The following is a 576,716-nucleotide window of genomic DNA, read 5'->3' as shown; positions in this document are numbered from 1 at the left end:
TACACCTAGAAGTGGAATCACCGGGTCATATGGTGATTCTATTGTTAACTTTTTGAGGAATCAGATCAAGTTGTTTTCCCCTGTTGGTTTTGAATAATAATGGAAGAGACTTGAGCATGTTAAGGGGCTGGAGGGGGTGGGGCACCCTGAAGAGGAGGACGCAGAAAGGGGAGCTGTTTATGGGGTAGGATCTTAGAGCAAGTTGGAGCAAGTTCCCTGGTTGGGAGGATCCTCTGGAGAAGGAAATGGCAACCCACTCCAGTACTCTTGCCTGGAAAATTCCATGGACGGAGGAGCCTGGTAGGCTCCATCCAGTCCATGGGGTTGCAAAGAGTTGGACATGACTGAGCGACTTCACTTAAACTTAAACTTGGAGCAAGTGGGATGAAATTAAACTCTAAGTGGGATAAGAGGGCAGGCGGAGAGATTGAACTCATTGGGGAGCTGGGATAGTCATCCCCTGAGACAGGAAGGGAGGTGACCATGAATGTGGACACAGATGCCTTTCGAGGCAGGAAGTGAAGATGGTAGACACCTGGTGGTCTCAGTGTTCTTCACCAAAGTGAGTGGGTTGGGGTCGCAATAGCACGGTCTTTAGAGGCAGGCAGACAAGGACCGGAACTTTCATCTGCTGCTCACCCTCTGCCAGCTGCCAGTTAGGAGCCCTGAGCCTCAGGTTTCTCTTCTGCAAAACAAGAGACCATGTTCCCCACTGCTGGGGATTCCTTAAGAAACTGTGGATAAAAGTACCTAACAGGCAAGAGGCTCCATGCTGGGCAGCTCTCCCTGTTGTTATTGCAGGGGTGAAAAGAATAGAGGTTTGGAACAGACATGGAGGAGGAGAGAAGATGACGTGACTGTGGATAAATAAAAGCCTCATTGACTGGCACAGAAAAGACTTACCTGGGAGCCATCCTCAGGATGACGAACTCATTGTGAAGACAGGATATAAAGCATGGAACTTCAGCCACCGTGAATGCAGCTCTTGGTGCCAGGGTGGTGGGAGGTGTTGCCCATTATTGGCAAGGAAAGGACAGGAAGGCTGACGAACAGGGGCGGGAGAGACCTTGACTGCCAGGCAGAAGGGTTGGGAGCTCTCTTGTAAAGTGACGGGGAGAAGGAAGGTTCTTGCCCCACAGGCACAACTTCTGATCCAACAAGAACAATGGAGGTGGAGGGGCTTGAGGAAGCTCAGGCTGGGGGACCCTTGTGTCTCTGTCTGTGTATCCCTGGGGGTGACGCTCTGGGGTGTGCCCCAGGCAGGGAGAGCCTTCCTGGAAGAACATATCCAGGGCTTTGTTCAAGGGCTGACAGAGGTCACATGGTGAACCAGAAAAGAGACCATGATGGCCTGGTCCTCAGTAGGTCTGGGCCTTGGTTTCGCCACCTATACAATGCTGGGCCTCTTCCAGCTCATGGTGATGCTGATGGCTAACACCCCAAAAAGACATGGCTGGGGCTGGATGCCATTGCTTGCAGAGCACCCTCACCCTGCTGCAGAGTCCAGCATCCACTCTGCAGCCCCCTGCCTTCCACCAGGCTCCTCTCTGGGCCCTGCTCCTCTCCACCTGAATCCTGCTTTCCCCAGCTATCCTGAATTAAATGTGCACGCTCCACTCACCTTCCCTCCTGCTCCCCTGAAGCCCCCACTGGAGAAATCTTAGCCATGACTAGTGGTCTAATTGCCTCTCCTGAGTTACATGTTTAGGGTTTACTGGAGTCCTTTTGCAGACTTGGTTTAAGGCCCGCGGGTGAGTCTCCTGGTGGAAATGTGGAAGGAGAGCTAGGTAGGGCAGGCTGACCTAAAATGTGCCCCACATCTACTTCTGTATCTCTGCCTTGATTCCAGCATGAAGGACGACACAGAAACCGAGGAGGGACTCTCGCTTTTAGAGAGCTTAGGAGGCTCCCCAAGGCACTGTTATCTAATTCGGTCCTCCCGACGGCCCCGAAAGGTAGGTCTGGCAGATGCAAGCGGTGATTATAGGTGTAGCAGATAAGCGGGCCGGCCTTAAGGACACTCAGCTGGACAGGAATCCTGGCCTTGCCCCTCACTGTGACCCTCTCTGTGCCTCAGTTAACTCCTCTGTAAAATGAGGTTGACAATGATGATAATAAGATGCATTTCACAGGGTTGTTGTATTAGCTGAGTCAGGGCATGGAAAGTGCATTCTAAGAACTAGAAGCGTGATTAATATCATCACTATCCTTCTTCTTGCCCAAATGAGCATCCCGGTGGTCCTACTGACTGGGTACCTGGGAAGAAGGCTGTACCCACAACCTGGGTGTCTGCTCGGCCCACCCCGCACCCCCAGCATTGCTTTCCTTTCCTGTGGGGGTGGGGTGCACACCCAGCAGCCCTGCTGCACTCATAGATTAAACCAGGGACAGCTACATGACCCAGGCTGGGCCAGTAAGACCTTGTCATGGGAACTCGGTATTTTCCGGAACAGTCATCAGCCTGGGCAGGTTCTTGAATCCAGGACTTGGGAACTGAGGGCAGAAATAGATACACAAAAGCAGAGAGAGGGAAATAAAGCCAGTGCATGGAGAAACATAAAGAGGATACCACATGGCAAGAGAGAGGGAAAGGCAGGAGGGACGCGCAGGGACAGAGAAAATGGTACTTTGGCCCTGCCCTTCCTGGTGTCTTAGAGGATCTGAGGCTGGTGGGTAAGGGGATGGCTCTAGGGCCAGGAGTCTTTGATTTGAAACTCCCCACCTCTTTCTTTTTGTTAAGAATATAATCTTGGACAAGTAGCTTAACCCCCCCGTGCCTAGCTTCCTGCTCTGCCTGCAGGTGCCATACAACAAAACCCTACCTTTCAGTCACCATGTCTGCCCCACTGGCCTATGAGTCCCTTGGGTGGCTGTGGCCTGGAGTTATATGAGTTCTCATTGGAATCCCAAGTCTACCTTTCAGTAGCTTTAGGATTCGAGATATCTCTTTAACCCCTTTAAACCTCACTTTTTCATCTGTAAAATGAAAATGTACCATTCTCATAAGGCTGTCGCACTGCTGATAAGTGCTTCACCAGCTGTGGGGATGGGGGAGCTCCTGATTTGTAGCATTTGCTGATTTCCACAAATATTCCCACCACAGCTGATTTTAAAATACCGGTGTAGCATCTTTGAACGGGGAGTTGGAAAGAGGTATGCTTTGTTATATGATATTTCCACTGTCCAGATACAATAGATATAATTCGAGCCTGGAGAATAGTTAAGGTAGTAAAATAAGTAGGAACTGATGAGTCTTCGATTTTTAGTTCGTTTGTCATTAATGTAAACTTATTTAATAATTATGGGTTAACATAATTTAATTTTTAATAATTGTGTTTAGTAGCTGGATTGCAAAAGTCTTGAAAATTTAACAATCAGCCCTTGGAATGAGTCCAAGCTGCCTTCTCTCCCAGGCTTTTAACAAGCTACAGCGCAGAATGGGCTTAGAAGAGAACCCAGCACATAGGAAGTGCTCAATAAATGGTAGCCTATGTGATTCTTCTCAGTTCTTTTATTACACAACCTAAGATTGGAAAATTTTTTTCTCTGGAAAAATCAGGGAAAACACATTTCAAAAGCACCTTTTGTGAACTGAAGGTCACTTTGTTTAGTGAAGCAACATAGACTTGAGGTTTGAGCACTGTGATTTACTCATGAAATGGCTGTGCTTGGCATAAATACAGAACTGAGACCAAGAAAAGAACTGAAAAATACTGGGTTAAAAAGTTGATGAAAATTTGGATTTATCATGACGTTGCATGTGACCACCGGAAGCTGGAGGCAGTTCCTCGATAGGGGCTGGAGAAGTAAGAGAGATGCCTGGAGCAATGCCGTGTGCAGTTAGAAGCAATAACCTGGAGTGTTACGGGAATGCAGGCCATAGAAACAGCGTTCTGCTAAATGAATAAGAAACAGGGTGAGATCTGGAAGATGGTAATATTCTACGCATTAAATGCATAGGAACACACACATGTACACACAAAGGAACATTCCATAATTTACAATGATACCTACATATGTGTATCTGCCAAGATCCAGGCAAGAAATAGATGGGCATACACATATTATATAATAGGGGAGTTAACACAAGAACTATTTACAGAGGTGGGAGCAGTGTTAGGAAAAGCAATCCTCAATGGTAAAGTGTTCAGGAGCTACGAAGAGCCCTGGGACCTCGCTGTGCCCTAGACTTGAGGGGCCAAATGAATTGAGAGAGCTGCCTGGAGAAGAGCACCCTGCAGAAGCTGTGGGGTGTGGCCAACACCTGCTCCCACCAGAGGACCTTACTCCCTGGTAGTTTAAGGGGACAAATACTCCAGCTTCTCTTTCCTGCCACCTTCTGACTCTCCTGATGGTGCTGTTCACTGGCCAAACCCAAAAAAGAAGCCAGGGGGCAAGCAAGCTGTTAATGTTCACCCTACAGATGAGCCTGCAGGGGCCTGGAGCGGACGGAAAGAAATGTGGAGTGAGTCTGGAGGTGGAAATGGAAGCCGCCCAGCATCATCTTCCAGGATGGATGTGAACAGGGGAAGGGGCCGGGGAGTGGGGACTTGGCGTGTAAAAGAATATAGGAGTTCTCCGTCCTGGTGTTGAGGATAATTATGTCTTGCATGGAGGAGCATAATTAACTCAACTCTTCGCACCTGAGGTCTCCAAGCAAAAGCAAATCTGGTATTTGGGGAAAGGTAACAACCATAATAAAGAAGCCTCTGGAAAACACCCCTTTCCCTGGTGCCATTTGCATTGTAATCCAGGCCTCCCCATGTGAACTCAGGGCTGGAGAGAGAATTGACTCCTTGTGTGAAAGAATGGGTTGGTCCAGGAAGGGGCCAGGGCGAGGACTGTGTGATGGAAAACAAAAGCAGAAATGTGTGTGTGGGCAGCAGAATGGGTCTCAGGGGTATTTTTTAAAACCCATGTTTATCAAGAAAAAGGGAGAGAAGCCATGGAGGCAATTAGGAAGGCATGGTATTTCTCTTGTAAAAAAAAAAAAAAGAAAATATAAATACGTGCAAAAGGAAAATATCTTGCAGGCAATACATTCAAATGTAAGCAGTGGATGTTCTGGGGTGTGGATTATGAATCACTTATTTCTTTCCTCTATTTTCCTGATTTTTGTAAAGCAAACCTGAATTATTGTGTAATGAGAAAGGAGATAAGTAGAAAGGGTAATAATATCTTTTTATAAACTTAATAGTTGAGGATTGGGATTGATGATATTTGAAAACTGTGCCGCACTTCTTTCCTCTGCTCTCTCTCTCTCCTCCTTCCTGAGCCTCCAGGTTCAGTACGCATCTTTCCTTCTCGGGGGAATTGGACGGATTCAGCCATTTGCAGGGCAAGGTCAGGGAGGTGACCCGGTCGACAGGAGAGTTATCAAAATGATTAAATAATAACTGCCACTTGGGAACATTTCCTGCCTTCTACCAAGACGCTGAGTAGGGATCAAAAGGTAATCCTGCTTAGAATCTGGTCCTTATATTAGATTCCTGGGCTGCCCTAACACGTTACCACAAGCCTAGAGACTTACGATAACAAAAACGTCTCACAATTCAGGAGGCAAGGTGCTGGCTGGGTGGGTTCCTCCTGGGGGCTCTGAAGGAGAATCTGTTCCACGCTTTTCTCGTAGCTTCTCGCTGGCAGCAGCCCTGGGCCTTCCTTGTGTACAGCTGCACAACTTTGATCTCTCTGCCCCACATGACATGGCCTTCCTCCCTGTGTGTCTATGTGTCTCCAAGCTCCCCTCCTCTTTTTTTTTTTTTTTTAAACCTTTATTTATTTGATTGCATCAGGTCTCAGTTGTGGCGTGCAGACTTCTCTCGAGTTGTGGTGTATGGGCTCCAGAGCCCTCAGGTTCAGCAGTTGCAACTCAGAGGCTTAGTTGCCCTGTGGCATGTGGGACCTTAGTTCCCTGACCGGGGATCAAACCTGTGTCCCCTGCATTGGAGGGCAGATTCTTAACCACTGGACCACCAGGGAAGTCCCTCCCCTCTTCTTCAGCAGTCATTGGATTTTAGGGCCCATCCTTATCCAGTATGATATAATTTAGCTTGGTTACACTTATAAAGACCCCATTTCCAAATAAAGACCATATTACAGGTAGCCAGAATTAAGATGTCAACATTTTAGTGGGACCCAATTCAATTCAACCCACAATAGTGTGACTTGCCAAAAATTCATAAATTGCCTTAACAGAGAAAATTCATTCTTGGGAACTTTCCTGATGAAATAATCAGGAATACTTTAAAACTCCTCATTGAAGTATAGTATAATACAGGGAAGTGCAGAAATCATGTGTTCAGCTCCATGAATTGTCACAAAGCAACCCACCCATCTAATCAGCTCCTAGACCAGGAAGCAGAACGTGACCCTCTGCAGAAGTCTCCCTCTCGTCCCCTCCTTTGTCCCCAACAGCACAGAGGCAATGTGCCTATTTCTGAACTTAACACATGTGAAATAATGTAGAGTCTGCTGTTGTGTGTCTGGTTTCTTTCACTCTGCCTTGTATTTGTGAGATTCATCCATGTCGTGTGTAGTAATAGTTTGTTCAATTCTGATGGCTCTGAAGATGCCATTATGTGACTGTTCCACAGTTTACTGTTGATGGATATTTGGGCTGTTTCTGTTTTGTTTTTTGCTACTGTAAACGGTGCTGCTGTCAATACTCGTGTATGTGTCTTTCTGTAATCTATTCCCATGCCTCTGCTGACTATCCACCCAGGAGTGGAAGTACTGAATTACAGGGGAAGTGTATACTCAGCTGTTGTAGGTTCTGCCCAGGACTTCCAAAGTAGTTGTATCAATTTACACTTTCATCAGCAGTGTTTGGGTGTTCTGCTTTGCTCTCTCTGATCACCAACATGTGGTATTTTCTCTTTTAACCATTCTAGTGGACATTGATATCTTTTAAAATAAAATACTTAATGCAACATGCCAGGCCCATGCCAGGCTGCGCTGGGTACCTGGGAGGTGTAACATGAATAAAACGTGGCTCCTTCTGAGGCGGGGAAGCCCACTGTCCAGTTGGAGAAACAGACCCCTGAGCAGGTCATCCTGGGTCAGGATGGAGTAGGAGAAGACACACATTCATACCAAGGGTAATGATCTTCCTGCTCAGCCCCATTACTGTAAGCAAAACAAGGATAGTGGGACTCGAGCAGTTCCTGGCTTGTGATCCTGAGACAGTTACTTGACCTCTCTGAGCCAGAGGGTGCGGTGGGTAGTTGGTTTGATGTAGCTCAGGGTATGGTCCCAGCCCTCTGGCAGTGGTTTAGTCGCTGAGTCATGCTGGACTCTTGCGATCCCATGGACTATAGCCTGCCAGGTTCCTCCGTCCCTGGGATTTCCTAGGCAAGACTCTGGAGTGGCTTGCTATTTCCTTCTCCAGGGATCTTTCTGATCCAGGGATTGAACCCGCGTCACCTGCACTGCAGGTGGATTTACCACTGAGCCACCAGAGAAGACCCCCAGCCCTCTGCTGCTGCTGCTAAGTCACTTCAGTCATGTCCGACTCTGTGCGACCCCATAGACGGCAGCCCACCAGGCTCCCCCGTCCCTGGGATTCTCCAGGCAAGAACACTGGAGTGGGTTGCTATTTCCTTCTCCAGTGCATGAAAGTGAAAAGTGAAAGTGAAGTCACTCAGTCGTGTCCGACTCTTAGTGACCTCATGGACTGGAGCCTACCAGGCTCCTCCGTCCATGGGATTTTCCAGGCAAGAGTACTGGAGTGGGGTGCCATTGCCTTCTCTGAGCACTCCTGACACTTCATTCAATACTTATGGTGCCCCTACACTGTCTTGGATTCAAGACATAATTTGGGGTCTGTACCACCAGGACTTATTGACAGATTGGGTGTGGTTTATGAGGAAACAGAGGGATCAAGCATGACTATTTATGATCTGAATTACTGGGTGAATGATGGTGCTACTAACTGGCGGAGGAACAGGTTTAGGGGAGAAAATCAGGAGTTTTAAGCCTGGTAATTTTGGCCACCTGTTGTGAAGAGTTAACTCATTAGAAAAGATCCTGATGCTGGGAAAGACTGAAGGCAGGAGGAGAAGGGGATTACAGAGAATGAGATGGTTGGATGGCATCACTGACTCAATGGACCTGAGTTTGAGCAAGCTCCGGGAGTTGGTGACAGATAGGGAAGCCTGGCGTGCTTCAGTCCATAGGGTTGCAAAGAGTCAGACATGACGGAGTGACTGAACTGAACTTTATGATGAACTTTCAGATGACTATTACTTATCCAAGTGGCGATATCAATAAGCTAAATGGATACATGACCCTGAACTCGGGAAGGGATTGGGGTTGGAGAGGACTTGAATGCTGCCAGCATATGGATAGTGTTTGTAGCTATGGGACCAGAAGAGAACTTAGGGAGAATGTGGCTGGACAGGCCCAGCCTGAGCCCCAGGTTCCTCAACATTTAAAAACTGATCAGAGGAAAAGCAAAATCTCAGCAAAGGAGACTGAGAAGTTTGGCTCTCTGTAAAGGAAAAACTTAAGAGTGTTTGGTTCTATGAAAGCCCAAGGAGAAAGTGTTAGGGGAAGAGAATAACCAACTCTGTCAATTTTGTTTTTGAGAGCTCGAGTTTTCAGTGAGAATGAAGAACTGATCCTTGAATTTGGCAGCCTTAGGTTGTTGGTACTTTGATAAGAGCAGGGTTTTTTTGAGGGGTTGGGGTGGGAGTGGGAACGATTTCTCAAGTGAATGGAGGCCAGTTGAGAACATGTTGAAGAGAGACTTGGAGTAAGGAGCAAGTGGCTTACCTCTTGGTGGTGGTTTAGTCACTAAGTCATGTCTGACTCTTGAGACCCCATGGACTGTAGCCCGCCAGGCTCCTCCGCCCATGGGATCCTCCAGGCAAGAATACTGGAGTGGGTTGCCATTTCCTTCTCCAGGGGATCTTCCCAACCCAGGAATCCTGCATTGAACCTGGGTCTCCTACATTGCAGGCAGATTCTTTACTGACTGAGCTATAAGGGGAATACCTGTGTGTATATTATAATGTAAATCACCTTGTGGTGGCCATGCCTGTCTCCCCTTCCAACCAGGCAGCTCACTATGCCTTATTCATCCCTGCATTTACAGTGCTTCATGCAACACACCTGACAAATAGTAGTAGCCTGCACGAGTGCCAAGTCCCTCCAGTTGTGTCCGACTTTTTGTGACCCCATGGACTGTAGCCCACCAGGCTCCTCTGTCCATGCGATTGTCCAGGCAAGAATACTAGAGTCGGTTGCCATGCTCTCCTCCGGGAGACCTTACCGACCCAAGGATCAAACCCGCGTGTCTGGTGGCTCCTGCGCTGCAGGCAGATTCTTTACCGCTGAGCCATTGGGGAAGCCCTGACACATAGTAGATGCTCACTAACTTGCTGAAATAGTGTTTTTAAATAAGATCCTAGGTCCAACTCCCAGACCAGCCAGGTTCCGCATATATAGCCTGGGCATGTCATTTGAGCTCTTACCGTTTCATCTATTAAATGGGAAAACTGAGAAAACAATATTAGTCCCACAGAGTTATTGTGAAGATGGAATAAAAATGCCACATGTGAAAATTTAGAGCTTTGGAAGCTGTGGCTCATCAAACAAACGTGAGTTAGGGTTATTATGAGCAGATGACAGAGAATCCACCAGACTCCAGCTCTCCGAGGCACCTGGCACATTGTCCCCTGAAATTTTACTTGCAAAATCAATTCAAATTGGCTTCAATACAGACACTTTCTCATGAACTGAAAGTCAGCCAAAAGACACAGAACAAAGAGCGGCAGTAATTGTTAGCATCTCACAACAGGGCCGTGTTTACCGGACATGCTGGTTTTAGGATCAACCTTCTCGGAGGAGGTCTTTCATGCATCGATTGGGGAGTTTCACCCCGCAGAACTTAAATAGCATTTCCCTGGGAAACAAAATTGAAGGGATATGCCAACATCCATTAGAACCAGGAATTTACAAATGGATTTGAAGGGCTGGATGTCTGTTCATCGAATTTCCCGTCCCAGGCCCAGCTATGGGGAGCTTCCCAGGCATTGTGAGGAAGGCCGCTGTCTCCTGCGTTTACCCTCTGTGTGGGTTTTAGCCTCATGTTCACCATCGCCATCATCAGAGCAGCATTAATTTATTGAATCCAGGTGTTTCCTCTGGGCTTGACGCTTTGCAGACATAATCTTGTTTGCTCTTTACCACTTTACATTGACAGAGGGTCAGTGATGATTCCCACTGTATAAGGAGAGGCTCAGAAACGCTGTCTTGCTCATGTTTCACAGCCAAGAAGTAGCAGAGAAGGGATTTAAATTCAAGTCTTCCTTACAAACTCGATTTCTCTGCTAGTGATCAGTCTCTTCAAGTTGTCTGTTTCTTCTTGATTCACTCTTGGCAGGTTATACGTTTCTAGAAATTTGTCCATTTCTTCTAGGTTATCCAATTTGTTGACATATAAACGTTGGTAGTCTTTGTTCACGGTTTTTGTATCCCTGTAGTATGGCTGTCTTTTCTCCTTTTTCATCTCTTATTTTGTTTATTTCGGTCCTCTCTCTTTTCTTCTTGGTAAACCTGGCTAAAGGTTTATCGACTTTGTTGACTGTATGAGTCTACAATCAACAAACAGCTCCTCCAACACGATGCTAGTACTTTTAGTGGCCTCATCAGAAGGGCAATGGGTGGGACCCATTGTTTTTGGTCCAAATGAGACCATAGCTGATGGCCTCCCAGGAAAAACCAGGAAAATTTTCAAAAGGAATAGTTAGAATCACAAAAAGATTGAGACTTGGCCTGAGGTGGAAGGATAAGAGTGGTCTTGCTTAAGGAAGGTATGTGGGTACGTCAAGAAGATTCCAAATAGGTTAAATCCTGGACCCCCAACAAGAGGCTTTAGACATGCAGTGTGATAGCGTGACATTAGAAGGGGGCTTGCCAAGAAAATGGTAGGTAATGTACTAGGATCTTATATTATCTCATTTAATCTTCAAAACAAGAAATTAAAAGATAAGTCATATTCTCCTTATGTATATATGTATGTATGTACATATTGAACATGAATTGTGTGAGGACCAAACAAAATATTCTGAGGGGCTTCATGTTTGTGACTTCCAACATTCACATTTATATGCACAAATGCAAAAAAGACTGGAAAGGTGTATACCAAATTTTACCCATTTAACTTTTTCCTTCCATCTTTTTATTTTCTAAATTCTCTCCATTTATTTCTTTTTATGATCAGAAAACTGATATGACTTTTATTTCTCTGGTCATTTAGAACCCATTTCACAACCCATTTAGAGGTTGTGAAAACTGAGGTTCAGAGCATGACTTGCTGGGGTTGCACTATTAGTAAATGGCAGAGCTAGGAATTCAGGCTCAGGTCGGGTCAATTCACAGCCCCAGGCTATCAGGGCTGGGTGTGAAGCTTTGGTTGGGGCTCAGGGCTTTGTCTGTTTTGGGCACTGGACTCCCTTCTTCTCGGCCCCCATGCACACGTGTCTGCAGGCCTACCCGCCTCTGGTCTCGGACAGAGGGGTTGTCTCATCTTCCTTCCCTCCTTGGTGTGAAGACAGTCAGCTATTTGTCCTGGAGCCAAGGACAGCCTATCAAGGGCTCAGACCCATTTTACTTCCTGAGCAGGGAAGTGGCCTAGCTCTGTGGAAACCATCAGTTCGAGGGGGATGAATTTAGCTGCCCTCCCTAGTTGGCAGCGGGGAGGCGGGCAGGGTCCTGTCAGCCAGAGGAGGCAGGCCCAGCTCCAAAGGGCTTTTGTCTGAGGCTGGGCCCTGGGCCAGAGTGACATTCTTCGGTGGAGGCTGCCAGGCCACTGCTGAGAGGGGCACCTGCAGGCCAGGGAGGGAAGGAACGAGAGACCCATCTTTCTTCCGGAGAGAGGAGAGCTTGGGGTGAGGATCGGAGGGCAGAATCTGCTGCTTGAGGGCTCCTGGGGTGCTGAGGTCATGCCAGCAGGTGCTTCAGGCTTGAAAAGAGAAGCCAAGACCTGGACTCCCACTGCCCAGAGACGTGGACAATTCACGTTTCAGTCTTTGTTATGGCTAATTAAAGTCCCAACAAGAGGAAAGAAATCCATTCCTTCCTTAACAGGTTTCATTAAAAAGAAAAAAAAACCAGTGAGTTGAGCTCACTGACCTCTCTAGCAGGAAGAGAGTTCCTGTTTTAGAAGTCTCCTCTTCTGCGTCTCCACTTATGCACAGTCACCATTTGCGGTGGACGCCGGCCCTGATCGCCTTCTCAGGTGGGCACAGTCCCTCCCTGTTGCTATGAGTGTTGGTTGCTCGTGCTCACACCTGCCCACTTCTCTGCAGAATTGCCCTCAGCCGTCAGGGACCGTCTTTCCCTGGCGGTTACCCTCCCCCAGCCCTCCACCCTCCCAGCCACTTGTAGTCAGTGACTGACGCAGGGTCTCAAGGGCCCCAGGCTGTGGATCAGTTCATGTTCTAGAGCCCGCCATGGGATCAGGCTGAGGCTGGGCTGACTGAGACCACATCCTTACCCTACTTGTTCCCTGGCCTCTCTTGCTTCTTTCACCACCATTCTTCTGAGCCTCCTTCCTTTACAAATCTCGTGCACGAGAATCCCCGTATTAAATTCTAATTCTAGAAAACCTGAGCTCAGACACCCTTCTTTCATTAATTTATTTCTGTAAACAAGGTACTGAAGATCTACCATGTTATAGATACGTTTGTAGGTGCAGGGAATACAGGTGTGAACCAAAGAAAAGTGGCTTTGCCTTCCATGGGCTTATATGGTCTAGTGATAGGAGACACATACTAAACAATCACACCAAAAAACCACAATTACGACTGTAACTAGTATTATGTATCAAAAGTATGAAGGTGAAAGAGGAGAGTGAAAAATCTGGCTTGAAACTCAAAATTAAAAAGACTAAGATTATGACATCCGGTCCCATCACTTCATGGCAAATCGATGGGAAAAAACGTGGAAGATTTTATTTTCTTGGACTCCAAAATCCCTGCAGATGGTGACTATAGCCATGAAATTAAAAGATGCTTGCTCTTTTGGAGCTGTGAAAAATCTAGACAGTGTATTAAAAAGCAGAGACATCACTTTGCTGACAAAGGTCCGTATTATCAAAGCTATGGTTTATCCAATAGTCATGTACTGATGTGAGAGTTAGACCATAAAGAATGCTGAGCACTGAAGAATTGATGCTTTTGAATTGTGGTGCTGGAGAAGACTCTTGAGAGTCCCTTGGGCAGCAAGGAGATCAAACAAGTCAATCTTAAAGGAAATCAACCCTGTATATTCAATGAAAGGACTGATGCTGAAGCTGAACCTCCAATACTATGGTCACCTGACGAGAACAGATGACTTATTGGAAAAGACCCTGATGCTGGTAAAGATTGAAGGCAAAAGGAGAAGAGGACAGCAGAGGATGAGGTAGTTAGATAGCAACACCGACTCAATGGACATGACTTTGAACAAATTCAGGGAGATGGTGGAGGACAGAGGAAACTGGCATGCTGAAGTCCATGGGATCGCAAAGAGTTGGACACAGCTTAGCAGTGTCCAACAACAACAAAAGTATACAGTTATGAGTAAATATGATTGGAAAGTTCTAGTAATTTACCTACTGTCTCTCAGCTCCTATGCTTTGCTCTATGATGCTGGGCCTGGGACTCTGAGAAATACTGACACATTTCCCATGTGCTTTGCTCGCTTTCTTTTTGCTAGGTTCAGCTAACAAAAGTGGAGAAGACAATGGCAACCCACTCCAGTATTCTTGCCTGGAGAATCCCAGGGACAGAGGAGCCTGGTGGGCTGCCGTCTATGGGGTTGCACAGAGTCGGGCATGACTAAAGCGACTTAGCAGCAGCAGCAGCAGCTAATAAAAGTGACCAGAAGGAAACTGGAAGGCAGAAGGAATGGAGAAGGAATTCACTTTCTGAGTGCTCTTGTTCTTGCCAATCTTTGCATCTGGGGGGAGTCCCCCTTTCAGAGGACCGAGTTCTGCAGAGCCAGCTCTCCACCACCCGCTCTCCACCATAGCAGTGGACGCTCCCCAGGGCCAGCCTGCAGTGTCTATTCAGATATACTAGCAGTAGCTCCATGCATCTAGATTCTGGGAAATTCATCTCTTTCCTGTGATCCCTAGTTCTAAGGTTGGCAATTGCATCCTGCCATTTTTAACCCTGGGCTGCCTCAGTATCCCTTTTTCCTCCTTCAGGGGTATGTATAACCATACCCCTTGTATTAAATTCCTTCTGGTTGAAATACTGGGATGGTTTCCATCTTCCTACCCTGAGCCTGACCTATGTATGGAGTACTCAGAAGAAAGCTCAATATGGTTATCGGGATGGGAAGAGCAAATATTTCCAAGAGTTGGCTTGAACAGGGACACAAGAAGCAAATTCCCATGTTGTGTCATTCATTATCTGTCATCCTGTGATTATTCACTAGGGCCGCTTCCCTTCTCCACCTCCTCTGGATCCACATGACACATGAGGAGAAAAATAGATGGTGACTTGGACAGTAAACAGCATTCACTAGCCACCACCTGGGCTGGGGAATGGGCGTTAGCTGTCCACCGTCTTTGAACCTGGATATTCTGTGCCATACAGCCAACTATCCTGCAGCTTTCTGTTTGTTCATACACTTCATTCAGCACTTATCTTGTGCCAATCTAGTGCTGAGCACGATACATGCATGACCTCAGCTCTCCCAAAACCACATGCTATGGTAGGTGCTGTTATGATCTCCATGGTTACAACTCTGTTATCAGGGGTATAGATCACACAAGTACCTTGACTGTTGCTGCCCAAGCAGAGCCTGGATTCAAAACCACACGTCTGGCCCCAAAGCTAGTGTTTTTCACTGTGATGCTGTAATGCTCTTGTTACCAAGATTGTCTATTGGATAGTGCTTCTCAACTGTTTGTATCTTCTTTCCCACCAACAATTTTTGGCATGCTTAAGGGTGGTGAAGATTAAAAGTGAGGTGGAGGCAGGCATGTGGTAAATAACTCGCTCACAGTCACACAGGTAGAAGAGTCAGGTCTCAGCCCAAGCTCTACTGCTACTGCTGCTGCTAAGTCGCTTCAGTCGTGTCCGACTCTGTGCGACCCCATAGACGGCAGCCCACCAGGCTCCCCCATCCCTGGGATTCTCCAGGCAAGAACACTGGAGTGGGTTGCCATTTCCTTCTCCAATGCAGGAAAGTGAAAAGTGAAAGTGAAGTTGCTCAGTCGTGTCCTACTCTTAGCAACCCCATGGACTGCAGCCTACCAGGCTCCTCCATCCATGGGATTTTCCAGGCAAGAGTACTGGAGTGGGGTGCCATTGCCTTCTCCGTCAGCCCAAGCTCTAGCTGATTGCAAAAACCTAAACCTGTCCTTTTTCTTCATTGTACCACGCTGTGCTGTGCCGCCTGTATACTCATTCAATCAACAGAGCTTTCAACAAAGTCCATTTCCTTTGCCTGAAGAAAGGATAGATGCTGAAGTGAAATTTTATGGGTCAGAATTCCCTGGAGGATCAGGTGGGGCTGTTGAGAGAGGAAATTCTGGGTTCTTGAGGAGACAGAGCCTCTGCCCAGGGCTCCATGCAGAGTTGAGCGTGTCATCCACTGCAGGCTCTGGTGTAGACCATCCACTGTGTAGGATGTCTGAAACAGCACTCTTGTGACTGAGAATGGCAGCCCGATAGCCGCCTCATAGAAATGCAGAGGCCAGAAGAGCATTGCAAGTCAGTTATCCATCCACCAAAATGGATGTCCTGGGAGGCTGCCCTAGGCCCTGTGGGCGCCTTTTGTCTCTGCTCTCAAAGAGGCTTGAGCTCATTTATTGGGAAAACCAAGCGAAGGAAAGGTAACAGTCCAGAACAGGCTGGAAGGGGCATGAGAGAAAGAGCACTGAGCTTGAGGTTAGAGTGCTGGTCGTACAGGCTGGCTCTGACCCCAGCCAGCCTCCTCAGTTTGGGTTCAAGTTTGGTGGGTTCCTTGGCTGCCTGGTCAAGCTTGTCTTCTGCCCTCAGTATGAGCTTCAGCCTGAACTCCATGTAATCTGGTTTTTTGGTCTGACCCCAGCATCCTTCTCTGGGTGGCACTTTTGGGTCTGTATCAAGCCCCTTCTCTGACTCTGGCTTTGTACTGTGAGCACCTGAGAAATGGGGAGATATTTTGAAACCCTAAGGTCTTACTGGTGCACTGTAATCAAAGCACATTTTCCGGGTTTGGTTGTATGGCCCAGACCCAACTGGGTGGGCCCACACAGGTCACCTTTCCTTCATGATCTTGTGGGTAAAAGGAAAATATCTTAGGTCAGTTTTTTCCAGAAGCAGACCCTGAGCCAAGGACTCGAGTGTAACTAGTTCATCAGGGAGGAGCTCCCAGGAGAAACGAGAGAGGGAGGGGTGGAAACGGGACAGGAAAGAGGAAGAAGGTAGGAAAGGGTGTGATTTCAGCTGAAGTCCCAGCCTCACCCACATCCCACGGGGGGCACTTGAGCATAAATTACACCTCAGACTTTGTTCCAGCTACAGAAAAAGGAGCCCTGCCCTTGTGCCCTGATGATGCCCGCCCATTACCCGAGGGCAGTTCTGTGAACAATGTCACAGGTGTGATCAGTTTGCCTACAGCGGTGGGGGACGGGCACAAGAATCTGTAGGTCCAGGTCCACCTGGGGCTGTGGGCGGGGCACCAACAGTGTCCACCACCATTTCCATCTGTTAACCTTCTCTTGAAAGGGCGTTCCTGGTGGCTCAGTAGTAAAGAATCCACCTCTTAATGCAGGAGATCGATCCCTGGGTCCAGAAGATCCCCTGGAGAAGAAGAAAATGGCAACCCACTCCAGTATTCTTGCCTGGGAAATTCCATGGACAGAGGAGGCTGGCAAGCTAGAGTTGATGGGGGTCACAAAAAGAGTCAGATGCAATTTAGAAAAAAAACAACAACAATCTCTCATTCCAAAAAGTGATCACCACGAAGTTTCAAAAAGTAGGAGAGTAGAGAATTTAGTTCACTAGGCCTTGGTCCATACTGGTCATAGCAAACACCCTCTTCCAACAACACAAGAGAAGACTCTACACATGGACATCACCAGGTGGTCAACACTGAAATCAGATTGATTATATTCTTTGCAGCCAAAGATGGAGAAGCTCTATACAGTCAGCAAAAACAAGACCGGCAGCTGACTGTGGCTCAGACCATGAACTCCTTATTGCCAAATTCAGACTAAAATTGAAGAAAGTAGGGAAAACCACTAGACCATTCAGGTATGACCTAAATCAAATCCCTTATGATTATACAGTGGAAGTGAGAAATAGATTTAAGGGCCTAGATCTGATAGACAGAGTGCCTGATGAACTATGGATGGAGGTTCGTGACATTGTACAGAAGACAGGGATCAAGACCATCCCCATGGAAAAGAAATGCAAAAAAGCGAAATGGCTGTCTGAGGAGGCCTTACAAATAGCTGTGAAAAGAAGAGAAGTGAAAAGCAAAGGAGAAAAGGGAAGATATACCCATTTGAATGCAGAGTTCCAAAGAATAGCAAGGAGAGATAAAAAAGCCTTCCTAAGTGATCAATGCAAAGAAATAGAGGAAAATAATAGAATGGGAAAGACTAGAGATCTCTTCAAGAAAATTAGAGATACCAAGGGAACATTTCATGCCAAGATGAGCACAATAAAGAACAGATATGGCATGGACCTAACAGAAGCAGAAGGTATTAAGAAGGGGTGGCAAGAATACACGAAACTATACAAAAAAGATCTTCATGACCCAGATAATCACGATGGTGTAATCACTCACCTAGAGCCAGACATCCTGGAATGTGAAGTCAAGTGGGCCTTAGAAAGCATCACTACAAACAAAGCTAGTGGACGTGATGGAATTCCAGTTGAGCTATTTCAAATCCTAAAAGATGATGCTGTGAAAGTTCTGCACTCAATATGCCAGCAAATTTAGAAAACTCAGCAGTGGCCACAGGACTGGAAAAGGTGTTTTCATTCCAATCCCAAAGAAAGGCAATGCCAAAGAATGCTCAAACTACTGCACAATTGCACTCATCTCACACGCTGGTAAAATAATGCTCAAAATTGTCTAAGCCGGGCTTCAGCAATACGTGAACCGTTGCACTTCCAGATGTTCAAGCTGGTTTTAGAAAAGGCAGAGGAACCAGAGACCAAATTGCCAACATCCGCTGGATCATGGAAAAAGCAAGAGAGTTCCAGAAAAACATCTATTTCTGCTTTATTGACTATGCCAAAGCCTTTGACTGTGTGGATCACAATAAACTGTGGGAAATTCTGAAAGAGATGGGAATACTAGATCACCTGGCCTGCCTCTTGAGAAACCTATATGCAAGTCAGGAAGCAACAGTTAGAACTGGACATGGAACAACAGACTGGTTCCAAATAGGAAAAGGAGTACGTCAAGGCTGTATATTGTCACCCTACTTATTTAACTTATATGCAGAGTACATCATGGGAAACGCTGGGCTGGAAGAAGCACAAGCTGGAATCAAGATTGCTGGGAGAAATATCAATAACCTCAGATATGCAGATGACACCACCCTTATGGCAGAAAGTGAAGAGGAACTCAAAAGCCTCTTGATGAAGGTAAAAGAAGAGAGTGAAAAAGTTGGCTTAAAACTCAGCATCCAGAAAACGAAGATCATGGCATCTGGTCCCATCACTTCATGGGAAATAGATGGGGAAACAGTAGCTGACTTAATTTTTGGGGCTCCAAGATCACTGCAGATGGTGACTGCAGCCATGAAGTTAAAAGAGGCTTACTCCTTGGAAGGAAAGTTATGACCAACCTAGACAGCATATTGAAAAGCAGAGACATTACTTTGCCAACAAAGGTCCGTCTAGTCAAGGCTATGGTTTTTCCAGTGGTCATGTATGGATGTGAGAGTTGGAGTATAAAGAAAGCTGAGGGCCGAAGAATTGATGCTTTTGAACTGTGGTGTTGGAGAAGACTCTTGAAAGTCCCTTGGACTGCAAGGAGATCCAACCAGTCCATCCTAAAGGAGACCAGTCCTGGGTGTTCACTGGAAGGACTGATGCTAAAGCTGAAACCCCAATACTTTGGCCACCTCATGCGAAGAGTTGAGGAAAAGGAATGACTGAGTGACTGAACTGAACTGAATGTTCTTTTGCTGTTGTTGTTCAGTTGCTCAGTCGTGTCTGACTGTTTGAAACCCCATGGATTGCAGCACACTAGGCTTCCCTGTCCTTCACCATCTCCTGGAGCTTGCTCAAACTCATGTCCATCGAGTTGGTGATGCCATCGAACCATTTCATTCTCTGTCGTCCCCTTGTCCTCCTTCCTCCAATCTTTCCCCAGCATCAGGGTCTTTACTAATGACTCAGCTCTTCACATCAGGAGGCCAAAGTTTGACCAATGTTTCTTTGGTAAAATCCAAATTGCTGACCTTCTGTCTTGCTTCTGAATTTCAGATAGTGATCAGCCCAGATGGTTTCCTCTTTCGTTTCAGTGTCGGACTGAACAAAACCCAGCTAGATTGATCTACAGCAAAAACAAACGAACACAAAAGCACAGCATGCTTCCCTAAGCCAAATAGAAATGATTTTTGCATAATCTGTTTTTTTTTCTGGATATTGCCACATCTGCTTCCCTCCAAACCTTAGTAATCAAGTGCTGATTATACAGCAGTCCCATCAGTGGGTCTTTGTTGAATATTTTGAAAGGTACTCCTCACTTCCTCCTCAAAAAGACAGCCTCTTTCTACTTAGTGTCAATAGCTGATGCAGGATTCTAAAGAAGGCACAGTTCAGGCATGGATAGCTTTTAGGTTAAAAATTTTTAAATGCCATGTAAATAGCCCATCAGAATTAAATTTTTCAGTGTGGGAGTGCAATTTACAATTTACTCGTCAAACATAAATTAACCCCAAAAGGGCCAAATTTTTAGACCAGTGGTTTTCCACTTGGGGCGGTTCTGCCCCCCAGGGGACACGTGGCGACACCTGGAGACAGCTGTGCTTGTCATAAAGGTGCGGGAGGGGTGTGCTGCAGGCATGAATGGGCAGAGACCAGTGTTGCTGCGGAACAACGCACAGAACAGCCCCCGCGACAGAGAAGAACCCAGTCCCAAATGTCACCAGTGCTGAGGCCGAGACACCCTGATTTGGACTGTTTTCTTTATTTTATTTTTAAAGAGACTGAAAGTCCCGTTTCATTTATTTGTTTGTTTTTGGCTGCTCTGGGTTTTTGTTGCTGCCCGGGCTTTCTCTAGTTATGGTTCGAGGGCTTCTCACTGCGGTGGCTTCTACTTGTTGAGAAGCATGGGCCAGGCGAGCGGGCTTCAAGAGTTGAGGCACATGTGGTTAGCTGCCCCGAGGCGTGTGGAATCTTCCCGGAACAGAGATTGAACAGTGTCCCCTACACTAGCAGGTGGATGCTTATCCACTGGACCCCCAGGGAAGTCCTGGACTGTTTCATTTCATGTGAATTTTGCACTGATTCCCTCCATCTAGGCCTGGTGGTTCAGACAGTAAAGAATCTGCCTGCAATGCGGGAGACCTGGGTTCGATCCTTGGTTTGGGAAGATCCCTTGGAGGAGGGCATGGCAACCCACTCCAGTATTCTTGCCTGGAAAATCCCCATGGACAGAGGAGCCTGGCAGGCTACAGTCCAGGGGGTTGCAGAGTTGGACATGACTGAGCGACTAAGCACAGCACACAGCAGGCCTATTTTCAGTCATTTTGAGCTTTTCAAATCCCAGTGTTTGAATATTTTTGAGCATCAATTACGACTGAAATGCTATTCCAGGTGCTCTCGTATTGACTTGTTTTGTATGACCAAGTTAGTAAAACTGTGATTCACTTAGGGATGTTGAATTCTCTGCATCTGAGTTTTCTGAATCCCATCACTGGGACAAGTGACCAGTGCAATCTCACACAGGGCCCTGCACCCAGTAGGGCATCCTGTGCTTGGGGCTTAACACTCTGCAGTGGTTGTCTTGAAATTCTTAAGACTTTTGTTTTGGAATTGTGTTTTGGTAGTGAAGTCTGATGGGACAATGATATGTGCCCCAGGGTGGAGACTCAGCCCACACCGGGTCCTCGTACCTCGCACCTGCCTGGATGCCAGATCTTCTGACTCCACCTAGTGACCACTGCTGCCCTTTGCCCCTGGTAGGGGATGAGGGCACATGTAGTTGGGTGGGGTGTGTGCACTCCACACTCCAAGTCAGGGGCAGGACCCTGGGGGCCTGTGGGGATCTACAATGTGCCAGAATGTGACACACCCAAAAGAATGTGATATTAAATAGCAAACAAGAGCCACCATGTGTTATGGACTGAATAGTGTGTCTCCCCAAAATTCGCATGCTGAAATCCTAATTCCCCAAGTGGGGCCTTTGGGAGCTAATGAAGTTTCGATGAGAGCATGCGGGTGGGGTCCCCAGGATAGGATTTGTGTCCTTATAAGAAGAGGAAGGGGGACCAGAGCTCACTTTTTCTGCCATGTCAGGAAAGAGCAAGAACATGTGAGAACCAGGAAGGGGATTCTCACCAGGAACCAAATCTGCTGGCACCTTGATCTTGGATTTCCCAGTTTCCAAATCTGAGATAAAATACATTTCTGTTATTGAAGGCACCCTGTCTATGATATTTTCTTGTAATAGGCCTGAGCAGACTAAGACACCATGACAGGTTGCGAGAGAAAGAGACAGTGGGAGAAAGTTAAAAGTTTTGTCTCTTGTTTTTTCAACAAGATGGCCTAGTGTTTTCATTTTGCATGGGGTTCCATGAATTATGTAGCTGGCCCTGTCTAGGATGGGTAATCACTGCTCATCACTTTCTTTCTAAGCAAAACCTTCCTAGTGAATCTGAGAGGCAGTCTTTCGTGTGCAACCAAACCTGTTTTTGGAGGAAGCTTCATATCAGATCACTGATACATCTAACATATCAATGAATTTCTTAATACGATAGTTATTAAAGACAAATGAAAAAGTTTTAGCATTAGCAATAGTTTGAGTTTTCTTTCACATCATTGGGGATGCAGAAGTAGGCAACTCATTTTGAATCTACTCGGCTTCTGATTTCTCTACTTTTTTTATGCCTTTGGCATCTTTGGAGCAGACCTTGTGTGCCTTGAAGAAAACTTTCTTGCCTAGGCTTGGTAGAATGCTTAAGGATAGACAGCTTGATCGTCACCGCACTTTCAGAAACAGCTGTATTTTGCGCCTGTCTGCTTGCTTGCTTGCTAAGTCGCTTCAGTTGTGTCTGACTCTGCGCAACCCCATAGACGGCAGCCCACCAGGCTCTGCCGTCCCTGGGATTCTCCAGGCAAGAACACTGGAGTGGGTTGCCATTTCCTTCTCCAATGCATGAAAGTGAAAAGTGAAAGTGAAATTGCTCAGTCGTGTCCGACTTAGTGACCCATGGACTGCACCCACCAGGCTCCTCCGTCCATGGGATTTTCCAGGCAAGAGTACTGGAGTGGGGTGCCATCGCCTTCTCTGGCCTGTCTGCTAATTAAGTTTATTTATGGCATAATGTCATCTCTTATTGGCTTTTGTTGTAACATGCCTCCTTATGGTGAGTTTGTGTTGGAACCATGTAGAGTACCTACCCTCCCTACCCTAGCAGATTTCTTCCATGCTTCCCGCTAACTGCTCTCGCTCCGAGGCCATGGCTTCTTAATTCTAAACTAACCCTGGGCTCTCCTGTCCTGACCTTTCTGTGGCCTCTCCTGTCCTCCATGCTTGGTGGGTGTCCAGTCTGGCCTGCGTTAGAATCCTGGTTTTAGCTTTGGGACTCTCCATGCAGCAGGCACCTTTGCAACTCGCTGCTTCAGGTGGCACCTGGCTCTGGGGTGATGCAGGCACTGGCCCACCACAGGCCTTGGCTCTTGCCTGTCTAAGCCCCTGGATCCTGCTAACTCTTCTAGAACTTCATTTCCAAGTCCCCTCTGGCCTGGTCAACCTCCTGGCCACACACTCCATCTCACTGTCCCCGTCTCTGTGACTCACTCTCAGAGTGCACCGTGGCCCTGAGTGTGGATGCCCAGAGCACAAGAACTGTGGCAGAGAATGCCACCCTGTCTGGGGAGGTCTCTTGCTTCTCCCTACCCGCTGACACCCACCTACCCGGTACCTTTTCTTTGCTGTCTCCGACCCAGGCCTGCTGCCTGCAGCCTGTGGTTGGGAAAATATGTAATGCTTTGGGTTTCTGGTTTATAGATTTTAGGAACTAGTGGGAAAGCCTCAATTCTCATATGTGAATCACTCAGAGTAAATGTTAAGGCTGAAAAAGCTTTTTTTTTTTTAAAGCAAGTTAAAGAAGTCAACAGTAAAAGGTTGAATGTTAGTCTTTTAAATATGTCATCTGGTGTTACCCACCAATGCGTCAGGGTACTATAACTATAATGATGTTATCACAGTAATAACCAACATGGTATTTTACAGGTTACTTATATTGTATCTCATTTGAGCCTCATAGAATACTATTGGCTAATAGCTAGTTACTTTGTGCCAGGTCCTATTCTATGACTTTTATGTATGTTAATTCCATACTAACACAGGGAGGTTAATAAACTTGCCCACAGTCAGACAGCTTGTGAGTGGCTTAGCTAGGATTGCTTCAAACTCTGTCTTTAATGACAAAGCTATAACTGACTCATATCAACCCTGGAAGGTACATTTTAATTATTTTATATGAGGGATCTGAAGATGAAAGAGGTGAAGTGAATTGTCTGGGAGAATCACTGCTGCCCTTTTTTAAGGTGGTGGCTTGGGATGTATAGGGCACATCATCTGAGTTTTAGTGGTTGTGTTCTTAAGCCAATGGGGAAATGCCTAAAAGGTTGAAGAGCATCATGAGAGTGGGTCTGGAAATCCTGGTGGTAATTTCCCGAGTCAAGGAAATCCCATTTCTTGTTCATTTGGCTGGCATTCTGATGCTTTTCTGAGCATCTATTGAGAAGCAGTTAGTGAGTGAGTGAGTGAAGTCGCTCAGTTGGGTCCGACTCTTTGCGACCCCATGGACTGTAGCCCACCAGGTTCCTCCATCCATGGAATTTTCTAGGTAAGAGTACTGGAGTGGGTTGCCATTTCCTTCTCCAGGGGATCTTCCCGACCCGGGGATTGAACCCTGGTCTCCTACATTGCAGGCAGATACTGAGAAGCAGTTAAGTTTATACTAATTGATACTTTTGAAAGCCAGATATTGAACTAGGCATGGAGGATACTGAAATGAACAAATCCTGGCCCCTTTCTTCAAGATGCTCCTGGTTTAGTGGTGAAGAGCAAGATAGAGAAAATCAGGTCATTATTAATGATGGTTTAACGTGTTGAGTGGAAATTATAAGAAGATGCTGTAAGATAATAGATGAGGAGGTGTGACGAATCAAGAGAGAATGGTGCAGTTGGGGGAACATACTAAGGGGAGATTTTCTAGCAAAGTGGCACTAAGGCTTAAAGGGTGAGTTTGCCAGTTGAAAATAAGGTGGAAGTACATCTGTTTCCATGCATTTTAAAAATAACGTATCAATTCTCCTTCCAAGAATAACTGGAAATGCTAGATTACAAATCAAGCAATCAAGCAAAAATAGCTATTCAAAAGGACCAGAGAGCAACCAAGATAACCAGGACTCTAGAGAATGAGATTATAGACAGAAGGGAACTGTAGAGAAATGATTGACATTCTATACCACTTTTACCTTTAAGGCATTTGCAGTTCATCAGGAAAGCCAATTAGCAGATGGGAGCTAGAGATCTAAAAATCTAAGCAAAAATTTTGTCCATCTTAATACTAAGGAAATTCAAGTTCTGCCAAAAAGGAAAGGCGCTCGCTGGTAAACAGACCAGATTTTTAATGAGACCATTGAAGGTCCGTGCCCTAAGAGTAAGGGTGATTGGAAATAGATCAAGCCTTACAAAAACAAACTCACACTCAAACCAACTCAATTTCTTATTGGATTAAGGTGATTGTTCTATTCTTACTGCATCCAAGAAGGGCAATAAAGCCTCTCTGGAGAAATATAGCATCCAGGTTCTCTACAAGTTTTCAAGAGAATGCCCAACTTCTAATTAAAAAGTTACCAGACATTCCAATAAAAGAGAATCAAAAGGTCAAAGCCTAGAGAAAAAAAATAAGACAATAAAATGGACCCACAGATGATCCAGATGTTGAGATTTACAAGCACAGTCTTTAAAATAACTGAAATTATTTCAAGAGATTGATGACAAGGTGAAGAATTAGATCTACAAGAACAGGCAAATAGAAAATCTAGAACTGAAAAGTCCAATAAATGAAATCAAGAACTTAATAGATGGATTTAATAGCAGATTTGATATGACAGAAGAGAACCTGCAGAGATAATAGTAGGACGTATCCAGCCTTAAGCACAAAGGAAAACTGTGTAAACTACAGAAAAGCAAGAAAGAAACATATAAGATGTGGTAAAAATACCTAAAATGTAAGCTGCTGAAGTACCACAAGAAGAAGGGAGAGAAAAGGGAAAGAAATATTTGAAGGGACACAGGCTGAACGATTTTATGGGATATTAATTACTTTAAGTCCATTATCTCATTTGATCTTCATGGCAATTTTGTGAAGCTTGCGGATATTATTTACTCATTTTACATCTATTATTATATCTCAGAGAGGCTAAGGTTCTTTATTCATTTATTTAAAATGAAGTCTTTCATTTACTCAGCAAACATTTATTAACTGCCATAATTTGTAAGCTTGTTACACAAAGCAACAAACAGCTTTAGAAATAATAATGTGTGAGTAAATGTAAATGAATTTTTCTTATTTTTAATTAAAAAAGAATAAACCATTTAAAACCAAAAATGTAGGTTTCTAAAATGCATGTGGAAGCTTTAGCGTGACAACAACAAAAGCAGAGGAGACAGGAGGGGGAGATGAAAGCACGCTCGTATCAGGCACTTACGCTATTCAGGAAGCTTATAACACTATTTAAAGGCAGATTGTAAGCCACAGATACATAATACAAAACCTAGACCAACCACACAAAATATATTGACTAGTCCAAAAAAAAAAAAAAAATCAAGAAAGGAAGAAGAAAGAAACAAAGAGCAGATGGAATGAATGAAATATGAATAAGTGGTTGACTTAAACCCAACTATATCAATGCTTACATTAAGTGTAAATGATCCAAACACTCTAATTCAAAGGCAGACATTGTCAGACATAGTTTTAAAATTTCAGCAAAATGGGATACATTTAAGGAAAAAAACCCCTGATAATTCCAAGTATAGGCTTGGAATATGGAGCCTATGGAGCAGCCTATTCTAGCAGCCTATTCTAGCTGCTCCAAAAACATGGAGTAGCCAGAATTCTCATCTATTGTCAGTGGGAAGTGGTACCACTTTGGAAAACTGCTTGGCAATACCGATTAAAGTTAAATATATGTATGCCACGCAATCCAGCAATTCTACTCAGCAGAAATGCATACATATGTTCACCAAAAAATGTTAAAAAAAAAGCTTATAACAGCACTTGTGTAATAGCTAACCTGGAGAGTATTCATATTTTCATCAACATTAGACTGAATAAACTGTGGAACGTTTACACAATGGAATATTACATGACAACAAAAAACCAAACAGCTGCCATATGCAACAACATGGGTGAATCTCACAAAGTAATGTTAAGTGAAAGAAGCCCAGACAGGGCTTCCCTGGTGGCTCAGTGATAAAGAATCTGCCTGCCAATGCGGGAGATGAAATGCAGGTTTCATCCCTGATCCGGGAAGATCCCACAAGCGATGGAGCAACAAAGCCCATGAGCTACAACTGTTGAGCTTGTGCTCTAGAGCTCGGGACCCGCAACTGCCGAACCCATGTGCTCCAGAGCTTGTGCTCTGCAACAACAGAAGCCCCTGCAATGAAGTCTGCGCACCACAACTGGAGAGCAGCCCCCACTTGCTGCAACTAGAGCAGAGTAGCCTCTCCTTGCTGCAATTAGAGAAAAGCCCATGCAGCAGCAAAATCCAGCACAGCCAAAAGTAAATAAATGAAATTATATATACATATAAAAGAAGAAGAAGCCCAGATAAAGAAGCATGTACTGTATGATTCTGTATAAATAAAGTTCAAAACTGGGCAAAATGAATCCATTTGGAATGAAGTCAGAATATTGGCTGCCTTTTAGGGGCTGGGACCTGGGAGAAGGCAGGAGGGAGGCTTCTGGGACTGCTGATGATATTCTAACCCTTTCTATGGACAGTCGTTTCTTGAATATGTCAATTCTGTAAAAATGCATCAAGCTGTAAATTTAGAACTTGTCCACTTTGTTGTATTCATAGCATATGTCAATAAAATGTTACCTGTTTTGAAAAAAAAAAATGGGATGAATGACATTCCAGGCAGGGGAGAGAGTGTAAGCAAAGGTGTAGAGGAATCAACCATGTGGTGTGTGGAAAATTACGGGTGGCCGGATGCTGTTGGAGCATAAAATGTGAGGTAGGTTATAGTGGGTTTGGGGAAGATGTTACCATGGCAGTTTAATGCCCCGCAAGAGTGTGGACTGTCTTCCAAGGTCAATTAAAGCCTGGAAGAGTCTAAGCAAGAAGTGACATATAAGATTTGGAATTTTAAAAGAATCCTAATGTGAATTGGCAAAGAGGGACAAAAATAGGTGCAGGGAGACTAGATAAGATGCTCTTGCAAAAATCCAGATGAGAGATGATGAAGGACTGAATCAGGGCATGGTGGTGGGGATATAAAGAGAATACGACTTCAGAACTATTTAAGAGATGATACTAGTAAGCCTTTCCTGGATGTAGGGGTTGAAGAGAAGTAGACTTGAGGATGATTCCTAAGTTTGTAAGACACATGACTGCATGGCTGGTGGTTCCACCCAGTGAGGCAGGGAACATTCAGGAGTTCAGGGCAAGGGCAGAAGACTAGTTTAGACAGTGTGGACAGGTTGACCAGATAAGGCGGCACTCACATTGAAGGGGATTCTTGGGGAGTTATTTTGAGGTCCTCTGTTTCCTGGAATTGATGACCCATTTAAATGCCAGGTCTCTGATGTCCCCTTCAATTACCGTTTGGTTTTCTTGCCATGGTCGTGGTGCACATTCAAGACACAAAGCCGTAGTTGTCAGCAGCAGATCCAGTGGCACGGCCGCCCTGGGGTCTGAAAGACTTCATCTCGCTTTCCTCCGCCGCTCCAGACAAAGGCCGTCTTATGCACCATCTATTTCAGTCATTTTTATGAGTGCCGTGGAATATTTTCAAGCTATCCCTTTTAAGCATTATCTCTTGGCAGTTAAGAAAATAGATCCATTGCAAGCACTGGGGTTTCTGAAAAGGGGTTTAAAAATAGCTCAGGGCACCAGACAGCTGCAGCTATTGGGAAACAGAGCCCTTTGCTTGCACTTTTGCCGGTTTCCATTTCAGCCTTGCAGCTGGAAACCGCGAGCTCTTCCTCTGCTGGGAACAGATGGAAAAGGAGGAAGGAATGGTCCAGGACCCTCTCTTGACTCGAGGTCACACTGGGCTCTGTGAATGCTGAGAGGCGCTAGGATAGTGGAGAGTGGGTGAACTAAATAAACTCTTGGGTCTGAAAAAACCTATTCAATATTATGATACATCTTTATATTTGGAAATGAAAAAAATAAGCCTATTAGTTTTGTCATGTAAATGACAGGAAGCGGATGGGATAAAATCCTCTTGGCCAATAGGGATAGGCAAAAAAGGCGTTGGCAAATAGTGCTTTATGGACAGTTCTCTTTGGACATGATGTCACCATTCCCACCTTACAGGTGTGAAAACTGAGGAAAGGAATTGTTGGGGGACCAGTTCCTGGTCACAGAGCAGGGAGTGAGGGAGGCAGGGTCGCAGCACAGACTCCAGAGCCCCCACTCATAGTCATTGCTCTAGACTGCCTTTCACTGGGGATGCATACGATTTTAATGTTTCTCCAAAGGGAGCATGCATGTTTAAAAGAAGAAAAAGCCAAGAATTAACATGAACAAATCTCTATTCTAAGCATCAGCTCTACCATGATGCCACTCAATAAGTGTTTGCTCAGTAAATGGATGACTGCATTTTAAACAAATGAACGAAGACCCTTAGCCTGTTTGAAACTCCAATTCTTCACCTGTAAAATGGATATAATAATATCGTTTGGCTGCCTTCACAAAATTGCTGTGAAAAGATCAAATGAGATAATGGACTACTGAAAGTAGATTAATACCCTGGAAAATTGTTTAGCAGTTAATTCAACCAATGGTTGCCGGGCACTTACCGTTAAGCAGGCACTACGGTAGTGCTGAAGTAAGTGCATCAGTGCGTGAAGTAAGTAAAGTCCCTGCTTATTTTCTATCAGGGAGAGATGGGAAATACATAGGAAAACTAGTGAGGAGGTAAAACTTCTAGGGACTTCCCTGTGGCTCAGTGGTTAAGACTCTGAGCGTCCAATACAGGATGCATGGGTTCTGATAAGGGTCCACATGGGGTCTCACTGATAAGATGGCTCATTGTTGACCTTCCAATGTCCCTTTATGCCACAGCTGGGACGTGGACCTGGAGGGGGCCTTGGCTTTGGGCATGAGTGGGTCCAGTGTCCTTCTTCGCTGCATTTGAAGCAGGGTCCAGGTGCCTGTCTTTGTTGGTTGATGGAGGTTTGGAGCTATGTAGGGCGGTGGCTACATGAAGGTGATATTTGGCCTGATCTCATTGGGCCTTCTCTAGTGTTGCCTTTTCTTCCCGGTGATTGAAAATCTGAAAGGCTAAATTTAAAATGTCTCTTTGAGGGGTTTGAGGGCCTTCTTCTGCCTTTTTTAGTTTCTTTTGGAAGGCAATGGCACCCCACTCCAGTGCTTTTGCCTGGAAAATCCCATGGACGGAGAAGCCTGGTAGGCTGCAGTCCATGGGGTCATTAGAGTCGGACAGACTGAGTGACTTCACTTTCACTTTTCACTTTCATGCATTGGAGAAGGAAATGGCAACCCACTCCAGTACTCTTGCCTGGAGAATCCCAGGGACGGGGGAGCCTGGTGGGCTGCCGTCTATGGGGTCACACAGAGTCGGACACGACTGAAGCGACTTAGCAGCAGTAGCAGTTGGATATCTGGGGATGACTGGGAGATAAAATGGGTGTTAGGGACAATGGTGCCCTCTGCTGAAGTGGGATCTCCAAAGACAGGAAGCCACCTGGGCCCTGCTTCAAATGTGGCACAGAAGGCCACTGGGCCCGCTCATGCCTAAAGCCAAGGCCCCTTCCAGGTCCACGCCCCAGCTGTGGCATAAAGGGACACTGGAAGGTCGACCTAACGAGCCATCTTATCAGCGAGACCCCATGTGGACCCTATTCAGCTCGATGATCCCTGGTTGGAAAACTAAGATCCTACAGACTGAGGCACAGCCAGAAAACTGAAAAAAAACAAATTCTAAAGTAGGCCATCACGGTATATACATGTAGGCTATAAGAGCTATGGAAAAAACAAAGAGTAGAGAGGGGTAGGGGTGATTGGGGTGAGGACAAGTTGCAATTTAAAATCAGGTGTTCAGAGTGGACCTCACTGAAAGGTGACACCGTGTTGACATTTTGAGGTGAAGGCGTTGGCTCTGCAGGCTCCTGGGTGACACGTGTGACGGGTGGTAAAGTGGAGTTGTGCCCTCTGTGTCCCGGGGAACCAGGGGAAAGCGGTGGGAGAGGCGATTAGGGACTTGATGTGGGGCGGGGCGGGGGAGTCTCAGAGTCTTGTCTGCATGTGGATTGTCACAGTGAAAGAAGTGGACACGCCTGGAGGGATTGTCTCGGAGGAGTGACACAGCCTGGCATGGTTTAGAGGGATCACGCTGGCTGCTGGGTTGAGAAGGGATGTAGGTGGTGATGGCAGAAGTGGGAATGTGAGACTAGTTAGCGGGCTATTCCAGTAATCCAGAAGTGAGCCCAGGAGTGTCCCCTTCTGGATATTCTTCGAAGAAATGGAATGAGTGTGTCACAGAAGCCAGGTTGGGAAAGGGGATCAGAGATGAGATGGAGACCACACACAGCGAATACTACAGACAGGTCAGTCGGTCCAGCACTGTGACCGCCCGTGAGGCCTGGCAGTGTGGAGGTGGCCGGGGACCTTGACAAGGGCTGTCTTAGCAGAGTGATGGGCCTGAAAGTTGACTGCAGCGGCTTGAAGGAAGAATGGGAGAAGAGAAATGTTTAAAAATTTTTAACAAAATTTTTAGCTGTGACAAAATATACAAAATATAAAATTTACCATCTTTTTTTTTTTAGTTCCCCAGCCAAGGATCCAACCTACACTCTCAGCAGTGAAAGCATGGTGTCCTAACCACTGGACCACTGGGGAATTGCCCTGAAACTGACCATTTAAACCATACTTGAGTGTACAACTCAGGAGTGTTAAGTACATTCACATTGCTGTGCAGCTGATCTCTAAACTCTTTTCATCTTCACACATTAAACAGCAACTTCCCATTCCACCTGTCTCCCAGCCCATGGCAACCAGCATTCTACTTTCTCTATGAATTCGACCACTCTACATAATCATACAGTATTTGTCTTTGGAATCATACAGTCCTGGCTTCTTTCACTCAGCATAATGTCCTCAGTGTTCAGCCATGTTGTAGTATGAATCAAATTCTTCCCTTTTAGGGCTGAATAATATTCCATCAGATGTATATACCACATTTTGTTTATCCTTGCATTCATCAGTGGCCATCTGGGTTGCTTCCACTTTTTGGCTACTGTGAATAATGCCGCTATGAACATGAGTGTGCAAATATCTCTTCGAGACCTTGCTTTCAATTCTTTTGGGTGTATACCCAGAAGTGGAAATGCTGAATGAGGCAGAGAAAAGTTTTGTTGCAAAGGGAAGCATAAAAAAAGAAGTGGGGGTGTGTAGCTGGCAGCAGAAGTAGGGTCACAAGAAGAGGTTTGTTTTTGTTTTAATACAGGAGAAATATCAGCATGTTTTCAGTTGATGGGACAGATGCAGTAGAGAGAGAAAAATTGAAATGGAGACCTGCTGGAGCAGTGTTCTAGGGGCGGTGAAGGGGACTGGATTTCATGTACAAACAGAAAGGCTTGGGGCTACAGGTGGGAAGGCAGAGTCTGTGGAAACAGGTGCAGAAAGGGTAACAGATTGGTGGCTGGAATTTGTGGCCATGCTCTGTTCTCATGTTCTCAGTTCTGCTCATGTTCTCAGTAGATTAGAAACAAGACTGCCAACTGAAAGCAATATATAATAATAGCTACTAACTCTGAGTTGGGCTTCCCTTGTGGCTCAGCTGGTAAAAGAATCCACCTGCAATGTGGGAGACCGTGGTCCAATTCCTGGGTTGGGAAGATCCCCTGGAGAAGGGAAAGGCTACCCACTCCAGTATTCTGGCCTAGAGAATTCCATGGACTGTATAGTCCATGGGGTCGCAAAGAGTTGGACACAACTGAGCGAGTGACTTTCACTTTCACTTTCTTTCACTAACTTTGAGAGTTGAACACTATGCTAGGAGCATTACTTAAATATCTGTAAACTTCACAGCTAGCTAGCAAACTATTTGAACAAACAAACAAACAACCCTCAATTCACAGATGGAGAGAATCGAGATTCAGAGAAGTTAAGAAACTTGCCAAAGTTACACAATGAATCAGAGAGGCACCTGTCTTCTCTCCAGGTGTGCTTGACTCTGAGGTTCATACTTTCTCTGCTACACAATCTGAGATGTTCTCATTCTCTAACATCTCTCCTGTCATGAAACTATAATACTGATCTTCAGAGCCCCAGGACTCCAGTCTCCCTCCTCAAAGCAATGACATATTTTAAAACTTTTTATTTACTTATTTTTGGCTGTGCTGGGTCTTCTTTGTTGCACGTGGACTTTCTTTGGTTGCCGAGAGTGGGGGCCACCCTCTAGTCGTGGTGCAGGGTTTCTCATTGTGGTGGCTTCTCCTGTTGCAGAGCACGGGCTCCAGAGCGCAGGCTCAGGAGTTGCAGTGCACAGGCTTAGTTGTCTGGTGGCATGTGAGATCTTTCTGGACCAGGGATCGAACCCATGTCCCCTGCACTGGTGGGCAGATTCTGGACCACTGGACCATGAGCAAAGTTTCTTGACATGATATTTCAACTAAATATGCATGTGAAATTGATTTGTTGAAAGTGGGAAGGTAATGAAAAAAAGCAAAAGAAAAGGGAACAATTCTATTCTCTTCAGTTCAGTTCAGTCCAGTTGCTCAGTCGTGTCCAACTCTTTGCAACCCCATGGACCGCAGCACACCAGGCCTCCCTGTCCATCACCAACTACTGAAGTTTACCCAAACCCATGTCCATTGAGTTGGTGATACCATCCAACCATCTCATCCTCTGTCGTCCCCCTCTCCTCCTGCCCTCAATCTTTCCCAGCATCAGGGTCTTCTCAAATGAGTCAGCTCTTTGCATCAGGTGGCCAAAGTACTGGAGTTTCAGCCTCAACATCAGTCCTACCAATGAACACCCAGGACTGATCCTTTTTAGGATGGACTGGTTGGATCTCCTTGCAGTCCAAGGGACTCTCAAGAGTCTTCTCCAACACCACAATTCAAAAGCATCAATTCTTCGGTGCTCAGCTTTCTTTATAGTCCAACTCTCATATCCATACATGATTGCTAGAAAAACCATAGCCTTGACTAGATGGACCTTTGTTAGCAATTAATGTCTCTGCTTTTTAATATGCTGTCTAAGTTGGTCATAACTTTCCTTCCAAGGAGTAAGTATCTTTTAATTTCATGGCTGCAGTCACCATCTGCAGTGATTTTGGAGCCCAAGAAAACAAAGTCTGTCACTGTTTCTGCTGTTTCCCCATCCATTTACCATGAAGTGATGGGACTGGATGCCATGATCTTCGTTTTCTGAATGTTGAGCTTTAAGCCAACTTTTTCACTCTCTTCTTTCACTTTCATCAAGAGGCTTTTTAGTTCTTCACTATCTGCCATCAGGGTGGTGTCATCTGCATATCTGAGGTTTTTTATATTTCTCCCGGCAATCTAGATTCCAGCTTGTGCTTCATCCAACCCAGAGTTTCTCATGATGTACTCTGCATATAAGTTAAATAAGCAGGGTGACAATATACAGCCTTGATGAACTCCTTTTCCTATTTGGAACCAGTCTGTTGTTTCATGTCCAGTTCTAACTGTTGCTTCCTGACCTGCATACAAATTTCTCAAGAGGCAGGTCAGGTGGTCTGGTATTCCCATCTCTTTCAGAATTTTCCACAGTTTATTGTGATCCACACAGTCAAAGGCTTTGGCATAGTCAATAAAGCAGAAATAGATGTTTTTCTGGAACTCTCTTGCTTTTTCCATGATCCAGTGGATGTTGGCAATTTGATCTCTGGTTCCTCTGCCTTTTCTAAAACCAGCTTGAACATCTGGAAGTTCACGGTTCATGTATTGCTAAAGCCTGGCTTGGAGAGTTTTGAGCATTACTTTACCAGCGTGTAAGATGAGTGCAATTGTGTGGTAGTTTGAGCATTCTTTGGCATTGCCTTTCTTTGGGACTGGAATGAAAACTGACCTTTTCCAGTCCTGTGGCCACTGCTGAGTTTTCCAAATTTGCTGGCATATTGAGTGTAGCACTTTCACAGCATCATCTTTTAGGATTTGAAATAGCTCCACTGGAATTCCATCACCTCCACTAGCTTTGTTCGTAGTGATGCTTCCTAGGGCCACTTGACTTCACATTCCAGGATGTCTGGCTCTAGGTGAGTGATCACACCATAGTGATTATTTGGGTCTTAAAGATCTTTTTTGTACAGTTCTTCTATGTATTCTTGCCACCTCTTCTTAATTGTTAGGTTAAGAATCTGTTAGGTCCATACCATTTGTGTCCTTTATTGAGCCCATCTTTGCATGAAATGTTCCCTTGGTATCGCTAATTTTCTTTGAAGAGACCTCTAGTCTTTCCCATTCTGTTGTTTTCCTCTATTTCTTTGCATTGATTGCTAAGGAAGGCTTTCTTATCTCTCCTTGCTATTCTTTGGAACTCTGCATTCAAATGGGTATATCTTTCCTTTTCCCCTTGGTTTTTGCTTCTCTTCTTTTCTCAGAGATTTGTAAGGCCTCCTCAGACAGCCATTTTGCTTTTTTGCATTTCCTTTTCTTGGGGATGGTCTTGCTCCCTGGCTCCTTTACAATGTCACGAACCTTTGTCCATAGTTCATCAGGCACTCTGTCTATCAGATCTAGTCCCTTAAATCTATTTCTCACTTCCACTGTATAATTGTTAGGGATTTGATTTAGGTCATACCTGAATGGTCTAGTGGTTTTCCCTACTTTCTTCAATTTTAGTCTGAATTTGGCAATTCTGTTCTCTTAGAATGAAGTAATTTTTAGGCATCTCTTTTCATTCCCAATCTTGCTCTTTAGAACTGGTTTGGAAACACCAGGTTGCTAAGCCTCGGTGACAAACTGCTCTTTTATAATGACGCTTTGAATCAACTCACCCTTGTTACACACACTAGGAGGTAAGTTCTAGTATTATTTCCATCATACAGACGAGAAAACTGAAACCTGGATTTCCAAGAAAACACCTTTGGAAAATCACAGAGCTGTAATTTGAATCCAAGTCCCAAGTTTCAGACTTTGTGCCCTTAACCTCTCCATTGTTCTGGTGATGGGACTCTCCCCCCAGGGCTCCTGGGCTAGCCGCTTCCTCTCGGCCTACATTTCAGACAGTGGGCTGTGCCCCTTCACTCCTTCAGTCTCACTATTTTGGTGATTCAGCCTGGCAAGGGCCTTCTGTTGGGCAAGGGCCTTCAAGGGCCTTCTCTTGGGCAAGGGCCTGCCATAAGAGGACTGACCCAGGCTGAGGGGACATCCCCCAGCATGGCCAGTCTGGCACGATGATAAGAGCTGTGCTCTGGATTTAGTTAAATCCCAGTTGAAATGTCAAGTTGTAAAACAAGGACCATACTTGGTTTTCACAGGGTTGCTATGATGATTCTAGATGAAAACTTACAGCTGTTGAAGTTCCTCAAAGAAGGTTCAGAAGGGAAAGCTTCAGACAACATTAAGGTGACTCATTACGACTCAAAGTGAGATCTTCTCTAGACAAATGATCTCATACCTTTCACTTCTAGATATGTCTTCTGCAAAAATATTGGCTGATGGCCCAGAGGTTTTATACACAAGGAAGTTCATTGCAGTTGTGACTGTGATAGAAAAAGATGGGAAACAACCTGAATGTCCCAAGACAGACGAATGACTAAATATTTAATACATGTCATGGTACCGCCATACAGTGGAATACTGTGGAGCCATTGACAAAATGCCAAGGTTCTAGAAGGGCCAACAAGAAAAGAGCTCCAAGATACAGGGTTAAATGAACAGAGGCGGTCTCAAAACAGTATGATTTGTCTTTATGAATAGAGTGATATATAAGGACTTGACATCCATTAGCTAACATAGGGTGTCCCTGGGGCAGGGAATGGGATTGGGGGGAGGACAAGGAGGGGCAAAAGAGAACTCTTAAAGACTTTGTAAATACATCGGTCTTTAAAAACTTTTATAGTGATAATGTATTTGTTTACTACTTGTACACCCAAATTAAGCTATCAAATAGTACCAAAAAAATCACCTAAATGTGAAATTTCAGGCAACAATAAACGAGCTGGTCCATATCCACTGGGACCGCAGCTCTCTGGGTTCTGTTGGTTCTACTGCTGCCTCGGCCACTAGCTGTGTGACTTTGGACAAACTGCTTTGGTTCCCTGGGCCTTAGTCTCCTTTTGTAATGATGAGGGTGAGCTAGAATACCAATTGTTAAACATTTTTATTACTAACTTCCAAGCATCGGTCTTTTTGCAAATGCATTCTTGTGTGTAGAAGCCCCAAATATCAATCAACCCAACCATTTGTGCCCCGGATTCCTTTCAAGGCTGACGTTCTCTGACTCTGGTTGAATGCAGGGAGCCAAATCCACCCACCACACCTGTGCTACCTCTCAAGTGAGTGGAAAATAACTGGGCGATTTGAAGTGACCCACGAAAGCACACGTGTAACTCTAGCAAAATATTTCCCTGAGCCTTAAGCCCACACTCTGGAAGCTGTATGATAGCTCAGGAACTCTTCGGGCTCCAAGAAAACCATTACTGTTTCTAGACAGTTCTGTAAGGACCCCTGGGTCATTGCAAGAACCATCCATGGTTGTTTTTCAGGGGAATCAAGTCCTAGGTTTTGGTGCCCAGACCCCTCCAGCCCCAGCCCCAGCCCCTGACCCAGAGCTACGGCTTTGAGATGGCAGCAGGAAGAAGAGGCCACGGAGGAAAGGGAAGGGGCGAGAGGAGGGGTCAGGTGCAATACACACCACGCTGTGAAATATGAGGCAGGCTCCTCAGCGTCCTTCCCCAGGTCTGAAAGGCGCCATCTCGACTCTGTGGACTTGACTCCAGCCTCCTCTGGCTGGAAATGGTATGATAAGGATCATTTTGTCTCCTTTGGAAACAGGGCTGGAGCCCTGCAGTTCTCTGCATCATTAGAGCCCAGGGACGGTTCCGTTCATGTCCCGAGTTATAATGACTCGCTCATTACTCAGAGTAAAGCCTGGGCCTTGTGCTCTTGGGATTCTATTCACATCTGGCCTAGATTGACCCCCAAATCAGAAGAGGTGGGAACAGAGGGACTGGAGTCCTGGAGGAGGGAAAGACAGATGTGCAGGGCCATTCATTCAGTAGGATTCCTTCCTGGCCCAAGTCTTCTCCTGAAATGTGAAATGTGGACAGAAGCCAGCATTTCATACCTGCCCATTTGTGGGATGGGGAGCTAGACACCTGGGTGAATGACCAGTTAGAGCCCAAGTCCCCACTCCCACCAGGGCACACCAGTCTGGGGGTCAGGAGACCTGGGTTCATGTCCCAGGTGGATCACTTTCTCATTGTGAGGCAATCACATATTTTCCCCTGGTTCTCAGTTTCTTTTTCCTTTTTTTTTTTTTTTTTTTTTTTTACAGCGTATTGGATTAGCTACTTTTTAAGGTCTCTGCCAGGCCTATCAATGATTCTAGCTCTAGACTGTAAGAACCTCGATAGAGTTCTGCTTACTTAGTAAGAAAAAGGGAGTGAGCTATAATGCTGAAGTGTGTGGCCCCTGGGATCAGACTCCCTGAGTTTAAATCCTGTCACTCCTTTCCACACTGTGACTTTGGAGATGAGGTTTTCAATCTCTCTGAGCCTCAGTTTCCACATTGGCATAATGAAGGTAAGAATTGTAATTATAATGTCATCATGAGGAATGTAAGACAGAATCCCCATGAAGCACAGAGCTAGACACTGTAAATGTTCAACAATCTTTAGCTTATTATTTTGTATTTTTCTGGTCTATTATGGTACCAAAATCATAGCAGGTATTGGCTAAAATTATTTCTAGATAAAAACATCACACCTTACCTACCAGAGATTCAATTGTGTGTGTGTGTTCAATTGCTAAGTCGTGTCCATCTCATTGCAACCCCATGGACTGCAGCCCACCAGGCTCCTCTGTCCATGTGGTTTCCCAGGCAAGAATACTGGAGCAGGTTGCCGTTTCCTCCTCTGGGGGATCTTCTTGACTCAGAGATCAACCCTCGTTTCCTGCATTGCAGGTGGATTCTTTACCACTGAGCTACCTGGGAAGTCCCAAGATTCAGTTATACTACAGGCCAAATCATGTGCCCTGTAAAGTTCATTCATTCGTTCAATACCAATTGATCAATAGTCATTGAATGTCTTAGGTATGGCATCCTGGACTGAGGATGTAAAGACATCAAGATCTTACTCTAGAATTCAGTCTGATACAATCCCAATGCAGAACACACCTTATTGAATAAGAAATATCTGTAGAGCATTTATGGAATTCAGAGAACTGTCCTGGTGTCACTGGGGATTCAATACGGTGAGTCACTTCCCACCCACAGTTTAGAATTTTGAAGGGAAGGAAAAACACACACTTGTGAAGCAACCTAAAGTGAATTTCAGGGCCTCCTCCTATGATCCCCAGTGGTGACCAGTTTGTACATGTGCAGTAAGTGCTGAGCCTGTGTGTGTGAGGGTCGGGATCTAAAGCTTTCCATGCAGGACTTCATTCAGCCTTGTGAGGCAGTCACTAGGGCTAGCCTCATTTCACAGGGAAAGGGAGAGAGAGAGAGACTAAGAGATTTCTCAAGGATCACACAGCTGGCAAGAGGCAGAGGTCTGTCTTTTCTCATCTTATCCATTGGCATCCATTTGTGTCCATTTGCTGGGGCTGTCTTTATAAAGACTTCCCTGGTGGCTCAGCCTGTAAAGAGTCTGCCTGCAATGCAGTAGACCTGGGTTCGATCCCTGGGTTGGGAAGATGCCCTGGAGAAGGAAATGGAAACCCACTCCAGTATTCCTGCCGGTGAATCCCATGGACGGAGAAGCCTGGCAGGTTACAGTCCATGGGGTGGCAAAGAGTCGGATACGACTGAGAGACTTCACTTTTCCCTTTATAAAGTACCACAGATGGGTCACTTAAACAACAGAAATGTGACATCTCACAGTTCTGGAGGCTGGAAGCTCACGATCAAAGTGTCAGTGGGGCTGGTTTCTCAGGTGGGCTGTAAGAATCTGCTCCGTGCTACAGAGGAAAGTCCTGGGGGTGCCAGCCACTCTCCCCATTTGGATGCATGAGCTGTATGGAGACAGGTCACCTTCTGCATATCAAAGTGTGACTTCAACAAGAACAATAAATCTGTGGTTACTGATTGATCAATTATTATACTCTAGGCACTAAGTATTTGGCACGCATAATTTATTCTGCATAGCAACCTTAGGAGACAGGCATTAGCTTATTGTTTCTTAGATGAAAACACCTAGATTCATAGAGATTAGGTTCTTGTTCAAAGCCACTGACCCCAACACTTAATCAACACAGTGTCTGGCATTTAACAATTATGAAACATTAGTAAATATTATTTTACTACATGGCCTCCTTTCCCATGGAGCTTTTTGGGTTTGAATAATACCCTTTTCCTCTTCCCTCTATTCTGGTTGATTCAGAACCCTGCCTGGGCCTGATTAGTTCATACCCTGGAGCAGAGGATGAATTACAAGGACAGTAGCCATAGGCTATGTGCCTTTGGAACAAAGCTGGGCAGGGCCACGGAAGAGGAAGCCTGTACAAGAGGGCTGACCCTGTGCAGTTTTCCCTGAAGCTGTGGGACCTTCACATACTCCGCTCCCTGGGTAGGTCTGCAGTAAGCCCAAGGTTTTATTCTGGAGGTGGCTTCTGATGTTGCTGAAGAAAACACCATTGTTTTAATTGTTCCAGAAAGTGGGCTGGGACAACCTTTCCCAGGGACTGAGTCCTTGGGGAGGGACAGAACAGAGGCCAGAGGGCAGCAGGAGGAGGGCCTGGGCTGGAGGGACTCAAGCCAGGGCCCTCGGGCTGCCTCTGAGGCTCTCCAAACATTCTTCTGATTAGAAAAGTAACTTCATCAATTATTAATTTTTAAAACCTATACAAGTGTATTGGAGAAGGAAATGGCAACCCACTCCAGTATTCTTGCCTGGAGAATCCCATGGACAGAAGAGCCTGGCGAGCCCCAGTCCATGGGGCCGCAGAGAGTTGGACACGACTGAGCAACTAACACACATACAAGTGTATAAAAGAAAAAACAACAGTTTTCACAATCGTAGTCCTTGTGGTATAAATTTCCACAATTCTGTTCACAAATAAAAATTATATACACCTTGGCCACCTGATGCAAAGAACTGACTCATTGGAAAAGACCCCGATGCTGGGAAAGATGGAGGGTAGGAGGAGAAGGGGACGACAGAGGATGAGATGGTTGGATGGCATCACTGACTTGATGGACATGAGTTTGAGCAAGCTCCAGGAGTTGGTGATGGATGGAAGCCTGGTGTGCTGCAGTCCATGGGGTCACAAAGAGTTGTACACGACTGAGCAATTGAACTGAACTGATAGTCAATAAAGGGCTTCCCTGGTGGCTCAGATGGTAAAGAATCCACCTGCAATGTGGGACCCCTGGGTTTGATCCCTGGGTCAGGAATATCCCCTGGAGAGGATGGCAACCTACTTCAGTATTCTTGCCTGCAGAATCCCCATGGACAGAGGAGCCTGGCGGGCTACAGTCCCTGGGGTCGCAAAGAGTTGGACATGACTGAGCAACTAAGCACAGCACAGCACATAGTCCAATAAAAAGGATCATATCATTCTCCACCTACTTTGCCATTTAATGGTATGGGTACATTATGCTTTGTCTATATAGAATGCAATTTGGTTTAATGGCTATATAGTGTTGTTTCGTTGTGTAGAAAAGCATAGTTTATTTAACTGGAATTTATAGACTTTTATATTGTTACCTATTTGTGATTCTTACTAATAATATTGAAATAAAAATTCTTGTACATTAAGTCTTTGTCTTCTTGCTCAATTATTCCATTGGGATTAAGTCTTAAAAGTGGAGTTGCTATGTATCCAGAAAAGACGAAAATTCTAATTTAAAAGATACACACACCCCAATGATCATAAAAGCACTGTTCACAATAGCCAAGACATGGAAGCAACATCAATGTCCATCGACAGATGAATGGATAAAGAAGCTGTGGTATATATGTGTGTGATACACAGTGGAATACTACTCAACCATAGAATAAAATAATTTTATTTTCAGCAACATGCATGAACCTAGAGATGATATTAAGTAAGTCAGAAAGAGAAAGACAAGTATCACATGATATCACTTACATGTGGAATTGAAAAGAATGATACAAATGAATTTATTTACAAATGATACAAATTTATTTGTAGAAAACAAAGTTACAGTCACCAAAAGGAAAAGGAGGGAGGGAGGGATAAATTAGGAGTTTGGGATAAACAGATACATACCACTGTATATAAAATAGATAAACAACAAAGACCTACTGTATAGCACAGGAAACTACATTCAATATCTTGTAATAACCAATAATGCAAAATAACCTGATAAAGAATACATATATATATATATCTGAGTCATTTTGCTGTACACCTGAAACTAACACAATATTATAAATCAACTATATTTCGATTTAAAAAAAGTGGAGTTGCTGGGTCAAAGGATAAACATATTTAAAACAAAAATTTCAATGGGTAAATATCTGTTTCCAGGTTGACCTCTGTAAGTTTTAGATATGGTAATATACCCACCAACCCGATCTGAGACAACTTGCTTCTTCTCCTCTGCCCACTAAGCATTGTACATTGTACATCTGTGTGGTATTTTAAATTACATTTTTAAAAATCATGAATGAGCTTTTTTCTGCCCGTGGACGCCGCCGAGAAAGCATCGTTGAAGTCTTCCCCGCCTCCACTGCCGTCATGTCTAAATCAGAGTCTCCCAAAGAGCCCGAACAGCTGCGGAAGCTCTTCATCGGAGGATTGAGCTTTGAAACAACCGATGAGAGTCTGAGGAGCCATTTTGAGCAATGGGGAACGCTCACAGACTGTGTGGTAATGAGGGATCCAAACACCAAGCGCTCCAGAGGCTTCGGGTTTGTCACATATGCCACGGTGGAGGAGGTGGATGCGGCCATGAATGCAAGGCCACACAAGGTGGACGGAAGAGTTGTGGAACCAAAGAGGGCCGTCTCAAGAGAAGATTCTCAAAGACCTGGTGCCCACTTAACTGTGAAAAAGATTTTTGTTGGTGGCATTAAAGAAGACACTGAAGAACATCACCTGAGAGATTATTTTGAACAGTACGGGAAAATTGAAGTAATTGAAATCATGACTGACCGAGGCAGTGGCAAAAAGAGAGGCTTTGCTTTTGTAACCTTTGATGACCATGACTCCGTAGACAAGATTGTCATTCAGAAATACCACACTGTGAATGGCCACAACTGTGAAGTGAGAAAAGCCCTGTCTAAGCAAGAGATGGCCAGTGCTTCATCCAGCCAGAGAGGTCGAAGTGGTTCTGGGAACTTTGGTGGCGGTCGAGGAGGTGGTTTTGGTGGGAATGACAACTTTGGTCGTGGAGGAAACTTCAGTGGTCGAGGTGGCTTTGGTGGCAGCCGTGGTGGTGGCGGATATGGTGGCAGTGGGGATGGATATAATGGATTTGGTAACGACGGAAGCAATTTTGGAGGTGGCGGAAGCTACAATGATTTTGGCAATTACAACAATCAATCTTCAAATTTTGGACCCATGAAAGGAGGAAACTTTGGAGGCAGAAGTTCTGGCCCCTATGGTGGTGGAGGCCAATACTTTGCCAAACCACGAAACCAAGGTGGCTATGGTGACTCCAGCAGCAGCAGGAGCTACGGCAGTGGCGGAAGGTTTTAACTACTGCCAGGAAACAAAGCTTAGCAGGAGAGGAGAGCCAGAGAAGTGACAGGGAAGCTACAGGTTACCACACATTTGTGAACTCAGCCAAGCACAGTGGTGGCAGGGCCTAGCTGCTACAAAGAAGACATGTTTTAGACAATACTCACGTGTATGGGCAAAAAACTCGAGGACTGTACTTGTGACTAATTGTCTAACAGGTTATTTTAGTTTCTGTTCTGTGGAAAGTGTAAAGCATTCCAACAAAGGGTTTTAATGTTTTTTTTTTGCACCCATGCTGTTGATTGCTAAATGTAATAGTCTGATCATGACGCTGAATAAATGTCTTTTTTTTTTTTAATGTGCTGTGTAAAGTTAGTCTACTCTGAAGCTATTTTGGTAAACTACCCCAACAGTGTGAAGTTAGAATTCCTTCAGGGTGATGCCAGGTTCCATTTGAAATTTATTTACAACCTGCTTGGTGGAGAAGCTGTTGTCTTCAGAACCTTGGTGTAGTTGAACTGACAGTTACTGTGTTGTGACCTGGAGTTCACCATTAAAAGGGTCACCCATGCAAAGTCATGGAGTTTTTTTATTTTTTTGGGTTATTAATGATTGTTGGCACATCCTATGCAATATATCTAAATTGAATTATGGTACCAGATAAAGTTATAGATGGGAATGAAGCTTGTGTATCATCCATTATCATGTGTAATCAATAAAAGATTTAATACCCTCTTGAAAAAAAAAAAAATCATGAATGAGGTTGACCATATTATCTTCCTTCCTTTTTTATTTTTTATTCTTAAAATTTTGGCCATCTGTATTTTCCTGCTGTTGCTGGTGGTACTGTTTTTCTACTGCGGTATACTCATGGGACCTTGAGGAAATTATAACCTTAGCTTGTATTATTAAGATGGAGATCTTTGCATTGTAGGCTTTCAACTATCTGGGGAAAAGGGAACAGTGACCATAAGATTCAGAGGTCAGTTGTAATCATTCCTTTATTAATTCAGGGCAATTCATTTATTTACTCTTTCATTCACTTAGAAATTATTTCTGTAGTCATCCATTGCTCTGGTTTACTCATTAATCATTTTTTCAAGTAGATATTGAGCATCTGCTGCCCTTGAAATGCCAGACCCCCTGGGGAAACCCAGGGAAATCTGCTGTGGTGACAATTCTTCCTGCCTAAGGGGGACATCAGTCCTGTAAATGGTGCCTTAGGAATTCCACACCAGCAGAGTGGAAAGAATGGTGGGAGAGGCTGCAATCCGGGAGGTCCTCCCAGAGGTGGCATTAGAGGATTAGGACACGGTGTGTGGGAAGATGGAGAAAGGATCCCAGCAGGGAAGCAGAATGAGGGAATGGAGAACTTCACAGGAGGAGAAAACGAGACAAAGACAAAGGCAGAAACTTAAGACTGGCAAGAAGTTGGCTGGAACAAGGGTGCTTCTTAAAGGCAATCAGAGGGAGTAATAAGGGGTTGGGACAGTGGTGTGTCTGCTGTGCTATTGCATGTGGATTTTGTCATGTAAGCACCACTTGGGAGCTGGGCTAGGGCAGAGCTGTCCTTAGGAAGAGGATTCTGGCAGCAGTATGGATGACATGTTGTGGGGAAAGAGACAGGGGCAGAAGGCTGCTGCGATATCAAAGGTGAGAGATGAGGAGAGCCTGAATTATCCTGCTATCCTGGGTAGCACTGGCCTGGGGGTCAGAAGAAGTGGTCTCCACCTCTCACTCTACCTCCAGCTTGTCTATTAATATGAAGGGAGGGGCTTTCAGAAGGGTCAGAAGACCATGTCTCAGCAGCTCTCAACCCCGCTCTGCATCATACCACCAATCCCCAGAGTTTTGTGGAACATTCACTGGTCTCAAGGTCCTCCTCCAGTTCACTTGTGCACGGTCACGTCTGACTCTTTATGACCCGATGGACTGTAGCCCGCCATGTAGTCCATGGAATTCTCCAGCAAGAATCCTCGAGTGATTTGTCATTTTCTTCTCCAGGAGAGCTTCCCAACCCAGGGGTCGAACCCGTGTCTCCTGCATTGCAGGCAGTTCTTTACCCGCTGAGCCACAGCTCCTCTCGCTGTGGGGACAAACAGTGAGGACGGCAGCAGGGGTAATGGCAAGACAGCACACCAAGTATTGTCGGAGAAGAAATCAGCTGTTGAAATAGTCTCTTCTTTTTTGCCTTCATTCTTTTTGACAGCTGCCGAGCAAGTCCATCTTAGGGGGCCTCCGTAATTTGTTTACTTATTTCCTGATGAATGAACATGTGCAAAGTTTTGTTATAAACACCGTTGCCATGGAACCCTGTGCATTGGCTCTTGAGTGCCGGTGAGCACAGTTCTGCTTCAGACTGTGATGGCTTTTGCTCAACTGTCCTCCTCATGGGGTTCTCTTTATTATTCCAAGGACTAAAGTGAGTTGTAGATCCCTTATACCACAACTGGAGAAGGCAATGGCACCCCACTCCAGTACTCTTGCCTGGAAAATCCCATGGATGGAGGAGCCTGGTAGGCTGCAGTCCACGGGGTCGCTAAGAGTCAGACACGACTGAGCGACTTCACTTTCACTTTTCACTTTCATGCATTGGAGAAGGAAATGGCAACCCACTCCAGTGTTCTTGCCTGGAGAATCCCAGGGACGGGGGAGCCTGGTGGGCTGTCATCTATGGGGTCGCACGGAGTTGGACACGACTGAAGCGACTTAGCAGCAGCAGTAGCAGTATACCACAACTAAGGCTTGGTGCAGCTGAATACATAAATAAATATTTTTTAAAAATAAGAAAAACAAAGTGAGCTGCAGGGAAGTTATGTCACTTGTTCCTGAGCTATAGCAATGACAAGATTTTGTCAGAATTTGAGTCTAGGTGGGTCAGTCTTCAAACCTCTGTTCTTTCCATTAGTCTATGCCATCAATGCCTAAAGCACTTTCCATGATGACTCACCAAATTTATTTTTTACTCCCTCACCCCAGAACAACCAGCAAGAAAAAAAATCTTACAATGAAAGACACCTGTTTGGGAGACAGAAAAGAAAGGGGTTGGGGTGGAGGTGGGAGGGCTGGAATTCCTCTCTAGGGTTGGCATGGGGTGGGGGACAAGACACCTCCTAAGACCAAAGCCAGGGTGGTAGCATAAATACGATGAAGAAACCTGAGTCTCTGAGATGTGAGGAAGGCAGCCCAGCCTAAGAGGAGGCCCTGGACATGTCCACACTGCTGTATTTAAAATGCATAACCAACAAGGACCTACTGTATAGCACAGGGAACTCTGCTCAATGTTATGTAACAACCTAAATGGGAGAAGAATTTGAAAAGGAATAGGTACATGTGTATTCAGTTCAGTTGCTCAGTCGTGTCTGATTCTTTGCGATCCCATGAATCACAGCATGCCAGGCCTCCCTGTCCATCACCAACTCCCAGAGTTCACCCAAACCCATGTCCACTGAGTCGGTGATGCCATCCAACCATCTCATCCTCTGTCGTCCCCTTCTCCTCCTGCCCTCACTCTTTCCCAGTATCAGGGTCTTTTCAAATGAGTCAGCTCTTCGTATCAGGTGGCCAAAGTATTGGAGTTTCAGCTTCAACATCAGTCCATATGTGTATTAATATAACTGAATCACTCTGAAGTACACCTAAAAGTAACATAACATTGTAATCAATATAAAATAAAAAGTTAAAAAAGAGAGAGAGCACCCTGGAGGCTTACCAGGAGAACTGGAAGGTCCCAGACATCTGGCACCTTCATCCAGGAAAGGGGCGGTCAGCTCTACCTCCTTCCTATCAGCTGGCTTACCTGGGGTCCTTCCGACATCTCTGCCCAGAGCAGTGGTGATGAAGAACCTGAGTGCTGGTGTCAAAAGCATGTGTCCTGAGTCCCGTGGGTTCAGTTACCCTTGCTGGCATCTCTCCCCTTCTGCTCGTTAACTAAGCCCCCCACTGCCACCCAGCCGTCCACGTGCCATCCTCATGGAGATGAGCAGAGACAGTGCACGGCGCTGGGGGCCTCCCACAGTGATGCTGAACCTCTGTACGCTGTGTAGTTTGGGATGAGGGGCTGAAGTCAGACAGCCAGGGCTCAAATCCTGCACCTTTGTCTTTGGAATCTAAGGCGAGAGATTCAGCCTCTCATCATCCACAGAACGGGGACGACAATAAACCCGGTCACAGGACTGCTGTGTGGGTTAAGTGAATTTGTCACTGTTTTTCATGTTCCAGACTTCCCAGGTTGCTGAGGTGACAGCTGCTGACACTGGGCACAGAGGTAAAAACAATGAGAGCATTGGAGGGAGGCGGACCACATGCTCGGCAGAGTTCTAAGTCCTCACATGGCTTGTATTAGCTATCTAGTGCTCTGTAACAAATTCCCCCCAAAGGCAGCAACAGATATTAGACATTATTTTATTGTATTTCACTCAGGCAGTTTTTGTGGATTAGGTGCCTGGGAGCAGCTTAGCTGGGTGGCTCTGGCTCAGGGTCTCTCGTGATGTTGCAGCTGGGATGTCAGCTGGGGCTGTGTCATCTGAAGGTTTGACTGGGTCTGCAGGGTCTGTTTCTAAGACAGCTCCCTCCCACCTCTGACTTGGTGCTGGTTGCTGAAGCCTCAGTTCCTTGCCCTGTAGACATCTCCAGAGTTCTGCTCAAGTGTCTTTACCATGTGACATCTCATTTCCCTAGAGCAAGAGCCCCAAGAGAGCTGGAAGCTGCCATGTCTTTGATGACCTAGTGTTGGATGTCACGCTCTCATTTCTGCAGGATCCTACTGGTTACACAGTCAGCTCATCCAGCATGGGAGGAGACTAAGGACATGAATACCAGGAGGCAAGGATCCCTGGGACCATCTTGGAAACTTGCCATGCATCTATTAACTCATTTAACCCCGGAGACGGGTTCAGGAAGGCTTCGTTAGTTAGAAGAGACAGGTGAAGAACGAGGTGCTGTGGGGAGGAGACCCAACTTTCAGGGGTCCTAGAGGCAGCGCTCCACACCAGCATCCGCAGGTGAGTGTGGTGACCCTTGGTCCAATAGTAGCAAGGTCTCCAGTGAAGAGGCCCGGTCAGGGGTGGTGCATGAATTGTTCCTGGCTCTGTCACTTCCAAGCCAGTCTTTCTGGCCCTGCTGGAGATTCTATGAGCTACTAAATATAATACACTCGACTGCTAAACTAGGTGGAGAGGGTTCTAGGACTTGCACTGACTGTTATAAACAGTTCTGAGTGCAGGGGGCATATCATTCTTGTAGGCTGGTTATAGTGAGTATGAAGGGACATCAGTGAAAGGTGATGACCCCAGTACCACATCGCCTGAGGCTTTATTAGCATAAACACAGCACCCAGAATAAAGGAAATGAGTGTCTATTTCTATTTTGTACTGATCAGAAGACAGTAGGAATATTATGTCTAGAGGCTATTTTTTTAAAAGAAGGGCAAGTGACAAAATTAAATGTGCCCAGAGGAGAGACTCCAAGATGGTGGGGGAACATAAAGCATATTCTCTGAGGTAGGGGAGATGTTTTCCCTGGAGAGGAGAAGACATTGAGGCGTCATGGAAGCTGTTTCCATATATGTGAAGAGTTCCCTTGTGGTGTCATAGTGCAGAGAGTTGGATGGACTTAGGTTCAAACCCTGGTCACATCTTCTATGAGAGCTTAGACAAGGGCCCTAATTTCCCTGAGTCACTTATGATAATACCTGGCACACCACAAGAGCTTAATAAGCACAGGCCCCCTGCCTCAGCACCAATGAAGGTATAAGAAGCAGATTTGCTTTTGAACTGTGGTGTTGGAGAAGACTCTTGAGAGTCCCTTGGACTGCAAGGAGATCCAACCAGTCCATTCTAAAGGAGATCAGCCCTGGGATTTCTTTGGAAGGAATGATGCTAAAGCTGAAACTCCAGTACTTTGGCCACCTCATGCGAAGAGTTGACTCAATGGAAAAGACTCTGATGCTGGGAGGGATTGGGGGCAGGAGGAGAAGGGGACGACAGAGGATGAGATGGCTGGATGGCATCACTGACTCGATGGACGTGAGTCTCAGTGAACTCTGGGAGTTGGTGATGGACAGGGAGGCCTGGCGTGCCGCCATTCATGGGGTCGCAAAGAGTCGGACACGACTGAGCGACTGATCTGATCTGAATATGGAATACAGGCGGTGAGTACCCTGTTCTTGGAGGAATTCAAGCACAGGCTGGACACCCTCTGGACTGTCTACCCTCACCAAGGCCTTCTGGAAGGCTATGTTCCAAGCTAAGCGTGTTACATACATTTTCTCACCTATTCCCATTCGCAGTCTTACGAATTAGGCATCATTACACTGAGCGACTTCACTTTCACTTTTCACTTTCATGCATTGGAGAAGGAAATGGCAACCCACTCCAGTGTTCTTGCCTGGAGAATCCCAGGGATGGGGGAGCCTGGTGGGCTGCTGTCTATGGGGTCACACAGAGTTGGACACAACTGAAGTGACTTAGCAGTAGCAGTACATCCATTTTACTGATGGGGAAACTGAGGCTCATTGAGGTTAAATAGCTTGCCAAGAGGCAGTGTCAGAATTTGCGCCCAGCTTCCTCTGACTCCACAATTTGTGGTACCATTCTAAGTCTGCTGAAGGTGGAGGAGGGAAGGGAGAGGGGTGTAAGAATTGGGGAGGGCAAACAGGAGGTATTGGCGCAGATGCCCTCTAAGTCTTTAATCCAGCTTGCAGACGCTTTGGTTTCCTCCAGGCTGTGAAATAAAGTTTGTAGCTCAGGCCAGACTCCCAACCTCCTGCAGAATGTCTGGCACACAGCTTCGACTTCTCACTTCTGCAAGCCTGGGAGGAGAGAGGCAGTGCAAGGGCCGAATGCTTGCTGAATGCCGTGGCAGGCCCGTGGCAGGCCCTCACAGTGGGGCCCCAGAGGCCAGCATTGTGCAAGCAGGAGAAGCGGGCCCTGGAATCCTTTCTTTTCTGGAGAATTTATGTGCAGGACAAAAGGAACCATTATCCCCAGGGCTGCTGCGGCCGCTGCCCAGGCCTGCGGCCCAGGTGTCACATGCTGTCCCCATCTCTCAGTCTGCTTTCTTCCTTTGTCTGTGGGGACACAGAAGCTTGGCCTCTGCTCCCTTCTCTGACACTGCCCCAGCTCTCTTCAGGCTTTGAACCCTGGCCACTGCTTTTCTGCAGTGCACTTGAATCCTCAGGAGGCTCGGAGAGACCACAGTCAGCTGTGCAGGTGATGAACCGGGTCCAGTCTTGGGATGCTCCGGTGCCCCACTCTAGCACATGCCCAAATCTGGACCCCAGGCCTGGTGGGGGGTCTGGCACTCTGCACAGTTTTCACCAGGCTCCTCCCTCTGCATTTCTATAGCACCTGGAGTTCACTCACTTCCACTGCTGCATACCACGGGTGATGTGGTGTGCTGGTTGCAAGACAGGCCTCTTGGGTCAGCTCCCAACCTTGCCACTTACCAGCGGTGTGACCTTGGGCAAGTCACTGAGCCTCCCTGGGCCTCAGCTTACTTGCCTATGAAATGGGGATGATCAGGCTGCTGTCAGGATGGTGTGAGATCACACCTGGGGTCAGTAAAGCCCGTGGCACTGATGAGCACTGATTAGACATGGCTGTTACCATCATGCAACAAAGCATGGATTCCATGCCCTCTGTGTATTGGTATCTAGTCTTAGCTGCTGGAGACACAAAGGATAACAAGAGAGATGCGGTTGTGTTGCTCAGGGAAACATGCAAAACAGGAACCTGGGAGACCTCAGGCCCTGGAACACAGGCCTTGGGAGAATGAAATAACATGAATGAATGAATGAATCCATGTTGCAATTTGTAGCAACATGGATTGACCAGAGTGTCATGCTGCTGCTGCATCGCTTCAGTCGTGTCCGACTCTGTGCGACCTCATAGACAGCAGCCCACTAGGCTCCCTCGTCCCTGGGATTCTCCAGGCAAGAATACTGGAGTGGGTTGCCATTTCCTTTTCCAATGCATGAAAGTGAAAAGTGAAAGTGAAGTCACTCAGTCGTGTCTGACTCTTAGCAACCCCGTGGACTGCAGCCCACCAGGCTCCTCCATCCATGGGATTTTCCAGGCAAGAGTACTGGAGTGGGGTACCATTGCCTTTGCAAGTTAAGTCAGACCAAGAAAGACAAACACCATACGATACCACTTAAATGTGAAATCTAAAAACATGATACAAATGAACTTATTTATAAAACAGAAATAGACTCACAGACATAGATAACAAACTTATGGTTGCCAAATGGGAAAGCAGGAGGGAAGGAAAAATTAGGGATTTAGGATTAACAGATATATACTACTATATATAAACTAGATAAACAACAAAGTCCTTTAGTATAGCACAGGGAACTATGTTCAATATCTTGTTATAACTTATAATGGAAAAGAATCTAAAAAAGAATCTATATATATAAAACTGAATCATTCTGCTGTATACCTGACACATTGTAAATCAACTATACTTCAATAGTATAATTCGTAGACTAAGAAGAAATAGACAAACCAAGAACAGAGACTTTCTCTTGAGGCCACACCCATCTATACCCCATGGTCTCCTCTTCCTCTTCTAGAAAGTTTCCTCCAAAGACTGGCCTATCCCCAGACCCTGCCTCTTCTCCTCCCATGTTCCCTTCAACCCTCTCCAGACTCCTTTCATCCCCACTAAACTAACATAATCAAGTTCCCCATGATCTCCACTTTGCTCAAATCACTGGAAAATTTGCATTCTCATTTCACTAAAGCTTGAATTGTGATTTGACCAGCTGATCACATCCTTACTGTACTGGTTTTCTATGACTGCCATAGCAAATCACCAAAGACTTAGTGGCTGAAAACAATGCCGATGTAGCTCTGTAGGTTAGAGGTTGGAAGTGTGTTAGTCACTCAATCATGTCCAACTCTTTGTGACCCCTATGGACTACAGCCTGCCAGGCTCCTCTGTATGAAATTTTCCAGGCAAGAATACTGCACTGAGTAGACATTCCCTTCTCAGGGCATCTTCCCTACCCAGGAATTGAACCTGGGTCTCCTGCATTGCAGGCAGATTCTTCACCATTTAGCGGGGGGGGGGGGGGGGGGGGGGGGGGGGGAGGGGTCTCAGGCTAAAATACAGTCAGGGCTGCGCACTTGTCTGGAAGCTTTAATGCAGAATCTACTTCCTTAACTTTTTCAGATTCTAGAAGGTTCTCTAGGCTCTCATATTCCTTGATTTGTGGCCCCCTTCCTCCATCTCCGAAACCAGCGCCACTAAATTTCATCAACCATTCTTCTGAAGCTGTGTCTCCCTCTGACCTCAGACAGAAAGCATTCTCTGCTTTTAAATGCCCGCTTGTACAGTAGAGAATTATCTCCCCATCTCAAGGGCCAAACCTGAATCACATCTGTGATGTCTCTCTGCCAGGTTAGGAATTATACTCACAGAATCCAGAGATTAGGATATGGATGTCTGTCTGGAGCCATTATCCTACCTACCACACTGATTCTTCTCCTCCTCCTTCTTTTGGCCATACCACACAGCTCATGGGATCTCAGTTCCCCAACCAGGGATCAAACCCACGCCCCCTGCAGTGGAAGTGCAGAGTCTTAATCACTGGACCACCAGAGAATTCCTGATTCTTAAAAATTATCTTCACTTAACTTCTAGAACTTCACTCTTTCCTTGTTTCTCCCCATGTTAAAGTGGTTTCAGCCATCTTTTGGATCTTCCTTCTCATCTCAGGTCTTCAATGCCTGAGGAGCCCAGGGCTCATTCCTCAGACCTCTGTCAGATTCACTTTCCAGGGATCTCACTCAGGCTACTTGCCTTCCACATGTCCTCAGCCTCTTACATCCAATTCTATTTTCTCTCCTCAGCTCCAGATTTGGAGACCATTAAGATATGTTCTTGACATCTCCTTTCCTGGCTCAAAGGCGCCTCAAACTTAACATATCCCAAGTTCAACCCTAAATGTTTTCCAAATAGCTTCTCCCTTCTTAGCCTTCTCATCTTAAGACACCACTATTTAGCTCAGGCCAAAAGTTAGGAGCTATTCTTTAGAAAGTGTACTTTCTCACACTCTTTCTAGGTTAACAGCGAGTCCCATTGACTATTCCTTTAATACAAGGCTGGAGTCCACCCATCTGTCCTCACTGTCACCATCAGCTTGCTAGTCTAAGCCACCTCTTCTCACCTGGATTACTGCAACAAGCTTCTAACTAAGAGCCCTGCTTCCACCCACGTCACCCATTTCCTGCCATCCCCACCACTGATTCTCCGCATAGCATCCAGAGTGAAACTTTTAAAATGGAATAAAAGCATCCCTTTCCTTTACTCAAATCCTCTGGTGGCAACAGCTTCCCTTCCTTTCAAATAAAATGCAACATCTTTGGTATTTTCTCATAGTCTGTGTGACATGTGACCCCTACATCAGTCTGATCTCTTCTCACATCCATGATCCTCTCATTTGCTGCATCTCAAACTCATTACACATCATCCTGTGTGTTACTTGGAAGGCTCTTTTCTCAGATTTCCATGTGGCTGTTATCTCATTGCATTCAGGCCTCTGCTCAAACATCATCTCCAAGGAGAGGCTTTTCTTGCATTACTTTCTTTGTATCATATGTCCACTCTCTCTCTTCCTCACTAGAATATAATCTCCATGAAGGCAGGTGCTTCAATCTTACTCAGTTCTGTGCTTGCAGCACCTAAAATAGAGCCCAGCATATAGTAGGCACCCAATATGTTTGTTACGTGAGTGAGTGAATGAATGAAAAGAGAGACTTCCCTTGGGGAGGAACAAGGCACTTGCATGGGGAAGGCTCCCTGTCAACATGCACGAGTCACAGATGGAGGCAAGGCCTCTGAGGGAGGCTGTCTCCATGGCAACAGAAGCAGGCCAGTGGCTGCTCTTGGGGGAAGGCCAGAGGAGGCTGGCGAGCTGATGGTCTGGGGGACCCCAGAAGAAGCAGAGAGTCGGTGCCCAGGCTGGCATCCAGCTCAGACAGCGAGACTCCTTCCCCTTCTGTCTCACTGCTCTGGCCTCGGCAGACCCAGCAGATGGGCTCCCAGCAGGGGCCTGCATCTCAGCACGGCACAGGCTCTGCTGGTGTAGGACAACTGCCCCGGCTTCTGCTCTCCTGTAACACAGGCGCCCAGAACCATGGAATCCTATCTAGGGAAGCTCAAAGGAACCCCACCATATAGTCAGGCTGTAGCTGAGGGTACAATAACCATGCAGCCGGAAGTAGAAACAAGAACAGTCAAATCACAGCCCCCAGCTGGCCCCTCACTGTCTGCCAGGAGCATTACTTAGCTTACCCCACCTCAGCCTCACAAGAACCCAAGGAAGAACACACTACTTATCCTCATTTTAAAACTGGGACCTGAAGGCCAGAGAGGTGAAGGCACTTCTCCAGAGTCACCCAGGCCAGAAGTGCTGGAACTGGGGCTCAGTGTCCCTTCTCCTCCTGTTCCTCTTTTGTTCCCAGCACACAGATCCCTATGGGGTAATCAGGTAGAGGACCCCACCTGCACCCTCTCCTCAGGCTACTTATAACAGAAACCATTTTTTCCCAAGCAGCGTGTTCCACTCTGCACCTTCTCCTTTGTGTGCTGTTGATTCCGGGCCATTTTGGAATTATATTTTGGTTGTTATTTTGGTAATGAATACACATCATTAATTCTTTTGACGCAGGTCCCTGGAGCCCCCACTGTGTGCCAGGTGGGCAGCGATGAATAATAATAAATCCACTGCTTACTGAGAAGCGTTTTCTCCATGCCAGGTTCTGTTCGATGTGCTCTGCATGTACAGACCCTTTCACTTCTCACAATGACCCTCTGGGGTAGGAAACGTCCTTGTCCCCGTTTTTCAGATGAGGGGGACTGGGATGCACCAGGTTAGCGAGTGGCAGAGCTGGGACACAAACCAAACCCATCCTAAACTCTTCATCTTGGTCTGTACCAAGTGATAAGGCCTGAGAAAGAGGAATGAACACAGGGCTGTGGGGATACGGAGGAGGGAGTAACACGTTTAGCAAAGTCCCCATGATGGGGCTTCCCTGATAGCTTAGCTGGTAAAGAATCCGCCTGCGACGCAGGAGACCCCAGTTCTTCGATTCCTGGGTCGGGAAGATCTGCTGGAGAAGGGATAGGCTATCCACTCCAGTATTCTTGGGCTTCCCTTGTGGTTCAGCTGGTAGAGAATCCGCCTGCAATGCGGGAGACCTGGGTTCAATCCCTGGGTTGGGAAGATCCCCTGGAGAAGGGAAAGGCTACCCACTCCAGGATTCTGGCCTGGAGAATTCCATGGACTGTACATGCAGACCATGGCGTCTCAAAGAGTCCATGGGGTTGCAAAGAGTCGGACATGACTGAGCGTCTTTCACATGAGGGGACGACGAAGGATGTGAGGTACTTCACTAGAGAGACAAGGACATTCAAGAGAAACACAAACGTCCAAACAAACGCACACAGGCCTAAAGGTACGGAGTACCTTCATACACACGATCCCTTGTAAACTCCTTGGAGGTAAGATGAAGGTCTTGGTTACCTTTGTGCTTATCCACTTGGCAAAAAATATCTGTTGAATTTTTAAAAATTATGGTTTCCCTCTGGCTTGGCTCCTAGCTTTTGCGAGAGAAACCAAAGAGGAAAAAAAGAACCCTACGTTTGTTGAGCACTTGCTCGGGCCACGCCTTTCCACGAGTCCACGTCACTCAAGCCTCAGGACAGGCCTGCGTGGTGAGCAGGAGACTGAGGCACAAACAGGAAGTACAGCGGTGTGCCTCCCACTCACTTCCGTCCATCTTCCAAACCCAGTTTACGGCGTGTTTATGGTAGGAAGGCCTTGGAGCTGCCTTTACCTTTTGAGGTGGCAACTGTGAAGCCAGCACAGAGGTGTCCTGTGACATCATTGCTTTTCCTCCAGAGCAGTTCTGGCCCCTCCCCTCCTTCCCCTTGACCCACCAAGACCCTGATCTCTTGGTAAAGCCACACGGTTCCTCACAGGACTCAGTGATGCTCCGAGCAGAAGAAATTTAGTCGGAGGCCAAGTGATAGGTAAGAAGTAATTGATTTATTTATATAATTAGGACACTTGTGAAGGAAAGAAGTGGACAGGCAGAGTGCTCTGCCCTGAGAACTGAGTGGGCTATACTTTTATAATGAAAAGTGGGGAGGGGGAGAAGACCACCTCTTCCTCTTCCTCTTCCTGAGTAAAGATGTTGCAGGAAAATGGGACACCAGAAGATGGTCATGTCTCAGGTCTCAGACAAGTTCCTGGATAGGGCCACCAAGTGAGGAAAGAATATAAGAGCAAGCCATAGTCAAGTGAAAGCAGGATGATTGCAAGAGATACACATTCCATAGGCAGAATGCAGTGCATTTCAGAAGGCCGAAAGCCCCCAAATATGACTTGGGGTTAGTTTTTATGGGCTGGGTGATTTCATAAGCTAAGGAGTGGGAAGATTATTCCAACCATGTTGGGCAAGGGGAGAGATTTCCAAGAACTGGGACACTGCCTACTTTTTGGCCTTTTATGGTCAACCTTGAAACTGTCATGGCATCTGAGGATGTGTTATTTAACATACACTAATGTATCATAATGAGCATATAATGAGGTTCAAGGTCTATTGCAAATTGAATCTCCTACCATCTTGGGCCTAATCGGTTCTAACCAGTTTTTGTCATATCCAGTTTTTCTCAACAGCTATGACATTTTAGAATTGTGCCTGCTCCATTCCTTCCTGTGTCACTGGGACCTAATAGTCCTCTTCCTTTCAAAACCATGTGGGTGATAGGACTTTCAAGGGAAAAAGCCTTTTTTCCCCAAAAAAGTTTATTTTTCCTTTTTCTATTTCAAAGTGCTCTGTTTCATTGTTGAAAAAATTAGAAGAATCAGAAAATTCCCCTTCCCATTATGTGACTGGGGGTAAGCCACATTGGCAATGAGCCTCAGTTTCTAGAAAGTGTCAAAGAGGAATCAAAAATATGTATCTGGAGTGCACAGTTTATATACATACATATTACTGCAGCATCGTTTATGTTCTTGAGAAATCAGAAACTAATTGCATGTCCATCGATAGGGGATCAGTTAAATATGGTATATTCATTCAAGGTCCATGAAAAAGTATGATGTCAGTGTATATTTGTTGATTTAGAAAATTCTTGGCTTACCATGGAGTGAATAAAAGCAGCATTATAGTAGATGTAATGGATATTTTCTGCTTGCTTCTTCCATCTACTCTCCACTTGTCTCCACCCCGCTCTGTGCCCTGGACTGTTGGCCTCTTTAGGCTGCTGTCAATGTGCTTCCATGCCTTCTAGCTCTGGCTTGGTGGGCCACTCAAGGCACTGACAGCTTGTGGGGGTGGCGGGGCGGGAGGTCAGGGTATTTATTCCTCGTGCTCCATCGCTGTTGGTTTTCCAGGGCTGACGGGTCTGTACTGGCAGGCTGTGGTTGTTCAGCCCATAAGTTGTGTTTGACACTTTGTCGGACACAACAAAGACCCATGGACTGCAGCACGCCAGTCTTCTCTGTCCTTCACTATCTTCTGGAGTTTGCTTAAACTCATGTCCGTTGAGTTGGTAATGCTATCCAGCCGTCTCATCCTCTGTCGCTCCCTTCTCCTGCTCTCAGTCTTTCCCAGCATCCGGGTCTTTTCCAATGAGTTAACTCTTTGCATAAGGTAGCCAATGTATTGGAGCTTTAGCTTCAGCATCAGTCCTTCCAATGAATATTCAGGGTTGATTTTCTTTAGGATTGACTGGTTTGATCCTTGCTGTCCAAGAAACTCTCAAGATCTTTGCCAGCACAACAGTTTGAAAACATTAATTCTTTGGTGTTCAACCTTCTTTATGGTCCAGTTCTCAAGTCTGTACATGACTACTGGAAAAATCATAGCTTTGACTATACAGACCTTTGCTGGCAAAGTGATGTCTCTGCTTTTTAATATGCTGTCTGTATTTGTCATAGCTTTTCTTCCAAGGAGCAAGCATCTTTTAATTTTGTGGCTGCAGTCACCTTCTGCAGTGATTTTGGAGCCCAAGAAAATAAAATCTGCACCTGTTTCCACTTTTTCCCCATCTATTTTCTATGAAGTGATGGGACTGGATGCAATGATCTTAGGTTTTTGAATGTTGAGATTTAAGCCTGCTTTTTCACTACTGACGGGTACATTTCCTAACAGGCAACACTCTCCACACAGCTTTGGTTTGCAATAACTAGTCCTTCCCTTGGCCTTCAGACCTAGTGGTGATAATAGGTCTCTCCTGTTGCTGGCCCTGATATACTACACTGTTCCTTGCTAGTGTTCTTAACCTCTGTCCCTTTATTTAAAAACTCTCTTCAGTTACTCATGTGGCTGCTTCATCTATTTCTACCAAGAGCCTAACTAACACAGTAATATAATCCCATGTAAATAAAATTGTATCCATTTATACTCCAACATCCCTGGTGGCTCAGATGGTAAAGAATCTGCTTGCAATGCAGGACACCCAGGTTCAATCTCTGGATCGGGAAGATGCCTTGGCGAAGGGAATGGCTACACACTCTAGTATTCTTGCCTGGACTTCCATGGACAGAGGAGCCTGGCGGGCTATAGTCCATGGAGTTGCAAAGAGTCAGACACGATTGAGCAACTAACGCTTTCACTTTCATACTCCAATAAGGAAAGTCTGGAAGGAGATCCTTAAAAACACTGTCATCTCCGTGTGGTGGGATTTTTTTCTTCTTTATACTTTTCAGAAATTTTCAAGCTTTTCTAGAATAGGCAGGCATTATCTTTGACTCCAGAGAAACAAATGAGCGAAAGAAACAGTTGTCCTAAAGGTCAGATAAGAGCAGAACCTGAAAAATGCTTTGTACGTTGGGAGCTGCTGCTCCTCTTCAAGTCCCGTGAGTGTGACCATGGGTGCAAAGATATCTAGGAGATTTGTGTTGAGACTGTTTCCTCCAGAGAGAGACAGATTTCCCTCTAGAGACAAGTACTAGAATATGGATGGACCAGGCCAACATCCCTGGATCTTTAATTTTGGAGCAGCTCAGTAAACAGTTTTAGAGCAGCTTTTCTCTGCCTCTTCCTGCCCTCAGGTCAGCAACCCACCAGCCTTTCCCTGGCTCCCACTGCATGCAAAGGCAGAAGGAGCCAGATGAAGCCCAGGGCAACGAAATCCCAGCAGAACTAGCCCTCTGGTCTCCTGGGTCGGTGTGTCTCTTCCTAAATGAACGAGAGAACTTCCAAAGGAATGCCTCCTTTTTTCATAGAACTTGGCAATGAATAAGTCATTGTTCATCTGGGCTGTGTGAGCTTTGGTCCCAGTAATGGTGCTAAGACATAAATCACAACTCTTTGTGGATGGGGTTGAAGAGGGGGCCCAGGATAGCTGTGAAGACCTGTTCTTCCAACCCAGGGGAAAAAAAAAAATCCTTGTTTTCAAGCGGCTGGGAGGGCATTTTGGGCTATTTATAATCTGCTGCCGAGCTAAGGCATTTTTGCAGCTGGGCCCGGGAGATAATCAGCACAGTTTTCTCCTCAAGCCAGGTCTGCAAAACAGACTCGTTTCTCCTCCCGTAGCCCACCCACCCCATCTGCCCTGGGCCTCCCCAGCCCGGCCTCCCTTTCTCGGCTTCAGTTTCCAAGAAAGCAAAGGAGTGCATTTAAAAGCAAAAAGGCCAGAATACCTTGGCTCAGAGATGAAGGCAAGGATTGTAACCCGCTGGCAGATAGATTTGCCTAGAACAAGCCTGTGGAATGTCCATGGAACTTGGCACAAAGGGCCTTTCAAAGCTTTGGGGAAGGGGTACATGCCCTGGACTCTGCTTCCTTCTCCCAGAATTGGCTCCAGATAGAAAAACAGGTTTCTCCAGGGAAAGCAAATTCCAAAGCACTCCCATTGTATGTCTTGGCAAGAGAATGATTGTAGAGGCAAAAGTTCGGGAATGGGTCTCAAAAGACCTGCTCCTAGTCCAACCTCGGAGTGACTGCCTGGCGACCTGAGGCAAAGCGCTTCGTGTCTCTGAACCCTGGTTACCTCATCTATAAAATAGGGGGCTAGGCTCCATGTTTTTCACACTTTTAAAGAAAGCTCATTTATAAAGCAGTATTGTGTAGAAGTGGAATATATAAGACAGATACAAGTAGGGTAACTGGTTGAAGTGGATGGGGGAGGGGAGGTTGAGACTGGAAGCCCACTCACTTAGGCTCCTTCTCAATCTGACGTGATGGATGAAGAATGTCAGGAGCTTAGGGTTCCAAATGAGTGTGACCATTGCTCGTTTGGTGGTCTCTTACATTGTAAGCTTTGAAACTCACTCATTCATTCATTCTACACAAATACTTACTGAGCTCCTGCAACATATCAGGCTGGACTTGGTGTTGGGGATAAAAAGATGAATAAGAAAGCCATGGGACTTACCTGGTGGTCCAGTGGCTAAGACTTTACACTCCTGATGCAGGTGGCCTGAGTTCCATCACTGGTCAGGCAACTAGATCACATATGCCACAACTCAGAACTTGCATGCTGCAACTAAGAGATGCTGCCTGCCGTAGCTAAGACCCAGAACAGCCACGTAAATAAGTATTTTTAAAAAATTGAAAAAAAAGCCACGTTCTTCCTCATAAAGCTTGCAATCTAGTCAGGGAGTTTAGATATTGGTTAATAAAATAATTCAGTCAATATTGATATTGATTAAATATACATGTTTAAGTTATATGTATATACATGTATGTGTAATATACAAAATGGATATATATCTGGGTTTAGTGGTGTCCTCTTCTCAAAATTGATGTTGTTCCCAGAACCTCTGAATGTGATATCATTTGGAAATAGACTCTTCGCAGATAGAATTGGTTAAGAGGAGATTGTACTGAATTAATTTGAGCCCTGAATCCAATATGATCGGTGTCCTCCTTACAAAAAGAGGGGAAGACACACAGGATAATGACCTGTGATGACCGAAGTGGAGATGCAGCTGCAAGCCAAGGATTGTTGGCAGTCAGGGAACTCTGAAGAGGCAAGAAGGACTCTCCCCTAGAGCCTTGGAGGAGCTGCTGACTCCTTGATTTTGGACCTCTGGCTTCCGGAACTGTAAGAGAATAAAATTCTGTTGTTTTAAGCCACCTAGTTTGTGGAATTTGTTATAATAGCCCTAAAGAAACTAATACAAATACAGTTGATTCATATTCTATGCAGTAGCTATGTGTTATAAAGTCACCATAAGTGCCAAATTGGTGAATCCTGAACCACCGCTCTTGCAAGTGTTGTGGGGTAGGCTCCTGTGAGTCTCTGGGTCACAACATTTTCTCAGCCAATCAATACATAATCTTATTTTATGTGTGCTTCCGTTCAAAGACATCTTATTTAATAAGTACTGTTGAGTCATTGGGGCTTCCCAGGAGGTTCTAGTGGTAGAGAACTTGGCTTTCAGTTCAGGAGACATAAGAAATGTGGGTTCAGTCCCTGGGTCTGGAAGATACTCTGGGGGAGGAAATGGCAACCCGCTCCAGTATTTGTGCTTGGAGAATTCCATGGACAGAGGAGCCTGGTGGGCTACCATCCCTGGGGTCACAAAGAGTCGGACACTACTGAAGCAACAGCTCTCATGCACACACATTGAGTCATTGACTTTGAACTCACACCAATAGCAATACAACTCTTAACTGAATGAATCTTATCCCACAGGCACCTTTTTTTACAAGGCACTTCATGGCCTTCTGTGCTTGGGACACTAAACAGCACTTTGGTATTGTGCTTGGGGGCCGTTTTCAACAGGGAAACCACCAGCTGAAAGCCCTCAAATGCCAAGAACATGGCACAAAACTGACTGCAGAAAGGACCCGTGCTTAGAGTCTGAAACAAGAAGCAGAGTGCCACCTGGTTGGACTTCAGCTGGGAAGATGTGCATTGGGGGACTCAAATTTTTTGCTGCTCTGCACATGCCTACAAATGATATCAAAAGCACTGGGACTATTGAGCTGAGAGTTGCAAATATATTTTAGGAAGAAGGCAAATTTACAAATACAGAATCTGCAAATAGTGAGGATGGACTGTGAACACACACAGGCATACGTGTGCGTGTGTGCTCAGTTGTGTCTGACTCTTTGCAAGCCCACGGACTGTAGCCCGCCAGGCTCCTTTGTCCATGGAATTTCCCAGGCAAGAATATTGGAGTGAGTTGCCATTTCCTCTTCCAGGGGATCTTCCTGACCCAGGGATCGAACCCAAGTCTCCTGCTGCTCCTGCATTGGCAGGTGGATTCTTTACCACTAAGCCACCTGGGAAGGCTGTCCATGGACTACATGGTCCATGAAGTTCTCCAGGCCAGAATACCGTAGTGGGGAGCCATTCCCTTCTCCAGGGGATCTTCCCAACCCAGGGATCGAACCCAGGTCTCCTGCATTATAGGCAGATTCTTTACCAGCTGAGCCACCAGGGAAGCCCAAGAATACTGGAGTGGGTAGCCTATCCCTTCTCCAGCAGATCTTCCTGACCCAGGCATCGAACTGGGGTCTCCTGCATTGCAGGTGGATTCTTTACCAGCTGAGCTACCAGGGAAGCTACACACACACACACACACACACACACTCAAATTATAAGAAACACTGGAAAGGAAAAGAAGAGAGTGTTTGAGAGGTTGTGCTTAGCTGGCATAGTCAGATAAGTGGTGACTTTTTAAGCTGAGGCCTAAAGGTCGAGGGGAGCCAGGAGAAGAGAGAAGGACGGGCCAGCAGAAGGGGCTGCTGGTAGGAAGTCTTGGGCATGAAAAAGCTCAGTGCAATTAAGTGAGGTGGATGCATGAATGTTATGGGCCAAGGGAGGTCCTTAAAGTCCAGTGGGCTGCTCTTGGAAATGCTTTGAACCGAAAAACAAAATGTCCAAGGCAGAGCTAAAGTTCTCTCCAGCTGCTCCACGGATTCACTGGAACAAAATCTGGTTCCGTCCACTGGCTAATCTGAGAAGTAAATTTGTGATGCTCTCAAATCCTTCTCTGGATTTATGCAGGGATATATAAATGCCAAGCAAAGTGTCATAGTGTGGTCAGACCTCAGTTTGTTCTACACATTATGGTATTTAATTTTAACATCAGATCTACCAGGAATTTTGTGGTGCCTTAAACCAAGGGAGTAAGACTTTATATGACCATTTCAGCTTGCACCACAGGAAAGGGGAGGGAGGTATTTTTAGCAGGGAGACCTCTCAGTGCCCCTAAAACACGTGGGAGGCACTGCCCTGCCCCAGCATTCAGCGGGCCTGGCCTATCAGCTTTCACCCCGGGCGGGGCACAGGCAGGCCGCGGTCACCCATGCTGCCAGGAATGCCTGACCAGAAGCTGCTCTCGGGTGTGTCCTTGAGCTCCCTCCCCTTCCCTTGACCCCAGAACTGCTGGCTTCCTGGCCTTGTGAAATCTTCTAGAAGCAGGAAGGAGCCTGAGCTCAGTGTGAGGCTGCTTGAGTTTGACTTCACGGGTTTGCCACATGCTCTTGAACAACCTGTATAACCTCTCCAGGCCTCACTTCAGTGTACCCACCTAACAGGAGTTACCATCCCCTTCGACCCCCACCAAACCCTACCAGAGGAAACAGGATGACGTTTCTGTGGAGACGCTTGGAACTTGCTATGTGAGTGGGAAGCCCCGTGGCCGCCATTTTTTCTCCTTCCTTGAGGAGACAGTCCCCTGTTAGTCATGGAGACAGTCTTGAGTAAGCATGTGCCTTGGCATCTGATGGCTGAGAATGCCCCTCGTGCTCTCTCATCACATTTTCTTCCTCTTCTCTGTGGCTTACCAACACTCCCTTCTGTCTGACGTGCTGAGAAATGATTATGAGTCAAAAGGAAGAATGACAAATCAGTGATTTTTCTGGTCTGGTATTTAGAGAGAAAATTCAACCCCAAAGTGAGCTAATCCAACCCTTGAAAGATGAAGAGAAAGTAGGTAAACTTTAAAAAGAAAAGAAAGGTGAAGAGGCTCTTAGCTGGAAACACTTAGTCTTTTAATATGAAAATTGTCTGCCTGCTGAGGAGAAACTGCCTCTGTTCCTCAATTTCCCTCAACCCTCAGCCTCTTCAGACTGCAAGGGGATTGTAGGACCCATGCTGGCCAGGAACTGAGCTGTGGTCCCTGTCCTGACATCTTCCTGTGAGACCCTGGGTCAGTCACTTACCCACTTGGGGGCCTCCCTGTCTGCGAAGGCTGAGTACGGACAGCTCAGGTAGCCTGCTGGGCAGCTGTCTCCACTTCTCAGAGTAGGTATTTTATTGCATTCTTTTGTACTTAAGGACTCTAGAACTAGATCCCCAAATATGCCTGAGAAACATTTATTCCACAGGAGCTCACACCAAGTAATGAAAACCATCAAAAACAACCAGGCAGCCTGTGTCCTGAAGTCACCTCTTCCTGGGAGGTCCAGGAGCATCCCTTCCACTTTCCCTGAACTCTGCTTCCTGCCTTGCCCACAGGGCCACGCCCCCTGCTCTGCAGAGCCCGCGTTGGCACGGAGAATGAGGTCAGACCCTTGTGTGAAACTGCAAGGGGGAGAGGACCCTGCTTATAAAGCAGGACGGAACCCCTGGCCGTGGACGTCAGAAGCAGGTCTCCTGGCTGGAACTCTCCAAAGGGCTGTTGCAAGCCTCCCAAACTCAATTAAGGTCGGAGAAAATGAAAAGCGACCTCCATGTGCAGGTGCTGGGTCGTGGCAAAAAGAAGACAGAGTTCCTGCCTGAGAGTTCCCATTGGGGGAGGCAGAAGAATCCGCCCCCACAGAAGGCGACAGGACGCAATTGGATAAAGACAAAGTGCTAAGAGAAGGCATGCAAGAGGCTCAGCTAAAAAGTGTGCCCATAACACCTTTATCGATCATTTCTCAACTCTTTTTTCTTTTTTGGCAGTTTATGAAGTTTTTTCCCCACACATAAGAGCTCATTTTTTCCTCACAAGCCTTCAGGGAAGCAGACAGACAGCAACTGCTTTCTCCTCCTGTTACAGGGGGAGGCTAAAGTCTCACCAGGGGTGTTCCTACAGGAGATGCAGAGGGATACTAATAGTCACATAATAAGCATCCCTTCCATCGATTAAGTACCCCCTCCCACCCCCCACCCCCTACCCCTGGTGCCAGATCTGTGCTGAGCCCTTGAAAACCGTGCTCTCTCTTAATTCTCACAATTGTGTAAAACAAGTCTTGTTTCTTTTCTTTTTTTTTAAATTGCAATAAAATACTCCTATGGTAAAATTCACCATTTTAACCGTCTTATTAAGTACATATTGTATTAAGTACATACGGTATTAAGTACATCCACATTGTTGTGCTACCGTTACCACATCTGTTCACAGCACTCTTTTTATTTTGCAAAACCGAACTTCTATGTCCATTCAACAGCTCTCATCCCTCTCACCTCCCAGTTTTTATCTTTTTGTGAGCAGCTTATTTCACTTAGCATAATGTCCTCGAGGCCCACTTATGTTGTAGCGTGTGTCTGAATTACTTTCCTTTTTAAGTGAAAGTGAAAGTCGCTTAGTTGTGTCCAATTGTTTGCGACCGCATGGACTGTAGCCCACCAGGCTCCTCTGTCCATGGGATTCTCCAGGCAAGAATACTGGAGTGGGTTGCCATGCCCTTGTCCAGGGGATCTTCCTGACCCAGGGAGTGAACCTGAGTCTCTTAAGTCTGCACATTGGCAGGGGGGTTCGTTATCACTAATGCCACCTGGGAAGACCTAACCCTAACCCTAAGACCCAGTGCAGCCAAATAAGTAAATAAAATTACTAAAAAAAAAAAATCTGAGTTCAAATTCCATGATTTGACATTGACTGATACGACGTTGAGCAAGTCACTTAGCCTCTCTGAGCTCAGTTGTAAGGATGTTGTTGTAAGGAGGATGTGAAATGATTTGCGAGTTACAGCGCTTGTCACATAGTAGGTGCTGAATAAATATTGTCTTTTGTTGTCACTGTAACAACATGTAGCAAGTATGCAAACCCACGCCCTTGGATCCCTTGGCTGGAACCTACCTGGTGGGCTGTGGGTCTCCTGGCCAGGTGCCGGCTCTTGCCAGCCTAGTTGTGTGTCATGCCTCGGCCACTTTTGTTACCTCCCACCTGGGACAAGCCAGGGCTGCCTCCTGGACCTGCCACCCACACGCTGTACCAGCCCAGAGCTGAGGATGTCATGGCATTTGTGTAACAGCAGGTGCAAAAAAGAAGTGTCTGGGAGTCAGGAGTGCGTGCATGCTCAGTCACACTCTATTCAATGCTATGGACTGTAACCTGCCAGGCTCCTCTGTCCATGGGATTCTCCAGGCAAGAATCCTGGAGTGGGTTGCCATGCCCTCCGCCAGGGGATCTTCCCGACCCAGGGATCGAACCCACGTCTCCTGCAACTCCTGCATTGCAGGTGAATTCTTTACCCAATGAACTACTAGGGAAGTCCAGGAGTCAGGAGAAGGGGTTCCTAACCTAGCGCAGCCACTAAACAGACTTCTTCCCCTCTCCTCTGGGTCTTTGTGTCCTCACCTGTAGATCAAGGGTTTTACTTTGATCTACGTGGTCAGCGGGTCTTGGAAACATCTAAGCTGTGACCTCAGAGTGATGTTGTGAAGGCTTTGGGTTGAGCGGTCACAATGTCTGGGCTCAAACCCTGAGACTGCTGCCTGCTCAGTCAGGACCTTGAACCTGGGGCTTGTTACCTCTCCAGACTCTGGTTTTCTCACTACTGAGAATGGAGTATACTAACAGAGCTTGCATCATTGGCTGCAGTGAGGATTAGGTGAGATCGTGTACCTGGCATAATTAAATGCTCACTAAATGCTGGCTTTTAGTTTCTTCTTATGATCATGGGAATGAATGCTTGTTGGCTTCTTGACTTCTAGATGAGAGCCCAAGGGTAGTGATAAAGGGTATGGTGGAGTCGAAGGTCCCTCACCTGTGAACCTCGGGTTTCCCCCTGAGAGCAGGAACAATATCACCTACCTTGAAAGGTTGTGATGGGTATTTAATGAGGTTATGACTGTAACGTGCCCAGCACAGTTCCTGGCACATGATGGTTTTGGGTGGTTTGTTCATTGAGTTGTGTCCGACCTTTTGTGGCCCCATGGACTGTAGCCCGCCAGGCTTCTCTGTCCATGTGCATAGTGAGGGATTAATCAATGGATATTGGTGGTAGAATTATTCCTATTTTAAAGGTTTAGAAACCTGATTCCTCTCATAGATTGCTGGGAGGCATGTAAATAGATGTAACACCTATGAAGGGCAGTTGAGCAGCAGCTTTCAAAACTACGTCTATCTGCCCCTTGACCCAGCAACACCACTTCTAACTGCATAAAATGGTCAGGAAATTATATATGTCCAAGGTTATCCATCGCAGCACCGGTTATAAATGTCCATCAGTTTAGGGCTGGAAATAAGTTAAAATGTTATGGGTTGGAAAATTATATACAGTCATGAAAATGATAGACACAGTTCTTGTTTGAATGTGAAAAGATCTCTGAGATTGTTAGTTGAGAAACCTAAGGTGCAGAACACTGTGCATCCCCATGCAAGGCTTACCACTTGTATGGAAAGGAGTGAGGGGAAGTATGTAATCGTACAAGCCCATAAATGCTTATGTTGTTGCTGTTCAGTTGCTAAGTCATGCCTGACTCTGTGACCCCATGAACTTCAGCACGTCAGGCCTCCCTGTCCCTTACCATCTCCCTGAGTTTGCTCAAGTTCATGTCCATTGAAATGGTGACTCCATCCAACCATCTCATCCTCTGCTGCCCTCTTCTCCTTTTGCCTTCAATCTTTCCCAGCATCAGGGTCTTTTCCAATGAGTTGGCTCTTCACATCAGGTGGTCAGAGTATTGGAGCTTCAGCTTCAGCATAAGTCCTTCCAATGAGTAAATGCTTGAATGAATGTTAAAAACAAAACAAAAATCTGTGGAAAGCTACACAGTAAGCACTGAATTCCTGAGAGATAAGCGGGTGAATTTTCACCATGTCTTTTTATAATGATTTTTGTAACCTTGAGAATGTGTTAACTATTCAAAAAATTAAGCAGAGTGAAATTTTATTAAGGAAAGAAGATAGGAAGGGAGGGAGGAAAGTAGGTGGGAGGGAAAGGAGGAGATGAGGGAGAGGGAAGGAGGGAGAGGAAGCTGTCGCCCAGATCCTGGGCAGAGTAGAGTCCTCAGGTAGGACTGGAGAAGGGCAGGCCTGGCCCAGCCGAGGAGGGGCCCGACATGCTGCAGATCACGGCTCCCTGGGGCTGGCTGAGCTTGAGTGACAATTATGATAAGAAGGGGACATAGACTTACCAGGTAGAACCTGGTGCTGGGAGAAGTCCCGTGGCCCTACAGGCAGGCTGTCTCTGGACACCAGTGCTGTGGCTCACACTTGTTTTCAGCAGCCGCCTACACTCTCACGGCCCCCTCCTGGGGTCCCTACACGCTCCCGGAGAAGGAAACACAGGCCTAGCCTGTTGGCACTCCCTCTCTCCTGAGAAAAGAGCGCAGGCAGGAAAGGAGGAAACTGCTGCCACGTTTTCCCTCTCATTGTCTGATTTCTTAAATTAATTAACATGGCAAATGTAAGAGCCAATGTACAGCATTTTCCAGAAACCAAAAAGTCTTAAACGCAGGAAAGGCAGAGATGGTAATATCCATTCCCCAAGTCAGCACCCCTCTACTCTCTTGCATGAATAGAGATTTGACTGTTGTCTAGGCATTATAATAATTTCTTGTCATTGATGGTATGAATTTGGAGCTGAATACAAAGTTGTATGTATAGATGTATATATTTGATCGTTTTCTCAGCATTTAACCTTGTACACATCTTTATGCCTAGGCTTGGGCACATATTACTATTGTAATAATATCATTAATACATATGATATGAGTTTGCAAAAAATTCATGGATACTGTATATCCATAGAAAGTAATAACAGACGTAGTAGTAGTAGTTTTGTTTGTTTTCACATCCTTTATCTCATTTGATCTTCAGACACCCCATAAGGTAGGTGTTTGTTCATCACTCACTGAGCACCCATCATGTCCAAGGTGCTGTGCTAAGTCCTGATATTTCAGAGAGAAAATGACATGGCCATGGTCATGGCAAAAGGTCTCCTCTAATCACAGAGACCAACACACAAGCAGGTGTGCAATTAATGAAATATGTACAAGATGATGTGGGAGCCCCGAGAAGGGGCACCCAACCAAACCAAATGGTGGGGAAAAGATCAGAAGAGATTTCCGGGCAAAATGTGGTCTGAATTGAGACTGAAAAGGTGAATAGGACATAATCAGGCAAAATCGGGGAGCTAGTTCACCTTGGACAGTGAAAGGCTTTATGCTCTTGGAGGAAGACATGGGGAGAAAGAAAGGGAGCATAGGAGAAAAATGGATTAAAAAAAAGAATCATCAAATCATCGAGCCGTGTACCAGGAACTAACTTACATTGTTGTTGATGTTTAGTCACTAAATCGGGGCTGACTCTTTTGTGAGCCCGTGGACTGTAGCCTCCGAGGCTCCTCGGTCCATGAGATTTCCCAGGTGAGAATACTGGAGTGGGTTACCATTCCCTTCTTCAGGGGATCTTCCCAACCCAGGGATCTAAACCACATGTCCTGCATTGGCAGGCGCATTCTTTACTACTGAATCACCAGGGCAGCCCACCTTATATTCTCAGTAAAAACTGGAAGGACAAATAAAAAATAAAATTTTTAAAAATATTTTTTAAAAAAAGGAAAGAAAGAAAGTAGACTAGTTGGGATGCCTGGTAATTTAAAAGTTTTGAATCCTGATTCCATTTGGACCAAGATACAGGAACCACTGAGTCAGCTGTCTTAAAGGGACCACTAGGTTCCTAGCATTTTTCTCCCATGAATTGCCACCAGATGATGGGAGAAATTCGACTCAGTCTTAGGTGGCCATGCCTAATTTCATGTTATACATTCCTCGGGAAATCGTCAATCCAAGACCTATTCTTTCATGCAGGGCCTTTATTTACTGGTTTGGCTTCCTTCCCTGGGGAGTGGTCTGTCTGGTTCTTTCACTCCAGACACACCAGGGTTGATCCCTCACACATCTGGCTCAGCACCACCCACAAGTCTCAACAGGGCCCTGCAAACAGCCTCTGACCTCACAGCCCGGTGTCCCACGCCCTGGGAGGTGGGCTGCGTCTGGGCTCGCTCAAGTCTGGGAACTGCAAAATCTGGGCGGACAGAGCCTGCTCAGCTCAAACCCTCAGAAATTGGGCACGAGCCTCAGCCTGTGGTGCGTACAGGCAGCGGGAGAGAGGTGGGAAAAGAAAGTTTGTCTTCGCTCTTTGAGGGAGTGTGAGCAGCTCTTAGAAAGTGAGGGTGCTGAGCAAATACGTGGCCCAGGCTGGTGGTTAAGAGGTTAAGAGGCATCCTGTGTGAAGGTCTCTGAAGCAAATCTTGAGAAGAGGGTACAAGTGAAGGAGACTCATTAAGAAAGTGCTCCCAGGAAAAACCACGATGGAAACAGAAGATGTGGGACAGGAAAGAGGAAGAAGCTAAACAAGGAGAGGCTGAACTTGAACCCAAAGGACCTGTATCTTTTGAAAGGATGGAGTGATTTCCCGTGAAGTCCCAGGCTCTTCTCGCTCCCAGAAGGGGAGCTCTGGAGTATAAGTTATGTCTCCCGAGTCTGTGCCACAGGAGAGCAGGGCCCTCACACACCCACACTTAGGCCTTGGCTAAAGGCTGCGTTGGGATATGAACTCGCAAGCACTTCCTGTGGGCAAAGTAGCCCCAGTAGCTCAAGGGTAAGCCTGGACAAGAGCCTTGGTCCAGACAATCAACAGAAAAAGGGGATGGAAGCTGGGAGACTTCCAGAGGCTGTAACACAGAGTCAAAGGGATCTGGGACAGGTAGCATTGGACTAAATTATATTCCTGCCCCAGCCCTGTTTCTACCTTTGTGACCAAGGGCAAATTATTTGACAGTTTTCTCAACTGTAATGTGGGGCCACTCATACGTCTTTCACTGGAATGCTGTGCAGGGTGTACAAGACCATGTGAGCACAGTGTTTAGCAGAAGGCCTGGCACGTGTTCAGAATTACAATGTCTAAATGCAGCAGGTGCCCTTCTGGGAGGGTTTGACCTTGGAAATTCTGCCACCAGTCAACCTGAGCTCCAGTGCCTGTGCTTCTTTTCTTGACCTTTTTCTCCCTCACTGGGAATGTCCTCCTTTCCCTTCTAGGAAACCCACCAGCTTCACAGCCTCTCCAAACCCTGGTCAGGTGAGGTCTCAGGACCTGATCCCACCCACCGCCCAGTTGCTGCCTCACCTTGTCTCTGCTCCCCCGAAGCATCAGAGCCGAGTACTTAAAGAGCCCAAGTTCTGGAGCCAGACAGCCTGGGCTCCAATCCTTAGTCTAACACAGAGTGTGCAGCCTTGGCAAAGCACTTAGCCTGTCTGCACCTCCGTTTCCCCATCTGCCTCATGGGGTAACAGTCACCCCCCCTCTTAGCTGTTGTGAGGCGTTGGTGAACTAATGCATGCAAAGTGCTTACAGCTTGTGTGACTGTGGGCACGAGAAAGTCCCCGTGGGTCAGATCCTGCCTTTGTTTATTGCCCTGACGATCTTGGGTTCATAATTTCCTGATCAGCCCCTGCTATGTCGCCTCTGGGTTGGGCATCCACCCTCATTGCTGGCACTCCCAAGGCCACTTCCTTTTGGAGCCCAGATGGTCGGCACGAGAACAGTCACAAGCGCGCGCACAGCACTTTCCCGTTTTCCATGCAGCGCGTGGCTGATTTGACCTGTGCCTCCTTTTTAAATGAGGAAACCGAGGCCCAGAAAGATTAAGCAACTTGCTGAGTTTGCCCAGCTCTTAAGCAGTGGAGCCCAGACCACCACTTATCAGGAAGAACCAAGTAAAAGAAAGATTAGGGGGCCACACAGCTACCTTCCACACGTAAAGAGCTGTCGTGAGGAAGGTAGAGAGACTTATGGTGTGGCCCCTGGAGGTGGGACTAGGACTGGTGAGCCCTGGTGGGATAGGGCCTCTAAGCACAGGCAACAAGGTGGGGGGTTGTCTGCGGAGAACTTAACGATGAAAACTCATGAAAAGTTGATATGTTTTTATTAGCATTGCACAAAAGAAATCCTAAGCAATTTTAGTGATAAAATATTCTCTACTGCTTGATTCACGACTGCCAAACAGGAGAAATGATAGAGAATCAAGTTTCAACTCTGGTAAAGAAAGATCTTTCCAACAGGCAGTAACGGAATATATTATCTTGGGTTTGATGAATTATCCATCACTGGCAGTATACAAATAGAGGTTGATAACCACTCTTACCATTCAGTAGACCACTGAATTCAGTGGGGGTGGGGGGTGGTTACCTTAAATGATCTTGAAGACATCATCTAATTCCATGAGTATCTGTAAAGAATGACAATGGAGTGATGGAAGCAACTCTGTTGAAGTTAGAAAAGGGTCTTTGAGTGAAAAGAGGATATTGGAGGTCTTCCCTACTAGGATGTGAGAAGCAATGAGATAGAAATAGTCCAGGGCCATCTGAGCACTGATGCCCTCATGAGCATAGGAAATGAAACCACTTTTTACCGAAGTGGCTGAGTCTCTGGTTACTAATGGTCAGAATTTGGAAGGTCATGGAGAAGACCCAAGTACATGGAGAGACCCTGAAGGGAGCATAATCATGTCACACTGACCTCGACAGATTACTTAATCCCTCTGCATGCTGCTGCTGCTGCTGCTGAGTCGCTTCAGTCATGTCCGACTCTGTGCGACCCCATAGACGGCAGCCCACCTGGCTCCTCCGTCCCTGAGATTCTCCAGGCAAGAACACTGGAGTGGGTTGCCATTTCCTTCTCCAATGCATGAAAGTGAAAAGTGAAAGTGAAGTCGATCAGTCGTGCCCGACTCTTAGCGACCCCATGGACTGTAGCCTACCAGGCTCCTCTGTCCATGGGATTTTCCAGGCAAGAGTACTGGAGTGGGTTGCCATTGCCTTCTCCGACCCCTCTGGTAATTCAATAGTTACCATCTTATTGAATTGTAAGTATTAAATAAATTAATATGTATAAAGCCTTTAGTACGGTGCTACATAGATACAAGCCGTTATTACCTTCTCTTAAAAGGCCTATTCTAATGAGCTATAAGCTTCTTTCTACTCTATGTGTTGCTGTGAACTGTCTCTTCCAGGAGGTCAGGATGAAGTTACTGATCCCATCCCATCTATTCCGTCTCCTTAATAGCTGTTAATGTTTTTCTTGGAGGCTGAAAGGTTTTTTTTTCCAGTATAATACTTCAGTGTCATTAGAATGTGTTTAATATTACAGATTATTTGTTCATTTATTTTTCATTCTTTAAATACTTCCTGGGCATCTATTTAGTACTTAGAAATCAATGTCTGAGGGATAGAATTGTCAGTAAAAACAGGCCAGATCCTTGTCCTCACAGAGTTGACAGTCTGGTTGGGATGGGGTGGTGGGAGCAGGTGTGGGACAGACATAAGTTAGAATAGTCAGATGGACACAGGTGAGGCCACAGTTGCAGATGCTCTAAGAAAGGCAGACAGCACTGTAAACCTGTGAAATTAGGCAACACCCTGACCTGGGGCAGAGCTTCCCTGAGCAGGTGATGCCCGAGCCAAGTCTCAAATACACGTGTGTTAGCTGGGAAGTTAGGAAGGTTCCAAGCGGTGTCTTAGCATCCATTAACCATCACTAACAAAACGCTATGACCGAGTGACTGAGCACACAGAGCACAGCACACAAAACACTGACCTTGTGTCGGGCACTCTGATAGTAACTTCATGTTGTTATTTCATCTAAATGTCACATCAGCCCTTTGAAATAGAAACTACTGTCCCACCCATTTTACCGAAGTGGAAAGTAGGACTCAGGGGTCCAGTAACTGATGGCAAAGTCACACATCTTATAAGCAGGATTTAAATTCAATTTTAACTGCAGTGCTTGGGCTATTAACTTTGAGGGCAGAATTGTCTTTGTATCTAAAGCCTAGAATTTTGCCTGGCATGTAGTAGATGTCAATAAATGCTGTCATATAAATGCTAAACTGAGTAGCATTATATTGAGGGGAAAGAAAGCTCCCATGTTGGGGAGAAGCATGACTGCACAGTATGCTGGCCGAGGGCTGAGGTTTCAGGAGGAAGGAATTTCAATGGCAGAGCCTGCAGGTGGCGATACAGCTTGAGTGGGGGTGTTGCCTGAAGGACTTCTCTTCTTTGATAGGTAGTGAGCGCTTTGGCCATTAGAAGTATTCAAGTGCAGACTGGATGAGCACTTTGAGTACCTCTGAAAATATAGTAGATCTAGATTATCTTTCATACATATTTCCATTCTCAGGCTGATCTAACATAAGTAGTATTCTGCACCTCAAATGCACCAGCTCCCAAAGCCTCTTGCCTAAGTGGAAACCTAAGTTGAACAGGGTTAAGAGGGTGAGTTTGCAGCCACTGAAGGAAACCAGACAGTGTGACAGACATGAGGAAAGACAGCTATCACCTGACTATCAGATGACTTTCAAATCACAGCCCTAGACAGAAGAGGTTCTTGGGAGTTCCTGGGATAGTGCATTCAGTAGGTGATTGGTTTTTTTCGTATTTGGCACTCAGTCTTTTAAAATTGCTTTTTGCCAGATCATTGCTTTTATTTCATAAAGCAGGGCATTTGGTCAAACTGGTACCTAAGGGGTTGAGGAATTAAAGATTATTTTCCTCCCCTGCCAAGAGATTGTCCTTCGGCTCTTGCAGGGGTGGATCTTGGCAAGTGCTGTGATTTCATTCCATCTTCCTCATGTAGGTTAAGTGAGCATTGCCAGAGGCCACGGTCCCAGGCCTTCTGTGGATTGCAGAGTCTGGTGATGTGGTTTCTGGGAAGGGGCATCTGAACCTCACTTTCCCTTTCTTAGGGCTTAGAAGGTAAAAAAAAAAAAAAAATGTATATTCAAATCACATTTGCAAATCCCAGATCTTCAAAGCACAGAAACAGAAACTCTGCACATTGTGGGCATTATCTGATCTTGTCCTCAGATTATTGCATGAGGGGTACCTACAGGTGAGTCAGCTGTGGGTTCGCTGTGCCTGAGGTGGTACAGCTGGGACATGGTAGAGCCTGTAGTTCCCATCTCCTCAGAAGGAAAACGAACGTAGCAAGTAGGATCTTCATGCTGTTAAGAACGGGAATCAAATTCTAGTTCTATCACTTTTGACTTGTCAGCAAGCTTTTGATCTCTCTATGGCTCTCCCTTTGGAAAAAGTCTTCATCTTAGTTCTTGGGATACTGTGATTCTCATGGTCTTCCTTCTGGATATCTTGTTGTTCTTTCCGTTCTTTTTTGTTTGCTTCTCCTCTCATACATTGGATGTTGTCAGTCCATTTTCCTTCCTCTTTTCTTCCCTTTTTGTCTATATTCCCTCCTCTTTCACAGTCGCAGTCACTGTGGTATGGGAAAGAGCAAAGAGAGACTTTCACACTGGCCCTTTAATTTTCCATTTAAATGACATGCTGCTTGTGCTCATTTTTCATTGGACAGAGCAAAGCACTGGTCCACATATGACTTCAAGATAGATGTGCCCTAGAATGAGAGGAGCCCCAGGAGAAGAGAGCATCGGGTATCTCTTTTGGAGTCGTGTTATAAATGCATCAGAGTCCTCGAGTCTGCTTCTGCCTAGAAGATTTACAAATATGTATTTCTTGTCCATTAGAAATCTTACAACTAATTATGCTTCCTGCTTTGCTTTGGCTGCTAGGAAGTTCAAAGCTGAATTTGCTCTTTCTCTCTAGTAATTTTACAGGAGCTATGACATAAAAGTTATATGTTAACCTTGTGGCTTTAATTTTAATTTGTGTTTTTGTGTTTTCCTTTGTCTGCTATAGAATTTTTAACAATTTTGTTGTGCAAATGTGCATATGCCACTCAAATCATTATTTGAATGAATCAGGGTAAAAACAGATGAATGCACACACACCTACTACATATGCATACAGCATACCACACATGCACCATGCCACACATCCCACAGATCCAATAGTTCAGCCTTCATCCCTCAGAAGAGACCATAGTAATTGCTCACTGGGTATCTCCACTGGATGTCCTACAGGTAGCTCAAATGCAACATGTTCCAAACAAAATTTATCTTTCCCCTAAATGGTCTTTACAGTACTTAAATTCCTCTTTCCACTAATAGCTTAACCACGTGTGGACGATTGAAAAAAACCTAATAACCACCCCACCCTGTATCCTCATCCTATTGGTTTCTGTTACACAATTTCTTGACATCCAGTCAAATGAGTCATTGCATGCTCTCCAAACATGCCATGTGTTTTTCCATCCCCATGTCTTTGCTCACGCTATTTCCTGTTAGAAAGGGCCCCCACCAACTCCCCACCTGTAGCAATGCTTCCATGCTTTAAAACTCATCTCAGCTGTCTTTCTTTTATGTCCAATCCCATCAGCCAACAAAATGAGAGAATCCTTTCCTCCCAGTCTCACTGACTACATTTGACTTAATCAGCCTTACATTGTGCATTACTCATAACTTACTTTAGCTTTCTTAATAGTTAGGGAGCTCTTTGGTGGGGGTGGGGGGTGCAGAGAGCATGTCTTTGTTTTTTTATTTGCAGCCCCAGCTCCTTCTGGCACAGGTTTGCATTGTCTTGAGATGGAAGTTCATCACAGGTGGACTTGACTACCTATCAAACGGGAGCAAGTGTTTGCCTGGCTCCTCCCTCTCCTTCATCCATCACATCTAGGGGCTCTTTAAGCCACCTCCCCCAACATATTCTGCATTTGTTCTCTCTTCATAATTTCTTCTCCCTTGACTCCAACCCTATCATCTCTCACATGGGCAGTTACAAAAGCCCCCTAAACACTTCTTCCTGTCTTCAATGCTGGTAATTCTGAAATACATATCCCTCCTTAAAACATTCAGTAACTTCCCAAGGCCAGTGAGATAAAGTTCAAGCTTCTTTCATGGCAAAAAGAGTTCTACATAATCTAGCTTCACCCATTTTTCTGGTTTTGATGCCTTTCAGGATCTATACTTTTTCTAGTCATGCATTCCTTCCCAACCCTACTTAGAAAAATAGGATCAGCCATGCAGTAGGCCTTTATTGTTTTGTCTCCTCATTCCTCCTTTCCTTCTTTGAGTAACATTCCCTACCCTTCTAAGAACATAGGTGGCATGTGAGCTACAGATAATTAGAGGGCTTTACTGTCTTCCCCAGGACACAGTCCAGTGAGAGGCTTTCTTGAGATTTTCAAAGTGGAGTTGAATGCAAGGTTTTGAGCTCAGAGCTGCCCACGTTACACCCTGTGAAAGTAAAGATAACAACTCAAGAGAGACAAGTAGAAACAAAATACCGGGAGCAAGTCCTTCACACAGCCCTGGACTCTCTGGCTCAGGTTTCCAGTTGATGCCAGGCTTCCTTGCTTAATTCGCCTTTCTAGTCCATGAACCTTCATCAGATGTAAGCATGTGGTTAATCTTTCTCTTCTCCACTAGACTGTAGGCTCCATGAGTGCAGAACTACATTTATTATGTTCTTCACTGTCTCTCCAGTACCTAAATTAATATTTATTAATTGAAGGGGAGGTCTGTGGAGGAAGGGTAGAGGGGTGTTACAGCCTACCAGGTGGGCTCCAAGAGGCCCATCCAAGCCGGACTTTGCATTGACAGGTGCATGATTCAGTAACAAAAGAAGGACGTGCCTCATCCTCTTCTGTACTCTGTGTAAACAAGTGATCAGCTCAAGGTAAGACTTTCTTTCTGGTAGTGGACTGGAACCTTGCACTTCCCTCCATAATGATCAGTCATTATCTCGAGAATATATTTCTTGAGGGAAGGGAATCTTACGTTATTTGTGAGACTTGAGTTTAGTTCCTTAGACTCCTCCAGCTAGGCACCAAGTTCTCAGGGTAGGTATACGCCCAAGTGAACTGGAAACACATGCCCATGTGAAAAGCTGCACGTGAACGTTCATAGCACTGTTATTCACTTCAGCCCTAAAGTGGAAACAACCCAGTGGCCGTCAGCTGATGAGTGGGTAAGCAGAGCGTGGTATACCTGTACTGTATAGTATTACTCAGCCTCGAGGGGAATGAAGTACCGACACCCGCCACAACGCGGATGAACCTTGAAAACACGATGGTAGGCCAGAGAAGCCAGTTGCATGAGTTATGTGATCCTATTTTTAGAAACTGTCCAGAACAGACAAATCCATAGAGACAGAAAGTAGATTAGAGGTTGCCAGGGGCTACGAGGAGCAGAGATGAGGAGGGACCATGAGTATGGGGTTTCTCTTTGGCATGATGAAAAGGTTCTGGAATTAGATGGTAGTGATGCTTGCACAACCTTACGAGTATACTAAAACCCACTTAATCACATGCTTTAAAGGCTGAATTTTATTATTGTGAATTATGCCTCAGTGTTTAAAAGTTCTTAAGTGCAAAAAGCCTGCTACTTTATATTTTTATATTCTATATAGATTCTCATATCATTACCTATTTTGACCAAAGCTTGATGCTAGGATTTTGACTTTTGGTCAAGACTTTCTAATGAAGTCTTGCTGTACTGAGGATGTGTTAGGTCTGGAGAAATGGGAGACAGCTGTAATGAAGGGCTGTTTAAGATCAGATCAGATCAGATCTGTCACTCAGTCATGTCCAGCTCTTCGCGACCCCATGAATCGCAGCACGCCAGGCCTCCCTGTCCATCACCAACTCCCAGAGTTCACTCAGATTCACGTCCATCGAGCCAGTGATGCCATCCAGCCATCTCATCCTCTGTCGTCCCCTTCTCCTCCTGCCCCCAATCCCTCCCAGCATCAGAGTCTTTTCCAATGAGTCAACTCTTCGCATGAGGTGGCCAAAGTACTGGAGTTTCAGCTTGAGCATCATTCCTTCCAAAGAAATCCCAGGGCTGATCTCCTTCAGAATGGACTGGTTGGATCTCCTTGCAGTCCAAGGGACTCTCAAGAGTCTTCTCCAACACCACAGTTCAAAAGCATCAATTATTCAGCACTCAGCCTTCTTCACAGTCCAACTCTCACATCCATACATGACCACAGGAAAAACCATAGCTTTGACTAGACGGACTTGTGTTGGCAAAGTAATGTCTCTGCTTTTGAATATAGTATCTAGGTTGGTCATAACTTTCCTTCCAAGGAGTAAGCGTCTTTTAATTTTATGGCTGAAGTCACCATCTGTAGTGATTTTGGAGCCCAGAAAAATAAAGTCTGACACTGTTTCCACTGTTTCCACATCTATTTCCCATGAAGAGATGGGACCGGATGCCATGATCTTTGTTTTCTGAATGTTGAGCTTTAAGCCAACTTTTTCAGTCTCCACTTTCACTTTCATCAAGAGGCTTTTTAGTTCCTCTTCACTTTCTGCCATAAGGGTGGTGTCATCTGCATATCTGAGGTTATTGATATTTCTCCTGGCAATCTTGATTCCAGCTTGTGTTTCTTCCAATCCAGCATTTCTCATGATGTACTCTGCATAGAAGTTAAATCAGCAGGGTGACAATATACAGCCTTGACGAACTCCTTTTCCTATTTGGAACCAGTCTGTTGTTTTAGTAGTCCATAAATAAGAAAAATAAGGCACCTCTGTTGGAAGGAGTCGAAGGGAGATCCAGAGCTCTCATCATCTCTTCCCCAGCAGCACTTGCAGCCTCAGGCTCACGACCTGAAGATCATTAGGACTCACCCATCATGTATCTTGTTCTTAGCCCTACTTATAAGATGCCCTCCACAAAGATCCAAATTCCCACGTATCGCCCACACTCGGTATAGTCCTTGATTTTGCCCCATCTGCCATCTTCCCGCTTCTCAGTGCATCTTCTGAAATCCAGCAGAATCATAATCAGCGAAATCTTTTGTATCATCAAACCTTTTCTCTCTTTTTCTTATCCTCTTACTCTAACCATGACCTGGTGATTCCCTGGGGACCAACCATCTGAAGGTCATGTGAAGAGATAATATCAGTCACCACCCTCCTGGTTGTAGTCTTCACCAGACCCAGGTGACTTGCCATAATTTCCTGAGGATTCTAATTCTTAGCCGACTGTCATTCCCTCCGTCACTGCTCCTAGCCTAACTTGTGGTGAGTTCAGTGTCCCGGTTGATAAATAATGCTTTCAGTGCCCTAGCCTCTCAGTTTCTTGATCGCCCCTCCTCCAAGGACCTTATATCTCAGTTATCCACTGCCATAATCATACCCTAGAACTTAATCGTCAGTATTTGCAGCTCGACTACAATCTTAATTTTATCCATCCCTCTCCCTGATCACCTCTCTGATCTTTCCAGCTCACTCTGTCTGGTATTCAGTGTCAACAGCTTTTCGGCATTGTCGGGGTACTGTTAGTCACTCAGTCATGTCTGACTTTTTGCGACCCCATGGACTGTAGCCTGCCAGGCTCCTCTGCCCATGGAATTCTCCAGACCAGAATACTGGAGTGGGTAGCCATTCCCTTCTCCAGAGGATCTTCCCAACCCAGAGACTGAACCTGGGTCTCCTGCATTGCAGGCAGATACTTTACCATCTGAGCCACTAGGAAAGCCCTGTTGAGATAGGGACTGGTCAAATATACCACAGTCTGCTGAAAAGAGAGCATTTGCAAAGACTGGCTCCAGGGTCAGACAACCTAGGACCTTACCCTAATCCTGCTCACTCTGTGACCTTGGGATAACTGTTTAACCTTGCTGAGCATCTAATTCCATAAAGCAGTGATGACAACAATGACCCCAGACTCATAAGATTTTTTGAAGATTATATTAAATACTACAAAGTGTCTAGCATAGTGCTAGACCTATATGAAATTCTCAACAAACGAGAGTGATTTTATAGTAAACATTACCTGTTTTGGTCAGTCTCGCAATTGTTCTTTTCCCTACAGGAATAGCAACCCAATTTTACTTGAGAATCAGCTGTTTTCTTGGCACTGGAAGGGGCTAATCCCTAACCCAGCTCCACAGGAAGCCATGTGAACACAGCCCTGGCCAGCGGGAGCCTTCCGGCCCCGGACCATAGTGCGTAGTGATGAATTCAGGGATGGGCACATGGCTAAGCTCGGGCAGGTAGAGAATCTTCAGGGACTTTTTGTTGGAACAGTTGGGACAGAGAGGCCCTCCACTGGACGTGGGGCTGGGAAGACCTAAGCAAAGCCCACCTGAGAGTGGCCTATTAATAGAGACACATGGAAGAGAGGGACTGAGGAGGAAGCTGAGATCTTAGTCCAGCCCTGTTAAGAATCTGCCTCTGGACTTTGTTACATGGAGCAATAAATTCCCTTGATGGTGCCTAAGCCAATTTGAACTGGGCTTCTGCCTCCCTCAGAGTTCTGACTATTAGATTTTATAGTGAAGCACCAGTCTCCATCAAAAGTGATGACATTGAGCCACACTGGGACACAGAGAGATGCTTATTAAATACTTTTAGTTGAAAAAGCCAACTTAGAGAATAATAAGATATCAATGAGAGTCAGTGAGATTCCATCTTGTAAATGTTTACATAACTATATAGAAGTCCGGAAGGCTCTATGACAATAGGTGAGCAAAAGATTTGTGTTAACAGTTACATATGCTATGTAGCTTAACTATGGATGGTGGGGCTGTAGGTAATTTTTATTTTCTCTTCTTTTTTTCCCCTGTATTATATAATGTTTTAACAGTGTACATAGATTATTTGTCAATTTGTTAAAAGGAAGTTTCCCAAAGGAGAGAAAAAACAGCCCTTTCTTGCCACACCTGCAATCAGAGCATTAAATTCTGCCTGTCCTAGGGGCCTCTCTCAGGATCCTTCAGGGTGTCTGGGACTAGGTGAACCTGTTCTGTGGGTTTGTCGCTCCTGGGTGTGCCAGGCCTTATAACCTTGAACCGATTAGAGTCACAGAAACACCATTTACAAGTTTAAATAGTCTCAGGGAAGTTGAGAAATTCTGAATTAATCAACTGTGTCCTCTCGGGAAAGGGGCGAACAGAGGGATATATGTACAGAGCTTTCAAAAGGAATTAATTGTGCTTTGCGAGTTGAATGTAGTCGTGGGAGGGGGGCTTTGGGGATATTTACATGTGGTATTATTATCCGCAGGCGCTCTGAGGCCTCTTCACTGCTAAATCTTGTATGTCATCAATTTCCTAGCAGGGAAAGATGGTTTTGCTCACACCTTGAGGGTGGAGATGCTCAGGATCCAGAAATCTCAAGTGACTCATTGAGGGTGCACAGCAAGAACTGAATTGTGATTTAGTGTTCTTGATTCCGTGCCCTGTCCGCATGCCAATCTTTTTCTTTATGGGATGCCTCAGACATGTGCAGGCTGCCTCAGACAGGACAGATCTCCCTCCCTTGCCTCCTGTGAGTGTATTTAAAAAATTCATGTCAAAATAGTTTTCTCTGGGTTTTCCTTTTAGGAGCACTCACATTCTCTCTTAGAGTCTATTCCTGTCTATGCCCTAACTAAGAAAGCTAGATTCTCATGTGCCTGCAAATGTCTCTGACTCCAGATTGGGATTACTGCCTGGAAAAGTCGCTACATTGTGCATGTGGAGGAGGGCTCACATTCTGGGGGCGTGGCGAGCCTTTCCCTGATGATTTAGCTCATCTCCGTCCTGGGCATCGCCCCCACCCCCACCTCAAGCCGCTGCTGCCACTCATCCCTCCTCTCTGGGCACGATGCTCCAGCCCCTTGCCATGCACACTTCCTAATGCCAAGTGGTCATTCCATGCCTGGGACACTGTCCTGGGCTCTTCTATACCTGGTCATCCTACACTTTAGCTTCTCAGTTACAGAGTGTTCACTCGGTGTCACGTTGCTGTTCTAAGGCTTGACAGATGTTGACTCCTCACAGAAACTTAATGATGCTGGTACCATTATTAATATCCCATTTTACAGTTGAAGAAACAGAGGCCCAGAAACTTGCTCACAATCCAGAGCTAGCAAGTGCTGGAGACAGAATCTGAATCCAGGCAGCTGGCTCCAGAGTCCACTCTCTTAACCACCCCGCTTTGCTCCTCTCCTACAGACTCTCTCAGCCTCCTGCCCTGTGAAGTTGCCCTGATCCATGTTTTGGGAATTGCCCTCATCCTGCTCGGTGCTTCCAGAGCACTTTGCTGGTCCCTCAAGGATTCCTTGGCCTTTGGACAGGGTTGTTAGTAGCCTTGGTGCCCTACCAGCAGAGAGCTTCGTAAGGACTGGAATTTGGTGTGTCAATCTTGGTATCCATGACATTCTTACTTCAAGATCCTTTCCAGGTGTTTTTTAAACATCAGAGATGTGTTATTCATATGAGCTACAATGAAATGAAATTTAGTGAATTGGAAGGTCCCATAAGGACTAAATCCTTGAAGAAAAGTCTTGGTAAGATGTGTCCATAAAAAGTTTAACCTAAGCACAAAAAAAATAGCATAATTCTCATCCATTCAAGAGCTGATTATTTTCTTTTGAGGATTATTCATCATCTTGCTTTTCCTTCCATTTCTTCCAATCTTCTAGACATGTCATGCTATGAGAGAATCACCCATAAGGAGACAGAGAGAGATGAAAACACTTCGAGTCATAGCAGCTCCATTCTTGCCAGTTCTGTGACTTTGAAAAAGTCATTTGAGGTTCCTCCCATCCAAGTACTAACCAGGCTCGACCCTACTTAGCTCCTGAGATCAGATGAGATCGGGCACTTTCAGGGTGGTATGGCCATAGACACCACTTGAGCTTCCTGAATCTTACTGAGGTCAGAATTACACCTAGAGGCCTCACATTGCATGTAAAGCAGCTGGCCCGGGCTTGGTTGATAGTAAAAACCGCGTAAATGTCGACTGTTGTCATCATTCACTCCATGGCTTGGCTAGCAGCACCAGGAGAAGGGAAAAGAAGCCGAAGTCTCTGATATGCTTCTTAACGCCCTGGAAAAAGGGTGAAGGAGTGTAAAGTGAAGATGGTGGGTCAAAATGAAAGCGGCCATAATAAAGACTTTTCTTTCCCCTTGCCGTCTTCAGTTCCTTCTTAACTAAATAGAAATGGGAGGAAAATATCTGCAGCAGTGCAGTGTTCCTGAAAAAAACAATTGCAAAAATTCAGTTAAGACCGTATTTACTCATTTCATGCACAGTTACAAAGTATCCACTATGTGCCAGGTACTGAGCTAGGTTTGGAGTTACAGAGCCACCTGAGATATAGACCCTGTCCCCAAGGAACTCCTTCCCTGTCTGGTGTGGGGTCTGACATGTAAGTGAATAGCTCAAAATCAGAGCCAATTCCAAGGATTTTCTTTTATAAAATTTCTTTTAGAAAATGTTTAGAGAATTTATGGGAATGTAGAAGAAGGGCTATCTTGAAGAAAAGCTTTATGTGGGAAATTCAGGTTTAAATTGGGCCTTATGGGGAGTATGTCAGAGTTCTTGGTTGCAAGCAACAGAAAGCTTCTCTAGCTATCTCAAACAAAAAAGAGGAAAGTGTGGGAAGGAGATCAGGGACTCCCAGAAATGTCAGGAGGCTGACATGACCAGATTTGGAAAATAGTCAGAATCAAAGGAGCTGTGGAGATGAAGAATATGACTGCCAGCAGAGATCACTCAGAAGGAATGGGCTCCTCTGGCTTTGATGCTGCTGAGAAAGTCCTTTGGTCACTCTCTCAAGATCAAAGGCCCAGGACAGCTTGTATGACAGGACAGCAGAGTCACCCGATCAGCCGCTGGCCAAGCCGAGATGGCGGTAGAGAAGGTTCTGGTACCTTTGACTGAAGTCGGAGTTGGTCATTCCTTTCCATTAAGCCATCATGTGGAGAATTCCCCTGGGGAGATCAGCGTTATGACAGTAAGGATGCTGGGAGCCAGATAGCAGACAAAGACAAAGGTCCTTCATGGGAGGTCGGATTGCAACAGGAGGTGGCAGGGAAGGAGAGGCAGGCCAGGAACAGAGCAGAGTCTGCAGAGGGCAGGGAGGAGAAAAGTTCAGGGCTGTGGAGGGACTGGGAGGCGCTTCGGTGCCATCAGGCTGCATCGGGTGCGATGCTGTTAAGAGTTCAGTTGATGACCGAGGTAGATAGCTTGAGCTCAAATCACAGAAAGTCTCATAAAAGCCACAATAAAAAGTTGAACCTTATGCTAAGGCCAGGCTCAGGGGGCAGACGTCTTTTGAGAAAATAGGCAGACACGCCTGGAAGAGAAGATTAGATTGAGGCTGTTTCTAATCTGCGTTCTCTGCCTGCTTGCACCGTGCTGACTGCTCTGTAACAGTAGCAGCAAAACCTGCAGGAGAACTTGGAGGGAAGAAAATGAAGCATCGCAGCCAGTGGAACCCCCCGCCCATCAGACTCTAAATTCATGAGTTTCTAGTAGCTGGCCCTGCATTCTGGCCTCTGGGGATGGGGTGGAGGGGCATGAAACCCAGGTTTAGCCCGTCAGGGTATCCTCCTCCCATCCCACCGTGTGATTGGCTTAGGCGCAGACATGTGGCCCAAGTCCACAGTGTCAGCTGCAGTCCCTTGGCATGCGTTGGGAAGGAGAGGACCTCTTTCTGTAGAGTTGCTAAGAGGGTATAAGTTACAGTGCAGCTGCAGCTGGCTGCCAGGCCCACCTCACTGGGAGACTCTGCCAAATATTGAAGCCAATACAGAGGAGCATGGGGCTGGGATGGAGAGAGAGATTGCTAGAATTCTGGATCCAGACATATCTGACCTAGATTCCCCAGAGATCAGTTTCCAGTTTCTGGAACCAACACATTCTTTCTAGCTCCTTCTCCTTCTTCTATCTGTCTCTCATTTCTCTCTCAATGAGGCCACTTGGAGTTTTTGTTGTTGTTGTTGTTACTTGCAACTAAAAAAACCTGAATTCATAGAATTATCTCTCACACAAAAAAGGGATGGAGTCAGGTGCGTGAAGGAGGGAGTCCTAAAGACTGGCTGAGCCCAGCAGACAGGTGTCTGAGGCACCATAGCCAAATGCAGAATCTGGTTCATTCGGCCCCTCAGTCTTGGGCATTTAGATAGCTTTTTTTGGCCACAGAGTTTGTGGGATCTTAGTTCCCTGACCAGGGAACCAAGGATCAACCCACACTGCCTGCACTGGAAGGGTGGGGTCACAACCACGGAACTGCCAGGGGAGTCCCTAGGTAGTTTAGAACACAGTTTATGTCACCTTCTAAAAGGGGTGCTTGAAGTGTCTACCTGCTTTTTTCATAGTATTGTGATGGATTTTAGCAGGTTATCTTTCGCTGCCATATTCTTTTAACGAACATGGAAAACTCATTGTTAACATGGGAATACATTAATAACTGGAAATTCAAGCCACTGGGGGAAGATAGAGAATGAGATCACTCTCCCAGTGCTCCTCAATTCATCGCACTTGGGAGACCCTCCCTCTCAATTTTCATTCAGGTCAGAAGTTACAAAATGGTGGCCCGTGATCCATAGCTGGCCTACAGATGCATTGTTTGGCTTACAAAATACTGCAAAAAAAAAAAAAAAAAAGAGAGAGAGAGAGAGAAATTCACTAATGTTTAAAAGTCAAGAGACTTTACATTTCTGGATTCTCTCGAAAAAAGTGGGAAAGTCTCTCCACACTGGACCCATTTTGCCGCTGGCAGCTCTAGGCAGGCTGGGGGAGCAGTTGTCCCATTCAGTCACTGGGGGCCCCTTTGCCACAGGCTCCACCCAGCTGCTGTGTTCACTTAGGTCACCTGCCTGACACCTGTAAGCATATTGATTCATTGGAAATATCTCAAATTCTCCCTGACCCTTAGATTTGGCTGAACACTTGCTTCTGGGTTAATTTCACTATTGTTGATAAAATAATTCCCTGGGGCTATGAAGAGACCAGTTCAAAATCCTGGAGGGTTCATCCTGTAACACACTAATAAAACATCTTTGGGTTGGAAGCAAAAGTGAAGGACTTGAGGAGAAGAACTAGGGAAATGATGCCCTGTTTTCCTTCAGTCGTTTAATTCTACACCCAGAGAACAGAGTGGAGTCACAGCGTCTGACTTTGAAACCCAGCTTTACCAGTCATTGTCTGTTCGTTCTTGGTCAAGGTCATTAAGTTGGCTGTGCCTCAGTTTCCTCGTTGTGCAAAGCACTATATTCTCTTTGTCTATGAAATGTAATACCTTCTCATTTCAGAATTTATGAGTTACTGTCTGTTGAGTTATTCATGGGTTTTATTTATTTATGAGTTATTCATGAATGAAGAGTAAATGAATTAACACTTTAGAGCAGTGCCTCGCACATAGTAAACACTTAATAACTGTTAAAGTATATATATGTATTATATAGTATTTATATGTTTATATGTAAATTACATCTTAATTTTAAGGTTTCCCTGGTGGCTCAGACAGTAAAGAATCTTCCTGCAGTGTAGGACACTTGGGTTCCATCCCTGGGTCAGGAAGATCTCCTGGAGAAGAGAATGGCTACCCGCTGCAGTTTTCTGGCCTGGAGAGTTCCAGGGACAGAGGAGCCCAGTGGGCTACAATCAGTGGGGTCACAAAGAGTTGGACACGACTGAGCGACTAACACTTACTTTTACTTACTTTTATATTTATAGAAATATCATTTATCATGAAAATTTATATGTTCTACATATATTTGTACAAAGTACATTTCTGTGAAGTAAATCTTTTTTAAGATCAGCTTCCATTACAAAAAAATAAAGTATATGTTTTAAGGGGAAAATAATTTGTTAGAAAACTTTTGCTTTGAAAGCAATAAGACAATGACAAATCTCATGAGTCCCTGGGTATTGCTATTATCTGCATCAATTTTTTGTCCTTCACTAATTACAGTCCCTATAAACACATACTTCTGATAAGAGTGTAAATCACTACAAGCTATTTTTTTAAATGCAATAAAACATCTTCTTTAAATGTAATAAAACACTGTAAGCCAGTAGCTCCTGAACCAGATCTTCACCATATGAAGATCACTGAGTGGGATAATATAAAAGCCCACCATGGTTGTCATGTCTCTGTCAAGGCAGTTTGAGTAGTTGAGCCAGATTCATAGAAATGGCTTTTTTTTTTAAAACACAGAATTGATGTTCCAGTAAACAAGAATGCATAGTAATTTCTGTAATGAATTCCTTTTCTTTTCCCATTAGTAGCATTTAATAAAAATAAGGTATGTGTTTCTAGGGTATAAATAATTCAATAGAGTTTCGCTCGGAATTAGTGCAGTGCTTAGCATCCAGGTGTTCTGGCGTTTACCTGTGTGGAGACAGGAGAGACTCTTGGAGCCCTCAGGATCAGAAATCGATGTCTTGGGTTCACCGGCTCCACCGGCTCCACCATTGATTGATTGATTGTGTAATCTTGGACAAATGGCTAAGCCTCAGTTTTCTCATCTGCAAAGTGACAGTGATTGTCTTACCCACTTCCAAGGGTAATTGCAGACTAAGTGAGATGATTCAGAAAAGAGGAATTAGTTGTTTTCCATATGAAGCCTGTGTTGCTGTAATTTTCCTTTGAAGCACGTTTATAGTTTCAGGATCCTATCAATCATGCATTGCTTTTCCTTATTTCATGGGTAACAGGACGGTTTCCCTTGCCTGGTAACAGACTGGCAATGACATAACTCGAAGCACTCACCCCACCCCTAGTTTTTCTTTGTTCTTTAAGTGCCAGTAACGGTGTGCTGTATTACTGCATGATGGCATTAGAGGCTTCTCTTTCGTACGTGATGTTTGGGGATTGAAAAAGCTGAAGTTTCAGATATTTTTGAAATGTATCTTTTCTTACAAAAAATTAGATGAGCGAGGCTGTGTTGGAGGTTATGTTCCATGGGAAGCAGAGTCTGAGATGGACATTTACATGTGGGGTGTTTTGGGGATCAGTGCCTGTAGGGGAGTGAAAGGAGCAGAACTGGGTGAGGGGAGAAGTGGTCCATGACATGACCTCAGCCCAGCCAGAGAGGGTGGACAGTGAGAGCCCTGTGTTAAGCAGTCGTGGCGTGCAGGCTGCTCGGGGAAGGAGCTGTGTCCGCAGGTGAGGAACCCTCCCCACCTAAGGACCATTGTGGCGGTAGGGTTGGGGAGTGGGGAGCCCAGCCGAGCTCTTATCAACTGGTACACCTCAGAGGGCCCCACAGTCCACCCTGTGCCACTTAGAGTCTATTTAATACAAAGGAATAGTGAATGGGGTGAATTGCAGCCCCTGCCACTGTCGCCTGTCCCAAGATAGCACCTAATCCTCACACCCCTAGCCACTCCTCCACTAGTCCTCTCCCTCCCTCCCAGACCACCCTCGCCCTCCACTAACAACTCTGCTGATCTGATTGGCTTACCTGGCAGAGAGACAGACCCTCGTGCAAATGGCCTGAGCCCCTGGACACCCTGCCCTTCTCAGGCTGTGACAGCTGTATCTGTCCACATGCCTTCCAAACTGGAAGCCTTCACTGATGGGATAGGCCCCTTCGTCGTGACAGAACTCATTTCCTGCCTTTGTGAGCACCTGTGACTTCAGCATCTCTCACATTTTTTGCCACTTCCTCCTCACCTGGTTTGATTTACATGACGTCGTCAATACCATGAACCAGGGTGACGCACTGAAACGTCCGGACAGCCCAGGTCACTTTGGTATATGTTAGCTCTGTTCTCATGCTCGTTTCATTCCTTCCTGTGGGACCAGATTGTAAATGGAGACTGGTGTCCATTTCAAGTGAATACAAACTACTTTTCATTCTCCTTTCTAGTAAGGATCAAAAAGAACTGGTTCACTAGATCAGTGGCAACATACTGTGTGCCTGAGAGCATGTAGTCTAATCTAATTAAGCTCCTGCTTCTGATGTGGCGGTTGCAGTTGAGGTTGCTATTTTGCAGGAGGCCACTGGTGTCCTCCCGGACATATCTGGCTTTGGAGGTGTCATGGTGAGGGTCACTGCCTCTCAGCCTTTGGGTCTTTAAGGAGGCAGTAATTTCTGCTCTCCTCCCAAGGACACAATGTTATTTTGGATTAACCATGTTGGCTGTGGGGGAGGGTCAATTTCAAAAGCTTCCACTGGATCTTTCCCACTATAATAGTTCTTACTCCACAAACCAAGGAATCACTGCGGATGCTCAGTGAACTGCCAAGTATAGCAATTTTTTCATTATTTATTTTTAAAATTTATGTTTATTTTTGGCTGCTCTGGTCTTCGTTGCTGCGTGTGGGTTTCTCTAGCTTTGGTGAGTGGGGGTTACTCTCTAGTTGCGGTGCATTGGCTTCTCATCGCAGTGGCTCCTCTTGTTGCTGAGCACGGGCTCTAGGGCAATCAGCTCAGTAATTGTTATTCATGGGTTTAGTTGCCCCACGGCATGTGGAGTGTTCTCAGAACAGGAATCAAACCGGTGTCCCCTGCATTGGCAGGCAGATTCTTAACAACTGGACCACCAGGGAAGTTCCCAAGTATAGCTATTAAAATTACATATCTGGGAACTGACCACTAGGTTTGTCTATGAATCCGTTGGACCCACAATGAGCAGGACTCAATTTATTACCTGGTCCCCATAAGCCCCGAATCTCATGAGGGATCAGCTGATAGTTCAGGTCTCAGATACTATTAACTTAGACCCTGTGTCCAACAGTCCTTGAAATATTTGGATGTTTGCCTTTCTTCAGGGTAGGATTACTTGAGTAAATGGCCATAGGTGTCCATAGCTCTATATAGGTCACCCTTAGCATGGTCAACCATCCTGGTTTTCCCAGGGCTGTCTCTGTTTAAACACCGAGCACCCTGCATTCCTGGACATCCCTTAGTCCTTGAGTAAGTCACCCTAGACTCCCCCAACTCCCTAGGAGGCACTGCCACTTTACCACTAATTATAATAATTGCATCCATTTTTTGTTGGTTAAGCATTACCTGACCTTTACTATTTTAGAATGTCTCATCCCCTGGGAGCCTGGTTCTGTTACAGCATCTCCTATGGTCAGCTTGGGTCTTCAGATGAGGGTCTCCACTGAGCTTCTCAGAAATGCCAGTGATCCTTCCACCAGAGCATTTCCTATCACTTTGCCAGAGCTTCCTATATGCAGCAAGTCTTCAGATCTTAAAAGTGGATCCCTTCTAGCATGATCACTTCTGTGAGATTTTGATTCTTTCTTTCATATCTGCCATGGCAATCTGGCATTTCTGTGTGACTTGTGTTGGCTCTTGCTTTTCCCAGGCTTCCAAAGGCCATTCTAGTGGTATGCTGTTACCATCTTTTGTAGTCCTTGATGGATTATTAAATTATATATCATGATAGGGTGTGCTCACATTGATAAACTCCACCTTACCCAACCTGACCCCCTGTATCCAGCAGCATCAGAATCCAGTCCCCACTGTCTTGCATCATCAGCCAGTTCACTGAGTGGATAATTCCACTTCTCCCTTAGTTGATGCAGAACTCCCCTGTCTGGTTTATGTTGTGACCTTAGCCTAACAGCTGCTGGTCTTGTGCCAGGAGGGAGGTAGAGGTAGACGCAGAGGAGGGAAGGTTACACAACGGGGAGGCCTCTGAGTCATCTCCTGGGTTGAGGGGATTGTCTTGAATAAGGAGGAATGGGCAACTTCTGAGCAGGCCAGAGGGTTCTGGGGTATCTAAGGATTCCATGTTTTCAAATACATCAACATCAATGTTCCTATCTCTGGGTCCCATTCTTTCATATCAGAGCCTGACTTTGCCATAGTAGACCTACCTTATTTGGGAGTTTGGCCTTCTTGGGAGCTTGACTTTTGTTATGATTAAGCCCTGGTCCTTATCCTCATCTCCATCTTCCTCTTGGCTGCGAGAGATGAGAGTTTCTTATTTGCTGGCAAGAGGCCCTCTGGCTTTCACACTTAGCCTTTAATCGCTAATAAACGACCTTTCATATTTTATCTTTTTTTTTTCTGAAGCATTCATTTTCTCTATCAACAGCCATACAGTTCTACCTTATTGTGTTTATGTTACTATTTCCATGTATTTCTCAGCCTGATGTGTCGTTCCCATGTGGTGAACCATCCCAGTTTGCAGCTGGGACTGTGTGAACAGTTGCATTGGTGCACGTGTGCCAGGAGTCGTGGCTCCATCTTTTCCCAGGATGGGGCTCTCAGAGGCTGTTTTCTAAGACCACTCCTCAGACTGTCCTGGCACAGGTTGTCCCAGGTTGGGTTCCTTGGGAAGCAGACTCTAAAATGGAAACAAATTGAAGAGAGCTCTGAGGGTCAAGGGCTTCCAAAAGGAAGAGAAAAAAGTGGCATCGGGCAAAGGGAGTTGCTGGTCTGTGTACATGCAGTCACCACACAAGCCTCAGTGAATCCCATGGGGCTCTAAGGACCAAAGGGTCTCGGTACTGGGACAAGAGCAACAGGCGTGATTCATCTCCGTTAATTGACCAGTCCCAGGATGCAAGCTGCCACCAGAATGGCGACCCTTTTTATGCAGGAGGGGCTCTCAGCACTCACCATGTCTCTGGGAGTGAGAGTCTCAGTCCATAAGGGAGACCGGGATGGAGCATCATGGCCTCCTGTTTACCAAATGTGCTGAGGATTGGGTGGCATGTTGAGGAAATCTATGAAATGTGAAAGTGGATGGGTTCTCAACTGGATGGGGCTTCCAGGTTCATCTACTTGCACTAACGTTTATTTGGTCACCGTGGATGTAAAAGTGAAAAAACTACATCCTCATCACCCCTGCCCAACATTGTCCCTGTTAATTTGCTTGGAAATTGTTTAAGATCAGTCTCATTTGCAAATGTAGATGTGGAAAATAAAGCCAGAATGGGGAGGATTCCATACTGCAATTGAGGAAAATGCAGTTATTGGTTGCAATTTTCTATTTGGAGTCAGCATTGACTCCATTTGGATTTCCCAGGGCAGGGGTTTCCCTGGTCCACCTTGGTGGCCATCTTGGAGAGGTGAGATCGCTGAACCATGGGGGCGTGAGACATAGGTGCTCAGGGCAATAATAGCTTTGGAGAATATCCTGGTTTGAGGTAATGGGGTCAGAAAAACACCTACAGGCAAACGCCCTGTCGTGCGTGTGCTGCAGCATCTGGAATCACCCGGGGGGTAGGGTGGAGCGTAGAGAGCCTTAGCTAGCTCAGCAGGCCAGTGCCGGTACATGACATGTGGGTCCCATCAGCCTGCTGTTGAGGTGGGCCTTGGGGTGAATCACCTCAGTGGCTGAAACAAACAAGTAAGAGCCTCGTTCACCCACCAGTTGCTCCATCTTTATTATTTTGCCGATGTGGACAGAACTTTGCTTCACACCCAAGAGATTCAGCCCCTACTGCAATCAATCCCACCAGCTACTGTCCCTTTCCTCAAGCTGTTGATTTCTTCATCTATGTCCTTCCTTCACCCTCATGGATCCCTGCCCTTCTCCACAGGTCTCAGCGACATAGAGTGACAAGACTCTAAAGAGGAAATGCTTCCCCATGTTAGGCTTAATTTTCTGCTGATATTTTTTCTATGGCCCCACATTTATATAGACTATATGTTACACACATTTGCTATGTATTTGTATACTGTCTTATAGTAAACATATTTATATAGTATTACATCATAATTTTAAATACACATAAGTTGTGGCTCAGTAGTAAAGAAACCACCTGCCAATGTAGGAGATGCAGTTTGGATTCCTGGGTGGGGAAGATCCCCTGGAGTAGGAAGTGGCAACCCACTCTAGTATTCTTGTCTGGGAAATCCCATGGACAGAGAAGCCTGGCAGGCTGCACAGTCCATGGGGTCTCAAAAGAATCAGGCACAGCTTGGCAACTAAACAACAGATATGCTGCTGCTGCTGCCAAATCGCTTCAGTTGTGTCCGACTCTGTGCGACCCCATAGACGGCAGCCCACCAGGCCCCGCCGTCCCTGGGATTCTCCAGGCAAGAACACTGGAGTGGGTTGCCATTTCCTTCTCCAACGCATGAAAGTGAAAAGTGAAAGTGAAGTCGCTCAGTTGTGTCCGACTCTTAGCGACCCCATGGACTGCAGCCTACCAGGCTCCTCCGGCCATGGGATTCTCCAGGCAAGAGCACCAGAGTGGGTTGCCAGTGCCTTCTCCAAACAACAGATATACATTGCTATAAATAAATGCTGTTATTATTATAAAGAACATGTTATAAATATCTATATATCCTATATCATATTTATTTTTGACCCAGTGACTGCATGTAGCTGAACTCATGCATTAAGTCCCACCCAAAAGGTCACTTCCTCCTCTATGAAGTTGTTCCCAGTGTCCCCAGGTTAAGGTATCCTCTCCTCTCTGTGCTCAACGCACTATGCATGCACCTTCCTGAACACTTATCATAGTCTTTGAATCATTTCCTTAGTTTTCCATCTTTTTATCACTGGGCCAAACTCTTTCCAATTACAATTGTATCATTTCAATCAGATTACCCTTAGTACCAGCTGAGTCCTAAGTCCTCAGAACTCTAATGACACTCAGTAGAGTTTTGTGGAATATATGAAGTTAGCACACTGCTTGGCTCATTAAAAAGGTTAAGCAAACACATGCTGAATGAATGAAGAAGGAACAAATTAATAAATAAACATAGTCTGGGCTGAAAGCAGATCCGCCCCTCAGGAACATTTGCAGGGCCTGGGCAGGAGGACAAGTTGAGGCCCACTTACCATATGTCTAAATAATTCAAGTCACAAAACAAGCTAGCCAACAAACTGTTAAATAAAATGCTGTCTCTTTTTCCATTGGCAAATACATCTTTACAATGAAAAGTCAAAATATACATGAAAAGTTGTGCATTTTGTGTGACTAAAAGAAGGCAAAATATCAAAGATGTCTGACTATAATTAATATTGCAAATGTTCAGGTATTATGTTGAGGGGCTGATGGTGTTGAGATAATAAAGGCATATACATAATTCATAAATTCTTATACTGGTCTATACCATTTATTTTTCTTGCCTTCATTTCTGCAAAAGCATTGGGGTTAAAAAATAAAAACACTGGGGTTAAAAAATAAAAGCACTGGGTTTTTTGTTGTTGTTATAATTAAGTCTCACATAATGTATGTTCTATTGACAATAAGGGCAGATTGCATTTAAAAAAATCTTCCTTATATAAAGTTAATTTTTATACAGAAATTAATTTCACCTTGGAGAAGCACAAAGTTTTATGTACAAGGATATTCTGTCCAGCAATAGTATATTGTAGTTAGTGGTTTACAGTGACAAAAGTAGAAACAAATGGGCCCATCACTGTGGGAATGGTTGAATAGATTTTGGCATAGCTAAACATGTAATATAGCCACTTAAAGAAATAAATGAGTCATACTAGTTGACTTGGAGGGATTTCCATGAGATATTCCCAGGGAAAGCCATATGTAAAGAAATGTGTATATTCATCTTATTTCTATAAAATAGACAATGACAAAAAGCTATGCATGTATGTATATTTTTACATATTTATATACGGTTTAGTTGAAATGGAGAATATAGAAGGAATCACATTAATAGTTAATCTGGATTTTTTATACGTATGTGGGAGGGGGTGGTGATGCAGGTATGAAATGGATGCAGATATGGACTTCCTTGATAGCTCAGTTGGTAAAGAATATGTCTGAAATATGGGAGACCTGGGTTTGATTCCTGGATTGAGAAGATCCCCTGGAGAAGGGAAAGGCTACCCACTCCAGTATCTGGAGAATTCAGTCCATGGGTGCTCTATCTATAGACCCATGGACTATACAGTCCATGGGGTCACAAAGAGTCAGACACGACTGAGCAGCTTTCAGCTTCACTTTCACTTTCATGAAAAGAAAAAGTAAAATCTGGCTGAGAAAATGCTCCATGCTTGATTTGATCTCCATTTTTCAAATTTATGTATGTGTTTGTATGGAAGATAGGACATCAGGGGAAATTTTACATCTATATTTACTGATATGTAGGTATAATAGATAAGTAATTGTCCAGAAAATTCTGTGATATCCTTCTATTTCATTCACAGCAAATAAAGTAAAAACCCTGTCTACATGTGTCTATGCTTTTAGATGGATGAACAAGGAGAGAGATGTGGAAAGACATGTGCCAGGCCATGGTACTTGTACCAGGGACTAGACTAAAGGACAGCAGGAAAAAGGGAGTTTTTTCTTTACCAGCACAGCTGGTAAAGAATCCACCTGCAATGCAGGAGACCCTAGTTTGATCCCTAGGTTCAGGAAGATCCCCTGGAGAAGGGATAAGCTACTCACTCCAGTATTCTTGGACTTCCCTGGTGGCTCAGCTGGTAAAAATCCACCAGCAATGTGGGAGACCTGGGTTTGATCCCTGGGTTAGGAAGATCCCTGAAGAAGGGAAAGGCTACCCACTCCAGTATCCTGGCCTAGAGAATTCCCTGGACTGTATAGTCCATGGGATCACAAAGAGTTGGACATGACTGAGTGACTTTCACTTCACTTTTTGTTTGTTTATTGTAGTTGCTGTATAATAAGTTACAGATGTAAAATATAGTGACTCACAATTTTTAAAGGTTATACTCCACTTATAGTTATTATAAAATATTGGTTATATCCCCCACCTTTACAGTATAGCTCATATTATACCTAATACTTTGAACCTCTTAATCCTTTATCTTGTCCCTTCTCTCCTCCCACTGGTAACCAGTAGTTTGTTCTCTATATCTGAGAGTCTGCTTTTTTTTTAATATTTACTGGTTTGTTGTATTTTTTTCAGATTCCATAGATAAATGATATCTTAGAGTATTTGTCTTTCTCTTATTTAATTTAGCATAATGCCCTCCAAGTCCATCCATGTTGCTGCAAATGGCAAAGTTTCATTCTTTTTTTATTACTGAGTAGTATTCTATTCTATACATATATATATATATATATATATATATATATATGAAACAACTATCTATTCATCTGTTGAAGGACACTTAGGTTGCTTCCATATCTTGTGAATTATAAATAATGGGTGCTATGAACATTAGGGTACATGTGTCTTTTTGAATTAGTGTTTTTGTTTTTTTTCAGATATATACCCCAGAGTGGAATTTCTGGGTCATATGATGCTTTTGAACTGTGGTGTTGGAGAAGACTCTTGAGAGTCCCTTGGATGCAAGGAGATCCAACCAGTCCATTCTGAAGGAGATCAGCCCTGGGATTTCTTTGGAAGGAATGATGCTAAAGCTGAAACTCCAGTACTTTGGCCACCTCATGCAAAGAGTTGACTCATTGGAAAAGACTCTGATGCTGGGAGGGATTGGGGGCAGGAGGAGAAGGGGACGACAGAGGATGAGATGGCTGGATGGCATCACTAACTCTATGGATGTGAGTCTGAGTGAACTCCAGGAGTTGGTGATGGACAGGGAGGCCTGGCGTGCTGTGATTCATGGGGTCGCAAAGAGCTGGACACAACTGAGTGACTGATCGGATCTGCTCTGATCTGATGGTAGTTCTATTTTTAGTTTTTTGTGACAATGCCATAATGTTTTCTACAGTGACAGAACCAATTTATTAATACCTTCCCACTGACAGTGTACACGGGTTCCTTTTTCTCTGTATTCTTGCCAACATTGCCAACATTTGTTATTTCATCAATGGAAGAGGATAGAGCACCCAGAAATAAACCCACCCACTTATGGCCAATTAATCTATGACAAAAGAGGCAAGAACACACAATAGAGAAAATACAGTCTCTTCATTAAATGGTGCTGGGAAAACTGGACAGCAACATGTAAAAGAATAAAATTAGAGCGTTCTCTAACACCATATACAAAAATAAACTCAAAATGGGACTTCTCTGGTGGTCCAGTGGTTAAGACTCTATGCTTTCATTGGGGTGGGACACAGGTTATATCCCTGGCCGGGGAACTAAGATCCCACATGCCACAGGGTATGGCCAAAACAAAACCAAAAAAAAAAAAACAACTCAAAATGGATTATCAAAATGTAAGACCGGATACTCCAAAACTCTTAGAGGAAAACATAGGCAGAACACTCTTTGATATAAATAGCAGCAGTATTTTGGGGGATCTGTCCCTTAAAGCAAAGGAAATAAAAGCAAAAATAAACACTTGGGACTCAGTTAAACATAAAAGCTTTTGCATAGCCAAGGAAGCCATCCATAAAATGAAAAGACAACCTACTGAATGGAAAAAAAATATTTGCAAATGATATGACCCAGAAGGAATTAATACCAACATATATGAATAGCTCATATAACTCAAAATAAAAAAAAAAACTGATTAAAAAATGGACAGAAGACCTGAGAAGATATTTTTTTACAGAGTAAATGCAGATGGCCAACAGGCACATGAAAATGTGCTCAACATTGCGAATTGTCAGGGAAATGCAAAGCAAAACCACAATGAGATATCACCTCACACCTGTCAGAATGCCAACATCTGTTTTGTTTTACTGATTACAAGAAGTATGCAAATTTTAATATATTGCTTTTATAATTTGAGAAATAACACATCAGATCTTTTCTAAGAAATATGGAAGTCCTTGGAGACCTGGGCTTCATCCTGATACTGCCACTTACTATCTCCAATTCCTCAGTGTTGTTCTCTGTAAAATAGGGAGAATAACACTATCCAGCAAATAAATAGGAAGATAAAATAGATTAATCCAAGGAAAAGCTTAGCACAGTAGCTAGCAAACAGAAAACACTTCCTTAAGGTTTTGCTATTATTATTATTATTGCCATTGCCCTCATCATCACTCCTCCCCTTCTCCCTCCTACGAGAAGAGTGTTTGAACCAGATGTAAGGGGCTGGCAGCTGGAGAACATAACAGAAGCACTGATGTGTGAGTTGCTAAAGAAGTTTTTTATAAGACATCAGTAACCACACTGCTGGGTGGAAGGAAGCTGTTAAAAGTACCAATGTGTGGTCACATGAAACCAAGTATAAAATACATGAAAAATAAGTTTTGCACATTTGACTTTGGGACCTTGTAAACATTTTATATTATTAGGAAATTAAATTTTGATATTTCATTTGATATAAAACTAAATTTAAAAAGCAATTCATAAATGTGAAAAGTGCAGTGAACTAGGTGACCCTAACTGAGCATCTAGTTGGTGGTATAATCAGACAGGAGTTAGTTCTTTAAAACTCACTGATTTGATTATACATCATGTGTGAGATATACTCTAAGGACAAAAATAACTACAAAAACTGCTTTAGCTGCTTCTAGTGACCATATCTTTGGTGGTAGCATTTGAATTGATATTCTGAGCCTCTTAAGGTAAACAGGAACTCACACTCAGAGACACCTCTCCCACCCACCCCAGTCCTGTTGCATATTCACTAGCTGTGTGAGTTGGATAACATGGTCATTTAGTCCATCTACTTCTTTTCACCAGATCATTTGACAAGTGTTACCCCTAGAAAATTCAGAATAAGTCTGTGTGCAACCCATAAACACAGTCCCTAGATATTCATGGCATAAGCTTACAGTGACCATGATTTCAAAATTAGGTTATTTTAATTATGGTTTTTTTCCTTGACTGTGTGATGACAGGGTAAATAATGATTGAAATATGATGAGTGTTGTCATTTGTTTTCCCACCCTCTGCTCATTAAAGAGGATTCTCCTAACTTGGAGTACCTAGGCTCTTATCCTCCTCCATCCTTCAAGGATGGATCTTGTCTTGCTAGACCAGTTCTTGGGTAATTTTAAGATGACGGAAAAGACAGGAAGATAGTAAGATGCACACGGGGAGAAGAGCTAGGAGTCATTCATGGGGGATTGTCGAGAACATGGGCAACTGTGGTGGGTGAAGACTGGGCTTTAGGGGAGAAAAGGCAGCTGTGTCTAATACAGGTTATTGTGACCTTCACTTTTTGAATGAACAGTGTTTCTTTAACTGGACTTCTAAACTGGACAGCATGGATCATGACTCTATAAATGATACAGTTACAGTGAACAGAGATTTATGCCAGTTTCTCAGTAAAGCTGGGAGAGGATGTTAAGGACACCGAAGCGCTGTAATTGGCATGGGGCATGTCTGGAACAGAAACAGCTCCAGGGACAATCTTCTGACGGGCTCCACGGTCTCATTCATAGGGCTCCTCTGCTTCCTCTGTTGTTCCATTTTCCTCACGCCATTGGATGGCCTCCTCTCATTGCACCTGGCTTGTGCTCCCACATAGCCTCTGTTTGTCCATGGCTCATATGATGATCCTGCTCTAATACTGAATTAATGCCTTACACGGGGGAATCTGATGAGCCCCAGCTCATCTTTGTGAGTTGGCCCATTCCATATGTGATAACTGAGTAGTCTATGGATTGGCAGCCTTGGGTATATACTTCTAATCAGGTTCTTTCAGAAGTGACAGCCTTGGGCTTCCCTGGTGGCTCAGTGGTAAAGAATCCGCCTGCCAGTGAGGGAGACACAGGTTCGACCCCTCCCTGGTCTGGGAAGATCCCACATGCCATGGAGCAACTAAGCCCATGTGCCACAACTATTAAATTTGTGCCCTAGGGCCTGGGAGCCATAACTGCTGAAGCCTATGCACCCTAAAGCCCATGCTCTGCAACAAGAGAAACCACCACAGTGAGAAGCCCAGACGGACACCGCAACTACAGAGGAGCCCCCGCTCACCGCAATTCGAGAAAGCCTGTGCATAGTGACAAAGACCCAGAACAGCCAAAAATAAATTGTAAAAAATAAATTAAAAAAAAGAAGTGACAGCCTCACTTAGAAGAAAATACAGTCTCTGTGGCTCTCCCCTGAGCAACGCTGTTGGTGGCACAGTTTCTCCTTGAAGGGATGCTATTATGTTGTCAAAATGAGAAGTGATGGTCTGGTCCTGGTATAATGGAAAGTGCAAGTCTAGATTATGTTCCAGGCTCTGTCTAGTGTTATCACTTTGAATTTCATTAACTTCTCTGTATCTCAGTTTTCTTATCATGATACCTCCCCTCTCAACAATCACAGAGCTTTTAGGAGAACCAAGTCAAATCATATGTGATAAGGATTGGAAAATTTTTCGGTGCCTCACAAATATAATACTACTGATATGTTTCTTTAATACATTACAAGATACACTTTTAAAAATTTTACTACTTTTTTCTGATTTTTATTTTTTTAATTATAATTTTAATTGGAGGCTAATTACAATATTGTAGTGGGTTTTGCCATTTTACTACTTTTAAATCAGAATATCTTTCCATTTGCACCTCAGAATTGATGCCAAAATTTAATGCTGTAGTTTTTGTTGTTACTTCAGATATTATGAAACCATTGGCATGTCTTAGAATCAATGGCGTGTTTTACAGTAGATACAATCTGTTAATTTTCTATCACTGTGGACCACAATAAAGAAGTTTAAAACAATGTCCATTTATCCCCTCACAGTTCCTGTCGACTCACCTGGGTTTCTCAACTCAAAATCTCACAAAACAAATCCAAGTGTTGGCAGCCAGAGGTTCCTCAGATAATTAAGCCCAAATGCCCCGACGCACTGATTGTAACAGATTCGATTTTCTCTTGTGCATCTAGGGTGGGACCAGTTATGTACCATGCTTACTAGAATAATGAGAATCCTCATCAGAATCAGAGAAAAGTTGGTTCTGATGGGCAGCTGTGGTTGAGATCAGGTGGCCTGATCAGTTGCTGGTGGTTGCCATGGGTGCTGGTGAGGGGAGTAATAGCGTGGGTGCCCTGAATTTGCCATCTCTGCTTTCCTGCCTGCAAGATTTGGTGCATCACCACTGCAGGTCAGCCCTCTCCTTCATTATCTCCCAGTGGTTGATTCTGAGACCTTCAATGCAGTGCATTAGAAAGAGGGTCCTTCTAATAACTGATGACCTAGGAAGCATCTGCTCCCCACTGCTGCCCCCCCCACACACCTTGCATTCACTTTCTAATTTTCAGTTCAGTTCAGTCACTCAGTCGTGTCTGACTCTGCGACCTTGTGCCAGGCCTCCCTGTTCATCACCAACTCGCACAGTTTACGCAAACTCATGTCCATTGAGTCGGTGATGCCATCCAACCATCTCATCCTCTGTCGTCCCCTTCTCCTTCTGCCTTCAATGTTTCCCAGCATCAGGGTCTTTTCAAATGAGTCAGCTGTTTGCATCAGGTGGCCAAAGTATTGGAGTTTCAGCTTCAGCATCAGTCCTTCCAATGAATATTGAGGACTGATTTCCTTTAGGATGGACTGTTTGGATCTCCTTGCAGTCCAAGGGACTCTCAAGAGTCTTCTCCAACACCACAGTTCAAAAGCATCAATTCTTCAGTGCTCAACTTTCTTTAAAGTCCAACTCTCACATCTCTACATGACTACTGGAAAAACCATAGATGACTAGATGGGCCTTTGTTGGTAAAGTAATGTCTCTGGTTTTTAATATTCTGTCTAGGTTGGCCATAGCTTTACTTCCAAGGAGCAAGCATCTTTTAATTTCATGGCTGCAGTCACCATCTGCAGTGATTTGGAGCCCAAGAAAATAAAGTCTGTCACTGTTTCCATTCTTTCCCCATCTATTTGCCATGAAGTGATGGGACCAGATGCCATAATCTTCATTTTCTGAATGTTGAGCTTTAAGCCAGCTTTTTCACTCTCCTTTCACTTTCATCAAGAGGCTCTTTAGTTCTTCGCTTTCTGCCATAAGTGTGGTGTCATCTGTGTATCTGATGTTATTGATATTTCTCCTGGCAATCTTGATTCCAGCTTGTGCTTCACCCAGACTGGCATTTCTCATAATGTACTCTGCATATAAGTTAAATCAGCATAAATCAATATACAGCCTTGACATCCTCCTTTCCCAATTTGGAACCAGTCTGTTGTTCCATGTCTGGTTTTAACTGTTGCTGCTTGACCTGCATACAGATTTCTCAGGAGGCAGGTGAGGTGGTCTGGTATTCCTATCTCTTGAATTTTCCACAGTTTGTTGTGATCCACACAGTCAAAGACTTTGGCATAGTTAATAAAGCAAAACTAGATGGTTCTTTTCTGGAACTCTCTTGCTTTTTCGATGATCCAGAGGATGTTGGCCATTTGATCTCTGGTTCCTCTGCCTTTTCTAAATCCAGCTTGAACATCTGGAAGTTCACAGTTCATGTACTGTTGAAGCCTGGCTTGGAGAATTTTGAGCATTACTTTACTAGGGTGTGAGATGAGTGCAATTGTGTGGTACCTAGATAGCATATTAAAAAGCAGAGACATTACTTTGCCAACCAAGGTCGTCTAGTCAAGGCTATGGTTTCTCCAGTGGTCAGGTATGGATGTGAGAGTTGGACTGTGAAGAAAGCTGAGTGCCAAAGAATTGATGCTTTTGAACTGTGGTGTTGGAGAAGACTCTTGAAAGTCCCTTGGATTGCAAGGAGGTCCAACCAGTCCATCCTAAAGGAGATCAGTCCTGGGTGTTCTTTGGAGGGAATGATGCTAAAGCTGAAACTCCAATACTTTGGCCACCTCATGTGAAGAGTTGACTCATTGGAAAAGACCCTGGTGCTGGGAGGGATTGGGGGCAGGAGGAGAAGGGGACGACAGAGGATGAGATGGCTGGATGGCATCACTGACTCTATGGATGTGAGTCTGAGTGAACTCCAGGAGTTGGTGATGGACAGGGAGGCCTGGCGTGCTGCGATTCATGGGGTTGCAAAGAGTCAGACATGACTGAGTGACTGAACTGAACTGAACTTGAGCATTCTTCGGCATGCCTTTCTTAGGGATTGGAATGAACACTGACCTTTTCCAGTCCTGTGGCCACTGCTGAGTTTTCCAAGTTTGCTGGCATGTTGAGTGCAGCACTTTCGCAGCATCATCTTTTAGGATTTGAAATAGCTCAACTGGAATTCCATCACCTCCACTAGCTTTGTTCATAGTGATGCTTCCTAAGGCCCACTTGACTTCACATTCTAGGATGTCTGGCACTAGGTGAGTGATCACACCACTGTGGTTATCTGGGTCATGAAGATCTTTTTTGGACTTCCCTGGTAGCTCAGATGGTAAAGCGTCTGCCTACAATGTGGAGGACCCGCGTTCAGTCCCTGGGTTGGGAAGATCCTCTGGCGAAGGAAATGGCAACCCACTCCAGTACTCTTGCCTGGAAAATCCCATGGATGGAGGAATGTGGTAGGCTACAATCCAAGGGGTCGCAAAGAGTCGGACATGACTGAACGACGTCATTTCTGTGTATTCTTACCACCTTTTCTTAATGTCTTCTGCTTCTGTTAGGTAGATACCATTCCTGTCTTTTATTATGCTCATCTTTGCATGCAATATTCCCTTGGTATCTCTAATTTTCTTGAAGAGATCTCTAGTCTTTCCCATTCTATTATTTCCTCTGTTTTTTTGCATTGATCACTGAGGAAGGCTTTCTTATCTCTGCTAGCTGTTCTTTGGAACTCTGCATTCAAATGGGTATATCTTTCCTTTTCTCCTTTGTCTCTAGCTTCTCTTTTCTTAGCTATTTGTAAGGCCTTGTCAGACAACCATTTTGCTTTTTTGCATTTTTAGCGGGGCAGGGGGATGGTCTTGATCACTTGCCTCCTGTACAATGTCACGAACCTCCATCCATAGTTCTTCAAGCACTCTATCAGATCGAATCCCGTGAATCTATTTGTTACTTCCACTGTATAATCGTAAGGGATTTGATTTAGGTCATACCTGAATGGTCTAGTGGTTTTCCCTACTTTCTTCAATTTAAGTCCAAATTTGGCAATAAGGAGTTCATAATCTGAGCCACAGTCAGCTCCTGGTTTTGTTTTTGCTGACTGTATAGAGCTTCTCCATCTTTGGCTGGAAAGAATATAATCAGTCTGATTTTGGTATTGACCATCTGGTGATGTCCATGTGTACAGTCTTCTCTTGTGTTGTTGGAAGAGGGTGTTTGCTATGACCCATGCGTTCTCTTGGCAAAACTCTGTTAGCCTTTGACCTGCTTCATTTTGTACTCCAAGGCTAAATTTGCCTGTTACTCCAGGCAGCTCTTGACTTCCTCATTTTGCATTCCAGTCCCCTATAAAGAAGAGAACATCTTTTGGGGGTGTTAGTTCTAGTGTTAGTAGAAAGAATCAAACAAAGATCACATCCCTAGAGCTAAAACTGAAGGCTCTGGTGATCTTTGGGCAAACCATGACTGTATATCATAGTGTTGCTTTGCCTTTAGAGGGTCCTTAATACGTTACTGTTAGTAGTGAGAATGTCTTGACAGCTTCAATGAGATCAACATAAAGCAGCCCTCTTGTTTAAAACCAGCACTAACAGTCAAACGTACTCACACCACCCTCTTTCATAAATACCTGGAGTACTTGTTTTTGTATGCTCCAGTAGTGTGTGAGTTACTTCGGGGAAAGTGACTGTAGCTTGTTTTCCATTTCATTCCTATTACCTGGCATACATAGTCGCCTCTGAGTAAGTTCTTAATGGGATGAACATATGAATGAATGAATTTACTAAGGTCTTTCCAGGTACTCAGGACCAAATAGTTTTGTTTTTGTTCGTTTAATAGAGTCCAAAGGTGTGATCCCTGTCCTCCCTTCATCATCATAAGATAGTTTGATGGCAAGGAGAGAGAGAGAAAAAAAAAAGCCCTGGGAAGAAGGTAAGTGAGTTACACCAGGATATAAGAGGAAGCAGATAATGCTAGTGATTGTTCTTGTCAGCTTAGAACAGGCAGGATATAAATACATGTTATAGAAGAGGAAATTCAAGAGAGACACAGGGAAACAGGTTCGAGATTTTGAAAAATAGCACGGTCAGGACCTGCTTACTCAGAGGCAATTAGACTATGACCCGGGGCAGATCATGCTTCCCTTTACTGTTATTGTTCAAGTGAGATGAAATTTCATAAGCCCAGAAGCCCCAGCCCTTCCTGACTATTTCGTTGGAGCATGAACTAGTAGTTTTCAAGGGGTGAGTCTTGGGTTAAGGCTAAATGCTCCTTCATCATAAGCCCAAATTAACAGAGGCGAGTTCTGTCTTTCTTCTCAGTGACCCCAGTCCCCCATCCCATCTTTTTTTTGGCTAAACTTTAATTTTAAAGGCATTTATGGTACATAAAACCTTCAATTATAGCTTTTCAGTAGACATACCATGGACAACTTAAAATTTATTTACTTATATTTATTTTTAAAGTAATTGCTTTCATCTAGAAAAAAAGTAATTGCTTTCATCTAGTAACTGTGTTCATCTAGTTAACACACAGCTATTTTGAGTTCAGGAAAATTACTCCTCTTGCCCATGGACTCTTGCAACCAGAAGAACTCAAGAGTTATTCAGCTGTCGTGTGAGCTAGGTGGTTGCTATCCCTGGATCACAAGATGGGGTCTGCAGATTGTGCCTCCAAACACCCCAGGGGTTCAGAGGCCAAAGCTTTGCAAAGGAAACTGTGGACCTGCTGGTGGTATCTAGCTGAACTTCAGTACAAACAGATTGGGTCTACAGTGGGAAACCCAAGTGCCTGGCCACCAGGGAGCTAGCAAGCTTGGCAAAGTACAAGAAGAAGACAGAGAGAGGAATTTTCCACCCACTTTCTTGAACCTTCTATCTCAACACAAACTGGGTGCCTGCCTTCTGCGTTCTAGCTCTGGAAAATGTAATTGCCTCCTGTTCCTGAAGAACGCCAGGAGAAACTCAGCCCTTTCGGTCATTCTTGTTTGCAGGGTGCACGTCATGGCTAGTTTACAAACAGGGTCCTTGCCTACACATGTTATCGTCTTGCATAGGAGGAAGGTCTGTGCATTTTAGGGGGCACTAAACTTACTAATATAGTAGTTTAGATCAGTACTCAGGCTCCCAGTCTCTGATGCATCCCAGAGTGACTGGAGAAGGGCTCAGGAAAGTTTGCTCAGCTGGCTTCTGGTGCTAAAGAAAGGTTTTCCTAGGAGGGAAGCCACAGTAACACTCCACTGACTTCGGGACCAGGCAGGCAATGCACGAGAGGACAAGTGAGGGAGATTGTCACAAATGCAGCCCGTTTGCTGTCCACAGGCTTTGCTTTCAGCATTTGTTTATTTTTTAATATTATTTGGCTGTGTCGGTTCTTAGTTGTGGCACATGGGATCTTTCACTGCAACCAGGTTTTGTTGCGCCCCCACCGCAGGGTCCACAACCCAGTCAGTGACTTTGGACAATTCCCTTGTCTCTGAACCTCAGTCTCTTCATTTGTAAAGTGGAGGCCAGGCCTGCCTTATAAATTCAGTGTGTGAGGATGAGGTGAGAGTCTGTACTAAGAGTGTTTGCCTTTGTGTCTGGCACACATTTACAAGGGGCAGTGAGCCCATAAGCCATGTCCACACATCATTACAAACCAGCCTGGTACAAACCAGCGTCATGTCTAGCCAGGTCACGTCTATGGTCAGCCTCAGAACCTCAGTTTGCACACCTGTCTGTCTCCTCACCTCCTGACCCATTCTTGGGTCTCTCCCACTGTGAGCCCCCCAGCTTCCTTTTCCTCCCGGGCTCACACTTGCTCCTGGGCCGCAGCTGCAGGTTCAGCTTCTTGGCTGGACTTGGGGCTCCCTCCTGGAAGGTTTGTATTTGCCCTTCAGATCTCCCTAGAGGCACCTCAGCCATTCTTTCAAGAGGTATCTGGGCTGGAATCAGCTGTGCTACCTCCTGAGTTCTGAGGTGCCCAGGCACATCCACCCACGGGTGGGGACACGACTGTGAGATGGGGGAATGGACTGAAGGTTTGGCATCGAGGGTCTCTGCTCACGTGGCCAGTTCTCTGTGGCTCACAATCTTCACAGATGCTCTCTCCTTGCTCTTCTTCCCTGACCACACCCTAACCATGCCACTGGTCTCAGCAAAATCCATTTCCCAGAGCAGCTGCTATGAATGAATATTTGTGTCCCCCACTCCCCAAATTCATATCTTGAAGCCCTAACCCACAAGGTAGTGCTATTTGGGGGTGGAGCCTTTGGGATGTAATTAGGTTTAGACAACATCATGAGAGCATCTTCCCAGGTGGCGCTAGTGGTGAAGAGCCTGCCTGGCAACGCAGGAGACTTAAAAGACTCAGGTTTGATCCCTGTGTCGGGAAGATCCGCTGGAGAGCAAGGCAGCCCACTCCAGTATTCTTGCCTGGAGAATCCCATGGACGGAGAAGCCAGCCGGGCTGCTGTCCACAGGGTCACAAAGAGTCGGACACAACTGAAGCGACTTAGCATGCACGCACGAGGTCACGAGGGCCCTCATCAGACAGCGAATCTGCCGGCACCTTGATTGTGAACTTCCCAGACTCTGGAACTGTGAGAAAGCAATGCTGGTTGGTTAAGCCACCTGATCTCTTGACGTTTTCTTACAGTAGCCTGAACTAAGACAAAAGCTTTCCTGAGTCACAATTAAGAGCCTCCCCCTCAATTATATTCCCTCAGGAAATATTCTATATGTGCTTTTTCACTGCACTTATTATCATATGTATTTATACATATTTACTGTGTATTTGGTCAAGGTTTTCTTCCCCTATATTTGTTAGGCTATAATATGTTAAGATTTAGAGATATGTTATAGGTAAGACACTCCACATGACATAACAGAAGTTTATTTTTCTCTCAGGTAAAACCTGCAGTTGGTACAGTGGCTGTGCTCCACAGAGTCACCTGTTTTGCCATCCCTAGGGTGTCTGTCCCCTCATTTATGTGCCCCCAATAGCTCATAGTAGTATCCTCATTCCTGCCAGTGGGGGGATGCAAGGGGAAGGGGCAGTGATGCCCTTTCCCTTTGCCCTTTAAGGGCTGGAGCACAGTGCCCGACGTATATTGAGCGTCCAATAAATCACCCTTGGTCCTGATATGGCCCTGTCATGCCTTTGCCATCCTAGAACCCATCGCAGAGAGCGTCAGTCACCATATGTGACCCTGTCATGCCTTTGCCATCCTAGAACCCATTGCAGAGAGCGTCAGTCACCATGTGTTAAAAAGCCGCAGAGCATTTTCCAAAGAACTGGTGTCTGCTGGTTCTCCTTCCTACTTCTGGTTCCTACTCTGTGGCCTCCTCTTTCCCAGAAAACGGTCTCGTCTTCCTGGAGTGGACAGGCTGAGGCCTGTAAGGCTACTGGCGGCTGATTTTCAAAAGTCCAGCACCCACACCCAGTTCAAATGTCACCTCTTCTGTGAAGCCTTCCCTGACCCTCTTCCTCCCACTCGCTTCCTGCCCAGGAAGGCCTGGAAGAATGAATCACTTCCTCTGTACTCTCGCTGCTCCCTGCCCGTTTCTGTTTGAGCTTTTATCCCACTGGAAACGGGGAAAGCTTGGGCTGGTTCCATTTGGTGTCACCCAGGCATCAGCCTATGAGGCTTGTCCTTGTACCCTCAACTCCTGGGAGCCTTCCACCATTAGAGGAGGGTCATCTCTTGGACTTCCCTGGCAGTCCAGTGGTTGAGAATCCGCCTGCCAGTGCAGGGGCCATGGGTTCGATCCCTGGGCTGGGAGGATCCCACATGCCGCAGGGCAGCTAAGCCTGTGAGCCACAACGACTGAGCCTGCGTGCCCTAGGGTTCATGGTCCACAACACGAGAAGCCACCACAACACGAGAGCAGCCCCTGCTCACATGTGCAGCAGTGAAGACCCAGCACAGCCAAAGATAAATTTTAAAGAGAGTTGTTTCATGATTAGTCAGATTGCAGTTGAGTAAAGTCTTGAGGGCACACACGGGTGCCATTTTTGCTGATTAACAGAATATGCTGGTTGCTAGTAAGTTAAGAAGCCAAGGAGAAGGACAAAGAGTATTGGTCCCCAGCACTGGCCGTCCATGATGCTCAGAGGAACAGAGCGGGAACAGGCTGAAGAGACTGCTCAGGTTTCTAGGAGCCCCCTGGTTCTGATGTGTGCTGGGATAAGACAGCTGGTTCTAGAACCCTGGTTCTTCTACATGGTCCCTCTTGGTTGAGAGCTTTCACTTTGGGCTCCGTGGGCTCCACTGACGTCCCCCTTCAAGCGTACCCCAAAGACTCAATTCCAGGCTCCGAGGAGGAGGAAGAAGCCTTACCCTGTCTCACTCTGGATTTCTAAGCCTCCAGTCTCCACAAGCACAGGCTTTTGACCAAACACTCAGAACCTTTCTCTCTTCGTCTATATCATCCCTGTGTTGAGGCAGAGATGAAGCCCTGTTCATTTGTCTGAAAGAGAAGGAGTCGCAAGGCAGGAAGAAGCAGGAGTGGGTGCTTGGGGGCAAATATAGGTTAAGACGGCAGTGGTCGTCTCCCTCCTCCAGTTGTCTTGCTATTGTTTGTGCTCATCTTCCTCGCTAGAATGGAAGACGCAGGATGCAGGCCGGAACTGTGCATTATTGTTTGCACATTCAAGGCCTGTGTTAGGGCACATTTTTGGTAAATATTCAGTGAACAGTCTTAAATCTATATGACACTTCTTTGTTGGAAAGTGGTCATCACTTGTATTTGTAAACACTCTCCAGATGTCTTCATTACTTTGTCTTATCCTCAAGACAATCTTAGTAAGGAAAAGTGGGCACTATTATTCCTTACCTTATGGAGACCAGAGAATTAAGAGACTTGGCCTAGGGTTCCCTTGTTGGCTAAAAGCAGGGCTGAGACTGAGACCAAGTTCTGCTTGCTTCAAGGCCCATTTTCTATCTCCGTAGGATAAAAACAGGAAAGGGGAGACAAAGGGTGTGGGCCGTTATTGGAACCCTGGGACCCCTGTTAGCCTGCTCAGCTGTCCTCTGAAATAAAGCCCCTTACCTCGGGGTCAGGTTGAAGCCTGGGGTCAGAGAATAATCTAGAAAAGGATGCTCAGGCTGAATAATGCACCCCTTGGTCAGAGTGGCCAATAGGTGCCTTTGCCACTTTGGCCTAAAGCAGTTCTCCTACTGCTTGGTCCCCTTATTCAACATTCTTAAAAATTGTTGAATACCTAAAAGAGCTTTTGTTTATATGGGTTGTACCTATCGATGTTTTCAGCAGTTGAAGAATTGAAGCTGAGTAATTTTAAAAATGTTTATTGAAGATTAAAATTTAGCATAAAGTTAATTTTACATTTTTACATCTTTAATGTAAAAGAGGTTGTTGTTATTGTTGTTTGTTTTTTAAATTGTCTCCAACAAACTTCATCTTCCCATCCCTGATGGCAGGTGAGTCCCAGATGAAAGGGGGCTCAGAACCCACTTTGGGAGTTGTAGTTGGAGATTTGGGAAGTCCTCAAGCTCAGACTTCCCCACTGGGTGTGAGATATATTGGAGGGTAGGTAGGTCTGTTTGGCCACAGGACCATGGAAGCAGGAGGGAGCGTGGGGGCCCTGGGACCCCTATCCCAGGACAGAAGTTTGGAGATGTCCTCTGGGAGCCGGTAGAGATTGAAGAAGGCTGATCCTCATCTCTGGGAAATGTTAGAGGTTTGCTGAGGTCAGCAGGGTTGGACCCCCAGCCTGGGGAGGGAGTGGTTAAGAGATTGAAGAGATGGTCTGAGACCCCCAGACCAGAGCTGCAGGTGAGGGCCCAGGGCTGACTGGGATTCAACTGTCCATTACGCTCTCTGGCTTAATGGAAGACTGCTGGACAACCTCAGCATTTAGTCTCTTCCAGTTTTTTTTTTTTAGTTGCAGAACATGTGGATGTGCAACCTCTCGCAGCTAGGTAGTAGGAAAAGGGAGGAGTGTTTTAACAGCCTCTTCAAATAAGTGTTGCTGTTCCTCTTTGATACCCACAAAACTTGACAAGAGGAAGTTTCCTAAAGATAGTTGCAATGTGGAATCTGAAATTGTATCAATGAAATGTTCATACTCTGTTGTATTAAAACTCACTGATCTTTGACCAATGCTGATATGTACCATTGTGCACTGGTCTCTGGGAAGCTATTAGTTTATTGATTTATACCGCTCTCTATATGAAAGCACTTTTCTTTATGAAATATCAAAAAATCACATCTATTAATATTACCTGGAGAAAGAAAATGGCAACCCACTCCAGTATTCCTGCCTGCAAAATCCCATGGACAGGGGAGCTTGGCAGGCTACAGTTCATGTGGTCATTGCTGATATCATCAGTAAAGTCTAAGTATTGGAAAGGTGTCATGCTGCTCATAGTGGCAAGTGAATTTCCGCACCCCCCCCCAATTCTAATTTTCACTCAAAAGCTCAAGCTTTATCAGCAACAAAAATTGTCAGTTGCTTTCTTTTGTGTGACAGGTTTACTTTATTTGTTAAGAAATTGTCTGCCAGATACCTACATCTGAATTAACTATACCTTGTTAGGCATTCTCTCAAGTACAAAATTGCATTCCATGGAAGGAGAAAAGAGAGAACTTGCAACTCAAATTTATAGAGGATTGTCTTTTGCATAAGATAACCATCTTACTCAGGTACACAGCAGGAATGCTTTCTGTGTAGTTTCCATTCAATCACACATTAGTGTGAAACTGGCTATTTTTTCCTCTGTGAGTGCATGGGGGTGAAGGATACAATGATAACCAGTATAGTTGGTGCCACTGCTTTGATTTGTGCTAAGGGTACCAGCAGTTTTGCCCCCCTTTGCTTTTGTACCATTAGCTCAAATGTCAACACAGCAAAAAGGCAACTAACAATGTGGTTTTCTTAAAGAAATAGCTTTGACCTTAAAGACCCTCTGAAAAATGTCTTGGGGGTCCTGGGAGCCCATGAAACATCCTTTGATGGTTGAGAACCACTGCCCTCAAGCAACAATTAGCAGTGGAAATCCAGAGTCAGCTGGTAGAGAAAAATAATCATTCCTCTTGATCCCAGGAGATTCGTGTCTAGTCCCAGCCCTTCTCTGGGTCTCAGTTGTATCTTCATAAAAGGGGATAATAATGTCTTCCTTACAGAGTTGTTGTGAGAAGTCAATCATGATGATGCAGTGAAAGTGCGTTTTTGTGGATAAAGTTCTGGGAAAAGAAAAAGAACTAGGTTCTTTCGGAGTCTCTGAGCATCCTTAGGGAAGGGAGAAGCCAGGCCTCAAGTCATGTTGCCAAGATGACTCTACTATGCTCACGTCAGTCAAGCTAGAAGGGGAAGGAACTTCTCCCCATACTGCACCCTCCAGGGAGTGGAGAGGACCTTGAAGCCTCTCCACTTTCCTACTCCTTTGCCCCCCCGCCCACCCTCGAATCTCAAGTGGGCCCTCAGGTCTACCCAGCAACCCTACATTTATTTCATCGGTTTGCTCTTCCACAGTCCAAGACAACCACAGGAGAAACATTACGGGCTCCAGAGCTAAGCAAAGAATTCTTGGACTCGACACTAAAAAGCACAGTCCTTAAGAGGAAAAGCTGATCAATCGGACCTCATCGAAGTTAAAAAGAGTTTGCTCTGTGAAAGACCCTATTCGGGTGAAAAGACAAGCTGCACCCTGGGGGAAAATATTTGCAAGTCGTTTATCTGACAAAAAGCTTGTGTCTGGAATATATAAAGAACTTTCAAAAATGAGCAGTAAAAATAGTGAGAAAACAGAACAGAAAATGAGCAAAAATCACTCAACATTTCACAGAAGAGGGCATATAGATGACAAGCAGGAATAGGAAAAGATGTTCAGCATCACTCCCAGGTGGGGCTAGTGGTCAAGAATCCTCCTGCCAGTGCAGGAGAAGTAAGAGATGCGGGTTCCATCCCTGGGTCGGGAAGATCCCCCTGGAGGAGAAAATGGCAACCCACTCCAGTATTCTTGCCTGGAGAATCCCATGGACAGAGGAGCCTGGTGGACTGCTGGTGGGCTACAGTCCATAGCTTTGCAGAGTCGGACATGACTGAAGTGACTTAATACACATCGTTACCAGTAGGAAAACACAAATTAAGACCATGATGAGATATCTTGGTTGTGCCGTTTTATAGTTTGGCAAGATGTTACAATTGAGGGGAAATGGGTAAACAAGATCTCTCTGTATTATTTTCTCGCAGCTGCATGTAACTCCACAAGTATCTTGAAACATAGGGGTGGGATGGGGAGGGAGATGGGAGGGAGGTTCAAGAGGGAGGGGATATATGTATACCTATGGCTGACTCATGTTGAGGTTTAACAGAAAACAGCAAAATTCAGCAAAAGCAATTATCCTTCAATTAAAAAATTTAAAAAAAGAATAATGTGACCCAGGAATGGAAAAAGTAATTATTTACTTAAAAAAAAATGGATAGATGATGTCACAGCCCAGCTCTAGACCTCAAAGAGTTTCCTGTCATACCTAGAATAAATCCAGACTAATGATCATGTCTAACAAGCCCTACAGGGTTTGGCCCCCTGCCTCCAATTTTACTTCCTACCTTATTCTCTTCCTTACTCTTTTCTTGGAACACAGGCATATGATCTTTTGAGTGTCTAAGCTTGTTCCTGCCTCAGGGCCTTTACACTTGATGTTTCCTCTGCTGGGAGCCCACTTGCCCCATATTTGCATGATTTCCCATCATCACTCAAATCTTGATCCGATCTGATCAAATACCATGCCTTAGAAAATCCTTTATCAACTACTCTGCCCAAAATAGCACCCATAGTCTCTTTCTCATTTTTCCCTTGACAGTTTATTATGTATGGATTTACTTGTTTGCATGTTTCCTGTCTCCCCAACTAGACTTCGGGCTTGATGTGGTAGGTTAGGGTAGGGTTCTTGCCTGTTATATTTCCCACTGCAACCCTACAGGCATGGCACACGGGAGCTGCTCAGTAAATCTGTCAAGTGAATGAATGAATATAAAATGGAGAATTGATGTAGGTAAATGTTTGCTTTGCCACACATTACTCTGTACTGAGCTCTCCTTACATTCCTTGCAAAGCAAATCTGCTGAGGCCGGGGGGACTAATTTTTCCATAAATAGAGCTAGGTTTGAGTCTCACTCTGCCATGAGGGTGGCCATGTAGATCTGAGCAAATCACATCAGCCTTTTGTGTCTCCTTACTGCATCTGAAATGAGGATGGCCCTAAGGAGCCTGGGGATAATACGATGGCAGTATCTCTCTCCTAAACCCGCACCTCCTCCTGGTTCCTGTCTCAGCACACGATACCACCATCCACCCACGCGCCCAAGCAGGAACCTGGCTGACTCAGTCTCTGTGCCTGCCTTTTTCACTGCCCCCACACCCAAGCAGTTGCCAGGTCTTAACTAGTCTTCTCGTAAACCTCTCCCACCATTCTTCCACTGCTGTCTTTTCTCTAGTCATCATCTCTTGCCCAAACCATTGCAGTATCCTCCCTAATTGGTCTTCCCCTTATCATCCATACCACTGATGAAATAGCAAATCTATTTTGCAAATCTGATTATATCAGTACCTTATCTAAAACCCTTGAATCATGTTCCATCACTTTCTGATAGAGAGCAGATCCTTTACCTTAACACTGATCTAGCACTGCTCATTGCCCTTCCCTCCCATACACTTCCTGTAAGCTCCAATCACTTGCTGAAACAAGCCCTTCTCAGTCCCCTCTCCCTGACTTTGCTCATGTTATTCCTTCTCTCTGCTGCCTGGCACTTCCAAGACTGTCAGGGCTCAGCTTAGCATCACCCAGTGGCAGCCCTGACTTGCCAGTCTGCTCAGCATCCCTTTCCAATTCCATGATAACCCACACCTGACTCGCTCACAGCACAGGGCTTAACTCACAGCAGGCCCTTAATAAATGTTTTTCAAATGAGTCATTAGTTAATAAGAATTATAAAGAATATTACGTGCAATTAATATTAAATGCAAAAAATCACCCATTTTCAGAGCTCTTCCAACCCAGTGGGTGTTCTTGGCCAAAGAATGAAGTCTGGATTCAGAGTCGTGGGATCAAATCCCAACCCTGCCACCTACTAGGCGAATGACCTTGAGCCTTAACCTCAACGAGGAAAATAATGGGACTTCTACAAAGTGTTGTCATGAGCATTCAAGGAAATCAAGCACAAGCAGCACAGAGACTACGAAGCTTGGCACGTAGTAAGCGGCCAGTATAGTATATTAGTATAGCTCCCTCTAGTGGTCTTGGCACAAGAAAAGGAGAAACAAAAAGAATCAAGAGGCACCAGGGGAGTGAGGATGAATGAGAAAGTGGACAGAGTGAGGTCTTGGTCTGAAGAGCAGAAAGGGAAGTGGGCAGGAGGCAGCTTGAGGGGGTGGATGCCACCTTTTGTGAACAACTAGAGCAGCTGAGATTGAGGGGACTGGATGGATATTCCTAGCCTGCCAGTGGAGCTGAGAGCACTGCGGTATTTTCCAGAGTTAGAAAAAGTGGAGGGAGGGTTAGGCTTATCTCCATCTTGTGGCCATCCTATCTGAGGGCCGTTTCCCTGTCCTCCTTCCACCAAGGCGTTACAAGCACCTGACTGACGCTCAGCCCTGCTGCGTTGAAGGGTGAGCGCTGAAAGGGAAGTCCTCAGAGGTCAGCCTGGGGCCTGTAAAGAGCCCTGGATTCAGCCTGGGTTACACTCTGGGTGAACCCATTATCAGCTGTGTAACGTCAGCCTCGTCATTCAACTTTTCTGATCTTCAGTTTGCTCATCTGTAAAATGGGGATAAACTACCTACTTTGAAAGATTTAAGGGTTGAGATAAAGATGGAAAATGTTTAGTGCAAAATAGTCTAAATCGTAATTCCCTCCCTCTCATCCAGCTTGCTTAGTTTTCGTTTAGGCTTAGCACCCTGACCTAGTATTTTGTAGAATTTACTTGTTTATTCTCATTTCTGTCTACAAGAGAACATCAGCTTCAGGAAAGCAGGGGCTTTGTTCAGCGTCTTGTTTGCCACTGTGATCCCAGCACCCCAGCAATGTCTGGATTGAATAAATGAACAAATGAATTCTATTCATTTAATCTCTTCCACTAGAATGCAAGGGGGCTTCCCAGTGACTCAGTGGTGAAGATCCCACCTGCCAATGCAGGAGACACAGCTTCGATCCCTGGGTCGGGAAGGTTCCCTGGCTAAGGAAATGGCAACCCCCTCCAGTATTCTTGTCTGGGAAATCCCATGGGCAGAGGAGCCTGGTGGGCCACAGTCCATGGGGTCACAAAAAGAGTTGGACACGACTCAGCGACTAAACACCAAATAGAATGTAAACTTCCTGACAGTAGGATTCTATGTTATTTATTGTGTTAAAATAAATTGCCCCAAGACTTAGTGGTTTAAAACAACGAGAATCATGCTATCTGTGGATTGGGAATTTGAGGGGGGCTCACAAAGAGTCAGATAAGACTAAGCGACTAAGCTCAGAATGGGAGGGCAGGTCAACTCAGGGTCTCTCATAAGGTTGAACCTCAGATGCCAGCAGGATTATGGTCATCTGATGGCCTAACAGAGCCTGGAGGACCCATATCCAAGGTCACCCGCTCATGTGGCTGATGGTGGTTGCTGCTGTTTCCTCTCCCCGTGAATATTTGTCAGGCCGGCGTTGACTGCCTTCCTGACATGGCAGCTGGCTTCCCCTAGAGCATGCAATCCAAGAGACCATGAAGGAAGCTGAAAATGCCTCTATGATCAAATCTATATACTCCAGGGCATTAAGAGTCCCACGTCATACTGCCACGCTCTGTTGGTCACACAGCCCAGTCTCAATTCACTCGGGAGGAAACCATATGAAGGTGTGAATACCATGAAGGAAAGGTCATTGGAGCCATCTGGAGGCTGGCTACCACAGGGATAGTTTGTCAATGTGACACCCGTGCCTGGATACCTGGTCGGCATTCAAAAAGCATGAGATGAATCTGAAGGGACATGTGTGTTGCAGTGCTAAGCATCACAAGGAACTCAGATTCTGCCTTCAAGGAGCTGGCCTCCTAGTGGAGGAGATGAGATGCATAAAGAGACCTGTATGACTCTGTGTTCCGCAGTGGGAGACGGTCTAAAAATTCCAGGAAGGTGTCTTAGTCTGCTGCAGGCTGAGATGAGGAAGAGTTCCTGGAGTGGGTGGCGTGGGCAGAGTTCTGAAGCATGAATTGAAGTATGCAGGGGAGAAATGAAAGGAAATGCCAAAGAAAGAAAGGGAGATGGAGGGTGAAAACAGATACATCAGCAGAGTCGTGCTTATTCCCCTTTTATATCCATCAGACTTTCATTTAGTCCCCTTGCCTATAGTAATAATATACAGCATTGTGTGTGCGCTTCTAATCCACGTGTGAAGCACCACCCAGGGAGCAGGTTCTGTGCTAAGTGCAGGGAATGCAAAGACTAATAATGTGGATGGCTCTGGTTTGTGAGCAACTAAGGATGTGAAAGGACAGGGCAAAGGCATGTGCCTTTGAAAGTACAATAGTTTGTAAGTATTATGATGTGTTTCAGAGTAGTATAAATTCCTAGAGGCATGTGGCAAGGACTTGGAGGGCTAAAAGGGGTTGCTATTATAGACATTTGGAGGAAGAACCCGCTGAGAAAATCTGAGACCAACCTGATCCCATGGTTAAGAAAGATACCGTTTTTTTTCCAGACTGATTCAGTCTCTTGCAACACCTTTCCTGCATGCCTTCATCACCCCCCACCGCCGAGGGGTTCAGGGGAAAGATGGGCTGGGAAGGTGGTGTGTGGCAGAAGAGTTGTGTGGGGGTCTGGACATCCCATTGTATTTCCCAGGTGGCAGTAGGGGTATAGAACACTCCTGCTACTGCAGGAGACTTAAAAGACCTGGATTCGATCCTTAGGTCGGGAAGATTCCCTGGAGTGGGGCATGGCAGCCCACTCCAGTATTCTTGCCTGGAGAATTCCACAGACAGAGAAGCCTGGCAGGCTACAGTCCTGGGTTGAAAAGACTGTAGGGTTGAAAAGACTGTAGGGTTGAAAAGAGTCAGACATGACCCAAGGGACTTAGCACGGGTGTCCCATATGGCATGTCCCACTGCATCATGGACAGATTCTAGTCTCACAGACTCCTGAGGATTCGAGAAGTTTATCTACTTATTTATTTCGAATATTTCTTCATTTAGCTTCTCCAGTCTTAGTTGTGGCACATGGGACCTTTAGTCTTTACTTGTAACATGTGGAATCTTAGTTCCCTGACCAGGCATCGAACCCAGTCCCCTTGCATTGGAATTGGAAGCTCAGTCTTAGCCACTGGACCATAAGGGAAGTCCCCACAAGGAATTTAGAACCCAGAGGACTGCAGCTAGTTCTTCCCACCTCCCCTGAGCTCCCCATGGCCTCAGGGCAGCCACTCCCCAGGCTCTGAGGCTCCCCTCCCACCCCCCACCCCCACCAACCTTGCACAGCCCAAGGATATCAGTTGACCATCCATGAACTCTTCTTTACACTAAGGGACATTAACTTCACCCTAACCACGATGGCCCACACCTCCAAGACACTGAGAAACCTCCTTTCCAGGCCGCATGAATCGGTCAAGCCACAGCCCCCATAGTGATAATCTCCATAGAGCACATTCTGTCCCTGCCCTCACCCCTGGTGACAAACAGGACCTGGCGTCAGCAAAGCATGAGAAGGAAGTCAGTTCTCCGAGGGGTGGGAGTGAGATCACTCTGGAAAGGCTTCATGGCAGAGGTGTCCTTTAAGTTGAACCTTGGGAGATGTGTCTGCCAGACAGACCAGATGGGGAAGGGTCTTGGGGAAGGAAAAAAGCTTGAACAAAGAGCAGCAAGACCCACTGGCACCTTTGAGTAGCTATGGGAGCCTCTAGGGTGGGTCAGAGTAGAGCACGGGTAGTGGTAAATGCAGAGTGAGCCAGAGCCTGAGTCACAGAGGACCCCGTGGCCAGTACGAAAGTGTGCACTCTGCCCGAAAGGTCAAGATTCTGGGAGTTATTTTAGGGTTCTGAACCAGAGAGTAACATTGGAGCAGGCTTTCCCTTTCAATGACCTGTGACTCCAGATAAGATAATTAACCTCTTCGTGCCTCAGTTTCCACATCTGTGAAATAGGGATAATGTGAGTATCTTTTGTTGTTATTTTTTAACTTTTGGAGTTAAAAAACAAAACCCCTGTCTGGGCCCTTCCCTGGAGCTGTCAGCATTCCTGGGGAGACATGCTATGAGGCCAGGATGGAGAGTCACCAGGGACCTCACCTAACTGTCCTGGTCACTGATCCCTGGGGCGGTAACAGCACCACAGAGCCTGGTGGTGAAGGGCAACTCCGTCTCTGGCCCCATGGCGGGCCCTCAGTAGCTCCATTTGCCAGGCGGGATGGAGCTGGCTCTTGTTAGGTCTCCGCGTGTTTTCTAGACCACTGCTGTCTGAAATTGTGTGGAAAAGGTCTATGAGCTCAAGTCCTAGCTCCTCCTTATCGATAACCAGGTCATATCCTGCTGTGATGGAAACCTCTCAAGAATGTTCCTTCTGACTGTAGTTTTCCTCTGGTGGGCTTTGGCGAATGAGCCTCTAGCATTTCCTTCTACCTTGCCGGTAGTTTTCCTGCTCTCTCCTTGTCTCTGTTGACATTTTGGGCCGGATCATTCTTAGCTGTCGGGACTGACCTGGGCATTATAGGCTATTTAGCAGCATTTCTGCCTCTACCCAGTAGATGCCAGTGGTACCACCCCCTCCAGTTGTGACAACCAAACATAACTCCTGCCATTGCCTAATGTCCCCTGGGCAGTCTCCACTGCTTGTGAGTCTTTGAGGGCGGGGTTCATATCTAGCTTGGCTTCTTATCTCTTCCAGTGCCTTGCACAGTGCCGGGCACCTGATCAGTGTTCGCTCGGTGACTGTGAGATGAACTTACTGTGTGGTGGTTCATGTTTATAGATTCAGGGGACGGAGAGCTTCGTGAGATGGGGATGTAGAATGTCTCCCTCTACTTGTCTTTCTTCCTCCCACGCAAGTGCGTAGCAGGCCCTGGGCTTCTCTGTCGCTGCAAAGACTTGAGCAACTCTTGTTTCCGAAAGTCGATGAAGGTGAACAGCGTTTGAGAATATAATGATTTTCCTCTAGATTTCCTTCTTTTGAATTATTTGACTGCAGGGGGTCTTAGTTGTTGTGGCAGGTGGGATCTTCGGTGCCCCCCGTGGGCTCTTTTCATCGAGGTGCATGGACTTTCTAGTTGTGGGACACAGGGAGTTGGAGCCTGTGGGCTTAGTTGCTCCTTGGCCTGTGGGATCTTAGTTCCCCCATCAGAGGCAGAACCCACATCCCTGGCATGGCAAGGCAGATCCTTACATACTGGACCACCGGGGAGGTCCTTTCCTCTGCATTTAGAAGAGATTTCCAGAGGCTTGGACAGGACGTAAGAGAAAAATCTGTGAGTCCCAAGGCTGTGGCTGGAAATCGTGAACCAAGAGATGTGATCCTAGGTAGGGACCCATGGGCTCGGCCACGACTTTGGGTCCTAGGTGTGGGCACAGAAGTGGCAGAGCCCACCTGACCTGAGATAATGGACATCTGAGGGGGAGCTGGGGGTACTGGTGACCGGTGGGACCCTCTGGAAACCTGAGCATTGTGTAAGATCTCAGATCCCTGGCACAAACTCTGGAGGACTCAGGGAATAGAAACTGAAAATCACTGAGGCAGTGTGAAACGAGATGAAATCAAGTTGATTTATTGAAAACAAAAAGATGCCACTATTTCTGACACATTGGACCTTCTGGCTTGGTTTTTGTACTAAGTGTGAAGGGACAAAATAATAATAGCTAATATTTATTGAGTGCTTAATATGTACCAGACACGGTTCTTTCAGGTTTTGGTGAATTGTCTCTTTTTAATTTTCAGGGCATTCCAGATGGTTCTAGTAGTAAAGAACCTGCCTGCCAATGCAGGAGACAGAGACGAGGGTTCGATCCCTGAGTCTGGAAGATCCCCTGGAGGAAGGCATTGCAACCCACTCCAGTATTCTTGCCTGGAGAATTCCATGGACAGAGGAGCCTGGCGGGCTACAGCGCATAGGGTCCCAAAGAGTCAGATACGACTGAAGCGACCTAGCATGCATGCATGCGTCCTCTTTTAATTTTCACAGTATTCCTATTAGTAGGTTCCACTGTAATCACCAATTGAGGAATGAGGCATTGGTGATACAGTCTAGCTGGACAGCTTGCTCCAAGGTTTAGCTCTGGTGGTGGAGGCAGGATATATAGTAACAATAGCAAACACATGTAACACTTATTGTGTTCGGTGCCATATCATGAGCTTTACATGAGGTGATTTACTTAATCTTTACAACACCCTAGGGAGGTATTACCACCACTCCCATTTTATAGAGAACAAATGGAAAAATAGATTAGTTTGCCCACTAAGCTCATATGAGTCTCAACTCATATTTGGCAGACTTTGAATTTGAACTTGGAAAGTCTGGGTGCAAAGTTGTGTGTCCAATTCTAATGTAGTGCTTCTGAAACTCCCAGAAGAACACAAGCCCTTAACTCTTAACTGTACACTGCTGGGTGGGCACCTGGATATTCACAAATGATCAAGTGTTTAAACAGGCTTTTGGGGAGGAACCAGAGGGTGGTTAGAACCAATATGTCTTATGTTCCAACGAGAAGAATCAAGCGAAGCTTTGAGTTATTGGCTGAGCTCTGGAATTTTCAAATAATACTGAACTGAAGATCATGGCACCCAATCATCAAGTCATGAGCTGTCTTTATCTATATACAGAATGGCCATGATATTCTTTAGACTCTGGAGAAAATTGGTTAAAATGAAATTTATTTTGTTTTCCTTTGAAACTGCAAAACCGGTTCTTTTTACATATGCAATTAAAAACAGCTAGCTTGTTAAAATCGGAGAAGGCAATGGCACTCCACTCCAGTACTCTTGCCTGGAAAATCCCATGGACGGAGGAGCCTGGTGGGCTACAGTCCATGGGGTCACAAAGAGTCAGACACGACTGAGTGACTTCACTTTCACTTTTCACTTTCATGCATTGGAGAAGGAAATGGCAACCCACTCCAGTGTTCTTGCCTGGAGAATCCCAGGGATGGCGGAGCCTGGTGGGCTGCCGTCTATGGGGTCGCACAGAGTCGGACATGACTGACGCGACTTAGCAGCAGCAGCTTGTTAAAATGGGCTTTCCTGGTAGCCCAGATGGTAAAGAATCTGCCTGCAATGCGGGAGATTTGGGTTCGATCCCTGGGTTGGGAAAATCACCTGGAGAAGGAAATGGCAACCCACTCCAGTATTCTTGCCTGGAGAATCCCATGGACAGAGGAGCCTGTTAAAAATGCCTGCCTAGGAAAAAACTTGAAGTTAACCTTTGCCGGGGCTTCTCTGGTGGCTCAGATGGTAAAGAATCCATCTGCCTGCAATGCAGGAGACCTGGTTCGATCCCTGGGTTGGTTGGGAAGATCCCCTGAAGGATCTTCTATGTCTATGGACAGAGGAGCCTGGCAGGATACAGTCCATGGGGTCACAGAGCCAGAGACAAAGCGCTTTGATACGTAATAGGGACATCAGTGCTGATCTGAGGCTTAGTAATTGAGCTTAGCAACGCCTTGTAATATGTCTACCAGAGACGTTAGCCATCTGTAGCATAGTAAGGGGAGAATCCAAGTCACAGAAGAATAATGGAAGGAATTGAGAATGTTCACCTTGGAGAAATCTGAAAGGAACACAGATGTTTTCAACAACCCTGATACTTCCTGGTTGGTCCTCAGCCTCCCAGGGTGCTTTGGGTTGCGCTTGATCAGTTCATGTCCCATTGCAGGCTCCCCAGATACAATGGGCAGACTTTGTTTAATTTAGTCCCTGATTTTGAACTAACAGTAAACATAGTCATTGGGATCTTTTTTCTGTTTGTTTTTGTTTTAGATAACCAGAAAAATATAAACTTAGGAATGATATTGGGTAATAACAAATTCATCTTATTGTTTAATAGGTGTGATAATAACATTGCAGTTATGTGAGAAAATGCTCTGTCCAACCTCACATACTTTTTTTTTTAAAGGTGTACTTTTTAAAAATTGAGATAACTTACTACGTTGAGTTTGCTTTAAAATACTTCTGAAAAAATAGGTTGGCTGGATGCAACAAGTGTGGCGAAAAGTTGATGGTTGAAACTGGGTGATGACTCATAGTGTCCTGTAGTCTATATATCTTCATTTGGAAGCTTTTTGTAATAAAAAGGAACAACTGTATTTATGTGTAATTTTTACCCATAGATATTTTGACAGTTAAGGAAGATGGGTCAAGTGGCTAAATTTGATGCTAAGATTTCTTAATGCTTCATTTAATAGACTCCAGTTACCAACAAAGGTAAAAGAGGTTTGGGTCTAGGTCACTTCTACACTCATATCTACACTTGCTTAAATCTCACTTGAGGCATTTTATGAACACATTCCAGACAGGTCAGGGAGCATTCCCTAAAGGAACTTTATCTCAAGCAAACTGTCCCACCCATTATTTCCTTATCAAGTACATCCTCATTCAAGGTGACATGAAGGCTTCTTGGCAGATACATTATCCCCTGAGATAACGCCTTCATCAGAAATCAAATTTAGGATGGCCCTCAGTCACGTGGGAGGAGTCAGCCGTAGGACTGGAGACCTTGAAAACTCAGGACTGAGCCATGTCTTGCAGTGGCCTTTCTTCTTCATCGAGGGCAGACATTCTTAGTGCCTTCAGCAGAAGCGTGCAATAGTCACTCAGCCGCTCCAGTTACTGCAGATGAAGTCCTTGATTTTAAATATACACAACGGTGTTTATAGTATGGCAGCTTTTGTATAATAAACGGGATAATAAATATTAGTAAATATATATATAAACATGTATAAACACAAATGTATTTTCAAAAAGAATGAAAGGATAACCTCCAAACTAATGAAAATGGTTATCACAGAGGGAGGGAGGGAACAGGATGGAGGGATGAAATTGAAACTTCTTTGGCAGTACCAGCTATTCAGTATTATGTTTTATTACATGATTAAGAAACAAAATTAAACTTCGGAGTTTGCTCAAACTCATGTCCTTTGAGTCAGTGATGCTATCTAACCATCTCATCCTCTCCCACCTTCTTCTCCTTTTACCTTCCGTCTTTCCCAGCATCAGGGTCTTTTCCAATTTACACAAGTCTAAAAACTATTAAACAAGTAAAAAGCAGTCTCTAAAACCTGAAAACCACTGAAATAAACAACCCTAACTATATACCAAGTTGGTGACATAGTCACACAGAGAAAAGAATCTAACTGGAAAAAAAAAAAAAAAATCTAACTGGAAAAGACGTTAAACTCAGTGTTTTGACTGTATATCCCATGAACAGCAGTCTTTAGCCTGGGGTAATTCCCCTCTTCCCCAGTGGATATTTGGCTACATCTGGGGGCATTTCTTGTCAGAACTGGAAGGTTGCTACTGGCCTCTTGAGGGGGTAGAAGGTAGAAGCTGCAATGCACAGGGATATTCCTAAATAAAGAATATATCATAAAGACAAGAAGAACCAGAAGTTACCTTTTCAAGATCACACTATCGATGTTCTACTGACAATATAGGCATTGAAATGATTATACGTACCTTCTAAAGGTACCTATAAAGCATGTAACTGATTATGTCATTTTTCATTAGGATTCAAGATTTTGAGCATAAAAGAGATACAAGTACAAAATCAAAGATATTAGGTTAAAACCCTCTAGTCTTAAAAAATATATATTTAATTTTGAGTGTTACTTGTGGCACACGGAATACGGCATGTGGGATCTAGTTCTCTGACCAGGGAAGGATCCCAGACTTCTTGCACTGGGAGCAGGGTAGTCTTATCCACTGGACTACCAGGGGAGCCCCCAGATTCTATAATTTTCCATGTTCCTATGTCTGGTGGCTCAGTGGTCCTTGGCCTCTCTCTCTCCACTGGGCAGTTCATCCTCCATAGTGGGGTTTTGGGCTGCTCACAGCAGGGTGGTCTCAGGATGTAGAGGAGCTTCTTACAAAGTGGCTGGCATCCAAGAGGCAGAAAACAAGGCCCCGAGCCCAGTTAAGGACTGTGTCTGAGCATGGCACAGCATTGCTTCCGCTGTGTTCTAGTAGTCAAAGCAGTCCCCAAGCCTCCTGGCTTCAAAGGGGTGGGTGGTGAAACATGCCCCAGCTCTTGATGGAGGTGGGTGGCATGATGGTGGCACAGAAGAGTGTGCAGGATGGGAGATGCTACGTGGCCAACTTTGAAAACCACGATCAGTCACAGTAAGTTGGTAGATGATAACCCACAGGGCTCAGACTCCCCCCACTGGTGGCTACAAACAGGGCATCTGGGTCCAGGCACCTCAAGGAACAGCAGGTTCCCAACCTACTTGACCAGTTCCCTCACCTCCAAAAGCTGCCAGGACTCTGTGATAGTAGGAATGCTGGTGAAACCTGCCTGGGTTAGAATAAACCCAGAGGACTGCAGAGCCGACTGATGGAGAGAGACTGGGAGAGGGATTTGACAGCAACATGTATGAGTCCCTAGTGGGGCCCCTAAGGAGCTTTAGCAAAAAAAAAACAACTCAGACTTTGTCCCAAGCCTGTCTCAGGCACCACTGTTCAGAGTTCTCTGCCAGAACTAAGGATGTTGCCTTTCCACTTAAGCCTGTTTATCTGGCTGGGCTGCAGACAGCCGCACTGAGGTTTGAGACACAAGGGCTAGGCAGAGCATTGTGGGGGTGGGGGGTGGGGGTCAGTAAGTAAAATTTGTAGGCTAAACCTATGCCAGACCAGACTGTGGCTGTAGTTCTTTGCACATGAAATGAATTGGAAGGAAATAGAAGCCTACTTTGGTTTCCTGGGGAATTTTATTGCCTGGAAAACTACCATTCTGCCCTTTTTAAGCCCTTGACCCAGAAGGGGTCCTTGACCCTGCAGGTCTACAGGATGGAGCCTAGACCTGCAGGAGGGAACTGTGTCTCCAAGAGGGATTTGACCTTGAAAGCTATTTGAGATGAACCAGGCAGAACCCCGGCAACCCACTCCAGTACTCTTGCCTGGCAAATCCCATGGACATAGGAGCCTGGTAGGCTGCAGTCCATGGGGTCGCTAGGAGTCGGACATGACTGAGTGACTTCACTTTCACTTTTCACTTTTATGCATTGGAGAAGGAAATGGCAACCCACTCCACTGTTCTTGCCTGGAGAATCCCAGGGACAGGGGAGCCTGGTGAGCTGCCGTCTATGGGGTCTCACAAAGTCGGACACGACTGAAGCAACTTAGCAGTAGCAGCAGGCAGAACCCTTCAAAGGGAAAAGTCAGAAGCCATAGAGTGTGTCAGCCAAGGGTGGATCCGCTGGAGGGCAGAGCGGAGTTGGCCAGAGGGACCCACCAAGCAGTTTACTGACAGAGACGAAAAGTCTTTCCAGTCCTTGCCTGGTACGATTTGATCTTTGCTGCAGCCCAGCAACTTGCGTTATTTTCTTTTCACCCGCCTTCTGAATGGAACTTATTACTGCAGTTTTCCTGTTCCTATGCAGCCATTGTGTATTGGGTGTAGAAGAGCTGGGGGGTGGGGACCACTTGTCTAAGTGGGAGTACCACCATGAGCTACACCTGGCTCTCACTGTTTTTTGGATCAGAAGCTCCTGGTCTTTGAGCTGAATCAAAGCACTTGGGATTTGGGGCTTGTCTTTCTTGGACCACGGGGGAGATGTGTCTGTGTTTGAGCAGTGCCTGCAAACACTTGGTGGCCAAAAGCGTGGATGGTGGCAGACATCCTTGGACTAGCTCTAGATCTTAGGCTTAAGACCTAGACCAGTGCTAGGTCTTCCCTTCTTTTAGACTATAAGGCACTTGATTCTTGTCTGGGCGCCTGGCCAGCATGTTTCCAGCCTCTCTTGTTGCTAGATGCAGGCAAGTACCCGCATAAAATGAGTGGAGCAACCTCGGGGTCATGCCCTTAAAGGGAAGGGGCTTATCTGCCCTCCCCTCCCTTCCCCCAACCCTGCTACTGGCATTCAGAAATGTCTGGGAACCATTTTGGACCATGCCATCTAAGGATGATCCTAGGAGTGGCCAATCTGTGTTAAAACTTCAGAACCTATCAAAACTCAGCTGACCAGAAGTCATCTTCTTTTCATTTTTGAGGCTTTTATAAATGCAGTAACTCTGGGAAAGTACAGAAATTGTATCCTATAAAAATTACTGTGGGGGTAACGGATACATGTGGGGGAGAATGGATCCATGTATATGTATGGCTGAGTCCCTTCTCTGTACACCTGAAACTCACAGCATTGTTAATTGGCTGTATCCCAATAAAAAATTTTTTCGGTGTTAAAAGAAATTAAGTTTTTTGAAAATTACTGTAATACTGAAAAGGTATAAAAGTGTTAACCTTAGGAAGTTATAAAATTAAAAGCTGAGAATGAAGAAAGTAAAGAAACAAACTTAAATTCCTGGTATTAGCTCTTTTACTGCTGATTTTAATAATGTAAGTGTATTAGCTTTTCAGGTGGGCTACACTGATGGGCGACTTGTGAAAGTTGCTCAGTCGTGTCTGACTCTTTGTGACCCCATGGACTATACAGACCATGGAATTCTCCAGGCCAGAATACTGGAGTGGGTGGGTAGCCTTTCCCTTCTCCCAGGGATCTTCCCAACCCAGGGATCAAACCCAGGTCTACCACATTGCAGGCAGATTCTTTACCAGCTGAGCCACCAGGGAGGCTTAGGAGACCTTTCTTGTTCTCACTCTTGCTGCCCATCTCTGAAGGTCCTTATAGAGTTAGCCAAAGATGCAGCATGTTATCGGAAGTCTGGGGTCATAAAGAGTTGGATACATATCTAAACATATCTGTAATGCAGCTCTTACCCCCACGACCCCCACCCCCCCCCAGAAAACGTGTTCCTCTGGCAATACTGTGTTCAGGGTAGGAGACTAACAGAGTTGAAGAGGTCATTTCCATAGTCTCTGCTGTGCGAATATCTTGCTATGAGATTGTATCATTATTTCAGGAAGAATCTATGCCAACCATCTATGCACTCAGTTGAAAATATGCTCATGCATGCATGTGTGCTAAGTTGCCTCAGCCTTGTCTGACTCTTTACGACTCCATGAACTGTGGCCCACCAGGCTCCTCTGTCCATGGGATTCTCCAGGCAAGAATACTGTAGTGGGTTGCCGTGCCCTCCTCTAGGGGATCTTCCCAACCCAGAGATCGAACTTGGGTCTGTAAAGTCCTCCTGAATTGGCAGGCAGGTTCTTTACCACTAGTGCCCCATGAACTAGTACATGCGTGCTAAGTCTTGTTCAACACTTTGCAACCCTCTGTCCATGGGATTGTCCAGACAAGAATACTAGAGTGGGTTGCCATTTCCTTCTCCAGGGGATATTCACGACCCAGGGGATGGAACCCGAGTCTCCTGCATGGCAGGTAGATGCTTTACCATTAGTGCCCCCTGGGAAGTCACAGATACGTTCATAGACCTCCTAAGTTTTTGAGGTGTGCATCACCAGCACATCTTCTCACACAGAGGAGGAGAAAGCAGAGTAGTTTCCCTCACATCTATGACCAGTATCTGCCCCTTGGCTTCCCAGTATCTCAGGAAACATCTCCCTGGAGCATAATCGTTTCTGTAATCAAAGCGACCTGCCGTGCATGTGTTGTCTCCTACGTAAGGTGTTTAGAGTGTGTGAAAGAATCTCATTTATTAGATTCGCCGTCTTAATCATCTGTTTATATAACAGCTTGATTACAAATTTGTAGTCAGTGTTTAAAATTCTGGGGAAGTGTAATGTTAAGTTTTTAGGTTTTGGTTGATTATGTGTAAATAGTGAATAAATATTTAGAAATGTGAATGCTGACTATTAAAAGAAATGTTGTTTTAGAGGTTAATGAGTTAGTACATGCACTAAATGAAAGACAGCTGAAATTTTCTGTTAATAGTCACTTAAGACATTAATGCTATGCCTAGTCAAGAATAAGGGATATAAAAGCTAGTTTGTTAACTTTTATGAATTTCAGTTTCCTTATCTATACAGACAAGGGGTTGGACTCCCATAATTGCTAAGGTTTTATCCATCTCTAAGATACCGGGTTATTAAAATTCAGAAACTCTTTTTTGTTCATGTTTATACCAGATTTTTTTTTTTTTTTGCCATCTCAGAACAATCAACAACACAGGTAAATGAAAGTCAGATCCTCCATAACAGCTTATAACGCCAGCATGCTTTTCATTCTTTTATATCACAGCTGCCTCTGGGTAAATAGACTGTCAGCATTTCATCAAGGCACATGTCTCATTGATAGGTTTTCCAGGCACACTTACACTCAAAACCCAGCCCGTCTCACAGATAATTACCAGCTTCAGCACATCCTGGCTGCTTTCAGTTTTCTTGTGCTGTGCACCAGCTCCCCACAGCAATGGAAGAGAACAGACCACACTGCCCACTTCTCATGACATTTTCCATCACATTTTTGCAAAGGTCAAACATTTGAATAGTGCTTGGCTGTTTACAGAGCAACTTCCATGTCTCACAATTACCCTCGTTTTATAGATTTAGAACTAAAACTTGGAGAAGGCCAAATGACTCCTTAAAATCACGTGACTAGTAAGTAGCAGGGCAGGGCTCACACCCAGGTATGTCTGACTTTAAGCACAGCGGCTTTTTCATAAAAGTAGCCCCAAGTGAGAGCAACATCTGTGTACCATACAGGGTGGTCATGAAAGTTGTTTTCCCACTTGGGAAAATAGAAACACTGAGTAACACTGATTCTAGTATCTCCTCTCCACTATATTCGTTCTTAGCCAAGATTGACTTTAAAGGCTGGATAGAAGGGGGAAAACGCCCATGGTTTCCATTAAAATGTATCAATCAATAAAGAGAACTAAGAGGAGCTCCAAAAAATGTTGATGCCTTTCTTCCTTCTGTCTGTGCCTGGCGCTTAACTCTGGTATAACACCACAGAGGAGTGCGTTTTTTCCCTGCCAACTGCTAACTGCCAGCTGTTAACTGATAACTGACCAAGGTTGCCTTGGTGATGTCACGCCTGGTCATGTGACTTGCTTTGGCCAATGAAATGTGAGCAGAAGTGACATGTACCTGGGACCAGAAGAAGCTTTGAAGAGCTAGCTACTCTCTTATTTCCACTCTCTCTTTTTTCCCCCGTGTCATGAGATTAGCATCTTCCAGATACAGGCTAGTCCTACTAACTTGGTTCCCTAATGAAGATGTGGAGCAGAGTTTCAGGGAACCTGTAGAGATCAAGTAATGTGATAAACCTTCATTGTTGTCAACTACTGGGATTTTGGACACCATTTGTTATTGCAGCATAATTTACTCTAAGCCAACAGGTTCAAGCATTTATGCCATTGTATTGCAAATAATTGTCACCTCCAAGGGACACTAGGCTCCTCCAGCAGATGCTATTCGTTAATCATCTTTCAATCTCAGGACCCAGCAGAGTGCCTGATGTATGATAGGTGATAAATGAATCTTTGATGACAGATGAATGGGTGGAAGGAGGGATGGATGACCAGTAGGATCTTAGTATGATCCTAAGAGTTCAAAATGGAGCACAGGTTCCTCAGGCCAGAACCACGCACTAATAAAACTCACATGGATACCGATGTGAGCTCTGATTTCATCAATTCCACTGCTATCCAAAATAATCATGTAGGACATAGCTGATTACCTTGAATCGTAATATTCTAGCTCTTACCATCCAAATCTGCATTTCCTAAAACTTCATCTCTGGATCGTGCTGTCTGTGACTCCATGAGTTAGCAGCTTCTGTTGACTAAGCAGTAAAACTCAATAGGAAATGTGACAAAGTAGCTATCTGCCATGACCTCCCACCCACCATGCCACTGTGAGTGGGAGACAGGCAGGTTCAGGAAGAAGCTCTTGGCCCAGTTACTGGCCAAGTAGACAGTGATGGTTCCTATTTCTTTCACTCCCTGATGTTTTCTGCATGACTCCATGCTAACAGTAGAGCACAGTAGTTCAGAGAATAGTCTTGATAGAATCAGAAAGGCCTTGATTAAACCTTAATTACACTATTCACATGGCATTGATGCCATTTGGAACTCTGGAACTAGAATGACCCTTCAGGGTTGTCCTGAGTTCAACCAAGATGAGCAGACTAGTGTAGAGAGATCCATTTCTTGAACCCTTTCTTTCTCCTCCAAACCCATTGTCACATTTATAGCCATTCAGCCTGTTTGCCGTGACTCTGAGCTCAGAAATGTGGCTGCACCATAGTCTGGGAGCCTAAATATGCAAGCTGAAAGAATTTTTTAGGAGACTTCTCTTCTTGCTCCTCCTCTAGTTCTGACAATAGACCAATGCATTTCTCCAGAATCTGCTGTGAAAAACCTGACCTGAAGCTGTCAGCATATGTCAGCTGTCACCTGCTGTATTGTAGTTCTTTAGAGTCCTATCAAAGTCCTTTAGAGTCATAAGGAACTTTTCTTCCCTGACACCTGCCTCCTAAATTACAACCCAGACAACTCTGCTGTTCCCAGGGGAAGGAGAAGCAACTATTCATCCAGTTCTTTTCCTTCCCACCCGCAAAAGATCAATTTGCAGCATGTTTTTCTCCTCTGGAGCATTGTTCCAGGTCATGGCCAACACCTGTGCATTCATCCATCCCTTTGCTCTGAGGAATCTTGTTGACAGAATGTGTACAAGACGATGCACCCTAATGCACAGTGACTAGGTGTTCCTCATGGTTGACACCTTGACCTAAATTTGGCATTAAGTTCCTCAGACTTTGCCTTTTTTCTTTGATGGTTCCACAGAGTTGTATGAGGAAGCTGTTCATGCAAAGCCCCTCAGAGGTTGCCCGCTACTGGATCTGGTGTCTCTCTGGATCCCTTTCATCTGTTACATCTACTGCAGGCGGACATTAGCAGCTGGATGAGGGAGAGGCTCAAGCCTCACCAGTGACCACCACCCTCCCTGGAAGCCACGAGGAATCATGCCACATGTTAGCAAGTGGCAGGGGGGATAGGCTGGTGAAAAGTAGGAAAGCATAGAAGGTAATGACCACTGGCCTAAAACAAGTCTATTTAAAATATCTATCTATCTATCTATCTATATATTTATATTTATTTTTAGCTGCACTGGCTCTTGGGCTTCCCAGGTGGCTCTGGTGGTAAAGAACCTGCCTGCCAATGCAGGAGATGTAAGAGATGTGGGTTCGATCCCTGGAAAGATTCCCTGGTGGAGAAAATGGCAGCCCACTCAAATATTCTTGCCTGGAGAATCCTATGGGCAGAGGAGCCTGACGGGCTACAGTCCATGGGGTCACAAAGAGTCAGACACGACTGAGCGACGAAGCACACACACACAGCGTTGAGTCTTAGTTGCAACACACGGGATCTTTCATCACGGTGCACAGGCTTCTCTCTTTAGTTGAGGTATGTGGGCTTAGTTGCCCTGTGAGATCTCAGTTTCATGACTGGGGATCGAACCTGCATCCCCTGTGTTGGAAGACGAAGTCTTAACCACTGGACCACCAGGGAAATTCCCACAAGACTGTTCTTATAAAGCTTATTCAACTTAAATGTTCAGGAACTTCATTGGAAGTTCTGATGACGACAATGTTTTTCTAAGAAACAGAAACACAAATCCAAGAGTCAATTGTCAGGATGGGAATTGACTTGTTTCTACCTGAACATTTTCAGGTGGTTTCATTCTTAGAAACATGGGGAAGTCGCCAACATGGATGTTAAAGTGGGTGCAGGAGGAAGAAACCTGATACATATGTGCCAGACCATTCTCAGCACTTTCCCCATATTAATGCCTTTATATCTCCTAACACTGTGTGAGATAGCTTTTATTTGATCATTCCCCTGCATGGCTAGTGGGGAATCAGAGGCACACGGTGTTTTAAATAGCTTGCCCGGGTGGTTGCAGAGTGGCAAAGCTGGGTGTCACATGCTATCACTATTTTTCTGTATGCAAGATACATTGTCAATTGAGTACTTACTCTCAAAATCCTAGGTAAGAATTATCACCTTCTGTTTTACAGAGAAGAAAGCTGAGACTCAAAAAGAAAAAAAAAAAAAATTCAGTGTCACAATGTCACAGAACTAGCAAGCCAGGATTTGAATGCTGAGGTGGAATTCCACCCTTTAAGGTGGCTAAACAACAGAAAGATCCTGCTTTCCCAAGGTGATGAGAGGTAGTGCCTGTTTTCTGCACCATCGTTCTAGGACAGGCTCGTGGCCAGAAGTGCGAGTGAGCCTGGACAGTGGAGGTGGGCACTGCCTGGTGCCCCAGCAGATGGCTGTCCTCGGGCTCCAGAGCTTTGGCCAGCAGCCCATCCATCATCATGCCATGACCTATTTTTGTTCACCTACTTAATTCTCTGGTCTATTTCTTTCCTGAAGAATTATTTCATAACCTCCGCTGAGTAAGTTTCAAATGCTGAGCATAGCATTCATGAACTTGGAGATGAAAACAAAATGTGCCTTCAGAGGACACGGAGTAATATTCACAATCCAGGCAGAAAAACCAGTAGGAAAATTAAGAAGACTTGAACCTTGCTCTTTCCCTTGCATTCAGGTTGGTTTCCTTTCTACACCAACTGACCCAAGTCATCAGCGACTGGGGGCCTGGCTTGCTTGACCCACTTTTCAGCTGGTCCCTCTGCATTCAGAAATCTCCACAGCCTATTAGGATAAAATCATTCTCCACTCCGGTTTTCAGCACTGCATTTTAAGTACCTCAAGTTGGTTCCCTGTCACCAATAAAACCCGCTGTCCCTGTCAGATCCTGCTGCCAAAATCAAGCAAAGAGTCAAATGTGAGTAAGTGATGTAGAGGTGTTAATTTGACAGTGTGATCAGATACTATTGGAAGAGCTTGGCTAAGGTGCTCTGACAAAAGGGCTGCCTATACAACTGAGTGGGTGTAATTAGATATAAAAGTTCCCTTTTGGTCTCCTTGCCTTTCTGTTTCTCAAGCCCAAACCTGCTGGTTCTGGTGTTTCCTTTTTTTTTTTTTGACTGCAGACTCTGGGGTCTTAGCTGCTTTTCCTCCCCTTGGCTAGCTGCCTGCTACTCCATTCCTCAAGATATCACCTCCAGCTCCACCTTACTGCCTCATTCTCCAAAGAGAAATCCATGAGTCTTAGGATTTTATGGAGGTTACAAAAACAGCAAGCATAGGGACCTTAAAAATCCCACAGATTCCTTATGGATGTGACTCCTTGTCATTCTCTCCTGGCTCCCTTGCAAATGTGGACTGGAAGTCCCATTGGAATAGGACTCAGCTCTGAAGCTGGGGCTCACCTATAGTCTCTCCTGGCCTGACTCCCACCCTGGGATTTCAACATTCATATCTCTTATTCCTCCTGCTGGAAACTCTCCCCTGGATTCCCTGTGCTTAGAGCAGGCTCTGTGCTCCTTTACCTGTACCTCCTGGCCCTTCACAATTTGGGCTCCGTCTCTCCACCCTCATCTTTACTACTGTCCTCTTCATCCTGTGCTCCAGCCCAGTCTGGTCCTCTAGCTGTGCTTTGAACACCTCCAGGTCTTTCCATGGCAGGAGCTTTGCACTGGCCAGTGCTTCTCCTTGGAACCCCTCCTCATCTATGGGTCTCAGCTAAATGCAGCATGTGATTCTGAACTGGGTTCTTTTGTTGGCATCACTGACATGACTTGAGTAGAGTTCTGAGAATTAGATCGTTGCCGTCATCAAATGTTAATGTCCTGATTTAAACACCTATATTTTGGTTATGTAGAAAATTACTAAAGTCATCCTGACAAGGAGAGGTGATTACGGTGGCCTGTCTCCAACATGGCTGAGCATCATGGTTTCCTTCTCCCCTCTACACACGAGCCAGAGTTGCAGCCTGTTCCACTGCCCCCTCACGTGGCCTGACTTATGACTGCCCTGATTAACAGAATTCTACTGAAGTCAGGCTGTGTGAGTTCTGAGGCTAGGTCCCAAGGGGCCTTGCCGCCTCTGCTTGTGTCTCTCAGAGTGCTTGCTCACAGAGAAGCCATCTGCTGTGTAAGAAGTGCGAGGACCCTGAAACCACCATGCTGTGAGGAAACCCAAGCTAGTCATATGCAAGGATCAGGAAGGAAAAGATGTCCTCTGACCACCAGTATCTGAGGCACACCAAGAACTGCTGCACTGAGCCCTTCAGGCCCAGAACTCTGAAAAATAATGATAAATTGGTTTAGCCACTGTGTTGTAGATTTGTTATAGATTTTTAAAAAAGGTTTATTTATTCTTTGCTGTGCTGGGTTTTTGTTGCTGTTGCAGGCCTTCTCTGGTCGTGACGAGGAGGGGCTGCTCTTCGTTGCATACACGGGCTTCTCATTGTAGTGTTTCTCTTGCGGAGCACAGGCTCTAGGCTCGCAGGTCTCAGTAGTTGTGGCGCTTAGGCTTAGTTGTCCTGTGGCATGTGGGATCTTCCCAGACCAGGAATTGAACCCCTGTCCCATGCATTGTCAGGGAGATTCTTCACCACTGAGCCACCAGGGAAGCCTGTTACACATTTTTATATAACAAGAACAGTAGTTACTTTTGAATGGTGACGGAACCATGATGTATGTAAGTTTCTTGATGTTTCTCTCTCTCTCTTTTGCATTAAGCATATGTTAATTTTGTAATTAAAGAAACCACTTATTCCCCCCTAGCACTTTAGGTTAAGAGTAGCATTACCTAGTGAACGTCCCAAGATGTGGCGGCATCCGCTAGACAGAATGACTTACTCCCCGTGATAGCCATAGCATCTAACTCAATGGTTGGGTACATTAGGCGCTTCTCATTTATTGAATAATTGATGTATGGGAGTACATTGAATAAATTCCTCCAGGATGAAAGACTGTTTATTCACCCATTTATTTACTTAGAGAGATTTATGTTAGTTTGGCATCATGCTTTTTTTTTTTTTTTTTAATAACTAGCTATATGCTCTCTTTAAAAGACCCTTTTAAAGGAGCTTAAAGACACCAAAAAGTGAGGCATGCGTTTAAGGTATGATTTATTCTTTTCTCCACAGTACATTTGTCTCTCCATGTGGTTTTCTCATCTGCTTCCTTCCGTAACTTTCCATCCTGTGTGGACATTTTGCCACCGTACCTCTCCCTCTGTACATGTCTAAGAAAAGGTAGCACAAAAATAAGATTATAAACCAGTCTCTCTTGGAATAAAACTGAGATGAAATACCAACAGCTCAACTCAATCAGTATGTAAACAGACTAATACTTATGATCCAGTAGGATTAATTTCAAGAATACAAGGGTAACCTAGCACTGGAATTGGTTAATGTTAATATTTTATAGATCAAAGAAGAAAATATGATCTCCTAATTAAAAAAAAAGATTTCTTAGTAAACTGTATCTTGAGGAATGCTTCCTTAACATGATAAAAATTAATATTAAATGAACTCTTACTGAGATATTGTGTATGCAAGGCACTGCATTAAGTTTTATGGACCATAAAACATTAAATAAGGCAAGTTTCTGCTTTCAGGAACCTAAAGCATGCACTATTGATCACAAAACATTACCAGTCTCCTCTTCTACAAATGAACCTTTGATTTCACAACTGAGAATTAATCTAAAAAATGTATTTCAACTTAAGATATTTGCATAATATTCATTGCAGTATAAGTTTTTAGTAGCAAAATTTCTTAACCTTAATGTCCAATAATAGGGGGATAGTTATGGAAATTTCTTCATATTAACTCAATGGAATATTACTCATTCATTAATGTTTCATTCAGTACCCACAATGTGCCAAAAACCTAACACATAGGCTAAATTAGTTCAGAGACAATGTAGTAATATTGAACACTGTATTACAGTAGACTCGATGGACGTGAGTCTCGGTGAACTCCAGGAGTTGGTGATGGACAGGGAGGCCTGGCGTGCTGCGATTCATGGGGTCGCAAAGAGTCAGACATGACTGAGCGACTGATCTGATCTGATAAAGTATAAGAGAGTTTCTCAACATTTGTATCAGAGAGTTCTTGGGGGCGGGGATGTGGTTTTGTCCTGTGCATTGCAGCATGTTTAGCAGCATCCCTGGCCTGTACCAGTGGGCCTGAAGCATGCCCTCCTGCCTGTTTTGAAAACCAACAGAGACACACAGTGCCACATGTCTCCCAGGGAACAAATCTGCCTGTGGTCAAGTATAATACATTCTCAACACAGAACACAACTTGCCCTATACAGTTTTGTCTACAACTATATAAAAACCTGGGCTTCCCTTGTGGCTCAGTGGTGAAGAATCCACCTGCCAGTGCAGGAGACATGGATTCAATCCCTGGGTTGGGAAGATCCCCTGGTGAAGAAAATGGCAACCTGCTCCAGTATTCTTGCCTGGGAAATCCCATGGACAGAGGAGCGTGGTGGGCTACACAGTCCATGGGGTCACCAAAGAGTCAGACACAACTTAGTGACTCAACAACAACAATATATAAAAACCTATATGTTTAAAAAAAAACCCTATAAATAAGCGAATAAAAAATGGAAGAAACGAAGGTTTAGTATTTGCTATGATTATTGATAGAATTCTGATTGCAATTTCTTTTCTCAGATTTTCTAATTATTTTAGCAGTAAATATAGCCCATTTTTAAGATGAGACTTTTAAACAGATTTAAGAAGAATTTTCAGTTCAGGAACATCAGCAGTACTCTGTGGCAGTACTGGTTCCCCTTGGTGGGCTGATATGTGATCCTCATTTCCCTTACATATCCCCTGAGCTCTAGCCTCCACAAAAATGCCTTGGCTAGCTATAGGTCTCCCTGCATGTGTGTTTCAGGAGCACTGATTTCTGCTTAGAGGTCCCCAAATGACTCTCTTTGTCTATGATATCAGCTGTGATGGTTAGTTTTACATGTAACTTGATTGCACTACCGGGTGCCTAGATATTTAGCCAAACTTTATTCTGGGTGTTTCTGTTAGGGTGATTTGGATAAGTTTAACATTTAAATCAATAGACTGAGTGAAGCAGATTTTTCTCTGTAATATGTGTGGGCCTCATCCAATCAGTTGAAGGCCTAAAGAGAACAACAGGGCTGACCCTCACCTGAGTAGAAGTTCTCTCTTCTGGGACTTCCTCAGTGGTCCCGTGGTTTAGAATCCAGCTTCCAATGCAGGGGACCGTGGGTTCAGTCCCTGATCAGGGAACTAAGATCCCACATGCCGCTGGACAACTAAGCCCACACGCCACAACCAGAGAGCCCATGTGTCACAGCTGCTGAAGCCTGTGCGCTCTAGAGCCTGTGCGGCGCAACAAGAGAATCTCACACACCACAATGAAGACACAGCACACACAAAAAAGAAGTAAAGAGAATTCTTCTACCTGACAGTCTTGCACTAGGACAGTGGTGCTTTTTCCCATCTTGGACCCAAACTGAAACTTGGACCCAAACTTCGCTGTTCCTGTGTTCCAGGACTATAGACTGAGACTGAAACTAAATCATCGGCTCTTCTGGGTCTCCAGCTTGCTGAATCTGTTTGCAGATCTTGGGACTTGTCAGCCTTCAGGACCAACAGGAGATAGATAGGTAGGTAGATAGATAGATACATACATATATAGTTATTATAATAAAAGGAATGCGTGTGTGTGTGTATATATATATGTATGTATATATATGGTCTTCCCTGGTGTCTCAGTGGTAAAGAATCCACTTGCCAATGCAGGAGACACAGGTTTGATTCCTGGGTTGGGAAGATGCCCTGGAGAAGGAAATGGCAACCCATTCCAGTATTCTTGCTTGGGAAATCCCATGGACAGAGGAGCTGGTGGGCTGCAGTCCATGGGGTCGCAAAGAGTCAGACACGATTTAGCGACTAAACAACAACAACATGCATACACACGCATACACACACACACACTGTTGGTTCTGTTCCTCTGGAAAACCCTAAGACACTGGCAAAGTTTCACCTCCAGGTCCAAACTGGACCTTTCCAGAGAAGCCCACAACAAGATCCATCACACTGTGGCCTCAGGATGCCCCTGAGCTTTTGAGGGCAAGCAAGCTTGCTTCAAGGTTGCAAATAGCTAAGCGTCCCCAGAGTATGTTACTTTGGGAAACAGGAGGAAGTTGTTACTGAACCAGGCTCCTTTGCCCACCTCCCAGCAAGCCAAACCCTGAGGTTTCTAGCTGAAAAAGAGTTTATTCACAAGGCAGCCAAGCAAGGAGACAGGAGAACAAGTCACAAATCCACCTCCTTAAAGGTGAGGAGCTTGAGATTTTTGTGGGCTAAAGAAGCAGGCTGGTCTTTGACATAGGGAGAGTGGGTTGGAGAAAGGGAAAGGAGAGGTGATTGGTGTTCTGTGTAGACATACCTGGTTACAGCTTTCTTTCTGGGATGCATGTTCAAAAATAGAGACACCTAGCATGATCTCAGGGTGGAGTTTTAATCCCTTTGACGTCAAAAGTTCACTCACTGGATGACTACACAGGCCCAGCTGTGGTGTTGGCGGTCCCAACGAATCTTAGCTGGCTTGAGCTGGGGCAGAAGGTGACTCCAGTTTCCTGGAAAACAACTTAAGCCTTCTCCTGCCCATTTTTATAGTGAACTATTTGTCAAGAGGCATTGTCTATAAGGGTGGTTAAGAAGTCTGGTGATATACTACCTGGGCTACATGAAGCTTGGAGGGTGTGCAGTTTAAGAAAGGAAAAACATCGAAAGCAGGCTTGACTAAGTAAAGACAGGTTACAAGCAGAGGGCTTTTAACATGCTGTTCCATTATCTGCTATTCTGTAAGACACACGCAAGGACTTCTATTAAGGCACCAGCTTCTGTTAACCCTATGGGGTATGATTTCAGACTCTGTACTCGTATGCTAAAATTATGGGCTCAGAGGACGGAACATACTGTTCTTAGCTGAACCCAAAGAATTCTGACCAGGGCCGTGCTGCTGAAACTGATAGGCTGGGTAACAGTGGAAAATAAACTTAGCCAAGCCATGCTTAATTTTCTTCTCTGTCATATTTGGCCAACCTATTTTGTAGGGTGTTAGTGAGAATCAAATGAAATAGTAATGACAATGATAAAAGAAAATACTTAAATAGTATTTATTATATGCTAGACATTGTTTTAAGCACTTTTACATGTATGAACTTAAAATAGTAGTAAAAAATGTAAAAATTATAAAAGCATTCAGCAAAGGTTATGTGTTGGTATTAGAAATGTAATTACTAGTCACCATTATCATGTACTCTAAAAAATATGTATTTGGCTGCACCGGGTCTTAGTTGTAACAGGCAGAGTCTTTAGTTGCAGCGCATAAGCTCTTAGTTGTGGCATGTGGGATCTAGTTTGTTCCCTGACCAGGGATCAAACTCAGGCCACTTGCATTGCGAGTGCAGAGTCTTAGCCACTGGACTACCAGCGAAGTCCTTGTCATACACTTTTGTATAAGTAACTATATCCGGAAGCAAGTTCTTGCCCTAACAGATATTGCAGTGACCACTGAGATATTGACGGTGACCAGGAAACAAATGATCTAGCCAGCCAGATGGGGCAATCTGTGCTTACTCTAGGAAGCCCCATGGTCTTATCCACATGACAAAACCTGCCTTTCCCAGTTGAAGGACATGGACACTGATAATACCCAAGCTGCTCGCTGCCCAGCTCTCAGACTATACGTTGTCCATGTTGTCCTCTCTTTTTTCATCAGCCTCTTGAACTCTCTGTCCTGCAGAAGCCGTATTATCTTTTTTTTTTCTTCCTTCTCCATTGCATCTTCCAAGTGCTGATTACCTTTCTCGAGCTTTGGGGTCCAAATTGATTAGACACAGTGGCACAAAACAAGAGAGAACTGGTTCTTCATTACTTGACCCAACCAGGTCTGTTTTTTTCTTTTTTTTTTTTTGAACTGTGTTGTTCAGAACTGAAAAGACACTTGTGTTCAAAAAAAAGATGAAGATTTATGTCTCCTGCCAAAGAAAAAAGATGAGCAGGGAAAAGTCCAGGGTACTCTGCACAGGAAGAGGGGTCTGCCTCTCCCTATGATTAAGGCCACCATTCACCCAAGTATTCCCAAGACAGTCCTGGTTTCCAGTTATTGTCTCAGAGTAATCCTTCATAGAGCTGCTTTCACTATCTGAAGCGTGTGGGTTTGGGTGATAAATCATATGGTTACTTTATTTATGCTGCTTCCTGAAGTTGATTTTTCTGGCTACTAATAAACAAAGAATCTGATGGTCCACATCCTTTGTCTGAATCCACATTCTTGATCATTTGGCTTGATGTTTCCTAAAACATTTATTCTTTTGTGGCAAAGAAAAGTCCCAACACTCATTGCCCAAAGTTGGTGATCTGAACACAGGATTTCCTGATAAAATTGCTTTGTAGTTCAGAATCCTATCTTCATGTTTTTACCCATACATGCTCCACACAGAGATGATGAACAAGGAGGTGTGATGTCCTTCAGGGACATGACATGCTTCTCTGGGCAGCTCCACTAGGATTTAGGATCCATGAGGTTCCACTACTGAGAAAGGAAACCTTCCACCATTCATGGAAAATATCCCCAGGTTCACTTGCCAGAAACAGGCAGGCACCCAGAACATCAGCTTTTTTAAAAAAAAGTCTGTACTTTCTCAACAATTAGTGGCCCAGTGCCATTAGAGATGTCATTTGTCACAGTATAAACTGCAAAGGAACACAAGGAAGCAGAATGAAGAGAAGAACAAAGAGCTGTTAAGAGATGCTTCTTCTTTAGATCTTTCAGTATGCAGTTTTATGAAGTTCTTAGGATTTTCTCAGCAAGTAGAGCAATTCAGTGAATGAATTCAAAAGCTTTAAAAAATATCCTCTCAAATTATTTCTTCTTCTTTTTCTTTAGATGTGAAAGGGAAATGAAGAGAAAAGAAGACACATTCATTCTGTTCAGTAAATATTTTTTGAGGTGCCAGGTATGTTTCTGATGCTGGGAATACAGCAGTAGTTAAATAGACAAAGAACTGCCTCTTGCAGTTGACATTCTAATCATAGAGAAAAATGATAAGCAAAGAAACAAGTACAGAATAGAATGATCATAAGTGACTGGGGTGCAATTTTTAGATGGGAGGTCGGGCCAGGAAAGGACAGAGTGGGTAATAGCTCCCTGCTTCTAGTGTGACTCTTTTCAAACTAAAGTTCTTGGCCTTCAGCCAAAGGGCTTCATATTCTTTCTGGAACTTCTGAGGAAGAACTCCTTTGCCTGAGTCCCAGACCGGGCCCTTGATACACTAAAGGACTTTTAAAAATCCTCTCTCAAGACAGGCACTTAGCAAGGAACACAATTGTTGTCTTGCAGCAAAATCTTATGTTTGAATGTCAAAAGCTAAATATTATCCCAGTCTATCTTTTTAGTCTCTCAATAATAAGTTGTATATCACCCTCAAGCAGAAGAATGGCTCAGGTAAACTGGAATAAAGAAAGGTAAAATGCAATAAGCACACGAATAATTTGAAAGATCTCACACCCTCATGATTACTAAGCTCATACTGAGTGCCAGACACTGTGCCAACACCTGACGGAACAATGTAAACAAAACAAGTGTTTTGCCTCAGACACAAGTGTAATGGAGTCATCTGTAAGATGAACAGTTGGGACCAGATTGGTGTTTCTCAGTGTTATTTGCATTTGAGACAGGACAGTATTTTAGTGTCAGTTCAGTTGCTCAGTCGTGTCCAACTCTTTGCGACCCCATGGGCTGCAGCATGCCAGGCTTCTCTGTCCATCACCAACTCCCGGAGCTTACCCAAACTCATGCCCATTAAGTCGGTGATGCCACCCAACCATCTCATCCTCTGTCATCCCTTTCTCCTCCCGTCTTCAATCTTTCCCAGCATCAGGGTCATTTCCAGTGAGTCAGTTCTTCCCATCAGGTGACCAAAGTATTGGAGTTTCAGCTTCAGCATCCATCTTTCCAATGAGTATTCGGGACTGATTTCCTTTAGGATGGACTGGTTGGATCTCCTTGCAGTCCAAGGGACTCTCAAGAGTCTTCTCCAACATCACAGTTCAAAAACATCAATTCTTTGGTGTTTAGCTTTCTTTATAGTCCAACTCTCACATCCATACATGACTATTAGAAAAACCATAGCTTTGACTAGATGGACCTTTGTCGGTAAGGTAATGTCTCTGCTTTTTAATATGCTGTCTAGGTAATACCAAGCCATCCTGCACTTGGTAGGGATTTTAGCATTCCTGTTCCTTGCTGTCTTCCTTGCTAGGGCCTCCATAACAAAATCTCTCAGGCTGGATGGCTTAAACATCAGAAATGTAATTCTCAGCGTTCTAGAGTCTAGAAGTCCAACACCAAGGTGTCGACAGTTTGATTTATCCTGAGGCCTTTCTCCTTAGCTTATAGATGGTCGTCTTCTTGCTGGGTCCTCCCATGGCCTTTTCTTTGTATGCTCACATCCCTGGTGTTTGTTCCTTCTTGTAAGGACCCTGGTGTTTGTCCCTTCTTGTAAGGACATCAGTCCTATTGAGTCAGGACCCCACCTTTATGAGCTCATTTAACCCAAATTACCTACTTAAAAGCTCTGTATTCAAATATAGTCACACTGAGGGGTTAAGATTTCAACATACAAACTTCAAGGGGAGACAATTCAGTTCATAGCACTTGGCTAACTGACTACCGGTAGTGCCAATCAAAGATAACCAAAGATATTCCGATCTCTTCACAAATGGATCCTAAGAGGATGGTCTACAATATTGAATATTTTCATAGCTACTTTACTTGATTATGAATGCCTGTTTACCTACCAGTCTTGGCTATCATCTGATGACAGGAGAGATGATTCTTTGCAAAAAGTGCTTTTTATTTTTTGGCCTTGCTGCATGGCTTCTGGGATCTTAGTTCCCCAAGCAGGGATTGAACCCAGGCCCTTGACGATGAAAACACTGAGTCCTAACCACTGGACCACAAGGGAAATCCCAAAAAGTACTTTCTGAACCAACTCCAAGAGAAATCCAGTGCGGTACTTCTTTCATGAGGTAAAGCTGATAATATCACCTCTCTTTCAGAGTTTGCTTATCCTAAATTAATACACTGTGAAGCACAGGCAGAGAGACTTAAGACTTATCTATATAGTCCTCCTTAGATTGAATAAACTTTTTTTGACAAATGAATATCATAAAAGTCAATAGCATCTGTTCTAAGATCTAAAATGAATAGGATTTAATGAGGAATGTAGAGGGAAAAAGTCTCAGGGGGATTAAAAAGTGATTTCTAGATAGAAGGAGAAAAAAAAGCATGACCCTTCAGCTGAGCTGCAGTTAAGATATTAAACATGGTAACCAGGAAGTCTTTTGCATGTGATTTACATATTAATACCATGTATTGGAGTAGGAAATGGCAACCCACTCCAGTATTCTAGCCTGGAGAATTTCATGGACAGAGGAACCTGTAGGGCTACAGTCCCTGGAGTTGCAGAGTCCTGAGTGACTGAATACACACCCACACACACTCACAGACTGAGTAGTTATAGTGCCAAGTATGGCAATATGAGCATTCCACATATGTTATTATTTGATTTAATATTGTAAAAATCAACTAAAATAAGATATTTCTACAGCTCCTCAACTCTTCCTCAACCTCCCCCCTTCACCTTCCATACACACACCTCTTGAGCCAACTAGGAAACAGAGATACCAAGAATAAGAAATGATGATGCCCTGGCCTACGGAAGTGATGGTGGGAAAGCTGAGGTGTGGACACATTTGAGAGCTGTTCAGGGGCAGGATCAGCAGAATTTAGTGACTTTGGGTTGGTTACGGGCTAAGGGAAATGAATAGTCTAAGTTGGTGCTGGGAGCAACTTTCTGCCTGGGGGTGGCATTCACTGCAGAAGAATATCCAGGAGAAGGCATGGGTTCATGACTTCGAAAGAGATCTATAGGGCTGTCATTGGGCAGGACAGGTTTTGTTGAGGGCCTCCACTCCCTCTGCTTCCTTTTATCTCAAGCTCTTTGTGTCAGTTTCCTCAATATGCAAAGAGCTGGACAACTCGCCCCTTCATCATGCAGGATGGCTGTGAGGATGAGGTGAGAGAATGGATAGCCAGTGTCTGGGCTACAGAAAGCCTCGCACAAATATTATTCTCCACCTTCCTTCCTCCTGCCAACTCTGGGTCTGTGATTCTACAGATGCTACTCATCCTGACCCGTGAGTATATCAACACCTCTAGGGATGGGCTGAGAGGCAAAGGATAAAATGAAGAGGCTGGAGGAGGTAACATCTCGTAGGTGGTGGTGGTTTATTTGATAAGTCGTGTCTAACTCTTTGCCCATGGACAGTAGCCTACCAGGCTCCTCTGTTTCCCAGGCAAGAATGCTACAGTGGGTTGCCATTTCCTTCTCCAGGGGATCTTCTTGACCCAGGGACGAAACCCGTGTCTCCTGCATTGGCAGGCGGATTCTTTACCATCTGAGCCACCAAGGAAGCCCCAATATCTAGGAGGGGTGCTGACAATCGGTAGCTTGGTCTGAAGTTAAGAGGGCAGGTGCACAGTTGGAGATAGGAGACTGGTATCTGAGAGAGCAAGCGGAAAGATGTCCTGAAGAAATTCCCCTGTTTTCATAGTTCTGACTGGTAACCACTCTGCCTTCCAGCATTTGGTGTATTTAGAAATGCATCAGGTGCCCTTTGCCATAGTCCAGGCTTCATAATGTGTACTCACACCTCAGATTTCCAGATGGTGTCCTTCTGGGTTCCTGAAAATCTTGACACCGGTTTTGCAACTTTCTACATCATTCATCATTCAGCTCTAAAACAGAACTGGCCCTAAGAACTGGCATTCTCATCTACAGCCAGATTGAGGCCTGCTTCATCTTGATCCTCTGTCTGCTGGAGGGTGACTGGCTTGCAGTAGGGTAGGAGCCAGAATGGGAACATTGGGGACAACTAACCGTAGAGAAAATCTGGCCAAAGAGGAGAAGGGGCCCTTAATATTATGGAGACTGGTGTTTGGCACCCAGCAAAATTCTTTCTCTGTCTTGTATTTAATTCCATATGGTTCCTGTTAGAGAATATCCATGCTTATAACCCTTTATTACATTCAGATTTTACTTTTGTTAAATCTCATTGCTACAAATATCACGTTTGTTTTAAGATTATACTGGGATGCGTTACTCTGCAGCATTATTTTAATTTTGTGGCAGTCTCACCAAACAGCTGCCTCTGGAGCCACCTGCTGACACAGTTTAGAATTCTGAGCATTTAACGTGACTAAGGAAAGAGCATTCCAGGCTAGTATGAGAAAGGGACAATCTAGACTCTGAGCTGTTGATCCCCTTTATTTGCTGTACCAGAATAAAATCCATACAGACATTTCTTTTCCTTCCCAACCCAAACACCCATCCCTCCCACCCATTTTGAAAAAAGATGTTGTAGTTTCTTTGACATCTGTTTCAATAAAATGGTCCTCTGCCTTGGAAATTTATGGTTTTTGGTTTGCAATATCTTTGGCGCTCTGTGCCAGCTCATACATATTCCTTAAACTGAGTCTGTATTCCATTAGAATCCATCTTGGAGGTGCTGAGCATGGGCACTTGGAGCAGGGATTATTTCAGTAGAAATTCTTGGCACATATTCTCAGGCCAAATTATGCAGGGAGAAGTGGGAGGAGAGATGATGGGAAAAAAAAAAAAAAAAAAAAGCCAAAGATCTGCTCAAAGCACTGGAAAGCCCACCACTAAAAATAAGTAATCCTCAGACCTGGGAAGATGCCCATCATACCCAAGTCACTGTGGCTGAGGTTTGATCTCTTAGTTAAGAGTCACAAATCTTGTATGTGAGGCAAAGAACTTGCTGATTAGGACATCATGCTGCTTCTCATGACATGACCTTGCCCCATCTGCCAATCAGGGATTCCATCTTTTAAACCACCTTCTGGTTTAAATAACCCTGCAAAGGATAAAACCTGACAATGGACAATTTAGTATAAGCTGCTCTGCTCATATTATCAGATCAACAAAATACCATATATCCTGGGTGGCTTAAACACCAGAAATTTACTTCTTTATGGTTCTGAAGGTCGGAAGTCTGAGATCAGGGTGCCAATATGTGCCCTCACATGGAATGGAGAGAGAGGATGTGTGATGAGGGGAGAGGGGAATATCAATCTTTGGTGTCTTTTCTTATAAAGGCATTAATCCCATCATGAGGGTCCCATTCTTATGACCTCATCTAGACCCAATTACTTCCCAAAGGCCCCACCTCCTAATACCATCACATTGGGTGTTTAGGGTTTCAACATATGAATTTGTGGGGAGGGGCACAATTCACGCCATAGCAAGTACCAAGTTTATCTCTCAGTCACATGAGTATTCCTGGGCTGTGGAAAAGAGCAGAGAGGCGTTTCTTCCTCTGGTGGTTGTGGTGGTGGTGATGGTGAGAGTGGTAGACAATCAGCGGTGGTGGGGCACTTTTCACCATCCGAGGAGACTCGAAGGATGCGGGGAAGAAGGACTGGATTGGTTCCTGTTGTATAACAAGAATTTGTCTGGTCTTTGTCCCTGGGTCCTGGAAGTGAGGGGCTTCCCAGGTGGCTCAGTGGTGAAGAATCCACCTACCAATGAAAGAGACTCGGGAGACATGGGTTCAGTTCCTGGGTTGGGAAGGTACCCTGGAGAAGGAAATGGCAACCCACTTCAATGTTCTTGCCTGGGAAATCCCATGGAGAGAGGAGCCTGGCGGGCTACCATCCACGGGGTTGCAGAGTCAGACATGACGGAGCACACGCGCACACACAGGCTTGTGAAAGACAGGACTTACTAGAGTTGTTGGAGGACAGTGAGGAGAGTGCAGTGCCCCCTCAAAAGAGTGCTTCTAGAAGAAAGCAGTGTCAAAACTCCTGAAAGAGGACTTGGGAACCAAAAAATACTCATGTGCTAAGAACGCAGAGGTCATTGATAATCTTAGTGATTTATTGTTTTTTACTACAGGAGAAATGAGTTAAAAGATGAGTTGGAAATGATAAAATGGAAACTTCAGGCGTTAAAAAATAAGAAAGAAAAACTGAAGGACTATTTGGGGATGGTGGTGGGAGAGTCAGGAGTTTAGTTGATAGTGTAAGGATCCCATGAAGGTAAGAAGGAAAGTGACCGGCAGTGGAGGGCTCCTTTAAAATGCGAAGGACCAATCCGCTGTTGTAATTGGAGGGAAGGAAGAGATGGTTGCAGTGCAGACTTAGATTGATGCGGGGAGATGAAGGGATTGATTTCTAGTTTCTCTGTAATGAAAGAGGAGAGTTTGTTTCACCAAATATTATTCGTAACGTTGCCTCTATAAAACATAAAACAACAACGTAAACTAGTTGTTTTATATGTGGATGGATGCCTTCGCGCCCTGTTTCATAGATAGCTAAATATATACCTCCCAGTTCACAGCGGTGGGAAACAGAGTCGGCGCTTAACAAATACTCGCTTCATTTTAATTCCAGTGATGATAAGAAATCTGATGATGCCCCGATGGCAAGGAAAAGTATCAGCTCCATCTGGTCCCCCATTATAAGGTACCTGATAAATGTGAGGGATGAGAATCAGAGTCGGCAAACGCGTCCACAAGGAAGAGGAATACCACCGGCACACTCCTTCTTGTCCGGGACCCTAAGTGTTAAGATCAACGAGAGCCAGCCACCACTGTTTTCTAGAGAGGCTCCATCAAGCCCACTGTGGGAGAAGAGGGAACTTCCTGTTTCTGACTTCCGGGTTTGAGAGGTTAGGGCCTTAGGTTGGCGGGGTCAGAAGTAGAGTGGGCTCCTAATCCCGGGCCTGCTGGGTGTGCGGGGCGCCTTGTATGTAGCCCCCAGAACAGTGAGTTCCTCCTCGGGGAGGGGAACGGAGCCGAGGGTTTCGGACAAGAGGAGCGGAAGCTGCGTCGCCCAGGCTGCAATGTTCATCCTGCAAAGGACTACGGCTGCTGTGAAGGGCGAAGGCCCAGCATCTCCAGCAGCTCGGGCCACCGCGCCTCCCTCCCCTCAGACGTCCCTGGAAGGACCGTGTCGACTGGAGACGATCTGTTCCCCTGGGACTCACACGCAGTGTACCCGACCTGTGCTCCCAGCCGGCGCTTTTTAAAGCTAAGCTTCAGGAATTGCATTTTCTTTGGGAGTCAAGCCGAAGCACTGCCCCGTTCCTAAATTACCTTTTTGCTCTAGGCAGTAAAAACAGCCTTTCTCTGTGGCGTGACATCTTAGGGACAGCCTTTTAATACCAACTGTGGCCTTAAGTTTGCTACCGTTTTGCTGAGCCAGTGTTCCTGAGGGCTCCTCTGATACCAAAATTAATAAGTTTCTTAGCAGGGAAAATGGTAGCACGGGTATCTTACGTAGACTAATGCTTCTTTTGTAAGGACCGTGATAGAAGTATGTAACTCCGATGGTAAAACATATTATTCCATTTGAACAACTTTTTTTTTCGTTCAGGTGTATGCTCTTTTCCCTACACAAACATTGGACATACTTGTAATTTAGACAAGTTTCATATATATATATAGAAGGTGCTTAGAGAATACCAGCTTCTTTTGATATAAGGTCTAGGGATATAAATTGGTTTTCTAAAAATGCAGTCAATATAGGAATTCCCTGGCAGGCCAGTGATTAGGGCTTGGTAGTCTCATGGCAGGGCCTGGGGTTCAATCCCTGTTTGGAGAACTAAGATCCCTCAAAGGTTTGTGGTGCAGGCATTAGGGGAGGTGCTGGTGATGGAAGTCAATATATTACAAAATAAAAGGCCTGATCATTTGCTGGTTGGAATTATGCCCGGTTTCTGCTTTCTTCTCTAGTTGTTTACTATAATAGACAAGAGTATTAAATTCAGTGTCCAACAAATTTGGGACTGAATCCTGCTCTACCATGTTCCGGTTGTGTGACCTTGGGAGAGTTTCTTAATGTCTGTTTTGTTCACCTATAACATGCTGGTACCTGTTTGTTTATACAAGGCTTTCCTGAGGGCTCAGTGGTAAAGAATCCACTTGCTAATGGAGGAGATGTGGGTTCTATCGCTGGGTTGGGAAGATCCCCTATAGAAGGAAATGGCAACCCACTCCAGTATTCTTGCTTGGGAAATTCCATGGGCAGAGGAGACTGGTGGGCTACAGTCCATGGGGTTGCAAAAGAGTTGGACATGACTTAGGAACAACAACAGCAATATTTTTATACACTTCAGGGAGCTCTTGAAAGAATTACATGAGAAATGTTATGTGTAAGGTATCTGGTTCACTGCATGACATAACAGGCAGTAACAGATTGAAAAGTATAAGTCTTTTATTTTCTATGTGTGTGCCTTCTTTTAAACTCTCATTTTTCTTGAATTGTGCTATTTTTTAATATCCTAAAATGGATGCCAAGTCCATATATAATTGCCTTCCAGTCCCTCAAGTAGGTCAGGGGTTGTAATTGGGTCCAGAAGATAAAGCTTAGGCTGAAAGGGATTTTGTGATTATGATAGTAAGAGGTAAGGAAGAGGTCCCTTGTTAGCCTACCTTTTATATTTAGAGATTATTGGCTGTAATTCTTTTAGCTCTACTTTGTCTTAATTTATTGTTACTAGTCAAGTAAATCCTAACTTTTGTTTGAAATTAACTTCAAAGGTTTCATCCTTCTGTCAAGGACCCACTTATTCTTTGTAAATGAAACAGTTTCTCTTTAGCTGCTTTTTATACCTGCGTATTGATTCGATGCCTTTTCCAAAAAACTACTTCAGTTTTTCAACCAAAAGTGTTTCTGAGTTCCAAGTGGACAGTATTAATATTTATTCTATTTTTAAACCTTGATCCTCAGACTTTATTGCAAAGGTTTAATTTTTAAATTATTTCCCTGGGAAAGGTAAATTGGATTAATGCTTAATCCTGAATAACTTGAATCTGAGGTTAGATTTTCTGAAAGGATTTTCAAAAGCCCATGTTTCTTATATTCAGTATGGTCTGCAGAACATTAAATGCTTAACAGTTGTTGTGTTGCAATGGTTGGAAGGAAGGAAGGAGAAATGTTAACAAATGCCTTTAAACATAACTTGTTTCCTTCTACAGGATTTCTGATCCCTAATCTGACTGATCATTGTGATGGAACAAGAGCAAAAACTATTGGTCTCAGATTCTAATGGCTTCACAAAGGAGGAGAGTTTGAAAAGCGGTATTACAGGTGAGACATCAAGAAGATCTGAATCCTTTAGGAATTTGTTTTAAGACATGCTGTAGAATGTATAGAAAAATCAGGGCATTAGAATGAGAGACTTTGATTTCCCTGGTCTGTCACAAGCTATGAAAACTCTTTTAGCCTCAGTTTTCTCATCTTTAAGAAAAGGGAATGATAATATCTGTCTTGCATTTTTTTTTAAGATACTGAAACACTATATGCAAAACTACCATTCTTAATAAGTAGTGGGTATCATTGCTATTTCTTTGTTTGCTCAGATTTTAACTATTTTTTTTGTCTAGTTTTTACCTCAGATAGTGTTCTATTCACTTTCTCTCTTTAAAGTTTTCTAGAATAAAATTCAGTGAACTTATTTTTATTAATATTTTGATATCCACCATGGCAATTGGTGAGAACTGACCAGACACTTCATTACTGTTGTTATAAATACGAAAAATTCACCTGCTTCTGATGAACACATTGAATAAAAGAAGTAAAACTAGCTGTAAACACTTTTTTTCCCCCCAACTAATAATTGTTTAATATTCTTCTGGAAACACTTTTAAAATCTAAAACATTTTACAAGGTTTGAGTTTGTTATTCCCTCTCTTCCCCTGTAATTCAGAATTTCTTCCCCATGGCAGAGACTAGGGAATGTTTAGAGTATTTATTTATTCCTGCAGGAGATGAAAGTAAGAATAATTTGAAAACTGTTCAGTTCAGTAACTCCAAGGCAGATAAAGAGAGAGCCTCAAAATGGTCTAGAAGTGATGGCCCAGAAAATTGTAAGGATGAAGACACAAAAGAAATACTGTTGACAGGGTCCCAAGGAGGTAAAACTGAATGTGCTGATACCTGTGAGAATGATAGCAACTTGGAGAGTCAGAGAAATTGTACAGAAAAAGAGGAGGAACAACCCAATCACTGGGGATGGAGCCCAGGAGACCATACCGGGCCTGCTGGCCAGCAGAACCCATCCTTTGGGGACAGACCCTACAAATGTTCTGAATGTTGGAAAAGCTTCAGTAATAGTTCTCATCTTCGAACTCACCAGAGGACCCACTCAGGAGAAAAACCTTACAGATGTTCTGAGTGTGGAAAGTGCTTCAGTAACAGCTCTCACTTGATTCAGCACCTGAGAACACACACAGGCGAGAAGCCCTACCAATGTGGTGAATGTGGGAAAAGCTTCAGCAACACTTCCCATCTTATTATCCATGAAAGAACTCACACGGGAGAGAAACCCTATAAATGTCCCGAGTGTGCGAAGAGTTTCAGCAGCAGCTCTCACCTTATTCAGCATCACCGATCGCATACAGGTGAAAAACCATATGAATGTCCGGTTTGTGGGAAATGCTTCAGCCATAGTTATGTGCTTGTAGAACATCAGAGGACCCACACTGGAGAAAAACCTTATAAGTGCCCCGACTGTGGGAAGAGTTTTAGTCAGAGCTCTAGTTTGATTCGTCACCAGCGGACACACACTGGTGAGAAGCCCTATAAATGTCCTGAATGTGGAAAAAGCTTTGGTTGTAATTCTACTCTAATCAAGCATCAGAGAATACATACAGGAGAAAAACCCTATCAGTGTATAGAATGTGGGAAGAATTTCAGTCGAAGTTCGAACCTGGTTACACATCAGAAAATGCACACAGATGACAAAACCTATCAAAGTTCTGAATATGAAGAAAGTTTGAGTCAGAACTATAGCCTGATAGAAGAATGCAGAATCCAGCCAGGAGAGAAGCCATATAAATGTTGTGAATGTGGAAAGAGTTTTGGCCTCAGCTCTCATCTCATAAGACATCAGAGAACGCATACAGGAGAAAAACCTTACAGATGTTCTGAGTGTTGGAAAACTTTTAGTCAGAGTTCCACCCTGGTGATTCACCAAAGGACACACACGGGAGAGAAACCTTATAAATGTCCTGACTGTGGTGAGTGCTTCAGTCAGAGCTTTAACCTTATCAGGCACCGTAGGACCCACATGGGGGAAAAACCTTACAAATGTACTGACTGTGAGAAATGCTTCAGCCGAAGTGCCTACCTCAGTCAGCATCGGAAAATTCATGTAGGAAAATCTTTTGAGTCTCCTGAAGTGGAAGATTTTCCTCATGAATGGACTTGGAAAAACTATTCTGAGGAAATAGCACTCATCCCTTCATTTTCAATCCCAAGTTCATCTCCCTCCTGAGTCCTAAAGTCTGTTTCTTTTTCTTTTTTTTATCAAAAATTACAATTAAGATGTTCTCAGATCACACTGTTGCAAAATTTGTTTGGTTTGTTTGCCAAAACATGTGGGAAAAGTCAACTTCCCAGCTTAAAGGTTGGGAAGACCCAGATTATCAGGTCACCAGATTTGCCCAGTGAGAGATACTGCCAGTGATGGAGAGAAAGAAGAATATTTTTTATTTAAGGTAAGACAGTAATAGTTTCAAAGGAAAACATGGAGAGAAATCCTGGGAGACTAAAGATGAGATTGTCATTGAATCTTATTTCCTGTTGCCTGACTGGGTGGTGACAGAGCATTGCTGTCCTACGGGTTTGCCCAGAGAGAGATTTTTTTGGAACAGATAATGTGATCTCCTGGCTGTTTTGTTGAGTCTTAAGGAAGAGAAGACTAATTTTTTTCAAATATGTTATTTGCTAAAAATTAGGTTTTAGAACTGCATTGTTCGGTGCAACAGCCACTAGCCATATGTGGATAGCTAAGTTTAAATTGATTAAGATGAAATTTAAAATTGAGTTCTTTAGTCATGTAAACCCCTTGCTGAATGCTCAGTAGCCACTGGGGGCTGCTGTTTTAAATATCACAAAAAATTCTTTCGAGATCATTATTCTTGATGGTTCTTGTAGGAAATGTGCTCTGGGGATTCTGTTCTCCAAGAGGAATTACAATATAGTCTAGGAGTAGATAGAGTTTTGAAGGCACTAGGTCTAACGGTTCACTATTTTGATGATTGTATGTTTTAGATTCAACCATCTCAGTTATCTAGAGATATGATCCCATTGTCTTGGCCAAAGTCAGATTAAGAGGTAGGATTCATAATTCTGTTTTGAATTTTTCTGTCAAGTGGTCCTCTTCCCTCAGTTTTCCTATTATATAATTCTTCATCAGATCAAAGTCACTGGGTTCTTTTTCTATTAATTAACTCATTGGGTCTGAGCCAGTGTCCAGGGACAGCTTGCCAGTGGGGCCCCAGATTCCTAAGTTCCAGCCTCGGCAGTTTGCTTTTGCCTCTTGACGTACATGGTGTGTGGATCTGGTAACCAAGACACTATTCTCCCTGTTCATTTGTTCAGTGGGAATGGCGTGTTGTAAAGGATTAAGATATTTCCTCTGTCCCCACCTCCGTTTTTTCCTGCCACTGTAAAAAGGTAGATGTGTATAGGAAGGTCAGGACTTGCCCAGGATTTCATCTTTTTTTTTTGTGAGTCAAAAATATATTTTTTGAAGAATAAGTAGCGATGTATATTAGGAATGTGGAGCCAGAAGGGGCCAGTTACAGCTGGGGCAGGGGGCTCTCTGTGGCTGGTGGGTAGCTGAAGTCCATGGGGATTTTCTTCTGTGACTGTGATGCACCTGGTACTGGCAAGGCAACTTTGTCTTTTTATATTGTTTGGGATTTAAAAATGAATCAAAGCTGATAGTTAATGGTATTCAAGAAGTCTTTGGGGGTGATTTTCTGCTTTCAGAAAGGGGGAAAACATTTTGAGCATCTTTGGCTTTAGTGTGACCTCTTACTCAAGCATCCTGTTACCTTTGTATGTTAGGCAGTGTTACCCCAATTGTCTTAAACTGTGGTATCTGAGGATAAGTGTTTACAGTATTCTTTTTCTTTTTTAATTTATTTGTTTTTTAATTGAAGGATAATTGGTTTACAGAATTTTGTTATTGTCTGTCAAATCTCAACATGAATCAGCCATAGGTATACATACAGTATTCTTTATCGCGGACAACTGAGAGTTTGATGTTTGACGAGAGTCTGATTAATGATCAGTTGCAAAGAAGTAGCTGTTGGGGTGGTTCACAATCGTGGAGCCCATTATGTGTGGCAAGTAACCACTCTGAACTTGGTTCCTCATCTGTAAAATAGAGATAATGTCTACATTGCACGGTTTTGGTGAGTGTAAAATGAATGTTTGCAAAGCAGCTAGCACAGTGCTTAAAATATAGGTCTAAATAAATGGCAATTAGTTATTATTAATTGAAACAAATTGAAAAATATCCTCCATACATTTTCAGAAGCAACAGTACAGTCCCAAACTTTCCTGCTTGTGGATTTTTTATGATCAACCTCAGGAACCCCAAGGAATAAGGTATTATAAAAGCACAAGATTAATGTGTTTTAAGTCTGCAGACTGTTGAAAGCACTTTTATTTGATTTGGCTTATTGAATTTTGTTGTTGTTCATGAAACAAAAGGACTAAGTTTAAGTCAAGAAAGAAGAAAACAGCAAGTTCAGTTAATTTGCATCTGAAGATTAACAACTGTGTAACTTGTGTCCTGTTACTGTCCCACACTGTTATGACTGCCCACAATTATACAGAACCTGCTTCACAAACCTTGGTGCCTGTAGAGGCACATATGTTCACATTTTAGATGGATTTAGATGGGCTTCATTAGTAATTTGGCAAGAATCTCTTTGAGTTGAAAATTCAGAAAACCGAAGAGAGATTTGTCACTTAACAATGGAGAATTTAATGTAGTCAGATGTAATCCTATTTGATGCCTTTGCCTCACTTTAATGAGTCAGCAAATAGGTTCTTTGTTTAGCTCCCCCCAAAGTAAATATTCTCTGTATTCTCTGTTTTTCTTGCCAGCACAAAGGATTCAGCACCTGAATAAATAAAGCATTCTTATTAACAAGTGATGTTTCATAGTTTCTTTTTAATTAAAGAGAAGACTACTTCCTGTATTCATTTTTTCCTACTCAAAGTAGGGGCTTAGATATTTTAGCCCTACAGTGGAATGGGGAAGTTCATGTTAATGCTTATATTCAGAGATGTAGCAGGGCACTCACTCCCCAGTTGCTTTATAGCCTACCAGAAATATGCAAGTGTAAATCTCTGTTATAGTACCTGAGATAAAAGTTTGCTTTCATTGTTCTAAGCCATTCAAGTTTAATCTACCAGATGGTCTTCTCCTTGATGCTGTAGAAGTTTCCTTACTGATGATGAGAAAGAGGATTACAGTCTATGTGCCAATTGCTCCTATACTTTAGTCCCCGCCTTTGCCAGTAATCATTGTAATGACAAACTCAGTACTTTTTATTCTGTATTTGAGTTTGTGTAATTCCTTTCAAGCAGCATAATCATTTGTTCAACAAAAATTTACCCAATACCTAATATGTGTTTATCAGAGGTCATATAGCAGTGGGAAGCAAAGGTAAGGATAGATTAATAGAAGGAAAATGTACAGCCCTTTGGATAACTCCTTTCTCCTTGGCAGTTCTTTATGCTTATTATGTTGACCCATCATCAGATTTAATAATTGGATAGTCTGATGACCTTGAGATAACTATAGATCAAAGTGGGTTAGATTTGCTCTGAAAATACAAGCTTGGTGAAGTTGGACACAATACTTGTTTTGCACGTAGTAGTGCTTATTACTGAGTAGTTGTCATGTGCTTTTATGTTTTATGCTAATGTCCTAGAGTATGTCCTTACAGGATACGTGTTTCTACTAGACTGAATTCCTTGAATCAGAGAATGGATTTCATTTTTGTAATCCTAAAGCCTGACACAAAACCTGGCATGTGAAGTGTTTATTGATTGGTTTTGGTTGAGGGATAAAGCTCAACCAAACCTTTACCAATGGACAGAGTCTACTGAGTTAGGCTGTACGTGCTCAGCATGCCCCTCGTCCCTTTAACACCATTGCTTATCCAGTCCACAGAAGCTGGGCTGGCTTGGAAATGAAAGTGACTGCCTTGGGAGGCTGGGTCTGTCATCACGCTAACCTAAAATGTCCCAATCATTCAGAATCCTGTAAGACCTTGGGCTTCTGATTCATACTGTCTAGGAGAGGTTTACAGAGAAGGCGATAGCACCCCACTCCAGTACTCTTGCCTGGAAAATCCTATGGACAGAGGAGCCTGGTAGGCTGCAGTCCATGGGGTTGTGAAGAGTCGGACACGACTTCACTTTCACTTTCACTTTTCACTTTTATGCATTGGAGAAGGAAATGGCAACCCACTCCAGTGATATTGCCTAGAGAATCCCAGGGACGGGGGAGCCTGGTGGGCTGCCATCTGTGGGGTCGCACAGAGTTGGACACGACTGAAGTGACTTAGCAGGAGAGGTTTAAAGTTTGTTTCAACTTCATGTTTCAGTTACTTACTATCTTTGTACTATCTTTACCTGTAAGACATGGTAAGCAGTGAATGAGGTGAGGTACATGGCATATCATGAATGTTAAGGACATGATGTTTTCCTTCCCTGATCACCCTTATTTGCTCATAATTCTGTCAGGTATAGGCTCTGATCATGGAAATGTTTAATCATTTCTTGGATTGACTGTTTCTGGTTTCTAAAATAAAGATATTAAGAACATTTAGTTCATGGGTTTGTTACAAGGATCTGAGATAAAGGATGTAATACGCTTGGTGGTGGTTTAGTTGCTAAGTCATGTCCAACTCATGTGACCCCCTGGACTGTAGCCAGCCAGGCTCCTCTGTCCATGACATTTCCCAGCTAAGAATACTGGAGTGGGTTGCCATTTCCTTCTTAGCATTGCTGATACCTAGTAATCACTCAACATTAGCTGTTGTTACCTTCATGAAGTGGCTCGAGACCACCATGAGTCTTTGGATTATCTTTGAAGGATTATCTCAGAGACATGGGTGTCCCCTCAAGCCAGTAAAATGGTGCAGTCCTTTTGGTTTTGTTTACACAATGAACATGAGGGGGCAAAACTGGGATTGTATATAGTAAGCTGAGTATGTAGGCTAATAAAGTAGCACATCATTATTATCAGTTCAGTTCAGTTCAGTTGCTCTTCGTGTCTTAACTCTTTGCGACCCCATGGACTGCAGCATGCCAGGCTTCCCTGTCCATCATCAACTCCCAGAGCCTATTCAAACTCATGTCCATTGAGCTGGTGATGCCATCCAACTATTTCATCCTCTGTTGTCTCCTTCTCTTTCCTTCAGTCTTTCCCAGCATTGGGGTCTTTTCAAATGAGTCAGTTCTTCCCATGAGGTGGCCAAAGAATTGGAGTTTCAGCTTCAGCATCAGTCCTTCCAATGAATATTCAGGACCGATTTCCTTTAGGATGGACTTGTTGGATCTCCTTGCAGTCCAAGGGACTAAAGAGTCTTTTCCAACACCATAGTTCAAAAGCATCAATTCTTTGGTGCTCAGCTTTCTTTATAGTCCAACTCTCACATCCATACATGACTTTTGGAAAAGCCATAGCATTGACTAGATGGACCTTTGTCAGCAAAGTAATGTCTCTGCTTTTTAATATGCTGTCTAGGTTGGTTATACCTTTTCTTCCAAGGAGCAAGTGTCTTTTAATTTCATGGCTGCAGTCACCATCTGCAGTGATTTCAGAGCCCAAAAGAATAAAGTCTGTTCATTTTGATATTTGGCAAAACTAATACAGTTATGTAAAGTTTAAAAATAAAATAAAATTAAAAAAAATAGCAAAAAAAAAAATAAAATAAAATAAAGTCTGTTACTGTTTCCACTGTTTCCCCATCTATTTGCCATGAAGTGATGGGACCAGATGCTATGATCTTAGTTTTCTGAATGTTGAGTTTTAAGCCAGCTTTCCACTCTCCTCTTTCACTGTCATCAAGAGGCTCTTCAGTTCTTCTTTGCTTTTGGCCATAAGGGTGGTGTCATCTGCGTATTGATGTTATTGATATTTCTCATGGCAATCTTGATTCTAGCTTCTGCTTAATCCAGCCCAGCATTTCTCATGATGTACTCTGCATATTAGTTAAATAAGCAGGGTGAAAATATACAGCCTTGACATACTCCTTTTCCTATTTGGAACCAGTCTGTTGTTCCATGTCCAGTTCTGATTTTTCTTGACCTACATACAGATTTCTTAGGAGGCAGGTCAGGTGGTCTGGTATTCCCATCTCTTTCAGAATTTTCCACAGTTTGTTGTGATCCACACAGTCAAAGGCTTTGTCATAGTCAATAAAGCATTAGTAGATGTTTTTCTGGAACTCTCTTGCTTTCTCAATGATCCAGCAGATGTTGGCAATTTGATCTCTGGTTCCTCTGCCTTTTCTAAATCTGGCTTGAACATCTGGAAGTTCAGGGTTCATGTACTGTTGAAGCCTGGCTTGGAGAATTTTGAGCATTACTTTGCTAGCGTGTAAGATGAGTGCAATTGTGTGGTAGTTTGAGCATTCTTTGGCATTGCCTTTCTTTGGGATTGGAATGATAACTGACCTTTTCCAGTCCTGTGGCCACTGCTGAGTTTTCCAAGTTTGCTGGCATATTAAGTGCAGCACTTTCACAGCATCATCTTTTAGGATTTGAAATACCTCAGCTGGAATTCCATCACCTCCACTACCTTTGTTCACAGTGATGCTTCCTAAGGCCCACTTGACTTCACATTCCAGGATGTCTGGCTGTAGGTGAGTGATCACACCATCGTGGTTATCTGGGTCATCAAGATCTTTTTTGTATAGTTCTTCTGTGTATTCTTGCCACCTCTTCTTAATATCTTCTGCTTCTGTTAGGTCCGTACCATTTCTGTCCTTTATTGAGTCCATCTTTGCATGAAATGTTCCCTTGGTATCTCTAATTTTCTTGAAGAGTTCTCTAGTCTTTCCCATTCTGTTGTTTTCCTCTGTTTCTTTGCATTGATCACTGAGAAAGGCTTTCTTATCTCTCCTTGCTATTCTTTGGAACTCTGCATTCAAATGGGTTTATCTTTCCTTTTCTCCTTTGCCTTTTTTATCTTTTTTTTTTCTTCAGCTATTTGTAAGGCATCCTCAGACCTCCTCCTCCTCCTTTGCCTTTTTGCATTTCTTTTTCTTGGGGATGGTCTTGACCACTGCCTCCTGTACATTGTCATGAACCTCTGTCCATAGTTCTTCAGGCACTCTATCAGATCTACCCTTGAATTTATTTTTCACTTCCACTGTATAATCGTAAGGGATTTGATTTAGGTCATACCTGAATGGTCTAGTGGTTTTCCCTACTTTCTTCAATTTAAGTCTGAATTTGGCAATAAGGGAGTTCATGATCTGAGTCACAGTCAACTCCCAGTCTTGTTTTTGCTGACTCTATAGAACTTCTCCATCTTTGGCTGCAAAACAATATCAATCTGATTTTGTTATTGGCCATCTGGTGATGTCTATGTGTAGAGTCTTCTCTTGTGTTTTTGGAAGAGGGTGTTTGCTATGACCAGTGTGTTCTCTTGGCAAAACTCTGTTAGCCTTTGACGTGCTTCATTTTGTACTCCAAGGCCAAATTTGCCTGTTACTCCAGGTATCTCTTGACTTCCTACTTTTGCATTCTGGTCCCCTATAATGAAAAGGACATCTTTTTTGGTGTTCGTTCTAGAAGGTCTTGTAGGTCTTCATGGAACCGTTTAACTTCAGCTTCTTCAGCATTACTGGTCAGGGCATAGACTTGGATTACTGTGGTAATGAATGGTTTGCCTTTGAAATGAACAGAAATCATTCTGTCATTTCTGATATTGCATCCAAGTATTGCATTTCGGACTCTCTTGCTGACTGTGATGGCTACTCCATTTCCTCTAAGGGATTCTTGCCCACAGCAGTAGATATAATGATCATCTGAGTTAAATTCACCCATTCCAGTCCATTTTAGTTCGCTGATTCCTAAAATGTCAATGATTCATAAAACTCTTGCCATCTCCTGTTTGACCACTTCCAATTGGCCTTGATTCATGGACCTACCATTTCACGTTCCTATGCAGTATTGCTCTTTACAGCATCAGACTTTACTTTCATCACCAATTACATCCACAACTGGGTGTTTTGCTTTGGCTCTGTTTCTTCATTCTTACTGGAATTATTTCTCCATTGATCTCCAGTAGCATATTGGGCACCTACCAACCTGAGGAGTTCATCTTTCAGTGCCCTATCTTTTTGCCTTTCCATACTGTACATGGGGTTCTCAAGGCAAGAATACTGAAGTGGTTTGCCATTCCCTTCTCCAGTGGACCACGTTTTGTCAGAACTCTGTTGACTAAAAAAGAAGTACAATTTGAGAGTTGTGAGTTAAGTTTTATTTGGGGCAAAATGAGGACTGCAGCTTGGGAGGCAGCATCTTAGCTAGCTCTGAGAGACTGTTCCAAAGTGGCAGTGGGGGGAAAGTCAATATATAAGGTTTTGGTGAAGGAGGAATTCAGTACCATGAAGCACTCAATTTATAAAAGGTTTTTTGTTAGTCATGAGGGTCTGATGTCACCAGTAAGGGATTTTAATGCTTCTCTTGATATGAAGAGATGCAAGGATTGAGATAATAAAATCTGTTCCCCAAAACTATCTAAAGACCTGTCCCACCAGATTCCCTAGCGCATATAGTGCCTCACGCCACCCTGAACTCCCTCAGGGATTGTTGAAGGTCACCAGCTGTAGCAACATGGTGCCTCCATAGAGGCAGATGGCAAATGCCTTTGTTGTTCAGTCATTGGCAGTGCTCTACAGTTCAGTTCAGTCCCTTAGTCGTGTCCGACTCTGCGACCCCATGAATCGCAGCACGCCAGGCCTCCCTGTCCATCACCAACTCCCAGAGTTCACTCAGACTCACGTCCATTGAGTCAGTGATGCCATCCAGCCATCTCATCCTCTTTCGTCCCCTTCTCCTCCTGCCCCCAATCCCTCCCAGCATCAGGGTCTTTTCCAATGAGTCAACTCTTCGCATGAGGTGGCCAAAGTACTGGAGCTTCAGCTTTAGCATCATTCCTTCCAAAGAACACCCAGGACTGATCTCCTTCAGAATGGACTGGTTGGATCTCCTTGCAGTCCAAGGGACTCTCAAGAGTATTTCCAACACCACAGTTCAAAAGCATCAATTCTTTGGCACTCAGCTTTCTTCATAGTCCAACTCTCACATCCATACATGACCCCTGGAAAAACCATAGCCTTGACTAGATGGACCTTTGTTGGCAAAGTAATGTCTCTGCTTTTGAATATGCTATCTAGGTTGGTCATAGCTTTCCTTCCAAGGAGTAAGCGTCTTGTAATTTCATGGCTGCAGTCACCATCTGCAGTGATTTTGGAGCCCAAAAAAATAAAGGCTGACACTGTTTCCACTGTTTCCCCATCTATTTGCCATGAAGTGATGGGACCAGAAGCCATGATCTTCGTTTTCTGAATGTTGAGCTTTAAGCCAACTTTTTCACTCTCCTCTTTCACTTTCATCAAGAGGCTTTTGAGTTCCTCTTCACTTTCTGCCATAAGGGTGGTGTCATCTGCATATCTGAGGTTATTGATAGTTCTCCCCGTTGATTCCAGCTTGTGCTTCTTCCAGCCCAGCGTTTCTCTTGATGTACTCCGCATAGAAGTTAAATAAGCAGGGTGACAATATACAGCCTTGACATACTCCTTTTCCTATTTGGAACCAGTCTATTGTTCCATGTCCAGTTCTAACTGTTGCTTCCTGACCTGTATACAGGTTTCTCAAGAGGCAGGTCAGGTGGTCAGGTATTCCCATCTCTTTCAGAATTTTCCACAGTTTATTGTGATCCACACAGTTAAAGGCTTTGGCATAGTCAATAAGCAGAAATAGATGTTTTTCTGGAACTCTTTTGCTTTTTCCATGATCCAGCGGATGTTGGCAATTTGATCTCTGGTTCCTCTGCCTTTTCTAAATCTGGCTTGAACATCTGGAAGTTCAGGGTTCACGTATTGCTGAAACCTGGCTTGGAGAATTTTGAGCATTACTTTGCTAGCGTGTGAGATGAGTACAATTGTGCAGTAGTTTGAGCATTCTTTGGCATTGCCTTTCTTTGGGATTGGAATGATAACTAACCTTTGCCAGTCCTGTGGCCACGGCTGAGTTTTCCAAATTTGCTGGCATATTGAGTGCAGCACTTACACAGCATCATCTTTCAGGATTTGAAATAGCTCCACTGGAATGCCATCACCTGCACTAGCTTTGTAGTGATGCTTCCTAAGGCCCACATGACTTCACATTCCAGGATGTCTGGCTGTAGGTGAGTGATCACACCATCGTGATTATCTGGGTCGTGAAGATCTTTTTTATGCAGTTCTTCTGTGTATTCTTGCCACCACTTCTTAATATCTTCTGCTTCTGTTAGGTCCGTACCATTTCTGTCCTTTATTGAGTCCATCTTTGCATGACATTTTCCCTTGGTATCTCTAATTTTCTTGAAGAGTTCTTTAGTCTTTCCCATTCTGTTGTTTTCCTCTATTTCTTTGCATTGATTGCTGAGGAAGGCTTTCTTATCTCTCCTTGCAATTCTTTGGAACTCTGCATTCAGATGCTTATATCTTTTCTTTTCTCCATTTTGCTTCTCTTCACAGCTGTTTGTAAGGCCTCCTCAGACAGTCATTTTGCTTTTTTGCATTTCTTTTCCATGGGGATGCTCTTGATCCCTGTCTCCTGTACAATGTCATGAACCTCCTTCTATAGTTCAAAGGGGCAATGCTCTTGGTAAGTGCCAATTTTTAGTTGACATCTCCATCATGACCCATCTGTCTCAGGTGGCCCTACATGGCATGGCTTTGCTTCATTGAGTTAGACATGGCTGTGGTCCTTATGATCAGATTGGGGGCACTGAGTACAGCAGTCCATGCATGGGAACTTTTGAAGGAGGTCACCGCTATCTTTATTGCCTCCACCATTGTTTGGCTTCAGGTCAAAAAACAGGGAGGGAACATATCCCCGCCCATCAACAGAAAACTGGATTAAAGATTTACTGAGCATGACCCCGCCCATCAGAACAAGACCCAGTTTTCCCTTCAGACAGTCTCTCCCATCAGGAAGCTTCTATAAGCTTCTTGCCTGATAGTTCGGTTGATAAAGAATCCGCCTGCAATGCAGGAGTCCCCAGTTCAATTCCTAGGTCGGGAAGATCCCCTGGAGAAGGGATAGGCTACCCACTCCAGTATTCTTGGGCTTCCCTTGTGGTTCAGTTGGTAAAGAATCCGCCTGCAATGCAGGAGATCCTAGTTCAATTCCTAGGTCGGGAAGATCCCCTGGAGAAGGGATAGGCTACTCACTCCAGTATTCTTGGGCTTCCCTTGTGGTTCAGCTGGTAAAGAATCCACCTGCAGTGTGGGAGACCTGGGTTCTATCCCTGGGCTGGGAAGATCCCCTGGAGAAGGGAACGGCTACCCACTCCAGTATTCTGGCCTGGAGAATTCCATGGATTATACAGTCCATGGGGTCTCAAAGAGTTGGACACGACTGAGTGACTTTCCATAAGCCTCTTATCCTTCTCCATCATTCTTATAATACGGCAGATACTTGGGCAACTGCTGCCTTTTCTGTTTAAAAATTATCCTTCCTTTCACTCCCCTATCTCTTTCACTTCATCTTTGTTCTCTTTTACCTTTCTCTGGCCCTAATCTCTCCTGCCTTGTCCATCCATATTCTAACTCAAACTTAGGCTTTTTCCTGCCCTTTATTTTATTCCCCTTCCTTTTTCCTCCTTCCCTTCCTAGTGAAGTAGAAATCAAGTCAAGGCTAAGGGTGGTCGAAATGTTTGGTTATAAAGATAACAGATGGAAACAGAATCTTGGTAATTGTGACATTGTGGACATGTAGTCACTTACAAACAGAGGCAGCTTATGGGTTCCAAGACAGCTAAGTTGCTGATCTAATATTGCTTGACTGGTAAAATCAGTAGATATTCTAGGATTTGACACAGTGAAGGATTAAGTGGAAGCCTTGGGTGCACAGTGATCATGATTAATTTTGACCCATGCTAAGTCATACAAATATATGGTTAAAGAAAATATTAGCTGATGAGACTGGCAAACACTGATTAAAAAAAATTCCTGTTAAAAAATAGCTTACCTTCTGATCATTAAATTAATACTTGCTAATTGTAAAATATATAAAGAACTATGGGCTTCCCTTGTAGCTCAGTCAGTAAAGAATCTGCCTGCAATGCAGGAGACTGGGGTTCATCTCCTGGGTTGGGAAGATTCCCTGGAGAAAGGAAATGGCAACCCACTCCAGTATTCTTGCCTGGAAAATCCCATGGACAGAGGAGCCTGGCTGGCTACAGTCCATGAAGCCACAAGAGTTGGACATGACTTAGTGACTAACCCACCACCATGAAGTAGGAATGTGCAGTATAGGGAATAAAGTCAGTAACATTGTAGTCACTTTGTATGGTGACTGATGGTAACTAGCCTTATGCTGATTGTTCCGTTGTAGGTTGTACACCTGAAGCTAATATTATATGTGAATTATAATTCAATAATAAAAAAGAACTATCCGAATTTTCCCTTGTGCAGCCCTAGGCACAATTCCAGCACTTGTTACTAGAAGCTGTTCTAAGAAGGAAAGTGAAAGTGAAAGTGAAGTCACTCAGTTGTGTCTGACTCTTTGCGACCCCACAGACTGTAGCCTACCATAGACTCTAGCCTACCATAGACTCTAGCCTACCATAGACTCTAGCCTACAGGCTTCTCCATCCATAAGGAAGGGCCCAAAGCCTGGAAGTAAGTCCTAAGAGGAAGAATGGTTGACGAAAGGGCTAGCTCAGTTAGTTCCCTATTTTCCCCCGATTCAGAAAATGAAGTGCATTCCAGATCCAGTATGTTAAGGTCAATTCAGTTTCGGCACATTGATGAGGATCCCTTTGTTTCTAAAATTGATATTGAGGAAAAAGCAGAATGGAGGCTCATGAAGATACAAGTCAGACTGTTCAGAAGAATAGACTCCTCATTTTACCATCCTACTGCTATCAACCAATCAGTGAAACACTTGTATTGTCCACTGCAGGCATTAGTATTTTACTAAGAGAAGAAAGGAAAAAAAAAAAAGAGTGAGAAAAGGAGAAAAGAAATGTAAGGTGTGGTTATTGCCACTTACGGTTAGAGGTCAACCATTCTTTCTTACGTTTATTTGGCTGTGTCAAGTATAAATTGTGGCATGAGGGATCTTCATAGCATCATGGGCGATCTTTCCTTGTGTCACATGGGCTTAGTTGCTCCACAGCATGTGGGATCTTAGTCTCTGGAGCAGAAATCAAACCCACGTCCCCTGCACTGCATGGTGGATTCTCCACTGGATCACCAGGGAAATCCCATTCTTACTAACTTTCAAACTTCAGCTTAAAAGTAACTTCTGTCAAACCTTCCTTGACCCCTAGGTTAGTATATATCTTCTTACCCTCCAGAGCAACATGTACTTCCCTTTTTTTGGATACATATGACATTTTTAAGCCACCCCAAGGTGGCTCAGCATTAACGAATCCGCAGGCAAGGCATCTGGGGAGGCAAGTTCAGTCCCTGAGTCAGGAAGATCCCCTGGAAGAGGAAATGGCAATCCATTCCAATATTCCTGCCACAATAATCCCATGGATAGAGGAGCCTAGTGGGCTACAGTCCATGGGGTTGCCAAAGAGTCAGACATGACTGAGCATGCACACACGCCTGACATCTTTTGTTACGTTTGCTGCTGTCATCGCCATTAAATCCTAAGCTCACCACTTTACTCACACCAAGCATAGTGCCTGACACAATTTAGCTACTTGATACATATTTACTACATTGAATTGGCTTGACCTGTACTCTAATTATGGCTGTATGAGCTGTATTCAAGGAGAGAAAGAAGATGAAGACAAAATTCCAAGTTAATATAATTGGCTCCATCATTTGCAACTAGAATTTGCAAAAGATTACCTAAGTGCTGAGGGAATGCAGAACAGTTAAGTGAGTGGCCAAAGTCTTTTTGGACAAGGTGCACGGTGAGCAAGAAAGTTTTGATCTTATGTGTTACAAACCAAAACATTAGTGAAAAGGGAGTTGTTCAGTTTGGTACCAAAAAAAAAAAAAAAAGATGAAGGAAAGGTTGTATTCAATACATTGAAAAATGTGTATTACACACCATGTGCAGAGAATACAACTGTGAATAAGACATGGTCCTTGCCTTAAGAGCTAAAGCTCTTGAAAAGCTGTAAGTCAGTAACTGCAATACCAATTAGTGACTCTTGTGACAAAGAGGTAATTATGAAAACTTGAAGAAAAAGAGATATTAATTAATTTGGGTCTTAAACAATGGATAATTGAAGAGAGGAGGAAAAGGCTTTTTCCTGCAATAAGAATAGCATTTGAAAAGGCAAAAGTGTAATAAGCCTGTCAGGCCAGATGGTGCCAACGGAGATTCCAGAGGTGATTAAGCAATGAAATGAAAAGACCAAGTGTGCTTTTTAAGGTTAACTAGATCTTTACCTTAAAATAAAGGAGAAAAAAATGCATTCTGGTCAAACATCCCTAGGTTCTTGAGCCAGACTTCCTGGGCTTGGTTTCAGGCTCTGCTTCCTATTAGCTGTGTGACACTTCTTTGTACCTCAGTTTGCTTGTTTGTAAAATAGAGTTAAAAATAGCACCTGCCTGATAGTGTGGTTGTGAGGACAAAATTAGGTACTATATGAAAAAAATTGTAGAATGCTGCCCAGACTGTAAAAGTGTCTCATTGTGATTACAGAAGTAGTATTACTTTCTGCCAGTCAAGGGATGATTTTGTCATATTTCATTGCCTTCGTCTCAGGCTTGAGTGACAGATTTTTGTTTCTGAATAAGTGCAGCCAGGCCAAGGACTTCCCAGGCAGCTCAGTGGTAGAGAACCTGCAGGTCAATGTAGGAGATGTGGCTTCGATCCCTGGGTCAGGAAGATCTCCTAGAGAAGGAAAGGGCAACCCACTCCAATATCTTGCCTGGGAAATCCCAAGGACAGAAGAGCCTGGTGGGCTGCAGTCCATGGGGTTGCAAAAGAGTTGGACACAACTTGGTGACTAAACAAGAAGCAGCAGTCAGGCCAAGATTCAAACATACCTAAGTGATGGTTATGTAACATTTAAGTTTGGAAAGCATGGGTATTCAGAATGTGCCCTATGCGAGGATCACAAATGCTCTTTTTGCCTTCAGGTTGGAAGTGGCTTTTGGACTGTACACATACCGATAAGGTGACTTTCAAAAGATTAATTAAAAATTACCTACTTTAAAAAATTTACCTACTTAATAAGGAAAAAAAATCCTCATGCTAATTTCTAATCAAGTAGCAATCATTCTGGTGATAACTATTTGCTTCTACAAGAGTCAGCTGACCAAGCCTTCTGTCATTTTAGCAATATAGGAACTCATAGTTACCAATAAGCAGTTAAGTGAAGAATTATTTTTAGGAAAGCAATCTCCCACATATTAAACTGATTTTCTTGAGTTCTTTCTAATTCGATGTGTCTTTCAAGCAGCTGAATTTGTTGATAGCAGGGAGGAATGTCAAGGAAAGTCTTGGTTTTATAACGGAAGAAAGGTAAAGTATATTTACCTTGTATATTTACTCTGATCATTCAAGAGTATTGGGGAAACAAGATTTGGAGACCAGGAGTTTAGCTTTTGGTTTCATCACTTATAAACTGTGATTTGGCCAAGCCACTTAACCTCTTTAAGTTTCATATTTGTTATTTTTAAAATCCAGGTAGTTTTGAGTGTCAAATGATGCCTGTGAAAGTGTTTTGACACATAATTATTTCATTAACAGATAAAACATATTTAGGTTGAAAAATGGTGACAAGTACTGTACTTGTATAAACTCAGCAAACTGCCAGGAACTTTAAATTTCATGAAGACATTGCCCTATCCCTTCAGAGATTTGACTTACTTTTGACTTGTTCAAGGTCCTGAGCCTGGTTAGTGGCAGCCAGAGTCTAGGTCTTCTGATTCCTAATCACCTAGTCTTTCCTACTACACTACTGTCATTCATCATTCATTCAATACAGCTTTATGGACGATAAATACAAAAATATTGTGCTAGTCGCTGTAGGTGATTCTGATTTATCAGACTCAGATTCTCCTCTCAAGGAACACAGAAACTAGTGGTAATAGCCATAAATGTATAGTCAGAAGCTGGAACGATAAGGTATGAATAAACTATTATGTGATCTGGTGAGGATCAGTGTACCCTTGGTAGAAGAGGTGACAATTCAATTCTGCTCCAAAAGGCAGAAAGGATTTGTACATAAGTCTTAGAGTTTAAAATATGCAGTCCAGGGTTACAGTAAGGTGAACAAAAGGCACTGGTCTTAGCCCTCAATAAATTCTAGGAAGTTTCAGTTTTTTTTTTTCTTTCCTAACAAGGTCCATCTTTCACCCGTGAATCTCGCAGACTTCTACTGTCCCTCTAGAATGCCTGTCCTGGACAAAATTCATGTAACTTGCCGGAAGGCCTTGCTTGATTCACTCCAGGCAGAGTGAAGGACTGCCTTCCGTTTCCATGGTTCCCTCCCCGCCCACCCACTTTTTCAGGGCACTTATGACACATCTCTGTTTATTTTACTTCTTTGACCCGCACCCTTCACCGTTTCTGACTTTGAGGAAAAAAAAAAAAAAAAAGGCAGCGCGCATAAGTGTATCTTCAGCCTGGGTACAGTGACAAAGTGCACAGTTGCCTGACAATTTGGGGTAACGGAACACCTGGCATATCCTCTTTCTTCCTCTGCCAGACGCCTGCCCACACCTTCTTGCAGATTCAGCCGTGAACGTCACGTTCTCCACGCACCTGTAGCTTTTTCTACCGCCCCCTAGGCATGTAGGCATTGGCCAGAAAGGCTGTGCCTGATTCCTCTCTATGACACCTGGGCCCGGCACTTAGCGACCCGTCCACAGAGGGGCCAGAAGAATGACTTGCCGAGGCCGCGAAAGCACCGCGGGGTTTCCTCGGAACCAGCTCCACCTCTTTCTGGGTAGGATCCCAGCGGCTGGGCCCGTGACACTCAGGGCATGACGCCCACCAGCCCCACTCCCTCTAGAGCCAGCCAGTGCTTTCTCATCCGCCCATCCGGCGGCAGGCGCCCATCCCCACGCCCCCACCCGACACCACGCAACCTCGTCCTAGCGCCTCTCTGGGCGTCACCGCGCGAGCCGCGCCGCCTGCGATTGGCCAAACACGGCATAGCGCCATCTCGGCCTACAAGCGGTGCTCGCCCTCATTGGCTGGTGGCGGCAGGGGGCGGTGACGGTGGGCGGAGCCCCGCCCTCTGGTCCCTCGCCGGGGTCGAGCCCAAACGCCGGCGAGGCTCACGCGGCCCGGCGACTAACTAGGCGCCCGGCGGTTACTCTGGTTACTGCGGAAGCGCTGCGCTGGGAGGGCTGCCGCCGCCCGCGAGGGATGCTGGTGATGAGTCGGTCGGGAGCCGCCGCCGCAGCTGCTCTCTGAGGGGGGAGCGCCCTGGAAAGTGCCGTTCAGCTGGGTGAAGGTTCGGGGACCGGTCCCTCGGGAGCCGCAGGGAGGAGGAAGTCTGGAGGTGGGGGCTACGCTTCCCAGTCCTGGAGCCGCAGTCTCGAGTCCGAGGCCATCTTTGGTGGGAGAAGGCTGCCCCGTCCGACGTTTCCCTCTGAGCGTGGAGGTCCCGGGCAAGAGAAGGAGCTTTCTCCGCGCTGTCTCAGCCCTCGAGCTTTCCGACCCGGTGAGGCCGCAGTTCCCCAGCGCAAGATATTTCTTTGATGTTTGTCTCCCTGTTGCTCTTCCAGAAGGACACCTGCTGCTAGTGAGCGAAAGAGCAGTTTCACTGCACAACAAGCCAACGACAAAATTTAATACATTATCAGGAATTAACCCCCCAGGACCCCCAGCCCTCCCAGCACCCCCACCCCCCATAGGTGGATTGCGTGAAAGGGGAGAGTCTGATCGGGAGCTGTTGGAGATTGTTAAATACTCTTCTTTAAATCCTGGAGAACGTTCCCGTCTTCACGTACTTTTATACCAACTTTATATGATTTTGTAAATTCCTCTGATTTGAATTGTAATCTCGTGACGGTGTTTCCTGGACTTTAGCCGTTCCCCCGCGCTCCTTTTTGGCAACACATTTTGGGGAGAGCATCTAAACACCAAAACCCTACCAGGGGAAAAAAAAAAGGATCTCCTGACGTTGATCCGGAGTCACCGAAGAAGCCTTTAAACCATGTGGACTTTTCTTGGCATCGCCACTTTCACCTATTTTTATAAGAAATGCGGAGACTTCGTCTCTCTGGCCAACAAGGAGCTGTTGCTATGCGTGCTGGTGTTCCTGTCGCTGGGGCTCGTGCTGTCTTATCGCTACCGGAGCGGGGCCCTCCTCGGGCGCCGGCAGAGCGGCTCCCAGTTGGCGGGCTTCTCCTATATTCTGTCAGCCTTGCCTTTCATTGGCTTCTTTTGGGCCAAGTCCCCCGCTGGATCAGAAAATAAAGAGCAGCTGGGGTCTAGGAGGGTAGGTTGAATTCGAAGTGGGCACATGTATGAGTGTCTTGTATTAAAATTAGGACTGCGATCACCCAGATGTAAATACGGTAATTTAAAGGGTGAAAGGCTGCAAGTTAGATATTCTGGTACGAATTCTGACATAGATGGTTTTGGTATTTTTGTTTTGTTTAAGCTCTTGACTGTTCTTGACCACATCCTTGGCTCTCTTAGAAATGATGGAAAACCTTTGTTTCATTTAGTGTTGGTGCGGAGCTAAACGAACTGGGTTTGATTAAGGAAAGGTGAAATGTTCAAGTCAGTAGGACTGAATCTCTCTGTGATGGAAAAATAGTTTTATTTAAATCCTTTGGTAAGGATTGTGTTTGAACCTGGGAAGAAAGAAGAAAGCTGCTGCAGGTAAGCCCGTTGCTAATAAGAAGGGACAGCTGCCTGGGGAAAGTCACAGAACAGCTGGAAGAACTGGCAGAGTAAAAATGTTCAGTGTTTTAAAGTCTTAGGCAAAACACCCTCCTCTCCCCACATTAGTGGAGCCTTGAGTAAATCAGTGTCCTAGGTTAGGTGAATAATTAATGTTTGGTCCCTGCAGAGACAGTAGAGGAGGACAATGGTGAGAGATATGAGAGGGGGAAAAGATAGTTGAGGCCAGAATATTTAGGGCCTGTTGGCCTTGGGTGTTTATACTTTTCCCCAAGAGCACTGGAGTATTAAAGTATGCCAGTAGTGATATTTGATTTTTACTTGTTATTTATTTATTATTTTTTTAAGTCTTTATCCAATTTGTTACAATATTGCTTCCATATTGTGTTCTGGTTTTGGTCACGAGGCATGTGGAATTTAGTTCCCCGACCAGGGATCAAACCCACATCCCCTGCATCGGAAGGCGAAGTCTTAACCGCTGTACTGCCAGGAAAGTCCCTGACTTTCACTTTTTACAAAGAACATTCTAGTTTCTGTGTGGAGAATGGATTGTAGGAGGCTAAGAATGGAAGCAGGGATGTGTGCTGAGAGACTCTTGCAGTAGGCCAAGTAAGGGATGCTGGTGACTTGACGTGAGTGAGCGTGGCCTACACAGTCATTCACTCCTTCAGGGTTGCGGAGCCATACAGATCAACACAGTTTAAGACGAGAGGGGGTTTAGTTTAGAAGTTTTGCTCCACCACTGCTGACTGTGAGACTGGGCAAGTTACTAACTTTCTGGAAGAATCAGTTACCTCTTCTGTTAGGTGGAAACGGCACTAACCTTGCTGGTAGGTAGCGAATTGATTGATTTAATGTTTGCAAAATGCCTGGTACATAACTGACTGGTAAATAGTAGTTATTCGTATTAGTCTCCATCTGTTAGGAACCTTTGGAATGGTGCTAAATTCAGTGATGGGGTAGGTGTGGGTTGGAGGAATGGGAGGGTAAGGGAATCTTTAATCTTCAGTTTGAAGTCTTTGCTACTGTTACCTGAGATGATGTTCCTCAGGGCCACTGAGCACTAGTCCAGGAGGTTGGAATGCCATCATACTGAAGAGTAATTTGGCGGTTGGAAGTTGAATTACAGCAGTCAGTATTGGTTCCATTTTGCAAACACCCCAGGCTCTCTGCTTGTTTCCTTAATTCCTGGGAGTCGGTAGACTGTATTAAGTTCCCATTAGTGCTTCATCTACTGACCAGGCTCTGAAAGGCAACTTGCTCCAAAGTCCTCCTTCCAGGATTGTGTATGTGTGTTTGGAAAGGCTAATAAATGATGGCTAAAATGACAAGTGAAAGTGGCTCAGGTGTGTCTCTTTCTGACTCCGTGGACTGTAGCCCTGCAGGCTCTTCTGTCCAGGGATTCTCCAGGTAAGAATACTGGAGTGAGTTGACATTTCCTTCTCCAGGGGGTCTTCCTAACCCAGGGATCAAATCTGGGTCTTCTGCATTGCATGTAGATTCTTTACCATCTGAGCCACCAAAATGACAGAAGGGGTTTTCAATATAGTCAGTTGTTCTGGCTATTAATACTGAAATAGTAGGTTCTGTTGTGAAAATGTAATTTTTCTAAGAGAAATGATTAAAAAAGAAAACAGTGGACAGGGCCCAGGTCATTGTAGAGGCCAGATGAATATTAGATCACAGAGGTTTAAAATTCTAAAGGATTTTAGGTTTTCTCTCCTTCCTTTTTGCCTGACAAAAATGTTTGTTCTTATTCCTAAACTGTAGGGCCACTTGTTTGACCAAGTTCCCTTAACAGTATCAGAATGGGGGAAAAAGGAAGGTAAATGTGTTCTTCCTTTTGGACGACAGAGGATGAGGTAGTTAGATGACATCACCGACTCTATGGACATGGGTTTGAGTAAGCTCCGAGAGTTGGCAATGGACAGGGAAGCCTGGCGTGCTACAGTCCCTGGGGTCACATGACTGAGCAACTGAACTGAACAGAACTTTTTGCCTGAGGGCTTCCCTGATAGCTCAATTGGACATGACTGAGTAACTTTCACTTTTTTGCTTGAGGTCTTTTATTAAAACCCTTTCAAAATGACATTTAACCTTATCTTAATTGTTAAGGTCAGAGAACCCCAGGAAGATGGTTCCTTGCAACTCTGTGTATGAATGTATTCATATTTGTGACTCCACATACCAACAAAAAATGCTTACTTATTATAATACTGAATTATTCATTAAAAAAAAAAACTGTAATAGGTACTGTTATACTCAATGGGCATAAATCTCTCAAAACAGCCCTTTTTCATCTTGTAATCAAAGGTATGGTTTTTACTGTCAGCCCAACCAGTGATAGCTTTAATGTTTGTTCTTATTCTTAAACTGGAGGGTCACTTGTTTGACCAAGTTCCTTTAAGAGTATCAGGATGCGGGAAAAGGAAGGTAAATATGTTCTTATATGTCAAGGACTAAAACTGAGAACAGGTTGAACTCCAAGGGACAGAATGAGTTATTCTCTTGGAATTGTAAGGTATGTATTCTCAATTAATAGATCCCTGGTCAGAATTTGACAGTCTTTTTGTTATATAAACAGTGATTTTAGATTAAGATAGATTTTTCAGATGAAAATCAAGAGGGAGAAAATGAAGACAAATAGTGGAAATATCTAAAGGGTGCATGAAATCATATCAGAAGCTGTACATGATTTGTATCTGGTGGATGCTCAGTATGTATATGAAGAATTGAGTAAATAGGGTAGAATTTTGCCTGTAAGACTTAGAAGTCCCTTGTAACCATATCTTATAATTGGCCTATTGTATATTTCTAAATATGTGACAGCATTTTCTAAATATATTTGGAAGATGGAACATAAGTTTAATTTTACTGGGGTATTGTTATCCATTTTTGTTTAACCAGTATTTAGATATTATTGTTTTTTATATATGATCTGGATTTAAAAACATAACTGTTCATTTGGTTTGATAATATTTAGGGTATGTGAAGTGAAGTCGCTCAGTTGTGTCTGACTCTTTGTGACCCTGTAGACTGTAGCCTACCAGGCTCCTCTGTCCATGGGATTTCCCAGGCAAGAATACTGGAGTGGGTTGCCATTTCCTTCTCTGGGGGATCTTCCCGACCCAGGGATCGAACCCGGGTCTCCCGCATTGGAGGCAGACACTTTAACCTCTGAGCCACCAGGGAAGCAAGCCCATTTAGTTTTTACCTAAGATGCAAGTGTTCACTGTGCCTGTATAGTAGTAGTATGATTTAAAGACAACAAATGTGACTACATAATTCATTTTTTTTTTAACAGTGCAAAAAAGGGACCAGTATTTCAGAAACAACCTTAATAGGAACAGCTGCCTCTACACTGACCTCTTCTCAAAATGATCCAGAAGTTATCATCGTGGGATCTGGCGTCCTCGGCTCTGCTTTGGCCGCAGTGCTTTCCAGAGATGGAAGAAAGGTGACGGTAATTGAGAGAGATTTAAAAGAGCCTGACCGTATCCTTGGAGAATTTCTGCAGCCAGGTGGTTATTATGTCCTGAAAGACCTTGGTCTTGAAGGTAGGTTCATAGTGATTTTTAGGAGTTAATGTGGCATAAGCAAGCACTCTGCTATGACTGGTAAAAGAGTATTCCATTTTATCTTCATGTATAAAGGTTACACATTTATCAACAAATTTGCATGAAAATGAAGGCAAAGGAGAGGATAAGCATGAGGAAACATGAAGTAGCCTTTGTGAGATAAAAATGGCTAAAAAATTGTAATGGTCAAAGTTGAAGACTGGAAAACTTCAACTTGGAATGAGGAATGAAATTTAGTGAAAGGTGAATGAACTATCATTTGTAGAGTGCATGTGATGTATCTGTGATGTATCCTTTTATTTAAGGATCATTCATCCATTAATCCAGTGCTTTTTAAATACTCTTCATTTAGGAAGTATTTTTGCTGTTTGCTTTGTATGAGGTGCTATACTGGGTGCCAAGGATAAACTGGCGAATAAGATCAGTGATCCTGTCTTGGGGTTCAGAGTGCTAAATAGGTCTGGAAATTGAGAGAGAGCTTGCTTGGCATTTAGGGTGGGCATGATGTAGTAATTACCAGCATTGATTTTGGCACTAGATTGCCTGGGTTTGAATACAGCTTAGGCACTTAAAAAGCTGTGTGATCTTGGATAAATTACTTAACCACCTGTGTGTTAAGTTTGTTGCTGTTGTTTAGTCTTTAAATCTGACTGTTCGTGCATGGACTGTAGCTCACCAGGCTCCTCTGTCCATGGGATTTCCCAGGCGAAAGTCCTAGAGTGAGTTGCCATTTCCTCCTGTAGGGGATCTTCCTGACCCAGGACAGAACATGTGTCTCCCGCTTTGGCAGGTAGATTCTTTACCTCTGAGCCACCAGGGAAATCTCTGTATTAGTTACTCATCTGTAAAAGAGGCACATTTAGAGTCCTTGACTCTATTAAGGTTATTAAGAGGATTAATTGAATTCAAGCATAAAGATAAAGCAGTCAGAACAATTCCTGGTATGTAGTAAGCACTATGTAAATGTTTGCTATTTTATTCAGTGTACTGAAGAGGAGACCAGTGTAGTCAGAAAGTATTGGGTAATGGGGAAAGGAGTGGGACTTGAGATTGAGATTGGAGAGTTAGGCAGCTGCTGGTCCTGCAGGACTTTGAAGGCAGTGGAAGAGGAGTATGACAGGATCCTGTTTATGCCTCTAAAGGCTTCAGAACTTGAGAGTTCTTCCAATGATGAACACTTCTTTTATCCCGACTCAGTACCTACGTGTGTGCCTGCTCAGACACGTCCAACTCTTTGCGACACTGTGGACTGTAGCCCGCCAGGCTTCTATGTCTATGGGATGCTCCAGGCAAGAATACTAGAGTGGGTTGCCGTTTCCTGTTCCAAGGGATCTTCCTGACCCAGGGATTGAACCCATGTCTCCTGTATTGCAGGAGGATTCTTTACCCAGTGAGCCATCTGAGAAGCTGCTCAGTACCTACATACATTCCTAAATCTGAGATTTATTTTACTTTTTAAATACTTGCATGATTTGACTCAAGTCTGCAATTCGCAGCTTGAAATTTCATTTCACAGTTTACCATTGAATCACATTCTGCACTTCAGTTCAGTCGCTCAGTCGTGTCCAACTTTTTACGACCCCATGAACCGCGGCATGCCAGGCCTCCCTGTCCATCACCAACTCCTGGAGTTCACCCAAACCCATGTCCATTGTGTCAGTGATGCCATCCAACCATCTCATCCTCTGTCATCTCCTTCTCCTCCTGCCCTCAATGTTTCCCAGCATCAGGGTCTTTTCAAATGAGTCAGCTCTCTGCATCAGGTGGCCAAAGTATTGGAGTTTCAGCTTCAACATCAGTCCCTCCAATGAACACCCAGGACTGATCTCCTTTAGGATGGACTGGTTGGATCTCCTTGCAGTCCAAGGGACTCTCAAGAGTCTTCTCCAACACCACAGTTCAAAAATGTCAATTCTTTGGCACTCAGCTTTCTTTACAGTCCAACTCTCACATCCATACATGACTACTGGAAAAACCATAGCCTTGACGAGACAGACCTTTGTTGGGAAAGTAATGTCTCTGGTTTTTAATATGCTGTCTACTGCTGTTGCTAAGTCGCTTCAGTGGTGTCTGACTCTGTGTGACCCCACAGACAGCAGCCCACCAGGCTCCCCCGTCCCTGGGATTCTCCAGGCAAGAACACTGGAGAATGTTGCCATTTCCTTCTCTAGCGAGAGCTTATTGCCAAGTCCAAATGGCATATGATGGTGGTTTGGACTAACACGTTAGCAGAGCATGTAAAGAGAAGTGGACAGGTTCGTGACCAAATAAAGAGACAGGAATGGCTTGACTTAGTAAAGGATTGGTGTGAGGTATGAGAAGACAGGGTATTAAAAAATGATTCTTAACGTTTTGATTTGAACAGCTGGTAGATGCAATGCCATTTGCTGATAAGAAAACCTGGAGAGGATCAGCTCTGGGAGGAAGTTGGGGGACCCATGGAGATAGACAAGTGGACTATTTAGTTGAGAATATTAATCTCAAGTGCAGAGGAGTGAGTGCTTTGAGCGGCTGGGGTAGGTATTTCAGAGATGTCAGCATGTTTGTAGTGCTTAAAAGCCACAGCAGTGATGGAGACCAGCTGAGAGTGTGCAGAGAAAAAAGAGAAGACAGAATAAACCAAGTCCTGGGAAACTGACATTTAGAATTTGGGTGGAAGAAGAGAAGCTTGCTGGAGGACTGAGAAGGAGCCTGTAAAATGACAGGAAAGAGCCAGGAGCGTTTGGTGTCCTTAATCCAACAGAGGAAAGTGTTTCTCACAGGAGGGGATGGGTACATATCCAGAAAGGAAAGCAGCCATATCATGGTTTGCTAATGAAGGGTCAGGTCGGAACAGTGCATAGAAAGTGCCATGGGATTCGGCCATTTGGAGGTTGCCATGAGACTGACAAGGTGTTTCGGTGGAGATGTGTAGACGAAACCTGGACTGAAGTGAATGGGAGATGAAAAAACTTGAGGATAGCAAACTACTCTCCAGGAGTTTTTCTCTAACAGAAAACAGAAACAGGGCAGAGGTGACGTGTAGGTGCGAGGGTACAGGAGGGGTGTTTCGGCACTAGATAGAGCATGTCCGTGGGGTAGGAGAAGATCAGGCTGGCGGGGAGGTGACTAAAGGGGCGACATTCACTCTTTCATTTAACATATTTATCAAGCATCGGCTATATTGTAAGTACTGTTCTAGGTGCCGAGGCTACAGAAGTGAATAAAACAGGTTCCAGCCCTCACAGAGCATACATTCTAGGTGCTCGTGTAGAAGATGGTGATAAAAGATGAATAAATAAAATTTAGAGGCTATATTATGGTTATAAGCCCTTCAGAGAAGACTCAGAAAAGAGAGACAGGGAGTGTACTTCTAAATGATGCAGCGGGTGGGGGAAGGGAAAGCCTTACTGAGAAGGTGATGTTTAAGGGAAGGGGAAGGAGAGCCCTAGGGCTGTGTGGAGGCAGAGAAGCTCTTTCCAGGCAGAGAGAGCATCATGGGCTGAAGCCTGATGGGGAGGAGTGAGCCTGTGGCCTCTTTGAAGAGCAGGAAAGGAGAATTGTGTTGAATTGAGTGGTTTGAATTAGAGAAAAGGTCAGATGGAGAATGGAGACTGGATTCCCTGGTGGCCCACTATATGGATTAGATTTTTATTCCAAAGGGAAGCCATTGGAGAATTTCAAGAAGAGGAAATTACTAGATTTCACCTCTTAGAAGTATGATTAGAAGTATCAATTTAATGTATTCTTGTTAATGTGTAGAAGAAAAAGACTAGATCATGAAGTGGCAAGTCAGAAGCAGGGAGACCTGTTAGGAAGTTATTGCGGAAACTGAGAGTTGATGGCTTGGACCAGGGTCATGGCTGTAGTGGTGGGGGACTTGGTCACATTCTGGGAATATATTTGGAAGGAAGAGTCAGTAGGACCTGCTGCTGATGGATGAGATGGTGAGGGGTATGAGAAGGAAGAGTCGTGGTATTTAAAGAAGGCTAGATGGCGTTGCCAAGAAGAGGTGCAGGATGACTCCTGGAGTACTCTAAGGTAGAGAGCAGGTCAGTGAGAGCAGGAGTCGAATAAGAGGGCTGAGACTGAGAAGGGGCAGACAGAGAGGAAAGGCAAGAGACAGCAGGGCCCCAGCCCCAGCAGAGAGGATGGACCGCGAAGAAGGCAGGCCCCCGGCCTCTGCCCTTTCCCTGACCACCACCCTCCATGAGAGGGTTGCCAGAGACAGGTGGGACAGTACCCCGAGGCAGGGTTGTGTCACCTTTATCATTGTACATCAGGTGTGCATTTGATTGAGGTTCAGGATGCCATCTGCCTGACTGCCTGGTTAAGAAAGTGAAAGTGCCAAAGTCTATCATATTTGATTTCACCAATCAAATTGTGAGAGGCAGATGTTTCAAATCTTAAAGTAGACCTTATTTATATACTTTGTCTTAAGATAGCTAACCCAAGGAAAAATTTTACTATGCCACTACTGTATACTTTTTACATGTTCTGGTGTGTTCTAAATTGGCTAGTTTTAGCACTTAGAAGTTCTTGCAGAACTTTTAAGAAGGAAATGGAGAAGGAAATGGCAACCCACTCCAGTGTTCTTGCCTGGAGAATCCCAGGGACGGGGAAGCCTGGTGGGCTGCCGTCTATGGGATCGCACAGAGTCGGACACCACTGAAGCGACTTAGCAGTAGCAGCACTTAGAAGTTCTTGCATAATATGAGTTAAGAAAAATAAGTTTATTTCAGTAGCTGGACAAAACAAAAGTGGAAATACTAGATGGGTTTCAAACATGTAGGCTGGTAAAGATTGGCAGTTTGCCGAGATCCAAATTGAATACACTGCTAATTGGCAGCTTCTATGATACCTGTGTACTTTTCTCTGACTGAATTTTAGCTGGAATAATTTAGAAGCCAAACCAAAAAACTAACTAACTTGGCTCCTAGGTGGGATGTTTGACAAGTATTCATCCAGCTTGTCCCTGACTGGACTTTAAGTGTAACTAAAAAGCATATCAGAAAAAAGCTGATTTATTTTGATCTAGGCATAGATATGTGGTAAAATTGTTTATTATAAAGTTTTTCTTTCGTCAGAAATGAAATTATTTTAATAGACTTAATCCTCAATATTGTATTTTAATGTATTTAAATATATTTGCATTATGTGACTTTTAAAATACATGCTCAAGTCACCTTGCTCACAAACATTTCTAATACTGTTATCCATTCTTTAACATAATTTTAAGCCTGTTCATAGTATTTTCTCAGTTAATACTTTATAATGTACTTTACCTAATTTATATTCATATTTAGGTTATTTACAATTATTCTTTACATTTATTCTTTATTAGAGGTAACATGAATCTGTTTTTGTATATAGTTTCAAATAATTACTAAAAATGTGAATTGTATCTTTAGGATGAATATCTTAGATGGATTACAAGGCTAATACTGTTTCATTAAAAGGTGCTAACTTCTTGGTTCTTGATAGTTTTGCCGTACTTATTTTCTAAAATGTTACGAGTCTATGATATGACCAGTAATATATACAGTTTATCCATTTTATCATTATTTCACCAGCAACTTTGATAGATTTGGTGTCTTCTTGTTTCCGTTTTATTTCATTGATTTTTTTTTTTTTTTTAAATCAAGTTTTGAACATTGTTTTCCTGACATGTTCAATGTTTCTCCGTAGTATGAATCATCTGTACATTTTCCCTGTTATTATTAGGGTCTGAATATTTTTCCTATGAATTTTAATGAATACATTTTATATGTATATATTTACCTTTTATGATATTACAAATTTGCTAAGACAGTTGTCTTCCAGAAGCATTAAGGTTCTGAAATATTTCTGTTACCGTCCAGTCCTCCAAATGGCGTCATAGCTTTATGAACACAGAAACTCATTTTCCACGTCTGTATCCTCTTGGTGGTTAGTGTAACTCTGGGCATATAACAAAAAACTGACTTTTTAAAAAAACTGTATTGTTTTGCAGATACAGTGGAAGGTATTGATGCCCAGGTTGTAAAAGGCTACATAATTCATGATCAGGAAAGCAAAACAGAGGTTCAGATTCCTTTCCCTCTGTCAGAGAACAATCACGTGCAGAGTGGAAGAGCTTTCCATCATGGAAGATTCATCATGCGTCTCCGGAAGGCAGCCATGGCAGAGCCCAAGTAAGGCTCAGCTTCCGATTTTGGTGTTAAACATGTTTAACTTGGCCTTTGTACAAATACTGTTTTATGCATTTTCATAAGTGTTTGGGTATAGGTTAGAGCATAGCTGCTGTACTAGAATAAACCATAAGTTAGAAGAATGTTAATTCTTCAGCCTTTGTTCAGAATATCATATAGATCGTTTGAATGATTAGAACTATTGAGAATTTTCCTATGATTCAATGTGTGATTTTTATGTGGTTCGAAATGAGAGGATGTAGTCATTGTAATTAAGTTCATATTTGGGAGTTGTGGGAGTTGGGGATATGTGCCCATTTGGGAGTTGGAGTTTGTGGTTATGGTGCTTTTTATTAAAAGTCAGGACAGAGGAGTTTAAAGAGAAAATCCCTGTTGCATTCATACTAAGGACCTGGACTGACAGGACTGGCTGGGTGTCCCTCTCTCTCTCTCTTTGAATTATAATTGATGTACAATAGTATGTAAATTACAGATGTACAGTGTAGTGATTGACAGTTTTAAAGGGCTTCTTTTAATTATTAGCTTATATTTACTTCTAGCCCTGTATACTATAATTGCGGTTTAAGTTTTAAACATGAGAATCTTCATGTCATCGACAAAGGCTTGAAAGTGAAAGTGCAAGTCACTCAATCGTGTCCAACTTTTTGCGACCTCATGGACTGTATAGCCAGAATACTGGAGTGGGTAGCCTTTCCCTTCTCCAGGGGATCTTCCCAACACAGGGATTGAACCCAGGTCTCCTGCATTGCAGGCGGATTCTTTACCAGCTGAGCCACAAGGGAAGCCCAAAAATACTGGAGTGGGTAGCCTATCCCTTCTCCAGCGGATCTGCCTGACGCAGGAATTGAACTGGGGTCTCCTGCATTGTAGGCGGATTCTTTACCAATTGAGCTATTGGGGAAGCCCTGATAAAGGCTTAAATGCTTAATGTTGGCTTAAATGTTGATAAAGCAAAAGGAGAAATGAATTGATTATTCTTAGAACTTGAAGAATTTGATATCTATGAAAGTAGAATATATTCATTTTAGAAAAATAGAAAAATACTTAAAAATATAGAGGAGATTGTAAAAATTATCCATGATATATTTCTTGTGTATATTCATCAACACAACAAAACTCTTGTGGGTGTGTAAAATTTTTCTGCGTGTATTTTATTTTTTAATGAATTGAGATAAAACCTCATGTTACTTTTTAAAATGCTTTTCTGAAAAGTCATTACATTAGTTACATATATTCCATCTTAAAAAATTAGAAAATTATAACCCCACCTAATTCTATAACCCATTGATGTTTTTGCTTTTTGTCATTCCAGCCCTTTTTCTATGTACATGTGTGTCCAGTTTAGGGTAAACTGGAGATAGGAGAAAGGAATTTTTCATTCCTTATTTAAATTTTTCTTCAGTTGTGCTACCATAGAATTTGTTTATTTATCTTTTAGTGCAAAGTTTATTGAGGGCACTGTGCTGCAGTTAATAGAAGAAGATGATGCTGTGATGGGAGTTCAGTACAAGGATAAAGAGACTGGAGACATCAAGGTGAGATGTAGCAGATATTAGCTTTTCCTGAGAGATTTTTATTTTCTTTTTCTCCCACTCCTTTAAGAAAAGTAGGCCCACAGATTTATTATTCATCAAATGGACTGAGATCTCTCCAAACTCTGCACTACAATGCAACATGTTGTTCTTTAGAGCACTGTAGCATGCTGTTCAAGTAACTTTGGAAACAAACTCCATGATGTTAACTGTATTAAAAACAAATGAGAAATGTACCCTAGTGGAGAGGTAGAGGGGAACTGGAAGATGCAAAAAGGAAGGATTCAAGCATGAGAGAAATAATTATAATAAAACAAACTATTGTTGAAATAAGAAAGATAAAAACTAAGAGACTCTCTGGGGAAATAGCTGAATAAAATAGTTTCCAGTATTTGCTCATGTTGGTTTAGAACAGAGGAGAAAGTCAAAAGCCTATCTGTTGATTCTTACATAGGGTAGCTACCTCCTAGGAATTACACTCTAATGCAGGCGATTGCAAGGTAATATAAGTATATACATCCATGTGTACAAAAATTCTTCTGAGCCGTAGCCATTGATTGAAAGCACTATGTGGGGTTAAAAAATTCTAGAATGTGGCTAGTCCTTGGGATTTGTAATATGATTCAGTTTTCTATGGGCTGTGCTTGCTTGTCCCAGTTTCCCCCAGTGTCCATCGAAGTGACTTAATCCCAGGTGGTTTGGAATGGTAGGACTTTGGTGGAAGGTGATCTCAAGGGGAAGTGTCTCTAAAGATGGGTCATTCATTAACCTCAGCCCATGTGAGAGCTCCTTCATGAGAGCATTATCTCCAGGTACTCTGTAATGTCCCATAATGTGTTTAAATTTGTTTATGTACACTTTAAAAGAACAGGGTTTTCACTGTGTATTTCTCACCATTTAGCTGAGTGTTCTTTGTTTTTGTTGTAGGAACTCCATGCTCCATTGACTGTTGTTGCAGATGGACTTTTCTCCAAGTTCAGGAAAAACCTGATCTCCAATAAAGTTTCCATTTCTTCACATTTTGTTGGCTTCCTTATGGAGGTATTATAGAAATGCAATTGTAGAAGATAAAAGCAACCTGAAATTTGCAAGTTATTAAAAATATTTTATTTATTTTCCTAGAATGCACCGCAGTTTAAAGCAAATCATGCCGAACTTATTTTGGCTAACCCAAGTCCAGTTCTCATCTACCAAATTTCACCTAATGAAACTCGAGTACTTGTGGACGTCCGAGGAGACATGCCAAGGAATTTGAGAGAATACATGACTGAAAATATCTACCCACAGTTACCTGGTAAGAGTAGTATTTCACTGCATTGTAATCTAGTCTGTAAGTCAGTCTCACAAAAGACTCGCCATCTCCAATTCTCACTAAAGCTTTGTCTAAACTAGGCTGAAAGATGAGAATGGCAGCTGAAAAATTTCATCTAATCAGTCAGATACAGTGGAGCTGAATAAACTACTTAAACTAGCACATAAAAAAATCTCCACAGAAAATAAAGAAAATAGTTTCAATATATTTTTTCATAGTAGTAATAAAAATGTAGTTTTGTGAGTAATCATTAATAGTGGCATATATGGTATTTTTTAAGGTAGTCTGGATAACAATCTAGATATCTGAATTCTTGAAATATCTCTTATACGTAATTTTTGTGGTTGGTTTTTGTAGAAATGATAGCTGCCATCTATTAATTGTCTACTATGTAAGAGGTGTTTTACAAACATAATTTAATCTACACAACCAAATGGTCCCTATTTAGCAGATGAGGAGACTAAGATTCAGAGAGGTTAATGAGCTTCTCCAAACATAAAGCGTTAGTAAGGGGCAGAGCCGAGGTTGGAAGCAGGTCTGTGTGCTCATACCTCCCTGCCCTGGGAACACAAGTGCTATGAGGGGTCTTAAAGATCTTTTAGTTTCGAGTTGAGTACAGAAAGGCTTCATGAGATTTAACGTCTTTGTTAAACCCTCACTAAAATTATTTTTTGAGAATGGGAAGATGTAAGAAAGACATGTAACAAAAATTATTAAGAATATTGATAAAATTGAAAGGAAAACTCTGCTCGGAAATTATGATTATAGTAATAGCAGATTATCCTGGATGTAAGTATATTTGTTTAAATATTCTGGGTTTCAAGTTAGTTTTTAAACTAAGGAACATTAATTTTTAAACTAAGCAAAAGCACCGTTTACTAACAGAATATCAATAGAAATTAAGGTACACATGGACCAATTTAGATTTTTAATAATGACATTTTCAGTACTTAAATACATTTTCACTCAGTTAAGCCATTTTGAAGCTTTCAGATGGAAAGAATTATGTGTATTTAGGAAGAGGATAATTAATAATGTGGTATTTTTAGCATCTTTTTCTTTTACTGTAGATTGTTTTTTTCCCCCAGTCCAAAGCATAGCTGGAGAAGACTGCCCTGTGATCAGGGAGAGAAACGTTTGCAGGTTTATGTTCATATTAGTTAGGTTATGGAAATTCTATTCATTGGAGGAAGAGAATAGTTTCAACACAGTCATTCTGCTCTTGTTTTCCCAGATTACAATGGGAATTGTAGGAAAAGCAAGTTCATTTTCTATAAAGTGGAAGCATGAAACTTTGAAATTGGGAAGTATCACAGAGATGAACTAATCTGTTTCATTCTAGGTGAAGACACTAAAGCTCCTCAAGAGATAGTACTGTCTACATCTAACCCTTTGTTTTTTTTTTTACTGTACACATACCCTCCTGTTGTTTGTGAATTGGTGGTTATTTCATCTGTTCTTATAGAATATGGTGCTGACAATAAAATAGGTGTTAAATATATACCTGTTGGTAATCATTTGGAAGAAAGGTGGGTGGTTTTTCTCCTTGTCTTATCATCTCATCTGGATTTCTTCCTCTAGGTTTTTGTTCATACAGCTCTGTATCTATTTACATCAATTTTTGCTTAGATTCCTTAGCCATCTTTTAGCAGGAACAACTATCTGCTTAATGAACAGTTCATTAATAATTAGTTCTCGACTTTTCACAAGGGATATTTGTAACCACCATCACAGATGTGTAGTATGTATTTGTGTATGCTTGATAAGAAAATGTGATAATTTGAAATGGGAATGTTATACACCATTTATTTGGCGGGGCGGGCTTCGTTGCAGATCACCTGAAAGGACCATTCCTAGAAGCCTCTCAGAATTCACGTTTGAGATCAATGCCAGCAAGCTTCCTCCCTTCTTCACCAGTGAACAAACGAGGTATTATCTTATTGGACCAATTTTATAAAAGATATTCCAAGTATTCTAATTCAGTATTCCAAATGACATGTATGTGGTACAGTTTATAATGTGGTACAGAAAATCGATTATTGCAATTAGTGCATAGTAATTAGTTTTATGATATTTTTTATTTAGCATTGAGTATACATAGGTCACTGTTTGAGTTATTGAAAATGAAAGTTAATTAAATACAGTCCTTAATCTAGAGAAGGCAGTTTTCCAGTGAGAGATGTAAATAATTTCAGAACACTGCTGATAAATGCTGTAATGAAAGCCCACTCTTGGTACCCCAGATTCACTATGAAGGAGTGGAGTGTACAAGGCAGGGAGCGAGCCTGTGAACCAGGAAAGGTTATTAGGGGAGATGTTGCTCTGGAGACAAAGCTTGACAGTGAGATGAGGGACTTCTGAGTAGGCAGAACAACATCTGCAGACGCCAGGATGGCTGAGAAATGGTGGCACGTAAGTAGCTCCCTAGGCCCCTGGAGCGTAGGAGAGGTGGCAGAGTGGTAGAAAGGTAAGATAGTTAGCTTTAATCCTATAGACAGTGCAAAGTCATTGAAAAGTTCTTTTTTGTTTATAATATCTTTATTGAGAGATAATTCACAGATCACATAGTTCACCCATTTAGAGTGTACAGTTCATTGGTTTTTGGTATATTCATGGGTTGGTGGAACCATCACCACAATTTCAGAACGTTTTTATCATGCTGGAATGAAAGCATGTACCATTAGTAGTCACTGCTCATTTCCTCCTGAACCCCAGACCACCAGTAATTTACTTTCTGTCTCTATAGATTTGCCTGATCTGGACATTGCCTATAAACGTAATCTTACAATGTGGTCCTTTGTAACTGGCTTCTTTGAGGGTCATCCATGTTGTAACATGTATCAGTCTTGCATTTAGTTTTACGGCCCACTACTACTCTAGGCGTGGATATACTACATCTTGACTATTTATCAACTGATAGACATTTGGATTATTTCCACTTTTAGTTCATACCTGTGTATGAATTATTGTGTGGACTTTTATTTTCACTTTTCTTGGTTATATTCCTCGGAATAGAATTGCTGGGTCCTAACTGTCTCTAATGCTTTGAGCAACTGCCAAACTGTTTTCCAAAGTGGCTGATCCATCGTCCATTTCCATTAACGATATATGAGGGTTCCAATTTCTCCACATCTTCGACAACATTTATTAGTATCTGTCCTTTTGCCATAGCCATCCTAGAAGGTGTAAAGTAACAATAAAAGCAGAAGGTAGAGAAAGGATTTCGGTAACATCTAGGATGTAGAATACATGAAACTCAGTGATTAATGGTAATAAGAGAGAGCTAGGTCTCTTGGTGGATTCCAGGTTTCAGGCTTAGGTACTTTGCCAGCTATTGGCTGACATTGGACTTAGGGAAGTGTGGGGAGATAATGAGTTCATTTTTGGACACAGTGATGTGACAGATGGGAGGTCATTTGAGTGGCCAAGTGGAGGCCCATTGAAAACAGGAGTGTGGGGCCTGGAGGAGAGGTGTGAAGGAGAGCTATTGATATACTGTGGTTCCCGAACATAAACAGCTGTTGTTTGCTATGGAGAGACATGCATCACAATGTGCCAGTCATAGAAATAAACTATAATACAAAGCAGAATGAAAGCCAGTGCCGAACTGATACAAAGAGCATGCTTTGGGAACATATCCCAGTTGGTGGAATTGGGAATGTTCCATGGAGGAGGAGGAATAAAAGCTGGTTATAGCTAGTGGTTTCTAGTGAAGGTATTACACTAATACATAAAAAAACGTGGATTGAAATTTACAAGCTACTTTTTCATAATTTAATATATGTGTATTCTATAATTATATAGTATATTGTGACATTACAGAAAAAAATGATCCATAATTCTGCCACCTTACCACTTTTATTATGATTGTTTTATTTCCCTAAGAGAGAAAATTAAATACATGCTTTGTTTAACTGTCCCTTTAAGTCATGGGTCATGAACCAGGCTGACAATGGGCGGGAATCTTAAGAGTCAGGACTGCAGTCAGGAGGTACTGTACCTCGAGTCAGATTGCAGAGCTTTCTGCTTCTGTGGTTTTGATTCAAGGGGCTGGTTCAATCAAGGTTTCTTCTAAATTAACTTCTTCTGATGTGTTTGGAATATCTGCATATTCCCTTAGAACCATATCAGTTCAGTTCAGTTCAGTCGCTCAGTCGTGTCCGACTCTTTGCGACCCCATGAATCGCAGCACGCCAGGCCTCCCTGTCCATCACCAACTCCCGGAGTTCGCTCAGACTCACATCCATCGAGTCAGTGATGCCATCCAGCCATCTCATCCTCTGTCGTCCCCTTCTCCTCCTGTCCCCAATCCCTCCCAGCAACAGAGTCTTTTCCAATGAGTCAACTCTTCGCAGGAGGTGGCCAAAGTACTGGAGTTTCAGCTTTAGCATCATTCCTTCCAAAGAAATCCCAGGGCTGATCTCCTTCAGAATGGACTGGTTGGATCTCCTTGCAGTCCAAGGGACTCTCAAGAGTCTTCTCCAACACCACAGTTCAAAAGCATCAATTCTTCGGCGCTCAGCCTTCTTCACAGTCCAACTCTCACATCCATACAGGACCACAGGAAAAACCATAGCCTTGACTAGATGGACCTTTGTTGGCAAAGTAATGTCTCTGCTTTTCAATATGCTATCTAGATTGGTCATAACTTTCCTTCCAAGGAGTAAGCGTCTTTTAATTTCACGGCTGCAGTCACCATCTGCAGTGATTTTGGAGCCCAAAAAAATAAAGTCAGCCACTGTTTCCACTGTTTCCCCATCTATTTCCCATGAAGTGATGGGACCGGATGCCATGATCTTCTTTTTCTGAATGTTGATCTTTAAGCCAACTTTTTCACTCTCCACTTTCACTTTCATCAAGAGGCTTTTGAGTTCCTCTTCACTTTCTGCCATAAGGGTGGTGTCATCTGCATATCTGAGGTTATTGATATTTCTCCTGGCAATCTTGATTCCAGCCTGTGCTTCTTCCAGTCCAGTATTTCTCATGATGTACTCGGCATAGAAGTTAAATAAGCAGGGTGACAATATACAGCCTTGACGAACTCCTTTTCCTATTTGGAACCAGTCTATTGTTCCATGTCCAGTTCTAACTGTTGCTTCCTGACCTGCATACAGATTTCTCAAGAGGCAGGTCAGGTGGTCTGGTATTCCCATCTCTTTCAGAATTTTCCACAGTTTATTGTGATCCACACAGTCAAAGGCTATAGATCTCTATAATATGCAGGCAGCAAGTATTACTGTGAAATGCCAACAATCTTGATTTTTATCCCTTGTAAAAGACTTGCTTTTTATGCATAATGCCTTTTGTCTTTTTTTTTTTTTTTTCATGAAAGAGGGCTTACACATATTTTTGACATTGTGTGACTGAACCTTAGATTCACATGTGAGTTTTTTGAAAGCAGGGATCACGTTCCTGTCTTCACTGTATCCCTAGCATCTGGCACATATTAGTTACCCAATAAATAGTAATTGAATCAACTCTTGAATTTTTTGCCTGAGTACATTTTAGTTGTGGTTTAGTATTTTAATTGGTTTAGTATTTAGTATTTTAGTGTTCTAATTTACTAGCTGACATTCGTAATGTTTATAAATTATTAACAGTAGGGTTTTTTTGGCAGGGGGGAGGGGCTTGTTTTTTGTTTTCTTTGGATCTTAAAGGATGCTTCAAGATGACATCATGATCTAAGTTCTCTTTTTACAGGTGTTCTTCTTTTGGGAGATGCATATAATATGAGGCATCCTCTTACTGGTGGAGGAATGACTGTTGTTTTTAATGATATAAAACTGTGGAGAAAATTGCTGAAGGGTATCCCTGACCTTTATGATGATGCCGCTGTTTTCCAGGTAAGATATTCTTTGACAAAAATATCTCAAAATATATTTCTTTCTGGGGCCTAAGATGAATGGGGCTTTGCAGATAAGATCTGTACTTGGGAGCATGGTCCTTAGTAGTGATTCTTAAACAGTCTTGTTCAGGATTAAGAACGTGACTTACAACTTGTGAATCTTCTAGAATTTTTGGTTTGGAGGTTACATGGGCCACTTAGCCTCAGAGATGTAACTCGTTCCTCTGGAGTTTTTTTTTTTTTTTTTGATGGGAGTGTAAATGTTGAACAAGACATAATTTCTAGTAGATAGTCCTCAGGGTATCAGTTTAGGGGATTATAAATATAAGTTTGTGCTTTTTTTTTTTTTTAAACCCTTACCATATAATAGGTGATCTTTCTCTTTTTTAGGCCAAAAAATCATTTTATTGGGCAAGAAAAAAGTCTCATTCCTTTGTTGTGAATGTCCTTGCTCAGGCTCTTTATGAATTATTTTCTGCCACAGATGGTAAGTGCAGCTATTTTTGAATGACTTTTACTAAATTATAGATTTTTAGCACAAAAAGGGAACTGAATTACAAGAAATTAGTAATTAGGCCAGAAATAGAAATGTTTCCTGAGTTTGCCAACTTCCAAGTCAATAAGTCCTTTTTAACTCCATCCTTGAGCACAATTTTGGCTAATCACCATGTATCCACCACCATGTGTGTGAAACCGTCCCTCCTTAGACAACCTTAGTACCAGTACCTCAGTCATGTGCCATTATTCATTCCTCTGGTCCACATCACATCACGCATTCCCCAAATGCAGAAGATTGTGATGGAAGATCTTTCTGACCCTGAATTAAAGGGCAAGGTAGTGTTAATCCTTTTTCTTCCCAGACAGTAGTTTCAATTTCTTTTCGAAACAGTATTTTGTAAAATGAAAATGAGCTTCGTGTCAAACCTAGATTTTTGTCTCCTATTAAAATGCACAAGCAGAAGGTACCCACCTTTTACTCATGTGAAACATTCCCACTTTACTACTATAAGCCTTTGTTTCTGTTTCCGTATGGTAGAGGCTGATGGTCAGTCTAACATGAAGAAAAACATGACTTAGCAGAAACAGGGCTAGAGACGGAGGAAAAGTCACCCATGCCACTTCCCAGCCGTGGCCATGTAATGTACACATTAGTGAGCTGTGGGCTAGTGAAACGAGACCTTAAGTCCCAATACAAAATACAAAGTCTTTTTTTTTTTAAAGAACGTAACTCTAATCCCATTACCTCTGGTATTTGTAATATAAGAAAGCTATTTCTGTGGCCTGGCTGGGGTGCTAGTGTTCCTTGCTTTGGTGATCTGATTACCAAGGATGACACAGTACAGATACTTCGTGCAGCCCCTCTAACCATCATTCTTGCTAAAAGAAAAGACAACGTGTTGTGATTTGCCAAGCAAATCTCTTGCTAGTTGAGCATGAAAGTTACAGTGGCTGGTTGAGCAAGAAGAGAACTAAATTTGGAGTTTTTCTAAGCTCTTCTTTCTAAGCTTTTCTCAGCTCTCGAGTTTCTTAGAATTTGAATCTACCCACAAAACAACAGAGCTGTGAGATACTGAAGGAGGAATAGGCTTTATTGGAGTAAAAGTTTACCTGTTGTAATCTTTTTTATCTGTTGTAAAGAATAATCGAGGTATACTTGAAGAACGTTAATTCTATACTATTAAAAAACGGTTATTGATTATATTATGTTGTGAGTTTAATGAATTATTTTGAAAAGTATAATAAAATTGTACAGATATAAGGCATTATTATTCACTTGATAATTTAGTGTTCAGAAATATGCCCCAGGCATCTTAGAGACCGTGATTCTGGTTTCTAGAATTGTGTTTTTGTAAGAAAAGAATGTACAAAATATTTGGCATCACTTAAATGAATTTACAACACAATCAAGGAGATAGCTTTTAAATAACTCGTAACTTTCAAGGCCTACATGTTTAGTAATTATTTACTAGCAGAAAAAAGCTTATTCATTTGTGAATTACTATGTAGTCTTCACTATGAAATTTAAAAGAAATCTTGGGTGGCTAAAATGCTAACACTAGATTTTTAAGCAATCTGTGAGGTGTAATAAATGTTACATATTCATTTTTTTCTGACATATCATTAGCATCCCACGTAAATGTATGAGTATTTTGATTGAGAGTAATTTTAAACTTTTATTTTAGATTCCCTACATCAACTGAGAAAAGCCTGTTTTTTTTATTTCAAACTTGGTGGAAAATGTGTTGCAGGTCCGGTTGGGCTGCTTTCCGTGTAAGTTGCTCTGATGACACAGAAGAAACAGATACTCCAGATTTTCTTAGGACTGTTTGGTTTATGCTGTGCTGCTTAATTGCTCAGTCATGTCCAGCTCTTTGCAACCCCATGGACTGTAGCCCACCAGGCTCCTTTGTCCATGGGGATCCTCCAGGCAAGCATACTGGAGTGAGTTGCCATTTCCTTCTCCAGGGGATCTTCCTGACCCAGGGAGCAAACCTGCGTATCTTATGTCTCCTGGAGTGGCAGGCAGGTTCTTTACCACTAGTGCCACCTGGGAAGTTTGATTTATGAATCACTGCTGATTGCTCTACCTGCTGCATGTCATCATTTTATTATTGATTAGTATCCCAATCAAAATGTTCCCAGAGAAATGAAAAAAGGCAGTATTCAATCCTGCGTTTTAGTTCTGGGCAACAGTGTTGATCCTGAGTTGGTGAGTAGATGAGGCTAAAACCCTTGATGAAATTTAAGAGCAGCTTGCTTTTATGCCTGTGGGCTTATAGCCCTGACCTGATACATGGGAACCATGAATAATAGAGAAGTTTATATTTAACATTGAATTTTATTGAAGTGTGGAACTCATGAAACTCAGCCCTGACGGTGCAGACACATGTAGAATTACTCTTAGAAAGTCTGCAAAGTGCGATTCCTTATGGCTTTTCTCCTTTGTCCACTTTCTGAGTGTCAACACTGTTACCTTTTGAAAAATCTAGACTCCATAGGCCAGGCTGCTTCAGGCTGAGATCTCAAGATTAATGAAAGAAAGCAGCTCAGGACGTACAATTCATATAAACTAAGAGAAGTGACTGGCTTCTCTGACAGGAGTAAAGTCTAAGTAGTTTCTTGTAGGAAAAAATTATGTAATTTGTCCCTTGACCAGCAGATACAAGCTTGTAAAGTCCCCTAAAATGTTGAGTGTATATTTACCTTTATAGATGATACACAATTGGAATCTCTTTATCAGTCAGTTTTAATTTTGGGGTCTCACTTATATGTATATGTATTTTTTCCCATTACAGATTATCTCCCAATCCTCTGGTTTTAATTGGACACTTCTTTGGCGTCGCAGTCTATGCCACCTATTTTTGCTTTAAATCGGAACCTTGGATTACAAAACCCCGAGCCATTTTCAGTAGCGGTGCTGTATTGTACAGAGCGTGTTCTGTAATATTTCCTCTCATTTACTCAGAAATGAAGTACTTAGTTCATTAAGCTTAAAGGGGAACCATTTGTGAATGAATACTGGGAACTCGCCAAGTCTGCAGTGACTTGGAAGAGAGTGTATATAGCACAGTACTCCTCCTGCTTCTAAAGTGGGAATTCTTGGACCAAGATTGGGATTAATTTGTTTTTGAAGTTATTTTGTATATAAACATACATGTAAATATATACTTTAGTTTGCAATTTCAAATGAAGGGTAAAATAAGATAGATATTTAAAAGAAATGATTGTTACCATAAATTAGTGCTAACATTGAGGAGCTGCGGTTTGTCTTTTGAATTCAGTATTTGGGATGAGTCACTGTGGGACATGCAAATAAAATGAAGAATGAACTCTCATGTCTTTTTTTTTTTTTGGCCACACCCTGAGGCATGTGGTATCTTAATTCCCTGACCAGGGATCCAACCTGAGCCCCCTCCCTCCATTGGAAACACAGAGTCTTAACCACTGAACCACCAGGGGAGTCCTCTTTTTGTCTGTTGCTGTGGGCTTCTTTATATAACTTCATGAAAAAGAAAACCAAAGTGGAATGGGAAAATGCAGAGGGAAGCCTTTTCTGTTAAATAGCTCTTGATGTTGGGGAAGTTGCCTTAATATATCTGGACCTTATTTTCATGTATCCCTCTATCTCCCCTCACTTATCCAATTGGATAAGGTTCTGAGTTCCTGGAAAGAAAATGTCACATTCATATAAAAAGGGAATCAAGGGCTTTATATAAATTTCACTGGGTAACATTAATAAGCCAGGGTAGGCTTATTTCAAGGAACAGCGAACAGGGCTGTACACTGGAGTGTATGCCAGACTGTATATTGGATGGTACACTGGACATACATGAGTGTATACTGGACTCAACACTGGGTTGTACATTGGCCTGTACACTGGATGTACACGAGTGTATATTGGACTGTACCCTGGAGTATATACTAGACTGTACACTGGGCTGTACACTGGATGTATATGACTATTGGACTGTACACTGGAGTGTATACTAGACTGTACACTGAACATACACAAGTGTATACTAGACCATACACTGGACTGTACATTGGGCTGTACACTGGACGTACACAAGTGTATACTGGACTGTACGCAGGACATACATGAGTGTATACTGGATTGTACATGATGTACAAGAGTGGTCACTGAACTGTACATGGATTGTACATGGGATGTACACCCGAGAGTACCCTCAACTGTACACAGGATGGGTGGCACACAGGTTGTGCCCAGGATGGTAGACTGTACTGAATACTGGGAAGTACCCTTGGACTGTACACTAGGTATGTCCAGATGCGTCCCACTGTGTCCCAGATGTGCTTCAGCTGTGCATGTGGACAGTACACCAGATGTATCCAGCTGTGTTCCAGATGTGTACTGTACACTATACACTGGACATAGACTGGTGTATATTAGACTATATACCGGATATACACTGGACTGTAAACTGGATTATAAAGAAAGTAAAACAAGTACCAGCATGATGTTTTCTGGTACATCATGGGTACACATCCTTTAAACATACATATGCAAAATGCCAAGCTCTAATGATTTTGGGATTTAGTTTCTTTTTTTTAAATATACATTTAATTGGAGGCTAATTACTTAATATTGTATTGGTTCTGCTATACATCAACATGAATCTGCCTTCTGACTTTTCCTTGAGGTCCAGGTAGACAATATCAGTCTGTTTCCAATTTCAAGATGCCAAAAAAATTCAAAGGTTAACTTGCTATCATTTTATTACAATCAAAAAGTAACTAATTCTAAATTATATAATGTATGGTTCAAAACCCAAACACCTCACAACTGAACTTGGTATAGATGTACATTTTCTACGCATAACTAATATTTTCCAAGGAGAGAATTTAAACAGTTGTAAAGAAGTTCTCATACAAGTAACAATACTTTTGAATCCCTTGTGTTTCTATCAATTTTCCAAAACATGGCCCCAAACTAAAGCCATTGGGAAACAGATGATGTCAAAACTAGTTAACAATGAAGAGATACTTTCTGTTCATCTGAAAAAAGAAACAGTGAGTGAACAAATAAGCACTTGCAGTATCTGGCATAATGCCTTAAACTCGGTCGGACTTGACTGATGCTGTTGTTCAGCGACTCAGTTGTGTCAGACTCTTTGTGACCCCACGGACAGCTGCACGCCAGGCTTCTCTGTCCTTCACTATCTCCCAGAGTTTGCTTTACTGAGTTTACACTATGTTGGAAGAGGTTATGTACAGTCAGAAGAGTATCATGAGACCTAAGTAAACCCCCAAATACCATTAAGGTAAATTGTTTCCCTTAAAAGAGCAGTAAAAGAGAACAGGAAATATTAAGTGAGTACTGCAGATTCTAATGATCAGGGCTACAATGACTTTTAAAACTTTTATAATTAACATTTCTTTTTCACCTTTTATAAGTTGCAATTTTCTCAGTTGAGGAAAATTTTCACTTTGCCTTGTTTTAGCACAGTGTATGTGGGCTCATTGCTTGGTTTTGTAAAATTCCCCTCTTACTAATCCTATACTTCTATTTTCTGGTTAAAAATACACTTTCTTAGAACTGGCCTTTTTATTATCAGCTTTCTTTCTTTGGGGGGAGTTTTTCATGAAGAACTAAAAATCTCACTTCATGTGGTTATTGTGATTAAAATGAAAACCAGCAAGGGGCGTCCCAGGGGGCTCAGGGGTAAAGAACCCTCTGGCAAGTGCTGGAGACACGAGAGATGTGGTTCAACCCCTCGGTCGGGAAGATCCCCAGAGTAGGAAGTGGCAACCCACACTCCAGGATTTTTGCTCAGAAAATTTTGTGGACAGAGGAGCCTGGCGGGCTGTACAGTCCATGGGGTCGCAGAGGTGGACACGACGAAGACACACATACACAAGGTGGTTTTGAGAAGGGGACACAGGATGGTCGTGGACTGGCTGAGCTCCCGTGTGCCAGCCTCGTGGGTGGGACGCCTAGACTCCTTACACGCCGGGCAACAGTTCACCTTCAAGACTCCTCCCTGGGCTCTCACCAGGTTGGGTTGATGAAGCTCCTACTTCCCTTGGCCAACTGCTGCTGCTGCTGCTGCTGAGTCGCTTCAGTCGTGTCCGACTCCGTGTGATCCCATGGACTGCAGCCTACCAGGCTCCCCCGTCCCTGGGATTTTCCAGGCAAGAACACTGGAGTGGGTTGCCATTGCCTTCTCCACCTCGGCCGACTAGATGCTTTTCAAAAATCCTTTCTACTATGATGGCGAAATACAGTGTGTCATTTTTTTCTCTTCAGTATCTTAGGATTTGAGACTTTCTGACTGAAGAAATAACTTACCATAAATTCAAAAAACTGAAGGGAACAGAGGAAATCATTAGCCCTGATTTTACAGATGATGCCAATAGGCTGTCTTGCGACAAAGTTTAACTAGTGGTGGAGTCGGGACTCAAACTCTACCTCCTGACTGCAAGTTAATGCTGCTTTTTCTGCACTTGCTAAATGACCGATAAGCTCCACATTTCAGATTTTTTTTGTTTTGCTTGTTCCTCTCCTCTCCAGAGGACAGAGCTAACTACATGGACAGAGTTAAAATGCCTTCCTTACTCTTAGCCAAACTACCACAAGAGGGTGGCCGCTCCCCTCTCAGGGTAATTTTCATACAGAAGTCATTTAGGATTTTGGAGGAGTTAAAAGGTAATAATGGCTGTTATAAAAATAAGGGAGGGGGGGGCTGTTATGGGGACTTGGGGTGGGGTTCCTCAGGGGTTGTTGAGGAAGGAGCAGCTGAAGTTGGGGAGTCCTACAGAAGGGAAGCAGGGAACCCCTGAGGTATCTGGGGTTAGAAGAGGACACTGAGCCTCAGACCTGAGTAAACTGCCGTGGTCCGCGGCCCGTGGATGGTGTGACCTCTACACCTGGTTCCAGTCTTGCTGTTACCATGTGCCTGCCAGCCTGTCCCAGATGTGACCATGGACACAAGAGCGGACCTACCAGGCTCCTCTCTTACCTTCCAGGCAAGGTTTTTTGCTGGGTGAATATGTTGTGTTTGAAAAACAGGCAGAAAAATGACTTCGGGTACTGGCAATACTATTTTACTGAAAATCTGGAGTTGCACAAATAGTTCTTTAGAACATAAAACTAAGTGGATTTATACATAGCAATTATAGTCAGCATTTATAAGAGGCAGTACAAAAATGTGTTCTGCTTCTACATGATATAAATTGTACATAATACCATGATTTAAACAATATTAATTATATTAACTCGTTCAGTGGATACATCTTACTCAGAATGTCTGATGTTTCCCATAAGAAAGGGAAAAAATGCAGTTCTCCGAGCAGGTGGGTTTCTTTTCATTTCCAAGTTCATTTTAGTGATGGTGGGAAGATTTAAGGATAATCCTTTCATTGAAGAAGCAGAAGTCAAAAAAAGTTACAGGACTGTTCTGAACTCATCAAAAATGAAATTAGGCACATGTGCTTCAGCAACCTAAAAAAAACGAAAGAGTTAACGGTGTCATAGTGTAAGAAGACCAAATTCAGCAGTAGTCCCTGGTAATCTGTCCTAGACAAAAATAACATGGAGTGGCGTAGTTTTAAAATGAAAATAAAATGCAGAGTAACATGAATATATTAACATGATACCTATTACATGCTATTATATTGGTATGGTATAAAAAAATTTAAAATTTTCCATATGAAAATTAAACAGAGGAAGACATCCTTTGAACCACTAATTGAAACCACCGTCTTTTTCTGGCATTTCTACCACTGATGTTTAACTTCTTGGCACTGCTGACATCTGAAGGGGTGCAGTACAGCCCCTTCCCCAGCCCTCCACTGCCCGACCCCTAGACGAGAAGGCCCCCTGGCCCCTAAAGGCACTTGGACCTACAAAATGCACATGCCTCTGGGAAGGACTAAGACTGGGCTCAGGCCATCTCATAATTAACTAAGACCACCTAGGAAGAACAGGACATCTAGTGCTGGAAATTGGTAGTCTTTAAAAGCAATGTTTAATTTTTTTCTGACTATAAAGTTCAGTTCAGTTCAGTCTCTCCGTCCTGTCCGACTCTTTGTGACCCCATGGACTGCAGCATGCCAGGCCTCCCTGTCCATCACCAACTGCCGGAGTTTACTCAAACTCATGTCCATTGAGTCGGTGATGCCATCCAGCCATCTCATCCTCTGTCATCTCCTTCTCCTCCCGCCTTCAATCTTTCCCAGCATCAGGGTCTTTTCAAACAAGTCAGTTATTCGCATCATGTGGCCAAAATATTGGAGTTTCAGCTTCAGCTGAAACTTCAGCTTCAGTCCTTCCAATAAATATTCATGAGTATTTCCTTTAGGATGGACCGGTTGGATCTCCTTGCAGTCCAGGGGACTCTCAAGAGTCTCCTCCAACACCACAGTTCAAAAGCATCAATTCTTCAGTGCTGAGCTTTCTTTATAGCCCAACTCTCACATCCATACATGACTACTGGAAAAACCATAGCTTTGACTAGACAGACCTTTGTATCACTTGCTAATTCGAGGAAAATTAGAAAATGGAGAGGAGTATATAAAGGAACAATATTTGATCTTAATTCCCTAAAGAAAACTAAAAGTGATAATTGTTTTGTATCAAATTCTTGCAATTTATACACACACATACACTTAAAACACTTACACTTAAAACGAGGATCACATAATCTTGTGTCCTTTACCTCTGCTAAATTTTATGTTCTGAACATCCTTACACAGGTATCTTGGTGAACTTTTGTCATTTTTGGGAACATGGTTGTACAACACTTCAACCATGAAGGGAACTTAGCCAAATGGGCTGCAGGAACTGGGTTATTGTGGAGATGAAGAAACAAACCACACAATCATTCGCTACCCTGGCCTCTTAAGGAATTCTCTCCTGGAGTGCCCATCTTAACTCCTGATCAGGGTGACCTGAAGACTGGAGGAGGGCATGGCAGAGGGTGAGAAGATGAGGAGGGAAGTTGTGTTCAAATCATGCCTTCTCGCAAAGCACTGAACATTCAGAAGAGGGAGGAACATCTCCGAGCCGAACCCTGGGGCAGAGCAGGGTGAGGGGCTCAGAGATGTCCACAGGGAATGAGCTTCTGGACTTCATTCCTCATGAGTCCAGGGCCTTTCTTTAAACCATCTTCCTACAAAAAGGGCATTATTTTTTTTTTTTTTTTGGCCGCACTGTGTGGCATGGGGAATCTTAGTCTCCCAACCAAGGATGGAACCCATGGCTCCTCCTGTGATAGAAGTGTGGAGTCTTAACCACTGGTTCTCCAGGGAGGTCCCAAAGAGGCATCAATAGTGTTTTTTATCTATTGCTTACCCTCCGGGGTAGCTTTGTGTACCGAACATAATCCTCCAGAAACAGAAGGGCGCCCACAACATCGGCAGGCATTTCTGGTATCTTCTGGCTGCAACACAGAACAGTCTGGATCAATGAACTGCTTTTGTACGTAGACCCTTAGTCAAAATAGTGAAAGACTGAAAAAAATGACAGATGACTAAATGAAGCCAAAGAAGAGACACATCTACAGAATCTCCTCTTGATTATTACATTGAGCCATATCTTGCTGGCTGATCTTCAGCACACAGCCTGGAGGAGGGAATCGAAACTTCTCTGAATGGTCTACATGGGTCTTTACGACGTGGCCCCTGCTGACCCTTTAGGGTAACAGAGAAGGAGACTCAGGACCCAGCATCCCATGCAAATACATAACTTGTTCTATCCCAGAAAAGCCGCATTTGGGGTGGAGGAGAGGAAAAAGTAAAGGTTTACAAGCTTTCTATCAGGTAGGAGCTTCCGTGTCTCATTTGTTTGATTTCACACCAGGACCTCGGGCTGTGCTGACAGTGGGGTGGCTCCCTGACTCCCACTGAAGGGTGGAGCCGTCCCTGGGTAAGTGGCCCAGGGGAGGACATGGGCTCACTGTGGTCTGGGTACAGCACCCACGATGGCAGGGGGGCAGGCATCTACTTTCTTCCCCGTGGGGCTCGCTCATGGTGCTCATGACTCATTCACAGTGGGTGCTCCCAGGGCACTCCCAGTGACTCCTCAGCGGTGTGACTAAGGATGGGCACGCCTTTAATTGCCCAAACAGGAGATGTGCCCGAACCTGCTGTACAGAGCAGGGTGAGCAGCCGATTCCCGGCTCTACTAGGGGGATAATAAGGGGAGGAGTCTGGCGTGTGCAGTTTCCAGCCCATTCTGGAACACTGATTCCACTTTTTCCTGATTGGCCTTCTGTACCTTACGCACTGCTCCACTGTGGAGCGGATAAACTGGCCGATCAGTGCCAGGAACTGTTCCGTGTACCGGGAATGAAACTGCTTCAGCAGGGTGAGGAGCCCCAGCACCAGGGGCGGCCAGTCCACGGGGTCGGCGGGCTTTCGGCAGACCATTCCTGCGAGGACCGACAGACCACAGATTACACCACCGAGGGACGTGCTGGCCTTTCGCAGCATTCATTCAGGATGAATGTTCATGAATGTCAAGATGCTGGGGCCCACGTGATCTCTGGCAGAGGATTATCTGGAGGGAATGACAATCCAGGACTACATTTCGAATTGGATCCAGGATTGGTGGAGGCTTCTAGTGGTCTGAAGGATTCAACACCCTAAAATGGGTACTAATTTTTATAATTACCATCATTGTTTCTTTAGGATTTTGTAATTAATGGATGCAATGGTAGAAAGTATTATAGAGAGTAGCGCTTAAACATATACATTACCATATGTAAAACAGATAGCTGATGGGAAGCTGCTGTATAATACAGGGAGCTCAACGTGGTACTTTGTGATAACCTGGTGGGGTGGGGAGAAGGTTCAATCAAGAGGGAGGGTCATATGTATACTTAGGGCTGATTCATGTTGTTGTATGTCGGAAGTCAACACAACATTGTAAAGCAGTTATCCTCCAATTAAAAAGTAAAATAGAGATGGATAAAAAGTTACACAAGAAAAGAATGTGCAGAAGTCAGGACAGGAGAGGAAGGAACTATGCCAAGTGAGTGAGTGCCAAAGCTGGCCTTGTCACTAAGGACTTCTGTCCCAATATGGAGACCTTGACCCACCTGAATGGCTGCTTGGGGAACAGGAGACAGAGCACAGTGTTGGGAAAAAACCCCCACAAAGTTGGAAACTTTCATTGCCAGATTTCAAGACTTAGCATAAAGTTACAGTAATCAAGACAGTACTGGCATAAGGACAGGTAAACAGATCAATGGAACGGACAAGGAAATACAGAAATAGTCATACCCTTAAAGGAGCAATTGGACTTCCATGGATATTCACACTATTTAATGGAGAAAGAGAAATCTTCTCAATAACTGATGCTAAAAATAGGTATCTTTATGGGGAAAAAAAATGAACCTTGAGCCCTATTTCACATAAAAAGTAATTTGAAATAGACCACAGACCTCAATGTAAAGTACAAGTATAAAGTTTCTAGGAAAAAAAAAAAAAAGGACAATCTGTGCCCTTGGGATAGGCAAAGGTTTATTAGAGGATAGAAAGGACTAATGATAAAGGAAAAAAATGGATAAATTGGACATCATCAGCAATAAAACTTCCGCTCATTATGGTCACAAGTAAGAAAATGAATAAGTAAACCATTTTGCAAGAAAAAAAATTTACAGCATGTATATCAAAAAAAGGACTTGTATCCATAAAATAAATAACTCCTACAACTCAGTGATAAAAAAGCTATCAACTCAATTTAAAAACAGGCAAAAGACTTGAACAGATACTTAACAAAGAAGTATAAACAAACAAAAAAATATATAAAGAATGGCCAAAAAGCATTTGAAAAAGTGCTCAATATCATAACTCATCAGGGAAAGGCAAGTTAAAACTATAATGAGATACCCCACATACCCATTATAATGTTTAAAAAGATTGAGATGGCCAAATGATGGTAAGTTGTAAAAATGGTACAACCACTTTGGGAAAAGGATTGGCAGTTGATTAGAAAGTTAATCAATTCCCACATGTGGGTTCTTGTGAAGACTGAGAAAACTTATTTAAGACGCCAAAACAAGCTATCTTGATTTATATAACCCGCTGCTGCTACTGCTAAGTCACTTCAGTCGTGTCCGACTGTGCGTGGCCCCATAGACAGCAGCCCACCAGGCTCCCCTGTCCCTGGGATTCTCCAGGCAAGAACACTGGAGTGGGTTGCCATTTCCTTCTCCAATGCATGAAAGTGAAAAGTGAAAGTGAAGTCGCTCAGTTGTGTCCGACTCTTCGCGACCCCATGGACGGCAGCCCACCAGGCTCCTCCGTCCATGGGATTTGCCAGGCAAGAGCACTGGAGTGGGGTGCCTTCTCCATTACATAACCTAGTAATTCCAAATTACTCAACGCCCACTGTAAGACACTAGCTGTACTCAGAACACGGAGAGAGAATCCTTCCCGGATAGATAGCAAAGGGGATGTCTACAACAAAGATTTCTCTGAATGGAGCACCACAGAGATTCCTTTTTAAAAGACTGACCAAAGCAGTTGTGTGTTTCTTAGATCAGTCTTGAGAACAATGCTCACAAGGTTTATATAAAACCTTTCAGGGTACACTACATGCTGATGCTCCTTCCTCAGTCTGCTTTTTCTTTAATTTAATCCCCAACTTAACACACTGACCTGATTAATGAAAAGGACTCTAGTCAGGTATAGGAACTTTCTAAGACACTTCACAGTTTATTTCAAGATCTGGGAATTCTGTGGCATAGTGACATGCTTCTCATAAGCAGCTGTACAATCAAGGAGCCTGACCTTAACCACATGCAATGAAATGGTAACAAAGGATGAGACCAGTGAGCAAACAGTCTTAATGAAAACAAGGTATCTTCATGTGCTGAGAACGCCTTATTATAAAGAAGCATACATTCTTATTTAGTCATAAGAGAGAGAGGTCATGGATCTCAATCTTGAGATGAACTCTTAACTCCATCTTGGGATAGTTCTTTACACCGATTCTGACCAATATCCAGAAAAGGATTTAGCATCAGGTAAGCACTTGCTCTGTGAGAGGTACCGTCACAGGCATTTCTAAGTTCTAACTGGCCCACAAGTTTAAGTATCTTGGCCAATGTCACACAAGTGGCAAGTTGTGAAGTCAGAATCCAGACACACCTTTGTTCCCTCCACCCTACAGCCAAGGTTTACTGGGTGCTGCCATGCCCTGCACTGGAGAAGGACATGGCACCCCGTTCTAGCATTCTTGCTGGCGGGATCTCCTGGACAGAGGAGACTGGTGGGTCACTGTCCATGGGGCCACAAAGAGTTACACACGACTAAGGGACTGAGCTTCCCTGTGGCTCAGCTGCTAAGAATCCGCCTGCAATGCAGGAGACCTGGGTTCGATCCCTGGGTTGGGAAGATACCCTGGAGAAGGGAATGGCAACGCCCTCCAGTATTCTTCCTTGGAAATCCATGGACAGAGACTATAGTCCACGGGGTTGCAAAGAGTCGGACACGGCTGAGTGAGTAACACTAAGTGACTGAGAACCAGGCCCTGCATTCTGCGGCTGTGACAAATATTGTTATGGGGGCTGTGTCTGGAATAAAGGAATTTTTTTGAATGAGGAAATTAAAAACCTTAAAGAGAATCCACATCTTTATCCTAAAAAACTTTTGAAATAGGAAGGGAAATACTTCAAAGAATAAAAACATTTTGGAATTGCTGGTTAAAAAAAGTATACAGTTACATTTATAGAAAATACTTTTAAAGTAAATTAAACTCTATAGCAGACTTTAAAAAACTCTACTAAGTTTGGAGACAGACGAAATACCTGGGAATCTTTTAAAAATGTTTAAGATCAAGTCAATGACACACAAAAAATTGGGCTATAATGCTGGATAGGACAAATATACTGATAGCCTTTGGTAACTATTGTTTGTATCAAGTATTTTCAAAACTAAAGTAACAGATATCCCAGGGTAAAGTAACAGAGGATTAGTCTCCTCTCTGTAACTATATTGTTACTCTTCATACCAAAGCTCCACAGTAAGCACATGACAGCTACTGAAAGAATAGGACATTAACCAAAAGAAATTTCTGTCCCACCAAAATCAGCTCCTTTCAAGAAAAGAGAGAAGCAAAGGTCCCACACATTTTACAAGTTGGATAATCAACCACTGTAAGTTAAAGATGGGTTATACTTGGTTGATATTAAATCCACCGTCTTCATGATATTTCAGAGGCCCAAGGACGTGGAATTTTATAAACATGCAATTACTAAGAAAGACCTCATATGTGACATAGCATTCTCTACCAAGGGATGTTTGGTTAGATGTTAATCTACCACCATTGTTCCTTACTGTAAAGAATAAATGTCATACAGCACCTAGATTTTTGTTGTACTGAAGCTTTGGCAGCTGGGCGATCAAAAACAGAAAGTTGACCACTGGGAAGTAGGGTAAGCGCTTTGTCGTGATGTATATCTGGAAAGAGAAAACACAGTTTCAAATGGAAAGCTGCCATTTAATTTCAGTTTGCTCTTCTGACTACTGAAAACTAGGGTGGTTCCATTAATTCGCTGCCTTCAGAGTTTTATTTAATACCACCGACCCCCTCTCCCTCCAAACACAGACACCTACTTGACAATTAGCCCTCTTGGGAAAGGAACAATTTTGCGTAGAGATTACCAGTCACTCCCAGATACCCCCAATCCTCTTTTTCTCCCTCCAATCCTCTTAATGTCAGTAACAAAATGAGGGGGCGGGGGGGGGGGGGGAGGGAGATGAGCAAGAAAGTCAAGGCCAAGCTGGAAGGAGGGCAAAGACAGGGAGAGAGAAAAGAGGCAGAAAGAAGGAAGAGCCACATGGCACTGCATGGCCGTGCGTAAGGAAAGCAAACGCGGCTCCCACTGCCACTTCCTTTTCCCTGGGCAATGCCACAGAGCGGTCTCCTGCCCAGTTCACGAGGCAGAAAGCACAGTCAGGCCACACCCAGCCATCTCCCCGCTCTAGTCATCCTGATTCCCTGGGAGGCAGGTGGCATCCTGGCCAGCAGCACCAACTCTGGTCAGACAGCCTGGCTCCATCGCTGGCTACTGTGGGCCCTGGGAAGGTATCAGCCTGAGCCTCAGCTTCCTCCCCCGACAGGGGCACGTTTCATGAGGCTGCTGTGAGATTAAGTGAGAGCACCTATTCAGGGTTACCACAGTGCTTGGCATGTAATTCCTAGTAAAATGTTAGGTGCTATTTATGGTCATAATCTTACCTCAAACCCAGGGGATCATACAGATTTCAGAATTTCATATTACAATAAAGATTTTAGGTAGGCAATACAGTGTAGACTATAAGCAAAGTTATCTGTATTTCTGCAAAAACATGACAATTCACCAGAGTATAAACAGCCTCAAGTCAGTCTGGGACAGGTTCTGGCACTACATGCGATCTGGCACTAACTTGTGAAAAACGCTTCCAGTTCTCAGAGGTTTATGGAGATCAGAACAGCAGAAGAGAGCCTGTCTCCCCAGATTCTGACTGTGATTACTGTCAGCAAGAAGGGAAGAGTCTTTGGGCAAGAAGGATCGATGCCACCATTTAGGAGCACTTCAAATACCAAACCTCAGAGAAACCTAAAACTCATCTCTTACCGATACAGCACTTGTCAGTCAGTTCTGACAAACACTGTTACACTGTTGACTCCCACAGCCCTGAGTCAGGCAGGGGAGGCGTGATCATCTTCATATTACACGTAGGGAATGGGAACCCAGAAAGGGCGGAGGATCACGAGAACAGAGGTTCTGGGATTGGAACCAGGTCTTCCAATATCAGATGCAGCGCGGGGATCTGCTGCCTGGGCCAGATGGCCTTTGGTCCCACCCTGTCTCCCACCACACCATTATATTACATGTTAGTAATCATGAACCTTGTTCAGCGGGTTGTGGATGCCAGCTGCCTCCAGGTAGGCAGTGATTTCATATAAGAGTGTGTTATCTTCTTTGGGGTAAGGAAGTGAAGGGTCCTGATAGTGGGCTTCGATATCTGCTAGGAGTGCCCTGAATGAAGAAAAACAACAACAATAGTGATAAATGTTAGAGATAAACTGAATACAGACAACAGTTAACACAAGCTATGATATAATCTTCCAGGGATTCAGTGTCCTCATCTGTATAACAAAGGCTTGCTCCCTTTGAATTCCCAATTTCCATACCTGTGATTGGTGATAAGTGGGAAATCTGAACTTGAATTATGTTTTCTTTTAGAGTTCACCCAAATCAAATGCTTTCACCACTTAAATTTTTATGAGTTGACTGAACTAGTTTCAATACCTACTTTGTCAAAAGCACACTGACTTTGTGACCAAGAAGCGTGGATTATTTATCTTTAAGCACGAGGCTCAAAATGAGAGCAAGCTGCTGGTCAGGTGGAGAGTGTGACTGGATGCCAGGATATGTGTCCACAGTCACACCTGGTCATCAAGGTGCTTCTAATTCCGCTCAGGAGAATCAGTGATTCAGTTCCGTGGAAAGTCAAGTGCAGATTTTGGTGACAATTGCTTTCTCAATCTGGGCAAAAATCTATCAAACTGTCTGATGTGTATTAAGTGATCAATATGTGTTGGCTGAAATGATTCCATCAAAAAAAACAGACAATACTGAAGTGAGAGGCTTCTGAAGATAGATTTGATTACCTATGGGAAGGAAGCCTATGAATTCAGACAGCGTTCTCACTCAAAAAGAACCTAAATGAGTAGGTGCCTGCATGCATGCTCAGTTGCTTCATTCCTGACTCTTTGCAACCCCATGGACTGTAGCCCACCAGGTTCCTCTGTCCATGGGATTCTCCAGGCAAGAATACTGGAGTGGGTTGCCATGCCCTCCTCCAGAGGATCTTCCTGACCCAGGAATTGGGCCCATGTCTCCTGTCTTGCAGGTGGATTCTTTACCACTCAGCCACCCAGATACTGAATGTATAAAATAGATAACTAATGAAAACCTACTATAGAGCACAGGGAACTCTACTCAACGCTCTGTGGCGACCTAAATGGAAAAGAAATCCAAAAAAAGAGGGGATTCAGGTATGACGTGCAGCTGGTTCACTGGGCCGCACAGGAGAAACTAGCAGAACATTGTAAAGCAACTATCCTCCAATAAAAAAAGAGTATGCACTGAAGACACTGGGATGCTGACCGATGATGAACAGTCTAGGCCCAGAGGCGGCTGTTTCAAATGCCAGCACTTACTTATTGAGGTTCTCCAGAGCAGCTGCCAGGTGTTTGGAGTCAAACCGACAAGAATAATTTAATTCATTGGCGATCTGTTGTCTCAGAATCTGCATCTGCCCAACCTGTGAACAAGCAAGAGAAAGAACAGGGACAAGCTGATGAACAAAAAGATGACAAGTTTTTATTGAAAGGTTCACAACATTCTACAGAAAAATTCAAGGGTTTCCTGGACTGGTTTCATGCCTAAGACCAGCATCACCCCTGATGGAGCACAAGGGACCTTCAAGAAATGCCTGCAGAGATTCTGTATGCCAACCTCAACAGAACCCTGAAGTCTAATACTGAACCTAATAGTCTAAAAGTGAACCATTAATGTTCTTGTTGTCCGTGGATTAAAGGTATGTGTTCTGAAGCTCTATTTTTGATCTTTTAGAATAAGTTCTCATGTGCAGTAACCACTAATGAGAAGCCCTACTTTCTTTATCTGTCCTAAATTGAACTTTCTCAAGTCCTAAGGGTGTCATTTCACTCTAACATTTGGTCAGTATCAGTCTGACTACATCCCTCACGATTACAGATCATGAAATAATCAAGGTGATAAAAAAAACCTACATACAATCTTCCAAGAAGGCCCTTCTAACAATGATAACCCTGAAACCAGGAGTTCTTCATGTTTTGTTGGCACTTTGGACATCTTTAGAAAGTTGGAGAAGTCTATGGATGCTGTCTCAGAATAGTTCTTTTGAATCTATGAAATATAACATATAGGATAACAATGGAAGCCAATTGTAACAAAATGTAATTCTCAAACAATTAAAAGAACAGATTTATTATAACTTCTTTCCCTTGTTATCCTGGCTTAGGGCAAGTCAGACCTATATAACAAGAGGCCATCTAGCAGAGCCAAAGGCTTCTATTCAATTTTAAGTTTCCAAATTAGAACAAAAACTCAATGAAATGATGAAAAATATACTGTGAATTGGGCTGAGACACCAACAACTCCTGTTTCAACGAGCAACTTACACAACTGGGAACAAGAGGACGGGACTGCTCCAAATTCTGTGAAGAGTCTAGACTTCTCCTTTGGTATCTGACGCTTTTAACCATCAGTCAGTTTTCCACCAGGAAATCTACTCTTTCCTAATGTACTGTGAGTAGGCTTTCCAGGGAGACAGCCAGCTTCCTTGAACTCGTACAGCAACTGACAATGTTCTGCACCCACATAAGGGTGTTCAACAAAGGGTTACTGACTGTCTTAGATCATCAAGTGATGAGAGAAGGATATGCAGAAGATACAGGGTGTCTCTGGACATCAACGCCACAGTGTAAAGGCAGATGCATGGATTCTAAAGCAACCTGGATTGCCATCCGATAAATCACAGGCACACCTTGGAAATACTGAGTTTGGCTCCAGATCACCATAATAAAGCAAATATTGCAATAAAGTGAGCCACATGAATTTTCTGGTTTTCCAGCACATATAAAAGTTATGTTTACATTATATTGTAGTCTATTAAATGTATAAAAGCATTGTGTCTAAAAAATAATTTTAAAATACTTTATTGCCAAAAAAGCTAGCCATCCTTCAGAGTGGTAGCAAAGGTCACTGATCCCAGATCACTGTCACAAAGATAACAGTAATGAAAAAACCTGCAGTGTTGCGAGAATTCCTGAAATGGGACACAAAGTGAGCAACAGTTGTTGGAAAAATGGTGGTGACAGACTTGCTCGACACAGGGTTGTCACAAATTTTCAATCTGTGCAAAAGGCAATACCTGCAAAGCGCAGTAAAGTGAAGAACAAGACGACGCGTACCTATAATCTCCCTGTCTTACTTTCTCACTCATTTCCAAAGACACACGTTCTAGTCCGTGTAAAGATAACATGTCCAAATGTTTCTAGCTCTTGTGCAGCTACCTCACTACTCTCAAGGCTGAGGTCAGGGCGGCAGACTGACAGCAGCTCATTAACGAGCCTGTCACGTGAGGACGGGGGTGACTGAGGGAGGAAAACTCCTATTTCCTTGAGTGAAAGCACCTCTTGCTAAAAGGCATTTCAGAATGAAAGCTTTCTTCAGTGAAAGAAGCATGATAAACGGGCCAATGAAAAGCACTGTCCAGAACAGCCAAAGAACAGACCCACTTAGAAATAATGATAAACCCAAAATGATGTATTTTTGGTTTGATGGCCAAAGAAAGAAGAGTGGCTTTCTTGGGGTAACCAAGTTACAAGAAATAATAAATTCCATATATATGTGTTAGTATACTGTATTGGTGTTTTTCTTTCTGGCTTACTTCACTCTGTATAATAGGCTCCAGTTTCATCCACCTCATTAGAACTGATTCAAATGTATTCTTTTTAATGGCTGAGTAATACTCCATTGTGTATATGTACCACAGCTTTCTTATCCATTCATCTATGGAATTTAAAAAGATGCTAACAATAACCCTGTGTACGAGACAGCAAAAGAGACACTGATGTATAGAACAGTCTTTTGGGCTCTGTGGGAGAGGGAGAGGGTGGGATGATTTGGGAGAATGGCATTGAAATACGTATAATATCATATATGGAACGAGTCGCCAGTCCAGGTTCGATGCACGATACTGGATGCTAGGGGCTGGTGCATTGGGACGACCCAGAGGGATGGTATGGGGAGGGAGGAGGGAGGAGGGTTCAGGATGGGGAACACATGTATACCTGTGGTGGATTCATTTCAATATTTGGTAAAACCAATACAATACTGTAAACTTTAAAAATAAAATAAAATTAAAAAAAAAAAAAAAAAGGAATAATAAAAAACCCCATAGCATTGCTTCTCTCACAACGTACCTTCATGATAGCCTCGAGATAAGCGGTCCAAATCTTCTGGGTTTTGGCAATGGCAGAAAAGTAAATTTTATTCGAGTTTGCTGAAAGGTTAAAATATGAGTTTCTATTTAGTAAATTTGGAAAGGCTACAGTGTTCTCTCTACCTCAGGCCCGTTTTAGAACACTTACCTACAATGCTTTTTAGGGGGCTGACAGCATTCATGAGGGTTTTTAAAGTCTCCTGCACAGTTCTGTCTCGCAAGATAATTTTCTGAAACATGCTGAGGAAATTCTAAAACGAGAAGGCATGATCAAAGAACCAAATATAATGTATAAAATGAAGAAACGCTCCAGTTAACTCAAAGACTACACAGAACACAGACAAGCCTCATTCACACAAAGCTACAAATAAGATGATGGGGAAGACACAACTTCCGGTTCCCATCAGAAACATCCCCTGCTGGGAGGAGTTGCTGGTTTCCAAGATGAAATTCACAAAAACTGTCTACCGGTAAAAATACTATGCTGGCCAAAGAGATTCTAGTTTATTCTCAGTTCTTCTGTATTTAACAGGAATTATATAAATATGCCTGATGTCAGTATAGGAAAGCACGAAAGAAAAGCTAAACCATCTACTCCCTTCTTCCCCAGGACAGCGGAACACACACAGACACCCAAAGGCTCACCTGTAACTCTTTCACGATCATAAAGCACAGAAGCCTGTCTAACCCGTTCAGGCCGAAAGTCCCCAAGGTGTTTTGGATTTCTGAGAAGAGGCGGCTGCTGGTCACTTCTTGATGGGTTTTCATATCATACCAAGTGTTCAGCTGGTCAATGTGACACGTCATTCTAAAACATAAATATAACACACTCAAAACCCAAAAGCAGCTCAGAATTCACCCTGAAAGGATGAGGGATGCAATAGGATTAGGGGCATCGGATAGGAAGAACAATGGTTTCATGATCTGTGTTTTAATAACCCCTGCATCTGGGCACCCAAGACACCTCACGGTGAATGTCCAATGGACCAGGAAGGCGAAATTCAGTGAAGTCACCTCTTCCTGCCCTTGCTACGTCACCAGTTTGAATGATGCTTTTCCACTGGGTTGGGTAGTTGAGTCATGTCTCAAGGACAAGGCTAGATTCAGTCATCAGGCTGGAAGACTTCAGAGCCCCATTGCCTCTCTGGAGGGTCTTCCTGTAAATATCCAGAGACTGTGGATGAAACAGCATCTTTTGCATTTCCACTTGGGTAAGAAAGGAACTTTGAATCCTCATACCCTCACGTCTGAGGCCATTTCCTCTTTCCTCCTAGTCCTGGTCATCGACCAACGATTCCCTCTGAGACTCAGGAGTGTGACGATGGTGATGATAGAAACTGACAACATTTACTGAGGACTGCCTATGTGTCAGGCCCTGGGCCAGACCTTTCCGAGTGCTCTCTCTTCATCCTCAGAACAGCGCTGTGATGTACAAGCTGTTTGCCTTTCACTTTATACATGAAATAACTGAGTCTTGGACAGGCCTGATTATAACACCACACCCACAACCACCAAGATTCTCAAATGTTCGCATGGGGACCTTAAATCAGTGGTGCAAGTGTGTGTTTTCAGTCGCTTCAGTCATGCATAACTCTTTGCAACCCTATGGACTGCAGTCCGCCAGGCTCCTCTGTCCATGGGATTTCCCAGCAAGAATACCAGAGTGGTTGCCATGTCCTCCTCCAGGGGGTCTTCCAACCCAGGGATCGAACCCCCATCTTCTGTGTCTCTTGCATTGCAGGCGAATTCTTTACCCACTGAGCCACCTGGGAAGGCCTAAGTCAATGGTAGAACATGTTTAAAAAAACAGATGTCGAGATCCCATTTCTGGAGGGTTGGATTGGGTATGTCTGGGGTAGAATCCTAGCCCCCACAAAATGATATGGCCCCAGTCCTCAGAGCCAATACATATCTTTACTGAAATGAAGCTTGGGAGGGAATTAGAGACTCAGGAGCTAGGGAATTTTAAATTTGGAACTAAATGGAAGAACAAGATGGCTTCCAGAGCGGCAGTCTACTTTCAGGCTTCAAAGCATCCTGCTTCCACCATTCATTGTGGGCACTTTGTGTCACCTGAGAGGCTTCCAATTTTGATGCCATACATGACATGGAAATCCCAGTCATGCTTAATCCTGTCTGCCAGTATTAAGCTGGCACTGGGTGAGTGAGGCAGACAGGTTTCTAGGAGGGCTTCCGAGATCAAACCATGGGGACTGAGAAAGGAGAAGTCCCAAAATGTTTTGGATCACTTAATCTTTTTGGCCCATAAGTCACAGACCAAACTCATTTCTGCCGAAAGTGACATACGGTTTGTCAAGTTTCTTAAGTTCTGTCAGACAAAATCAGCCTGAGTGTGAAGGCAGTATAGAGAAGACACGTCATGAGGACATTTAACTTGCACAAAGTCGACTTCACCCGCATAGCTGGACTGAGAAAGGAGAGATACCACCGTTCCCTGGGAAACCACACTGGCCATTCCACTGAGCAGGCACAGGCCCAAGGTGAACACGAGAGCAGACAGGAGCCTGCTCTCCCATTAGTAGGGCTTAGTACCAGCTGTTTGTTTCATCAGAGGCTCAACTGAAGAACAGACCTTCTAATTGTTTTCATTTATATGTCTTTGGACTGGGGTGAACTCAGTCACACTGAGGAAAACATGCAGTCCCAGAAAAAGTAAACTTAATCAACCCATGAGAAAGGCTCCAACGATGGCAGGAACAAAGATATGATCTGAGTAGAGGTCAAGGATATGACTGATATGTTTAGAGACTTGCTGTCCATGTTCAAGGCCCAGCGGAATTGAGGTACACCTACTTTGGGTCTGTGATTCGCAAGATTTCTCTGCAGAGTCGACCAATAAATGTTACAGACTCGTCCACAGGGGTAAACTTTGGTATTGGAATATGAGTGGACTGGTACATACTTTGCCAATCTTGAATCTAGAAAAAAAAAAAAGAACCCCAAGGACATAAATATTTAGTGCATCTTTGATAAGTTAACCTAATTATCCTTTTCTTACATAGTTTTACAAAGATAATGTTGCATGAATAGTGAATATAAATGGCTCCTCGATTTTGAAGAAGAAATTTTAAAAACTGTAGTACCAGCCTCCCAGAAATACCACATACAATATTTATTAAAAAAAGAAATAACTGTGAAAAAGTGAAGTGATTGAGAAGTGGAAAAAGACACAGGAATTTCTTACTTTCTGTCTTACAAGTTGACAATGTAATAAGAAACATCCAAAATATAGGGCTGGAAGATACATAATCTTTTGAAAATGTCACCTGAAGCACGTCAGTTCCCTGATTAAAAACTTGCGAGTGACTCCTTGTTAATTACTAACATCAGTCTTCTCAGCTGTGACACCTAAGAATGCGGTGCTCAAATAATCCAACAGAAAATAGGCAAAGGACTTGACATTTCTCCAAAGATATAACATGGCTGATAAGCACATGAAAAGATGCTCAACATCATTAGTCATGATGGAAATGCAAGTCAAAGCCACAATGAAATACCATTCAGACTCACTAGGATGGTTATAATTAAAAAGAAAAAAAGAGGAAATTAACAAGTGTTGGCGAGGATGTGGAAAACCTAGAACCCTCAGACACTGCTGGTGGGAATGAACAAATGGTGCAGGCACTGTGGGAAACAGTTTGGTGGTTTGCAAGTTAAATGCAGAACTATTAAATGACCCAGCATTTAGGTATATACTCTTAGGTATATACTCTGATCAAACCCAGATGAGCTCTTAAGTCTTTGGAACTCCTGTGTACCTGATTTATAATGACTATAACAGATGGTTTCATTCTGTAGCCATGTAATTAAGTCTGCTTTCTCCTAAGGACAGTAAACTTGGAGAGGTCAGGGGTCACAGAAACCTTTCAGCAACCCTCACAGCTCCTGAAGTTACTCTGAAGGTATTTGTGACTCTGCAGTGGTTACGGAATTTTAGTAATTGTTTAAACAATCTTTGTTGTTGGCATTTCTGAGGTTTGGGGCATGTCAGAAGTGATATATAGTCAAGAATATTAAAATCTGTTTAGATACCTTTGTCCTTAAGAAGTTATTACACTCTTGTTCCACATTGTAATTTATGATACGAGATACTTCTTCCTGCCAGATCTTCAGACCATAAATGTTGACATAGTCCTGAATATATTCAAAAGAACGATGGAATCCATCCATGGTGGCTCCCAGCTCTTTCAGCTTGGGCATCAGTTCACTTGGCTGTGTGAAAGAAGAAACAGAAACCTGTTAGACTGGCATAGTCTGTCAACCACTAACGCCTACATGAGACTGTCAAGGAAATCCCAATGAGAGACCACCGTGACAGCTGAAGACAGCTCTGGAAATACTTATTCCTATCTCATTTAAAATGAGTGGTAATTTATGCCAGGCATCCAATAAAGAATATATTTCATTCATTTGGGAAGAAAGCCTCATATAAAAGAATATAAAAAATGAGTATCAATGATTTTTCTCATCATTTGATGACTCTAATCTTAATTTTAAATTGAATGGAGTGATGTGATTTCAGATGTAAATTTCAGCCCTGCTCTTTCTCTCTTGAGAAAAATGATCATATTCTCTAGAATATGATCAAGCAAAAGAAAAAAATTACAGCCTTTGTAGTTCCAGTCTGCTTTAGGCTTAACAAATTCTTTTCACTATGAGAAGGAACCTGGAATCATAAACATCAGTTTAATTCTTAAACCTGAAGTGAAAGAAAGGGCTGATTTTAAAAAGAGTTTTCTTATAATATGAATGCTTGTAAGATAGGATCAAGGGTGGGATGGGGTGGGAGGCAGGAGGGAGGTTCAACAGGGAGGAGACATATGTCTACCTACTGCTGACTTACGTTGATGTTTGGAAACCAACACAATTCTGTAAAGCAATTATCCTTCAATTAAAAAAATTAATAAAAAACCCACTGGAAAAAAAAAGATAGGATCAAAAAGCACATCAGCTGATTGTACAGAACACGATACAGTAGATATATATTAGATAGGAAGAAAGGTCTTGTTCGTGTTCAAAATGACATTTTAGAACATTCTGCAAGCTGAGTCGAGGGCAAGGACAGACTCACTCTGGTGATCGGGTACCTTGGCTCGGGGGTTGAAGATCAAACCCCTATGAAGGGCAAAAGCAACACGCTTAACCAGCTCCTTCCTGATTCCATCCTCCAGCAGTTGTTTCGGATCCACCTAAATGCAAATTGAAAAGCATTAAATGTCAGTGAGGAAAAGCTCAGTCTAGGAGAAACACAGAGGAAAGACAGACTCCAGAATCTGTTGGGGAGCAATTCCCTACCTCAATCCTAAATGATTACGATTTTTTCTTCCCGTTTCCTGCCCCTCTTTGATCTTGTGCAGCTCGGATAGAATTATTAAAACCTGTTACCTCGGCAGGACTTAGTTTATCTCAGCAACATTCATGATAATTTTACATGTCATTTCAAAGATGGCGGGTATGGAAAGTTTTAAATGGCCTCACATTTTGATCATTTCATTAAAAGTGCCTTTTCTCATCACCGGGAGGAGGTAGTGGACTGAAGGGCCTGCACTGGAATTCAGTGCACATCTCTCATCTGGAAGTTATCTAAGGGCATCTATAATCATACGGGCAAAGTCAAGCTTGGGGTTGACAGATTCAACAATTCTTTCTTCTTTCAGCATTCTCAGGATGCTGTTTGTAATTAGGGAGATAAAATAGGAAAGAAACCTGCTTTTTAACTCTATAGCTTATTTTGCTGATTCTTTTTTTCTATAATGAGAAAGCTTTTGTTATTCCCTAAAAGTCTGTCAAATCTATAAAACATGAAATAGTTTTAATACAGTCCTTTGAATTCTCTAAGACATGTTTCTTTTAATTTGTCAAGACTTATTATTTTAAAAAGTCATAAAGACTATTGATGGGTTCCATCTGGATTTGATGATATTTAAACTTTAAGGAAGATAACTGCAGTGAAAAAGTTCCTGAAAATACAGAAGCCAGAGGAACTTGTCGGACTACACTGTGATCAGGCAGTCATCGAAAGCCAGACTGAGGAGAAACAACAGGTCAAGACCTTGAATTCTTCAACAGACAAACTGTAAGGAAAGAAAGGAATGAAGGGGGAATCTGAGGAGTAAATCAGTCTTAAAAGATATACATTTTTTAAAAATGGGCAAATCTGAACTAAAGTGTCTAGAGATTTACTTCTGGGTAATAAAACTACAAACAGAGAGACTGGGATTAGGTCAGGGCCCACAAGGAGGATTCTGGGGTGGGAGCTGGCTGAACTGTATCTCTGGGCTTGAGAGGTGGTGAGAGTGAGTGGTCTTTATCTCACACTAACCTATCAAGCTACACAATTGCTTCTATAGCTTTAGGCATCTGTGTTGTATTTCACAAGAAAAGGGTAAATTATAAACAAATACAGTCAATGAAAACAAATTCAAGCAGATAAAATGAAATTTCCAAAGAAACAACCCTCATAAAAACAGATTTCATGAAAAAGAGTTCAATGTTTTCATGAATCTCATGGTCTTAAAGGGCCCTTCCCATTCTCCCCAGACTTCCACCAACCAACCTGCGGAGTGCTCATGGGGAAGGGAAAGACCCTGTCACACAGCTCCTTCCTTGCAGTTCTGTCTACCTCCTGTGGTTAACAGCAGTTAACAGTTTTCACATGGGTCCCCCAGACCCTCCTCTATTAATTTAGATGTGTATTTGTTCTCAAATATATTCATTAAGAAATCTAAATGGTCACGTGTTAGTTCTATGTCTAGCGTTTTACGGAATCTCCACTGTGTTCTCCACGGTGGCTGTACAGTCTACAGACCTTCAGGGTAGCTATGGAGAGGCAGACGTGGAGAGCAGACATGGGGACACAGTGCAGGAAGGAGGGGTGGGATGAATGGAGAGAACAGTCTGGAAACATATATCTTACTATACATAAAACAGCAAGAGGGAATTAGCTGTGTGACACCGGGAGCTCAACCTGTGGCTCTAAGGGGTTGGGAGATGGGAAGGGGGTTCAGAAGGGAGGGGATAGATGTATACCTGTGACTGATTCATGTTGATGTATGGCAGAAACCAACACAATATTGTAAAGCAATTATCCTCCAAGAAAAAAAAAGTCTAAATGCGATCAAAATATTGGGTTGGCCAAAAAGTTCATCTGGACCAATCTAGTCCTAGGATTTATTCTTAAGAGGTTATGAAAACTCTGAATGAAATTTTTCGTTAATCCAATATGAACATATATATACTACATGTTGTTCTGCAATTGCCTTTCCACTTTACATTTTGGAAATTTCCTGGTGGTAAGTTATTTTTGAATGACAGGAAAGTAATCCACAGTGTGACTGCATCATGATATATTCAGCCATTCTTCCACTCATAAAATGCTTAGGCTATTTCTATTACTTTGGCTACATCTAACAATGGACATTATATGTGTATCTGTGTGTATCTCACTTGTTTTAACTCATATTAACTGAATTAAAACTCTTTGAAAGGGTTTGAAATAGATCCATAGCTTTCAAAGATTACAGATTAGTGAAGGCCATGGGATCCCACATAAAGCCCTGAGTTGTTAAACTGGCAGAGACAATGTAAGCTTAAAGGATGTCAAGATGACATTCCCTTTGCACTTATTGGTGCTTCCCTGGTGACTCAGATGATAAAGAATCTGCCTGTAATGCGGGAGACCTGGGTTCGACCCTTGAGGAACGGCAACCCACTCCAGTATTCTTACCTGGGAAATCCCATGGACAGAGGAACCTGGCGGACTACAGTCCATAGGGCTGCAAAGAGTCTGACATGACTGAGCAACTAACACTAACATACTTGCGCTTATTAAGTGAAAGATTCTGGTAAGAGATTTACATTTTTCTTAGGCAGTCTTTCCTTTGATAATTATTGCTAATTACTAGGTTTTATTACATCCAACTAGTCACTTTGCATTTAAGACTAATCTGGTCCTAGATGTATCATCACATAAAGATGAGTGAGAAGTGATAACTTGTCTGTGTACTTTCTGAATATCAACTGACTTAAACTGGTATCAGGCCTAAAGCAAGTTTAATAGAGTCTGTTAATACTACAGGGCTAGAATGGTATTTCTTTACTACATTTCTAGAAACAACATAGTAAAGTTCTGTTTCTATTTAGGTTCATTTCCTATATTTTCTTGGATTTCATTAACACAAACGTTATATCCAGCAATTCAATGAAAATTCTTTAGAAAATTGGAAATGTTAAGATTCTACTGATGTCAGATAAATGGAAAAATATATAAGAGCACCACAAACTGAGTGGGTGCATCAGAGTCATCTTAGGATTACAAATTATAATAAAACAGCAACGATATACCACTTTAGACCCGTTTGGAGAACAAAAATTAGGAAGCGGATCATGGCTAGTGTTGGCCAAAATGGGGGTAGATACACAGGAAACAAGTCATGTGAGGAGGCAATCTGGCTGTACTGAGACAAATTAAGTACAAATGTGCCCTAAGATGCCGACCCACTCCTGGGCAGGCAGACTTCAGTGCAATTCTTGCACAGGCCTACGTGGGGACATGTTCAGAGATGCTCGTCTAGACATTGCTGATGATAACAGGAAGCACAGGTATGAAAATGAGCAGCATCGGTGCCCTGGGGAACAGCTAAGTAAAATGTGGAATTCTCTGCAGCAGTAAGAAATAACAAACCACCTCACTACAACATAAATAAATCCTGAAAGCAATAACTAGTGAGAAATGTTAGAAAAAGAATGAGGCTTCGGAGCAGAATATGATTTAGAGAAATAAAAAATGTGCACATATAAAATACTATTAGTTGCTGAAAATAAGGAGACTTGCATATTTATGGACAGAAATCAAACCGAGTGGGTGCTATGGGGTCTGGGGGTGGGTATTAGGAGAAGAGAAAGAAAAAAATAAGAGAGGAGCGTGCATGTACTGGTAATGGCAATGGCCTGTGGTCAGAGGTTTACCATGATGATCTCAGCTCTCTGCACCTGGGGTGCGGTACAAAAACATCAAGAGAAAGAAAGGTTGCAGGCAAGGTGGAAAGAGACAGTAAGTGACCAAGTAAGCAAGCTTCTTTGCCTAAGGGAATTGAATTATTGTTTTGTTATTACAAAAATTCAATAAAATTTTTTTTTTAGTGTTTAGGAATTCCTGGGTGTTATGAAAAATGAGGAAATAATGGTTTCTCTTTCTCTGTTCATAAGTGACTAAAATGAAAATCATACGCTGCATGTGAAATAGTGAGGGGCATAAGATGATGACACTACCCCCACAGGATAAATTCCACAAAAATCCAAATGACAGAGAGGCTTACTATGAGGCCGCAGAGACTAGCATTAAGACCATTACCTTGATGATGCCAACTAAAGTTGTCTTCATCATTAAGATGCCTTCAGTAAAAATGGAAATAGCATGAGTAAGCTTGGCAACCTTCAACAAAGAAAAAGAGGTTAATGAAGCACTTCTCATAAAAGACCCATCTCTTCTATGGGAAGCTAAAATAATTGGTAATAGTTCTGAAAGGGCAAAGCCAAGAGAACAAGCATGTAGCTTGAAGGCACCTGCGTGTACATGTCCTGGTCAGAAATGAGGCTCTGTGGTGTTGACCACTGTCAGATCTACCGGGAGACTGAGTCAGAAGATGTTCAATCTTTCTTTACCCTTTGATCGATCATTTGCCCTTCTTTGGGCCTCAGTATTTCACACATTAGATGAAAGCAGGACTCAGTGATATAGATGATACCTTCCAAAATCAAAAGGCTCCTGGAGATACTGAAAAGGTAATCTCCCTTTTACTGCAGTCCACATTCTTTTCAAACAATGCTGGGAGACACTGAAAAGGTTGACCAAGGCTATATTCTTGAGTTAGAATCAATGTGGAAATTCTGAGCTTGATGATCTCAATGCCTAATGAAACTTCTGGAGTTGTGTCTAAGGTTGTGAAATTGATGCTGGTTATCACATTTTCAAATTTTACTTGATTTTACTTTTCAGGTCTCTAAGTTCAGGGAGAAAGAAAAGCAGAGGCATTTGGGGAGAACTACTTCTGAGACTGCTTAATTGTGGAATGGCCTTAAATATCTGCCTATCTGAAGTGGTTTATGGAATATGGATTACTTTATTCATGGAATATGGATTATTTTGAACCACTGAGTCATGAACCAAGATGGTTCAAAAGAAAAGTGACCAACTGAGTTCCACTCCCTCTGAGAACATTCAGGCAGGTGAAGCCTGGAATGATACCAGGACATTGTACAGAATGAAGGTAAGATTGCACTAAAATAACAAAACCTGGTTACCACTGAGCGTGTAGAAAAATAAATCAGAACTGATCCGGGGGTCTTGAGGATACGGCAGGTGACACAGAGTTGTGCTATTTCATGGTTTTGGGGGTTAAACATCAAAAGGCAGATGTTAAAGGGACACACCACCTCATATCGTGGGCCGAGCTGAGCGTAGTCCCTCAGCTTGTCTTTGTCCAGCCGGGTGGGCACTTCAATGATATCGTGGGTCTGAAGCTTTATGATCTTTAGAAGGGAAGTAAACATGCTTTCTGGAATAATCTGCAACACCTTTAGTGAAAGGGAAAAGAAGAAAAACAAGTGAACCTCCTATTTTCTCTCTCTTAGTTTGATAGATGCTAGGACAACAGTAAAAAGGGTGTCCATTTATTAAGAAAAAGAAAAAAAAAAAAGCCCTTCATCTGCAGGAAAGGGCTGGGGGGGCTCTCACAAGCATTCTTTTAGTAACTGCTCCCGGGCACAGGGCTACGTTCCTTCAAACACGAATTGCTCACAGGAGATTAAGCTAATTCTCCTAGAAATGCTGTAAAAGATGTATCACTCCCACATTATACATTTTTCAAAAGCTGAGATTCAGAGATGTTAAGTAACATGGCTGTAGAGCTCTCAGCTAGTACGTGACACAGGACAATTTAAGCCAGGCCTTGTGGCTCTAAGTCACACCGTAAGTTATTGAAACAAGGACCAAAATTCTCCTGAAAACTTTAAGTTCCAATTAGTGACAGTTACCAACCGTGACTTTGAAGAAGCTACCAATCTCTACACCTATAAAATGGGGGTTAATACCATCAGCATTTAAAAAATAAGCAAAAGAGACACAGATGTATAGAACAGACTTTTGGACTCTGTGGGAGAGGGAGGGGTGGATGATTTGGGAAAATGGCATTGAAACATGTATAGTATCATATAAGAAACGAATCGCCAGTCCAGGTTTGATGCAGGATACAGGATGCTTGGGGCTGGTGCACTGGGATGACCCAGAGGGATGGTATGGGGAGGGAGGTGGGAGGGGGGTTCAGGATGGGGAACACATGTACACCTGTGGCGGGTTCATGTTGATGTATGGCAAAACCAATACAATATTGTAAAGTAATTAGCCTCTAATTAAAATAAATAAATTTAAAATATATATATATTTGACCAAAAAAAAAAAAAGAAAGTAAAAACGTATCTGCACACCCACAGCACCAGTAAGAATAAATTTATTTTCAGGTATTGACAATTTTAGGAATCAAATTAAGAATTAAGGAAAAGTATATACAACTACTATGTATACAACAGATGAACAAGGACCTACTACAGAGCGTGGTCTTGTAATAACCTATATATATATATAACTGAATCACTTTGCTGCACACTTGAAGCTAATACATCATAAATTAAGTACACTTCAACAACAACAACAACAAAAAAAAAGGAGTGAGGGAAAGGAATAACAGGGCCCCAAGCACATCATTTGTATTTAAAATAGCAGTTAGTTTGCCATTAAAATAAGTATCACCTTGATGCATTTCTTACCTTTCTCACGTAGGACACCAATTCACCAGAATAATATTGAGACACGCTGAGAAGGTCAGGGCTATTTGCTTGATTAATACGGAGAAGGGGCAGGTCAAGGGCAGAGGCAAGCTGGAAGGAAAATAAGACACCACTGTTTCTCTGTTTCAAAAAGTCCTAGAAATCTCTCTTTCTAGAAGGAGTAACATACAACGAAGCTCCTAGGCTTTGCTCAAAAGAGCCACAATGACTGAACTTCATCAGTTCAGTTTCTGACAAGGATATAATGTAAAATGACAGGTGTCTGCCACGGCAGTGGCTCTCAAGTTGTGGTCACTGGACCTGAGATCTTGTTAGAGATGCTGATTCTCGAGCCCCACATAGGTTTACTTCATCAGAAGCTCCGGGGTGGGGCCCGGCAATCTGGGTTGTGGCACATCTTCACAGGTAATTTCATCAGAAGACACTGAGTAAATTATTTTTTCATTCACCACTAAATGAAATTACCTTGAGAGAAGGGTCAATCCATGCCTGTTTTGTTCACCATTATTACGTAACCTTCTTATTTTTTAATTTTATTTCTTGGCTGAACCATGTGGCATGTGAGATCTTAGTTCCCTGACCAGGGATTGAACCCATGTCTCCAGCATTGGAAGCTTGGAGTCTTAACCACTGAATCACCAAGGAAGTCCCCTTCCCTAATCTTTAGAGGACATCCTAGAATATAGCAGAAGCTCAACAAGAATTTTTTTAAGTGAATAAGTAAAAGGATTTTATTCATGTCTAGGGAATAAAGAATGTACATTTTTAGTATCTTGGTAAAACATAAAAAATCAATTTCTTCATTAAAAACAATTTTTGTAAGACATCCCAACATCTATTTTGAATTTAAACTTTATTTCTCACATCTTTTGCCAACTATACTCTCTTGAAAATTTGCTAAAAGTTTTCAGTCTATAAAAATACTTAAAATTGTCCAACTTTCTAAAAGGATGAGATCCTGGACTGAATTAGTGAATGAGGTATAAATGAAGGTCAACGCTTGCTCAGAAACTGCAAATGTGATCTTACTGTTACTTGCTTACCTTGAGGAATGTAGCTCTGAGTTTAGTGACCATGGATGGGTTCACCCTTATGCTCTCCTGCATGATAGACGTGAAGCTGCAAAAAGACATCAGTGGTAAGATGATGTTCACAGTGGCTTCCATCAAGGACTAATGTAGGTTGTCCACATTACCTGTCAATTAACTGCCAAGCAAAAGAAAGGTCCCCAATGATCTGCATTGTGATCAGGACCTCCTCTTTGATGTTTATGGTTCGGATCATTTGGTGGAGAAACTTGCGAGTATCAGCAAGAAACTGACACACTTGCAGATTTGATTCGAGCTGGTGAAATTCTTGAACCTGGGGTACATAAACACACTGGGTTTTAAAATTCTGAACGGCCTGCATGGTGTTCATTTTTCTTTGAAAACACTTCAAATAAAGCACACTACTTAACTTTCTTGGCAAAATTTTAATTTCAAAATATAATTTCAGAAATGTACAAGCCAAGTCAGAAAACAATGCATATATTTCTAGAATTAGAAAATGTTCCACTATTTCTTATTCCATACATATATAACATAATAAGCAAATACTCCCATTTTCCACTTCAATATCAATAAACATATATTGGAAAATTCTAATTCCACAGATTTGCTGGCTTGCTAAAAAACAAAATAAGTCATGCCACAACCAAGGAGTGGGCACTTGTACATTTTTAAGTTCTTTTGATGAACTCTTTAACAAATAATGATTCCACAGTGTTCTGACATTTTAAAGTAAATAATTCAATGGGCATGGGCTTCATGCCAAAAGAAATAATGCAAAAGAGAAAAAGCACCCCAGATTTATGATGTTGTTTATAGTTGTACTATCGACTAGAAAATCCAAAAACAACCAAAATAGAAACAGCACAAGTGAGCGATTGTTCCGGAATGGTTATGGAAACTGGCATGCTAACAATGGAGCATTATACTGTGCTGCCATAATAGTGGCCATCCTAAAACCCTTGCAAAAATAAGAAAGAGCTTATAAGAAAAGGATTAATGCATACATATCAATTGGACAGGGTTCCAGGTGAGGATGGATGATTTTTGTTTTTAGATAATAGAGTGTATGCTTATTGTTTTGATGCTTTTGGTTATTTTCCTGGTTAAACATACAAGTTTTAAGAGTATGGAGGTAAGATCCTCTTTTGAGAATCATTTTTCAGTAGATAAAAAAAAACTTTTCTTTTCCAGAAAAGAAAACACATTATTTTTAAGCATATGATCATTATACAACTATTTTTATTTTTGTGTATCTTTTTCTAGGTTTTCCCCCAAGGCACACATTTTTTACAAACCTAAAAATGGTGCATAGAATGGAAATTTGCTTTTGCTTTTACCTCCTTATCATAGTTTTCCCAATGTCTCTATATTGGCTTCATGATTAGTTTTTTAAGATTACATGCATGTTTCTGCAAGTTGAAATATCATAAATTTCATTACCATTCTCTTTATTATTATCATTTAGTTATTTTCCCAATTTTAGGGCACTGTATACAACAGTGAACATATTCACTTACACTGCTTTTACTTCTGATGAAACAGTCTCTTAAATATGTTTCCAGGACTGCTGTGTAGGTCAAAAGTATGGGTCATGATCCAAGAACTGTCATTTAAAGACTTTCCTTACCTCTTCCAAAGCCTGTATTAGCTGCACAGTTTTTCTGCCCGCAGCGGTAGAATCATCATAATTTAGTGATAATATTTGTTTTGAAATCTCTCTGAACCAAGCTTGAAGATTTTCTATTAATATAGAAACAAGAAAAGACTACTGAAATCCCAGAACAACTGTATCAGTGGCTATGACTTTAATCATCTTTTACAAGTCCAGTTCTTACAAAGCTTTTACTATGTATCTATCAATTGTTCTCAGGAATTCTCCAAATTGTAACAACAAAAACGCCTGAGGCATGTGACCTAGTAAAAGTGATGAAACTTGGTACACAAAGTTTATAACACCTGGCAGAAAGGGTACATGTAAACTGATGCGTGCAAAGATGGCAGTGGGGGAGGGGAGGAGTCAGGGAGGAACTGCAGATTTTCACTGAGCTGGGAGGATGGGTGAGGGTCTGCAGGGGCAGAGCGGGGAGAGGGATTAACTGTCCCTAGATGAAGAGACGGATACAGCAGAAACTTTGGGGCAAAAGGGCAATGGCACATTTTGGAGGGCAAAGTGGGACCAACGTGTAAGAGAGTGACGTGTGAGTGGTGAGCTGTGGGGAGTCTGCATGGATTAGGGGGTGCCATTTGTACTCACAAACCAGTTGGCATTTCTTAAGGCAGAGATGGTGAGTACTGTTAACATGGTCTGAGACCCTCAGCGTATCAGGGAAGGGTTTAAGCTTCATTTCATCTTACCTTTACAAAAATCTATGGAGTGGAATTAAAAGCCGTTTCTCAGATAAGAATGCTGATACCTGGAGATACTAAGAGCCTCTGTGGCTTAGAGTCATTTAATGGAGGAGCCAGGGTATGCAAACTGTTCAGAGTCAAAGCCTTTGCTCTTCTCACCTCACCAAGTTAAAAAAGCTAAAGGTTTTTTTGTGTGTCATCAATGGGATAATTTCACTTTAATAAAAGCACTTAAAAGCTATAATCTAAGTTATTTTAAGAACTGACATCTGGGTTCCCTGGTTGCTCAGTGGTTAAGGATCCACCTGCCAATCCTGGAGACGTGGGTTTGACCCATGATCCGGGAAGATCCCACATACTGAGCAACTAAGCCCATGCGCCACAGCTACTGGAGAGTAGCCTCCACTTGCCAAACTAGAAAGCCTGTGCAGCAACAAAGACCCAGCATAGTCAAAAATAAGTAAATAAAAGTATTAAAAAAAAAAAAAAGAATTGACATAGGGTGGGAGGGAGGTCACAGAGGGAGGGGATATAGGGACACATATAGCCGATTCACTTTGTTGTATAGCATAAACTAACACAACATTGTAAAGAAATTACAGTCTAATAAAAAAAAACTGACATGAAGAAAACTAGTTGCAATTTTAAACTTTTTTTTTTTGTAGGACCAAAGGACAGCTATGCTATAGAAGAAAGTACAAAGAATTTGGAGTCTGAGGTGATGATTGAGATCTAGGCTTTATACCTTTGTTACTTTTGGCTGGTGATTACTTTTTAAAGCTTTGGTCTCTGTATATATAAAACAAGGATAAAGATGCTTATCTCACAGGGTTGTAAGGATCAAACAAGAAATATTTGTGAAAGTACTTTCTAAGCTGAAATATGCTATACAGCCAGAAAAAATACAGTATATTGTTTTGAATGATCTTTGGAACAATGCTTATATTTATAAGAACCTGCAGCCATGAAATTAAAAGATGCTTACTCCTTGGAAGGAAAGTTATGACCAACCTAGATAGCATATTCAAAAGCAGAGACATTACTTTGCCAACAAAGGTCCATCTAGTCAAGGCTATGGTTTTTCCAGTGGTCATGTATGGATGTGAGAGTTGGACTGTGAAGAAAGCTGAGTGCTGAAGAATTGATGCTTTTGAATTGTGGTGTTGGAGAAGACTGTTGAGAGTCCCTTGGACTGCAAGGAGATCCAGCCAGTCCATCCTAAAGATCAGTCCTAGGTGTTCTTTGGAAGGACTGATGCTAAAGCTGAAACTCCAATACTTTGGCTACCTCATGCGAAGAGCTGACTCATTGGAAAAGACTGATGCTGGGAGGGATTGGGGGCAGGAAGAGAAGGGAATGACAGAGGATGAAATGGCTGGATGGCATCACTGACTCGATGGACGTGAGTCTCAGTGAACTCCGGGAGTTGGTGATGGACAGGGAGGCCTGGCATGCTGCGATTCATGGGGTTGCAAAGAGTCGGACACGACTGAACTGAACTGAATTTAAAAGAGACTAGAACAGAGATAAATGTGCCTGATTTTAGACGACTTATCTGGTTAGATTGGTACCGGAGGTTCTTTGTTTTAAGATCTGTGAAACCTGTTGCCAATTTACATCATATCATCAAAAACTGGTCAACTTTTTTCAATAGGAGGGAATAACTTTCATGATCTTCTCAGAAGGCTACTTCTCCCAAGAAAATTAATAACCACTAACACAGATGAGATCTAAGTCTTGTGTTCCAATCCTGATTGGTTCTTCACTGACACACCTGCCATCTAGTGGCACAAGAGAGGACCTGTAGACTGCTTTGAAACAACCTGTGCGTGTGTGAATTCAGTTGCTGAATCTTCGTGACCCCATGGACTGTAGCCTGCTAGGCTCCTCTGTCCATAAAGTTTTTCAGGGAAGAATACTGGAGTCAGTTGCCATTTCCTGCTCCTTGGGATCTTCCTGACCCAGGGATCGAAGCCAGGTCTCCTGCACTGCAGGCAGATTCTTTACTATCTGAGTCACCAGGGAAGCTTCAGTAGGAATAACAACATAATTTGGAAATATATTTTGGATCGACCATTCAGCATCAAATAAATCAACAAGAGCCAAATACAGTAATCACAAGTTTATACTGACTATGAATAGCAGAGTTACATTTTTTTAATAAAAATCTATACTATTAACCAATTCTACTGTATAATTAACTTTATCAGAAATAAATTTGACAGTTAAAACAAATATCAAGCCTCAGAAAAAATAGTTTAATTTGTCACCTTAAAACTCAGAATGGTTCTTTCAGGGGCAATTTGAAAGGATCCTATCTATACAAAAGTTTGAAGTGATACCACAATATTTCTATAGGTATAATTTCCTAAAAAAGTAAGATGAAAATTGTCAAAGTTAAACCTAAGCTGTGGCTATGTTGGGCTTCTCAGGTGGCGCAATGGTAAAGAACCCACCTGCCAATGCAGGAGACAGGTTCAATCCCTGAGTCAGGAAGATCCCCTGGAGTAGGAAATGGCAACCCATTCCAGTATTCTTTCCTGGAAAATCCCATGGACCGAGGAGCCTGGCAGGCTACAGTCCCTGGGGCTGCAAAGACAGTCTGCAGGTCCCCTCTTGTGCCACTAGATGGCAGGTGCGTCAGTGAAGAAGAAGCAAACAGGACTGGTACACAAGACTCCTAGGTATCATCTGTTTAGTGGTTATTAATATTCTTGGGAGAAGTATCCTTCTGAGAGGATGATGAAAGTTATTACCTCCCCCAATGCACATAAAATGACACACTAAAGGCACTAGCTTTTATACTGTGGTGGTAGGTGGAGGATTATGACTCTAAGCCCCAATTTAGCCCCCAACTTCTTATTTCGAAACCTGAAGTTGAGAGAGAATATGAGATTTCCCAAGGGAGCCCAAGGCTAGGGCAGCCAAAACTAAACTTCTGATCTTCATCAGCAACATGCCAGCACACAGTAACAACACAATAATGACTTTTTACTCTGCTGGTTTCTAATAAACTGTGTACACATTTCAAATACACTGATGTTTCCTCTCCAGCAATTACCATTTTTCTCCACTCTGGTTAGGGGTTTGACTCCTGAAAAGACATCAGCAAGCTCCGTCATCCGCTCTGAGCCCTCCTTCTTGTAATGCTCCCATTTGGCCTGCTTTTCTGAAAGCATTTGCTTGAACATCTGTTGAAGAGACAGATGAGATTTACTGATTTTAAGAGAAAATCCAGCTTAGGCAGTTTACTAAGAAAGCCTGAGTCAAACCCAGTTTATTAAAAAATAGGTACCTAAAATCAACATCATTCTGATGCCATCTCTTAAGCATCACTACTTTATACAAACTGGGGGGTAAAAAAGCTAGACCATCTCTCAGATGGTGGCTCTCAGACTAATTAAGGCAAAGTGAGTGTTGGTTCTGAATGAGCTTCAAGGTCTGCGGCTAGTTCCAGAGGCCACCTGATCCAAACCCCCAAAGTTTCTGTAGAACCTGGACACCCCCAGGTGTCTGCCATTCTTATCATGCCCATGTGCTGTGCTTAGTCACTCAGTCATGTCTAACTGTTTGCAACCCCATGGACTGTAGCCCATCAGGCCCCTCTGATTCTCCAGGTAAGAATACTTGAGTGCATTGCCATGCCCTCCTCCAGGGGATCTTCATAACCCAGGGATCGAACCCAGGTCTCCTGTATTGCAGGCAGATTCTCTACCATCTGAGCCACCAAGGAAGCCCAATTATGCCATGGAGCCTTTTTAAGGAGTAAAACCAGCACAGAATTTCCTTTTGTGAACTCAAATCCCTTAAAGTCCTTAGGTCAAGTTTGTTTAAACGCAAACTACCACCTTATTTAGGCCTTTCCACGACTTCACTTTCCCTTTTCACTTTCATGCACTGGAGAAGGAAATGGCAACCCACTCCAGTTTTCTTGCTTGGAGAATCCCAGGGATGGCAGAGCCTGGTGGGCTGCCGTCTATGGGGTCGCACAGAGTCGGACACGACTGAAGCGACTTAGCAGCAGCAGCAGCAATAGGTTTTCATGGCTTTTAAGATGAAGATGACTGTCCTGCAACGCCCAGCACAGGCTGGCTCCTGCCTACCTGTCAACCTCGCTTCCTAATACCTTTCTATTGTATTCTCTCCCCTCCAGCCAGCTGATCTTTCAGGCCTGAACTGGCCAGGCCTTCCCTACCTGAGAGGACTGAGACAGAGTCTGTCTTCCCTGTGCAATGCTCCCCATCTTTGTCTTAGCTAACTCTGGCAGGTCCCTTTCTCAGCATCTTTCAAAAGCTCCTGCTGCCCTTCTCAGGGAAGTCATGAAAGCTAGGACAGGCTCCTTTCTTTTAGGTGGAGAACTATGTTCCTCTCCTTTAGAGCACAGACCTCAGCTTTTATTTACATTTTCATTTGTGTAATTCTCTGTTTACTATCCACATTCCTCATTAGACCATAACCTCCAGAGCTGGGGCATTTTTTCACCATCACTGTATCCCTAAATAACAGTAGAGACTAAATGCCTATTAAATGTTTAATCCCATCTTTGAATATAAGAATTATCTCAGACAGCTAGAATCTTTAGCTTGAATCAAAGACACAGTTACAAAATCCTAATTTCTAAAAAAAAAAAAATTTAAGCATTAAGAAAAGATTTTGGTGGTTACTTATTTAGTATTTTTACCTCTTTGAGTATAAACTCAAATTGTGCAGTATCCAACAGCAATTGAAAGAGAATCTTGGGATTGTACCTCAAGTCTGTTAGAATCTGGTCCTTGATTTGACGAAGGCGTTTGTTGTTTGGGTCACAGGCTAGACATGGGGAGAAAAGAGTTTCCAATTTACTAAATGTGTAGCAAATATCTATAATAAGTAAGATGGATTCTGAAATACTTTCATTTCCCTTCTTTTAAGCATTTAAAAATAAGCAAAATGCGTATCAATGATGGATGGTAAAATAAATTATATTACATCTATGCTAGAGGAAGTACAATTGAACTGCTAAATATAACATTGAATCTGACATAGAATGTCATCGTGATATACTGCTGAATGAAAAAAAGCAAAGCGAGAATCAGTTCAGTTCAGTCGCTCAGTCGTGTCCGACTCTTTGCGACCCCATGAATCGCAGCACACCAGGCCTCCCTGTCCATCACCAACTCCCGGAGTTCACTCAGACTCAAGTCCATCGAGTCAGTGATGCCATCCAGCCAGCTCATCCTCCGTCGTCCCCTTCTCCTCCTGCCCTCAATCCCTCCCAGCATCAGAGTCTTTTCCAATGAGTCCACAAATGGGTATTGTTTTTGCTTTGGCTCCATCCCTTCATTCTTTCCGGAGTTATTTCTCCACTGATCTCCAGTAGCATATTGGGCACCTACTGACCTGGGGAGTTCCTCTTTCAGTATCCTATCATTTTGCCTTTTCATACTGTTCATGGGGTTCTCAAGGCAAGAATACTGAAGTGGTTTTCCATTCCCTTCTCCAGTGAACCACATTCTGTCAGATCTCTCCACCATGACCGGCCCGTCTTGGGTTGCCCCACAGGCATGACTTAGTTTCATTGAGTTAGACAAGGCTGAGGTCCTAGTGTGATTAGATTGACTAGTTTTCTGTGAGTATGGTTTCAGTGTGTCTGCCCTCTGATGCCCTCTTGCAACACCTAAGTGAGAATAGTGTTTCCAAATTTTGTAAGTATCCTGTGGTTGGCTAATTATCGACTGTCCATGGATCAGTGCCTTTGGCACTAATGATGGGTCGAGCCTTTTGGCACTATTTCCTAAGTAGGTGGCCTCCTTGAGTCCTGTCTGTTTGAAGTTTCTTTGTGTTGGGCACTGATCTCTGCCATTCAGCTATGGACAGGTGTGCAGAAAAGATTTAACACAGCAGGCCTGAGACCGCCATTTTCAAAAAGGCCTGTTTGCAAGGTTGGCTGGCATTTGGGAATTTGGATTTTGGAAGGGTTCCCACCATTTTGAGAACTGATAAGAATGGTCCACCATGCTTTAACTCTTTGTACAAACAATGTGCTTTATGATGTGCACCTGCTTTCCTTCTGGGAGTCTGGAATGTTGGTACCTGCCAGGTAGAGGCTGTCTTAATGAGCGCCCCCTGCCCCCAACGAAAACCATGGACACACAGTTTCTAATGGGCTCCCCTGGTTGACATTTTACACATGCTGTCACAACTCACTGCGAGGGGAACTAAATGGACCCTGTGTGACCCTCTTGGAGAGAACTCTTAAAAGCTGTGCCTCGTTTCCTCTAGACTTCACCCAGGCACCTCTGCCCTGTGCCGATTGTGCTATCTTTCTGCTGTTGCAAATCATAGCCATAAGTACATACATTGAGCCTAGCAAAGCATGGAACCTGGGATGTCCTTGGGGACCACCGACACACAAGGGGAGCAGGGTCACCACACAAAGCTGTGGCACCTCCAAACCAGAAGAACCAGGCCTGACACCATCCTCATGCTCTTTGTAAAGGCATGACTGATGCTCAGAGCTTTCTGGATTATCCACCACCTAGACCTGGAGAGTGTATGGCTACTAGGCTAAGGTCACAAAATTAGGCAGTGATTGACCCACGCATAAGTCACCAGATGTTTTGATTTCCTGGTCAGTGTATCAGTTGCCAAGATAAATCATTTCAAATAAAAAACATGTTAAAAAATATATAGAATAAAAAATAATGGTATTTGCTGAAACTGATTTATGGGGTCAATTATTTATGCAAGAAAAGAAAAAGAAAAAATAGGATAGGGCAAAATATTTACATGTAAAAGCTACTCAGACTGCAAATAAAGTCAAAATAAAGTCTTTAAGACAATAAACATTGTCAGAAAGTTCATAGCCATGCAGGTGCCAGGTCCCTCACGGTCACTCTAGCATCACCGTGCTTGTTCAGGCTTCCTGAGCCCTCCTACCGGCATCTCAGGATGTCTGGCATGTACAGAATGACCACGCTTTACAAGCATGTATCACAGGTGTTTTTGCTGCTTCAGTTATGGTGAAGCTTGAGCAAGGTTATTTTATATATTGATTTCCAAGTTACTCCATCAGGAAGAGACTCATGACAACCTGGAGAAGGGCTCAGTTTTCATGGGAAACTGCAGAGTTCTGATTTACCAAGCATTCTCCAGAAGTCCCTAGGAAGAAATATATTGGAACTGATGACATTGATCACACAGAAACCATTTTTCAGCTTCAGGTTTGCCTAACTTAAAAAACAAAAACAGAACAGGGAAAAAAAAAAAAAAATCAACCCAACCTGTAAGGAGTTCCATTTGTTTTTATATTAATTCTAATTCAACACAAAATCTGATAATATCACTGCGCATTAACAATTAGCTCCAGTGGGTTAACAGGAGGGAATATGAGAAATACGCCTTCTTTTCTGCACACCATGACCAAAACAGCATAAAAGCTAAATAAGCAGTTACTTTTCCCACATATGACTCACAACCAGATAGGCAAATCATTTGTTTCTGGTAAATTCTGACCTTGTGCAACCAGATCAGATAATTGCCAGCTCAGAAATGGAAAACAGATGTGGCTGAAGATAAAAGCATAGAACTCTGGCAAGCTGAGCTGGTCCCTGGCAGGGGCACAAATCCAGGAGACCACTGGCTTCCAGAACACAGGCACGGCTATTAGGCACAGTCGTCCAGAAGACAAAGAGGAGGCTGAGTCACTAGAAACCCACAGTTGGCTTTATGATGGGATAAAGTGAGGGCTTGAGTTGTTTACATGTTTCTGAATGTAAGACTTATGGTAAAGAAGATTATAAGCTGAGTCAATGTAGTAAAATTCTCAAATTAGGACTGGATTTTAAGTAAAACATAAACTTGACTACTTAAAGATTAGTCCATGAGATGATTAAAAACTTTGGCCCTGATATTCATGCTGTGATTAAACAGTAAATGGAGAGAGGTCTAGGCCAAGAAGCAAAATGATAAAAAACAAAAATAAAACTGGAAAGCAGCATTCGTGTGAAGGATTTAAGAAGCTGGTCATTTCTAGTGTGAAGAGGCAAGGCTGAGGAGAAACTCCCCATGTTTTCAAAGAGCCGAAGGATGAGGAAGTCCACCTGCTATTCTCACTGCTGACCACTCACAGGAAGCAGGGACAGGTGGCAGCTAGAGGCAGTGTCAAGGGCATCTTGCCCAGAGGGGTTGGGAGACGGATCTACCGTGTTACCCAGGGAGGATGCAGGATTATCTGGTGTGGATAGTTTTTTTTTTTTTGAGAGACAATCTCACCTGAAAAAAACCAGGAGGTATTGAAACTAGGACTCGGGTAGATGCTCTACAAAAATCTGTTGTGTGAAAAATAAAAACGAGAGCCTTGGCTTTCTAGGACTGCTGAATGACATCACTCTTTGGTGAAGGAGTGTGCAACTCTGGATGAGGGAACTCATTAGTAATTAATATTGATCAAGCATTTATTAATACTAAGTGTAAGGAACTGTGTCGGCCCTGAATAAGCTCAGGTGTTGGTCCAACCCAAGTAGGACCAGTAAACCAGCGGTTTCAAAGTCGTGGGCTTATGGACTCTATGGAAGTGTTTTACATGATCCGTGAAACTCCCTTGACAGACAGAAGGGTATCAAACAGGACTAACCATGACCCAGAAAAAGTTAAAATCTCATCTGTCTTAATTAAGCACCCTGATCTAGCCAGTTCCTTAGCAAAGTGGGCCCACATTTTTCTTCCCTTCCTTCTGTCCTTTGGTCATTTCTCCAGTCTACAATGTTTTCTGCTTTTTACTGTGAAATTGTACCAAGGGCTGGTCAGCTCCTGCCTTCCGTGAAGAGCCTTCCTCCACTCTTTTACCCCAAGCAATGTTTCTCTCCTGTTCTGGACTCTGGACTCAAATGCCACCAACTGTCTGTTTTACACATCTGGCTCTTAGATGCTTGCCTGGCCCTTGTATCTGCTTCTTATTGCTGCTGTAACAAATTACCACAAATTTAGTGGCTTAACATGATACAAATTTATTCTCTTATAGTCCAGAGGTGAGAAATCTGACTGGCCTTCACTGGGCTAAAATCAAGGTATCAGGGGGACTGTGTGTTTTCTGGAGGCTCCAGGGGGGAAAACTGTTTCCTGGTCTTTTTCAGAATCTAGAAGCTGCCTGTACTCCTTGGCTTGTGGCCCTTTCCATCTTGAAAGCCAGCCTTCTGAGTCTCTTTCATGATGCCACCTGTCTAGTTCTGACTCTTCTGCTTCCCTCTTCCCAATTTAAGGATACTTGTAATTATGCTGGGCCCACTGGGATAATCTCTTTACTTGAAGGTCAGCTGATTATAGAAACATCAATTCCATCTGCAACTTGAATCTACTTTGCCCTGTAATATAACATGCCGGCAGGGTCCAGGGACTTGGCCATGGACATCTTTGGAAGGATGAGGTGGGAAGGCTTTATTCTACCTGTATCCACAGCTAAACTTTTTCACAGGTAGACATCAGTCTGACCAGTGACGAGCTCCTCAAGCTTGGGAGGTAGGTGTCCCCATACTCCTAAGCACCTAACAGGACTTGGCACAGGGGCTGTTCAGGTGGGACACTGCTTTGACCAAATTGACACAAAAATGACCATTTTACAAAAGCAACTTGATTCTCATTCAAGGGCTAAACCACTTGGCATCACGTGGCAGATCAGGGTTTTGCACGCCTATATACCAAGCGACACACATGGTCACGCCTTTTGTGTGTTACCAGAGTCCGCCGTATGAAGCATCAGCCATCGGATGGCGACATTGCCATCTCTCAGGCAGTTCAGAAGCCTGGGGATGTTGTCCAGAACCAGCTCCTCCCTCAAGTAACCTTCTTTCAGGAATTGCTGCACTTGCGCGTGCACCCTTTCACTGACAGTAGCGTATCTGCTTGCCTGTGAAAAGGAAAAGAAAACTTGAATAACATTTCAAAGAAAGAATCACCTTGAAAGTGAATCATATTCAAATGAATCCCTGGATAAATAATAATATTTCTATATGAGACAAATAACATACAGGCTCCAAAATCACTGCAGATGGTGACTGCGGCCATGAAATTAAAAGGCACTTGCTCCTTGGAAGAAAAGCTATGACCAACCTAGACAGTGTATTAAAAAGCAGAGACATCACTTTGCCAACAAAGGTCTGTCTAGTTAAAGCTATGGTTTTTCCAGTAGTCATATATGGATGTGAGAGTTGGACCATAAAGAAGGCTGAGCGCCAAAGAATTGATACTTCTGAACTGTGGTATTGGAGAAGACCCTTTAGAGTCCCGTGGACAGCAAGGAGCTCAAACCAATCAATCCTACAGGAAATCAATCCTGAATATTCATTGGAAGGACTGATGATGAAAATGAAGCTCCAATACCTTGGCCACCTGATGCGAAGAGCTGACTCATCAGAAAAGACCCTGATGCTGGGAAAGATTGAAGGCAAGAGAAGGACATGACAAAGGACGAGATGATTGGATGGCATCACTGACTCAATGGACGTGAGTCTGAGCAAGCTCTGGTGATAGTGAAGGACAGGGAAGCCTGGTGTGCTGCAGTCCATGCGGTCACAAAGAGTTGGACGCGACTGAGCGACTGAACAACAACAACAAAGGCAAGTGGTTTATTGAATATCTGGGGTTTCTTTCTTCCTTATTTTTTTAAAATTTGTTTTTATTTGGCTGCACTGGGTCTTATTTATGGCACGCTCTGGTGTGGGGCAAGCAGGATCTAGTTCCAAGACCAGACCTCCGATATTGGGAGCCACCAGGACCACCAGGAAAGTCCCTACTGGACATTTTTGAAAAAAGCCCTGGACTTAGAATTGAGAGGCAAACATCTAGAAATACTGGTGTGACTTTGGATTTAACCTCTGAGTATTGGCTTCTTCAAATGTAAATTGGAAAACTGGAGCATTTTTTTCTTGGCGTTGCTTCTCTTAACTTGGATGTAAAGAGACACAAAGGCATTAGCTAAATTACTTGTTCTACCTATTATTATTGACAAAGGAGCTAGAGCAGAGCAGAAACACTCAAAAGATGAATCTGCACACACAAGAGCTTAATAAAATACACCTCAGCGCATCAAAATTGACTGGCCTTATGTGGAAATCTGGTCACTCTGCTTTCCTAAAGCAAGAGTTGAATGGCAAACACCATCAACCTAGTCAGGTTACTTTAAAATAAGCACAAGATGCGTCATCAGAAGCCTCTTAAGAACTCGCAATGTCACGGGTGAGAAGATGTGATTTGGGAAAGGATTTTTAGTCATGAAAAATTAATGCTCTAAGGCCGGAAAGCATGGAAGCGCCACTTTCTCTAATATATTTCTGGGAAATATGCCAAAATTGAAATTATTTTGTGCATTATTTATGGAATTTGATTTGTTTGGATAAAATATGCTGAAGTTCCTTGAGTCAGTGTCATTCTACCCACACTTGGAAACTCAGAAACTTGGACAGCCAGGCTGCGGAAGACCATCACTGCTGAGAAGTATCAAGTATGTGCCCCAAGAAAAAGATTTTGATTCTTCTGTTTACTTAGGTATTTCCTTCTGCTTTGGTTCTCATCAGAGAGACAGAATGTAGCCATTTCAAATTTAAGGAGATAACTGTCTTTATTTTGGTCTTGGTGCTTACTTCACATACCAGAAATGATGAGTGTAAATTACAGTGAAAGGGTTGACTGTCTACATCCAGTTACCATGTTCAACACTCAATCCTACTGATGAAAACATTAAAATTCTAGCTTCTCGGGAAGGGAGCTCTGTCCACGAGGACAGTCTTTAAGAGTAAATGTAGTCACCTGGGGCCAAATGTCACAGTAGCTCACCTCAGGGTGTTGAATCTTCCTTAGAACCCAACTCCCATTTATACAGCTCATAAAGTTAAAAATCTATAATTATCTGTTACTTCAATGTTCAAAATTCCGCTTTCATTAATCATTGCACTAAAATGTCTATGCAGGCATCTTCCAAATCGCTTGGGAAATCTACTTAGCTCATTTCCCACCCCATTACATCAAGCATGTAGTTGAGAACCCTCCTGATTAATCAGAACCTACCTGTTCTCTGACATTTGAAAGGTCCAGGGTGTTGTTTAAAGCAGTTTTTGCAGCTTTGTAAGGTTCCCAAGCATCTGCTAGATTAACCGTGATCCCCATGTAAATACTAATTACCTGAAAGAGGAGACCTTTATTCAGTATTTGTTAAACACCTACTCACTCCAAGGCAAGGGGCTGGGAAAATACAAAGTTATAGGAGACATCACCCACTCTTTCAAGTTTAAATGCCATTCCAGTGAAAAACCAAGACTTTTCAAATATACAGGGAAGTGATTTTACTTATGAGTGCTTGGAAACAAGAGTGACTATTACATGCCGCTATTCATGGAAAAATAACGAAAACAAGGTTTTCTTTTCAAACTGCTGGTTTGTAAGATTCCTAGATGAAGAAAAATGAAAAGGGAGAGAAAAGCAGAGACTCTGACCAGAGTAGTGGTTTTCCCAATTATTTTCATCTCACCTTTATATGACAAATCAAACTAAACTTGTCTCAGAAATTTTTGTGAGAAGAGTGGCATTATGTTTCACATTTCTTTTAAAAATTATATACAACCCTTCTTTATCCCTATTAATATTTTTCTTTAAAATTCTTTACAGTATAGTATTAATCTTTTTGGCTTTTTATGGGCATATTTTTAAAAACTGCTTTATTTTCAGTGTGCCAGGGTGTCTTATCAGGAATGTATCTTGTAAATATCATGTAATTGGACTTTGAACTTCTTTAATGCTAAAAGTATTTCTCAGTATAGTATTACAGTCAGAACTTCTTTGTTAAAACTTAGGCAAATGAAACCAGACTCTCTCAAGTTTTCCTCTTGGCTACTCATCTCCCAGCTCATGGGTATGATTCATTTGTGGACAGGAAGCATCATCTTCTAATTGTAGGCTGTTCTTCTCGACAGTAAAGCTCCTCAGTCAGGTCCCTCATTACAGACAGCCTGTGGCTCAGTAGTTGGTAAGGAGTGAAATAAAATCTGGGCCCTGAAAATGCGATCCAAGTCACCATGCTTTGCTCAAACCTCTATGTGCAAAGAAAATGTTTCACACATATTAAGTGCACTGTCAGTTTTAAACTTTTAAGAATTAACATTTTTAAGCCAAATATGTTTACAAAGTTATAAGCTCATCCCTACAGTAACGTAAACCTTAAGGGCCCACATTAGCTTACAGATAAAACTTATAAAAGCGCAATCCTTATTCACAAAATGACATTAGATAAATTCTGCTGGTTTAGATTTGTAAGACAAACGCTTATGTAACTTAGTTGCACTCTCAGTAGCTAAAGCAAGATCCATTTTAACACATGGTTGTTCTACCTTGAGAGTATTCATTTAAGAAAAAAAACACAAATAGGTGCTTCAGGAAATTTTACTGATTCATTCCTTCATGCTATGATTTGTAATATTCTCAGCTTACTTAAAGTAATTTTACTTAAGGGAGTTTATGTCTCATTATTTCAACATTAGGTTTATAGGCAAAAGGATGGAAAAAAATCAGTTTTCCAACAAGTTTATTATAGAGAAAAAAAGACTAACAGCAATACTTGCCCAATTGTCTGGAAAGTATTTGTCCACTATCTCTCTCATTTTTGCTTGATGGGTATGAAGAATGGAAGGTTCAAAGTAGAGAATAACATACAGCATGGCAGCCTGATTCGCCAGAGCTGTGCTGCGATGTTCTGGCAATGGGTACGCTGAGACCTGCAAGGCAGAGACCAGACCCAGGAGAGACAGATATTAGTGACAGCTGAATTTACATGTGCCAAGTAAATGACCAGTTCTAAGATACATGAACCTCTCAAAAGTCCATCTCTTTGAGGATCCTGGGCACTGGAAGCAATTCTCAGATTATGGCGCCAGTCACTAGGACCTTCTTCCCATCTCTAGCCTCATGACGGTCTCTTGACTGTCCCTGACTTTGCTGCAATTCTAACTCTTTTCCCTTAAAAAAAAAAAAAAAAATCCTATATCTCTTACTATCCAATTTTGTGTCTCTTCCATCACAGAGAAACTCTTATAGAGCTGACTGATTCCACACTCACTGGTGCTATCTTTTACATCCTGTTTATTCTTCAGCTCATTGGCATTTGACCTCCACCATCACCTCAATGGGGTTAAAGACCCTGATGCTGGGAAAGACTGAAGACGAAAGGAGAAGGGGGCAGCAGAGGATGAGATGGTTAGATGCCATCACTGACTCAATGGACATGAATGTGAGCGAATGCCGGGAGACAGCAGAGGACAGAGGAATCTGCTGAGCCAGTCCATGGGGTCACAAAGAGTCGAACATGACTTAGTGACTGAACAACACCTATCACCTCAGTGGAATTTCCTCAGGTCACACATAGCCTCACAGTCATCCATTTCAATGACCTCTTTCTAGCACTCTCATTTAAATTTCCTGAGGACTGAAATTCTCTCCTCCTTTGGTTTCCCAGACACCACTCTCTTCTCAGACTGCTTTGCTGGGTGTTCTCCCTGCCTGAGAAATGCTGCTGAGTCCCAGGGCTCCATTGCCTCAAGCATTAGGAATCTTTGGCTCCACATAGTACACATCACCTTGAGCACCAGAAGAAAGGGAGGCAGTTATTAAGGATAGATACAGCAATGTCCCATGGAATCTGGAGGCAGGAATGTGGTCAGGTTTCAGGAAGGGCCTGGAGCTGTGAACCAGAAAGCCTTCATTATTTCTCCCCGGAATGTGATGCTCAACTGTTTCTTCAGACTGTTGTCCATAAGATGGCAGACTAACGTGGCCCCAAACTCCAAGTTTTGCATGCTGTGGGTAAATCCACGTCCCAAAATCGTTTTTCAGGCCCAATTCCATATTACCTGGAGACAGAGAATCTGATCTATCTTGGGTCAAGTGACCTGCCCTGGTCCAATCAGCCAGGCACAGGGGAGGTGCAGGGCAGGGAGAGGGGTGGCTTCACAGCACAACTACAGCTCAATCCCTGTGTTAATAAAGGTCACAGGGCAGGGAGAAAATCGAAATACGCTGCCTTGAAACATCGACAAAACGGACCACCCAGGAGGCAGAAGGGTTAACAGAAGGGTTAATGACAGACAGTTGAAGAAACAGCATGGGCTTTGAAGTCATACAGGCCTGAATTCAAGTTATGGTTCTGCTACCTACTTATGTGACCTTGTGAAAATTATTTAAGCTCTCTAAGCCTTATTTTCCTCCACAGCAACATAAGGATAATGCTCTTTTGCAAGATTATTATGAACCACAGAGAAAATCGTATATGGAAAAAACCTCCTATGATTCTGGCTCATACTGAATTCTCAATGCTATGCTATACTAAGTCACTTCAGTCGTGTCTGACTCTGTGCGACCCCACAGATGGCAGCCCACCAGGCTCCCCCGTCCCTGGGATTCTCCAGGCAAGAACACTGGAGTGGGTTGCCATTTCCTTCTCCAATGCATGGAAGTGAAAAGTGAAAGTGAAGTCGCTCAGTCATGTCCGACTCTTAGCGACCCCATGGATTGCAGCCTAACAGGCTCCTCCATCCATGGGAAGATGGCATCAAATATTATGGAGACCTGGCATCTGCAGGTAGCTCCTGATTTGAGCTGTCTTTAAAAAAAACAAACTAACTAAAAACTCTTTATGTACACTTAACATATTCATACAAAAAACTAGCAGTCTACCTAAGAACTGTATAGAACAGGTGGGCTCTGTAATAGACGGTATCCAGTCATTACAGGTCCAACTCTTCACGCTCTCTAGTAAAAAAGGAAACAAATATATGAAATTGTGTTTTCTTCAGGAAAAAGAAGTCAAATGGTAACTTTTTGTGGTATTCTCTTAGATCCATGAACAACACACACACTGGAGAGGAAAGTGAGACTTTTCAACCCTGCTCATGCCCCTTCCTTTACCAGGGTGGCCCAAACACCCCTTAGTCATCTGCTGCAATCTTGCTGCCTGTTAACATGCTTCGTGGCACTCTGTGCTTCCCCTAAGATAATACCCATCTTGCTTTACTCTAATTCCTTTGTCTGCCTTCTCTCCTCAGCTACAAGCTCATGATGAGTAGGGACCAGGGCCTGCCTTCATCAGCAGTGGATCCCCATTACTGAACGCACGACAGCCACAAAGTGCACACTCAGCAATCATTTCTGAACTGATGCCTAAAACAATGCATCTTCTCTCCAAATACAGTTCAGATCTCATTTCCTTCTTGAAATCTCTATTTCAAGAGATATTAATCTCTTAATCCCAAAATAATATCCCTCTTTTCTGTACAATTCCAAAGCATAGCCCAGAGGTTTTAAAAGGTTTCTTGCTGTTTTTACTCTTCTGAGCAAGAAGGAAAGAAATAATTGAGGAGGAAGGTAAAATCTATAAGATTTTTAAACTATACTTTTAAGCTATAAAGATAGGTTTAATAATAGATTAAATCCCCACCTGGTTGTAAATATCATCAGATCTCAGCCGACCAATGACCATGCTGATGAAGGTCTCGTTGATAGGCACCCTCTGGAAGTAACTCTCAGGATAGTTGGGTGGTCTTTTGGCCCCTGGTTGGCTGGAATAACCTGTACTTCGAAGCAGCTTACAAATATCATCCATATTCGAATCAGCAGAAGATCGGGCAGCACTGAGCCATGTTCACAATGGGAAATAAAGGGCCAAACAAACCGCATATATTACAAATAAGAAGTCCAGCAAAGCAGAATTTCAGTATAAATTGACTTTATATAGTTTTAGGTATGAGTGGATCAATTTATATCCTTAAGATTCAAAACTATATTTTCAAAAAGCCTGTAATATAGCAAACTTTTAAGATGGGTTCTTGTACGTATGTACAGTTTTATGTAAAGGTCCACGACCGCTTTCCCAAGGGGCAGGATTTGTTTTGGAAGACGGCATTTCTCAAATATAAGGAAGTAACATGATACATACATCATAAATAATACTGCAGCAGGGTGGCAGATGGCATCCCATGATCAAGACACATTGATGTTTCTACAGTAAAATCTATGAACATTCACACAAATGAGATAAATAAAGACAGTCCATAGCCTCATATAGGTGCCAATCAGGTTCTGACTCCAAATTTTGGATTAGGTTAGGTCTTGCTGCCAAAGTGGTTACTCTGTGTGCGTGTGTGTATATGCATATATTTCTGTTGGAGCTCTTTGGATTTCAGAATTGTGGATAAAGAATGTGAACCTACACCAACATTTCATATATTTAAAAATAATTAAAAAAAATAAAGTCAATTTCAAGTGGGATATACCAACTGGTTTTTCTTGGCAAGGTGTACCTTCTACAGAGATTTAATCAAAACATCTGTGATTTTTCTGGTGGTTTGAAGTAGCAAATCTCCAAAGAGACTCAATCTTAGACTTGAAGATGACCTCCTATCTGATGTGAGAATCTCCTTTACTGCAGCTCTGACTTGAAATTGTCTGGTGTCTCTTCAATAATGGATCCTCACATTCTAATCAACTAGCTGTTGTGCCCAAAGGGACAAAGCTGGATTGTCAAAGCTGGGCTTGATGAGCAAACCTCTTTCTTCTTCTTCATGTTACTGTTTTTGTTTTTTCAGGTACTTTCAGAAACAGAGGCAAGACCATTTGAAGCTCATTTAAAAAAATATGGATAGTAAAGAAGCTCATGGTCACACTGATGTGACTGAATTACGCAGCCTCACACCCTGATAGAGCTGAGACGGAACAGGCGAGCTGAGTAGCCCGATTTACTGCTGAGAAGGCAGAGTTCGAAGTGTGGCTGCAAATACAACACCTCCCAGACAATCCCTCTCTGTTGAGGCTCTGACTCTCTGCCCTGTTTATTCTGTCCTAATTTGTAAGTTTGGAAATGTTCATTCTAGCCCACGCTTCTGTAGCCCAAGTTCCTAAATGATTCCTGCTTCTTGGCTATTTCTTTCCTGAATCTTAACTATTTCTGACATTGACCTGGTGTCCAGATTTTGACTCATTATTTCAACAAACTGAAAAATGTGTGTTAGGGACTGAAATCACAATTAGTTAAGGTAGGTCCTGTTTTTAAGCCCTTACTTCTTGAAGTCACATCTCACTGAAAAACCCAAATGAACTTTTTGGCCAACCCAGTACAGTATTTATGAGTGAGAAATCACTTTCAACCTGGCCCTGAATGATAGCTTTTCAAAATGTATCAATCTGAAAATGACAACAGAAGGCTCATTTGTATCCTTACATCTGCCAAGGACTAATGTTTGAAAACTTAAAAAAAAAAAAAAATTCATTAGACTTCCCAAATTTTATCTTTAAGGTAACAGAAATTCAGATTCCTCTTTTAAAAAACTGAGGTACCATCACGGACATGATAATCCATAGATCTCTAAAATCTATAATAGATAAATTATTCCACACATAATACATAGATTATATGATGTATAGTCTATTATGATGATATAAAACACAGAGTGTTATATTTCCACATCATGTATTATGTTCAGCAGTGATAAGAGTCTTATCTTCTGCATTCTAGATGATATTGCTGTTGTTCATAATAAAAGGAGGATAAGAAATCTACACCACACTTTATCAAGAGCAGTGCTTTTGGAGGGCGTGGTCTTAGCTCAGGGATACCTGTATCGATAGTAAGAGACCAGCATTCTCTCTCTAGTTTCTCCTTCAATCTTTTGGTCGATGACCAGAAGCATAACTCCGTATAAGTACAGCGCTTCACACTATAAAAGAAAAAGAGAGGAGCCATGTTCACAGGAGTACACAAGCTTATGCAGCACAGCTGATGGTGGGTAAAAGGAGCCCTTTGCTCTCATTTCTCCTAAAAGCTTTATATTGCAAGGAGAATGCAGGATCCTCCCCTCAAAGGGTCTCATCTTCTGTACAGAATGGGCTTTAAAACATTTATGCAAAGTTTAATTTACAATGACTATCTTTCAGCTGGTCTATTTTTCATATTTTGCTTGGGATACCAAAATAGAATTCCAAGATTATGAGTACCTCTAGATCATTCATTTATTTTACAAATATTTCCTAAGTGATCACCATGTACTAGGTACCAGGCTAGATGTCTAGGATGCAAAAGATAAAGAAGATAGAACTGTTACACCGAGGAAGTATACATAGTCCACATAATCTGCATTTACTTGTACTTCTGTTCAAAGTCTACTATGTTCTAAGTTCAGACAAAGACCTACCAGTTAGATGACAGTTATCAGTTTATTTAGCTTCTCTTTAAAGGATACACTGTATGTATTGGTGACTTACAGGGAAAAAGTAAGTTTGACATTCCTGAATTTTTTATTTTAAACGGTCACTACTACTTACTAGAAGTTGTTTGCCATCTTCATTGAGAAGCACTGTTTCTAAGGTTTGCTGAATATAAACACCTTCATTGAGATCATCTAGATACCTAGAAAAGAAACCCCAGAGCAAGTTATCCATTGAAAATGAAAGGTTAATATCATTGAAGAAGGACAGTAAAGATGTTTAAAAGATTAGGCAATATACCAGGTATTCTGGCCTTCAAATCATTTGTTTCCATTCATGTGCTTTAAGCATAGGTTTGTGAGTAGGAACTCATGATCAGGGCCACAGGTTATTTATGGCCACTCCAAGTAAAAGGAACACTCCTTAGTCCTGATTTATGAATTACAGAAATCTTGGAAATAATGGCATAAGAACATGGAGTAGTTAGCTTAAAAGCTAATGAATAATGAACACTGAAGGGCTAGAAGGAAGACAATATTGTATGGTCACAGATACGAAGGAAGGTTATGGCTACCAATGCTACAAAAATTAAGTTTTTTTTTTCTTCCCCACTTCTCATAGTCAATAAACTAAATTAGGATCAAGACTGAAAGCCAAAGACTTGGTATAAAGCAAGATGATTATAATATTACACAAGAGCAGGACGTGATAATGAAACTCTACCACACTTAAGGTGACTAGTGCCACAGGAAGGAAAAGAAAATTACCTAGGGTATAAGTTAGTAAATTTCTTAGTAACTCAGAAAGATATACATGTTCTTGTATGTCCCTTCTCCCTCTCCACTATTTACTATCAAAATTAGCTATTACTAAATTAGTCAATACCTGTTTAAGTCTACAATATATTTATGCACACTTTGAAATGCTAAATAAAATCTGGTCACAATTTCTATGTTGTTTTCCTGAAATTCTTCATCTAAATCCTGTAGCTCTGGCTTAGATTCCAGTTTGCTTTCACATAATTCTGGACCCTAAAAAGAAAAACACATCAAAGAAAGAGTCAAAAAAACAATACAATTGCTGGTAACAATTTCTAAAGTATCTTTGAAAAATGTGTTCTTATTTATGCCTCTAAAGGGATATAAAAAATTGAAAGCAGAGGAATAGAAAGTAGATAACAGAAGCCTAGATATAAAATCCCCTTGAAGGAGATGGTCTTGAACTGAACCCACAATTTGCATGCTTTTAAGTGTGGCGGACTTCAATGCGAAATAGCATACCAAAGTCATCTTTTAAAAATTTGATTATGTTGTGTTACATTAGGGCTTCTGCACAGTACATTTATATTACTTTTCAAATTAGCTGATATTAAATTTTGTTGCAAAGCTTTTCTTTTTAACTCTTTCTCCATAATTACTTAACATCCCAGTCTCCTGGTTTCCAGAGAAAGCACGCTTTTGTAGAAAAGATTGGTAAGAAAAGCTTTGAGGAAGATTACCTTAAAATAGCTGAAATCAAATATGATATCTCCATATTTCTGTTGATCAGCTCGGTCTTTTAATCTAAATACAGGAGGAATAAACTCAGAGAGCCTCAAAAGTTCAGCAATGATGGCATTGCCACAGGAAACAATCCTTAGGATTGCCTGGCCACACAGGTTATTCTCAGCCAAAAAGTCTACCATCTTGAGGAAAATCAGCTACTCTGGGCCTGGCCACGGGGAATGTGTGACTGGCTTCAGAGCTGGGGTCTGTAAGTCATCAGAGGAAACCAGGTCTGTTGATACATTGGCCACTCCATTAAAGGACCTGCAACAACAACAAAAAAAGTATGAACAATCTCCAGTCCTTTGAAGGAAGGATGTGAAACATATACACAATATTTTTCTTCCAAATTCACTGAAAAAAACTATAATACATAATGACTTCTGATATGGAGGGAGAGCATTTATTTTCCACTCTGCATGTTTTCCTTGTGGAGGGACTTTGCTACATTATTACTCTTGGTCTCTTTCTCAACACTTTATTCATTTCTCTTCATGAGAAAAGACATGATGCGGCTGATCCCAGAGCTTGGGAGAAGGTGTCATAGGGCATGTGTGGGTCCAAGGGAAAGGGTAACTATGTCCTAAAATTTACTAGAATTAGGTGAGGGAACAATCTTTAAAAATGCTTTTTTTCATACGTCAAGTTTGGGAGGTCCTGCTATTGAGACTAATACATGCCTGAGAATTGTGATAGGGTGATTCTAAAGGAAGGACAACTATTTCGCACTAAGCAGTGGAGAGGTTCTGATTAGCAATGTATCTTGAAATGATATCATCAACAAAAACTTATGAAAGTTAAGTTTTATGCCCAACAAAATTGAGAGTGAAACTGCAGTAACTTTGTACTCAATGGACAAACCAAGAATGAGTGCAAAGTAGACCAAGTGCTGTGGAAGGAAAGAATCTAAATTCTTATTGATGTTACTGATTCCTTGATTCAACTGTGGCATTTCCTCACCTTGTAATCCTTGTTAAATGGACCACTTTTATGGTTTATCTACTGTTAACTGGGTTTTGTATTATTTGTAGATGAAAGCATTCTTAATAATATAGATTCACTTGTTCAACAAATATTTATCCAGTGCCTTCTATGTGCGAAACACTGTTTTAGGACCTGCGGCTATTGTAGTGAACATAACTGAGTTCCTGCTCTCATGAAGCCTACATACTACTGGGAGTGGGAAAGAGATAAATAAGAAAATCATGTATCAGGCTGTGACAACGTGTAAAGAAAAGCATGGTAAGGGATGGAGTGTGTGTGATGTTACACAGTTTGTAAAAGTGTCTTTGATAAGATGGTATTTGAGCAGAGATCAGAGGGAGCAAGCTGTAAGGGTATCTGAGGTCTCTAAGATGGTCCTTCCTGTTCATGCTCTGTGTAGGCCTCTTTCCCTGAGTGTGATTTTCCTGATTTCCTTCTAAAGAAGAGAATATGGAGGATGTGAAAATGCCATTTCTGAGATCAGACTGCAAAAAAGACTGTGACTTCTGGCTTGAGAACCCTTTTCAGCTTATGTGTCCTGGGAAAAGCAAGTTGTCAGGGTGTAAGAGAGCCCTGTGGAGGGAGCCCATAGGATGATGGAGAAGTCTGCCACTCACCACTTGAGTAAGCTGGGAAATGGATCCCCCCACCCCCCACCCTCCAACCCAGATCTCAGTTTGTGTTCACAGCTTGACTGCAACCCTCCAAGAGCCCCTGAGCCAAAGGCACCAGCTAAGTGACACAGCTGACTCCTGACCACAAACATTAATTAGACAATAAATGCTTACTTTTTTTTTTTTAACTCTGTAATGGCTTATATGGGAAAAGAATAGAAAAAAGAGTGGATATATGTATTTGTATAACAGATTCACTTTGCTGTACACCTGAAACGAATACAACATTGTAAATCAATTATACACCAATACAAATTTAAAAAAAAAGAAAAAAATGTTTATACTGTTTTAAAGCCACTAGGTTTGAAGGTAATTTTAGATGATGATCTAGGAGAAGGGCATTCCAGGAAGGAGTTACAAGGAAGTTCAAGTAAGGCCCCGGGGTAGGAATGTGCAAGGAAGAACAAGTAGTTGGTGTGGCTGGTGGGGAGTGAGCTGGGGGAGGCGGAGCTGGGGCCCATAGCAGGGATTACGGAGGAGCCACTACAGTTATCCAGAACTCTCTCCTGCAAGGGTTGTCTACAATATACTTTAAGGCATAAATTATTAACAAGTCCCTTCAGTTTTCTCTGTGAAGCTTGCTTGTTGAGTCACACTGATCCCTAGTAGGCTGAATTTCAGATAATTTCATTCCACTTCTCCTACTGAAATGGTCTGGCTTGGAAAATGAGACAAGGAGAAAATAAAGGAAAATGGGAACAAAAGTCACTTGAAGTCCTCTGAAGAACGCCAAACTAACCCAGGTTTCAGCAGGATGAAATTCTAGACTCAATTCAGAAGTGGGGAGCCTAGGATGAACAGGTCTAACTGCTACCATTTGGATACCAAGACAGGACAGTGTGGCCAAGAGAAAACAGCTTAAAGCAAAGCAACATGACCTGCCTTCTTTCCCAATAAACAGATACACTGGGCACATGCATGCATGTGGTCAAGGAGGCTTAGGCCTGGGATAATGACATAAGTCAAAACTCTGGTGTGCCTGTGTCTTATTTAAATCCTTTTTACCCAATGAGTTACACTGTAGGCAACTTCAAATTTGACTAAAGTTTTTGGTGGGCCTCCCTGGTGGCTCAGTGGTAAGGAACCCATCTGCCAAGATAGGAGACGTGGGTTCAATCCCTGAGTTGGAAAGATCCCCTGGAGAAGGAAATGTCAACCCACTTCAGTATTCTTGCCTGGAAAATTCCATGGACAGAGGAACCTGGTGGGCTACAGTCCATGGGGCCTCAAAGAGTCAGATTTGACTTTGGGACTAAACGACAACAGTCTTTGGTAAATAGCCCCATTGTTGGCTGAAAAACTGGTCCTAAAGAATAGAATTAAAGATCTAAACGTAAGACCAGAAACTATAAAACTCCTAGAGGAGAACATAGGCAAAACACTCTCTGACATACATCACAGCAGGATCCTCTATGACCCACCTCCCAGAATATTGGAAATAAAAGCAAAAATAAACAAATGGGACCTAATTAACCTTAAAAGCTTCTGCACATCAAAGGAAACTATTAGCAAGGTAAAAAGACAGCCTTCAGAATGGGAGAAGATAATAGCAAATGAAGCAACTGACAAACAACTAATCTCGAGAATATACAAGCAACTCCTACAGCTCAACTCCAGAAAAATAAATGACCCAATCAAAAAATGGGCCAAAGAACTAAATAGACATTTCTCCAAAGAAGACATACAGATGGCTAACAAACACATGAAAAGATGCTCTACATCACTCATTATCAGAGAAATGCAAATCAAAACCACTATGAGGTACCATTTCACACCAGTCAGAATGGCTGTGATCCAAAAGTCTACAAGTAATAAATGCTGGAGAGGATGTGGAGAAAAGGGAACCCTCTTACACTGTTGGTGGGAATGCAAACTAGTACAGCCACTATGGAGAACAGTGTGGAGATTCCTTAAAAAACTGGAAATAGACCTGCCTTATGATCCAGCAATCCCACTTGCTGGGCATACACACTGAGGAAACCAGAAGGGAAAGAGACACGTGTACCCCAATGTTCATCGCAGCACTGTTTATAATAGCCAGGACATGGAAGCAACCTAGATGTCCATCAGCAGATGAATGGATAAGAAAGCTGTGGTACATATACACAATGGAGTATTATTCAGCCATTAAAAAGAATACATTTGAATCAGTTCTAATGAGGTGGATGAAACTGGAGCCTATTATACAGAGTGAAGTAAGCCAGAAAGAAAAACACCAATACAGTATACTAACGCATATATATGGAATTTAGAAAGATGGTAACAATAACCCTGTGTATGAGACAGCAAAAGAGACACTGATGTATAGAACAGTCTTATGGACTCTGTGAGAGAGGGAGAGGGTGGGAAGATTTGGGAGAATGGCATTGAAACATGTAAAATATCATGTATGAAACGAGTTGCCAGTCCAGGTTCGATGCACGATACTGGATGCTTGGGGCTGGTGCACTGGGACGACCCAGAGGGATGGAATGGGGAGGGAGGAGGGAGGAGGGTTCAGGATGGGGAACACATGTATACCTGTGGTGGATTCATTTTGATATTTGGCAAAACTAATACAGTTATGTAAAGTTTAAAAATAAAATAAAATTAAAAAAAAACAAAAAACAAAAACAAACAAACAAACAAAAAAAGAATAGAATTTAAGAAGCATCATTAAATATGCCTAATCATGTTGCAGTGATCTCAGAGGTAGGTGGCTTTACAGATGTTAAGATTTAGTTGAGACTTAAAAAAAAAATCACTCTAGAATAAGGTGTGAATAAGCATGGTAGAAGAAACTATAACATATTAAATCTTCCTTTTAGAGGTTCTCCTGGTGCTAGGAATGAAGACAATTTATAATGACCACTTATCGCAATGTAGGTTGTCTTATTATTTGCCATGAAATGAAACCAGAAATTCCACTCAATTTCCTGTTTTCTTTTTACAAGGCACCCAGAAAAGTGGCTGTAACCTCATTTTAAAGAACTGGTATGGAATTGTGATTTTTAGTTTGGAAAGTAATTCTAGACAAAAGACAACATGCTTTCAAGAATGAAGCATGGCAGCATTATACCAACTGCCCAAGGAGTACAGAACTGAATTATGAAAATTAAAGTTCCCTGGGAAGAATCATTCTTTATCCTACACAGAGGACAAAAGAAGATTGATCTAGTTTAATCCTTTCATAAAAACCTCAGTTACATAAAGAAGGGAGCACTAGTCCCCACCCATCCATTATCATGAATAAACTAGCGGTTGTTGATCAAGATAAAAACCACGGGCGCATCTCTTACAGGAAAGTTCTAAAATGAGCCTAATCACTTTAGTTTGATTCATGGATCCTGAAACAGAATAAAAAAAAATCGGAAGGTGATCCTTGTAGCGGACAAAGGCAGTGAAGAATCTCCCTCCTCCCGGCAACCATCTAGGTTGGAGGAAGCTCCACGCACTTGGAATCTATCCGGAGACCCAGTTCCCTTACCGGCTCTGTGTTTTCTGTTTTTCTAACTGTACCCACTACGGTATTCTTGGGCTTCCCTTTGTGGGTCAGTTGGTAAAGAATCCGCCTGCAATGCGAGAGACCTGGGTTCGATCCCAGGGTTGAGAAGACCTCCTGGAGAAAGGAAAGGCTATCCACTCCAGTATTCTGGCCTGGAGAATTCCATGGACTGTATCGTCCATGGGGTCGCAAAGAGTCGGACACGAGTGAGCGACTTTCACTTCACTACTTTACTACCACAGACAAATCAGGACCCTCAGAATTTTTTTTTTTAATGCAAAGGACTTTGGCGTGTCACAGGTGAGGCAATCAAGGTGCAGAGAGCAGCAATGACTTGTCCAAACTCAGCCCATGGCAAAACTAGAATTCAAACTGAAGTCCGTCAGACTGTAAAAGCTTCCACCAACCACTCAGGTTTCTCGAGAGTAAATGGAGGAATCACGACGTCCACAAAGCCTTACTCCCGGAAACCTGGAAGGATCAGATGCGGACCAAGGAGCTGAACATCATCACTTCTAAAGCGCCAAAGCAGCGCGTAAAACTGTTTCCACCTGAGTGGAGATGCGGAGTCTGAACTGCAGCCGCGGTTCCAGGAAAACCCCCAGTCCTCTAACGCCAGGCTCCCCCATCCAGACCCCACCCCACGCCGCAAAATCTCCCCAGCTCCGTGCCAGGGCCAGCGCGGCCCAGCCCCGGGCGGGGGAGGGGACGGGGGACGTGAAGGAGGCGGCGCGCGCACACTGCCCCGACTCACCTGTCACCCGGGCCGCGCCAGGGCGCACGCGCAGGGCCCGCGGTCGTGCGCGGAGTCTGCACGCCGGCTCCCACCCTCCGTCTCCGTAAGGGTCCTTCCACTTTTACCCCCAGCCCTTCCCTTATCCTGAGCCGGCCAGACCCCAGCTTCCGCCCCTGGTCCCTCGACTGTCACATGACAGAGGGGCGGGGAGCGGCGGCGGGGCGTCATGTGACCGCTCGCCGGCGACTACTGATGACGTCCGAGCCCGCGCTCGCCGTTTCAGCGACAGGGGAAGGGAGTGAAGGAAGGAGTTGGGGTCCGGGCGCGGGGAATCCGGGCGCAGCCAGACAAGAGCTACATCCGGCAGCCAGGTAAGGCAGGAGCGAGGGATAGCAATGGGGAGGGTGACGAGGGGTGTCGCCTCCTTCTCGGGCTCTCGGCGGGTGCCCGGAGCTGCGATCTGTGGACCTGGGTTATGGTCGTGGTTCTTTTCACGGTCACAGCGGGGAGGCTGGGGCCGTTGACCTCACTCTCCAAGACGCCATCTCTCCATCCTTTGGCTCTAAATATGTGGATCATGAATTACGTTTTATTGAAATATTGTTCACTTACAGTGTGTTAGTTTAAGGTGTACAGCAAAGTGATTCGGATATCTGTGTGTATATGTATATATTTCAGGTTCTTTTCCATTATAGATTATTAAGATATTGAATATAGTTCCCAGTGCTTTACAGTAGGACTCTATTGTTTATCTGTTTATATACAGTAGTGTGAGGTCCCGAATTCTTGATCTGAATAAATCTGGTTTGAGCTGGCTTTCAAAGCAGGGCCTTGGGCACATATTTGAAATAAACTCTCCGGGTGTCAGTTTCCTTTTCTCTTCTCGCCTGTAAATGGTTGTGAGGATTAACTATAATGAGAGCAAAGCTTAGGGATGCCAGTTCATGGCATGCTATAGGGGACATAGAAATGGTTTCTGTTATTGATGTAACTCTTCCAAATTTTTATTAGTTGCCTATTTTGTGTGAGGGGCTGTTTTATGTAGTGTGGAATATGTCAGAATTCTAGTTTAAGTTGTTGGCAAGGTGAAAGAGTGGCAGACATGTGAGCAAGTAGACCTGGGTTCGATCCCTGGGTTGGGAAGATCCCTTGGAGAAGGAAATGGCAACCCACTCCAGTACTATTGCCTGGAAAATCCCATGGACAGAGGATCCTGGTAGGCTATAGTGCATGGGGTTGCAAAGAGTCCGACTTGACTGAGCGACTTCACTTTCACTTTCACTTTAAAGTAGAATGTGTGTGTGGTTGGGGGAGGGGGACAGTAGTAGCATGAAGAAGAAAACAAACAATAGCTTGTATGGATAAGAGAACGCTTCATAAAGATGTATCCTTGCATATTGAAAAAGAAGGTAGAGCTCTGGTGGCTGAACTTGTATAGGGCCCTATGGATTTAAAGGTGGTCAGCACAGTATCTAGGTTATTTGTGTGCTTACCACTTGCTGTACCCAAAGATGAGAGGAGTATTTTTATTTTTACATTAGCTGATTATTGGCCACCCCATCTACAGAGAATCTTAAAGACCTGCTGTGGTCTGAATGTCTATATCCTCTCCCACCCCACTCCCAGATCATATGTTGAATTCCCAAAGCCAAGATGATGGTACTTAGGCACTAGAGCCTTTGGGAAGTGCTTAGATCATGAGGATGGAGCCCTCCAAGTAGGCTTGATACCTTTATAAAAGAGGCTCTGGAGAGGTCCCTTACCCTTTCTACCATGTAAAGACACAAAACTAGAAGGTCTTGGCCATGAACCACAGGAAGAGGGCCTTCAGCAGAATGCGACTGTGCTGTTGCCTTGACCTTGGACTTCAAACCTCCAGAACTGTAGAAATGTTTCTGTTGTTTATATGTTACTGTGCCTGTGGTATTTTGTTAGAGCAGCACCAACTGATGAAGACAAGGCCTGTTAGGGAAAGCAACAGAATATGCTAGGGGAAAACTCAGGAAGTGGGTAATCGTGTTTTAAGCTTTCTTTGAGACCATAGGTATAGAGAACAAAATAATTACTGTTCCCCGAGGAAGGCTTCAAGAAGTGGTTAGTTTGAACCCAGGTTTCTCAACTACTTCGCTGACATTTGGGACCAAATAATTCTTTGTTGTGGCAGGCTGCCCTGTGACTTACGTACTTAGCTGTACTTGCATGCTAAGTCACTTGAGTCGTGTCCAACTCTGCGACCCTATGAACTATTGCCCACCAGGCTCCTCTGTCAGATAGGGAAAAGCCATTTCTCTTGCTTTTGGATCTGAATCGTTCCTCTTGGTATTTCCGAATTACAGAAAGATGTTTTCCTCACCTGTCTGCAAGTGTAAAGTTTTCATTGGAGTAATGTGAATTTTGCATTCATATAAAAAGGATGGCTTTCCGTTTGTCCAGGATTATATTAATCCTTATATGAAGGTGAAAAAGTGAAAGTGAAAGTCGCTCAGTCGTGTCCAACTCTTTGCGACCCCATGGACTATACAGCCCATGGAATTCTCCAGGCCAGAATATTGGAGTGGGTAGCTTTTCCCTTCTTCAGGGGATCTTCCCAACCCAGCAATCGAACCTGGGGCTCCTGGATTGCAGGCGGATTCTTTACCAGCTGAACCACAGGGAAACCCAAGAATACTGGAGTGGGTAGCCTATCCCTTCTCCAGCGGATCTTCCAGGCCCAGGAATCGAACAGGGGCCTCCTGCATTGCGGATTCTTCACCAACTGAGCTATCACGAAAGCCCTTAATCCTTATATACATTGTGTCTTACTTCGGGCTCCTGTTAAAAATTATCATAGACTGGTGGTTTAAGCAACAGAAATTTATTTCTCACAGTTTTGAAGACTAAAAGTTGTTGGTGTGGTTGAGTACTGGTGGACTCTCCTCCTTGTTTGCAGATGGCCACCTTCCTGTATCTTTACATGAAGGACAGAGAGAGTGAGCCCTGTGTCTCGTCCTCTTCTAACGATGCCAATCCCATCATGAGGGTTCCCCCCTCATTTAAACCTAATCATCTCCCACAGGCTCTATCTCCATATGTCATCACATTGGAAGTTAGGGTAAACATGAATTTTGGAGGGCACAATTATCTCAGTGTTCACCATACCTGAATTATTTGCGGTGCTTCATAAAAATATCATTTCCTCAGAATGTCCACTAGAGACTGATTCAGTAGGTCTGAGATAGTATTTTTAGAAAGTATTTCAACTGATTCTTAAGATCAGACAAGTTTGAGAAAACTATAAAATTTAATTTATCCTTACAATAATGGCTTATCTCCTTTTTACACGGGGTGGGGGGGAGGGTGGGAACCGAAGATAGAGAAGTTAAGCTGTTCAACCAGAGTGATGCAGTTTTGAGTGGTGTGGACAGGTGGAATTTCCAGGCATTGGTGACCAGGGTCCATTTCACTTATGTAGTATTCTGTATTGCTGCTCACAGTGATGATTAAGTCAGTGGTGTTATTTGTTCTCATTTTAAAAGATGATTTGCCAGACATTATTCTGAGTGTTTTGTTAAACAAGTGAACTCATTTGGTCCTCCCAGTAACCCTTGATACTGGCACTGGATCATCCTCATGTTACAGAAAGGGAAGGGAGGGCATTGACAGGTTAAATAATTTGTCGCAAGTTACTCAGCAACTTTAATGGCAAAATCAGGCTTTGAACTCACATAGCTGGCTCCAGAGGCTACTTGTTGACCCCCCACTGAAGTTTTTAGAAGTTAACTCCTACTAGTATTGCCCCCACATTTTACTCTATAACGTAACTAATGTTTGTTTTAATATAAATGTTTCATGTTTTCTTTAAGTAAAATTAATATTCTAGGAACATATGTCCTGTTCATACTGTGACTAGCCTAACCCCTAGTGTGTATGTATGTGTGTGATAGTGTGATAGTGTGTGTGTGATAGTGTGTGTGTGATATAGTGTGTACTATATTGATAGTATAAATATCAATAATACTTTGATAATTGTATTTCTAGAACAGTGCTGTCGAGTGCAATAGCCACTAGACACATGTGGTTATTTAATATATTTTTTTTGCATTGTTTCTACATAGCAGAGCATTGACAAAAATAATAAGGTAACTTAGTTGATAAGTTTGGTTTTATAAAAGATATTTGTTGAACAGAGATCCTCTGAATAGAGGCAGAAATAGGTAAAAATATTAGTGATGAAATATTTACATATATCTATTAGAAAAATGAGAATAGAATAGAAAACATTTTCCATTTAGAAGTATTACTTCTGAGCTTCACAGTAGGTTACTTGTAGTATTTTACAGTTTAAAAAAAATGGTCTTCAGAAAAGACTCATTTGAAGGTGTCAACAGCTTCACATTCATAAGCATGACATGCAGTTTTGAAGAGAATTTCAGGAAATCCTATGAAAAATTAAAATAATAAGAGCACATTGAGATAATACATCTTCAGAAACACCCATGTCATAGTATTAAAGACAGATGGCTAATAAACTGATTAAAGAATATGACTATGTACCAAGAATAATGATTTTATTTTTTTTTAAGTTTTGGTATTGATATAAAAAGACTTCTAAATCTGTTTAGAAGAAAGGCAATGCCAAATAATTCTCAAACTACCGCACAATTGCACTCATCTCACACGCTAGTATAGTAATGCTCAAAATTCTCCAAGCCAGGCTTCAGCAATAGATGAACCGTGAACTTCCAGATGTTCAAGCCGGTTTTAGAAAAGGCAGGGGAACCGGAGATCAAATTGCCAACATCCACTGGATCATCGAAAAAGCAAGAGAGTTCCAGAAAAACATCTATTTCTGCTTTATTGACTATGCCAAAGCCTTTGACTGTGTGGATCACAATAAACTGTGGAAAATTCTGAAAGAGATGGGAATACCAGACCACCTGACCTGCCTCTTGAGAAATGTGTATGCAGGTCAGGAAGCAACAGTTAGAACTGGACATGGAACAACAGACTGGTTCCAAATAAGAAAAAGAGTACATCAAGGCTATATATTGTCACCCTGTTTATTTAACTTCTATGCAGAGTACATCAAGAGAAACGCTGGGCTGGAAGAAGCACAAGCTGGAATCAAGATTGCCGGGAGAAATATCAATAACCTCAGATATGCAGATGATACCACCCTTATGGCAGAAAGTGAAGAGGAACTAAAAAGCCTCTTGATCAAAGTGAAAGAGGAGAGTGAAAAAGTTGGCTTAAAGATCAACATTCAGAAAACTAAGATCATGGCATCTGGTCCCATCACTTCATGGGAAATAGGTGGGGAAACAGTGGAAACAGTGTCAGACTTTAATTTTGGGGGCTCCAAAATCACTGCAGATGGTGATTGCAGCCATGAAATTAAAAGACACTTACTCCTTGGAAGGAAAGTTATGACCAACCTAGATAGCATATTAAAAAGTAGAGGCATTACTTTGCCAACAAAGGTCCATCTAGTCAAGGCTATGGTTTTTCCAGTGGTCATGTATGGATGTGAGAGTTGGACTGTGAAGAAAGGTGAGCGCCAAAGAATTGATGCTTTTGAACTGTGATGTTGGAGAAGACTCTTGAGAGTCCCTTGGACTGCAAGGAGATCCAACCAGTCCATTCTAAAGGAGATCAGTCCTGGGTGTTCATTGGAAGGACTGATGCTGAAACTGAAACTCCAGTACTTTGGCCAAGAGTTGACTCATTGGAAAAGACTCTGATGCTGGGAGAGATTGGGGGCAGGAGGAGAAGGGGATGACAGGATGAGATGGCTGTATGGCATCACCGACTCGATGGACATGATTTTGAGTGAACTCCGGGAGTTGGTGATGGACAGGGAGGCCTGGTGTGCTGCAATTCATGGGGGTCGCAAAGAGTCAGACAGAACTGAGTAACTGCACTGAACTGAAATCTGTTTCAATGGGGATATGTTACTAATTTTTTTAAAGTGTAGTTGACTTATAGTATGGCTATTTAAATTTAAATTGGTTATAATGAAATAAAATTTAAAACTCAGTTCTTTTGTCAGGCTGCTTCTGCTGCTGCTGCTGCTAAGTCGCTTCAGTCGTGTCCAATTCTGTGCCACCCCATAGACGGCAGCCCACCAGGCACCCCCCGTCCCTGGGATTCTCCAGGCAAGAACACTGGAGTGGGTTGCCATTTCCTTCTCCAATGCATGAAAGTGAAAAGTGAAAGGGAAGTCGCTCAGTCATGTCCGACTCTTCTCGACCCCATGGACCGCAGCCTACCAGGCTCCTCTGTCCATGGGATTTTCCAGGCAAGACTACTGGAGTGGGGTATTGATGCTATTGTGACCATCAGTAATCACTGCTAAATAATAATCACACATGCATGGTGGCTTCCATATTGGACAATGCAGACTATAGGAAGAACATTTTTGTCATGGAAGAAAGAAGTTTTTTTAGATAGTGCTGTTCTGGACAACTTAGACTTACACTAGAATCAAGATTGACCCCCCAGATAACTGAATACTTGAACCATATCATTTGGTCCTTGCAGGGTTGTGTTTTTTGAACAACAGTTGGTGTTATAATAATAGATGTACCCCCAAATCTAAATGGCTTTGCAAAACTGAAGTTCATTTCAATTTCTTTCATGCATGGAACCTGACTGGTGGGCAGTTTTCCTCCAAGCAGTGATGTGGGAACCTAGGCTTCTTCCTTTTGGTGATTCTCCATCTTCAGTATGTGACTTCTAAGGTCATTGCTTGTCTGTTTCAAGCTGTAAAATTGGATGGTGTAGAGAGAGAGTTCGGTTTTTATGCCAAGGCCTGGAGGTGGCTTCTAATTCACTGCCTTGAAATCAGTACTTAAACGTCAGATAAGTTAAAAATTGCAGGTTTTTAAAATTATCCCTTATTAAACTATTTTATTGCCACTATTTTCTTTTTTTGGAAAAATGCATCATATGAGCAGTCTACTCTTTCTGACCCATTTTTGTTTTAGGTTTTCAGGAACTGAGCTCTTGTTGAATTCTTTAGAGAATCAGGGCATCTTTTGAAAGAGAGTATTATCCCTCCTTTAAAAAATGAGAACACTTACCTTCCCTGTATATTACCGGGCAGATATTGTGTTTGGTGGCCCAGATAATGGCACAATGCTTTGATATCCTTTCAAGGGATATAGAATAGGTAGCATTTGTAGAGATACTGAATACAGTCATATGGATATTTCTAGTGGTTCTGTTTTTCTATGCAGTTATTATTCTTATTCATAAATCTCATTTCACTGTGTTTGAAAACTTAGGTAATAATTTCAAGATGCCGGGGCGTTCCACTTCAAGTTCAGGTTCAGGTTCAACTGGTTTTATATCCTTCAGTGGTGTAGAATCTGCACTCTCCTCCTTGAAAAACTTCCAATCCTGTATCAGCTCCGGAATGGACACAGCTTCTAGTGTGGCTTTGGATCTCGTGGAAACTCAGAGTAAGTAATAATGAAAACGTCTTTCTTTAGTGTCTGTTTTGAGGTGACCCTGTGCGGTGGCATTGCTCTAGGGATGTGAGATACCACTCACCTTTTGGATGAGCTTGGGGCGCTCATTTAACCCTCTGGGCATCTGTTCTCTCATCTTGTATGTATACTGCATAGTAATGTACAGAGGGTGAGATGAGATTGACTCATTTGTATGTGTTCAGACCCTTATGTTCAAACCACTAGAAACTGCACTAGAAATTTATGTGCTGAAACATGAAGGTTTCTGATCTCAAGGAGCATACAATCAAAAGTATGTGATATTTGTGAACTGTATGGTATATAGCATTGTGATAGTTATTTTTCAGTAATTTAACTATATTTTGTTCTTGATTAATTACTCAGTAGACAGCCTAAGCTGATGCTAGGGGTACTGGTAAAGGAAGGCCTCTACAATAAAATGAGAAAAGTTCAGTTTTCCTGAACTTGACCACAATTTTTTGATCAGAAGATCCAGGAAAATGTTATTTTCTTTGTTTGGTTTAGATTTATTTTTATTTTATATCTATCACATATAGAAGCACGGGAGCAACATGTTTCTTCTTTCGTTTTACTATCGCTGTTTTTTAGCAATTTGATTGTGATATGCCTTGATGTGATTTTCTTTGTTTATTCTTTCTGGTGTTCTTTGAGCTTTATGGATTTGTAGACTTACGGTTTTGATCAAATTTGGAAAAAAATTTCTGCTACTATTTCTCTCCCTTCTCCTTCTGGGGCTCCAATCACATGTATGTAAGACTGCTTGGTAATGTCCCATAAGTCACTGAGGCTTGGGTGATTTTGTTCAAGTCTTTTTTCTCTCCTTGGCTTCAGTATGAATAGTTTCTTTTGCTGTGTCTTCAAGTTCATTAGTCCTGTCTTTTCAAGGGTCTAATATGCTAAGTCTATCCAGGGGACTTTTAATTTCAGAGTCTTTTTTGAGCTTTAGAAAACATAAAAAAGAATTAAATGGAATCTTATTTTTCTCTTCATTATGCTCATGTTTTCTTTTGTATTCTTGAGCACATGAAGTGTATTTATAACATCCTTGTCTGTTTTAATATCTTTGTCTGCTGATTCTGTCAGCTCTGTCCATTGCTGCTTGAGTACATTATGTTGTGGAGTTTCTGAATTTTGTCATCTTCCTTTGAAGAGTATTGACCTTTGTTTTGGTTGGCAGCTAAGTAATTTGTGGATTAGGTTGATCCATTCCAGAGTTGTTATTAAACTTCATTAGGACAGGTCTAGTGTAGTTTTCTCTTCTTGGGTGGCTCAGTGGTAAAGAATCTGCCTACAATGCAGGAGACACAGGTTTAGTCCTTAGGTGGGGAAGATCCTCTGGAGAAGGAAATGGCAAACTGCTCCTGTATTCTTGCCAGGGAAATCCATGGACAGAGGAGCCTGGCAGGCTAGAGTTCATGGATTCTCAAAGAGTTGGACATGACTTAGCGACTGAGCATGCGCACAGTGTAGCTTCACTTAGGGCTGACTTAGCTTCTAGGAGGAGTCTCTGTATAGATTCCTGAAGGGCTTTCTCTGCATACCTCCCTCACTGTGCTCTGTCTTGCAAAACCCCTAATGCTCAGCAACTTGAACTCCAGTCTCTGTCTCTTTGGTCCTTCCAGACTGCTGTGCTCCACTTAGATTCTTCCTCCTTTCTGCAGGGAGGAGAGCAATTAGAGGACTTACCTCACCTGATTTCTCAGGAATCCCAATTCTGCTCTGCCTGTTGTCTCAATGTCTGAAAGCAGTTGTTTCCTATATTTTGCCCAGCCTTACGGTTACTCATGGTAGGAAGGTGAGTTCCATACTAGATATTCATTCACAGAAGGCAGCAGAAGTCACCCATCTTTAGTGGGTATTCTCTAAAGGTCTTACGTCTGTCCAGCCTGATTTGTAGTCTCTTTTTGACACTGATGGAGATTTGGCTTTGGTAGGTAGTCCTGGGGAAACTCATAATAAAACCTTAAACCATGAGAAAAGAGCTGTTACATAACCTCCTGGAGGGTTGTATCAGTTTTTTTTCGGGATTTGGTTTGAAGATTTCTGAGTGTTTTTAATACAAAGTTCATTTTTGTTTTGTTTTTTTAATAAGATGTATATTTTGATACAAAATGCAACATCTGTGTTATTTAAGAGGAAACATAAGCATCACTTTTTGAAAGATTCATGCTCTAAAGCAGAGATTGGCAGAGTTTTTCCATCAGGGGTCAGATAACAAATATCTTAAACTCTGTGGGCCATGTGGTCTCTGCTGCAGCTACTCTGTTGCAGGTCTGACAGTTATTATGAAAATCGTTTTGATCCTGTGGACCTTGTGGAAGGGTCTCGGGGACCACACCCTGAGAACAGCTGGTTATGAACCTGAACTGGAGTGCCTATGAGCAGGATTTAGGTGACGGGAGAAACTCTATACAGAGAGGAGGCCTAGAATGACCCCCTCTGGAGTAATTGAGCAAATGCTTGTTGGAGAGCAGTCTTCGTGTGGCACCAGACTGAGGTGCCGTCTCCAAGGACCCAGAGAGTAGAAAAACACCCGTCATTTAAGTAAATTTGATGCTAACTCAGTCTGATGGCAACCCACTCCAGTGTTCTTGCCTGGAGAATCCCAGGGACGGGGAGCCTGGTGGGCTGCTGTCTATGGGGTCACACAGAGTCGGACAAGACTGAAGTGACTTAGCAGTTAGCAGCAGTCTGCAACAGTAGATGAAAGACTTTTAAGAGACAGAGCCAAAATTGCCCCTTAAATGGAGGACTTAAAATCAGTCTGATATGGGCTTTAGTCCCAGTTACAGCCTTCGTTCTGTAACTTGCTCAAAGATAGGTAATTTTCTTTGGATTTTGAACTTATAATTTTTTATCTGCGAAATATCTGATTCTTGCTGAATATGTGAGGAACATTTGGACGAAAAGAATAAAAAGATGCATATTTAAATTGCCCAAGGGTTCAGTAGATGAGAAAATTTTGATGGAGAGCTTTTGGATTTTACTGCTCTATACTGCTTTCTTTCTGTGCCTTGCTGAAAGAAGCAGAGCAGAAAGACTTCAGTTATTGAGGTCAGGCAGGGACTGGATGTCTGTTGAACTATGCCAGGATACAGCGGTGATGGTGATGGCCATCCTGCTCCAAAGGTAAAAGCTGGGTTTGGTACACGCAACAAAGGTGTGCAGGTCTGTGCTGTTTCTACAGGTGCTGTCTCACTTGGTCCGACTTGTGATCCTGCAAAGTAAGGACTATTGTTAATCCCCGCTGTGAACCACTGAGCCTTAGTGAAGCTGAGTACCTTCCTAAGGTCACACAGTTACTCAGCAGTGGGAGTTGAGATTTGCACATAAGTGATTTGACTGCAGAGTTTCTGCCCTTAACCATTACACTTTATTGAAAATTGATTTTGTCCTTCAAGTGGCATTTGCAGTAGTTGGATAATATTGAAGTAACATTTAGTGATATTTAGCTCAGAAAGTTTTGGTTATTTTGTTGAGATTGACAGTATCTGATTTTCCTTTCTTCTCCCTCTCCCTTTTCCTCTTCTTTTCCTTTTCCCTTTGAAATTCCAAAGTGAGGTTGCAAGGCTTTTTCTGAAACAGCCCATCAGCTTTTGTCCTTTTCTGCAAGTGGAGTTTTCAACTACTTTCCTTGGACATTTGTGCGTTTCCTGGGCTTTAGCGTCTTCTGTTTACAAAGGCAGAGTTGAGTCTGGTTGTGGAAGGAAGAAGCTGGGATCTTTTGGGGTCATTGTGCTGACCCTGGCTGTCTATTTCTAGACTCATAATGGCAGGAAAACCAGTTCCTTTTTGGGTAACCGATGGTGGACAGGTTTCCTCCCCTGCAGCCAGTGCATCTTGGCTGATAGAATCGATACGGTGAATTGACGGAATGATAATCAGTTTTCTCTCTTGTATCCAGAATTTGTATTCCAGCTAAGAATCATCACCTTTTAAACCTGATTCCTTTTCTTTTTCACACCTTACTCCATCCAGGCAAGAAACAGAGTTTTCACTTTGTGACAGTTACTTGAGAGTTAATGATGAATAAAGAATAGCTGCTGCTGCTGCTGCTAAGTCGCTTCAGTCGTGTCCAACTCTGTGCGACCGCATAGATGGCAGCCTGCCAGGCTCCCCTGTACCTGGGATTTTCCAGGCAAGCACACTGGAGTGGGTTGCCATTTCCTTCTCCAATGCATGAAAGTGGAAAGGGAAAGTGAAGCCACTCAGTTGTGTCCGACTCCTAGTGACCCCGTGGACTGCAGCCTACCAGGCTCCTCCGCCCATGGGATTCTCCAGGCAAGAGTACTGGAGTGGGGTGCCATTGCCTTCTCCATAAAGAACAGCGGTCAGAGTTAAAAACTTGCGTGGTCTTAGAAGTTTGTGCTCTTGATGAATAACTGAAGTTTTGCAAACATTAAGCATTTAGTTGAGTGCATACTTCTTAATTTGAATGCTTTTGGGGGTAGTATTCTAGTTTCCTCCTGAAATAAGGCATTCCTAAATCTAAAAATTTGATGAATAGAAAGAAAAAGAAAGTTATGACCACCCATAACACTCTCACTCATCATCTAATTTTGTGAAAAAGGAGTAATTATTTTACTTAAATCCTTTATGTTAAGTTTATTTTCAGAATTACTTAATGGTTTGAGAAACCAGCACATACTAACGTCACATTCTCAAGACATTTTCTTAGGAAGATCTGGATTTTCATTATATTGTAATAAATTTCTCTGTCTTAAGAACTGCTTCTTACAGCCAGGACTCTAGTTACGGTGAAGGTTTCTTTTGGGCCTCTCGCTTATGCTGTATTCCATAATTATATTATTGAGTAGAAGCAGTAATTAGAAGGAAGTAATGATAGTGGGGTGGTGGCCAAAAGACAATAAAAATAACAGTAACCGTAAGAAGCCAATGTTTGTATGTCTTATATCGCTTTTGTAACTGGAGCCAATTATAAAAGCAAGAGATTATTATAACTTAAATAAATAAAGACTATTGAAAGTTATGGTATCTGTAGTGTTAAAAGTATAAAGGTGTGGCCTACAGAATAGTAAAAATCCAGGTCTCTAGCAGAGCTCAGTCACTTTGCCTGTGTCTTTGTAGTTCCCAGGTGTAGGGAAAACTGCACCGTTTCTCCTCTGCTACTCACAACGCTCTGACACTTCTAGCTGTCGAATGTCTGGGTGTTTCCCCCACTCTAAGCAGTTCTCCAAATCTCTGTGGCCACCAGCTGGGTGTCCTGCAGTTCAGTTCGGTTCTGACACTATACCTGGAGTTAGTGTCAGATCTCACAAGCTATGGACTCAGTCCTGTAAGTCTGCCCTTTGGGTTGTAGTGATAGAATTAGCTGGAGCAGCTCACAGAACTCAGGAAAGCAGTTACATCCTCGATTGCTGATTTATTATAAAAGGGTACATCTCAAGAACAGCCAGGTGGAAGAGATGCCAAGGGCAAGGTGAGAGGGAAAGGGCACAGGCCCACAGACCTCCTGTGCCCTCCCCAAGCCTGCCACCCTCCCAGCACCTCTGTGTGTTTACCAACCCAGAAGCTCTGTGAACCCCACCCTTTTGGGTTTTTATGGAGACTTCATTACATACCCAACAAAGGCCTGTAGAGTCAAAGGCTATGGTTTTTCCAGTAGCATTTTTCATGTATGGGTGTGAGAGTTGGACCATAAAGAAGGCTGAGCACTGAACAACTGATGCTTTTGAACTGTGGTGCTGGAGAAGACTCTTGAGAGTCCCTTGAACTGCGAGGAGATCCAACCAGCCAGTGCTAAAGGAAATCAACCCTGGATATTCATTGGAACGACTGAAGCTGAAGCATCAAGACTTTGGTCAACAGATGCAAAGAACCGACTCATTGAAAAAGATCCTGATTCTGGGAAAGATCGAAGGCAAAAGAAAAAGAGCACAGCAGAGGATGAGATGGTTAGATAGTATCACTGAGTCAGTGGACATGACTCTGAGCGAACTCTGGGGGAAGCCTCCTTCTGTCACTGGGGCAGTCACTTTATTTGTTACCTGTCTGTCCTGCGCGTGAGCCTCTGCCTCCGCTGATGGAGTCCCTGCGCTGTTGACCTGCGTCCTGGAGGTGCACACGAGGTACTGTCGGATGTGTCGCCAGCGCTACTGCGTTGTTCAGTCTCGGTCTGGGAACATGCCTCACCTCCTGATGGAGGAGTTGCAGTGGGTGAAGAAAAGCGAGCTGGGAGAGCTGACTGTGGGCCGATACTATTAAATGTGAATGCACTGAAAATCCCACATGGCGCAGTGGTGAAGAACCTGGCCTGCCAATGGAGGAGATGCTGGTTCGATCCCTGCTCCGGAAGATCTCCTGGAGCAGGAAACGACAACCCTCTCTAGTATTCTTGCCTGGGAAGGCCCATAGACAGAGGAGCCTGGCGGGCTACAGTCCATAGGGTTGTAAAGAGTTGGACACGACTGAGAAGGCACACAGGCAGGCAGGGTGGTGAGAATCACTGAACGGGGTGGTCTTATCCTCACTCTATAGACGGGGAAATGAGGCTCACTGAGTTGAAATAACTTAGCACAGGGCACACACCTAAGTGACAGCTAGGGGATTTGAATTTAAAACCAATTTGGCCTGATTTCAGCCCCTTGACCTAGATTTTCTGGTGCCACTTTCTCTTTCTGATGACCCTCAGTGGATGGCAGTAATTCTTACCAGCTGTTAGTGATGTCAGAGGCATTTTGGGGGTATATTTTCTCTATCTCTTATTGCAGTTCCTTTATATTATATGCCATTGATATTAATGTCTGTTATGTTACCTGTTATATTTGAGGCTTGGTTTTGTATGGTTAACCTTTAAAGAGGTTTTTTCTTTTAAGTGATAGGTTTGTCATCTAAGCCGTGAAGTAAAGGATGGTATATATACTTAATTGTGACTCTGTGGACCAGTAGTCATATTGGGCATATATCTCTTGATCCAGTTTTTTTATTTCAAGCATATAACTTTTAAATTATAAATAAACAGATACTTATTAAAAATTAGTCCCCCCCCTAAGAAGAGCATAATATCAAGCTGAATTTAAGGGAATGCAAACAACTAGATGCATTGTGGAACTCCTTTTAATGAATCCCAGTTGTCTTAAGTTATTTAAAGTAACCAAGTTCTCCTCTGAGACCTACATAGAAAATAAACAATTCAGCAAGGCTTCATCAGACCTGCTTTTCTCTTGATTACTTTATTAGGAGCAGATATAAACAGTGGGCCTTTTTTGCAATGTCTGCTATTATTAGGGGGTGTTATCATCAGTGTGCTCTCCGTCACTCAGTCATGTCCGACTCTTTATAACCCCACAGACTGTAGCAGCCCAGGCTCCTCTGTTGATGGAATTTTCCAGGCAGTAATATTGGAGCAGGTTGCCATTCCCTTCTCCAAGGGATCTTCCCAACCCAGAGATGGAATCCGTGTCTCGTGCATCTCCTGCATTAGCAGGTGGGTTCTTTACCACTGTGCCACTTGGGAAGCTCTTTGGTGACTCTTTATTTAAAAATCACCAGTGTTCTACCACCCTGGCTTTTCATGTGTTCCCCTTTTTCAGGTGGGCCCCCTTGAGAGGCCATAACCTGATATCCTGATAACAATTAATGCTTTTTCTTAAGGTGGCTCATGCAGTGAAGAATCTGCCTGCAATACAGGAGATCTGGGTTTGATCCCTGGATTGGGAAGATCCCCTGGAGGAGGGAATTGCAACTGACTCCAGTGTTCTTGGCTGGAGAATTCCATGGACTAAGGAGCCTGGTGGGCTACAGTCCATGAGATTGCATAGAGCCTGAGCAACTAACACTTTCACTTTCTTGGGCTTGGCTTTCTTGGTAGCTCATCTGGTAAAGAATCTACCTGAAATGCAGGAGACCTCGATTTGATTCATGGGTCGGGAAGATATGATGGAGGAAGAATAGGTTACCCTCTCCGGTATTCTTGGTGGCTCAGCCGGTAAAGAATCCACCCGCAGTGCGGGAGATATTGGTTCGATCTCTGGGTTGGGAAGATTCCCTTGAAAAGGGAACAGCTACCCATTCCAGGATTCTGGCCTGGAGAATTCCACGTACTATAGTCCATAGGGTCGCAAAGAGTCGGACATGACTGAGCAACTTTCACTTTCATTGTATTTTTGTTTTGTTTTGTGTTTGGCCTTTCCTTTGAACTGGATTTCCTCAGGGCACAGACCTCAGGGTGCACTTGGGATATTTTCAGAGCCTGGGACTCTCAAATGTTGGATGTATATTAATGTGTTAGTAAACGGCTTTTAACGCAGTTCCTTAAATACAGATATTTGGATTCAAAATGCAGAAAACTAAATTGCTTTCCAAAATTAGAAATTGAGCACTTTTGTTCATTGTTGAACCTAATTTTTTAAGACTTGGCACTTAATCTTTGTGTCGGTACTGATTAATCCAGTAGTGCTCAAACGTGGAAGGAATTAATTTAGAGGGCTTGTTAAAACAGATTCCTGGGCCCTAGTTCTAAAGTTTCAACAGGTCTGGGACAAGCTGATGTTGCTCCTCCGTGGGCCAAGAACCCTGGTCTAATCACTGTTTCCCCTTTGGCGAGAAGCATAACCACTAGGTGGCACCAGAACACTTGCTAATCAGGTAGCTGTTGCGCCCTTACTGTGTGCGTTTACTGCAGGTTCAAGATTGTTTAAAAGGTATAATCACTAAGTTACTGAAATTTCATAACTTGGAACCTGAGTTATTCTGTATATCTAAGGATACAAAAAATGTGTTGATTCTATCAGAACAACAGAAAGGTAGGGCTATTAAGGTTAAGGTCACCTCTTCCAGGAAGGAATGAGGACTAAATACCTGTCCTTTCCACTGGCTTTATTTCTATTTATCCAGGTTACTCAGTTCATTTACTAGAGATAGATGCTGGCCCTGTCACAAAATAGAAATGTACATCTCATATTTAATACTTACCATTCTACCTTAGTGAATCTTGTTGTTGTCGATAACATTTAAAAACCCCTTTTAAAAGATTTATATGTACTGTTCACACAAATATGAACAGTAGGTATAGCTCTATCGGCAGGCCAGCTGTAGTGGGACAGTTTGGGGATGTTAGAAAGTGTGAAGAGTGTTTTCCGTTCCTGTTGCCTTCCTTAGTCAGAAAGCCGGGCTGTTTCCTTTTTAAGACCCACAGAGAGGAAAGTCTGGGCTGTCGTTGGCCTCATGTCACCTCGTGTTACTCTGCACTCTCACTCCATAAATTTCCAGCCATTCCAACACCTCCAGATTCTCCTTCTTCCCCTGACTCTAACAACCTGAGAGTTGGCATGGTTTCTACACACGATGGAATGTGTGGAAATAATTGCTTGCTGTGCTCTCCTGTTTGCTAAGCTCTCCCATCCACATTGGGATGTTACTTTTTGAAATAGTAAATGAGTCATATTTTAGTTTTTAAAACAGAGTTTGTATAGTACCTCAATACTACCTGGGTTTTTCTAGACGCTGGAGAACAATCTTTGTGTTAATTCTACTTTTTAAAAAATCTTAGAAGCAAAGACCTAACGGGTATGAAAATGACTACCACAGAAAAAACCGAAATGGAGTCACTTGATCAGATTTTAAAATTAGATTGGCACTTTATCATGTATCTTTGATCACTGAAAAGAATTAAGACTATTTTAATTTTAGGAAAAGGAAACACTTCATAGCAGACGTAGAACAGACTTTAGAATCATTTTTGAAATATCAGGTCCTTTTTAAAGGACATAAAAGTTTGTCTCTCAGTAAGCAGAAAGGAGGTTTTATTAGATTGGTGATTAAAAGATGAAACCAGTTTGATTATTCTACAGAAGATATTTATTATCCAGATCCATTTCTCCCTGTTTCTCTACACTTGAAATTACGTATGTGTGTGCTACATAAATGTAAAGTGTTATTTACATGTAGCAGCACTGTCCAGTAAAAATATGTGAGCCACATGTTTAATTAAAAATTTTCTAGTATCCTCATTACAAGAAGAAAAAAGAGGAGGCAATAATTTAGTAATATTTTATTTAATCTAATGTTGTCTAAAATATTATCTCAACATGTAATCAATATGACAATTGAGTTATTTTTGTACCCACGTTCTTTTCTTAGTCTGGACTAGCAATGTTTCAGATGCTTAATAGTTCCATGGTAGAAATGGCAGTTGTAATAGCAGCAGGAACAGAGGGCATTTTAGTTTCCCCTGACTCTCAGAGGAGGGCAGAAAATGTTAATGGTAGTTAAATCAGTTAGCTTTGAGATTTTTTTAAAGTGGTTTTGGTGAATATTCGCGTTAAACCAGTTGGTAAAATAGGATAATATATTATCTGTTGATTTTTTTTTTTTTTCCTCTCTTTCTCTTTTTTTTTTTTTTTTTAATCCTTATCAGTCCTCTACCACTGGTGAGATTGGTATTTTAGGTTTTTCCCAAAATTGTTTAACTAGCTTAAAATCACTTACTTCTGCAGATCCTATTAATATTTGTTTGTTTGAAATGTCACATGCTGATTTGACTCCACACCTACAATATTTTCATATTTGTAGTTGATGTGTTAAATTAGTTTCTTGCTGGTGTTGAGCAAGCTGGAGAGGCTAAGCCTCTTAACTTCAGCAGCCAGAATATTCTGGTTGCTGTAAACCATTAGGCCTGTCAGCAATTGACCTTGGAAATGCTAATTTGCTTCTCCCTGGGTGCTGCTCCAGGCACTGGCTTTCTCTCTGTGGGTGGGAGTTATGAACCCAATTTGGAGAAGAATTGGAGGCCCTTGGGGCAAGTTCCAAACAGATGTGCTTCTTGCTTCACTTTTGCATGTGACCAGCTCACAAGAGGCATTCCTTGCATGAATTTCTCTAAAGGCATTTTTGAGTTGGCACTTAAGCCTAGACTGAAGTTGAGAGGCTTCATTACCATGTGGATCTGCTCTTCCCCTGATTCTAGCAGCATCTGGGCCATAATGAGGTTGATTAAAAAATGATCTCACTGCTGTTTCATTATTGCTCTTGATGGGCTTTTACTTAGGATAACTAACCTAGCTTTCTTTTAACCCCCTCCCAGTTAATTGCCCTATTTTTTATGGCTGAATAGTATTCCACTCTTTGGGTATACATTTTCTATGTGCACTGATAGACATCACATTGTGGTTATTAATAAATTGTTATTTGTATATTATTAAGAAATGCTGTTTTGCACATTTGATTTGCATTTCCCTGATGAGCTGTGATACGAAACTTCTTTTCATGTTCTTTCTGGACATTTGTGCATCTTTGGAGAACTGTCTACTCACATCCATTGCCCATTTTTGTATTGAGTTATTTGTTTCTGAGTTATAAGGATTCTTTATGTTTTCTAGGTATCAGTCCATTATCAAATAAATGATTTGTAATTTTTTTCCCATTCTGCACTTTGTCTTTTTACTTTCTTGATAGTAGTCTTTGAAGCATCGAAGTTTATTTGATGAAGTGCAATTATCTGTTTTTTCTTTTGTTGCCTGTGGTTTTGGTGTCATACCTAAGAATTCATTGCTAAATTGAAGGTCTTGCAAATTTATACCTAGTTTTTCCCCAGGAGTTTTATAGCTCTAGCTACTATATTAAATTCGGAATGAATTTTGTATATGGTTTGAGTTAGTGGTCCAGTTTCATTCTTTCGCATGTAACTGTCCAGTTGTTACAGCACCATTCCTTCTCCAATGAATAGTGTTCGTTCCTCTGTTGAAATTCAGTTGACCATTGGCATACATGATTATTTTTGGTCTCTCAATTAATTCTGTTCCATTGATAGAATTCTGTAGTCCTGTCCTTGTGCCTGTACTGCAGCGTCTTGTAGCTTTGTAGTAAGAGTTGAAGTTGGAAAGTATAGACCTCCAACTTTGCTCTTCTTCTTCAAAATTGTTTTGGGTCTTTGGGGTCTCTTGTAATTCCAGTTGAATTTAAGGATCAGTCTATCAGTTTCTACAAAGAAGACAGCTGGGATTCTGATGGGATTGCATTTATTTAGATCTTATTTAATTTCTGTCAACAGTGTTCTCAGAGCATTAGTTTTACACTTCTTTTGTTAATTTATTCTAAAGCATCTTATTCTTTTTGGTGCTATTGTAAATGGAATTATTTTCTTAATTTCATTTTCAAATTGTTCATTGCAAATTATGAAAATACAACTTATTTTTATTTGTTGATCTTGTATCCCGCAACCTTGCTGAACTCACTTATTAGTATATATATATATATATATATGTATATTGTGTGTATATGTGTATATTTTTAATGGATGTGGTAGGATTTTCTTTATGCAAGATCATTCATGTCATCTGTGAATAGAGATAGTTTTATGTCTTCCATTCCAGTCTTTTTATTTCTTTTTCTTGCCCGATGCTAGAACCTGCGGTAAATGCAGTGTTGAATAGAAGTGGCAGGAACAGGCATCCTTGTTGTTTAGGCAACCCCATGGACTCTAGCTTGTCAGGCTCCTCTCTCTGTCCCTGGAATTTTCCAGGCAAGAATACTAGAGTGGGTTGCTATTTCCTTCTCCAGGGGATCTTCCTGACCCAGGGCTTGAACCCGCATCTCCTGCACTGGTATGTGGATGCTTTACGACTGAGCCATTTGGGAAGCGCAACAGGCATCCTTATTGTGTTCCTTATCTTAGGACAGAAACATTCAGTCTTTCATCATTAAATGTGATGTTCTCTGCAGAGCTCCCTTCCTCCTGCAGTGTCCTCCAGCACTAACCCTGTTGAGAAAGTTTAACATTCTGCTCACTGTAAGGAGAGATGCTTAAAGCCATTTCATTCATTACCACAGAGCATGTATAAAAAGATAAGCTTTGAGCTGGGAGAGGCAATAAATTGATTAACTGGCACAGCACATAAGTAAGTAGAATAAAACTTTAAAAGCACTGTGAGAGTACAGTATGTATAGTAGACAATGGGGCACTGAGGGGTTAGTAAATTCTAGCTGAGGGCCTTTAGGAGGAATTTCATGTAGAAGATGCTGACCAAAAGATGAATAGTGGCTTCTGTAGAGTGGGAGAGGGTATCTCTGAGGAAAGCGAAGGTGAGAGGTGGTCCAAAGAGTTTGGTGTCAAGGTCTGTGGAGGGTCTGGGGTTTTACCTTAAGTGGATGCTATCCAGTTAGCCTGCACGATTGGATGGATGCTGGCAGAGGGCAGGAGACTCCTGAGTCTGAGACAAAGGCCTTTCCTGTGGTACATCAAGCCTTGTGATTCTGCCTACCTCCTGTAGGTTCACTCCCAATCTGAGTCCTTTCAGGGTTGATAGGGAAGAGCTCCAGGAAGACACTGCAGTGGGCTTGTGTTGGAGTTGAGGAACCTTAAGCTTGGGGAACTCAGATGTTTTGAATAGGCAGTAAGCCTGCCTGACTTTTGCTCTGGAGTGAGACTCTTGCTCTGTCTTAGTCTTCCAAAGCTTTGTTCATTATACAAACATCCTTGAGAGATAGTCTGGGACAAAAGGGCAGGTCATGCTTCCGCACACTGTGCAGGGCTGTGTGAGGCAAATGAAGAATTGCTTCCCAACACCTGACAGATCCAGGGAAGTGCGACTAGTCCACCTTGAAGGCTAGCTGCAGTTTGGTGCTTCTCAGATTTTTAGCACCATGTGTTAGAGCTTCAGTACTGTTACATCAAGATGACCTAGCACATTTCATCTAGCAGTAGTAAGGCCTCGGTTACTGCCACTTTCCTTCCTTCTTTTCCTTTTTGCCCGATAGGGCAGCAAAATACTTTGGTTGGCTAGGTAGAATAATTTAGGACTTTTAGGTCTGAAAGTTAATAGCATGGAGACTTGAGGTTTTGGCTTCTTCATCTGTAAAATAGGGGATAATAGTGTCCTCATATCTAATGAGTATTTGATTGTGGGCCCACAAACAGCTCCTTTATTCCTACCTTATTTAGGGTTGATGTGAGAATTGAATAACATGTATAAAATGCCCTTCACAATACTTGGCACAAAGCACTCACATTTTATTGGTCAGTTACCTTTTTTCCCAAATTTTTGAACACATCCTCTCATTTATTTGTTTGGTTGTTTTACTGTCGGTTATAGTTTTTATTCAGTCTCCAAAGAGTCCACAGAGCTGTTTTCATTAGATTTTTTTTTTTAATTGAAAAATCATTGTTAGTTTCAGGTCAATTACTTTTTGACCACTGCAGGTAAAAAAAAAAAAAAAAGTTAATAGTTATTTGGGCCCTTTGCAGAGGGGAATGATCCTTTGGAGCTCTTGGTTGAGAATTAGTATTGTATAAAGTAAATACTGTACAAATTTAATATTGTACAAATAGCCCTGAGTTAAAATGCAAGTTCTGTTATCTACTATCTGTGTTTCTTTAAACCAGTTACTTCAGTTCTTTGAGCTGCTTTTTCTTTGTGGGTAAAATATGGCCAATATCTCCTTTTCACAGTTGTTCCTAGTTTGAAACAGTTTATGCACCATGTCATGCCGGATGTACTTCTCACCTTGGCTTGTCAGCCTGTAAACACTTACCTTGATAATAAAGAGAATTCGTGGATAAATAACTGTAAAGTATATACCTTCCCATTGGAATGGAGAATAACACAGAAAATGTGTTGTGATGGCCAAGTGTATGTGGGGGAAAGGGAGGGGGTGGGCATTATCTTCTCAGTAGGAACAAAATGACGTCTGTGATGGTTTCTGAAGCAGAAACGTGTTCTAGTTTCAGAAAAATTAGTATGGGATTTAATTTCAAGCACAGAAGATCAGAGCGCCTTTGGGACAGACTAAAATAGATATTTAAACTGGTTGCAAAAAAAGATTATGTGGTATGTTACACAGAAGATGCACTTTTTGTTAGTCTTCTCTCTTACAATGGAGCCTTCCAGAGTCCTTGGATTATTTTGGAGTTTGTTGAATTTCAAAGAATTTCCCTGTATCTGCCTTATTTTTCCAAGGTGTACTCTGCACTTGTGTTTAGATAGTTAATAATTGGGAAGGAAAATATCAATAATAGTTTAGTAATGAACCCGACTAAATTCATATATCAAATCCCTAATAATACCTAGAAGCCTTCTCATAGATCCAGATGAACTTAGAGATTATCATGCGAGTCCAAGAGTTGTTTCAGATGATTGACTGTGAAACAGTTTCTCTTCTTTATTCTTTTCCCTTTTGATTAACTGATGGCATGTTACTGTAATTTCCCATTCATCCAGTTATTTAATGATATTAATATTTGCATTTTCATTCCAGTGATCTTGTTTTTGCTTCTCATCCTTACTGTTCTCACCATTTGGGGAACTTTGCAAAACATAAGCAAAATCCTTCACATTTTAATACAGTTAGAGCACAAGTGAAGCAGATAACTGCCCTGTGAACAGGGATTTTAATAAACTTTTGTTCTGTGTTTATTTAATGGATTTAATTGGTCCCAACCAATGAGCACCATGGGAATGGATTTCTCAAGAACCTTTAGAAAGTATACTTGCCAAAATTTGAATTTCCTGTCAGTGTTGAAGAGGTGACTGATTTAATTTCTCTTTTTCATTAAGACTGCATTTTGACTCTGGATCTGGAAAAGAAGTGAAGTTTTAAGAGCTAGGATAGGTATTCATACGTTTATTAGAGGTGTTCAGTATTATAATTGGTATTTGCTCTAATTCTCTGGCTATAATGTGGGAAGTGGTTTCCTAGGAATGAGCTGAAGGTAGACCAACCAGTCAGTCAGGAGGCTCTTTGGTCCCAGGCATTAGGTAGTAGTGACTTAGACTAGAAAGGTGGTGTGAGGTTGGTGAGAAGTAGACAGATTGATAAGAGACAAAGGGGGGATAATTGAGGACACTTAGTGATCTAGTGAATATGGAAATTGAGGGAAAAGGAAGAAATCAGCGCTGATACCCGTTTCTGACTGAAGCATTCCCGTTAAGAGCCTGGTGTATTATTTTGCTATTTCTGTGGAACAGCTTACCAGAGACGTAGTGGCTTAAAACAACACAATCTTATTCTCTGACAGAGCTGGAGGTCAGAGGTCTGAAGTGGGTCTCCCTGGGCTAAAATCTCCGTGTCAGAAGGGCTGTGTTCCTTGGTAGAGCCTCTGGGGGAGAGTTGTTCTCTTGCGTTTCTCAGCTCCTGGAGGCTGCTCACATTCCTTCCGTCTTCCAGCATAGCGGTGGTCAGTCTGGTCTTTCTCATCCTGCATCACTGTGACATTGACCCTCGTGCTCTCCTTCACTAATAGAGGCCCTCGTGATTATATTGTTAATAGGTGTACCCAGAGTAACCCAGGATAATTGATCTCCCCTTCTCAAGGTCAGTTGATTAGCAACCTTAATTCTCTCTCTCTGTGTAATGTACATACTCACAGGTTCTGTGGATTAGGAAATGGAACCTTTGGGGGGCCTTTATTCTGCATACCACAAATGGGAACTCAAGGACTAATGTTTTGGGGGGAAATGAATTCAGCTTTAGACATGTCTCCAAGTGGAGATGACCACTAAGCAGTTGGTCTTTGAGTTCGGGGTCAAAAAGGTAAGTATTTGGGAATAGCCTACCCAAGGGAATTGAAACCATGCAATGTGTATTTGTTACTTAGAATATGTGAAATGAGCAGAGGATCCGGGCCAGCATCCTGGGTTCTGGGTGAAGCTACAGGCAGATGAGATAGAGGAGGGGCTGCCGGGGGATAGGAGCACATCTAGCAGGATCTGGTTTCAGGGAGGTGGTTCTGTCTTCACCCAGAAAGGATCCTAAAGCATCTTTTTAAACCTCCTTCTATTACAAATCAGGAAACTGAGGCCCAGAAAGAAGAAATAACTTGTCTAAGATAGTTGAACTAGTTAACAGGTGTACTTCTTGATTTCCTGCTTCAGTTTGTCTGCCACACTGCATCCAAGTCCATTTAATCTTTTCAATTTGAAGATGGTGTTGAGAAAAGATTTTGTGTGTGTGTGTGTGTGTGTGTGTGTGTGTGTGTGTGTGTTTTGTAGGTGTTCTGAATACCAAGAAAATAAGTTGTAGTAATAATGTTATCTGGCTAGTGCCTTACTTACATGCAAGTAAAATTCTTTACAGCAAATAGCAGGTTTTTTTTTTTAATCATGTAGACTTTTCTAAATGCAGCTTCATCTCTTTTTGCAGTCTCCATTTCTCCTCATTTGGTTGTTCTGTGCTGTCTGTCTCTCTCTTTTAAATAAACTTGTTATTTTGGAATAATATTGGTTTTACAGAAAGTTGTAGAAAACTCAAAAGAGTTTCCATATATGCTCACACAGATCCCCTACTTGTTGAGATCTTGCATTCGCATGGTACGTTTGTCAGAACTAAAAGCAACATTGGCGCTTTACTATTGACTAAACCGAATGGCGCACTCCAGCCTTTTCAGATTTCACTAGTGTCTTCTTTCAAGATGCTGGCCAGGATCCAGCCCTGCTGTCACATTGAATTTAGTCACCATCTCTCGTCGCATCTTAGTCTGTTTCTTTTTTTCCCCATTTTTTTTTTTCCTTGGTTTTTATAACCTTGACAACTTTGAGGAATCCTGGTTAGATATTCTGTAGAATGTCCCTGAATTTGAGTTTGTCCTAGTTAGAGTGAGATGATGTGGTTTTGGCAAGAAGACCATGAAAGTCAAGAGCCCTTCTCATCACATGGAACGAGGGGGTGCCCGCCATCAACATGATTTGCTGTGATACGGATTCTTGGCACCTGGCCCCAGGAGTGTTTATCAGGTTTGTATACTGTGAAGTTACTTTTTTCTCCCTCTACATACTGTTCTTTGGAAACAAGTCATTAAATCTACCCATACAAGTGAGGAGAGTTAAGCTCCACCTCTTAGAGGGACAAATATCAACATACACTATTGGGAATTCTTTTGTAAACAATTGTATTTCCCCTGTCCCAGTTCCTAATTCATCTGTTTCTCCAAGGCGCTGTGGTTCCACTTATCAGAAACTGATATTTAGAAACTAAGATCTAGGTTCTAGGTATGCTTGTTGGTGGCACTAGTGGTAAAGAATCTGCCTGCCAGTGCAGGAGACTCGGGTTTGATCCCTGGGTTGGGAAGATCCCCTGGATGAGGCATGGCAACCCACTCCAGTATCCTTGCCTGGAGAATCCGATGGACAGAGGATCCTGGTAGGCTACAGTCCCTGGGGTCGCAAAAGAGTCGGACACAACTGAAGCGACTTAGCATGCACCAGAATGTCACTGCTTCTAGGCCCTTTCAGCAGAGATAGGAAGTGTATGCATGTATACTAACAGATATGAACACATAGCTGTCATTGTTTCTGTATCTGTCCATCTGTATCTGCATTGAAGTATCCATGTGTTCATGCTGATGTCTTGAACTCTTATCTAGTATCACATGCTAAAATTGTAGTCTTCTTCCTTTGCTTATCTGTAACTTCCCTCTTCAGCATTAAGAGACTTGGTTCCCACTGTCCACCACCCAGATACTTTATTTTGTAAAGCAGTTTCAGAATTGTTAGCCAATACCTCCATGATGGACAACATTATAAGCTAGCATACAGTGTTTATGTACAGTTCTTTTTGTCTTTAGTATTAACAGTTTTCAGTCAAAACACCATTCAGGGTTGCTTAAGTCAGCTCCTTTCCCCTCCAGCTTCCTTCAGTGAGCTTATGTCAGATATCTGTGATGCAGGTAAATTCCTCTGTTATAATCCACATTCCATCCCAGGATCCATCAGGTCCCTGATTGTTGCTGTGTTGTGGTTCACATTGTTTTGTATACGTGAGGGTTTTGTGAGTTAAATTTGCATGGGTTTTGACATTCCAATCTCTTTCTGGAAATGTATACTATACTGAAGACATGTTTACTAGCAGCAGTGTTGGAAGTGTTATTCTGAGAGCAAGACGGTGAATGAGACCATGGTTAGTTTTGTAGGTCGGCAGTCAGGGTTAATGAATCTTCTGTGTTCAGAGGTCAGGAAATAGTCCATGTATCAGGAGCCTTCAGTCATCACATGTTTGGAGGTGTTGGGGTTTAGAGGATTAGGTTTAGGGGTATTAGGATCAAATACAAGGTAAAGAGTTATGTTATATCACTCAATCAGGACATAGATATTGGAACTTAGAAGAGACGGCAAATGAAATCTGCATAAAAGGACATAGGTGTATGCGGTACACAGCCAACAGGAGCAACGTGGCAGTAGCTGCAGTAAGTTCTGAAGTGGAAAAAACGCTTGGGGATTGTAAGGACTTGAAGGGAAAGGTTCTGTCTGTTCGAAACCCCTACAGAAATGTTTCTCAAACTGCCGTCCTCAACAGCCTGTCATAGAAACAACTGGGATGCTCATTTAAAATTGCAGAATTGGAGTTCTAGAAGCCAAGCCCAGGAATCTGTGTTTTAAAAAAGCAGCCCAAGTAGTTCTGATTGCTCCTGAAGTTTGAAAACCTCTGCCCCTTGTAGTGAGAGTGGGATGCCTTGAAGGAAGCAGCTGTACGCTTGTGTTTACTAAGTGAATCCCACATGTGCCTTCTGATCAGAAAGCTGGTTTTGCAAATAATATTAGAAAAATGCCTAATGCTTATTGAGTGTCCATTCCATGATGAATGCTTTTAGTAGAGTAGCTCATTTAGTTTCTGTGAAGAAGATACTATGATTATCCTCTTAAAGTTTAGAAAGTTTGAATAACTTTGACAAATAATTCTTTACTGGTAGGTTCAATTCAAACCCAGGCATTCTACCCACAGAGCCCATGTTGTTAATTATGTTTGAAATCTTTGCTTTTGGGGGTTCATGCCATGCATCTTTATCGTTTCGGAGATAAATTAGCCCATCTAAGAAAGAAGAGACTGTTAAAGTCACACTGCTATTTTGGTGCTTCAACAACTAAAAGTTTACATATGTTCATATTTTATTGTTCATATTCAGCTCTCAAGGAAGCGATGTCATAGTGATATTCCTGAACCCTAAGAAGAGGCATGTATCCTAAAACAATTTTAAAACTGTTAAAAGATACTTAAAATAATATGACAGTGTCCCATTAATGTAAAAGTATGGAGCATAAGAGTAAGATCACAGATGTATAGGCTTTTAGACCTGAAATGAACTTTAAGGTCATCAATTCCCTCTTACAACAAGGGAACTGAGTCCCAGAAGATTAAGTTGTTAACTCCAAGTCTCTGAGCGAATTACCAAGAGCCCCAGTTGTCCTGATTGAGTTCAAGACCATTTCTACTTTCGTTCTGTTTCTTGAGTATCTTTATGAAACAATTAAAAAAATTGTAACTGGAATTGTTTTTAAAATCCATTCCATTTAGTTGAACCTGATTAAAAGTTACATAGATGTTCACTGGGGAAAAACAATTTAAGGCTGAAATTAGAAGCATATCTAGTAAATTTGGAAGGAACGTTGGATACATTTGCAAAAATAGATGTTTGAGTAAATGACTAGGATACTTAAGCCGGAAAGTTTGTTTTAAAACAAAGGCTTTTGTGGAAGGTATTATTTATGCGATCTTATATTCAGTTCTGGTTTTCTAGCCTAATAAAGAGGCCTAAAATAATTCAGGAGTATAAAAATAGGAAAACAGCTGGCTGAGTTCTACATTTGTTGAAAACATAGATTTGAAGTAATCCTTTTTTGTCTTAAAATTCTTTGAATTCAGAAAGTATCTCAGAGAAGAGCAACTTAGCATTTTAACTGTAAAACATATTAAACAGTGCACCTCTGGGACTTCCCTGGTGGTCCAGTGGTTAAGACTCTGCGCTTCCACTGCCAGAGGTGTGGGTTCAATCCCTGTTCAGGGACCTAAGATCCTACATGCTGCTCTGTGCAGCCAAAAAGAGATTTCTAAGAACAATGCCCCTCAAAGTTTACAGACTTCAGAATCCCCTTTGTGTATAGTGTTAATCACTCAGTTGTGTCCGACACTTTGTGACCCATGGACTGTAACCAGGCTGCTCTGTCCATGGAATTCTGCAGGCAAGAATACTGGAGTGGGCCGCCATGCCCTCCTCCAGGGGTCTTCACGACCCAGTGAAGCCACCTTCACCCCTGAGCCACCAGGGAAGCCTGAGGACTTGTTAAAATACAGATTGCTGGTCCTCACCTCAGCATTTCCAATTCAGCTAGTTATCTGGTGTCGGACCTGAGAGTTTGTGTTTCTAGCAAGTTTTCTGGGGAATTGCTGATGCTGCTTGTCAGACAACCACACTCTGAGAACACCGAATTTGAGAAAATGATTTATAATGAAAAGCAATCATACTCTGGTGAGGTAATTATAGACTAAAAGCTGGTTTTTTTGGTATCTGTTACATAAAAGATTTCTGTTGATTCATGTTTCCATACTTTACTAGTAAAACCATGATGACAGTGAGAGACATTAAAATGTTGTGAAGTCCCATCTGAGTCACTATGGTAAAATTAAACTATATTAAATGTGGTTTACATTATATGGTTAAATGTACTTTTTTGGTAATGTAGTTGTCTGAAAATTAGGAATTCGTGTGTGGAGTACGTTAAGGGAATATTTACCTTTATTTTGGGGTACACTGGGTCTTCGTTGCTTTGCTCGGGCTTTCTCTCGTTGCAGAGAGTGGGGACTTCTCATTGTGGTGGCTTCTCTTGTGGAGCATGGGCTCTAGGCACGTGGGCTCTCAGTACTTGTTACTCTCAGGCCCTTTCAGCAAGAGGACTCAATAGTTGTGGCGCATGGGCTTAGTTGCTCTAAGCTATGTGGGATCTTCCTGGACCAGAGATCAAACGCCTGTGTCCTCTGCATTGGCAGGTGTATTCTTAGCCACTGTGCCATCAACAGTGTTTTAATTTGCATTTCCTGGATGACCAATACTATCAAGTACCTTTTCATGTGCTTTTTTTGGCATGCATCTCTCATGAAAGTGAAAGTTGCTTAGTCGTGTCCAACTCTTTGCAACCCCATGGACAATTCAGTCCATGGAATTATCCCGACCAGAATACTGGAGTGGGTAGTCTTTCCCTTCTCAGGGGATCTTCCCAACCCAGGGATCGAACCTAGGTCTTCTGCATTGCAAGTGGATTCTTGACCAGCTGAGCCACAAGGGAAGCCCAAGAATACTGGAGTGGGTAGCCTATTGCTTCTCCAGCGGATCTTCCCAACCCAGGAATCGAACCGGCGTCTCCTGCATTGCAGGCAGATTCTTTACTAACTGAGCTATTAGGGATGTCCTACCTCTCCTGAAGTGTCTATTCAAATATTGTTTCCAGTTGTTTGGGGCTGTTTTTGTTTGTTTTGAGAGTTCTTTTTATATTCTGAGTACAGTTCTCTATCAGATATATGATTTGTGAATATCTTCTCCCCATCTGCACTCCTAACAGTATTTCAAGGGCAGAAGTTGTTCATTTTGATGACTCCAACTTATCCATTTGTTCCTTTATGGATTGTGCTTTTGGTTTTGTATCCAAGAAATCTTTGTCTAACCCAAGTTCACAAAAATTTTCTAATTTTTTCTAGAAGGTTTATGGTTTTATGTTTTACATTTAAGTCTGCAATCCATTCTGATTAAATTTTTGTGTACGGTGCAATGTAGGAGGTATAGATCAAAAACAAAGATTATTGTTTTTTTCTTTTTGCATATGATAGACAGTTGTCCCAGCATCACTTGTTGAAATGACTATCCTTTCTCCATTTCTCTTTGCTTCTTTGTCAGATCAGTTGTGCATATATGTTGTGTGTTGTTACTTCTTGACTCTATTTTGTTCTTTTGGCCTGTCTTTATCCCAATACCATGCAACCCGGATTACAAAGGATTTATTACAAGTCTTGAAGTTTGCTAGTGTCAGTCTTCCATCTTTGTCATTTTCACAGTTCTTTCAGCTGTTCTAGGTCCTTTGTATTTCCACACGAATTTTAGAATCAGTCTGTCAGTTTCTACAAAAGGTCATTTCAGTGCAGTCACTCAGTCGTGTCTGACTCGTGTCATGTGACCTCATGGACTGCAGTGTGCCAGGCCTCCCTGTCCATCACCAACTCCCAGAGCATGCTCGAACTCATGTCCATCAAGTCAGTGATATCATCCAACCATCTCATCCTCTATCTTCCCCTTCTCCTCCTGCCTTCAATCTTTCCCAGCATCAGGGTCTTTTCCAGTGAGTCAGTTCTTCGCATCGGGTGGCCAAAGTATTGGAGTTTCAGCTTCATCATCAGTCCTTCCAATGAATATTCAGGACTGATTTCCTTTAGGATGAACTGGTTGGATCTCCTTGCAGTCCAAGGGACTCTCAAGAGTCTTCTCCAACGCCACAGTTCAAAGCATCAGTACTTTGGCACTCAGCTTTCTTTACAGTCCAACTCTCACATCCATTCATGGCTACTGGAAAAACCATAGCTTTGACTAGATGGACCTTTGTCAGGAAAGTAATATCTCTGCTTTTGAATATGCTATCTAGGTTGGTCATAGCTTTCTTCCAATGAGCAAGCGTCTTTTAATTTCATGGCTGCAGTCACCATCTGCACTGATTTTGGAGCCCAAGAAAATAAAGTCTGTCACTGTTTCCCCTGTTTCCCCATCTATTTGCCATGGGACCGGATGCCAGGATCTTAGTTTTTTGAATGTTGAGTTTTAAACCAGCTTTTTCACAATCTGCTTTAACTTTCATCAAGAGGCTCTTCAGTTCCTCTTTGCTTTCTGCCATAAGGGTGGTGTAATCTGCATATCTGAGGTTATTGATATTTCTCCCAGCAATCTTGATTCCAGCTTGTGCTTCATCCAGCCCAGCGTTTCTCATGATGTACTCTGCATATAAGTTAAATAAGCAGGGTGACAATATATAGCCTTGATATACTTCTTTCCCGATTTGGAACCAGTCCGTTGTTCCATGTTCAGTTCTAAATGTTGCTTCTTGACCTGCATATAGATTTCTTAGGAGGCAGGGCAGGTGGTCTGGTGTTCCCACCTCTTTCAGAATTTTCCACAGTTTGTCGTGATCCACACAGTCAAAGGCTTTGGTATAGTCAATAAAGCAGAAATAGATGTTTTTTGAGGACTCTCTTGCTTTTTCTATGATCAACGGATGTTGACCATTTGATCTCTGGTTCCTCTGCCTTTTCTAAATCCAGTTTGAACATCTGGAAGTTCTCACTTCACATACTGTTGAAGCCTTGCTTGGAGAATTTTGAGCATTACTTTGCTAGTGTGTGAGATGAATGCAATTGTGAGGTAGTTTGAGCATTCTTTGGCATTGCCTTTCTTTGGGATTGGAATGAAAACTGACCTTTTCCCCATCTATTTGCCATGAGGTGATGGGACCGGATGCCAGGATCTTAGTTTTTTGAATGTTGAGTTTTAAACCAGCTTTTTCACAATCTTCTTTAACTTTCATCAAGAGGCTCTTCAGTTCCTCTTTGCTTTCTGCCATAAGGGTGGTGTAATCTGCATATCTGAGGTTATTGATACAGATTTTCCAGTATTGTTTTCCAGTCCTTGACCACTGCTGAGTTTTCCAAATTTGCTGGCATACTGAGTTCAGCATTTTCACAGCATCATCTTTTAGGACTTGAAATAGCTCAACTGGAATTCCATCATCTCCACTAGCTTTGTTCATAATGATGCTTCCTAAGGCCCTCTTGACTTTGGTCTCCAGGATGTCTGGCTCTAGGTGAGTGATCACACCATTGTGGTTATCTGGTTCATTAAGCTCTCTCTTGTATAGTTCTATAGTTTTATATACAAATGAGCAAGGGAAAGGCTAACAGAGTTTTGGCAAGAGATTGCACTGATCATAGCAAACACCCTCTTCCAATGACATAAGAGAAGACTCTGCACATGGACATCACCAGATGGTCAACACTGAAATTAGTTTGATTATATTCTTTGCAGCCGAAGATGGAAAAGCTCTATACAGTCAGGAAAAACAAGACTGGGAGCTGACTGTGGCTCAGATCATGAACCTCCTTATTGCCAAATTCAGACTTGAATTGAAGAAAGTAGGGAAAACCACTAGACTATTCAGGTATGACTTAAATCCATTATGATTATACAGTGGAAGTGACAAATAGATTCAAGGGTTAGATCTGATAGACAGGGTACCTGAAGAGCTGTGGACGGAGGTTTGTGACATTGTTTAGGAGGCCATCCCCAAGAAAAAGAAATGCAAAAAGGCAAAAATGGTTGTCTGAGGAGGCCTTACAAATAGCTGAGAAAAGAAGGCAAAAGAGAAAAAGAAAGATATACTCATCTGAATGCAGAGTTCCAAAGAATAGCAAGGAGCGATAAGAAAGCCTTCCTCAGTGATCAATGCAAAGAAATAGACGAAAACAATAGAATGGGAAAGACAGAGATCTCTTCACGAAAATTAGAGATACCAAGGGAACATTTCATGCAAAGATGGGCGCAATAAAGGACAGAAATGATATGAACCTAACAGAATCAGAAGATATTAAGAAAAGGTGGCAAGAATACACAGAAGAACTGTACAACATCTATAAAAAGTCTGCTGAAAATTTTTGTTTGTTTTGATTGGCATTGTGTGCCCTGCAGCCCGGAAACTCCCTCATGATAGTAAGATGGGCCATTATGGGACCTTATGTGTTTCCAGTCACTGTCCTTCCTTCCTTCTTGCATATGTCTGTTGTCTTGCAAACAGCTTTTCATTTATTTTCACTTTGAATTTTTGGGATGTCTTAAGCAGAATAATAAATGTGGTTCTCATGATTTTACCTTGGCCAGAAGTGCAAGTACTATGGTAGGCTTTTGATAAATAAGAGTAACATCTCTTGAGAAGGAGAATTGATAACAACATAGAAGGAGGATTAGAGCAGAAAAGATATTGGAAGGGGACGTCATTAAGGAAGCAAACTGGTAATATGAGAAAGAAACAGGAAAGATTGAAATTAAGGCAGCTGTAATTGGGAAGGAGATAATAGTTAAGCAGGCAGAGCTGATAGAACTCGGTAACTAGTTCACTGTGTGTGTGTTAGTCGCTCAATTGTGTGCAACTCTTTGTGACCCCGAAGACTGGAGCCCACCAGGCTCCTCTGTCCGTGGAACTCTCCAAGCAAGAATACAAGAGCGGGTTGCCATTCCCTTCTCCAGGGGATCTTCCTGACCCAGGGATCAACCTGGGGTCTCGCATTGCAGGCAGATTCTTTACCAGCTGAGCCACCAGCGAAGCCCAATATGGAAGTTCAGTGTGGAGGATGCTAAAGGGAGAAGTCAAGATGACTTCAGGGGTTAGGTCTTGTATAATGTTTATTTCTGTTGCGGTGCAGAGACTGGGTGCCGGTGTGTGGGATGTGATTGATTGGGCCCTCCCATTTTATAAATACTACGGCAGTGTTCTAGAACCAGTTAGTTACTCATTTAATATTAATAGTTCTTTATTTCTTACTTTGCAGTTCACTGTTGTCATCCAGAAGCCGATATATTAGTGGGTGATAATTCCTATTACAGAAGTAGTCTACTTCATCCAGCAAAGAGTTCTCTAAGACACTTCTAGTCAGTTTAAGTGTTTATAGATGATTCTTTCTTTGATAAAGAGGCCTTTAAAGAAGGCAAGACAGAGACAGTATTCAGAGTCACTACTGATTTAAGTCAGGTAAAGTGAAGTGAAATAAAAGAAATCTTAGAAATGATGAGATAAGTAGTGAGAAAAATAGGAATCATGGTATAAAAATCTCAGAGACATCTTTTCAAGATCTTGCATTATTTGGAGTTACAGACATAAGAAAAAATGCTGATTAGCTGGTACAGTTATTAACATGTGTATGGTAAGTTATGATAGACTTATTTTTTGGAGCTGTCATTGATTAAAGTTTAACAGATTGATTTGCCCTTGTTTTATGAAATCAAATATATTTTATTTTCTGAAAGTAATTAGCATAGAATTTATCCTCCAACAGATAGGATTATGGAATATAGTTGTTCCCTCCTTCTGTAATGGTGGCCCTTCCACTCTTGAAGAAATGTTTCTCAGAAGAAAATACTTCTCATTTAGACCAACACTTGATAGGTAAATGAGAGAGAATATAGTCCCTGTCTCCATAGGTCTTATGATCTAATAACTTCTTATCTCCTCAAACTTACATTTATAGTTTTTGTGGACTTAATTTTGTTTAATTAAATAGTTCCTTAATTAACTTTCTATTTTAAAGTAGGCTGGCCCCATTTGTATATTTTTTCTTGGTTTAAATTTATTTGAAGTGAGTATGGCGATAGGCTGGTCTAAGGTAGTTGCTGTTCATTAACGTCATTTTGAGTAGCCATCTCATTTTATGAACTTACTAGATGTTTTTGTTCTTGATCATTCTAGTTTTTCTCCACTCCTCCTTCCTCTGTGGGTTTTTTGTGTTTTTTTTTTTTTTTTTTTTGGACTAGAGTGACTGCTCTGGTACGGTAGAGATGGTTTCTAATCTAATGTGCATAGATCTTAGGAAGACATTAGACAAAGTCGTGTGACATGGAAATAGGTTATGCCCAAAGGTTGATGATTATTGAGGTAGTTAGGAAAATGGACTCTGTTACTTAACCCTGATTTGAGTCTTCTCTTTGCAGTTTGTTATTTGTATGATGTTGGCTTAAGGTTCTTTACCTCTCTTGAGCTCTTTTTTTTTTTTTTTTTTTTAAGTTTTTTCCTTCCATCAAAAGAGGAATGACAGTGTCTTCTACACAGTTATTGCAAGGGTTGAACGAAATGAGGCATGTAAGTTGCTTAGCATAATGTCTGACATAGACATTGCTCAATAAATGTTAGCTATTATTTCATTTAACTTCTTGAAAAAATACTAAGAAAGAAAGAGGGTTTGGATTTATGGATCATAGAAGATAGGGGAGGCTACCTGTTACTTAGATGGCATTTTAAAATTCAGAAAGACCTCCACCTCCTGAATGAAATAGAATGCCAGATTTCAGAAACATGAAATCTGACAATCTTAAATTTTGAATATTAGATTGAAAAAATCAGTGGTACTAATGTAGGAAGGGAGAGATCTACTTTAATAGCAGTTCCTGTTGAGGTTTTGTTTTTTTTTTTTTTTTTTACAAAGTCAACCCAGGATCACAGTGGTACACATGGAATAATAGTATTATCATAGTCTTAATTGGTTAACGTGTCATTTTAATTACTGGTTTTTTTTTTTTTTTTAATTTTTATTCTGGAGTCCATCTTTAAAAAGGAACATGGGTACATGAAGGCAGGAACTTGGGGCTCAATTATTTATTCTGATGAAGCAAAGACTTGCAGAGTGGGAGATACTGAGCAGCCACCTTCAGTAGTCCTTCCTGTCTTTGAAGGACTGTAATCTGGGAGAGTTGACACTGTGTGGCCCCAGCAGGTGGCTTTTCTGCAGCTCTGGAGTTGAGGACCAGGGTTCAAGTTCTACATCTGACACTGAGGCATGACTTCAGTGGCATCACTTAACCTCTCTGAACCTCAATTTCCTCAACCATATAAAACAGAGAGTAAAATCACTCCATATGGAGGTTATGAGGTGTCAATGAGTTAATGTGTGTGAAAGAGCAATTCAGATTTATGGTTGTCATTGCCTCGAATTGTTCTAAAAGGCGCTGAATAAGCTCTCTCTTTGGAGTGATTCTAATAATTAGAGCCATTCAATGGAGAAACAAGCTTTCACCTAATGCCAAGGCCACATCGTCATATGAGGGCTTTTTAGAAACTTCCGTGTAGAATGGAAATTTGTAAGAATCCTTTGAGTGGATATAGGGTGGTTACTTTGTTGATTGCTCTCTCCAGGGCACCCAACACCGCGCCAGGCACATGGTCTGTATTTGGTAGGTGTTTGTTCGATGAGTGAATGGAAATTTCCCCCTGACATTCACATTGTGTTCTTTGTTTAGCATCACTCTTTCCTTGTATTTAATGTTCATGTTCTTCTCCCAGATGTTCTTGTTTACCTTTACATATTTTAAAATGGATATTTTGACAGTAAACTGAAGCAGCCACTCATAGTTCTTTCTGTTCAGGCACATTTACTGAAGACTAGGGCAGAGAGAAAATATTGATGTAATTGTCAGTGTGAGGCATTGTGAGAGCTGTTTTTCTACAAGTTTGGCCATTTAATAAAATTTCTTATTTCTCTACTTCTGTAAGTGTTTTCCGTAAGTATCTGTTTCTGTAAGTATATATAGACACTTTTAAGAGAGGACGACTTATACATCCTGTCTTAAGAATCCACAACCTTATGCATAAAATATTTCCATGGGGTTAAATTCCCAAGAACCTCATAATAATGGTTGCCTCTGAGGAGGGAATTTGGAGGTTTGGAGACACCACGTTACTGTACTGGTTGAATTTTTCAACCATATGTTTAGTTAATTTCTTAACTATATACTTTATTACTTTGAAAAAGTGAAATGACCCAGAGAGAGAGAAAGAGAGAGAGTCGCTCAGTCATGTCTGACTCTCTGCGACCCCATGGACTGTAGCCTACCAGGCTCCTCCGTCCCTGGGGTCTTTCAGGCAGGAGTACTGGAGTGGGTTGCCATTTCCTTTTCCAAGGGATCTTCCTGACCCAGGGATCCAACCCAGGTCTCCCTCATTGCGGGCAGACACTTTACCATCTGAGCCACCAGGGAAGCCAGGAGATAACCCAGTGATGCATAATTCAGTAGCTACTAGGCCATTTGAATAAGCTTTTCAGAGAATTTCTACTTATATCTGTTTGCTGAGTTTTTCATGGGACAGTTTGTCTTTTTCTTGCCACATTGTTTTAAAAAACAATTTTTTTTTTTCAAATAGATACTGGTTTAAGTGAAATAGAAGATTTCACTTGGGGAACATTGTAAAGTACACAAAAGTTAACTGTAAAGTAACCTTCGTTTATTTAGAGTCCACTATATTTAAGACATCCTGTGGGTGCTTTACCTACATTTTTTCAGTGTTCAACATGAGGTCTAAGCCCCACTCCCTTTTTTGTCTTTGCTGCCATAAATTCATGTGAGAGCTTTGATGTTGAACCAGAAGTCAAAGCCAGGCTTTGTTCTTTAAGCCTCCTGAGCCTTCTTCATCCCCCACACTATTATCTAAAACTTGGGCACAGCCAAGGACTTGAAAACCAGCGAGAAATGGCAGTCACTGAAACTATGTTGGCTGGGATGCTGCTGTAAATATTACGTACTGCCTTGAGTTCACTGTTTCTTTCCAGTCTGCTGGGGATTAGATAGGAACAAATGGACAGGAAGGGTATAGGAAAAGGATCTCAATCATGTAAAAGACAGACTTGACCTTAAAGATTCAGTTCAGTTCAGTTCAGTCACTCAGCCATGTCCGACTCTTTGTGACCCCATGAATTGCAGCACGCCAGGCCTCCCTGTCCATCACCAACTCCCAGAGTTCACTCAAACTCACGTCCATCGAATCGGTGATGCCATCCAGCCATCTCATCCTCTGTCGTCCCCTTTTCCTCCTGCCTGCAATCCCTCCCAGCATCAGAGTCTTTTCCAATGAGTCAACTCTTCGCATGAGGTGGCCAAAGTACTGGAGTTTCAGCTTGAGCATCATTCCTTCCAAAGAACACCCAGGGCTGGTCTCCTTTAGAATGGACTGGTTGGATCTCCTTGCAGTCCAAGGGACTCTCAAGAGTCTTCTCCAACACCACAGTTCAAAAGCATCAGTTCTTCGGTGCTCAGCTTTCTTCACAGTCCAACTCTCACATGCATACATGACTACTGGAAAAACCATAGCCTTGACTAGACGGACCTTTATTGGCAAAGTAATTTCTCTTCTTTTGAGTATGCTATCTAGATGGTCATAACTTTCCTTCCAAGGAGTAAGCATCTTTTAATTTCATGGCTACAGTCACCATCTGCAGTGATTTTGGAGCCCCCCAAAATAAAGTCTGACACTGTTTTCACTGTTTCCCCATCTATTTCCCATGAAGTGATGGGACCAGATGCCATGATCTTCGTTTTCTGAATGTTGAGCTTTAAGCCAACTTTTTCACTCTCCTCTTTCACTTTGATCAAGAGGCTTTTTAGTTCCTCTTCACTTTCTGCCATAAGGGTGGTGTCATCTGCAGATCTGATTCAAGGACCTTATAATAGCTAGCCAAAAGAGGTCTATGGATATGTTTTAAAATGATAGATGCCCATAGCCTGGGATTCATAGGGCTTTTGTTGACTGGTAAAGACTAAGATTGTATCCAGAGATTGAGTTCTAAATTTTATTCTCCATAGAATTTACTTCAAGCAATATTTTGAGCTATACCTTTATCATGGTGGCTTATATATACTAACTACACATCCTAAGGAATATTTATCTATATAATGAAAGGTGGTTGCCATTGCTTTGGGGTAGAATTATTTAAGTCAGTCTCTCTTTGACTTTCTCTCACTCTTAGAAGAAGGTGATGTTTAGGAGAATTTCTTAGACCAGAGAACCGATTTTTCATTATTCCATGACTTTTACATGAAGTGTGTTTTACTTATTTGTGTGTAGTAGTTCAGACACTATTGCACGTGCCTTCCATGCTCTTAGACCCGAGGTCAGATCCTAACTGTACTGTTTATTAACTGTGTGACTTGGAACAAATGACTTAGCCTGAGTGAGCATCAGTTTCCTTGTCTTGAAATGATATTTACCAAGACCGCATTTACTCTGTTGTGACAGAGGATGAGGAGTGTGTTCAAAGTGCCTGGCATGTGGTCAGTGGTCAGTGAAGAGTTAATCTATGTCTTCTCTGTTCGTTCTCAGAGGTTTTGTGTGACCCTTTAAACGCTATGGAGATAAAATAAAATTAAAAAAAAAAAAAAAAAAAAAAAAACGCTATGGAGGTGGAGAGGACCGAGGGCATTTGTTTAGCCTCTATACAAACCAGTGAACACCTGATGTACACTAACACTTCCAGACACAAGTCACATTTACCCTCTTACCTGTTAAGCCTTTCCTGCCTCACATGGGCAGGGTTAGCCATTCCTTCAGAGTGCATCCACCTCTGCCTGGCTTGTAGTAAGTGCTTAATAAGCATTTGCTAGGTGAGTGAGTTTTCTGGACAGTAGTGTGTGAGTGGGTGAGTGGGTGGGTGTGTGGGGATGGGGGATTGTTGATAAAGCTTCTCATAGCACGTTGTAGTCTTGTGGGTTTATATTAGTGCTTTGGTCTCACATTATCCAAACAGCTGAGAGAGTTGAAGCAGTGAACTTCACTGGATACTGTTTAGTTCTAAAGGCAAAGTGCTTTCAGCATTTAGACTAACTACATTTGTAGTGTAGTTGCCCATTCTGTAATTATTATAATGATAGATAATATTTTGTGAGTGCATACTGTGGGCCAGGCCCTGTGCTAATCAGTTTAGCTACATTTTCCCACGTAGTCCTCACATTAGCTTTATGAGTTAGGTGCTGTTATTGTACCCATTAGACAGAAGAGGAAACTGAGACTCAGCGTTACGTGCCAAAGACTACACAGCTAGCAAGCAACATAACCTGGATTTGAATGTAAAGTGACTCCAGAACTGTCTCTTTGAGTTACTGTATTATACAGCTTCCCTCTTCTGTATTACTATGATAAGAAAATTGTATAGATGGGTATAGATGATTATAGAGGTCAGTATTTCACAAAGATTTCCCCAGTATTCCCTAAGCTTGTGAAAGAAGCAGTTGCTTACCAGTTGGTGTCATAAACTGTTGCACTCTTCACTATAATTTCTGGTGGGAAGCAGTTATGTAATGTGCATTCCGTTTTAATTTTACCACGGGAATATCTGTGAGGAGGAATAATGGTGAATAAAGTACAGTGCAGTGAGAAGTAACCAGGTTTCTATTAAATATTGCTCAAGCAGTGAGTAAGTCATTAAATTCGACTTTTGATGAATATATAATGATTGCTTAATACTAGGCTGCCAGGAAAAACACACACACACCCACTCATAGAGGTAGGTGTGTGTATCATATATTACTATGTTGCTGGAGATAGTTGGAGCCGTATTTTAAAAGAGGAAGGGGCTTTTTTTTTTTCCCCACAGAGGGAGGAAGAGGCAGTCTGGTTTATACTGTCGTTTATTTGAGTTTATTCAAAAAGAAGATATTTCTTGCTTACAAAATAATGGAAGAATCAATTTTAATTTGAAGAGATGAGGAAATATTTATTCCCTATTTCCTGTTTCAGAAAGTAAAATCTCCCTACTATATGTGCCACCTGTTCTAGGAAATTTAAAACAGAAACCAGGCCGTTCTCTGCCTCCTTTCCTTCCTTCCTCCTCGCCAAGTGGACATATGTACTTTATGGCTCTGAACGTTGATCAGATCGTTCTGAGTGTGTGCTTCATGTTGAGCTGGAGTCAGCAACCCCCGTAAAACACTGAATGGCTGCTTTGTCTTTTACTAATAAAATGCATGGCGTTGAATTTTATTCAACTCTGTATAATTGGTCTTGTTGCTGTTCAGACATGCCTATACATGACTTGGTAGAATAGAAAACCACCTGATTCTGCAGTATTTGTTTGTTTAGGACAAAACTTCAGGAAACAACTTGAGCATGGGCAAAAGTGCTGTTGAATCATGGGCAGAACGTTGGAAGGGATAAGTAGGTGAAATTTGTCTTGAGGGTGTGCCTCCCAAACACACCCGCGCCCCCCCCACACATGTGTCCCTGTTGTAAAGGTAAAGGGGTCTTATGGACCAAGAAGGCATGAAGCATTTGGTCCTGTTCTGGAGACTAGGGAGGATTCTGGAAGAGGACCCTGGGGCTGGAATCATAGAAGAGATATCTGGTGGTGTGGGGAGGTGGCCCTAGAGATGAGCTGGGATGGATGTGCTAGGGGAGGGAGGAGGGCAGGAGTTGCTTTTTCGTGTCTGTTTCACTGAAGGCACTTCTACTGAAGACTTGAAGGACAGTGAGGGAACTTATTTGACTCTGGGTGCTGTGTGCTGTCAGACTTTTTCCAGCTGTGCTTCCCAAACCTTGGGGCTAGGCCTCTGGGAAGAGAAGTTAACTTCTCTCCAGTGCGTTCCTTAGGCTGCTGCTGAGGACGGCTGTGGCTTGGGAGGGACCTTGTTTAGAGTAATTGATCACGAAGCTGCATCTCTTAGTGGCATCACTTCACCTTCCATTCTTGCTGAACTGGTTGCTGGTGTGGAAGGAAAGCTTGACCGGTCTGTTGACCATGCCCATCTGGACTTGGGGAAGCCAAGACAGAGAATCTTCTCTATCCCTGTTTTTTCACCAGTGGCCAAGAAAGTGGTATTATATGGAGGAATAAGGTGGGAATAGACACCAGACAATCTTGGAACTCACCCTGGATAAACTCTCATGAGTCCGTATTATGCCACATCAAGAATTACCATATTGTTAAAGGCTTGCAACCTACATTGTTTAGCTACAGAGGACCTGGAATTTGTCTCACCTGAGTCTGCTGACATCTGTAAAAATAGCCAGTCGGTCTCCTCCCTTCCTGTCCTCCCTGACACCTCTCTCTTCTCCCTCATTTTGCCCCAGTCTTTCACTTTTGAGACAACCCTCATTGATTCCTAGTTTTCATACATTATTTTGCTTTTATACTTGGTTCCTGTCTTGGCCGTCATCTTCTTCTCATTGAAATTTCATGAATTTTAAGTTGAATTTGATTGCAATACTACATCACCTATTTCTGCTTAATGTACTTTATGTAACATGTAACTTCAGTGTCTTATCCAACACTTCAAGAAAGAATAGTATGGTTATAATATTGCTGTTAGTGCATTCTGACATTGAGTAACAGGTGACGTGTCTAATGATTAGCGCGGCTGCCGAGATTGCATAATTACAGGTTTGTGTGACTTTAGGGGAATCATATACAGGGCACCTGCCTCCATTCAGATAAACATTAGATAAATACCAGAGCAATTCAGCCTAAAAAGAAGCCCTCCTTCAGCAATTGTCACTATTTTTCTAGGGTTTGCCAGTGAACAGGGAAATGAAACAGAAGCTGTCTTTAAAGAATAGGCTTCATTCTGTGGTCCTTCCTGGTCTACATAATACTTGGTCAGTTCTTCGAGTTCTGTTAGCAGTTCATAGTACTTATTAGCGGTCCATAGTGTTTGGGATGCTAAGCTGCATCACTGGGTATGAACAAGGCGGATTTGCAGGAGGCCAGCCACTGTACTGGCGTACTTACAGGAACAGTTATAATTATCTGTGCCCTCTGGACTTAATTTGCAGGGGCAGGGTTAGGGGGACATATTTCAGCCAGTTCTTGAAGTAATTTCTTGGAGCAGCTTCTTAGTTGGTGTGCCAGACATGTTACACGGGACTCACCAAGTCTCCAGGAGACCTCCCCACCTATTTATTGACTTGTAAATGAATGTTCAAGTGTATGTTGCTTAGGTTCACTTGATTAACACAAGCAAGAGTTGATTTTAATACATTAATGCTCTTTCAGTGGCACATCTAAGAAATCCTAGACTCCCAGACCCCCGCTTGTCTAGGGAGGACGGTGGCAAGAATACTGGAATGGGTTGCAATTTCCTTCTCCAGGGGATCTTCCCAACCCAGGGATCAACATTGCAGTCAGACACTTTACTGTCTGAGCCACCAGGGAATCCCCGTCAAAGGCTTGGAGTAGAAATAGTTTTGACCCTGGGCTCCACTCAGAAGTATGTCTGCATGTGAAGCCTTCCCAGGCTCTTCCCTCCCCTGAGACAGTTCTCTGCTGCTGCCCTGGCGTGGCTGCTCTGTTGTTGCTGGTGCTTTTGGCTTGGTTCTGCTGGACTTAGCAGCTGCTAGAAGAGCTGACTTAGTTACTCTCTGAGCATTCAGTGGGTGACTTGGTTACTTTTATAAAGCCTCTCCAATTAGCCTTGCTGATGGGAAAGATCACTCTCTTCACCAGTGTTAAAACTTCGTAAGGGGAAGATCATTTTCTCTTTGTTACTGATTTCCTCTTCCAAGGAATTTGGGAAAGCTTTTCCCCACCAGGCCCAGTCACATTTGAATGACCTTGGCCAGTGTCCTCCTTGGAACAGGCCACCCGGAGCTGAGATGAAGCTAGCTGGAGGCCATGACTTTCTCCCCAGTCCCCCGCCCCCAGGATTTGTTCCCTGGATATTCATGGAGAGGTTAGAGGCGCTTGGTCCTTCTCCTGTTGAAGCATCTTTTAGCACAGGGAGGCTAGTGTACATACTTTGCAGCTGGAAGGCCTGCGTGCCAAGGCCTGACTGCCACTCACTACCATGTGTCCTTGAGTGAGTTATTACTTCAACTGCATGGTGCTCCAGTTTTCTCATATAAAGTAGAGATAAAACTACCTTTCTCTTAATGTTGCTGTGAGGTTTAATATAAACACAGTGTGCTGAGTGCATCTTGGCTCATAATATAAGTGCTTACTAATTATTAGCTACAGCTATTATTATTACATATATTTTTATCATTGCAGTTACTTTCCAGGCTTGCAGAGGTGTGGTACAGTAATATTTTCCTCTCCGAGCTATGTCATTCAGTGAATTTTAACATCATTTTTGTAATGCCCCTGCTCCCCACCCTGCTTTGGGGCCAGCCTTTTTCCTATGGAAAAATCACAATGAAAATAGAATAGGCAAATACATTTATATTACGTATCTTTACATTTGAATTCAATTGAATATCAGGTCAGGACGATTTTTAGTTTGGCGAAAGTTTAATTTTCAAATTTATATATGATGGTTGTATAAGAATATTGTTATATTTCTTTGTTGGCTCCCAAGAACACTAAGGCATTATTCGTACCCTCAAATGGATTAAAATCTGTTTGGAAAAATGAGCCATTCATATAGGAAAACAAGATTGCTTATGGTTCAAAGTGCCAAAGTATCAAGTACAGTTGTTAAGATAAATTAAACAAGATCCTTCTAGGCTGGTAGAGTTTAAAAATAGGCAGGGCTTGAGCTCAGCCCTTGAAGGGTGGTTTGGATTTGGTTGGTGTGGGTTTTTACGAAGGGCTGTCCCTATAAGAGTGGGAGAATTTGGATAGCGGAATTATATACCGTGGAGTAAAGGATCAAGGGACCTCTAGTTACTCAGCCCCTCTGCCCCTCTCCATTCGCCAGCCACTTTTTGGTCAACAGCCCACTCCCTGTCATGTGCTTATCCCTCTTTTCCTCCTGAGTTCTTCCGGGCTTTATTTAGCCTTTTTGATACCACACTATGCTCTTTCCCCACCCCAGTTCCTTGTAGAACAAGACACATTCCGTATACCTTTCTTTGCCTGGTATTTCCGAAGCATGAACACAAGTAAAAAAGAGGTTATTATTGTAATAATGAGGGAAATGGTGGTTAACAGCTGCCTGATATGGATGTTTCTCATGGCCTCCCCTCCAGATGCCGTTGTGGGAGTCTCTTCTAGTTCTTATCTACTGTCTCTGGTCTCTCCAAGACCTTTTCTCCAGCAGGTCAAAACATTGACTTGGGGCTGAGGTTATCTGACTGAGCATCACTTCCAGCTGTGGTGTGGCTCTCAGTTCTTTTCAGGAGTAGCTTCCTGCTCTCTTCCCGTGTTTTCTCTTGGTTGCCTTGGGCTGCACTATTCATCACTTAGGTTCTTTAGCTTGTCCCAACATTCTTGCGCCTTAGTGGAGGCTGTGTGTGCCCAGTTGGCCTCCTTAGATGCTTCCCCTAGGCTTCATGCCATCAAATCCTGGCCTAGCCATCATTGCTTAGGTTCGCCTTTGCAGGGAAGGTCTCCTTCTCCTTATATTTTAAATTGTTATCTAATTCAAGTCTTACTATTATCCATGGGCCCTTGATAATAAGAGCATCATCCTGCTTACTTTGCAAACTTGAATGTCAAAAGCACATTTCTAAGTGCTTTCAAAAATTAACTCAATTCCAGAGGAAGGTTGCCAACGTTATGTCAGCTCCTGCTGCTTTAAGCCCCTGATAGATTTTTATTTCTTATATTTGCCCCTGATACATCCTTTAGAAAGTTTCTACTTAGGTTGAAGTCTCCATTAATTATTGAATTTTTTTAGAAAGCAGTTTATGCTGTTAGTCTTTGCTCAGGTTACCAGCTTTACCCACTTTTTTCAGTGGTCCCAAAATAAGAATCCATTACACATAAAATACACTTATTTCTTTAAGAAAACAAACAAAACAACCTGCACCATTATTTCCTTTAATTAGATAAAACTCGTGTGAAACCAGGGGCCTACTTCTCCCTTTTTAAAAAGATTGTCTTTTTTTTAAATTTTTCATTATTTTAAATGAGAAAAAACTAAAAAAAAAAATTTAAAAACTAAAAAAACCTATATTATAGGTCAGTTCCAAACTCCTAACCAATTTGCTGAAATGTAAATATATACAGTAAAATACTTAGTAAGTCACAACCCATCATCATTAGGATATAGATTGTTTAAAATTCTCTTTCTGATCATCAAGCAATTAATATGATTTTTAACAAACAGTTGCTATATTATGGCAATAGAGACATGTTGGTACCAGCAACAGCTAAGCAGCATGTCTCTTTCATTGATGTTTGGACATTTTTGAATAGTCTTACTATTTTATTTGGTATATAACTTGAGACCTTTCTCTTATACCATTTTGTTTAAAATTTGTATTTAATTTTGTGAATGTAAATACAATTTTTTTCTTATGTAAACCCTGCTCCTTCCCACTCCTCAAAAAGAAAAACAAAAAACTTACGTAGAGGTATACATATATTCTGTGAAGTCTGGGTGTTACAAGCCAAGAGATACTCTACTAAAAGCATGTTAGCCCAGGAGATATTTTAAGGAATGTGTTTATTATTGACTATTGTAAAACTAAAGCATAATTTAGAAGTCTAGGAAATAATTTCTTAAAAGCCAAATGTAAGTGGGTTTTACATTATTTTATAACTTTGAGCTAGACAGTTGTATTGTTCTTCAGGGGAGACAAGGAATACTGACATTCGTCTGAGTTAGGGTATTTGAATGAAGAGTCTTTGTGTGCATCCCCAAATGTGATTTAAGGATACCAGTTTTGGAAATGGCAACCCACTCCAGTACTCTTGCCTGGAAAATCCCATGGACGGAGGAGTGTAGTAGGCTACAGTCCATGGGGTCGCAAAGAGTCAGACACGACTGAGCAATGTCACTTCACTTCACTTCACTTCAGGTTTTTAAATGCTAACGTTTCTTATTATCCTGTGTTCTCTATCTTTTCCTGATGTGTTAAATTGTGTGTCTAGAGCTTGGGGAAAATGTTTCTTTTAAGCACTTTTAATATTATTTCACTTTTCTAGTCTACTAGTCGCTTTTTGTAACCCTCTTGTTCCCTGAGGGTTTTTATTTTTTAAATACAGTCAGGACGGTTGTTTCCTGCTCTGACCGATACCTGAAACGTTTGGGGATCTGTTTCCGCTGTGGCTTGTTGTTGCAGTTTTTCAGAAACACGTTTGTTCTTTCTCTCTCTCTGCCCTCTGTTCTGCTCAGTGGCCAAGGCCAACCTCCCTACAGCCTGGAGGAGCAGGGTGGGCTTATTACTCTAGTTCATCTTTATTCTGAGGAGTGAGGACCCTCAAGTTACTAGGGGAATGTATGCAACTTTGGATCCTGCGTTCTGCTTCTGATTTGGCCCTGGTATTTCTTATTATCTTGTGACTTTTGTTTTTAAGGAGATCTCTTTTTTTTCTGTTTTACCCTATGATTTTAGTTGTCTTCAGTAGGAGGATTGGTCCACATAACCCAGCCTACCATTACTAGAAGTGAAAAATCTTCCTTATTTGATCTTTAACGATACTGTAGGGTTCATGTGCAGACATATAACTGCACTGCTTTAATTGATGATGGAACTGAGGCTGAGAAAAGTGTAGTGGTTGATTTCAGACCGTCCAGGCAGGTGGCATAGCTGAGACTCGTGTGTCTGAGTCTACATTTCCACCTTTGAGCCTTTTTCTGTTGGCCATCTTCTTCAAATTTTGAATGAACCAGGTGTATATTGAAGACATTTTAAAAGATGTAATACTTTTGCAAAATCATTTACATAGATCATTGACTAATAATTATGTTGGTATAGCTTTTCCCAGCTATGACATTTTAAGTGAAAAACAATAATTTGTTTCCCTTTTATTTTTCAGCTGAAGTGAGTAGTGAATACAGTATGGATAAGGCAATGGTTGAATTTGCAATGATGGATCGGGAACTAAACCATTATTTAAAGGCTGTGCAATCTACAATAAACCATGTAAGTTTACACCACTCACCTGGTTATATTTGGTTACAAGTGACTGACTTAGAAATAGAAACACAAAATCAAAATTCTTCTCTAACCTTTAATATTTTCTTATCCTTTCTGTGGTAGCTATTAATCTCTTCTTAATCAGGAAGTTCATAGAATAGGAATCTTAACTACTTTCCTAAATAGGTCACCTAGATTTAATTAGGATATTACAGTTTAGATTTCCTTGCATTTTTTGGTCTCAGATTTTATTAGTCTAAGCCCTCTTTGAATGTGAGTAGTTTTTTATAAAAAACTAAAAACTGCATAGAACTTGTTTTTATTGTTACATTTGTTTAAGCATACAATTTAGACCAGGTTTGGTTACTCATTCTCCAGCTGTAACTAATATGTAGCTATTGCAAAATTCATAGAATCAGATAATAGGGAAGAGTTTTAGAGAAAGTTTAAAAATAAAGCAGCTTGGCATTTCGTTTTTTCCAGAAGCCAAACTTAACTTTGTTGGCTCCGGCTATCACAGGAACAACACATAAAGCAGTTAAGGTGGGAACATAGCAACATCCTTTTCAGCAGTACTGTGTTGAGTAAGAAATGAGCAATATGATTGCAGTAATGTTTCTGAGAAGTGCTTTGTCCTCTGAGCAGTGGAAACTCCCCTTTGAACTGATTTCATATACCTGTGTAATAGGATGTCTTGTACTTCTGGTTTCTTTATTTGCTTTTTCTTATATCTATGGGAAAATTCTAAAACTCAAATATTTTACAAGATTAGCTGCTATTCAGTGGAAGAGAAATTTTTGAATATGATCTAATGCTTAAGCCATATTTAAGTGAGTATTACATAGTTATGTTTCTGATTATATGCCGTTTTCTGAGTTTTTTCGTCTTTAAAATTTTGTTTTCTCCTTTTTTTCTTTTGATGGTTAATATTTACTAAGTGTAGCATTTGTGACTATCTTAAGAATGTCTGCTTATATCCAAGTAATACGCTCATTCAGTTCTGGTGTTTCTAACCATCATGACTGTCCTTGGCCTGTGAATATTTCTTCCATAGGAAGATATAAAAATGGTATCGTGTCTGGTCTTTGAAACTGATAGCAATGATTTTCAACTCCAGCTGACTCCTAGAACCAGCCAGTCAGTCCCTACCCTACACTAAAGAGACTCTGATTTTACCAGTCTGTCTGGAGCAGGATTGGGGCACCTGTATTTTTAAAACCCATTCTATTATGTATCCAAGGTTGACAGTCACTGCCTTAGAAGAACAAGGCTGTTTTTATAGAATAAAGTGTGAAGTGAAGTGACAGTCGCTCAGTCATGTCCGACTCTTTGTGACTCCATGGACTGTAGCCCGCCAGGCTCCTCTGTCCATGGAATTCTCTAGGCCAGATACTAGAATGGGCAGCTGTTCCCTTCTCCAGAGGAGCTTCCCAACTCAGGGATCGAATCTAGGTCTCCTGCATTGCAGGCGGATTCTTCACTGACTGAGTCACCAGGGAAGCCCAAGAATAAAGTACATTTGGTACCAAAGATCAGAGTTAGACCTATGATATGGGCTGGTCCAGCATTGACCCTTACATTCTGTGGAGGTTATTTGATAGGCTTTTCTGCTTTAACCTTGATGTTTTGCAAAGGAAACAGCACAGTGTACATTATAGATAAGAAAACAGATTTTGAAAGTTGAAGAACTTAATGTGGATTTTTTTCCTGTTGAACCTTAGGATTCACAGATATACATGATATTTTTATAGAATGAATTGGACTTTCCTACTTTCAAAAAACTGAGTCACTCATAAAGGGAAAAAAGGAAAAGCAACTCTCCCCTCAGTAGTTAACAGCATTTCTTTCATCTTGAGACTTCATTCCATTACCCCCACCCTACTAAACAAGAAAGATAGATGGTGCTTGGAGTTTTATCCAGCTTTTCAGCCCTAACCTCACCCTGCACTATGGAGCAACTGGATTCAGTGATTCTAATGCTTGTCAGGAAGGTCCCTGATCTTTCATAAGAGGAGAAAGCATGTTTAGTTGCAGTTTTTTCTTACGCAAAGTTGTGCTTGCTATATAAGCTTGATATGAGACCAAGAATAGCAAATCATAGTTTTGTAAGATTTCTAAGACCTAAAACCATATAGAGACATAGTGGGGATATGACCATTATTTTGAGGGAAATATTTTATCCTCTTTATATACTATTCACTCTTTACACAGTATGGAGTACTGTCTTACTGCCATTTTATTTCTTGTTTTGGTGAGGGATAAAGAATGAACAGCAGCTTGAAAGGGGTCAGAATGGTATAGTTCTTTAAGAATAGAAAGGGTCTGCTGCTGCTAAGTCGCTTCAGTCGTGTCTGACTGTGCGACCCCATAGATGGCAGCCCACCAGGCTCCCCCGTCCCTGGGATTCTCCAGGCAAGAACACTGGCATGAGGGCATTGCCATTTCCTTCTCCAGCGCATGAAAGTGAAAAGTGAAAGTGAAGTCGCTCAGTCGTATCCAACTCTCAGCGACCCCATGGACTGCAGCCCACCAGGGTCCTCCGTCCATAGGATTTTCCAGGCAAGAGTACTGGAGAGAAAGGGTCTAGGGATCAGAAACTGTTACAACTCTGGAGCTCCCACTTTCCAAGTTATGATCATGGGTCAAGAAACTTAACCTCTTGGAACCTCATGGTCTTCATCTATAAAAGTCTTAGCCTGCCTGTTTCATAAGATCATTGTGTTAGTCAGATTAGATACTGTGTATCAAACACTTTGACATTCATAAAATTTGATAGAGGTAAAGATACTGGGTTATTACAAACCTGGATTTCCAAACACACTCCTGAGAAAGGTGGAACAGGATCTTTCTTAAAAACAAGTCCTTTGCTCACTTTATTTCAGGGCTTTGAATTAAAACTTTTATTGGCTTTAACCTGTCCTCCTTTGGAATCCAAGAATCATATAGGATTAGATTTTAGCTGATTGAGTTACAATATGAGGTGTTTATGATCTCTAAAACAAAGATATTGTTTTAAATCAAATTATTAAGAAAGAATGGACTTCCTTGGTAGCTCAGTGGTAAAGAATCCACTTGCCAATTTAGGAGATGCAAGTTTGATCCCTGGGTTGGGAAGATCCCCTGGAGAAGGAAATGGCAACCCACTGCAGTATGCTTGTCTGGAGAATTCCATGGACAGAGAAGCCTGGTGGGATACTGGGTCACAAAAGAGTTGGATACAACTTAGCGACTAAGCAACAACAACAATTAAGAAAGAATACAGATAATAGGAACCCGTATGAGTCCTGTTTCACTTCTGCTCTGTCATAGACTTTTAGGAATTGCAGTACTGCCATTCCTATATCCTTTGCCAAGATTCTGGTCTACTCTCTGGTCTTTTCTGTTTAAAAAATTTTTTTTAATCATCAAAGAGCTTTGGAGTTTCTTATTTAAATTAAGATCTCTCATCTGCTCTCATCTTCACCGAATTCTGAAGGTTATAAACCTCTGAAAATGTTTTCTAAGTTTACTTTGGAACCTTAAAGGTGTGGCTCAATTTACCAGCCATCGCTGGGAAGTACATTTGGCTTTTAACAAAGCACTCAGATCTCCTTTCTTTGTCCTTTGAGAAAATAGAGCTGCTATTTTCTACAATGCTTGAAGTTTTTATTTGGAATCAGTATTTATTTCAGTGCTCTGAAACTTAAAAAAAGAAAAGAAGTAAAGACGTTGTCCCAGCTGTTTTGTAGAGGGAATATTATGCAGTGAACACTAAAAAAAAAAAAAACACAAAATTCCCAGACAGTCCGTAATTCATTTTTAAAAGCCTCAGGGTAAATGGGTTATATACCTGTCACAGCTCTTTGAAACATGTTAAACCACAAACAATTCAGTAGGAACTCTACGGAGATTTTCAGTCATGAGACCACACATGTGATGAAAGTGTTTTGAAAGCTATAAAATGGCACATAGATATGCTATGATCCATTTACTTGTTTTATCGCTGTGACTGCTAAGGAAAAACTTTTCTCGGTTTCATGTTGAGAACAGAGTGATGTTCTGAACATTAGCTTTTGATGACCTAATGTTCCCTTTCTTGATTTCTAAGCTTTTATTATTTGAGTATCTTGAAGGGCACCACTGGCTGGCTTTTTGTTCTCAAACGTTCACTGAACACGTTTTCTAAACACCTATATGCCAGATATTTCTTGGTGCTAGAATCTGGAGGTCAATCAGCAAAGCCCACATGACCTCAATTTCAGAATGTCTGAAGTCTAGAGAGGGAGACAAACATTTAACAATTGTGCTGTGTACTGCAAAGGAAAAATAAAGTTTTTAAGGAGAGTTATTAACTCAGGGGGCATAATATCCTCTGGGCAGTAGGTTGGTGGTTAGGGGACTCCTTCCTGATAAAGTGATATTTAATCTAAGATGAAAGTCTGATGAGCTTCAACGTGGGGATCATGACGTATAACTTCCCCTGTCTGTGTGACTTTTTGCATGAAATGGAAGCATCTTTTTTTTTTTTTCCTTCTCCTTTATGTCAGAGTTTCAAAGTGCCTTGATCAATCCGAAGATTTAATTTTAGAAAATTGTCAGAGAAAGCCTGCTTTTATACATAGAAAGGTTAAAGTCTGTAGAGTAGCCGAGTAACCTACCTAAGGTTGGTCAGGGGTTCATTCATCTGCAGATGTGAGTGCCTGCCATGAGCCAGGAACTGCACTTATTAGTAAAGCCAGTTATGACAGTAGTTGATTTATTAATAAGAATAATTTCATTACTGATACTCTGCTTCTCAAGCCATTTTACTGGTCACATGGATTATCCCTCTTGAAGTGAGACTCTCTTATCATGTATCTAAAAGTGAAAGTGAAAGTCGCTCAGTCATGTCTGACTCTTTGCGATCTCAAGGACTATACAGTCCATGGAATTCTTCAGGCAAGAATACTGGAGTAGGTTGCCATTTCCTTCTCCAGGGGCTCTTCCCAACCCAGGAATCGATCCCAGGTCTCCCGCATTGTAGGTGGATTTTTTACCAACTGAGCGACAAGGGAAGCCCAAGAGTACTGGACTGGGTAGCCTATCCCTTCTCCAGGGGAATCTTCCTGACCCAGGAATCGAACCAGGGTCTCCTGCATTGCAGGTGGTTTCTTTACCAACTGAGCTATCAGGGAAGCTGATTGCATGATCAGGAGGCCTTATTCCCTCTGTCAGATAAGCAGTGGTGATACTGTGTACTGTGTCCTTCTGGTTCTGGATTTGTGTGATGGTTTTAAACTAAACCTGGAGTCTGTCTTGTGGGCTTCGAGTCCAGAAGGTGGGTAACAGCTTGATCCAGAGAGTCCTCAGATTGATTCTCAGGTACGTTTTTTTCAAATAAGAGATGATAAAGAGTCCAGCTGCTATCGTGGGGGTGGTCTTTGTAACTTTTTTATAATCTTAATTCTCATAGTGAAAAAGGATGTCCCTCACCCCCGCCCAGCTAAATAACAAATGGCCTAAGAGGTTCCTATTAGTTACTGATATTATTAACAGTCAGTGATGAAATATTCATTTTCTGTGCTTTTTTGATGAGCAATCTAACCCTGGAGTTTAGTAAAAATAACTGAAGCTTAAGATTCACATTATACTTTGCATTTTTTTTATCATGATACTTAATTGTGCGGTTTTACTGTAACAAACTTCAAATCTTAAAGGAAATGTCAGATTTTACCCGTGTATGGTTCTTTCAGTATGTGCTGCTTGAACATCTTACCTTATGGAAAACCCAGAGCATTTGTATTTTCTTCACCTTCCTTAGCTGCTCTCTTTTGTGCTACCTGCATCTTAAAGATTATCTAAGATTTGAAAGCATTTATGTCAGATTGCTACCACGTATTTCTTGCAGTTTTTAAAATCAGTTTTTTATAACAGTTCCTACCAAGTATAGAGGAGGAGGCTATTTTTTTTCTAACGAGAGGGGCAGTTAGCTGCTGGATCAGCTTACTTGGGTTGTTCCTTATAAATCTGTTCATGGATATGCCCTGTGCACTGTGGCTTTTTTACTTGATAAGCTAACATGAACATTTTATCTGCCTTTGAAAGCTAGTATGTTGAGAGTTAGAAGAGTGGAAATATACCTCGTGTAAGTTGTTGAAACCAACACAATCTTAGATATAATAAAAGAACAAGGTGGGTCAAAGGTATAGCTTACCTCAGCCTTGACATTATGCAACTAGTTTAGAATGTTTTTGACATATCACTTCCCACTGCCTCCTCACCCTTCACCCTTCATCACCTGGTAAACTTTGCCTTTTGTAGATCTTATTTTAAAATTACTTTAACATCTTCTCCTTTAACATGAAATCTTATGGGGTATCTTATAAGTTGGGAGTTACTTTTTTGGTTATACCAGATTTGGGGAGCCTTTCTCACAGAGAAAGCTAATGATTTATAGTATCTGAAGAAACTTCCAGGGCAGAGGATGTGATTTATTGGCTATGACCACGTGGTGACTGGATGTAAGAGTGCACCTCGCACTGTGACTCATTGACAAGGGTAGAAGGCGGGATTGTGACTCTGGGGCAGAAGATTCCCGAGCATGGGAGAAATGACTCTTGTCAGGTAAGGGATGACAATGGAATTAGTGAAGAGCTCCTAGAACCAGGTGGGAAAGTACTGTGAAACCCTCCACTAGCCCTCCAGAACAGTGTGTGGTGCATTTCTGTCCACGTTAACAAATGCTCCTTTCATCTCTAGGGATATTGCTCAGATGTGGTAATTAACCAGGGGAGAAAGGTTGATGTAGAAGGCTTCCCTCTTGGCTCAGTGTTGAAGAATCCACCTGCCAAAGCAGGAGACACAGGTTCAATCCCTGGTCTGGGACGATCCCATGTGCCGCGGAGCAACTAAGCCCAAGCACCACAACTGTTGAGCCTCTGCTCTAGAGCCTGGGAGCCTCAGCCACTGATAACCATGTGCTGTAGAGCCCATGCTCTGCAACAAGAGAAGTCACTCACTGCACACCGCAACTAGAGAGTTGTCCCTGCTCACTGCAACTAGAGAAAGCCCCTGTGCAACAACGAAGACCCAGCACAGCCACCAAAAAAAAAAAGTTGATGTAGATATTCAGTGTTCAGCCTTTTGGCCCCAGAATGTGTCTCTTTCTGTGATTACTGGTAATTAATTTTCTATTCCATTGCTCTAGAACTTCCTCTGCAGTTCTTCCTAAATTAAGGTTGTCTTTAGTAGCATTGTGTCTAATACACAGAAGGAGTAGATCTGGGTATAGTATTTCACTAATTGAGTTGCCTTTATAGAAAGGAATTGAGATATAAAACTCTTAGATTCCCAAGTAATGTAGCTGCTAATTGGTGAAATTTCTGGTCTGTGTTGTATTAAGACTGGTTATCGTGGGTGGTTTATAGAAATCTTTGTGTTTTGTAGGTATCAAGTGCTGGATTTTATTCAGAGTTCTAAAACATTTACACTCTACTGGGCCTTAACGTGCCTCTCGTGCACATTTTCAAGTTCGTTCCATAATGCTAATTAATCAGGATGTGAGTAAGTATAATAGGAAAAAAAGGATTTTGTGGTCAAATAAGTTTGGGGAATGCTTGATTAAAAGAATTTCCTTCAAGACTCCAAAGCCTTTAAGATGCTTTTGTGCATTGTGATTCTCCAAAGGAGGGTATTTAGTTATTTCCTAAACTTGTTTGAAAATCTCTTTGGGGAAGAACTAATACTTTACAAAACCCACTTTGGAAAATGCTTCTATTGTCTCAATCCCCGTTCCTTTCGGAGGAGGCTGAGAGATGATGGATCCAGCAGTGTGGGTACAGATTTCATGGCATCCAGGGATCTAGGAAGTACTCAAACTCCCTACCTGAAGTGGACCTACAGGATGTTTCTGTGCAGAAAATCAGGAATGGGCCAGACCTCTGAAAAGACTGCATTATTCCAGCAGTGGAAAGAGGAAGGAATAGCTCTTTTTAAAAACATGCAGTGGTTGCTTGGCCATCAGAGCCTCTCTTTGAAGCAAACAAGACCCCATGCGTGGGATATTGATTCAGAAAAGTGGGGGGAAGGAAAGGAAGAGAGGAAGGGATAATATAGGCAGAAAGGACACAGCAGTGGTGTGGACAGGAAAGGCACATAGACTCTGAAAACTTGGTTCAGCACAGCAGCAGTGCTTATTGAACACCTTGGCCTTGGTGGTACTGGGCAATGCTGACAGCTAATCACTTGAATTCTTTAAATGATGTGAATATTCTTTAATACAGCAAGCTCCTGCTCATTTATGACATTGGGCATAGTCCACATTTAGCATCAAACCCTTATTTTAGATAATCACTGAGCCTTCTTCCACATCAGACTTTTCACCATACTTGGTAAGTATTACAGATCTTGAGATGTTGGCCTTTCCCCGCTATTTGGTGCTCGTGAGCCTGGGGTCACTGCGGTAGAGAGATGGGAGGATAGACTGAGCCACGGAATTGATCACCAAATGCTAAGACTCACTATAAAATGAATGCATTTGCCAAGTGTGGAGTTGAAACAGCTGCTTGTTTATTAATCTCATAATTAAGTTGTTCAGTTAGTGCCAATAGAATGCTTAGTTTAATGAAGATATAAAAGCCTCTTGACATGTGTATATAAAGTAGGCTACAAAATAATATTAACAATGAAATAGTTTGACATAGATAAAATAAACATGCTTAAGAAATTCAGAGTAAGGGAAAAGAGCCTTTGCTTAAATTCTGGCTTTTCTACCCTTTAAGCCTCAGTGTCTTTTTAAGTGAGGGTGATCAAATACAGGTCAGAGAGTTCTGGAAACAATGAAAAGTGATAGCGTGAAAGCAGCGAAAACAGTTCTGTCAAGGCTCATTTATAAGGTTGCTCAGAGAGTTCTGTAAAGGAGAAGTCATTTCTTTTGATCAAGTTTAAACAGTATCTGAAGAGGAAATTTGAGTTAACATTTAGAGAGCAGAGTAGGCAGCAGGAAACCATTGGGAAAGGCCAGAGTTGATTATGTCCTTGAGACGTTGAAGGAAGGCCCTCTTTCCTTAGGAGGAGCTTTCTGGTAATGGGGGCGGCGAGAATGTTGGGGGGAACTTGGTGCTCATAATGTTGTAAGCGGAAAGGATGGGGTGGAATCTGGGGGACCAAGCCAGTGAGAAGCATGGCATTTGGCCAATTGAATGTGAAGTGCCTTGATCAGTAAGGCTACTTTTGTCTGCAACAATGAGGAAGAGATTGTGCCCCTTAACATATGCTAGTTAATGGCAGAGGGGGCCCTACTAGGTATAAGGACCAGCTGTGTGTTCTGTGCTCAGTCATGCCTCTTTGTGACCCCATGAACTTCAGGCTGCCAGGCTTCTCTGTCCATGGAATTCCCAAACAAGAATACTGGAGTGGATTTCCATTTCCTTATCCAGGGGATCTTCCCAACCCAGAGATCAAACCTGTGTCTCCTGCTTGGCAGGCGGATTCTTTACCACTGTGCCCCCCCGGGAAGCCCTATATAACATAGTATGAAGATGCTATAGCAAGGACCAGACAGCTAAGTAAAAACTTTGGTAATTCAGGATTAACGTTTGATGTTTCCTAAAGTAAACAAAAATTACTTAACCATGTAAGCAAGATAGTTCAATAAACAGCATAATTATATACCCATATGCACAGAGATAAATATTTCTTCAGTTACATTTCCACCGTTAAGTAGTGTTTGTTATTTAGCGCCCATTTGAACAAATCGTTGGGAGAGAAAAATGTGTTGGCTTTATTCCTCTGAAGTATCATTATGTATGGGTTATCAGCTCTATTTCAAATATACAGTCTATATAAATTGTTGACAGATGAAAGAAAGAAAGTCCATAAGTGGAGAGAATGTAAATGCATGTGAGTTAGCAGTTGTGCGGGTGAGGAGAGCTCTTTGATCCTGCAGTGAGCCAGTGCCCGGTGAATTGTCATTGAGAAAATGGTGAGAATTCCTTTTTACTGTTTCTCTCTTAACGCATCAAGCTTCTAGCAATAGTGACTTTCATTCTTTTGTATCATGACCAGCCTGATATTTTAATCACTTGAGCTTTTTGATTTTTATTTCTTTTGAGGCTTTTTTTTTTAAAGGAAAATTAGTGTCACATATTATAAGATTCTTTAACAATAGTGAAAATCTTTATGCACACTTCTCATAGGCTGAATACACCAGTTTAATTATTTCTTCTCTTCTTTATTTATCTTAAAAAAATTTAATTATCTTCTAATTGAAAACGATCTTTATAAGGACCATGCCCAGGTAGCTCAACTGACAGAGCATCAGACTTTTAATATGAAGGCCCAGAGTTCAAGTCCCTGTCCAGCTGCCAAAATAAATTGGGGGGGCTTTCCTGCTGGTCCAGTTGTTGTCACCACATTCCCACTGCACATCCACTGGAGGCGGTGAGGTTTCCATCCCTTGTCCGGGAACTAGGATCCTTCATGCTGTGCAAAGGAGCTCCACCACCTCCCCTGACCCCCCAAAAAGACCAAGTCATTGTTACTTAAAATTGGAAGCAAAACCAGGAATAAATTTAATATGATTGCATCACACAATTGATTTCCAGACGCCCTGACTTGCTTGCTTTTAACTTTCCCCTTGACCGACACCCAAGGGTCTCACATGCTTCAAGTGCCTTTCAGTTGCCTCATCTATTTGTGATTCTTGGAATCTCACTGCTACCAAGGAGCAAACCTACTCCACCCATCAGGTTACTCTCTGTCACCCTGAGGATTATTTTAGCCTCCACCATGACACAGAAGCCAGTAAAGCCACATGAAGCACTAAATCGGAGCCCTAAATGAACTAAATCCTGGGTGTATTCAGAGCATCCCTCTTACAAAATCAGAAAATAAATATGGCTCATGAGGTGTGGTTACACTGTGTCTTAAAAAGCCTCAGCAAAAACAGAAAAAAAGCCTCAATTTTTTTCTTGGAATAAGTTCTTACCGTATTACTTAAAGCACCCATAAATAATATAGGTGAAGTTAGAATGTCATGCGATATTGTCTATAATAGGAATGGTATTGCTCAGCCAAAATATGGAATTAACATGTTTTACCTTTGTGAACTGTGTCCCCATTACAGTAGTAAATTGTTTGGTGTTACTGTTCGGGTTAATTATTGTGTTTTTGTCTATACCTATCTACTGAAAAGTTGTGTTGACCTTAAGCAGGTTTGCAAAATGAACTCAGTAATATCTGCTGCTACCTCTCACAGAGCGATTTCTTGATTAAGAAATGAGATAACCTGTGCGAAAGCACTTGAGAGGTAAAAGTGCTGTATAAAGGCGAGGGCTCAGCACTCTGGCCTGTTAACTTTTAACTTCTTTTCTCATCACAAAAATGTCTGCTACATGCTGTTTAAATTGGTACACTCTTCTAAATCCCCTAAACTCAGAATAAATGTATTGCCATTTATAGGTGGCTTGTGCTTTGTTTCCTCACGTTTATTTTCTCATGCCACAGCTTAAACTGGAAGGAAAAAATGTGTAAGTTTTACATTCACTTTTTGTCCTTAATTTAGTCATCTTTTTGGTAAATGCTTATTTCTGCAGAAATCTCATGTAACAGTTCAACAAGTGACTAATGCAGATTGGGCTTGCTTAGTCTCTGAGTCACTTTATTATGAAACACTTAAAGTTGAACATCGATTGGTAACAATGAGGAAATAATATGAGACAATTTATACTTTCTGATATGATGGTTTTAGTGACTAACTCATCAGGCAACACCAAAGAAGGAAATTAATGAAAATTCACAAAGCCAGATGAAATTAGTCTAAAAGTCAAGTCTCAGTAAATCACAGGCACCTTTACTACTTTCTCCCCTTCTCTCAGCAGTTGGCATTTCGTTGATACGAGTGTTGGGCTGGGAAGTAAAGATCTGACTTCTCATCCTTGTTCTGCCAGGCTGTGACCTTGGACAAGTCACGGAAACTTCTGTGCTTCAGCTTCCTCATTTCTAAAATGGGAATTATCACAATATTTGCCCTACATACTTCACTGGGCAATTGTGGATAAAATGAGTTTATAAATAGGGATGGGTTATTATAAATAGGAGTATGTTTTGGCCCTCCCTCCCCCCAGAAAGTGAAAGGTGGTATATAGTTATTATATCCTGACTGTCCCCATCTGACATCTCATATCTGAATGGCCTCAGGCCCTAAGAGTGAAAGAGGCTTCCTGAATCTGCCTCAGAGGATCAGAAGGGAGTCTCTGTTAGCTGTTGGAGCTTGAAAGAGACAAGACACATTCCCAGTGTTTGGATTTCTGAATCGACTCATGGAATACAGTTTCCCATAGAACATTCAGTGGCTAGGTTTCCAGGCTAGCCAGTTTTTTTTTTAATGATTTAATCATAAACGGTTCTTTGTAATCCAATTTCCATAAAACTGTAACAAAACCCATTTGTGCTCTTGGTGTCAGTTTGGTGTTTCAGATGTTCTGGAGGACTTAGCCTAGTGGATGAAAGCAAATTAACTTCTCTTCCGACTTCCCCAGTTGATATTTGTCTACAGGCTGTTGATGGTTTACTTAAACCAGATTTAGAAATAATCAGTTTCTTTTCTTCAGTCCCCTGGCACTTTGACTAAAAGAGTCTGAAGCCAACTTATTTTGCCCCAGGCAATGGGTGAGGAGCCCTCTGGAATCCCTGCCCTCTTTAATGATCACAGAAACCTTCCAAGTTAGGTAAGGTGGATGTGATGGACTCTGAGCCTCTGCAAGGTTAAGGGGCATGCTCAGGTTGCATGCTCAGTCTCAAGAGTTGAGACTTGAACCTTGGTTTTTTGATGTGTCATTCAGGGCTCTTTTCATGTCTCCGTGCCTCAGGACATATGTACTTCATTGAATTCAGTTTCATTTGGGAGTAGGAGTGTTTTTATCTAGTCTTGGTTATAAAATATGCTTATGATCTTACACATCTTATTGTAAATCTCCCAAATGTAAAATTTTAGTCTAAATGAGTAGTGACTCTTCACACTGCCTTGACATGCACAGGGAAGGATTCTGTTAGTATTAAAGAACTGCTTGAGGAATATTATTATATGGAACTGTTATATTAAAAAGATGGGATACTCAGTCTTTCCATAGTAACAGTAAGCCTAGTTAACATTTCTGTAGTGCTTGCTGCCAGGCAGTACTCTTAAGTGGTGTTGGTTAATTCAGGTTGAGAAACATTTTCCTTCTTGCCAGCTTGCTGCTGCTGCTGCTGCTAAGTCGCTTCAGTCGTGTCCGACTCTGTGCGACCCCATAGACGGCAGCCCACCAGCCTCCGCTGTCCCTGGGATTCTCCAAGCAAGAACACTGGAGTGGGTTGCCATTTCCTTCTCCAATGCATGAAAGTGAAAAGTGAAAGTGAAGTCGCTCAGTCATGTCCGACTCTTCGCAACCCCATGGACTGCAGCCTACCGGGCTCCTCTGTCCATGGGATTTTCCAGGCAAGAGTACTGGAGTGGGATGCCATCACCTTCTCTGTCTTGCCAGCTTAGACTATAGATTTGCTCATAATCAGTTTTTAGAAGCAGTGAGGGGGAAGTCTCTGCATGGAAGAAGGCAGAGAAATGGTCAATAAGTGGCATTTCAGGGAACATGTAAAGGGTATCTCTCTGGGGTAGTGGAAAGAATACCACAGTTGGAATCAGGAGATACAGGTTCATCCTTGCTCTTCCACTGCCTAACTGTGACATTGGTCCTCTGACTTATCCTCTAAAATCTTCAGTTTTCTTATTTGTAAGAAAGAGGATAATGATACTTCATGGGGCTTTTGCACAGATTAAGTGCAGTAATGTAGGTAAAGCACTTAATTTCATGCCCTCACAGGAAGTGAGGCTTCATGAGAGAATGTTAATTGCTTATTTTTTTTTTATTAAAAAAAAAAAAAAATTTGGCCACATCATACAGCATCCAGGATCTGAGTTCTTCCCCCACCTCCCCGCCTCTGATTTGGGGAAATAAGAACCTCTGTCCCGGAAGTGGAAGCGTAGAGTCTCAACCACTGGCACACCAAGGAAGTCCCAATTGCGTCTTTTAATCTCCATGCACAAGGTGGTTGAGAAATTAAATTGGAGAATGGACTATTAAACCTAGTTTATAATTTTGTTTAAAATATCATACAATTTAAAGATGGTATTTTCCATTGACTGCTGCCTTCTTGAGTGCTTCAGAGTAAATGTACAGGGAATCAAGGAAAACAGACTATGGCTGGAGAATCTGGATTTTACAGGGTGGCCATAGGTGAATAGGTGAATACACGATAAATGGCTTAATGGTATCCTCTGTTATGAAATTGTATTGTATGCTTTACAATATGAAATTGTAAGTTGTATGAAATTGTATGCTTTCAGACTTGGTAGCCACCTTGTAGTTTTAGCTTTATCACCTGTTCTGTGTTTGGTTCAAGGAAGTTACTTAATCTCTCTGGGCAGTGAGAATCAAATTATATAAGTTATTGTAAAAAGTGCTCTGTATGCTATGAATCACCTAACTGATTTTTGTTTTGTTTATTTGCTTGCCGTACAGTGGCTTTTGATTAGATTAAATTAGAAGTCATTGTCATGTGCTCAGAAAATTTTTCTCATAAGTGACAAAATGTAAGGTGAAAGTCAGTTTGATAGCTGTAGTAATAGGAAGTCATTTCAAACAACAGGAAGCTGTATGAATTACAGAGAAAGCAAGAACAGAGAATTTGATATGCTTCTAGATGAGATTGAATGGACCAGCCTAAGCAGAAGGAGCTTAATGAACCACTGGATTGTTCGCAATTCCACGGTCTTTATTGTGTTGGATAAGATATAAATGAGAGAAACAGCCAGCTGATATCCTTGAATTACCCTTATTCTGTGCTATAGACACATGCCATGATATAAAGACAAGGGACCTGAAATCAGACTTAGTCTATCAGAATGTTAGACGATAACTTATGGATTTTTTTAAAAATGTAGTATTCACAAAATAGATATTTTGCTGCTTTTTCAGACCCTATAGTCACATAAACTAGGTTTTCTGATGGATGCTTGGCAAAAACAGAGGAAAGAACAATGAGCATGTCTCTTTCTGTTTGGTTAAGACGGAAATGGTAAATTTGTTCCTTTGGTTATTCAGATCTTCTAGTTCATGGTGGGTGACTGGAGGACCCAGGAAAGACATGGGACATGAGCAGGAAGTCCTCACCATCCTTATATCAGCAACCATGTAGTGGCTGGGGGCACTCTCCAATGGCCTAGGTGGTGAAGGCTGGTCTTTCTGGTCTCGAATGTTCCATGATACTGAGCATTGTCCCTGTGTCCTCCCGGGTCTTTTCCTTTCATCAGGAGAGAGAGCACCACATGTGTATGTCCCGCCCCCTAGCATCTCCCCTTCACACGCACTCACACATACAGACTGGAGCAAGAAATAACTTCTTTCATTGTTCAGATTCTAAAGCAGGACAAGCTTCTGTATCACCAACCACTGCTGAGTTGAATGGAAAAGTTTATCTAAATGAGTATAAGAAAATCAAGTTCCCCATTAGTTAGGACTTTCTTTGGAGCCTTGATTTTGTTGGATATAACACAAAATAATGAGGCTTCCTGGAGAAGGCAATGGCACCCCACTCCAGCACTCTTGCCTGGAAAATCCCATGGACAGAGGAGCCTGGTGGGCCGCAGTCCATGGGGTCGCTAAGAGTTGGACACAACTGAGCGACTTCACTTGGACTTTTCACTTTCATGCATTGGAGAAGGAAATGGCGACCCACTCCAGTGCTCTTTCCTGGAGAATCCCAGGGATGGGGGAGCCTGGTGGGCTGCCATCTATGGGGTCGCACATAGTCGGACACGACTGAAGCAACATAGCAGCAATGAGGCTTCCCAGGTGGCTCAGCAGTAAAGAATTCGCCTGCCAATTCAGAAGACAAAGGTTTGATCCTTGGGTTGGGTAGATCCCCTGGAGGAGGCAATGGCAACCTGCTCCAGTATTCTTGCTTGGGAAATCCCATGGACAGAGGAGCCTAGCAGGTTACAGCTTATGGAGTTGCAAAAAATCTGAGATGACTTAGCGACTAACAACAATAACAACAAAAAAATAAGCAGATAGGGATATTAGGCTTTGTGCATTGAGAACTTCATCAAGAGAATTCCTAAAGCAAGGAGGCTTTGAACGAAATTATGTTAGAAGGATGGAAATGGTTTAGATATGAAAAAAAAAAATCAGTGGTATTTGTTTTTGTAAAGCACTGTATTTTTTTCCATTAGAAAAGCAAGCAAGTTGGATATAGTTTTCCCAGTTCCACCTGCCCCTATGTCCTTGAGGAGGTGAGAGCATTAATCCTTGACAGGAAAGTCTATGCCATCTGGGAAACTTCTTAATGACTATCATCTCGTCAGTGTCGAAACTAACCTGAGAGTAAGTTAGGTTGTCCAAAGGTCTCCTTAATCATGTAGTTAGAATGTTTCATTTGATAAACATTACCTGGGTTATTGTGTTAAAAACGGTTGGAAAAAATTTTGAAATCACTGGTCGATAGATTTGGTTTCTACAGAACATTTATTTATTTGGGGACTGCTCCTGAGTTTAAGCTGCCCTTCTTAACGTAACATCTGTTATCACCAACTTATGACGACTGTAGTAAATATCTTACTGACACAGTTTTTTGTGTAATTATTAAGATATGCTTGTTCGTGCACACTCAGTCACTTCATTCGTGTCTGACTCTCTTTGACCCTGTGGACTGTAGCCCAGCAGGCTCCTTTGTCCATGGGATTCTCCAGGCAACAGTATTGGAGTGGGTTGCCATCCTTCCTCCAGGGGATCTCCTGACCTGGGACTCAAACTTGTGACTCCTGCATCTCCTGCATTCAGACAGGTTCTTTACCCACTGAGCCATCTGGGAAGCCCAAGATATGCTTAAAAGGTTCCTTTGACAGGTTCTGGGGGATTTCTGAATTATAAACCACATTTAAATGGGGAGAAAGGGAACATAACTGCAGCTATGAAATTAAAAGACGCTTACTCCTTGGAAGGAAAGTTATGACCAACCTAGATAGCATATTGAAAAGCAGAGACATTACTTTGCCAACAAAGATCCGTCTAGTCAAGGCTATGGTTTTTCCAGTGGTCATGTATGGATGTGAGAGTTGGACTGTGAAGAAAGCTGAGTGCCGAAGAATTGATGCTTCTGAACTGTGGTGTTGGAGAAGACTCTTGTGAGTCCCTTGGACTGCAAGGAGATCCAACCAGTCCATTCTGAAGGAGATCAGCCCTGGGATTTCTTTGGAAGGAATGATGCTAAAGCTGAAACTCCAGTACTTTGGTCACCTCATGCGAAGAGGTCACTCACTGGAAGAGACTGATGCTGGGAGGGATTGCGGGCAGGAGGAGAAGGGGACGACAGAGGATGAGATGGCTGGATGGCATCACTGACTCGATGGACATGAGTTTGAGTGAACTCTGGGAGTTGGTGATGGACAGGGAGGCCTTGGCGTGCTGTGATTCATGGGGTCGCAAAGAGTCGAACAGGACTGAGTGAACTGAACTGAACTGAACTGAAGGGAACATTGGGAGAGGGGAGGAAGAAAAGGACAAAGTCTCTGGTTTGTTTTTTTTTTATCTCTCCATTGCGAATTTTCAAAATGCATAGTGTGCTCCCAGGCCATTGGTTCCGTGTGGTTTCGTGCTTTCAGCCCCCTTTCTCCTTGTTGCCTTGGCCTGTCTGACATCCCGTGAAATGTGGGGCGCTGAGAATAGAGCACCTTTCTCAGTGCCTTGTATGTCTGACAGTGCACTAAGTACTTGGTCTGCATCACCATGTAGCCTCACAAAAACTGCATACAGCGGGAAATTGAACGTTCTTGCATAGATGAGGATGCTGAGGTCAAAAGAATTGCAGAAATGGCCCGAGATTCCACACCTGGTGAAAAATTCAGAGGACATTGTTCTCTTCTTTGACTTTGACTTTGCTACTGTGGAGGACTCCCTCCTCCCTGAATTGTTATGTGCTCTTAAATTTCATGACAACACGTCTGACGTTTCTTCTTGCTTTCAGCCATGCCTCCATAGTCTCCTGGTAGACCCAGCTTTACCTCTCCAGCCATGAAATCTTGGTGTTCCTACCTGTTCTTAGACTGTCTCCTTTGCACTCTCTTCCTGAGCTTTCAACTTAAATTACTGTCTTTGTGCTGTGTGTATGCACTCATTTGGGTCCGATTCTTCGTGACCCCATGGACTGCAGTCCGCCAAACTCCTCTGTTCCTGGGTTTTTCCAGGCAAGAATACTGGAGTGGGTTGGCATTTCCTCCTCCAGGGGATCTTCCCAACCTGGGGATGAAATCCATGGCTCTGTCATCTCCTGCTTTGGCAAGCAGGTCCTTTACCACTGCACCACCTGGGAAGCCCATCTTTGTGCTGCCGAGTTCCAAATCCTTATTTCCATTCCAGATCACATGTCTGAGAATCACACACGTCATCTGTTTGATCTTTCTGCTTCAATGTACCCCTTAAATTTGGCATGGCCCATAGAGTTTTCCCCTTGATTTTCTTCGGAGATTCTGTAACTTAGGAAATGGCAACATCCTACACCCAGTGGCCCACATCAGAAACCTGATTATCATCCTCACTCCTCCTACTTCCTCATAGCGCTCATTCCATCACCAGCATTTACTGACTCTCAAATGATTTTCATCGCCATTTTCATAATCTCTAGTCTCCCATGGAGAGTTTGCTACAGAGAGTTTTGTTCTCTTCTGACGTGCTTTCTGGCCTTGCCAGGTGGCTCAGTGGTAAAGAACCGCCTGCCAGTGAAGGAGACACAGGTTTGGTCCCTTTGTTGGGAAGATGCCCTGGAGAAGGAAGTGGCAACCCACTCCAGTATTCTTGCCTGGGAAATCCCACGGACAGAGGGGCCTGGCAGGCTACAGTCCATGGGGTCGCAAAGGCAGACACGACTTGGTGACTAAACAACACAACAAATATTGCTTCCTATCTAGTAGCTCGAGAACTCTGTCTAAATTGCAGATTTGATTATTTTACCTGCCTTTTTCAGTTATTCCTGATTACCCTCAGGATTAAATTCATATACCCCTGCTTAACTTGGTAGCCTCATTTTTTACCATTCTTTTATGCTAGTTCCAGGAATGTTCTCTTGCTTCTGGGCTGAATACACATTATTCTTTCTGGTAGAGGTGCTCTTCTCTCCCTTTCAGATCACTGTCGCCTTCCTGCCCTTCATAAACTTAGTCTTGCTCCTTCTTCATGGCCCTCCCTGACATCACCCAGCCTCTGTCCACCAGATGTATCTTGTGTTCTCATAACACCACACACTTAGTCATCTTTCATAGCGTTTATAGCTATAACCCTATCTTTTCTCCAAAACCATGTCTCAGACGTACAACTGTCTCCTTTTCGTTCCCACTTCATTTCATTCCCATAGGCATTTCACATTTAACTTTCTAAAACTAAACTCTTGTTTTTTTGTTTGTTTTTTCCTCCAAACCAGCTGTTCCTCCCAGTTTCCCCTTCTCAGGAAATGGCATCTGTACCATTTCATCTAGTCAGGCCAAACCCAAAGTCGTCCTCAGTTCATTAATGTTTCATAGCCCACATCCGCAGGGTTCATCAATAAACCCTGTTTCTCTACCTTCAGAATGCGGTTAGATTCTGACCGCCTGTTGCTACTTCTGCTGCCACCCTGGTCTGGGCCAGGGTCTCCTGGGCCAGCGGACGCCTACTGACTGGCCTGCTGCTAAGCGGTCTCCTGCTGCAGCCGTTCCTCCCCTAAAACCCAGTCTCATCACAGTAGCCGGAGTGATCCTCCAAAAAAGCAAACCAGATCTCCTCAGTCTTCTGCTCAGTCTTTCCCATCTCTCTCAGAGCAGGGGCTAAAGGCCACGCACTGGCCTCCCTGGTCTGCCCCCACCCCACAACTCCATCTTCACTTCTGATTCTATCTCCTTCTACTCCCTCCCTGCCCTTTTAAATTTTCATCAGGTCTCTGTTCAGATGTCATCTTTTCAGTGAGGACTTCCATAACCATCCATCATAGAGGAGCTCACCCACCCTGTTTAATTGTTCTCCATAGCACTTATTACCATCCAGCTAATTATATCTTTTCTGACTGTTCTTCTTAACTAGAACGCGGAGTCCATGAGGGGAGAGTCTTGGTCTCTTTTGTTTCCACTGTATTCCCAGCATTTATGCAGTGCATGGCCCCTAGTGGACACTCAGTAAATCTGTAGGGAAATGAAACTGAAGTTGTCATGGATTTAGTAGTTTTGCAGACCTGGCAATCGCACATCCCGTACTGATGAGCATTTTGAGTGCTCGTAGTTATACCACTCCTTGGCCTCAACTTCCCAATCTGTAATATAGAGATGTTCTTACTTCTCAGGTTGTTTATTTGTTTAGGAAGATTAAATAAAATAGCTCTGTGAAGCGCTTAGCTCAATACCTTGCCCATAATAAGCTATAAATTGAGAGAAATTACTGCAACTGATACTCTGCTGATTCTTGTCAGAAGACATCATTTAATTGCATGTCCACCAGGTTTTAAATTCGAGTGTATCTTAAACTTGCTCTTGTGACAGTAATGATAATGTGTTTGCCAGAGTTGAGGGGAAGAGATGAAGGAGGGGGATCGGGTGAAAGTACTCAAAAAGTACAAACTTCTAGATGTGAGATAGAAGTTCTGGGGATGTAATGTAAAATAATAACAATGGTGACAGTACTGGTAAATAAGTGCCAGGAATTCTTCTGTGAGTCAGCGCTTTTCAGTAGAACTTTCTGCAGTAAAGGAAGTGTTCTGTATAAGCACTGTAGAAAGAGCCACTAGCTACCTGTGGCTTTTGAGCTCTTGAAATGTGACAGTGTGACCGAAGAACTATTAGGTTGGTATAGAAGTAATTGTGGTTTTTGCACTGTTGAAATTTGCCATTTGATATTGGAATATATTCTGAATAAATGTAGTTATGTTATATATCATTTTAACATGCATTTCTCATTTTATGTTTTTTTTTTTGGTGAATGACTTATTACTTGCTGCTTATTTTATATTTATTTTAGACTACGAAATGATGTTAGACAAAAAGCATATTGGAACAATTTTCTTATTTAGTTCAAAATGGGTGGGAAAGCAGCGGAGACAACTTGCAACATCAACAGCATGTTTGGCCCAGAAACAGCTAACGAACATACAGTGCGGGGGTGGTTCAAGAAGTTTTGCAAAGGAGATGGAGCCTTGAAGATGAGGAGCATAGTGGCCGGCCATCAGAAGGTAAAAACAACCATTGTGAGCTGTCATCGAATCTGATCCTCTTACAACTACATGGGATTTGCCGAAGAACTCAGTGTTGACCATTCTACAGTCTTTTGGCCTTTGGAGCACATTGGAAAGGTGAAAAAGCTCAATAAATGGTACCTCATGAACTGACTGGAAATTTAAAAAAAAAATCTCGTTTTGTAGTGTCTTCTCTTATTCTATGCAACAACAATGAACCATTCTCATTCAGATTGTGATGTATGATGAAAGTGGACCAGTGATGACCAGCTCAGTGGTTGAACCAAGAAGCAGCTCCAAAGCACTTCCCAAAGGTAAACTTGCACCAAAAAAGGTCATGGTCACTGTTTGGTGGTATGTGGCTGGTCTGAATCCTGGTGAAACCAGTACATCTGAGAAGGATGCTTAGCAAATCGATGACATATACTGAAAACTGCAATGCCTGCAGCTGGCATTGGTCAACAGAATAGGGCATTGGCCCTATTCTCCACAACAATGCCCGACTGCATGTTGCACAACCAGTTCTTCAAAAATTGAATGAATCGTGCTATGAAGTTTTGCCTCATCCGCCATGTTCACTGACCTCTCACCAACTGGCTACTACTTCTTCAAGCATCTCAACAACTTTTTGCAGGGAAACACTTCTGCAACCAGCATGATGCAGAAAATGCTTTCCAAGAGTTTGTCAAATCCCGAAGCAGAGATTTTTTTGCTACAGGAATAGACAAACTTATTCTCATTGGCAAAAATGTGTTGACTATAATGGTTCCTATTTTGATTAATAAAGATGTGTTTGAGCCTAGTTACAATGATTTAAAATTCACAGTCCAAAACTATAATTACCTTTGCACCAACCTCATAAATTTTTAATTGTATTTAATCTTAAATACTTTAGATTTGAATAACCACATGTAGCTGGTGGCTACTGTATTTGAATTCCAAAGCCCTACAGTCTTTAAATGCATTAATTCATTTAGCATTCATGACAATGCAGAAACTTTTGCAGAGTTAGAGATGAAGGGATCAGGTTTCTTAGAGGTTGCCTAAGACTTCACAGCTTGTCTGAAGCAGAGCTGGGATTTAAATGTTAAATCCTTGGGTAATCTGGTTGCAGGGGCTCTGCTGGCACCTCCTTTGTGTCAGTCTCAATAACTGAAGTCCCACAGGCCAGGGGTCAAGCTGACATGTCTGTGTTCTTCTTGCATGGAAGCTGAGAAAGTGAATTTCTCTTCCTGTCCCAGTGAGGTATCACTCATAAAGTGGAAAATTCCCAAAAGGAAAGGTTCCTAGATTCTCAACCACTAAGCTCGGCCACTCAGCCTCTGTATGCACTTCCTTTCCAGACTTAAACTTGCTAACAGTGCAACAATAGGAAATTGCTCCATTCTAACATGTTGCAGCTCTCTGATAAAAGTGAAAATATGCTCTGTCTTTCCCCCATACAACATCTTAAGTGTCTGTTTCCAAATCTAGGATACTTGGGACACACTTCCTCCTTTACGTGCCTCCTGTTCCATGATGGTCCTTTGTAACTAGTGAGCCACCAGCTTGCTAAGCTACTAAGTCGCTTCAGTCCGACTCTTTGCGACGCCATGGACTGCAGCCTACCAGGCTCCTCCGTCCATGGGATTTTCCAGGCAAGAGTACTGGAGTGGGGTGCCATTGCTTTCTCCGGAGTGGAGCAGGAAAAGAAAGAAAGAAATTATTTAGAAACATAAATGTGTACATGTCAGACCAAGGAAGAAATATTGGATACTTAGCTTTTGTTATTGATTCTGAACCCATAGTTGGTATTTTAACTCCCTTCTCTAGTACCTGTTGTATATTCTCTTTGCCCTCAATAGACTCTCAAATGATGTAGGTTTTTACCTGACTACAACAGCAGTTATTGGGGTATATGTGTTCTTGGTGATCCTGTCTGTATGGAGTTGCTTTTGACTCTCATTATCTTTAGATAATGATGTGGCAAACCTAGGAGGTAGTCCAGGTCCCAGACACACACCTCCTTTTCCTCACTCTGTAGCAGTAATCCTGTTTACCCTTGGTAATTAAGGTTCATTGCCCCAACCAAATCTGTAACCTCAATTTTTGTCTGTCTGGTCAGTGTCTTGAGAAGCTCAAAATTGCTAGGTTGCTGTTTGAAGTGAAGTGAAGTCACTCAGTCATGTCCGATTCTTTGCGACCCCATGGACTGTAGCCTACCAGGCTCCATCCATGAGATTTTCCAGGCAAGAATACTGGAGTGGGTTGCCATTTCCTTCTCCAGAGGATCTTCCCAACCCAGGGATCGAACCTGGGTCTCCTGCATTGCAGGCAGACGCTTTACCGTCTGAGCCACCAGGGAAGCCCGTTTAAGCTCCCAAAATCACTGAAGGCATTGTTGAGTCCCTGGGTGAAATCAGTCTTCTCTTGGATACTAAGACTATTAGACCTGCAGAGCTTGAGTTGCAATCATGGCAGAAAAAAAAATGCAAGTTGGTCGTTAGGTGTAAGTGAGGGAGGGGAAGATTCACAGCTAATTCAACTTTTGTCCCTTGGTTGGTTTTCTGGCTATTGGAGAAACACTCTCATATATTATTCACTGGTTACCCTCATGCTGGGGGACATTAACTTCATGGGTATTGTTTCCCCAGCAGCACTGGAACTGGATCTTCAGCAGATGATCTAGCATTTTTAGGAGATCATCTTTCTGGATAATGGGGTACTTGGGAAGCCCAGTATATCCCATTAGTGTCCACCCATTTCTGTCCTTTTTTTATTCTGAAATCTTGAGTGAGATACTGTAGTGAAAAATAAGGCATTGAATAATTCTGTAGATTTTTGACAGAGGCGTAGTGGATAGGAATGCAATTTTATTAAAATCAGAATTAACGTCTTTTCGTATGAGAACTAACAAATGGCCACTGAAGGTGAAGGATATCTGCCTGAAATCAGGTATGTTTTCATAAAGTTAGAATGAGTTATGAAAGTTCATTTTGAGTTGGCACTTGGAGGCACATGCAAAGCAAAAGTAAGTTGAAAGGAGGTTTGAATGAGTTGCAGTCATTTGTCACTGACTCAGTATGACCTTGGGCAAGACGCTTAATCACTGTGAACTGCCCATTTCTCACATCTGTCAAGTTGGGATAATGATACTTGTGTATAGAAGGCTTTGAACCACTCAGATGAAAGGTTTTGTGCAATTGCAACGTGTTTGTTAATAACAACAGTAAAAATCCTCCTCTCACTCTCCACTCAGCCTGACCTGTGTTTAAATTGAGCAGTACATAAAAAGATTGCCTGTCAAATGATGTTCTCGGCATTTATGTTGTTGCATGCTCTCCTAGCATCTAATACATTTCCTTCACAGCACTTCTCACAGCTGATGATAGTGTATTTGACTCTTTAAATAGTACTGTTTTCCTCCACTATACCCCAAACCCCAAGAGACCAACATGGACCAGGTTAGTCTGTTTACTAAGGAATCTCCAATGCCTAGCACAGTGCCTGCATGCAGTAGGCATTTGGTAAATATTTATTGAATGGGTGAATAAATAGAAGAGGTAAATAATGGTTATTTCTCTAAGTTCTGCCTAAGAAACAAAGAAAAGGAAAATAGAGAAGAAAATAAAGCAAACAACAACAAAGCCCAGAAGGCAAATCAGCAGTTTGGTTCCTTTACCCATCTCCCCCCACTCCCCCACCATATTGGAATCCTGTAACAAATGTGTCATTCCTTTGGTCATAGTCTTATAGTGGGATTGGTGCCATGAGGAATGATGGGAGTAATTTTCAACAGCAGAAATGTTTAGTAACAGATGTACACAAGATGAGGTTGCCTCATTCAACTGCTATCTGTGGGACAACTGTCTATTCCAATAGGACGTGTCCATTAGAACTAGACCAGTGGCACTTTCCCACAGGTTTAAATTTATTCATTTTCAAAAATTTTCTGAAAGGCTTGAAGAGGGAAAGATGTTTCCATGTCCAATAATGGTGTATTACAGCACCCGGGCAAACCGAGACGCCCATTCAGTGCGTCACAATGTTCAACAAGGAAGTGTTCCTTCCCTATTAAGTGTTTCTGTCAAGAGTCAAACTAAATAATGGCACTAGGAAACTCACTCAACTGCAAATAATTGAGTCCAACAGAGTTCAGTGCAGATTGTGCAATTGACAACAGAAACTGGCCTGAGATGAAGGGTATAATCCATGCTGGTCATCATTCGTGTGTGTGACATATGTGTTTTTGTCCTTTTTTTTTTTTTTTTTTTTTAAGGTCATGGATAGTATAGTAAAGTCGCTAGAAAATATAATGTGTCTCCATTGCAATTAGGTTGTAGTCAGTGAAAGCGTAGTGATTTGTAGCCTGGATGTGCCTTTCAGTGAAAACTTCTGCAAGCTTTTTTGCTATATATAGGTGGAGACAGTGTTGTCCTATATAAATTTACCCAGTGCATGACCAGTTGGGTTGGTGGTGTGTCGTAAGTTTGCGCCAACCTCCATAAATGTCTCAGCAATTATGCTAAGTGCATTATGCTGCCTGGTATCCAGTTGGGACTCTTAAATATTGTTGAATGAATGTTCTAGGACCAGTTGAGACAATTCTCTCTGGATTCCCAGCATGAAAGTAGGTCCCACAGCCTTAGAGCATGAATTGGAATTTGGGATACTTAGCATACGGAGCAGAACACAAAGCATATTGCTTATCACCACTGTGTACCCATAATAAACTTCTCAAGGCTGTGTGATATCCAAAATATAAATCATTAGGTGTATGTTCTTTTGGGAGCCAAACATCTAACAGTGGCTGTTTTGGAGAGAGTAAATCCATCTTGAGTCTTGGTTCAGTTACAAGAATGACTAATTTTATACTAGATTCTCACATGATTCAAAAGTGTGTGAATGACTCAGCCCATTAATATCCTTCACTCCTGTGATCTTCTCTCCCAGTGAAATAATAGCTATAAGGCAGTAATGATGATTGGAGGAGGAGACCTTGACTTTGTCCTGTGGCAATAAAATGACACACTGAGTAATTGCATATGTGTACAGTATTGTTTGAAAGAAATGAAGTATGTGATCATCATATAAATATTACAGATTTTAGTTTAAAGCATGCTAAAAATAATACATAGTTTCAGTATGGGTAAAGACCACGAGTTTGCCTTTTGTTCCTACCTTTATTTCTTTTTCTGAAACAACGAGCCTCTGTTCATAGGGACAAGCCCCCAGAGATCTGACTTCATGGTTACAGTCAGCTCCTTAATTGCCTTCCCTGGCTGACATAAGACAAATACTAAAGTCACAGGAATGTTGGGTTCCCATTAAATGTAGCTAGACGTTCTCAAGTGCTTTTGAACTCAAACTGAGCAGTTAGTTGGAGAGTCTCTGGAAGATTTGGCAACATGTATTTTGTCTTCACTGCTCCATCATTTTGAGACACTTCATTCAACAAAAATCTGTGTATTTTGAAGTCAGCACTTTGTGCCTATCTGGCTCTTGGTAAAGTCCCCAGTGACCCAGTCACTGAGTCCAACGGACACTTCTCAGTCCTTCTTTAGCTTGACTTCTGTGCAGCATTTGACAGATCTTGAAATATCCTAGACGTTTGGGACGTTGTCTTTTGGTTATCCTGTTAATTCTTGCACTTTTGATTTCTTGATCCTTTGAACTACCCCATAAATTCAGTATTTTCCAGAGTTCTTGCCTTACTCTTTTTTTTTTTTTTTTTTTTGGTTTCTGTTTATTTCCTCTCCTTGGTAATCCCATTCATTTCCAGATTTCCATTAAAATCCATGCCCTGATTTCTCTACGTAGGTGTTCATGTCAGTCTGTGGAGCTGCAGGCCTGGGTATCCAGCTACCCTGGAGATACATATAATGATAATCACAACAATAACACCTACTCCTCACTGACTGTTCTCTATGACAAATAGCTCACCAGAGCTGTATTGCTTCATCCCAGCTATTCCTGTCCACAACATTGGGAGGGAAATCCTGTTATTATTTTCTGTCTACAAGTGAGGAAACTAAGGTTAAATGCATTTAGTAACTTTTCTAATGTCATTCAGTTAGCAGAAGAGCCTCATTTTTAATCTCAAGTCTAGAGCCCAAGGTTTTCATTAATACTGGGGATTAGCATGTCAGAATGGAATCCTTTACTTTCCCCTCTCTTCCCCACACTCTCCTTTCCCTGTTATTCTCTGTCCTGTTTGGAAGGACCATATTTCATCCCTAAGGTAGATGTCTGGGGATTGCACTTGACCCCCAAAGACTGTGGATCACAGTAGTACTTTGCTTTTATGTCCAAAATATTGACATCTTGTTTGCATTAATAAGGTTAGGTTAGGTTTCAAATTCCTGGCTTCAGGCTGATAATGTATTATTTGGTCTATATGTTGTTTTAAAGACCAAAAGAAAAAAAGATCTCACAGAAGTCTAGATTTGTACCTTGTCCTTAGAAACCTGGACTTGCTGTCACATGGCATTGGTCCCCCAGAGCTGTGGGGCAGCTTCGTCTCACCTGGGGCTGCTGCTGGCTGCTTCCGCATGGTGCTCACCAGTCCCTGTTGTCCTTGCTTCTTGGGGGTTTCCTCAAGTCCGTGCATGTGCAGCCCTGTGGGCAGTTAGGACCCCTGGTAAAGACTCCTGTGCTTGTGCAGGTGGTCTTCTTTCCTCTCTAGTTTTTGCCCTAGTACTTGAAGTGAAAGTTGCTCAGTTGTGTCTGACTCTTTGCGACCCCATGGGCTTACATACAGTCCATGGAATTCTCCAGGCCAGGATCCTGGAGTAGGTAGCGGTCCCCTTCTCTAGGGGATTTTCCCAATCCAGGGGTTGAACCCAGGTCTTCTGCATTGCGGGTGGGTTCTTTACCACCTGAGTCATCAGGGAAGCCCCTAGTACTTGAAGGATTTCCTCAAATGAAATCTGTTACTTGATTTCTCTTAGTGTTTCTGATTTATGTTCCCCCACTGGTTCCTTCTCAGTCTGCAAACATGTTGAAGACTCTATATTAAAGTTGGAAGGAAAGAAAAAAAAATATGTTCTGTGCGCCAAAGTTAAACACAAACGTGGCATATTTAAGTTTTCATGGCATTGATAGCGTTCCCGATTTCTGATTAAGAAGTGAGAGAAACCCAAAGCCTAGAAGGATTGTCCACAAATCCACAACTTAGGGGCCCAGACCTGTCTGATCTTGGGGTCCATGTTCTTTCTCCACCATCATGTCAACTTCACTTAAAGCTACTGTTGACCGCTCTACGAATAAACAAGTGTCCTTTGCTCTCTCCCATGATCTGCTTCCCATCTCTTTCTCCTTCCCTTGCTGCCAAACTTGATTCACTTGCTCATACGGTACCCCCTTAGTCCCTCTTCTCACATCACGAGTAGAATTTGCCATCTCTGTAATTCACTTGTTCATCAGCGTCATTTGAGCAGCTGCTGAAACATAGAGTATACTGGGCATCATGAAATGATCCTTGCCTGAGAGAAGCTTTGCAGGCTAGTAGGTTGAAACAGATAAGTAGTTCCAGTGCAGTGTACCAGTGCCTGGTAATTAAATCCAGTGGTTTCTTTTTAGCCCTTATCTTACTCGAGCTCTCCTGCATCATTTTTTCCAAAGGACAAGCGTCTCTTAAGGAAATTCTCTCTTTTCTTTTCTTCTTGGACTGGCCTTAACTCCTGGTTTTCTTCTTCACTTTTTTTTTTTTTTAAAAGAATTCGTTTTGCATTTCTCTTCTTTTTCTTCATATGCTGTCATTTTAAATGTCTTTCCAGCTGCTTACTAGATCTTTCCACTTAGATGTTGTCCAGACGTTCAGGATTGCCCTCTCTTTCCTCAAGAAAATTTTATGTAATTAGTTGCTCATATTAAAAATCTTGAAGTCATCATCAGTTTCATGTCTTCCTCTCACAAAATGACTCAGTAATTCTGCTTCAAAAATAGCAATAGAATTTGATCAAGTTGCCAGCCCCTCTGCCATTAGTTAGCATAGTCCAGTAACTTCTTTTTCCTTTCCTGTCTTAGTGCATCCTTGATGCTTTAACTACAGCAATCTTTTTCTTTTTTAGAGAAAGAAAATTGTCATGGTATTATCACTTTATTCATTAGAGTATTTTAATGTCTTTCCCTGCTGCCTATCAGATCAAGCCTCACTTTCACAGCCTGGCTCCCAAAGCTGTTCACCACCTACTCCTGATCAGCTTTTCTGGTCTTCTCTCCTGTTTAGCTACACAGAGAAGGCACTCACTTGATAAGTGGGTGCTACTCAAAAACATGACCTTTTCTTTCCAGGACAATATTAAATTCCCATTCTGTTAACTATGGTGTCTGCTAAGTTTACTTCTCGGTTAGTTTCTATCATTTAAAAATTATAATGGCATAAAGATTAACAGTCTATAGGCTATTTTAAAAATTCTCTCTTAAAATTTCTTTAACCCAGTGTATGAACTGAATTGTGTTCTCCCAACATTGATATGTTGAAGGCCTAACCTCTAGTATCTCAGAATGTGTTTGGACATAGAGTCTTTAAAGAGATAATCAAAGGTAAAATGAGGTCATTGGAGTGCTTACTTTTAATGTGGTGACTGGTGTCCTTTCAAGAGAAGAGTATTTGGACACAGACATGTACAGAGAGAAGACCGTACCACAGGGAGAAGATGGCCATCTACAAACCCGCTCTGCTGTCACCTTGGTCTCAGATTCCTAGCCTCCAGAACCATGAGGAAATACATTTCTGTGGTTGAAGCCATCTAGTTTGTGTTACTTTGCTATGACAGTCTTACCAGACTAGTACACCCAGTGACTTAAAACTCAGGTTTTAAGTCTTGTACCCAGGCAGTTTATCCTTAGGAAAAGGATGGACTAAGGCTCTAATAGATCCTCTCCTCCCCCTCAGACTTCCTGGAGGTATTTTTATGTTTGTCTTAGGAAAAGAGGGCCATCCTTACTTTTTTCAGACTAGGTAACACTTATGGTCAACTAACAACTCAAAGAATGGCTTTTTTCTTTCCTCATTTGGGATTCTGTATCTCTTTATCTTGAGAATACAAACAATGCAAGAAACCATTAAAAAATAGAATTAATCCCTATTTATTGCATTGATTTAAACAGATAATGAGTTTACTATTTCCCAGGCTCTCATTTTGAGAGCTGGAGTACAGTAAGTTCTCTTTGCAGCGGATAGCTATGCCAACTGCGGCATCAAGTCTCCAGAGAAGGTATTTGCTGCAGTGAAATTGTGTGCTTTACAGCAGTTCTCTGGAGGTTCTAGCTGTGGGGGAAGAAAGGACTCTGAATCGCGAAGTTTGATGTATTCCGGTTTTCCTTGTCATACTTCAAATTGCTGCATTGTCAACTCCAAAATGCCTCTACCCCCTGCCCCCACACTTTTCTACCCAGCTCCTCAGCAGTGGTTGCATTTGATCTGGGGAGATTAAGTATGTTGAGTGGGTTAGAGACTTTGTTGGAAAAGGACATCTGCAGTTACTGATATCTGCTCAGATTAGCTCTTTTCTGATCATGGAAGATTAAATAATAATTTCATACTAATCAAAGACCTTGAGAAGCTTCATATGTATGCTTTTATTTTACAAATCCAGAAAGGGAGCCCCTTATTCTTTTCTGAGAACTCATTTATTTTCTGTGTCTGCTCTGTGCCCTCTTCTTGCTACAGCCTTGAACTTGTTTCATCTTGTTCTCTCCAGTGTAGAGACAGAGAATAACTATGCACTGGGTAGAAGCAGTTATTTTTGTGATATTAGGCATTATTCGATTGATTGTCTTTGTACCTTCTTGTTTCCAAACTGAGCTTTATTGTTTCTTTAGCCTTATAGAACTTATTTTAAATTTTTAATTACATATAACTTGTCACTAAAGCCTTGCCATGTTTTTCACACCTCTCTTTGATGATGGATCCGGCACTGGTTGAGCTTCATCAGTGCAATGAGAAGACAGTCAGTTCCTATATTCTGTACTTTAAACATAGATTTAGGTATTTTGATTTCATATAGATTTAGGTATTTTGATTTCATGCTTAATTTTCATTTTTGATTTGGCTAATGTATAGCATGCATAGCAATTAAACAAAAGAATATTATCTAATTCTTTGCTCCATGACAGAAGATAATCAAAGCAGAGGACTTACAGATAATCTTTTGACTTTGAATGGTAAAATATGATGCTTTCAACATTTTTGCATGTTTGAAAATTTTATAATAAAATATTGGGGGAGGGGAGAATAAAGATTGAGAGGTTAGCCTTGAACAGACTAGGGGCACTTACTCCTGGTGACCGCAGATGGTAGAAGTTCAAGATTAAAGTCTCCACTCATTTTGTGAAGGAGGAGCCAGCCTCACCTGCCGGGGCCAAGGACCAGAGAAGATGAGTGCTGGAGAGAATGCAGGACAGACTCGAGAGGAAGGAGAAGGGACCCCATAGACCTAAATGAAAAGAAGGTGCCGTCATGCTCGGGTTCTGGTGAAGGTGGAGGACACAGTTGCGTGCGGTAGTTGTCTGGACATGGCAAGTCAGCAGGGCAACGAAGGGATAGTGTAAGAAACCAAAGGGTAGGTGGGGTAAATGAGTTTCTCTGCTGTCCACTAGCAGTCTGTTTCTGAAACAGGGCCATGCCCCCCTGGTTCTCTGTTGAAGGAAATTCTGTTTTCTACCGCTATATTTTTATTTGAATAAAATGCAAGAAAAATACTGTTACAAGACTGTGTCATTGTTAACATTTAACTACAGTAATTTTATCGTCCTCCTCAGGTAAAAGAAGAACATTCAGAGAAAATACCTGATCTAAAATTATTAGTGGAGAAGAAGTTTTTGGCTTTACAGAATAAGAATTCCGATGCAGACTTTCAAAATAATGAAAAATTTGTCCAATTTAAACAACAGCTGAAAGAACTAAAGAAGCAATGTAAGTCAGCATGCTTTGCTTTGGTTTGGCTTTTTTAAATTAGGGAACTGACTGGATGAACAGTCCCAGAAACTGATTTTTATAGAGTTTGCTTATCTGCTTGGCTTGATCTTTCTAAATCGCTTTTTTATTGTTGTTGCAATTCTGTATTTTGTCTAACTTTTGGTTCAAATCAGCCTATCCATTTCTGAAAGCCAACGGTTTCCACAAAGTGCTAAGAAAATTCCCCAGCAAGTAGAGAAAGTTACACTGTTATTGTCCCACTGCTGAGAAAGAAATTGGGAAAATAAAACTAAAAGCTATTTTATTAAAATAGCAAAGGTAGTTTTCAAATTTTAAACTGCTGTGCCAAACTTTAAAATAACTGTATCTTGATCCTAGTTTTTCTGTTTTAGAGTAGAAGGAGCAATGTTTTCTCAAATGTGGGACCAAAATTCTCTTGATCTCTTCTGTCTTGGTGGTAGTATAAATTCCATGTGATTTTCATTTTTTTTTTTTTTTTTTTGGCTTCCCAGGAAACTTTATTATACTCAGGGTTTTAATGCACATAATTTTAATTTAAAAATGAGAGTATAAAAATTATTAGTTGTACCCCAGAAGTCTTGAAGACAGTATTGGCAGAAATATATGTTTTTTATACAGTGAAGTACATGTCCTTTTTTTCCTCCCCTTTTTCCCATATAATCCACATACCAATTTTATGTAATTTTATTGTTTTTACACTAGCATCAGTCGTTGTTCTTTAGGTTTGAGGCTCTTTTATTCCTTAGAGAATTGAAGAAAGTAATTTTTTTTCAAACTTTGGTTTCATATCACCTTCATTTGCATATACATGGAACAGGAATGCATGATACAAGATAAATTTACTTCATGTTCATATTTGTATTTAGCAGAAGGATTCCTATTTTTAAATAGGCCTTCTTTTAAATATAAGCATTTTCTTTAAATTGATGCTGAGATCTCAAAAAATAACTGAGGAAGCAGCTTTACTTTTGTCTATTTTACAAATAACTTAAGTTTCACAATTTGGAATGTTTTGCAATCATGATGAGACTTTTCTTTTACTGTAAATTTAAATAGTAAGCATTTTCCCCACATTTCAAATCTATGTGTTTTTTTGGTGGTGGTTGTTCTTCATTGAACAGCACAGCTACCAAATCTCTCTAAATTAATTTGTACTGTTTCCCCAGATGGATAACAATTCTCCAAATAGGTAATAATTTGCTAGTGCCTTTCTGGTCTAGATGCTAGTGAATTGAAGTTTTTGCTTTGGTCAAAATAACCAAATTATTTTATTTTTCTTCTTGGAGACAATAATCACAAATTATGGCAGATTTAGCATCTGATCATAATTCTTGATTTTTTTTTTTAGATATTTTATAATACAGATTAAAGGACAAATATTCAAAAACAGAAATTTCTTCCCACTTTGTTATTGTTTACAAAGTTATTATTCCATAAGAGAAAGCTATAAAGATCTTTAGAATCATATACTCATGTGGAAGTGCCTTCTAATTAACAGTGTGTATTCAACAGAATTATAATTATTGGAATTATAGTATCATTTCTTTAATTCTCTCTAAAATGAGGAATGAGGGAGAGGTTTCCCCAGGCCAGCAGTATACATCATTTGTCTGGACAGTTAAACCTTACTACAGAGTAAATTTATATTTAAGAAAACTTCCTTATATAGGGTTTCCTTACATATGGTAACACTAGAATTAAGAGAACTTTCCTTTTATGTCTCCTGAAGTAATCTTTTTAAAAATTTTAAAATATCAAATGGTAAAACAAGCAAAATATTAATACTCTTTTAAGATACTCTGTAAGATGTATATACTTTACTTGCAGAAATGTGATTTTTAGTGCATTATTGTTAGCACTATCAGTTAAACTGGTGCCATGCCTCCTGGATTTCATTTCTTTTAATGTAACGCTAGTGAGGATGCTGGTTAGCACCAGGCTTGTGCAGTTTTGTGGAGCCAAGTCAAAGAGAAGAAGATGATTTATAAAGAAGCTGGTGAATCTGTTTATTTTGAGAGATGTTCTGAAGGCAAGGAATTACAATAGTAATTTTGTGGATTTTTTTTTTAAGATTGGAAAAGACAAGCCAGGGAGAGATACTTGAATCTAGTTACCTATTTTGACGAAGGCTAAAGCATTTTTATGGTCTGCACATAGTAGAAGAGTTCTTTTGATGAAAATCACCCCACATTTTCACCAACTTTGTTATTCAAGAACATAAATTGCATGGGATTGCATTTTACCAAATAAGGATTTAATGAAAGAAATACCAGGAAGCTCTTAGGTGGGGGGGAATCAAGGAAACTGAAATGAGGAGGTCTGTCTGGTGCCCTGACCTGAGGAGGTGCCCTCATTTCTCAAGGCAGCTCTGCCTACAGCAGTTAATCCTGCTGCAGCTCAGCGGCTGGTTCTCAAAGTGACTGGTCTCAAGAAACCCTTACATTCTTAAATTTACTGAGGGCCAGGGACTTCCATGGTGGTCCAGTGGTTAAGACACTGTGCTTCCAATGCTGAGGATGCAGGTTTGATCCCTGGTTGATTAGGGAACTAAGATCCCACGTGCCATGGGGTGTGGCCAGTTTACGTGTGTGCATGTCTGTGTATAAACAGCATATTTTTTTAAATTATTTTTTATTTAGGGCCCCCAGACAGCTTTTTTACTTTTCATGGGTTGTAGCTGTTGGCATCTAAATAGAAATCAAAACTGAGGAACTTAAAAAATATTAATGCACTTAAAAAATCAATCATAAGTCCATTACATGTTAATATAAAGAACACAGGGAGGCCTGGCGTGCTGCGATGCATGGGGTCGCAAAGAGTTGAACACAACTGAGCGACTGAACTGAACTGACTGATGACATATAACTAGGTATTTTCCAAACAAAGAAAAATTAATGGGAAGAGTGGCATTATTTTACATTTTTGCAAATCTTTTCAATTTCTGGCTTAATAGAATGAAGCTGGGTCTTCATATTTGCTCATGCATTTAATCTGTTGTGTATTGTTTTGATTGATGATTGATTTTTTTTTTTAAGTGTTTTGGTTGAACCAAAGAAAGTCCAGCTTCACACATAGGTAGTTGGACTTGATGAAAGGATCTTGCAGACCCCCTGAAATTCTCATTTTGAAAACCACAGATTTAGGCCAAGGGTCAGTACGTATGGCCCCATTGGCCAAATCCAGCCTACACCCTGTTTCTCTATGACCTGCAAGCTAAGATTTTTTTTTAATATTTTTCAACCGTTGGGGGGAAAAAAGTCAAGAGAAGAATGTGATGTGAAAATTAAATTATTCAGATTTTAGTGTTCATACGTAAATTTTTATGAGAATCTAGACACATTCATTCATTTACATGTTGTCTATAGGTGCTTTACATCATAATTGCAGAGTTGAGTGGTTGCATCAGAGACCATCTGACCCACAAACTTGTTTTTACTATCTGACTCTTTCCTGAATGGTAATTAGAAATAAGGGAAGGTATTTTTGTTGTTGTTAACTTTAGATTTTTTTCCTGCTGCTGCTGCTAAGTCTCTTCAGTCGTGTCCGATTCTGTGCAACCCCATAGATGGCAGCCTACCAGCTCCTCTGTCCCTGGGATGCTCCAGGCAAGAATACTGGAGGGAGTTGCTATTTCCTTCTCCAACGCATGCATGCATGCTAAGTCGCTTCAGTCGTGTCCGACTCCGTGCGACCCCATGGACAGCAGCCCACCAGGGCTCTGTCCACCGGATTCTCTAGGCAAGAGTACTGGAGTGGGTTGCCATTTCCTTCTCCAAGACTTTTTCCTAAGTACCGTGCATTTGTCTCAGGTATATTCAGAACACCTTGTGTGCCTGCTGTATATGAATCTTCGCAGCTTGTGCTCTGAGATCAAAATAAGGCAGAGTTCCAGGACCTGGAGAAGATAATATATACAATTCTGGTAGAGCCATGAAAGCAAATATCCAAGCAAAAGCAAAGACAAAATGTCAAAAACAAATATTATACAAGTGGGCCTTAATGGAGGAAGAACAGGAATGCAGATTTTATCTGTGTTGGTTGATAGGGGTTGCCTGGAACTATGTGTTCAAAATGCTTCGGAGGCTGGGTTCAGGCCTTGCAAGAAAGAGTGTGCTGAAGGATTGTGGGAAAAGAAGAGAAGCAGTGCAGATATCTGGTATTTACCATCTCTAGAATATAACAGCAGCAGATGAATTATACTCATTTGAGGCTATGCTTACTCTGAAGGTCACATACTTCAGTTGTACACAATAAGGTTTTTTAGTAGTTATTTGTGTCTTGCAGGTATTGCCAGGCATTCGATCCATCTTCTTTGGGCAAATTGTTTTATGTGTGGGTACCCAGTGTCCTAAGTATTAGAGAGATTATGTCTGCCTCAACTTCCTAGGATTATTACCAAGGTTAAATGAGATAGTAGATCTTTGCAAACTTTACATTTAAGTTATTATTGAGAAAGAGCTAGTAAAGCATAGTGGAAAGAATGTGAGTTTAGCAGCCAGAAGACCTGGGTTTGAGTCAATAAATAAGTAGCCTGATCTCCGTACCAGTACCACCCATTTTTCTTAGGGCTAATTCTTAGAGTCATACAAATCAAGATTGTGATTGAAGATAATTTTTATATTTTGTGGCAGTGATGATAAATGAGCCAGGAAACAGTTTTCACAGAAGAGAATTCTGTTCCCCTAAATGGTAATCATGGTCTTACTAACCCAAGTTGTAAAATAAACAATATGACTTGGTTTAGGGCAGACAGAACCAGACCAAGTTGGATAAAATTATTTTAATTTACTTGAACAGTATATTCATATTGTAATATTCTCTCTTCCTTGTCTCTTTTACTTAAACAGTTTACAGTATTGCAACTCATGGTTTCCTGTGATTTTAACGTCAGGAGAACTTAATTAGAATATGCAGACAGACGCCTGTGTATAAATGGGCTTCCTTGGTAGCTCAGCTGGTATAGAATCTGCCTGCAATGCCAGAGACCCCGGTTCAATTCCTGGGTTGGGAAGATCGCTGGAGAAGGGATCAGCTACCCACTCCAGTATTCTTGGGTTCCCCTGGTGCTCAGATGGTAAAGAATCCACCTGTAATGCGGGAGACCTGAGTTCGATCCCTGGGTTGGAAAGATCCCCTGGAGAAGGGAATGCCAACCCCCTCCAGTATTCTGGCCTGGAGAATTCCATGGGGTCGCAAAGAGTTGGACACAACTTTCACTTTCTATATAAACACTTTCTCAAGTTTTCAAGTAATCTTTCTGGTGTTCCTTCTTCACTTACCAATTATATAATTAGGAGGCATTGAAAGTTTTAGTATAGGTCAGCAAGGCAGAAATCGAGGGAATTTTACAATAGTTCATACTTAGGAACCTTTACAATTTAAGGGCATCACTTTGTTGTCAAAATAGAATTTACTGTAAATCTGAGAGCTTTAGTATTAAATAATAGGAAATGTAATTTTGATGGTACCTTTAAATGTTAAAAGAGCATGTCTTTTTTAATGCATATTTGCTAATCTGAAGGTGTTCACCACAAATTTAACAGTATACTTAGGTCATATATGAGATATGCAGAATACGAGATACAGAGACAATTGAATCCATGTGTGAAACTCAGAAATCAATTTAAGTGATACATATATCTGGACACAAAAATCATTATCACTTCTCATAATACCACACACACAACATAGGAATTCACACTGTAATCTTGTAAATTATATGGGTTTAGAAAATAACTGTGTGCCATCACTTGAAACATGCTCATTATAGGGCTCAAAACTGATAAAATAGGGAGTGGCCATTCACTTCACAAAAGATTTGCTCACAGATTCTGTTAGATAGGGAGTTCCTTAGGAATACTAGAATACCTTTACTGTTCCTTGTGGGTTGCTTACCCCATCCTTCATCATCTGTTCAAAGCCACAGTGTCATTCCATGTGAGCAGGGCCTTCTGTATTTTGCCTACTGCTGTATTCCTTGAGGTCTAGGTACCTGGTATGTAATGCACAGATCCTTGATGGTCACAAGAGTCTTCAGGAGAACTGCCATATACTTGAGAGCTTGTGCTTAGTTGCTCAGTCGTGTCTCTTTGCAACCCCATGTACTGTAGCCCACCAGGCTCCTCTGTCCACGGAATTTCCCAGACAAGGTTGCTAGAGCGGGTTGCCGTTTCCTATTCCAGGGAATCTTCCCGACCCAGGGATTGAACCCGCGTCTCCTGCATTGGCAAGCAGATTCTAGGAAGCCCACCCAAGAGCTTATGCCCTACCTAAAGGAGATGCCTGCAACCTGGCCAATCCCTGCTGCTATGAGGGAGGGTGGACACAGTGTTACCAGATCTTCAGGTTTTTGGGAAAACCCAGAAGTTTAGCTGATTATTTTTCAGTTACTAAATTTTTGAAACACTGGGCAAACAGAACTGTCAGTTTGTGAGCTTTGATTTTGCCTTCTCGTAATACCATTTTACAGTGCCTTGCTAAGCACTTAATGGGACATCAGTATTAATTTGACCAGTTAACAGTAGATTATGATTTCTTCAAGGAAAGGGATGCTTTTATTTAAAGCTACTTCAAAATAAGGCCAGAGTGTGCATTTCCTGCCATTTGGGAATGTGGAGTAGGAACCCAGTGGATTCTGTTGAAAAGCAGGTAGAGATTTTATGTTGAGGGGCCAAATAGGGGAATCCCTACACCAGTTGCAGATGAACAGTGGAGTTTTAGGGAAGATTAGCTCTTTTGAGAATTGGAAAGGTGTGTGTGAGTTTTGAAGCCTACTAGAAGGAGAGAGGTGAGGAAGAAGCAAAGGAGGTGCTTAGATATACGTTGGATGTGTTTAAACTACACCAGGTGTTGGCCAACCTGACTTAATGCTGATCCCCTTCAACCTATAAATCTCTTTGTCATGCAATATAACTGTCTATCCAAACAACATATATTGCTGGGCTGCAATTAACCAAAGCCCAAGACCCTTTAAGGTAGGAATAGTTTCTCATTCATCTCTGTGTTCCTTTTGTTCCTTATCTAGTTAGAGCTCAGGTAATATTTATAGAACAGATTTATTCAACTAGAAAAAGAGGGTCAGAATCTAGTTAAGGTAGTCTGATGGTAAAACATCTTTTCCCTTCGATACTGTGCCATCAGTAGAGAAGAAAAGAAGAGGAAAAAAATTGGCATACATGGCTTTGGGATCTAAAATCAGCAGCAGAGGGTTAACAACTATATTGCCTTTGACAGTCCTTTATTTTTTTAATTACTCAGAAAAGACAGCATGCATGATCCTGTGTTATAACCTGTTATAGTGATATGTTGGTGTAAATGTATCATATATGTAGCAACACATAGTTTTTAATACCACAGCAGCAGCATACTCAGGAATTGATGCTCACTTGCTTAGAACATTTAAGCAAACTTATAAAAGTTTAAGCTTGCTAGCTCTTCTATAGACAATTTTTCATCTCTGTGGCCCTTAGTTGATCTTCATTTTTTCTTTAATATTGATGACACCATCACCATTCATTTGCTGGGTGACTGCTAATGGTTGGGAAATGCTAAAAGTCATAAGTTTCACAACAGAGATTGACTTTTCCACAGTGGATTATATCCTGAGGACTCATGCTCATTGAGTGAAATTTACGCCCTGTGCAAATGTTTTATTCTTTGTGTATTTGCCTCTCTCCTTCTTCCTCTTTGAGTCATTCTGTTTGATTCTTTTGTGGCTCTTTCCTCCCTTCTGCTTTCTTTGTGTTTCCCACCCAGATGGTTTCTCTTTCCCGTAGGTCTTTACTTACATCAGGGGTAGCTAAGTGCTACCATTCCCGTCTTAATGATGAAGCAGCTTCCGAGAGATTAAGTGGTATGCCCAGGGTTACAAAGTTCATAAACAGTGGAACCAGATGACAGGAGATGCCAAGGGGAGAGAGAGTATTAGAAAGAGATGTAACTCCTCTCTCTTCTGTTTCATACAGTTATTTCCTAGGAAGTTTTACACTTTAAAGCAGATTTGGGGTTCAGTTCAGTTGCTCAGTTGTGTCTGACTCTTTGCGACCTCATGGACTGTAGGACACCAGGCTTCCCTGTCCATCACCAGCTCCCGGAGCTTGCTCAAATTCATGTCCATCAAGTCGGAGAAACCATCTAACCATCTCATCCTCGTCCCCTTCTCCTCCTGCCTTCAATCTTTCCCAGCATCAGGATCTCTTCTAAGGAGTCAGTCCTTTGCATCAGGTGGCCAAAGTATTGGAGCTTCAGCTTCAGCATCAGTCCTTCCAATTAGTATTCAGGACTGATCTCCTTTAGGGTTGACTGGTTTGATCTCTTTGCAGTCCAGGGGACTCTCAAGAGCTAGTGAAACTAATTCCGATCAGATTGATTCTCTTGTGGTGGAGTTTTAATCAGGGCATTAAGCTATCAGGGAGCTCTTTGGGAGTGAAAAATTGGCTTTTCTACATGCGTGTTGTAATAAGCAATAAAAGATGCCCATATACTCCACCTTCACTCCAGAGTTTCCCCTAGTCTTTTAGGAAAATAGTATGCAGTTCCGTTCAGCCACTCAGTCGTGTCCAACTCTTTGCAACCCCATGAATCACAGCACACCAGGCCTCCCTGTCCATTACCAACTCCTGGAGTTTACCCAAACTCATGTCCATTGAGTCGGTGATGCCATCCAGCCATCTCATCCTCTGTCATCCCCTTCTCCTCCTGCCCCCAATCCCTCCCAGCATCAGGGTCTTTTCCAGTGAGTCAACTCTTTGCATGAGGTGGCCAAAATATTGGAGTTTCGGCTTCAACATCAGTCCTTCCAATGAACACCCAGGACTGAGCTCCTTTAGGATGGACTGGTTGCATCTCCTTGCAGTCCAAGGGACTCTCAAGAGTCTTCTCCAACACCACAGTTCAAAAGCATCAATTCTTTGGTGCTCAGCTTTCTTCACAGTCCAACTCTCACATCCATACATGACCACTGGAAAACCATAGCCTTGACTAGACAGACCTTTGTTGACAAAGTAATGTCTTTTCAATATGCTATCTAGGTTGGTAATACCTTTCCTTCCAAGGAGTAAGCATCTTTTAATTTCATGACTGCAGTCACCATCTGCAGTGATTTTGGAGCCCCCAAAAATTAAGTCTGACACTGTTTCCACTGTTTCCCCATCTATTTCCCATGAAGTGATGGGACCAGATGCCATGATCTTCGTTTTCTGAATGTTGAGCTTTAAGCCAACTTTTTCACTCTCCTCCTTCACTTTCATCAAGAGGCTTTTTAGTTCCTCTTTACTTTCTGCCATAAGGGTGCTATCATCTGCATATCTGAGGTTATTGATATTTCTCCCAGCAATCTTGATTCCAGCTTGTGCTTCTTCCAGCCCAGCCTTTCTCATGATGTACTCTGCATATAAGTTAAATAAGCAGGGTGACAATATATAGCCTTGACGTACTCCTTTTCCTATTTGGAACCAGTCTGTTAACAGTTGCTTCCTGACCTGTATACAGGTTTCTCAAGAGACAGGTCAGGTGGTCTGGTATTCCCATCTCTTTCAGGATTTTCCACAGTTTATTGTGATCCGCACAGTCAAAGGCTTTGGCATAGTCAATAAAGCAGAAATAGATGTTTTTCTGGAACTCTTTTGCTTTTTCTATGCTCCAGCAGCGGATGTTGGCCATTTGATCTCTGGTTCCTCTGCTTTTTCTAAAACCAGCTTGAACATCTGGAAGTTCACGGTTCACGTACTGCTGAAGTCTGGCTTGGAGAATTTTGAACATTACTGTATTAATAGAAGTAATAACCAGGCTTTGTACGATGACTACTACATGTGGTACTTAATCAGTGCTTTAATGCACAGGCATTGTTTGAGGGCTAGCCCGTAAAAGGTATTTGTATACTTTATATATATTATTGTTTATTTCTCACAGTTCTACAACTGTACCCATATTATAGAATAGAAAATGTGCAGAGAGAGGTGAGATGGCTTTCTGAAGGTCATAAGTGCTGAAATTCAAACCCAGGTTTAGGTGACACCAGAGTTCATGTTCTTTCCCTTGTATACCACATCAACTCTTGAAAACCTTTCCATTTTTTTTTTTTCTCTCTCTCTTCTCTCAATTCAAGCATTTCATGCATCTCTTTAAAAATTGATGTGTCCTGGGACTCTCAAGTAGTGAACAGTGAACCCAGATTATGGATCTCTGTTGATGCCCTCTGGTGACTCTGGTGGAATCTGCTTCATCTGGCTGAGAACCTCTTGCTTAGTCACTTGTGTATAGAGATCAGGGAGTAGGGTTCATATCAGGCCTTATATAGTACTTTGTCTGTGCTGATATTGCTTTCAAAGCAGCCCCTAGAGAATCACGTTGTAGCTGAGCCCATTTTATAAAGAAGTGAGACTCAAAAGGCAAGTAGTTTGGTCAAGGTCACAAAGTAAGTTACAGAGTGAAACTGAGTCCTCCTTTTCCAGATCCCATGGTTTTGGCAATACATTCAGTAAATGTAAATTCAGTAAATTCAGTGCATGAGAATGCCTCTTCCGGTGTGAATAGTTGCTGTGCTAGGGAGAAAGGAATAGGATGTTTATTACACCACAAGTTTAGAACAAATTCCATGAAATGTACTTCAAGCATAACAGCAGTAATCCCATGCACGTCCCTCATCCCTTTTAATCTTTGCAGCATCCACGTGCCTGAGAGGAATGCGTGGAAAATGCAGGTTCTGTTTTTAGCAGACTGGTTCCTAGAGGTGACGTATTTACCCAGTGTCTCACCATCAGGAGGTCAGAAGGATAACAAATACATCTCTGAGGAGAGGGGAAGCTTTAGAATGAAAGATGACTATAATTAAAGTTATTAGGAAAGAAAGGTTCAGGTATCAAGGGAGGAGTGAGTCAGCACCAAGTTTAAACAAACTGTGGACTGCGGGTGTTTCTCTCCTGGTGGCTTATTTTGAGAGAGAGTGATGTCATCCGTGCCCAGAAAGCAGCCTGACCCCAGAATAGGAGTAAGTGTCCTGGAGAGATGCACATCACGCTTAAGAATTGTCTTGTTGGATTGGAAGCATCTAGTTTGTAATTATTAGATGTATATAATGGGTACCCATTTGTAGTTGACATCTGGCTCCTACCAGCCCCTGGGAACCACTGTTTTATTTTTTTTCCCTCCATGTAGTTTTGGCTTTTCCAGATTGCTGCATACATGGAATCAAACAGGATGTAGCCTTGTAAGTGGCTTTTTTCCACTGAAGCAGAATGCATGTGAGTTTCATCCACAGTTTGTTGCATCGTGTTGCTATAATAGTCCATCATATAGATGTACCATAGTTATATGCTCTTCTGTTCAGTCACCAGCTCAAGGTCGTTTCCGTGGTTTCCAGCTTGGAGCCATTATGTTTAAAGCTGTTCCAAGTGCCATGTATAGGCTTTAATGTGAATGTAAGTTTTAATTTCTCTTGGATAAATATCTAGGTGTGAGACTGCTGACTTATGTGGTGAGTACTCATTTAACTTACAAGACACTGATAGACTGTTTTCTAGCATGAGCCCATCTTATATTCCCATGAGCATTGTATTACTAGTTGCTGTGTACCCTCACCAGCCCTTGGATTATTTTGGTTTTGTTTTTAATTTTAGCCATTCTAGTAAGTCTGTAATGTTAGCTCATTGTAGACTTAGTTTGTGCTTTTCTAATGACAGTGATGCTGAACATGAAGTTCCTTTTTTGTACTTAAATTTTTCATATAATGTTCATGTTTTTCTATTCGTGTATCTCCTACATTTATTATTTAGTTTATCCAAGAATCATTTTAGACAGTTTGTGGCAGTGGTTCTCACTCCGTCTGTTCCCACACCAGCAGCCATAAGCATCACCTGGAAACTTACTGAAAATACAGATTTTTCAGATGCACTCAAGAGCAACTGAATCGGAAACTCTGGGGATGGGGCTGAATTTTAACAAGCCCTCCAGGTGATCTCCTTTAAGCCAGAGTTTGAGGACCATTGGTTTGCAGTAGTGGCGCTTACCTATCACTGGATATCAGTATCAGCTGTGAACCTTAAGAAAGGCCAATTCCAACCCCCAGAGATTCAGAATTAATTAGTTGGTGTCTCATGGGGCTCTAGGCATTTTTTTTTTTTTTTTTTTTTTTTTTAAGTTCTCTGGGTGGTGCTAATGTACAATCAAGGTTGAAAGTAGCTTATCTACCAAAGGTTGTTTAGCTAGGCATTGTAGAGGACACAAATCTGACTTCTAATTCCAGGTCTCATGTAGCTTATTATCTAAAAGGGAAGGTCTAAAAATACACAGCATAGTTACAGGCATATATAAATTACTCAGCTGCTGCTGCTAAGTCGCTTCAGTCGTGTCCGACTCTGTGCGACCCCATAGACGGCAGCCCACCAGGCTCCCCCGTCCCTGGGATTCTCCAGGCAAGAACACTGGAGTGGGTTGCCATTTCCTTCTCCAATGCATGAAAGTGAAAAGTGAAAGTGAAGTCTCTCAGTCGTGTCCAACTCTTAGCGACCCCATGGACTGCAGCCTACCAGGCTCCTCCGCCCATGGGATTTTCCAGGCGAGAGTCCTGGAGTGGGTTGCCATTGCCTTCTCCAAAATTACTCAGTAGTTATCTAATAAATTAAATTGTACTTGGTGTCCTGGGTTTGAATGTAAACTACCTTTATATATAATTCTCTGAGAGCCTCATTTTTGTATTCCATGTTGTACTTCACATTCATTCATTCAAGCAGTATTTATTGAGTATGCTGGGAATGTAGTTGTGAATAAACTAGACAAATCCCTAGTTTACGGTAGAGCTTACATTCTGGTCTTTGGCACCTAGGTAGCCTCTACTTACTTTACAGTCTTTAAGTGGAATATAGTACACATCTTACTAGCTCTAAAACAAAGTAGTCTGTTCATATGCAAAATTGATAACTTTAATAATGATCATATTTTTTTTATATTCAAGTATTGTCCTGCAGAGTTTTTTGCCTTGTATTTGTTAATATTTTAGTCATGAAATCTATTTTCTTGGTAACTTTTGAAGCCATATATTTAATCATCTCCATTAATAACACTGTTAAGGGCAGAGACTGCCCAACCCATGGAAAGATCCTAGAATTTGGGATCAGAAAATATGTATTGAGATTCTAAATAATAGTTTGTGTTTTTGATCAAATAAATAGAATTTTACATTTCTGTAAAGTATAGGTAATATAATAATAATGCTTCTTAGCCCCCCCAGAATTGTATAGGGATTAAACCAGATATTTTAAAATGAAAAGTGAAAGTGCTTTTATAAACTGTAATATACTCTCTCAAATATTAGTTTCCTAATCTTTTTTTAACTTGCTTAAAGGCATTAACTTTAATAATTTTTATTTCAAAAGTTAAATATTTTATACTTGATTAGCAGTTGGCATTAGCAGTTGTACAAGGAGACAAAATGTTTAGTCCTTTTGTAAAAGTGTTAAGAGATCATAAAGAAGGATAAAATAGACTGTCAAGTAGTTAAGGAATGTTCTGTCATTGACAAGAGTGTGAGCAAAAAATGTTGATAAGGTGACAAATCATTTTTCAGTACAATATTGGTTTTGGCAACCTTTTCTTGATAGGAGGCAGAGAGTGAAGTGTCGAGAACAGCCTAGTTACATAGCGAGCCATGCTGCCCCTGGTGACGTGTGTTCATTATGAGCAGATGCATTGGAGCTGCCGCTGTTCATTACTGCCGTGCGTGGGCCTTCACTGTGTTAGGGATTCTCTTACAGATCATCATTTAACTGCGGAGGACCCCCTTTGTGTCTGAATCTGGCTATTTAGCTTTTCTTTCTTTTTTTTAAATCCCCCAGTGACTTATTTCAAATTACATTTTTTAGTGAATTAGCACCTGTGATAATGCAGAACACAAGGCTAGAACACCAGGACCGCAGGCAAGTAATCCATGTTTTGGAGAGTGAGACAAAAAGCGAACTGGCCTCTTGAGATGACGGGCCCTAGAACTTGACTCAGAAAACTTGGAGAGACGAGAGTGGGGTGGGGACATTGATGAAAGATGTTGAGTAGAGCTTTCCAAGATAAATGTAGCTAATTTTTTAAAATAAAATACTGAAGTTTTCTGAGGCAGAAGAATCAGTTTGCTTTAGTTGTGGGGTGCTTGGTCTTTATCAGGAAGTTTGCGTTTGGTCGGAGCATCTACTGAGCGAGGGCAGGCACCGCACATTGTCTGTGGCACCTAGGACAGCACCTTGGCATGGCACCAGTGCTTCCTGTATATTTGGGAAGTGAGTGAAGACCTATAAGGGAAAGGGTTAAGGGGAGGGAACCTTTTTTTCTCCCACAGGACAAATATTCCGTGGCAGCTCCTTTGACGCACACTTGTCCTTGGAATGAGAGCATAGGGTCAGGCGTCGTGTCCCTTTTCATCCAAGTCCCTTTGGCAGACTCAGGCAGAACTGTGCACTAAGTACAAAGTGTGGCTGCCAATTGGCTGGAGGTGTTCCCAGACTTTCTGGCAACCTTCCTTGCCCCGTTTGACCATTGGCTGCTTACTGGTGGAAAGTACTTCCTTCCTCTTTCCCTAGGGGGACACTGTTCTGTGACTTCACTTCAACTGCTTTAGCAGGAAACTTACAAGTTACCCTTAAGAGTTTTTAATTCCTTCCCCAACCATCAGGCTTAAGTAACCTCCATCTCTCCTGTTATACAGTAGCATTGAATTTTCCACCCACACACAAAGCATTAAGTTGACAATGCTTTTTACATTTGAGAGTATTACAGAGTTAAGAAAATATAGTAGTTGCTTATGTAGGTGTATTTTCCTTCTGCTTCAGAGCATAACAATTTTATTTTTACATTTACCAAAAGCAAAAAATTATTCCTACCAAGAGATGTGTAGAAATGTTCAGCCAGTCACCAAGACGTACTGTCTAGTCCCATTCCTAAAACCCTCTGCCAAGCCTTTCTCCATTTCTTTCTGCTCCTGCTGCTCCACTACTCTCAGTCTCTTATGTGTCCTGTCTCAGGAGTTGCCTCTTGTCAGTTTTTGCTGGAGTGAGTGATGGTTCTAAAAGTATAGGTCTGGTCATGGTTGTCCACTGTGTGTCTTTCAAAGGCCCTCCCAACCCTCCTGGAATAAAGATTGTTCTGGCAACCAGACTTTTTTCTTTTCTTTTCTTTTTTCACTTTCTCACCACTTGTCTCTCTAGCCCTTTGATCCAGAAACTTGCAGTTCCCAGAAAGTATTGTGTTCTCCTTCACCTCCAGGCTTTCACACTTAGTAATCTCTTCATGAAATATTCTTTGTACCCACCCCTCTCTTCACTTGGTTATGAAAAAGTTTACCCATCTGCCTTGATACAGATATCATGGACTTTGTGGAGTCCTCCCCAAGGTAGAATAAGTACACAGCTATTACGTGGGACCTTTCAGTCAGTTCAGTTCAGTCGCTCAATCATGTCTGACTCTTTGCCGCTCCATGGACTGCAGCATGCCAGGCTTCCCTGTCCATCACCAACTCCAAGAGCCTACTCAAACTCGTGTCCATCAGGTTGGTGATGCCATCCAACCATCTCATCCTCTGTCATCCCCTTCCCCTCCCACCTTCAATCTTTCCCAGCATCAGGGTCTTTTCCAGTGAGTCAGTTCTTTGCATCAGGTGGCCAAAGTATTGGGACCTTTAAAGAAACTTTAATCTGGTGAGGGATATCTAATGGCGAAGATTAGCATGTGAGATTATTTGACAAGAAGAGGAATTTGAAGTAAAGTTTATAGCGGCTTTCAAATAGGCTCTTTTGTTTAAATAGTGTGCACAGTGGAAACCAATACTGAGATACCTTATTTATAATTGATATTTCAACATCTATGCATACCATCCTTTAAAATGTTCTCTGTCCACTGCTTTAGGCGATGGCACATGCCAGCACAGACATACTGACTGAAGTATATTAACTTTCTCATCTTGAGTGACTCATTTGACTCGAATAGCAAGTTCCCCTATGACCCCACCTCTAAAAATAGAAAGTATATTATTATGTTTTCAGAATTCCAGGCTTTGAGAAGCAGTAAGCTACTCTGTTTTGTTCTGATGGCCTTTGGCCTACAGCTGAATTCTGATAGTCACATGAGCTAGAGACTGGAGTTTGAAGTTGGAAGAGAGGTGGAGGCCCCAGAGGGGCAGAAGTTTGGGAGAAGCATGTTAAAATTATAGGTTATAAATACCAACGTTGTTGTTAATAAAATATGCAAACTGTATGTGAGGATCAAGCTTCAGCCTTGATAATACAATGATAATTTAAGATCATTATAATAACAGTATTAAAGGTACAGAGTATATAATGAGATTCTTTAAAATGTTTTCCTGGTAATTGTGCTTTGGGGGAATCAACTCTAACAAAGATATTTCTCAGTGATATTTAGTAGGAAAATTTGGAGACAAAGAGATGTTTAGAAAATGTTTTATCATATAATATTGAATTTTAAAGTAGTATAAGTATTGCATATGGATTCTGATCACTGTTAGTGGGTAAGAAGCCATAAATAGAAGTAGAAAAAGGTCCAAGAGACATATAGGTCAAAATATTAAAGGGAGAAAGAGTTGTTTGCTTATTTTAGTTGAATTTCCTATTACATGCAGGAGACCCGGGTTCGATCCCTGGGTTGGGAAGATCCCCTGGAGCAGGGAAAGGCTACCCACTCCAGTATTCTGGCCTGGAGAATCCCATGGACTGTAAAGTCCATGGGGTTGCAAAGAGTCGGACATGACTGAGCAACTTCCACTTTCTTTTTTCACGTATGCACAAACTTCTCAGTCTTAATCCAAAAATTAGCCATATTTCAAAATTCATAAACTAAATTCCCTAAAATAATAAGATAGGGGTATGGAGTTAGCTATAACTTTTGATTTTCTGTGTTTCTCCTTGTAGGTAGTATTGATTGAGAGTTTGCCTCACTTCTTTTGCAATAAAGTACAGAAGTTACACCAGACTTCCCCTATCCAATTTTGAAGCAAGAAATCCATTGTGTAGATTAAAAAAAATTCTCATGGTGCATAAGGGAATAGAGATGACAGGTACTCGTTTGTTAGAGAATAGATTTTTTAAGTCAGTTCAGTTCAGTCGTTCAGTCATGTCCGACTCTTTGCGACCCCATGAATCACAGCACGCCAGGCCTCCCTGTCCATCACCAACTCCCAGAGTTCACTCAAATTCCCGTCCATCTAGTCAGTGATGCCATCTAGCCATCTCATCCTCTGTCGTCCCCTTCTCCTCCTGCCCGCAATCCCTCCCAGCATCAGAGTCCCTTCCAATGAGTCAACTCTTCGCATGAGGTGGCCAAAGTACTGGAGTTTCAGCTTTAGCATCATTCCTTCCAAAGAACACCCAGGGCTGGTCTCCTTTAGAATGGACCGGTTGGCTCTCCTTGCAGTCCAAGGGACTCTCAAGAGTCTTCTCCAACACCACAGTTCAAAAGCATCAATTCTTCGGCGCTCAGCTTTCTTCACAGTCCAACTCTCAGCATCCATACATGACCACTGGAAAAACCATAGCCTTGACTAGACTGACCTTTGTTGGCAAAGTAATGTCTCTGCTTTTCAATATGCTATCTAGATGGTCATAACTTTCCTTCCAAGGAGCAAGTGTCTTTTAATTTCATGGCTGCAGTCACCATCTGCAGTGATTTTGGAGCCCAAAAAAATGAAGTCGGACACTGTTTCCACTGTTTCCCCATCTATTTCCCATGAAAAAGCCAGCAATTACTTTTTATTTAGAAATTGTGCTTTATTGATAATTGGAATACTTTATTCAGTTATAATTAGATATACAGAAATGATTTGTGTTGGTTCTGAAGTTCAAAACTGCTGTGGGATAGCAGTTGGCATTGTGACATCATCCAAGTGTTCAGTTTTAAATTAGTGTTGGGTTTCCAACTCAGTCACCTTGTGAAATGAGCCACCCCAGAACTTAGTGACTTAACTAACCATATATTTGGCTTGTGCTTCTCTGGATTGGGGGCTTCCCTGGTGGCTTAGATGCTGAAGAATCTGCCTGCAATATGGGAGACATGGGCTGGATCCCTTAGCTTGGTGATCCTGCTGCTGGTGTGGCTGGGCTTCCCCACACAGTCACAGCCAGCTGCCTGACTGACTTGGAGCTTCATGATCAAGGGTGCCCTGAGTTAGAACAGCTTGTCCCTACTCCATGTGGTCTGAGCCTCCAGCAGACTAGTTTAGGGTTTTCCACGTGGTGGCAAAAGGGAGAAAGAACAGAAACAGAAGAGCTCTTGAGATTTCAGCTTGGAAATCATGCAGTGTAACTTTTGCTAGGCTGTTGGTCAAAGTGGTTGCCAAGTAGCCCAGACTCAAGGGATGGTAGAGTGGACCCTGCTTTTTTGGTGGGAGGAGATAGAAAGTATTGATACTATGGCCAGGTTTTCAATGAAATAACAGTTTTTAACTACTGAAACAACTGTGTGTGTGTGTGTGTGTGTGTCCTTGTGTGTTATTAACCTCTCTTTAATATGCAACCCTCAAAATAAGGGATAATTGAAGTAGGCTCATCTTTTTGAGTCATCCCTTTGATCAAGGACATGTTTATTCGGATATCAAAGCAACTGAAGAGATAATTTAGCATAAGTAACATTAAACTACAACTGGTTGATTATGGGCTTCCCAGGTGGCTCTGGTGAATAATCTGCCTGCCAGTGCGGGAGATGCAGGTTCAATCCCTGGGTCAGGAGGATGCCTTGGCAGAGGAAATGGCAGCCTACTCCAGTATTCTTACCTAGAAAATCTCATGGACTGAGACGCCTGGCAGGCTACAGTCCTTGGAGGTCCCAAAAGAGTTGGACACAACTTAGCAACTAAACAACAATAGCATGTTGAATATACATTCAACAAATGTATTTTAGAAAATGGCTGTTTAGTGCCTGGGTAAAGAATCTGCCTGCAGTGCAGGAGACCTGGGTTCGAAACCTGGGTCACAAAGATCCCGTGGAGAAGGGAATGGCTGCCCACTCCAGTATTCTTATCTGGGAATCCCATGGACAGAGGAGCCTGGCGGCTATAGTCCACGGGGCCGCAGAGTCGGACACGACTGAGCAACTAACACACGTACTTTCACGTTAGGCTTAGTGTCTGGGAATAGAGAAGAAAGAAATGTGACATATTCTTTTCTTTCAAGAAGTTTGTATTCTTACGGAACGGGCAAAATTTATATGCATTCAAACCAGCAAGCATTTGTTGCTGATGTGTCAGGGACTGGGCTTTTATCAGAGACTGTGCACAGATAACTATGGCTTAGTTCTTTTGGTGGAACGAGAACTAGATATTTAAAATCACTGTCACTCAAAACAAAATAATAAGTGCTATAAGAGAAATATAAACTGAGTGCTGCTGAATTAGAAAAAGAATAAGAGCAGGCAGATGATCTGCTGCCAGGATATGTGATTCATATAATTAACACCTGAGAAGGGAGAGATCTTTGAAATCCGAGGGTGATGGCTTCATGGAGAAAATGAGTTTTGAATAAGACTTTGAAGAAGAGGTAGAATTTGAATTAAGTGGAGAGGTGAGAATTCTGTTTTCAGCTTAGGATTGAGTTGTGTTTTCCCAAGAAAGTGTGTAATTAAAGAGAACCTTTCAAAGTGGCAGATATTAAAGAGCATGAGATAACACTGTAGAAAGACTCTGTAGAAAACATTGTACTGGGAGGATGGCCAGCAGTTTTTTTTTCCCTCCAGTTGTGCCTAGGTTCAGTTTTCTTTCATCAGATTTTGTGTACTTTGGTTGGAAAACTGAGCAACGAATATTTATCTTACTTTATAAGTGCTGTGTGCACTTCGTTTTCACTTAGTAATGCACACTTTACTTATATATTGATTTGAAAAATAGAAATAAATGTTGTGTGTCCCCTCTGACAAGGAAATCCAAAATTAACAAAAGTAAGGAAACCCCCATTGACTGATGTCAGACTGGTACTTTCTACAAGCATGCCTGGATCTATTTAAGATCTACGTTGGTAGAAATTAATTGGGGAATTTCCTTTCCTAAATTTGACAAACTTTCTGTTCTAGTTTATTCTATTTAAACAACTTAAACTATTTAGAGGAGGATTGATTAAAATGCATTTTATTGGAATTATGACTGAATGCCTCTAAGTCAGAATCCTACCATGTTTTAAAAAATGCCTTTTATTCAATGCTAATTGAATAGTATCATATCTAAACCAATCACCAAAGTGGTCAACATAATTTATATAATTAATAATAGAATTTAAAAATCATAATTTTTATTTTAGTAAATCAAAGCCAGTGTTTTGCTGTTTAAATGGTACTTGAAATATATAAATCCCATTGTTTAGTCTGTCATTGCCTTGTCCTCTGAAGCAGTGATGGTTGACTAATACTGTCTGACATTAACATTACCACATGATGAATTTATATAGATGTCTTTAAAACTTTTCTACCTCTTCAGTTATTTTTCAGTGATGAGAATTTTGAGAATTTATAATAGCTTTTATTATTTCATTTAATAGCTGAAATGTGTGTTCATTTCAAAGAGAATGTATCAGAGGGCTATTCTATATTGAAAATGAGATAGCATGTGAAAGTACTTTGTAAGCTGCAAAGTCCTATGCAGATAGATGTACGTGTGAGATGGTATTATTATTTTGAGATCAGCACTAATTCTTTCAGGGTCACACTAGAAGTTCATAGCTGAGTTCTAGAGTCACACTTTTTGAGTTCAAGTCTGGGTTTACTTGTGTAACTATAGGTAAGTTAAAAACAAACAAAAAAACTCTGTGCCTCAGTTTCTCTATTAAAGTGGTATAGAAAGAGTATACCCACTTCATAGGGTTGTTGTGAAGATTAAATGAATTAATATATGGAAGTCCCTTAGAAGAGTATCTTGCACATAGTAAATGTTACATGTTAGGTCTTATTTTCATCACCAACATCATTATCACCGCATCTTGTAGAATGGGTAGATATTAGTAACTGCTCTTAGATACAAGCTAATCAGGTTTTTCTTTGTGGAGTTTTCCTTCTACTCTGTGACTTGCATTTTCATCAGAGAGTTTATTGAGGTCAAGGACTGAGTTTCATCCATTTTCATGTCCTCAGCATTGAGCATAGTTCCTGGCTTATAATAGACATTCAGGAACTGAATGGATCATATTATATAATCACACATATGACTTTTCCAGAGAGAGGTACTCTAGGAGAAGGTGAGAAGGTTGGTAGCATTCGGTGCCTGCACACTGTTAGTCTCTCTTTCTGACCTACCTTTTCTTTGCAGAGAAAAAATGGTTTCCTCTTGTTCTTTCTGCCTGTCCAACCTGTCCTCCTGGAAACCTCCCCAGCCTCAAAGTAACCATTCTGGTGCCTTCTGTAGGAAAGCTTTGTTGACCACTGCCACCCAAGATCAACTCTTTTTTTCTGTGCGCTGTACAAATACACACACACACACACACATATTCCCTGGCCCTCTTTAATGTTTTTATCTTTTGATTAGGGGATATATGCACATAATGTAAAATTCACAAAGTACAAAAGACTGTGGTAAAAAGAAGGGTCTTTGCCTCCCTAAGAGGCAGTTACTGTTGCTGCTTTCTCATGTGCCCTTGTTTAAAGTGTGTGTGTGTGTATGTGTGTGCGCTGTTTTACTTGACTTTTTTATTTTTAATTCACTTAATAGATTTTGGGTGTTCGTCCACATCAGTACGTTAGGGTGTTCTCGTTTGTGTTAACGGCTACGTAGCAGCTCATCATGTTAACCAGTTCCCTGATGGTGGGAATCACTGTTTTTTGTCGCCAACATTACTGCAACGAATATTCTTAATGTATATAAAATTCCACACCAGCAGGCCTATATCTGTGAGATAAATCCTGGGAAGTTGCTGAGTTAAAGGATATGTGAATTAAAAATGTTTTAGTTTGGAGGACAAATTGTCATTCATAAAGATTATATTAATTTTGATTCCCATCAAAAATGTATGGGAGAGCCGATTTCCTACATACTGGCCAACTCAAGTGTTACTAAACCTTTTTGGTCTTTGCCATGTACATAACCCAGGGAAACTGATTTTATTCCACTTCTTATTGTTATCCTTAGAATATTTCTATCTTACATACGTTATCAGCTCTTTGCAATCTTGAATAATCTCATATTTTCATTGACTATGTTCCTTAACTTTTAGGAGCATTCTATTTTCTGATGTTCTTTTCCATTGACATTTGCTTGACAGACCATACAGCCCAAGTTCCAACATGGAAAGTACACGCACCCTTTTATGCATCTTTGCGTTGTTTTCCCTCTCAGTTACTTCCATGTCGTAGTGCTCTGTCATTGTCCTCAATGGGCAGAATCTGTTTTTGTAATTTGTTTTATACTAGTTGGGATTCCCTGGTAGCTCAGCTGGTAAAGAATCCGCTTGCAATGCGGGAGATCTAGGTTCGATCCCTGAGTCGGGAAGATCCCCTGGGGAAGGGAAAGGGTACTCACTCCCATATTCTGGCCTGCAGAATTCCATAAATATTTTAACAAATATGGCCAGTGTTTGTTACTGTATATAAATGACTCATTGTGAGTACTCCAACCCAGCCTGTTTGCTAGTTCTGGCTTTTACCTTGTCAGAGATGCTAACACAAATTCACTTAAAGATATCAATAAGATGTTATGACTTATTTCCTAGTAGCCCCAGAGAGAGCCTTTCTGGGTCTGCTCTGCAGGCTGCATGAGTTAAGTGGGAAGAATCTCTTAAAAGATGGCTGTCTTGGGTAACGAAGAAGCTCAGGGACTTAGCTGAGCCAATGGAGTGCCCTGCAGAGCCGAGGCCATGAGATCCAGACAGCTGTGCAGGGAGGTCTAGTTCTTAATCAGACGGTCATGTGCGCTCCTCCAGGGAACAGGATGAGAAAAGTAGAGTGGGCAGTGACATTGTTAGCCAGGCTGAAGATTGAGGGGGGCAGGTGTGAGGGGATTCAGGTAAGTGGCTTAGAATCAAACCATTGAAAGTCATTGCCAGGGTATGAATTATTTTGATACTTTAGGTACTTTGGAAATTTGGGATTGTTGATCAGGTAAGAGACACAGTGAGCTAGAAAGTACTGACTCAGAATCGAAATAATTCCTTTATTAAAATGGCATTTCTAACCATGCGATAGAGGTCTGCTATGTACAGTTGTACAGTGTATTATACACTACGCCAAAGCACCTGGCTGAGGTGGCAAGGGGTGACTAAACACCAGCCTGTGTTCTAATCGCCAAGGCATGCACCCAGAGTGCCTGGAGGAAAGGGTGCCTTTTGGTAATTCACCTGCTCATTCAAATGCTCAGGGTAGGCAAGCAGAGGCTTTGTTCCATTTATCTCATGTCATGGACTTTATGTGAAGAACATTCTCTGATCTGTTTTTAAAATCCTGGGATTAAAATGTAATAATATTTTCTGGTCCAAAAATTGCATTCAGCAGGAAATGATTACAACCAGTCTTAGTTCAGTTCACTTTTATGAAATGAGAATAGGAAAGAAGAGAACGTAAGTATTTGGCTTTGAAAGAGTAGACTCTTTTATGAAAAACAAGTCTTGGACATTTGTGTCCTCTTTTCTTTTTAAGACTCTGTTCTCATCCATATTGTTTTCTCTTTTGAGAACAGTGACAGCAGAGTGCATTGGGCCTTAGAAGAATGTCTTTTCAGCCTTTATTGAATTATCTCCATCCCAACAGTGTGACGAAACTCTTCCTGTTATTAATTGCATTCTCATTTGGCCAAAGGGTTAGCCATTCTGAAAAGTGATTTGAATGTCTATATCCTTTCCAGGCCTAAGCATCTCTCTGGTATTTTGATAAATAAACATTTTTATGGATTGATTTGGCTTACATTTAGTGGCATAAATTACAAGAGAGTCTACATAAGGCCTTCATACTCTCCCTTTCTTTTCCCTTCTCTCTCTCTCTCTCTCTGTATAAAATGTTCCAAATCACATAGCTCTGGAGGTCTGTAGGCCACATTAGCCTGAAATGTGAGTTTGGTTCCGCTCACTCACTGTTGTGACTTGACACACAGTGTTGTTTTTAAATGCATTTAGATAAGAGTTGTGCTTCTTAGTTAGTCACTGTTCTAACCATTCCCTTTTGTCTTGTATCTGGTATATTTTAACTGTGTTACCTTGGTAGGTTTTTAAGTTTGCAATTTAAAATCCTTAGTAGGATGTAAGTTTGCCATCCTTGCTTTACATTTAGGATTCCCTGTGATCATAGAGTTAAAAGCAGGAAACCAGAAGATAGAATAAAATTCTGCCCCTGAGAGTTATTTAGAGACGATTTTACATTGAATAAATAATATTTTTACTTCCAGTTTTGAAATGTTCTTAAATATTATCATTTCACACTGATATCATACCCCAAGTATTCCTCATATTGAATTACCATTAACCTGGATTGGGCCTTATAGCAAGATAAACATCAGGTTGGTAGACAGAATTAGAATACTGTATCAAGGTTTAGAGTACCAAGGGTCAGTAGTAGCCCAGTCACTTCCAGCCAGAATATACACAAACAGTGAGGTCAAGACAAGTCATAGGTCAGCGCAAGGTAGACAGACTAGAAAATTGTAATAGCCTCCAGGGCTCATGGGAAAAGGAGAACCCAGATTCTGGGCCTCTAAGGACACCAGGAAATACACGAACACGAAAGGGATGAGATCAGAGTTGGCAGAAAAGGAGGCTGGAACTGAGCAAGGCAGCTAAGTGTTGGGGGCCTACAGTCCAGACAAAGGGACTAAGGGTCCTTGATAAGGAAACAGATCACCGGGGGAGTCAGTACAGGGCACGGTATCAAAGAAAGGAGTCTGCCACAGAGCAGCCTCGTTTGTTTAGATTTTTCTTTTTAATTAATAGACATTTTTAAAAAGAGCAGATTTAGGTTTACAGAAAACTTGAGCCTATAGTGCAGAGATTTTTTGATATGCCCAGCCCCTGAAGCTGCCATTTTTAACATATTGTGTATTTGTGTGTTATATCAGTTACAGCTGATGAACCAATGTTAACACATTCAGTTCAGTTCAGTCGCTCAGTCGTGTCCGACTTTGCCACCCCATGAACCGCAGCACGCCAGGCCTCCCTGTCCATCACCAACTCCCAGAGTCCACCCAAACCCATGTCCATTGAGTCAGTGATGCCATCCAACCATCTCATCCTCTGCCATCCCCTTCTCCCACTGCCCTCAATCTTTCCCAGCATCAGGGCCTTAAAGTCCATCATTTCCATTAGAACTTAGTCTTTGTATTATACTGTTCTATGGGGCGTTTTGGTGGTAAAATATATGTAACATGAAACCTATCATTGCAGCTTTTTTTCAGCCTACAGTTCAGTGGCATCAGGTGCGTTCATCTTGTTGTACAGCCATCATGACTGTCCTCTCTCACACCTCGTCATTATCCCACACTGAAACTATACCCATTAAATGTGCCCCTTCCCACTCCTAACTCCTGGTAACCACTGTTCACTCTGTTAGATACCTCATATAAGTAGAATTATACAATACTTGTCCTTTTGTGTCTGGCTTATTTCATTTAGCACAGTGTCTTCAAGGTCCATGCTGTAGCATGTATCCAAATTTCATTCCTCTTGAAGGCTGAATATTATTCCATTGCCTATATATACCACATTTTGTTTATCCATTCAGCCATCAACAAACACCACCTAAGAGCACTAATGCTACTAATGGACTTTGGTGTACAAATATGTTTTTAACTCCTGCTTTCAGTTCACAACTAGAAGTGGAACTGCTGAATCAAATGGTCTGTGGGTGTTTGATGCATAATGTCATGTATCCACCAGTGTAATATAAAGAATAGTTTCATTGATCTGAAAATCTACTTCAGCTCTTCGTCCCTCCCCATCTTTGTCTCTGCTTAAATTTTAAAAGGTTCCTTCTGTGAAGATTCAATTACTATTTATACGTCTCTTAATATGGAACTTTCAGGTAAAGAAGAGTAGAATCCCTGGGATTAATAGAATTAGTGAAATTGGGGAGCAAGGGAGTCAGAAAGCAAGAAATTCTGATAGATTATTTTTCATCCCTTAGGCTTTTGATTGTGAAACTTACCTATACAATAAACACACGGGTAACAAATATAGAGCTTTAGAATGCATGGGTTTCAAATAAGATGTTTTTTGGGGAGATAGTTTTATAATTTACCTGTTTATTTCATAGAGCTGTATTAATCATCTGCTGTATGTCAAGCCTTGAGCTAGATGCTTTCTGTGAAACTTAAGATGCCATTCATGCAAGTCAGAGGTGATGTTAGGATTTCCACCTTTTGCATTGACTGAGCAACCCCTTCACAGTTGTTCCCCAAGAATTGTGTTGCGAAAGATGTCTGTTATGTAACTACACTTGCACTAGGCTTTTTTCAGTTCACTCTCGATAGCTTTTGAGCCCCCATTATAATTTTCAGGGAGTCCGCGTGTTCTCGGCCTCTTGATAGGAGAGCTGACTGGTCAGCTTTCTGACTCAGAGGCACTGTCCTTGTGCCCGGTGCTGTCATCACAGCTGTGCGAGGTGCTCTGGGTGGCTGTTTTCCAGACTTGCCTTGCTCGGATTACCATTTCTCTGTCTTCTCCAGTGGCTTGCTGACCTAGGCTTTTCCGCTGTTCTTCCTTTGTGCTGGTGCCCCATTAAAATGTAGGTGGGAAAAAAGAGCAAGCATTCACTGAGATACAGTGTGAAGAAGAGGGGGTTCTGCGCTTCAGGGGGCTGTGCGTGTGATAGCAGTGGTCTCCGCGTCTTGGATTGTTTTCTCCTGTGGGGAGGAGCACGCCTTGTGATACTTTATTCATTCATTTTTATGTATGGTCTGCATAACGTCCATATGTACATTACTAGTGAAACCTAGTCTCACTCCCCTTCATTGTTTAGACAAAAGTTCATTTAAAATAAAAATTACAAGAGTTTGCATCCTGGAGCGCATGCTTCTTACTCTGAAAACCTGGACTGGGACAGCCAGCTGTAATATTTCTTTGCTGAGCGTAACAGCTAACCACTGTACACAACTGTAGCATTGATTCTGTAGGTAAAGCTGAGGATTCTAACAGCTTTATCTAGACTTAGACTTCTAACAGCTTTAAATAGACAGGTAGCTTTAATTAGAGGAGAGGCCTAGCATCTATTCTGTACTCACTGTGCTACTCAAGTGAGTAGCTGTTGCACTTTTCCCTTTGCTAACCATGTGTTTGTTTTCTTTATCTGTAAATTAAGTTCATTTGTATCATTTTTTTAGATTCCACATATAAGTGATATATGATGTTTGTCTTTCTCTATCTGACTTACTTTACTTAATATGATATCTCCAGATCCATTCATGTTGCTTCAAATGACATTGTATCATTCTTTTTTTTATGGCTGAGTAATATTCCATTGTGTGTATATACTGTATCTTCTTCATCCATTCATCTGTTGATGGACACTTAGGGTGCTTCTATATCTTGACTGTTGTTAATAGTGCTGCTATTGGCTTGTATATATCTTTTTGAATTAGAACAACTAATATTCTTCAGACACCCTGTGAGTGTTTGTATTCCCAGACTCTGACCATTGACTGGGTATGATACTGCCTAATGATTCATTTAGTATCCGTAGTCCACATTTCCTGCTGGTTTTGCTGGATACTTTTTAAGCACTTTAGTTCCGTGTGTCTGCACCATCAGCAGCTTGTGACTCTTAATACAAAGCCAAATAAAATCCATGAACAACAATCCACTAAAGGTACTTTAATGGTACAAACTTTTATATGAGTCATTAACAGGATCCTCTCTATGTAGTTGCTCTTTGGGGTCTGGAGGGGCAGACAGTCAGGAGATGAAAGAATAAGTTGCATTTAGTGTTTCCAGTGTTCCAAAGCTTGGATATAAATGAAAGATGATCATTTCTATTTAATTTATCTGGCTAGATTCCTGTGCCTAATGGCTGCATATATACCATAAACACTGTGAAGAAGCAACCATGGAAACACTTGTTTTCTTGTTGGGCTAAATTTACTCTGGGTTGAATATTAGCACAGTGCCTGGCAGTACTTTAAAAGCAAAAATAGCTTAAGCGTGACTCACTCTGAGTCATTTACTGCTAGTGGGGCTATACTGCCTAGAGCTTGACATTGAACGAGTTGGCAGCCTGTATTGCTACATTTTTTCTAGGAACTCTGAACACATTTCATTCTTGTGAATTCGCTTGTGCAAGATATTAAATAGAGTAATATGTTTATTTTGTTTCAAAGTCAAATGAATTTGAGAATGGTGAAACTAAAGTATTTTTCTTGGGCTTTCTGGAAAAGCCAGATTCTCAGAATTCTCTTGTGGTTAAGGACTTACTTTATTTTATAAAGAATTAATCAGATGTCATGGAGATTTTGTTTTAGATGCTTGGTCTTTTCTGATCAAAAACATCAGACTGCCATGAAACCCACTGCAAAAACAAGCCTAAGCTTTACTACCAAGTCTGATTCATTAATTTTCCAACATTACCTGACAAGATGGATTGTGCCATTCAGACAGCTTTTTCTTTTACGTTTTCTTACCACTTCTTTAAGAAAAAAAGTACATTGAGGCACGCAGCATAGCTTGCCTTGGGTTTAGTTGGGTGTATGACTGTAAACTTCTCTCTTATTATAAAGGTTATATAATGGGACGTTCATTGGTTTTGAAAGGCAGACCAAACCCACCCACAGGATTTCTATTGGCCCTTTAAATGCATTGCGTGTCTTTCCCTGGGTAACCCCTGTGGTTGAGGAAGGAGTGAGTGGCTTTTTGGCTGACTGCAGGAAAGCCTCCGAAGGTTCCAGCTGATCTCATCTGGGCTGGGGTCAGAAACAGCTAGGAATCGAAAAGTGCATATATGAGGATGGTTTTCCCTTGATGTAGCAATCTTTAGCATGTTTTTGTGTTTAGTTTCTGGAGTTGCCTAACAATATAATTTCAATTGAAGCTTAGTTTCAGCTCTTTTATTATAATATGAACTGTGGAAGAAGAGGATTTTTTTTTTTTTTTTTTTTCTATTTAAGGGCACTATCATTTTGCAGTAGAATTCAGTGATTTGTATGGAAAGACAGCCTAAAACCAAAATGAGCCTAAGCTAATGCTTGATATTATTTTGAAATTGTTTTACCATAAAATTCTTACATGAAGAGATGTAACTCTGGCAGAGAATTTCAACATAGTTGCATAAATGGTGTTTCATATTACAACTTGTTCTCTGCTTGACTTCATTGAAATTAATAAAAGGACTCTTTCAGAAGGATCTGGTGAGTTAGCATCATTATTTAAAAAAAAAAAAAGGAAAGGACTTACTCATAATGTATCCTGTGTTGCTAAGTTTTCAAAGTTAGCTATCTCGACCACACCCAAAAAACCCTTTCATAAGACTGAAATCCACTTATTCATTTATGCTGGCTTAGAATTTTCTTCCCAGTAAAATAAAAAGTAGAAGAGCTGAGATCGATGTGAAGTTTCCCTGAGATATAGGATGGTTTCATGAAGAACTAACATTTGGAAATTGAGTTGCTGCCAAATCTTGAATGTAATATGTGGTTCCTTATTCTGTGGTTAAAGAGATCCTGTAAAGCTGGGCTTTCTGATTTGGGCCTGCTGGGTGTTAAAAATATCCCAAGGTGCTTTCTGTACCCCCAAAGGGGTACCATCACCCTGCTGTAGATCTAGAAGAAAGGGTGCCAGTCCAGGTATAGCCTTCGCTTGTGTCTGAGTCATGTGGTCTCTCTTCTGCTACATTTTGGCAGCATGTAAATGAGTTAGTAATTTGTATGGCTTGAAAATTAACAAGTTTTAGTTAACCAGCCTTTTCTGGGTTGCAAACTGAGGGGGCCTGTTGTAAATGGGACTCAGCATAGCCTATTAGCCACTCTGTTATGCAGTTACGTAGATGTGCTTTGTCCATAGAAATGTATTAATTAAAACAACATAAAGACTTCACACAGGGCCTAGCACAAAGTAGGCACTTAATAAAAGCTCATTAAATCTGAATTTATTTATGTGGCAAATATTACAGCCTATTTGATCCACAAAGCTTTGTTCTTTTCTTTTCATTCATTCCTGTTCTCAAAACGTTTAAGAACTCTTATTATATGCCAGAAACTATGAGATATTTGAGAAAAAAATTAGTAAGTCTTCAAGAAGTATATTCTTAACTTGGAAAGGCAAGTTATTAAGTACATTAGTCATATGCTTTCTTTTTTTCTTTCTTTTTAAGTTTGGTTACAAGGTTTTGTTACCTTGCAGTTAACTTAAACAAACACAGTGACAGTCATTGCCCTTCTTTGCGCACTTCCTGTGTAGCCAGCTCTGTTCAAGGTGCTGTGAGCTGGGTAGTCGTATCATCTCCATTTTACAGAAGGCGATATGGAGCCTCACAGAAGTTGAGCAACTCGTCCAACTTCATATTCATGATTCAAACCCAGGAAATCTGGCTGCAGAGTCCATGCCCTTAGCCATTACGTAAACTGCCCCTTGGTGACTGCCTTTGTTGAGGAAAAAGAAAGGACTCTTTAAAAGTAGGAGAAAAGGGGGAAGTCAACACACCAGTGATAATATGATCTTTTTTGTGAGACATGAGTTGTTGTTTTTTTTAATTAATGATAATTTTGGAGTTCTATTGCTGAAATGAAGTGGCCTCATAAGTGGGCTACATCTTTGAGAGAGACTGATCGCATATCCAGCATATCTTAGGCCATGTGTGCTGATCCCTAAAAGGAGCAGAGTCTGAAAACTTTATGTTCTTTTACATTACCTCAGAGACAAAAACCAGCTCTTAAACCAGTGCTGGGTTCTGGAAACAACCTGGCTAACAGTGAAGCCTCTTCCGTCAACGGAAGGCAGAGCCACCCCTCATCTTGTGGCTCTTTTAAGCTCTCTGACATCCTCTTTCTTGCCCTTTCAAATCTATTCATTTCAAACCCTCCGATTGTTTTTTTAATAGTCAACACTATTAAACAGTTATTCAGAGCCCCACAGCTCTTGTTTCTTCCTTGGCTTTGTCCAAGTTCCTGAGAGCTTCAGAAGGGGAGGAAGAGTTCACCCTGTTCCCACATCCAGTCTTCAGCCAGCATCTCCCTGCAATGCAGGGTCTAAAGGTACAGTGAGTGAAGATGCTTCTCCAGGGAGGTCCCTGATAGTTTATTTGTTCTTATTGTGCATTTGGGTACATTTGTTTCTATTTAGTAAGATGCTCCCTTTTTTATTTCTTGGTTCATTTTTACAGGAAAGTATTCTCTTAACATTGGGAGCAGATTACACTTATTTGCTGAACAGAGTTGTTTGCACAGATGCTCGAGTTTTCACTTCAGGCAGCACTGCTTTTGGCAGTTGTAAACAAATTATCATATTTTTTTGGTAAGGTATAAAATAACACACTTTAACTCGAGGTTGAATGCATTTCCCAGTACAGTATTAGCGTTTTCTTATTCTTCACGTGATGATTTCTAAAAGATGATTTTTTAATAGAGTTGTTAGTTTTTAATCCAAGTATATCCTTCTGTCCAAATTGCCCCCACTCAGCACCCACCTATGTAGCACTTTATTGGCACTTTTGAGTCAATGCAACCTTTATATTTATTTGTAAAAAAGAATACATAAACTTCCTTCAAGACAACCAGAATCAAGCATTTCGTCCTGAGCTTTTCCTTGGCACATTAAACTGATATATTGGGAGTCAAGATCCTGTACTTGGGAAATAAAGGCAGTCCTACCCCAGGTGCATTATCATTTTTGACTAAATATTCTTGTGGCCCAGTCTCTGTGTGCTCTTTCTTTTAAACATGTCCAATCCTGACATTTTAAAATAACATTTTATAAATTTGCCAGGAAGGCAAGGTGACCATACAATTATCAGATGGTAAATTCTAATCATGGGACATTCGCGTGGGTCTTTTGTAATTGAAGACAGTGCATCCATTGTAATTGAAGATAGTGCAAATGAGGACATGGGGTGGCCGGAAACAGAGGATAGAGAGGTGAACAGCTGCTCTGTGCTGTGTCCCCTCGACCCCGACCAATGCCTGTAGCTGGAATCAGTTCTAGATCTTACCCTCGATGCTTGGGGACCTTGAGGGTTTGGGAAGCCAGTTTAGGCCTTGCAGGCAACTCTCGATTAGTGTTTTTCTAGGTTTTCACTTTCTGACTTCTGGAGAAAGGAATGCCACTTGTCGGAGAGGGAGTAGGAATGAATCTTGAGAATAAGAGTATGGTTTTGGAAGTGGAGTTGAGGTGGGTATGTATAAAAGAGGGAGAAGCAGAGGAATAGACGCAAATGGGGGAGAAACTTTGGGGAGGAAGACAGTGGAGAGGAAGAGACAACTTTCTCCCCACTTGCTCCTCCCTGTTTGACAATCTGGTTGTTTCTGCTTTCTCCCTTAGCTTCCTCTTTTCCCTGCCCCTTCGATGGCACTGCCCTCCAAGACTTGTTCTCTCCTCCTTCTCCCTCATCTGTTTGTGTCCTCTCAATCCCCTGTCTCCAGCCCACTCATCCACCTCCATCAGCTTCCTGTTAGTGGCCCTGCCCCACTTTGCAGAGGGGTCCACCTGGGAGTGCCATGGTCACAGCCAGGCTGGTGCAGCTGGAGTCACTTAGGATCTGTTTTCTTAGAATCAGCCTTGACAACCCAGCAAGCATAACCAGCCTTTCAGGTTCCCTTCAAGTCAGAATGAAACCCTGTGCTCATCTTTGTCCATCTTCCAGTAAGCTTGGACAGTCTCCAGATCTGAGACACAAGATAGGAGAGGACCTGCCGTGTCCTAGACATTAGTGTGGGGTTCTCGTTAACGGCATCCTCATTGGTCGTGTGGAGAACAGTGAGGGAGCTTGGGGGTTTTCCCGCATCTGTGCTGCTCCAACAGGGCAAGTCACACAGCTGACAAGCAGCTGACCTGGATGCCAGTTCAGTCTCTGCCCCTCCAGAGCTGGTGCTTTGCTGCCTGCTGAATAACTGGTCAAAGGTTTACTTACTCTATTTAGAATTCAGGAAAGCTTTTATTAACATCTTTTAAGCTGTAGCATTAACTCTTGGTGTTGAATGATGTCTACACAAATAGATTGCAATTAATATTAAGAATCAGAAAGTCTTTTACTGGGCTCGTAAAACTTCTTTAGTATTTGCAAATCAGGTTAAGTTTTAATTAGAATTTCTTGATATTCAATCCTTTTTAAAATTACTTTTCTAACTATGCAAATGTTTATGTCATAGAAAATTGAAATAATACAAAAGACAAAAGATAAAAATCACCTCTAGTCGCACCACATAGTAATAGCTTCTATATTTCCATAGTCTTTTTTCTTATAAAACATATCCTTGCAACATTGGGATCAGTTTTGTGTTCTGATTATTTCCCTCACTATAGTGTGAGTTCATAAAGTATCTGAAAATATGATTTTAAATTGATATCTAATATTACATTTATGTAGCATGATTTTCCTCTTTGAGTCATTACTCTCTATTAATATTCACTCACGAGTAGTCTATCAGTGGATGATAACTGATATTATCAGTTTAATAGTTTAAAAGTAATATCTTTTTCTTTGCACTGAGTCTGAAATATCAAAAATTTACCATTTTCAGGTCATTTCTTTGTTGTTTTTAATTTACATATTAGAAAGATTAGTAGTATATTTTTCAAGTAGAAGTTGTTTTCTAAAAATTACTTCAGTAGTTGAAACAAGTGATTGGTGTTTCGTTTTGGTAAAAATTTACTCATTTTGAAAATGTTTTGATACATTTATTCAACCAGCAGACTTTTATTAAATCCCTCCCAGTACAAGGTGCTAGTTGCTGAGGAGAAGCATGCTTTCTGCCGTAATTCACACAGGTAACATATATAAGCATAATTTTATATTTAATACAAATATAATAGTAATATAACAGAAATAAATACAAAAATAAAGCTGTAAGAAGTGTTCATGAAGAACATGAAGGAAAAGCGGTTAATTCTGGTTGGTAGAAGACTTCCTGGAAGAGTTGACATTTGAGCTGGGCCTTGAGGCGTGGGTAGAATTTCACTGGAGGTGGCAGTTGAAGGACCTGTGAAGCAAGGGCATAAAACATAGAACCACAGAGGCCTGAGAGCACGTGTCACATTTGAGGAAGTCACGTCTCCCAGGTGGGCTGGTGTTTTATGTGCCAGCATCGTGGGGTCAGGTGTAATGGGAGTGAGACAGAGGGCAGTAGTAGCATCAAAGCTAGAGCAAGAAGGGATCAAACAGTTGATGATCGGTTAGTGTGTGTCTGGGGGCTCAGATGGTAACGCGTCTGCCTGCAATGCGGGAGACCTGGGTTCAGTCCCTGGGTCAGGAACATCCCCTGGAGAAGGAAATGGCAACCCACTCCAGAATTCTTGCCTGGAAAATTCCATGGATGGAGGATCCTGGTAGGCTACAGTCCATGGGATCACCAAGAGTCGGACACGACTGAGCAACTTCCCTGGTAGTGTGTGTCTGACTGTGCTACGTTCCTTCTCATTCATAGATGGTCTCATTTGATTTATGTAACAATTTTGTGAGCTGTTAATATCACCACTTTGGAAGATGGAAATAAAAAGCTCAAGAAGCCTAAGTGATTTCCCCCAAAATCACAAAGCTTTATCAGAGGCAGGACCAAAACTCAAACCTAGGCCTGAAGGTCATGCTTTTTCCCCACTACAAGTGTAGAGAGGCGTAAAAACCACTTTCCAGTGTTTGGATTATTGTGTAGGTAGTGCCTTTGTTTTTTTTTTTGAATGGAGTGTAGTTGCTTTACTATGTTGTGTTAGTTTCTACTGTACAGCAAAGTGCCTCAGCCATACATGCACGTGTCCCATCTTTTTTGGATTTCCTTCCCACTCAAGTCACCACAGAGCACCAAGCAGAGTTCCCTGTGCTATTCAGTAGGTTCTCACTAGTTCTATCTTTTCTACATAGTGTCAATAGTGTGTGTGTGTCAATCCCGATCTTCCAGTTCATCCCACCACCACCCCCCTTGCCCCTTTGATATCTTTTTTTTTTTGTATGAGTGATATTATCTGACTAATGAAGGTACTTCTAGTGGCAGAGCAAAGAAGAATTGAAAAAGGATATTGCAAGAAGTGAGACAAGATGGAAGACTCTTGCAGAAAGCCAAGCAGGACATGGAGAAACTGAGCTACTGCAGAAGTGGTAGGAATGGAAGAGAAAGAGGTGGAAGAGGCGTAGAACAGAAGCCCTTAGTAGACTGATGATCTGAAGGCAGTTAGGAGGTCTAGATTAATCGTCCCAACTTTTTAAAAATCACGTACTCTTTTTTTGTTTGCTTTACTTTAAACAAAATCCCATGTATTTGGAAATTAAATGTCCAGTTTTAAATGATGGTTATATGGTTGTGTCTAATAAGCCATAACAAGGAAACTTAGAAAGTATTTGTAATAGAATAAAAATGAAAAGAGAATTTACCAGAATTTGTTGCATACAGCTGAAGCTGCTTAATGCAATTAAATACAATGTGGAGTCTTGAATATAGTTTGAAAGCTAATAATAGTCACTAGCATAAAATTTGGAGAAGGCAATGGCACTGCCTGGAAACTCCCATGGACAGAGAAGCCTGGCAGTCCATGGGGTCGCGAAGAATCGGACACGGGACACGACTGAGCGACTTCACTTTCACTTTTCACTTTCATGCATTGGAGAAGGAAATGGCAACCCACTCCAGTGTTCTTGCCTGGAGAATCCCAGGGACGGGGGAGCCTGGTGGGCTGCCGTCTGTGGGGTCGCACAGAATTGGACACGACTGAAGCGACTTAGCAACAGCAGCAGCATAAAATTTTGTGAAATTTGAACAAAATCTTTACTTTAGTTAATGATACTGTATGACTTGTTAATTTCCTGGTTTTTTTACAATATAATATTTCTTTATATTCTCAGAATTGAATTAGTTTCACTCCTCATTCAGAAAGAACTTTTATAATCACTAAGATTATACATTTTCTAGACATTTAGCAGTAATGCTAGATGCCAAAATACATGAAGCTATATAAAAGTTTTGAGTGAATATAAATTAGAAAGAAGTCTAGCATTCTGTTCATGAGAAGTCAAACAAGTGGACTCAAAATGTCATAATTTTTTTAGTTAGGCAAAAATTCATACATTTTCTAAAATATGCATATTATACATACTATATACATGCTGCTGCTGCTGCTGCTAAGTCGCTTCAGTCGTGTCCGACTCTGTGCGACCCCACAGCCGGCAGCCCACCAGGCTTCCCTGTCCCTGGGATTCTCCAGGCAAGAATACTGGAGTGGGTTGCCATTTCCTTCTCCAATGCATGAAAGTGAAAAGTGAAAGTGAAATCGCTCAGTCATGTCCGACTCTTCACGACCCCATGGACTGCAGCCCACCAGGCTCCTCCGTCCATGGGATTTTCCAGGCAAGAGTACTGGAGTGGGGTGCCATTGTCTTCTCCGTACTATATACATATATGTATACAAAAGCTTTTTAACTTGGCTCGGTAAAGGCTTGAGAAAGAGCAACAATAACAAAAAGAGACAGAGAAATTGGAAGACATAAACTAAGTGAAACGGGAGCACTTAATATGAAATAGAAAAAGTAAAAATCACATACCCTTAATAAATACTTTTGAGCATGAATCCAATATGAAAGTTTTCGTATTTAATCCCTTCTCCTGTGGATTTTTCCTGTGAATACTCATTTTAGGGATTACTGGAATTAATGAAGAAGAATGGGTGTTCTGGGAGGTTGGCAGGAAAAAAGAGTAGAATTGAATTAGAGTTGGTTTTGGACATGATGGGTCCAAGATACCTGAAGCAGTGCAGTCGTTTGAAGATGCTTCGTACAAAGTTGGAAGTGAGTCCTAAAGATTATAGAAGGAAAACGATACCAAGCTTATGTTGGTTGTTTTAATGTTTTATCATTTGATTCTCAACTAAATACTTACAGCATTTTGAAAATGTTAATACTTGGCAGTCTAAATTAAAGAGTGAGTATTCTTAAAATAAATCTTTTGTATAGCCTAAAACATGAAAGTCTTTTAGATTGTAGTTCATTCACCTGTTTAGATGTCTTAGAATATTCAGAGGTATCAGCCCTAAACAGGTCTTCCAAAGCAAGAGATTCTCCAAAGCTCAGAGTGTCTTACAAATGGCTTGTTTTTCAGTGACTTTCTCAAAACTCTAATTTTCATTTCCTTCTGGCCAACCCTCCGTTACTGAGTTAATACCTATAAAACCTAACCCAGAATACTTTCAATTTACTGAGACCCTACAATTATATGATTAAAGGCACAAATGCTGGTTGATGTTTTTGGTTTGGTTCAGTTCAGTTTGATTTTATTTTAATTAAGGGTACTTCAGCCCACAAAATCTTTTATCTTGATATTCAAACCATGTTTCCCTTTGGGGAAGTAGGGATGAGAAACAGCTGTAGTTCCTCTATATTTCATGAAGCTCAATTAACTTTCTTCCTTTTGTCTATTTTCTGTTCAGTGTCAGTATCCGTATCCTTGACAAATATTTATTGAATGCCCAAGGAATAGTAGCACTGTTGTAAGCTGAGCACATGTTGATGTGGAAAAGCACCTTTTCTCTTTTATTGCTTACTGGATAAAAGGCCCAAAGAACTATGTCAGGTTCACAAAATGAGTCTTTCGTGCAAAATAGATTCTCAGAACAAGTACCTGAAAATGGAAACCTTCCTATTGGACAAAATGACAAAGCAAAATCAAATCTACAGGTCCCTGTAATCTTGCCCCTCTCTCTCTTCGACGGCAGGGGGCAGCGGCATAAGATATGAATGGTTGCTACCCCTTCTGTTCCCTGCGCCCTGTACACAGCAGCCACAGCTAGCTGCGTGGACAGCAAGCTTTTGAGGCTGAAATGGAAGATCAAGGCCTTGAACAAAATCACAGATTAGATCAGTGGTTGATAAAAATTACAATATCTGATTTTACATCTAACACGTATTAGCCTGATCTCTTGTTTTTAGGTCTTCCAGAGATTTGAGGAAACAAATATTTGGGACTGTTAGTCATAGAGTAAACCTCATGGTCTCAGGATGTTTACAGTTGTCTCACAGGTAGTAGCAGGATGAGCCGGTAGACAGGAAGTGCTGTGCCGCATAGTAAGGAGTTAGTAAATGTGAACGAATGATTGCTGACATCCCTTCAGGATAACAACTTGTTTTGGTAGCTTTTCAGTGAGTTCACAGTCTGTGGCTGCCATGTCTTTGGCCAGCGTGCAACAGTACAATAATTCCAAGAGCAAAAAGTCTCTTAAGACTTCATTCTGGTTCTGCCATTTTAGTATTTTGAGTACTCAGAGACTGACCTCTTTCAGACCTTTCTCATTCCCTGAAACAGTCTGTATTTCTTTTTGTGTTGCCACAGAACTCCAATCATACTCATCCTGACACTTTTGTACACTGTAGGTCACGCCCAGTAGTGAATAATGAGATGTTGTAAGCAGCAATCCAGTTGTAAAAGGTTGTGACCAGCATTTTATTAAAAAAAGAAAAGATACAGAATAGGGTAGATTAGAAAATACCACAGAGTGAATCATGTATAGAAAGAGTTGTGTTTCATAAAACTTCTGTTTCACTTAAACTTGTTTGTTTATCCTGGGTTGCAGTATACAATGTATTTCTTACTTTAGGTCATAATTAAAAATTTTTTTCTTGAAAAACGCTTTGTTGTAGTATAAACCATATCACAATGTAATTGTTTTATAAATCCATCCCCTCTGCTAGACTGTACACCTCTTGAAAAAAAGGAATCACATTTTCTTTGTCTCTTAATTTCTAATAGCTAGAATAGATTTGCCTAACACAGTAAGTGTTTGTGGAATGAATGAAAGAACTGAAATCTACTTAACTTCTCTGAACCTCATATTTTTCCTAAATTAGAATGTCACCCACCAGATCTCACAGTGTTCATGTGTAGAGTGGTTGAGATATGAATGTGAAAGTGCTTTATTGTAAGGATGATGTGCAGAATAAGGATTATCATCCAGCATAAATTTTGTTATTGTTGCTGGGCAGATGAGCTTCAGAAACTCTTAAACCCTTAAATCAGTGGTCTAAAGATGACTTATTTATTGCAGTACTATTAATAGTACTGTATTATCCCTTTTTAGGTTACAAGTTAGGAGACAGTCTTGAAAAATTAAGTATGTGCTTTTTATTTTTCATTTTTACATTTTAAATTATGGAACAGTTAATTATAGAACATACAAAGTAGACACAGTATAAGATGGACTGCTGTGTACTCAGCTCCACCTTCTACCAACAGGTAGCAACTCAGAGCCAAGTTTCATCTGTGTCCTCTCCTATCTCCTGCTTCCTGCGTTACTGTGAAGCATTTCTTTTCTTCTCTCCCACTCTTCTCTCTCCCCCGACCCTCTTCCCTCTTTTGCTTACCTTTCCAAGTATGTAGAAATATTCTTAACATTCTTTTAAGATATAATCACTAGTGCCAAGCAAGGTAGGTTGGGAATTTAGACTAAAGTAATACAATGCTGTGTGTGAATGAGCTATTCTATGACAGGAACTAGCAGGTAAACAAGATATTTTATTTCCCAAGATTTTCATATGATGGTGACCAACTCCATTGCAAAACAATGATCACATTCCAGAGTCGTAAGTAGCTCTGGAGGCTTAGTTACACAATCACCAACTCTGTCATCTTCCTCAGAAATGTGACCTTACAGAAAAGTAAAGAGTCTGAAGTATGACAGGTCACTTTTTAAGCTTTTTGAAGTTTGTTTTCTATCATGTAAGAATCCTCAAGCTTTTGACCTCTAGCTAGGCAAGAAAAAGTATCTGACTGAAACTTTTGAAATACTGTAAAACTATAATAAACTCCACTTTAAGACTATAGCCCCAGGCTGTAATATGTCACTCAGAAGTTAAAATCTACTTGGAAGAAAAAAATTTTAAGTATCACTTGTATTATGAATTTATAGTAATCTTTTTTTGATTTTCATAATTTTGTGATTTGGGCCTTAATGTGATAAATATATAGATCCAAATAATTTGAAACCCTAAAGATACTTAATTCTGCCAAATTTTACTTATTTAGAATTTTTCTTCCTTAAAGTCAAATGTAGAGATTTTTTTGATTTTGAACAAGGTATTGCTAAGTTTTACCCACTGCAACAATTGAATAGTCCAAAACTGTGCATTTCTCAACTTAGTAAAAACCAATTGTTATTAATCTAACACTGCAAATTACCAGGGGTCTTTCTCCTTTGATCTCATTCTGCACAAACTACTCCATTTGACGAGTAGTGTCTCGTGTTGACTTCTATTTCCCTTCAACCCAATTATAAACTCAATATTGATGACATTTCACCATTTTAGACCCTGACTTTATGTCCGTTTAATCCTGCCTCTCAGTGTAAACTGGAGTTAATTTTAGCCAGGTGAACACACTTCTTCATGGCCTCTCTGGGTGCCACTCTAACTCTTTCCCTGCTGTCTGATCACAGCACAACTCTTGTTCATCAAGGCCACTTCCCCCCATTCCTCTTCTCTAACTTATGTTCTGCCAATCCTGCAGGACCCATTTCAAGTCCTACCTTTTCAAATAAGCCTTCCCTGGTAATATCTGTCTTCCTGGCTATTTTTATTTTTTGAGGGAAGAAGTATGACTTTATTTGGAAAGCTGACAGACTGAGAAGATGGCAGACTAATGTCTCAAAATAACCATTTTATTGGGATCTGGTTTCTGGCTGTTTTTAGTTCTTGGTTTCCTGTGTCAGGTATGTTTGCCTTTGAATATAATTTGAAAATTTCCCCCTAACTATAAAAGTAATATACGCTTCATGTAAAATTATTTCATAGGATATTTGAAAGTGAAAAGATTGCTCCTGGCTTCCCAATTCCAATCTGCAGAGATAACCACCATTATGTGTCTTTACTGTCATATTTCTGCATATAAGCAATATATATTCTTGCATATAAGCAAGAATATACATGGCACATATTACACACATACATGTTTATACACATGGAGATAGCTATAGATTTAGATATATTTTACACACACACACCATCTTATAACTTTCTTTTTCCATCTGATGATGTATCTTGGAAATTTGTCCATGTCAGTGAATATAAGTGATTTCATTTAAACATGTCTCTTTATTGTGTTAAAATGTGGTATACATATATATCTCATCTTCCTTCGCAGAAGGAAAATGGAAACTCTTCAAGGGCAGGATAATTACATATTCCTTCTCTTTTCTCTTTCCTTCTTCTTGCTTATTCTTTGGTCCTTGTGCATTTATTGCGTGTTTCACACTTTATGCTGTGGGAAATCAAAGATGTTTACTTCTCATAATCCCTAAGGGGTCAGGATCTAGTAGATAAGAATCTACATTTATTCTTAGAACTGTAACACAGGAAGAAATTGAGAAGTGTCACCAATTTTTGTTACTGGAAATATGGCTGATTAAGTTATTTGAACAGTTTTCTTGCTGAAAATGTTGTTGAATATGTACAAGAAAACATCCTCAGAGGAGCGAAGTCCTGAAACTCTTAAGGAACTGTAAGGAAAAACAAGAGTTCAGAGAAGCTTAGACAGAAAAAGCTTTTGACAAAATTCAGCACCTATTTATGATAAAAACCCTCCAGAAAGTGGGCATAGAGGTGCATATTTCCAACATAATAAAGGCCATATATGACAAACCTACAGCTAGCATCATACTCCATGGTGAAAAGCTGAAAGCATTCCCTCTAAGATCAGGAACAAGACAAGGATGTCCACTCTCACCACTTTTGTTCAACATAGTTTTGGAAGTCCTAGCTACAGCAGTCAGAGAAGAAAAAGAAGGGAATCCAAATTGGAAAAGAAGAAGTTAAGCTGTCACTGTTTGCAGATGACATTATACATAGAAGATCCTAAAGCTGCTACCAGGAAACTGCTAGTACTCATCAGCGAACTTGGTAAAGTTGCAGGTTCCAAAATTAATACACAGAAATCTGTTGCATTTCTATACATTAACAACAAAAGATCAGAAAGAGAAATTCAAGAAGCAGTTCCATTTACCATTGCATCAAAAGGAATGAAAATTCAGAACTAACGCTGCTTTTCCCTTGAGGGCATTTGCTGCTGCTAAGTCACTTCAGTCATGTCCGACCCTATGTGACCCCATAGACGGCAACCCACCAGGCTCCCCCGTCCCTGGGATTCTCCAGGCAAGAACACTGGAGTGGGTTGCCATTTCCTTCTCCAATGCATGAAAGTTAAAAGTGAAAGGGAAGTCACTCAGTCGTGTCTGACTCTTAGCGACCCCATGGACTGCAGCCTACCAGGCTCCTCCGTCCATGGGATTTGCCAAGCAAGAGTACTGGAGTGGGGTGCCATTGCCTTCTCCTGCAGGCACATTTGGACTTTGCCTGCATTGGGTAGTAACACTACATAGAAAGCTAGTAAATGATTAATATTAAGATTAGCATAATGATTTGGGGGTGGTGCAGAGTTTCTGGGGTACTCAGAATCCTCTGTTTATGGACCTGGTGGGAGCTCAGTAGGGTAATTTATTTTCTAAACTAGGCATTTTTGTTTTGTGTACTTTTCTGTGTACGTGTTAAAATTTAAAACAAAAAGTTAGATGTTAGAGATAACAATAATATCTCACACATATGTGCATTATATAAATGTATATGTGCATGTGTGTCTATGTTCTATGAGTAGAATGTGTAATATATAAATTCCACATATTGATAAGATACAGAAATTTTAAAATACATGTGTTTGGGAATGCAGAAGTTTATGTGTGTTTCATATACACAAAAAAAGATGTGAAAGAGTATTCAACTACTGAGGACAGCCTTATTTTAAAAAACAGATTAAAAAGGATGGCTTCTGTTCCTGCCCTTAGATTAAAAAAAGTGTTCTTCCACCAGGTTCCATACCATTTGGCACAGTACCTTTTTTTTTTGTTTAAATGTCTTGTTCCTTTGCTAGACTGTAAGCTCTTAAAGGGAACAAGACAATTTTTATCTTTATATTTCTTGTATCTAATTAATCCTCATATATAGAATAGGATCTATAAATGCTAGTAAAAAATGAATGAATAAATGTACCTTTAAAAGAATTTAGGACTGTAGGTATCCAGTAGATACAGTGTCTCTTTAGAGTCTCTCTTTATGCTTTTGAGTATTATTTTGTATCTGGCACAGCAGCGGGTGTAAAGTTGGCACAGTGAATACAGGTTGATTTGAATTTAACTGACACTTTGTGGAACCTGTAGGCAAATGTGGAGTCCACCATGTGGTGCCCCTCTTGATCCCAGAAAGCAGAAAAATGCAAATACTCTCTGAAAATTAAACTAAGAAATGAACGTCTAAGTGATTAAAGTCAAGAAAGGCAACGTGATCTTATGAGACATAAGGACTCTGGGCACAGAGATTTGACTAACCTGATTGATGGTACTGACATCTTTAAAATACACAAACATAGAAAAATGCTCAGGAGAGCATTTTCTCTCTCTCCAAAACAGAAGAAAAGAAAAACTCTTAATGAAATTGTCACGATACCTAACAAAGCACTGTCTGACCAATAGCACCTGCCAGGTGGAGGCAAGCATCCAACCTGTGGTGGCAGGTGGATAGCCCTGTGGTACAGAGCTGCAGAGCCTCATGCCATTCTGCACTGGAATCCTGCGTAATTAACGCCACTTGTCCTGCTTGCGTGTGCACCAAGCTCCCCTCTGGTGATGTGCCTTCCCAAGGAGATAATGCACCATCAGGCTGATGCAGAGTCATCACGGTCAGACTGATGCAGCGTCAGTATGCCTGATTCTTCTGTTGTTCACTGTAAATAATAAAGTCGCCTTCTTTTTTTTTGTATACATCAGTGTCTTGTGAGTTTTGTTAGCATGAGTCTGCATTCCTGGGTCCAGTCAGTGAGATCGGGTATCAGAGTCTGCAAGGCTCATCAAGGTAAATACTACCTTGTGGGCATCTGTTGGAGCGGACTGCTGGATTTCCCAGGTGATGCCCATCCGTGTCATCTTGCTCCATGTTCCCTTTCCATTCCACACCTCACCAGAAAAGGTCTTCCCAGAAGTAGTATGTTAGGACATCTTAATAATGTGTGCATTTTAGCTGACGAGTACCAAATAATACTGTGTCAATGATAGTAGACCCTTATCCTCTGGGTGAGTATTATTGGTTTGGTGAATTTCACACCCATTTGGGTAAATGGAATGTATGATGTTATGTAGATGCCACATGCTGAGAACCCCCAACAACTCATTTCCAGTTCTGGCTTCACAGCCCCTTGCGGCTTCACTTCTGGCTCCCATCTCATTGTCAGCATCGATCCTGGTGTCATACTCAAGTCACTTCCTAACCTGGGTCTCTCTTGCAGCAGTGAAACCCAAAGAAGATGGAGGACACAATGAGTTCGACAAGATTAAGGATAAGGATGGAAGTAGAGCAGGCAATGAACGAGGTTATAGAATTTTTTTTTTCTTCCATTCTCATCTTTCTCTTTCCTCCAAACAGTCCCAGTAGCATTTGAAAGGGTTTCAAAATTCCACACACTGCTATGGAAAAAATAAAGCACAAGTTCTCAACGCCATGTTCTGCTTACCTATAACGGAATGTAAACCAGATTTCAATAAATCATTAACAGCAGTACCTTGTCAAAAAGGATATCAGAGTAGATAACAGGGCAAAACTCACTACAACTCTCAAGTGTATCCTGGAATTTTCAAAAAATTGATTCTTGTATTACATAAGTACACTATCAGGTGGGACTTTGGTAAATGGAAATTTTTTCTCTTTCTCTCCTATTCCTCCCCTGTCACCCCAACTTCCAACCAGAATAATTGATCACTACATTTCACTATAAATTTAGCAAGAAGGTACCTAGAGCAATCCTCAGTTATCAATTTGATTTAAAATAATCTATATTTTATTGGCAGATTAAGACAAAAAGATCTCAAATAGGACAGAAAAATACAGAATCTTTAAGACTTACTTGGTTCTTTAAAACTATTGTTTTGACAATCACAATTTTGTCTATTTTATACGGTGGAGTTCTGCTGCAAAATAAGGCACATGTAAAATTCATGAGACTGCTGTCTCTGTATATCAGAATTATTCTTGTAGACTGATGTTAAATGAATACAATGGGGATGAATTGCTTTATAGGTTTGTGGGCCATTCCTAATTATTTAGATGCTGTTTAACCAGTCAGTAAATTTTTCAGGCTTTTTGACCAGATTTACCATCCTCTGGCTTTTATTTCCTTTGGATAAAAGATGATGATGAGGAGGAAAGGGTCCATTTTTCATTCCCATGTGAACAAGATGTGTTTCACAGCCAGAGACAGCCTGAAGTAGCTGACAGTAGCTATACTGAGGACCCGACAGGAGGTCCATAGTGGAAGTTAGCCTGGGTAGCATGAAAACACTTAAAACCAAGCCTGTCATCACCTCTGAGGTACTTGTCCTACTTTAGTGAATCAGTAACAGGATCTTATGATACAAAAGTTCGCGTCTTCTAAAGCAAACCAGGCTGTATAATGTGTTACATTCTATATGGAAATAACCTCCCCTCTGCCAAAAAAGAAAGAAAAATCATATTTCCTAGTTTCATTAAATGTTTAATTAATGAGTAGAGGCTAACCATGGTCAACATTTATTTAAAAAAAACCACAACTCTCAAAACTGCCTGTATTTTTTCAGAACTTAAGTATATTTCCTTACTTTGGTAAAGTATCTTGTCAAGATTCTTGCAAATAAAGAAGTACATAAAGTTTACCGTAAGACAAAGGAATAGAGTGAGCCAGAGAAAGATTACCTGAAAAGTAATGAGCATGTGACTTACTCTTCTCCCTGTGTCTCTTTTCTCATGAGCCCAGGCGAGTTGCCTGCCTTTTTTCTTTCTTTCCTTCTGTCAAAGGTCAGTGTCGAGACAGAGATTCACTGGACAGAACTGAAAAGACAACTAGACTGGTGAGACAGAATTGCGCTGAAGTTGGGCAGCATTACGGCAAGCTGAAGATGCAGTTTTCCAAACTATACAGATATCTTCAGACTTGGGACATCCTTTGTAAAGCCCTAACCTTTCACAGGCTGGCTACATAAGGAGCCTATATGAAATGACAGAGTAGACCGAATTTCCCTTTCATTCTCTGTTCTGTCTTTCTAAATTCTTTTTCTGGCATCGTCTGGTTTTCTTCAGTCCTGCTACAGCCCTCTTAACTTTCTGATTCTTGTCCCTTTCCAATAAAAGATTTACCATAAGGCTTGATATAATTCAGTCAGTCTCTGTGTATGTATATTAGTGTGTCTGTGTGTTGTGTTTATGTATTTATGTTTTGTTTTTGTTCATTTGTAATATACTTTAGCAAGTTTCTGTCTAACCAAATAAACTCCAACAGGGATATTTTTTTTTTTAAGTTTTTAGGATTATTGACTCTTCACACAGTCTGAAAACTACTCTCAAAAAATGTTGGGTACAATTTCATGGTGTTTATGGCCTCTTAGTATTTATTTATGGATCCCATTGGGTTCAGAGTACCTGTGATGAAATTCCAAAGTTACCTACTTCCGTGGTCACTAGTGATATTCATTCACCAGACACTCATCGAATGCCGTCTCTGTTCCAGGCAGGGCATTGAGATTCAGTGAAAAGGACATTAGCCCACCTAGCAAAATATATAGTGTAGTTGAGGAGACAGACAAGTAAACACACAGTTGTAATACAGTATATGTACAGAAGTAGGAAAAGAACAGGGTACTTCAGAGAGCACAAAACATGAGTGTTTAATTCAGCTTTGGGGCATCAAGAAATTCTCTTTACATTGATACCTGAGTTGTTGTTCTAAGTAGAAGAAATGCTATGTACAAAGTCAAAAGAATTAGAGACTTATATATCTGTTGAGAAATTTAGGTTTGATTTTAAAGGACCTTAAGTTGAGGGATGGTAAGAACTGATTTATAACTGAAAAAGATAACTGACTCTAGCATGAAGAATGGGTTGGGAGAAGCAGGACTCGAGGCTGGGAGACTTCACTAGTAATCAGTAGACAATAATCGTGACATTAACTCAAATTCTGACAGTGTGAATGAAAAGAAGAGGATGAGTCGAAAGGGTATGAATTGGAAACCACAGCAATTAGTGATTGAATTCATTCCTTCAGCAGATATTCATTGTGCTGCTTTGAGTTAGATGCTCTATGAGATGTGGTGGTGAACTGTACCATATGTATCTTCAGGTCTAGTGGTCGTGACCCCCAGGCCCCTGGACTGGGCAGTGTCCTCCACAGATGGAGCAAACATGTGTCTCCAACTAAAAGTTCCCAGAAAGGTGCTTCTTGGAGCTATAAATGTACCTCCTGAGATTTCAGAATGTCCCTGCAGTTGTGAATTGCTGTGTCTGATGAGAGATGCTACTGATGGAAGAATGCTCCTGCAGAAACAGTATTTGGGAGGGGCTTGAGAACCACTGATAGAGATGACAGGGGGAGCCCCAAAGTGGATGAGATTACCCAGGAAGAGTGTATAGAATGAGAGGGGAAGGGTGAGGATTGGACCTGGCAAAACAATGGAGAAAGAAGAGGAACCTGGTGAGAAAGCCAGGAGTATGTGAAGAATGCAAAGTGTGTTCCAAGATGGAGCCAGTGGAACCGAAGGGAGGAGGCGCAGTGTGGCAGCAACAGTCAGCTTCAGGGCCTATCAGATGGGCCTCTGATAACCTGAGCTTACATATTAAATGTCTCAGGTTCACCACCACTTTAGCTGAAGGGAACCGTGTATCTTGACATCAATGGTGGCCAGCAATAAATAATGAGGAAATTCTATGCTATGTGAATTATATCTCAAGAAAGCTGTTACTAAGAGAATAATAATGATGAAAGAATTCACTCTTTAAATGTATTCTAACAAAATTGTTGTATTTTAAAAATGAATAAACTCTAAACATCATGTGGGGGTGGCATAGAGTGGAGTGAGGGAGAAGTTATCCATATGAAAGAAGGAGAATACATTTGTATCCAGTTAAGTGGTAGCACTATAGGCTAAAAGCAACAGAGCATCATTTTAGATATCAACAGGAAGAGGTTGTTACTCAGATTTTACAGCCAGCTGAGGCATCTTGAAAGGGCACCACAGAGATCATCATTGACAGTGAATGACTTGCAAAATATCCCAGTCATGTGCTTGCCCTGGAGGGGGGAAATTATGCAAAGACTTGCAAGAGCCAAATAAGTAGTAAGAATAAAGAACCTGATAAGGGGAAGAAATGATAGTAGGGTGGTTTTGTTTGTTTGTTTGTTTTTAAGTGATATGCAATTAATTGTGAATAAGAATTGTTAATATAGTACTAAGTCATAAGTCATAGGACTTCCCTGGTGGCTCAGACAATAAGGAGTCTGCCCGCAATGCGGGAGACGTGGGTTCGATCCCTGGGTGGGGAAGATCCCCTGGGGAAGGAAATGGCAATCCACTCCAGTATTCTTGCCTGGAAAATTCCATGGACGGATGAGCCTGGCGGGCTACAGTACACGGGGTCGCAAAGAGTCGGACACGACTGAGCAACTTCACTCACTCACTCATAAGACTAATGATAAATGAGTTCTCAAAAAAGAATATTGAGACAGACTTACAGTAATGGGGATCTGTGATTACAAAATGTTTCAGTAGTTTGGCATGCAGAGGGAAGATGGAAGAGTGCAAGGAAATTTTTAAAAAATGTTATTTTCTTATTGACATTAATTAAGAAGTGACAGGATCAAGAAAGTAAAGTCAAGCAATGCTTGAGTAGAAAATAGAATGAATAACTTCCTAATCAGTTGGCTAAGAATGAGGGGGAAAGCAGAGGTTTTGGAAGCATAAAAAACAGGATACAGATTAAAATTAAACCTGAACTTTTCACACAGTGACTACACTGTTCTGTTAAAAGGCAAGGATTTGACTTTTTTTTTTTAATCTAACCATAATATTATCCTGAGGCACACCTTTAAAAGAAAAAAAAAAAAGAGAGAGGTTTGTAACCATAGATGCAAAGGGAATTTTTTTTAATGGATTTGAAAAGAGTAATATGTTTAAGATTACAACAATGAATTAAATCTGCAAAATGAATGGCCAAAAGTAGATTTAAAGCAAAAATAACCAAAATGGACTCAGAATGGTCAAAACTGTGAATGACACAAAAATAAGATTAAAAGAAAGGTCCTTTCCTTCCCAAACATAAAAATCCTAGACATAATTGTTAAATTTTGTCTGATCTTAAAGGAATGGATATTTTCTGTGTTAGCTAATCTGTTTTACACCTTGGGAAAATTGGGACCATTTCCTAGTTTATTTTAAGAAATTTGGGTGACTTATGACCAAATTCCATGTTTTGTCTTTTCCTTAAAAGTTAAGAACACTTTCACATAAATCTACACTTATGAAATCTTAAGTCAAATATTAGCAAGTAAAATCTTCCAGCATATTGAAAGAATTGTACCTATGATAAATTTGCGTTTGTTTCAATAATGTACCTTTTATCATTAGAAAATCCATTAAACCTGTTGAAGCTGGGAGAGGAAACCTCTTCCAGCCATTTATTTCTATCACCAAGGCATTACTCTGGTGATTCAGTGACTAACCAATGTAATCAAGCCCCTTTTTCCACTGAGAAAACAATAAGAAATAGACAAATACTGTAATAAGCACATGTGAAATTTTTGTGTGTGATAGATTTTCAGATCATAGGGGAAAGTTGATTTATTCAAGGAAAAAAATATTTGGAACCATTGACTAATGCTTTAATGACACTACTTAAATCTGAATTTTCTCCAGGGGATCTTCCTAACCCGGGGATCTTCCTAACCCAGGGATCAAATCCAGGTCTCCCACATTGCAGGCTGATTCTTTATCATCTGAGCCACTAGGGAAGCCCTTATATTCCACATTAAAATACATTCCAAATGAATTGAAGGTTTTAATGTTAAAAATTGAAATCAAACTATGAGAAGAAATAATCAGTGAATATTTATATTGCCTCATATTCTGTTTCCCTGGTGGCTGAGTGGTAAAGAGTCTGATTGCCAATGCAGGAGATGCGGGTTTGATCTCTGGGTTGGGAAGATCCCTTGGAGAAGGAAATGGCAACCCAGTCCCGTATTCTTTCCTGGGAAATCCCGTAGACAGAGGAGCCTGGCCGGGCTACAGTCAAAAGAGTTGGACACGTCTTAGCAACTAAACAACAACAACATATTCTGTTAGACCTTTTCAGTCGTGTCAAAAGGAAAAGTGCTTGGAAAGGTTTATGAACTGAAGGATAATGTCACTCTGTTTCTGAGACAATAAAGACAAAAGCAACTGCTTCAAACTTGCAAGCATTCAGCAAAGCATAACATTTGGAAGATGTTTTTCAAAGTTTTATATACCAAGAACTGAAACTTCAAGGGGTGAAACCCAACTTCATTACAGTACTTCATACATTAAGTGTTTGCAGCCAAAATTCAGCTGTACTAATAAGGCTTACAAACATTTTTCAAGTGCTTCTTGCAAGCACTTGATGTTTTTCTGATGCCTTACGTGTACTATCTCCTATACTGCTCAAAACAGTCATCTGAAATAGATACAGATAGTATTTTACATATTTTACAGATATGGCTACCGAGGTACAGGAAGTCTTAGTAGCTTGCCCCAGGGCACCCAGCTAATAATTGGCAGAACCAGCTTTGCAACTCAGTCTAGTGCCAGAGTCCACTTTGCTAAGCATTAAGTTGTACCAAGCCTCTTAATTTTCTGACTTACTGAATTTCTCAAAAAAAAAAAAAAGAAAAAGAAAAAAAAAAGGCTCAGGGAGGGGATAAATTTAGCTTAATCTGTGTGAAGAACAAATTTGGATGATAGCTTTTCAACTCAGCTGAAAATTCATTGAGAGTTTGTGAGGAATACTTTTCTCACCTGCATTCAGTCTTTGCTGGAAGGTCCTTGTGGCAAGTGTTTATAGCTGAAGTTTTATTCTGTTGCCAAAATAACTTCTAGAAAAGTCACTTTGAAGAATTTTAAATAAAATATTTCTCTGTTTACTCCAAAACAAATTAGTGGACTTTGAATGGCCCTCATTTCATCCACAAGGCTGGTTTTTCTCCATCTGTGACTAAAAAAGCAAAGCGGTTTGATCAGCGTGGCCTACGTTGAATTCTTGTTTTGTACACCACTTAGGCTGGAAGGCAAACATTTTCATCAAACAAGAATACTCAGTGCTTATGTTGATCAAAGCTTTTAAGCAAAAAAATTGTTTCCCTCAACATCAAAAACACCCAAACAAATTATAAAATGGGCAGAGACTGAGGATACATTTTTCCAAAGACATACGGATGGCCAAAAGGCACATGAAAAGATGATCATCGCTAATCATCAGAGAAATGCAAATCAAAACCACAGCAAGACAACACCTCACACCTGCCAGAATGGCTGATATCAAAAAGACAACCAATAATAAGTGTTGGTGAGGATGTGGAGAAAAGGGAAGCCTGTGCACTGTTGGCGGGAAGGTAAATTGGTGCAACTGTTATGGAAAGCAGTATGGAGGTTTTTAATAAAGTTGAAAATAAAACTACCATACAATTCAGCAATTCCACTTTAGGGTATTTTTCTCAAGAAAATAAAAACACTAGTTTGAAAAGATATATAAACCCCTATGTTTATTGCAGCATTTTTTTTTTTACAATATCCAAGATATGGAAGCAAACTAAATGTCCATTGGTAAATGAATGAATAATAAATAAATTATATATATATATGTATATATATAAACACACATATAATGGACTCTTAGCCATAAAAAGAATGAAATCTTTCCATTTGCAACAACATAGATGAACCAAGTGAAATAAGTCAGACTGAAAAAGATAAATGCCGTGTGATTTCACTTATATGTAGAATCTAAAAAGGAAAACACATGAACAAACGTAACTAAACAGAAACAGACTCATAGATACAGAGAACAAACAGGTGGTTGCTAGAGGGCTGGGGTGTGAGGGGATGAGTGAAATAGGTAAGGGAGATTAAGGGGTAGAAACTTCCATGTACAAAATAAATGAGTCACGGGAATGAAATGTACAGCATAGGAAATACAGGCAATAATACTGTAATAACTTTGCATGGTGACAGATGGTAACTAGACTGCCTGCAGTGGTGTTTTTGTAATGCGTAGAAGTAGTGAATGACTACGTTGTACACCTGGACAACAGTGTTGTAGGTCAGTTCTACTTCAATTCAAATTTTTTTTCCTCCAAAATCTGCCATTGTTTTAATATTTTAAGTTTAGGATTAAAAAAAAATACTTTAAGCATTAAAGGCAGGATTGAGGGTTTTTTTTCTTTTTTTTTTTAAGTTTCTTTAAAGGTGGCATGGACTTCTAAAAACATTGAGGAAAACTACTTTATATGTATGCCTGTTGGTATGGAAACATAAAGATGCTCACAGTGGATTTTCCCAAAACAGCACGCCTTCTGCATCCTCTCAGGTTTTTCTATCCCTCTAACTAATCGGAAAACTGAGATGCTGGAATCTTGTAGTACTCTTGAATTTCTTTTTATCCTTCTCTTTTTGAAAGTAAACGTGGTATATCTCAATTGATAGCTGTTGAATGTTTATAGCATGAGTCTGTTATTTCCTTACAGGTGAAGTCATTAATTTAAAATAACCCACTTGTTTCATTTTTATGCTCAAGCATTCAGGTTTACCTGAAATTATTATAGATATAATTTCTTCTGATTATCACTTATTTGTCATGTTACTTCCAAACATTTATTAGTTTTTATATTTTAAATCAATCTGAATCTTGATCTTTAAATAGTGAGGCTTATGTTGATAATAATGTTATTTATAAATGTTTATGAATGGGCTTCTCTCATAGCTCAGTGTGATTCCTGGGTTGGGAAGATCCACTGGAAAAGGGATGGGATACCCATTTCGGTATTCTTGAGCTTCCCTTGTGGCTCAGCTGGTAAAGAATCTGCCTGCAATGCAGAAGACCTGGGTTCGATCCCTGGGTTAGAAAGATCCCATGACCTATACAGTCGATGAAATTCTCCAGGCCAGAATATTGAAGTGGGTAGCCTTTTCCTTCTCCCTGGGATCTTTCTCAACTTAGGTTCCTAGGCAGAAGAGGGTCTCATTAATAATAGCTGAATAGCAACTATTTATTGAGGGTCTATTATGTATTAGACCATGTGATAGTTATTTCCATAAATTAGCTGAATTCATCTTTGCTGCTATCTGAAAGTTATTAGCCCCACTTTTTAGATAAAGAAGCAGACTTTTTGAGTAACAGTAGATCATTTGACTAAAGTCCGACAGGGGGCTGTGTCAGAGCTTGAGATTTGAACTTGGACGTGTAGTCTGAAGTCTTTTCTTCAGTATATACTCCAGTATGCCATCACTACCAGATAGACCCTGGAAGGAGAAGCAGGCTTTAGATAAGGACAGTGAGTTTGACTTTTTAACGTATTAAGTTTAAGAGATTAACACAGTATCAGTTTGGAGGTAAACCATTGCAAATACGGTCTGGGGAAAGACAGCTACAATATCCTTACCAGGTGGTGGTTGAAACCTTGCAAATAGATGAGATTGCCCAGGGGGAGAGAGTAATCAGCAAAAAAAAGAGGCCAGAACTAATTCTGGGAACACCAACCATTAAGTAAGTAAAGAGAAGCTAATGTATGAAACTGGAAAGGGACGGTGAATAGGAACAAGTGGGCAAAATAAACACACTGTGTTTCATCAGTGTGTGGATCTCATCAGTATATATATATATTTATTGATTTGGCTGTGTTGGGTCTTAGCTGTCCACGTGGGACCTTTGGTTGCTGTGTCTGGGCTTCCCTTTAGTTGAGGTGCTCAGGCTTAGTTGCCCCATAGCATGCGGGATCTTAGTTCCCCAACAAGAAACTGAACCTGCGTCCCCTTCATTGGAAGGTGGATACTTAACTCCTGGACCATCAGGGAAGTCCCTCATCAGTTTTTAAGACAAGTATTTTCATGTTTTAATATCTCTAAAATTGGTACATGTCTTACTATCATCTTGTAACTGGCAGCAATTTTTTTTTTCTGCTTAGTGTGGAAAATAATGGTGCATTTTATAACTGAAGAAACACAGTTGGCCCTCAAACAACACATTTTTGAACTACATGGATTCACCTATACTCAGATTTTCACCTGGGTAGAGGGGTCAGTAAATTATTTTATAATAAAAGCACATGTTTCACCTGTATGGTTTATGTAAGCAGTACCTAAATTAAATTAAATGAACAATTACATGTGGAGTGAGCAGTTCATAAATTCAGGACTCAAGCTCTGGGAGCAGAGCTGGGCTGTTCAAATCACCCTCACCTGTCCCTTGAGCAGATCTCTCTACTGCCTTGAGCCTTGCTTTTCTTTACTGTAATACAAGGATTCCAAGTGGAACTTATATCTAAAGACTGTGGTGGGGAATAAAAGTACACATATAGCACCTAATATTGTGCCTGGCAAATGGTAGACTGTCCGTCAGCTGTAGCTATTATTACTGGGGTTTTTTGTATTGCTATTTCTGATGGCAAAGAGATAACTGTCCTTCCCTTTCCACCCCAGGGTACTGCCACGTCTCTTTAAGCCAGGTTCCATCTGAAAGAGGCAAATATGTTGGAAGATTATTTAAGCTTATGTGAACTTCATGTTGCCTTGTCTTGAAGGATGTTGAACTATTATCTATTAGAGAATCTGAATTAGCAGGTGTACACAGATTCTGAATGGTCTTCTCCAGTGGCTCAGGTGTAAAGAATCCATGTGCAATGCAGGAGGTGCAGGAGACGGAGGTTCGATCCCTGGGTCTGGAAGAACCCCTGGAGGAGGGCATGGCAGCCTACTCCAATATTCTTGCTGGGAAAATCCCATGGACGGAGGAGCCTTGTGGGCTACGGTCCATGGGGTCACAAAGAGTCAGACACAACTGAGCATGCACACATGAGCACACACAGATTCTAAACCGTTTTGTGCTCAATGTCTTGCTTCTAGTTGGTACATAAAGTACTGTGATAATGATTAACCCCTCAGGACAGTCTTTCTTTCTGCTGTAAACAATAAAGATGCAGGCTTTGTGGATGGGTGTTTGGAAATTCCTACAGTGTGTTTCAGATGGATTGCAAGAGTTTTGGATTTTTTCTTTTTCTTTCCAGTTTATCTCTGATCTGTTACTAAGGATCTTGTTTTTTCTCAGTTGTTATATTGGGCAAGACGTAGTCACTGCATAAACATTGGGTAGGGAATGCAGATAATGTTATAAATATACCTCTTAGTTTGTCTAGTGAAACCAGCATCCCATGTGACTTACCTTTACTAGAGAATTGCTCAATTAGTGTTGTACCCTTCCTTCTGATAGCTTAAAATGAAGTTGTATAGGCAGTCTGATTTATAAAGTAACTATTTAGGAAGTTACCTTTCCTTAGCATTCTGCCACACAGGAAAGAATCTGAGCGGGGAGGGGAAGAAAGTTTATTCCCTAGGGGAAAACTGATTTTACTTTCTTGGTAGAATGCTTCTGTGTGTTCAGTGAATTGACAGTCCCCACCAATTTGGGAGGGTGGGGGTATTTATAGTCATTATAACTTCTCCTATAAGATTATCTAATGTTTTGAAAACTCCTCAGAAAGCTTAGACAAAATTAAATATTTTCAAGTCTAAATGTGTGTTTCTAAAGCTATAAGTAGTTTTCTCTCTATATTCAATAAGCTGATTTTTTAACAATTTGTTCAGAATTCAACTTTTAGAATTAGGTTTGTAATTTGAACCTTATAATGTCAGATTATTTCATTTCCTTTGACTTTGTTAATTTATGATTCAAACTCAAATTCCTCTATTGTTAACACTTGTGTTTGAGTCAGTCATGTTTAAAGATGCCTCATAACTGAGATCTTATGCATCCTCCCCTGTTCTATTTAATGGCTGGATGCATGTCAGTGCATAGTATTTGAGTCACTGATGTGCCACAGAACATTTTTCTCAGACACATAGTGCATCATCAGATGATTGAATTACGATGATAGTTGTAAATGGGACCCAGCTCACAAAAGTAAACAGTGTTCCCCTTTAAAAGAAAGAAAATGAACAATGCTCATCATTCAGACTCTGAGGTTTAATTAACTGACTTGTTAAAGGAAAGAAAGTGAGCAAATAAATAGCATGTAGTTCCTATATATAGTAAATTATGAATCGCTTTTTTATGTAACTGACCCACATAGAGTCTTTGCTGTATTCTTTTATCTGTGCGCCTCAGGGTTTTTGTTTGGTTTGATTTGGTAAAATGAAAGACGATAATTTGATTAGCTTATAATAAATACCTCCAACTTCTAAAGTGCTGTAAGACTTTCAGCCTAATTTCCTTTGAGCCTTAATCCTCTTGCTAAATGATAAGTGGGTTGTCTGGAATCAGCCTCCTTGGTGCAAGTTAATGTGAAGTTCTGTGATGGTAGTTTGGTCCAGAAATGAATAAATTTGTTCAGCAAACATGTAGCCTGACCATGAGTTCCTCAAGGAGCTCATGGTCCAATAGAAGAGTATGGTGGTTTTAAAACATGGCCCCCCAAAGTCTCTGACACGCCTTTCGTCAGAAGGTAGGTCTCTAACCCTCCTCACCTTGAATCTGGGCCCTGTGCCTGGGTGACCATACATTATAGCAGAAGTTTGTTCCATTTCTGGGCTTTGCCAGTGGCTCGGCAGTAAAGAATCGCCTGCAGTGGAGGAGCCACAGAAGACATGGGTTCCATTTCCGGGTCAGGAGGATCCCCTGGATACATGGGAATCCATTCCAGTATCCTGGCCTGGGAAATCCCATGGACAGAAGAGCCTGGCAGGCTGCAGTTTATGGAGTCACAAAGAGTCAGACACGACTGAAGAGACTTAGCCCACACGCATGCATACATTCCATTTCCACCCAGAAACTGTGTCAGTTTCTGGACTCAGGCCTTAAGAACCTAGCAGCTTCCACTTCCTGTCTCTTGGAACACTTACCCCTGGAACCCAGCTACCATGTTATGAAGAAGTCTGAATGGCCCCAATCAAACACCCAGGTGGAGAGGAACTAACAGCCAACACCCGCTTGTCAGCTCTGTGAATGAACCATCGAGGGAGTAGCTTCCCCAGCGTCAGGAGAGCTGCCCTGGCTGACACTGTGTGGAGCAAAGACAAGCCCTTCTCACCAAGCTCTGCCCAGGTTGAAGATTTGTGAGCAAAATATGTGACTAATGTGTTAAGCCACCAAGACTTTTTTTATCAGAACGAGGAGGTTAGCGATTTTGAAGCAGTTTAGATTTGCAGTGATGGCAACGTGCACTGTCACGGGCACACTGAGGAGAGACACCTCATCCTTCCTGCACCGTCAAGGGAGACTTCCTCAGGGGGATGACAAGTCAGCTGAGTCTTGAGTGAGGAAGGGTTAGCCAGGTCAGGGGGGAGAGAGCGGCGTTCTGGATGGAAGGGACAACAGTGTGGCCAGGAGTGGAGGCACGGAGCAGCATGGTGAGCACGGGGGTTTATGAGCATAAAGCTGGGGATAGGAAGTTACTGGTAATGTAGCCAGAGAGGTGGGCCAGGATTGGAACATGGCGGGCCACCAGGGAAGGCATACTGTAACTAGACAATCTGGCGTTTCTGTTATTGTCCTAAGTAATACTGGAGCAATCTAATCAGATTTGTGTTTTAGACAGATCCTTCTACCACTCTGAAGAAAGTAGATTTAAGGGTTTTAAAACTGGGAGCAGGAACACCAGCTAGTTGGTCATGGAAGAAGTATAGACAAGGACAGTGAGAGCCTGAATTGATACTACAGTGGTTGGAGTGGGAAAGGAAAAATGGATTCAAGAAATATTTAGGGGGTTAAAAGATAAGGGTGTATTTAGGAGGCAGAAAGGATAATACTTAGTAACTATGGAGAGAAAGAGCAGAGGAAGACTTAGAATGCTAAGATGACTGGCTAGATGCCAGTGCCAACAGCAGGGAGGGCAGGACAGTGTAAGGGAGAGTATACAAGTCAAAAATTAAAGGAGATTCAAGCCATAAAGATTTGTCAGTCACTGTCACAAAGGTGGCACTAGAAATTATTAACTGATGAGCTCCAGGGGTGAAGCCCTAAGAGTACCTTGAGGTTTAAAAGATGGTCAGGGACTTCCCTGATGGTTCAGTGGTTAAGACTCCATGCTTCCATTGCAGGAGGCATGGTTTCAATCCCTGGTCAGGGAACCAAGATGCCACATGGCATAGCCAAAATAAAATAAAAAAAAAAAAAAGAAGAAGATGATGAAAGGAAAAGGAGCTCACAACAGATTCAAGAAGTTCCAAGAAAGCGTTGACTCAGAAACCAAATGAGCTTCAAGGATAAGGTGATCTTGTGTGTCAAATGTAATCAACCAGTCCAGTAAGATGAGCATAAATGAGAAGTCAGTGGTGACTTTAACCAGGCAGGGCAAAGCCAGTTATCAGTGGATAGAGAAATTGGAAGTAAGAAGATAGACACAGATGGCACAGGGAAGGGATGAGAAGTAACAGGAGAAGAACACAGGGGCATGAGAAGATTTGGTACTGGGGCTGGTGGTGGTTTTCAGTTCAGTTCAGTAGCTCGGTCGTGTCCAACTCTTTGCAGCCCCATGGACTGCATGTAGCATGCCAGGTCTCTCTGTCCATCACCAACTCCCGGAGCATGCTAAAACTCATGTCCATTGAGTTGGTAATGCCATCCAACCATCTCATCCTCTGTTTTAGGGGGACAGAAAATAGATAAATTCCCAAGGAATTCATGCCAGTAAAGGGGAAAAAATAGAAGAGTGATGAAGAAGGCATGAGGCCTTCTTGGAAGAAGATTGGGAGATTGGGACTAACATATACATACTATTATATATAAAATAAATAATAAGGACCTACTGTATAGCCCAGGAAACTCAATACTCTGTAATGGCCTATATGGGAAAAGACTCTAAAAAAAAGTGGATGTATGTATAACTGATTCACTTTCCCATACACCTGAAACTAACACAACATTGTAAATCAACTATACTCCAATAAAAATTAAAAAGAAGAACTTGTGATCCATGCAGTAACCTCCAGTTGGAGATATATGGGCAGAGGGTCAAGGACAGTTCTTTGAGACTGGAGGAATACCATAAACGGAGATGTACGTCGTGATATACAAATGGGACAGGGATGCCACAGGCTTTGTGGTTGGAGTGCCAAGAACCTTGGCTGGGTCTCCCCAGAGAATTGTGGGATAGCAGCATTTTAGTCCTTGCTGGTCTGCTCCTGTTATGGCAGCTTCCACAAACTTAACAGTAATAGCTATTTTAAACATGCAGTCATTGTCTGACTCTCTGTGACCCCATGGACTGTAGACCGCCAGGCTCCTCTGTCCATGGAATTTTTCAAGGAAGAATCCTAGAGTGGGTTGCCATCTCCTACTCAGGGATCTTCCCAACCCCGGGGCCGAACCCTTTTCTCTAGCATCTTTTGTATCAGCAAGCAGATTCTTTATCACCGTACCACCTGAGAAGCCGTATCATGAAAATAGTAACTTATGTTATTATGGGCTTTGTAGTTTTTAATCTGGTGCTCTCAACAACGCTGATAGAAGGATAGGTAGATCATGTCATTCCAGTTAATAGTCTAGAAAGTGGGAATCTCAGAGGTCAAGCTCGTGCAGCTAGTAAGTGGCTGAGATGATCATAGAAATCAGATTCTTATGACTCCTAACCTTTTTCACCTGTGCCAACTGCAATCTTAAAACTAAACCTAGGTTGGGTTCACTGAATCCAACCTCCCCTTTTAGAGATGAAGCAACTGAGGCAGCACAGTAAAGAGAATGTGGATATTGCAGTCAGGTTTTCTGGGAGGCCAGCTCTGAGGTGGAGATGAGGATGAAGAAGTCTGTCAGGGAGTGCTCTGGGGCCCGGCACCCCTGGAAGGGAGAGGAGGGAAGCAGGACTGGGCAGAGTAAGAAGTCAGGCTGGGAGGACATGGCCTCAGCAGAAGCTGCAGGGAGCTCTGAAGATGGAGGACCCTTCAGAGCTGTCCTGAGCTGGGGACGTGGGGCCAGGCATTTATCACCTTGTGGACCAGCCATTGGATGCTGGTCACCCCAGGACGAGGGCATGAGCTTGAGCAAGGAGACTCTCTTCTGCTAAAGTGGTCCCCAGAGGAGGCTGAGAGCAGAGGGCTCTCTGTCAGCGGTCTCTCAGCCACCTCATTCCTAAGGAGCGTCTTTGAAATCAGCCCCACAAGGCTTTGAATCCTGTCTCTGCTGCTTCTGAGCTGCTCAGTTAGCTAGTTACTGTGAGGTGGATTCTGGGTAGTGTCTTTAAGTCTCAGTATCCTCTCCTGGAAAATAGAAGAAATAATGTGAGAACTCACCAAGCCTTGATTTCCTTATTTGTGAAACAGGAAAAATAATGGGACCATCCTTTGAGGGGAGCTTGTTAAGAGGATCCAGCGAGGTCATAAAGTTACCAGAGTACTGGTCACTTTTAGAAAATTGGTTGTTATTATCACACTGTAGTTGGGTGGCAGATACATAATACTTGCCATGAAAGTTACTCCATAAATATTTTATTTAAAAATGTTCCAGAAAGACGCAGTGACTTCCTAGAGGCCAAAGTCTGTACCAGAGCCAGAGTTGGAATGCATCATACTCTCGAGTTCAGGCTTCAAGTCCAGAAACAGGAGGAGGTCTCTGTGTGGTGAGTCAGAGTGTAGTGTAAGGGAGTGGGCCCTTGAATGTGACTTCACCTGGGAGAGTCATTCCTTAGGCTAGTCACTGGTGGGAGCCCAGTGTGCAAATGTGTGCCTCAGAATGGAAGCAGGAAGATAAGGTGAAAGATGGAGTCAACTGAGTGGCAGTGCTGCACTAAAATAGCACCGGCAGAAAGATTAGAGTTCACTTTGACTCACCGGGGTAAGTGCAACAGTGTGTAATACGTGTGCTGTGTTGTTACATCAGTCGCTCAGTCACATCTGACTGTTCGCAACCACATGGATTGCAGCCCGCCAGGCTCCTCTGTCCGTGGAATTCTCCAGGCAAGTTTACTGCAGTGGGTTGCTGTTCCCTTCTCCAGGAGATCGTCCCGATCCAGGGATTGAACCTGGGTCTTCCCACATTGCAAGCAGATTCTTTACCATCTGAGCCACCAGGGAAGGCCATATATAAAATATGTTACATACTAGGGCTTTCCAGGTGGTGCTAGTGGTAAAGAACCAGCCTGCCAATGCAGGAGACATAAAGAAACACAGGTTTGATCCCTGGGTCAGGAAGACCCCTGGAGGAGGACATGGCAACCCACTCCAGGATTCTTGCCTGGAAAATCCCATGGACAGAGGAGCCTGGGGGGCTATAGTCCATAGGGTCGCAAAGAGTTGGACATGACTGAATCAATTTAGCATGCATGCATATACTCTATATTATATACTATTATATTTAGCCCCAGTGAATCAAAGTAAACAAACTATAATCTTACTGCCTCCCATGGATTGGGAAGTCTGGCAGATTGAAGTTCAAAGTGTCGCAAAGAGTTGGCCAGAACTAAGCGTTTAAGCGTTTAAGCGCAGACACATACACAGACACACACATATATATTTTTAATGTATATATATGCATACATATATAATGACTGAACAACAACAAAAATATATACGACTGCATTTTTGTGCATCCCCATTAGATCTGGATTCCAGTCCTGTGGGCTCCCTCACTTACTGGATCCTGGACCAGGGATAATTTGCTCCCCTTCTTTGGGCTGGAGTTTCCTGTATAAAATGAGAATTTGGATCTAGGAGAGCCCTTTACTATTCTCACACGGTTTAATTCTTTCCTTTCAAGTATACCATACCACACAGATAATGCTACGTCAGAGCAGGGCTGTATTAGCCCACATGTGAATGATCTCACTCATTTCATGTGTACCAAGGAACACAAGGTGTGGAAGGATGCTTGTAGACAAAGAGCTTACAAAGAAGTCCTGATATTTACATTTCAGTGAAGAAGGGGAGAAAAACCTGTGTTTTATTTGTCAACCCAAGTACTTCATGGGCTTCGCAGATGGCTCAATGGTAAAGAATCTGCCTGCCAGTACAGGAGACCCAGGTTTGATCCCTGGGTTGGGAAGATCCCTGGAGAAGGAAATGGCACCCACTCCAGTATTCTTGCCTGGGCAATCCCATGGACAGAGGGGCCTGGCAGGCTGTAGGTCCACGGGGTTGCAAAAGAGTCAGACACAACTTAGCAACTAAACAACAACAAGCACTCCATAGTCATCGCAGAATTAGGTCCTTACCTGCGATTTTTGTGTGTAGTTATCCCAGTCCATTGTTTGACGTTTATTGACAGTCACCATTGCACTGGATACTGTGTGGAGCAAGTGTATGTAAGCTGTGCCTCTGCTTTGTTATCTGGGGAGGGCATGCAAGGGTGACCCAGTTCATAAGGTTGGAAATGCGTCCCTTCTGGTTATCTATCTGAAAACGGCATTAGGTGCTCAAGTGTAGTCTATATCCAACATCATAAAGCCTTCTTTGTTTCAGAAAGCATCTATTTTTCACGTTTTCGGTTTGGCTGCTATGTTCTGCTGTGAACTCTTTTCATGTAATTGGGTTTATGACTTTAGTAACTTTTGAAATAAGGGCACCTAAACTCTTGTTGGAGATTCATTGCACTGAACTCCTTTGTTTTTATCTTGAATTCTAGAAATTTAGTCAGTTTACTCTCACTTGTGGATTTTTTCTTGCCTTACCCATTATGCGTTTTCACAGAGCAAATATTTATTTAATCCTTACAATTTTGTAACCAAGGGATTTAAAGATTAGCTTTGAAATAGGTCATAGAAAAAAAACCGTCTACTTTGGTTTAAAGCTAATCAGGTCAGGAAGTTTTAAAAAAGCAATTTAGAAGCTTTGGAAAAGCATTTGTGAAATCAGTTTTATGTAACTTTATGAAAGCTGCTGCCTATATAGCTGAGTATAAGTTAAACCTTCATTTAGTTTGGCCACTTCTCCTTCATCCATTTATTATTATTCATCCATCCATTTTTTGTTCGTTTGAATTTTTGGCCGTGCAGCATAGCATACAGGATCTTAGTTCCCTGACCAGGGGTTGAATTCATGTCCCCTGCAGTGGAAGTGTGGCGTCTTAACCACTGGACCGCCAGGAAAGTTCCCATCCATCCATTGTTTATTCCTTCCTTCACCAAATACCACTTTAGACCCAGGGATAATGATAACAGAGATAAATAAAAGACAGCCAGGGTTTACCAAGTGCCAGTCTGTGCCAGGCACTTAGAAACTTGAGGACTCAATGCTCATAGCTGCACAGTCTGATGTAATGTGATGAGTCTTAGACTGAGGATTGGTTGTTTTCCTAAACTCTCTGGAAGCTGTCTGACTTTAGGTGGGACCCATTCTGTGTCCATTTCTTCATCTCTGAAATGATAGTGCACACCCTATTTACTTTGTAGCTTTGATGTACAAGTCAAATAAAATAGTGATTTTGAAAGAACTTTGAAAAGTTTCAGGCATTGTATAAAGATAAGTAGTAATTTTGAGACCACGGTAGTGGTTATGGTCATTTCCTTGCCTCTCCGAAAAGGGCTGAGGATGAGTACGTGTTTGTTATTCTCTGGAACTAGAGCTGTATGTTTATGATAGTCAGCCTTAGCAATTTCCTTTACACACACAACCACCCTCCTTTCTGTCCATGGGGTGGAGACTTCATAATGAGGTAACTGGAGGAATGATATCAGCTGGTAAAGCTTATTTGAAAATATTATTCAGTCCATGGTACTGTATTAAATCAGCAAGTGTTAAGACTAAGTGAGCAGAGAAAGGGCAATAAGGTATGAAGTGGCATCCATCTTCAAAAAGCCTAGACTTGGGTTTCAAAATTCAACATGGCCAAATGTAAATCATTACCTTAGTTGCAGTTTGCCAAGCTTCCCGGGTGGCTCAGACAGTAAAGAATCCACCAGCAATGCGGGAGACCTGGGTTTGATCCCTGGGTTGGGAAGATCCCCTGGAGGAGGGCATGGCAACCCACTCCAGTATTCTTGCCTGGAGAACCCCCATGTATGGAGGAGCCAGGTGGGCTACAGTCCACTGGGTTGCAAAAAGGGTCTGTACAGGAATGTCCACTTGGTCCTGTAATGTTTTGGGGGGTCTTTTCTCTTAGACATTGGAGTGCCCAGTAATCCCTGTTGGATCATGGAATAGATGATCTTATGAGGAAACTAAAAAATTACTTCTGGCATCTTGTTTGATTTACTGTTAGGTTTTAGGTCTGCCATGTTTATGTTCTAGAATGCCGTAAGAGGTCCCATCTTTCCTAGAGCAAACCCAATCCTAGATTCACTCAAGGATCCCTCTCAGATATTGGCTCTAGAGTATAATGCTTTACTCATTGCTGTGTCCCCTGGTTCAGTGCCTAAACCAGTGCTTACCAACTTTTACTCACTGAAGTGTTAGTCTCTCAGTCATGTTTGACTCTTTGCGAGCCCATGGACTGTAGCCAGCCAAGCTCCGCTGTCCATGTAATTCTCCAGGCATGAATACTGGAGTAGGTTGCCATTCCCTTCTCCAGGGGATCTTCCCAACCCAGGAATCAAACTTGGCTCTCATTGCAGGCAGACTGTTTACCACAAGGGTGGCCTATTCACTAAAGATATCCTTAATAAATGAAAGCCTCCATCTGCCTACCATGTAGCATTCTGATACTCTGATACCCCCAGTTAGATGGCTTTTTGAAGACAGGGGCTATACTTTGTCTCTGGTTTTGCAGTGTCTGGCCCATAATTGGTGTCCTGGATGCTGGTCAAAGAACAGGTTCACAGTCCTGGACAAGGACCATGATGGCTGCTGCAAAATCAGGACTTCCCAGTTTCTCCCTTGAGTTTGCCCTGAAAGGAAGAGTGGAATTTAGTCCCAGGAAGTCTGAGTCAGAGCCCAGTGACCTGCTGCAATTGTTGTCATTGAAGTTTCTCTTCATTTTTCTGTTCATTGTAGACTTTATCCATCTATCTTCTGTACAGACTTTGCTCTTCAGTGAAGTGTCTTAAATAATGAAAGCAATACATGATCATAAGGACAAACAGTATCATCCATGTTTACCATCCATGGGAAGAGAGTTCATAGAACTATCAGTTCAGTTCAGTCGCTCAGTCATGTCCAACTCTTTGCAACCCCATGGACTGTAGCATGCCAGGCTTCCCTGTCCATCACCAACTCCCGGAGCTTGCTCAGACTTATGTCCATCGAGTTGGTGATGCCATCCAACCATCTCATCCTCTGTCATCCCCTTCTCATCCTGCCTTCAATCTTTCCCAGCATCAAGGTCTTTTCCAGTGAGTCAGTTCTTCGCATCAGGTGGCCAAGCATTGATATATACTTAATAGAACTGTATGGAGGTATAAATGATCCCTTTATTAAGATTTTGTTTTTCTGATGTATTGCTGAGTCTTTTTATATAGTTGGGAAGAACAGAAAAAGAAAACTCTCTCTAACTGATCATTTTCCTTACACTTGGTTTCTGAACAGTTTATGGGCATCCTTGAGAATTTCAGGTCCACAGTTGGGGATACACACAAAAAGAAAATGCTAGAAGTTTAAGATTAGAAGTAGAAGGAGAAAAAAGAAAAAGAACAACAGTAGATTTTTTTTCTTCCCTACTGAGTCTTAGCAGGTGCAAAGGGAGTTGAGGGCAAGGAAACAGACCTTGGAATTATATTCTGATATTTATTCAGAAGGATGAGGAGAAATGTCTCTGGGGATATCATAAGATTAAAAACTCAGATTCATAAATAAAAGACAGTGAATATTTTCTTTGAAGAACAGACATAGAAGCAGGACAAGGTTCCTTTCCTAAGCATATGTTCTTTTTATTGCTTTTCTTTAATGAGAATAGATCTATGTAGAGGCTTTCATCCTTATGGTATTTTAATGGAAGATTGTGAGAAATGAGACCAGAAGTTCAGGACCAAACTCCCAGGATAGGTGAAAGCTAGGCTAAGAAATCAATACTTTTATGTTACAAAGGAGATGTTGAACTATAGAAGAACTTTTGAGTCGGGGAGGGCCTAATTGGATTAATATTTTAAAATGTTCAACCTGGTGGCATTTTGGAGAAAAGAAACTGGAGATAGGAAGAGTGATTACTTTTGTGTTAAACAGTTAAATATCTTTGAACAGTATTTTTTGGTTGGTAAGATTAGAACTGTAAGCAAAGGGTTGCTAGAAGATGTGGCAGAGGACACCGGAAGTTGGGCACTGGAGCTTGCACTGGTTGTTAGAAGGAGTATGAGGTTAGAAAAAAAATCACCTCAAGGTTTTAGCATGAGTACCATAGAGAATGTCAGTCCATTTCCAAAAAATGCAAAAAGAACTGTTTGGGCTACGAAGGAACAGTTTCAAACATGTTTTCTTTGATGCAGCAATTGAAATATCTCTTAGGTTGTTGAGGGTACAGACCTGGAACTGGGAAAACAGATCAAGGCTAAAAGTGAATTATTTGGAAGTTGCATATCCAGATATAATGTTGGTGTTTTAGCAGGAACAACACTGAGGACTAAGATGGACAACATCCATTGGCTAAAAAGAGGAAGAAGGGCCATAAGGAGGGATGGTCTGAGATGGAGGAGGTGCAGGGTTCCACAGCAGCGCAGGAGCCAGGGGAGGAAGTGATTTCAGGAAGAATGATGTGGCCAGCAGTGCCAGAGCCTGCAGATCAAAACTAATGAGTAATCACAGGAGCTGTCTTAAGCTTAGAAGATGAAAATTGAGATCCAGGAGGAGGAAGAGTGTCGAAAAGTAGGAAGCTAAAATAAGAGATGGTTCTCTTGGATGACCACTGCGTGAACTATAACTGAAGTTAACTCAATAGATGATGTTATTCCTGGATGACTGGTGGACGTTTAAATCGCTCACATTTTACCACTTTCAAAGACTTTTTTAAAATTGGCAGATACCAGGGTAGAGATCATGTCTTATTTTTCTGTATTTTTAAGCTTCATAATTCGCTTTTTTATTTACACAAAATATGAGATTCTTGTGCACAGCTGTCTTTTCTCATCCTCCAAGATGATTTACGACAGATTTGGTGCTCCTACTTTGAGTAAGAGAAGCTGGTTTCTATAGGACTGATTTGGGTTTTCTGTGTCCCAAAGCATGCCCAAGCGGGGAAGTAAAATACTGTTTTTCTTTCATTTTTTCTCCTGTATCTGGGGAGCAGACAAAACCATACCCCTTTAAAATGGCACTCCTCTGTATGCCACTCACTGTTTGATTTATTTCCTGTCCCTGTCATAACTTTGATGCAGAATTTTTCTTTACAGCAGGGTTTCTGATAGGTGTGAACATTCTGTGATCACAGCTTTCTACAGAATCATTAAGGCTCTTGTATTATGTTTCAAGTGTTTGCTTTTTGGCAATAGTTCATGGAATCTGACCAAATCTAAACGCTTAAAGGGCAAACTTGCATGGTTGAGGTCTGCATTACAAAGTATAACTTGGTTCACTTGAGTCTTAATAACAAGACATTCTGCACCAGTTATCATTATCATCAACTGTATTTAAAAACATCCATCAAATTAATTGCTCAAGAGCCCTTTACCAAGCTGAGAGTGTAACAACAAAAAAAAAGACATAACTGGTTACCGTGTCTTCTGGAAGCCTCTGTACATGCATTCATTCATTCATTCATTCACTTAACATTTATTGGGTATGTATGTGGTTTATGGCAGGTTGAAATAAAGGCCAGTCACTGCCCTTAGGGTTCTTCAGGACTAGTATCTTTACAAGTAACAAGAATATCAATATAGTGTAGTAGATATTATAGTAGTAGTGGTAAGCAAAGAGAGAGAGAGTGACTGGAGGATGATAAGGAGAGCGGTTAAAAAATAAAATGAAGTTGGAGACAGTGTAGAAAAATTCCTTTATCACTTGCAAAAGAATCTGAATTTTATCCTGAAAGCAATGGCCTGCACTGAACTGTTAACAAACAAAATCAAGTCCTGGCCATCATTATGTTATGTGCAGGGGTCGGATGATGACCAGTCTGTTTAAGAGGGGAGGGGAAACTGAAGCAGGAAGCTGATCTAAGACTGTTGCAGTCATTGGGTAAGTGAAGAGAGTCTCATCTAAGGCTCTATCAGGATGGTCAAAGAGAAAGAATTTGGGAGAGATTTGGAGGTAGCAATAACCAGTTGGATGGAGGAGATAGAGAGACAGAGTAAAGTCAAGGACAAGTTTCCAACTTAAATTCCCTAGGATGGCAGGGGGAGAGGGTGGACAAAAGACAGAGGTGTCAGCCTTTGGCTCTCTAACAGGAGGGGGGTGACAGCTGCTGAGTCACCCTAGGCTGATTCAGCCATGACATGAATCCTACCTGTTCATCTTTGAAACCAACGATGAAATGGCTTTGGCCTCTTAACACTGAGACCTTTGGAATCGTGCTGAATAGGTATGAATCAGGTTTCATAGGTGGGAACCCTGGAGTTCCTGCATCAGGGTTCTGCAGAACATATAAAAATGCTTTATTTTATTGCAGTGGGATACCCTTCTGATAGTGGCTTTCGGGCCTGCCTTTTTTTTTTTTTTTTAATTGCAAGATATTTGCTTTACAATATTGTGCTGGTTTCTGCCATACATTAACATGAATCAGCCACAGGTATACAAATGTCCCCTCCCTCTTGAGCCTCATTCCCATCTCCCACCCCTGTAGGTTGTCACAGGGCGCTGGGTTGAGCTCTCTGTGTCACACGGCAAGTTCCTGCTGGCTGTTTGACATGTGGTAGTATGTATGTTTCCACTCTTGATCCATCCCACCCTCTCCCTTCCACGCTGTCCGCAAGTCTGTTCTCTCCTTCTGCGTCTCCATTGCTGCCCTAAAATAGGTTCATCAGTTCAGTCCTGCTTTTTAATACTCTGTAATCGTATGTTTTACATTTCACCTTGATAATGATTATGGTACTTAGCACTTTGCATCTTCAGGGAATTCAAGCACATTAAATGATCTGCATGATATCCCTGTGAGTTACTCAGTGGGGATTACTACCCCATTTTCCAGATGGGAAAACCCAGAGAGTTACTCAGGGACTTGCCCAAGGCAACGCAGGCTCACATGGACAGGACTGAACTTTGAGCCTGTAGCTGCCTTTATCTTATCGTACTCGTTGTACTAATAAATTTACTGTCAGTCTTAACTTATTAGATCATGTTTGTTGCTTCACTTATTCAAGAATCTCAGCATTTAGCTCTCGAAAAGGGTAGGATACAGGAAAGAGTGAAAGTGACAAAATGGCTAAGCCCTGCATGTGGGGTGCAGGCGGGGGTGGAGGGGTTGCTGGGAATAGTAATTATAACCAAGTCTCAACTCTGGTATAGCCAGGGAAAGAATTTTCATTTTCCAGTGACATCCAATGAAGTGACGTTTTCAGCAAACAGACCAGCCAGGCGTTATGTCGGGGAGTCTCCTGTGGCACTTTTGGTGCAACTTTAGCAATACACAGAGCAAGAAAACAGTTACGGAAATCACCTTTTTAATATAAATATAGAACTGTGTGGTCTGGTCAAAAGAAAACAGACTTTTCACCTAGAGCAAGACAGACCTGGGTTGAAACCTCTCCTAAGGCAGAGCTGAATGACTCTGGGCCAGATCCTTGTCCCCAGCAGGTAGAAAGAATTGGATGATGATGTATGTCAACTGCCTGGCATGGAACCTGACAATTAGGGCTTCATTAATGCTTGCTGTTATTTTTATCCTCATTCAGAAACAAGAGGTAATGCTCTAAAGGCCCTTTGATTTTTTTCTTTTTTTTTTTTTCTCCTGTTGAATGACTGGACCAGGTAAAGTCAACTTTTGAGGAATGACAGCTTCTTAAAGAAGCCAGGGAAACATTTTGATCTTGAGTCAACTAGACACAGTATCAGCCCTTGTTCACTGACAAATATGGGAAGGTAATTTTGGTAGGTCAGTCATCAGTGGTGCCTTCCAAAACATTATAGTCATGTTACAGTAAACTTTTTATATTTGTTGCGTCACAAAGATTTATTGAAGTGATAAAAGTTATTATGGAAAACAGTGTGCAGTAACTATGGTAACAGTTATTTGATCTCACAGTAATTAGCTAAGCATTTAGTTGCACAATACTTTCACAATGCCTTCCTGGTTAGTTCATTAAACAAAATTAGCTTTTGTTTGAACTGCCTTGCTACAGTGTCCTAAATTTGATTTTAGTTCAAAAGAGTTGGAAAGTGTATTTTAAGACTACCTTTCCAACTTAGAGTTTATGGACATATTTGAGGTTGCAACTGGTTTTTATTTAATTCTTTATTTATCCCACAGTGTGATTGTGATTCCTCAGTTTATCCTCTCAAGCGTGTCTTTCAGTTTAGTAGAGTGGGCTAGGACATGGTATGATGTTGGAGACCAGCTTCTGAATTCTGGCCCTGTTTCTGACTCAGACTGTGGTTTGGGGTCAGCTGGTGCCCTTATGACCGAGTTTCTGTACCTGTGAAATTGAAGTGCTGTGTTTCAAGTGTTAGAACCCTGAGATCTCATGAAAGTGGTCATTTCCTGATGGCCTGCGGGTCCTCCAGTGGGACCTGGAGAAGGTAGATGCCCAGGTTTTCTCAGGCAACCCCTTCCCACGGCCTCTTCTGCCCTGCTCAGCATAACTCATGCTGTGTTCAGGTTCCTCTCCTTTTGCAAGATAGATTGTACCACAGATGAGTCACCGAAGTGATGATGTCATTCTCAGAGGACTTCCAGGGCTCTTACAGGCCCTCTCAAACTGCGTTCCAAAAAGGCATATCTACTCTACGTCCCTCCCTGCTCACCCCTAGTCTCCAGGCAGGACATAACCCAAACCGTTTGGCAGGTGAGAGACCCTCAGTACAAAGGAAAGCTTTGAGTGCTCGAGATTTCAAAACAAAGATAATGAAAATGAAATCCAAAAAAATGTTATAACTTACTAAAACTGAGAGAGTTCCAAAGTAAATTTGTATTAACTTCATTTTAGTTCCTGTCAACTTAGTGATTTTATTTTTTAGTTCACTTAACTTTTTTTTAAAGACAAGACTGGCTTTTAAAAATCGGTGCTTTCTGAGTCGTGAGGCAAGCTCTTCTTCTCTCAATTAACTGGACGTCACCTGCACTTTTCCACTGGGCACATGTTTCAGGGGCCGTGACTATTCCAGTTCTATGCCTGTTTATTTGCCTTGTTAGACTGATTTCTAGGTAGGATAAATGTAGCTTTAGTTTTGCCAACTAGGGTTAGAATTCTAATGATAAAAATCTGCTTGTGCTTGGTTGCTCTTGAAATTTCTTTGGCCAATCTGAAGACAGTAAAAATAAGGGACTTCCCTGGTAGTCCAGTGGTTAAGAATCTGCCCTGCAATGTAGGGGACTCAGGTTCAATCCTTGGTCAGAGAACCAAGATCTCATCTGCCTCCCAGCAACGAAGCCCACGTGCTGCAACTACTGAGTCCTCAGGCAACAGAGAGTTGGAGGGCTGCAGCTAAGACCTGGGGCAGGCAAAAATAAATGAATTAATTAGTTAAAATAATAATAGAATGATAAGTTATCCCTGGTGGCTTGAGCACCTAACTCTTTATTTTTTCCTCTTCTTCCCCATTTCTTTATCCTATATGATTTGAGCATCTAAGCTGGATACGACTCGTTACACCTCTGTTCCCTTTTAGATATGTTTCCTTCTTCAAAGAGTAATATCTCTAACCCCATTTAGAAAAAATGTGATGTCCTTTGATGCAGCTCTCATTGCAGCTTCTATGAAACTTTCCCCAATTTCTCTCCCACCCTGTTCCCTGACTCTCCCATGTCATTTGTACCCAAATTCTTGGGCATACTTAACATTGTACATTTTAACTTTGGGTGAAAACAATCATCCTTTGTGTTAACAATGAACTCCCCCAGAGATAAACCACTCTGTATTCCTCCCCATATCTTCCCATGGGATCCAGCATGTAAGACCATGCCCATGGCCAGCCAGCCAGTGTATTAGCTCCATCTCATCACTCCCTGACTTCCTAAACCCTGGTCGTCTGTATTTTCTCTTGTTGCCAAGCCCAGGTGGTACTCCTGATAGCTCAGTTGGTAAATAATCCATCTGCAATGCAGGAGACTCTGGTTCGATCCCTGGGTTGGGAAGATTCCCTGGAGAAGGGAAAGGCTACCCATTCCAGTATTCTGGCCTAGAGAATTCCATGTATAGCCCATGGGGTCACAAAGAGTTGGACACAACTGAGCAACTTTCACTTTCACTTTGCAGGTGGTACTAGTGGTGAAGAACCCACCTTTCAGTGCAGGAGACTAAGGACTCGTATTTGATCCCTGGGTCAGGAAGATTCCCTGGAGGAGGAAATGACAGCCTACTCCAGTATTCTTGCCTGGAAAATCCCATGGACAGAGGAGCCTGGCGGGTTGCCGTCCATGGGGTCACAGAGAGGCAGACACAACTGAGCACACACACATACACTCACACCACCCTGGATATTTACCCTCCGAATTCTCAAATTTTTACCTTCTGTTCTCTAGACCTACAGAATTTTCTATGTATCAGCCTCCAGTCACTTCAGGAAAAGAGGAAGGGACGTTCAGTTTATAGAGCACCCCATGTGTTTTAGGTCCTGTGCAGTGTGTTTTAGTCATTCCCACAACCATGTGAGGTAAGTTTTAATATCCACATTTGTTGTATGAGAAACTAAGGTTCAGAAAGATTAAGTGGCATAAGAAGCTAATTTTACTGGAAGACCTAGTATTTGAACATAGGACTCACTGTCTCCAAAACCCAACCTCTTTCACTTTTTCTAATCCATTGGCTCCATTTTGATGACTCATCCCAACATGAATTCCACACTAAGCCAATTCATTAAAGCAGTCTCCGCCACCCTGTATTCCTTTGATCTCTTGGCCTTCTGCTGTGCTATCAGCCAGCCAGAGGTCTCCACCTGCTTTGGGTCTCCTGTCCTGCTCTAGTGCTCTAGATCTTTCCTAAAGAAGTCACACAGATTCTTCCAGACATGACTTTTTACAGAGACAGGCTGCCCAGTTGCATTTAGACAAAGAACACCTAACTCCCCCCACCGCCCCCCAGCCCCTGCAGTGCCCGTGGTGGACCCTGACAAACAGTCATGCATACCTTCTCAGTATAGCCTTCCAGGAAGCCATTACTAACCAATGAGGATTGAGATAGGAAATAAAACCTGTTTGCCTCTTTGATCTACTCCCTGACTTGCTGTTGCTGAGTCATTTTCCGACTCTGTTAGTCTTACCACTAACAAAGGAACTTAACACCCTAGAACCCTCTTCCTTACTCCTAAAAAACTGGGTGCCTGATTGTTTTCTGGACGCAACTTTGCTTTGCTTTTGCTTTTGCTGATTCTTCTACATGGCCCACCATGTGGCCCACCTTCCTCATGTCATCCTATCTGTAAACTAATTTCGTAATTGTAGTCCCACTTTATTGTAAGTTTCATTGAAGGCAAATGTGCATGTACTGTTCCTCATTGTATATACAGTGCCTGATAGAGTATCTGACACATGGTAGAAACTCAGCAAGCATCTGAATAAAGAAAGAAGGAAAGAAAAATGGAAGGAAGGATGTATTTGGCACATATATACTACACATATATCTTTTCATTTCCTCCTAATGACCCCAAAAACTCAGTGTTATTATCTCTATTCCAGATGAGCAAATGGAAGCCCATAGAAGTGACTCTGCCAGTAAATGGAAGAGCCTGTGAAACATCTCTCACAGACCTGCCCAAATGTCATCTCTTCTGGAAAGCCTTTAGTTATTCCCTCAGCCAGGACTGCAGCACCACACACCTGTGGGGGACCCCATTCACATAGGTGGCACTGTGACTGGCGCCCCCTGGAGTCATGCCATATGTGGCTCTCGTGACAGCTCCCTCTGTGTTTTCACGGTGCTTGTTATTCAGTTGCTGTCATGTCTGACCCTTCACAACCCCATGGACTGCAATACACCAGGCTTCTCTGTCCTTCATTATCTCCTAGAGTTTGTTCATACTCGTGTCCATTGAGTTGATGATGCCATCCTACCATCTCATCCTCTGTTGTCCCCTTCTCCTCCTGCCTTCAATCTTTCCCAGCTTCAGGGTGTTTTCCAGTGAGTCAGCTGTTCACATCAAGTGGCCAAAGTATTGGAGCTTCAGCTTCAGCATCAGTCCTCCCAATGAATATTGAGGATTGATTTCCGTTAGGATTGACTGGTTTGATCTCCTTGCTGTCCCAGGGACTCTCAAGAGTCTTCTCCAGCACCATAGTTCAAAAGCATCAATTCTTTGGCGCTCAGCCTTCGTTATGGTCCAACTCTCACATCCGTTACATGACTACTGGGGGAAAAGTACATGGCACTTGAGGTCTTGCTTACAGCAGTTTTCACACTTTGCCTTACATCCTGTATTAAAGTGCTGTATCCCCTACCTATATCCCCTAACCTCAAGGTTATAAAAATCTTGAGGGGCAGAAAAGTGCTTTCTGCATCCGTGTCTCTCTTTTTTAATAATTTTATTTATGTAATTTTAATTTTTTCCTCTGTGCTAGGTCTTCTTTGCTGAACGAGCTTTTCTCTGGTTTGCAGTGTGCAGGCTTCCCACTGTGGTGGCTTCTCTTGGTGCAGAGCTCGGTCTCTAGGGCAACACAGGCTTCAGGAGTTGTGGCTCCCAGGCTGTAGAGTGCAAGCTCAATAGTTGTGGTGCACAGGCTTAGCTGTTCCATGGCATGTGGGATCTTCCTGAACCAGGGTTTGAACCCTTGTCTCCTGCATGGCAGGCGAATTCCTTGCCGCTGAGTCACCAGGGAAGCCCTGCGTCTGTGTCTCCTTTGGGAAGTACACTGAGTGACTGTTGAATGACACTGAGTGTCAGCCATCCTGTCTCCTGTTTACTGAGTTTGCACCTTTGTGACATGAGCTCTGCTAGCCACTCTTCCTCCCTCTGTGCCCCCTCCTCTATGCCCAGCCTGTATCTTTCCTGCCAGTTCCAGAGGAAGGCATCTCCTCCTCAGATGGCCTCTCCCTAGCTGTTCGGGTCAAGGCCATCACTCTATTCATTAGCCAGGAGAGGCACAATGACTAAATGGTATTGTATTTTGCAAGAACTTCAAAAATGTTAGCAATCTTGAAAGAAAAACTATTAGCTCCAAAACACAAAAAAGTACAGTGTCAAAAATAAGCAAACAAAACCAAATATTTTATCATCTTCATAAAATGTTAAATTTAGTGGTGATTTACTGAGAAGTCAGCAAACTGTAAATTAATTGAGTAGCTGATGGCCAAATAACTTAAAAAACAAAACTACAGAACTTCTTGCATAACTGTTTTGGCCGTAAAATTATTTTCAATTTGGGTTCTGAATACAGCTCTTAGTGTGTTTGATATGATGTTTTGGTGGGAGGGGGGTTCCAAAAAACTAAACATACTTGAGATTTTAAAAATAAATTGTCTATGTTTGCAATGCTGTGCACATAGACCAGGGAGCATTTGCTGGATTTTAATCGGTTGCCGTTAAATGATGGTGATTTTTTTGTTACGGAAGGAAGGAAGCATGAATATTTTATCTTTTATTCTGTTGTGTTTTACTTTATCTTACTGATAAAAAAAGAAAGAAAGAAAGAACGAAGGGAATTCTCCCCCCTTGTGAGGAATGAGTGCCACATTCCTACATGCATACTGAGCAATCTTTGGGCCCTTGAGACTTCATGAATGTTGTGTCATAGCCCTGGTCTCGGGTTTACTTGCCATCCTTCTAGTTCCTTCTGTGAGTATAGGACGTTGAGGGAGGCACACAAGACGTGAGGGCATAAGGGTGGAGCCAGTGCAGCCAAGGGATGCTGAGTCCAGGACCTGGGAGCAGCGTGAGAGCAAAGGCACATGAGCTCATAAATGTGGGAACTGACCTCTTCCCCCTTCACTGTAGGGGGGACTCAAAGTGCGGTGGCTTCCCCTCTGCAGAGCTCAGGCTCTAGGCACCGGAGCTTCAGTGATTGCAGCACGTGGGCTCAGTAGTTGTGGCGCACAGACTTCGTTGCTCCCGGGCGTGTGGAATCTTCCCCTACCGGGGATCACCCATGTCCTCTGCACTGGCAAGTGGAACCTTAACCACCGGACCACCAGCGAAGTTCCTGAACCATTGCTTTGGTTGCTGATTATTCGGCAACCCTGTGGACAGTATGGTAGAGATATTTCCTCAGCAATGAGTGTTGAGTATTTAAAAGGAACATGGATTTTCGCACGCTTTTGCTTCAATCAGGAGAGTTCCCCCCTTTCTTGTGAATGTACTCTTCATTTCATAATATAAATTGCCATCCCAGAAGATGATGTTTGCTTTAACCTGTTCGAAAACTGCTATAGATTTCACCAGCTTCCACTGATTCTGCCTAATGTTCGTATGTTATTGATGCTGGAGGTTCTTACCTAATGCTCCCTCCTTACTAACTGTCCAGCAAGTATTCAGCTCCCCGAGAGAAGCAGGCTGGGATTAGAGTTGAGGAACAGTCAGGTGGAGGTCAGAGCCATAGTCCAGGGTGAAAGTGTAAAGTCTGTTACTTGCATTATGCGTTTATATAGTTATTTGGTTGTTGTTCAGTCGCTAAGTCAAATGCATCAACTGTAACCACCATGAAGGGAGTTGTTTTCATTTTTAAGTAAGTGGATTCCTGTGATCTACGGTTTCCAAAAGTTTATAGTTGCCAGTTAGATACGCATGTTTTTTTCTAAGGCAATCATCAAAAAGGACATTCCACTCTTATTACAAAGCTAATTTGGGGGTAAATATTTTGATAGATGCGGCTCAGTGCACCTGGGGTCTGAGAGAGCCATGGCCGAGCCGAGGCAGTTCACACAGATGCCGCACTGAGACAGACCAAGGGTTGTTTTTTCTCCCCATGTATATCGCAAATGGTGGATTGTGGTGGCGTGACTGTTAACATTTTCTTTGCCACTGTCAGCAAAGTAGCTTCCTTATGAAAAATGGTCTTGTTATTTAAAATGATAATGACCATACTAAGACTTCTCTCAAATAAATTTACAACAGCGTAGATGACAAATACAAACATTTTAGGTAAGAGACCTACAATCATTAGAATCAAGGTGCTGGACTGGAATAATAAGAACTGCTACATTAGGACCAGATAAACCTAAGTGTTTAGGGCTGGAACATTTACCAGCCATATGGCCAGAAAGATGCATTAAGAGGGGTAGATTGCTACTTTGATTTTTCTCTCTTTTTTTTTTCTTTTTCAAAGCTTAGAGTTGGAACAGTAAGCAGAGTTAAATCACAACTTATAATGTATTAAAATAATCAAGTACATCATCCAACTTAGTTGTTAGCAAATAAACATGCACATTTAAAACAGTGACTGCTTGCCTGTCTTCTGGCAGATCGGTTGCATTAAATAACATTTTAAAATTGTAACACTTTTTTTTCTTTGAGCTACAGTCTTGTCTTTCATCAGCCTTAAAAAAATGTGCCCTTGTGAAGGTGGCATTGTTTATTTGCAGAGAAATGACAGGGTATACCGAGCACAGTCTTCTACACGCTTCATGAATTAGCAAGCAGCGCCTTGAACTCTATACCACTGAGCATGTATTTCATTTGTCACTTTTTGTTTTCCTGCTGGAGTATAAATTCCTTGATGCAGGAAGCATCTTTATGTCCTCATCCAGAGGGGACTGAATAGAAGTTGGTGTATTCTAAATTTAGTCTTGTGTTTCTGCTAGAGAAAAATAGGTCCAAGCATTGCCTCAGTGAGAGCCTGCATAAATTCAGTAACTGAATTTGATTTTCCAAAGAGTATTTCTAAATTGACAAAATGTCCTTTTAAAACCATTTACCTAAAATGTTCTGATTGCAACATCTGCTAAGCCTATTATGTTCTCTTATTAAACAGTTTTACTGTTCTGTGTGCAAACTGCCTATTCAAAGCAATAAAGCTGAGTTGACTGCAGACTTTCTAAAAAGCAGGATTTTTTTTTTAATAGTGAAAGAAACTGCTTATTTCCTATCATTATATATAATAATAAAACCAAAAAAAAAAAGAAATTCAGAAAAGATTCTGTTAACCTCCTTAAGAAAAAGAAAGTTACTATTTGAAGTCTAGTGGGTTTTAATAAAAAATGATACTGAATGTGTAATTTTAGCTATCCTTTTGGCTCCTTAAATGTTTTTTAGGTTTTTGTTGGGGCCCTAAACAGAAGAAAGTCCTTCAGTGTCTATAGATGCTTTATTTAAGGCACAGAATTCAGTAGCAGTTCACTGACTAATTGAGGAAATATTCTTATTACATTATAAAATTCAAAACTCGGTAAGGGAAATCTCTTTTTATACTGGTGTAGTTTATCTATAACTATATTTGGGTCAAATAGACATGTTTAAGATTTTTTCAAAAGCATAGTTGCCTCCCTAGCTGCTGCTCTTCTGGGCTCCAGGCTACCTAAATAGTAGCACAACTGCAGAGACCACAGAATTTGGAGGAAAGAAAATCCTACCCACCCGGAAGGGGTCAATGAATGCCAGTGTCAACTTTTTGCCTACGACACATGTGACAATTATAAGCAGATTAGGATGGCATTAAAAGAGAATCAGTTTCCACCAGTAACAGCCTTTCTTCCTTAAAGCACGTGGGTGAGATATAGTTTGCTCTTTGCCCAAACCATGCAGAGGACTGCACAACGGCACAGGCCGTTTGACCTGGAGCCAGTTAAAGGATGCTGGCCCAGGGTGTAACTTTTATGGTAGTGCTGGAATGCTGGAGACATTCTAAGTTTGGAGACAACTAAGCCGTGTTGAGAGCAAGCTGTTGGTTTATCTGCAGTAAAGAGGAAATCTCAGTCACTAAATGACTAAAAATGTTAATGTACTTTACAGAAAGGCTGGCCGAGTAGTCTATTTGGTATATTGAAATGGTGATTTAAGAATCTTAGAAGGCTCTAATGCCCTTCCACATCTTCTTTACACTCTTATCTAGCTCATAGTTTACAAACTCAGAATCGGGTAGGGGCCACGGAAGAAAATAAATTAGATAAATCTGGTCCCATGGAAATTGGTTAACTAGAGAGCAGATGCCCTGTCTAGTAGCATATCTTGCAGTTTTTCTAGAGAATTTGAAAATTGGGACTTTTGAATGAAATCTCTTAGTTTTTAAATACTAGCTGTTGGGTGGAAATTTAAAAGCAATATGTAGCCAAACAAAATTTATTTGCAGGCTGCATGTGATTGGTGCATATTATACCTGCTTCACTGATTTCCTTGATTTGAGAGTCAGAATTTATCCTTTTGATTTCGGGCTTTTGTCTGTTAATTTTAAAACACAGCTATAGGGGCTTCCCTGGTGGCTCAGTGGTAAAGAATCTGCCTGCCAATGCAGGAGACATGCTTCGATCCCTGGATTGGGAAGATCCCACATAACATGGAGCAGTTAAGCCTGTGTACCACAACTACTGTGCCTGTTGTCTAGAGCCCATGCTCTGCAGCAGAAACCACCACAATGAGAAGCCCATGCACTGCAGTGAAGAGTAGCCCCTGCTCGCTGGAACTAGAGAAAAACCACACAACAGCAAAGAGCGAGTACAGCCACAAATTTTAAAAAAATATATAAAATTTAAAAAAGCAACTGTAACCCTAAGAAAGTCAGCCTTTCAGTATGTCCATGAAGACTTGGTAGTTTCTGTTGAGTTCAGCTCAGCACACAGTTACTATGCATCATCTGTGGATCATACACTGAGCTCGGGCACAGTGATGACAGGGATACCCTACAGCCCACGCCTTCCAAGTATCTGTCTGCTGTGCCAGGCAGGATGCCCTGTGTTACACAGGACTTGGAGCTCCAGTGCAGAGCCGTATTAGACAACCTTGGACTCTCCTTCTTGCACAAATTTTGCCTACATTGTAGATGGAAATTATGAAAACACTTGATGGAGGCAGCTATACTATCATAGGAAGAAGGCTCTTTAGCATAGATGTTGAAAGAGCATGTCATAATGCAAACTGCCTGAATTAGAATCTGGATTGTACGTCTTGATAATTGTGGGACCTTGGGCATACTATACTAGGGCTTCCCTGGTAGTTCAGACGTTAAAGGGACTGCCTGCAATGCAGGAGACCTGGGTTTGATCCCTGGGTCAGGAAGATCCCCTGGAGAAGGAAATGGCAACCCACTCTAGTACTCTTGCCTGGAAAATTCCATGGATGGAGGAGCCTGGTAGGCTACACTACATGGGCTTGCAAAGAGTTGGACACGACTGAGAAACTTCGCTGATTCACTGGGCATACTGTGGGCTTCCCTGGTGGGCATACTGTGTAATCTCTCTGTGGTCCCACAGTACACGTTCTATAAGTGAGGGCAATAATAATATCTGTTGTAGAATTATGATGATGATGAAATAAGGTAATGTTATATTTGAAGCTCTGAGCACAGTGCCTAGCACATGGTCAGTTATTAGCTACTGCTACTATTGTTCTCAGAATCAAGAGAACTGATTTTGGGCACCCATTCTGCCTCTTTCAGTAGATATGACCAACCAGAAATCACTTAGCCTCTAAGTGAGTATCACTAAGATTAGGATAATGTGAAGATTAAGTGAGATTGCGTATTATAACACATAAAGGGATACATAGATGAAAAGTATTATTTGATAATAGAAAAGGGCTGTCAACATAACAGCATGGGGAGGGGGCAGGATCCTAATGACATCACATGATCAATATATTGATCACAGGGGAAACCCAAGGCCAATTTTTGCCTATTTCTGAAAAAAATTTTTTTTTATTTTGGGATACTTCCACTTTGTTAAAAAAAAAAAAAAATACTCCCTTAAGGAGAGAGTATCTCCTCAATGCTCACAACTCCTTTATTCAGCTTGCTTTAGAAGAGTTCCAAGCTGTGGCTAAGACTCAAGATGACACACAGGTGCAGAGCTAAGGCTGTAATCTACTTCAGAGTGTGAGACACCCAGCAGAGCAGCCCAGGATCTTGACACCAACCAATCCATTAGTTAGAAATGAGCAAACAGGATGAGAGAGATTCCACCCAGATCCAGCACTGTTGAACCAGTGATCTTTGCACCACCTCAAGAAACTTAGATTCTGTCATTGTTAGGATTTCAGCTGCCTCTCTGACTTCCCATGTTTTTTGAAGACAGCATTCCAGTGAGTTTTGGTATCTTTAAATGTTTTGAGGAGGAAAATGATGTCATGGGTATAGGAGCACCTACAGAGCTTCTAGGCTGGGCTCAATGAATGTTACTTGAATCTGAATCTAAAAAACTTTACTGCATCACTTTATTCTGTGGTAATATTAGCATAAATACTAACAACAACAGCAGCAAAAGGTGTAGTACCACAGTCCGGGGAGCACTTTCTTTTTGTTTGGTGAAAAAAAAAATAGCTTAATACAACCAGATGAAAATAGGTTGATCCAAAGAGTGAAAACCCTGTTCCCCTCTTGAGCTTGTGGAGAGAGAGCTCATTTGTGCGTACTCTTTTTATAGCTAATGTGCTAATTGGCCCAGAGATAACACCTGTGTGATTTATTTTTAAAAATCTTACTGAAATCTCTATCTCGGTAAGATTCTAGGAAAGAATAGCAACAGCTGGCCCCACATGTGCTTGAATGATGCCATGTGAAAAAGATTGTAAATATAGTTGAAATTGGAGTCCAATGTATCTCTGTGCTACAGGGTATCAATGGAGCTAGATCTGAAGGAGCTTATCATTAAAATAACCTAAAACTAAAATGGTGTGATTTGCTCTGGAGAGCACCAAATATTTACCTTAAGTAATCTCTGTTAGCAAACTTGAACATTAATTGGTCCATTCCCACTTGCCAGATGGGGAGAAATACCAGCGCTCGGAGAAGCAAAAATAATCACACAGGTCCAAGAAAATAGCTTTTTATAAGAAGTCTTCGTCACATTTGATACCTCAGGAAGGCCTTTTTCTATTTTTCTCAGCCCTTGAATTTCATAGCACCTGAGTTAGCAGCTCTTGACATCCCAAATTCCTTCCCTCTCTCCCTCCCTTTCTTCTTCCTTTCTTTCCTTCCTTCCTTCAACAGATATTTCTTAAATACACACTGTGTGCTTAGTACTTTATTACACCCTGGGGATCCAGAGAAAAATAAAGTAGATACAGTTTTTTACTCTCAACAGAGTATTTAAGTGATCTAGTGGATTTTATGCTTTAAACATGGAGGCTTAGATAATACTGTAACAAAGCTCTTAATAAATAGCAGTAAATAACACCTATATGTGAAAAGAATACAAGATTCTGGGAAGTCTGTAACCACAGGTCCAATATAATAGGTACCATTTATTGAGCACTTGTAATATGCCAGGAATTCCATACACACACACACACACACACACACACACTTACATAATTACCCAGTGTTGTACATGCTAAGTTGCTTCAGTTGTGTCTGACTCTTTGCGCCCCATGGACTGTAGCCCACCAGGCTCCTCTGTCCATGGGATTCTCCAGGCAAGAATACTGGAGAGGGTTGCCTTGCCCTTCTCCAGGGGATCTTCCCGACCCAGGAATTGAACCCGTGTCTCTTAGTCTCCTGCATTGACAGGTGAGTTCTTTGCCACTAGCGCCACCTGGAAACCGTAACGTTCTGAAAGTGAAGTCGCTCAGTCGTGTCCGACTCTTTGCGACCTTGTGGACTGTAGCCCACCAGGCTCCTCCATCCATGGGATTCTCCAGGCAAGAATACTGGAGTGGATTGCCATTTCCTTCTCCAGGGGATCTTCCCCACCCAGGGATCGAACCCAGATCTCCCACATTGCAGGCAGATACTTTAACCTCTGAGCCACCAGGGACTCCCTTAACATTCTGAAGGTGGATGTTATTATCCCAATTTACAGATGAGGAAACTGAAGCTCAGTGAATGAGATTGGAATGTCCAAGATTATATATGGTTAATATGTAACTTAGCCAGGATTCAAACCCAGGTCTTTCTTGACTAAAACGTGAGCTCTTAACTTTTAGGATAGACTTTGAAGTCTTACTTGTCCAATCTCCACTCTGCCACTGGCAACACTCACCTCCCAGTGCCTGGAGTAACTAATGTGTACTTCCTTATCAATGTCTAACCTCCTGGTTTCTTCTCAGAATCACAAAGCTACCTGAAAATCAAAAGGAATTAATCATCACCAAAAGTTGAAGGTCTTTGCTTTAACAATTTCTTTCCTTTGTATTGATGTGACTTTGCAGTGATAATGACAAAACCTATTCAATCAGCCATCTCTTTCAGATTTGCCCAATTTTCAGAGACTCCAGAAAACATGATTAAAAGTGCATCATGCACATATTGCACCATATATTTGCAGAGAGCATTATATTTTACTAAACACTTTCATGTCTAAGAACTTGCTTAAACCTCACATTCTGGGCTATAGCATCACCCAGGCCTAGAGCACAGAAATTGTCCCAAAGTCAGTAGTTTCTAGCAAAGCCAAGACTCCAGCTCAGTCTGACTCCTTTGCTGCCCCCAAAATCACATTTGTATAGAGATTGTAATCCCCTGGATTGAGGAATATAGTTTTCATTGTTTATTCCAGAACTTCAGGAGACACTGATGAGATGATAAACTTTTTCTAATCCCACTAGCAGTGTTCTCTGTGGGGCTTTATTGAGCATGTAAGAAATCTTCAGATTGATAAGATTTAGAATTTGTCTCCTGCTCTCTGATGTTGCTTCAAGCCCAGTGTCACCGTTTCACGCTGCTACTGCTTCCCACAGATGCCTGATCCTGTGACATGTATTGCTTGACAACTCTCCTGGCTGAAGACAATTAGAAGCTAAAATTTGTTCACATTGATTACATAATTAGGACAGCTTTCTCCTCTGGGAGCCTTTCCTTCAGTTATGTCTCTTCCCCAACACCCTCAGTCTCTCCATCTCTGCGGCTTTCCTCTCAGCCTGGAGGCCCACTCAGGTCTTTCCATCTTTCCTTTTAGAATGATTGATGGATCATAAACAAAGAGGTTGAGATCATCCCACATTTGCTGATGCTTCTTCCTTCGCTTCCCCTTTTCCAGCAGGCTGCTTCAAAGAGTGGTCTGAATACCCAGGGACCACTTCCTCTCTTCCATTCACTCCTCCATCACGGCAGCCTGGTCTCTTCCCTCGCACCAGAGAAAACCTCCCTGGAACAAATCTCCAGCTACCTGCAGCTGGCACAGATTTTTAGTCTCTTTCTTATTGAGTTTCTTTGCTTCGTTTCAAATCTTTGATGACTTAATGCTGCTAGAAACTCACTGCTTTCTATTCCATCTCCTTTGTTGAGTTTCCTGACTCCTCTGCCTGCACCTAAATGATGCTTTGTAGGATTGTGCATCTGGCCGCTTGCCCTCTTTTCTACTGTACTGACTCTCTTTGCATCGTGTCAATTATTGCCCCAGCCCCACCTTTTTGCTGCTGGGTGACATCTCCAGCCAAAGTCCTCCCTGTTAACCTTCTTACCCATTGGGTGTGGAGCACTGCAGCTTCCACGTGCCCTCTTTTCTTGGAAAATCAGCTTTTCCTCCGGCAATCCCAGTTATTGGGTCGTCCAGTCCAGGTGGCGCTAGTGATAAAGAACCCATCTGCCAGTGCAGGAGACATAAGAGACACGGGATCAATCCCTGGGTTGGAAAGATCCCCTGGAGAAGGGAATGGCACCCCACTCCAATATTCTTGCCTGGAGAATTCCATGGGCAGAGAAACCTGGCAGGCTACAGTCCATGGAGCTGCAGAGAGTCGGATGCGACTGAACACCGCTCAAGTAAAACAAAAAAACCTACAGTCTTAATGGACTGACTTGCCTCCTTCACTCCCAGTAATCACATCTCAGTTCTTTAGCCTCCTAGGTAATTTCTCAAATCTGCTCTCTCCCTATGCCCTGGCCCTTCCTTTATCCTGGCATTTGTCTTATGCTCTTCCTTGTCTGAAGTGCTTCCCTCACTTTTGACTCATTGTTTCTGACATGGCCAGTTTCTTCTTATTCGTTTTTAAAGACTCATCATAAGCTTTACTGCCCCTTTACTTTATGCTCATGTCTTTCTTAATGCTCTCCAGATACCCCAGATCTCTCTTCCCCACCAGGCTGAGCTTCTTCAGTACAAATACTATTCCCTACTATTCCCTGGTCTTACTCATCTTTGTGCTCCCAGAGCCTACAACCTAAAACTTACCAAGACTTCAGTAAATATTTGTGGAACTAAGTCAATAAAATAGTCGGAGCGCATGAAAAACACTGGGAACAGGAGCTTTGGAGGACAGTATAGGCAGTCATCCTAAGCACCTCGTTTACGCGCCTTGCTCACGCGTAGGACCGTGTGCACATGCATGTGTGGTCAGTCGCTTCAGTCGTGTCCGACTCTTGGCGACCCTCTGGACTGTAGCCCAACAGGCTCCTGGGTCCGTGGGATTCTCCAGTCAAGAATACTGGAGTGGGTTGCCATGCCCTCTTCCAGGGAATCTTCTCAACCCAGGAATCAAACCCGTGTCTCCTGCATTCCAGGCAGATTCTTAACCCACTGAGCCACCTGGAAAGCCCTTCTTATAGGACAACTGGCTGTTAACACCTAGACCCTCTTCCTCACATCTTTGCCTTGAACATACTGTTTACCCACTCCTTTCTCTTAGCACAGCCCTCCCTACCTCTGCTCGCAATCTGCCTGACTCCTGCTTATTTTCTCGGACTGAGCTCATAGAGCCCAGGATTGGATGAGATGTGTCTCCTCCATGCTGGTAGCAGTGGCACTTAGCAGAGGGCATTACGGTTTCCTGTCTCCTTGTCTGTCTTTGCCCATAAACGGTGAGCTCGTTTTAGGACAGAGACCAAGTCTTACTCCTCTTACATTCACGGTGCCTGACAGATCTCTGAGGAATAATGAGAGAAGACGCTTTAAAAGTAGCAGATGTTTGTGGGTGTGCTGCTGTTGAAATCTCTCAAGTATATCCACCCCGCTCCCTGCCCCCACCTCCCACCCCACAAACAAAAAGCTTAAGTTTCTTTTTCTTGAGTAGGACCTTATAAAGCCATGCATTTTAGGTGTGTTCAGATTCTGGTGTCTCCAGTTAAGAGTTGTTAATCAGACTAGCTGATCAACTACTGAGCTTTAATCAAAGCATTCATTATCAAAGCCTTTTTGTTTATGAGTACAAATACACCATTGATGTTTATAAGAAGAATTATTTTTTGCCTTGCATGTTAACTAGCCACAAAAGCTGGTGGACACATGTGATAGTGTTTTTCACAGAGTTTAAAGAATGTTGGCCTTTGATGTTCTGCCCTTGAATGGAAATGAGCCTGCTTTTTAAAATCACCGGTGAGGAAAATGGGAAACTTCGAGGCAAGCACCTTAGAAGCATTGTTAGCATTCCTAAGTATTAAAATCCAACAGATGGATTGTTTATAACACAGAGGGGAAAGCTACTTTTCTGGAGAATAGCACCTATACTTGATGCTATGAAAATGAATGAGATTCAGTAGGCTCTATTAATATTCCATATTAAATAGAAATGTCTCAGTATGATTGAAAGCAAAAGAATATAACATGAGCTAACCTTAGCAAAAAAAAAAACAAAGCTATAAGGAAGTAAGGGTTCTTATGGGAAAGGGACTAGAAACAAAATATGAAGTGGATTTTTAGGTCTTTCTCAGACCCCATGAATCTTCCATCTCTATTTCTTCCCATGACTTGTGCTTCTTTCTTTTCTGTCTCTAGACTAGCTTTCTCAGTTTCCCTTTCCATCTAGTGGAAGATGCCCATGGCATAGCCCTCTAAGCTGTATATCCTTTTTTCTTTCAACTGAAGAACTCAGATTGAATTAGAATCTCTCAGTTCCAATTCCAGCCTCTCAGAAGAGAGAAGTCGTTCTATATATTAATAGTATAGGCCAGAAGTCCAGTGTGGTCAAGGGGACAGATGGGATGAGCTAGACAGACAACCCTGACTACCACCCAACATCAAGAAAGCTTGAAGTGAAAAGTACAACATAGTAGCTCTTATCTCAGTACATAAGGTTTAAGAGCTTACAGGCAACAAGCATATGCTTCTTCCACCTAAGTGTATGCGCCTGAAGGCCAGACACCATATCTTAATTTTGCTTAATCTTAATCTTCAACTATGTTTAATCCTATTACTTGGAGCAATGCCTGGTAATTGGTATTCAGTAAATATTTATTAGATGAACAGAAACAGATAAAAGTTCTGCCTTCTACTGGAATTACAGTCTTGTAATGAAAGCAGGCAGTAAACAAGAAAATAAAAACCTATATAGTAGTAAGCATTAAAAACATTTTTTAAAGGGGAGAGAGAGAAAGGAGGAGTTAGTGAGCAAGAATAGAAACTTCCAGAAGGTCATTACTGGGTTTAAGCTACCTTAAACCCAGGGTAGCTATACTGTCTTTTTTTATTCATCCAAAGAGGCCAGAGACAATAATCATAAAAGATGCCATTTACATTTCATTCCATTTATAGCTTTAATACCAAAAAGAAAATGTGATTTACATTAAATCACATGGGCTACAAAAAGATTGCTATAAAGAACTATAAATAGATTGCTATATGAAGAATTATAAATAAATGCGATTAGTGTTCATTGATAGCTTTTAATTTTTATCTGACAATTTGTAATTGTTCAGCTCCTAACTCAGAACTTGATATAATTTTAAATTGATTCTCTGGAATGGTACACAATTAATCAAGTGCACAATTAGAGATACACTTTGGCAAGCTCTACAAAGAGAACTAGATTAAGATTACAAACAATCCAATGAAAGAGACATGTTCTCTAAAGAAGAATCTGGTGAGATTAGATGATACACCTAGATGTGTTTTATGGACATGATTGAAAGATTGTATCTGATGATCTTAGTAAGAGAGACTAAAGGAGAAGGGATCAAAGAAATGTGTTTTATTAGTATACTTGTTGCCAATATCTAACAGAGAAAGAACTATTCTGGAAGAAAACCAACTCCCCTGAACAATAGTTAACAAAACCTTTACCTGCCTGTATTAATTAAGAATAACCTACAGGTGCTTCTGTATAAACAGCTACAGATCCCCAGTGGCTTATTATTGTATATTTTTCCCTATGTAAAGGTCATTGCACATTGGGTTGGGGTGGAGCAGGTCTGGTCCATAAAGTTATTCAAGGACCCAGGCTCTTTCCATCTTGTGGCTCCCTCCTCCTGAGTCCCCTCCATTCAAGCTAATCTGTGGAGAAAGTGTGAGATTGGGCCAGATGTCAACAACGAAGTGCACATCTCATAACACTCACACTTTATTGGCTAGAACTGAGTCACATGTGCCACACCTACCTATGGGAAGGCTAGAAAAACATGTAGTTAGGAACTCAGGAGGAAGAGGAAAATGTGGATATAGGTGGATATTCCCAGTGTCTACCACACTAACAATGTGAAGATTCAAGAAGCTGTGGAAAACATGGGCAAAGGAAAATATCATGAAAAAGCCCTTTTTGTATCTCCAAAAGAATTTTGTTGAAAAACTTAAAAAGTTTTTCAAACAAATTGTCTTTTAAAAAATTAGGGATTTAGGAACTGTCTCTCAGAAGGCTTTTACCACTGGTATTATCATTGGCTTCTATAGGCCACTTGTGTGCTTCCCTCTCAGTGATGAAAATCCAGAAGAAAATTAAATGCAGACAGATTCTGAAAAGTACCATATCTAATCACAATGGCAGTAGTTCTCACCTTCCTGTCCAACACACAACTGTAATAGTGACATACCTAGCCAAGAATATCATCTCCGCCTCCAGGAGGGTTTTACATCATGAAAAACAAAATTTAATTGTCATACTTGCTAAAAACCTCCTTTGGTTTGGAGTGGCATTTCCCAACCAGAAATTTGGGAAAGAATGAGATTCTATAGTTTTACCTTTGACTCAGGGAGGGGCTGGTTTATATCTGATATCATATGCTCCTCTCTGTGATAACAATAGCTATCCCCAAATTCTGTTTCAGGGATTCTGCAAATCTAAATATAATAATAGCTTTACACTGTTGAGATTTACTATATTCCAGGCATCCTTCAAAGTACTTTACATCTTCACAGAAAGCCCTGTGCCCTGTAAACTGAGGTCCAGAGATATTGATAAGGACCAGAGCTCAAATTTAAACCCAGGCAGACTAGCTCCAGAGATCATCCTTTTAAACATCAGGTTAGATTAGAAGAAAAAAACAAAACACAAAATAACAACAACCACAAATGAATACCTGGGGATTCCCTGACAATAAGTAGGAAATAACAGTACTGTCTCACCTTGTGTGCTCAGGGATCTTGTATATTTTTAAAAAATATTTATTTTTTTAATTATGAAAGTATAATAACACATTTATAAGAGACTTAGAAAATACAGAATAAGGTTACATATAATTCCACTATATTTTTTAAATAGGTAAATTAAGATTTTTAATTGGAGTTTCAATATAAAAATCTCAAAAGTTAATAGAATGAATATACAGAGAAGTAGGATATAGTAGACCTGAAAAGCACTGTGAATCAATTCAGCATAATTAAGATTTATCCAGTTCTCATACAGCAGTAGGATACAAATTCTATTCTCCTATAAACTAGGAGACACTGGAACATATCCAGGGACATAAAATAAGGTGCAAAAATTTCACGGTCTAAAGGTATTGAAATCATCGAGTCTGTTCTCTTAAGGGATCTTGTGTATTAATATACATCAGAAGTAACCCCTGCCTAGAAAGTTCCAGACTTTATCCAGGGAGATGCAACCCAGGCAAATGAAGGGCATCGATCTTTTTGTAGCCAGTAATGACTGACTAAAATTTGGGAGAGGAGACTGCATTTTAGATGCCCCAGGTTTAACTTGGCAAGTAGCTATAGTAGTGCCAGTCAGCTTTCCCCAGATTTGGTTTGATTTTTATTTACTGATTTCAGTTGATTATTTTTTAAATGTACTTGAAATCAATAAAACATTGAGCATCTCCTATGTGGAAAGCTTTATGCAGGGAATTAATTAATTATCCTAGGGAATCCAAACAGGAGGAATGCTTAATTACCAAGGGTACTGATTAGTAGACATGGCAGGATTACTTTAAACATTAGTGAGGTCACAAACATTTGAAAGCCATTATTTAGGTCTTGAGCCTTTAGCTGATAGGTTTCATACTTAATGTTGTGACAGAAGTGATCCTTGCTGTAGTTAGATGACCATATCTCCTTCTGTCTGATATGTTAATATTACTTTTTATAACAGCTTTATTGGACATAATTCACATATCATACAGTCCAGCCATTTAAAGTACACAATGCAGTGGCTTTTAGTATATTCACAGAGTTGTGAAACCAAGCACCACAATCAATTTTAGAACATTTTCAGAAAGAAACCCTGTCTCCATTAGCATTTACTTCCCATTTTCCTCCAACCCCTACCCCCCATCCCCCCAGCTCTAGGCAACCACTAGTCTACATTCTGTCTTTAAAAGATTTACTTCTTCTGGACATTTCATATAAATATGCATATGTGGTCTTTTGCGACTGGCTTCTTTTACTTAACATAATGTTTTCAAGTTTCATCCATGCTGTAGCATGAATCAGAGCTCCATTCTTTTCAGTGCTGAATAACATTTCATTGTATGGATAGACCACATTTTATTTATCCTTTCATCAACTGATGGTCATTTGGGTTGTATCTGTTTTTTGACTGTTTTGAATAATCCTGCTATGAACATTCATGTACAAGTGGACTTATGTTTTCATTTTCATTTCTTGTGGTATTTGGGAGTGTAATTGCTGGGTCATATGGTAACTCTATGTTTATCCTTTTTAGGAACTTCCAGACTGTATTCCAAAGCGACTGCACCATTTTACATTCCCACCAGCAGTGTGTGAGGGTTCCAATTGCTCCACGTCCTCGCCGACACTTGTTACTATCTGTCTCTCTGATTGTAGCCATCCTAGTGGTTGTGAATTGGTATCTCATTGTTTTGATGTGTGTTTCCCTGATGAATTAATATTGTAATATTTATTTTACCAACCTAAGGCAAGAGCTTCAACCTTTATGCTTTCTTATGCACATAATGGAAACTGCCTTACATTACTGGGTTGACGTTCTCAAACAACACAGTTGTTCTATACAAGATGAATGTCATTTATGGGGTTAGAGTTATACCTGAAAGAATACAAAGTGAAATGACATGGAGTTAAGATTATGAACTCATCTGGGAAATTTGTTTTGCAGGATGAATTCATTCACAGTGTTCTGAGACCTTTATCTAAGCTACTCAAGTACTCTTATGTGACATTTGCTGGATAATCTAGACAGCACTTTGGTTAAATCCACAGTGTGATGTCATCCAGTAAACACTTGAAAGTGGAGATGCATGTCTCTTCTGGTTTTATCAGTCTAGATTAGCAGTGCTTCACAGCACAGTGAACTTTTCTCCTCTGTGATCCATCAGCCTGCGTCTCATTGCGGGCCAATAATCTGTCACCTGAAACTACTTAAAATAGGTTGGGCTTTCTTGAATATCGTGTTGCTGTGATGACGTTGGGGTTTGGCTGCACAAGAAGGGAAAGCACTGTTTTATAACTTGTGGTTGCCTCCGTATCCCTCGTTTCCAGTAAAAGCACTGATTTTTTAGCCTTTGCTTATATGCCTAGACTTTATATGTACCTGTTGTACCTTTCATCTCGTTACAGACTGAGGCTCCTACTGTGGTTATCTTTGTATCTCTGTCAAAGAAAAAAAAAATTGTGGAGCTTAGAAGGTATCAGAGTTTCACCATCTTGATTTCGCCAGTTGGCAGATGTGTAGAAAGAGTGTCCACAAAGGCCATTTGATGAGAGAAGAAAAAAATGAAAAGTTGGTCAAAATTGAGAGGATGCTTTCTTCAGAGAAGGTCCCGAGATTTCTCAGAAAGCACCCCAAAAAAGAGATCCTGATGGTAGCCTGATCATGTTTCCTGACCATAGAAGGGATGACCACAGAGATTGAGATTCTCTCCCAGTCTCTGCATGTCTGTGTCCAGTTAGCACAGTTCAGAGTAGGTCAGGAAGGAATCAAAGAGGGAAGGAAAAATAATTCAGTGGATAATTAATCCTTTCATAATGTATCATCATATGTTCTGCCTTCTTTGTTCCTCAACTTTTAATATGCATTTTTTGTAGTTTGGGGTGAGGTTGAGGGAGGCCTGGGAGATTGGAAGTATATGAGTCAGGCTTATGGGCAGAGCTTGATTTTTGTCTCCCACAAGGGAAAGGGAAGCAATAACTTTATACATTTACAGAGCTGGGTTTGTTTTTTGACACTTTAGTCAATTCTGTTTTGAGCATTCTGTTACCTAAAATATTTTGGCTAAAACTCAAGCATGTCGTGACACAATGATAATTGTTGCCTCTAATGAAGATCTCCAACTACCCCATAACCCTGCCCATGTGCCTTTAGAACTATCAAAGAAGACCTGAAGTGTGTTTATAAAAGTGGGAATTACCGTTCAGATTCTTATTGTTGTAATGATTAGCTGTTGAGTATAAAAAATAATACTGAGCACTTATTGAGCATTGACTATGTGCCAGGGGTTATACTAATAACTGTACATAGATCATCTCGTTTAATTCCTTCCATAGTTCTCTGAAATAGGTACTGTGATCATGTCCCCATTTTACAAACCAAAGTTTAATGAAATGTAGTGCTTGCCTTATCCAGCGCTTGTGTGCCCTGAGCTCCCCAACAAGCAACTTCCCTTATGTACATGTCATATTGAGTGCTATGGCCTCCCCTTCTCTCCCCCAAATCACATGCTAGAACTAGTGGAGGGAGTGGAGGGATGGGCAGTGGGGAAATGTGAGAGAGAGAGAAATGAGTGAATGAGATAGCAGACCTCAAAGAGGGAAGCAAATTGGTGAGTTTTGCTGTAGTAGAGTTTGGGTTTTTGTTTTTATTTTTGTCATGGTAGTTTTTACCAAAGCTTTTATGATTTCTTTTCCCTCTTATATTCTTGTATATAAACATAAAGCAATAACTGCTTAGGAGAGGCACACTCAAGGCTGGTTATTCCTATAGGAAAAGGCCAAGGTGTATCTTTCATGAAACAAAAACAGATCAGAGATTTTTTTCTTGTCCTTTTCTGTTAAGAAATCAGAATAAAAAAAGAATATTATACTGGTTTTCCTTCAGAAAGCCAAGCACCTCCGATTACCTATTTTGCATAGAAATATAGAGCAGATATAGAAACTCAGAAAGTGTTTTCTTTCTGATTGTAAGCATAAAGTTTTTATAGTCACTTATTCAGTTGAATTACTGTGATCACTTCACTGGGCCATTTTACTGTGAGATATACTAAAATCAATGAATTAAGTCTTACATTCTCTCTCTCTCACACACACATACACACACGCTTCCCACACACCCATTTTTAACAGCCTCTATTTCATACCATTCATGCTTTTTAGTCAAGGTAAGTGTCTGAGTATACTGTAGCTGAAGTAACATTCCTGTAAAAGAGCCTTGCCAAAAAGCAGCTCTTTAAGCCAATAATCTTCTCCAGTGTAAAACAGACTCCCTGAAGTTTATCTCCCTCAGTCCTTCCCCTGTGCTGTCAAGGTAGCCCTTTTTTAATCTGCTCTATAAAATCTTCACTAAGTAGTCATCTTTGATTGAGGCACTTCCTGGGAACTGAGGTCCTTCCATTTTCAGGAAGTTTTCAACAGTGAAAATGGATTTCCTTTGTTGAGCCATATATTGTGTTCTCTGATGCCTGCTTTTCTCAACACTAACCCTTTCTGGAATGAAACACGGTGGAATATTTTAATTAATAAACATGTATTTGTTACTCACGGTGGGCAATTGCGAAATGTTTCAAAACAGTAGTATGTGTGCTTAACCGTTGATGAGGGAGAAGAGGCATGGGCTTTGAAGTCAGATAAGAGCAAAAATAATGCTGACTGTATGCCAGGCACTGTTGTAAGCACTTTCTATAAGTTAGCTCATTAATCCTGACCACAGCCCTCTGAAATACGTACTACTGATATCTCCGTTTCTACAGATAAGAAGATTGAGACACAAAGTTAAGAAACTTGCTCAAAGTCACCAGGCTAGTAGGTGTCGGAGCGGGCAGAGACCCCACTCCCACCCCCTAGACTCTGTTGACTCAGTCAGAGCATCCAGTCCTGCGGCTGCACCTTCTAAGCCAGCAGGTGTAGAGTTTCCTTAAACTGCCTTCACTTTAGTTTCCTCACCTGTAAAAATGGGCCAGTTTATTGTAAGAGTTAAAGGGAATGCCATTGAACATGACCAGTGGCTCTTAACATCTGAGGGTTTCGTTTTGCCTTTTTTTTTTTTTTTTTTAAGTTTAAGCCCCACCCGGAACTTCTGATTCATTTAAATACTTTGTGGTATGTGGTTTGCTGTCACCGATTTGAGACTCATGTCAACATTGCTTAAGAATAAACAGGGTGGGTTTTTTCTTAATTAATCTTCCTGATAACTGCAAAATTCATTACAGCATTAGTCAGCTGTAGGATTCAGTTTGGGCTGATATTAAAGAATCTGACTTCATAATCCCAAGGGGGTTGTTCCTTTCTCCATTTATTGCTAAAATATTTATCTGCATGGATATTCAAGGCAGTATATTTCATGAATAGCTGGTGCTAGTCACAAGGAGTGTGACATTATTTCTTCCCTCTTTTTGATGGCTTCTTTACTCTGACCCAATGAACTATTCTAAAAGTAAACCCTTAAAAATACGAATAGCATCACCTGCAAACATTTTGCAGTTTTTAATCTGTATATGGTGAGACTCAAGAGGTTATAGGTATTTTGATTGATGTGGCTTCTCATCAAAAGTGCAGAATCCAGAGATCTTTTATCCCTGTGCTGCCTTTTGAAAGAGAAAGGAGGACTCCTAGAGAAAATGTCACAACTCCTTTCACACATTTATTTAAGGAGACTCAGGGGCTAGTTAATTTCATTGAGAACAAAGGGGAGGACTTTTGAGTGCATGGCAGGACAGTGCCATAGAGTTTGAGGATTGTTCCTTTGACCCCATAGTTTTGCACCTCATGGGCTGTAACTGGGTCACTTCAAGGGCTTTGTCATTCAGGTCTCAGTCTGAGCCAGATCAAAGATAACAGGGACGATTCGGAAGATGTCAGAAGTTTACCTCAGCAGAGTGATGCTGTTCAGTTCAGCAGTCATCTGTGGAACATTTTTCACAAGGCACAGAGGAGACACACATACAGTGGACACTGTCCCCACACTCATGTGTCCAGCCTGTGGGGAGGCAGGAGCAGGTGGTTTCAGTACAGGTCAGCAGGCGTTACGGTGGCGGGAGATACTGGTGCTTGGAGAGTAGAGAAGAGGCTTGCCTGGGAAAGCGGGCATGGGATGAGCATGGGGCTTATCCGAGAAGGCTTCCTGAGGCCTGGAGTGCTGAAATGAGTCTCAAGGATGGATCGACACCAGTGAGGTGAAGGGGAATGGGACCTTCCCGTGGCCCCTGTCGCCCCGTGAGCAGTTCTTTCTTACCTAACCAGCAGCATCAGCTGCAAATAATGTCCTGACTTGCTGACTTCAAACCCCATCCTTATTTGACTGTTAAAGAAAAAGTTCATTTCTGGGTCTCCTTGATTAGCTGATTTTGTGAAGTAGAAGCTATAAGAAAAAAACTACAAAACCCTGTGGGCCTTTGTGTCCCTGAAACAAGCTGTCTGCTTTACCCATCTGGCCTGACCTTCTCCATTGTAACCTGAGCAGAATTGGCTGGGGAGTGTGCATAGGCGGGGGAGAGAGGGGGCCCTGAGGAAGATCACCGGCCTGCTTGGCTGGCAGCCCAAGGGGATTGTAAAATCAGCGAGAGCCAGACAGTAAGCATCATTCAAAGCAGTCATCAGCCCAAAAGGTTGGTCCCTTGGCCAAAAGTAAGAGTAGCCAATGGCTCCCACCGGCCAGCTTACATCATTTATTAGCTTGGTGACCTTCAGCAAATTGCTTCGCTTTTCAGTGCTTTGTCTTCTCTAAAGTAAGGACTAGAAATGAAGGTGGGGATTCAATGAACTAATTCATAGAAAGCACTTGGAAGAGTTTCTTGTTAAGTGTTAGCTGACGGAGTCCAGTTCTCTCGGAAAGGGACCTAAATAAACATACCAAGACCTATGCGGTTGACTGAGGTGTTTAGTACCAAGCTTGAATGCTCTGGGGGCTTCCCTAGTAGCTCAGCTGGTAAAGAATCCACCTGCAATGCGGGAGACGGGCTCCATCCCTGGGTTGGGAAGATCTCCTGGCTACCCCACTCCAGTATTCTGGCCTGGAGAATTCCATGGACTGTATAGAGCAAGGGGTAGCAAAGAGTCGGACAAGACTGAGTGACTTTCATTTTCACACTTTTGAATGATCTGTGAGCTATTGGTTGACCACACAAGGCAATTTATTCATTCATTACTTATCCAACGCATGTCTGTTGGGTGTTTCCTAGGTGTTGGGCACCGATCTGAGCACCTGGAAAAAAATGAGAGAAATCAGTCCACGCAGAGGAAGAGCCCTAGAATGTTCCAGGAACGACCAAGAGGTCTGTGTAGAATGAGCAGGGGGAGGAAATACAGGAAATGAGATCATAGTGGCAACAAGGGGCGGATCTCACAGGGCCTCATAGACCTTTATAAAGACTTTGACTTTGAGGTCAGTATGGAGTGAGAACTATGAGGAATTCTAGCAACTACTACTGATTGTGGAGCTTGTAGAATTGCTTCACCTGAGTTATCTGGTTCGGATCAGAGAGAGAGAACAGATTAGAATGATGATGTAAGGCAAATGATACTGTCCCCAGGGAGGAAGCTGAGATAGAGGGGTTAGGGAGGTTGCCTGGGGCAGTGTTCAAATCCAGATCTGTGGACTGTAATTGAATGAGCATACGGATATGTTTGGGGCTTCCCGGGTTGCGCAGTGGTAAAGACTCTGCCTGCCAATGCAGGAGACCCAAGAGACGTGAGTTCAATCCCTGGGTCGGGAAGATCCCCTGGAGGAGGAAATGGCAACCCATTCCATTATTCCTACCTGGAAAATCCCATGGACAGAAGAGCCTGGCCGGCTACACAGCCCTTAGGGTTGCAGAATCTGACACTAGTGAGCACATATGCACACACATATGGACTTGCTTGCCACCAAATGGATTGGAGCGGAACTAACTTCAGAATCTCCTTGGCCACTGCCCAGGAATGGTTAGAAACTGGGTGCCCTTGCTTCCAAAGGACTCTGGACATCAGAGACAGAGACTCAGAGTGCATAGCGCTCACTACACAGACGTGCTTTCCAGGGACACCAAGCAGTAGGACACGGGGTTGAAGCTTTAACCTCACACCTCCGAGCATCTTCTGTTTTTCCAACAGACACTATAAATGTGCTCACTCCATATTTAAAGACCCCAGTATGGGTGAATGCTTTTTCAGGGCAGGGTAGAATCAAAGCCCAAAATACCAAAGGTTCAACTTCCTGTTCCTGACCACAGTAGACCAGAAAATGAGGCAGTTTTCAGAGCAGCTGTCCCCACCCGTGAACCTGTAGTTCAGCTTTGACTCACAGGAACCCATGGGAACTCAGACTCCTTACCCTGAAAAAAGTTGTTCTCAACTGAATGGACACCCCAAAGTCAGGTTGAGTGTTCCAGACCGAACTGCAGTGCAGAACGTGAAGGACAGAAGTTTTGCTGGGAATAAGATCATTTGTTTTGCAAATTGTGGGACGAAGTAAGGACCTACCCAGAAGCCTCTTAATCCATACTAAGCTATTTTGAAATCTGTGATGATTGTTGAAGGAGCTGAACTGTAAGATAAAGAAGCAAGCAGACAAGCATCAGTCACTCAGTCGTGTCCGACTCTTTGTGACCCCATGGACTGTAGCCTGCCAGGCTCTTCGGGTCCATGGAAATCTCCAGGCAAGAATACTGGAGTGGGTTGCCATTTCCTTCTCTGGGGTATCTTCCCAACCCGGGAATCAAACCCAGATCTCCTGCACTGCAGGCAGATTCTCTACCGTCCGAGCCACCAGGGATGCCCCATGATGAAGAATAGAGGGGATTAATTTTCCAACAAGTATGTAAACTAGCTGCCTAATACGTGCAGATTATGTGGTCTCTGCCTCCTCTAGCTGTTTGTGAGGGATAGGTAATGTTCAGTCGTGGTACACCCTAGGTGCTCTGTTGGCTGTGTATTCCAGTTGCTGTACATAAATCCAGCTGTTAGTACTCAGCGAAAATGGAGAGAGACAGTGACTACAATGAAACAGTATAGGTGATGCCTGTCAACTGCTTCATCTTGTGTCAGCCAAAGAAACAGTGTTCTTTCTAACGTGGAAAGAGATATTGCTCAACTTTTCTAAGAAATGGTCAAGTTGGCTTCGAGTCATATGAAACTTTTATTTTATATTTGACTTTAGAGTTCATTCTTGAGCTAAGATGTGGATTCATTGTACTGACAGATGTGCAAGCTAGCATCAAGCCTGATTGTAAACTTCAGTTTCTCTGACTGATTCAGACATAGGCAAGTTGTTGGACTTCTCTTAGTAGCTACTGAATAGCCTCATTTTACAAGTTTATTTTTTTCATTGGCATTGTTGTGATGAGTAAGTGAAAATGTGTATATAAAGATCCTGACAAGTCATTTTATGTAAGTGGTACTTCCACCCCATTCCTAAGGAACGTGGATGTGGACTGCACCTCTGGGAGCCAGTGAAGGTTTTTAGGCAGGGGAATGACATGATTCATACAGGTTTTAAGAACAATGATTTTGGGGTCACTGTAATGTGTGGGCTAAATGTAGAGAGACCTGAAACAAGGAATGAATAATCAAATAAATGGTGACAAAGACAAGGGCCCGAGTGAAGGCCGTGACAGTGGAGATGCAGGACGAATCCAGGTTGGGGAGGTTTTAAAAGTAGAATTGAGAGAATTTGAGGTCTAATTGAGTTAAGAGAGAGTAAAAGGATGATCAGAAGTAAAGGATGACTTTTAAGTTTTCCAGCTTATGGAGATAACCGAATTAACCAGAACAAAGAATAGTAGAAGGAACTATTTTATTGCAGGCTGAAGCTTTATACTTGGCACTGAGCTAAGGCATTAATGGATCATTTGATTTAGTCATCATGCCAACTCTATGGAGTCAGTTATGTTGGGCCATTTTACTGTTGTAAAAATTTTAACTCAGAGAAGTCTGATGCCGTGCAGCCAGTCAGTGTCCCCCAAGGATTTGGATATAGATTTTTCTGACCACAAAGCCTCACTTGAAACTGCAGCAAGAAACAAGCCTTTGCTCCAGAGAAGGGGAAATGGAGTAGGGTTGGGAGGTTGCAGATAAAATGTAGTCCTGGAAACGTTAACCTTGAGTCACTTACGTCAGGCAGGGATATCTTGAGGGCAGTTAGAAAGCCAGGCCTGTAGCTCTGGGGAGGGGTTGGGGGAGATACAAAAATGTGGGCGTTGTTGGTATATGATTGGCATGGAGGAATGAATGAGATCACCCAGCAAGGGGTGTATTAGTTAAAGAGAAACAGACCCTAAGAAAATGAAGGTTAGAAGATGAATGCTCACCTATTTTAGGAATTTAGAAACACTCATATACCTATATGCAGTGGAACTTTTTTCCGACCGAAGTATAGCCCTGTGCTTTGGTATATAAATTTGAATGCTTTTATTTTTCAATAGTTAGATATTGAGTGTTCTTGCATGCCAGTCATCATGAAAAATTGGCCCCTGCCTTCATAGAGCTTGTAGTCTGGTGGAAAGCCATAAATAAGAAAGCAATTAAACAGTAGCGAGTCATTGTCAATTACAGTATAGGCTTCTGGGTTATCATAGGATGTTCTCTGAGGGTCCTATAAAATGTCGACTCTGAAGCTAGACTTGGAAAACAATTGCTGGACCTAAAAATAACTATAGATTCTGTTTCTGAAGAAATGCTTGAGAATGATTACAAGAAAATTTTTTCTTGTAATATATACTGAAATTAATTTGCCTACAGGTTATGCAGGAAGCTGGGTTTTTCAGGTGTGTAAGGCAAAAATTAAATCTACGGAAGATGATTCTGCAAGTCCTAGAGGCAGGCAGAGGCAGGGTCTCTAAGTCAGTCTCCCACAAACAGTTTTTTCTCAAGTGTTGCAATTTTTTCAGTTGCGTACCAGGTGAACTAGTTGGCTTGCTGTGAGGAGCCACATTATACTAAAAAAAAAAACAAAACAAACATCACTTATCTTTTAATCACAGCCTTGCACTCCGCACAACCAGAGCTGCACAGAAAGAGAGGCGCGGGGGACTAGGACCACCAAGAGAGAGCTGCCTCGGCGCCCCGCCCCATGCCCCTTCTGGGACCCCAGTGCTCTGTTTGAATCCTGTCTGTGTCTCCTTCTCCCCCGCCATGCTTGAATCTCTGCATATAAAATGATATGATGCACTCCACTGTAGCAAATATTAAGAGTCAAATGTGCACCCTGAAATTTCTTAGATTTCTTTTCCTGAATTGCTCTGACTCTTGCATAAAATGGGGAAACAGAAAATTCCTTTGCCATCAGAACAGAAAATTGCCAAACCTTCATATTGTACTGTAAGTAGCTCAGTCTCAAAGCTTTTACCTTGAGATCCATTCCTCCTTTTGAGAGGTTATCTAGCCCAGCCCTGGAGCCAGACTGTCTGGGTTTGAATTCCTAGTCCACCAGTCACTGACTGTGTGACCTTGGGCAAAATACTTAACCTCTCTGTGCTTCAGTTTCCACGTGTGTAAAATGAGGGTAATAATAGTACCTCCATCCTTAGGGTTATGTGAGGAATATGTTAATCTGTCTAAAGCACTTAGAACTGTATCTGGCATGTCTGTAGTAAGCATGTGTACCTGGCGTATGTAGCGAACAAACCATAAAGGTTAGGTGCGGGTGTTAGTGCTGTATGATGCTAGTGGACGAAACAGCACGTGAAGATGGGAGCCAGGCCAGTGAGGATCAGTCTCCCCAACCCACTGCAAATCAGTCACAGGTCAGCTCCCCTGGCACTTAGCGTGGAGGGAAGAGTCCAGCATATATTGCCCTCTTCACTTTTAACACTGAGGACCACTGGGCCATGGCAGAACGCAGCAGATAGTCGATTGCAAGACCCATAGCCAGAGACAAGGGACTTTCTCTTCTTTAAAATAGAAACCTCCTTCCTTCCAAACACATGTGCAACGGTTATGTTTAGAAATCCTCGAGGAGCAGTATGGGAAGATCGCTGAAAGCATGGTGTATGGCATGATGCCTCGTGGATGATAAGGAAGATGGGCAGCCCGCCAGCTCTCCATCTTGCCTTGTCTTTTCCGTAGCACTTTCTCAGATCAGAAGGGGAATGTGACTCTTTTCTCTGTAGCCAAACCTTTCTCTCAGTCCTATTTAGCTGCCAACTTCAAGCCCTTGGTTAGCACGTTTCTTGGGCTTATTTGCCTCTAAGAGCAGCAGAGAATAAATTCTAGATGTTTAAACAGGTGGAATGAGCTCCAGCTTGGAGTCAGCTAGTCAGACCTCATTGTGATGCCTCCGAACATCTCCCTTCTAAACCTCTTCCCTCACTTGCCCTAAAATCCTCTGATACCTCCCTCCTTACAAGAACCTGCAAAGTTGGAGACTTTAATATAGTTAGTAGATCATCAACTTCTGGACTTCACTTCTAAACCCCAAACGGTAGAGTTATAAAGGGCCATTTGACTAAGCAATGGTGTAATTTATTCCCTGGAGGATGTGTCAGATCTTGTTTCCTTTTAACTGCTTACGGGTTGAAAACCATGACTGTGGTTACAGAGGGCAGACCCCAGAGTCTGTGCACTGGATCCAGCCCACGTGTGTTTGCTTTGGCCCATGTGGTTGTGTACACATATATCAGTTAGTTGCAATATACAACAGTTGGGAGATTTCACATAACGATCCACATTTCCAACTTTTTATTTTAAATATGCCAGATCTGCCAACACTGGGTCTCCCTTCCCTCCCATGGGAAACAGTCTGCCTGAGTCGGGGAGCAGCCCCTCCACTTTGCATAGTCCCCACCTGGCCCACATCCTTTACACCAGCTCATTGCCTAACCCCAGAGGAGCTGAAATATATAAATCTCTTAGAGCCTGGTGCCATTCTCTTTACAATATAACCCCAAATGAAAAGTGAAAATCCTCATTACACTTGATGACCCAGATGTAACAAGATGCTAAATAATGAGTCTCGGGCCTCTGCTCTCTGATTTAAGACAGAATTTCAAGTAAAACATTCTTTGTGTCATTTATTTAAAAACCACACATTTGAACATTATCCTTGCCTGATGTTTTCCCTGAGTCAGAGAGCAGTTTTTGTCCTTTAACCTTTTTCATGGTAAAATTTTATGCTGTTCTGGTTAGTACCAGTAATACAGGCTAAACGACTACCCAAAGGTGAACCCTCTGGCCTTGTCTTTAGTCATCTGCTTTTGGCTGCTGAGAGATTTGAGGTTATGGGCTGGCTCTGGGGAAGGGAGGGTGGAGGTCTAGAAAGGAAATAAGATACATGTTTCACTTCCACTGAGTCATGGGGCCACAGGACACAAAGGTAATGTGTGCCCAAGTATTTGTTAATTGCTTTCATTGGGAATTTCATTTGCCTTTCTTGCTGAGCTGCGTGGCCAAGCCTCGCCCACAAGGTTCTACAGGCACCCCCATTCAGGCAGACATACCTCAGTTCCTGAAATCTGCCCAGTTCAAATTCTTCTTCCTTTGTACCATTTCTTGATTCTGAAGGTGGAAGAGTACATTTCTCATACCACCTGCCAGCCACCTGAGGGCAATTAGAGCGTGCTAGCATGAGGCCAGCGCACAGCCTTTCATGAAAGAATCGTGTCATCAAAGTACAAAGCGTGGTTATTACTGTGCAGAAGTTTAATCAGTTTACAAAAATGCGTTGAACACTGGGGGCTTTGGATAAAAAAGTCATATGTGCGTATTAGTCATCCATTCCATTGTCATCACTGTTTCGGTCTACCATAGAGATGTTTTATTAGTTCGTTCAAATTCCCATGACTCCAGTTTCACATGAGGTCGTAGACTCCTCAATTGAAAAGTTTTTTAGTAGCTTTGGTCGGTCTGAAATTTCAGAATATTGAGCAAGGCCTGAGCTAGAACATGATCTAATAAGATTGGACTGTTAAAACAAGAAGCACTAGTCTGTGATTACAAGATTTTTAGGAAGAAAATGTTAAAACTCTGCTGTGAGAACCTCAGAAAGATAATAAAACAGGTTGGAAGCCAGTTTCTTTTTCATGTCTATTCTGATAGGTGGGACATCCGCCTATTTAAGCAGCAAAACTGCAGTGGAATGAAGTGTGAGTCCACAGAAACAATAGATAGTATCTTCCTATTGGGAAACTCTAATTGCTTGTGTAATCAGTAAGATGAAGCATCTGAAAATACTTGAAACGTTTTGTTCGAGCCCCAAAGGGTACTCAGAGAGACTAGCTCCAAAACGCCCAAATAGAGAAGATACATCATTGGTTAATAACTCAGATTGGAGTCAGAAGTGAGTTCCATTCCCAGGCTTCCACTGTGAGATTTGAAGCAAGTTATTTAACCTTTTTGCTCCTCAATTTTTTTTATCCCTAAAATGGGAATTGGAACATTATGGAAATATCATGGGGATTAAAAAGAGATAATGTGTGGAGAATTCTTGGAGCAGTACCTAGCCTATGAGTGGCCAGTAAGTGATGGTCATCGCTATTCGGTTAAACAGAAATTTGTAATCACTTGTTATTTTGGATATTCAGTAATGGTTTTCGAAATAAAGGCGATATCATAGTTTGCTTCTAAGTTTTCCATAGTTACGTTTAAATCCTCAGTTGCTCTCTGCCCCTTTTCTTAGTCTTATGTGTACTTACCAGTGTCTTGTTCATTCTCCGGTCGCTTTTCACTCTCTGCCGATACCATTCTAATGAGTAAACGCTTAAGACCCAATCTGAATGGAGGTTTAGGCTGAGTCTGGGACTGAGTTACTAATCTATTACTTTAGCCTTCTGGAGGTTTTCTTTTTTGTTTGTTTACTTCCTGTTCATTTACTGAAGATTATAATTTTTGTGTCATACTGCTGAATTACAATGTAACAAATGACAAAATATGTTTATGAAATGCCTTATGTTTGTAATCACTTAAAATAAAGTGTTAATAAAGAATATAGTTTATTGATGAATTTATATAGACTCCAAGGGGGAAAACCCACTGCTCATGGTGATCTCATCTCTAAGATGTTACATAATCACTACAACGGAAACCTAATTGATTTTATTACCAGATTAATCAGGGGTCACAGTTACATCCTGGTAGTTACTACCTTCAGACTATCTTCTTTTTGTAACTTGGGGAGGATTTTGTCCTGGGGACCCTACTGTAGCATTTGCCCTTGCAGAGGACTTGGATCTGAACACCCAGAGCTAGAGGCAGAAGCAGATCATGCCTTTCCTCTACGAAGTAATAGAAATGTAGAAGAAAAGCACTCTCATCATTCTGGATGAAATTAGACATTTGATAAGAATTCCCTTTAGCTCAGTCTTTTGCTTCATTGAAAACCCAGAATCTTTGTAGAAGTCTAGGGGCAGGGAAAAAGTACACAAATTGTTACCTCATTTTACCCATAAAATCTCCAAAGAAGGGAATCCTATTTTCACCTTAGACTCTCAGAAGCATGGACAATAGAAACAGTTCATTTGCTCTAACATAGTTTATGATGTCACCAGAAATTCTTTATAAAACGGTCAGCATGAGTATGCCATGCAATTCATAAACCATGCTTTATCCGTGCTGTGTTGCGCAATATGTCAGCATTTCCCCTTTCTTTCCTGTAAATTGTAACTTTTCTGGTGATTGGCATTTAAAGTCTTTTCCTGATTAAGGAATTGTCAGCTGAAATCATCAGGGATTTCCCTGTAGCTGTTTTGAAAGAAGTCCGAAGAACTTAAGTGTTGCTTGGAAATTAAGAAATGTGAAATAGTTTGTGTGAATCTTAGTGGTGAAATAGAATCAAGATGACTGTTTTTCTTGAAAATGAGAGCATTAGAGAGTTGCAGACGGAATTAGAGAAATCTCAGCGATAATAAAGTCTTTCAAACGTTTAATAAACCTCAGTGTCTCTGTTCTGTGCCTTTCAGACGATGCACGTATTACACTTTAGGAACTCAACTGGAAGAGAAACATTAAAATAACATTTCAGAAGCTTGGAAAGTGATTTTTTAATTTAATTTCTTGATATACTTAGAGTTAACAGAAACCTTTTTTAAGGCGCTGTTAGAAAACCTTCTGATGATCCATGTCGCATCCGTAGTACCATCAGAACAAAGATGGTGACTGGGGTAGCATTACGTATACTAGACAGGATGAAAGGAAAGAGATCTATTTCAGGTGCAGGGATTATGTAATGAGCTTTCTGCCCAGTGACAGGATGGGGTGGAGTAAGTAGGAGACAGCTGGTGGATGTGATAAAGAGTGGGGGGCCTCTTTGAGAAGAGCGGTTTGAGAAAGCATCTCAGAGGAAGTGACTCGAGCTGAAGCAGAAGAAATCATCAGGGATAGAGCACAGGGAAGAACTCAGCAGGTACATAGGAAAGGAAAAGCATATTCAAGGGCCCTGGGGCTGGGATGACTTCTTCCAGAAACAATGAGGAGACAGATGTAGTTGGAACATAAGGCAGGAAGGGTGGGGTAAGACCTGAAAGGTAGGAAGAGGCAGCCCTGATTAAAAAAAAATAAAACACAAAAACAGTCCATTACTGGGTGAAAAGAATTAGCAGTTGGGTTCATTTTATGAAAGCTTCTCACTCGTGTGTTTCAGAATTATTCCAAGTCTGAATATGGCATGTGAAAAACACTTTGAAGAAATAGTAAGGGCCTGTATGCCAAGACTGAACCAACTGCAACTTCCTAATTTGTATTTGATAACAAATAGGCTATACTCTTAGCTGTAAAGTGCAGGACCTCATGACTTCCCAGCTACAACCTCTCTTTTTGTCAACTTTCATATGAACTAAGGACACTGAAACAAATCCTCAGAATCAGTTTTGCTTATGACCGCTCTTCTGCATCAGCCCTTAACCCCAGCGTTCATGCTATGCATGTTCTGATAGTTTCCTAGTGTCCCCCATTCCTTCATGGACAAAGTGTGACATAGCTAAGTCTGATGACAAAGAAAGGGAAAACCCCCACAACTTAACTCTCCTTCCCTCAGGTAAGAGATACTGGTTTTGCAGGACAAAATGAAAAATCCAAGGGACCCAAAATGAGGGAACAACAGTTTACCGGAAATTACCACAATCAAATAGTGGCAGAAAGTGACTGATGCTTTCTTACTCTTATCTTCTTACTGAGATCTCCCATGTAGCCCTGTGTGAGCAACTTCAGTTCAGTTCAGTTCAGTCACTCAGTCACGTCCAACTCTTTGCAACCCCATGGACTGCAGCATGCCAGGCCTCCCTGTCCATCACCAACTCTCAAGAGTCTACGCAAACTCATGCCCATTGAGTCAGTAATGCCATCCAACCATCTCATCCTCTGTCGTCCCCTTCTCCTCCCGCCTTCAGTCTTTCCCAGCATCAGAATCTCTTCCAATGAGTCAGTTCTTCGTATCAGGTGGCCAAAGTATTAGAGCTTCAGCTTCAACATCAGTCCTTCCAATGAATATTCAGGACTGATTTCCTTTAGGATGGACTGGTTGGATCTCCTTGCAGTCCAAGGGACTCTCAAGAATCTTCTCCAACACCACAGTTCAAAAGCATCAATTCTTCTGCACTCAGCTTTCTTTATAGTCCAACTCTCACATCCATACATGACTACTGGAAGAATCATCGCTTGGATTAGACAGACCTTTGTTGGCAAAGTAATGTCTCTGCTTTTTAATAAGCTGTCTAAGTTGGTCATAACTTTTCTTCCAAGGAGCAAACTTCTTTTAATTTCATGGCTGCAATCACCATCTGCAGTGATTTTGGAGTCCCCCACAATAAAGTCTGTCACTGTTTTCACTGTTACCCCATCTATTTGCCATCAAATGATGGGACCAGATGCCATGATCTTAGTTTTCTGAATGTTGAGTTTTAAGCCAACTTTTTCACTCTCTTTCACTTTCATCAAGAGGCTCATTAGTTCTTCACTTTCTGCCGTAAGGGTAGTGTCATCTGCATGTCTGAGGTTACTGATATTTCTCTCGGCAATCTTGATTCCAGCTTGTGCTTCATCCAGCCCAGCATTTCTCATAATGTACTCCGTATATAAGTTAAGCAGGGTGACAGTATACAGCCTTGACATACTCCTTTTCTGATTTGGACCGAGTCTGTTGTTCCATGTCCAGTTCTAACTGTTGCTTCTTGACCTGAATACAGGTTTCTCAGGAGGCAGGTCAGGTGGTCTGGTATTCTCATCTCTTTCAGAATTTTCCACAGTTTGTTGTGTTTCACACAGTCAAAGGCTTTGGCATAGTCAATAAACAGATGATGTTTTTCTGGAACTCTCTTGCTTTTCCGATGATCCAGCGGATGTTGGCAATTTGATCTCTGGTTCCTCTGCCTTTTCTAAAACCAGCTTGAACATCAGGAAGTTCATAATTCAGGTACTGTTGAAGCCTGGCTTGGAGAATTTTGAGCATTTCACACTAGCGTGTGAGATAAGTGCAGTTGTTCATAGTCTGAGCATTCTTTGGCATTGCCTTTCTTTGGAATTGGAAGGAAAACTGACCTTTTCCAGTCCTGTGGCCACTGCTGAGTTTTCCAAATTTGCTGGCATATTGAGTGCAGCACTTTCACAGCGTCATCTTTCAGGATTTGAAATAGCTCAACTGGAATTCCATCACCTCCACTAGCTTTGTTCGTGTTGATGCTTCCTAAGGGTCACTTACTATAGAGCATTTCCAGTTATTTAGTATAGTGGAAAGGGACTAAGATTGCCTTGTGGTATTCAAAGGCATGAGATCTTCAAAGACTGGTAATTGAATAGGGTAGCAAACACAGAGATTTGAGTTGGATGGGTGTAGGAGATGATTTGTTCAAAATAATTTCACAACTAGGAGCAAAGTCTTAATGCCTGAGTGGATGTCAGAGCAGCAGGCCAACTCTTCTCTGCCATTAAAAGCTCACACAGATCCCATACATCAGTAACGTGCTTTTCTAGGCTTACAGTTTCCTTTCAAGTAGCCTTACTCAATCCTCCCTGAAAATAACCAAGCCTAGGTGGGTTGTCTGTCCAGGTGGTGAATGTCTGTCCAACTTTGGACGTGGGGTTGTAAACCTGGCGGTTGCTTTCTTTTCCAGAGCAAGTGCTCTATAGGGACCTGCAGGCTCTCTCTTAAGCTATTGGCTTCCTTCATTGTGCACCGTGCCTGAGCCCTGCGCCAGCCATTGATGATACCACAGTTAAGACACTAGTGAGGTCTAGGTGGGGAAATGGTCAGAGTGTGAGAAGGACTGTAGGGGCAGAGTTGTAAGGAAAGTTTTATGTAAGGGCAGAGTCAGAACAACTGATTCAGGAAGGGAGGTGAAAATCAAGGAGGGCCTCCGAGGAGTAAATAACTCACATGGATGGGTTTAAAGGAAGGAGTATAAGTAAGCACAGAAAATAACATGAGCCAAGGCAGACACAGACAAATGACCATGGAGAGCATGTTCCTTCATCATTGACTATTCTAGTGTGACTAAAACCTTTTTGCTTTTTCCTTTTTGTGTGTGTGTTGGGAGCAGATGGAAGGAGAGTTACAGGGATAGAGGGACTGGGACAATCAGGTGGAGAAGCAGGGGTCAGAAGACTTCACATAGCAAGCGAGGAATATTTAAGCTTTAGAGTCAGAAAGACCCAGAGAGCCAGTCAGTGGTTGCCTCAGCACTCCAGTTTCCACATCAGCAATGTGAAAAAGCTTCTACTGAGGTTGCTTTTGAGGATGACATGAGGTGGATAGTCTATAGCATAGTCAAGGGCTGGACTTGAAGTCAGATAGACCTGCCTTCTTATATTACCCAACTAATTGTGCAAGTCCTTGAACCTTGGTTTTCTCACATGTGCAATGGGAATAGTAGTATCCTCTTCATGGACTTAAGAGGATTCAATTAGCTAATTCATGTAAAGTGTTTATTAGGACAGTGCTGGGTACATGATAAGTATTAAATATTAGCCACCCTCTTCCTCCTCCATCACATAGCATAGACCCTCACCCAAAGTTAGTTCCTTTCCCCTAAGAAAATACAATGGTATGCAATTTTTCAGTTCCTTGGTAATTTATTCACTCCAACTATGCTAAGAGAGAATTGACCTTTCTAGCAATTGTATTTTCTCCTTGGAGGGGTCTTCATTTCAGGCCTCACGCATTTATTTTCCTTTGTGGGACGGTAGTGTCATTTTTGTCAAATGCCTGATGATGACAAGTGTCATCCCCAGGCAAATAAATAGCATACTTTCTTCTTGGATTCTGTTCTCCTAGTTTGGTAGTTTCTATACAGTTTTACTACCTTCAACAGCACATGCTTTAAGCTCAGTACCACTCAGTGATAGATATCTAAGCTCAGTATTGGGAAAGCGTATTGCCAAGGCCCTGCTTTCAAGTGGCTGACTGCCTGGTTGGGAAAATAGAACTTACAGAAAACTTACAGTTAGGCAATTTTATGAAGAAAGTGTGACAAGGTACAAAGTCTTTTCTCACTATGTTTATGACACCAGCAGTAATTATATTGATTGATGGGAGAGGGAGCAGGGGAGACGTTGCTGGAGTTTTTAGGGGAGGCTCCAAAATTTAGGAACTGTCTTGTAACCAACCAACATGTCTTAAAATAATCATCACTTTTGGTTTCATATCATTGCTCAGTCTTCCCAGCAAACTAAAGATGAGTCCATCTTGGGGAAAATAAGAGTGTGATTTAAAGTCAGTGATTCCCCAGAAGATCCCTTTATTATACCACTACTCTCCTCTATGCTTTGAAATTCTTGTTTGCCAAATTGTATTTACAAGTAATAATTTGTATCTTCTGTGTTTTATTAATCAAAGACAGTTGCCCAACAGAGATCTTGATCAGCATAAAAAATATGAATTCAGTATAGCAGCCTGTTACCTAATTTCAGTTTATTGAAAAAAAAAAAACCAAGTAAACTGTCTCACTTAATTATGAGTTTAAGATATAAACTCCTGTTACTATTGTATACATGTATATATCCAGGAGCTATGAGAAGTCTAGAAAAAGATTGATACATACAGAAAAAGACTGATAACTTGGACTACATTTTTTTTTTTTAATTAAAAATTACTCATGGCAAAAAAAAAAAAACCTGAGGAAAGCCATGAGAAATCATCAACTGACCAAAGGGGAAAATTGTAATTCATACAGGGCTAATTCATGCAGGGCTAATTTCCTGCAGAGTTTCTTACAAATCAATAGGAAAATGGACAAATAGTTCCAGAAAAAAGCAGTACTGGTCATCAGTAAGCATGTAAGAAGATGTTTAACCTTACAAAAGAAATGAAGATAAAATAACTTTTTTACCTATCAAAGTCATCAAGATTAACACATTTGATAATATTAGTGTTCGGAATATATGGAAAAGTAGGCATACTCAAAAACTGTTAGTAGGAGATTGATTGTGAAAGCTTTTTGGAGGGCAGTTGGCAAAATCATTTGCGCTTAAAATGCACTTACTGTTTAATCTGACAAAGACACCTTAGATAATTTATTTGACAAATAGATCCATACACAAAATCAATGGTGTGTATGCAGTGAGGTATATTGCCACATTTATTATATCAGTCAAAAAGTAGGAGACTTTAGCTTCTGATTAAGATTAGGTAACACAGACCACATTTACCTCCACTTGAAACACTAAAAAAGAAAAAAATAAATAAATAAATTACGTGAAACAATATCTCCCAGGATGTTGGACATCATGCATCAGAAAGCAATGATCTTTGAAGACAAGGAAAGAAAATGAGCCCCCGATTGCTCCAATTTACTGCTTGGAGAGAGTCTCCAGGCCAGAGTACAGCTAACAGAACACAGGCAGATTCCTATTGTCTCCCTAGTTGAAGGAGGTGTAGCTAAAAGTCCAAGGAAGCCAAGATAGTTAGTCTAGAGTAGAAAGCTGCACAAAGACAGAAATCTGGAGCACTGAACAGCTCTCTCCCTTGTGTGTTGACTTGAGTTCAGAGGAGTGCATGCGTATGGCTGAATGACCCAAGGTCAGAGAAAGAACTATCTAAAGGACTAGAGAGAACAGCGCCTGGAACTCTATGGAAGGATGGGGGTAATGTCTGTTCTCAACAGCAAAAACAACAAAATTTCATAATTCAGGAATATTAAAGTCTTGCCTCAGTAATAGAGTAAAATTAACCATAGATTATACACAGCTCTGACCATGAACAAATCTTAAAAACAAGGCCCAAAAGGACCAAACTATTTCCGATTAATTTAACTATATCCCAGAACAAAACTCAAGAATGTTTATGAGAAGACAGAAATAAACATCACTCCACCATGCCTGGCATCCAGTCAGAAATTACCAGGTTAGCATAGAAGCAAAACAATACAACCCATAATGAGGGGAAGAAAACTCATTGAAACTGACTCAGAAATGACATGGATATAAAAATAGGTAGGCAAGGATGTTATAATTGTTATGATTGCATTTTGTATGTTCAGAGAGCTAGTGGAAAGATTGCCCGTATTAAGTAAGGAGATAGATCTTTTCATATCTTTTTAAAGACACAGGTTAAACTTCTAGAGATGAAACCTACAATGGCTGAATTTTTAAAACGAAATAAAATCACTGCATAGGATTAACAACAACACAGACATTGCAGGAAAAAAGACTAATGAACCAGATGACATAGCCATAAAAACTATCCAAAATCAAACATGCACACACAAAAAAAAGGGCTTTAAAAAATGAAAAGGGCACCAATGAACTATGGAATTTCAAGGAGTCATATATATGTATCATTGGAGTCATATATATGTATCACTGAGGTTCCCAAAGGAGAAGAGAGAGATAGGAAGACTGAAAAAAATATTTTAAGAGATAATGGCTGAAATTTTCCAAATTTGTTGAAAAATTTAAATGCATAGATCCAAATTCAGCAAACCCCAAGCACAAGAACACATGAAAGAAACTACACCAAAGCATATTATAATCAAATTGCTTAAAACAAGTAATAAAGAGAAAAATCTTAAAAGCAACAGAGGGGGAAAAGATGCGTTACATTCAAGATGACAGATATAAAGATAACAGCACATTTCTCATTTTAAAAAAGAAAAATACAGGCTAGAAAACAGTAGAGCAAAATATTTAAAGTACTGCAAGGAACAAAACTATCAATCAGAAATTCTTAAAATATCTTTAAAAAGTGATGAGATGAAGACTTTTTCACACACATAAAATGTGAAAGAATTCATCAGCAAACCTGCATTACAAGAAATATTAAAGGAAGTCCTTCAAGAAAAAAGTAAATGATACCAGATATAAAACTGGTTCTACACAGAAAAATGAAGAGCACCATAAATGATAACTATATAGGTATATGTCAGTATTTTTCCTTATTATTTTGGCCTCTTTAATTGCTAACTTTTAAAAGCGGAAATAATAACAATGTTTATATCAGCTGTAGAAGTGAAATATATGATAATAGCACAAAGTCCAGGCAGGGGAAAATAGAAGTATATTGTTTTAATTCTCTTACAATATACATAGGATAATATAATAGTATAATAATATCACTTGAAGGTGGACTGTGATAAGTTAAAGATATGTACTGTAATCTAAAGTAGTCACTAAAATGCCACAACAAAGTATTATAGCTAATAAGCCAACAAAGAAGATAAAGTGGAATCATAAGGAATACTCAATTAATCTAAAAGTTACTAGCACCACCCCCCCCCAAAAAAAGAGGGAAAAAGGAATAAACAGTGGATGGGACAAATAGAAAACAAATAGTAAGATGCTAAGTTTGAACTCAGTCATGTCAGTTCAGTCGTTCAATTGTGTCTGACTCTTTGTGACCCCATGAATCGCAGCACGCCAGGCCTCCCTGTCCATCACCAACTCCCGGAGTTCACTGAGACTCATGTCCATCGAGTCAGTGATGCCATCCAGCCATCTCATCTTCTGTCATCCCCTTCTCCTCCTGCCCCCAATCCCTCCCAGCATCAGAATCTTTTCCAATGAGTCAGCTCTTCGCATGAGGTGGCCAAAGTACTGGAGTTTCAGCTTTAGCATCATTCCTTCCAAAGAAATCCCAGGGCTGATCTCCTTTAGAATGAACTGATTGGATCTCCTGGCAGTCCAAGGGACTCTCAAGAGTCTTCTCCAACACCACAGTTCAAAAGCATCAATTCTTCGGCACTCAGCTTTCTTCACAGTCCAACTCGCACATCCATACATGACCATAGGAAAAACTATAGCCTTGACTAGATGGACCTTTGTTGGCAAAGTAATGTCTCTGCTTTTCAATATGCTATCTAGGTTGGTCATAACTTTCCTTCCAAGGAGTAAGCGTCTTTTAATTTCATGGCTGCAGTCACCATCTGCAGTGATTTTGGAGCCCCCCAAAATAAAGTCTAACACTGTTTCCACTGTTTCCCCATCTATTTCCCATGAAGTGCTGGGACCAGATGTCATGATCTTTGTTTTCTGAATGTTGAGTTTTAAGCCAGCTTTTTCACTCTCCTCTTTCACTTTTATCAAGAGGCTTTTTAGTTCCTCTTCACTTTCTGCCATAAGGGTGGTGTCATCTGCATATCTGAGGTGATTGATATTTCTCCTGGCAATCTTGATTCCAGCTTGTGCTTCTTCCAGTCCAGCGTTGCTCATGATGTACTCTGCATAGAAGTTAAATAAGCAGGGTGACAGTATACAGCCTTGACGTACTCCTTTTGCTATTTGGAACCAGTCTGTTGCTCCATGTCCAGTTCTAACTGTTGCTTCCTGACCTGCATACAAATTTCTCGATACTCATTAAATGTAAGTGGTCTAATGTTCACGGTTAATAGGGATTATCAGACTTTATATAGAAGCAAACTCCAACTATATGGACCTGTGAGAAAGCCACATTAAATATAAAGGCACACAGACTAAAAATAAAAGAACAGAAGCACATGCTGACACCAAACAAGAGAAAGCTGATATTAGAGAAAGTAGATTTCACAGCAAAGACTGTTCCCAGGGATAAAGAGAGTCATTTTATAATGTGAAGTCACTTAATCAAGAGAACATAAAATACATTAATGCTTCTAATAACAAAGCTTCAAAATTACTGAAACAAAAAATTGATAGAACTGCCAAGGAAAATAGACAAGTTTGCAATTATAGTTAGAGATTTCAACAATTGATGGCCAAGTGCTCCAAAAATCAGTGAGGATATAGGAAAATATCACCAAACTTCACCTAACAAGAGCAGAAAACACATTCTTTTCAAGTGCATATGCAGTATTTACTAAAATAGACCATGTCTCAGTGGATTTGAAGGATTCAAAGTTATCTAATGTTCTCTGACCACAATGGAATTAAGTTAGAAATCAATAACAGAAAGATATCTGGAGTATTTCTAAATATTTGGAAACTAAATACTTCTAAATAACCTGTAGTCAAAGAGATATCAAAGGGAATTTTAAAAGTAGTTTGAGTATTTCATTTAAAATAAAATGAAAATCTAACGTATCAAAATAAATTGAGTACAGCTAAAGCAATAGAAGTCAAGTGGGCCTTAGAAAGCATCACTACGAACAAAGCTAGTGGAGGTGATGGAATTCCAGTTGAACTATTCCAAATCCTGAAAGATGATGCTGTGAAAGTGCTGCACTCAATATGCCAGCAAATTTGGAAAACTCAGCAGTGGCCACAGGACTGGAAAAGGTCAGTTTTCATTCCAATCCCAAAGAAAGGCAATTCCAAAGAATGCTCAAACTACTGCACAATTGTACTCATCTCACACCCTAGTAAAGTAATGCTCAAAATTCTCCAAGCCAGGCTTCAGCAATATGTGAACCGTGAACTTCCTGATGTTCAAGCTGGTTTTAGAAAAGGCAGAGGAACCAGAGATCAAATTGCCAACATCCGCTGGATTATGGAAAAAGCAAGCGAGTTCCAGAGAAACATCTATTTCTGCTTTATTAACTATGCCAAAGCCTTTGACTGTGTGGATCACAATAAACTGTGGAAAATTCTGAAAGAGATGGGAATACCAGACCACCTGACCTGCCTCTTGAGAAATGTGTATGCAGGTCAGGAAGCAACAGTTAGAACTGGACATGGAACAACAGACTGGTTCCAAATAGGAAAAGGAGTACGTCAAGGCTGTATATTGTCACCCTGCTTATTTAACTTATATGTAGAGTACATCATGAGAAACGCTGGACTGGAAGAAGCACAAGCTGGAATCAAGATTACCGGAAGAAATATCAATCACCTCAGATATGCAGATGACACCACCCTTATGGCAGAAAGTGAAGAGGAACTCAAAAGCCTCTTGATGAAAGTGAAAGTGGAGAGTGAAAAAGTTGGCTTAAAACTCAACATTCAGAAAACGAAGATCATGGCATCCAGTCCCACCACTTCATGGGAAATAGATGGGGAAACAGTGGAAACAGTGTTAGACTTTATTTTGGGGGGCTCCAAAATCACTACAGATGGTGACTGCAGCCATGAAATTAAAAGACGCTTACTCCTTGGAAGGAAAGTTATGACCAACCTAGATAGCATATTGAAAAGCAGAGACATTACTTTGCCAACAAAGGTCCGTCTAGTCAAGGCTATAGTTTTTCCTATGGTCATGTATGGATGTGCGAGTTGGACTGTGAAGAAGGCTGAGTGCCGAAGAATTGATGCTTTTGAACTGTGGTGTTGGAGAAGACTCTTGAGAGTCCCTTGGACTGCAAGGAGATCCAACCAGTCCATTCTGAAGGAGATCAGCCCTGGGATTTCTTTGGAAGGAATGATGCTAAAGCTGAAACTCCAGTACTTTGGCCACCTCATGCGAAGAGTTGACTCATTGGAAAAGACCCTGATGCTGGGAGGGACTGCGGGCAGGAGGAGAAGGGGACGACAGAGGATGAGATGGCTGGATGGCATCACTGACTCGATGGACGTGAGTCTGAGTGAACTCCGGGAGTTGGTGATGGACAGGGAGGCCTGGCGTGCTGTGATTCATGGGGTCGCAAAGAGTTGGACACGACTAAGCGACTGATCTGATCTGATCTGATCTGAAAGCAATAGAAAAGTGTAGCTTTAAACACCTGCCCGTATTAGAAAAGAAGGAAGTTCTCAAATGAATCACCTCAGTTTCCATGTTAAAAACTGGAAAAGAAGAACAGGTGAAATCAAAGGTAAGTAGATGAAAGAAAAAGAGCAGAGTGGAAATTATAAGAGCAGAGCTTGATAGAAATTAGATAATCAGCAGAAAAACTCAGTGAAACTAAAAGCAGCTTGTTTGAGAAGATGGATAAACTTCTAGCCAGACCAAGGGGGAAAAAAAACAAAGCAAAACAAAAAGATTATATTAATTACCAGCATCTGGAATGAGAGATGTTACATCAACATAGATACTACACATAACAGAGGATAAGATAATATTGTGAACAACTTCATGCAAATTAATCCAACACCATAGATAAAATGAACAATTGCCTTTAATGCCTCAGACTACCAAAGCTCCCTTATGAAGAAATAGATAAATAGTGCTATAAAAAAGAGTGCTGTATCTATTAATGAAATATAATTGTGCTTAAAAATAAAAACGTTTCCACAAAGAAAACTCCAGTCCAAGGTGGCTTTATGATGAATTCCACTAAATATTTAAGAAAGAGATAATGCCAATTTTACACAAACTTTTATAGAAAATCAAAAAGAGAAAGTACTACCCAACATATTCTTTGAGGTCAGCATTACTCTGATACCAATACCAGTTATTATAGGAAAGGTACTAATCCAATATCCCTCATAAACATACATGTAAAAATTCTAAGCAGATTTTTAGCAAATGGAATCTGAATATATATATATATAAAAGATATACATCATGACCAAGTGGGATTTATTTCACAAATGCAAAGTAAATTTAACGTTTGAAAATTGATCAGTGTAATTCACCATATTAATTGGTCAAAGAAGATCATATGATCATCTCAGTAGATGCAGAAAAAGCATTTGACAAAATCCAGTATTGATTCTTGATTAAAGCTCTCAGTAAACTAAGAATAGAAGTGCTATGCTAAGTCACTTTTGTCTTATCTGACTCATTGCGACCCCATGGGACTGTAGCCCTCCTAGTCTCAGAAACTCTCTCCTGCAGAGCAAATGTGACCGAGCAAACGTGTGGAGGTTGTCTTGACGTTCCCTGGGAGTGTGGGAGCCCTCCCTGGGCGTCCATGGGATTTTCCAGGCAAGAATACTGGAGTGGGTTGCCGTGTCCTCCTCCAGGGGATCTTCCCAACCCAGGAATCTAACCCACATCTCTTAGTTCTCCTGCATTGTCAGGCTACCTAGGAAGCCCCAAGAGTAGAAGGAACCTACTTAAACCTAAAAAGGGTGTTTGTGAAAAACCTGTGAATCACTTCTCAGCCTTTTGGCTAAGATCAAGTGTGATACGGTGGCTTTCCTGGTGGCTCAGTGGTACAGAATCCACCTTCCCATGCAAGAAACACAAGAGACTTGGGTTCGATCCCTGGGTCCAGAAGATCCCCTGGAAAAGGAAATGGCAACCCACTCCAGTATTCTTGCCTGGGAAATCCCATGGACAGAGGAGCCTGGCAGACTACAGTTCATGGGGTCGCAAAAGAGTCAGACATGACATAACAGCCATATGATTCAGCCATCCCATTTTTAGGTATATACAGAAGCATTGGAAACATATGTCCATGCAAAGACTTCTCCCACACAGATGTTCACAACAGCTTTATTTATAGTCATTCAAAATGAAACAAATGTCCATCAACTGATGAATGGATAAACATTCTATGGTATAGCCATGGACTGCTCAGCAAGAAAAAAAAAAAAAAACAGGAACAAACTTTTGATACATGCAGCAAGGAACCAGAAAACAAAACAAAACAAAAAAAGGCAACACATGCTATATGATTCTTTAAATGAAATTCTTTACAAATTGACCTCAAATGGCAGAAAATGGATCAGCTCTTGCCTAGAAGTAGGGATGGGAAGGAGTGGAAGGGAGGGATCACCCAGGACACAAGGAAATTGGGGGTGCCCTATCTAGATTGTGGTGTTGGTTTCACGGATACATACCTATGTCAAGTATATCAAATTATATACTAGTTCATTGTATGTCAATTTATACCTCAGTTAAAGAAGGGAAAGGAAACTACTTAAATGTTATTTAGTAGGGGACTCATTAAGTGAATTCTTGGCTTCCCTGGTGGCTCAGACAGTAAAGAATCCACCTGCAATGCGGGAGATCTGGGTTTGGTTCCTGGGTCAGGAGGATCCCCTGGAGAAGGGCATGGCAACCCACTCCAGTATTCTAGAGGAAATGATCACCCAAATATATAATTGGATATAAAAAGCAAGATGCAAAACAATATATATTAACATAGGATCTCTTTTGAATGAAAAATAGACATTGTGTGTGTGTGTTTGTGTGTAAGGCATTTCTCGAAGCATACACAAAAACCTAACAGTAGTTATTTCTGAGGATTGGGATTGTGGCTTGTGGACAGTGAGGGAGGCTTTACTTCTCATTTTGTTCACTTGTGTTGAGTTTTTAACCATATGTGTGCATAATTTTTTTTAATAAGTTAAAAAAGAAAACTGTGGTTTTTAAAAAGAGAAGGAAAGAGAAAAACAAAAAAATGGGAATTACTGATTGAAATATAATCATCAAATGAATATAGTCACCAATTGAAAAGTGCTTGTTTTTTATTCTTTTGAATCATTATAGGATGTTTTCTTTAAAGGAGATTTTTAAAGATTATTCTGAGTTAAGAAATTTATTTTATGGGTTTGTCCAAAATAGCTTAAATTTTTTGCCTTATTTCCTGGTCAAGTTGAAGCAAGCAAATATTATATTTCAAAAGGCCCTTCGCTGCTGCTGCTAAGTCACTTCAGTTGTGTCCGACTCCGTGCGACCCCATAGACGGCAGCCCACCAGGCTTCCCCGTCCCTGGGATTCTCCAGGCAAGAACACTGGAGTGGGTTGCCATTTCCTTCTCCAATGCATGAAAGTGAAAAGTGAAAGTGAAGTCACTCAGTCGTGTCCGACTCCAGCGACCCCATGGACTGCAGCCTACCAGGCTCCTCTGTCCATGGGATTTTCCAGGCAAAAGTACTGGAGTGGGGTGCCATTGCCCTTTTTATTGAACTAAAAAATAAACTTCTTGGTGTTGTGTGCAAGGGACAGCTATATTATAAGAAATCAGGTGCAGAATTAAGGAGATTGGAATTCTCAGGTGGCTCAGCAGTAAAGAATTCACCCTCCAAGTAGGAGATGCCTTGGGTTGGAAAGATGCCCTGGAAAGGAAATGGCAGCCCACTCCAGTATTCTTGCCTGGAGAATCCCATAGACAAAGGAGCCTGGTGGGCTATAGTCCATGGAATTGCAAGAGTCAGACACAATTTAGCAACTCAACAACAACAAGTACTTTTTATACAGGTATTGGGCACAGAATGTCCAGAAATAAAAGCTGTTGAAAGTAACCTTTCTTTAGGAGTATAGATTTGAATGTTTGACCTGAAGGAGTCATTTCTCCAATATGGGTAAGTAACCACAAAATTCATGTATATAATTGTTGAAGGATTTAAAGGCAAAACTGTATTAGGTAATTAATTATCATGGAGATTATCATGAATAGGGTTAACAAAGTTTCTCAGCATCTCTAAATGGGTCCGAAAGGATTAAAAATAGGTAATCTGGGAACTCCCTTTGAATCTTTTGAGATTAGTATGAATTAAAGAGTTCCTCCTCAATGAAAGATTGCCATATTTGAGAACTGTCATAATTATGGGTGAGGTTTTCCAGCACAAGGAAAAACACTTTTTAACTGTTTGCTTTAGTAAAACTGACTTTTAAGGAAACAGCAGTGGACATTTTTTTCAAGTTTGTTAATCACTTCTAAGAGGCAGACATCCCCCAAAGACCCTTCACTGGCCCTTTTTACAGATTCTTTGATCTTTTAAAAAAAACATTGAAATTGACTATGAGAATCCTGTCTGCAAGTAGCAGGTTCTAAACCTGATGTTAGAGACCTTCATGGTGTATCTCTCTTTACAAGTGTTCATTTATCAGATCATGCATTAACACAAGGTGAAGTGGAGCCAAGTGTAATAATGATATTCCCCATTTAAAGATCAGTTTCCAGTTTCCATGCCTGTCTTATCAGCGTCTAGTGAAAGGAGAGTAACATACATGTGTATACAAGCACATGGAGTTTACACCTGTGGCTGATTCATGTTAATGTGTGCAGGAAACCAGCACAATATGGTAAAGCAATTATCCTCCAATAAAAATAAATAATAATTTTTTTTAAAGCACATGGAGGGCTGTGAACCTGTGACTGAGCATATCAAGAGCCAGGACTGGTCTGTGCTGGGCAAAGTGGTATCTTGGTGCACATTTTCATTGGAGAAAATCGAGATGCTGAGCCCTGTTGGTTTGGAAACTTGATTAGCTGCCAAGCCAAAAGTGGGTGATGAGTAGTTCTCTCGTGAAAGCTCAGCTCAGGGATTTTCAAAATGTGGTCTTGAGGATCCTCCATATGATTCAGAGGTTGGTGCACACAGTTGCAACCTTATTTGTTTTCTGGTGTGAATCAGTGATAGGATGTCCATCATCACTGTTTCATCAGATACAGCATCAACCTTTCCATTAATTCTGGTCAGCTGGGTTTCCATTTTCTGGTGATTTTCCTTTTTAGTGGCCAGGGAGTTAGAGTCTTCAAATGTTATAGTTAACAACAGCAATAATATCCCAGGTCTGTTGCTGCTGCTGCTGCTGCTGCTAAGTTGCTACAGTCGTGTCCGACTCTGTGCGACCCCATAGACGGCAGCCCACCAGGCTCCGCCGTCCCTGGGATTCTCCAGGCAAGAGTACTGGAGTGGGTTGCCATTTCCTGCTCCAATGCAGGAAAGTGAAAAGTGAAAGTGAAGTTGCTTAGTCATGTCCAACTCCTAGCAACCCCATGGACTGCAGCCTACCAGGCTCCTCCATCCATGGGATTTTCCAGGCAAGAGTACTGGAGTGGGGTGCCATTGCCTTCTCCCATATCCCAGGTCATCTAGTTCTAATCCTCTCATAGATGAGGAAATGTCTGGCTAGTACATCAAGTGGGACCCGAAGTCCAATCTCCTGACCCCAGCTCAGTGCCTTTTACATCACACGTGTCCCCTCCAACAAACAGTCTGCAGACTAAAGAAAAGTGAGGAGCGTTGTTCCGACTCATCCAAGATTAAGCTGTGAGTTTAGATGCAGAGAAAACTTTACTCTTGAATCACATTGTAGCATCAAGGGTATTCCCAGTGATGTCACTACCTAGGAAACCAAGTCTCAAGTGTAACGAGATCAGGCTGACCTCAGTCCGCAGCAGGACATCCTTTCTTAACAGGTTCTCTCCTTGAGAGGATAAAGATATTCTTCGAAGTGTTTGAAAACCCAGCACAGCCTTGCTGTTGCAATTTGGGTTCATTCAGCCCAGGAACCAGCAGCAGCTCAGTGTTGCAGGAGCCCTCAGCTGTGAGCAGGGCTGCTCAGCTTGGCTCTTCCTTCAAAGCTGCCACAGAACCTTTGAATTGCCATTGTTTTTTGATATCCTGTTTCCTTTCTTTTTAGTTAACAAAAACATTTCCTTTGGAACAAATACTGTGCTTTGTTTACATTCAGCGTTAGGGATTTATGTGGATTTCCGCTTGGAATCCACATCAGCATTCGATTATAGACAGCTTCATTGCTAGATTATCTTATTCACCAGCAGCACACCTGTCGAGCTTGTTCCAGTATCCCTGGATAAATGCAGAGTCTGGAGGCCCTTTTCTTTTGACCCCACTGCGGTATAGAGAGTGGTAGCGAGTACAGCCTCTGGGGCCAGACTTTGCAGTGGGACACTGAGCCACTTTACCTCTTTGTGCCTCAGTTTCCTTGTCTGTAACCTGCATCAGAGTGTTGTAGTGAAACATATAAAGAATTAGGTTAATACACAGTGTTGTCTTAGCACAGGGCCTGGAAAGCAGTGAGCCTTCCAAAAGTAGTGGGTGGCAGAGGCAGTGATAGCGGTGATATTAGTAATAAGAAAGGTCATTGCTGCTACGCTCCAGACCCCTCCAAAAGATGCACAGTTACCTAAACTGTTGACTTTGGGGCCAGTGAGGTTGGGAGTTAGAGTCAAAAGTCGGTTAGCTGAAGGGGGGGTGATGATGATGTAGGAACAGGAGGGAATGGGAAGCTTTAAGAGCATGTAGCTTTCAGAGGGATGGAAATAAAGCAGCTCTCTTCAGTCGGTGAAGAATCCGCCTGCAATGAAGGAGACCCAGGTTCAATTCCTGGGTCTGGAATATCTGCTAGAGAAGGGATAGGCTACCCACTCCAGTATTTTTGGTCTTCCCTTGTGGCTCAGCTAGTAAAGAATCCGCCTGCAATGTGGGGGACCTGCATTCCATCCCTGGGTTGGGAAGATCCCCTGGAGAAGGGAAAGGCCACCCACTCCAGTATTCTGACCTAAAGAATTCCATGGACTCTATAGTCCATTGGGTCGAAAAGAGTTGGACATGACTGAGAGACTTTCACTTCACTTGCTTGGGGAAAACAGAGCTCACAGTGTGACCCACCATGAGAAGCATGGCAGTCAACTCCACTGCCCTTTTGATAATATCCAACCTCAGGGAGGAGGCTAGTCTCAGAGGAACACAGATCTACTCCACAGGTTTGAGGAATTCACAGACAAGTGATAAACTGACACCTGGAGGACTCTAGATTTAAATTCAACACCTAATGACCTTCATTTCTTCAGCCTTGAATGTATGCTGCTGCTGCTGCTGATAAGTCGCTTCAGTTGTGTCCGACTGTGTGACCCCATAGACGGCAGCCCACCAGGCTCCCCCGTCCCTGGGATTCTCCAGGCAAGAACACTGGAGTGGGTTGCCATTTCCTTCTCCAATGCAGGAGAGTGAAAAGTGAAAGTGAAGTCGCTCAGTTGTGTCCGACTCTTAGCGACCCCATGGACTGCAGCCCACCAGGCTCCTCTGTCCATGGGATTTTCCAGGCAAGAGTACTGGAGTGGGGTGCCATTGCCTTCTCTGCTTGAATGTATACTAGGTGCTAAATAAAACAATTTAGATCTAACCTTTTAGAATTTCACATCCCAACAAGAAAGGATGGTCCATGTGGGAAGCCTGCAAGTCTCAGGTTTGAGGAGCAATGGGCGTCCTGACACAGGTTCTAAAGAGCGTGAGGCCTGAGCACTTGCCTCTCCTGGTCCCATCTGTAAAGTTCGAGGTTTGACCTAGATGACCACAGGCTCCTTTCGGTTTTAATGTAATACTGATTCCACTAAAAGAGAAACCCAAACCTTGTTCCCTTTATGTGTTTAGGTATTATTTTTTTCAGTAGCAAAAAGCTGCAACCATTTTATTATGCTCACGTGTACTGTGGCTAAGAATTTGGGTAGATTGTAGTGGGGATGGCTTCTCCTTCCTGCATGCTGTCCAGGGACTTGACTGGTAACACACACACCAGTGACTGACTGAAGTGGCCGGAGGCTGAAATCATCAGAGGCTACTGCACTCATGTCTCTTGCATCTGAGATGGGATGACTCAAAGTATGGGCTTAGCTCTGACTCCAGACCTGAGACCCTACCTGACTTCTTGTGTCTTTGGCTCCTCAAAGCATGGCCCCTGTGAGAGGAAGAGTCCTGAGAGTGAACAAGGTAGAAGCTTGGTCATTTGTCTGACTTGCCTTCAGAAAGCGTGCACTGTCACTGCCTCTGGATTCTATGGGTTACAGCTGAATCACTAAAAACTACTCAAAGAGAAGGAAATTAGATCCCTCCCTTTGTGGGGAAATCTCAAGTTTACCTTACAGAAGAGCATGAGGAATGGAAAATATCGTTGCGATCGGTTTTATGAAAAACAGTCTTTCATAATGTCCAATAAGTAGTTGATGACATTAATTTAATTGAATCCTCAAGCAAAGGAAGAGGGTAAGCTCCAAGCTTTCATGATGCCTTCATGTAATAGAATATATCTGACTTTTGAATTTCGTCATGTTCAGTTTTTTACTTCATGCAGACCCTCTCAAACAGGTGGTACAATGCTGTATATTAAGGAAGAAAGGTTTCCTCCCAATTTTGAACACGTCATGAGGGTTCTATGACTGTTTCCTCACCTGTGAAAGGGTTATCAGTCCCCAGGCCCTCCCCCATAGGTGCCTGTGAACATGAGATAATAAAAAGATTGTAAAACACTGTGTAAATGTCAGGAACTGTGTCATGGGAAAGAGCAACCTCAAACAGGGTAGGAAAACAGCATGCGAAAGATGAACACCATAACTTTTCTTCTTTCTGAGGTTTAAAAAATACATGCTTTCCTCTCTGCTTTTTAACAGAAAACAACTGAACGCTTTTTGTACACTTTTCTACTAATACTTTTTAATAGCACAGTTTGAGGGACTACCTTCAAAATCAGACCTGTTGTAAGAGGTTACTTCAACAGAACCCAAATGGAGTTTCAGAACCCAAATCCACATGGAAACGGGAAAGAATTTGGAAAGAATTTAAGACAGGCTTATTGTGCTTTTTAAAATTGAAGTATAGGTGATGTACAATATTATATATAGGTGTACAGTGTAGTGATTCACAGTTTTTAAGGTTACACTCCACTTACAGTTATTAAAACATATTGGCTGTATTCTTCGTGTTGTGCAATATATCCTTATAGCTTATTTTATACATAATAGTTTGTCCCTCTTTATCCCCTATCCCTCCCTGCCCCTCCTCCCTCCTGGTTTGTTACTGTATTTCAAATTCCAATCAACAATGAACTGGCAGCCTATTTAGCTTGCTCCACCTCTTGCTGTCACAGATTTATTTGTGGGGTAAGATTTGGAAAGTTTAGAAAATGATGGAGGAAGTCTGGTCTCTCAGTTCAGTTCAGTCTCACAGTCATGTCCAACTCTTTGCGACCCCATGGACTACAGCATGCCAGGCTTCCCTGTCCATCACCAACTCCCTAAGCTTGCTCAAACTCATGTCCATCAAGTCAGTGATGCCATCCAACCATCTCATCCTCTGTCATCCCCTTCTCCTCCTGCCCTCAATCTTTCCCAGCATCAGGGTCTTTTCCAATGAGTCAGTTCTTCGCATCAGGTGACCAAAGTATTGGAGCTTCAGCATCAGTCCTTCCAATGAATAGTTAGGACTGATTTCCTTTAGGATTAACTGGTTTGACCTCCTTGCAGTCCAAGGGACTCTCAGGAGTCTGGTCTCTGGGGTGCTTCTTATAAGCTTCTATCAGCTACAGCATTCAGAAGGACAAATAATAATTCCATATTTCATGTATTTGGCACCTTTCTCTAAAGAGAACAAAGCTGCTTTGTGGACTTAATTTGTTTAATTCTCACAACATCCCCGCCATGTAAGTAGCTCCTATCACCCTCACTCTGCTGATATGGAACCCACAGCAAGATATGAAAACTGTCTTTTCAAGGGTACATTCACGATCAAACCAACATCAAGAATGGGAGTTGGATTCAAATTTTCTAAATTATGTTTTATTATTTTCTTTCTGTTTGTCCAGCTTCCTCTAAGTAAAGCACATTTGTGAATTCCACAAAAGATATACTTTTGTCTCCAATTCATAGATTCCTAGAAACCTGACCAGTTTGTTGAGCTTTGCTATTCAGTGTTAGATATTCAAGAAATTTTGACCTATTGTAGTATTGCATGGTTTATGGCGTCAAATTATACCTGGGTTTGGCTAGCTCTGTGAACTTCAGTTTTCAATAAAATGTGAATAAGGTATTTGAGGACTTCCCTGTTGCTCTGATGGTAAAGAATCTGCCTGCAATGCAGGAGACCCAGGTTCTATCCCTGGGTTAGGAAGTTTCCCCTGAAGAAGGGAATGGCAACCCACTCCAGTATTCTTGACTTTGAGAATTCCCTGGACAAGAGGAGCCTGACGGGCTACAGTCCATGGGGTCACAAAGAGTCAGACACAACTGAGCGACTAGCAAGTTACTTGAATCAGAGTTGGTTCAATGAAATGCAATAATGTGTGTAAAATGTTTAGCATGGGGCCTGACACCCACAGTAAGCCTTCAATGGATAAGAGTGCTCAGACTCTGAAGCAAACCAATACTTAGGTTCCTTCTTCCCTTGTTAATCAGACTTTCACTAAATCTTTAAGATTTAGTCAAGCAAATCCAGATGTATTACAGGTATTTGTTTTGAAAAGAAGCTTCTTAGGCTGCTCCCACAAGCCTGCTGCCTTTTCCCTTTCTTCTTCAGCCTTCCACGCTGATTACAAGAAACTTGCTCAGAGAGGAGTTACTGCACTTTAGCTTGGATTTCTGTCAAAACAAGGTTACTTCTTGACCTGACCCCATGAGTCCCATGAACCAACATTTGATTTCAAAATTCTTTGGGTTCTCATGCATGTGGTAAGCTCCCATGCAATATGCTTGGAAGTGGTCCAGTTTGGGTTCTTCAGAAAGAAAGAAGGATTAGATGATCTAATGGGTTTGGGAACTTGGTTCCCAAGTTGTCTGAATGGAACACTAAGCTGAAACTCCAGTGTCATTTCTCACTGCCTGTGACTTTTGTTCACATATGGAAGCACATACAGAAGGTCAAGTGGACTGGGCCTCCTCCAGACCCATGGAGTGGACTTGAGAGTCTAGATTTGTTTCTAATATCGTCTCCTTTGTGGTCCCAATCCCTTGCCAGGCTTGAGAACCACTGCTCAAGGTGAAGAAAGTCAGACCCTCAAAGTACCACCTCCCAAGTCACACACGTGGCTAATGGCGGAAGCCTGCCTGGAGCTCAGGTCTACCTCCCCGTCAGTCCAGGATTTTTCCACAACTCCCTCAGGCCCCTGGGTGCACCGTTGACTCAGGAGACACGGACAGAGCTGTCTGTGTCTGTGCGTTCTCATCTGTGTTCTAGAGATAAAAACTCCTGACCTTACAGGGCCATCGCAAAGTTAAATTAGTTAAAGGGTATTCAGTTCACTTTGTTCTTCGCTCAGAGTCTGTTCTGTAGATGAGTGAAAGGGTGCTAAATTAAGCCATTTTGCAGAGGTCTGAGTCATCTAGTGGCAGCTGTCTGCCTCACTGGAGGTGCTTTGATCATTGTCATCTAAGTGCGTGCATTAAGTATTACACCGTCTGTGGCACCGCGCTCCGGGCTGTGCTAAGTGAGCTACCCAGATAACAGTCTCTGCCCTTGAGAGCAACGCTGAGGCTGAGGGGCCTAAAGGTTATTCACACAGCAGCAGAACAACACAGATAAGAGGACGAGACTGGGCATCCAAGTATACCAAATTCAGAGAGTCTAATCTTCCAGCATGGAAGGAGCTGGGAAACATTCCAGTCTTCCTCCCTGGCTTAGGGAAGCAAAGTGCCTTAGCCCAGGTCATATAGCAAGTTGGGAGCAGATTGCCTGATCTGACCAGCCTTCTTCCCACCTCCCCATGCTGGAGCAGAGTTGTTTTTCTCAAGGGTTGGAAGGTAGCAGTGTCCATTATATTTTAATCAGGAAAGTTGGGAGTTGGCATTTCTCTCTCTTTTTTTTTTTTTTTTTTTTTAATGCTGTGGACCACTTTTAAAGTCTTAATTGAGTTTGTTACAATATTACTTCTTCTGTTTTATGTTTGGGTTTTTGGCCATGAGGCATGTGGGATCTCAACTCCTTGACCCCCTGCACTGGAAGGTGAAGTCTTAGCCACTGGACCACCATCTTGGGGTTGGCATCTCAAGGACATCTCGAGATGAGAGAGCTCAGGATGTGGCTTAGGGGATGGTGGGCAGAGTGTGTGAGAGGATTTGGAGCCAAAAAGGATCGTGAAATGTCTTGAAACAATCTAGAAAGAAGCCTTGAAGCAGTGGATGAAGTTCTTGGGCATGATTTGTACCTCAGAAGAAAGTCACAGCGGGACCCTGAAAGGGAAGCCAGACCCTCAAAATTACTGCCAGTGAGAGGACAGGGATGGAGCGCAATGGAGCGGTTGGGTGGTAGGAAGCAGCTCTGGATGTTTAAGAAGAATCTTTTCCCTCTTTTCTTGACAGCTGTCACATGCCAAGGCCCATATTTAACATTTTACCCCAAATGTTTTTATCCTCAGAGCAGCCGTACCACACAGGTGAGGTTTTCCCATCTACAGATGAGGAAAAACACTCAGAAAAGATTGGATAACCACCTCAAAAACACAGAGGTACTGAGGGAGGCAGAAGTTAAGCTCATGTTGTCTCCTTCTATGAAGTCTGTCTGAGAATATTGGGAGGAAAATTATGGATATCCAGCCAGAAAGTAACTAAAATTATCCCTTTTTGCCTGTGAACAAAGACAGGACCAATAGAGGGGATTTGGCACAGACTGCGAGGTGGGAGACTGATACAGGCCCTTGCAGTAGCCTGAACCATGCCCTGGAGAGGACAAGTGGGACACGGCTAGAGGTTACTGATATGACAAATCAGTGACCTGGGGCCTGATCAACTGAGACAAAACCGAGGAAGACTCAGAAAAAAGATAAGCATATGTCATATAAAAAAGAGTTACTAATGACTTGGGGTGTTTAAGATTGAGGACTAGGCATTGCTCAACTGAAGGGAAGAGTTCAGAGTGGATACTGGTTGATGTATCATCTAAACACATGAGGTGGTGGCACTGAGTGAGCTAGATCCTCAGAAAACACTATCTATGGCCCTGCGTGCATATGACACTGTACTAGGACACTATAACAGGGAAGTGAATAGTCAGGACTAGGAGAATAACAAACTAGGAGAGGGCATGTTAAGCCCTGGCAGGACCCCAGTCCCAGTAAGAAGCGATCACTGAAGAAGATATGAAAAAACTGAGACAGAAACCAAAGCAAACACATCCAGTCCCCTGGAATCCAAGGGGAGAGAGGGAGAGAAGAGCTGATGTGTGCTTGATAATCCATTTGCTCAAATTAAACCGGGTCTTCAGTTAAATTCTCAGTCCACGCAACAGTCCTGCCGATTGAGTGTTGTTCCATTTCACAGGCGAGGCTCTGCCAGGTGGTGCCTTTCCTGCAGTCAGAGGGCTAGTGGAGGCAAGTTCCACCTAGAGCTGACTCTGAAGACCTTGCCCTCCCTACTGCCCCAGTCACAGGTGGGGTGGGAGATGGGGCTTGTAGGGTGGGGAGAGGGGAACTGGTTATGTGCAGAGTCATAAGCTGTGAAAGGATGACGAGGATCAGAATGGGTTCAGAAAAGTGACAAGGATGCCGGTGGTCTCACTGAGTGAGACTGCCGAGGAGCAGAAATGGGAGACGTTGACCACAAGGAAATTCACATGGTCGAGTTCATGATTCATTTGCCATGTGTGGCATTTTACTGTCTGAAACATGGAAGAGTAAATGAATATGAGTTGCTTGTTTGCAAATTCTTTGCAAGCCACATTTTAGTCTACATGGGAATAAGGTTGGGCTTCCAGATCAATGCCTCTTCAAATAATACTTCCAAGAAAAATACTGGCTCCAGCGTGTGGTTTTCATATTTTTAAACTAATAGTCCTGTTGGCTACCTATACATTCACACGAGCAGGACATCTGGAAGTTATGGGAATCGTCTCCCCCAGCTCATCCAGAGATTTGGCCATATGTGTTCAGTAATGTCCCCAAGTCTGACCTCCTTGCCCTTTTCAGTGACTGAAGGGCCACTTCATGTTTGTGAGATTACAGGTTTATGTGAATTGCAATGATTGGTGAAAAAATGATTATAATTTGGGGAAATGGGATTAATCTGTAGGCGGATTTTGTAATCTTGAAGTATGAAAAAAAAAGACTGGGCAAATGTCTTATTTTAAAGTACCTAATTTTTTAGGTTGCAAAGCAGAAATAGAGACACAGACATAGAGAAAAAACGTAGACACCAAAGAGAGAAAAGGGTGGTGGTGGGATGAATCGAGAGATTGGGATTGACATATTCACACCACTATGTATAAAATAGATGACTAACAAGAACCTGCTGTATAGCATAGGAACCTCTACTCAATGCTCTGTGGTGACTTAAATGAGAAGGAAATCCAAAAAAGAGGGCATGTATGTATGATTCAAAGTTGCTCAGTCATGTCCAACTGTTTGCAGCCCCATAGACTATACAGTCCACCATGGAATTCTCCAGGCCAGAATACTGGAGTGGGTAGTCTTTCCCTTTTTCAGGGGATCTTCTTAATGCAGGGATTGAACCCAGGTCTCCCTCCTTGCAGGCGGATTCTTTACCAAATGAGCTATCAGGGAAGCCCACTATACTCTATGTAGGCCTGATTCACTTTGCTGTACAGTGGAAACTAACACAATACTGTAAAGCAACTATACTTCAGTAAAAAATTTTTTAAATATTAAAAAATAAATAAAAAGATCTAAGTGTCCATGGCACAGTAAGTCTGGGAAAATGTATTTCAGCCCCTGATTTAATTTCTGTTATTGTTGCTGACTTATAGCTCTACTCCCCCTCTTAGTATGTGTCAGGTCTGAACATAACTCTTCTTTGTAGTCCACTGACTCTTGTAAAATAATGCTGTGATTATAAGGCTTCCTGAACACAGTTTTCAAAATGTTAGTAATAACCGCATTGCACCTACCTGCTGTACTTGGGTAACCATCTCTGTTGCTCAATTTATACTTAACATTGGTCATAGCGAAACATGTTTTCATCACTTGAAATCCAAATTTTATTTGCTAGGTTACTAATGGCCACTTATTTCTGTAACATAAATTAGGATGTTGTGCAAGTTTGGTTTATAAGTAGGTTGACTCTTGAAGGCAACGTTTACCTTAAAATTAGTGCAAGGAATCCTTTGAGTTGACTACCTAAATATTCATGCAAATCTTTGTTTTTTTTTGGTTTTCAGATACTGTTAAGGTTTGATAATGGTTATAAGTATGAGGGATTTTAAACTAGAATGGATTTTAGAAACTGTAGAATCTACCTTCCTACCTACTCTCAGTCCTTTATTTTTCAGATTGGAAAAAGAACAAGGTTAAGAACATTAAGTGGCATGACCTCCCAGTGGCAGAACCCAGAACTTTCAGTCATTTCCCTTTCACTATCTGCCAAAGTACTGCTTTCTTCTAATTGGCAAATAGTTCTGTGTTTTTCTACCCTAGACGTTGGTTGGGAGAAAAAAAGAAACAACTGCCTTTTACATTAAAGCTCTTCAAAATATTTCTCAAACAGTCAGATCAGCAGAACACAAAAGTTTCTGCCTGCCAAATTTCCCCAAGTCCCCTCTGCTTGAATTTTCTTCTCACTTTTCTTTTGAAAAGCCATGTTCCCTTTGTGCTTAGGAATAGCGAATCTTATTTGTTCTGACAGCAGTGTGCAAACATCCATTGCATCAAAGTTCCCAAGCGGAGGAAAAAATGAAGACTCCTTTTCTGAATTTCATTAGCAATGGCAGCCAACATTTCATCAGAACCTCAGAAGCTATACAGAGAAGAAAAGAAAAATCAAGTTAGCAATTACATAGTTAACATTATACAAGATGAAAGCCTGAATTAGAAAATCCTGAGTGTTGTAAACTCAACTTTTGAATCTGCCTGCAGGCTGTCTGTCCTTTCAAAATGAAATGCTTCTTGTCAGAAGTAGAATTTGAAATAAAATTTGTTACAGGAGTCATAAATATAGTATGGATGGTGAAATTGAATGTATATGGAACAGGTTTTTTGATAAGGACAGAATCAGGCCATCACAATGCTTAAGACGTCTTTGGATCTGAAATCAGACCAAAGGTTTTTAAGAGAGTCTCTGAAAACTTATTTATAGCTTTAGCCCTGAATTTGCAAATGACCTGAAGGGCAAGAATGAGTAGACACGCTGGGGAGAACACAGAGTACCTCATCAGATATAACTTATCCTGAGAAATCTTGTCCAAAATGTTACATGTAGATAATTCACATAGGGAGAGGAAAATTTTTAACAAGCTCCCCGACGCCTCGCTGCTCTGCAAGGGTCACTGCTTGGCAGTATCTGATGTCATCAGGCCTCCTTACGTCCCATCTACTCCCAGCTTCCTCTCCCAAAATGCATCTGGATCTCTCTTGCCTCTGCGGGGAGCAGGAGCTCCCCACCCTGCTTTGAATCCCCTTTCTTCTCTGGAAGCCATTGCTGAAGCTCATAGAACTTACCCCGCTGTGTTTTAAAGGCACTCTCTCCCCTGACGCCTGACAGTGAGTCATTTAGGTCAAGGGCTCTGCGCGGCCCAGCTGATCTTGGTGCGTGGAGGATCTACCAAGATGGCAGGCCCTCAGTCCATGGTGGTGGGTGGGTGGGCCGGTGGAAGAGGAAGAAGCAAGCAGACAGTCTGCTGGGTAGCTTACATTTTGCTGCTGTTGTTGTTGTTTAGTCACCAAGTCGTGTCCAACTCTGAGACCCTACGGACTGTAGCTCACCAGGCTCCTCTGTCCATGGGATTTCCCAGGCAAGAATACTGCAGTGGGTTGCCGTTTCCTTCTCCAGGAGATCTTCCTGACCCAGGGATCAAACCTGCCACTCCTGTGTCTCCTGTATTGGCAGGCGGATATTTTACACTGAGCCACCAGGGAAGCCCCAGCTTACTTATTAGGATATTTTAAAGTAATAATAATAATACTAGGGAGACTTTCCTGGCAGTCCAGTGGTTAAGACTCCAGGCTCCCAATACAGGGGGCCAAGGTTCAATCCCTGGTCAGGAAAATAGATCCCACATGCCTCAACTAAGACTCGAGACCTGGTGCAGCCAAATATAAGAATATTTATATTCTTACACTGCTCTTTATGGTGTCCTGACAATGATCACTTAAATTTAATTGCCATTTCTGTATTAATTCTGAAAAATAAAGTAACTGAATTTGTTCTGAAAAATAAGAGAAACCCATCATGTTTTCAAACTTATTCCTTTTTCTAGAGTAATAATACTGGAGAAATATCAGTAATATCAGAAAGCCTGACTTTAAGATGCTTGTACTGCTTCCTTTATTGTAATATACATAATAGGGAACCTGTGCCCATCGCTGGAGTTGCTGCTCTTAAACTCATCCGCCGAGGATGGTGGAACAGCCAACGTTACTTTCTCTCACCTTTTTGCCTTTGCTCATCTCACCTCCTCTTCCTTCAGGGTTCTTTCCAGTGCCACTGTCCCTGCTGTGGTCATGTTTAGAAGCCTCACTGTAAGCTTCCCCACCCCCCTAAACTCATGTCCATCCTGGTACTCAGCCCCCCAGCATAAAGTTTTATGTTTTCTGGTTCATTTCAACCCCTGACCTTTGCATCCTCCGCGCCTAGGAAACAGGCTTTGTCAGCAGACGTTTACTGAATGAAAGTTACATGAATCATTCCTTGGGCTCCTAAATGAGGAAGAGAAAATAGATTTTCTTGCCATTGGACTCCCAATCTATGAGCTTTCAATACTGTAGTCTCTTCTTATGACCTAAAGTTTAACCTATTTGGGGCTGCAAGTTTCAGTAGTCTGACAGCTGTGAGACTGTGCCAGACTGAAACCGGGTTAGAGTTTGAAAGCTAAGGCTCTTTCCGGTGTCTTGACGATGGTCAGTTACGTTTAATTGCCATCTCTGTGTTAATTCTGAAAAATAAAGTAACTGAACTCGAGAAACCTGTCGTATTTTCAGTACTTTTTTTTTCTAGTTCACTGTCATATGTAAATCTGTTGTCAATTGAAGCCCATTTGACTGTTTTCCATTCTCCTCACTTGTTCTCACTTTGCTAGTTTCAGTCTCCTTAGATGTTGAATCATATTTTTGGAATGAAATAGTCATAGACTTTTTTCATCATTAACTATTTTACAATTTAATTTAGAAGAGAGAACAGAATGATAAAATTAAACATGAGACGCCTTGTGTGTGTCATCAAGTAACCTCATCTACTTTTGGTAACAAAAATAAAATTGCCTTTAAATAATTTCTAGCTCATTCTGAACCAGCTCTGGAGAGATGAATGGCCTTCAGACTCTGTGAAGACTATGAGAAACCCATCTCTCCCTCACTGAGGGCCCAACCAAGTTTTTCCTGACAATTAACATTTTCCCTTTCTTCATTTCATTCCATCGCTCCTAATTATGACCCTATAATTAGTGTGCCGGTTGCCTCCCCTGCGCAATTCCCTTCCTCCTTGCTGTTCACCCTTTGTGTATTTTTAGCCTGCCTCCTCTTTCAGGTCCTGAACACCCTGCTGCCTTTTCCCTCCCGGGGCTGCTGGGGGAGGGCCTCAAAGCGAGTCTTAGCCAGCTGCCTCACCATGTTTGGCTTTTTTTTTTAATTAATTTTTATTACTGTATGGTTATTTTACAGTGTTGTGTTAGTTTCTGCTGTAAAGCAAAGTGATTCAACTATATGTGTATATACATATACACATACATATAGCCCCCTCCTTCCCATTTAGGTCATCACAGAGAATTGAGTAAGAGTTCCTTGAGATATGGCTTCCCAGGTAGCACTAGTGGTAAAGAACCTGCCTGCCAATGCCAGAGACATAAGAGATGCAGGTTCAGTCCCTGGGTCAGGAAGATCCCCTGGAGGAGGGCATGGCAACCCACTCTGTTGGGTAATCTTGCCCGGAGAATCCCCATGGACAGAGGAGCCTAGCTGCTGTGGGCCTGTAGGGTCACAAAGAGTCAGTCACAACTGAAGTGACTTAGCTATACGGTAGGTCCCCATTAGTTATCTATTTTATAATAGTTGTTGTTCAGTCACTCAGTTGTGTCCAACTGTTTCTGACCACATGGACTGCAGCATGCCACACTTCCCTGTCCTTCACCATCTCCCAGAGCTCGCTCAAACTCATGTCCATCGAGTTGGTGATTCCATCCAACAATTTCATCCTCTGTCGTCCCCTTCTCCTCCCACCTTCAATCTTTCCCAGCATCAGGGTCTTTTCCAATGAGTCGGCCCTTCGCATCAGGTGGCCAAAGTATTGGAGTTTCAGCTTCAGCATCAGTGCTTCCAATGAATATTCAGGATTGATTCCCTTTAGGATTGACTGGTTTCATCTCCATGCAGTCCAAAGGACTCTCAAGAATCTTCTCCAACACCACGGTTCAAAAGCATCAGTTCCTTGGTGCTGAGCCTTCTTTATGGTCCAACTCTCACATCTATACATGACTACTGGAAAAGCCATAGCTCTGACTACACGAACCTTTGTCGGTCAACTAATGTCTCTGCTTTTTAACACACTGTCTAGGTTTGTCATTATACATAAGATCAACAGTGTATATATGTCAATCCTAATCTCCCAATTCATCCCACCCCAGGTTTGCTTTTTGTCTCAAGAGAATTTTTCGCTAACAAAGAGAATTGTCCTCAGAGAAATCAGAGAGCTGTGGTGTAGCCTTGTCCACCTGCAGTGTTGGGCTGTGTGTGCTAGTGGTTCGGCACGTCTCACTACTCCCTGCCATCCAGATGAGGGCCACACTGTAGCCTGGAGACGGTGCCTCCAACAGACCGCATCGTCGTCATTAGAAGCTCAGGAAGGTAGTTATTTGAGATGGTTTCCTTTTCCTACCGAGTTTGTAAAGCAAGTTCTGAGATCCTTTTTTCTTCTCTTTTTCTCCTTCCTTTGTTCCTTGGTTTTGTCCCTTCTTCCCATCTGCTCTTTCACCCCCATTAGTGCTCCCTCTGAAGCACAAGAATGTTCCCAGACTCTAAACGGCAGCACTAGAACTTGGACCCCCAAACGCTTTGAAAATGAACATGACCAGCCTCATTCTGCTCTGCCCTTTCAGAAACTGTCTCCAGAGTTCCCCTTCCTCATGATGTTTCTCTTCCTGCCTGGATGTTTATCAGGTCCTTTTCTCTAATGAGGGCAAAATATTTTATCTCATCTTCACTGTATCCTAATGAAACAGCTAAGAAGAGAGAGTGATCATCTACAGGAAATTTAACACCTCTTTCCCCAATTTATGGTGGAACCATGTGGTACCTCAACCTAGTCTTAACATATTCCGCCTTACAGAGCTCTTCTCTGGGTCCCCAGCTGAACCACTTTTCTGCAGAAGAACTCAGGAGTGAACAGAGTGACTTGTAAGCCCCCCTTCAGATTGGATCCCAGGTATCGACACGGAGCCCCCAGCATGGGCCACGACTGTGTTACAGAGACGATGTGTATAGGTCGTCCCTGTCCACAAGTTGCTTACGGGTGAACCAGGAAGACAGTGGCAGAAACAGATACCAATGACTTAAATGGGGAGGGGGCAGTGTGGATGGGGGAGCCCCTGAGTGGGAAGGTTTCCCTGAGGAAGGCAGTGCCGCTGGTGAAAGGCTGTCCTGGGCCGCTGCTGAGTTCCGTGTGTTTCTCCATGACCCAGGCCAGGTTCACAGCCACCTCAGCCCCACTTCTGCCTCCCTCACGAGCTCCCTCTGAATCTGCCACCTGCCCTGGAATCTGTGAGCTTTCAGTGGGGAAGAACACCCGTCCCTCCTGACATCCCTGGGTGTGGATAAGGAAGAGTCAGTGTTCCATGCTAAGCGTATTGTCAAGCACTGTGAATGTCATGGAGGAGGAAGTTTTAAAAGTGTGATTTCTTCATGTTTACAAAATGAACCAGTGACTCAGATCTATTGTACACATTCACAAGAGCTGTGTCCTAAGCTGATCCCGATTTTGAAGTCATGTGTCTTCCTTTGCATGTCGGGAGGGTTTTCTAGAAGGTGGAAAGTGGAGGAGGAGGGAGGGGATGGGGGCGTGGAAGGCAGGCTTGGCGACAGGGACTTGGTTCCCGGTGTGTGAGCCCTGGTGTGGACAATGCCCCGGGGCCTTCAGCCCTTGCTCCTGTCCTCCCCCTCTTCCTCCCCGCTTCCTCCTCCCCGTCTTCTCCCTTCTCTTTCTCCATCTCTCTCTCCCATTCCCTCTCACTCTCTCTCTCATTTTTCTTCTTCCTTCTAGTTGGCAGGGATTTTCTCCCCCTACTCCGGTATGTTTTCTGTTAGGCTAACTTTAGACAAGACCCTGCAAACTGAAAACAGATGTCGAGGTGGCCCAGAGCGTCTGTCTGCGGGTCCATGGCTCTCGGAAGCCCTGATTGGCTCTGCGCTCTCTGTAGGCTGGGGAGCTGGTCTGCGTTTTGGGTGGCTTCGCTGACTTTGCTGCTGACAGGCTTGTTAAGCCTCACTCGATTTGGTCCCTCGGGCTCTGACCTCTTTTAATTTCTTCCATATGGTAATATACTTTGGAGATTATTCCCCTTTCTTTTTTTTTTTTGTTCTTTTTTAAACATGACTACATTGTGCCACCATAAAGGAGAATTTTTAAATGGATCAAAAATAAACCTTGAAAAAAAAATAAACCTTGATATGCTTCATCAGATACATGGGAAAAGGAAAAATAAGCATATTTAATTAATGCCAGATCCGGGGCATTTCGTAACTACTGTGCTGGATAAATCGTATGGAGGAACGTATCTGATTAGACTTGAGGCCTGCTCTCGGTTAGTAAGACAAATACTTCCCCTTCCCTGTGCTTTATCCCACAGCGGATGTCTTCTGTGCCTCTTACCTTTTATCCTCTGAGGCTTAAATATATCATTTATTTTGAGAAGCTTTACAGAACAAAGTATGATATCGGTGCTGGCTTTACTCTGTTGAAGTCTTGCATTTACTAGAAGAATTTCATTCTTGTTTTCTCTAGAGTTTTGAAATTAGAGATGGAAGACATGATGTTATTTAAATTACATTGTGATGGATTATCTGTGATGGAGCAGATAAGTTTGAAATATTGAAACTGCCATTAGGATAATAAATCTCAAATGTATCAGGGATGAAAATGGTGTCATAGCCCCTGTCTTAGCCAAACCTGAAGTGTTGCAGTTTTCAAGTTGAGCAATTATAAATTTTAAAGTTCCCTTTTGAAATATTATGATCTCTAGACTTGGTTTCATAATGTGTTTCAGTTTGACAAATTGAATAAACAAATCCATCCATCTGCATTGCCATCAGCCCTACTTACTTCTTAAATATTACTTGGTCTCATAAAGAGTACTAGATATAAGAAGTGCAAGCGAAGTAATTATTCTTCAAAAGGTAGACAATGTCCTTGACTCCTCGTTTACTACCAGTTCACATGTACAGTAACGTCACCAGGACGCAGCGGACTGCAGTGTTTTGTCCTATTTCCTTTCAGTCTTTTTTCTAGATACCATTTTTTAAGATAAATTAACCATACAACCTATATAGTTTTCATTTCATTTTTTCCCACCTCATTTTCTGATGATGAAGATTGTTTTTAATTTCAGATTTTGAGTGGTGATGTCACAGTTCATGTAAATTCTCAGTCTGTCATATATCTAGATTTCCCCAGTGTTTCTGTTCTAAAAACTGTTGTAGTTGAATGTCACTATGCGTACACTCTCTCTGTCTAAGCCTCAGCAAACTTAAGATGATTTACACATTTTTCACAACTGATGATTATTGTACTTTCCTCTGGACATAGAGGACATGGGGCAAGGGAATAATAGAATCAGAGATGATATAAAGACATAATGTAGAAGAGTTTGTTTCTTAGAATACAACCCCTGTCATCTTGCTTTTTGGTAGTTTGCTTTTGCACAGACGTGGAACAGAGAATGGAGAGTAGAATGACCTGACAATGTAAAACGGCTCCCTTTCAGGGGGGAAAAAAGGTAATTAGATCAAAGACCAGATCTAAAGATCTAAAATATTTGCCTTCAAAACAGTCTTCTTCACTGTTTTTGTCTTATTTTCACAGTCAGTTCATATATATAACAATGTTCAAAACATTCTCTTGTTTTGGCAACCAGTCATTTAATGGACATTTATTAAGTTCTTGCACCTTGCCTGGCACCCTGAGGATGTGAAGATAAATAAGGCAGAGTTCCTTCCCTCGTGGAATTCACAGTCTAGTGGGGAAGATGGAGACGTAAACAAACGATTTCAGCATCTACAAAGGTGCTCTGGAGGCTAAAGGAGGAATCACCTCTGCTTTGGGGCTTCACAGAGGAAATACTGAAATTAACTGAATCTTGAAGGGTGGTCACAGACTGCTAGGTGAAGGGCTGGCAGAGGTGCAGAGCAGCCTGGCACCTGTGAACTAACTATAATTAGTTTGAAATGGATATGGGGAAAGGGATTGAGGAGGGAGGTGAATATACTCTGGGCCAAGTAGTGAAAAGTCTTGTCTTGCTGAGGAGGCCATGGTTGGTTTTTGTTGTTGTTGGGTTTTTTTGTTTGTTTGTTTGTTTGGCTGTCCTGTGTCTTCATTGCGGTGCATGGGCTCCCCAGTTGCAGCACACAAGCTTAGCTGTCCCATGGAGTGTGCCATCTTAGTTCCCTGACCAGGGCTCAAACCCACATAGGAGGCCATGGGTTTAAAAAGGTGACTAGCTAGAGTGTTGGTAAAGATCGGGGAGAGACTGAGGCAGAGAGATAAAGAACTTTTGCGAAGTTCTAAATAGGACATTCTGGGGACTTGAATTAGGCCAGCACCAGTGAGCATGAAAAGGAGACAGAATCAAGATAGTTTATAGATAGAGGTTGGAAAGCATATAGGAATAAGTCCCGTGTACTGTGTTGGGTCCCTGGATGGGTGGTATTTACAACCCTCTGAAATAAGAAAACGTAAGATGAACCCAAATGGGATTTCTCATCTTCTGATGTTTACTTGCTTCATACTCTTCTATGGCTCTAAACAGTTGAGAGTTGTAGACCATCTCCATGCTAGCTAATCAGTTTTCCTATCATGTGATTTTCTAGTTACTTAACCAAAGCAAAGAAATAGAATTGTGCATTTGACTGTCTGCTTTTGCTTAGAAACTTAGAGATGAGCATCAAACCTTCTCTGTACTTGCATAAGACATACTGAATGCATGTACTGAATTTGAGGATATTTTCAGTATTTATTGACTTAACATGGATATTGTATGACCACATCTCAAAGGATTGGTTTTTTTGTCCCACCAGTAAAATGCATTGGGTTCTGATTACTTTAAAACCCTCATGTTTTGACATATGACATATTTTGACAGTATTTAAAGACATGGAGGTGGGAATTCCCTGGCTGTCCAGTGGTTAGGACTTGGCACTTCCACGTTAAGGGGCACAGGTTCAATCCCTAGCTGGGGATCTAAGGTCTCACATTGCTGTACGGCATGACAAAAAATAATAAAGAAAGAAATGGGAGCAAATTAGTACATCAGCTGAGGACAAAGAATGTGTCTAAAACAACAGTAGATAACTTAACAAGTGCATGATAACATGAAAGGGTACATCTATGAAAGTCAGCTCCTTTGGAGGATGTAAGCTGAAACTCTTCATCCATGTACTTTCAAGCTCTTCAGAGGGGTTTGTTGAAAGAGCCGTGGAGGTGAACACGGCTGGGAAACCTAAGATGCTGCTAGTGCTGGGTCAGCTAATACAACAGGGCTGATTTAGGTCTCCGTCTGCCCTGGGCATGGGAGACTCATCCCATTCAGAACTCCAGTTTGAACAATGTTGTGGTTTCTCTTCGGGTGATTCCTCAGCATATCATTTTTAATGAACAGAGTATATATGTTCCTGGTACCCACTCTATGCTAGCTCCATGCAAATTCTGAGTAATAATATTAATCATCATAACAACATTTATTGATCACCTGCTCTTTGCCTGACACTCTTCTAAGAACTTTTCACACATTAATTCATTTAATCCTCATACAGCTCTATGAAGTAGGTACGGTTATAAGCTCCATCTCACAGCTGAGAAGATACAAACAAAGAAAGGTAGAGTCACTCGCCCAGGAGCACCCAGCTAATAAAGTAATAGGACCAGATTGCAAACCCAGGCGGGCTGTCCCCAAGCCCACATTCCTAAACACTAATCCTCACTGCCTGAGTGTCCTTACCTCTTCTTATCACACCTCCCTGGAGAGCCTGGCTTAGTCATCACTCTCTCAGGGAGTTTCACCTCGATTCCTCACCCCACCTTGCAAGAGCCTCTAGGTTACTTTTGTACTTTGTACAAAACAGATTTGTTATTCCACTCATAGCACAAAATGTTAGTATTTGTCTCTCTCGCCACACCTGATTTTAACCCTCTTTTGTGTAGTGTTTGGCACAGAGCAGGTGTTTAAATTCATGCAACTTGACTTGAGCTGGCTTAACTTGAACAGACACAGCTTATCCTCGAGGAGCTTTCAGTCTACCCAAAAAAGAAGTTTCATCCACATAAAACAACTGAATAATGAGGAAGTTTAAGCTAAAAGAGTATGGTATATACAGTAGATGTTAACAGATTTCAAAGAAAAGAGATTGATTGTAGGGATTGGGTTGGGTTGAATTGGGTTGGGTTGTATTGGATTTGGTTGGACTGGATTGGATTGGACTGAGTAGCATTGGATATATATAGCTTCTTCGAAATATGTAGAATCTGGGAGGAGTAAAGATTATAGCTAGCCAAAGAAGGAAGAATATTGATCAGAATGCTGACCTGAGGCAGGTGTGAGTGAAATGCTCACATTTAAGGGGGCGGCAGAGTTGTATCAGACAATGTGGCTGAAAGAGTCTCCTCTTTGACACAGATCAACTATGAGCTCCTCAGAGAGGCTGACCCTGTTCCCTCCTGGGAGCTTCTTTCCACAATATCTCGTATGTGCATAGCCCACACAAGGACTGCTTTACATTGTTTATATCTGTCCTATGTGACTGAGCTCCCTGAGGGCAAGGATTATTTTTTGCCAATATCAAGCATAGTGCCTGGCACAAAGTAGTGATAAAAATAACACCACATGTGTACTTAGTTACTCAGTTGTGTCCGACTGTTTGCAACCCCATGGACTGTAGCCCACCAGGCTCCTCTGTCCATGAGGATTCTCCAGGCAAGAATACTGGAGTGGGTAGCCTTTCCCTTCTCCAGGGGATCTTCCCAACCCAGGATCGAGCCCAGGTCTCCCACATTGCAGGTGGATCTTTTATCATCTGAACCACCAGGGAAGACAAAAAATAACAATAGCAACAACAATTTACCATCATATAACATTGGTTTATAATAAAATAGAAGTGTGTGTATATATATATACATATATGATAAATAGCACTTATTGGATCCTTATTATGTTCTATTCATTGTTTTGATTATTAACTCAATCTACCTTTGTTGAATATTTTCCTGTTGAAATTGTGTCAGTTGAATTTTGCTATCCTATGAAGGTTATAACTCCTAGGAAATTTTTAATTATGTAGGCCCTATCTGGACATCATCTGCATTTTAATTCTGCAAAAGCCGTTCACAGACAGAAGAATCTTATCTCTTAACCTGTGTCAGAGTTACCAAAGCTAGGATTCCCTCAATGGCAGCTTGGCCAAGCCGAAGCGCTAGCATTCAGGGCAGGCCACTTGTCCCAGGAAGAAACTAAGAACAGAGCTGAAAAGTGAAAGTATCAGTTGCTCAGTCGTGTCTGACCCTTTGAGACCCCATGGACTGTAGCTTGCCAGGCTCCTCCATCCATGGAATTCTCAAGTCAAGAATACTGGAGTGGGTAGCCATTTCCTTCTCCAGGGGATCTTCCTGACCAAGTGATTGAACCCTGGTCTCTTACATTGTAGGCAGGTTCTTTACCATCTGAGCCACCAGGGAAGCCACAAGAACAAAGCTAGACACCCATTAGTATAGTGTCCAACACACACACACACACACACACCCCCTCAGTTCCAAGCCAAAGTGACTGAGCCTGCTGACATACTCCTTTCCATTCAGAGTCTAAGGTATGTCCAAGTTCACAGAGGCAGCCGCTCATAGCCCAAGCTGTGGGTTGCTGGGTGGGAGAAACAAGTCAGGAGTTGGTGCAGACACATATGCAGACACTGTAACTATAGAGTTTCCAACTTGAACTCAGTCTTCTTTTGCAGGGTAGGGAGAGGATCTTCCGTGTACCAACTCAACCTCTCTAAATATGCCATCCCAGAATAGTGCAAGTAAAATAATCCGGGCAGTCCAATAAGCATTTCAAGGGGGCAGCAAATGTTTGTAGAATATTTGCTGCTAACTTTCAGGAGAAAAGTGCTTTTACAAAAATGTTCAGACTTAATTGAAAAAGCACATAGCAATCAACTTTTATTCCCAGCTGGCATAAAACTGTCTAACTGTCAGCCAAATTTGGGTTGCCTGAAGACAGACAAGTGACTAATACTAGGGCTGTGTGTGGCCAGGCCCAAGTGTATTTTCTGACCACAAAACCATGTCTGGATTCTCCTTTGTAATTACCACACAGCCTACTATAATTGTAACACTTACATTTACTTCCTGCCTTTGACATGGAATTCAGGGTCCAAGGCTGTACCCTGAGCTAGAGTGAGGTCCTCTGTTATTTGCCTAAAACCTATGAAATCATCATTGTGTGAAACATGTGTGTGTGTGTGTGTGTGTGGCCACATCTGTTAAATATGTAAAGTATATCCTTGTGTAAAGTACTCCCACTCCTGCCTTGCTGGATGAAGCACTTCACTAATGAGATGTTTATTGAACACCTACCACTGCATGCCAAGGACATTTTGTGCGTGCATGCTCAGTCTCCTAGTCCTGTCAAGCTCTTTGTGACCCATAGATTGCAGCCCACCAGGCCCCTCTGTCCATGGGATTCCCCAGGCAGGAATACTGGAGTGGGTTGCCATTTCCTTCTCCAGGAGATCTCCTCAACCCAGGGATTGAACCCATGTCTCCTGAGTCTCCTGCACTGGCTGGCGGATTCTTTACCACTGAGTCACCTAGGAAGCCCAAGGACATTTTAGAATCTGGGAAGGCCTCCTCTGACATCGTAAGCTAAAGAAGACACCCAGGCCTTCTCTACCCCATCTCTCTGTTACGACTGCACAGCACATCTCTGTAAGTGTGTCTTTCTTGTCTGTCTCCCTTTCTTCTCTTTTCCCCTCCCCTGTTCTCTTCCCAGAAAGCAGGTCAGTGACAAGTCAGTCAAGTCCCTGCTTTCCTGGAAGAGAACAGGGGAGGGGAAAGAAGAAGAGAGGGAGACAGGCAAGAAAGACGCACTTACAGAGACGTGCTGTGCCGTCACGGCAGAGTCACGGGGTAGCGAAGGCCTGGGTGCCTTCTTTATTAGCTCACGATGTCAGATGGCCTCTCCAGAGGGACAGTATTTAAACTGGCATTTTAAAATGACAGGAAGAAGTAGGACAAACAAAGATCAGGAGGAAGAACATTCCAGGCAGTTAGTATAGAAATCAAAGATGGAAAGGAGCCTAGCATGTTCCAGAAATAGAGAAAAGACCAGTGTGACCTGAGCATGGTGGGCAAGAAGGGGACTGGTCCAAGACGCTGGCCATGCAGGCCCCTGTGAGAAGCAGGTCGGAGTGGCGGGGCGGGGGGCGGTGTGCGCGTGTAGATGGTGGTCCTTGTTGAAGGAGGGCTTCTAGTTAGGAGGCTTCTGAAGAGGTCTGGGCAGGAAGCCATCGTGGTTTGGACTAAGATGTAGTAGAAATCACAAGAGAAGGCTTGGCTTTGATTTAGGGAATATAGTTTAGAACCAGTCACCAGAACTTGCCTGTGGTTTGGATGTTAGAAATGAAGGGAGAGGAATACAGTGATCAAGAATGAGTCCAAAGGTTTGGGCTTGGGGAACCAGGAGGGGGGACGACAGACACGACGATCCAGCTGTTCACTGACATCTCAGCTGGCCAACTGTGAACCCCCGTCTTGGGGATCCAATCAGTGCCCTCACCAAGCCCCTCACCTTGCATCACTGGGGAATATTCGCAGACCTTTGGAAATCCTTGCTTGTTTACTTCATTACTACTACAGCATTTTTTGTGTCTTCTCCTTTTGGTTTTTATTTTATGACATCAAAAAAATCCCATTCAAGTGAACTAAATCAACCCTGATACATCCCTCGCGGGTGCTCTATAAATGTTAGTTCATACCCAGCTTTCCCTCCTCAGCACTTCATCTGGGTGTCCTGGGCCCAGGCATGGATGTCGGGTGTGGTTCTGAGATCTGCCCATCTGATCGGAAGCTAACAGCTGGCACATATGCTTCTGAAAACATGCCTTGTTTATGTACCTGGACTGTGACTCATCATCTTGTCTTTCTCTTTTTAATCAGAAAATTTTTTTGAGCTCTCTTGAGTAACAAACTCATTTAATCCACTTATTTCTTTATTATAATGCTGACATTTTCTACTCTTGTCTTAAAAATATTGTGGGGCTTCAGTTTTCTTGTCTCTACAGTGGGAATAGCAGTAGAGTTGTTGTTCATGGGTGTTTGGTGAGGATTAAGTGAAATGTATATAAAGTGCTGAGCACAGTAGCTGTATATAGCAGTCAATAAACGAGGTATGATTATTAATAAAATAATTATCTGGGGGAGGGAGAGATGGCTTCCAGAACCTACACTGGTTTTAGTATTCCAGTTAACCACACCAAGAAAATAGAGCCATGTGTTGATATACTAACTCCCTGCATGACTTTGGACAAAACCTGTAATGTCTTTGGATCTCCGTTTTCTCAAGTAAATGAGACAATCCTTATTTTCTCATTTAAAAACCTTATTTGAGGTTCAAAATTAAACCTCAATTTAAAAACTTTGGTGATTCTAGTAGACGATCTCTATTTTTTCTCTCCAATCTTCCTTTCAGTGGGCTTATCAAAAAAGTTGTGTCTTTTTGTGTAGGCAGTGTGTGTGTGTGTGTGTAGATCAGTGTGTGTGTATGTGTGTTAGTTGCTCAGTCACGTTCAACTCTTTGTGACCCCTTGGACTGTAGCCCTCCAGGCTCCTCTGTCCATGGAATTCTCCAGGCAAGAATACTGGAAGGGGTTGCCATTCCCTTCTCCAGGGGATCTTCCCGACCCAGGGATCGAACCCGGGTCTCCTGCACTGCCAGCAGATTCTTTACCGTCTGAGATTAGTGTAAGTGATACTTATTGCCAGATGTGACCTTTTGTTCAGCACACTGTAGAATCCCAACGTTGATATCACTTTCTATAAATACAGATTTCGGGTGAGGAAATGTTCTAGCTCAAGAGAAGTTTAGCTCTTGAGGCTCTTTCTCTTTTTAGACTCTCAGTCCATGGGCTATTACTCACTGCTGGCATTCTTCCGCAGTCTCATTTGTCACCTCTTTTTTCATGATCACTGCTGTTGATAGCCACCTACAGCTTCTGAGTTCCCTGCTCAGCCTTCCCTGGTGGTTGGTTTTGCATCTGAGTTGTGCTTTCTTGCTTCCTCTACCTTTTGAAATTTAAAAATAGAAAGAAAAAGAGAACCTGCAGTCTTTCACATTGTCTGAACTCTGTGATTCACCCAACAGATTTTCTGGTGAGTTCACACTATAACATCTATAGTCAGAAATGTGCTATCCGTTCAGAATAAGCCCTGTAAGAAATGGACAAAGAGGTGCTTTTATTTTGACTGTCAAATGCATAATCCAAAAGGGACTCCAGCAGCCCCCAGAGGAGGCTTTGGAAAGTAAATCAAAGAATCAGAACAGCTCCCAATCCTGCCCCTTGACTTTTCTCCTTACCTGCCCAGCTTTCTTGAGACAACCTGAAGAATCACTGGGTCGATAATAGGCCTCTTTTAAGAGTCTGACTCTTGTGCTCTTAATACTAATGATAGGTCCTGGGAAGTACAGAAACCCTTCATAGATCTAAGGAAAATTATTTCAGAAGCCCCAGCTCATATCACAGCAAGCATACTAAACTTTGGCAACCTCACATTCAATATAATTTTATTGCTGGCAACATTTTTGAACATATTTTTATCCATACAGCTTTGGTTTGGAAAAAGTTTGGCTCCAAATAAGTGATTTAGCCTATAATTGGCTATTAATTTCCCAGCAATTATCTCCGCATACTTGGGAGTTATTAAATTAATACCGAAATCCAGCCTACATATTGCTCTCAAATGAAATATTTTTGATGACCAAATCAACTGTTAATGACGTTAACCCAACATTACATTTTGTAGACCTTTAAAACTGATTAATTTCAGTTTTTTTGTAGTAATCCTGTTTTGAATCCAATATGTGGTTTTCAAGGTCTCAGACATTTTTATAGCCTCTTGAAAAGCTGAGAGGCACCAGGCACTGTACCTTAACCACCAATGGTTAAAAGAAAATGTTCCGTCCAGGAAGTCCTAAGCTCTGAGGGCATCCCTCTTGCCTTCTTCAAGGAGTAAGAGCTGTTTGGGGGACATCTGTCTAAGAAAATACAACAAGCTGGCATATAAATAGCAGCAGTCACTAAAGCAAAGAGAAACTCCCACCAGAAAAACCAGAGTAATTGGGGGCAGAATGCCTAGGTTTCAGCCGTGAGTTCACTGGGTGACTTTGAGCGGGGGCTCTGCAGCCCTCTCCTGTCCCCAGGGGTGCTTTTCCAGCAGACACTGTATCTGGCAGAAGGGGAAGGCCAGGGCCCACAGTTCTAGGAACTAAAAGTTGTGCAGAACCATCTCAGCTTAAGAAAAGGATTTCCCTCACACATTAAAAGCAAGGCATTTTTTAACGTCTGTATTATTTTCCCAGAATGAAAGGAGGAAAGGAAGGGAAAAAGGAGAAAAGGAGGAAGAAGGACTACACTGTCATACTTGTGTTTAAAACACTACTGATCTTTGATTTCTGTGCAAAATGACAAGTTCCCTTCTCCAAAAAGAAAGGCTTTCATGTGAGATTCTGTCAGCACCCCCAGTCAAATGTCACGTATTACCTAGTTTCCCTTGCTGAAGGGCAGGGGTCGTGAAAAGTACATACATTTCAGAATCACATATGGGACATTCAAAGTCAACCCTACCACGCATTCGCTCAGCAGTTCTCAAAGTGTGGGCCAGGAGCCCTGTGGGTACTTGGGGAGCCTTTCAGGGTACCCATGAGGTCAACACTATCTTCATAATAATACTAAGATGTCATGTGCCCTTTTCACCCTCTTTCTTTTCATAAGTGAATTTTTCCCAAGGCTGCGTGATGCAATGTCACAACAGACTAGATGCATACACAGATATCAAAGCGCAACTGTCTTCTATTAAGTCACATATTAAAGATATTTTAAAAAATATTTCTAACTTTTTTGTTACCCTGGAAAATACAATTTTTTTCATTTTTTTAGATATCATTTATGTTAGCTTGTCATGTGGTTGTTATTTTTAAATGAATTAATAAATATGTATTTTAAAATTCCTCAGTCTTAATAATGTCTAACGTGGCAAATCTTGATAAACATAACCTACATTTTAAAAGTGTATTGGCGTCCTCAGTAATTTCTAAAAGTACAGAAGGGTTCTAAGCTCAAAATTCGAGAATCCTTGTACTATCCAACAGTAATTACCATTTATTGAATGTGTCTTTGAGCTGTGCAGAGCACACGGAATTCTTCACCTCTTAATCTTTGCAATAAAGTTATAAAGTAGAGAAGTTAAAAAACAAAGACCTTGCTAGCCCGAGGTCTCACAGCTGGAAGTGACAGAGATAATCAAGTCCTTCTGACTCCAAAGCCACATTCCTGATGACTGAACAGTCCTCCCCCACAGAATCATTCTCGGTGACTCTGAAAAAGTTGTTTCACTGCTCCAAGTTTATTTCCTTACCAAACATGGGCAGAGCCCCACCTCCCGCTGCAAAAGAGTTAATATGCATCCTAGCGCCTAGCACAGGGGTGCATATCAAAGAGACCCTGAAAATCTGTCAGCCTCCTTCCTCCCATCCCTTCCTGTCCTTGGCACATTAGAGCAACAAGACTCACCAGCTTCCCTTCTCCCCTCTAGATGGTCTTCAATCAGACAGAGAGGTTGACAGCACAGAAGGAGTTGATGAAGATATGATTGTGACTCAAAGTCAGACCAACTTCATCTGCCCCATTACACAGGTACTGTAAGCACTTTGCTTCATGGAGGCAAAAAGTTCCCATTTGCTTTCTGACTTTATTTCCTGTCTGGAGTTGACGAGGGAGGAAAGGAAAGTGATGAGGGTCCAGGAGGAGACCTGGGAAAGAGTCTGCAGTCCATGATATCCTCAGGCATCTACGAGTATATTCCTGCCCCACTGGCCAGGTGCCTTTGAGGCCTCTGGTCTCCCTGCATTTTCTGCTATGGCCCTCTGCCCTGAGTTACGTAGAGCCACGAGATGGGGAGGCTAAGCCTCGGAAGCCCCAGGTCTGGGCGACAGCGGTGCCAAAGGATTGGTGACTTGAAGAAGTTACTGGAAGCTGGTCATCATCCTTCCTGAAGTCTAATGTCTTCTTGATTACAGTTGGAAATGAAGAAACCAGTGAAAAATAAAGTGTGTGGCCACACCTATGAAGAGGAAGCCATTGTTCGCATGATTGAGTCCAAGTACAAGCGGAAGAAAAAGGCCTGGTGAGTTGCTGCAGGAAGGGAAGTGGCCCTTCCCAGGGGTGGTCAGTCCCAAGCAGTGTGTTCATGCTGGAGGGAAAGCTGCTTAGACCTCCCCTGAAGTCCATTCACCCGGGGGGATAGTGTAAACATGGAAGCCGGTTTTCAGGAAACACGACACATGAGGGGAAAAATTAGTAATCTGTTCGGGAAGAAGCTGAAGGAGCTTCAAACACACCTTCAAAATACAAGAAAAGGGAGCTGGATGTAATTCTCATCATTAGATAACAGGAATTTTTATAAATTTGTGTGTGCTATGCGTGCTAAGTCGCTTCAGTCATGTCCGACTCTGTGACCCTATGGGCCTCAGCGTGCCAGGCTCCTCTGTCCTTGGGGTTCTCCAGGCAAGAATACTGGAGTAGGTTGCCATGCCCTCCTCCAGGGGATCTTCCCGACCCCAGGATTGAACCCGCGTCTCTTATATCTCCTGCATTGTCAGGCAGGTTCTTTACTACAAGCACCACTTGGAAAGCCCTGTGTGTGCTGTAGCCTGAAAGAAATAAAGGAGAATTGTGATGCTGAGAGATTTCTTTTCCCCTTTCTATATGTCCTAACTCAAATGAGAAGGAATGGTTTAAAAAAAAATTTTTTTTTTTTGCATTCTGCAATACAGATAGTTTGTTTAAAAAATTATTAAGTTGTCATTCTAAAAATTCATATCCACTGGTCTTTTTTTTGGGGGGGGCGGTGCTGTGCCTCATGGCATATGGGATCTTAGTTCCCAGACCCCATGCCACCTGCTGTGGAAGTGCGATGTCTTAACCACTGGACCACCAGAGAAGTCTTGGTTTCTGTCGGTCTTGATGATCAAGATTTGATTGTCTGGGAAAAGCTTTCATATCTTTAATTACATCAATAACTTCACGAATAGTTTAAGTAAATTCATGGATGACTTCAATGAGAAATTTTCTTTTTAATTGGAATGTTTAGAGAATCTTTTACATGTATATATGTATATGTATATATACATATATATATATGTATATGTATATATACATATATATATATGTATATGTATATATACATATATATATATGTATTTTTTTTAACCCCTTTCACACACTAACACACACACAGCTCTGTTCCTGCAATGACATAGAAGCCTGAGTTGGCTAGCCTGGCTCTGACTTGGTTGGCATTTCTTGTGCTCTTATCACAGATTTGTTGAAGGAATGGAATTGCAGGTGTGACCAATTCTCAATGGACCTTTGATAACAGTCCCTTTGATGTGTGGCTTTGCTTCTCCATCATCTAGAAATTTGCCGGTCCAGACCTAAATTGGAATTCCCCACCACTCCTCATCTGGGTGTGGACTTAGAGATAGGGCATTTGTGACTGTAGATATCTTAATGGTTATTCAGTCAAGTTATTTGCCCTATTTATTCTAGAAAACCTGCCTAATGGTGGCAAAATCAAGATTGTCTGAGTACATTTTTGTCTGTTTTGACTTTCCACCTTACAATTGAAACGTCCCATTTCCCCAGGGAACCTTCCATTTTCCCTGTGAGTGTAATTTTCTTTGTTTTTGGATGTCTAAGCCTTCTGTGTCTCCTTTTTTTTTTTTCCTATGTTTATTCTCTGAAAAGCAAAATTTTAATTTGTTAACATAACTGCTAAGAATAGGCCTTCCCAGATAGTTCTGTTTCACAGCTCTTCTTCCTTCAAGTCTGTGATATTCTCCTCAAGTCAGATTTGGAAAGGACAGGTACTGATAACAAAGCACATTTTTCCCAAGTCCCAGGAGGGATGGGAGCGACTCCAGAACAGGCTTGCACTGAAACACATCTTCTTGATTACATACTTTGACTTTCTAATGTCCTTTGCCTTTTCTGAATTGTAAATGACATTCGGAAGCACTTGAGCAACACTCGGCGTTTGGAAAGTGTGGGTATTTTCCTGTCATGCTTTTCTATAAGTTGGACGCAGATTCCGGGAACACTGCAGATCCTCATAGCTTAGTAATACAGTGAAGTCCAAGAGGAGGACGTCTGGGAGGTTTACAGCAACGGTAGTATTTTTGCTGGGCCTTGAAAGATGAAAAGGATTTCAGAGAAGGGTGAAGAAGAGTCTTTCCAGCCAAGAGGCTCACCACATTCAGAGTCTGTTCCACTTGGGGAAAAGTAGATACAGGTGCAATTATTGTTTGTTAGAGGGTGATGGGAAGGATGCTCTGGGCTCTAGTAAGAGGGGAGTGGTGTATGTAAATTCTCTCCATTCTGTACTCATCACAGAGGATGTTAAATGTTATGATTTCATTAGTTTTCTCATGTATAAATTGATGGTCATGGCTGTAAATTGCCTCAGTGTATGTTTGAAATTTGGATAAGATATACAGAAAGCACTGAGAGCACCTGCCATGTGGTAAGTAAACATCCCGTCCTCCTCGTCTTTCTTGCCATCATTGTTCTGTAGGGTTTTGAGGGAATATGCGAGTCAACCCGGGTTTTAGGAAGTTACTCCAGTAGCAATTTAAGGGATGAATGAACAAAGGCCTGAGGTGAAGATGTCAGTTAGGATGCTGTGGTAGTTAAGTTATAGATCATGAGAGCTGGGATTGAGACCAGAGTCATAGGTGGAAGGGCATTGAGGAGAAGATGATTGTGGAGGTACGATGGACAGAAAACAAAAGCTGGAGGGAACAAGTGGAAGAATGACTAACATGCCTAAACGGGGTGTCTAGAAGGACAGTGATGTCATTAGCCAACGGAGAGCCTGTAAAGACAGAGGAATGCATTTAGGAAGGACGATAAGAGGGTCATGCTAAGTTTGAGGTCCCTAGCAATACAGCCGTTTGGAAGTATCCAGGAGGTGCAGAAAATGTAGGTGTTTGACCTCTGGAGAAGCTCTGAGTGGGATGTTGATTGACAGGTTATTGATACAGAAGAGTCAGACCCACACATCTGCCAGGTGCAGCTCTGGACCAGATGTGACAGGCAACCGAGAGCCCCCAAGGATGGGACCTTGGCCTGGCTCTGAGCAACGTGAAGCCAGGATGCAGCTCTGCTCTGCTTACTGTGTTCCCAGAGCACCTGATGGAGGCCCACAAAAAAAAGCATTCTGCCATTCTGAAAGGGCAGTCAGAGGAAGAAGATTCCAACAAAGCAGTCTGAGACGTAGCTGGGAGGGAGGGGAAGAGAGACTAGAGAGTTGAGCTTCACAGGAGCCAGTGGGGAGGGGGGTGGTTGACAGGGCCTTGAGGATGAGCTACACTGCATTTGGCAGCAGGGCCTCTTCAAAACCTACCCCAGAGGTTCCTGATGAAGTATGAATTAGTGTCATCTCCCAGGACGCATGTTTGGGCCATGAGCACGTCTGGGTTCCCTTTGTTTGAAAATGTCCGTGACACATCCGGTTTGAGAAATCCCAGTCTCTCAGTTCTTCCTCCTTGTTGGTTCCAACTCTGATTTGTTAGACAGGAGGCCCAGGCACGCTGAGTTACTAGCACCGACTCCCTTTTCCGGCCCATGAGGCCTCTTGATACATCTCTCTGCGTGGGCTTCAGTCAGAATAAAACGGCTGAAGACTTTAGCCCTAACTAAATACTGTCAGTTAAAATAATTTCCTAAAGCAGATCTCTGAATAATCAGTCTGTTTATTATCTTCACATGATTTTCACATGTATGAGATACTTCCAGTTATCCATAGTCATTTCTTTGCTTTCTGGTTTAAGAACAGAGACTGTATTAGCAAACAGTCACATTTAAGAGTGTGGAGAGGACAGTTAGGTTGAACAGAAAGGTGTCGTTGAGTAGCGGAACTCCAGCAATGTGCTTAGAGGCCCTATTTTAACCATGAACCAACCATTGACCTCTCAGAGTCTCAGTTTCTTCATCTGTAAAATGAAAAGAGCAACATCGCACAGTATTTCAGGATCAAAGGAACAGTGGGGAATTCCAGTCTAGGTCTGCACCAGCATATTTCTTGGCAGTGGAGAAGCAAACCACTTAGAAGAAAGCTCTTTTTTTGGCTTACAGAGCGCTAAACAAATAGCAGCCGGGTTACCGAGGTCGAGACTGTTCATGTTTGTATTACTTACCTCACTGCTTAGTGACACATCATTTCAGACGCAGAGGATGTAGGCTCGAGTTACCCTCTGGGTTTAGGTATGATGAGAATCCATCCTGCTCAGATTTCCAGACCTGCTTTCTAGAGCTGGGTGGACCCTGGAATGCTTGGGCCCAAATCCAGGAGCTCGTAAGACCCAGAATCCTGTACGTGTGTGCTAATGCTGAGGTCAAGGTTCCCCACAGCCTCTGGGACCCCTGAGACCCAATCCCTTTGTTCAGTAGACACACACTTGACCGCTGCTGCGCTGGAATGTTGTGCCCTGTCAGTGACCCAAGTTCAGGACCCAGCGTCTCCTCCCAGGCCTGTGGGCTTGACTCCTGCACAGTGATGACGCGAGGGCTTAGACTGGTGTGGCCACACCTATCTAGCTCACCAGGATGTCGTGGGGACAGATGCACTGTGCTTAGAGTGTTCTCTCTCCAGAGGGGTGCCTTGATTCAGTATCATGATTATGAACCTTGTCTTTTCCTCTTCAGTTTAGAAACTGGTGTGTGTTTATTTGAGATGGGGTGAGAAACAAGGTTCTCCTGTATCAACCTCTCCTCCAAGAAACCTTCCCAGAACCCTCATTCTTGCTGCACAAAGTGCCCTGTCCCCATGCTCCCACGGCACCTCTGCATTGTGGCATGTCGGCCTCCCACCAGCACTGTAGGTGGGGCTGGCTCTGCTCCGCAAGCTTCTTGAGAACAGAAGTAGTGTCCTAGAGCAGGAACCAGCTTACCGAGCACCTGAGTGGATTCCTGGACCCTTGTCACGCGGCGTCCCACTCATTCCTCATGACAGCCCTATATGCTCCACCTTCTTAGAGGAAGAACCTGAGGCCCATTACTGATGTCACTTGCCCAGAGTGTCACAGCCAGGAGGCTGGAGCCCAGCTCTCATTTACTCCTGAGCCTGTATTTGTGTCTCTAGGCCGTCTGGCTCCCCTCAAGAGGATTTTTGGGTTAATGCCTCTGTCCCCCGAGTTAATCCCCTAAATGAGCTCAGACCTCTTTGTCTGACACGGGTAGCCCTGGGATGATGTGCAGCCAGCTCTGCAGCTGAGTGGTGTGGTTAATCCCATCACACGTTCTCAGAATGCTCTCATTTACTGACTAAAACCACTGATGTCATCAGGAAGTCCTCCCCACCTCACTCTCCACTTCCCTAAAACAGCTTATTCACTGTCTGGCTATTGGTGTTAAAGACTTTGTCCTGGGGAGGGGAGGCGGGGGTGGGGGTGGGGGGAGACTCCAGCCAGGCAGGGCAGTCAGAGCAGATGATCAGATGGGTTATAAGCATCAGCTTGAGGGTCATCTCAGCCACTGAGTTCAAGCTGCATCTCCGTGTCGCAGAAGATCAAGTGGTGAGAAACGCCTTTTCCAAAGTCAGGAAAGCGTCTTTTCATAATCTCAGCTTATTGACTTTCATACTGAAAGAAAAAACTCACTCTGAGACCTCAGGGTGTTTTAAACCAGTGTAAAGCTCTTCTCAAGCACCTCCAAGCCACCCCCTGACACAAAGCGAAGTCATCGTTCCTGGTCCAGTCCCCCCATCCTCTTTCACGTGGTCACCTTTCTAGCCTCACATTTTAACACAAGTACCTGACCATACAGGACCCATTTCAGTAAATATAAATATTGTTAGCAAGCATATTATTCATTACATTGATTCATGCTCTTCTCATAGAAAGATGCCTTGGTCCAGAAATCAAGACCAAGAAAAAGTTTCTCTTCTGTGTTACACAGTTAAGCCCTCTACTACTGGACAGATTAGACCTCACATGATCAGCTTTCTTCCCCTTCTGGTTTATAGCTTTTGTCTTGTTTTTGTTATTTTTGATCTGTGCTTTTTGGAGGGTTGTCTCAGATCACTGGGCCAGAGCTCTGTGTAGGGCAGGAACCTGTATTTGTATTTTACAGCTGGATGCTTCGAACCCTTCATAGGGCCACTCACATAAGAGGGTCAAATGAGTGCACGAATGTGCACATGTCTGTGTTGGAGGTACGCAGGCTATAGGCAGGGAAGGGAATGACCGCTACTGAGTGCTGTGTTGCCTTGGAGCCCTGTAAATCTGGGGATGCAGAGGCTCCAAAAGTCAAAGCGAGCTGCTGGTGCTCTCATAACAAGCAAGTAAGCGGTGGAGACCTAGGTCGGTTTTGACTTCAAAACTGGGTGCTCTACTCTGCCCAAGTCTGGTTCATGTTGAGAAGAAATCAGGTGACTTCATCCAGCCCACTGCCTTCAGAGGAGACCACATCTAAACAGAATCATGACTCACCCACTGATTTCTTCAGCCGCAGCTCTTCCCCTGAGTCTCCATCAGCCCACTCAGCCTCTCCACTGAGAGGACTGGTGGGCATTTCAGAGAGAATATGTAGCAGCCAGGACTCCTGCCTGATTCCATCCCAACCTAGCTTTCCAGTTGTTTCCATGGAGATAAAGGGTACCACCAAGGCCCTTCAGCTCCGGCCAAACTCTGAACAAAGCTCAGCTCTTTGCTTTACCCTCTACATTGGGTCCGTCAGCAAGCCCCCTGGGTTCTACTTCCGGCTGTGTCCAGAAGCTACACCCTCATCCAAGCTTCCCTTTCTCTCCCAGCTGCTGCATGACCCCCTCACTTCCCTGCTTCCTCTCCGCCTGTGTCCACATTAAGCAGCCAGAATCATGTTTTCTAAATGTAAGCTAAATTTCATCACTCCCCTATCTCAACCCCTCCAGGGTTTTCATATTTAAAATAAAATCCAAAGTCCCACGCACTTTCAGTCAAATCTCCAAATGCCCTCGGCATTCCAGCCACATTGACCTTGCTCTTATACCAAGCAGCTGCCTCCTCAACTTCTACACATGCCGCTGCCCCAGCCCCGGCCACATGCAGCCTTTGTTCTATTAATAGATAAGCCCTCCCCAGCGAGCCATGCCTGACCCCTGCTAGATAAGCCCCTCAGCTCACACTCTCTCCCTTGACCCTGCTTTTTAGTCATTGTGGCACTTAAAGACGCTATGCAGTGGGTTAGCAATGGTTTCTCTCCTCCGCTGGAAAGTGAGTGCCATGAAGTGGGCATTGCCCCGGCCCCAGTGCTGGACAGACCCTGGCTTAGGTAGGCACTCTGAACTAGTGAATGAGTGCACATCAGTCCTGATTTTTTAAATGTACCCCCTTTTTGGTAAAATGTCCACACTTAAATACTGCTGCTGCTGCTGCTAAGTCGCTTCAGTCGTGTCTGACTCTGTGCGACCCCATAGACGGCAGCCCACCAGGCCCTGCCGTCCCTGGGATTCTCCAGGCAAGAACACTGGAGTGGGTTGCCATTTCCTCCTCCAATGCATGAAAGTGAAAAGTGAAAGTGAAGTCGCTCAGTCGTGTCTGACTCTGAGCAACCCCATGGACTGCAGCCTACCAGGCCCCTCCATCCATGGGATTTTCCAGGCAAGAGTACTGGAGTGGGTTGCCACACTTAAATACTACTCAGCCATAAAAAAAAGAATGAAATTTTGCCATTTGCGGCAACATGGATGGACTTGGAGGGTAATTCTGCTAAGTGAAATTAGTCAGAGAAAGACAAACACTGTGATATCATTTATCTGTAGAATCTAAAAATAGAACAAACTAGTGAATAAAACAAAAAAGAAGCAAAGTCACAGAGAGGACAGACCAGTGGTTACCAGTTGTGGGGGCTGGCATGGTTGGAGGGAAAAAGGTGAGGGGGAGGGTTTATTATGGGATTATGAGAAATCATCTGTGTAAAACTTTTGACAATTGTAAAACCCTATAGAATTGAAAGAATTTTTCTTTTTTTTTTTTTAAGTGTGCGCTTACATTCTTGCATGGAGAGAAGTTGATTCTGAATGCATTAAGGTGACGCGGCCTGACTTGATTTTCTCCCCTCTCACAGTTGCCCGAAAATCGGCTGTAGCCACGTAGACATGAGAATGTCGGACCTCATCCAGGATGAGGCACTGAGAAGAGCGATTGAGAGCCATAAGAAGAGACGTCGCCAGTCCAACTAGGAAACCCCCCTCCCTGCAGGGGACTCCGCAGCCTACCTCCTACCCCAGCCATCCGTGGAGAGTGATGCTTGTCAAAGCACTTTGACTGGCTGCATAGCATACTTTGGGGTAAATTTGAAGGTTTTAGTGTATTTGAAAGCATTTTTCTATGTTCCAATAAACATTCAAGTCTATTACATTGTTTATTTTTAAGTGTTCTGCAATTTTAAATAAAACTTTGATTATCTGTGTGTGTCGTATGTGTGTGCCTCCTGAGGTGTAAATGGTTCCAGTGGTATAGGCTGGGTGGTGCCAGGCTTCTCTATTTCTAATCCTTCAGACTATTTTTTATTACAGTTTTAACAAGCAAACAGAAAAAAATGTTTTTTGCAAGGGATGTTTGAAATGGAAACACATAAAAACAACCCAATTGCAAAGAATTTCTATCAGGATAGTAAAGAATAGCATGAAGGTATAAAGCAAAGCCAGTTTCCTTACCTATCTTTACTTTGTGTATTGACAGTTCCAAATATGTAAATGCTCTTATTTGTCATTCTGATGAGCACGGACTGCTCCAGTATCTGGCTTATCAGTGCTATGATAAGTGATGCCATAATGGAAACTTTGCTGCAGACTTCTGAGAGCCTAAAGCGCTGTGGGAAGCAACCACATCCTGGCTACTCTCTGCCTTGCTCCGTGCCTGGCTTTCACTAGTGCCTTCGGCCCCCTGGGCCTGGGGGTCTTCAACCACAAAATAAAGATTTTAAATAAGATGTTCTCTGTCGTCCCTTCAGCCCTGAAAGTCTGTAGACTTATGACCAGCAGGGTCTTTAAATTGAGTATCATTGATTATATTCTATTTACGTGAAAAGGACTAATCTATTCATAGTGGTGGGACAGGGAAACCTGGCATGCTGCAGTCCGTGGGGTCCCAAAGAGTCAGACGTGTCTTGGCAACTGAACAAAAACAGCAGCCTTTTATCAACTAGAATAATCAATGAAACCCTATGAAGCATGCTGCGACTACACTAGAAAACCCAGAAGAGCTAACAACGGCTAGCATTTATTGAGCACATACTGTGTACCAGGTACTATTTCAAGCACTTCACATATATGAAAATATTAACTCATAATTTTCTCAGCCTGATGAGAGAGATACAGTTATTATTCCCACTTTACAAATAAGTAAAATGAGGCACAGAAATGAAGTGGCCTGTGGAAAATCATAGTAAGTGACTGAGCTGGGATGGTTCAGTCATCGGGGTCCAGAGTCTGGATTCTTGGGGAGGGTTTTTCCCTTTTAATTTAATGGCTGTGCTGGGTCTTCCTTCGCTGCTGGCTTTTCTCTAGTTGCAGTGAGCGGGGGCTACTCTCTCATTGCGGCTTCTCTTGTAGAGCGCAGGCTTGCGCGCAGTTGTGGCACATGGGCTTAGTTGCCCCACAGTCTGTGGGATTTTCCTGGATCAGGGATAGAACCCGCATCTCCTGCATTGGCTGGTGGATTCTTTACCGCTGAGCTTCCAGAAGCTCAGAATTCTTAATCACATCCTCTCCTCCTCCCTATTGATTTATTTAGGTTCTAAAAATACACTCCAAGTCCACATTTAAAAATGAAATCTTTTAAAACTAAAAAGAAAAAATAAAAATGAAACCTTTGTAAAGAAACAAGATACATGCATTCGTGAAAAAAAAATTCACTAAAATGCAGGTACTAACTGGATTTGATATCTAATAGACAGTAATGGCCATGAAATAATAACGTATGTTTGAATTTCAAAGCATAGTCTAATATGGCAGAATTAATTTTGGAAACACTCATGGAATTCAGAAAGGAGTATGACATTGAGTTGTCTACAAACTAAGTAATTTTGAGTTTCTTAGATGCTTTATCTGAATCAGACTTCCTGAGGAAATGATGATGTTTCAGCCAGAACAAACATACTTCTCGTGGAATGTGGTTCTTTTGTGAAATAATTTGTTTCCTAAACAGTTAGAGACAAGCATGAAGTGTTTGCCTAAGGTTCAATTTGCATTTTCCCCAACTCTAAAGAGAATTCCAGAAAATTGGTGTAGACATTTATACCAATTAGAAAAATGCAAACACCATCCTGCTATGGAAAAGTATTTGTAGCCTGTAACATTTTTTCCTTCTTTATTCCTCAAAAACATATATACTTGTCCAACCAATTAACGAATTTGAAGTTTTGTATATAAAACTTATTTTTATCTTTCACCACTTGGTTGTCATGATCAATCTCGTATATTTGTTAAATTTCCTTTATAAGAATTTTCCCAAAAAGTGAAGCCTTTTCTTGAAATGAAATTTTATTTGCCTTATTGAGAAACCCAATAATATACAAAAAATGAAAGGGGAGCAAACAGATGGTGAGGGTTCCATCCCTTTTTCCTAGAGGACCCCAGTCTTTTTTTTTTTTCACTGCTGTATTTATTTTATTTTTGGCTGCTCTTTGTGGCTGCCTCTTTTTCTTTCTTTTTTGTATCTTTTGGCCACACTGCCAAGCAAATGGGATCTTAGTTCCCAGACCATGGATTGAACCGGTGCCCCCTGTATTGGAAGTGCGGAGTCTTAGGGAAGTCCCAGGAGCCCCAGCCTAATCTGAGATCACCCAAGAGCCCATGAGTAGCATTTGAAAACCCACCAGACATTGTAGCGAAATCATTTCATATATGACTGGTTTAGGACTGGGACAATTGTGTGAACATGGCATTTAAAAAAAAGTGCTAGTTCCTTTAAGAAATTTCCAATTGAGTAAGTTTAAAACATGACCACAAGCTCCAAACAATAAGATAATTTCTCACTCACCATATATAGAACTTCAAACATGGAGTGTCCAGCCTGAAGCAACTCCTGCACTGCTCCCAGCTGAAGTTTCCTGTGAGGAGAGAGAGATTGCAGGGCTCAGGGGAACCGAGGCCTCCGGGAACTGATGGCTGGCCACACACCAGGCTCAGGGCTAAGTGCCTGAAACATATCACCTAACCGAATCCTCCCTGTAACCCTGGAGGGAAGTGTTATCGCCCCATTTTACAGATGAGGAAACTAAGGCTCAGAGTCAGTAAGTCATTAGCCTGAGGTCACTGGCTTGAGTGGTGCTGGTAGAGCTTATACTGGGACATAACCAAGAGTGCAGAGGGAGCACTCCGACCCACCAAGCTCCCTGCCCTGGGGCCATGGAGGATGTCCGAACGGTCAGCGGACCTGCGTTTCTATCCCACCTAACTTAAATCTAACTCCTGAGACCACTGCGTCCCAGGTGAGTCCCATTTTCCAGGCGTTGGTGCATTTTGCATAGCCCAGTGCTTCTCCCTTCCTTCCCTCTGCAAACACACCCCACCAAGTCCAGGCCCTCCCTCCCAGCTTCCACTTAGACTGGTCTCCCACCTCGCATCTGCCGCCTCCCATATTGATCTACAAGAATGCTGATTGGATAATCCTGCATCCTTTCCTACCAAGTGAACTTTAGGCCTGGCATTCAGGATTCTACCATAGTGCAGCCCCACTCTTACCTCCCCAGCTTCAGCTCACCTGCTCTCTTTATGGCAGGGTTTCTTCCAGAAGTAATGGCATATTCCTGACCAGCACATACAATTGACCTTGGGCAAGTCACATTACTGCTCCGGGCCTCAGATGTGTCTCATAAACTAAAAGATCTGGACTTCTCCCCAGGGTTTCTTTAAGATTCCTAAGATTCCTGTTTGATGAATTGGTCCTATGCAAAGACTATGGCCCATTAGAAGGAAAACAAGCTGACTTTGAAGTCAGAATATATTTGAACCCAATGTGTATATTGCATAAGTATTTATTCAAGAAACGCTTTTTGAGGCACTTTGTGATGTGTTTTGTGTTAGTCTCTTTGGATATAAAAAGTCCTTCTGAGAGGGTTTCTTGTTCAGTTGGATTAGACAGATATGCACAAAAATAAACTCCATAAAAGGTTATATAAATGTCATGTCTAGAGGACAGCAGGACAAAGACAGGAAATACAGGAAAATTATTAAGTAAAAATTGAGTTTTAGTAAATCAGGTAACAAAATTCAAAACAAGTTTATCAAAAGCCTGTGAAACCTTTCAGCTGGGAGATGGGGTGAGGGTAAATCCTGAGTGTGGATTACCCAGCGGTACGGGAAATCTGCTATGTTGTGGAAATCTGGCTTCAAGCTCATGTGAAACTTCATGAAGGGGGTTAACTGTTCTGAAAAGAAGGCAGTTAAATCTGGGGACAGGAATTCTCAACATTGCTTGTGGAAATGCAAATTGGTGCAGTCACTGAAAAGTTTGGCTTTTTTAAAAAAAAGGTTACACATGAATTTACCACACAACACATTAATTCCAGTCCTAGGGATCCACCCAAAAGAAGTCAAAACTATGTTCACACAAAGTCTTGTGTATGAATATTCACAAGCAACATGCTTTATAATAGCAAAAAAGTGGAAGTGATCTGTATGTCCAGCTGGTGAACGGCTAAACAGAAGCTGTGGAGCCATACAAGGAAATACTACTTGTGATAAAAGGGAATAAAGTATCGACGCTTGGAACGTGGTTGAACAGGAGCCAGTCACAAAGATCGAATAGTGTGTGAATCCACTTACATGAAATGTCCAGAAAAGACAGCTCTGTAAGCACGGAAAGGAGATTATTGGTAGCCTGAGGCAGCAGGTGAGAATGGAATTGCTAATGGAAGAAAACGTTCTGAAATTGGGTTGTGGGGACTTCCCGGGTGGTCCAGTGGCTGAGATTCCCAGCTCCCGATGCAGGGGGCCTGGGTTCCATTTCTGGTCAGGGATCTAGATTCCGCATGCCCCTATGCCTTCCTCCAGGGGATCTTTCCGACCCAGGAATCGAACCCGCGTCTCTTAGGTCTTCTGCATTGGCAGGCAGATTCTTTACCACCAGCGCCACCTGGGAAGCCCCAACCAAGACCCAGCGAGGTCAAATAAATCAATAAATAAACTTTTTAAAAACTGTCATGTGATGAGGGTTGCACAGCTCTAGACTTACTAAGTCGCTGAATCCAGCACTTAAAATGGTATATTTTATGATGTATAAATGATTAAATAAACTGAAGAGGGGATTGCTTTACAGGAGAGGGAGAGGAGGGCTTTCTTTCTTTTATTTGAAATGACTGGGCAGCTAGAACAGCTACTTGGAACCCCAGTTCAGCTAGGAACCACATGTCTATCAATATTGTAGGAAACATTTTTGAATCTCAAAGGTTAGAGTGAAATAAAAAAGTGTTCTATTCAAAGCCTCATGGAATCCAAGATTAAAAGAAACAATGCTTAAAAAAAAAAATCTGTTAAGGGTTAATGAGAAGATAAGATTAAACAATGATTGATAACAAAAAGGAACTTGATTTTATCTGTCTCTATGCCCGAATCTCCCAATTGTAGATTTATTTTATCTGCAGTGATCACTAATAGTAATCAATAGTTCTAATGAGCTACTTTTTAAAATATTTTTTAAGTATAATGGAGTGAAAACCCAGGCTAGTTCTTTCCTCTGTTCATCCTGCCATTGGGGAGGATGAAATTCAGACTTGTAAAGAAGACCCCACATCTTTTAGAACACCCAAAAAAGATGTCCTTTTCATTATAGGGGACTGGAATGCAAAAGTAGGAAGTCAAGAAACACCTGGAGTAACAGGCAAATTTGGCCTTGGAATACGGAATGAAGCAGGGCAAAGACTAATAGAGTTTTGCCAAGAAAATGCACTGGTCATAACAAACACCATCTTCCAACAACACAAGAGAAGACTCTACACATCGACATCACCAGATGGTCAACACTGAAATCAGATTGATTATATTCTTTGCGGCCAAAGATGGAGAAGCTCTATACAGTCAACAAAAACAAGACCAGGAGCTGACTGAGGCTCAGATCATGAACTCCTTATTGCCAAATTCAGACTTAGATTGAAGATAGTAGGGAAAACCACTAGACCATTCAGGTATGACCTAAATCAAATCCCTTATGATTATACAGTGGAAGTGAGAAATAGATTTAAGGGACTAGATCTGATAGATAGAGTGCCTGATGAACTATGGAATGAGGTTCGTGACATTGTACAGGAGACAGGGATCAAGACCATCCCCATGGAAAAGAAATGCAAAAAAGCAAAATGGCTGTCTGGGGAGGCCTTACAAATAAATAGCTGTGAAAAGAAGAGAAGCGAAAAGCAAAGGAGAAAAGGAAAGATATAAGCATCTGAATGCAGAGTTCCAAAGAATAGCAAGAAGAGATAAGAAAGCCTTCCTCAGCAATCAATGCAAAGAAATAGAGGAAAACAACAGAATGGGAAAGACTAGAGATCTCTTCAAGAAAATTAGAGATACCAAGGGAACATTTCATGCAAAGATGGGCTCGATAAAGGACAGAAATGGTATGGACCTAACAGAAGCAGAAGATATTAAGAGGTGGCAAGAATACACAGAAGAACTGTACAAAAAAGATCTTCACGACCCAGATAATCATGATGGTGTGATCATTCACCTAGAGCCAGATATCCTGGAATGTGAAGTCAAGTGGGCCTTAGAAAGCATCACTACAAACAAAGCTAGTGGAGGTGATGGAATTCCAGTTGAGCTATTTCAAATCCTGAAAGATGATGCTGTGAAAGTGCTGCACTCAATATGCCAGCAAATCTGGAAAACTCAGCAGTGGCCACAGGACTGGAAAAGGTCATTTGCATTCCAATTCCAAAGAAAGGCAATGCCAAAGAATGCTCAAACTACCGCACAATTGCACTCATCTCACACCCTAGTAAAGTAATGCTCAAAAATCTCCAAGCCAGGCTTCAGCAATACGTGAACCATGAACTTCCAGATGTTCAAGCTGGTTTTAGTAAAGGCAGAGGAACCAGAGACCAAATTGCCAACATCTGCTGGATCATGGAAAAAGCAAGAGAGTTCCAGAAAAGCATCTATTTCTGCTTTAATGACTATGCCAAAGCCTTTGACTGTGTGAATCACAATAAACTGTGGAAAATTCTTCAAGAGATGGGAATACCAGACCACCTGACCTGCCTCTTGAGAAATTTGTATGCAGGTCCAGAAGCAACAGTTAGAACTGGACATGGAACAACAGACTGGTTCCAAATAGGAAAAGGAGTACATCAAGGCTGTATATTGTCACCCTGCTTATTTAACTTATATGCAGAGTACATCATGAGAAATGCTGGGCTGGAAGAAGCACAAACTGGAATCAAGATTGCTGGGAGAAATATCAATAACCTCAGATATGCAGATGACACCACCCTTATGGCAGAAAGTGAAGAACTCAAAAGCCTCTTGATGAAGGTGAAAGAGGAGAGTGAAAAAGTTGGCTTAAAGCTCAACATTCAAAAAACGAAGATCATGACATCTAGTCCCATCACTTCATGGGAAATAGATGAGGAAACAGTGTCAGACTTTATTTTTTTGGGGGCTCCAAAATCATTGCAGATGGTGACTGCAGCCTTGAAATTAAAAAACGCTTACTCCTTGGAAGGAAAGTTATGACCAACCTAGATAGCATATTCAAAAGCAGAGACATTACTTTGCCAACAAAGGTCCGTCTAGTCAAGGCTATGGTTTTTCCTGTGGTCATGTATGGATGTGAGAGTTGGACTGTGAAGAAGGCTGAGCACCAAAGAATTGACGCTTTTGAACTGTGGTGTTGGAGAAGACTCTTGAGAGTCCCTTGGACTACAAGGAGATCCAACCAGTCCATTCTGAAGGAGATCAGCCCTGGGATTTCTTTGGAAGGAATGATGCTAAAGCTGAAACTCCAGTACTTTGGCCACCTCATGCTAAGAGTTGACTCATTGGAAAAGACTCTGATGCTGGGAGAGTTTGGGGGCAGGAGGAGAAGAGGACGACAGAGGATGAGATGGCTGGATGGCATCACTGACTTGATGGACGTGAGTCTGAGTGAACTCCAGGGGTTGGTGGTGGACAGGGAGGCCTGGCGTGCTGCGATTCATGGGGTCACAAATAGAGACTGAGCGACTGAACTGAACTGAAAGATGACCCCCTGTAAGCATTCAGGGAGTGGCAGAATGATCCAAACATATAACAAGATAAAAATTTATGACCATAAAAAGGAACATTTAGTGGGTGGGTTTGTTTGTTTTTTTTTTCATGAAGAAATACAGAATTTGTTTTAAAACAAAAAGGAAAAGCAAGATATTCTTATGAAAGGAAGCAGCCCAAAGACCATCCTCCGTCAAAACCAGAATACAAACCAGAAATGCAGTGCTGTTAAAAAAGAAGTCAGAAGGCCACTGGGATGTACAGAAAAGCTGTCTGTCATTCAGAGTTTCAGGGAAGACTGGCCATCGGGTTTTGCATGGGACCCTGAGCTGGTTACGGTCACCACAGTTCACAAGGAATTCGGAGACCCTGGTGAATTCACAGGACAGCACAAACAAGGCCCAGGATGATGAAACAATGATGCTGTGCTGGAAGGTGTGGGGATGTTTTTGCCCACAGAGAGGGAAAAAAAAAACAACAACAACAACTGAGGCCTCTGTTTTATACAAAACATGGGATTTTAAAAAAGAATTGCAAGGCAATTGACAATAAACTCCATGAGAGAGCCTATTAAAAGTTCTTTGGTACTCAGAAGAAAAACTTAACTGTTAGCATCTCAGCAAAAGAGCTCTTATCCAGGAAACCATGGATGCCCCAGGAGACTGCGAATAAAATTCAGAAGGTATATGAATTAGTATGGGAAGAAAAATGGCATCTTTACTTTTACTGACCTCTACTAGGAATTTAAGGCTTTCTACAATCTTAATGTAGGCAATGAACTCCAGTAGAATTATTGGTATCTGTGACTTCATCACCAATAAAAATGACGTTTTCACATAGCGTTCCTGTTGCCGTCAAGATGAATTTACACATATCTCTTCTCTTAAAATACAGTAATTAATTTGCTTCTATCAATAATGGACTAACAGAAATTGGATTTAACTCCCACTTTTACGGTAAAATTGTCTGCCTACAATGTGGGAGACCCGGGTTCAATCCCTGGGTCAGGAAGATCTCCTGGAGAAGGAAATGGCAATCCACTCCTGTATTCTTGACTGGAAAATCCCATGGACGGAGAAATCTGGTAGGCTACAGTCCATGGGGTCGCAAAGAATCAAACACGACTGAGCGACTTGACTTGACTTTTAACAATTAAGGCTTTCCAGGTGGCTCAGTGGTAAATAATCCACTTGCAATGCAGGAGACCTGGGATTGGTCCCTGAGTCGGAAAGATCCCCTGGAGGAGGAAATGACAATCCACTCTAGTACTGTTGCCTGGAGAATCCCATGGACAGAGGAGCCTGGCAGGTTACCGTTCATGGGGTCGCAAAGAGTTGGATACCATTGGGTAACTAACACTTTCACTTTTCACTTTAACAGTTAAAAATCTGGACAATATATGGATGAAATCTTGGTTTTCAGACATTGGATGCTGCTCTTGCTTCCTGCCTGAAGAGTTCCCAGGCCACTGTTAGGCAAGAGGGATCCAGCTGGAGCCTGGCGGTCTGTCTGGGTTGAGGAGACAGAATTGAAAATCAGAGAGGGGGGCAGCTAGAGTCTGCAGAGCGGAGAGCTGCTCAGAGGTTGAGCTCTGGAGACATAGAGGGTCCCCCTGGAGCCTCCAGCTGAGTCATCATCAGCTCGGGCCTGTGAGGAAACTACCTGAGGCTGGGAAAGAACCTCCCAGAGGATCAGCGGGGACGAAAACCAGAGCTCACATAGGCCCCAGAATGTCCCTTCTCCCACCAGCCAGAGTAGGGCAAAGTTAGCCCTGGACCAAAGGATGCCTTCATCCTGCTTAGCAGTGTTTATACACATGCCTCAAAAGCAAGGGTAGGCAACTTTTTGTGTGAAGGGCCAGACAGTAAATAGTCTCAGCTTCGCAGATCACTTGGTTTCTGTTGCAATCACTCAACTCTACCATGGTAACATGAAAGCAGCCACGTTTGGTATGGAAATGAATGCTAGTGGCTGTGTGCCAATAAAACTTTATATCCATGTTCAGTGTGGACATGAATGCTAGTGGCTGAGTGCCAATAAAACTTTATTTACAAATACTAAAAATTTAATACAATTTTCACAGGCCACAAAATATTATTCTTTTGATTTTTTTCAACCATTTCAAAATGGAAAAACCATTCTTTGCTCATGAGCCATACAAAAGCAGACAAGAGACCAGATTTGGTCTCTGGGCTGTAGTTTGCTGACGTCTGATCGAAAAGATTGAACTGTCTCTAATTAACTGTGTCCCAGAACAAGGCTCAAAGATATTTAAAAGAATATTATGAAAGAAATTAAGAAGCAGCACCCAACAATGTCAAATTCACAATGTCTGGTATCCAATGAAAAAGTTCCAGGCATACAAGGAGGCAGAAAAATATGATCCATAATGAGGAGAGAAGTTATTTAATTGAAAGAGACCCAGAAATGATACAGATGGTAGAATTAGTAGACAAGGACATTAAAACAGCAGTTGAAAATTTATTCCATGTGTTTAAAAAGGTAAAGGAAAGGACAGAATGTTGTGGGGAGACATGGGAGTTAGAAAAAGTACTAAATCAAATTCCTAGAAGTAAAGGATATATCTGCAATGAAAATTACACTGGGTGGGATTAATAGCAGATTAGATACTGTAGTAGAAAAGACTAGTGGGGCTGAAGATATAGCAATACAGATGATTCAGTGGAAACACAGGGAGAAAACAGAAAAAACAAGGCATCAGTGAGTTGAGGGGACAGCATCAAGCAGCCTAACACACATGTATTTGGAGCCCCAAAGGAAGGAGAGCAGATAAGAAGGAAACAGAAATAGTCTCTGAAAAAAACAAAACAACGGTATCTACTAAATCTGCTCTTAGATCTCATTTACTGTGTTAAAAGAAAACCATATCAACTAGATCACAAATTTTTTTTTTGGTTGCGTTGGGTCTTCACTGCTTCGCGTGGGCTTTCTCTAATTGTGGCGAGCAGGGGCTACTCTCCAGCTGTGGAGCACAGGCTTCTCATTGCAGCGGCTTCTCTTGTGGAGCACAGGCTCTGCGCGCACAGGCTTCAGTAGTTAGAGCGCACAGACTCAGTTGCTCCACGACGTGAGGAATCCTCCTGGACCAGGGATCAAACCCTGTCCCCTGCATTGGCAGGTGAATTCCCATCCTCAGTACCACCAGGAAAGTCCACAAATTCAGTTTTTAAATGGCTCCATAACTATATTTCCTGGAGAAGGAAATGACAACCCACTCCAGTATTCTTGCCTGGAGAATCCCATGGACAGAGGAGCCTGGTGGGCTACAGTTCATGGGATCACAAAGAGTCAGACACGACTGAGTAACACTTTATTTCAATACAACCGGTTTCCTTTGCAATCTTATGCTTTTAATAGCATTGTTCTGGACAGGGGTGGAATATTTCACTCACCACCCAGGAGCCCAGGGCCCAGTGAAGGCGTGCAGCCCTGTGGGCAAGTGTTCTCACCTCTATTGTGGGCCCCTCCTGTGGTTCTGGGGCACCCTCTGGCCGGGTCTGCTGTATTCCACATCCCTAGCCCCTAACACAGAGCCTTGTCACCTCACAGATGCTCACTGATTAGTAAAGAGGGCATGGGGGGGGAAATGAATGCTCTCTATGTCTTTGGAAGATTAAGTAAGAAATATGCGTAAGTTAACGCAGATAAAAGTTTCTCCCAGACTCATGAGAGTTAGCATCTGACAGAGTTCATCTGACACATTTCACATACGTTATCCCTGTTAATCCTCCCAACTGCCCTGGATTCAGATAAGGAAACTGATGACCAAAGATAAAATCGTTTCCCAGGTCTCTGAGATTTTGAGTGATGGGGCCAGGGTTGGAACCAGAGCCTCCAAAGCATTCTCCTGTGTCGTGGCTGTGGCTTGACAGGCGAGAACTGCTGGGTGAAGGAAGACCCAATCTTGGGACAAACCAGGAAGCCGGTGTGTGAAGTCCCTGAGAAAACCACATCCTCTCAGATGGAGTCCCCAGATTCTTCTAAGACGTGGGTCTAACGACTTTTCATTAAGGTGAAGCCACTGTGAGCCCTCCAGGAGGGATGGTGGGTGGTGAGGAACCAGATACCATGAGAGGAGGTCCCAGCTCTTGGGCCTGCCTCAGCTTCTCACAAGTTCGTCAGCTTCCTTCCAAGGATCCCTTGGGGCCTCTTTCTTGATTCTGTTGATGAGCAGTAGAGGATGGGGTTTTGGGAAGCTGTGTTTTAAGCAACACCTCACTACCACACGGCTTCAGAAGAGCACCCAGTTCTTGCCACCCAAAAACTACTTCTGTCTAAGACAAGTAAGGGTTTTCCTATCTGCTATCCTTCACCCAATATGAAAAATAAGTTCCTACATCGCTGAAATGAGTCTTCCACTAGATGTAGAAGTAATACTATGAATATATAAGTCAAGGTTGGCTGGAATACAATACAGCAAAAGTGTGGAAACCTCTGGGAACAGAGGGTCAAGCTTCAGCACCCCTGGGTGTCGGGGATGGTAGTGAGAGTTCCCTGGCACTTTGGCTCATGCTGTCCCACCGCACTGGCTACCTTCTACCTTGTGACTGATTGTAGTGTCTTATATGCCTCTCTTGACTGGGTTCTGAGGGTGGACTCCACATCTGAACCATGTGTAGTCCCCAAGCTTCAAGGTTTCTCCAAGTGAGGTCCAGGAACATCTTTATCCGAGGATCTGAAGAGCTTGTTGAAAATGCAGATGGCGACTGAGTCAGAATCCTGGGAGGCAGGTCCAGGAATCTTCGTTTTTACCAGTTCTCCAGCTGATTGTGATTCACACTCCTTGTGAGGACAAGAGGCACCTGACATACAAGGACAGACCCAAATGAAACCATGTTGGATTAGTAAAGCCAAACAGAGTGACTTGTATATACACACTGGAGTTATAGCTATCTAAACACCACGTTTTTCTGTCAAACGCTCAAAAGAGTGAGAGAGAGGGTTAGTCGCTCAGTCATGTCCGACTCTTTGCAACCCCATGGACTGTAGCCCCCCAGCTCCTCTGTCCATGGGACTCTCCAAGCAAGAATACTGGAGTGGGTTGCTATGTCCTCCTCCAAAGGATCTTCCCAACCCAGGGATAGAACCTGGGTCTCCTGCACTGTAGGCAGACTCTTTACCCTCTGAGCCATGTGGGCAGAAGAAGATCCTGGATAAATACAAAGAGTTGTGCGTATTTTTCTTTCTTTCTTTTTTTTTAAATATCATCTGCTGAGGTGAAGGCCTGGTGACCTGCTTCATTCCAATTCCACGTGTCACACCCTCCCAGCCATTTAAGATTTCACTACGAAGACTCCTTTTTTTTTTGGCTGTGCTGGGTCTTCGTTGCTGCATGGGACTTTTCTCTAGTTACAGCGAGTGGGGCTACTCTCTAGTTGCTGTGCATGGGCTTTTCATTGCAGTAGCTTCTCTTGTTGGGGAGCACAGGCTTTCGGGTGCATGGGCTTCAGTAGTTGTGGCACTTGGGCTCAGTAATTGTAGCTCCCGGGCTCTAGACCATGGGCTCAATAGTTTCAGTGCAGGGGCTTAGTTGCTCTGTGGCATGTGGGATCTTCCCGGATCAGGCATTTAACCTGTGTCTCCTGCATTGGCAGGCGGATTCCTTACCACTGAGACACCAGGGAAGCCCTGCACAGACTATTTTTAATTGAGCTACTTAGTGGCATCTGTTCATCTCTATCCCCTAGGGCCCCATATATGGTAAAGTCTCAATTAAAACAAATCAAAACAAACAAAAAAGTCCTCCTACTCACTCTTTGTTACCAGTCTAAGTTTCATACAAACTGAAAGTTTGGAAATGGACTGAGGTAGTTCCAGAGAAAGAAATCTCTAACTATCCTCAGTTGGATCTCAGCTTGGTCCATGTTTTTGGCATGAATAGTGGATTCTCCAGGAAAGTAGTGGTGTTTTCCAAACTCTAGTTGTTCTAGCTCCTCCATTAGAGTTTTGCTATATCCTCATAACCTGGATTATCATTTGCTTAAGTTTTAACCAAACCACTTTAAAAAAATATTCAACCTCCTCCTAAGCAATAATATATATGAAATTGCAGTTTGATGTGCTGAGTATATTTTAAAATGTATTAAAATAAATATGTAGTTCTTGAAGTAAAAGAAATGGGTGTCTTGAAGCATCTCTAATTATCCTGAGGGACTCCCTGGGAAATTCTTGCACAGAGCAGGGCAAGGGGTCCACGCCAGGGCCCAGAGCCTTCCCACAGTCACCAAAGACCTCCTAAGAACCTTCTTTTACTGGCTGCCAGTGCTGAAATCAAATCCCTTGACAGGGCATTGACACCAGCATGAAGCTCTGGCAATTAATCATGGAACTGCACCCGCCCGCCCACCCACTGAGGTTGGGATTTCAGCAGGGACTGCAGAATGGAGGGCAGGGACCAAGGCCACGCTGACCCACAGATCTGAGTTTCACATGAGAAATGTGAGCCCGGGAACAGGGCTTTCTGGGCCCCCAGGGCTGCCTGGCCTGGTTCATCCTCCCAGCTAACCCGCCTATTCCAGCTGTTTCCTGGAGGCAGGTGCCATCCCCACCAGCCGTGGGAGCTTGGTAGGGAGAAGCCAGCTCCTGGTACCCTAGAGCACTTGTATTCCACAAATCTGTCTTTCCTGCAGGTCTGTGTTTGACTTGGAGGCAATGTCCTGCATCTCACCACATGTCAGAGGTGACTGTTTGATGCCAGCAAAAGAAAACAAGCTTCACGCCGCATGGAGCTAAAGGTGAGGCGACAGCTGGCTGATGGTTGATGATTCACCCAGGTGGACGCTGAACCAGTGGCCTGAAAGGAACTGCCACCCAGGGCCCGTATCGAGTCACAAATGAGAAGCCCCATCTGGCTGCCCCCAGAGCAATGAAGGATTGCGACACGTTTTTTCGCTAACCTCAGCTCTTCAGGGCTGGGTACTCGGGGAGTGAGGTTTAGGGAAGTCAAGCGTCCTTCAGTGTTTTTCCCAGAACAGCTGGGCTTGTCAGCAGACGCCAGTTCCAATGGCACTCTCTTTCTCACTAGCTGTGTGACCTCAGGTGACTCTGAAGTCCACTGCGTCTTGGTGGCTTCACCTGTGAGGAGGAGGTTTTTACCCTCTGCTCTTGGGTTTGGCTGTCCAGAGTCAGCGGCACAGCCCATGTAGGAGCAATTAAATGATAATGGCAAAAGCCTGGCTGGATGCTGCTTGGGGAGCCTGGATGCCTGCCTCAACCCCTGTTCCTGCTTTCAAGATAGTTTGCGTGTGAATGTATGAAAATTAAATAATGCAAAATACCAACCAAATTTATAGTGGGTTGTCTGGGGGCTTGGACTGGGGAGAGACCAGGTTTGAGGATGGAGTAGTTCATTTTTCTAAAATACACTTTCCTAGGCTTCCCTGGCGGTCCAGTGGTTAACAATCCATCTTGCCATGCAGAGGACACAGGTTCGATCCCTGGTCTGGCAGGATCCCATCTGCCTTGAAGCAATTAAGCCCGTGAGCCACAACTACGCAGCCCATGTGCTGAAACTACTGGAGCCCGCCTTTCCTAGAGCCTGTGCTCCACAACAAGAGAAGCCACACAATGAGTAGCCCACACATCTCGACTAGAGAGTGGCCCCTGCCGTCTGCAACTACAGAAAGCTTGAGTGCAGCAACAAAGACCCAGCACAGCCAAAAATAAAAAAAAAATAAAAGTTAAATTTAAAAAGTAATAATAAAATACAGATTTGTGTCTTTATAATTCATTTTGTCTTTTCTAAGGATAATTCTAGAATCGAATGTGCCACCAGCTCAGTGAGGCTGACATAATCCTTCAGGATATAAGAGGACTGAGAAAACCTTGTGGGCATCACAGTGGTCAGAAAAGACTTCGTGGACCAAGGAGACTCGCCTAGGGCTGTCTCCAATGAGGAAGGGACCAATCTAGATGGACGGGAGGGAGCGAAGGTCATGGACACCAGCAGGAGCAAATACCCAGTGACTGGTCCGAGGGAGGGGAGGTTGGACAGATGAGAGTTCAGGTTCATCCCAAGAGGACTTGAGCCCACAGAGTGAGCCACTCACTGGATGTGGGTCCCTACCTATTGACTCTGTTCAAGGCCATTAGCAAATACTAGCAACATGAATACAAAGACTGGAAGTGTTAGCACTTGGGTGCAGTTAAGAGGCAGCTCAGGTTTAAAGAGGGTGGGGGAAAAGCTAAAATCATAAGCAAAAAGACCCAGGGAGAGTTCAACCACAGAACATGTAGACAGAAGCTATGCTGAGGGATTTAATAAAATTTCCACATCTTAAAAGTTCACTGGGTGGGGTCTGGGAAGTGAAAGACAGTCATTTGTGTCATCCTTTTCTCCCCCAAGGAAACCAACCTAGAACTACTCAAAATGTGGGCTTTGGCTGATGGAGGCAGCGGAGGGGGGGCAGAGATAAAACCTGATAACTCCCCTCTCAGACCCTGGGGCTGTGCAGGAGATGGACCTAGACCTCACAGTGGAAACCGAGTTGACCAGCACCTTTCAAGGGACATGCAGGGGACTGAGGGCTAGCGTCCTGGGCTGGAGTCCCCTTCAGGGCCCCAAGCCTGGCTTTTGGGGGATTTGACGTGAGTCCCTGATCTCTCAGCCTCCATCCCTGAGATAAAAGGACAAGAGCCCCTCACACCCTCGAGCAGAGGTTGAAAGGGTGAAATGAGTCAGGATACTGCTCTCTGTCCTTGTTGTTTATTCACAGTTCAGATAAGACACTTGGGCATGGCTATGCTGTGTTTCATAGGAAAAAAGAATGCTTTTTCTATAAGATCGCCTGCAGGCAGCCTCCTGTCTGGACTCCAGGCGCCAAGGCAAAGTTTGAAGCTCTGGGAAGGATGCATGAGTTAGCAGACTCCCAGGGTAGCCTGGGAACCACAGGCTATGGGAAAGCGCATCCCCATTTCCAGGAGTTCCACCCTAGAGATTCAAAACTCTTGACACACATCTGCAAGTTAAAGCTTCATGCCAACGACTTAGCCAACACCACCGCTTTGGATTTGCTAATCGGCCCTCTGAATTTGAACATGCAGCCGTCGGAATTTGTTTACTGAGCTCTGTGCATGTGCACACGATGAGGAGGGATGTGCAAGCACACACACTTCTTGGATCTCATCTATTCTTGGAAATGCTGAAGCTGTCTCCTGAGGGAACCCAACAGTAAAAATTGCAGATCCCAGACCTAACAGTCTGAATCCCAGCTCTACCACTGACTAGATGTGTACTTGGAGCAAGTTACTTTCCATCCCTCGGCCTCAGTTTGCACATCTGTAAAATGGGGGTAGGTTGGTTGTGAGGATAAATAAGGGAACGTATGTAAAGTATGAAGGCAGAGTCTGGCACATGGTAAGTCCTCAGTATATAGGAGGTGTTGTGAGCAGTTTTCATCCCACTAATGTTTCTTGAGTGCCTTCTACGTGCCCAGCATCTAGGCTGTGAACAAAACAGACAAGAAATGAGGGAGCTGGACAGTAAGCAGGTAGAGGAGCAAAACGTAGAGTGTGTGAATGATGGCAAGGGCGGAGAAAAGCAGAGCAGGGCTGGGTAAAGTGTAGAAGTTGCAAATAGACTAATTAGGACAGGCCATGGGAGAACGTGATGTTTTGACAAAGACTGGGAAAATGTGAGGAAGCCCTAACCTTGAGGATGCGGATGTGGGGGAAGCGTGGTCCAGGGAGGGAGACCCCCACCCACCACATCAATGGTGATGCTGCAACCCAGGCCTCCATTCCCACTGGGGTCGGGGGAGGGGAGACTGGGTGCTGCCCGGGATGCTTCCCCAAGGGCTTTGTCTCAGAACCAGCTGTTCCCCTCAGGCCCTGCCCAGTCCATCACTCTGCCAGACAGAACGTTCCTCCTTCCCCCAAGCTCCGCAGCCCTCGCCTGTCTGTGACCTGTACAGGTGCCAGCCTATTAGCCTGGACCCTTCCTTGCACCCTCACCTCCTCTCCTTCTCACCTGCTAGCTCCTCCTCCTCCTCCAGGTCTCAGCCTGGCTGTCTCCTCTATGGACCCTCTCTGGCCCTGCAAGCCCCACCCACAGTCTGCATGGAGTATTTTGTCTCCAGGTTCCACTGCATCCTGCGCTGTTTCTCCCCCCCAGAGCAGACACAAGGACACGCCAGAAGGTGGGTTCCTTCTGAGCAGGGTCTGGCACTGCCACATGGAAGGGTGTTTGTGAAAGGAGTCCAGAAAAGTGTGTCCTCCCCGGAGCACTGTCCCCTCCAGCCTCTCTTGGGAGCTCTATCAGGACCAACCCCCTCTAGGTCTTAGGTAAAACTTCTCCCTTTTGGGTAGCATTCTGTAGGGAGTGTTTCCTTTTTCCTCCAGGAGCTTCCTGATAGTGTGGGTTGAGGTCGAAGTGCCACCTTCCCCAATGGGGGTATGGAGAGGGACCTTCCTGGGCTGGTTAATCAATTACACTCCATCAGTATCAGGGGAACTGGTTCCAGGACCCCCAGGGAATCCTATATATATATATATATATATATATATATATATATATATATGCATATGTATGTGTGTATATATATACACACACACGGGGTAGAATTTGCATATAACCTACACATAGCCTCCCATACACTTTAAATCAACTCTAGATTACTTATAATACCTAATACGATGTAATACTATGTAAGTAGTTGTGAATACAATGTAAATGCCATATAAATATTTGTCAGTGGTGGCAAATTCAAGTTTTGCTTTTTATAACTTTCTGGAATGATTTTTTTCCCCAAACATTTTCAATCCTTGGTTGGTTGAGTCCACTACAGCAGAAACCATGAGTACTGTTATCTGGTCCATGAACAAGTCAAGGGATTTTCTTTAATCACCATGGGTGACATGAAGGAAATTACGGAGTTTTAGAATTATCTTGTCTTTCATTAATATCAAGAGGAGCCCTGAGATGAGTGAAAATGGAAAAAATCTAGGGAGAGATGGTGAGAAAGGAAAAGAAATGAAGCCATGGGACACAGCTCTGTGAGCAGAGAGCTGAGGTTTACTTCATCTTCAGACACAGGCTGGGGACCTGCCTCGGGCCAGCTGCTATGAGGTCCCGAACAGGGAGGGCTTGAGAGGACCCTACCCGAGCAGGAGGGTGAGACAAGGATCCAGGTGGGTGCAATGAGCCCTGTGACGGGCCCAGAAGCAGTGCTTATTGGTGATACTTAGGCATTGATGTGATTTTCATGGGGCTTCCCTGGTGGCTCAAATGGTAAAGAATCTGCCTGCAGTGCAGGAAACCCAGGTTCAATCCCTGGGTTGGGAAGATCCCCTGGAGAAGGGAATGGCAACCCACTCCAGTATCCCTGCCTGGAAAATTCCCTGGACAGAGGAGCCTGGCGGGCTACAGTGCAAAGGGTCATAACATACTCCATCCTTCTTGGTAGGAGGAGGAACCAGTGATGGACTTGTGGCCTCAGAAATGGCTTCTGAGAGGGTGTTGCTGGGGTTCTAAGTTCAAACCTCAGAGGTCTTACTCCAGGAAATGCTGAGGAACCAAGGAATGTTCAGAACCATCTTAGACCTTGGTGACTGGGTGGGGCGCCAACCACAGGCCCCTCCAGGACCAAAGCAGTCATTTCCCCAGCTGCCAGGAGCTGGAGCCACAGGGCTGAGGTCGTCTGTCTTCCCCCAGGCAGCTGTCATCTAAGGACTGGTTGACGGGATCACACAGGGACCAGCTCTGTAGACCCACCCCACCTCCAGAGCCTCTGCTGCAGGGGCTTACTCATCTCCTTCAGCCCAATCTGCTCCCTTTGTTCCCCCTCCCGCCCCAACCCACTGCCAACAGATGTGGCTCCCAAGAGCGCTCCCCACAATCTACCCACATGCAAATCTCCATCTCAGAAACTGTTTGCAGGGAACCTGATGCAAAGCAAAATGTACACCTCAGAACCATCAGGCACACTGGATTCCCTGAGGGGGTCCCACGGGCACTGTGGGTTGGCCTGAGAAACCATGGGAATGTCTTTGTATACCTTGGGGAAGGGCCACACAACTGACTTCTAATGGCCTTTAAGGACAAAGAGGGTCCAGATCATCACTATTCCCTGGGGACATGTGGACCCCAGAATTTCCAAGCTGGAAAAATTCTCTCTTCCTCTCTTTTTCTTTTTTTTTTTTCTTTCTGGCATTTCTATGCAGTGATCGACAGCCTTCACCGTCTGGAAGTTCTTCCTTCATTCAAACCGGAATCCCTCGTTCTGTGATGTATCCCCATTTCCTCTCCCTTTTCCTCCATGGAGCTCTGTTCTTGCCAAGAAAGAAAGTTAAAAGGGAACAAAGACATATGGTTTTCCTGTTAAGACTGACACCCACAGTTTAGAGAGTCAGAGGAAAGAGTTCAGCATAGGGCAACAGAAATGCATTTACATGGATGGCACCAGCATCTGAAACTGACTTTTTTTTTTAAAGGTATCAAAACAGTGAATGCCCCTTTTTGTCCGGTTTGTTAAATTCTGGAGTATTAAGAATACCTCCCTGGTGACTCAGACTGTGAAGAATCTGGTTGCAGTGCAGGAGACCAGGGTTCCATCCCTGGGTTGAGAAGATCCCCTAGAGAAGGGAATAGCTACCCACTCCAGAATTCTAGTCTAGACAATTCCATGGACAATGGAGCCTGATGGGCTACAGTCCATGGGGTCGCAAAGAGTTGGACTGAGCCACTAACAACACAATATTAAGAATCCTTACTGAGACCTTACTCAGTGGTGGTGTGGTACAGAGAGTTGTGGATTTGGAATCTGATACGATGATATCATGCATTGAAAACCTATTTGCCATATTTGCCTATTTGCCACCTGATAGCAGTGTGACCGTGGGAAAGGCTCTTTGCCTTCGAGCCTCAGTTTTCCTTACTGTACACCAGTTACACCTGGGTAACAGGAGAAGGCAATGGCACCCCACTCCAGTACTCTTGCCTGGAAAATCCCATGGACGGAGGAGCCTGGTAGGCTGCAGTCCATGGGGTTGCTAGGAGTCGGACACAACTGAGCGACTTCACTTTCACTTTCATGCATTGGAGAAGGAAATGGCAACCCACTCCAGTATTCTTGCCTGGAGAATCCCAGGGACGGGAGAGCCTGGTGGGCTTCCGTCTATGGGGTCGCATAGAGTCGGACACGACTGAAGCGACTTAGCAGCAGCAGCAACAGGCTTGTTGAGAGAGTTCAGCAGAAGGCGTGAAAGAGCCTGGTAAACCAAGAAGCACTATCATAGTGTGAAGAGTCAAAGACTGAAATCTAGAACAATTTCTAGAGCAACAACTTGATACAAAGTCTGTCCACATCTTGTTTTCTTTTTGAGAAATTGACAAACTGCTACTAAAATTCATACGGAAATGCAAAGGACCTAGAACAGCCGAAAAATTTTGAAAAAGAGCAAAGTTGGACTAATACGTTCTGATTTCAAGTCCTATTATAAAGCTACAACAGTCTTTATGATTTCTTTCCTTCTACTAATTTTGGGAGTTTTTTGTTCTTCTTTTTCCAGTTGTTTTAGGTGTAAAGTTAGGTTGTCTATTCGATGTTTTTCTTGTCTCTTGAGGTAGGATTGTATTGCTATAAACTTTCCTCTTAGAACCGCTTTTGCTGCATCCCATAGGTTTTGAGTTGTTTCATTGTCATTTGTTTCTAGAAATTTTTAAAATTTTCCTTTTGATTTCTTCAATAACCTGTTTGTTATTTAGAAACATGTTGTTTAATCTCCATGTATTTGTGTTTCTTACAGTTTTTTTTTCTTGTAATCTATATCTAGTCTCATAGTGTTGTGGTTGGAGAAGATGCTTGATACGATTTCAATTTTCTAAATTTACTGAGGTTTGATTTCTGACCCAAGATATGGTCTATCCTAGAGAATGTTCCATGTGCACTTGAGAAGAAGCAAAAATCCTCAACAAAATTTTAGCAAACAGAATTCAGCAACACATTAAAAAGCTCATATACCATGATCAAGTTGGATTTATTCTAGGAATGCAAGGATTCTTCAATATATGCAAATCAATCAATGTGATACACCATATTAACAAATTGAAAGATAAAAATCATATGATAATCTCAATAGATGCAGAAAAAGCCTTTGACAAAGTTCAGCACCCATTTATGATTAAATTAAAAAAATAGGCATAAAAGGAACTTACCTCGACATGTAAAGGCCATATGTGATAAGCCTACAGCAAACATTATTCTCAATGGTGAAAAACTGAAAGCATGCCCCCAAAGGTCAGGAACAAGACAAGGGTGATCACTTTCACCACTATTATTCAGCATAGTTTTGGAAGACTTAGCTACAGCAATCAGAGAAGAAAAAGAAATAAAAGAAATACAGATCGGAAAAGAAGAAGCAAAGCACTCACTGTTTGCAGATGACATGACACTGTACATAGAAAACCCTAAAGATAGTATCAGAAAATTACTAGAGGTAATGAGTGAATTTAGCAAAGTTGCAGGATACAAAATCAATACACAGAAATCACTTGCATTTCTATATACTAACAATGAAAAATCAGAAAGAGAAATTAAGGATTCAGTCCCATTCACCATTGCAACAAAAATAATTAAATGTCTAGGAATAAACTTATCTACGGAGACAAAAGGTCTGTACACAGAAAATTATAAGATACTAATGAAAGAAATCAAAGATGACATAAACAGATGGAGAGATATTCCATGTTCCTGGGTAGGAAGACTCAATATTGTGAAAATGGCTATACTACCAAATGCCATCTACAGATTCAATGCGACCCCTATAAAATTACCAATGGCATTTCTTACAGAACTAGAACAAAAAATTTCACAATTCATATGGAAACACAAAAGACCCTGAATAGCCAAAGTCAGTCTTGAGAAAGAAGAATGGAGATGGAGGAATCAACCTTCCTGACTTTAGATTATACTACAAAGCTACAGTCATCAAGGCAGTATGATACTAGCACAAAAACAGAAATATAGACCAATGGAACAAGATGGAAAGCCCAGAAATAAACCCATGCACCTATGGGTACCTTATTTTTGACAAAGGAGGCAAGAATATACAATGGGGCAAAGACAGCCTCTTCAATAAATGGTGCTGGGAAAACTGGACAGCTGTATGTAAAAGAATGAAACTAGAACACTTCCTAACACTATACACAAAGATAAACTCAAAGTGGATTAAGGACCTAAATGACCAGAAACTATAAAACTCTTAGAGGAAAACATAGGCAGAATACTTGATGACATAAATCAAAGCAAGATCCTCTATGACTCAGCTCCTAAAGTAACAGGAATAAAAACAAAAGTAAACAAGTGGGACCTGATTAAACTTAAAAGCTTTTGCACAGCAAAGGAAACCATAAGCAAGGTGAAAAGACAACCCTCAGAATGGGAGAAAATAATAGCAAATGAAACAACTGACAAAGGATTAGTTTCCAGAATATACAAGCAGCTCACACAACTCAATGCCAGAAAACCAAACAAGCCAATCAAAAAGAGGGGAAAAGACCTCAACAGACATTTCTCCAAAGAAGACATACAGATGGCTAACAAACACACGAAAGGATGTGCAACATCGCTCATTATTAGAGAAACACAAATCAAAACTACAATGAGGTATCACCTCACACCGGTCAGAATGGCCATCATCAAAAAGTCTACAAGCAATAAATGCTGGAGAGGGTGAGAGGTATGGAAAGAGTAAAACGGAAACTTACATCACCACATGTAAAATAGATAGCCAACGGGAATTTGCTCTATGGTTCAGGAAACTCAAACAAGGGCTCTGTATCAACCTAGAGGGGTGGGATGGGGTGGGAGATGGGAGGGAGGTTCAAAACGGAGGGGATATATGTATACCTATGGCTTATTCATGTTGAGGCTTGACAGAAAGCAACAAAATTCTGTAAAGCAATTATCCTTCAATCAAATTTTTTAAAAAAGCTACAATAGTCAGGGCAGATTAGGATTGGCCTAACAATAGACAAATAGTTCAATGGAACTGAAAGAGAAACATACGTACACATAGATGAATAAATGATTTTAAAAAATAAGGGTGCAAAAGCAATTCTGTGGAGACTGGAAAGTCTTTTGGGGACAATTGGGTAGCCATATGCTGGAAAATGAACTTGACCATACCTGTGCCATATAGGCAGAGAAGGCAATGGCACCCCACTCCAGTACTATTGCCTGGAAAATTCCATGGATGGAGGAGCCTGGTAGGCTGCAGTCCATGGGGTCCCTAAGAGTCGGACACGACTGAGCGACTTCGCTTTCACTTTTCACTTTCATGCACTGGAGAAGGAAATAGCAACCCACTCCAGTGTTCTTGCCTGGAGAATCCCAGGGATGGGGGAGCCTGGTGGGCTGCCGTCTGTGGGGTCACACAGAGTCGGACACGATTGAAGTGACTTAGCAGCAGTGCCATATAGCGACTTCGCTTTCACTTTTCACTTTCATGCACTGGAGAAGGAAATAGCAACCCACTCCAGTGTTCTTGCCTGGAGAATCCCAGGGACGGGGGAGCCTGGTGGGCTGCCGTCTGTGGGGTCACACAGAGTCGGACACGATTGAAGTGACTTAGCAGCAGTGCCATATAGAAGAGTTAACTCAGAATGTATCATAGGTCTCAAAGTGAAACCTAAACGATAAAATTTTTTGAGTAAAATACGTGGGAGAAAACCTTTGTGTCCTTGTATAAGACAAAGATTTCTTAGTTGGTATTTCAAAAGTAGAATCCATCAGGAATTTCCCTGGTGGTCCAGTGGTTAAGACTCTGCTTTTCCAGTGCAGGGGGCAGGGGTTTTGATCCCTGGTTGGGAAACTAAGATCCCATATGCCAGATGGCCAAAAAAAAAAAAAAAAAAAAGATGTAACCCATGAAATAAATGGATGAGTTGAACTTCATCAAGTTCAAGACACTATTAATAAAATGGTGGTAAGCTAAACCATAGACCAGTAGAAAATATTTGCAAATTATGGATCTGATAAAGGACTTGTATCCAGAATACATAAAGAACTCTCAAACTCAGTAATTAGAAAAAAAAAAATGGGCAGAAGATTTGAACAGATCTTTTATCACCAAGGAAGATAAACAGATGCCAAATGAGCACGTTGAAAGATGCACAATGTCATTAATCATCAGAGAAATGCAAGTTAAAACCACAGTAAGATACCATGACTCATATATCAGAATGACTGTCATGGACTGAATATTTGTTTGAGACCCCTGCAAATTCATATGTTGAAGACCTAACTTCCAACATGAAGATATTTGGAGGTGGGGCCTTTTGGGAGGTAATTAAAGTTTTGAGGGTGGAGCCCCCACAATGGGGTTGGTGCCTTTATAGAGGAAAGTGACTGAGGTGCTCTCTCTCTGCAAAGTTCAATCATATGCATCACAATCCAGCCATTCTCTCCTAGGAATTTGCCCAGGAGAAACGAAAACAGGTGCCCACACAAAGACCTGTCCACACATACTCATCGAAAATATACTAGTAATCACCACAAAATGGAAACAACCCAATTATTCATCCAAATCCCCCTGGGCAGTGGGTCAGAGGCCCAGTGCTCAGGGTGGAGGCCTCAGGGCCTCTGGCCAGTGATGTTCCAGGCAGGCTGACTCTCTGATGTTGAGTTGGTCCAATCTTACACACCTGGACCTCAGGGACTGCCAGGCCCTAGAACAGAGGTGGCAGCTGGTGGAGGCTTGAAGCATGGATCTGAATACTGACCTGGCCATTACTTGCTCTATGATCCCAAGCTGATCCATGAGTCTTTCTGGCACATCAGAAATGTGATTCTAACTCAGTCTACCTTCCTCTGGGATTCCCCTTGACCCCCTGACCCTCTCATCAGAGCCTTCCCACTCTGGACTGTTTCTGCCTTTCTACTGAACTCTGGTCTCTGTCTGCCTTGCTACCGAGTGGCTCCATGAGGGCAGTGACCTGCTTGTTCATCAGCAGCCTCCCCAGGAGCTGGCACACAGTAGGTGTTCAATGTGTGTTTGCCAATTGATAGAAACAGCCCCTCTGTGCAGGGCACTTGGCATATGACAGCTTGTTTAATTTTCTAAACAGTCTTGCGATGAGGGTCTCACCGTTCTCATTTTAGAGATGAGAAAACTGAGGCTGAGTAAAATGACTGAAGTTATCCAGAGACAAAGGGGTATGAAGAGGTGGTGCTGGAATGTGAACCCCAGCTTATCAGATTCCAAAGCTCTCGAGCCACATGGGGCTCCCCCAGCCTCTGATGAGGGGCCAGTGAGGGTGTGACCTTTCCTGTCCTGTCTCTGAGCTGTCTGGACCCCATGAGCCAGAGTCGAGAGAGTGCTTGGCCAGGATCACCTCACCCCGAGCAGGGTTGATCCCAAGAGAGCTCTGTGGCCGACAGGGGGTGAGCTCAGTGTATGGAGAGGGGTGTGGAGGGCTGGTGACCTAGAGTTCGCCGGACTGGTTCATGTTTGGGTGTGCCACCTGCGAGCCTGGTTGGGTTTCTCGCAGGTTCCCACGGAGCTTGGCTTTTTCTGGGAAGTATCTGATGCGGCTCTTCCTTGCTGGCTGACCGGGTGACGACTCCACTCACCCCTCCAGGAGCCTCGGCCTCCAGCCCGACTGCATTACCCAAGGGAAGTCAGAGCTCATCCTTATTTGACTAATCCTCATGTGGCAACACTGGCCATTGTTTTTTTAGCAGGAGGCAGGGCCCGAGTGAGAGCTTCTCCTTGCAGCCTCTGGGTCTGCAGGCTGGGAGTAGGGCGCTTCCTCCCTCCTCGTCCGAAAACCTGCATCGCCCCGTGTATTAGTCTCCTTGTTGTTGTTCAGTCTCTCAGTCGTGTCCGACTCTTTGTGACCCCATGGACTGCAGCACACCAGGCCTCCCTGTCCATCACCAACTCCTGGAGCCTGCTCAAACTCATGTCCGTCAAGTCAGTGATGCCATCCAGCCATCTCATCCTCTGTCGTCCCCTTCTCCTCCTGCCTTCAGTCTCTCCCAGCATCAGGGTCTTTTCCAATGAGTCAACTCTTGGCATCAGATGGCCAAAGTACTGGACTTCCAGCTTCAGCATCAGTCCTTCCAGTGAATATTCAGTGTTCCCAGGGCAGCTCTAACAAATTGCTATAAACAAGGTGGCTCAAAAGAACAGAAATGTCTTCTCTCACTTCCCTGGAGTCCAGAAGTGTGAATTCAGGGTTCCAGCAGGGCTCTCAGAGAATCCCTCCTTAGCTTTTCCAGCTTCTGGGGGCTCCAGGTACTCTTGGCCTATGGCTGTGTCACCTCCATCTTCACATGGCCTTCTCCTCTCGCTCTCTCTTGTCTTATTTTCCAATTATTTTTTATTGTTGAAGTATAGTTGATTTACAAGGTTGTGTTAGTTCCAGGTATACAGCAGAGTGATTCAGATATATACATATATATTCAAATATATATATTCTTTGTCAGATTCTTTTCCATTATAGGTTATAACAAGATACTGAATATAGTCCCCTATACTATACAGTATGACCATGCTGGTTATCTGTTTTATATATAGTAGTATGTATCTGTTGGGCTTCCCTGGTGGTTCAGTGATACAGAACCCGCCTGCACTGCAGGAGGTGCAGGAGACATGGGTTTGATCTCTGGGTGGGGAAGATCCCCTGGAGGAGGGCATGGCAAGCCACTCCAGTATACTTACTGGAAAATCCCATGGGCAGAGAGGAGCCTGGTGGGCTACAGCCTATAGGATCACAAAGAGCTGGACACGACTGAAGCGACTTAAGCACATACGCATGCATGCAGTATGTATCTGTTAATCCCAAACTTCTAATTTATCACTCTCCACTCTACCTTTCCCCTTTGGTAACCATACATTTTTTTTCTGTGTCTGTGATTCTGTTTCTGTTTTATAAATATGTTCATCTGTGTCTCTTCTTCTCTATCACTTATGGGGATTCCTGTCATTGGATTTAAGGGCCTATTGGGATAATCCAAGACAATTTCATTTGAAGATGTTTAATAACATCTCTAAAGACCCATTTTCCTAATAAGGCCATATAGGCAGGTCCCCAGTAGACAAATGGTTTCGGGGGGGCCCCATTCAATCCACTCCATCCCAGAGGTCACCTCTGTCAGAGACAGTTAATGGCACAGACGCTTCCCCCTTGCTACGTGTGTTTCTCATTAGTCACTTCCTCTCCACTCCAACATTGCTGTCCTGTTCGGGCTCTCTCTTCTATTGCTGAGACAGGTGCAATAGACTTCTAACCTGCCCCATTTTCACCTCTGCCTCTCAGTCTCTCCATTGCTCCAGGGGATTTTTCTAACCCTCAAATTATTCTGTATTATTCTTGTTTCAGACACTTCAAAAGGCCAAGGCCAGTCTCCTTGGTGCAGTGCTAGACACCCTGACCAGCCCTCAGCTTCTTGTCCAGGTCTCTGCCTGCACCTTCCACTCTGACCCACTAACATGGTAATGCCTTTAAGCAAACTGTCCTCTCACCTTAAAATGTCTTGCTTTTGCTTATTGCTCAGTGCTCACCTGGCCAGCCAGAACCTCGGGATGGCCTCCTCCATTCCCGCCACGTGTCCTGAGCACTCTTTTGGGCCGCAGCACTTGTCGCCCAGCAGCATCATCCACTGACATGCCCACAGCATCCCTCAAATGAGCAAGAGCCCCTTGGGAGTCAGAAGGGCACACCCTTTATCTCTGTGGCCACTGCCACACCAAGCATGAAGCTTCACATAAAGCAGCTGCTGGTTAAGTTTCATCATGTGAGTGACATAGTAAGTCACTCAGAGGCAGAGACCCTGCTTACTTCATTGGTTTAATTCTGACAGCATCTTCTCCCCCCCACCCACCATATATCTTAAAGGTATAGGAATTGAGCCCCTACAAGTCACAGCAGAGTGGCTTGAAAGATCTTGGCTTTTAAAATCACATATACTGTCACCCTGCTTATTTAACTTATATGCAGAGTACATCATGAGAAACGCTGGGCTGGAAGAAGCAGAAGCTGGAATCAAGATTGCTGGGAGAAATATCAATAACCTCAGATATGCAGATGACACCACCCTTATGGCAGAAAGTGAAGAGGAACTAAAAACCCTCTTGATGAAAATGAAAGAGGAGAGTGAAAAAGTTGGCTTAAAGCTCAACATTCAGAAAACGAAGATCATGGCATCTGGTCCCATCACTTCATGGGAAATAGATGGGGAAACAGTGGAAACAGTGTCAGACTTTATTTTTTTGGGCTCCAAAATCACTGCAGATGGTCATTGCAGCCATGAAATTAAAAGATGCTTACTCCTTGGAAGGAAAATTATGACCAACCTAGATAGCATATTCAAAAGCAGAGACGTTACTTTGCCAACAAAGGTCCATCTAGTCAAGGCTATGGTTTTTCCAGTGATCATGTATGGATGTGAGAGTTGGACTGTGAAGAAAGCTGAGCACTGAAGAATTGATGCTTTTGAACTGTGGTGTTGGAGAAGACTCAAGAGTCCCTTGGACTGCAAGAAGATCCAACCAGTCCATTCTAAAGGAGATCAGTCCTGAGTGTTCTTTGGAAGGACTGATGCTGAAGCTGAAACTCCAATACTTTGGCCACCTCATGCAAAGAGTTGACTCATCGGAAAAGACCCTGATGCTGGGAGGGATTGGGGGCAGGAGGAGAAGGGGACGACAGAGGATGAGATGGCTGGATGGCATCACTGACCTGATGGACATGAGTTTGAGTGAACTCTGGGAGTCGGTGATGGACAGAGAGGCCTTGTGTGCTGCGATTCATGGGGTCATAAAGAGTCGGACATGACTAAATGACTAAACTGGACTGATACTATACAGAAAACCTCTTCAGTCACTTTCTCTATACAACTGGGAGGGTCACTGGACTTTTTGGTCTCTATTTCTTATCTGAAAATTGGGACTGATTTTGCTTCCTGCCAAACAGTGGCAGTGTGAACATAGAATTATATCTGACCCAGAAATTCCTGGGTGTTTACCCATGAGAAATGTGTTCACACAAAACTCATACACGAATGTTCCCAGCAGCATCATTTGTAACATGTGAAAGGTGGAAACAACACAAATGTGCATCAGTGGGTGAATGGATAAATGAAACAGTCTATCCATACAACAGAATATTACTCAGCAATGAAAACAAATGAGGTACGGATGCATTCTACAGCACGGGTGAACCTTGAAAACACTGGGCTAAGTATGAGAAACCAGCTACAAAGACCACAACATATGATATGATTCCATTCATTTAAAATGTCCAGAATAAGCAAATCTACAGAACTAGGGCTTGCTTCCCTGCAGTTTCCTAACATACTTTTTCCCCAAGGTTTATATAAGGGTTGGGTTATAGTGTGGAGCCTGCGTGAACTTGGGCAGGTCACCTCTCCATTTCTCATCTGTAAAATGGGAACAGTCATGGCTGCGTCAACCCTCAGGAAGATGGTCACAAGCGGATGGGATCACAGAGTGAAAGGGCCTTAGAGCCTGTAATTACCATCTTTGCTAGGACTCCACCTCCCAGAGAAGTGCCCAGGAAGACATCTGTGCCCAGGAAACATGACAGTTCCCATGTACCTATTCGTTTCTGCATCTCCATGTCCAGTCTGTAGGCTCCATGAGGGTGAGGACTGGGTCTTTCTTGGTCATTATTGGATGTTCAGCCTGGCAAGGTGCCTGGCAAGTAGTGGGTGATACAGAAATATCTGGGAAGAAAAGAAAACGTGAATGACTGTGGGAAAGAGGATTAAAAGAAGGAATGCAAATCGTTCAATATGTCCAAAAGGTGTCTAAGCCACAAGCCCTCTGAGGCATGGTCACTGAGCCCCAGCATCTTCCCACCCCCGTCAGAGTGTGGCGGCTCCCCACCCACCTCTCTGATCGCCCCTCTCCGTCTGCCCTGTGGCTGCCCCTCGCCTTCTTCATTCATTCACTGGCTCTGCATTTGCTGGGCATCCACCACATGTTGAAATGAGCTTGACATCAGTAGATATTGCCAGATGGCTTTCCTAAGCTGTCCCCTTGTCTTCAATGAATGCTCGTCTACACTGCCCCACATCCTCATCAGGGCTTGATGACATTGATCTTCCTTTGGCTTCCCTCTGTTGTTGTTGTTCAGCCGCCCAGTCTTGTCCAAGTCTCTGCGATCCCATGGACTGCAACATGCCAGGCCTCCCAGTCCCTCATCATCTCCCCAAATTTGCCCAAGTTCATGTCCATTGCATTGTTGATGCCATCCAGCCATCTCATCCTCTGGTGCCCTCTTCTCCTTCTGCCCTCAATCTTTCCCAGCATTAAGGTCTTTTCCAATGGCTGTTCACATCCAATAACCCAGGCTTTCCTGAGCTCTATCTCTCATAGTGGACACTTGGGAACGAGTGGCCCAGCCCTGCACAAGTACAGGTAGACCTTGAAGATGTGCGTTTGAGTCTAGACTGCCGCAGTAAAATGAATATTGCAATAAAGCAGGTCACACAAGCTTTTGGTTTTCCAGTGCATATAAAAGCTATGTTTACACTCTACTGTGGTCTATTACATGTACAATAGCGCTGTGTCTAAAAAAAAAGGTATATATCTTAATCTAAAAATACAAAACAATAACAACAACAAAACAATTGCAATAGTAACATCAAAGATCACTGATCACAGATCACCATGACAAATATAACAAGGAAAAAGATGAAATACTGCAAGAATAACCAAAATCTGAGACACAGACATGAAGTGAGCAAATGCTGCTGGAAAAATAGCACAGATGGACTTGCTCGATGCAGAGTTGCCACAAACCTTCAATTTGTAAAACAAAAACAAATGTAGTATCTGCAAAGGACAATAAAACAAAGTGCAATAGATTGAGGTATGCTAGTATCTTGAGACCTTTCATTTCCAGCCCTGTCTCCTGACACAATCTGGAAAATGGGCTTGTCCTTCTGTTAGGGGTCCAGGCTCTTGGCCCCGCAAGCTGGGAGCTGTGCTCTCCTGGGCCCCCTGCCCCTTACTCACCCCTTCTCACACGAGGCACCCAGATCTGGGTCCCCTCCTCTGTGACTTCCACCTTGCCAGTGCCATGGTCTTCATAGGACCCTTGCCCTCCCCTCCTAGCTGGCCTCTGCAGCAGCTCCGAAGGGACCTCTTTGCCTCCAAGAGTCCTACCCTTTTCTGCCCATTGTCCATTCCTGTGAGGTAGCTAGAGTTAGACCTAGAATCACAGAGCTGGCCATCCCTCGCTCCCGGCCTGCTCCCCAGGGCCCCAGGACAAAGTCTACAACTTATACTCAGGCCCGTCCGAGTGTGGGTGTCCCCATTTTCTCCTAATCCCCTCCCCCTCACCAGGCTCACATGCCTCCAAGCCTCTGCCCAGACTGAGCCCTTTGCCTGGAATGCCCTTCCCATCTCTGTGTGATATCCAGAATACAGCTCAACTATCACCTTCTCCAGGAAGCCTGCCCTGATCTCACCTTTCCTAGACCTATCTCAACTGGGTTTATTAGGTACCCCCTGCTCTGTACCTTCAGGGCCCCCTGCTTCTCTCCACAGTCCACTAAACTCATCGGCAAATGACTCCAGGCAGCCTGGCTGTCCAGGCTGTCTCTATGCCCCAAGTCTGGCATGTTGAGTCCAGCATGTCCGCGGCAGCACTGAATTGAGAGCTGAAGCCCTCTCCTCCGCTCTGGGATCTGACCTTACGTAGGGCTCCAAAGCTAGAGCAGGAAACATGTTGTCACCATCACCTGAGGGACACAGGGGCCAGCCAGGCACAGGGTGGTTTCTCAGGGCCAGCAGGGAGGGCATCCTTAGCAGCTAGCTAACTGGAATGGCTTGGGTGGGCAGGCGCGCGTGGGAAGTATGACTGGTATGCAGGCTCCAGGCTCCCCCCCCACCCCCCTGCACCTCAGTTTACACCGGTCTGGCTCTGGGGGGGCAGGCAGGGCTGGACCCCACACTCCCTGACAGGCACTGTGAGGGCTAAGAGTTCCGATTTTTCATGTTGTCACAGAAAAATGTCCATGACGCTTAGAGTATTTAGGCTACTTTGGTCCGCGGTGATGAACTGCATGTTTCATCCACAGAGGCCGCATGGGAATGGCCAGGAGCAGGGGAGCCGGCAGGGGTTTTAAGACTGCCTGGCAAGGGGCGGGGTCCTCTCTGCCCCTATGGATGCTGGATGCAAGGCCTTGGGCAAATTAAACAGAGACTAGAGGTGTGTGTGAATAAATGATTTGGTTAAACCCTGTAACTCTGAGGTCAGAGACCTAGTTAACACCTATACAACAGGAGTTAATACTCAGGATTTTGTTCTCAGGCTATTAATATTCAAAGGTCTGGATGGTATTACTATAAGTGAATTAATGAATGAGTAAGTATATCTATATAGAAGACAAAGAAAGCCATATGTGGTCCAATTATGAGTGTTTAATATATTTTTGCTATTAATACATTTCTAAAGTGCTCAATTCCAATGTAAATCTATTTGGATAAATAGTATACAGAGATAAATACCTGGAAATCAATGTCCTGCATTATTTGAGAGGTGCTGACTGCTTATTGAAAATAAGAAGATATGATCTAATTGGTTATGTCTAGGAGTAATGACGGAGAAGGCAATGGCAACCACTCCAGTACTCTTGCCTTGAAAATCCCATGGACGGAGGAGCCTGGTAGGCTGTAGTCCAGGGGGCTGCGAAGAGTCGGACACGACTGAGTGACTTCACTTTCACTTTTCAGTTTCATGCATTGGAGGAGGAAATGGCAACCCACTCCAGTGTTCTTGCCTGGAGAATCCCAGGGACGGGGAGCCTGGCGGGCTGCCGTCTATGGGGTCGCACAGAGTCGGACACGAATGAAGCGACTTAGCAGCAGCAGCAGCAGAGAGTCCTGACCATGAGTGCTTCCAGGAGGCCTAGAGCTGGCCTCTGAGCTCTGGGCTAGGGACTTGCTGAATCCTTCTTCCTTAAACCTCACAAAGGAGCTCCAGGTGTTGGCTGATCATTTCAGATTCAGGAGGCTGGGTCAGAGAGGTTAGGTCAGCTGCCCTGCTGGAAGATGGGAGAAAAGACAGGGCCACTTGACTTTAAGTTCTGTCCTTTTTAATATGCTTTTTTTCTTTTTAAAAAACGTTATTTTGTATTGGGTTATAGCCGATTAACAATGCTGTGATAGTTTCAGGTGAACAGCAAAGAGAGTCAGCCAACGTATACATGTATCCATTCTCTCCCAAACCACACTGGCATCCAGGCCGCCACGTAACATTGAGCAGAGTTCCCTGTGCTGTACAGTAGGTCCTCGTTGGTTATCCGTTTTAAATACAGGAGTGTGTACATGTCCATCCAAACCCCCTAACTATCCCTTCCCCCAGGCAACCAAAAGTTCTTTCTCTAAGACTGTGAGTCTTTCTGTTTTGAAAGTTCATTTGTATCACTTCTCTTTATATTCCTCACATAAGGGATGTCATATGATATTTCTCCTTCTCTGTCTGATTTACTTCACTCAGTATACATTGGAGAAGGAAATGGCAACCCACTCCACTATTCTTGCCTGGAGAATCTCAGGGATGGTGGAGCCTGGGGGGCTGCCATCTATGGGGTCACACAGAGTCGGACACGACTGAAGCGACTTAGCAGCAGCAGCAGCAGCATGAAAATCTCTAGGCCCATCCATGTTGCTGCAAATGGCATTATAATGGTTGATTAGTATTTCATGATATATATGTAACACATCTTCTTTATTCATTCCTCTGTTGATGGACATTTAGGTTGCTTCCTATGGTGGTGGTTTAGTCACTAAGTTGTGTCTGACTCTTTGCAACCCCATGGACTGTAGCCCTGCAAGGCTCCTCTGTCCATGGGATTTTCCAGGCAAAAATACTGGAGTGGGTTACTATTTCCTTCTTCAGGGAATCTTCCCAACCCAGGGATCGAATCTGGGTCTCTTGCATTGTGGGCAGGAAAGGAAAGTAAAATCACTCAGTCATGTCTGACTCTTGCAACTCCATGGACTGTAGCCTACCAGGTTCCTCTGTCCATGGGATTTTCCAGGCAAGAGTACTGGAGTAGGTTGCAATTTCCTTCTCCAGGGGATCTTCCCAACCCAGGGATCGAAACTGGGTCTCCCGCATTGCAGGCAGATGCTTTACCGTCTGAGCCACCAGGGAAGCCCAAGGTTGCTTTCCTGTCTTGGCTATTGTAAATAGTGCTGCTCTGAACATTGGGGCACATGTATCCTTTTGGACCATGTTTTTCTCTGGATATACGCACAAGAGTGGGATTATAGGGTCATACGGTAGCTCTAGTTTTAGTTTTTAATAGGCTTTTTAAATAAATAGGACTTGTGGTAATATAGCCTTGTCAAAAACAACAGACTAGTATGCATATCTGAGAAGAAGCAAAAAGCAGGCTTTGATTTTGCCATAAATTACTTCCTCAAGAAGCTGAAAGAACCACCCAGCCCACCCCACCCCAAATTCATGTGGCCTACACCTCTGGCCCATCAGGAAATCTCCACACAGGTCATCAGTGAAGGCCTGCACTCTGTGGCTGGCCTCCTTCAGGTGTAAGGGGAGCCTCGGGTTACCAGGGCCAGCGGTCACTGGTGTGACCGCGAGGGCCACACCAGTGACCGCGAGGGCCACATCACCTGGCATGTGGAAACCCAGCACTTCCTATCTTGGAACCGGGGCTCCTTGGTGACTCTGCCTCTAAACTGGTAGGTCCTGTGACATCTCCAAGCCTCAGTTTCTGCATCTGTGAAAAGGGGGGGAGGACCATCTGTTGCATCCACCTCAAACAGTGGGTGTGAGGTTCAAAGGCAGGGAAGCGTGGGAAAGCCCTTAGCAGATGGAAAGTGATGGACAAAGGGGAAGGGCCCTGATGTCAGTATCACCCTCTGAAGCCCTGAATGCACTTCCTGGTTTCACCTGGCTTCCAGGAGGTTCCCTGGGAGCCTAACAATGGTTCATCACTTAAATGAAGGACAAAGCACTGAGGTTCTCATAGGGTATTAGAAACACAGTTAATTGGGGAAATATGTAACTCAGTCAGAGGACACCTGCCCCACCCTTTGACACCCTGAATGACTCCCAGGTGGCTGAGCAATTGCTGGGCCTCTGAGCCACTCAGGGTTGGGGTGCCCTGTGCCCACGCAGCCACCAAGAGCAGGACCAACTTGTCTGCCAGGCACAGGAACCCAATACCTCGGGCCCAGGAGACTTCTAGGTGCCCATGAAAATGGTTCAATTTCCTTTTCTTTTAAAAATCTGAAGAAAAAAAAAGGATATGCTCATCATTGTATCAATGTAGTCATAAAATATAACTTTTATTTAGTAATTTTTAATTTTTTAAAAAATTTAATTAATTTGGCTGCATAAGGTCTTAGCTTCGGCATGCAGGATCTTCAGTTATAGCATGTGGGATCTGATTCCCTGACCAGGAATCAAACCCAGCCCCTCTGCACCTTAGCCACTGGACCACCAGGAAAGTCCCAACTTTTATTCAAATGTTCATTCATTTTATGGAGGAAGGAGCCCATGGGGGCCAAGTGCCTAAAGCCCATGAAAATCACCAGTGAGGTCCTGACAGATAGCGGGACCAGGGAACAAGGTGAGTCCTTTCCTTGTTTGGAGCCACTCAGCTGGTGAAAGTGGATTGCAAAAATGGCCCCAATTCTTGACAGGGCTTCTCACTATAGAGGCAGTCTGTTTTCCCAGCCCTTGAGTTTAGGCTGAGCCTCACACTAGCTTTGGACAACAGCTATGCCTCAGGTGCCCTGGGCTGAGTTCTGAGCTAGGCTGCCAAACGTCCTGCAGCTTGCGTTCTGTAGCTTTTGGAGTCTCGGGCCCGCTGTGTGAATAATCCTGGGCTTGCCTGGTGGGTGACAAGGGACACAGACTTTGTTTCTCTGTCACCCTGGCCATGGGCAGCCAAACCCCGGAATCAGAGCTGCCCAACTGACTGTGAACACTGAGTATAGCCAGCCAAGATTGAAAGAAGAATGGACCAGCTGAGCCTGGCCCAAGTTGCAGACTCACAGAACTGTTAGCTAAATAAACACGTGTTGGAAGCCACTACCTTTTGGGGTGGTTTGTTATGCAACAAAAGCCTAATTAATGCAGCTGCCTCTGCCCTGAGGAAGGACTTTTAAATGAGGAGGGATGGGCTGTCATTCCATCTTCTAATCTAAGTGGGACCAGACCTAAGGAGTCAGCTAGACCAGTGTTGTCCAAAGGAAGTGACAGACAAGCCACAGATGTGAGTGTGCATGCAATTTTATTTTATTTTGGGGAGTTTCCTTTTTTTAATTGAAGTATAGTTGACTTACAATGTGATGTTATTTTCAGGTGTACAGTTATATATATACATATGAAAGTGAATCGGTTATATACATACATATATATAGACATAGATATAGATATGGATATAGATATTCCTTTTCAGATTCTTTTCCACTACAGTTTATTACAAGATAGTGAATATAGTTCCCTGTGCTAAATGGTAGGTCCTTGTTGGTTATCTATTTTATATATAGTAGTGTGTATCTGTTGGAGAAGGAAATGGCAACCCACTCCAGTGTTCTTGCCTGGAGAATCCCAGGGATGGGGGAGCCTGGTGGGCTGCCGTCTATGGGGTCGCACAGAATCGGACACGACTGAATGCGTGCATGCATTGGAGAAGGAAATGGCAACCCACTCCAGTGTTCTTGCCTGGAGAATCCCAGGGATGGGGCAGCCTGGTGGGCTGCCTTCTGTGGAGTTGCACAGAGTCGGGCACCAGTGAAGCAACTTAGCAGCAGCAGTGTGTGTCTGTTAGTCACTCAGTTGTGTCCGACTCTTTGCGACCCATGGACTGTAGCCCACCGGGCTCCTCTGTCCATGGAATTTTCCAGGCAAGAATTTCTGGAGTGGGTTAGCCATTCCTTCTCCAGGGTACCTTCCTGACCCAGGGATTGAACCCAGGTCTCTTGCATTACAGGTAGACTCTTTACCATCTGAGCCGCCAGGGAAGCCTGTTAATCCCAAACTCCTAATTTATCCCTCCCTCATCCCTTCCTTTCCCCTTTGGTAACCATAAGTTTGTTTTCTATGCCTGTTTCTATGAGTCTGTTTCTGTTTGGTTAATAAGTTCATTTATATCATTTTTTAAACTCTGGTATGTGTGTAATTTTAAATTCAATAGGCAACATACTGTTAAAAGTACAAAGAAACCAGGGAGATTAATTTTTATTATTTGTATTTTATTTTAAAATGTTATTTATTTATTTTTTGGCCGCACTGCATGGCGCATGGGGATTTTAGTTTCCTGATGAGGGATGGAACTCGTGGCCCCTGCAGTGGGAGCATGGAGTCTTGACCACTGGACTGTTAGGGAAGTCCTTGTATTTCGTTTTATTTTTTCGTTGTGTAGATCTACACTTACTCAAATGGAAAGACGTCTACAAAACAGTGGACTTTGTTATGCTTGACAAAGATCTTACACGTTTTGGTGGATGTTCTAGGAAGTAGCATTGGGCCGACCCACTGACCATCCACTGTCCTTCCCCTGGCTTCACTCTGAGCCATGGACCCAGCCATGGGGATCCAGCCAGGTGTGCTGCCCTTGATGTCTGTGTTTTCTGTGCTTACAGAGGGTGCACTGACTTATTCAAGTTCTCCCACTCCTGGCAAGTGGCAGCCCCTGCACTGAAACCTCAGCTCAGTTCAATCGCTCAGTTGTGTCTGACTCTGCAAACCCATGGACTGCAGCACGCCAGGTTTCCCTGTCCATCACCAACTTCCAGAGCTTTGCTCAAACTCATGTCCATTGAGTCAGTGATGCCATCCAACCATCTCATCTTCTGTCATCCCCTTCTCCACCCGCCTTCAATCTTTCCCAGCATCAGGGTCTTTTCAAATGAGTCAGTTCTTCTCACCGGAACCTAGGCCGCCTCATTTAATCCCAGTGGCCACTCACACATGTTCCCGTCTTGTGGGGGCGGGCTGGCAGGGTGTCGGGAACACCTGTAAATCTGGAATCATTCCTTCCTTTCCCAGTACATCCATCCCCACAGGCCCTCGCTTGCCCCAGAGATCTGTGGTCTCCATCACACCTGCTTCTCAACCCTGCCCGGCAACCTCCTCAGTTTCCCAAGTCCACTCTCTTCTGCCCACAGAAGTGATTTCAAATCTCTCTCCTGCCTGTCAGGCTTCTGAATCATCTCCGCCCCATTCTCCCACTCTTGCACCATCTCCCCATGCCTGGCACATGGAGGGTGGTTGGTAATACAATTTGCAGGGCATCCTTGAGAGCTGGGCAGAGGTCCCCGACTCTCTTCTTCTCCCTGCCCCTGATGAGGTGGCGCTCAGACCTCCGGCTCCGGAAAGGGACACCTCATGTTCCCAAGAATCCCCCCTCCTCTCTCTGTGCCCCCTGCCCAGGAACTGCCTCCTCTCTGTTCCACAGTCACTCACACTCACTCACATGCGAGCGGGGAGAGCAACAATGGACCACAATTAACCTAGTGTTTCCTGAGAGGAGATGGCTGAGCGCCATGAGTCATCCTCAGGGCAATTCCAGAGAATGCTCAGCCTCCCCTGCTGCCTCGCAGGGGATGAAGGTGGGGAGCGTGTTCAGATCCCACATCCTGCCTCTCCCTGGGAAGAGAGGCAACAGGGTACGGGGACTATAAGAGGTAAAAGCTCAGGCTTTGCAGCCAGATGGATACTAACACTCCAGGCCAAATTTTGGGCTTCCTTCATAGCTCAGTTGGTACAGAATCTGCCTGCAATGCAGGAGCCCCTGGTTCGATTCCTGGGTCAAGAAGATTCCCTGGACAGGGATAGGCTACCCACTACAGTATTCTTGAGCTTCCCTTGTGGCTCAGCTGGTAAAAAAACCACCTGCAATGCGGGAGACCTGGGTTCAATCCCTGGGTTGGGAAGATCTCCTGGAGAAGGGAAAAGCTACCCACTCCAGTATTCTGGCCTGGAGAATTCCATGGACTGTATAGTCTATGGGATCACAAAGAGTCGGACACAACTGAGTGACTTTCACTTTCACTTTCAGGGAAAGTTCTAACTCTGTTACCGACCAGCTGTGTGAGCTGGGCCACTTAGCTTCACTACACTGCGGCTGCTCAGGAAGGAGGGACCACTGAGTCCAGCTCACGGGGCTCAGCGAGATCTACATGTCTTCATGCCCACAAAGGACCTGCTGCATCCAGGGCACTCAGAACAGGAAGGCTGTGCAGACACTGGCAAGGATGATGACAATGCAAACGATGATGATGATGGTGATTGGGGCCAGGCCCTGTGGACATGGGAGGCCACCAGATGCCCGAGGGACGGCTGGGCATGTTCTCTCCCCACATCTGGTTTCTGCACAGGCTCAGGGTCACCATGGAAACAGTGGCTGCTCTGGGGGAGGTGACTTGGGCGCCCTGAGTACCTTCCTTGGAAGGGACAGAACCCGCCCAGGGGATGTGAAACACCGGGCAAGTGGACTGCACGGGCTGGTCAGAAGGCAAGGAGGAAGGAGGCTCTTCTCGAGGGAAATCCCTGCTGTAGCCCCAAAAGAGAAAGTGCAGGGGTGCCTCCTCCGCCATCTACTCAGGGCGTCCACATACTTCCCCAGTTCCCACCGAAGCACCTGCTGACCCTGGTGATGTCGCTTATTCCCTCCCTGGGGCAATGATAGTTGACTCTCACCTCAGAGGGTGTATTTTGCATGAAGACAGGAGATGCCTTATTCTACCTCAGGGTTCCCTGTCCCTGACTGTAGGCTTAGGGCATGGAGAGGGAAAGAGAAATTGGCAAGAAGGTGGGCATTTGAGCAGCTCTATAAAAAATGTTTATTGTGTCCAGTTGGTCATTTAGACAGCTCTGCCATAAGCCCATTTTACAGAAGAGGATATTGAGGCTTAGAAGTAAGGATTTGCACCAGTGACAGAATTTGGGCTGACCTCTGATTTTCCCTACTTTAGTGTTGGTGGAGAAATTGAACTCCAGCTTCAATCTTCAATGAAATGACAGAAAACAAAGAAAATTCAAAAACCCAAACCCAGAAACCCTCATAGTCATTGGAGCTGTCCCTTTGAAATCCCGGTAATTTTTTTTTTCTTAAATAATTTAGGTTTTTATTTTTTTAATTTTCTTTTAAAAATTTAAAATTTTGTTTATTTTTTTCTTCCTGTTTTATTGAGACATCATTGACATACAGCACTGTATAAGTCTGAGGCCTATAACATAATGATTCTACTGACATACATCAAGGAATAATTACTACAATGGGTTTAGTGAACACTTATCATCTCATATACATTTAACATCAAATAGAGAGAAAAGATTTTTTTCCTTGTGATGAGAACTCTTAGGATTTACTCCCTCAACAGTTTTCAATTATAATGTACAGCAGTGTTAGTTACATTTATCAGGTTGTACATTATATCCCTAGTTCTTATTTATCTTACAGCTGCAAGTTTATACCTTTTGACCACCTTCATCCAATTCCCCCTCCCCCACCTTCCGCCTCCAGGACTGACAAGTCTGGTATTTTTTTCTTTCTGTAACCGAGTTTGTTTGTTTTTGAAGTACAACTGACCAATGACACTATGTTAGCTCCTGGAACACAGCATGCTGCTGCTGCTGCTGCTGCTAAGTCGCTTCAGTCGTGTCCGACTCTGTGTGACCCCACAGATGGCAGCCCACCAGGCTCCCCCGTTCCTGGGATTCTCCAGGCAAGAACACTGGAGTGGGTTGCCATTTCCTTCTCCGGGTACACAGCATAGTGATTCAATATTTCTATACATTTCAAAATTATCACCATGGTTAAGTCTAGTTGTCATCTGCCACCATACAAAATCTTACATTGTTATTGAATATAATCCCCCACTGTACATTTCATATCTGTGACTCATTTATTTTGTGACTGAAAGTTTGTACCTTCTAATCTCCCTCACCTATTTCTCACTCCCCCATCCCACACTCCTCTGGCAACCACCTGTTTGTTCTCAGTATCTATGACTGTTTCTGTTTAATTACGTTTGTTCATATGTTTTGTTTCTCAGATTTCATGTGTAAGTGAAATCATACAGTATTTATCTTTACTTGACTTATTTCACTCAACATAATATCCTCCAGGTCAAACTACGTTGTCATTAATGGCAAGATGTTACTCTTTTTTATGGTTGATATTCCATTGCATGTACATACGACATCCTCTTTACCCACCTATCTATTGACAGATCTATCTAGGTTGCTCCTGTATCTTTGCTATTGTAAAGAATGCTGCAATGAAGATAGGGGTGCATATATCTTTAGGAAATAGTGTTTTCATTTTCTTCAGATAAATACCCAAAGGTGGGATTGCTGGATTGTATAGCAGTTTTATTTTTAAATTTTTGAGGAATCTCCATACTGTTTTTCATTGCAGCTACACCAACTTACATTCCCACATTACATTACTGCTTCTGCTGCTAAGTCGCTTCAGTCGTGTACGACTCTGCGACCCCATAGACGGCAGCCCAGCAGGCTCCCCCGTCCCTGGGCTTCTCCAGGCAAGAACACTGGAGTGGGCTGCCGTGCCCTTCTCGGTTACATTACCAGGGCTCCCTTTTCCTCACATGAGTCCCAGCACTTGGTATTTGTTGTTCTTTTGATAGTCGTCATTCTGACAGGTGTGGGGTGGTATCTCATTGTGGTTTTGATTTGCATTTCCCTGATCTTTAGTGATGCTGAGCATCTTTTCATGTTCCTGTTTGCCATCTGTATGTCTTTCCACTTTTTAAAAAAACCTTTTCAGATTTTATTTTGCCTTGTTATTTAAATTTATTGTTTATTTTAATCCTTTATCTATGCTTTAAGGAAATAAATTATTAGAGTTTCAGCTATATACCCCTTCCCTCTTCCCCTATGTTTATCTTCTTTAGTATTTCAGTTCAGTTTAGTCACTCAGTCGTGTCTGGCTCTTTGCGATCCCAGCACACCAGGCCTCTCTGTCCATCACCAACCCCGGAAGTTTACTCAAACTCATGAAAATAACTTAAAACTATAGGCCATGCCGTGTAGGGCCACCCAAGACAGACGGGTCATGGTGGAGAGTTCTGACAAAACGTGGTCCTCTGGAGAAGGGAATGGCAAACCACTTCAGTATTCTTGCCTTGAGAACCCCATGAACAGTATGAAAAGACAGTATTTATCTATAAGCAATTTATACCATTGTTTTATGTTTTGTAATTCACATCAATGAATTGAGCACACATTACTTGGCATTCTGCCTTTTTTTTTTTACTTAAGAGGCGTTGGTGAATTATTTGGGTTGATATGTGAGGACTTAGTTCATTTATTTTAGTTGCTATAAACATGCCCATCATATAACTAGAGTTTCTTTATCCACTCCTGATGGAGGCACTCTTGCTTCTACTAACTCCCTTTGAAAATAGGTCTTTAGTGAAAAATCTTTGTACACACCTTCTCTTGTTTATTGGGAAGAGTTTCTCCAGGGTCTTGCAGACTCCTTGAGGACAGAAATTATAGCCCTTCCCTCCCCCAACCTTGTCCAGAAATGGGCACATAGCTGATTTTGATATTTGGATGTTTATTTGTTGAATGAATAAATTCAAGAAGTTCAGAGCCACCCAGACAACACATCAAGGGCAAACTTTGCTAACTGCCTCTTTAAATCCCTTTTCCTTTCCTTGTTAATGGAACACACCTGCCAAGTAGAGGATTGCCATTCTTGATGTTATTCAGTCACTAAGCCATGTTCAACTCTTTGAGAGCCCATGGACTGCAGCATGCAGTCTTTCCTGTCCTTCACGGTCTCCCAGAACGTGCTCAAACTTATGTTCACTGAATTGGTGATGCCATTCAACCATCTCATCCTCTGTCAGCCCCTTCTCCTCGTGCCCTCAATCTTTCCCAGCATCAGGATCTTTTCCAATGAGTTGGCTCTTTGTATCAGGCTGCTAAAGTACTGGAGCTTCAGCTTCAGTATCAGTCCTTCCAATGAATAGTCAGGACTGATTTCCTTTAGGATTGACCGGTTTGATCTCCTTGCAGTCCAAGGGACTGTCAAGAGCCTTCTCCAGCACCACGGTTCAAAAGCATCAATTCTTCGGCACTCAGCTTTCTTTATGGTCCAACTCTCACATCCATACATGGTTTTTCCATAGTGGAAAAACCATGGCTTTGACTATACAGACCTTTGTTGGCAAAGGGATGACTCTGCTCTTTAATGCACTGTCTAGGTTTGTCATAGGTCTTCTTCCAAGGAAAAAGTGTCTTTTAATTTCATGGCTGCAGTCACCATCTGCAGTGATTTTGGAGCCCCCCAAAATAGTGTCACTGTTTTCACTTGTTCCCCATGCCAGTTTGAAAATGCAAAAAGTATGACTATGACCCCGGATCACCAGTAGCCTAAGCCAATCATGAGAATCCTGTTCCTGCTTTCCCAGCTCCCCCAGTGGCTGGGAGTGGCCATGTAACTGGGTTCTAGCCAATGAAATTGAAAGGATGTCTGGTTGGGAATCGGTGGGAAGGCTTTGCTTTCCTGATAAAAGGAGGCTTTGAAACTGTTGGCTCTTTCCCAGAACTTTGAAGCAAATTCTTGTACTCTTGCTATCCTGAAACCAACATGCAAGGAAGCCTCAGCCAGCCTCTTAGAGCAGGCAGGGGCTGGCAAGCTATTCTTACAAAGGGCCAGATAGTAAATATTTTAGACTTTGTGGGCCATTCAGTCTCCATCACAGTTCCTGTGCTGCTGCAGCGTGAAAGCAGACATAGATAATAGGGAAGGACATGTATGTTCCAATACAAGTTATTTACAAAATCAGGCAACGAGGCCATAGTTGGCTAACCTCTACCTTAGAGAATGAGAGAGCAATGGAGGGAGATAGTTTCTTATTGCTGCTGCAATAAGTGGCATAGCACATTTATTCTCTTATAGTTCCTGATGTCTGAAGTCCAAAACTGGTCTTACTGGGGTAAAATCAAGGTATTGGCAGAGTTTGATCTTTCTGAAAGTTTCAGGGAAGGAGTCCACTTCTTGCCTTTTCCAGCTGGCAGAGGCTACCTACAGTCCTTGGGTAGTGGTCCCCTTCTAGCAATGGCATCACTCTGACCTCTGCTTCTGTCATCACATCTTAAAAGCCAGCAGCAAATACCAGATACGCAATACACAACTTAGACTCTCTTGGACAATATAGCGCCTACTGAGCCACCAACTGCTGTCGCTGAGTGAACCCATTAGACCAGTGGAAGAACTGCCAGCTGATCCCAGCCCAAACTCTGATGCCAAGAAACATGAACCAATAAATAATTGTTGTTTTGAGCCACTAAGTTTTACGACGGTATTTTAAGCAACAATAAATGACTGATAAAGAAATATTCAACACCAATAGTGCCACTAATTTGTGCTCTTCCCTCCTTTTTCAGCCTTGAGGGCAGACGTGACATCTGGAGCCGCAGCAACCGTCTTGCAACGTGACGAAAAGACCAGCAGAATCATGGTGTGTCTGGCTTTGACATCACTGAGCTGCCAAAATAACAACAGTCCTTATTCAATTTTGAATTTCTTTTTATGTGAGAAAATAACTCCTCCTATTTATGTAATACCATAATTCTAGCTACTTGCAAACGAAAGAGCGTCTAACTAATACATGGCAAGGTGCCAGGCCTCTGAGGCAGCTGGGAAAGGGTCAGAGATAATTAAGAATTAAGACAGAAATCATGTTTCATGGGGGAAATTTGAAACCTGGGTCCCAGCTGTGTTCTATTTCCTTTTTGCCATCAGCATAAACATCCAGAGAACCTCCTTCCAATAGAGAGAACTTGGAAATGACCAAATGAAAAAAGTCTGAAAGACACCTGGGTTCAGCCTCACTGATAAGATTGGGAACTCTTATGCCTTGGCCCTGTTTTCTGTGAAGAGAAGTGACTCAGGGCAGTTGTGAAACTCTGAGGCCTGCATATATTTACATTTGGGCCCTTTCACTGCTCTGGGCAGGAAGATTTCCGGCCTGAGGTTGTTCTCTCAAAGGATTTGTTGCTGGGACTGGGGAGTGGCTGGAAAGAGGCCGCGCTTGATTCACAGCAAGGAGTCGATGAAACACAGAGGTGAAGACCAGGTGGTTGTTCAGCAGGAAACATCTCAAAGCAGGCCCAGGGCCGGCCCAGGTCCCATTCTTCTGTTTCTTCTTCCTTTCTAGAAGGCCCCAGTTCCATCTGTGAAGAATGCACTTCCTTTCAAACACCTCCCCACACACATACCACACACACATACACCAGGAATGGGTTATCTCCTTCCATCCCAAAAGCTCTTTTCTTCTCCATCTTGTAGATAACAATAATGGCTCATTATTTTTGACTGCTTTCCATAACCTGGGCCTGTGCTAAGAGCCTCACTAGTATTAGCTAAGCAAATCCTCAAGGTGGGTTTAAAAATGTTCATTTGACAGACAAGGAAATGAACACAGAGAGGTTAAGTGACTTGTCCAAATTCACACAGGTTACACTCAGTTGTGTCCAACTCTTTGCAACCCCATGGACTTCAGCCTACCAGGCTCCTCTGTCTATGGGATTTTCCAGGCAAGAGTACTGGAGTCGGTTGCTATTTCCTTCTCCAGGAGCTTCCCGACCCTGGGATTGAACCTGGGTCTCCTGCATTGTAGGCAGATGCTTTACCATCTGAGCCACCAGGGAAGTCATAAATAGCGCAACCAGGATTAAAATCCAGGCACTCTGACTCCACAGCTCAAACCCTTAACCACAACCCTCTCTCACCCACAGAGGAGGAAAGTAAGGTTCAGAGAGGTTAAGTAATCTGCCTGATTTGCAGAGCCAAGATTTGCACTTGGGTCAGTCTGGCTACAGCTTCCTGTACTTGCTCTCACCCTGACACCTCTGTTTGCCTCTGAACTCTCCTGAAAGCATCACCCATCGTCCCCAACTATGGAGAAATGAGCACTACAGCTAGAGTCTGGAGGTCAGGTCTGAGTCTTACTTCTGTCCTGTCCACATCTGCTGACCTTGAGTGAACACATATTGTTGGCAGTAAATTGAGACTTGGGTTTGCCCCACCCACCTGAGTGAACTTTGTTGATCAAACGTGATTAGGAGTGCTGGAAGAATTGGATCCACTGCGTGGTTATTGGTGGTGTTCTGGTTGGTGTTTCTCTAACACCCCAGCCTCAGGGTTACTGTATTCCTGAACTGGCATTTGACCTGCAGTGCCTTGTTCTGGCAGCTGGGTGAGTTTGGGGTTTCCTGCTGCTGTGCAAAATTACCACCCTTCATAAAATGCTCAGGGATGGCAAAGGTTTTGCAATCAGTTATTGCATCAGGAAAACTCTCTGAATAGCGCCATTCTACCCTCTTCCCCGCCCAGGTGCTGGCTCAGCCAGCTGGAGGTCAGACACCAGGGGGAAGGATAGGTACTTCTTTTCCCCCCACCCAGACAGTGCCTGCCAGACCTTGGATCGAGCCCAAATACCCCCAGGAAAATGCTGGTCCTCTGGGAGGGATATCATGAGAACCAAAGCTGGCCTGGGGAGCAGGGAACACAGATGGACTGGGCGGCAGCCCCCGCCCCACCCTACTCCAAAGAGTCCAAAGTCCTGCCCAGCCACTAACCAGCTGTGACACAGGGCAAGCCACACACCCTCTCTGGGCCTTGGGTTCCTTATCTGCAGAATGGGAGCCCTAATTCACCTCGATCGCACGGTGAAGTCAGTGCGTATGTGCACTCTTGAAATGAAGTCCTCGGTAAGCTCTAGCCATCGTTGTTGTCAGTATTACTCTATGACTCGGCCTGGCCTGTTTGACCCCAGAAGCACCATAGAAAACCCACCGCTTTTCACTCACCTCGGCTCTGCCGCCATGACCTTGAGATCATTCCTCTGACCTCTGTGAACCTCATTTTGGGGACAGGACTAAGCCTACCAAGTCTGTGGGGGTGGTGCTATGAATTCGATGAGAAAATGGGTCTGGAGGGCCCGGCCCAGTGCCTGGTGCAGAGGAAGTGCCCATCAATGGTGGCCTTTATCACGAGTCTGGTTTGCATGGGACCCTGAGGGAAGCGGAGCTGGGGAACAGAGGAAGCAATTGTACAGAGGTGAGTGGGGGAAGGGGCCTCCCCAGGGGCGGGCAGTGACAGTCCTGGGCACTCAAGCCTGGCTGAGCCCTACTTCCACTTTATTCTCTACGGTGGCATTCATCCTCGCAGCCTGGGAACATAGAGGGAGGGAGCCCTTGCAGGACACGGCACCAGGCACCCTCAGGATTTTCTCATGCCCTCCTCAGGCTCGCAGGTTCCCACAGGGGCTCATAAAACGTTTTTAACCCTCTCCTGCCCCAGGAGATGTTTTCCAATCATCAAGGATTGACACCCGGATGATACCAGGACTCCTTATTGTCCTCCCTGAAGGTGACAGGGAGGTCTCCCTGGGTACCACTGGACTGGGGTTGCCACTGTGCGCCATCTCTTCCCAATTCTGTGCTCAGTGGCCTCTTGTGGGTCCTTTAGAATGGACCACGGTGGGTATTCACACCACGGAAATTGGCAAATACAGCAACACTAAACAGGTTGTTAAACATTCACCAGCATCCCTGTGTCCCCCAACAACTGGGACGTGAGGCTGTTGTAGAGTAAAAGTAGGACTGGTCTTCAGTGGAGGGAACCAGGTGGCAGAGCATAGCCACGTGGGAGAGGAGCTGGGAGACACCCTCCCCACCCCAGCCTGCCAAACTCCTAGCAAAATCGACTGGAGCAGCTGTTAGAAAGAGAACTGGAGAGTGATGATAAGGGGGAAGCAGAAGTCTAACGAGCGATTGTACTGATGTCTGTCGGAGAAAATCGGCAGGGGGCTGGTGTGCACAGAAAGGGAGCTGGTCTGAGAAGAGGGGTCAAGCCGCAGCCGCGGGGGAGGAGGGCAACCTTGGCATCCAACACAGGCGTTGTCCCGCGAGCGCCCAGCATCCTCCCATCAACTTTCTTCTCCAGAACCCAGACCCCCCCTCTCCCACGAGCTGCGTCTCACACCGACTGCGTCCCAGGAGTGGACCAGATTGATCCATTCTGATTGCCAGCTGTACCAGCTAGCTAGGGCTACTTGACAAAACACCACAGACGGGGTAGTTTAAATGACAGAATCTTATTTTCTCACTGTTCTGGAGTTCAGAGTCCAAGTTCAAGGTGTTGGCAAGTTTGGTTTGTTTTGAGACCTTTCTCCTTGTCCTGTGCATGGCCACTGTGTCTGCACATGGTCATCCCTTGGAATGTGTGTTATCTGTGTCCTAATCTTTTCTTAAAAGGACATCAGGCATATTGGATTAGGGCCCACCCACAGAACCTCATTTGCACTTAATTACCTCTTTTAAGGACGTTGCTAGTGGTCCAGTGGTTAAGAATTCACCTTCCAATGCAGAGGAGAGAAGGTCAATCCCTGGTCTGGAAAGATTCCCTGTGCTGAGGAGCAACTAAGCCTGTGAGCCACAACTACTGAAGCCCGTGCACTAGATCCTGCGCTCTGCACCATGAGAAGTCACTGCAGTGAAAAGCCCTTGCGCCACAGCTAGAGAGTAGCCCCCACTCACTGCATCTGGAAAGAGTCCCTCATGCAGCAGTGAAGACTCAGTGCGGCCAATGAATAAATAAAAGTAAAATACTGCCTTTTTTAAGGCCCCATCTCCAAATATGGTTACAGTCTTAGGTACTGGGGATTGAGGACTTCAGTATGTGAAGGGGGGTGGGGAGGCGGTGGGAGGCCGCAGTTCAGCCTCTAACAGCAGTCATTGTTCCAAAACGGGCACGTGGCCCAATTCAAGTCAATGGTATATGGATGGATACTCGCTGGAGGTAGAGTGGAGTCTCTGGTGAAACTCTCTTCTCACCTAAGGCAGAACACAGGGAGAGATGCTCTCTTCTTCCTTTGAAAACTGTCATGTTAGAATGTGATACCCAGGCCTGGGGGTGCCCAGGGTGGGTACTGGGAACTCTACAGGGTTGAGGTGGTGTATCAGCCAGCCCTAAAGTCAGCCCAAAGCTGTCCTGTGGGTTGAAGCTGGCTTAAGTTAAGGTTTTGGTTACACCTGGAAACCACCCTAACTGCCATTTGAAGCAGAGATAGTTAGGGTTCCACCTACACCTCCTCTCTCCACCTCTCTGCGCTCACGGTGGGACATATTTTATTTCCCGGCTTCCCCTGAAGTTGGGTGGGACCATGTGACCAAGTTCTACCAAAAGACATGGGAATGAATATGAGTGCAGGACACCGGCCATCTCCAGGCTGAAGGGGTTTGGCTCCTTCACCGGCTCCTCCCCTGCCAGCCAGAGGGGACCTGGTGTTGGCTGGGACCTGGCCTTGATCACGTGGATGACGTGCTAGAGACCCAACATGGAGGGAACCTGGGCCCCTAAAATCTGTCAGTCCAGAACGGTCACCTCGGAAAGTCAGAGGGGAGACAGTCTATGTGTTCTTCACGCTGCTGCTTTCGGGCGATCTTTGGTAGAGCACTAGAGCTTTGCTTTAATAATAATACCTCATCTTTATTCTAAGGGTGGAGAGAGTTTTACCAGAGCAAAGGTGATGGTGAATGTTTCCTGCAGAAGACTTTCCTTTTAGGGTCAGAGATGGCTTCAAGCTACCTGGGCTGAAATAGATGTCTTAATATCCGCCAGGTGCCCTTTGTGGACTCCATTTGTGCAAGTAACTTTCTGATAAAGTGGCTTCCTGTGGGCGCATTGTCAGGCAAAGGGAACGCTTTCATTGATCTGCTGATGGGTACTTCCTGCCGGATGCCTGCTTTTATCAACGTAGTTCTCGCTGTGTATCAAGTTCCTGGAAGCCGGTCCGAGTGAATCTGCCTCTGACGTGTATTCAGACCCTGCCCAGGACAACGTCAGGTTCCAGCCTGGTCCGTGAGGAGCCTTCTGACAGGACTGACCTCTCCTTCCACTGTGCCCCTCTTCTGGTATCTATTTCATTCCGCTCAGACCGCGGTCTCCATGCCGCCGCCTTCCTCCCCATTCCTCCCACTGGGAGCTCCCGGAGGACTGCGCTGTGCTCCACTGTGGGTGTCTAATATGATGCCTGGTGCCCAGCAGGAACTCAGTAAGAATGGGCCGAATGAAGACTGACTCTGACCAAGGACAAAGGTCCCTTCCCGAGCCCCAGTCCAGGTTCAAGGCCCCAAACAGGAATATTCTCCAAAGGTCTTTAAACAAGTTTGAAGTTGGATTGTGTTTTCCATGCACTAGGTAAGCTCTCCCTCGAACCCACAGGTGAAACCGTAGTAGTCTCACCCTATATAGGTTAAGCAGAAGTACTTACTCTATGGTTTCCTCAAAAGAAGTGGAGAGAGAGAGTGTGCAAGGGAGGGAGGGAGGGAGAGAGACGGAGGGGCAAAGGAACAAGGGAGGGGCAAATGCCTGGAGGTGGTCCGACCTTGGATTGAACCCTGGCTCCTAATGTCTCTAGCTGTGTGACTTTGGGCAAGTTACTTAGCCTCTCTGGGCCTCTCTTGCCTCAGCTGACAAGTGGCGATGATCTTACCAATCTGTAGCGCTGTTGTAAGGATAAATGACCCAACATAGGCAAAGCACACAGAGTGGGGATTCAGGAGAGGTGGGTCTCCTTCCTCGAGAAAGGCAAATCGCCTTTAACTGACAGCGTCCCGGTGAAGGAGGCTGCCCGAATCCACAGGCTGTATGGACCATCCCTCCTCAACCTTCCACAGAAAGCCTGACTCTTGTCTTCCAGGCTTGCATAAGGTGAGGTATAAAGTCTGCAGACCTCTTGACAGCTGCCCGTACTGAACTTGCAGCTGCCAGTTAGACCAAAGGGGAAAAGACCTCCGCACCGAGAGCCAGGAATCCAGAGCTGGGGGCCTTTCAACCACAGGGCTGAAATAGCATTCCCAACCCCTGCAGTTCCCATGACCCAATGTGATCTGCACCCCGCTTCCTCCACCCTTCAGTTCTTGCCTGCAGCCTTCCTCAGAAACGCTGCAGAAGAGGCTTTTTTTTTTTAATGAAAATCTCAGAAACCAAACAGTCCTCTGCTCGGGGCCAGGCTTCCTTTGAGAATGAAGGGAGATGGGCTTGGCTGGCTGCCACCAGAGTGAGGGAGAGTGTTTGAAGAGGCAAGATGAATTACCTCAAGATAGCCTGAAGATCTCAGATCAGATCAGGGTTGGGTGGAGTTTTTTTTTTTTTTTTTTAATGAGAAAAGGGAAAAGGCAGCCCAAAGGAGGCGTGTGTATGTGTGATGAATTTTTACATGTTGAGATGACTCACTGAGGCAGAGCTAGCAAGGGCTGAGGACAGGGGGCTTCCCCAAATCCTGGGAGATGCTCAAGGAGACTATGGGGCAATTATCTGAGTTTTGAGAAAATGCCTTCCTTCCTGTCAGCTCGGCTCATGTGGATGCCAACAGAAGAGAAGAAAGTGTCTCTGGTCAGCAGAGCTACCTGGCTGTGAGATCCAGCTTGGATTCTGCAGGCCAAGCCCTGTGCCAGGCGTGGGGTGGGTCCACCTTCAGAGGATGCAGCTGTGTTTCTTAGCATCTGGAGGTGTCCTATGGGCTGGTGAGGTCCTGTCTGTCAGACCTCCTTATTTATCCAGAATGGTTTCAGAATGTTATTCTGGTCATCCATTGCCGTGTAACAAAACCACCCTAAAACTTAGAGAGTATACGATTCTGTGGGTCAGGAATTCAGGACAGCCAAGGTAAGGGTGGCTCTTGTCCGCATCGAGGTGTCTGGGGCCTCAGCTGGGAAGAAGCAGGTGGCTCAGGTTGGAGGATTCGCTCCCAATATGGCTTCACCTGTTTGGGCTGAGACGGCTGCCAGGCAGGCTCAGCTGGGTCTTTCACCTGGAGGGTCTACCTGTGGCTTCTCCAGCACAGTGTCCTCAGGGCAGACGGACTTCTTAGCTGGCCATGTGTGAGTGTGCTCAGTCGCTTTGGTTGTGTTCGACCCTGTGGGACCCCATGGTCTGTAACCCTCCAGGCTCCTCTGTCCATGGGATTCTCCAGGCAAGAAAACTGGAGTGGGTTGCTGTTTCCTTCTCCAGGAGCTCTTCCTGACCCAGGGTCTCTTATGTCTCCTACACTGGCAGGCGGGTTCTTCACCACTAGTGCCACCAGGTTCCAACTGCAAGTGTCCTGCAGAAAAAGACGAGCAGCACGGCCTATTATGACACAGCCGTGGAGGCCTCAGAGTGGCACTTTTGTTGCATGTGATTGGCCAAAGGAGTCCTGAGCCTGACACAGATGAAAGGTGCAGCAGATAACTCAGAAGAAAGTGAGGGGTGTTTCTCTGTTCCATCTAAGGCAGTTGTGGAGCTGTGCTTATCCCGGGATCCAGGAAACTTCCAGTCCATCACCCTGACAACTGTATTTAAACCCTGGAGAAGCCGTCCGTAGAGACAAGTAATAGATTGCTAACAGTCTTCCCTGGTGGCTCAGTGGTAAAGAATTTACCTGCAATGCAGGAGACATAGGAGACACAGTTTTGATCCCTGGGTTGGGACGATCCCCTGGAGTAGGAAATGGCAATCCACTCCAGTATTCTTGCCTGGAGAATCCCATGGACAGAGGAGCTTGGCGGGCTACATACAGTGCATGGAGTCCCAGAGTCGGGGACAACTGAAGTGACTTAGCACGCAGCATGCACATAGCACGGGTGGTCTTCTGAGGCCGCCTCTTCTGTGAAGTCTGCCCTGATCCTTCCTTCCTCTCCCTGACAGACTCCCTTCTGCACTGGACTGCAGTCATTTGCTTATATTTCTGTTTATTCTGCCTTTTCCACTCAGGCTCATTCCTGACACTCAGGGATAATGCTAATTATAGATCAGGTCATTGGAAGAGCATTTAAATATCTATTTGCTTACTTGCGTGCGTGGGTCTCAGCTGCAGCACGTGCCATCTTCATTGTGTTGTGTGGGATCTTTCGCCATGGCACATGGACTCTCTAGTTGCAGCTCCGTAGTTGTGGTGAGTGGGCTGAGGTGTTCCTTGACAGGTGGGATCTTTGTTCCCAACCAGGGATCAAACCTATGTCCTTTATATTGCAAGGTGGGTTCTTAACCACTGGACCACCAGGGAAGTTCCTGGAAGAGCCTTTTAAATTTAGGCCAGAGGCAACAGAGAGTATGTGAGGAGGTGAGAGAGAAGGTCTTCGTAGAGCTCCCAGGAATCTGTCACTGGGACCAGTGCCTCTCTCTTAGACCCCAGGAGATGAGACCCTGCCCTGGCCTTCTGCCAGCTGCATCCATCCCCATGTGGCCAAGGGGGTGTGCCTTATATAGCCCCTGCACCTGCTGGCCTAGACCAAATTCCAGGTACCAGAACGGGGGAATCCTCTGCCCCAACGCCCCAAACCTGCTTCTTGGGTCCAAGAGTCACTTTCCTGGGTCTGTTTTCCCAGCAAGATCTGTTGTATGTACCTCTAGAACTGTGGGTGGTCAACAAAAGACCCAGGGAAGCACCACATGTGTGGATGTTGGCATGGCTGGGGCGTGTCCTGCAGACCCTACGGCGGGGGAGGGCGGGAGCTGGGGCAGAGGGAGCAGGCAGAGAAGGGACATCAGATCACAGACTCTCATTTTCACATGCATCCAGGCCCCCACAGACGTCAGGGGAGGCCTGTGAGGATCTAAGGCTTCCTGTGCTCTTAAAATTAATCATTAAAAAAAAAAAAAGATGTAGGAGGAAACTTTTGGAGGTGATGGATATGCTAATGGCGTAGATAGTGGTGATGGTTTCACAATATATACTTACCTCCAAAGTCATCAAATTGTATAGATATTTACACCTTTATTGTTTACCTCAATAAATTTTTTTTTTAGAAGTTCAGTCCCTCAGTCATGTCTGACTCTTTGAGACCCCGTGGACTGCAGCACCCCAAGCTTCCCTGTCCATCACCAACTCCTGGAGCTCGTTCAAACTGATGTCCATCAAGCTGGTGATGCCATCCAACCATCTCATCCTCTGTCGTCCCCTTCTCCTCCTGCCCTCAATCTTTCCTAGCATCAGGGTCTTTTCCAATGAGTCAGTTCTTTGCACCAGGTGGCCAAAGGATTGGAGCTTCAGCTTCAGCATCAGTCCTTCCAATGAATATTCAGGACTGATTTTCTTTAGAATTGATTAAATCATCAGGCAAAGTCAGATTTGAGGCTCTATCATGAATCTTAATTTTCTATCTGTGTATGTGCGTGCCTGTGTAAGCAAATGTTTGCTGGGAGAGGGTAAGTTCTTAAAAGGTTAAGATTTTTACTGAACTTTAAAAAAAATTGAAGGGAAGAAATGTTTGGATAATCTTCCTCTTTGTTGGGAATTTGGGTGGCATATAAAGCTGAAAGATCCAGGTTTGAGGTCAACCGGAAGAAGGTTCTCATTCTAACTGGCCACCTTCCAGCTGTGTGACCTTAGACAAGCTAATCAACATCTCTGAGCCTTTTTGGGAATCTGGAAAATGGTGGTATTTAGTTTATGAGATAATTTTGAATGTTAAACAAGAGAATAGATATAAAGTTCTACCATATGGGAGGAACTCAGTAAATGTTCAACTCTTTCCCAGTATTTGGAACCTTATTGTAAATACTAGCATTGTTTTTCTTAAATATGTCCCGATTTTTGTGTGTGTGTGTGTGTTTCAGTTCAGTTCAGTTGATCAGTCGTGTCTGACTCTTTGCGGCCCCACGGACTGCAGCATGCTCGGCTTCCCTGTCCATCACCAACTCTTGGAGCTTACTCAAACTCATGTCCATTGAGTCAGTGATGCCATCCAACCATCTCATCCTCTGTCGTCCCCTTCTCCCACCTTCAATCTTTCCCAGCATCAGGGTCTTTTCCAATGAGTTGGTTCTTCGCATCAGGTGGCCAAAGTATTGGAGTTTCAGCTTCAGCATTAATCCTTCCAATGAATATTCAGGACTGATTTTCTTTTGGTGTGTTTACTGGTTTAGAATTTGGAGTTAGGGAGCATAACACATGTCATGTGTGGCTGCAAAGCCCTGTGTACCCTGAAGCCAAATGGTGGAATCCGGAGTCCTGGCTGCTCTGAGCATTTTTCTGCATTTTGGAATGGGTGGGGCTTCCCAGGTGACAGCAGTGATAAAGAACCCGCCTGCCAATGCAGGAGAAGTAAGAGACGAGGGTTCAATCCCTGGGTTGGGAAGATACCCTGCAGGAGGGCAGGGCACCCACTCTAGTATTCTTGCCAGGAAAATTGCATGGACATAGGAACCTGGCAGGCTACAATCCATAGTGAAAGTGAAGTTGCTCAGTCGTGTCCAACTCTTTGCGACCCCATAGACTGTAGGATACCAGGCTCCTCTGTCCGTGGGATTTTCCAGGCAATAGTACTGGAGTGGATTGCCATTTCCTTCTCCAGGGGATCTTCCCAACCCAGGGCTTGAACCTGGGTCTCCTGCATTGTAGACAGACGCTTTACCATCTGAGCTACCAGGGAAGTCAATAGGGTCAATCCATAGGGGTCGCAAAGAGTCTAACACAGCTAAACAACTGAGCACGCATGCAAAAGGCACTCAGAACCTTGCTAATGCTGTTGCCAGGCACCTACCTGGGCATGAATGAAAATGAGTCAAGCCTGAGCTCATCAGTAGCCTAACTTTATCCCCCAAAATCAATACAGATTTCCCCATATTACGTAACGCAATATGTGCTTTCCTGAGAAGCTGGAGGTAAATCAATTTTTTTTTCCCCCGGTTCAACTTGTCATCTGGCGCCCTTCTGGTGTCAGCTCAGTATAGTGCTGAAGCTGCAGAGGGAACACACACCGCACACACATGATCTTGCTTTCAAGGCACCTGCATTTTACCAAACCACACCATAAGTGCTCCAAAGGAGCTTGCTAATGGCATCATGTGGGAGACCCTTTTATAAGGCAAAGAACCCTTTTAACACAGGAAGAATATGACCTAGTCCACATCCTATTTACTTGTGTATTTGTATCTGTCAATTTGGATTTTCATGGTAAAGGCCTTTTCTGACTCTGGCATGTGGCAAGCTGATAATGAATATTGGTTGACTAAATGCACATAGTTTAAAATCAAGGCATACTTATATTTGATCATCACATCTGTGTATGGGTAGATAACTCATAAGGACTTTTTACACATTTGCAGCTATTTGTTCCCATGAGAACTTTGCTGGGGAGGAAAAGCAGCCCATCTCACAGGTGAGACAATTTAAGCCTATAAAGAGCACCTGGCAGGCTTCCCTCGTGGCTCAGTGGTAAAGAACCTGCCTGCCAATGCCGTGGGGCAACTACTGAACCTGTGATCTAGAGCCCGAGCAGCAACTACTGAGCCCGCGTATCGCAATTAGAGTAGTCCCCACTTGCTGCAACTATAGAAAAGCCCACACAGCCAAAAATAAATAAATATAAATAAAATAAAATTTTAAAAAGCAACAGGCTTCCTCAAATCAGTATCTGAAAAGTCTGATGGAAGTTCAGTCCAGACTTCGCCAGCAGGAAAAGCCCAGCAATGAAGTGACAACAATTTTAGCTCACTTGTCCCCTTGGCTATCTTGATTGCATGCCAAGGGGACGTCTGTCCTCCCAGGCATCCAGGCCGGAGGCCCCTAAAACTTCAGCACCACCCCCCCCTTTTTTTCCACCATATCCTGTTTCCTTCTAGGGCTAGACATTCAACTCTTAACTTCGTGCCTTATTCCCCACACCCCTGCCTTGGCCCAAATGCCTTGTCCCTCATTTCAGGTCCTCCTTTTGGATAACCCTCTGCCCTTGAGTACATTTATTTGGTTGTCACTTAGTAAGCCCTCCCTTTATAACAGACACTGGGCTGGGGACGGGAGATACACAGCTAAATAAGACATGGTCCCTGCCCTCTGGGACATAGCTGAGTGGACAATGCCATGAAAGAAAGCTGTATGGAAGACTCAACAGTGCTTGGGATAACATTGACATCTGACAGCAGTGCAGGGGAAATCTGGGTGGGGTTTTGAAGGATGAATAGGAGTTCATCCTATTGGCAGGGGGGAGGGGGGAATTCTGTTGAGAGAAAACAGCACAGGCAAAAATGAATATGTGTGAATTAGCAAGAAGTGTTTATGTCCCTACAGGATCTGGCATAGGTAGGGTGCTGGTGAGGAGACAAGAAAGGTAAGGCTGGAAAGGAAAGTAGGGCCAGAAAAGAGGGTATTTTGATTTTACCTTCTGATGGCCCCTGCCAAGTTTTTAGGCCAGGGCCTGATGTGATCAAATTTAAATTTAAGAAAATGTACTCTGATAGCTGTGTGGCGAATGGATTAAAGAGCTCAAGGCCACATTTGGTTTTGTGCACTATTGTAACTCCAGCATCCAGTAGGTGCACTGGCAGAGTAGGTGCTTTTGTATGCTGAAAGGATGAATGAGTGACCCAGTTAGCAGCTTACTGCAGGAAGCCAGGAGAAGGTCCTGAACTAAGATCATGAGAGTGGCAAGGAGTGGATTGACATGGGAGAGGTACAGGTTTTGTATCAGACAGGAAAACGAAACCTAGGCCAGGAAGTTCAGTGGAAAAAATTAAATTGCGGAACTAGTTATAAAGGTATTAGATAAACAGAAACAAAAATAGAACAAAACACGGTATGGTGGGCAGCCCAGAGATGAGCAATACATCATGAAGCAGCTTTCACCCTAGGGCTGGAGGGAGGAAATTGGTGTCTTTTGATTCCCAGGAGCCGGAGTACCTAGAGTGAGCTAGGACCAGGAAGAGGCAGAGGGCACCATGGTTGGGTCCCCCCAGGAGGCAGACTCAGAGATAGAGATTAGAATGCAGGAGGTTTATTATGGAAACACCTTTGGAAGGGGAAGGAAGGAATAGGACTGGGTGGAGAGAAGAGCCAGGCTGGAGGCAATCTTAGGGATGAACTCAGTGGACCCTAAATGGGTGGGCTGAAACTGGGATGCCCTTCAGAATTGGCTCAAATTTGGGCAAGGAGCATGGACCTGTTTACAATCACCTGTCATTGGATTTCCTGGGAATGGAGTGTGAACTTGGGCAAGGTAGCCCTACTCAGTCAAGGCAATTTCCAAAACTCCCAAAAGGCACTCTCAGTGCCCCCAGTGTAGGGGGTGGGGTGGGCATGGGTGGGTGGGCATGGGTGGATAAATCCTTGAGTCCTGTAGGCAGATCTTGGCAGCACCTGGTGAGAGCCACACACACGGGCTGGCTGAAGGCAGGTGGGGGTGGCTGGGCCACAGAGGAGGTCCAGCCAGGGCCCAGAGCAGCACCTTCCCATCTTCCTTCAGGGCCTCACTCTGGGCAGAATGGGCTGGAATCCAGTGGGCAAGGGAGCATGAGAAAAAGTCTGTGCGGGGCAGCCCCAGGCAGCCGAGCAGGGGACGGCCAGGGGATGTCTCTGAGAGCAAGCAGGACTAGGACTGGACCCAGTGACAACCCAGGAGGGGACAGGAAAAAGGTGGATTCAAGGAGAAATGACTGCCAGGGATTCTGTCCCCAGGGATGATGGTGGCAATGCCTTTCTTTTAGAAGAGGCAGTGAAGGAGGTGCACACCTTGGACAAAGAGGCTGATGGCCTTTGCTGAGTTTGCCATCCAAGTGATGATGCCCAGTGGGCAGCTCAGTCAGTTTCAGTTCAGTCGCTCAGTTGTGTCTGACTCTTTGTGACCCCATGGACTGCAGCAAGCCTGGCTTCCCTGTCCATCACCAACTTCCGGAGCTTGCGCAAACTCACGCTTATTGAGTCGGTGATGCCATCCAGCCATCTTATCCTCTGTCATCCCCTTCTCCTGCCTTCAATCTTTCCCAGCATCAGGGTCTTTTCCAATGAGTCAGTTCTTTATATCAGATGGCCAAAGTATTGGAATTTCAGCTTCAGCATCAGTGGGCAGCTCAGTGGATCTTAAATAACTTGCACAAAATGAACTTGAAAGAAGGAAAACCTTGGGTGGACTCTCTCTTGGTCACAAGATCAAGTGCAGCCTCTCAGCAGGCATTGGAGATTCTCTCCGTTGATTTCTGCAGGTTCAGCTCCACCCTTGCAGCCAACCTGGTCTCTTAACTTCAACCTGATTCTTCCCCACATCCTGTCTTACCTGCCCCACCTTCCCTCCCAACCTCCCCACCCTGCTCACTCCTTGCAAATCTTTTACAATCCCAATATCCCCCCAGGTCAAATGCTTTCTAGATGGAATCCTACCTAACTCTACAAATTGTAATCTCTCCTTTGAGTCTCCACAAGTGCTTTAAGAGCTTGAATGCATTCAGTAGCGAATTTGACCACAGCCAGTAACTTAATCTTTGCAGACTTCTCTGTGAAAAGGAACAAAAAATAACTCCACTGGGTAGTGGTGAAACGTCAGTGTGTCAAGCGCTAAGAACAGCGCCTGCCACATTACAGAGTTCAATTAATGTTAGCTATTGTTAATTTTCATCTTCCTAATCCTCAGCCTCTAGATGCTTCATTAGTGCTTGCTGAATGAATGGAGACTTAATATGGAAAAGGATTTATCCTTGGGGCTCGATCTGGTTTTAGAAAATGAAGCATTTAGCAGAAGTACAGAAGGGACTCTGATAACAGTTATCTATGTTCGGTGTCCAGGGACTCCGAATTGACCTGGTTCTCGAAAGAAAAACGACAGCGTCTAGGTTGCTTTTTCATGGAGCTCTGCGCAGGGTCTGACACATCTCACGCTCACCCAAATCAGGTTGCACGAGTGCGTGCACACGCCCTGGCAGGACTGCCTGGGTGTAGGCAGTATCACTGTCTATCCGGTCACCAAGGAACCGGGTTAGCCCCGGGGCTCTAGACCCTGCTGCGCTTGTGGAGGCTGCGGAGGAGGCACCGGGAGGAGACAGGAATTCGGCGACGGCCACGTGGGCCCCTTCCGCCCTCTCCCCACATCCTTTGTTTCCCACCGGCCGCGGCTCAGGAAGCTCTTTCTGCGAGTCACAGCGAAGGGGCGGCCGGGGAGCCGGGAGAAGCTATTTCCGTGCAATCCCGGCGGGCGGCAGGCGCGGGAGGGGCGTGGAGGTGGAGGAGAGCAGAAGGCCTAGTGTTTGCTTTTATTTCATCCAACAGAAGGTTCTATTTGTGGAAGCGAACAGACGCTGGGGATTGGAGCTGGGAGGGGGCAGGAAAAGGGGAAAAAAAAAAAACAACCGTCACATACACTACCACGCATAGGTCTTCCCCGGAACTACCGCGTGGGGGTGAATGAGTGATTCTGGAATTCATCACCTTCTCTTTCCTCCCTTCCTCCGGCTACCGCCGGGCCTCGGCGACGCCTACAGCTCCAACCCGAGGTCCCCAGGCGCGGAGCGGCGAGGGGATCCCCCGGGGCAAAAGGAGTAACCTCCGGCCGCACCGAGCGGCGGGTGCTGGAGAGCTGGTGCGCGCGCCCGCAGTCCATTGTGCTCTGAGTGAATGAGGAGCGCGCACCAATCACCGGTCGCTTCACCTCCCGCGGCCCCTCCCCTCCCGCCCACTTCCCCGGGACCCTGACGTCACGGGAACTTTTCCTCCGCCTCCTCCCCCGGCTTCCAGCTCTGAGTCCACGGCCTGCGGGAGGGCGCGCGCCGCCTCCTGCCTAGACCAGCCTGTTGGGGGTGGGGGTAGCTAGGGGGAACGTGTGCGCGCGCCCCAGCGGGCTCAGAACTCACCACCTGCGCCGGAGCGCGCTCAGCCCGGAGCATCCCAGCCCTCGGGCCACCCCCCTCGCCCCCACCGACCCAGCTCCACCTTCCCTTCCCGCCGCCCCGCCCCGCCCCGGTCCTCCCACTCCGCTTCGGTGACTGCTCGCCCGGCGGCAGGGCCGGAGTCGTCGCAGTCACCTCATTGCACAACCCGGCTTCCCAACTGTTTACACAGCCCGGCCTGTGAGTGTGTGTGTATACAGCGTGAGTCACCGGGAGGCGGAGGAGGTGGAGGAAAAGGAGAAGGAGGAGTGCACTGGCTGGGATCGGTGCGGCGCACACACTCACTCACACTCAGTCACTCTCTCCGAGAGCGTCTCGCTCGCGCACACTCACGCCGGGAGCCCAGGAGCGCGCCGGATTCCGAGCGCCGCGGAAAAGTTGCTCCGGCTTTCGCTACGAGACTTCTTGCTCTGGGAAGTGTGTTTGCTCCGTGGCTCCAGCGAGCCTGCGGAATCCTGTGCTCGCCGCTCTGAACCTCGGGAAGGCCGGCCGCCTGTGCCTCCCCGACTGTCGGCAGCTTCGACAACAATAGCGGCGGCTGCCCCCGCTCTGCGAGGCGCCCCGAGCCGGTACCCGCGGGGATCCGGAGACCCGAGCCGGCCTCCGCGGCCCGGACGCGCTGCCAGCGTGATCCCCGCGTGCACCAGGAGCGGCTCCAGCTTTGCCCCCGGTGGGGGCAGAACCAAGCTCCGTCTGCAAACTCCATCCCCCGGGCTGGAGTAAGTCGCGGCGCCCGTCGCGCCTTTCCGGGCGGATCCGAGGACTTATAAAGCAGGGGCCGCCCCGGCCCGGGTCGGGATGCGGGTCGGTCCCGTGCGCTCTGCCATGAACGGCGTCTCGCAGCCCCGCACTCCGGCCTTGTTGCTCGCCGCCGGCCGGGGCACCCCGGCCAAACGCCTGCTGGACGCGGACGACGCGGCGGCCGTGGCGGCCAAGTGCCCACGTCTCTCCGAGTGTTCGAGCCCCCCGGACTACCTCAGCCCCCCTGGCTCTCCCTGCAGCCCGCAGCCTCCGCCCGCAGTTCCAGGGGCCGGCGGCGGCTCCGGGAGCGCGCCGGGGCCCAGCCGCATCGCTGACTACCTGCTGCTGCCCCTGGCTGAGCGCGAGCATGTGTCCCGGGCGCTGTGCATCCACACCGGCCGCGAGCTGCGCTGCAAGGTACGCACCCGGGGGACCGGGACCCGGCGGAGGTCGCGGGTGAGGAGGGACACGGTGGCAGGCAAAAGTGTTTGAGGTCTCGCCCGGGAACCGAAGGTGCCGCCAGCGTTTGGGCTTGGGGCAAGGCGGTTAAGTGGGTTTGAGCCCGGGAATGCAGCATTTGACCAGGATCTCCTTACTGGGAATTGTGAGGTTCGGATGGAGTGGTATAATTCGAACTCGGCGGTCAAGAGGAAGTGCGGTGCTTAATTGCTTTATATCTATTAGATATTATTTCCTTAGCTCCCAGTTTAGTGCGTGGCGCTCCATATAAGTTGTGGAATTGAAATGGATTCTAGGGCCATGCCGTTCTCCTTTTCTCATTCTCCTCGGTCCCCCCGCCCCTCGTTCTGGAAGGGCGCCCTGCAGTGGGTGCCTGCTTGGAGCTTGGAGTAGCTGGCAGCTCTCTCGCCGGGGCTGCGAGGCACCCGGGCTCAGTTGTGGGTGGTCAGGGGGCGGGAGGTCCGTGTCGGGCGCAGGTCTTGGGGATTCCGGCTGGAACCCGCGCTAGAACCGGAACCCTGTCTTCCCCAGAGAGCAGTCTGGCGCGGGGGGTCTTCCAGCCAGGGCGCGGGGATTTGGCCGGAATGGAAATGTTGGGAAGCCCGCGCCGGCTAGGAACCCTCGCTTCCATTCATGTCTTGATTGTCCGGCCAGCGATTTTCCTTTGAACATAAGGGATGCCATCCAATTGGAGGTAGAACTGGAAACAGGATTCCCCGCGCTCTCCTCCTGCGCCAGTAGACGCAGAACATTCCCACAGTCCATCTACCTTTTGCGAGCTGGACACCCCGGTCTCAGACATTTCTGATAATCCTCTGGGCCCCTCCTTTTCACCTGAAAGATAGGTTCACCCCTCAGTTAAAGTCACTCTTGGGTTTTCTGCAACTCACCTGACCCCCCAACTTCCCTGGGCTCGCTGCTGCCATCTACTGGCCGACCCGAACGAAACTTCAAATGCATGATCAAGCCCAGTTTTAAAGGGGGGGAAATTCTTTTCTTCTGGGTCGCTGGGGCTAAGAGCTCTTTTGGGAGGAGTATGAGTGTGGGCTGGGGATGGGAGGAGGGGGGCAGCGGAGAGATTTCTTCGAGCTGGTGACAGAGCAGCCAGGCCTCAGAGGTGGGGTGGGTCTGGTCATTGTGCAACCCCTTCCAGTTCCTCTGAGCAGATAATAGCCGAATCCAGATGGTGACAATCCGTGTGTCACCGTTTCCAGTTGAGTCTAGGATATGAGTAACCGGACTAAACAAAAGGCCCTTAAAGAGACCAGTCAGCTTCTTAGAGGAGATGCTACTGGTGTCCTGGGTGAAGGTGGGGGTGGGAATTGGTGGGGGGTAGGGAGATAGATAAACAAATGAATCCCCCCTGCCCTCAGGATCCTGTATCCCTCCTGTGGGAATGTTACCTCAAGACTGCTTATACCTGAGTCAGCCCAGGCAGGTTGCTTAGGGCTGTGTTGACAGACTTGGAGTCATTTGTTCCTTCCCGGTAATGACAGAGCTGCGTGTTCTCCAGCCCCTTGCTTCCACTTGGAAGCTGCATAGTCACCACCTTCTGTGCCCTTCCTGGTCTGCAGGAGGTCATGCCTTTCCAGGGACTGCTCCTGCAGATACCAGAGGGACCTCTGTCAGCCCCTTGGCACCCGCTGGCGAGCAAGGGCCACAGAGGGTGGGGACTTCGGGGCTTAGCTCTCTGGAGCTTGTGGAAGGCCATACAGAGAAACCATCCATATGGTAGGTCTTTGGATATTTGCTAGCCCAGAGCCCTAGATGCTTCTGGTTTGGGGGTGTTAGGGGTAGCTGCTACTGCATAAAGTGGGGTTAAGAGCTAATGGGGGTGTGTGCGTGCATGCTAAGTTGCTTCAGTCATGTCCGGCTCTTTGCAATCCCCTGGACTGTAGCCTGCCAGGCTCCTCTGTCCATGGGATTTCCCAGGCAAGAATACTGGAGCGGGTTGCCTTGTCCTCTTCCAGGGGATCTTCCTAACCCAGAGATAGACCCCCATCACTTATGTCTCCTGCGTTGACAGACAGGTTCTTTACCATTAGTGCCACCTGGGAAGTCCTATGTCAACAAGAGTCCCCAGATTGAGAATTGCAGCCCAGCTGCTGGAAGGCAGTCTCTGCTTCTCTAGCCTCCTAAGTGGGTCCACTTCTCTCTGCAGGTGTTTCCTATTAAACACTACCAGGACAAAATCCGGCCTTACATCCAGCTGCCATCACATAGGAACATCACGGGCATCGTGGAGGTGATCCTTGGGGAAACAAAGGCCTACGTCTTCTTTGAGAGGGACTTTGGGGACATGCACTCCTACGTGCGCAGCCGGAAGAGGTTGCGGGAAGAGGAGGCCGCCCGGCTCTTCAAGCAGATTGTCTCTGCCGTCGCCCACTGCCACCAGTCAGCCATTGTGCTGGGGGACCTGAAGCTTAGGAAGTTTGTCTTCTCCACCGAAGAGAGGTGAGCGGCCTCCACAGCCTCTCCTGTGCCTTTTGGAACCGAAACGAGGCTGCAGGTTGAGCAGTTAGGGGTGGTGAGTTGGTTGAGGACAACATCAAGGGCTCAGTTGTCCCAGAGTTAGTCTTGAGAAGTCCTCTCTCCTAAAGAGCCAATGCCACAGCTGGGTTTCCTGCACCCTTGTGAATGTGGCCTGGGGACACCTTGGTGCATTTGTGGGATATCACGTGAGGATAGGTTACCCTCCCCACTTCCACCCTGGGATCAGGTTTATTCCCCATTGTTGTCAGAAAGGTCAGTTCTTCTCCGGTACAAATGTCAGCCTGCCCTTCACAGCATCGATTCCTAGAGGACATTTTAAAATCCTTGTTTATACTGAGTGCCTTTTTTTTTTTTGGTACCTAGGAAGTGTCACAGAACTAGTCAGACTGTCCTGTTTGCAGAAACCTCTCCTTTCCTTCACCCCACACTTCTGTTCTGTGTCATGCTTGGCCCCCAGTATTTTCTCCACTTTGTCCAGTGACTTTTTAGGCATTTTGTTTGGATACATCTTCAGAAAATAGCCACTGTTGAATAAGAAATGGAAGCTGGATGGAATTGGTTGCTAAATATAGATCATGGCTTACCTCCTAAAAGAACAAGATGAGCCTGATAAGACAATAATGAGACATTAAGATTCAGAGTTGAGGTTTCAGACAAGAGAATTCAGGAAGCCGCAGGAGATAAACCTTACCTGATTTTAGGAGGTGGGCCGCATCCTTTGTGGAAAGATTAAGAGCAATACCACTGCCCAGTTGCACAGGTGGGTGTGCACTCTCCTATTGTAGCTGTTCATGCGGGGCTCACCCACCTGTGCCATTTTAGCCTTAACTCCCGATCCTATGAAAATGTACAGGGTTGTTGAGTTGCCAGAAAACCTGGCTTTGCATCTGACCTTGCAAGAGTTATTGGAACATACTGATTAGCAAAGAAAAGCAAAGTGTTGGCAATGAAGAAGTTTCCAGTTCCTGGAACACTCTCCTTTGATATGGTGATGTATTTTCTGAAACATGCCTTACACACCTCCTTGCTTACTTTTGAAATCCACCATTGCACAGGCGAATGTCATGTGCGTGGAGTTTGGCAACCCGAGGGTTAAGCAATGGCAGGCTGACGCTAGCCCTGTAAGCGGCACAGGTGCAGGGCTTTAGTGCTACAGGAACCAATCAGCGGCCACGGTGTGGGTTGAGTCATATTTTCCGTTTACAGAACCAATGGGTATTTTACATAACGACGGGGGAGGTCAGGCTGAGGACATACTGAAGTTAGCACATGTATACTACACTCCAGGGAACAGGAAGGCAGGAAGAAAAAAAAAAAAACAACTAGACCTTTAAGAGGAAAAGGAATTGACCCAGTAGCCTGTACCAAATATTTGCGTCCTTCTCAACCAATGATTTACTGAAACAGGGCTAGTTCAGAGAAACTTAGCCCGGGGAACACAGTGGCCACCAGATATTGGAGGCTCCCCACATGGCTCTGGGCTTTGGCGGAGCCCAGGAGGCTTGAGTGGCTGGATCTGAACAGGGAGGCCCCTGCAGCTTCACCTGAGAGCCTTGACTGAAGATGTTTCAGATTAGTTGTCACCTGAACAGATGAATCCCTATCTGGGTAAACGAGCTCAGGTGGTGCTATGCCATCCTAGGGGGTGTGTGTGTGTGTATTTGTATTTGTGCGTGTGTGCATGTGTACACGTACTTGGGCATTTTAGGCGTCCTGCATCTTTCAAATCCACCAGCTGCTTTCTTTGTCTTCTTGTCCTGGCATTCTTTGCAATTAAATATCCCAATGCACGTACTTAACATTCCCCGTACTTTTCCTGAGTCGAGGCCATTGTGGGCTTGGGCTCAGGTGGACAGAATTCTCTCTGTGTGTGTATATCAATGTGAGCAGGAGTGCTGACAATCCGTGTGCAATATCAGTGACCTTGGGCTCCAGGTTCTGTAATGTTCTGTATTGCCAAGCATCGGTCCTAGTGACCCTGGCAGTCAGTGGCACGATAAGAGATAAGATCGGCTTATAGGATTCTCCGGCTCTCCCTGAAGCAGTAGGATAAGCTGTTCTTCCCTGATAGCTTTTGGAGAAATGTCAGCATTCTCCTGACACAGGCTCCCACAACTGCAATGTGCACTTAGTAAATTGTGTAACCCCTATTAGGATATCTCTTCTAAGCTCTAGCATCATGAATAGTATCTGGGGCTTTGCATCATACCCTCCACCCCAGGTGCTCTCTCAATACTTTGCTAATTTTTATTGCAGTTTGTATTGGTTTGTGAAATCTGGAGTCCTCCTGGGTAGGTTGCAAGGCAGTGCTTACTGGATGAAGGGGTAACTGGCATTCCTCGGGCCTTTGTGTTGAGTGCCTGTGGGCCCTATTATTGGGAAGGAAGGCCTTGTTTTTCATAACAGCTGGATCTGGAAGTAATGGCTTGTTTCATGTCTTCTACAGAACCCAGCTCAGACTGGAAAGTCTTGAAGATACACACATAATCAAGGGAGAAGATGATGCTTTGTCAGACAAACACGGCTGCCCAGCCTATGTGAGCCCTGAGATTCTGAACACCACAGGGACCTACTCCGGAAAGGCAGCGGACGTTTGGAGCCTTGGGGTGATGCTCTACACCCTTTTGGTGGGGCGCTACCCCTTCCATGACTCAGACCCCAGTGCCCTTTTCTCCAAAATCCGACGTGGACAGTTCTGCATTCCTGACCACATTTCTCCCAAAGCCAGGTGCCTCATTCGCAGCCTCCTGAGACGGGAGCCTTCGGAGAGACTCACTGCCCCAGAGATCTTACTCCATCCCTGGTTTGAGTCTGTCTTGGAACCTGGGTACATCGACTCAGAAGTAGGAACTTCCGACCAGATTGTTCCAGAGTACCAGGAGGACAGTGACATCAGTTCCTTCTTCTGCTAATCCCCAAACCTCAGAAACCTCATAATTCTCACACATGGCATTTTCCATTTCTAAAGATGGACAGGCCTTTCGGCGTGAGGCCAACCAGACAGGTGATGGCGTGGAGACTGTGGCTGCTGAATTCAGCATGGCGCCCCTTCTTTCTCATCTTCCAGATGCATGACTGAGGAGGTGCGCAGCGTACACTCTGGCTGCCCTACACAGTTGTTTTCCTCAGTGAACCTTCGCCAACTATCCCTTTGTTGGATTTGGGGGTTCCGCCTCTTTTCTGGGTGGCACGGAGTATGAATATCCTGCAGCGTGTGATGGAGTGAAATGAACATTCTAAAGGGAGAGGAAATGAATCACACAATGGCATTTTAGGCAATAACTATATTTTTAACAGGGTGACAAATTACCTGGGCCAATAAACCTGCCATCTTCAAACTGGTCTTTGGTAGCCAGGCTTTCGCTACCCCCAGCTTCTCTGATTGGAAAATTGTTTTTTTTCTGGTTTGGTTTAACACTCGCCCTCTCTTCATGTTTTTGGAGCAGACTGTTTCAGGGGCATAGGAGCCTGCCTGAACCATGAACCCAGAATCATCTCTCCTCTGTGTCCTGCCAAGACCCCATTTGCACTAATGCCTTCTTTCTGACCTTGAAATGAGCCCCTTCCCCTTTCACTATAAAAGCACTTACCAGCTAACGGTGGAAGAGTATCACAAAAGATTCAAGCTCCTGGCTGTTTCAGAACTCTGAGCTCAGACAGAGAGACTGGAGACTTTTAAAAAGAATTTGAGCACTTGGAAGCCTTTAGCTGTTTTGATTCCCCTCAAATATGTTAGCATTTATCCTTTCCTTTTTTCCCCCAAGACCATCTCAGGGTGGAGCATTTTGTCTAGGAGGAGAAAGATAAGAAGACTCCTCTCTCCCAAGAGCAAATTTCTGTGCTTCAGAGAAAGTAAATTTTGGATAGTCTTAGACAGCTCTCAGACTAACTTCCAGAATTAGTCTTTAACCACCCCCATGGGTCTGGTCTGCAGTTTTGCATGACAGGTTGTTAATATTTCATCTGTGGTGTGGTTTATAAATGCATCTGTTTCATTGGTATCTGGAGTGAAATAGCAAGCCCCATATCCTTAAGGTCGGAAGGGACTTTAAAAGTCATCTAGTCCAACTTCTTTCCTTTCTCTACCACCTCCCAATGTAGAAATCGCCTCCCCGCCCCCGACCCCCCAAATTCTTTCACAGATGGGACTCCAGCCTCTGTTTGAATGCTTCCAGAGATGGGAACTCACTACCTACGGAAGATAGAACTTAACAGAGATTTGCCACTTGCATTAAAAAAACAGATGAAATAACAGTAAATATCTCAGTACTGAAATCCGGTGGTTAAACGGGTAAACCAAACATACTGTATTTGAGAAATGGCACAAAAACAGGCAGTCACCTTTAAGGGCTACGCCTTAGGCAAACTACTAACATGCATTGTGAGAATACCGTGTATACCTCACGTACTGTGTACTCTGTACATACGTCGTACCTTTTCTACATTTGTTGTTGTTTTCACTCTGACACTTGTTCTGTCGTCTGTGTCTGTCTGAATAACCTGCGTGTCTAAGACCACGTGAAATGTGAATGATCATTGGCAATATTACCTTGACAGAATCATGGGACTTGGAGAAGGAGGACAGAGACCTCTGTCGCACTAACGCTCTCGTGGTTGCTTGAATGTTGTATCTGTGATACATGACCCGGCTAAGGACTCTGGGTTTGCTGGGGCTTCGAAACACTAGACCCTTCCTGTACATGTGTATATATGTTGAGACAGCCGTTTCCGACTTGTAGAGAGATTTTAATAAATCTGGTTTCGTAAATAGGTGCAGTGACTTTCTTTGGAGTCCAATCCACCGTTACCTGGTGTAGGTTCACGCTGTGGATGCAAAGTTCGCTGGCTTCGGGCCTGGAATCCCAATGGGGAGATGAAGAAGTAAATAGCTGATGATTATATATGACCTTTGACAGAGCTGAAACCCATTCACTCTTTCCATTGAAGCAGACAAATTCATTTTGATGGGTGAGACCAATTTGGTGAATCAGGCTGATGAGGGCTATGGGTTGAATTTAAGAGTTGAGAAACATTTGAAGAGGCGCATACATGAAAAAGTCTTGAGTTGTAAGAATCCCTCTGGCTTATGGTCTTTCACAGACCCTTGAGGATTTGATGAAAACTGTGGACACTTCTCAGAAAAACGTCCATGTGTATCCAACAGAATTCTGTTGTAATTTCAGAGGTCCACATCCATCCCTGAAGGTATCACAGGGCCTCCTGTTGAGAGCCAAACTCCACCCTTTCCTCCCCCATTAGACTTAATTAAAATCGTTAGTTGAGGCCTTTTTCTTTTTTTTTCTGTAAATGTAAAAGTGGAACTAATAGGAGGAAAGCTAAAAGCAACATTATTTTGAATCACAAATACAGAAATTGCAATTGATTAGGTATAAAACTTCTCTATGACAACAAAATCTATTCTAAATGAAGTCAGCATCCAGAGTGATTTTTAAAAAGTTTGTAAAGTGTAACACATATACATAAAAAATAGAAGTGTGTGGCTCTGAATTTTTACAAACCAAACATGCTGGTCTAACCTGAAGTCAGGTCAAGAAAAAAGAAACATGGCTAGGACCCCAGAATCTCCCTCCTACCCCTTGCAGTCCCACCTGACACGCCCTCCAGGAGATACCACCATGAAAATGAACATGTTAGTCACTCAGTTACTTCTGACTCTGCAGCCCCATGGATGGTAGCCCACCAGGCTCCTCTGTCCATGGGATTCTCCAGGTAAGAATACTGCAGTGAGTAGCCATTCCCTTCTCTTGGGGAATCTTCCTAACCCAGGGATTGAACCTGGGTCTCCTGCATCGCAGGTGGATTCTTACCGTCTGAGCCATCAGGGAAGCTATGGGACAGAAATTTAATCCCAGATTCTAATGGTAAAAGTTAGAATAAGGATTAAGCCATCCACTCTGGGCTTAAATGAAAAGGCAAACAAATTACAGATGACACAATTGCCCTTTTCTAGGTCTCGGGCTGAGATCACCCAGGAAAGCAGACCTATGACACCAAAGTTGCAATTCAGGCCTCATGACCCAGGAACTTGAGAAATGGAAAAAGCACGAAGCAAAGAATAGGCAAATGCCTGAGTAGTCAAAAAAAAGGAAGCTGAGAGTTGAGCTAGGGTCATCCTGTGAATAAGATCCTCAAACCCCGGAGTTCATGGATCCTCAGGACATACAGTGCAACTTCTCCCTGCCCTGACGAACCCAGGCAAGGGTCAGCATGACTCCTTGGGCACACAGAAGGCTAACACTTTGGACTTCACCAAGCTTTTTAATCTAAGGATTTCAAAACACTTTGCAAGCAATTAAGGTTACAACACCTCTTTGTACTGGTGTTACATGAACCAAGTGGAGGGAAATATGGGTCAGGATTGGCTGGGATGACATGTGATGCCACAAATCCATAAATTTAATCTCTTCAAAGATTGAAACAAATCTGGGGCAATCACAGCCAGTTATCAATACATTATAGAAGATTGGAAGGAGAGTGTGCCACGCACTGGTTAAAAAGCTGATTGCTTTTATTTTCCCTTACATCCTCAACGTAAATCACTCAAGTGACATTTCAGTAACTGTTTATTCATATCATACTAGAAGTTTCACTCTTTTTCTCCCCTGTTCCTTCTCCCTCTCCCCTCTCTTTCTCTCTCCCCTTTGATAGTCACAGCAGCCAAGTGAAACAGGCAAGTCAAATAATATTTGCTCCATTTTACAAATGAGAAAACAGGCTCAAGTGTCTTTCAGCAGCTGCTTAGGAGTAAGCAGCTAAGGGCTGGGACCTGATCTTGGGTCTTTGTACTTACTCCTTGTCTAATGTTGTGACTATGTCTGCACATGGCCGTTTAACTTCTTCTGGTAAGAATGACGATTGGAGAAGATGGTTCAAGACAAATGCTGAGACTTCAGCCCCATCAGAGTCTTCAAAACAACTCAGTATATCAGTTATAAAGGTGGGAGCATTACTGAAGATGGGAGATCCATTATTCAAAAAACATATACTGGTCTCCTACCATGTGCCAGGCACTGTGGTAGATCATTGGGAAACACGTGACCGAGACGCAGTCCTTGCCCTTTGAATAGAAAACTCCATGAAGTCAGGGACTGTGACTGTCTTCATCTCCCTGGCTTCTAGCACTCAGCTCAGTGTCTATCACAGGAAAGTGTCCAATGGCAACATGGATGGATGAATGAGTGGGTGAGTGGATGAGTGGGTGGGTGAGTGAGTGGGTGGATGGGTGGGTGATGGGTGGCTGGGTGGGTCATTGGATGGATGAGTGGGTGAGTGGGTAAGTAGATGGGTGAGTGGGTAGGTGATTGGATGGATGAGTGGGAGGTGGGTGGGTGGGTGAGTGGACTGGATGAGTGGGTGGGTGGGTGGATGGGTGGATGATGGGTGGCTGGGTGGGTTGTTGGATGGATGAGTGGGTGAGTAGATGGGTGAGTGGGTATGTGAGTGGATGGATGAGTGGGAGGTGGGTGGGTGGGTGAGTGCACTGGATGAGTGGGTGAGTGAGTAGGTGGCTGGGTGGGTGAGTGAGTGGGTGGGTGGGTGGATGAGTAGATGGGTGAGTGGGTGGATGAGGGGATGGATGAGTGGGAGGTGGGTGGGTGGGAGAGTGGATCATTGGGTGGGTCAGCGAATGGATGGGTGTGTGGATGAGTGAGTGGAGGCATGTCCTCCAGCAGCTCAGAGCCTGTTCAGCCTCCGAGTCAGAGAGCCAAGAACACAGAAGCAGGAATCTTGTGATTGGGGTCTCTTCCTAGTTCTGAAGCCCTTTCACTATTCGACCTTCAACAAGCAGATCTGCAACTCTCGTTTTCATTTGCTCATCTTTAAACAAGAGCAAGTTCCGGGAGCTGGTAATGGACAGGGAAGTCTGGTGTGCTGCAGTCCATGTGATCATAAAGAGTCAAAGGGTCAGACACGACTGAGCTATTGAACTGACTGAAATAGGAGTGATGCTCTTTGATTTCTTCAGCCCCTCCAGCTGCTGTTCTGTAAAAACAGACTGATTCTGTGATTCTGTGAAAACAGGCCCCTAAGACAATCTTCGTCAGAGGGATCACCAGGATAGCTTTAGGCTTCCTTTTAAAACTAGGCACAGGCAGCGTGAAATTAGGATGAAAATTTCATTCTGGATGAGAAAAGACATTGTAGCAATGAAGATTATGGAAATGGTTTTTCAACATAACTTTGGCTGGGGGAGGGAGGGTAATTTGATTAATCATGGTCCTTCTCTCTCTCTCAAAAAAAAAAAAAATACCAAAAGAAACAAAAGGGATTTCATCACCGGCCCCTGGGAACTGCCCACATCAGAGTTCAGTGGATTCTTTGAAGATCCTGGTAGCAGTCAATGACTTAGTGGTTCCTAGCAGAGGTAGGAAAAGGGAAAGTGTTAGTTGCTCAGTGGTGTCCAACTCTTTGTGATCCCCTGGACTGTAGCCCACCAGGCTTCTCTGTCCATGGAATAGGCAAGGATGCTGGAGTGGGTAGCCATTCCCTTCTCCAGGGGATCTTTCCAACCCAGGGATTGAACCGGTGTCTGCTGCATTGCAGGTGGATTCTTTACCATCTGAGCCACCAGGAAAGCCCAGGAAAAGACAAGTTCAGTTCAGTCACTAAGTCATGTCCGACTCTTTGCAACCCCATGGACTGCAGCATGCCAGGCTTCCCTGTCCATCACCAACTCCCGGAGCTTGCTCAAACTCATGTCCATCGAGTCGGTGATGCCATCAAACCATCTTATCCTCTGATGTTCCCCTCTCCTCCTGCCTTTGATCTTTCCCAGCATCAGGGTCTTTTCCAATGAGTCAGTTCTTCACATCAAGTGGCCAAAGTATTGGAACTTCAGCTTCAGCATCAGTCCTTCCAATGAATATTCAGGACTGATTTCCTTTAGGATTGACTGGTCTGATCTCCTTGCAGTCAAAGGGACTCTCAAGAGTCTTCTCCAACATCACAGTTCAAAATCATTAATTCTTCGGCGGTCAGCCTTCATTATGGTCCAACTCTCACATCCTTACATGACTACTAGAAAAATGGTAGATTTGACTAGATGGACTATTGTAAGCAAAGTAATGTCTCTGCTTTTTAATATGCTGTCTAGGTTGGTCATAGCTTTTCTTCCAAGGAACAAGTGTCTTTTAATTTCATGGCTGCAGTCACCATCTGCAGTGACTTTGGAGCCCAAGAAAATGCAGCCAAATTTCACAGCTCAGTCCTGCTAGAAGCTTTACAGTACACATCTCACTTTGTTTCAGGAACCCTGTAAAGTGAACCATCTGTTCCCATTTAACAGATGTGGAACAGTGTGGCTGGACAGTGAGTCCAAGTTCACAGAGTGAGTGGACTGGACCCTAACCTGGGCCCGTGTGGCTCCAGATCTTTGCCTTTTCTAGTCCTGTGCTGTCCACTTTGTGTCTGATATGCTAGACCAGCAGCACAATTTCTTCTTTTTGGAGCAGCTCTTGTGCTGGGAGATGCTTTGCCAGGAGGTGTATAGTATTTGGGGTTAATCCTGGTTTTGGTCTAGAATTTCTACTCACTGAGATTTATCAATAGAGTGCTGATGGTGTACTATGAGTCCTGCTAAATGCCTCACATGAATTAACAAATAATTACCTCATAGTATCCCTATAAAGAAGTATTGGTATCATACCCTTTTTATACAGAAAGAGACTGAGGTTCAGAGAGAATGAGGGATTTACCCAAAGTCACCCAGCACAGCATTCATCCAGAGTCCTTAAACATGAAGGCTTCCTGCCTCTTTGTTTTCAGAACCGGGAGACTTTGTAAATGATTTAGTCCTAAATGCAATGTGGTATCCTGGAACAGACAAAAGGACAATGGTGAGAAAATGAGTGAAATCCATGTAAAGTCTGGAGTTCAATCAGTAATAATGTGTCACTGCTGGCTTCTTAGTTGAGACTAAAGTACCACGGAGATGTAAAATGATATCATTGGGGGAAACCAAGGGAGGGATATTTGGCAACGATTGGTACTATCTTTGCAACTTTTCTGTAAATCTAAAATTATTCCAAGGTAAAAAGTTTACCGTAAAGAAAGATTTAGTCCACACTTCTCTCATTTTGGTGGGAAAATGAGGCTGTCAAAAGGCCACTCTCGACCCAGCTGCCACCGTCAGGCCTGCCACCCACGGCTCAGCATCCTGGGCGCTGGCTGGCTGCTGTGTGTGACCTTCTAGAAGGTGTCTGGAGCCAAATGAGGTGAATGTCAGGCACTTCCATGGAAAGTGCCAGAAACATTTTGGACCCAGGAAGTGGCATTTTGAAGAAATAGGTCCTGAGGTCTGGCCTTTGAGGTGGTGACTGAAAGTGTCTCCAGCAGTTTTCTCATGTGGCCGCCACCCTCCGTCAGCACCGCCGGCGGAGCCAGGCCCATGGCTGTGCCCCTCAGTGATGACCTCAAAGCCATGCCGTGAGCTAGAGGGTGGCAGAAGCAGGCTGGGGTGAGCATGGCAGAGAGGAGGACTTGGCCTCAGCCAGACGGGGAGGGCCTGTGGGGTCAGGGTTCAAGGGCACACCAAACAGCTTTCGCATCCCTGCTCCACGTCAAGAGGTTGTCTGCCCTCTGGGAGGTGAAGAGCCACCAAACCTGCTGCCTGTGGAGCCGTAGCCCCCAGCAGCCAGGGGCCAGGTTTGCCCACCCTCCAGCCCCCCATTTTATGGTTGGGGAAGCCAAGGCTGAGAGGGGAAAGAACAGCCAATTCGCAGCGAACGCTCTTCTTGTATTTGAGATTTTCTTTCTTGATAGCTGCAGTTAGAGTTGGTTTCCAGGTTCCCGCTGATCAGTATCATTCTCACTTCTTCACTGGGGAAGTGAATTCGTGGATTACATTTCACAGGTGGCCCCCAAACGCTCCTCACTATGTCTTCGACACACTGCTGGATACCCTGTGCAAGTTATGAATGCAGAAAGAGAGGAATCCAAATGACAGTGGTGATAGGAACCCAGATGGACTGAGTACTCTGTATTTCCCCAACACTGCCTTAACACTTTATAGGCACAGCCTTGTTCCATTCTCTTTCTTTTTCAATGTTTATTTATTTATGACTCTCCAGTTGTGGTGAATGGGCTCTGGAGATTGGTGGACTTAGTTGCTCCTTGGCATGTACGATCTTAGTTTCGTGATCAGGGTTCAAACGTATACCCCCTGCACTGGAAGGCAGATTCTTAACCACTGGACCACCAGGGAAGTCCCCTCATTTCATTCATATAACACCTCTGTGTATAAGGGGTTCTTATTGGTCCCATTTTACAGGTGGGTATGTGAAAGCCCAGAGAGGGTAAGTAACTTGTTCTGGTCACACAGCTAGAATATGAGATCTCAACCCAGGGAGTCTCACTCTAAAGAATATGCTCTTGATGTGTGGCTAGTCCCCTCCCCCATTTTGGCAGATGTTCATCTTTTATATTTATTCCCACAAATAAATAAAGAGTTCTATCATGTCAGTAAACCCTGGACTCTCCTGGAGAAACCTGAAGAAAGCTTTTTATATTTTGATACTTCCCAGGGCTGGCAGGAGAAAGAGTTTGAACTACAGGGTGAGAGAACCCTGGTAGCGAAACCCAGCTCTGTAGCTAACTAGCTGTATGACCCAGAGAGTTCCTGTGACTGCTGTCTGCCTCAGTTGCAATGATAACGCCATCTGACTCCAAGGGTGGGGTGGTGAGGATTACATGAGGTAAGCCTATTCAGAGCCTGGTTCAAGGTGCCACCTATGTGAAAAGAAGGGAAGTCAGATAGACTTGGATTTGGATCCCAGCCTTGCTCCTTCCTTACAGGACTTCCCTGGTGGCCCAGTAGTAAAGAATCCACCTGCCAACGCAGGAGACGCGTGTTCGATCCCTGGGTTGGGAAGATCCCCTGGAGAAGGAAATGGCAACCCACTCCAGTATTCTTGCCTGGAGGATCCCATGGACAGAGGAGCCTGGTGGGCTACAGTCCATAGCGTCACAAAGACTCGGACATGACTTCGTGACTAAACAATAGAAACTTGCTCTGTGACCTTTAGCAAGTTGCGAGGTCTCTCTGAGCCATCATTTCCTGATGTATAGAATGGATACAAAAATAAGTGCTTTCCAGGGCTGCAGAAATGCCAGGGTGGCGGTGCTCAATGGAACTGCAGGATTGCAGTGTTTTGAGGAGTTGCTGGGTTGCAGGCAGGATGGGTGATAAAAACACGAAGAGCCTGGCCTGGGGTTTCAGTCAACATTGGTGTTCCCTTTGTCATGGGAGTGCATGCATGAACTCCTCTTTCCTTTTTCGTACACGTTTTTTCCCTTCTGGGTTGCAGGCTCACCAGGTCAAAGTGTTGACCGTTCTAGGGGACAGTTTGGAGGGGAGAGCCAGTCTCAGGGAGCAGGCCAGTACCCACACCATCAGTCTACCCACTTCTTGCAGCCTGGGGGATGCTGACCTTGGTCTTAGTCAGTGCAGGTGAGCAGAGAGCCATTTGACTTCTCTGTCTTGGTTCAGCTGGCCAGCTCCTCCAGGGTCTCAGAAACTCACCTTGGGGGCCAGGGAGGACTTGAAACTGCCATTTCACAGATTCCTAAGAGACCTCACAGGGATCCCATAAGAGGAGAGCAAGCAGTAAACAAATTAACCCATGGCCAGTTTGTGCAGAGGCAGGGGTAGCTTAGTCCCAACTAGCAGGGTAGCAAAGTGAGGAAACCAGGGTCCCAGAGGCCCAGGGTTTGCAGTGTGGCTCTAGAACTTACCCGTGGAGGGAACTCACCCACCTTAGCCTCACTCAGTTGCTTTATCTGTGAAATGGGGTTGGAGAGAATTCTCACCTCCTGAGATTGTGCATAGATAAGACCATGCCTGTAAAACATTTCCCACGTGTCTGACATGCATCAGAGTCTCAGCAAATGTAGGCTATCAATTGTTTTTGTTGTTCAGTTGCTCAGTCGTGTCCAACTTTTTGCAACCTCATGGACTGCAGCACACCAGACTGCTCTGTCCATCACCAACTCCCGGAGCTTCCTCAAACTTATGTCTATCGCATTGGTGATGCCATCCAACCATCTTATCCTCTGTTGTCCCCTTCTCCTCCTGCCTTCAGTCTTTCTCAGCATCAGAGTCTTTTCCAATGAGTTGGCTGTTCACATCAGGTGGCCAAAGTATTGGAGCTTCAGCTTCAACATCAGTTCTTCCAATGAATATTCAGAATTGATTTCCTTTAGGATTGACTGGTTTGATCTCTTTGCAGTCCAAGGGACTCTCAAGAGTCTTCTCCAACACCACAGTTTGATAAATGGGATCAATGATGGCCAAGAGCAGTAAGTAAGTAAATAAGTTAAGTTGCTCAGTTATGTCCGACTCTTTGCGACCCTGTGGACTGTAGCCTACCAGGCTTCTCTGTCCATGGGATTCTCCAGGCAAGAATACTGGAGTGGGTTACCATTTCCTTCTCCAGGGGATTGTCCCGACCCAGGGATCAAACCCGGGTCTCCCACATTGGAGGCAGACACTTTAACCTCTGAGCCATCAGGGAAGATAAGTCTATTCATTTAAAAATATGCTTAATGGTGCTTCTCATGCGTTGGGGCATGGATCTTGTTAAGATGCAGATTCTGTTCATTGGGCTGGGTGGGGCCTAAGACTCTGCATTTTCGACCAGTTTCTGGCTGAAGTTGATGCTGTTGGCCAATTAGAGACGCAAGAGATTGGAACCCATTTCCAAACAGAGGCCTGTTAAGTCTCAATTAAATGAGGTTATTCCTGAAAATGAGTATATGAGTGTGCTAAGTCACTCTTTCCAAACAGAGACCTGTTAAGTCTCAATTAAATGAGGTTATTCCTGAAAATGAGTATATGAGTGTGCTAAGTCACTCTTTGCGACCCCATTAATGGTAGCCCTCCAGGCTTCTCTGTCCATGGGATTCTCCAAGCAAGAGTACTGGAGTGGGTTGCTGTGCCTTCCTCCAGGGGATCTTCCTGACCCATGAATAGACCCTCTGCCTCTTATGTCCCCTGCATTTTCAGGTGGGTTCTTTACCACTAGTGCTACCTGGGAAACCCAATCCAGGAGAAGGGAGTGGAGAGGAACAAATATTATTGAGTAGCTGCTTGGCATTGGATGTGTTGAATGAATTATCTCTTGCAACCCTCACAGCGTATATGAGAGATATTATCATCTCCTTTTTTTCTGGATGGGGAACAGAGACTCAGATGTTCCGTGCTCAGGGTCACAGAGCTCAGTAAAGGACAGGACTGAGATATGGACTTGTCTGCTTACCTTCAATCCCATCTCCTTTCTCGACCTCAGAGGCCACAGCTGGAGCCCAAGAACATAGCTGCAATAGGCCCTCGGTTTCCCGGCTGGCAGAACGAGTGGCCTGGGTGTAAATGTCTTCTGAGTTCCCTCCCCAGCCTCCTGCTGGAAGCGTTTTCCGGTCCGTGTGCTCTCTACTCTTACTCAGCACTCACTTGGCTGTATCCCCACGCAGCTTCCTAATTTGGTGCTGACTCTCTGCTTACTGATGTATCCATGTCACCCTGTCAAGTTGGGAACACCGCGGAGCTGCTGAGGTCACTCATCTTCATAACAGCCAGCCAAGCAGTGCAGCGGTGACCAGAATAAACTCTGCACCTGGGCCAAAGAGAACATTCTTCCACACCCCCAGAGATGAGCCTTTCAGCGTCCCTCAGGTGGAGAAGGCCACTTGCATCAACTAGAAGCTCTGCAAAGTCCAATTTCATCTTGGAGCCCAGTCTTGGAGTCTTAACCCTGCAGGGCCTGGGTGCTAAAAGGATTTGTTTGAACCTGTAGGTGGGGAGGGCTTCCCTGGTAGCTCAGTGGTAAAGAAACTGCCTGCCAATGCAGGAGACCCGGGTTCGATCCCTGGGTCAGGAAGAGCCCCTGGAAAAGGAAATGGCAACCCACCCCAGTATTCTTGCCTGGAGAATTTCATGGACAGAGGAGCCTGGTGGGTTACAGTGCACGGGGTCACAAAGAGTCAGACACGACTGAGTGAGTAAAGAACAACATAAGTGGAGAGACAGGCAGAGAAAACTACATGCTTCAGGAAGGCTCACATATGCCTCCTGAGCTCATAGAGCAGAGGTTCTGAGAACTGGGCAGGTTTTCAGAAGGACGTGTTGGCCAGAGCTAAAATCTCTGGGCTCAAAATCCTGGCTCTTCCACTTTGTAGTATATGATGTTGGGCAATTTATTTAATCTCCCTGAGCCTCCGTTTCCTTTTCTGTAAAATGGGTCTAGTGGCGGTAGTTGTCTGGTAAGGATGTGGTGAGAACTGCTTGAGTTAATACACAAATAGCCCTTAGAACTGGCAATTCTAAGCATGCGTCTCCCTAAAATGTGAAATCTGTCAGAACAGGGACTTACTTGTTTTTATTGTTGGATACCCGGTACCTGGAAGAATGCCTAGAATGGTGAATGCTCATGAATAGCTGTACAATGGTTGAATCAGAGAGCATCTAGAGTGGTGGTTTTCCAACTGTGTTCCAAGGAACCCTGGGGTGCCTGGGGCCACTGCATGGTGAGATGGAGGGAGTGCGAGGGAGAAACAGCTGACGGAGGAGAAGTCAGCCTCATTCTGTTCCTTTTCCCTGCCCAGAGCTTCTCCAATTTATGTGCTAGATATATGATTTTCTACATAAGATTATATTTGGAAGATTTTTGCAGCTGAAAAATTATTTGAAATTATCAATATTCAAAATTTTGTCCCTAGACTGTTCAGTTGTCCTGGGTGAGGGTTAAGAGTGCTGATTTCCTGACTCTACCAATGATTGGCTGAGTTGCATTTTCTTGGGCAAGGTCATGCATTTTATTTTATTATTTATTTAATAAAGCAACTGTATTATTCATTTATTTGTGTATTTTTGGGTGCTCTGGCTCTTTGCTGCTGTGCCTGGGCTTTGTCTAGTTGCAGTGCTTGGGCTTCTCATTGTGGGGGGCTTCTCTTGTTGCACAGCATGGGCTCTAGGCACATGGGCTCAGTAATTGTGGCACATGGGCTTGGTTGCCCCACGGCATGTGGAATCTTCCCGAAACAGGATTGAAGCCCTGTCCCCTGCATTGGCAGGAAGATTCTTAACCCTGGACCACTAGGGAAGTCCCAGGGCATGCATTTAAGTTCGTTTCTTGGCGGATTCTTATTCATGCTAATGTCCAAAGAACACGCTTCTATTCATTTTACAACTGGGGAAGTTGAGACCTTGTCACATGAAGTGCCTGGGTCAGGGTCTCCTAGGCTGGTGTAAAGGGGGTCTTAACTTCAAGACCAGTGCTCTTTTCATGTTGCAACTTCTGTGAGTCTTAAAAGGCAAGGCTCTTGGAGAAACCCTGTCCCAGATTATGAGAGGGGGTGCTGGAGGGAGACAGGGTCACTCCATACTATCTTGGTTTTATGGGAAGTTTCCACCTCTAGCAGCTTTGCTTTGCCTGCACACACTCCAGGGTAGGCACAGAGGGTGTTGGAATGGAAGAAAAAGTGAATGAAAAATGAGATTCTTATGGAGAGATAGAAACAAAACATATACAGTGTCATTGCAGATGGTCTACGCTCTGGGAAGAAAATCAAACTAGGTAAGGGATACAGAGTGATAGGTTGAGGGACTCTTCTAGACAGAATGGGGACAGAAGGTCTCTCCTGAAGAGGTGACTTTGAATAGAGACCCAAGGGATATGGGAGATGGAGTCACCTAGTAGAAGAACCTTTCAGATAAAGAGAAGAGCAAATGCAAAGGCCTTGAGATAGAGAAGTGCTTGGTGTGTTTGAGGACCTTTAAGGATTGTTTGAGGCTTAAATAAAACAATGGGTATAAATTTCATAGGCTAGCGGCTGCTGCACACTGGCTGTTACTATTATTGATGTCATTTTACCTTCATGATGAGGACAAGTTTCAACAGATTTACGTTTTATTTTATTCTACTTTTTGTTATTTAAAAGTCATATTTGGGACTTCCCTGGAATCTGGTGGCTAAGACTCCGTGCTCTCAATAGAGGGGGACTGTGTTCAATCCCTGGTCAGGGAACTGGATCCTATGTGGTGCAACAAAGAGTTTGCACACCACTACTAAAAGATTCCCCCACGCTGCAACTAAAACTTGGTGAAGTCAAATAAATAAAATTAAAAAATAAAAAGGTCATATTCATTGAGGTATAATTTCCCTACAGTAAAACTCACCCTTGTCTAGTATACACAGGAATGAGATTTGACAAATGCTTCCCCTTGTATGAGTCCCACCACAATCAGGATTTCGAACATTTCTGTCACCATAAAAATTCCCTCGTGCCTTTTGTAGCAAATCTCCTTGTTTTTCCATTGTTGTTGTTTAGTCGCTCAGTCATATCTGACTCTGTGATTCCATGGACTGCAGCACACCAGGCTTCTCTGTCCATCACCAACTCCCGGAGATTGCTCAAACTCATATGCATTGAGTTGGTGATCTTATCCTCTGTCATCCCCTTCTCCTCCTGCCTTCTTCCCCAGCAGCAGGGTCTTTTCTAACGAGTCAGTTCTTCACATCAGGTGGCCAAAGGATTGCAGCTTCAGCATTGGTCCTTCCAGTGAATATTCAGGACTGATTTCCTTTAGGATTGACTGGTTGGATCTCCTTGCAGTCCAAGGGACTCTCAAGAGTCTTCTCCAATACCACAGTTCAAAAGCATTAATCCTTTGGTGCTCAGCCTTCTTATTGGTCCAACTCTCACATTCATACATGACTACTGAAAAAACCATAACTTTGACTAGATGGACCTTTGTCAGCAAAGTAATGTCTCCGTTTTTTAATATGCTGTCTAGGTTGGTCATAGCTTTTCTTTCAAGGAGCAAGCATCTTTTAATTTCATGGCTGCAGTCACCATCTGCAGTGATTTTGGAGCCCAAGAAAATAAAGTCTATTTTCATTGTTTCCCCATCTTGTACTTCATCCAGCCCAGCATTTCACATAATGTCCTCTGTATATAAGTTAAATAAGCTTTGTTTCTCTATAGCCCCTAGCAATCATTAATCTATTTCTGTCTCTAGAGATTTGGAATCATGTAGATGTAAACTTTTGGGTCTGCTTTCTTTCACTTAGCAGAATGCTTCTGAGATTTCTTTATGCTGTTGTATATCTCCTAGTTTGTTCTTTTTTATTGCTGAGTAGTATTCCATTGTGTGGATGGAAACCTTTTGTTTATCTCTTTGCCAGTTGAAGGATATCTGGGTTGTCTCCAATTTGGGGTTATTATGAGTAAAGCTGCTATCAATATTCATGTACATGTCTTTGTGAAGTGAAACTGTTGGCTCATTTGCTTCACTTGATAAGGAATCACTGAATTGCTTTCCAGAGTGGCTATACTATAATATTTTGCATCCCCATTAGCAAAGTATGAGCATTCCAGTTGCTCTGCATCTTCACCAAGACTTTGTATTGTCATCTAACTACTTAATTAGTCAATTAATTAATATTTTAGTCATCCTAGTAGACATGTGGGGGTAGCTCACTGTGGTTTAAAATTCCACTTCCCTAATGTCTAATGAGGGCTGGCATCTTTTCCAGTGCTTATTTGCCATCTCTTCTTTGGTGAACTATCTGCTCAACTATTTTGCCTATTTTTCAGTTGGGATGTTTGTTTCCTTACTGACTTGTAGGAATTCTTTTCATATTCCAGATGCAAGTTCTTTATCCAATACATGTTGTGCAAATACATAGTTCCTCTCTGAATATAACTTGTCTTTTCATGTTCCTAAAGAATGTTTTTTGAGGAGGTGAAGTTTTACATCTTTTTAAAGCCCAATTTACCCCCTTTTTTCTTTTATGGTTCATGTACTTTCTAAGAAAAGTTTTGCCTAGCTCAATGTTACAGAGATTTTATCCTACTTTTATTTTCTTATAAAAGTTTTATAGTTTTAGGTTTTATATTCAGGTCAATGATCCATCTTGAGATTGGGCGAACTTTCATACATGATGTGAACTAAAGGTTAAAGGCTTTTTTTTTTTTAATTTTGATTGGCCAATTTTCCCAGCACCATTGATTGTAAGATCTGCTTTACTGAATGATGTAAAACTTTGCCCACCGTTCCACATAGCATACTTTTTGGTCCAGTGTGAGTGATGGCTGAGAAGGGTGAAAGGTACAGATTGGGGGGAGCCTCATGTAAGAAGTGGGGCTCTAAGTCACGTACCAAGTAGCCCACATGGTAACAAACAGCAAGCACCTTCAAGATGAAATTGTCAGCTCCAAAGCAGGGCGCAGGCCAGCTGGGGAGGCGCCTGGTCCGTGTTTCTCTTGGTGTTTCTCAGAGATTTGTACTCCTCTTGCGTAAACTGCAGATTAGGAAAGCGTTAGGTAACAAGAGGGTGACTGGAGAGTATTACACACCAGCCTGGCATGGGGCCATGGAATGCAGCCTGCAGGGACAGCCATGCCCAGCAAGTCAGATAGAGCTGCAACCAAGATGGGATGGCGTTTCCTCTCCTTCCTGCAGCCGCAAGGCAGCCTCTGCTGGATCTGGCTGTTCTCTGGAGTGTCAACATCTCACAGCTTCTGGAGGTGACAATGGGACAAGAAGACCTTGGGAGCCATGAAGTTCATTCCACGTTAAGGAGATGAGGAAAATATTTAGAAATGTAAGAGAAATGAACAAATTGACCAATATAGTTGGAATCATTGGCATCCCTCTGTGATTGATAGATCAAGCAGGCAGAAAATCATTAGGACAGAGATGATCCAAACAGAACGGCCCAACCTGATACGATTATTATTGCAGTAATACTAGCCTCATATAATGAATTAAGAAGGGCTCCTCAGCTTTTATTTTTTGGAAGAATCTGTATCCTTTCTTCCTTTAATGTTTGGTGTGATTTACTAGTGAAAGCATCTAGTGACCCTGGTGAGGTCTTTTTTGGAAGGTTTTGACTATTGACTCAATTTTCAAAATGAATATAGACATTAAAATTATCTATTAAAAATGAAGGAAGGAGGTATGGTGCAGAGGCTTTGCCCAGAGGAAAGTTAGCAACAAATAAAAATTCATTCCGGTCCTCCTGCATGCATCCTGCCCCTCACTCCCAGTCCCCACAATGCTGCCCTTCGTCAGACCACTCAGATATCTGATGCTCAAATGTTTGGGAAGCATCTGCTTCGAGCTCCCAAAGTCTCCCATTTGTAGGGGCTACATATGATCCCTGCCCTCTAGGTTTTTACACTCAAACCATGGAGGATGTGAATTCACCTGGTTAAAGGTGAAAAGGAGGCTGACCTTCACTGAGGGTCTCCTCTGTACCAGACACTGTGTCAGGGGGTCCAAAGGTTATTGGGTTTATTCCTGCAGTAACTCTTTGAGGCTGAGATGGTCATTCTCATTTTCTGTTGTGATAACTGGGGCTCAGAGAAGTTAAGACATTTACCCAGGATTGTACAGCTAGATGTGTCAGAGCAGGGTGTGAACCCAAGACAGTCAGACCCCAGAGCCTGTGGACTTCCACTAACCATGTTGCCACACTATGCGCCAAGAACTCAGCTGGGGCCTGTGGGGGTCACAGAGCGGAATGAGCCTTGGGGTCACCTATAGGCCCTTGCTATCTGGTGAAGGGAGA

The 576,716-nt window shown here is 43.0% G+C and overlaps 6 protein-coding genes, 3 long non-coding RNA genes and 2 other non-coding genes across 37 annotated transcripts; 6 read left to right on the top strand and 5 right to left on the bottom strand.

The window, feature by feature from the left end:
* Positions 1–42,221: 42,221 nt before the first annotated feature.
* Positions 42,222–43,966, top strand: LOC129627193 (heterogeneous nuclear ribonucleoprotein A1-like). Its single transcript, XM_055546828.1, has one exon. It carries the CDS (start codon positions 42,287–42,289, stop codon positions 43,247–43,249), a length of 963 nt encoding a protein of 320 aa, XP_055402803.1. The 5' UTR covers positions 42,222–42,286; the 3' UTR covers positions 43,250–43,966.
* A 31,082-nt stretch (positions 43,967–75,048) lies between these two features.
* LOC129626618 (uncharacterized) lies at positions 75,049–88,494 on the bottom strand. Of its 3 annotated transcripts, none has more exons than XR_008702088.1 (2): positions 88,399–88,494; positions 75,049–75,638 (listed from the first exon to the last, which is right to left on the bottom strand). It is a non-coding gene; the product is annotated as an uncharacterized LOC129626618 (long non-coding RNA). The 3 variants fall into 3 exon arrangements; XR_008702086.1 differs by lacking the exon at positions 88,399–88,494 and adding an exon at positions 77,565–77,705; XR_008702087.1 differs by lacking the exon at positions 88,399–88,494 and adding an exon at positions 76,171–76,472.
* Positions 88,495–148,639: 60,145 nt separating this feature from the next.
* LOC129626617 (uncharacterized) lies at positions 148,640–149,379 on the bottom strand. Its single transcript, XR_008702085.1, has 2 exons — positions 149,241–149,379; positions 148,640–148,954 (listed from the first exon to the last, which is right to left on the bottom strand). It is a non-coding gene; the product is annotated as an uncharacterized LOC129626617 (long non-coding RNA).
* ZNF572 (zinc finger protein 572) lies at positions 149,101–156,729 on the top strand. 7 transcript variants are annotated; one of them, XR_008702083.1, is made up of 4 exons: positions 149,664–149,802; positions 151,753–151,864; positions 152,542–154,275; positions 156,105–156,729. XR_008702083.1 is itself a non-coding variant. In XM_055545824.1 (3 exons), the coding sequence occupies exons 2-3, from the start codon at positions 151,786–151,788 to the stop codon at positions 154,050–154,052; spliced, it is 1,590 nt and encodes a 529-aa protein (XP_055401799.1). In that variant the 5' UTR covers positions 149,101–149,236; positions 151,753–151,785; the 3' UTR covers positions 154,053–156,729. The 7 variants fall into 7 exon arrangements, 5 of the variants coding, with proteins under 5 accessions (XP_055401799.1, XP_055401797.1, XP_055401794.1 ...); XR_008702084.1 differs by having other exon boundaries at positions 152,542–156,178; positions 156,683–156,729; XM_055545824.1 differs by lacking the exon at positions 149,664–149,802 and adding an exon at positions 149,101–149,236 and having other exon boundaries at positions 152,542–156,729.
* A 13,656-nt stretch (positions 156,730–170,385) lies between these two features.
* On the top strand, positions 170,386–194,927 carry SQLE (squalene epoxidase). Its single transcript, XM_055545799.1, has 11 exons — positions 170,386–172,244; positions 175,959–176,211; positions 182,204–182,384; positions 183,841–183,937; positions 184,862–184,975; positions 185,057–185,228; positions 187,080–187,175; positions 190,947–191,089; positions 191,482–191,578; positions 193,275–193,362; positions 194,388–194,927. Exons 1-11 carry the CDS (start codon positions 171,960–171,962, stop codon positions 194,578–194,580), a joined length of 1,719 nt encoding a protein of 572 aa, XP_055401774.1. The 5' UTR covers positions 170,386–171,959; the 3' UTR covers positions 194,581–194,927.
* A 3,714-nt stretch (positions 194,928–198,641) lies between these two features.
* Positions 198,642–253,697, bottom strand: WASHC5 (WASH complex subunit 5). Of its 2 annotated transcripts, XM_055545796.1 has the most exons (29): positions 253,524–253,688; positions 247,582–247,891; positions 246,969–247,114; positions 246,201–246,285; positions 245,496–245,596; positions 243,322–243,514; positions 240,455–240,607; positions 238,908–239,021; positions 236,580–236,751; positions 231,550–231,677; positions 229,930–230,059; positions 226,147–226,259; positions 224,663–224,829; positions 224,511–224,586; positions 223,447–223,557; positions 222,058–222,198; positions 220,976–221,056; positions 216,711–216,812; positions 215,656–215,835; positions 214,417–214,541; positions 212,248–212,410; positions 211,751–211,853; positions 211,583–211,662; positions 208,772–208,875; positions 207,455–207,584; positions 205,923–206,019; positions 201,830–201,983; positions 200,906–200,993; positions 198,642–199,054 (listed from the first exon to the last, which is right to left on the bottom strand). In XM_055545796.1, the coding sequence occupies exons 2-29, from the start codon at positions 247,765–247,767 to the stop codon at positions 198,998–199,000; spliced, it is 3,480 nt and encodes a 1,159-aa protein (XP_055401771.1). In that variant the 5' UTR covers positions 247,768–247,891; positions 253,524–253,688; the 3' UTR covers positions 198,642–198,997. The 2 variants fall into 2 exon arrangements, with proteins under 2 accessions (XP_055401771.1, XP_055401773.1); XM_055545798.1 differs by lacking the exon at positions 201,830–201,983 and having other exon boundaries at positions 253,524–253,697.
* Positions 253,698–253,742: 45 nt separating this feature from the next.
* Positions 253,743–490,991, top strand: NSMCE2 (NSE2 (MMS21) homolog, SMC5-SMC6 complex SUMO ligase). 17 transcript variants are annotated; one of them, XM_055545801.1, is made up of 8 exons: positions 253,743–253,876; positions 260,771–260,947; positions 300,902–301,008; positions 332,992–333,145; positions 377,544–377,624; positions 482,081–482,181; positions 482,565–482,671; positions 490,651–490,991. In XM_055545801.1, the coding sequence occupies exons 2-8, from the start codon at positions 260,785–260,787 to the stop codon at positions 490,763–490,765; spliced, it is 828 nt and encodes a 275-aa protein (XP_055401776.1). In that variant the 5' UTR covers positions 253,743–253,876; positions 260,771–260,784; the 3' UTR covers positions 490,766–490,991. The 17 variants fall into 17 exon arrangements, with proteins under 17 accessions (XP_055401776.1, XP_055401775.1, XP_055401777.1 ...); XM_055545800.1 differs by having other exon boundaries at positions 377,541–377,624; XM_055545802.1 differs by lacking the exon at positions 377,544–377,624.
* Positions 324,518–324,589, bottom strand: TRNAC-GCA (transfer RNA cysteine (anticodon GCA)). The gene has a single exon. It is a non-coding gene; the product is annotated as a tRNA-Cys (tRNA).
* Positions 490,992–538,387: 47,396 nt separating the features above from the next.
* Positions 538,388–546,304, top strand: LOC129627192 (uncharacterized). Of its 2 annotated transcripts, XR_008702471.1 has the most exons (5): positions 538,388–538,505; positions 538,671–538,854; positions 540,121–540,398; positions 541,420–541,998; positions 545,590–546,304. It is a non-coding gene; the product is annotated as an uncharacterized LOC129627192 (long non-coding RNA). The 2 variants fall into 2 exon arrangements; XR_008702470.1 differs by lacking the exon at positions 538,388–538,505 and having other exon boundaries at positions 538,516–538,854.
* An 838-nt stretch (positions 546,305–547,142) lies between these two features.
* Positions 547,143–547,214, bottom strand: TRNAC-ACA (transfer RNA cysteine (anticodon ACA)). Its single transcript has one exon. It is a non-coding gene; the product is annotated as a tRNA-Cys (tRNA).
* A 5,419-nt stretch (positions 547,215–552,633) lies between these two features.
* On the top strand, positions 552,634–560,893 carry TRIB1 (tribbles pseudokinase 1). The gene is made up of 3 exons (XM_055545795.1): positions 552,634–553,590; positions 555,794–556,086; positions 558,572–560,893. Exons 1-3 carry the CDS (start codon positions 553,231–553,233, stop codon positions 559,035–559,037), a joined length of 1,119 nt encoding a protein of 372 aa, XP_055401770.1. The 5' UTR covers positions 552,634–553,230; the 3' UTR covers positions 559,038–560,893.
* Positions 560,894–576,716: the final 15,823 nt, after the last annotated feature.

Source organism: Bubalus kerabau, chromosome 14 (assembly GCF_029407905.1).
Source record: "Bubalus kerabau isolate K-KA32 ecotype Philippines breed swamp buffalo chromosome 14, PCC_UOA_SB_1v2, whole genome shotgun sequence".
Lineage (NCBI taxonomy): Eukaryota > Metazoa > Chordata > Mammalia > Artiodactyla > Bovidae > Bubalus > Bubalus kerabau.
This window is presented reverse-complemented; position numbering and strand designations above follow the sequence as displayed.

Excerpts from the sequence above, each read along its gene's own strand:
- LOC129627193 (XM_055546828.1), top strand. The coding sequence starts at position 42,287 with ATGTCTAAATCAGAGTCTCCCAAAGAGCCCGAACAGCTGCGGAAGCTC.
- ZNF572 (XM_055545824.1), top strand. The coding sequence starts at position 151,786 with ATGGAACAAGAGCAAAAACTATTGGTCTCAGATTCTAATGGCTTCACA. Across the intron at positions 151,865-152,541 it reads TTTGAAAAGCGGTATTACAG|GAGATGAAAGTAAGAATAAT; the intron begins GTGAGACATCAA and ends TTATTCCTGCAG.
- SQLE (XM_055545799.1), top strand. The coding sequence starts at position 171,960 with ATGTGGACTTTTCTTGGCATCGCCACTTTCACCTATTTTTATAAGAAA. Across the intron at positions 183,938-184,861 it reads AAGAGACTGGAGACATCAAG|GAACTCCATGCTCCATTGAC; the intron begins GTGAGATGTAGC and ends TTTTTGTTGTAG. Across the intron at positions 184,976-185,056 it reads TTGTTGGCTTCCTTATGGAG|AATGCACCGCAGTTTAAAGC; the intron begins GTATTATAGAAA and ends TTATTTTCCTAG.
- WASHC5 (XM_055545796.1), bottom strand. The coding sequence starts at position 247,767 with ATGGTAGACTTTTTGGCTGAGAATAACCTGTGTGGCCAGGCAATCCTA. Across the intron at positions 236,752-238,907 it reads TTTCAAATGTCAGAGAACAG|GCAAGCAGATACGCTACTGT; the intron begins GTAGGTTCTGAT and ends TCCTTTTCACAG. Across the intron at positions 207,585-208,771 it reads GCTCTGGAGAACCTCAATAA|GGCACTCCTAGCAGATATCG; the intron begins GTAAGTGCTGGC and ends TTCTTCATTCAG.
- NSMCE2 (XM_055545800.1), top strand. The coding sequence starts at position 260,785 with ATGCCGGGGCGTTCCACTTCAAGTTCAGGTTCAGGTTCAACTGGTTTT. Across the intron at positions 260,948-300,901 it reads GGATCTCGTGGAAACTCAGA|CTGAAGTGAGTAGTGAATAC; the intron begins GTAAGTAATAAT and ends TTTATTTTTCAG. Across the intron at positions 377,625-482,080 it reads TAGAGCAGGCAATGAACGAG|ATGGTCTTCAATCAGACAGA; the intron begins GTTATAGAATTT and ends TCTCCCCTCTAG.
- TRIB1 (XM_055545795.1), top strand. The coding sequence starts at position 553,231 with ATGCGGGTCGGTCCCGTGCGCTCTGCCATGAACGGCGTCTCGCAGCCC. Across the intron at positions 553,591-555,793 it reads GCCGCGAGCTGCGCTGCAAG|GTGTTTCCTATTAAACACTA; the intron begins GTACGCACCCGG and ends TTCTCTCTGCAG. Across the intron at positions 556,087-558,571 it reads GTCTTCTCCACCGAAGAGAG|AACCCAGCTCAGACTGGAAA; the intron begins GTGAGCGGCCTC and ends TGTCTTCTACAG.